At 42.8% G+C, this 457,912-nt stretch overlaps 3 protein-coding genes and 6 pseudogenes across 3 annotated transcripts; 3 read left to right on the forward strand and 6 right to left on the reverse strand.

Moving 5' to 3' along the window:
• Window positions 1-12,664: 12,664 nt before the first annotated feature.
• Window positions 12,665-15,574, reverse strand: LOC105100783 (nucleus accumbens-associated protein 1). The gene is given in 8 exon segments (XM_064479238.1): window positions 12,665-12,927; window positions 13,493-13,587; window positions 13,691-13,796; window positions 14,352-14,366; window positions 14,369-14,524; window positions 14,611-14,821; window positions 14,823-15,142; window positions 15,145-15,574. Coding segments are annotated over 8 exon segments (1,596 nt in total).
• Window positions 15,575-35,756: 20,182 nt separating this feature from the next.
• On the forward strand, window positions 35,757-36,544 carry LOC116150454 (neural retina-specific leucine zipper protein-like; annotated as a pseudogene).
• A 30,484-nt stretch (window positions 36,545-67,028) lies between these two features.
• On the reverse strand, window positions 67,029-67,491 carry LOC116150523 (transmembrane protein 250-like; annotated as a pseudogene).
• Window positions 67,492-91,245: 23,754 nt separating this feature from the next.
• On the reverse strand, window positions 91,246-92,202 carry LOC105090606 (AP-3 complex subunit sigma-1-like; annotated as a pseudogene).
• A 62,237-nt stretch (window positions 92,203-154,439) lies between these two features.
• On the forward strand, window positions 154,440-433,181 carry KIAA1217 (KIAA1217 ortholog). Its single transcript, XM_064479399.1, is given in 22 exon segments — window positions 154,440-154,705; window positions 165,194-165,477; window positions 299,712-299,910; window positions 337,149-337,347; window positions 341,215-341,308; window positions 371,867-372,699; window positions 391,266-391,370; window positions 391,879-391,928; window positions 396,768-396,934; window positions 407,219-407,394; window positions 412,728-412,858; window positions 413,388-413,535; window positions 415,852-416,299; window positions 417,215-417,398; window positions 420,421-420,584; window positions 421,245-421,409; window positions 424,484-424,603; window positions 428,406-428,483; window positions 428,596-430,197; window positions 430,715-430,837; window positions 431,542-431,891; window positions 431,893-433,181. Coding segments are annotated over 22 exon segments (5,835 nt in total). The 5' UTR covers window positions 154,440-154,635; the 3' UTR covers window positions 432,038-433,181.
• On the reverse strand, window positions 194,177-194,738 carry LOC105090613 (transmembrane protein 134-like; annotated as a pseudogene).
• Window positions 246,450-252,538, reverse strand: LOC105090614 (caveolae-associated protein 3-like; annotated as a pseudogene).
• On the reverse strand, window positions 255,220-256,515 carry LOC105090615 (heterogeneous nuclear ribonucleoprotein F-like; annotated as a pseudogene).
• LOC105090616 (galactoside alpha-(1,2)-fucosyltransferase 1-like) lies at window positions 264,081-266,881 on the forward strand. The gene is given in 2 exon segments (XM_064479398.1): window positions 264,081-264,850; window positions 264,853-266,881. Coding segments are annotated over 2 exon segments (1,068 nt in total). The 5' UTR covers window positions 264,081-264,204; the 3' UTR covers window positions 265,275-266,881.
• Window positions 433,182-457,912: the final 24,731 nt, after the last annotated feature.

Raw genomic sequence — 457,912 nt, forward strand, 5'->3', positions numbered from 1 at the left:
AGTCCTTTCTATAAAACTTGGCTTCTGTTAATTCCTCCCTGAGCCCAGTGGAGCAAAATATCTGAGTTGAACCAAGAACTCTTCCTCCAATGTGAATTCATTCTGAAATGCATCTCTTCTATTTTTTGGTTTTTTTAGCCACTCTTTCTTTGAGCTTGCAGGCAGTGTCATCCACATAGGTGTTACTTTTCAGGCTCTGTTTCACATTTACTTATATGCCTGTCTTTGTGTTCAGACTCTGGCTTGAAGCCACCATAATGACTAAAGAATAAGAGTGTTCAAAGGTTATGAACGTTTGGCAAGCAATCCGTGGACCTCTGTAGGTATCTGATGACTCTGTGTCTATGGAGTGGGCAGAATGAATCAAAAATAAGATCCCTTTTAGGCCTTCCCAGTGATATGACTTTGATCAAAGTCAGGGTCCCACAAAAGTAGCAAAATTAACTTGCCAGTTTCACTGAGGTTCTTTTGCTTTGCCCAAATCAGCTTACTTAGGTGGACTTGAGAGGGTCACAAGGGTGGGATGACCAAATTGACCCCCACCTTTGGCTATACTCCTTTGGCCCCAAATATGATCATAAATCCACCAGTTGAATATTTTATACTCATAAAAGTGATTTCCATTTTGAGTTTTCTCCCATGACAGAGGGCCTCATACATCCTTCTCCATTCTGACACCACATTGTAAAATTCTGATATTTGAACCAGTGGAAGCTAGGAAAGAGAGTAGAAGGATCCTGTGCCATTACAGTCTTTATTCAACTTGGGTCTGCTTCAGTGAGCACTGTGAATCAATGCACAGCCACACCACCCATTACCCAAGAACAGACATGTCAGGAAACATGTACCCACACACATCCAAGAACTCTAGAGTCACTGGCAAAGTAGGCATTGAACTTCGTTTCACCAACTTCAGAATCAGGAATTCATGGCTTCTGGGTTTGTACCAGCTCTGATGCAGGGAATTCACTGAGGAATACAAGGTCACACTTGCAAAACAGCTTCTGAATTCAAGGCACCAGGGAGTACCCCTTCCTTCTGTCAGTTGACCGTGTTGGTGGAACCCCATCAAATAAAAGGTGTATGTGGATGCTGGATTTTGTACAGCTAGTGAGCTGGTTAGTAGGTCCTGTTTACTCTCAGCCAGAAGCTGAACTGGCCTCAGAAAGGGAGTTGGGGAGTCCTCTTAGCTCCCGGTGATTTACTCTGATTTCCCTTTGTAGGCATATGGAGTCGATTTTCTACTGTCTCTATAAATACTGTTGTGTCTGTCTCTCTGCCAAACTGGCTACCTTTCTCACCCCAGGGAGAAGCCAGAGATCAGACATTCCTATGCTGAAGCCCCATTAGACACCATAAGGGGAGGGACCAGATTTGGCAGTCAAAATGATGTGTGTATCTGAACCTTGAAAGAGCCAGGCTAAACTTAGAGTCAGTGGGCTGCCATAAATAAACTGTGTTCCTCTCTCTTTGTGTGGTTTGGACTGGAATGCCTTTCTCTTTAGAGTTGTACAAGCAGCCAGAGATCAAAGAGTCAACCGTTTATGGATGCGTAGTTCATTACAAAGTCATCGTGCTCAGCGGGAGGACGCTGGCCAAAGCACTAATAATTTTCTCCTATTGCTCTTTTGTTGCATGGATTGGGGTTGGAGGGCATTCAAAGAATTTGTGGCTACTTTAAATAACTTAAAAAAAAAAAAAGAGTCGAGATGAAAATTCAGTTTCAAAGGAGGGTTAAAACTTAACTGGCATCTTTTTAGGGTATGGAATGTGGTAGGAGGGAAGAGGAAGTAAAGAAATTGACCCATTACCCCATGGAATGTGGTTTAAGAAGAATAATAGAAGGCAGAACAGTATCCTGTGTAATTGACTTGCCCTTGGGTCAACATTATGGAGCGCCTTTGATAAGCAGAGCAGAACATATACAGGGATTTTTTTTTTAAGCCCAAACTGGATAATGTATTTGAAAAACAGGCTTTGAACTAGTTTGCTAGAACGTAAAGAATAAATGTGTTTTAAATTATAGCACTGGTGATGTTAACAATCCCCGGTTTGTGGATAATCACAATGATTCAAAATAATACCCACTATTTATTCAATGTCTACTGTGTGCACGTGCTGTGCAGTGAATGTGATATCTTTTAATCCTCCCAGCCACGCACAGGGAGGTGTTTTATCCCCACTTACGCACAGGGAAACAGGGCTCCACAAAGTTTAAGTGCATTGCTCAAGGTCATTCAGTCACTAAGTGGTAAGCCCAGGATTGGAACCAAACTCTGGGATGCGTCAGAAACAATGGCCACTTGGCCTATAATTGGTGTTTCTGGCTCCTCATTCCTCCTCTGGCCTCTGGTACAGGAGTTACTGGAGCTCTTTTGCTTCCTGAGCTGGGGCACTTTCCAGCCGGGATCCGTCATTCCCAAGTCCCGCCTTCCCAGTTCCCTCAGTCCTGCCCTGGCTTCTCAAACTTCCACTGATCACACACAGGCCTTCTGCAGCGAGCAACCCCTAGAATGAGTGATGAAGAAGGTGCTTAAAGGAAGTACTTTGTTAAGTCTGTCATCCTTTTCAAGGGTAATGAGGGACCCTTGCTGGACTTGTTGCTTAACTTGTGTACCACATGTAAAAGACTTTCTTTGAAAGACAACTCAAGACACTGAATGAGTCTGTCTGTCCACAGGCGGTCAGACTTGATCACTGACACCTTGTACAACCTAACCTATTGCATAAGTAAGGTCCCTGATCTGGTGTTTTCGCCTGGATATCAGGGACCACATACTACTAGAATAACTCGCATGTTTGATTAATTACAGTTATAGGTGAAGAACCTTTCCTCAAGTGTATTATTTTTGCAGGAATCATGTTCTAGCTTTCCCATACATTATGTTACTTTAATTTTAATCAAAACTGAACTATGTGAATTTAAAAAAAAAAAAGGGGGTGGTACGGTGCGAAGAACTCAGTGAAGAGAGTCAACATAAAGTCTCAATGGCTGTGTATTCTGAGAGCCTTTGTCCTTGTATGAATAAAACCTGCCTCAGAGGGCTGCCACTCGATCAAATAATTCAGATGATGGGGAAACTGCAACCCTCTACAACTCTTATCTTCTTTCTGTTCTTTTCCTTGTTATTACCTTTTGTTCAGCCCATCTCTTCATGCTGCTTTAAAAAAATAGTTTAAAAGGATCAGAAATAGAGGTAAATGATTGATTATTTTTCACCAATTTAATTGAAAAGCAATTGAGAGCATGACCAAAAATCCTGACTCTTCCCCCCACCTCTGAGTTTTCTTGAAAGATTTCACACATGCAGTGTAAGAAATTGTGAGTCAGCCTTCCCCAATCCTGACTTTAAGAATTGCAGAAATCATCTGCCAGGCAGCACATATGTTCTTAGTTCCATGAGAGGAAGAAAACACATTTTGCTGAAAAGAAATGGAAATTTTAAAACCAGTTGAGTTGTAATAAAGACACTTTGAATTTTGCTAACTTCTTTTTCTCTCTGGTGCCTGACTGCTTTTCTGGCCCTGAACAGTTTCTCCTGCTTATGAGGCATCTGTCACCCCAAACGCTCTCTCCCTGGGGTGTGGGCTCCGGCTGGCCATGGAGGGCAGGCATGGAAAATGTAGAATGACCAAGAGATGGGATTATGATGAAGAAATAATAAATCTACAGCAACCCCTGCTTAAATGCAAGGCACTCAAAGGCTGTAAATCTGTTCTCTTATTAAGACCTTGTAACAATTTGATGTGATAATAAACTTTGATAATAAACTCCAGACTGCTGTTGAGGGAACATGGTCTTAGCAGACAAAGTCACTTGGCCAAGGTCACACAGCAGGTGAGCCAGGCAGAGGTAAATAATAAAGTGTAGCATTACTTTAGGGAGCTCCAGGTGTACGGAGAGGTATTTCCTTATGTTCTTCTGGGCAGTTGTCTTCAAGGAAGCATTCTTCTGACCCCCTAACATCCTAAAGAACAGACTGCTGGCAAGTACTGTTGCTTCTATGTTAACCTTGTAGAAGCCAGATTCCAACAAGTTGTGGGTTTCTCTTGAAGCAAAAGAAATCAGTTATAGGGGAAATGAAACTCTCGACTCAGTGCTCTACTTAAGAAATCTGAAGCTCATTTCATGTTGCTTTTTGCCCCGCTTCACCTCTCACTGAAGCCGTTCTGTTCCCCGGTAATTGGTATTTGGTTGGTCTTGTGGTTTGTCAATCGGCATGTTTTTATTCTTTAAATTGTGTAAGTAAGAATTGATGCAATGGAAGAACCGAGGCAGCCTCAGCCACAAAACAAAGGCTTTTCTAAACCAGCATTTCTCCCATAACATCTGGGCAGATGTTTCATGTGGGTTTCTTTCCCCAAGTATCCAATGGCATGATTCTCTTTTCAGACAGAATTTTCTTCGACCAAAAAAAAAAAACAAAAAAACAAAAAAAGTAAAGAAAAAAAAGGAAGAAACATTTCTATGTTTGACTAGAAAATCTCAAGGCAACTTGGAAAACACGTTGAAAATTTATTTCCATTTTGTGATCTAAAGCAGACCTAAGCTGTCTCTGCAGACAGGAGGTGCCAGTTGCAAGTCTGCTGTGAGTCCCTGGGGGAAAGGATCATGTTGACTTCCTGGGAATATTTCAGGGTTCACCATCACAAAGAACTTTTGAAACATGGTTTGAAACGTCCATGAAAACGGTCACCAATGTAAGACATTTTATTGAATCCTCCAAGGTATTGCCTGTAAAAGACTATGCAATGATTTTGCTGGTCTGCCTTCATATCTGTTTTGTTAGGGAAATGAAAAGTCACTGCTATAACAAGCAAGCTCAAAATCTCAGTAGCTTAAAACAATGAAGATTTACTTATTGCTCATGTCATAGTTGTGTAAGTGTCAATTAGCTCCTCTGGGGGTTCTCCTTTAAATTGTTTCTTCCACCCTATAGCTTCCCCAGTCTCAGAGGAAAAGAAAGAATTTGTAAGGCATCTGGGGAGGTTTAGGGCCAGGCCTCAAAATAGCAACATGGTTTCCACTCATATTCTTTAGACCAGAATCTCCTCCTTAGGTCACAGCTGTAACTTGTAACTTCGGAGTATCCTGGGAGGTGTTGTTTTCCTGTTTGCATGGAGAAAAGAAAGAAGATATGCTTTCTTGATTCTTCAGCGATAATAAAGGTTTCAAGTTCCCAGTACACTCAGTTTATTTCTTAGCAAGCCATTAAATGGAGTTAACAATTTATTATAATTTATGGCCACCGTCTGACACCATAATTTTTGTGCTATCTCATGCACAGTTGAGGTTGATCCAAGTCTTCCATGAAGCTTCCCTGACCATCTCACCACACCCCATAGTGATACTCTTACCTATGATGTTACAGTGGCATTTAGCAAATAATCTTCATAGTCTTTATTCTTTCTACCTGTTGTATCTATTATCTTCCTATTAGACTCTTAGCTTCTTGCCTATAATAGTACAGTATAGTGTAGAATAGTCTCGTACAGAACCGTATCATTGTATATACATTGTATTGCATAGTATTTAAGGACATAAGCTCCTGCAAGAGTTTGAATCCTGGTTTCCTTACTTCCTAGCTATTTACCTTACCTAATTTTTCAACCTCTTTGTAACTCAGCTCCCTTACTAAAAAATAAACGTGGTAAGTACACACGTCACATATTTGATATGAAAATTGCACATAAGATATGTAAAGCACTGAGAGCAGTGAGCATTTAAAACATGCTTAGTGAGTCCTTAACAAAACGTTAAATATAATTACTAATACAATGAAGAACTATCATGTTAAGTTCTTGAATCCTCTACTGCAACTAGCATAGATCCGCCCACATAAGTCACAATAAAGGTTTCCTAAAATAAATAATGAATATATTTTATTGATGAAGTAGTCTTCTACGTCCACATAAACATCCTTCCTCAATGTTATTTCCTCCAGTTCCACACAGATGCCAACATTAGAGTATAATCTTTTTATTTATAATTAGGAATCAAGCTTCAAGTGGCTAATTTTTTCTTTTAAACAATGTAATACACTGAATTTTATATGAAACATTTTTAAATTTTTTACTGATTTATAATCATTTGACAATGTTGTGTCAAATTCCAGTGTAGAGCACGATTTTTCAGTTATACATGAACATGTATATATTCACTGTCACTTTTTTTCTCTGTGAGCTACCATAAGATCTTGTATATATTTCCCTGTGCTATACAGTATCATCTTCTTTATCTATTCTACAATTTTGAAATCCCAGTCTATCTCTTCCCACCCCCATCCCCTTGGCAACCACAAGTTTATATTCTATGTCTGTGAGTCTATTTCTGTTTTGTATTTATGCTTTGCTTTTTTTTTTTCAGAGTCCACATATAAGTGATCTCATATGGTATTTTTCTTTGTCTTTCTGGCTTACTTCACTTAGAATGACATTCTCCAGGATAATCCATGTTGCTGCAAATGGTGTTATGTTGTCAGTTTTTATCACTGAGTAGTATTCCACTGTATAAATATACCACAGCTTCTTTATCCAGTCATCCGTTGATGGACATTTAGGCTGTTTCCATGTCTTGGCTATTGTAAGTAGTGCTGCTATGAACATTGGGGTGCAGGTGTCATCCTGAAGTAGGGTTCCTTCTGGATATATGACCAGGAGCGGGATTCCTGGGTCATATGGTAAGGGTATTCCTAGTCTTTTGAGGAATCTCCACACTGTTTTCCACAGTGGCTGCACCAAACTGCATTCCCACCAGCAGTGAAGGAGGGTTCCCTTTTCTCCACAGCCTCTCCAGCATTTATTTGTGGATTTTTGAATGACGGCCATTCTGACTGGTGTGAGGTGGTACCTCATTGTAGTTTTGATTAAACAAAACACTTCCTAATACAGCATATCTAACATTTTAGATCAAATAAAACATCCAATTACTTTTTACATATACCTGAGCAGTTATTAAAGTAAAGGAATTATTACAAAGGCCACAAATCATGTGAAAGTGAAATTCCACAGAAGTACAGGCATTTATTCTGGGGTGTTTGCCTATTCCTTGTGACCCAGAACGTGGGTTCCAATGGTTATACACAGGGGATAAAAAATAAAGCCTAGGACCAGAGCAGCATGAGAAGATAGATTGGAGACATAGATAAAAAGCAAGGAGGAGGATTAGTATTTAAAAACCCGCATCTCATGAAGAATTAGTGGAGATAATTGCTTGCCTCAGACTTCACTCTGAGAGGAGCAGGGAAAAAGAAAATATCTGTCTTCAAAATGCCTAAGCTCACCCTACCAGGTTATTATTGTAGACACACACACACACACACACACACACACACACACACACAAAAGGGGGCAAAATTTGAGTTTAAAGTAACATCAAGTTGATAGTCTCCCAGGTGATTGACAGGAGAAATGCAAATCTTCTCTGAAAGAATGAATCTTAAACCTAAGCCTCACATTTAGGAAAAAAGGTTTCTAAGGAACATGAGCTCACAAACAAAAATCACCAAACACAAGGAAATATGACCTTATGAACAAAAGCCAGGAGAAACAACATAGTGAGGAATTTCAGAACTGGAATTTTTATACCAGAAATATGTCAGTTTTATGTCTTTAATATGCTCAAGAAAGTACAAGGATATATATAGCAAGTATCATAAAGTTACATGACATTGAAGTGTGAAATTTGAAAAAGAATTAAATTCCTGCAAATGAGAAATATAATAATTGAAATTAGAAACAGCTTTAAATATCAGATTAGACTAACTGAAGAAAGAATATGTAAACTGGAAGATAGATTAATAGTAATAATTAAGAATGCCATGTGGTAGGGGGTACAGCTCGGTGGTAGAGAGCATGCCTAGCATGCACCAGGTCCTGGGTTCAATCTCCAGTAGCTCCATTAATATAAATAAATAAAACTCTAATTACCCCCCACAAGAAAGAATAAAAAATAAATTTAAAAAATGAAAATGTGAAATTGTAAAAAGGAGGAGGAGGAGAAGGAGAAGAAGAATGCCATATAGACAAAGAAGAGTTAATATGAAAGAGTTTAAAGATGAAGAAAATACAGTGGGGAAGGTAGACCATATATCGAATTGGAGATTTAGGACAGGACTGGGCAAATGTTTCCTGTAAAAGATCAGACAGTAAATATTTTAGGCTGAGTGGGTCACAAGGTCTCTCTCAACCCTACCATTGTCGTGCAAAATGACACTCAGAAGTACTATGAGAAATACTCAACTCTGCCATTGTAGTGCAAAAGCAGCTGTAGGTGATGCTGTAAACAAATAAGCCTGGATGTTTTTCAACAGAACTTTATTTACAAAAAGATAGCATACTAGTTTTGGTGCATGGGCCATAATTTGTCAGCTCCTAGACTAGGAAATGATAGGAAATCAGGGTAGAACAAAATTTGAGAAGATAGTGGATTACATCTCAATCAAGATATCGCCCCCTCCCCAATGTAAAATAATTAAATCTCAAAAGAAAAGGTACAATAATCACTGGGAATTTTCCAGAAATAATAGAACACAACAATTCTCAGATTCATAAGGCCAAAAAATCCAAAGCAGGATAAAGTAAAAATAAATTCACAACTAGATAAATTATTGTGAAACTGCAGGACAAGAATGACAAAGAGATTTTAAAAGTTGCCATTAAAAATCTTTAAATCCATTCCCCTAAAAAGATGTGGAAACTGGACAAAAATTTCAAAAGTATAACCATATCATGGCCCTGGAAATTGACCCAAGACAAACAATAATTATGAAATATTTATTTACAGAAAACTGCTAGAACTTGGAGTGAAAATGGTAGAAGCCTGAGATCTTCATACTGGAGTTAGTCCAGACACCCCACCACCAGCAGCAGCGTGGTTGATGCTATGTATAGTTTTACACGAGTGGGGCTGGATGTGAAAACCAGTAGTTTAACTGTCTGAGAGGAATGACTTGGAATGAAAGGTAAAATCCCACACTCTAGAGTTTTGTCAGTGAAAGTAGCAAAGTTGACAGGAAATGAGTGGGGAAAATCTGCGACTCTTCAACTTGAACTTGTGGTCCCATTTGAGTGAGCAGTGGACAAGAAAGACATTTAAAGATCTATTGTTTTCCTATATACCAGCAATGAACAATTGGAATTTGCAATTAAGGACACAATATCATTTGTGTTAGCACCAAAGAAATGAAATACTTTAGGTATAAATTAAACAAAATATGCACAGGATCTATATGAGGAAAAGCTGTAAACTCTGATGGAAGAAATCAAAGATCTAAATAGTTGAAAAGATATTTCAGATTCATGGGTAGGAAGATTCAATATTGTTTAAAGATGTCAGCTCTTTCCAAGTTGATCTATAGATTTAAAGACTTGCATCCAAAATATACAAAAGACTCCTAATATTCAACAATAAGAAAAAGAACAACCTGATTTAAAAGTGGGCAAAATATCTGAACAGATACCTCACCAAAGATGATACACAGATGGCAGATAAGCACGTGAAGTCATTCTCAACATTGTCATTAGGGAATTGCAAATTAAAGCAATAATAAGATAATTAAACCTCACCTATTAGAATGGCTAAAATCTAATACTTCGACAATAGCAAATGCTGGCGAGGACGTGGAGCAACAGGAACTCTCATTCATTGCCAAAAGGAACACAATATGGTACATTCACTTTTCAAGACAGTTTGGCAGTTCCTTACAAAGTTATACGTGGGCTTTGTATAAGATCCAGCAGTTGCACACCTAGGTGTTTACACAATGAGTAGGAAAATTACACAAAAACCTTCACATGACTGTTTATAGTAGCTTTTTTCATAACTGTCAAAAAGTAGAAAAAGCCAGCCTTCTATAGGTGAATGGAGCAACAAGCTGTAATACATCCATATAATGGAATACTATTCAGCAAGTAAAAAAAAAAATCAGCTATCAAGTCATGGAAGGACATGGAGGAAGCTTAAATGCATATTGCAAAGTGAACTAAGAGTTTTAAAAGGGTACATATTGTGTGATTCCAACTGTAGAATACTCTGTAAAAGGCAAGACTATAGACACTAAAAAGATCAGTAGTTGCCAGGTGGGAGAAGGGAAAAAGGAGAATAGGGTTGAATACATGGAACACAAGGGACTTTTAGGGCAGGGAAATTACTCTGCACAATACTGTACTGTAAAAAGGTGGTTACATGACGTGCATTTGGCAAAACCCATACAACTGCATAGCACAAATTGTGAACCTGATGTAAACCATGGACTTTAGTTAATCATAGTATTTCAATATTGGTTTATCAATTTTAAATATACTACATTAATGCAAGATGTTAGTGTGCAAGAGGATAGATGGTATTTGGGAAGTTTTCTGTGAACCTAAAATTGATTTAAAGAAGAAAATATCTTATTTTAAAGTATTAAATGAAAATTCTAGATTTGAAAAGTAAAATGATCAAAACTTGAAATATTCTGGATGGTCTCAACAGCACATTTGAGATGGCAGAATAAATAATCAGTGAACTTGAATATAGATCAATAGAAATGATCTAACCTGAATATCAGAGAGAAAAAATATTTTAGGAAAATGAACAAAATCTCAGAGACCTGTTGGACAACATCAACTATACCAATATTCATATAACAGAAGTCCCAGGAAGAGAGAAGAAAGTGAAATAGAAAATTAATGGCCCAATACTTTCCAAATTTGATGAAAACTGTTAATATACAGATCCAAGAAGTTCCATGAACCCCAAGTAGGATAAAGAGAGAGAGCCCCTCTAATTAAGCACATCATTATTATTACTCTACAGAAAAAGCCAAAGATCAAGAGAAAACCTTGAAAGCAACAAGAGAAAATTAACTTACTATGTTTAGGAGAATGACAAAGTAATTAACATACGACACCTCATCAGAAACAGTTGAGAACCGAAGATAGTGAAGTGACATCCGAAATACTGAAAGAAAAAAATTATCAGCCAAGAATTCTCTACCCAAGCAAAACTATTCTTCAAAACTTTGGGAAAATAAAGGCATTTCCAAATGATCAAAGACAAAAGAGTCATTGCACATAGATCTGCCTTACAAGAAAAAGTTTTTATTTTTTATTTTCTACTTTCTACTTATTTATTTATTTGGTTACAAAGGCACTTGGTTTATTCTCCTCATCAGTATCACTGATATTCTCACGATTCACATTTCCCAGTGCGGCTCCTCTTCTTACAATAGTTAGTGTGCAATCTCACTTACGAGCCTGGGGAGGGGGGCTCGGTCCAGGGCAGGGAAGGCATTGGCACTCCAAGTGGACAGGTGGGTCGTCTGTCCTGCGTAAAAGAGGTACGGGTGAATGGGCAGCCAGGGGAGGTGGGGGGGGCCCTCCACAGTCTTTTTTGTGTTGGTCAGTGATTCTCCACTCATGCTTCTTCCTGGCTGCCCAGGGTGGGGGAGGTCCATGCAGCTCAGGGTCGGGCAGGGCGGGGAAGGGAGAAGGAACAGCAGCAGGCCGCCCAGGAGCAGGGAGGGCAGGGTGGGAGGGGCACAGGTGTGGCCCCTGGGGTAAGGCACAATCCTGTCTTTGGCTCTTCCGGTGAGGAGTTTCCTCCCCTGCACCCCTGCCCAGCCCCTCTCTCAACCCCTCAACCCCCCAAGCCCCCCCACACACACAGTCCCAGGAGCCAGGGGCACCTGAAATGAGAGGGCTCTGCCACCCAACCCAGTGCTGCAGGAGCTTGGAGAAGGAATATGGACAAGCCCCACCCGAGGACAAGGCAGGGAGGGGCTGGGCAGGGGCCTGCCCAGGACAAGGGGTGGGGAGGGAGAAGACCCCAGTCCCAGAGAGCTGGTCCCGCTAAGGCCTGGAAGGAGGGGAGCGACTGGGGACTCCTGCTTCCTTTTGGGGTCTGACTGGTGCCTTGGTTGGCCCAACGGCTTGCCAAGTGACCAACACCAGGGATGCCCTTCCAATGTAGCTCCGAGGTAGAGGCATCAGGGGTGAGGGGGAACTCGCCAGACCCACAGGAGCCCAGGCAGAGCGGGAGTTGGGACCCCACGTTGGAAACGCAAGCCCACACTCCATATGCATGTGCACATTCAGCCTGTCCCCGGCGCCCTACCCTGTCTTCCACGGCCTCAGGGACCAAAAGGAACATCAGATATGGTCCCATTGGTTTGAAAAATAAAAACTTTAATATTTCATTAGCTAAAAAAATTTTTAAAAAGTATGTACTGGGGGTGGGGGCTTGGAGCCCTGCCATGGGAGTGGGGTGGGGGTGGGGAAGGGAGGGAAAGGCAGCAGCCCCCCTCCCCCAGCCACTAGGTGGCCCAGGCCCTGAGACAGGGGACCTCCCAATCCCCCCAGGCCGGCTCCTCCCTGTCCCCTGGCCCGGTGAGTGGGGAGACAACCGCTAGGGGTTGGGGGGGGGGCAAGAGCTCCCCGACTGTGCATGAGTGTGTGCTGGAGTAGGCAACACAGACCTCGCACCACCTGCCATCCTCTCCCAGCCCGATCCCCCATCAGATTGGGGTCAGGGGGCAGGACAGTGGAGGCAGAGGGTCCAGGAGCATGCAGTGCCCCCCGCGGGTCCTGGGGAAGGGCAGACAGTAGCTCATGACCAAGATGGTGGGAAGGTGTGACAGGAGGGGGAGTGTGACGGCTCCACGGGAGGGTCTGGTGGGGGTTACTGGAAGGCCTCATTGGCTGAGGGGCCAGCCTCGCCGTCGTGGCTGGCCGTCTCGAAGCCGTGCTCCACACCCATCATATCCGGCTCTGTCTTACCTGTGTAGCTGAAGGAGGTGGTGGAGGAATCACCCTCGGCCATGAGCGTCTTGACCTTGGAGATCCATCTCTTACGCATAACGCGGCGGGCGTTGGTGCACATGTCGGCCGCGATGGTGTTCATCTCCCTCTCCCTGAAGCTGGGAGTAAAGTTCTGGCAGTAGCCTGTGTGGGCAGAATGGGGAGCTCACGCTGACCGTGGCCTTGGCCTCCCATCCTCCAAATGGGCACTCAGCCATGCTGTTCCAAAATCTCCCCACTACACACACACACACACACACACACACACACACACACACGCATGGCACCCCTCAACATCCCCCAGAGGTGAGAGAACTGAGGCCTTGCAGACAGCACACTAAAACACATCCTTGGGCCCTGGGCCTGACCGAGCTTGGCCATGAGGTGTGGATTTGATACGAGATGTCCCAGTGCTCTTGAAAAATGTGGGTCATTTGCCAGAATTTAGAAGCTGGGCGATTCCATGTGAAAACCTAGCCTTCCCTCCTGACAACCGGCACGTTTTAGACCCCCTCCCATAGGCTTTGTGGCTTCCCTTCAGTGTACCCCACTCCAAGAAATCTCCAATCATAGCCCTCTTCCCAACAAGCCTAGGATGAACCTCAGAATCCTTCTTAACACCTAACTCTACCCATCCATCAGGATCAACACCAGGGAAAAGGACCATCTGCCCACCCCAGGCCCCCCACCACCCCAACCCAGCACTCACACTTGACGGCGTGGAGGATGCCACTATCCAATGGTTTGCGGCTAAGGTTATTGGAAGGACGGATGCCGGTGCTGCAGCTGTTGGCCAGGGTGATCCTAGGTGGGGGGCCAAGGAGGAGGGGAGTCAGGCCTGCTGTGGTGGGGGGGGCATGGGGCAGCCCCATTCCCCCCACCCCGGGGGCTCTGGCATGGGCCTCACCGGTCAAAGAAGGTGCCCAGGAGGCGCCGCAGCAAGATCCTGTGCTCCGTGCCTGCGTTGACATGGCAGTTCATGAGCTGCACCCTCGTGATATACACGTTGGTTCCTGGAAGTGGGGGGGGCCAGAGGATGGCCAGGGAGCCTAAACCGCCACACCCCCCCACATGGCCAGGCTCTGGCCTGGGCTGGACCAAGACCCTCCTTGACAACTCAACCCAAAGTGGCCACATCAGCACTCAGGAAAGGACAGAGACTGTGGTGCCACCAGCCATGGGGCACCCATGACGGGCTCTTGCTCAAACACCAGAGCAGGCAGCAGAGGCTCGCACCCTGGCTCCCTGGCTCCAAGGGCCAAATTCTTAACCACTGTGTTAGCTCACCCTCAAACCACGCTATGAAAACACTGATCTACCCCCATGTGGCCAACAGTGCTGCCAACACTTACACCAGCTTCCGCGGTGGCCACCTAGAGGTCAGTCTTTGCTTCGTATCAATGCTGAGGGGGTGTCAGCTGCCCCAGGACACAGCCAGTGGGCAGCAGGGCTGAGACTGGACCCTGAGTCTGGCTCCTAACCACTACGCCATAGGCTGCTGGCCCAGAGGACACCACGGCCCCAGGTGGAGGAAGGACGAATTCAGGGAGGAAGTGAGGCTGGCCCACCTGTCACCAGCTCCGCTTCTCAAAGGGGTCACCCTCCTCGGAGAGCTTTGGGTGGCAGTGGTTGCCAATCTGTTTGACGAGCTCAGCCAGAAGAGACTCCTGGTCTTGCTGCACCCAGATGCGATTCACGGACTTAGGGGCCACATGCTCATGGAAGGCCTCCACCTTCTCGGCTGGAAGGGGGAGAGAGTGGTGTGCTGGGGGTGGGGGCAGCAGGAGGGTAATGGGACCAGGCTTGGGGGCCGGGGGGGCGCCTCACCTGTCTGGCCAACATTCACCATGCTGCTCATGGTGTGCATGTTGCAGATCTGCGGGTACTGCTCGTCTGTGCCCTCCTCGCTCGCCTCCTCCTTCTCATCCGCCTTGCTGTGGTAGGAGCTGGGGCTATCGCTGGTGTTGGCACTGGAGGTGCCAGGGCTGGACCACTCTGATGTGCTGGGCCCACTCACCACTCCCCCTGCTGCCGCCACCGCTTCCACTGCGGCTGCCCCGAGTCGGTTGCCCAGCCCGGGCCCCTGCAGCCACCCGGGTGGGCTGTGCCGCAGCCACCACCACCGGGGCCTGCTGGGACTGCTGGCTGGTGGCCAGGTCCAGCATGGACAACTTGATCACCTTGCGGCTGCCAATGCCACCACTGTCACCCTCAGCTTCCTTCTGGCTGCTGCCCCACAGCCGCTTGGCCATGGGCATGCACTGCACAGAGTCCAACTCCTGATGCTCTGTCTTGACACGACACACGAGGGCCAGCGGGTTGTCACAGGCCGGCCAGCTTGACTTCTGCACACAAGGTTCTGGGGCTCGGACAAGGGGGCCTTCTCAGCATGCAGGCCCTGGGAGTTACAGCTGGGGGAGCTCACCTTAAGGAAGGAGTTTTTGGCTTTCTCCACGATCTCCTGGATCTTCAGGAAGCCGGCCGTATACATGATCACGAACTGGTTGCCCATGTTCATGCTCAGCCGGCCCATATAGCAGAAGGTGAGGATCTTCTGGAAGGACTGGGGCTGCACGGCCTCCGGCAGCTCCACCACAGCGCTCCGGCTGCTATTGAACCGGTCGCGGAAGTAGGAGCTGCTGGCGGCCAGCACGGCCCGGTGGGCTTTGAAGGCATGGCCCTTGACCATCACCGTCACATCGCAGTACATGCCCTGCAGCCGCTGCTCGTTGAGGAACTCCAGGATGGTGCTGCCGAAGTTCGGGATCTCCAGCAGCAGGATCTGGCCCATGGTGGCAGCGGCTGCTCCCAGACTGCGCTCACGGGGCTTCCTGCGGGCTCTGCAGCAGCTGCTGGGGCCGGGCCTGCGCCTCGGGCGCGCCCGCGTGCGCCAGGGCCTGGGCGCCGGCCCCCCGCGGCTTCCGCGACCCCCGAGGTTTCCGCCTCAGCAGCAGCTGCAGCCTCAGCGCCCATTCACTGTGGGCCAGAAGAAACAGTTTTTAAAGTCAATATTTAAAAAAAATGACATGAGACAATAACTTAAAATCAAAGGAAGAAATGAAGAGATCAAAAATGGTAAATATGTAAGTAAATAAAAGACTACTGAAATATTTTTTTTCTGTTAATTTTAATAAAAAGGATAAAATTATATAAAGCCATAATTTAAGACTATTATTGGGCTTATTACAGATATACTTACACTATATATAACACTAATAGCACAAAGTGGGGAAAGGGTAGAGCTGTATTGGAGCAAAATTGTTTTATTTTACTAGAATGTAGTCAGTATTAACCTGAAGTCAATTGTGATAAATTAAGATGAATATTGTAATCCCTTGAGCAGTCCCTAAGAAAGTAACTCAAAACTAAAGTTTAAAATAGTAAAGGAATTGATAGCAGTACACTAACATTCCCAATATTTGTGTTTGGTGTTAGGTAAAGGTTCAAGTCTTGCTTATGATACTCAGCCATTCTCGTGTGACTTATTGAAAAGAGTATCCTTTTCCCCATTAAATTGCCTCAATTTCTTTTCAAAAATCAACTGACCAGATATGTATGAGTCTATACCTGAAATTTCTGTGATGTTCCATTGATGTGTACGGCTACTCTTATTCTAAACACACTCTTGACAAATGTAGCTGTGTAATAAGATCTGACATTATGGAGCATAGGTCCTCCACTTTCGCTCTTCCTTTTCAAAATTGTGTTAGCTGTTCTAGTTCTTTTATGTTTCTATGTATTTTAGAATCAGTTTTCCAATTTCTACAAGAAAGCTGGCTAGGTTTTTTACTGAAGTTGCCATGAATCTGCAGATAACTGAAAGCAAACAATATAGTCTTCCATGAACGTGGTAGTCTCTATTAATTTATGTCTTTCTTAATCTCCCTCAGCAAAGTTTTGTAGTTTCTGGTGTTACAAGTCTTGCACATTAAATTATCTTGAAGTATTAGATTTATCTTGTTAAATTTATCTTGAAGTATTTCACATTTTTGAGGGTATTATAAATAGTATTTAAATTCTTGCTTTCCAATAATTATTTGCTAAAATATAGACATTCAATTAATTTTATGTATTGACCTTGTCTCCAGTGATCTTGCTAAACTTAGTTCCAGTAGCTCTATTGTAGCGTCTGGTGGATTTTCCACATAGAAATCATGTCATCTGTAAATAAAGAGAGTGTTACATTTTTTCTTTCTAATCTGAATGTATTTATTTCTTTTTCTTGTGCTGTTGTACTGGAAAAAAACCCTCAGTAAATTCCTGAAAAGAAACAAGAGCAAACATCTTGTCAGAAAGAAAGCAATCATTCTTTCATCGAGATATTAGCTGCTAAGTTATTTTATCAGTGTTTTTTTTTTATCAGATTGAAGATGTTCTCTTTATTCTTAATTTACTAAAAGTTTTTATTATGAATATGTGTTTATTTTGATCAAATTCTTTTTCTGGTTCTACAAGATGATCATATTTTGTTTTCCTTTTTTGATGAGTTAAAATGGTGAATTACATTGATTTTCAAATGTTAGAGTAACTTCACATTTCTAGGATATATCCTTAGCATAATATGTTATCCTTTTTATGTATTGCTAGATTCAAATTGTTAAAAATTTCCTTAGAGACTGTTACATATATGTTTATGATACATTTTGGTCAGTAGTCTGATAATGTCATCTAGTTTTGGTATCATGTTAACTTGGCCTCACAGAATGAGTTAGGAAAGAAATACTCACTTTGCTTCTATTTTCTGGAAGAGTGTGGATAGAATTTGTGCTATATTTTCCTTAAATGTCTTTAGAATTCAATAATGAAGTTATCTCAGGCTGACGTTTTCATCATGGTCTGGTTTTTAATTATCAATTCAATTTCTTTTATAGATATGGGAAATTACCTATATCTTCTTGAGTGAGGTCTGATAGTTTATATCTTTAAAGCAATTTGTACATTTCACCTAGGTTAAATTTATTGGTATAAAGTTACTCATAACTATGTCTTTTTGTCATGATACCTTCTCTTTCATTCTTGATATTGATAGTCTGTGTAATTCTTTTTTTCTCGATTATGCTGTCTAGAACCTCATAAATTTTATCGATCCTCTCATAGAATTACTATTTGGTTGCATTGATTTTTCTCCATTGCTTTTCTGTTATCTATTGCATTGATTTGTGTTTTTCGTTGGTTTTTTCCTTATACTTACTCCAGATTTAATTTGTTCAAGGTGGAAGCTTAGATCATTGTTTGAGACATTTTTTATTTTCTGGAAAAAATACCTATAATGTAAGCCTGTATAATATTATATAATACTATAACTTTCCCTTGAAGCATGCTTTAGCAACATCACTCAAGTATTTTTATGTTATCTATTCATGTTCATTCAATTTAAAATATTTTATAATTTTACTTACTATTTCTCCTTTAACTCATGGATTATTTAATATGTGGGGATTTTTCAAGTAGCTTTCTACTAGTGGTTTATAATTGAATTCTGTTGCAATCAGAGAAAATACTCTATGCATTTCCGTATCTCTGTACAGCACCCTCCTGTGTATTTTGCCCTGAGAAGTGTGCCTTTGCCTCCCTGCCCAATGGACTCTGTCTCCTCAACTCAGAGAGATAGCTGGCCTCTGTTTGGGTATCCCTTCCCTTCACTGTGGTCTGGAAACTCTCCCAGACAATAACCAGGGACATTTGTTGAGCTCACCTCATTTGTTTTTATTCTCTCAGCAATCACTTTCCTGTGCTATGCATCGTATAATGTTTGAAAACCATTCTTTCATATATTTTGTCTCTTTTCCTAGTTGTTTGAAGAAGAGCAAATCTGGTCTTTTTTATTCTATGGTTGCCAGAAGCAAGCCAGAAACTGGTTAAAGTCAATTAACAAAATGTAACTTTAAAATGGCACCTTTTTCAGTAGCAAAAACAAGATGAAGTACCCAGTAATATATTTAACAAAAGATATACAAATTACAGAATATAGAAAACATGATAAAAATTAATTATTTAAAACCTAAGTAAAAGGAGAGAATATAATGTTAATGGATAGGAATATTCAATAGTGTAAATTTATCTATAGATTCAATGCAATACCAATGGAAAACTTTTTTCCAGCTTTATTAAGGTGTAATTGACATAAAACATTGTGTAAGTTTAAATGTTTGGCAAAATTTTTAGCAATGAAGCCATCTGGTCATGAACTTTTCCTTGTTAGAATTAGTGGAAATTTTAATAGTTTTTGTTTTACATGGAACTTAGCAAGATGTTTATAAAATTTGCATGAAAAAAACAAAGCAGTAGGAATACCCAAGACACTCCTTAAGAAGAACCATTGCCCAACCAGATATCATGATTTATAATATGAGTCAGATTTACACAATCTGTTTGGATAGATTGAGTTTCTAATCTTGCCTGGATACCTACAATTTATTTCTCTGAGCCTCAGTTTCTTCATCCACATAATAATAGTGCCCACTTCACAGAGTAATCATGAGGAATAAATGAATTACCATGTAAAAAGTACATGGAACAGTAACTGGCACAAATGTCAACATACATTAGCTATTTTTATTATTATTTAGCTCTAATTATTAAGACAACATAGCACAGGGGTAGACAAATAGATAAACAAAACATATTCAAGAATTCAGAAAACACTCACACAAAATGGGAACTAATGACAGAGCTGACATTTCAGATCCATGGGAAAGGATAGTTTATGGTGAGGTGTAATTGATTGGTTGATTATCTATGTAGAAAAAAAAAAAAAGAAAACAAATCCTTTCCTCAAACTAAAAGCAAACCAAATATTCATCAACTGTAGAATGTAATATGCTCATATCATGGGCTATTTTATGAAGTGAAACTGAATGAATTACAGTCTTCCATGTACATACATATATGAATCTCAAGAAACAATGCTGAGCTAATAGTAAATCACAGAAGAACAAATACTATTTGAGGTCATTTATATAAACTTTTAAAAAAAGTAAAACCAAACATGAAGAAAAACAAGAGAATAGTTAAAACTTAATCCAGAGAAGCTGTCATGTCAGGGTTCAAGGGCATGTGACCAACTGGAAATACTTGGAGGAGTTCACATTTTCTTTAAATGTAGTATTTTATATCTAAAGCTTGGAAATGGGTATATGTGTGTCTTGTATTTTTTAACTTTACATTTTGGTATAGATCCTTTTTATTTTTTTTAACTTTTTTTATTGATTTATAATCATTTTACAATGTTGTGTCAAATTCCAGTGTAGAGCACAATTTTTCAGTTATACATGAAAATGTATATATTCATTGTCACATTTTTTTCTCTGTGAGCTACCATAAGATCTTGTATATATTTCCCTGTGCTATACAGTATCATCTTCTTTATCTATTCTACAATTTTGAAATCCCAGTCTATCTCTTCCGACCCCCCCTGCCCCTTTGGCAACCACATGTCTGTGAGTCTATTTCTGTTTTGTATTTATGCTTTGTTTGTTGTTGTTTTTTTTTTTTAAGATTCCACATATAAGCGATCTCATATGGTATTTTTCTTTGTCTTTCTGGCTTACTTCACTTAGAATGACATTCCCCAGGAGCATCCATGTTGCTGCAAATGGCGTTATGTTGTCGGTTTTTATGGCTGAGTAGCATTCCATTGTATAAATATACCACATCTTCTTTATCCAGTCATCTGTTGATGGACATTTAGGCTGTTTCCATGTCTTGGCCATTGTAAATAATGCTGCTATGAACATTGGGGTGCAGGTGTCATCCTGAAGTAGGGTTCCTCCTAGATATATGCCCAGGAGGTATAGATACTTTTTATATTTGCTGTATGTCAAAATTTTTAAAAATTATCTGAGGAGTACTAAAAAATCTAAGTATCACTTGTGGTATATCAATAGTTTTCTGCTTCCATAAATGTTATATTTGATATTTTAAAATTTTAATACTGTGAAATAAACTTTTTGCCATAAGCTAAAAAAAAAAAAATTCTACATTATAAATATCCCATGAAGAGCTTTTCCAGAGAGAATATTTTCCATGGGTTAAAATTAGGGGCCTCCTGAGGATGTAAAAAAGATGTCAAGGAAGAAAGAAGAAGTGAAGGAAGCCAAGGGCTGTGAAATGACATTAAAATATAATGGAAAATAAACTTGTATTTCACAGTTTCCTTAACTACCCGTAAGTGGGTAATTTTTTGTCTTTTTTTTTTTTTTTAAGAAGTAGAAGGATCATCTGAATAATCCTACCCTGGATTGGAGATGCAAGACAATCCAAAAAAGACCTTTAGAGCCCCATCTGGTTTTGGAAATTAGAAGGGTTAAAAAAATGAAGTACCACCAAAGCTCTCTTTAAAATACATGCTGCTCTGTTTCTCTACATAAATATCTACACCGCCTTGTTTGCAAGCACGAGTCTGCAGAGATATGAGGGTTATAGACTATTCTTGCACAGCATGTCATCAATTCTTCCTTTCACCCACTCTAAAGAGGATTCAGGGACCAGGGTGAGCTTCTTTTGCTTCATAAAAACAAATGCGGACTGTTCACTGGCTCTTTATTCACTTAGAAAAAAAATGGGAAACTTCAGTACAGGAGCTTCTATAATATAATTCAGGGCAAATTTTGGAAAGGCAGAGCCAAAGGATTTGCCATCAAGGATTCTAAAGCCATGCGGGGAAACCTCTCCCTCACTTTGAGGAAGGTCTGCTATATCTTTCAAGAAAAAGAGGTGCTCTCCAAGGAAAAGAAAGGAGAGGGGCAAGGAAGCAGAGGCGGGAGACAAGTTCTGAAAAGGTGGTTTCAGAGTCTTTTTGAGGTAAATCCATCTCTAGTCTTGCTCATAACAACTGGAGCAGTAGTTTGCATTTGTCTTTGTTGAAGGAAGGGAGAGAGAATGGAATTAAATTTCATGTCCAAAGGCTTTGCATCCTCTGCTTGCTGTGTGGCTGTGTGACCATGAAAGGGGAGTTGTTGGGTCTGCTGGCAGCCATGGTTAGGCTTCAAAGAGAAAATCATGTTTTTTTTCAGGGAGCCGAATGACTCTGCTCATCTCCTTAAATTCATCTTGTGAAAACAGAATTTGCATTTGGTATTGCCCAGGCTACAGGAAACTGGAAAGAGGGAGAAGAGGGACCACTGTCTAACCTTGGTTTCACAAGGAGAAATTATAGTGCCAGCAAATATGGACCTGAATAATTTTTATTGCAATAAAATATTCCATTTTGACCATTTTTCAGTGTATAGTTCTGTGGCATTAAGTGCATTCACATTGCTGTGCAACCATCACCGCCATCCATCTCTAACGTCTCTAGAACTTATTTTTATCTTTCTCAATTGAAACTCCGCACCCATGAAACATTAATTCCCTATTCACTCCCCACAGTGCATGGTAACCACTGTTCTTTCTCTATGTATTTGACTACTGTAGGTACCTGATATAAATGGGAACATACACATTTATGCTTTTATGACTGGCTTATTTCACTTAGCATGTCTTCAAGTTTCATTCATGTTATAAGTCAGAATTTCCTACCTTTTTAAGGCTAATAGTCCCTTTTATGCATACACCACATTTTGTTTATCTGTTGATGGACACTTGGATTACTTCCACTTTTTGACTACTGTGAATAATACATCTATGAACATATGCAAATATCTGTTCCAGTTCCTGCTTTCATTTATTTTGGCCATATACTCAGAACTAGAATCAGTGGATCATATGGTAATTCTACATTTAATTTTTTGAGGACCCACCAATACCATTTTACACAGTGGCTGCACTGCTTTACAGTCCCACCAAAAGTGCACAAGGGTTCCAATTTTTCCACATCCTCCCCAATACTTGTTATCTGATTTGGGGGATTTTTGTTTGTTTGTTTGTTTGTTTGTTTATAATGTTCATCCTAATCAGCATGTGATGATATCTCATTGTGGTTTTGGTTTGCATCTCCCTCATGATTAAAGATCTTGAGCATCTTTTCACGTGATTCTTGGCCTTGAATACTTTTTAAAGCCGTGCAATTTTATATTCAAAGAGCCATTTTTTAATTTCACTATATTTTGGAGTCAGATTTGTTTATTAGTTTTGTCTAAAATTTACTGTGGTTTGAATACAGGGAAAAGGGAATTGTAATCTTTAAACATTTAAAAACAACATTTGCATTGTCTTTTTTGACGGATCACATCTCAAAATGTTTAATGTTCGGCAGCTACATTTTCTGCTCATCCTTCCTCAAAAGTTAAATGAATATGTAATGCACTGTTAGTTTTATTCAGTTTTTGCATTCATATCATGATTTCTCAAACCCCTTACCACCATTAAATCAGAGCATTTTAAAGCCTATGGAAACCAGAAAGGATTTCTTTGGTATTTCAGAAAAGCAGCAGGTGTCTGGTGAACTAAATGTCATTCCATATTTCCACAAGTGCCTGGAAGTTCTGAAATAACCTCTTCTTACTTTTTCCTTTTTTAAGATTTGGCTCTTACTAACCTGGACTATTCAATATGTTGGATGTTTTACAATAACTAAGAACCTGAATAATTTGAAGTTATAAACATGGAGCCCCAGAACCTTTTTAAGTTACAGCAAGAATTAGTAAGCTCATCCACTTGTCAGATAACCATTGTGTTGTTGGTTGCCTCTTTCCTGTTTTCACTGGATTTGTTTTTTCCTTCTCAGAATTGTGTAGATCTACTTAGTATCTGAAGTGGGGAGGGGCAGCGGATGTCTTGCAACACTGTTGCCTCACTTGCATTTTAGAGTAAGTAAAAGTACTGCCCATTATAGTTACAAATACTTAGAACCTCATGGATAAATCTGAACACACTGCTATTACCAATAAGTCATAAGAATAACTTCTTTACATTACTCAGTGTTTTCAAGCTGTTCTATTTTAAGTTGTACTTTCGACAATATCACTGAAGACCAGCCTAATAAGAAATCGCTTATCTTTACTTCAGGATTCTACTTTTAAATATAAAATTTTAACTTGCACTTAGAGCCGATATGATTCTTAAAATGGCACATGGAAAACCAACCGTCTGTAACTACTAAATTCCAGCCTCCGTCACAACCTGGCTGTCTAACACATTTTTGGACAACTTTTTCAAACTGCTTCCAAATCTTCTGTTGGTTCAGATAAGTCTTTCTGCCTCCTATGTATGGGAGGTTTTGCAATAAAAACCAAAAAAGTTCTTCTTGGCACTGACAATTTCATAACATACCGAAGCATGTCCTAAATAATTTTAAGGTTCTTTTACAATATAGAAGCACAGATGGGTGACATCATGGGTGTAAAGCAACTTTTATTGAACTCATAAAAAAAATGCTTTTTAACAGATTCTTAGAAATTAGAGTTGTTAAATCAAGAAACCTCTCTGTTGCGTTTAAGAAGGAAATTGAGGAATCTGAACTTACAAGCCTTTGTCTTGAATCTACGAAGCATGAACATTTTTACAAGATAAGTTCAGACCATGGATTCAGTTATCCAGACACTCAGACTATGCCTTCTTACATCTGGCAACCTGTATAAATGAACTATTGGTACAAAATGAGAAAGCCTGGTAGACTCCAGCTAGCCAAAGCAGTGGGTGTTAGTCCTGTCCCCGCTGTGTTTCGTAATTGTTAGAATCAATATATCTGTTCATGGAGACCATCATGAGACCTACCTCAAGTCCCTGAATGTGATGTAAGGTCCAACTAGTGGGGGGAAGTGATTTAAGAAATAGTTCACATCTAGATTTGGAGCCAGAGTACAGAGTGTGCTCAATTAGACAGGGTGAGGCAAGGAATCCATAAAGCAGGTTTTAGTCAAGGAGACAGGAATTCGAATGGTATTGTCATTCACGAGTGGTTAATTGGCTGCTATAGAACAGGGGTCACATCTGTTCTATAGCAAACAGTGAGTAACTCTGTCACATCTATTTTTATAAATCAAGTTTTATTGGAACACAGCCTTGCCTAGTCACTCGTGTTTGGTCTGTGGCTACTTTCACACTCTGATAGCAAAGTGGAACAGTTCCCACAGGGATCATATGGCTCTCAAAGCTGAAATTTTTGACTGTTTGGCCCTTTACAGAAAACATCCACTGACCCACTGCTATTAAGACTCTAATATACCTAAGCAGTCTTCAGGATAAATAGGAAAATTGATCACTTGCAGCTACAAAATTATTGCCTTTAACTCATGTGTTATTTTACAGTTGTCAGAGTGCTTTCATGTTCATTCTCTCACTTGATGGTTGCGACAGCCCTGTGATATGAACAGGACAGATATCAGGACACTTTTTTCAAGGTGATTTGGTCACGAGAGGTAAAGTGACTTCTTTGCAGTTACCTAACAGATTGGGGTGTTTCTATGGGCAGGGTGAGCTCAGAAGGCAGACCAATTTCACCAAGTTGTTTTGCTAGACACATGGCAAAAAGCAAGGTCAGGAGGCAGGGACGGGGAAGCGCGAGACGCCTGGGAGATGCTGGTATGCAGGCACCTGTCCTCCTAGGGGAGCGTGGCTGCCGCCCTCAAGCCCCTTCTCCCCTTCACCTTCGCCACGGTCGGTCGTGTTGTTTCCACATCAGAAGCTCCTTGCTCACTCCCTCCAGACTGCCGCTCTCCCACCTGCTCCCCAACACAGGATGTGCTGCTTCCAGACTGGAGCTGCCTGATCTCCGTGATGCAAAACTCAGGTACATATGCGGGGACCCTTGCAGCTACAGGTTGCCAGTGCATTTGGCGGTTTGGCATGTGACATCCAAGAGGACAGAGGCACTTGTCCCAGGTCACCACTGTGACTAAACAATCACTGAATTTTACGCTCAGTGGGCCGTGTGGATTGCAGTCAGACACTGTGATTTCTAGAGCCAAGGCCAGCCTGAGTTCAAATCCCAGCTTCAGTACCTTCAATCTGTGAGATTTGGGGTAAATTTCCAGGCCTATGAGTGCCGTAATTTACTTATCTGTAAAATGGGGGTGGTAGAATCTACCTTTTAGGCTGACAGTGAGGGATAATTGACTTAGAATCATGTTGTATGTATTAAAAATGCACAATATTGGGGGAGGGTGTATCTCAGTGGTAGAGTGCGTGCCTAGCAGGCACAAGGTCCTGGGTTCAATCCCATGCACCTCCATTAAAAATAAAATAAAAACCTAATTACCCTCCAAAAATAAAAAATAAATAAATTTTTGAAAAATGCACAGTAAGTGCTAACAATTGCTATTAATAATCGTTACTGTCTCAAGGAAAACCAGGCCACCAGCAGCCTGCATACTTTCATCTTGGGAGGCATTGCTTTTTGTCTGTTGCCTTCACCGCCTCAGTTGGGTGTGGATTGTCATTTACATTTTCTCACCCACCCAGAGGGCATCCTGCAGGTGGACCTAACCCAGTCCCTGTCTGCAGCTCCAAGGTGCACTGGGAAGACACTAATCATTCCAACTGTGAGGCAGGTGTGGCTACCTGGGAAGGTGACCAGGGCCAATTCAAGTCTCCAGATCATGGGGAAAACCCCAGTTAGTACACAGAACTCCCATTACACAAGGTGGATCATGAAGAAATGAGGGAAGGTATTCCCTTGTATATGATCTCAATTTCCATGTCAAAACAAGAGAAAGTTTGTTCAAAGCTTCTAGGAGGAGTTTGGGTTAGCTGTAAGAAAGAACTAGTAAGCATGGAGATTTGGTGTCAGTTTAAGCCATCAGGATTTGAAAAACAGAACAGGTTCAGAGAGGTGTGAGAGAACTCAGAGTTGGGGGGTATTCTGGATCAAAGGACCAGTCATGTGTAGGTGGCTACTGGTGTCAAATCCTGATGGGAAAGTGGAAGTGGCAGATTAACAGACTGTGAGAGAGCCCGGGTGCAGGCCGGCCAAGTGCAGGGTCACTGCAGGCGGTGGCCTTGAGCCAGCCTCTGGGAGCCGCACCCCAGCAGCCTCCTCCTTCCCAGATCATCCCTGGGCCAAGGCTGCTGAGGTGGTTACAAAAGCTGAATTCAGGAGCCATAGCACAGGATCAGAGCCAGGAGGAAGAGAGTTTACGGGAAGGGTTGGTTTACCCAAGCCCCATGCTCTGAACATCGTAGTGTTGTTTCTTTGGTGAGGAATAATGTCAGCAGAATCTCCCAGGATTTCTGTGAAGTGGTTCAGAGCTAGAGGCATCCAGATGTGAAGCTAAGTAAAGATACATGTGGGGAGGGGCTTGGAGAGGGACAAGAGTCCAGTGAACAATCCCATAGTGATAATCATTAAAAGTGGTTCAGCAAGATGTTCTAACACTGAAAAAGTGGTGGTGGCTGGTTTAGAATAGACAGGGTAAGTACTTCAAATTTTAGAGGAGGAAGAAAACTGGCCCCACTCTTTTTGGACAGAAAGGTCAGCCATTTCTAGAGGTAGTGACAGTGAGATTGTGAGACTCGGGGAGAAAACCTAGAGTGCTGGGGGGACAAGGTTACCACCAGTACACGCTGGAGGCTTGTTACAGTCTTAAGGAGAAAGGTAACTTCAAGGTCCAGAGTGTTGACCAACGCTGTGCTTAGGTCATTGTGGGGAGACACCAATCAAGAAAGGAAACAGGCGGAAATAAAGCCCAAGAATTCAAAGTAAATCTGAGTCCAAAAACTCAGCTAGGGAAAGATCTTAGTCTGGAAGTATTAGGATCTGGAGTTGATGAGCAAATTGCCTGCTGATCACAGTAGAGAAATTGTCCACTGTAGATTAAAGGAACTTTCTTGGAGTAAGTTGGTAGATGTGCTCTACTTCCCAGAGAAAGGGAGGGTTTGTTCTGTAGGGGCTGGTCTTTGCCCTGAGGTCACTCACAACTCAAACAAGATCTTTGTGCTCCAATGGTAGCTTCCTAACTTTAGAATCCAACAATTATAAAATAACATAGATTACATATTTTCCTCTTTCCCTTTTCCCTTTGGTGCTAGGAAGCTCAGAGCCAAATTTTCTATCTGCCTTAAGTATAGAATACATTTCCATGTTCTGACTTTTCCTCTGGCCTCTATTATTATTTATTTCTTATTTTAACTTCATATTACGTTCATTCTAGGAGTGTATGTGTTTTGTAAGTCAACTAAGATCCTTTTTGAAATGAAGCAAAGATAGAAAAAAATTAAGAAAACCTCTCCTCTTTATTTTCATCTTCCATTTTTAGAAGGGTTTTGTTGGGCTGGTTTGGGTTGCATGGCTGGGCAAAAGCTTCTGTGTCAGCTTCCAGTTCTTTTCTTGGTTTAAAATAAAAATATACCACCATTGTTGGCCAGAATTTATGATGGCCTGAGGGTTTGATATACACTAAATGACAAAGCATCCCAGGACACTTCCAGTGAGTAGAGAGAAAAGATGTTGGACCGTGTGATGCTCTTCATTGTGCTTTAAAATATTAACCTTGTGGATGAACCAGTGCTATTTAAAGAGATGCATTTTTGCTGCAGACATGTGAAGTCTATTTCCTGAGTGATAGGAGAAGACCCCAAATATTGCAGCTCAAACTGAAACTCTGATTAGCTGATGAGTGAAATGGGTTTGGTGTTCTCAGAGAGTTTCCCCGAAACCCCCCGTAAGAGCCACCGTATAACCTGCTCACAGCAAGTGATCCTTAAAAATGGAAGGAGCAAAATAAGCAAACAGCCGTACAGGTGGCCCTCCCTGCTGAGGTGCAGCGGCTGCCAGAGGACAGCCACTGGCCTGGGCACAGGGAAGGGAGATGTCCTAGAGGGGTTCCAAAGCCCACTGAGCATCAGAGTCACTTTGTAAATTTCCCCGGTATTTGAATTCACCGGGCCTGCGGTGGAATGTATTTCTATGTATATACATGTATGTGTACATGTATATTCTCAGGGGTCTCCAGAAACAGGTCCTATAGGAGACAGATATATATAAATAGGATATATGTTTTATATATATACACAAATACATATATATGTGTGTATGTTTGTGTTTAACAGGATGGATGCGTGGATAGATAGATCGATCCTATTGGTTCTGTTTCTCAGAACTCTGGCTAACACAGTCCCCACCTGTACAAGGAGCCTGGTACATAGTCTACTTTGTGTTTTCTCTCTCCTTCATAAACCGGGTCTAATTGTACTGGGCTCTCCCAGAGAATGAAATTGTGCTGTGATGAGCCATAACTCCATTCCTCAGAAATGCTTCCATCCGTGTTGCACAGATAAACCACCTGTTTCCAGCGGTGTTAGGATGACATCATCCTTCTTTCCTGGGCCTGATCCTTGCACCCAGCTGCCCACTGCCAGGCACCACAGGTCTTCAGCAGCATGTGCTTTGTGCCCTTCAGGGTCTGAGACATTTCATTTTGGTCATGGTTCTGAGGCTTGATTTAAAATGTGAGCCTGGCCTTAAGGGGTCACTTGGCTGGTGCGTGGACTTTTCTGACTGCTGGCTCCCAACACAACTCTGATGTTCTCCTCTTGGCTGCCTATGATGTGGTCGGAGTCAGTTTCTTCATGAAATCTCTTGTTGAAAAGAAAGCTGACTGCTCTTGTTGATGGAGACAGTGAAGAAACCCGTAGGGGCCAAAGAAAGCAATGGTTCTCAGGCAGAAGTAAAAGATCATTTGGATAAATTAAAGCAAGGACTGTCCTATGTGGAAAGAATTATAAAGAGTAAAGGGGTCGCTTAAATTTGGTAGTTAAGCTTTCTGGTATTTAACGGGGTAGATTTTATGATAGCTCAGTGTGTGCAAATGCAGTGAGTAGTTCATCTCGTTGGCAGGACACATTTCTCATACTGCTAAGGGTCTGCTTTCACATTACTTTCTCCCAGGTTGACGGTCGGCAATCAGGAGTGTAATCTTGTTGTGGTCTCTCTGGGCTGGGTGAGGACTTGACTTTGTAGCTGTCATGCTTTATAAGGCTGTACTGGACCTGTTGGGAATCATTAAAACTATAAACTTTTGGAAGGACAGGGCAAGGAAATTCACATTTATGGGGTGCTATCATGTGCCAGACAAGGTGCAGATTTGTCACTTTGGTTGAATTACTATCCCAAGTTTATTGATGAAAAGAAACTTGTCCAGGGCTTTTTGGAGGTAACTTCAGGTCCAATTGATTCCAAATTGTATACTCTTTCCAGCACATAATTCTGCTTTTGATAAAGTGCTAAGTAGCTGCACACTTATCAACTATATATAGGGAATAGCATGGTATTTACACTTGGAATGCAGTTGTGTGATTACATATTCCCAGAAGCTTTTTCTAGTTCATAGAGAGTTTGTGTAGGATGCTCCCTAAGGGAAAACAGAATAATTGAGGTTGGAAACAGCTTAACCCCAAGTCATAAAAATCACTGACGTAGGAAACTAAGAGGAAAATGGTTGCCCTGAGTGGGGAAGAGGTCATGCGTCCCTGGTGCCAGCTGTGTGTTCATGGAAGGAATGTCTTCAGCCTCAAAAAATATGACCCCTTGAACATGCTTTATTTTTATATCACTACTATTTCAGAAAGCATGGCAATGGCAAGTATTCATTTGTGCATTAGAATAAAGCCCAGATTTTAAAGGGTGAAATAATTTATTTCTCTTCCCTGGACCCTGCCCCCCCATCCCATACACACCACATCTCATGGACACACAACTCCCTTTCTCGCCGGTTAGTAGGTACCCTGTGGCAGTCCAAACAGGCATGGATATGACGTTCTTCTGTCTTCACTCTTTTCCATGGTGCTACACGTGTTCTGTAAACAGCAGGAGAAGTAATTATGTAGCTGGGCATTTGTTACACAGTAACCCTTTGGAATATAATAGAGAAATGTTCTAAGGCGAGGAAATATTTGTTTGAACTAATGCCTGGAAACTGAACATCGTATCCACTTCATAGTAATATAAACCACACATATGGCTCATTTTCCTTTATTGTACCTGAGTGGGTGGGTGATACTTGCATTCTTTTTCCACTTCTGGGCTGTCCCGTGTAATCTAGTCTGTGCACGCTAGGAAGTTCCGTGTGTGTGTGTGTGTGTGTGTGTGTGTGTGTGTGTGTTTTACATTCCCTTTTCCGGCATCTGCCATTCACTCTGAGTTGGAGCATTACCATTGCAAAACTATCACTGGCGTCTTCGAAACACCCATGTACATTCCACAGGTCAAGCAAATGGGCTATGTGACCGCATGACGCCTTTTGTTTAAAAGAAATCCAAGTGGCAGCCCAGCACTTTCCACCCAGTGGCATTTTATACTGTTAACTGTGGCAACTGAATAGTGAAGCTCAAAGGATTTTTTAGAAGCTGCTGCCCCAGCAGGTAACCTTCTGGGGTTGGTTCTTTTTATTATTGTTGTCTTTTTTTTCCCTGCTATTTAAAATGTCCAAACCTTCTCGCTTGGCTAGACCTTTCTTTGCTAATGCAGCTTCTAAGCTGCCATCATCTAGAAGGGATGATTTAAACAGCAAACAGAGAAAAAGCAGCTTAGGGGAGAAGATTTTGAGAACTGAGAGTAAAGGAAATTTGGTTGAACAGCAGCAGGTGCAAACGGCAGCCACTCCTGCCCAGCGGAAGACTTCGCCACACAAAGGTAATGTTTCAAATCAGCTGCTTTTGTCAGTTCAGGTTTAAAAACTTGTTTCTTAATAATCCTGCTACATAACTTAAATGAATGAGACTTCTTATGGTTTCAAAAACTTATCCGTTTGTGTGTGACCCTTCTAAAATCCTAGAGTGTGTTGTAAAAATAACCAATAATTAGGAAGATAGAGGTAATAGGACTTTCATTCATTCATTAAGGGATGATAAAAGAAAAACTGACTGTTTCCACTTCTCTTTGAGAATGAGAGATTTTACTCTTGGTAGTGTTTCACCGTCTTTCTTAATCCAGTTATGTTCGCATGAAGTTTCTTTTTCATTGCTTATCTATATGAAAAGAAACAGAAAAAAGAAAAGAACATGTTCTAAAAACAGATCATTAACTAGCAAAAGAATTTGTGCATGCTTAGTGTTTTGCAGTCTCTTTTAAAAATGAATTTCTATCTGAAATGATAATCTAATGATATGGTTCTCCTAGCGAAGCATGACAAAAATCTCTGCAAACATTGTTACCTGGGGCATTTAAGTGGGTCTTCTCAGGTGATTGTCAGAATGTTTCACTGAGCAAGAACATTGTTGAATATTTGACCTAGAATTGAGAAATGTTGTAACCAAATAAGGCTATCTATTATTTTTGTGTGTATAATCACTGATGGCAATGAAATCATAACTTCAAATATCACAATTATTTCCTCCATTATTCCAAGAACCACAAATTAAATCACTAAATAACCTTTATAAGTGGTTATTTGAATATATTTTAAGCTCAACCAAAAATGTAATATTTGGTCCTCTGATTTTATACTAAAATAAAAAATTGTTTTAATATTCTCATTCTTTAATTGGAATTATTTTATTTTACAGAAAAAAATAATTTCATTGTATAACTTTAATTCTGACCTCCTCTCTTTAAAACGTTACAAATGAACACGCAGTAATACACTTTTGTGCCAGGTGCTATTTCAAAGGTGTAAATTTCTGTCTGGAAAATTTTAATTTTGTCCTGATCTGGCTTATTTATTGTTTTATCCACAATGATCACTGGAATGTTTGTACAAAAACAATTTTGCTAACCAAAATACTGTATAAGAGACACATACATTGTACTCTGAAGGACTCTGAAAGTACTGGTGGAAGTTGCTTAATAGACTGAATTTTGGCTGCTTAGAAGCAAAGTTCTTTTTGATGGTATAATATGTGTAAAGGTCTAAAAAGTTCTTCTAAAAAAGAATGTCAATCACCTCAATTGGAAGAGTGTGCAAACATTCATATAGCATATATATCTGTGTTTGTGTCAGGTGTACCAGGGAGGGGGGTTCTAAACAAACAATCTGAAGCTAAATGCTTATTCCAAAGATTATTCAAAATACTGACCTTCTTTTGCAACCTGTGAGAACATCTTTGGATGGAGTTAGTGGGTAAAAATAGTTTTTCTTTGAAAACTGTTATGGTTTGGGGGTTAGTTAAAAGTCATCTGAAACCAAGAATGATTATCAGGGTACAGGTCAATGGAGACAGTGCATACTTTTGTAAAAAAAACAAAAACAAAAACAAAAACAAAACAACCAGGGACTGATGATAAACTGCTGTGGTGATGTTCCCTTTGTGTCTCCCTGAGAGGACCCAGGCTGTCCAAAAGGAAAATGTTCACTGCAAGAATTCTGAAATCGGCAGCAGGACTCGATCATTTTGAAGGATAACACTCATCAGAATGTGTATTTGTTTTTCTTCTTAATCAGGGTCCTTTTTTCCTGGCCAGACGTCATATCATACAGAACCAATAAAAGCCTTTAATTGTTGGAGTACAGGGCTAGGGCTCTCTTTATAGGCTTTTACTTCAAGTGCTTGTTATAAGATCAAGAAATCCAAGTAATAGTCCTGCGTCTTGGGTTGGGTTGAGTTGGCGTGCATTCTTACCCTTGGCGTTAGGATCTTACTGTTAGTTCTTTAGAATGTTTATTTCATTTGATCCATAAGGTTTAGTTTAGGATCTTCATGTACGTTCTCGTGGATCTGACTTCCTTTTTTTCCCCCCTTGAGTAATTTGTTTGGTAGTGTAAGTGCATTCTGGCACCTTTTTAACTTTTTTTTTTTTTTAATGTGAGTCTCTCATTTAGTTTATTTCTTAAATTAGTGACTTTTTTTTTTAATGTGAGTCTCTCATTTAGTTTATTTCTTTAATTAGTGCCATGAGATTTCCCTCCACCTCTGTTCCATGTTCCTCTCACTGTCTCTTAAATTTTATCTTCTGTACTTTTGTTTTCTTATTGAAAAGATTGATAACATTTATTTTTTTCCATTAGCATATTTAAGTCTTCCATGGTTTACCTGTAGGCTAATTATGAAAACTGAAGATCAATAAATGTGTAAGTAATAGGACCTCATAAATATTTCCGTTGCTAAGCCCAGAAGTGTGCTATCATCATTTCCTCTTATTGTCTTGACTCTTTTTAGTCTTCTCAGCATTTCTCATTCTCCCAAGGACAATATATGACTCTATTCATAAAATTCCTTTTTTTCCAGATAACTTCTCCCTGTTTCCCTCGCTCTTTCTGTCCTCCTCTTCCTTGAATGATTCTCAGACCTCTAGACAGCACTCTTTTCTGGAGCACATTCCTGAAAAACTACCTCCCAGAAAACTAAATGGGATGTAAACGTCCTGAATTTTTACATGTCCAAAAAAACCACTTTATTTTCTTTTCACATTCCAGTGATAGTTGGGATAGGCATAGAGTTTTAGACCCCAAATAATTTTTTCCTCATCAGTTTAAAAGCTTTTCTCCATTATCTTCTGGGATTGAGAAGTGTTGATGCAAAGTCCTGTGTTGCTCACATGTTCGCACTTTCCTTTGTGGGTGATTTTTTTCTCTCTCTTGAAACTTTGAGTACATCCTCTCTGTCCTTGATGATCTGACATTTCTCTGAAGTATTTAAAAGTGTGGGGTTCTTCCCGTCCACTTTCACTGGCTACTCGATGGGCCCTTTGCGATTTAAAGAGCAGTCACCTTCAGTTCTGGGAATTCTTTATTTATGAATTCTTTGATAATTTCTTCCTCTGTATTTGCTCTAATTTTCTCTTTTATGGATCTCCTATGCTTTGGCTGTTAAATCTACCGCATTAATTTTCTCATACTTATCTTTCCCTTACATTTTTTATCTCTTGTCTTTTCATGTTTTCTAGATTTTTTGACCTTATCTTCCAACTCCTCTACTGTTTAATTTTGTTCATCCTCGTATTTTTAATTTCCAAGAAGATTTGCCTTGATTATTTGAGACCAGAATACATGGTATTGTTTTCTATCTATAAGCAGTAGATCGATCTTACCTGATGTAGTTATCTTGGTCTATTCCAGCTTGACGGTACCACCCTTCCACGTTTAATGATGTGAGTCACTACATCACTGTGATGCCAGTGTGCCTTTCATTCTGAGCCAATACTCCACATCAGCCCCTAGAACCAAAGATCTTGGCAGAGAACAAACTTTCGGACAAAAGCATTGATATCCAATTTTCACCCATGAAGAACTTTCTTCATGATGCAAACTCACCATCTGGAAGATGAATGTTACAGTGTATGTGGAGATGTGCCAACAATTTGATTCAGAATTAGGGTGTGAGTCACATCTGAGAATGTGACATTTCTTCCTGAGCTTTCTGTACTCCCCTGAATTCTGCTTAGCTATATTCCCTCAAATTGTTTGGTCCTGATTTTATTTATTTATGTAGCCTCTTAGTGCTTGTAAATAAAGAAGTGGCAGGAGCACTGACCACTAGCTTGGTTTGGAAAAACAGGTTCTGTCTCCTGTATGTTTGTAATGATGATGGTGATACAGTCTAACGTCTGCTGTACTCGTCCCATGCACCCAACACAAGTCTAAGCACATTATCCATATATTGTCTCAGACCATCCTTATAACAATCCTACGGCAGCCCTAGTTTGCAGATGAGGAAATTGAGTCAAAGAGTTTCAGTTATTTCCCCAAGATCATAAGGCAGACAGGAAAAGCGAGAACCAGCATTCTAATTCTGGTGCTTTTCACCCCTGAACCTACACATTTCACCACTGTGCTAAAGCACCTTTCTAGACAGGAAAACAATTCTTTCATCAAAGACGTTATTAACAAATGAATCAAAACCTTAAGATTGGATGGTCTGGTCCCTGAAAATAACTGTCTGGTGACATTCTGTGGTTCAGAATATGCCTTTCTGTTTCCAGCCTTTTGATTTGTTGCTGTTTCTCAGACAAAACAAAGACATGATAAAGGAAGAGAACAAATTCTGGAGTTAATAACTATATCACAATGCTGTAAATGTTTTTTCTAATATTGAGAAGTGAAAAGACGCATCGAATATGGGACTTTGCGATCCCAAGATGTACACTCTTGCCTGCAGGCTTGAGTGTGTATGCACACACACACACACACACACACACACACACACAAACATTCTGTGTACAATTCAAAAAAGGCTCTTCCAAGAGTGCCAAGTGGGCTCTGTGCCCATAGCCCCTTGTTCTGAACACAGAGGCACCAGGCCCTGCTCAACGGGGCCTCCAGTCTCTGGGGAAGCTGTGCCTGCCTGGATCTGACACGGACACATCATCTCTGCTATCCCTAAAGTGCACCCCTCCCATTCCAGCCCCAGAATGGCACTCCCTCCCAGTCCCCTGGCCATGGAATATATCAATGACTTTGACTTGATGAAATTTGAGGTAAAGAGGGACCCTCTGAGGGGCGATCTGGCCCCGCCACAGCCTCACTGGGCTCCACACCCTGCAGCTCAGTGCCTCCTTCACCTCCGTTCAGTGACCCAGGCACGGTGGGGGCCACCGACAGCAGCCGGCCAGGCCTGGAGGAGCTGTCCGCCCTGCGGCGGCAGCTGGGGCTGAGTGCTGGGGCGGCCGTGGAGCTGCTGCGGGGTCAGGGCCCAGTCCCTGCTGAGGGCTCCCACACCTACTATCCAGGGAGCCCAGAGGAGACAGGAGCCCAACATGCCCAGCCGGCGGAGCGGTTTTTGGACGCGGCGCTGGTGCCGATGCCCGTGCGGGAGCTAAACGCAGCTGCGGGGCCGCGAGCGCCGCGCGCCGAAAAGCCGCGGGCACACGCGGGCCCGCTGCTCCAAGCGGCTGCGGCGGCGGCGCGGGCTGGTTGGCCCGCCGGGCCAGGGGGCGCGACCTCTGCCAGGCTCGCTGTGCCCGGATGGCCCCGAGCGGCTCGGAGCCAGAGGCCATTCCCGCTGCTTCTGAGCCGCTGGCCGTGGAGCGGCGGAGTACTCCACCCCGGAGGCGGCTGTCCCACTCATTAGATGGTTACTGAGCCCTTTCTGGTGCCAGATACTCCTTTGGATGACCACACAACTATCCCCCAATTTCCTGGACCCTGAAGGCATACTCCGGGGATAGATGCTGGTCATTTTCTGGGAAAGGGGTCCCTTCCCCTCACGCAGGACGTGCACAGAAATCTTCCACCTTCTGCCCCATTCTCCATGACCAGGACACTGAAATCTGCAAGAGTCAGTGCCAGTCACTGTGTATATGGGGGGGACGGAAGGGAGCGTGGATGATGGCTGGGTGACATAGTGAATGGGAGGTGAGGGAGGGGTGCAGCCCCTCCCTCAGTTTAGCTTTTAATTCAAGGTTTTCAACCTGTAGAGCATTAAGGTGGTAATTAGCAATGAGGCTGTGTTTTCATTCCAAGACTTGCAGCCTCCGCATTTCAGGACTACTGCATTTTCATTTCAGTTCCCAGTATCAAGGCAGACCAGGAGCCCTGTTCAAGAGGCTCTCTTCCTGTGCAACCCAGTGGCCTCCAGGGCCCAAAGCAGCAAGACCTGTGGTGGGTGTGGGCTCAGAGAGAACACCCAACAGGAATCTGAAGACCTGGGCCCTAGTCTCAGCTCTGCCACAGGATGCCTCTGTCACCTTGAGCAAACCATTTGCTCCCTGGTCTTGATTGCCTCATCTAATCCTCATTTGGATTGGATGACTTCTGACACTTTTTCAGTTCTGGCATCTCAGCGTGGGATCCCTAATGGTCTCCCCTAGAAGCCCCCAACTCCAGCTCCAGCTTCCTGGCTGCAGCCTAGGCAGTGGATGAGCCCATGCACTGGTCCTCTGTTGCTCCCTTCATGCTGCCTTGGCCTCCTGCCTCTCTGCGGGCTGAGGTGAGACTTTCCCCAGTATGACAAGGAGCTGAGAGAATGCAGCTTTTGTGAATTAAACTTGAAGTCCAGGCAGAACTCTATGCTACTGGCTAGATATTCTTGCAATTAAAAAAAAAAAAAGGCTCTTCCATCACATATGACCTGGTGGTCCAAGTACAAACCTGTAGGCCAAAAATCACTCAAGTCTAATTCTTTTCAAACACAGGCTCCCTCGGTGGCCTTGAGCAAGGCAATTATCTTTCCTGAGTGAGTTTCGTCAACCATTAAAGAATAATGATATGTGGTTTATGGGGAGAAGTCATGGTAAGGATTAATGACATAGTTAATGTGTGTCCAGAGATTTCAAGAGCACATGTGCCGTGTGGATACTCCAAGTCAAGCACAATGGGGTCTCTATTTACCTTCAGTCACTGTGGAAGGTAGAATCGTATTTTGTCACAGATCTCACCCATGTACCTACACCAGGAAAACTCAACCCCTGAGCGTATGCTTTGCACTATCCTGTGTGCACAAGGGGTAACCTCACATGCATCTTATTTACCATAGCACATATTGACTGAGACTCTCTCTGGATACCAGGAGTCCAATGCTGTTCCCCTCTAGCAGTCAAAACGATAAATAACTGGAGCACAGGGAGTGTGTTTTCTCCCTAGTAGGGTTCAAATTCATTCTGGATACTGCTGATGACTATAGTGACATTAGGCCTTAGTACATGAATGAGACTTTGCTCAGGGAAGTAGCATGGAAGGTAATCATATCTATAGGTAGACAGTGTCTCTGAAAAGTGTACTCAATGGACTGCTTTTACCCGTAACAAGCTGATAATGCCAGTAAACAGCCATCACCCACTGGTAGGGCCTGCACTTTGTCTAGTACTTTCCAGAAGCAGCAGTGGGTTTATACTCATCATGTGTGTTCCTTTATCTCCTTGCCATTGTGACCAATACCACTCACTTTTGAGGAGAGCTGAGGTCAAGTGCTGAGTGTTTCTGCAACAGGACAATGGTAGCATGGTCACTCAGTTACTGAAATCACTGTTTTGGCTCTTTATTGGTACCACTCAGTCCAGAGTCTTGCATTACACATCTGTATAGGTCAGTGATTCTCTCTCCAACCTGTTACTGAAACTCACATGGCCTACCTTGGACAGTTGTTTTATAAGTGACATCGAAACATACTTCATGCTGCTTATCTGTATTTAATGGCAACTTTTCTCCAACCAGACATGGTATAAACTATGACTGTGTGAATATTGAAAATTAATCACTTCTTCTAGCGTTCTTCTTACTTCCCTTGATTAATCTAATCTATATTTGTCTTCTATCTAGTCACAGATGAGAAGCAGGAAATACAATATGTGTTCCCATATTTCATTTGCTTACTTGAGTCTGTTAAAATTTAACATGTCAGAAAAGGAGGATGAGACCATCTCTTAAAATTAATCAGGGTTTTCTTTGAGTTGATCTGTGTATTATTAGTTACTTTGGCATAGTTCATTTATCCTAGAGAGGTCAATGACTCACAAGTCTGATCAAAAATTAAATGTATCTGCATCAGAGAAGCATGAGGAAAAGGAGAATTAACAGTCTCAGAATTCTAGAGTGGGATAAAAGTTTTAAAATCATCTAATTTATCTCTCTCTTTTGACACATATGGAAAAAACCTAGAATTATTTCTTTTGATCAAGACTAAAGGTGCACACCTGAGCCAATGCCTTCTAACTCAGTGCTTTTTTTTTCTTTCCTGTAGCCTACATGGAAAAGGCAAAAACTACTAGAACATCCCGTGGTTTCCCTTCAGATGTCTTTGACATGAACTCTTGTGGACCTCTGATATATACTGTCTCTTGTACTCCACAACCTACACTCCTAGTTCTCTGTTGTTTCTTGCCTCCTCCAAGTTCAAGATAACTGGGCAGTGAGTGGGCCATGGTTGTGCTGATTCTTTGTTGGATATTATATATGTAACTAAGTTATACTCAGGGCTCATTTAATGCTGAAAAATTGTGAGCACTGTCTCTTACTATGTTTATGTTTGGTTGTTTATCTCTAATGAATCTGTAAACAAAATACATTTCTTGGTTTGATTAAGTTAGAAAAATCCTAAAATGATTTTCTGTTTCTCTTTCAGCTACAAACCTAAAGTAACCAACTCTATTTTTACAAATCTTTTTCTAAAATCTGCTTTATTCAGTACCTTCCAAAATTTAGATCTGTGCCCCCATGACATTTTTCTTCTGTAAAGAGATTGTATACAACCACAAAAGAGAAATTTTGCCAACCCCAGTAGAGTATTTTACTACCCAAGCTACTCTCCCTTTCATTCCCTGTACTCAGGTTTTTTACTTTGTTGTGTATAATGCTTCTAGCTTTAAGTTGTCAGGTCTAATGAGCCAGCTTATCTTTAAAATCCTTCTATTCCATTTGATCCATTTAAGTAATCAGAATTTGGCCATTTGGGGAAAAAAAATTAGAGTTAGTATAGATGAAAGAATGTGTGGTTACCTTGTTATTTGAGAATATATTTATAAAAACTCTCCCAAGCAAATAAATCATCTCTGCATATCATTATCTGCTGTATATGTTCTTGAGAATATTTTCACTAATCTTGGCCATTTGGGAGCAAACTGTCCTAAGTTTCTGCTTGTCTGTCTGCCTCTAAAGCACTTGTCTCTTCTATAATCACCTAATAACCACACATTTTAGTTCATGACCAGATGTAGGTAGGATAGGTGTCTGGGAATTTGAAAATCTACACAGAAGAAAGACCTTCTTGGAGATTTTGCTATACCTGGTTAACTATTACAGTTTCTTGAGTTAATGATCCCTAGGTCTCAAGTCAAAAACTCTACCTCTTTGGTTTTCTACTCCTTTTTGCAACAGGGAAAAAACACTCTCAGATGGGTTCAGATTCATTTTATTTTCCATGTTTCCAAAATGTACAATTTACATTACCAAGAGAAACTACAGAGAACCACAAATAAGCAAAGAATCTTTTCTTATACAAGAAATTTTATATAATTTTGTCCAGAATAGAATTTTCATTATATTTTATATTTCTTGAGAAATCATCTTTACAAATACACAAGTTAGACTAGATAGGAAATTCATTTTTGAACACAATTATTTATTTAGATCAAGAATATTATGCTTACATCTGACAGTTTATTATATACATTATGAGTATATATAATAGTATGCTGGTGTATTACCTTACATATCTATTCATTTTTTTAAATTAATAAACATAAGACATTCCACTTGAATACATGTTAGATATACATTAGAAGACTTTTTTGAGCCACTATTTTAGTATTTGACTTTGGTCATTAAACTGTTTTCTGATAATATAATTGCTACAATGCCTTCAGTCACTTAAAAAAAAAAAGTGGCTCTCGATTATGTGTCTGGCATTGTGCTAAATACTAGAAATTAAAAAAACAAAACAAAACAAAACAAAAACCTAAAACATGATTCTTGCCTTTAAGTAGAATCATACAATGACTGAGATATCTGGGTTATCTGATCTAAATAGAATTCTCTGAATAGATTTATGTACAAAATGGAAGTGAGTGCATGGAAAAAGCAGAGCAGACTATTTCCCTCAGGTAGTAGGAGTTTTCCAGGCAGGGGAGAAAGAATTACAACAGACCGTGTTGCATTTAGAAAATGGCAAAGTAAACAGAGTGAAAGAGAACTGAGGCCAGAAGAGGTGAAGGCAGGGAGGGCGCCATTTGGAATGAATTCAGGAGAGAAACGGATGTTCGCTTTTCCATTCCCTCAGTGAACAGTGAATTGGCCCTCACTACGTGTCAGGTATGGTTCTAGACTTTAACTAGGTTGAAAGCCATAGTAGATGAAGGCTGTGGTTCCACAGGGCTTGGTTTATAATGTGGGTTCTATGACAAACATTAAACAAGGAAAAGTCATAGAGGAGAAAAGGAAGCAAAGCAGGGAGCTGAGAAAGCCAAAAGTTCTGCTTGTGATGTGAATGTGGTCCAGCTATTAAACACTTGGGAGGCAATGCCGGAGAGGAAGTTAGAAACATGGCTCTAGAGATCAGCGCAGGGCAGGGGCTGCTTGTATCAGCTCATACAAATAAGTGGATCATCAATGTATGAATACTTTTTTAAAGCCATGGGACTGGATGAAATCACCTCTGGAGGGTATAGAAAAGAGAATGCAGCCCAAGTCTGAGAAGAGAAGGTGGCCCAGGACCCCGAAGCACCCCAGCGTTCAAGGGTCAGAGCAGGGGCAGGGGTAGGGCCAAAATCTTAAGGCTCATGTACACCAACATGACAACTTTCTTTTAAAACTCCAGGCCAGAATATTCTAAAGATTCTCTTCCAGTAGAAGGAAATGCATCCATGCCTCTTCTGTGGGTACAACAAATAACTCAAGTAGGCATTTCTTTGAAATGTTTCATATTTAAAATTATGCAAGCCTTGAACTCTAGCTTATGATATACTGTTTATTTAATATAACATCATGTTTAACTGAATTACCATCAGAATTAAAATGTTTCAACCATGTTTAATTTATAGCTGCATGTATCCACAAAAGTCTGTCGCATATCATTAGCTACCCATACTCCACTTTAAAAAGAAAGACTCGGCAGTTGGGAGCCATTAAAAGAGACTTTCAACCACCTTCCATTCTCATTTGCAATTGAGTATTTGTGTTACAAAATTATTTTATATAGTCTGCTATTATTTGGGGAGTTTTCTGTTTTTCAGTTATGGACTTCTTTCTCAGAAAGTGAGGACTAATTTGCTACTTGAGTTTCTAGTACAGTGTAATGTGAATTTTTTATGGTGAAATTTCTTTTTACAGTCTTCAAAATTTGTGAAGAAGCATCTTGAATATTTAAAAATAATACACTAGAAAAATCATCAATCTATTCTATTTGTGCCCTATCCATTAAAGTTATCTCACAAAGATTTTTAAAGGGCTGTAACTAGAAATATCAGTAACAGGTACTAATGGGAATAACACATAACAGATGTTCAAAGTGTGCCCTCCCCAAAGAAGAAAGCTAAAAACACTAGATTTAAAAAACAAAAAAAAACCCATGTGTCTCTTTTGTAATGCCTGGTTAACCTGACAGGAAAATAAAGATATTCCTCAGAGGCCAAAAACCAAGAAAACTTCAATGCAAAAGAATAACAAAGCCAGAGCCAACATTTGCTCTATTGGTCTCTGTCAATTTCTTTGGAGCCCAGGAAATTTTAATAGACACAGAGAATGGAGAAGTATGTCCTAAGTGCCAGAAAGAGTGGTAGTCATTTTAGAGCCCTCTACATAATCAAGTTGACACCATCTGTGGATGAACGAGGAAAAATACCAAAGGGAGACCCTTTGGAGAAAGCTCTTGACTCAGCCTCAGCTCTGGGTAGAGAAAAATAAAAGAAAACATCCTGAGTATGTACAACCCTGTGTTTTCACTCACATGGTCTTGGGGCCTAAAGTTATAATATTGTGGAGTAGGGGAAAAAAGCAAACCATCCTTCCCCTCAAAAAAGCCAAGAGTATTATTTAATGGTACCAGGTTGGCAGTGTCCCCAGCTGCCTAGTGAACATGTGTATGCGTGGAAGATCATTGTTTTATATTTTGAACATGTGTATGCGTGTCTCTGTGGAACTCAACAGGTAGTCATGTTGCTTTGATGACAGTGTAGTCTTGTTAATATTTTTTAAGGATATTGCTGTAGTCATCATGTCTTGAATATTCAAGAAAGTAGATCTCTATCTACTAAATAAATCACCATATGTGTCAGCATGACTACTGAGACTGATTAACGGGAACATTGTGCCATCACCAAGGGAATTAGATCTTCCATTAATAGATAATCCCCAATTACTGAAGGTATTATAAAGCTTTGTTTCTTTTCCACTTACCCAACTATGCAGCTAGAAATTCTAAAAACTGTGCTGGTAATTATGCAATCCTTTTCCCTATGAGTGAATCAGGGGTGGACAAAATATTGCAAGTTTTGTTTATAAAACCTTCACTGGGGAAAAAAAAAATGGTTTAATAAGTACTTTTGTACTCACTGGCTCATTTATACTTTTAAAACTTTATCCAGCGGAGCTTAACACACTTAACATTGGCCATCCTAAGGCTAGCTTTCCTCTTTCCATTTGTACTCAGGTAATTGCAGTATTTCTCCAGATCTAAGCCTTAATTGCTTCGTGAAATCAGAAAAAAAGAGAGAGGGAGAGGGAAGAGGATCGGTGTTTTAAAGACTTTCTTTATAACTTAATATTTTATTAAATAGACACGTTGCTTAATGGTTTCTGATTTTGAAACACATGTCTTGGGAAGTCACGTGTCTGCTTTGTTGACATTCTAATGCCAAAAAGTGAGTGAAGGATCAAGGACATAAAATCGCAGGGTGGACTTGCACAAGATGAAGAGCCTATCTACACCGTGCCAAATGCTTGACTAAATGCCACTGGTTACCAGGTGGCAATAAACGTGAACCATGACTGTAGCAGTGACCCCAGAAGGCATTATTGCTCATCATGGCCAGAAAGTAGGAAAGAAATGTGGTGAGCGCTGAGGAAGAAACGGGGAAGGATGGCTCCAAGGGAGGGAGAGAAGAGAGATGTAGAAAATATATTTGGAAACCAACAAAAATAATAGAATATATTTTGATGATTATCTCACCACGCTTTAACTCAGCAGACAGAATCCTCAACTAAGAAGTACTTCCTCAGCCTTACTTTTGATGAAAGTTACTAAAAAGCAAAAAGGGAAAATGTTTAATAATAAAAACCCAGTTTCTGAGGAGAGAGAGCTTGAGAGTCACTAATTCGGTGCAGACATCCTAAATGGAAGATTAGTCACTTAATCAGGAAAGAAGAAATAAATATTATTCTTTCCTAAATGTATAAGGTAATATAAATGATAATAACACAATCACTTGTGTGCTACTCTTTAGATGTTTAATCTTAGACTCTCAATAACATTTCACCTTTGTAAGATTCATTGAGGGACAGTGTGTGTGACAAATGTGGTCAAATAGCTTCAAGGGTCAACGGGCCATTCAAAGGTCAGGTGACAGGGGTCATTGTGAAGTAGCCACCACTGCAGAAACCCAAGCTGTGCTTCAAACACTGGTAATTCGGCAGGACCTTGAAGAGTGTTGAGAAGAAGAGAGTGACATGGTCAGATTTATGATGTCAAGGGCACTTTGGGGGCAGTTTGGAGGATTGGGAGATGGAGACTAAGAACATGGGCAGAAAAGACATAAACCCAACAAAGCAGGACAGGATCCCATCAAAAGGGAGACTCAGTTCTTCAGATGCCACAGCGGCCTCGGGCAAACAAAACCAGTCACATCACTGCAGACATGTTCAGCCGTGGCCCGCATTAAGCAACGAGCTGGGGGGCAAAAGGAGAGAAATGTGAGGGATGCTTGGTGGATGCCTTTAGACAGCACTGGGATGAGGGAAGGATTTAGATTTCTGCCTGGGGCAGCCATGTGGCTGGTGAGCCATTCACAGAGCCGTGGGATGGAGGGTGCCTGGCAGTCACCTGGAGGAAGGTGCTAGAACCAGTCAGTACCATATTGAGCTTGACGTATCTGAAGGACACCCAAGTAGATAGATGTCCAGGAACCAGCTGGATCCATAGAACTGAAACAGGTGGGCTCTGGGCTGCATATACCCTTCTGGGAGTCATCAGCTTGTTTAAGTGTTGGCTGTGGGTAAAATTGCCCGGAACACATGTCAAGGGCTGAGGATGGGAGCATAGGGGTTTGAGATGGTCTTCTAGCTGCTACACTTTGGAAGAGGCAGTGATAACCTGAAGCAACCTCGTGATACGGGAAGTGGTTGGAAGCCTGGGAGACTGAGGGATGAAGGCAACTCCAGCATGAGTGTGTCCCACAGAGGCCTGGCCTCCCCTGTTCTTCCAGAGCAGAGCTGGGACCAACCAGGAGGTCTGTGGAGGGAGCTTTGGGCGTAAGATGAAAGAGACCGAATGAACAGCTGGAACAGACAGACAGACTGACAGACAGACAGACTGCCTCAGAAGCAGTGAGCTTCCTGCCACGGGGACAAATGGCAGATGAGGTAGAGCAGTTTCTGCAGTAAGTGGGAAGCAGAGTTCCATGGGTTTTGCCTCTTCTTTCCACCCTCAGATTCTGGGATAAACCGTGTGCCTACCGGGGTGACATCCAGCAAAATTTCAGTGTGACAGAAAGTGAGTGGACTGTCCCGACTGGGAGGGTTTGAGGTTGTTCTGGGAAAATAAATGTAAGCCCACCTCTGGGTATTGCAGACGCTTTCATTCTGTCATATTTACCTCTCGCCCCACTCCTCTCTGATTTTCTCCTCTCTCTTCCTCTGATTCTTCATAAAGACCTGTCAGTAACAAACTCAGTTTTTGTCACATTAAAAGATGTTAAAGAAACCAAATAAAAAAGAGAAAAGCCAAGACAGGCAGGTTGTACGATGTCTCATTCTTTGAGTTCTAATGTCTTCCTTGTTTCTTTTTTCCTTCGGTTCTTATTACCTGGGATTCTTATTCCATCTCCTCCACCTTCTGTCAGGGTAGCTCTCTGAACTTTTCCCTCCGCTGTCTCAGAGCTGCCTGTCCCTTGTGTGGCCTCCAGGAAGCTGAGAAAGTCCTTCTGCTCCTCCTGGTCACACACAAACACAAACACACACACACCCCCCTTCCTCTGCCTCACGTGCTCAGGCATGTCACTCCCCAAATTAAAGCAGTTTTCCCTACTAATGTACAAAATATCATTTCAAATTATTACTATTTTTTCATACCTCATGTGAATGAATGTTCATCTCTTAAGAGCTATTCTTTATTTTTATTTATTTTTAATTTTTAATTGAAGTATAGTTGTACATTATACAAGTTACATGTGTACAATATAGTGACTCACAATTTTTAAAGGTTATACACCATTTATAGTTATTATAAAATATTGACTATATTCTCTGTGCTGTACAATATATCCTTATAGCTTATTTTATACCTAATAGTTTGTACCCCTTAAGCCCCTGCCCCTATTTTGTCCCTCTTTGCTTCCCTCTCCCCACTGGGAACCACTAGTTTGTTCTCAGTATCTGTGAGTCTGCTTCTGTTTTGTTATATTCATTAGTTTGTTGTATCTTTTAGATTCCACATATAAGTGATATCATACAATATTTGTCCTTCTCTGTCTGACTTATTTCACTTAGTATAATGCCCTCCAAGTTCATCCATGTTGTTGCAAATGGCAGAATTTCATTCTTCTTTATGGCTGAGTAGTATTCCATTGTGCATACATACCACATCTTCTTTACCCCCTTATATGTTGATGGACTCTTACGTTGCCTAAGTGGGAGATAGAATGAAGCTGTGGAAGCATAAGGAGAGGGGAAGGGATGGAGATACTGGGATGGAGGAGGCTGACATGCTCTCCGCCCCTTCCCAGCTGCTCTTCAAATGCCACTGCTGGATGTCTTATAGGATTTTTGCCTCTGGTGAAAAGACATGTCATCGACATTTTTTACAACTTATTTTGGGTTTATCCTTTCCAGTTTCCTTCCTCCTTCCCTTCATTGTCACAGTGGTGATTCATTTCAGTTAAATTTGATATAGTATTTACATTTATTGAACAAGGTAGGGCCTCAGCCTGATTATTTCATGTTCATGCTATTGCCTTTTCATGGTTTCCCTACTGACCTGAAAATGTTGGCTCTGCCCCCTAATATAAAAGCATTTCATCCATTCTCATTACTGAGCTTATTAACTAATCTGAATTATTTTTTTAATTCTGAGAGGTCATTACTGAAGATGATTTAGCATCTTAGAGAAGCCTGAAAATTCTTCTGTTAGTCCAGGCAAGTGGAGATAATTTCCATGGGAAGGTCCTGTGGGAAGTAGGGCCTTGGAGGGTGTGAGTGGGACATTGAGTGGGACCTTGGCTCTGTTTTGGTTTCACTGAAACCTGAGATTGGTACCCAGCTCCTGTATCCTTCAGTCATTCCCAAACTAGCACTGCCAGCCCATGAGTCACCCCAGGCCACGGGATTAGTTTCCTGCTGAGCTGATCTAAAGATTGACACTGAACTGTGCCATGTTTAAGACTGAACACCCACTGCCTGGGGAACTTGATGGTAAGCAGAGTGGAGACACTGGGGCTGCCCATTACCTGGCCGCAAGGCTACCTGTGGACATAAGCAGACACCTTTGCACTGTGACCATGAAGATGAGGTACTTAACCTGTGGATTCATTGTCTGGCCTCTTCTCAGAGCCCAGCCAGCTCATCCTCGTGTTTCTGGAACTTAGGGCTCAAGAACATCAGGATGGTGGCAGGTGGATCTTTTCTTTTACTCTCTTCGGGAGCCTCTCCTGCCTCTAGGACTCACCTTCACTTCCAGGTGTGCAGAGCATCTCTTTCAGCCTCCACAAGCCCCGTTTACATGAGGAAACAGAAGCTTAGAAAAGTTAAGTGCCTTATCCAGGGGTCTCAAAGCTAGAGCAGTGCAACCCAAACTCAGGGTCCTCTCTCCCCTGCTCTCCCTTCTCCTAACCAAGAACATAAAATAAAAGCCTGCTCTCCTTATTATGCTAAGGGAAAACTAGAAAAAGAGATGAAATCTTGTGAGTTCAGAAATATTTAAAAGAAAAGGATGCTATGATACTCTCAGATCTAATCAGCTAAAACTGTTTCAAAATTAATGGTGAAAATACAATTTAAAGGAGATTCAGGGGTAAAGGACTATGAGGGTCAAGGGGAGAAACATTGTTTAGGGAAGAATCTGGTCCAAGGATTGGAACTGGGCCTTGGGGTTTGGGGACTGACCACTATCACAGAGAGGATGCCCAGATGTCCCAGGGCTCTGGGGACCCTGAGAAGTGAGGGCACCTGTAGAAGGAATGTTCTTACTCTGCAACAGAGACTTAAACCAGCAACTTTCTACGGTTCCTCTCCAGCAAAAGCCAAATCCATTGACTTCAGACTGCACCGTTTTTCTCCCAAGTGAGAATTTTCACACTGGATGTTCACCAGCAGTGCTGGGTAGATACCTGGACTTTAACCTTTGTGTTTCCTCCGACTAGCTGGGTGACTGTTCCCTTCTCTGAACCTCACCATCTCCATTTCCCTTAAAAAACTGAATGGCATAATACCATTTACCCCTTTGTGATATCATATTGACATTAAAAGGAAATAAGATAAGCCTATTTAAATGCAAGTAAGCTATCTGATTATTCTTATTCCTTTGAAATACTGAAACGTGCTTCCTGTAAAGGATCTATGGATGATCTCAGATAAGGAATTACCCATCCTCTGACAGGACATATTTTTTCACCCAGACTGATCTTTTGCAAAGGGGAGTGCCGCCCCTGATGCTGGTCGTGGATAACTTTTGGGATGCTGGCACAGCCTCCATCTGCATCCTTATCACCCACAGACATGGCCCCAGTGTCTGGAGCAATATTTGAATCCCCAATGCCAGGCCATAGATGCCCCTAATGAAATGAAATACTGATATAAGAGATAATCTCTTCTGAACATTTAAAATTGGATCTGAGTGATGATAGGAAGTTTCTGTTGGTACTTAAACCAGAACATCCTGGTACATCCATGTTTGGCCCAGTACATAGAGAATCAGAGAGAAATAGTTAAGAGGGAGGGGAAAAAATAAAAGTATTCAGATAGACAGATGAGACAGAAGTGGGAGTGCTGAGTCCGGACTCTCCTGTGGCCCTTCTGTGTATCTGAGTGTCTAGTATGCAATGCTCCCACATCCTTTTAGTCTTTCTGTGTAGGCTGGTTTCAATGAGTTTCTGTTGCTTACAACAAAAGGATCTTTAATTAAATATTCCAATTTCCAAGACCTTCTTTTTCCTTTCTTATTTTTGTTTAGGGCTTCTTGCAGGTGTGTCTGGGTCTGGTAAAACCTGAGCAGACTGAGAGATGAAAGCAGTTTCCTTCTGTTGGTATTGGCTGCTGGCTGCACAGGCTTTTTTCAAACTCTGATGATATTGCTTGGTTATTTATCCAGTGCTCCTGGGTCGGTGTCTGTCCTTGGTTTATTTAAAAGGATGGAGGAAGAAGAAGGGAGATTCTGTCCTTGGCACGGCTAGCACTGCTCAGTGGCACATCTGTTTTCCTAAGTCATTAATGGGTCCTTCTGGAAGCAGCCAATCCTTCCTCAAGCATCAGGTCAGTGATCCTGATTTGAATCAGCACCAACCACCCATGAAACTAGAAGCTTCCCTGTGATTTATTGCTACAATAAAACCTCACTAATTAACCATAATTAGGAGGAAAAGCCCATTTCAATTTTAAGGTTCTAAAAGAAGCAACATTTTAATCTCTTCCAACTTTACATAGTGATTTAAATTAGATTGACCAACTGTATTTGACTTCACATATAAGTAAAAATTATTTCTAGATAGCACATGGCGTTAATATGTTCATTTTTGCTATGGGCATGGTCTTTAAGGGACAGCTTGTTTTTTCAGGCAATTTAAACATTCTATTTACACTCTTAGAGTATTAATAGTTTAGCAAGTGCTTTTTTCCCATCAAAAACACTACCTTGATCTTAACACTGGTCAAAATTATTTTTAAACAAGGAGAGCCTGGATTGTAGAGATTATTGTTATTTTTGGATCAATATGACAGTGATTAGGGGAACAAATGGGTTGAGTTAGTGTCATGAAAACCTGCTTGAAAGCTTTTCTGCATCTTTCACAGGGTTTTACACTGCCGTTGAAAATGAAGCTGATTTTTTAAATCTAATGGGATGATTGTGTTGCAAATGTGCTGAAATTCATTTCTCCTGCACATTTGATAATGCTGTGATCTTTACATGACAGTTCCAGTTTACAAAGAGGCAAAGATAGACGAAAATAAGCCTGGGATGGAATGTTTGGTACCCTGTATCATTTCTCCTGATTGTTTATTTGCTGTTTATGAAGTCTAAAGAAAATGAGCTGGAAGGCCAAAACTGATGCTGCGAATAGAGATATCTTAAGAGCTAGGCTCAAGGCTCTGAGTTTTTATTTTCTGTGGGGGAAACAGATAAAAGCTGGGAAGAGGGAGCAGGGCACAGCATTTGGATTGGCCCTGGGACCATGTCTGCTGCTGAGTCCAAGACAGCCTGCCTCACGCTGACCATTCATCTCCTGGTGGCGTCTCCTCCCGCCTCCTCTCCCTTTCTGTTGCATTGGATGTTTTCAACTTCCTGCTTCCCTGTTCACCTGAGCCCATGAAATTATCCGCACAGTCTGGTCGGATGAAGCATGCCTGAAAATGAAGGCAAGTTTTCAGAACCCCTTGGAAACTGCTTCCTTTCCAGTGTTCCTTCCCATTAGAAGTGGAAGCTGCAGCCTTGCCCAGTTGGGTCCAGGAGAGCATCTCTGACTTCATGAGGTCAAGTCTGCTAGAGGCGTGCCCTGGGCGGATCTCCCCAGCAGTTAAGGCAGGACTAAGCACAGGGTTAGCGTTGCCAGAGGTAGTACAGGGAGATGAAAAGAAGCTTTCTGCTGCTGGAAGCCATGGTGCTTTGTCCCCACCTGCAGCTGAGTGTCTGGGCAGGAATGGCTGATGGGCTGTGGGCGACTCCCCTCCTCCCCAGGAATCCACTGTGTTCACCCAGGCTACCAGCCTTTGTCCCGATGCCCTGGGGCTTCGGCATTTCTGAGGATGTCTGTTATTTGGTTGGCACTTTTACTTCCTTTTTACAAGTTTTTATTTTATATTTATATATATATATATATATATATATATCTCAAGCATGTCTGAAAGACCACAATCAAGTTTTCCTAAAGAGGGACAGGAGAGAGAACAGGATCTAAGACATGAGCTCAGCCTTGCTCCCAGGGCCATCCTGCTACTGCTGTTTCCTGACACCGTGGTCTGTCTCCATGCCTCCCTCCAGCCCTGGTTTCCTAATCACAGTGGGCACGTGGCCTCCAGGACATTGCTAGCACAAAGCATTGGTCACCCCACCTGAGTTCTAATCCAGACCCTACTATTTGCTGTTTGTATAACCTCAGCCAGACTCCTTCATCTCTCTAGGCCTTGGTTTTATGAAAAACACAATTAAATAACATAAGAAGAAGTACTCAATAATTGCTAGTTAGCTTCATGGTGTAAGATTTGGGGTAATATACAGGCCTTTATGTATCTTCGGGGAGATTTAGTCTCCACGTCTAACCCAGCACTTTGTCACAGCAGAAGAACAGCACCTTACATTTGGAAGTACTTGGGCACAAATCTCTCAATATTTTGTCCATCAAATGTTTTTTTTTTTCAAATTATGTTCTGCTATAGTTTATGACAAGATATTGAATATAGTTCCCTGTGCTATACAGTATAAACTTCTTGTTTACCTATTTTATATATAGTAGTTTGTATCTTCTAATCCCAAACTCCCAGTTTATCCCTCCTCCTCCATCCCTATCCATTAAATGTTAATTAAATTATGCTTGTTTAATTGGTGAGGTGATAGAGCAAATAGAAAGCCAAACACAAATCTAAAATTACTGCATTAAGAAATTGAAACTAGTTTGATACAGGAGGTGAGGGGAGGGAGCTGAGGCTGCCCGGGTTTCTGCCTCAGGCAGTGGGTGGATGACGGTTCTGTTCACCCAGGCAGGGCATCAAACAAGGTGGATGATCATCAGTATTTTGGCAGACCCATTGAGGTTCAGGTGTGTCCGTGGGGCATCTAGAGGAGATATCTAATTAGAGGCTGGACCTCAGGAAAGAAACCTAAAAGCAATTACGTTATAGTTGCTAGGCGTTTAGTCTTTGCATTTGCCCTCCTCCTGTCTGGAACACTCTTTCTCTGGGAATCTGCACAGTTCACTCCTTGTCTCCTTCAGATTTTTGCTCAGTGTGTCATCCGAGCAGTAAGACCCTCTTGGGCACCCAATTTTAACTGGCAAGTGTTTTCTACCAAAGCACTCCCTGTCCTCCTTCTCTGCATCATATTTCCCCCCACAACATGTAGCACTAGCTGAACGACAATATATTTTACTTACTTTTACTTATTAATTTTGCTTGCGATGCTCTACTATTCGAATGTAAGCTCCATGGGGGCAGGAATTTTTGTCCGTTTTTCTTACTTCTACGGCAGCCAGAATGGGACCTGGTAGATGTAAGGTCTCAATAAATCATTGTTGAGTGGCAGAACGAGCCTTTACTATGTGCCCAACACTGAACACTTTACTATTTCCATCCAGGTGAGAGAAATAAATTCAGGAGCTAGAGCTTTCTAGTTAGTAATGAGCACCATGGACATGAATGAGAAGTGCCAGGAGGGTGCGGAAGGGAAAAGACAAGAGGACCTAGAACAAAGAAATAAAGGGCCTCCTCCTTTCAGAGGCAGGCAAATGTGGAAATGGACCACTTATAGGAACCCAAGAAAGAAGAGTCACTCAGAGAGCAGGAGGGAAGCCAAGCTGCTGTCTCATGATGTCAGGCCAACTGAGGGAGCGTTTCAAGAGAGGAAGTACTGGCAGGTGTCGGATGCTACAGAGAGGTCAGCTTAGGTAAGGAACAAAAGGTGACTAAGAGGGATGGACCTGTAGACTCTCTCCAGCTCGTCTGCAGCACCTGAATCAGACTCCTGCTGACAAACCTCTGACCAAAAGGGATAGAGGGGATTTTATTACTATCTTCTCAGACAAAGCATATTACAAGGATATAAATGGCAGAGTGGATGTGATGTATAATTCTGTGGTTCCTAGACTTTGGGATATCATGAACCAGTAACATTTGAGGGGAAAAAAGAAAATGGGTCATGGAAATGTTAGACTCATTTGCCAGTCGTCTCGTTATTCTGCTCAATGCATATGAGGTGGTCTGGCCACAGGGAATGAATATATTTGGAATCATTTAGGAGACACAAAACCCAGACAAAAAAGATCGTTTCTGTTGGCTTGGGTTCGGGTCCTCAGTGCAGGACAGAAATCCTTTTGGAGAAAGGGTCCTTTGCCTCCAACAAGTCACTGTCTTGTGGGAACTCTCATTTCCCCTGCTGCTTTGCTTGCCGTGGCTCACATCTGTGAAATTCTGGATCCAACCAGGCAGTAGCCTGCAAAGTCTGGAGCACCTCTGACCGATCATCTTCATCAGCCTCCCCATCCCACAACACAAGCAAATACACAGCCATATCATCTCAATTTAAAAATGTGTTTGTTATGTCACTTTAAGGCAAGTCCCCTGGCCACCTTCTCTGCCCCCGCCCCGACACACACACACCTGCCACTGGGCAGGTGAGATTCTATGTGATGTGATGTCTGGTGCTGACTATTAATAGAATAAGGATTTAAAAGGAGAAGATACTAAAACAGGGCAGAAGTAACTCTATAAACAAGATCCTTGACAAAGGAGGCTTTTTTCCAGAGCCAGCTCTGCCTCCAGGGGGTGAGCAAATTAGGCATTCCTTTTGCTTCTGACAATTTTTCAAACTCATTTTCAGAGAGTGCAGATACTCATTCATTATCAGATTGACATTAGCCAGGATATTTTAATGTCAACAAAGACATGTGAATGATTGCTCGCCTAATTATTTCCTATATCCCCTTTGGAAGTCCATGTGTATAAGATTTTAAATAAGGAGTATGTCCAAGTTTATTTATTTTTGTTCTTGTAAGAATTCTGAATTTTATCAAGGATGCAGCCTAAGTGAACTTGGAATAATGCTTCAGTTTCATATTTTCTGGCTAATGTTCCATAAATGTCATAACTTTGCTGTTTAATGGGGAGTGTGTTTTTTTTTAATGTAATAGATACGCCAAACATTAATGAAGGAAGGAAGAGAGCGAATGACTGAGAAATGCCATCTCAAGCTCAAAAATATCAAAATTAGCAGTAAAAATAGAAGTTTCTTATCACCAGGAATGGGAGGGAGACAGTCACAGACATTGAAACAGACACAGCCTGGGTGGCCCTTGATCCCAATTTCCCATGACGGGCTTGGGGTGACCGTGACCCAGCAGTTCAACTGCCTCATGCCTGTGTTTCCTTCATTTGTTCATCAGGGGCTGTAACACACTTGTGCCTAAATGATACTGAGGTTTCCAGCTGGTGCAGGGTTATTGTAATGGTGCTTCCAGGACATGGCCCTAGGTCATCCTGGTCACTCCACTGTCCTCCAAGGCTCTGGGTAGGGGCCTTCATCTTATTTGGAGATTCGTGCTTGATATCTGTGGTATCCAAACTCAACAAATCTATTAATCCTTCAATAAAAGCTACTTTGCAGGACAAAGTCTAATACCAACCATGACTATGGGTGGCAGAAAAAAATGTTGGTCTGATTTAGTTGCAAGTATGAGTCATAGAAAAGTTGTAAGAAATGTAGTTTTATTACTTTTACAGATTTATAGAAACTAGGATCGGGGGGAGGGTATATCTCAGTGGTAGTGTGCCCGCCTAGCATGGACAAGGCCCTGGATTCTGTCCCCAGTACCTCTATTAAAAATAAACAAATAAACCTAATCACCTCCCCCACCCCCATCCCCAAAAAAACCAAAAAACAAAAACAAAAAAATTTTATAGTAACTAGGATCGATCCTGGCCTAATGTAAATTCTTTAAGAAACATTGAGACATCTTTAAGAGTGGTCTGTTTTTTAATGTGATTTTCTTGTGTGCATATAAAGAGAAGGTTGTTGAAAACTACTGTCCTAGATCATTCTTCTAAGACTGCACTGATGCTCCTCATTGGCTTATTAAGTATTTAGTTCAATGTTAAATTTTACCTACTTTTCAAGTGAACCTCAAATTCCTAACTAAAGGGGTCCAAATCTATGAAGTTTTATTATTGTAATAGTCTTCTTTTATCCCAGGTTTTCTCCGCTCACACAGTGCTTGACAAACATAAATGTCTGAATAAATGAATTCGTGAATGAATGAATGAATCTGTGGCAAAAGGCCATAGATTCAACCCTCAAACCCTTTAGTTGGCTTCACTTTATTCCATTCTGCAGAGACAGAATCCCAAATTCTGACCATCTGTTTATGCCATCTGCAAAGGCCATGTGTACAATCTAAGCTTAGTCAGTTCAGGCCGCTATGAAAACGTATTATATACTGGGTGGCTGATAAACAAAAATAAATACAATTTGTTTCTCACAGTTCTGGAGGGTGGAAGTTGGTGATGAGATCAGAGTTGGATTCTGGTGAAAGCCTGCATCCTGGTTCACAGGTGGCCATCTTCTCGCTCTGTTCTCACAAGGCGGGAGGGGGCAGGGAGCCTTCTGGAGTCTCTTCTATAAGGGCACTAATCCCATTCATGAGGGCTCCACCCTCATGACCTAATCACCTCTGAAAGGCCCCATCTCCTACTGTCATCTCATTGGGGATTAGGATTTCAACCTATGAAGTTTGTGGGGACCCAAGCATTCAGTCCAGAGCTGCCACAAAGGAGAACATATTACTGCCATGTGACATCACCACAGAGTCTTCTTGCTCATGGTGACAGATCTCTAAATGCTTCACACTTACTCATCTAGGAGTAGGTGGAATTAGGAGGTGCGTGTGCTTCCTGGCTGCTTAGGAGTTAGAAAGAGCATGTTGCTAGGCAGTCTCTCCTTACAGACCACAGCTGCATCAGGCTCCCCAGGGCTTCCTGTGATGGGATGTGGAAGAGCAGGGCATCTTTTGGTTTCCTAAGACACATAAGAAGAACATCCACTATTGACCAGGTACCCAAAGTCCTTCCTCTGGGCTCCGTGGTCTGTTCCCATTCCACATCTCTCAGTGGCTACAACTATGCTGTGTAGGATAAACACCAAGGATAGGTCGAGAATGATTTTTCCCTGGAGAAGTGGCTTCTGGCTTTGGGACGCATGGCTCTGCTCCAGCCAGGCTCGAGGAGTGCTTTCCAAACTTGTGTTATCCAAGTCTCTGTGTTCCTGTGCATCTTGGCCACTCTGCCTTGCTCTCCTCTGCCTCCTCCACTGGGAAGATTCTGCTTATGAGATTCTGCCTCTGTAGACACTTTCTTAAATGTGTCTTCTCTAGACTTTCCAAACAGAGCTAAGCTTCCCTTTGCTGTGCTCCCAATGACACAAATCACATTGGATTCTAGTCTCTGCTTTCCAAGGGCATATTTGACAGGGGAGGGACGGTGAGGGCTCTGAGCGGGGGGGTCCTGTCTCTAATCCACACCGGATCCCCAGCCCCCAGCACAGGGTGGGTGCTCAGTGGAAATCTGTGAGTGATTCTAAGTCAAGCCATGTCTTTATAATCACAGAGCTACTTCCTAACATTCTTGGCCCTGCTTTACTAGTGCTAAGCATTCTGGAAGAAATTTCCCCAATGTAGAAGCAAATGTATTTATAGTATGGCAGGCTTGCAAAATATAATAACGTGGCTGAGAAAATCAAAACAATAACCCAAAATCATTAAAACACTAGTAACCTGTGTAGATTATTTCTGGATTCACAGCATGAGTTGCCATCTGCAGAATTCTTCCTTGATTATATTAGACTTATGGCTTTTCCAGGACTTTTCCAAAAATCAGAAATTATGTTTCCTGAGGTTAAACCCCTCACTTTTTTTCAGGTACATTAAAATGAGATTACCATAGCGTGTTCTTTTGTATAGAACTATTCCACGAAACACTTATTGGCTCCTGGAAGTTTTGAAGGTATTAAATCTGATATCCAACAACTAACTGTGTTATTATCAGTCCTGGCTTACAAATTTCTCTGCTCCATATCACGGTGAAGCTTCATGGAACCTGGATGAGTGGCTGGAATCATTTCAAATATCCCCTGAAGGCCTTAAATCCATCACTTCCTCCCCAACATGCCCAGCAACTTGCATCATCATCACTCTGGTTGATAGAATGCTGTTTTTCTTAATGGGTCATTGTTGTGACACTATTTTTGTTTTAAGGGTAGAAATAGATGAGGAAAAAATATAGCCTGTCTTATTCATTAATGAGTCAGAGGAAAAGGCACCACTGTTTGAATTATCAAGGGTCAATGTCAGGGCCTCTAACAAGGAAACATGTTTATATTATTAAGAAAGCTTGCTAAGAGGCCAAACTGTACAAAGTTAGGGACATTTTCATGACCAAGTCATCTGCCCCCAGGTCCTGTACATACCCAGGTCCTGTGACCAGGAGGGGGCTGTTTGGTGATCTGGTGGTTCTTTGTGACTTGAGATCAAACTTTGAATATCATAGGAGTGTTTTTGTAGAAAATAAGGCAGCATACCTCTGGGGATAAATATCAACAATCTGCTAAACTTTTTGCTTTTCCTTAGCACCCGCTCCATCACTGCTGGACAAGCAAAGGTGATTGACTGTCTCCTCCAAAAATGTTGATTGGCTCTTAGAGAACATGAGACAGTCTGGGTGGAGTCAGAGGTTTTGCGGTTGGGTAGTTTGAAAGATCTGAACTTGTCTTCTCCCATCCCTTAGGCAGTCACATTAAGGTCAGACTAGGGCTGTGAAAGGCTCCGTGCTTTCTTGCTGTCTCAGTAAAGTGGAGTGAGTTCCTCTTTCTAATCAAAAGCCAGTCTCTCCCACCCTCTCAGAAATCTTACCACCCCCTCTTCCCCCCACACCCTGTCTTTTCCTTATCTTCAGCCTCTCCCTGTCTGATTCCTCTTTCTCACTGTTATTAAACACAGTCAAATATTTTTGATTTTTTGCCAAACCCTCCCTCCCTTAACCTTGTGGCCACCTCCAGCCACAGCCCTGTTTACTATCTCCAAGTCCACCAGAACTCTCCAAAGCATTGCTTTCACTGACTGTATCTACCTCCTCCCTTCTCTCTGACTTCTTTGCTCTCTCTAATCCTGTTTTGACCTTACCACCTGAACAAAACCACAAAGTCTTGAAGAGACTAATGATTATAAGGTTAAACATAGCTTTACAGAGGAACTCAACAGTCATACTCCCAAGAGAAATCAAAACTTACGTTCAGGCGAAACCTGCCTGCAAATGTTTACAACAGCTCTATTCATAATCAACAGAAACTGAAAATTGCCAACATATCCTTCAACCTGTGCATGGATAAACAATTTGTGACACACACATACATACACATATCTACATGATGGAATACTACTCAGCACCGAAAAGGGAATGAACTATTGATTCATGTAATAACATGAATGATTCTTAAATATATTTTGCTAAGTGAAAGAGGCCAGGCCCAAAAGGCAACATAACGTACGATTTCATGTGACATGTTGGAAAAGACAAAACTCTAGAAACAGGAAACCAATCAGGAATTGGGGAGAAAGGTTGGACTACAAAGGGCAGCATGAGGAAATTTGAGGGCAAGGGAAAAATTCTGTATCATGACTGCGGTGGTAGATAGATGAATTTATGCATTTGTCAAAACCCAGAGAACTCTACAGCACAGAGTAAATTGTACTATATATTAACTTTCACAAACTATCAGCTGGGCTATGGGGGACCATGCCAAATGGAATTCAGACTAACAAATGAAAAACCAAAATAATACGAATAACCTCCATGGCTCCAGGGGGACTTAATGGTCCTTAGCACGCTGCCTCCAACACCCCTATCCTTCACCAAACTTCCTTCTCTCCGCTTTCTTGGCACCGTACCCTCGTACTTTCCCCTGCTTGATTGGGTTCTCTTTCTGAGTCTCCTTTACAAGCTCTTTCTTCTCTACTCAAACTTTCCTTGTTATTGTTTCTTGAGCCCAGGATCAGGCCACTCTCATCTCATGGAACAACTTCACCCACCCCCAGGGTCTCGGTCACCGAATATGCTAATAAATTTCTAATTTATCTCTCACACCAGGACCTCTCTTCGGAGCTTCTGAGTGGCGTGTGCTGCTACCTACTAGACATACCCACTTTGGATTAAACTATCCCAAGCTCAACTTGGCATCTACACCTTCCCCACACTCACACCTGATTCTTCTTCTCCTGGATCCCCAACTCGTTAAAGACTAAGAACTTGGACTTCATCCATAACTTCCTTCTCTGCTTCTTCCATCTCCCTCATCGCAGATGCTTCTTTATCTCATTCTCTCTTGAATACATGTGCTTTCTCCATTTCCACTGATGTCCATGGTGCCACGCTGGTCCAACCCACCCCATCTCTTGTCTACGCTGCTGCCCTTCCAATTTGGTCATCCAGCAATATCTTCCTCCAGCCTTCTCCATTTTGTAGCTGGCGTGATCTTTTAAAAACACAAGAAATGATTGCGTTTCTCTGCTTCAAACCTGCCTGTGGTTTCCCATGGCTTTTATAATGAAGCCCAAATTCCTCAGCACATCCTCCCAGGCTCTGCATGGTCTAGCCCCTGGTGACCTTTGGCCTTTCTCCCCCACTGTGCTTGCCCACATGTCTCTGCATCTAGCCACACCAGCCTTCCCTCTCCCCACAGATACATCAGACTTTCTCCCCCATCAGGCCTTCTTCATTTCCTGTCCCCTTCACTTGTACCTCACTAATTAATCATTGTTCCTCCTTCAAGCATCAGCTTAAATGTCACTTCTGGAGAGGCCTCGCGAGACCCAGAGACTTGCTTTGCTTCCCTCATTGAGTGCTTTCACAGTTTCTCTTTCTGAGCATTTATCTTAAATATCAACGTCCCCCTTTCTAAAAGGCAAGAAAGGAACGGGTCTGTCTTGTTTATTTCCCTAGAGCTAAGGATGATGTGGGACACACTGCAGGTACTCAATAAATATCTGTTGGAAGAAAATAAAAATTAAGTTAATGAATTTGGTAATACACAGCACAGTGCATTGTGTAGGTAATAGTGAGCTCCTGAAGACATCAGTGCGTGCAAAGACAATGTGTCAAAGAGTGTTAGTTTGGGAGTCGTGTGCAGGGGAGATTGGGGAAACCTAAAACACGGAGCTTATAATGTCATAGGCAGAGTGTGGGGTAATAAAGGTCTGGAGTAGAATGGTGACAATATGAATGGAGAGGAAAAAAAATCTTACAGGATTTGATGACATTGTATTTGGAAGCACAAAGGGGAATCATAGATTTAGAAATTAGAATCTGGTGAGTTTTAAAATAATAAGTCATTAAGAGGAGAGAACTAGGTTTCAGAGGAAGCTAACGATGTCAGTCAAGAAATTGTCCTGGCGACGTTGAGGCTTACAAAGAGTTCCAAGTGGCCAAAAAAACAGAAGTTGTATTTCAAAGACTGTCTGCATGCCTTTTCCAAATCAGGACCATCTGCGGGGAAAGCTGGAGTGAAATTGCTGTTTATGCAGATAATTTTCTCCGCAGGTGGTCCCCTTTTCTGGTGGGGGGTGCAGAATTGTGCGAGGCCAGACCACATCCTCTACACAGTGGTGGAGGCCACAGCGCTGTCAGGAGGTACCTGTCTCTCCACAGTCAGGGCATCCTACCCTCCCTTCCTCATGCCTCCCCTCGAGCTGCCACCGGCCTCTGGCAGAGGTGACCTAGAAGAAAAGCCAGTTAGCTCCAGTGGTGTGTGGGTGTGTGGGTTATGGACCCAGTAAACTGGTTTTTGGAGGCAAAGGGAGAGGAGTGGGCATCACTGAGGTGCAATTCTGTGGAAACAGAAACTGAGGGGGCCCTGGAAGGGGTGGGGCTGGAGGAGAGATGCCAGAGACCTGGCTCAGTTCAGGGGCTGAGATCCCGCCTGAGGTTGGGGGGATGGAACTGTTGTGCCTCACTAAAAGTGAGACGGAGAAGAAAGAGTGATTTTCGGCTACGCAGCGCAAGGAGAGGAGGTGTCTGAAATATGGAGCTGCAAAAACCCAGATAGGGAGGAAGCCAAGACCATTCAGCTGAGGCTCTGGAGGGGTTCCTCCTGGTCTGGGAGGGGAGAATTTTCTGCCCAGCTGTGTCTACAGAGACCAGAGCCCCAAGTTAAGGGCTCAGGCAGTTGAGTGGAGCAAGGTCCGTGCCAGCCTCTTGCTGGCAGCTCTGGAACCTGGGGAAATTCTCTGAGCTCCATGGGGAGACAGGAAGTGGGTTTCTGTTGGGCTCCATAGAGTTAGTCTTTGTTCAGACTCGACTGTTTGTCTGATGAGAGCAGTTTGTGGTTCACAGTGTGTGTGTGTGTGAGAGAGAGAGAGAGACAGAGACAGAGACACACACACAGAGAACACCTTCCGTTTGAATTGGCCGCTGTCCATCTTGGCAGGGGTTCAAGACCAGACTGCATCCACTTTAGTCCAACCATGGCTGAAAAAAACAACAGCAAGAAAGGCTTTAAGGCTCCCTCTCCCATTCCACCTGTGAATCCTACTCTGATGTAGGCACATTATTTCGGGGCTGTAGGAGGAAGAAGGGCATGCCCTTTTAACACTCCCTGTAGAGGTCACGGTCCCTGGTCCTGCCACTGGGGAGATTACTCCCACCTGCAACACTGCCAAGCTTCGCCTGCCTTAAAAGGAAGACTTGATCTGATTTATTTGTGTTTAGTTTGCCTGCGAGTAACATCCTGCCGGATGGGAGGGTGACTGTAGCTATTAAAAGTCCTGTAGACATGCATCATCGGGACAGCCCTTTTCTTTACTTGCCCCCTCTTCTCTCCGGCCAGCCCTCCAGCACTCCACCTGCAAGATCCGGGTGTCTTATCTCAGTGCTCTTCAGATCTTTTAGGGCGTTCTTTACCCCTCCACCAGGAAACTGGGGTATTGAGGCTGCTGTTACGGGAGTCTTGTGGGTACCGACCCCAAGTTGTTACTCTACTTGGCCAACAAATTCTGAGGACACCAGGGTGCATGTCTGTTCCATGGACTAAGAATAAAAGTTGTCTCTGCAGATGGCAGCCTTCTGGGTGTAGGTTCTAAAGGTCCCCGGAGAGAACTCTCCGTGACTCCTAGCACTAAGTCAGGGAAGCAGCAGTGGGACGTTCATAATTTGGAGATGATGACCCTCCCCGAAATACTGTCTATTCCATGCTTTGGGGCACCCAAATGATCAAGATAGAATGACAGCAAAATAAACGTTAACTAAAAGTTGCCAAAGTATAATACACTTTTTCTCAAGTCTATCTACCGATCCTCAGCTTTTCCTGTAAATAGGATGCATTTTCACTCTTATGTAAGAGTAGCACTTAATACATAAAGTGAATATTGCTTTTAGCAAGACTGTCATTTGGTTTGTGTCCTGGCCCAGTTTAGAGAGTTGCCTTAAAGGCAAGAAATATCATTAACTCTTCTCTTTCCAAACGCTTCTAAAAGGATATCAACTTTTACCATCAAGGATATATTTCTAGTGGAGTGCAATTTGTATTATAAATAATCTAAATTAGCCCAGATACTTTGTGCCTTCATTTTCTTCCTTTTATTATCAATTTTAGGGTGATCGTTTTGCTGACATTTTTCTCATAAAATGGGCTAGGGGGAAAAAATACAGCTGTCTAAGCCTGTTGTTAACTGCTGCAGGAAAACACATGTAAAGAATATATCCAAGGGAGGATGTTTAGTATCAGGAACTTTCTGACCATTTTGCTGGAAATTTTAGCCCTGCTAAGCAGCATTTTTAAGGTTTTATGATTTTTCTTCTCAAAAACAAAAAAATCCACATTATTATTGCTAAAAATAACTAAAACAACAAACTGGTTTGCTCAATCAAATCGCCCTAACAGTCAAGGCCAGAATATAGTCACATCTGGGAGAAGGTGGCATCCTTGTGTTAAGAGCAGATACTTCTGCAACAGCCGGGCTGATGAGGACCTAAGGAGGAGAACGTGCAGTGGGCACAGTCTTGGTATGAGTTCCGTGTTTTTTTCTCAAATGGTTGCCAGTGGGGCTTTGTACTATGCTTATAAATTATTCATGAAATCCCCTAACAAGTTTAAATACTGTAAAAATAAGTTTCGTTAAAACTGGTTTTAAGCATATAAATAATAGTTAACGGAAACTGGCCAGGGCATCCATTCTTACGGTGATAATGACAACACTGGAGGATTTGAGGATTTGAATGGGATTTGAAAACATCTGCAATTTTCATTTATTTAGGTTTTGGTTACATATTATTGTTACTATGCCTGGGAGCTGATTTAAAGTTAAATTGAAGGCTAGAGTCATCAAGGTATTCTGAAAAAATTCAGTGACTCAAACATCCTGACCTAAATATTAGTTTGAACCATGTGCAATTAGATTGCCACATTAGATCATTTTGCCTATAAAAATGACAATTGCATAATGTTTCGCCTAGTATTTTTCACTTGGAAATCAGTCATATTGTGCTTTTCTTCCTTCCAGTTTTGTTGAGATGTAACTTACACATGGCACGGTGTAAGTTTAAGGTGTACAACATCACGGTTTGACTTACAGACATCATAAGATGCTGACCAGTATGTTTAGTGAACATTCCCCATCTCATATAGTTAAAAAATAAAAGAAAAAGAAAAAAAATTTTTCCTTGTGATAAGACCTCTGAAGATTTACTCTCTTAATAACTTCCCTATATACTATACATCGTGTTAATTATATTAATCATGTTGTACATTGCATCCCTAGTACTTGTCTTATAACTGAAAGTTTGTACCTTTGGACCACTTTTATCGAATTCCCTCTGCCCCCACCTCCTCACCCCTGGTAAACACAAATGTGATCTCTTTCTCTGTGACTTTGTTTCTTGGTTGAAGCATAATTGACTGACAACACTGTGTTAGTTTCTGGTGCACAACATAGTGATTTGTTATTTCTATAAATTTCAAAATGATCCCTACGATAAATCTAGTAACCACACGTCACCATGCAAAGATATTATATTATTATTGACTGTACTTCACACACTGTACATTTTATTACCATTACTTATTTATTTTGTGAGTGGAAGATTTGTATCTCTTATTTTCCCCCACTGATTTCACTCATCCCCCAACACATCTCCCCTCTGGCAACCAACCACCTGTCTGTTCTCTGTATCTGTGACTTTATTTCTATTTTGTTCATTTGTTTTTTAGATAACACGTGTAAGTGAAATCTACAATGTTTAGCTTTTTCTGTCTGACTTGTTTTACTGAGCTTAATACCCTCTAGGTCCATGCATGTTACTACAATGGGAAAGTGCCACATTTTTTTTTATGGCTGAGAAATATTCCATTTTTATATATAAATAACTGTGTGTATATATATGTGTATATCACATCTGCTTTATCCATTCACCTATCCACGAGCACTTAGGTCTTATACCTTGGTTACTATGAATAATGCTGCAGCAAAAATAGGAGTGCATATGTCTTTTCAAATTAGTGTTTTTGTTTTCTTTGGGAAAATACCTAGAAGTGGAATTGCTGGAGCACATGATAGCTCTGTGTTTAATTTTTTGAGGGGACTCCATACTGTTTTCCATAGTGGCTGCACCAAATTTACATTCCCACCAGCAGTGCATGAGGGTTCCCTTTTTTGCCACATCCTCTCCAACACCTGTGGTTAGTTTTCTTTTTGATGATAGCCATTCTGGCAGGTGGGAGGTGATTGTCTCACTGCTTAGTTCTGGTTTACATTTCCCTGATGATCAGTGATGTTGAGCATCCTCTCATGTGTCTGTTGTCCACCTGTGTGTCTTCTTTGGGAAACCATCTATTCAGGCCCTCTGCCCATTTTGTTCTTTATTTATTTGATGTTGAGTTGTATGAGCTCTTTGTATATTTCAGATATTAATCTCTGGCCATGTTGTTTGAAAGTATCTTATCCCATTCAGTAGGTGACCTTTTTGTTTTGTTTATAGTTTTCTTTGCTGTACAAAAGATTTTTAGTTTGATGTAGTCCCTTTTGTTTATTTTGGCTTCTGTTTACATTGCCTAAGGAGACATAAGCAAAAAAAAAAAAAATATATATATATATATATATTGCTAGGATCGATGTCAAAGAGCATACTGCTTGTTTTCTTCGAGGAGTTTTTTGTTGTTGTTGTTGTTTTACAAGATGTTAAAAAAATAAGTTTAATGTAGATGGCTCATTTCATAAAGAATTTCGCAGGCACTCAAGACACCGAGCAGCTTTGTGTCCGCACGGCCACAACCCCTCCACCCCAGCCCTGTGGACACATGCCCACCTCACAGGGGGCCTCGGAGGATCTGAGTCATGTGAGTCAATTAACACAAAACAAAGCTTTTAGGAAAAAGCATGATTTAGTGCAAAAGATTCTCTGCAGCTCCGAGAAGTGGGGTCCACGTGAGCTGGCTCCAGGTGACTCAGACAGGCCCACCCCAGCCTCCTCCTCTGAGCAGTGGACGACCGACGGACACAAGCTGGCTACATGTTAGAGAGCACAGTTTACAGCCAAGTGTTTTTTGCTTTCTCTCCCTGATTTGGGTTTCCTTCCAGGGGCACGCAGCTGTCCCGACAGCTCCCCAGGCTGCAGGGTTACCTGGCTAGGCCGGGTTGAGGACTGGCTGAGGGTTGCCCCTGCCCGTGCCCAGGGGGTGTGGGAACACAACTTGGGGTGAAGCAGCATCGGCCTACCTGTCACCCCAGTGTGGGGCCCTTCATCCCACATGTCCCTCTGCTGTCCCAGCACATCTTCAGAGTGCCTCTCACCTGCCTGCAAGGCCCACAGCTGCCTTATCCCTGTCTGACAGAGAAGGCCAGGGTGGGCCATCTGGGTGAGACGCTGGCCCCCTGGCATGTTCTTCTCTCTACAACCAAAAGCCCCCCGGACCAGGGCTCCTTCCTGGCCCACATTTATGCCTACTTTTCACTCCCAGCTGCTCTAACTGCTACCAGGGCAGGAACAAAGGGGCAGCAGGGCCCCTCCGTCAGAGGTCCGGCCCTGGTGCACCCCTGACTCCAAGAGCGGCTTCTCTGCACTCGCACCTTTTCTGTCTGCTCCCAACACACACGACTCAATCCTGGATGCTTCCTCAAGGGAAGGGACTGAAAGCAGCCCCCAAAAGCCAGAAAGAAACTGAGGTGCCTCTTCAGAAATCCACACGTGAAGAGATGACAGCATCCTCAACAGACCTGGCCAGGAGGACGACTGGTGTGCCTGGACCCTTCCCTGGGCAGGACCCTCCTCTGGGCTGGCCCCTGATCCAGGAACCTGCCAAGCAGACCAAGGTGACCCTGAAGCCCAGCCTGCGACTCAAGACCCCATCGCCTCACAGGGTGACAGATGGAGAAGAATCTGTGGCTTGAACCCAGACTTGAATGGCCTAGGGCAGAGTGAGCAGCTTCATGGCAGTGCAGTGCATCAGCTGGGGGAGCCTGACACTTCCCTAAGGCTGGGGCAGGGGTCAGGAGTGCACCTGAGGAGGCTGTGTGGCCAGGAGAACCGCCCTCCAGACTTGCACCTGGGCAGCACACCCCTCCCTGGGGACTCCCACACCACTGGTGATGCCAGTGTCCTGGAGAGGGGACAGGGACACAGGCCCTCCAAGTGTAGACTGAACCCATGGGCCGCACCACACAGCATACCTTGGATAAGTGCGGGCTAAAACCACAAGCAGGGAGCCCGGGGGACACTGGGCCTAAAGCACACACAGAAGGGTCCAGGCAAAAATCAGCAGCAGGGAGGGCGCCAGCGTCCCCTTAACGGAAAAGCCTCAGCCCTTTCCTCTCCGGGGCCAGAGACCTAGGCTAGGGGCATGTCCACGGGAGGGAGCGGAATGGGCCCTGATCCAGTTGGCCAAGAAAAGACCACGCAGCAGGGACATCGACACCTGGTCACAATAGTCCACCCCAGAGCCAGGCGTGGGCCCTCACATCTCACATGTCCATGAAGACCATGAAGCACCTGCCCAGCCCCCCAGCCAGCAGCATAGTCACGTGGATGCCCTGGATGAGCAGCTCCTTCGGGAGGCAGAAGTCCACGTGCCCGCGGCCGAGCGGCATTAGCAGCACCGGCAGCTTGAGCTGGGGGCGCAGCGGGATGCACACGCCCAGGGACTGCAGGCAGAAGCGGGCGGCCAGCGCGGCCGTGGAGAGGCTGCAGCTGAAGCCCGGCGGGAAGCCGATGAAGCCGCAGAGCCGGCGCGCCCGAATGTGCAGTGGAAGTTGCTGCACTTGGTGCGGGCCAGGCGGGAGGCGCGCGCCGCTCCACAAGCTGCGTGCAGGTAGGTGGTGTGCGGGCCGTGGAAGTAGCGCGCCCGCCGGGGGACGGGTCTGGCCAGCATCGGCGCTAGCTCGCCGCGGTGGCGGCGTCCAGGCGGCGGTCAGCATAGGCGGTCTGGGCACCTGGGCCTGGGAGTCTGAGGCTGAGCCCCGGGGTAGGCGTGGGCCAGGTGCCCTCTCCGCGCCGGCGTCCCGAGCCGCGCGGCCCCCTGTCCCTCGGGGCTGCGGGAGCAGGGCGGCCGCTTGGTGCCGACGACGGAGCGGCCAGGACACTCACACGTCCCCCCAACCCCCGGGCCACCCCGACCGGCCAGGGGCTCCCGCGCCCCGCGGCCAGCCTTCTCGAGGAGTTTTATTGTGTCAAGTTTTATACGGAAGTCTTTAATTCATTTTGAGTTTATCTTTGTGCATGATGTGAGAAAGTCGTCCATTTTGATTCTATTGCACGTAGTTCTCCAGTTTTTCCAACACAATTTATTGAAGAGGTTGTCTTCTCCCCATTGTAGACTCTTGCCTCTTTTGTCATAGATTAATTCACTATATTTAAGTGTGGGTTCTTTTCTGGGCTGTCTATTCTCTTCCATTGATCTTTGTGTCTTTTTTTGGTGCCAGTACCATCCTGTTTTGATTACTGCAGTTTTATAGTATCGGGATCATGACACCTCCAATTTTGTTCTTCGTTCACAAGTTGTTTTTGCTGTTCAGGGTCTTTCGTGTTATCAAACAAATTTAAGAATTGTTTGTTCTAGTTCTGTGAAAAATTCCATTGGCATTTTGATAGGGATTATATTGAATCCGTAGATTGCTCTGGGTAATATCCTTGTTTTAACAGTATTAATTATTTCAGTCCATGAGCACAGTGTTATCTTTCCATCCGTTTGTGTCATCTTCAATTTCTTTTTTCAGTATCTTATAGTTTTCCAAGTACGGGACTTTAACCTCCTTAAATTTATTTCTAGATATTTTATTTTTCTTGATGTGGTCATATTGTGCTTTGACTTATGTTTTATTTTTCTTTTTACCTTGTGTCCCTTTAAATTTTGTAACAGTAGTTTATTTATCTTGGATGTTGGATTCTTTGTGTAAAATGTGACCCACAAATAGGTATGGGTGTGGCATCTGGAGAAAAGATTTAATTTTTCAACTCCCTTTATAATGAGTGGTGGCCAGGCATTTAAGAGCACTGTCATTCTCTCATCATCCAAGCTACAAACTCTGGGTTCTTCTTTGACTTGGCTCACTCCTTCCACACTGGATTCCACATATGAGCTTGTCTCATATGGTATTTTTCTAAGAAAGAAAATCTTGAAAGTTCTCATCACAAGAAAAAAATTTTAGCTCTATATGGCGATGGATGGTAACTAGACTTATTGTGACTATCGTTTTGCAGTGTGTACAATTATACCTGAAACTAATATAATGTTACATCAGTTACACCTCAATAAAAAGAGAACTCTTGCTCAAGGAAAAAAAAAAAATTTCCTGCAACAACATGGAAATAAGTCAGACAGAGGATAACTGCTGTGTTTTTATTTATACGTGGAATCTAAAAAACAAAACAAATGAAGTAATATAATAAAGACAGAGACTCACAGCTATAGAGAACAAACTAGTGGTTACCAAAAGGAAGAGAGATGGAGGTTGGGGGCAAGGGAAGTAAGTGAAGGAAATTAAGAGTTTTGTATAAATTATCAGTTATAAAATAAGTAAGTCATAGGGATATAATGTACAGCACAGGGAATATAGACAATATGTTATAATAACTTTAAAAAGGTATGTAATCTATGAAGATATCAATTCACTGTGTTGAACACCTGAAACTAGTAAAATATTATAAGTCATCTATAATTCAATAAATTAAAAAGTAAAAGTTAAATTACTTAAAAGAGGGAGCAAGAACTTCCTTCTCCTTCCTCCTTCCTAGAATGCAGATTTAGTGAATGGAGCTCCAGCAGCCATTTTGTTCCATGAGGTAAATTGACTTGGAGTCTAAAAGCCAACTCTTGGATACTAGATTATAAAGACAAAAGAAAACTGTGTCCTGAGTATGTATCTCTTCCATTCAATGCCTGTGAGCTGACTTCTTTTACATGACAGAATAAAACCCGTGTATGTTTATGCTTCAGTTTTGGGGATGGCCAATCACTTACCTCTAGCTGAATAATAAGCCAGAAAATAGGTTCTCAATGAGTATCTCAGCTTGTTTCACCTTTCTCTTATCAAGATTCTATGCCAGATGAACAACAGAATACATCTCAATCTGCTCTGATCAGTTTACATATTTTTCTGCCTAAATGTACAGGATAGGACCAAGTCCTCTTGGAAAGTTCCCATCAACTATTTTATCACCAGTATAAATATATATAGTGTATCTTGTAATGTCTTGCCACATCAAATCTCCTAGCAATCAGAATCTTTTTCCTTTTAAAAGACCCTTGCACTCACACAAGGGATGAAGAATATTGCTTAGTGTTGCAAAGGGGCAGAATAATCCTGGCAATTTGCTGGCTGTGATATCATTGCTAAGTTACTTTCTGCTAGTCATGGAGCTAGTAAAGTGAAAGAGAAAAAAATAAATGAACTATTAGTGGTTTGCATTACTTTGCAACATGGTAGGTGATGCAGTGGAGTTGCCCACACAAAGGCAGGTCTGGGGGTCCACCTAGGTGGGGGTTCACCTAGGAGGGGGTTAAGAACACCCAGCAGGCATCTCAAGGCAGGGAAGAGGGGAAGAAGAGAAAGATGCTGTGGGAATTAGTAGCCAGGAAGATTCCGGAAGACTGCAGGTGTCAGATTTGACCTCTCATTGTAAGGCAGACCATTTTACTTTACCCACTAGCTATGAGTGCCTGTGTAACCATAGGGATTGTTTGTGATAGGAGGAAATCACATGGCTTCAGAAAAACACTAACCTTGACTGAGGCAGGGACAGAAATGCTAGGGCTACCTCAGAGCCAAAACTATTTTGGTGGCCAAAATCAGATAAAGCCACCTGATAATCATGTTATTAGCTAGAATTCAATGACTGAAAGGTTTTTAAGTTTAAATATACATTGTAGGTGGAATAGTAAATAAGAACTGGAGGGAAAAGAAAAAATGTGGTGCTTTTAGTTTTAAATGATATTAGCAAAATACATATTAGAATTTACTACCCAGAAAGCCTAGCTTAAATCTGTTGTGAAATAGTTGAACAAATATTAAGAGAAAAGAAACCTTTAAGCCAACTGAAGTTTAGAGAAATGAGGAGTTAGAAATCTTTTTTTTTTTTTTTTACTAACATGATTTTTTTTTATGGAATAATAAAATTAATGGACAAGGAGAATGCAATAGACATAATATATCTGAACTTTCGAGAAGCAGTTTTTGCCATGTCACTGAATTTTACCTGATAAGTGAGTTCAAGATCTAAATATGTCCCCTAGATTAAAAAGCAGATGGAAATCTAGGTAATATCTAAGAATGAATGATGGGGGAGATTTGGGAAAGCAAAGAGCTTTCAAACTGGCTATAGCCTGAGTCTCACTTTTCATTAAAGCTGAAAATGGGGTCAACACAATGAATAATAACAAAATAAACAAACAAAATGCCACTGTGGGTATTTCAATTACTTAATGTCACAAGTGGGAAGAAATGTACCAACTCTTTGGCCTACCTTCCCAGTTGCCTTTTAAATTTTTCATTGCGATAACTACCTTGTTTCATGCAGCTAGTTGGGTTCATCAGTTTTTCAGTAGAACTATGGTCTTTTTTAAAAACACACTTGAGCTCACTGGATATATCACTGAGCAGATTTGCACTGATCCAAAGCTTTGTAGTCTCAGGATGCCTCCCACTTTTTGTCAATAATTCTCTGTATGCTGGAGAAAATCAGCCAGAAGGTGAATAGATGGAAACTGGATGATGGAGTAGAAAGTAAGCTAAAGGAGATCTGAAATGAAAAGAAATCTAGATGGATGTTCAGGGGGAAATGAAGAATGCTGAAAAGGAGAGGAAAAAAAGCTTAAAAGTTAAAGGAAGCATGATGAATGGAATGACTGATCCAGGAATAAATACAAAAAGAGCTAGGAATAAAAAGAAAATGATAAAAGATAGAGGAAGAACTGAGTAGCTGTCAAAGTGATCAAAGACAGCAATAGAGGGTTCGGTTTGAGAGCAATTTGGAATTGGTGACAACTGAAATATTCCGTTTGATCGTTGCTGACAATTCATGTATTTTTTTTTTCATTCATCATTTTTTACAAGCTCGTCAAGTGCAGAATGGCTTTGATGTAACTATGGATGAGAACTGGACTTTGGACAGTCTTATGGACCTGAGTTTGTACAAGAGAATTGTGGGTCATAATTTTCCATGTCAGTGTTGGTAAATCAATTAATCTCTGTCTTCATATAAAGATGGACTAGTGGTATATTGGTATCCATCGTAGGAAAGTGAAGTATCAGCCCAGAGTTCAGAGCTCTCCTTTCTCCTTAGGTAAAATAGGATATTCTGTGATTTTATTCATTGCCTTCAGGAAGCTATAAAACAAAAAAGAAAGAAAGAGAGAGTAAAAACATGAAGATTCATTTTTTCCATTTATTTTCCAAAAGCTTGCGTTCACTATTAATGATTGCTATGATTAGGCAATAAAAACATACAAATTTAAGATTGGCATCCCTTTCACAGCGAAATGGAAGTATGTAATTATGTAGCTAGAGAAGAAATATACATGTAGATTGAGGCATTTTTATGCAAAGTCCTGATCAATAGCTTTTTTCCTGTTTTCCTGTGACTCCAGTAATGCAAATAGATTATAAACCTTTTTTGAAAAGTGTTATGAAAATAATTCATTAATAAATGTGAAATGTTGCCAAATGGCATAGGTTTTAAGTGCCTATTATGCCGGTAATGTTTCTGCATTGTAAATTTGAATTTTAAATTATCAGGGGAAAATAGTTATGTTAGAACAATGCAAGTTTTTGTTTCCTCAAAGTGCATAGTAAAAGTCAGGTAATATGACAGCTAACCACCAAAACCTATTTTCAAATTATTTTTTCCAGGCATGACATGTTTTTAATACATTTTTCTTTATGCATCCTTTTAACTTAAATATTCAGATTTTTGTAGCTACATTGGGCATTGTATTAACATTTTTAGTGACACATTAATGTATGCCAAGAAGGATTGTGTTATGTGGTTTGTTTATACTAGTAGTTATTTTTGATGTTAGCTATTTGGTGCAAAATACAATTCTTACATGTTATGGGAACATAAACTTTATTGCTGTCTCATTATCATGCAGAGGCCAAATATGAGCAAAAGAATAGCATCCTATATTAATCTTCCAAAGATTGGTTATGGGTAACCCCAATAATTGTATTACAGTTTAATTAATAGAATAAGAAGGGAATAAATAGCTTCACTTCTGCCTGATAAATGTAATTCTCTCATGGCAAAATATGTGCAGTGAAATCCAGCAAAGAAGTTCTGATGGAATGGCTTTTTGTCTGGATCAGTAATGCAATCTTCTCTTCTATGCCCAAAAGAAAAAAAAGCAAAACTCCATCCTAAGGCTATATTTTAGGTATTCATTTTGGGGGGAAAATACTTGCTTTTTCAACTTTAAAGAATTAGATCCCATTGAACTAGGGGAAAAAAGTATCTAAAATAGCTTACATTGTTTTTTGATTTGGAAATGCAAAAAGTCATCACTGTGTATGGGTAAAGCGACCTTGGTTTCAATGAGCATGCCTGACATTTTTCTCCTTTGCACAAACACTTGTCCTTTGCTGATGGTACTGTGGGAATTTCCCCTGGGCAGAACAAAATCAGAGGGGTGCATTCACGGAGAAAATATTCTAGACGGGGAGGCTGGTAGCCTTGATGGTTCATTTCAGGTCAAATATGGGGATTTCCCTGTAACTTTAAGATTTTCTGACACATGCATTGGAAGAAAGCGAGTTATTACTACATCTACAGAGGTACTGTGAGTGGTAGGATGTGTCTGAAGGTAAAACAAACTGCAGTGTCTTTCACTTACTTCCACGACAGTGTGTTCACGTCGAAGTCTCACACAAAGATCCTCACATGTCTGTAGCTGTTTGGTTCAGCTGGCCAGGAACAAAAAGCTTGACACATGGCTGACAATGACCCGCCTTCCTTCTCTGTGGGAGGCACATGTTGCGTGCTGGGGATGGAGTGGTGACAAAGAAAGATGGGGTCCCTGTTCTGGAGTTTTCCTCAAGTGGGTAGAAATGAAAAATTAATGCCCAAACAACCGAATGAGGTGACTTCAGATGATCATTTCTGGGGGTGGAGTTGCTATGTTCCAACATACATCTCAAAGCCATTCTCTTCCCTTGAACTTCTGTGGCACCATTTTCTCCCAGCTGACACCCATCTCTCAACTGGTCTCCTCATTTTGACTCTTACCTTCTTCCCATCCTTCCACCACAGTGCGGCTAGGGAAATCCTTTTGAAAACATAAATCAGTTTGTAGACATTCCCCTGCTTAACTTCGTCCCCTGGTTTTGGCCTGCCCTTGGGAAACAGCCAAACCTCCACATCATTCCTGCAAGACCAGAGACATCATCTGATCTCTGCCTGTCTCTAACCCTCCCCACATGCCTACAGTGCCCCTCCAGTGTCCTTTCTGCTTTGAGGAACATATCATGTCTGTCTTTGAACTTGTAGATTTTTTAAAAAAATTAATTCTATTATTATTTGAGGGGGGAGGGAGGTAATTAGGTTTACTTATGTATTTATTTTTTTATTGGTGGTACTGGGGATTGAACCGAGACCTCATGCATGCTAAGCACGTGCTCCATCACTTGAGCTGTACTATCCCCACCTGAACTTACAGATCTTATAGTTCACTCCACAGCACCATCCTTCTCAGATTCTGGCTTTCGGCTAATACGTCACCTTCTTAGAAAGGTCATCTCCGGCCACCAGACCTAGGACAGAAGCCCCACCCACCTCAGCAGCTGCTTACTCCACCGCATGTGTTTCTCCCCAAACACATCACAATCTGAAATTATCCTGTTTGTATGATTTGTTTCTGAGTTTCCCCTTCCTCTCCATGAGTCCAGAGAGCTTGCCTGTGTGATTCCAGCTCGGCACAGTGCCTAGCACGTCATAGCAGCTCAAGAAATATTTGTTAATTGACTGACTTACTGATCAGATTGATGAATGAAAAAAATAGCTACATTTGTGGGATCTAGAAAGCCAGATCAGCATTTGTCATTTAGGGAGAAGGGATTAAACTTAAAACCTGAGCAAAATTTGGGATGGCTGGGGAGTTTGGGGAAATTAAAGCAGAGAGTTCAGAGTGGCAGGCAGTAATCGAATCAAGCAGCTCAGCTGTTCCGGAAAAAGTGCAGGCTGGCTTTGGGGTGAAAAGGCCAGGCCAAGCACTGTCCAGTAGGACGGATGATCTCACACTTGTTTACGGGTTGTTCTGGGGTTATTCTCTTCCTGCTCACATGGTGCGAGTTCTCACAGCGAAACCACTTGCTTGCTGAGAACAGGAGCCCTGTCTTTCTCCAGTGGCTCCCACCACAGTGGCTCCCTGCTTCTTACATAAGCTCCCTAAGGACAGAGGTACTAAGCTCTGGGAGGGCACAGCTACTGTCCTTCGGGTTTTTCTTTTCAGGTTGACGTCCTATCTTCCTGTACAGCCCCAGCATTAGGCAGCCAGATGTCTGGATTCCTTGGGACTAAGGATGTTCCCAGATGCAGGACCTTCAGTTTTAAAACTAGGGAAGTCCCACTGGGGACAACTGAGTCACCCTGCCAACAGGCCACCAGAAAGGCAGCATCCTGCATCCTTATCTTTTTCCTCAAGGTCTTAGTCCTAACAGCCTGCTCCAGCCACTTCCTGACTTGGAATTAATCTTCATTATTTTTCCCTCCACTGATGGTTTTTCTGTACTTCTCGCTCTCAGCTCTGCGTCTCTGCCTTCCCTCTGTGATGATGTCCGGGTTCTGCCTCTGACAGTGCCATCCTTCACCACCCTTAAATGTATGGTCTGATCTGTTCTGGCCCCTGGGAGCTCAGGGACCCTCCCCACCCCAAGAAGCCCTCCTCCCACCTCTACTTCGGGAGAAATGGGAGAACATGGAGAGACATTCCTTAAATACAATTATAATGATATCTCTGACTACACAGCTCAGAAAAAAAAAATGCCTAAGTATTCATAATTATCTAGTGATGCTCTATCATATAGAAGGTGGGTCTGCAAGTTTTCCTGTAAAGAGCTACAGTCATCTTTTAGGTTTTGTGAACCACCCAGGCTCTGACGTAACAACTCAGCTCTGCCACTGTAGCATGAAAGCAGCCATAGACAGTATGTGAACAAATGGGTGTGGCTGTGTTCCAAGAAAACTTTATAAATACTAGCAGAGGGCCTGATTCGGACCTGGGCCACAGTCTGTGTATCTCTAATGTAGAACATCCTTCCAGATAATTAAAAAATTTTTTTTATTAAGTCCACAAAAGTTTTCTTTCTCCCCCCAACACAGATGAGCTGGAGCTCCACATATGACTTACACACTGTCTTCTGGATTCCTGTCTTTATCTCTTTTCTTCTTCTTCTTTTTTTTTTTTTTTTTTTTTGGAGGGAAGATAATTCGGTTTAGTTATATATTCTTTACCTCTTTTCATTGTTCATGCTGTCTCTACACTGGACTTAGGGAAACATGTGCCCCACCAAGTAAATTCTTGCATAAAGACGTGGACATGGAAAGAGATGGTGTGGAACTTATTTTTAGAGGATGTTTAACACCAGTTTGTAACATAAAAGATGGATACAGAGAGCAAATAACTAGAGTCATTGAGATTAATATAGAGTTGATGCATTGTTAATGGGATTGCTGGATTACTAGGGTAAAACTCCTCTGCTAGGCAGTAGTGTCCTCACTGTCACTCTAAATAGTGGTCTTAAAGGTACATCTTGAGACACTTGCTGTTTGCGGTTTTGTATTTTTCTGTGGGGTCAGTGGGCAGGGCTCTGTAGCCGTGAGGGGCATACTAGAGGGCTGCTTTCATTACATGTACAATTTAATATTCCTGAGCCAACTGGTGTCTTCGTAACATATTTTGAGATGTGCCATCCTTAGAAGTACATTTTCAAATGGGGAAGGGGGTGGAAGGGGAAAGAAAACACTGGTGACATTTTAAATTAATTTTTTGGAATGAACTCAGAGTGCCCGTAGGTGAAACTGTTTGTCTCAGATTAGGAATTAGGAGGTGGATGTGCAAAGATGCAGGGAGGAAACAAGGAGGGAAAGAAGCCCGTATTGCAGGCTTTACCTGGTCCTGGAGGTAAGATGTGATTGAAACAGGGACTGTGACAACCAGAGCACAGACGCACTGTTGACCTGCTGCCCACAAGCCATCCCCGCTGGTGGGGTTATTGCAGAATAACAGAGTTCTCTGCAGAGGAGCAGCCGCCCATGTGGGCTCATTGCTGAGCACATACTGCTGAGTCTGGAAAACCAAGAGCCTTAACAAGTAAATTCCACACCCCCTTGAATTTGTGCCTCAATCGGGAAGCCTCAGCAGGAAATCCTCCATATGTTTTCCTTTACTACAAGGAACTTCACAGAGAATGAGTTCATTTCTCTTCAAACATGCTCACATTGCTGTAAATCAGCATTGGCCAGATAATGAGAAATGTCACCAGGAATAGGAGGGGACGCCTACCAGCGGAGATAGGGGAGCAGTTACACTTCTGAATTAGATATTACTTTGGGAGAGGTTTTATTTTTCCCTTTGCTGCTTACACTGTGGACTTCGTGGGCTTTTTTTTTTTTTTTTTTTTTTTTAAAGGACAATCTTTTGCTTTGGACTGTTTCCTAGTAGAACTTGGATACTTGGAGAAATAAATATCAAAGGAAGATTTCTCAAAGATTTGTCCTATGGAAGCACAGAGGTCCCTGAGGACCAAAGGCTTGTAGCTCAGATTAGTCCTTGCTCTTTAGCAAAAAAGCCAAATGTGAAATTCAGGATTACTTTAAAAGTATCACTGCAAGTAAGTACTTTGTCTTTCTTGTTTTCTTTTCTTCCTTCTTAATCCTCTAATAAGCATCTTTTTTGCATGTTGTAATCTCAGTAAAGTTATCAGTTGGACTCTAAAGAGAAGTAAAGTAATTTGCTAGCTCATAAATTAATTACAAGATGAGGTAAGATGTGTTCTGCTCTTAATGCTGTTTAACAGGTAGCAGGTAATATTTATAGCAATGTTTGTGTTTTTATGCCAAGAATTATTTAATTTCATTAATGCTTCAACTGAGTATCTTTTGCCTCATTTCCTCCGGTAATATAAACTCTATTTTAGATTGGAAAATAAGCCAGTAAAAATGTCTTCTGAAAAGAGCATTGTCGCCCCAGCAAGCAAATCGGCTTTTGTCGACTTCTCTGGACTATTTCAGGAGAATTTGCTAAAGGATCTGTAAATCTACAGAGTCAAATTTGCTACAGCTCTGATTCTTGTGAACACCCCACCTTTTGAAAATGGGATGAAATGGTAAATGTGAAAAAAAAAAAAGCTTACTCAGTGGCAAAAGGGCATTGAAACATTAAAATATTTCAGCTGCAAATACCTTTTCTTGATTACACTATTTTTTTTTTCTTTTTTCCTTTTCTTTTGGTTGGGGGAGATAATTAGGTCTGTTTGTTTATTTATTCTTAGAGGAGGTACTGGGGACTGAACCCAGGACCTCATGCATGCTAAGCATGCACTCTACCACTGAGCTATACCCTCCTTCTAATGACACTATTAAATTGAGCGCTAGCAATGCATTTGCTGTTGCCTGCTCAAGACTCCAGGAGTCAAGAGCTGTCAAGCTGGTCTAGCATGTGGTTAGATGGTGCACAAATCATCAGAGAGGCAACCAGAAGTGGCCAAAATACCCTGTTTCCCTCCAGATGCCTAATTTCCACTACCCATCCTTCTGCCCTCCCCTCCCGATGTGGTAGCCGCAATTTGTTCCTGGAGACGACCTGCTACCTCTCCAGCAATCATAAACAGAGGGCTGGAGGCTTTCAAAGTCAAGCCTTGTCTAGTTGATATTTGGACAAAAATAAACACAGGAATGATCTGTGTTTTCTCTGCACCCCAGTGCCTGCACTGCCCCCACTAAAGCCATCATCTGGACCAGAGCTTTCTGCACATCTGCTGGTTCTGAAACAATGTATTCAAAAGAAAGATAATGGTGAAAACCTCTTCTGTGAGTGGACACAGTTGCATTCCTTCCTCCCTCCAGTTTCCCCTGGTCTGCAGAGACTGGCTGTCTTGGCCTCTTGGAAACATGATTCCTGTTCATCAGTGGTTGCCAAAGCCAAGGGCTCCCAGCACTGGCCTTGTTACTGTGTAGCCCGTCAGTTAAAGATCATTATCTGCCAAGCCATCTGTTATTTTCCCTTAGGAGATGGTGTTATTTCAGTTCTATAGGTATCCTTTAAATTCCCCTCTACGGGTTGTGTAGTAGCTAAATGTAGTCCAAGGGTTAAGTCCTGTTGAGAGCAATGGGAATCTATGTCCCACTTTTGAAAGTGTTAGTGGTAATGGGGTAATTTTGGGTGGCTCAAAAGGGTGGGGGTAAACTGGGAACTGCGAAAAATGTAGCCAAGTGAGAGTCTGCTCTTTGACATCCTGAATGGTTGTTGCTTTTAGAGGAGTTCCTTGCTTCCTGATTTAGCTGTGCCTAAGGATTTGTGCTGCTTTTATGGGGCATAGGGTTGCCCCTTTATGGATACTGGCTACCCACCAGGGATGGTGGATTGGGGCTCCACTCTTATGAAGGAAAGCCATGAAGGAGGTGAGTTTTCCTACTCGTCATGCTCCTCCTTCATCAATTTAGAAAATGTTCAGTAGATTTTGCCTTCTTTAAGTGGTCCACTGTCTACCTGCTGACAGTGGACCTCTTATGACTTCTCCCTCCACCACCAATGGAAATTACATTGCTGAATTTCAAAAGCCATCAGGTCATCAACCTTGGGGAACTTCCTTTGTAAAGAGAAAATTTAATTTGCTTTGAGCATCTCTTTTTATAAACTTATGTCCTGGACAAATCGGAAGTATTGTGTCCTGTAGCACATATGTCCTGTGAAGTACTATATCCTGTAATGACAATGATGATGAGATGATGATGATGATGATATCTAAGTACTGACTGCCACCCTTTGCCAGGTGTGATACGGAATGTTCTGTGACACTTGAGACTTTGTATCTTTCCTGCCTTACCTATAATGCAGGTAGTGTAGACAGCCTCCTTCACATATTTCAATGGATGAGGAGCTAAAAAGATCTAAGAATGTTCCTATCAACTAGCATCCTGTATCTTTCTGTTTGTTGTCATTGATGTATCTTTCTTTCAACTGTCTAACCACCAAGGTTATGGACTGTCCAAGCTCCTTTCTGTGTTACTTTACTTCATGGATAATATTTCTGGCAGAACATAGGTAGCAGGCTGGGGTGAAGCAAGAAGAGAAACTGGGGCTTCAGCAGTGAGCTTTGGTACACATATTAGAAATGGCTTTCATTTCTCTCTGCTCTGTGTTAGACTCTATGTGGAGTGTGACTTCACCCCAAGTCATGCTTCTCTGTGCTTCACTTTCTGCAAGGTTACGGGGATAATTAAACTTTGTCAGCTAAAAGCATCAAAATCATGGGGAGAAAACAGCACATTCGTGAGCAAATGTGTTTTAATTGTTTGTGTTGGATCAGGTTCTCGCTGGGGACAAATAAGACACTTAGAAGGTACAATAAAGTCTTTCAAGTTACCAGAAGGTGGGGAATATGGAGGGAGATTGTTGTTTTGCAGTTGTAAAATATATATTTTAAGTAAGGTTTACTATTAATATCTACTGTTATAAAACTTTTATTGACATGACAATTGAGACAAGCTGGTTTGTAGATTATCATTCAGGACGAGTGGCATATGAAATAATGAATAAATGAATGAAGAAAGAATACATTTATAAATTGGGGAATGGAAGTCATTTGGATATTTAATAACACTTTTTTTGGTTGTTTCTATATTGTTTCTAACCTGGGTCATGGGAACATTTTAAGCTAATTTGCATCCTTGATTACATCTTTGACTTAATGATTGTTTATCGAGTATCATTTAGGGCATCACTTTCTGGAATAATCCATGATTACATTTGGGAGCAGAAGTAGTGTACTTTGAAGATGGCATCCACGAAGAGAGAAAAAATTGAATTCAGAAATACTGTCCTCTCACAACTTTAGAGTCACAGAAACCTGAAACTAGAGTCAATTTTGGATTGTCTTATCCAACATTCTATATGAGGAAACTGAAGTCAAAAAGTGAGTTTACACATCACTAATTAGCCACAGAACTAGATGAGAAGTCTAGCCTCTGGCTTCCAAATCCAGTGGCTTTTTTTGTTTACTTTTCAGTTCTGTTTTTAGTATATTTTTTTTTTGATGATTAAAAAAATAAAGATATGCCTCCATGATCATTGCAGGGCTCTTTTGCCTTTTAAAATCTTAATATAAAATATCTAAAACACACAAAAATAATATCATAACTATCTGCAAATCCACCATCAAGATTAAATATACGTTACTTTGCCATCTTTACTTAAGATAATGTGTAAAATAAAATGAAACACATTACGAATACAGTCAAAGCCCTACTCCCACCTTTCCCTCCCTCTTCCCTCCCAAGAGATAATTATCCTAAAATTCCTATATATGATTCCCATGCACTTGAGTGTTTTTACTATGTGTGTGTATGTGTGTATATGTGTTGAGGGGGTGGGCTGTTAGATACAGACATGGATGTATCTATATGTGGTTATAGCTAATATCTATTTGTGGTCATACTATTGCTTTGTGTTCAAATTTTAAATATGTAAAGCATTGTCTTTATTTATATATTCTTTAAACTTTTAATTCAGAGTTGTTTTGGAGATGTATCCATGTCGATACATAGGTATCTGGTCAATTTTATTTTAACTGCAGAATAGTACCATGTTGCATAAATAGTCAAAGGCTGATTTATCCATTTTTTTATTGAGGGAAATGTGATTGTCTCTGCAGTTTTGCTAAACAGTACTGCAATGGTCCTTGTACACATCTTCTTATACTTATGCTAGAATTTCTCAAGGAGAGTTCAACCTAGAAGTTGAATTGTCAGGTCACAGGGATACACATCTTCACTAGAGACTGTTAAATTGTTCTCCAAACTCTGCTGGTTCATCTGACCACCGACAATGTTGAGCAGGAGTTCTAAACTCTGTCTGCAGAATCACCTAGGTGCATTTTAAAATTAATCAATTCCTAAGTCCCACCCCAGACCAATTAAATCAGAGTCTCTGGGGATGGGAACCAGGGCCGGTATTTCATTGCAGTTCCCTGGGTGATTCTAATGTACATCTAGGGTTAAGAACCACTGATTTAGCATTTCTGTTTCCCCACATCTTTTCCAGTATTTGGTATTATCAGACATTCTGTTTTACTAATCTCTTGGGTGCAAGGACTTTCTCATTGCTGGTGAAGCTAAGTGTATTTGTATAATATTATTGACCATTCCAGTGCCTTCCGTTGAGAATTATATGTGGTATATTTCACCCATTTTTATTTCTTTAAATGCCTTTTATTATTGATTTATGGGCACTTTCTTCATATTCTGGACAGTAATTGTGAGAAAGGGCTATATTATTGACAAATATCTACCCTAGTCAATAATTTATCTTTTCACTTATTTGTGGTATCTTTTATCATGTATAGAAGTTTAAAATTTTTAGTATAGTTTAATCTGTCAATGTTTTTCTTTATGGTTTGTACAATGGGAAATCTTAAGTATTTTCCCACATGATTTAATAAACTTATTTTTCTATATTTTCTTCAAAATGTTTTACAGTTATAGTTTATCCCAATGAGATCTTTAATTTGTCTAGAATTTATACTTCTGTATGGTGCAATGTATTGAGCAAAGTTTATCTTTCTTTTGTTTTGTTTTTTGTGGTTTTTTTTTTTTTTTTTTTTTGGTTCTAGTACAATTTACTAACTAGTCCACCAGTCCACCTTTTCACAATGATATTTAATGCTACTGAGACCTCGTACATCTTTTTTCCAGTCTTTCCTTGTACCAATACTATGTTTTAATTATTACAGTCTTACAATGAATGAACCCTTTTAAACTATTTTTTCACAAGTATGTATTGTCTATTCCTGATTATTCACAGTACCATATGAATGTATATGCATCACCATTTCAAGTTACATGGAAGACAGTGTTGGGATTTGGCTTATAATTACATTGAATTTATAGATTATTGGGGAATGATTTCTCTAACTAAATTTGAATGTCCCCATTCAAGGACATAATTTAGCTCTCAATTTATTTAAGCTGACTTTCATGTCTTTCAATATATTTTACAATTTTCCGTACAAATATCTTCCACATGTTTGTTAGATTCATTGCCAGGAACCTTATAATTATTGTTGAAGTGAGTTATTTTTATTGTAAATTTAATTTTTTCTGAACTATTTTAACTACTGGCTGACAGTTTATATAAACATAATAGATTTTTAAAATTTTTATTTATTTTAATTTTTTCCATAATAGATTTTTGTTTAACTCTTGTTTCCAACCATGTTGAACTCCCAGCAAATCTTATAGCCTGTGTGTAGCTTTGTAACCAAATCCTAGGAATCAAAGTTGCCTTATCTCCCCAAAATGCTCTCCCATTCTCTCTACCATTCACCATAACATTCTAGCAAGTCCACAGATATTATGGGGCCTTTATTCAACTTTTTTTGCTGTTAATATTTCTTGATCTGATTTGTCCACATATAATTTTCATGACACATCAAAGAATACACTGCCAAACAAAATAATTAGCCTACTAAAGAGAACATTAATTATTGAATGCTATGACATATTTCAAAATATACACTGTTGGGAGTTTTTATAACTTCTGTTGAACATGCTATAATTTTGACATATATTGCCCCAAAATTCTGTTTGGAAGGAACAAGTTAGTAATAACACACGGTTGAAATAAAAATAAAGGATTCATTAAAAAAAACAAAAAACATAGCAAATATTCTTTCAACACTTGATACTCAAAAGTTATTTCTGAAACTGCCCCATATTAGTTTAGATTAAATCTCTAAAACAAATTATTATAAAAATAAACCCATCTCCTCACTGGATTTCATTTTGTGTTTGGACTGAGGTGGAGTCAGTTGTTAGCTGCATGATCAGAGCACAGACGCTGAGTCTTTTTATTTACTTAATTAAGAATCGCCGTTTCAAACCCTCATCAGTGGTTTCCAATGGCAGTAATCCCTACCCAAACAGTTGTTCCTCTGGATCCTAAGTATTTTGCCAGAACATTAACCTCGACTTGACCCCTGATGGTCACAGGAGAGATATACAAGGGTCAGTAATCATTTCTAGAAGACTATCAAGTATGGACTGTACCCTGGCTTATGTAACTTGCCTTTAAAAATAATTATAATGTGTTTGTCCTTTTAAATGACTCAGATCAGCAAGGCTCATGAAAATATTTAAATCCTTATCAGTTGGAATGAAATGGGCTGGCTCCCGAAAGTGCTGACCTTAGAATTTTTGTGCTGGTTTGTTGATGCTGCGTGCTGATGCACATGACCTGCTGATGTGTGGCTTGGCATGCCACGGAGGCTTTTTCACCCCTGCTGGACGTGAAAGGGCTTCCGGGCCCCTCCATGTGCTGCAGCACATTCCTCCAGCTCTCCAACAAAGCTGTTAATTGGCGTCTGTGACTAACAAGCATACAGTCCCAGGAGCAATGGAGCAGTCTTCCATCACCCATTAAGATGAGCTCTCAGCCCCAAGCTTATCAAGCCTGAACCAGGAGAAGCTAGGACCAAAGGCTTGAGATAAGACAGTCACTGGCAGCTTCATAAACTGCATTCATAATTCTGCATTAATAATAAATGCTGCACCTTTAGCGTTATTACCTAAGCTGTCATAACCTAGACCCTCACTGGGCTGAGCTGTTAAAGGCAACGTACTTCTTTTCAGGAGAATTCAAATTAAACTTGCTTTACCTAAAGTTTAGTCTGAGGACTTTTCTCCAAGTCCTCTTCCCCCTCTTTGTGTAGGGAAGTGATCTCATGCTGCCTGAGGTCATGTGGGATGACGTAGGTGCTGGAGGTGGGCCATGCTGAGCTGGTGAGAAATGTGCAGAAAATCTTGGTGCAGATGGTTCTGCTTTGGGATTTCAGTTATTTTTGCTTTTTAATTTAAACTTTCAATTATGTGCCTTGCTGCCATGTAATAGGGGAATAAGTAGATTAGAGGAGAAGCAGGATGAAGAACTCATAGTTGTTACCTGCTATTTGTTGTATTTGGTCAAAGATGTCAGATAAATAAAATCATTCATGTCAGAAAGTTGCTGGGACTTGGGGTGACAGGGAAGGGAAGGTCACATTCCTTCCCTAAGACCTTAGCCTTGATGTGTGAAAGGACTCTTGAAGATCTCACTTAGCCACTGTATATTACAGACTTCATATTTCTAGGTGACATAAGTGAATACGGGGACATATTCAATAAAAATAACTTCAATATCTTTAAAGTATATAATCATTAATTTTTAATTCTGAGACTGTTATATTCTTCTCCACTCCCATTGGTGACCATGATTCTTCACAGCCCTCCCTCTGCCGTGTGACTCTACCATTTCTTGCCCTCTGTATTTGTATCCTACCATTTCTACTTCTCTGTCTCATTTATTTCACGCTGAGTTTTTCTCATCCCTGGAGACCTGGCTTAAACGTCCTTTCATCCTGTCCAGACTGACCATCTCTTTCCAGTTTTCCATCGAGTTCTTCTTTCTTTCCTTTTGTATGGCATTCCATTGGCCCATGGTTGTGCCCAGTCAGGTCCAGATTCATGGTCACTGGTCACTGGCCCCGTGGGTCTCTGCCCATATACCCTGTCCCACCCATATACCCAATACCTTTGACTCCCCCTGCCTCCTTCTTCCTTTCTAATAGAGTCTGCATCCTGAGCATCTAAGACTCATCGAGAAACTTGTTGATCATTCTCCCCTGCCATCTCTCACACAAATTGTTTCTTTTTATACCCTCTCTGCTCTCAGTACATCAATTATAGCTTAACCTTTCAATGCAAACTTACTTGATTTGGGACCACTGGGTATCTGATGTATAACTTGAGCAACACTCCTTTGCTATATTAAAATATGTGTGATTGACATGCATTGGGAAGGCTGTATTTCATTATTTTGCTGGATACCAGATTCCTGTAGCATCTTGTGTGAATCCACGAACTATTAATTTGCATAATCAATGTCTCAGCAGCTGATGGTGGTGGTATCCAACTCCCTAAAGAACTTCTAGAAAATATATACCTATAATATAGAGTTGGCAGAGTACCATGGTGTTCCCGTGTTACACTTTAAGAACTGAAAATTACAAAGAAACAAGTATCCAGGAAACAACCCAAATGGCATCCAGATGCTCATAAAAATCAGAACATCTCCATTGGAATTACTTTTTCATGCGCCTAATGACTGACATATATAAACTGTCTATAAGCATTAAATCTATCACCATTGGAATATGTTTTTAATATCATATAATTGATCATTATCATCAACTTTTCCCGTCAGTTTTTCTGCAAAATCTATAACTGTTTTATAGTTCCTTCAAGAATCCCAAGACCATTGTGAAATCAGTGTAGCAGTTGGTGGTCACAACTTAAACTGACGTTCTTTACCCTAAAGGTGTGAGTTTCCATCTTCCCTTGATATACCTAAAAGATACAAAGTTAACATTTTTCAAGATTGATGAAGCAATGACAACAGTTCTTCCCCATGGAAGAATGAGAATACATATCTTTAAATTACTACACGAATGACTGAATTCAAACATAAAGAATTATTCCAGTTCAGTGTTATTGAATATTGAAACAGATAATAGTACAAGATATGCAATCACCTTCCTTATATTTTATTAAAAACAGGTAAACACCGTGAGACCCAAGGTGGATTTGGAGACTACTTTAAGCTCTACAAACCTAGGATATTACACTTATGGATAATAGTTCCCCTGTTCTTTGATTACATGATTTTTTTCAAGGTATTTTTAACTTTAGAACACTGAAGCAAAGATGTTCAAATTCAACCTTGGAATTTAATACATCACTTCTTTCACCAGAGACATTTCACTGATCCTGTGTTATTTAAAGGCCAAATAGAACTGTTATGGTGCAAATCTGAAAAGAATGTCAGAACAAACGCAGTATGGAGATCACATTTTCGCAGAAATGATGATTCCAAGTCTTGTAATTTAATTTGCATGGTTGAATGAACCTGTCTTTCTCCTGCTCCAAAAATACAGCCTACCACATCCCAAACTGCAGCCCTACAAAAAAGAGGCCAAGTCCCTGAGTTAGCATTCTGCAATCATGCCTACTCCACAACTTCATACCCAGTAACAATTTTTTAATTAAAAATGAATTCTAAGCCCACAAGCCTGTCCTTTCTGAGAAAATGGTGGGAGAAGAAAAGAATTACTCTATTTTTTTAACTAAAAGTGAAGAGACTTAACTTAAAAACAGCAGTGAAATTTATATTTCAGGTGGGGAGCATGTGAACTGTCACAGAAAGATATAAATGGTGTTACCTGGAACCCAAGGAAGTAACACTGTTGGCACTTTTTCAGGGAATTTGAAAAAAATTCTTCCTAGGCGAATTTCCCTAGGTTGCTTTGATGAGTATGTTATTAGGATCTAGCTCTCTGTGTCAGTGGGCACAGTTCTGAAAGAGACAGTATCCACATTATCACTAAAAGATGTGCTTATTACTCACAACATAGTCCAGCGGTGTGAGGATGAGGAGAGTGAGGGTTCTGCTCTAAACCATCACTCAGGGACCCAACATGTGGCTTTGCAGTTTCTAGAGCCTGTTTTCTCTATATTCAGTCTGCCAATGGGAGCCCATCACAGAGGGTTTCAAGGAGGTTTCCTAGGGCCAGAGCTGGTCGTGGTATATACTCCTTCTGCCGTCATCCCATTGACTGGAATTCAATCCTATGACCCCATTTAACTGCAGAGGAGACTGAAAAATGAAACCTAAATGGCTGCCAAGAGGAAAAAGAAATAAGATGTGATGAATACCTGAGCAATCTCTGTCCCATCTTCAATAGTTTTGACTCGGGGTTGAGTAACAGGGTATGTGAAAATAGCCCCTTGGTTGGTCCTGAATGCTGGTAGCTTTAAGAAAATATTGGACCAGGGGTGTCCGTCCCAGGAAGCTGTAGCTATATGTTTCCTACTAGGGAGGGTGCTCAGTTTTAGAGGCTGTGATAAGTGTAAGATGAATCAGATATTGTCTCTGACCTCAGGCAGTATACGGTCTCCTAAAGGAGCAGGCTGTCTGTATAACTAGCTGTGTTCTAGCTGATGTAACGGGATGTTAAATTGGAAGTTTCCACTGAGACTCCAAGCTCTAACAGATGTGAAATTCCAAAGTTATCTACCAGATCAAGGTGCAGATTTTCCCCCAAAAAATAAAAAATGGGCTCTATAACCTAAAATGTTCTTAGCTACAAAGAGGATCTGTCTAAAAGGTTTCTGAGAGTGAAAGCTGGGAGAGGATTGTATGAAGAGGATGTTTGCTTAAAAAATAAATGTAAAACAAAATTGTAAACCATGCTGTGTTTTCACCCACATCCCTAAGGATGAGATCTGAGTGCTTTCTGCCACCTCACCTAAGTGCTAGTAAGACTGACTGCAACAGGACCATCTTGAGAACTTGACCCTGTCTCCTGAGGTTGGGAGTGGGGACACAGTAGACTGTTGTATCCCTCAATTCTGAGAAGTCTGGAAGAGGCTACACCATGACTGGTGAGCTGTTCTGATGTCAGGAGCAAAGGAAAGTTGTTGTCAGGCTGAAATCAGCCGGCATGGGGGCACCTGAGATTCTGTTCAATTTGGCAGCCCAGAGGGGCAATGGGACCTCAACAGAGAAATGCTGAAGGTGGAATGCTATATACCCAGGGGCTAAGAAAGGAGCCACAGGCTGGACTAGAACTGCTGTGCCTGAGTCAGTAAGTCAGAAGACCTCAGATTGGGAGAATCTCTGAAGAACCCACAAAAGTGATCTTGGAGAGAAAGAGTTGGCTTTCCACATTGGACATTTTGTCTCAGGATGCTGTCCATCTAGAGATCTTTCCTCTCCCTCTCATCTCTCTTCCATACCTCAACTTGGGGAGATGGAGGTTGGTCTGAAACAACAATTAGTGAGTGAAGGAGGATGGGAATGAGAAAGATAGAGGAAGCCAAACACACCCTTCATGTTGAAGACACCAGCTTGCCTGTGGGCAGTCTTGGATGGGAGATGATGATGGTTAGCTTTGAGTGATGGCTCAAGGGCTGATGAATACTGAGCTAGACATTCTTATTTCTGAAATGAGATTGTGGTTTGTAACCGGCAGAGAATGTAGAACCTTTTCTTAACTAGGAATGATCAGAAAAATCATAGTTTTGCTGGAGTTTTCATCAGGAACAGGGGAAGAGCTAATTTCTTCGATCAGGCTTAAAGGGACAGTCACAGGCAAAAGCAGTACTCTTTCATGACTGCAGCTGACATAGCTGGTTTGTTCAGTGTGCCGTTTGTGTTTGAATTCTGGTGAAGTGCCCCAGGAGAAGTACAAACAAAGAGCTCGGAGAGGTCAAGTAAAAAGTGCTCGCTTCTAGCTGGAGTGGAAGTGTGCCCAAGGAAAGGATGCATGGAGAAGGAGGCACATGCATCAGACCTTAAAGATAAAGTGATTTAAATGTGCAGAGATTTGGGGTGGGGTGGCTCTGAAGCTTTGTTAAAAGCATTTCTAGCAGAGCAAACAGCATTGAAAAAAAGCAAGGAATGTGTCAATGTAGATTCATCCTTGGTAAAAAAAAAAAAAAAAAAAGTACCATTCTGGGGAGTGATACTAATAACAGAGGAGGCTATGCCTGGGTGGGGGCAGGTGTTCAGGGGGGATACGGGAAATCTCCTGACTTCCCACTCAATTTGTTGTAAACCTAAAACTACTCTGTAAAAATTGTCTTTTAAAAAAAATAGGCAAGGAGACAGGGAAACATAGCAGGTGCATATAGAGTAGCAATTAGTTCCATCTGGCTGAAGCCAAGCATGGGGCAATAGTGGACAATAAGGCAGAAAAGGCAAGGAAGCAAGGACGAGGCAGGCAACCAGGGCAAAAGGAGAACCCCTGTGGCTGAGGTGACCTTCATGGGAGGTAGCCTGATGTCTACCTTACAGTGTCCAACAAGGTACAAGACGACGTCAGTTTTTATCTAGGTAGACTGAGTTGATATCCAAGGGGGGCTGTGATGACTAAGGCATGAAAACAAGGAATTTTAGGCAGTGGGGATGATAAATGCAATAAGTTGTACTTGAAGGTAGTCATTTCATCTTGGAGTAGGGTTGTGAGTCAGGTCTGTATAGATGGGAAAAGCTTCTTTTCAGATGGGCCGCTCCAACACGTCAGTTCTGTGACCTCTGACAAGTAATCTCACTTCTCTAAGCCTCAATTGCTTCATCTATGAAGCAGTCAGTAATAATATATGAGCACTCAATAGACACACAGACTGCCCAGCATGGTGCCTGGCAACCAGGGAAGCCACCTCTCTTCTCTTTGCTTCAAAAGGAGGAGGATGGAGATTCCTGATAGCAGGCTGCTTATCAGGGTATGGTCCCTGTCTCGGTGAGGGAACTACAGGGAAAATCCAGAACCCACAGCAGATGCCCTGTTTCGTGGAACAAGTCATCAGTGGGAATGAGAGGGGGAGGCTTTAGGACAGTTGGTCTTCAGATCCCCTCAGCATTGAGGTTGGGGCGAGGAACACCCCTCCTCTGGCAATTTTGAGTCTGCTGGCCTTGGGTGGGATTGGCTGAGGGACTGGGTGGGGCTGAGTTTGCAGGTCACAAGTCCTCAGTGTTTTAAGGTCATCTGGGAAGCAGGAGAAAAATGGAGAGTGGGGAGCAGGAGTTTGAATGTTATTCCAGTACGGCCTCAGGCTTGGAAGGAGGGCAGGGATGGGAGAGGGGAGAGACCTGAGACGTCACATGTCACTGCAGCCAGGCAGGTGACGGGGTGATGGGACAGCTCAGAGAGTGAAAACAGCATGGACCACTGCCTGGAAGCAGAAAGAAATGTAAGAGTCAAGAGATGGGCTCTCGTCATAGTTCTGCTAAGCTTTCTGAGCCTTGATTTCTCCATCACATGGACTTACAGTGACATTTCACTTACCCATAGGCTGTGATCTGAAACTTCCTCTATGCAAAATTCAGCCAAAACAGAAAAGTAAATTAGAATGGTTTGTATTTATTGACTAGATACAGCCTTTTTAGTGAGTTTACAATAATATAAGGCAACAGCCTCCTTACTTTAGAATCTCAAGTAAATAACATTTACAAAGAAAACCACCAATGAAAATTTTTTGAGCCTGGTTCTTCTAGAAAATGTTGGCTGAGCATTTAACTCTATACTGTCAGGACACCTGGCTGGCCCTTGAAATTAGCTCGGAGTGAGACTGAATTACTCATATTGTTCAATTTTTAAATTTATTTTTATTTTTTTAAACTGATAAAATATACTTTTATTTAGTTTGTTGAGTCAGAGGATCATAAAAAATACTGCTAAAGTAGATATCAGGCAAACAGAAAGGTGCTTTAGAAGTCCAGTTACCTTGGAGTTTAAACTAAGAGAAAAAGGTCATAATGTTTCCATGCAATACATACTTGGTTCTTTAAATAACAATTATGACAAACAACAGAAAAGAGAATTAAGGAATGCTGCACTTGTGATTCATACAAAACACCAACATTTTGCATTGTACATAATTTAAAGAAATGCCCCAAACACTTTTCAAAATACTGTAGTAGCCAACACATAGACACATGCCTTAGGTGGCCACAGGAATGCAGTTTAGAAAGGGAAGAAAAAAAAATCACAATGGAGCTACTCAATTACTTCAGAATCACTGAGCAAGAAAAGCAACATTGAACTTCCATACTGGTTTTATGTAACTTCTATGCAGTACCTTGACTTAAGTCCAAGAGCGAAAGTTAAGACTCTCCTCCTCTACTTTTGGTAAACAACTGCATGGTAAACTTAGATGACTTTTCCCCCTGGATTTTACCTGGGCGTGGCCTTTTAAATTTTTTATTTAAAAGAGGGCAGGTTTAACACTTTTATACTGATGTCACCCATGTTAATATTTCTTGGGATCTCAGGAAGATTCACATTCTTTACAGCTGATACAGCGCGGGCTGGAGCTCCCGCTAAGCCAGCCTCAGACGTCTCCAGTTTGTTCTGTGCATCAGTCTGTGTAACAATCTCATTGACGTTGGTCTCCAACACCATTCCCCCATCACCATTTCTGCAAGAATATTGTGTATCTCGTCTACATGGAAAGTCAAATCCAGTTCACAGATTTTCAAAACACTTGTCTAATGTTTCCACAAATACTTGAATTAGATCTAAAATGCCAAGTTCACTTTCAGAAGAATCCACACAGAAGACAAAATATAATGTTGCTTAATGTCTATAAATCAGTTTTGTCGTCAGATCCTCCAATTAATAATCCTCCTTTTAGGAAATTACAAACATTTTCATCTCTCTTAAATTCCAAATGGCATGTCTCTCTGATGGTTCGCTGTGGTGTATCTTCATAGTAGGGCTGGTAGATCTTGGAGAGCTGTGGTTTTCCTGTGGTGGTTAAAGATGAGGATCGCCTTAATCATGGCTGAGCCGGGGGAGACGGGGTGGGAGCTCAGGGCCAGGGCCGGGGTTGGGGGGTGGTGTGTGAGCCTCACCTCAGGATCTTGCCATTGGCAATCCTTCCCCACCCATACCCTCATGCCCCTGAGCTGCGGGGTGGGATATTGTTCAATTTTTGATGGCTTACAAAACATAAAGTGTACCCTAAAGGTCGACAATCTTGCCACAATTGAAAAGATTATTTGGGGATTTTGTTTTTTGTTTGTTTTTTTGTTTGTTTTTGGACCAGGGAGGTATTTAGATTTATTTATTTACCTATTTATTTATTTATTTTAACAGAGGTACTGGGGATTGGACCAGAACCTCGTGCATGCTAAGCATGCACTCTGCCACTGAGTTGCTCCCTCCCCACCTGAAAGATTATTTTAAATGTTCCATAAACCCTGGTGTCAGGGTCCAAAGTGGGGTATTAAAGGTGGCTTGAATGATGGTGGCATCATTAAAGTAACGTGACTCCTTTGAAGGGGACAGTGCTCATTTACTATGTAAATTCTGGCATATTATGGCATATTTATTTTTAAAATGCATCCCATAGAATCACATTTGAGAAAGCATTGATTATTATTAATCCCTTTACAAAAGTAAAAAGATTGTTGTCATATTGGATGCTGCCTTGGAACCTGGAGATTGCAGACCTCAAGTTCACCCTCACTGCTGTGGGCAGGATTAGTGTTCTCTCTCTGCCCCTGGCAGTCAGGCAGGTTGAAGACTGAATCCTGCCAAGACTCAATGACTACAGATGCCCGGGCTTGTCACAGAATATCCCCGGGCCTTCAGGAGACCGCCTTCCCAGTGGTGATTCAGAACAGAGGCTGACACTTTGCAAACAGCATTATCTTCAGCTCCACCTACACCTTCTTTGAAAGGCCACACCACGTTTGAGCACATCTGCTTTTCTTGAGATGTCTAGTCTAGCGCCATGAAGGTGGGCCCAGAGCCAGCACTCTTTGCCCAGACTTTGTTTCAAATTATTGTGAACTGAGTTCATTTTTAAAGCATGTAGTTTTAAAATGTAGGGTAAAGTCCTATTATTACATGAAGTATCATAAGCCATTTATAACTCTATCAGGATGCACCAAGCCTGAAAATGGGAACAGTAAAGAGAGTATGTGGCATTTGGAAGGTTTTAGAATTATCAAATCTTAATGACTATGAAGCATTAAGATTTAATTATCTATGTATTCTCTTATTAAACTGTGTTATGACATCTTATTAAAAACACTTCTTTTCTACGCAGGGTCTTATAAAGCCATGGTTTAGGTAGACATGTCATTTCAGAATCGGCAATCCTTTCAAATGCACAAATGATTTTTGGGGATTTTTTTAATTGCAGAGATTGTTTGCTTTGCTTTAAATAACCAAACTTAACATCTAGAACTAACATTCTTAATGTAGATTTGGAAAATATAAGGAAAAAATTTTAATCTATAGATAATGACAGTTAACAATAACTTGATCAAAAATTAAAACTTACTCTGCAAAACACACCATTGAAAGAATAAAAAGGCAAACTATGGGCTGGGAGAGAATATTCCCAAATCATATAGTTGACAGAAGACTTGTACCCAGAATGAATAATGAACACTTAAGACTCAACAGTTAGAAAACAACCTAATTAAAAGACAGCAAATGACTTGAACAAACACTTAACCATAAAGGAGAATATATGACTGTCAAATAAGCACATGATGAGGTGTTCAATGTCATTAGTAATTAGGAAAATGCAAGTTAAACCATGATAAGATACCATGATTAACCTATTAGACTAGATAAAGTTTAAAGACTGGCAATACCATGTGTGGGGGAGAATGCAGAGCGAATGAAACTCACATGCCACTGGTGGGGATGCCAAATGGTACAGCCACTCTGGAAGATAGCTTGGCAGTTTCTTATCAGGTTAAACATACACTTACAATATAATCCAGCAATCCCATTTCTAGGTATTTACCCTAGAGAAATGAAAACGTGTGTTCACACAAAAACTACTATACAGATATTCATAGATTTATTTATAATCTCCAAAAACTGGTGACCATCTAAATCTTATCAGAGGGGTAGTGGGTTAAACATACTGTGATAAATACTGTTGACCTGAAACAAATAGACAGCCAGCTATTTCTCCAGCAAAGATGGGTTTATTCGGGATCAGCAGAGAACTGCAGTTCTGAATCTGCAACCATAGTGAGCCATGTGCAAGTCCTGGAAGGGCAAGGCAAGGAAAATGCTTTCATAGAGGGGAAAAGGAAGTTGGGAGGACTATCGTAAACAAAAAGTCCATGGTTTGTCATTGGCTGAGTCCTTGCCAGGAAAGAAGTCTTTCTTCGTCCTGTTGGACAATCAGTGCAGGGGATGACAACTCCCCTTCTGGTCTCTCAACTCTGAGGTTTCTGTTTATCAATTTTTTTACAATTCCTATAAGGGAATGGTCCTCATCCATAAAACAGAATGAAATTTTGATACATACTTGTATATATTAAAGAACTTGTATAAATCAGAAGATAGTTATGCCGATTAGAAGTCAGAAAAAAAAGTTTACCTAATATATGATTCCATTTATATGATGTTCTCAAAAACCAGAAGGATAGTGACAGAAGATCAGTTAGGTGTTACGGGATGTGTGGCCACAACTGGATAGCAAGAGGGAACTTTGCTGAGTGATAGAACTTTTAGGTATCCTGATGGTCGTAGCACTTATATGAAACTAGATATGTGTTTAAGTTCATGAAACTTAAATTCATAGCTTACACACATACTCACACAAAAATCAACTTTATTGTATATCAATTAAAAATAAATAACAGCATGAGTAGGCATAGGGACTAGGGTTTCTATGAGATAAAAGTAATTTTATTGGTAAATTATGACAGCATAAAAATTTTTTAAAGTAGTTCCAGAATTTTAGTGGTCTTTATCCTGTAGGTTACAGCATATTTGAGACCAATCATCACATTTTTGCAGAAAAAGATTGTCCTCTCCCCTTTTCCAACTTAGAAATCTTTATTTTGCAATATTCAGGCGATCACAGAATTTGTCTAGTCATCCACACTAATCTTTTTCATACAGTTGCTCTGCACTGCTGGCATATAAATTTTGATAACGGAAAGAGTTACTTGATTAAGAAATTAAGTCTTTGTTCAAGGGTCTCCTGAGGTTTTCTTTGCTGATGGAAACAAAATGATCCAATGCACAGAGTTAGGATGCTTGCCTTCCCAGATTGTAAGTGGACAGAGGTCTGTGGACAGGATAGAGCATGAGGGATGTAAAAGATGACCCCTTGGAGACAGAAGGAATGATTTCTGGATCAAAGAATATCTTATTCAAAGTCCAGAGATTTCCGTTGTATTGAAGACTAATCCTGCCTGCTTGGCTCAAAATTGCACAAAGGGGAGTTTTTTGGAAGGACAAAGGATCAGCTCAGGATGTAGTGAAATGCAAATTCTTAAGTTGAAGTGAGGTCATTTTCTTGCCTTGACTATGGATTCAAGCCATCAGGTATTTAGTGGGTGACAGCGTCCCGATCTCTGCTAGCGTGTTCTAGCTGAAAGACTTGGTTTGGGGGAGGCGGCTGGCCTCCTTTGAGTTGTGGTTCTGGCACAGGTGACTCCATGCTCGCACCTCGGTGATCTGTCTTTAGGCTCTCAGGGCTTTTGTGACTTTGTGGCAACCACACTGAGAAAGGAGTGCTGGGTGATTTCTTTGTGGGGATGTTGAGCCTTTGGGTATTCAGTTTTGGCAAATTTTTAAAGTGACAAATATCTCAATGAGAAATAAACTTGAGATGTATCATGGATGAGAATGATAATAACTATTTCTTCCAGAACAAATGGATTAAAAAAAAAAAGAAAGAAAGAAAGGAATACATGAGAGTTAGTGTTGCTCTTGCAACAGCATTTAAATATCTGTGCGGGTTGGGTAAAGAATTTATTAGCAATGTTTTTCACCCTCAGATGGTTATTAGCATTGTAAATTAGCATTGTTCTTAACCCTCTGATGATTCCATTGGAGAGGGTCAGGTCATGACTCCAGAGTATTTCTGTGGAATTCTGAGTTCAGACACTGGATTGAACAGCTGTGGTCTAATTATATTCAGCCACTGTTCCTTAACAAATACGTATCTGAGGTTCATCGAACGTCTGATGCCAAAAAGACATAGAAGATAAAAGCCAATTGAATCTTATCTCTACTTTGGATCACTTGGAAGGAGCCAAGATCAACACATATATACGTAGTACAAGTTTATGGCGCTGTCATATTTATTTTTTAAATGATATTTTAATTGACATTAAAAATTAGAACCAAGTAACCCACAACAATGATGATAATATAAATAATGATTAGATTCTTAGGCTATCCTTTGAGGATCTATTTAATCTATAATAAACCTGGACCTTGGAAACTTATCATCACACACAACCTCTTTCTCTTGGAAAATGTATTTCAATTTCAGACACAGAATAGAAGGCACACACTGTTCCATCCGGGCAGCTAAGGAAGGACTCATGTGTACCCTCTCACTGGGTGAACCAGTGGGCAGACTACACTTTTTCTCAGGGTAGAAACAAAGCAGAAACACTAAAATCCTTGCTATGGGGTGAATATTTGTGTCCCCCTCAAATTCACATGTTGAAATCCTAGTCTCCAAGGTGACAGGACCTTTGGGAGGTACACGGTCATGAGGGCAGAGCCCTAATAATTGAGATTAGTACCCTTATGAAAGAGACACAGGAGAGCTAGCTTGCCCCTTCTGCCATGTGACAGCAGACAGCAGTCTGCACCCCAGAGGGTCCTCACTAGAACCTGACCCTGTTGGCACCTGGTCTCGGTCTTCTGGCCTCCAGAATGGTGAGGAATACACTCCTGTTGTTTATAAGCCGCTCAGTCTCTGGTATTTTTGCTCTTGCAGCCTGAAAAGACTAAGACAAACAAACAAACAAAAATTGAATAAAAATGTTTTATATAATAATGTATATTTGAGATGAAGATTTGAGCACTCATGGGAAAAAAATTAGAACTTTGTTGAGCTTCCTTAATTCAGTTTAGAATTAACTTTTCTGTCGACTCATATAGAGAGATTGCCAGTGCCTCAGGAAGTCCTACTCAGGCTTCACTCCCTCAACCCTGTCAACCTATTTCTTTCTTCCTCAGTTCCCAAAGTGTTGGTCCCAGTGATGGAACCTGTACTTGGGGTGTCGTATCCTCCAGGGAAACAAGCAGTGAGGGCCCTGGCAGAGGTGGGCTTTATGACACGGAGTGGCTAAGAGGGTAAATCTTCTGTTAAGTGTTAGTACCACACACACACACACACACACACAAACAGTAATTATTAGAAAGGGTATGGGAGGAACTTTTGGGAAGTGATGGATATGATTATGGTCTTCTTGGTGGTGATGGTTTCATGGTTGTATACTTATCCCCAAACTCATGAAGTTGTAAGCAACTAAAACACATACAGCTTTGTACATACCAGTAAAGTCAAGTGGTTTTTCTTGAGTTTCAACTAGAAATTGACCATAATCAAAAGTTTGATCCAAGTATTCAGAACCAAAGTTTGATTTGGGGAATGTTCAGAAACCAGCCTATTGAAGAGGAAAGTCATTTGATTAAAATAAAAAAGAGACACAATTTATTGATTATATTGAAGTTAAAATTGGGTGATAATAACTATTCCCCTGTTTCTCATGGCTGGGTTCAGCTTACCTGTCAAACAGGAAATTTCTACATAAGGCCAGGCAGATCCTGTACACATACACTGATTCTCCTCTTCATTCCTTTGCCTTGCTACTTGGAATGTAATATGAGCCACATATGTAATTTTAAATTTTCTAGGGGCCACATTTTAAAAAAGTAAAAAGAAATAGGTGAAATTAATTTTAATGATGTATTTGATTTAACCTGATAGTTTGAAACTATTATCTCAACATATAATCAATATTAAAAACATTAATGAGATATTTTCCACTCTTCTCTTTTTACTAAGTCTTCAAAATTCAGTGTGTATTTTTCCCTCCAGCACAACTCAATTCAGACACTAAATTTTCATTAGAAATACTTGATCTGGATTTAGACTTCATAAAATTTACAATTGAAAATGTAGATTCACATACTCAAGTTGTCCCAAACATACCTCAATGTTTTCATATAAGTTAATCAAGTGTTTAAATTTATGTATATAAATTGAGGGGCCTGGACAAGGAGATCTCTTTGCTAAATTACATGATTCAACATTCTTAGACATGGCCTTCGTGTGGGTAAGTGTCAAGGCATTATCTTGATATAGATGAGATGGTTTGGAGAAAGAATGAAAACTGCAAAGAAGATGCTAGGGGCTTTTGCTAGAAAGATGAAAAGAAAAATACCGGTGGAGACAGGTGGGCAGAGTGACTGTCAACCTTGAATACTGTTGCGAGTTTAAAAAGGACAAACAAGTTCAGCCTCCCAGAATGTCATGTGACAAAGAATTGTTACTGAAAACATCACAACAGCCCCCATGGGTTTAAAATAAAAAATGAGTGAGGGGAGGGGGAGGGCAGGGTGGAACCCCTGGGTACTGTTCTTGATACTAAAAAACCAGCATATATACAAGAAGAAAAAAATGCATTATTACTACCCTCAAAAACCCAAACTACCATAATTCCACAGCAGAGGTAAGACGTGAATCTACACCAGGCTGAAATTATTTTCTTGCACCATTAAAAGTAGGGCAGAGAGGAGAAATAGGAGGGAGCAGTTCACCGAATGTTTCAGGTAGATTCTTTAGGGTTGCAAAGGACACAGCGATACACAGTTTTCTTTAGTTGAAGAACATTTAAAGTTAAATAAAGAAATAAGGAGGGAAGTGTCTCCATAGCTACACAGAAACCTCATGGACCAGGAAGGCCATACAGGATACAGCTGGAGTCGTGCTGCTCTCTGGACACAACAGCTGTTGTCACACAGTTATCTTCTCATCCCAGAAACCGAGGGGCTCAGCTGCCTTCTCTTTCTGTTCTTCTTTTGCTGCTGTAACTTACTAGAGAATCCTCCCCATGTGTCCCCTGTTCAGTCTCATTGTGTTTGATTGGTTCAGTGAGTCACCACTGAGCTGGGGATACCTGGCCGCCTCCTATGCAAGCCACCAGCCTCTGGGTGAGTAAAACGTACTGCACCTGTTGGCTGTCTGCATCGTTAAACTAGACTTAAATTTGTACATTCTAGATGGAGAAGTGAGAAAATGAAGGATCTAGCAATAAATAAGAAACCTAGAATTTAAAAACCTAAAAACAGATTTACCATATGATCCAGCAATCCCACTCCTGGGAATATATCTGGAAAAGATACATGCACCCCAGTACTCACAGCAGAGCTATTATAGCCAAGACATGGAAGCAACCTAAATGTCCATCAACAGATGACTGGATAAAGAAGATATACACACACACAGACACATACATGTGTATGTATATATTATATATATAATGGAGTATTACTCAGCCATGAAAAAGAATGAAATAATGCCATCTGCAGCAACATGAATGGACCTAGAGATTATCATACTAAGTGAAGTAAGTCAGGCAGAGAAAGACAAATATATAATATCACTTACATTTGGAATCTAAAAAACAGTACAATAAACTTATTTACAAAACAGAAATAGACTCACAAACATAGAAAATAAACTTATGGTTACCAAAGGGGAAGGGTGGGCAATAAATTGGGAGTACAGGAGTAACAAATACAAACTACCATATATAAAATACATAAATGATAAGGATTTACTCTATAGCACAGAGAATTATATTCAGTATCTTATAATAAACTGTAATGGAAAAGAATTAAAAATATAGGTATTTACATATATGTGTATAACTGAATCACTTTGCTGTACACCTGAAACTAACACAGTCTTGTAAATCAACTATACTTCAATTAAAAATCAAGAATTTAAAGAGTCATAAAAAATGTATTACATAAAGAATTTTATTTTTATTCATGCAGGCATTCAAACCTTAAAGTATGGTACTTTTCAATCTTCAGTGCGAGACTAAATTTTCAAAGTATGTATCTTTATCAGTTATCTGTGACATAGTGGTAACTCAGAAGCCTTTAAATGATAGGAAAACTGTGCAAAAGAATATATATACAACATCTCTTGTAAGCAAAAGCAAAAGGAGATAAAAGAAAAGACACTGAGCAAAAATTAACATAGAGTGAGCCCAGCTAAGAGCAGAATGGACGCAGATTTTAAAATGTGTTTGCAAGCCTCACATCAGTTCTATCCTGGTGCTTCTATGATGAAAGGGGGAGATGCTAATTGACTCAATTTGCGATTCTGGTAAATTCACAAAGAGAAAGCGATGTACCATGAGACTGACCCTTTTAAAGGAAGAAATTCAGAAATCTGGGTGTAAGGACCACTAGTACAAAACAGGATATGTAATCAGTATCTTTAACTGAATGCATAGGAAGGAGATGATGTATTTTTAAAAGATGCCTTTTTATAGTTCTGAAATGGAAATGGCAGGATCCTGGAGCACAATGGCAGATCAAATACTTCTGGGACCATTTCCTACGGTTCTGCTATTTTTAAATGTTTTGTGCTTACTCCTTCCTCAGGTCCTCCTGTAGCCTGTCTTTTAGTGTCCTCCAAGTTACTCGGGGCATCTGCTTTTCTCTCTTTAACCCCACCTCTCACATTCCTTTTAATTTATATATCCTGCTTCTTCGTGATTTTCCCAATCCTGGACAAAGAGTTATTTACAGCTGCCAAATGGTCACAATGGTTTTGTAAACAGGGAACTTATTTGAGTTAATGATTATCATCTTATTTGGATTTTCCGTGCAGATCAAAGAACACTTTGGAATTTGATTAAGTATGAGATTGAACATTTTCAAGTTGCACAGAGAGAAGAATGCAAGTGAAGTCTCCCTCCACTTGAACTAGCTCGTGTTCTCCAAACCTACCTCTGCAGTTCCTATTTATTTTATCTCTGCCCCGTCTGCAGCAGCTACACAAACAGGTCTTGAATTGTTAGAAAATTGGGATAAAAACTTTAAACATTGTGGTCAAGGATAACTCCATTCTGCCCTTCCTTGTCTGTTTCACTAGGCTGTTAGGCTTTGCTCATTAACACATCCAAGTGTTGATAATCTGAGATTAGTTTGGGGTTTAAACTGTAATTAAGCACTGTACACACCTATGCAGGTGGGCCTTTTATGAGTTATTCTGGCCATTAATTGTTATATAAGGATCATATTAAACAGAACTTCAAGAAAGCAAAGCCAGAAAAATAAGTGTTGACTGAGTAACTAGCATAAAGGTTTCCTTTTTTTTTTTTTTTTTTTTGTCTTTGTAAGAAATTCAGCATTTACTTTATGAAAACATCTACTTGTGATAAGAATCAACCACTATATTTTGTACTTGTAACATTTGGTCAGGAAAGATACAGTGATAGAGTCACACAAAAGTTCCTCCTGCATGTACATTTTTGTATTTTTTTTAAGCGACTCTCAAAGTCTTTTGTATGAATACAGTTTGATATTTGAAGAAAACTCGAGAGTTGCCCATTGTCATTTTTGGACTAATTTGTATCAGGTTTAGAGAGAAATACTCTCATTTTAGAAATTGTTACTGTAAAAAGAATCGAGACACTGTTGCAGGGAGCATCAGCATGTGTATTTAAAGAGGAACAGAGTCTAATTGGACACAATCTGATTATTATCAAGAATTTATTCATTCCCTGGTTGATATATTGAACAAGGCGAATCAGTAGCCCCAACCTTTGTCTGCTAAACCCTGGTAGGAGGAGATAGGCTGGGATGATCCCCCTTCCACCTCCCAAATATGGAGGAAGAGAGAAGTTCACAAAACAGATACGTGTCAGAGAGAGTTGCTTGGAAAGTATTTGGTGCTTCCTTAGGAATTTGACGGTTGCTCCTTCTCTTCAACATCACACGCTTACAAATTTCACTGCACCTAGGAATCACTTAGGGAGCATGCTTTAAAAACAAACAAAAAAAAAGATCCCTGGAGATTCTGATTCCAATGGGAAAAGATTTGGTGAGGTCCCAGGATCTGCAGTTTAAATGACCCTTTCTCTGTAGTTCTGGAATTGTCTGGCTAGGAGCTTCTGCTGGTTGATGGATGTGAGACATCTTGTTCTGTTCTACCACTGTGTTCATTGCAGAGATCAAACAAGCACCCCATTTCCCTTCAAAAGTTTGTAAATGTATTTATTTCTTTATTTTTGGAATTCACTGCCAATGGGGTGAGGGTGAAGAGTGGATTGCCTTTCTTTCTCGGAACACATTTTGTTTTGTAGGGAAAGAAAAACCTTTAAAAATGATCTATATTTTCAGTTCTTAGAGAGCCTCTCTTAACCTTGAAAGCACCACTTTGGGATTTCTTGGAAGGGTCAAGTTAATATATCAGAGTTTTAGAGAGTAAGTTGTCCAACAGATGTGCTGTGTCTTAACAGTGGGAAAATAGTCCTAATATCAGAGATGTATGTTGAACAAAATCTTTTAATCATCTAAAAAATGAACTTTCTACTCTGTAACTGGATTTACTTTTCAATGACATTTTAGAAAACACAAAATAAAAGCTGTTAAACTTAAAATATGTATTACCAAAGTGCTGTTAAAAAAAAAAAACAAAACTTAAGGTTAAAATATTGTCTTAAGTATAGTCACTTTTGAGCATATAAGTCCAAAAGAGCTAAAAAGTTTTTTTTTTCCAGCTCCCTAAAAATAAGTTTACTTTGAATAAAAACCATATATGGAATATTTATCCCTCAAGGAGACTTTTTTCTTTCTTGGTTTTAAATTACTAAAACTATTTTGCATTCTTAACTACAGCATTCATTCCTATGAATAGACTCAAGGGTTTTTTTGCACATATTTGAATTGAGTAGTATGGAACACTTATGTCATATTATGTGGAAGAATTGCTACTTCTGATGCTAATCTTTTACAAGTAAATAGAGACATCATTTTCTAAAGCTGAAAAGGAAAAAAAAACAGTATTTTTCATATATATATATATAATGAAGTATAGTCAGTTTACAGTTTTGTGTCAATTTCTGGTGTACAGCATAATAGTTCTGTCATACATATACATATGTATATTCATTTAAAAGATGTATACTATTTTTTATCTGAATATATATTTTCATTTCTAAAAGATGTTTATTCCTCATCCTCAGATCTGAATCTCTTTTGTGTGTCTTAAAATAATAGGAAAACGGCAGTGAGTTTTTATTGTTGACATGGATAACCTCATTCTGTGCAAAAGTGAGAATCTTTAGCTTTTGCAAACACTCTGCTTAGTGCTTGGCATGAGTTCCCCCATGGCATTGTAATTAAAGCCTCCTGGATTTTACAGATGCCCAGTGGGAATGATTTGATGGAACTGACAGTTTATAAGAGGGTATAATATTAACAACAAATTTTTCCTCAAGAACAGGTCTTTTGTTTTGGGGGGGGGCGGTTTCCATGTAAGAAAACAGAGGCAGCTTGTTTATAAACAGATATTGGATTTCATGTGTGTGACTTTGAAATGTCTGGAGGTAAGAAAAATAAATAGTAGAGACATTTTCTTTTTCAGTAAAATAGCAAGATACTCTGTATTTTTCTAAAGCATTTATAAGCATTTTTTAGAAGGCAGGAAGACCTTGTTCACCAGTGTGTCCCTATTTAAGAAGAGAGCCAACACTGAGAATTTGTTTAAGAGGATGGTCAAGTCTTGCTTTCATATCTCCAGGGACTGGTCTGATTCTAGGTCCACTGGGGAGTGTGGGCCAGACCAGGGAAGATGTGAGGGGACAGAAGGGCTTGTTCAGAAGCAATCCTGGAGGGTCCACTGATTTCCAGGTCTACCTTCCTTCCCTCCCTCTACTATTTATTGCATTCTGTCAGTTGTTTGGGTGGAGTTCAGCTATCAGGTCTCTCTCACTTGCCAGGAGCATAAATCAATATAAATTGGCCTGGAGGTGGTCCGGGCTAAGGATAATAATAATGCATTGATTATGTAACAAAATTACTAAGAGCAGAGCAGCATCAGGCATGGCTGCCTCCAGGATCTTGGTCATCAGGAACCTCTTCCCCTTCCTCCTTCTCTAGGCTCTTTATGCTTTTCTGGTGGCTTATTCTCAGTAAGTAGATGATCTCATAGAGCTGACATCTTTAAAAAGGGTGCTATTTTCCCATGAAGATTTCAATAATTGGAACTGAAGAGTGTTACCCCTCCCGGGAGACACAGAGGCAAGACTGGCCTGGTTGGCAGCCTTGAGAATTCTGGATTCCAGCTCACACCTGAAATGGACAAGCATGTTACCCAAAGGGGCCTGGAGTAAGATGAACCAGGAGGGTAAGGCTCAGAAGGATGGAGAAGCTGAGAGCAGGCCTCCAGTTCTGGAGACTAAACCAAAGATGCAGATGCCTGATGTCCCTGAAGCTGAGGAAGGAGAGGGGCACCATTGAGGCAATTGCTAGAACTAAGTTCTAAAGAAGCAACCTAGGTCTTTATCTGTTGTTTGTAAGAGCTTTGTAAAGGCAGGCATTGCATGGTTTGCAATTCCGCGGTAGTTTGAGCTACTCAGATCAAACTTTGCATGTTTCACCTCATTGAATAAAAACCTCATGTTAAGGATAAGGAGACTGAAGCTTTAAGAGACTAAGAAAGTCACTTGCCCAATGTCACTCGCTCCAGGTGGGGCTAGAATTTGGCTAGAGGAGGGGATTTCCTGGAGTTCATTCATTCAGCATCTAACATGTGCCAGGCATGTTTCAGGGTTCCGCGATGCAAGCTGGAAGGGGGACATCCCATCAATACAGTGCTGTGACATGTCTAATGGAGGGATGGACACAGTGCTGTAGGGAGTCGTGGTGTCTGGGTGTGAGTGCTTTGTGAGGACGTAAAAGCTCTCTGGAGAGAGAAAGCTCTCTCATCTTGGGAAAGGATACATCTGCCTTCCTCTCTGCTTAACTTCCTCCCTACATTTTGCTGAGTGTCACATTGAGGGTCCTTTGTGAGATGCACTATGTGTGCCTTAACTATAGACTTAAAATGCTACTTAGACCCGTGGGAAGGATTTAATCCTGTCCCCTCACTTTACAAGCTAGGGAACTGGGGGCCAGAGGAGGATGGGTACCTTAGGTCACACAACGGGTTAGTGGTGGTGCCAAGACTTGAATCTCATCTAATTCCAAATCCGGTGTTTTTTCCCTACTAACCCCAAACACTTCAATTTTCAAATAAAAGTCCCTTGCTGCTTACCAAAGTAGTCAAGTTCTGTGACATTTTAGGTTAGAATAGCTTTCCAACTGCCTTTCTCTCCCTCATTCTCCTTAGCTTGCACTGTCTCCAGAACGCCCCGGTTCTTGGAGATGGATAATAAACTCACTCTCTGTCTCTCGTTCTTTCAGCATTTAGTATATCGTGCCATGAGGGTAGGATTTTCTTCTGATGTGGTTTTTTGTGTTTTAAACTCCAGTTTAACTGGCATGCCTTTGCTGGAAATGCCCAGATTGCAAATGGTAGCAAGGTGCTGTAAACATAAAATGTGATTATTGTGGTAAATACCCACAGAGAGACAGAGAGCACCCGTGTCTGCCCCCAATGCCTTTCCTTCTCATTTGTAAGCTAAGTACTTAGCCTTTTAAAAACCCTTCAGTATGAATCAGTATGTAAAAGATTTGCCGTATGTGTCAAAACTGAACGCTAATGAATTACCAAAAACAAAAAAAAACAAAAAAAACTTATTTTGCCAAATAACATTTTCTCTCCCTTTGTGCATGAAGGACACAGAAAAAGGCAGTGGCTCTAAGTGTAATGATGGTCTTTACAAAGGGGAGATTATGTTACTTCTGTGAGACTTCAAAATCCCCCTCGCCATCCAGTAAATATCCTTTTGGACTAAATAAGGGAGAATATATTATGCCTTTTTCATCTAGTGTCTAACACTTAAAAAAAAAGAAAAGAAAAAAGAAAAAAACTTTACTACCCTATACTTCCTATTACCTTAAAAAAAAAAAAAGACAAATTCTTGTTTGTCAAGGAAGATTGCTTTGCTTTATTTTTAAAGCAATACCAAATCTTTCAGCAACACAGGAAGACTCTAAGTTTAGATTTTTTTTTTCCTACTCACTAAAAACAATCTGTTCCTAGAAATTGTGGAATGCTCTCTAAATTCTTTATTAATGAATAAATAAGTCTTAAATGACCAGAATAGAAAAGGAAAGAAATTCATGCATTGTGGAGTTCAGAATAAACCTAAAAACAGTTTTGTTTGGAAAAAAAAAAAAGATTCTTAAGTGTCAACAAGGGTGACTTACTCAGAAGGGTGCCCTGCAGGGTGCAAATCCACTGTTCCTGGGATTTAGGGCCTGTTGTCGCCTTCATGAGCTGTTACCCTGAAGTCCGCTGGCCTGTCACAGGCGCTTGTACCCCTTCCGCCGTGAAGTCTGGCTGCGGGGCTGTCTGGTTCTCTCCGGGGTTGATTGACTGCAGCTGGTCTTGGAAGCAAACGTTCCTTCATCTAACACCAAAGACTGCAAATTCCTGCGCCCCAGGATTCACCACCAGCTGAAACAGCAGCCTGGAAAGGGTTAGTTTGTGCTTTTGAGGGTGAGAGCACCGCTTGTGATTATGTCTGCTGGAGTTGTATTCTGTGTTTTCTAGAGAATTTTCACTCTAATCGTTGGCGGTAATAAAAACATATACTGTGGTTATGAGCTATTAGACTTCTTTCAGGAGGAACTTAGAGCTTTAAACATTTTATCTAACTCATGTTTATTTCACCTTGGTTTTAGGAATAAACCTAAATAGCATAAATTAAAAAAGTAACAAATAAACACACACACCTAATTTATAGAGATGGGGAAACTGTGTCACTAAGGTTTTAGGGGTCTGTTACAGCATAATTAGGACTGGAAGTTGAATGAATTCTACTGACCTATATAGTGTTGTCCATCTTCTGTCCTCTTTGCTAGAACGCTGCCTTTTCACTGAACGTGTTATTATCTGATTACAATAATGGAAGGATTCAGGCTTTGGAAATAAAGGGCTTTCTATACTGTGATAAGAGAACCACAGAAACTAGGATATAAAACATTCCCTTGAGAGGCAGTTGTTCTAAATAACATTATCGAGGTAGAAATGACCTACAGAACTAGACACATTTAAATTGTACTCTCCTGGAGGGCATAACAGAATATTCAACTCTTTCTACAGTCAAACTTATCAATCTTTTTCTTGGTGATTTTTTTCTCCCACTTTGAAATTCAGGAAGTCTTTCTCTACTGGAGTTTATTAAAGACTTATTTCATCTTCAAAAAAAATAATAAATTGTGCTATTTGATAAGCCCTGTCATATGTATATTACCAGGAAGCCATCACCACAATCAAGATAAAGGCATGCCCGTCACCCCTGAAGTTTTCTGGTTCCCATTTTTAATACCTCTCTCTATCCCACCTCATCACCAGGCAACTACTAGTCTACGTTCTGTCACTGTAAATTGGTTGGCATTTTCTAGAATGAATGGAATCACACTTACTCCATTTTTGACCCAGCATCATTATTTTGAAATTCATCTCTGTCGTTGCATTGAACAATAGTTTGATTTTATTGCTGAGTTGTAGTCCATTGTTTGGATATATCACAATCTGTTCATCTATTTTGCTTTTGACACATATTTGTATTGTTTCCTGTTTGAGGCTATTACATATAAAACTGATCTGGACCTTCATGTAAAGTCTTTGTACGGATGTCTGCTTTCTGTATTAACCACGTGTTGCTGATGTTATGACATCTGGTGATCCTGGAGAGGCTGCCCCTCCGGTCAAGTGGACATTTCAGGTGCAAACTTACCAATCCAGAGCACCTCCTCCCCAGCACCTCCTTTTTGGTGCTCTTAAACTCTGGTCCACAGTCCACCTGCCCCGATTACCCCCAGGCCAGGTATCAGACAACGAGGAGCAACCTCCACACCTTGGAGACTGCTGAAATCCTTCAAACTCGCCAACCCTAATCCTGCCTGGCCTGCTCACCCTGACTCGCTCATTCCTTCTCTCGAAGATCATGATAAAAGCTCTTGCCTGCATCTTCCCCTCACTGCTTTTGCCTCCTGATTAACCCCTGCCTGGTGTGCCATGCCTCCTGTTCCTAGGGAACTGTAAGTCAAACATCTTCCTTCTTGACCATCATTTCTATGTCTGTGTGTCTCAACGGACTTGATGAAAACAAATCCCAGGTACATTTTTAGGACACTTTTCATTGTTCTTGAGTAAATCCTAGGAGTGGAATGGCTGGATCACATGGTAGGTGTGTGTTCACATTTTTAAGAAACTATTGAACTGTTTTCCAAATTGTACCATTTTAAATTCTCAACAGCAATGTATGAGCATTCCAGTAGCTCCACTTTCTCACCAACCCTGGGTGTGATCAGTCTTTTAAATGTAACCATTCTAAAAGCCATGCATCTCATTGTGGTTTTAATTTGTATACCCTTAATGATCAATTATGCTGAATATTTTTGTGTACAAATTTATCACCCTTATCTCTCCTTTGGAGATGTATCTGTTCAAATCCTTTGTTCACTTATTTATTTATTTATTTTCTTACAGTTGAATTTTGAGAGCTCCTTAAATATTCCAGATACAAATGTTTTCAGATCTAGGATTTGCAAGGATCTTCCTCCAGTCCCTGACTTATCTTTTTGTTCTGTTAACAGTGTCTTTTAAAGAGCAGAAGTTTTAAATTTTGATGAGTCCATTTTGTCAATTTGTTCTTTTACGGATTTTAGTTTTGGTGTCAAATCTAAAGAATCTTTGCCTCTGAAAATTCTAAAGAATTTTCTCCTCTGTTTTCTTCTAGAGGTTTTATAGTTTTAGGTTTCACAGGCAGGTCTATGATTTATGTAGTACTACTTTTTTTTATCTGATGCAGGATACCAACTAAAGTGTGTTTGCTTTTTTTGCACATAGATATCCAGTTGTTCCAGCACCATTTGTTGAAAAGACTGTTCTTTCCCACAGAAGTGCCTTTGTATCTTTTTCAAAAATCGATTGTCCAGGTCCATGTAGGTCTATTTCTGGATTCTCTCTTCTGAGACCTCTACTAAGTCCACATTGTCTTGACTACTATAGCTTTACAGAAAGTCATGAAATCAGATAGTGTTAGTCTTCCAATTTTGTTACTCTTTTTCAAAGTTGTTTTGAGCATTCTAGGTCTTCTCCGTTGGATATACAGTTAGAATCATCTTGTCAACTTCCACAGAGAAACCTTCTCAGATGTCAACCAGAATAAATCAATTTGGGGAAAACTGACATCTTAACAATATCAAATCTTCCAACCCACAAACACAGTATATATCTCTTCATCAATGTAGGTCTTCTTTAGCCTTTCAAGCAATATTTTGTTGTTCTCAGTGTACATGTATTGCACATATTTTGTGAAATTTATCCCTAGGTAGTTTGCATTTTTGATGCTATGTGAATGGTCTTCTTTTCTTAACTTCAACTTCCAGCTGGGAAAAACCTTTTTACATCAAACCTGAATGCTCTGTTTCCATAGAGAAAAGTTAAACAATGATTTCGCTGTTGTATTTTGGTCCTTACCTCTTTGAAGAAGTTCTACAAATGGATTTACCTCTCCTCTTTTCAAACAAAGTGCCAAGAATCCTATATTGAGGCTGAAAGTGTAACCCTATTGCCTGGAAAGAGCTAACTGTGCTGTCTTCTTTTGCAAAAGCAGCTCATCAAACTGAGTATATTAAAGACACAAATTTCTGGGGAATGGAAGAATTCTGTCAAGAGTGTGTAATAGGGATAAATTACTGTTGCTGTGAGAAGTTCAACTTTTGCACTTCCTGGCTTGATGATGGCTAAAATTGAAATACCAACATGGTAGTCCCCAAGTGCTTGAATTTAACAGCATTAATTACCAGGCCCCCACAAGGCTATAAATTCTGATTTTAAAATTCAACTATTCCATTTGTAATTCCTCGGAGTGCCTAACTTTTAATTCCTTACCTGTAAACTTTTCAAAAAGCAAACAACCTCACCTCTGACATCAAGTCTTTAGAAGACATGAGTGAGCGACTCTATCTTCCCAAAGAAACAGTTGTCCTCACAAGCTCTCTCTTGGTCTAGATTTGGCTGGATCTCTTCCATAAAACTTTTATTCTCTCAGATCTGAGGAAATGTGTTCTGTTAAATCGCTTGAGCATAAAATATTAAGAACAGAGAACAGGTTAACACTCCTAAGAGTATTTGCATTTCCAAAGACCATGACATTAATGTTTATTGGTAACAGTTACTGTAATAGTGGATTTCAGGCATTGTGGGAATGAAGATCATAGAAGGGCAAGAAAGACTCCAATATCCCCTCAGCTCTCATTGTTAGTCGTGCCTTTCGGTAGTTCTGATCCAACCTTCACCTCTGACTACGTGAAGATTGGGCTCCAAGTCTTGAAAGGCGTTACTGATGCACCTAAGACTTTTCAATCCCTAAATCCCCAACTATGTAACAGTGGGTCACAGATCTTCCTTCCTTCCCTCCCTCCCATCTTCCTTCCCTCTTCATTTCTTCCTTCCTTCCTACTTTCCTTCCTTCCTTCCTTCCTTCCTTTTTCCCTCAGAGGAAAGTTGAGAGGATAACACACACTATGATGCAAAGTCACCCTAAAGAAAGTTCATATCTGAGTTGAGTTGCCTTTATTACCATTATCCAACTCCTTCTTTACCATGCCAGCCTTTCAGGCACTGGCACTACTTGGTGACATTTATTAAGTCCCCACTGTTCAAAGTCTCAAGTGCCCTTCAATTCAGAGAATTACTGTGAGGAGCCAGGAAAGTCACCCACAGAGATAAGGGAAATGTTGAACCAAGCTCAGCTCTACTCATGCATGAAGACTAATGGTGAGGAGGAGATGGGTAAGAAATGATACTGAGACAGGAGGGAAGGGGCAGGGCACAGCCATTAAAAGAGTGACAGCAGTTAGCACCAAAGTGGTGGAAGATGCAACTCCCAGTAGATTTTGAGCTTCAATATATGCTCATTAAAATACAATAGCATGCTAAATGGTACTCCCACAGTGCCAGGACAGTTTTAAGGCTGACCATAAAAGGCCAAGGGGTGATGGCCCCAATTCCTGGGAATCCCAGCCCCTTCCCCAAAGTAGTTGGAATAATCCTCCCACTTGTTATCATATGAAGTTACTGAGCCCATGAAACCTAACGGTCCCCACACCTCATGGCCAGTTTACCTTCTGAATGAGATGGACCACACTCTGTCTATGGAGTGTGTATCTCTCTGAATAAATCTACCTTTACTCAACTGTGGCTCACTCTTGAATTCTTTCCTGTGCAAAGCCAAGGACCCACACTTGGTGGATCGCATCCCAGGGACCCAACCCAGACCTAGGACATGGCCATCCTCTTGCCCCACTTTTTTCCCTGTATCAATACTAATTAGATAACATCTCTAAAAATCTTTATAAATCTAGTGTGCTCAAACTGATCTCTGAAGAAGAAACAAGACATAGTCTAGGAGATAAATGAGGGTAGGATGACTCAGGTGCCAAGGAATGCCTTTAAGGCACAAGACATACCAGCATAAGTATATCCCATGTTCTACATGGCACATTTTTTAGTGTCCACATGCCTGGAACTGGTTAAGAAAATATGCAATTTGAGCTCACTGACATCTTCAAAAATCTTTTCCACCATATCCAGGGCAGGGGAAGAGCAGCCTCTGGAAATTTCCAGTTCTCTGAAAGCATGAAAATAGCAGCAAGAGACTGTGCATGCTTAAAGGAAGTCTGCCTAAAGCCATGCTTTGTATCCACTCTTTGTGAACATCAAACTACTGCCAGGATCTTTGTTCCAGGTTTTCCAATGGAGGTTGAGCACAGGCTGACACCTGCCATGAGTTATCCTGAAGGAGGTGTTGTTGGCATTTGGCAAGGCCACCCTCTCTCCTCTACATCCCTAATGGCAGAGATTGAGCAGAGGCAGGTCCCTGAGCAGAGGAAGTGTCTGTGTGTCTCTCTCCTGTGTGAGAAGGGATGAGAAGATGGTGTTACCCCTGAGTAATACAACCCATCACATGGTCCTGAGGATGATTTAGGAGAATCAAAGCCCTGCACCTGTATCAGTTATTTAAGCTGCACAAAATGTAACCCCCTCAAAATATCAGCCTAAATGATAAATATGTATTATCTCACAGCTTCTGTGTATTAGGAATCTGGGTGCAGTTTAGCTGGGTGATTTGGGCTCAGGGTTTCCTATGAGGTTGCATTCAAGCTATTGGCTGGGGCTGTAGACACATGAGCTAGAAGATCTGCTTCCAAGCTCATTCATGTGTTGCTGGCTGTTGGTTGAGCATCTCACTTCCTCACCACATGGGCTTTTCCGTAGGCCGTCTGATCATACTCACACCATGGCAGCTGCTTTCCCTAAAGTAAGTGATCCAAGAAAGAGAAAGCAAGATGATGGCCACAATCTTTTATAATCTAATCTTGAAAGCGACATACCATCACTTCCACCATATTTTGTTGGTCATATAGACCAACCTTGGTATAATAGAGGAGGAGACTATATGAGGGTGTAATATTAGAAGGATCACTGGGGGCCATCTGGAAGGATGCCTCCCCAACACCTATAATCTAACTGTGCTAAGAACACAATTGCCCTGGTCTTTGATATAATGTATATCAGGTAACATGTCTTAGCTTAGAGGTCCTGCAATGTAGAGGCAAAACCAGTGGACGGGAGTAAATAGGTCTGGATTCAAGGTAACGCTGACAATGATGAGTGCTATGTGAATTTGGAATGCTGCTTAACCTTTTTGGGTATCTGTTATCCCATCTGACATCTCAGGGCTGTTGTTAATAATCACAAAGATATCTTTCAGCTCTAAAATTCCATGCCACTAAGGAACATGCCATCTGGGGCATGAATGTTATAAAGGTGGTTTTAATAAAATGGGCAAGTCCAGTGAGGTTCTTTTACTTCAAAGTCACAAACTGACTCGGGAAATGGTGTCCTAGAGCTTTCTTGGACCTTGTTTCTTTTTCATTCATTATCCATGTTTTAGTCTAGTAAGTAAGACTCACAATAGCACATTTTTATTTGTATAATGTTTTAAGGTGTAACATACAAATCTTAATATGCAAGTGAATTCATCCATAAACCCCATTAGGAAGGGACTGAGCACAGGAAACCTCTGAGTTCTGTTTTTCCATTTCCTGGTGGCTGATGTTGACATGGGTAGCACTTTGGCCAGAGCTGTGATACGGATGCTCCCTGGCACATGACCCAAATAAATGGATGGAAATGCTCATTCATATCTAAAATCTCTAAGTCTGAAGAGACAGCTGTGGTGGCCTAGCACACACAGGGCGGACTAGGAACAGAGTAAACAGTGGGGTTCTTTATCTCATGTACTGGCCTGAAGCAAGCACAGGACAGGGAGAAGTATCTTGGGAGGTTTAACTCTAAGATGAGAATGGGAAAACCACCACTTGCTTACCTTAAATTTTTTCCTTTAACATGCCAGACAATCTCTCATTTCAGGGCCTTTGCATTTGGGAGTCATTTAGGTCCAGTTCAATGATCTCCCGTTCAGATACACCTTCTCCAGCCAGCAGTCATCAGGAGAGGTCTTGCGATCATTCTACCCTGATTTTACTGTCTCAGAGCATTTTGCGCTATCTAAAGTCATCTTGCTGGCATACCTGTTTGAGATGTTCACCTCCAACAGAATGTAAATTGAAAGAGGTAACACCAGCTGTTCTGTTTGCTGCTGTATCTCTAGTGCCTCCAACAGTTAGTTCCCAGCACAGACAGAGCAGGCACTCAAGAAATACCAGTTAAATGGATGAACAAATTGATCAGTCTTGAAAGCCTTGTGGCTTGATGGAGGCAAGTTTCAGGAGATGTTTGGATAGTGGTATAAAAGAGTATCAGCTGGGCCTTTTTCCTGTTCCCTTGGAATCTGTAACTAAGGACTGAATTTGAGAACACAGAGACTTCAAGTTTCCCACACACCAAAGATAACCCCCAACAAAGGAGAGCAGACACCATCCCTAAGGCTTCAAGAAGAACAGGCCTGGCTACTAGAACCAAAAGCTGTGTCCCAGGAAGGGGAGAAGAGGAGAGAAGTGTTTCCCAGAGTAACTGGGACCACTCTGAATGCATATGGAAGCCTCTCCCCTGGGGACAGGAAAGATGCTATTCTCTTCTTAAAACCAAGGGAAGATTGACTTGGAAGAGAAGGGTGCTGGCCAGAGGGGAAGACAGGCACCTCTCTTGCTGGCTGGACATTTGCTTAGGTGTCAGGCTGGCCAGTCAGCTCCTGTGCCTTGTTGCCCTGGGGAGAGGAAATAGGAGAAGGATGGTGGAGCAAAGCAGAGAAAAGAACTGACCATGAAGACAATGGTGCTTACAGGGTTGGGGTGGCAAGGATGGATGAGATTCTTGCATGGACCATGGGCTGGCTGGTGCCATCTTGAAAGTTCCCACTAGCAGAGAAGGCTCCCAAGTTTCTAAGAGGATGCATGTATGGGGCTGGGAGTTGGGGTAGGGGCAGAGATAGAGGGATGCTGCTGGTAGTGGGAGCTGTGTGGAGAGGTTGAACAACAATCTGATCTCCCATCTGTCTCCAGGAGCTATGTAGACCCTGCCATATCAACCAGAAATTTCGGTCAGGCACCCAAGAGCCACATTTAGATCCTGTCCCACAGTAGATGCATCAGTGTTAGCCCAAGAAGCAAAGAAAACCACCCAGGGAGCTTTCCCCTGATCCCTCCTTGCTGCCCCCGAACCCACCGAGGAGTCCGATAGAGGAGGGAGGCATGGAAGAGCCCAGAGACAGACCATGCCCTGTTATGTCAGGTATCCCTAGAGCTGCAGCCCAGCTTGTGTCAGGGGACAGAAGAAGAGATTTAAAGTGCAAATGAGATTGGAGTTTTAAACTGGCCTGGACTTTTTAATAATGGAAAGTGACCAGAAATCAACAGGATCTAGCAGAGTTGTCATTAAGTGAGTGTGACAGAGCATGGTTTCCCCCAGGAGCTGGGAAAACTTAATTAATTAAGCCATTTATGTTTTCAACACTGAGTACGAAATATCCAATCACCTGGTCATAGCAAGAAAAGACATTTCGATGGACCTTTAGTAAGCAAGTTTCTCAAGCATTTGCTTTTTCTTTGGCTGAAGCATTGCTGCTTTTTGTCAGAGAGCCAGATGACAAGACTGTTCATAAAATCCATGATTCAGGACCCACTGTTTAGCACTGCAGGGTCAACCACTCTTCCCCTCCCCAGGAGAGGACTAAATGCTAATTTTGTGAAAATCCTTTTCCTGTCACTTTAAAAGACTTTTTTTTAGACCTTCAGGCAAATCATTTTTAAAACGTCAAAGATACTTTTTACTAAAACAGAGTGGCTAGAGAAAAACACCACCTTCCTTCCCTCCTTCTTTGATAAGTAAATCACCAGGAAAACCCATCAGGCTGTTCCCAAATGGGGGGCTGTCCTGGGAAGGCATTTCCTGTTGCTGCTGACAGCTAGTACAAGGGACAGACCTCCTGAGATCATGTGCATAAGACCGGGGTCGGAAGGAACAGTTTGGTGGTAGTTAGCTGGAGGAGAAAATTTTTGGAAAGGAATGATGGTGGAATAAGTTAAAAGTTAAGTGTATAGTTTTGGGGTTTTACATAACCTGTTTTTAAAAGGAAAAATCATTTGTTGACTGGTTTTTAAAAAAATCAGAAAATGGACTTTCTTTAAAAGAGGGGGGAAAGGTATCTAGTGACAGTAAACTGGTGAAATCCCATCTTGCTTGGACCTCTCTAATCTCTGTTTTATGATGACTCTGCTTCCAAGAAGCCTTTTCATCTTCCTGATAAAAAGCACTGAATAACACATTAACACCTATGAGAGATATTAGAAAGGCTGTGTGTACGAACAAGTGTGTGTGTGTGTGTGTGTGTGTGTGGCTTTAGATGTAACAAAAATGTGAAGCAAAGCAATGTCCTGTAGTTGTCCTTTTCAGAATTTTGTGGGAGTCAAAAACTTTGTCATGATATTTGTGAAGCTGTTGGTTAACAGCCAAAACTCAAGGTGTCTTTATTTTTCCCTCAGTTTATACATCCTGTGAGAAACCTTGCCTGAGATGGAGGAGCCCCTGACCCTCTCTGGCATCCAAGGGGTGGGGATCCTGTAAGGGGCCAGGCGCACACCCTCTCACCCCCCAGGGGCCTGAGGCTTGGTCCGCCTTTGCCCAACACTGACAACTGTGAACTCCTCACTGGCCTCCCATTGTTTGATTATATCTGTCAACAAACCCCTGTCCTCACTGACCCTCACACAAAAACAGTATTTTCTACTAATCATTTAGACCAAGTAGAGAAATTAGGTTTTATCTCCTTTGACAATGGCCATCTTTTTTTTTTCATCTATACAAATTTTTTAAAAAATTTTATTGAAATTTAGTCAATCTGCCAATGTTACGTTAGTCTCTAATGTACAGTGATTCAGTTATACATATATGTCTATTCTTTTTCATATTCTTTTTATATATATTCTTTTTCATAATTCTTTTTCATAACCTATAATAGGTTACTCTAAGATATTGAATATAGTTCCCTGTGCTATATGGAAGACATTTGGTTTTTATCTATTTTATATATAGTAGTTAATATTTACAAATTTTGCACTCCCAATGTATCCGTCCTCACCCCCTTTCCCCTTTGGTAACCATAAGTTTATTTTCTATATCTGTGAGTTTCTGTTTTGTAAATAAGTTCACTTTTATGTTTTTTAGATTCCACATGTAAGTGACATCATATGATATTGATCTTTCTCTGTCTGACTGACTTCACTTAGTATGATCATACTCTAGGTCCATCCATGTTGCTGCAAATGGCATTACCTTATTCTTTTTTATGCCTCAGTCTTATTCTAGACAACTTCCATCTATTATTAGAGGATGTTGAAGGTACTGTGTTGAGAAGGATTCCGAGCAGGCTTCTGGGCGGGACTCAGTGGTAAAGAGGAATGTGATGGATAGGAGAAGTCCTGGGGCAGAGAGTGGTAACCTGTTTACAAAACATCATCTTCCCTGATCTAAGCACTGTGTCTTCCCTTAAACCCTTGACCTGTGCTGATGGAGGGACCATCAGGATCCTGATTCTAGAAGATACTTCTTTCTCAGACTGCTGTTGAATCTAACCCTTGGAGTCTCTAGGGACATGTGACACAGAAACCTAAAAATTGTAAGATTTGAATTATTAGTAATGGTAGTAATAAAACTGTTGAATAATAGTAATAGTTATAAAATTGATGCCCATCAATAATTAAATTTCAGCCAGGTGCTAGGTAATATGGAGGTGTGGGTCTAGCTATAGATAGAGGTATATGATTTCCAACCCGTAAAGCCTAGTTATAAGGAGGGAATTCGTGTTTTTACTGATGAAGAAGCTGAGGCTTGAAGACTACGTAACTGGCCTAGGGACGCATGAGCACATGTGTAGACAGATACGCTGGCTTTCAGTCCTGAGTTTTTCTGCCTGAAGCACCGCGTCCTTCCAAAGAAAACTCAGCGAAAGCTGAGATGTTGCAGGCCGTTTCCTCGGGGCGGTGGGGAACTTTTGTGGAGGGGCGGGGACGGGGCCAAGTTTCTCCCAGCATGGGATCCTTGCATTTTCTTTTCTAAAAGAACCATGACAGACTGAATAGCTGATTCTGAAAGAATTACGTTCCTTTCCTTATGGTAAAGGGAGGTGGGGAGAGAGAGCGGGCTCGCCAGTCCATCGGAAGATTTCCTGACACCCCCGGCAGCAGCCGAAGGTGCCGGCCCCATTCAGCGCCGTCCCTGAGCCAGTCCCAGGCTTTCCCTGGCCGCCACCTGACATTATCAGGCTTCACATGCCTGAGCCTCCAAGGACACCTGCATTACCAGAGCGCCCCTCTTCTCAGTTCCTGGAGACATTCTTCTTTTAAGAAAAAAAAAACCAAAAAACCGAAACGAAATGAAATGAAACAAAAAAGCCTAAAGAGGCCATTTTTCATCTGGGCCAGCAGGCAGCGGCTTGCAAGGTGTGTCTAAGCCCGCTCTAGGGGATGCCTGCCAAGTACATGATCCAGGGGCTGAAGGAGCATAACTCACGAGGTTGCAGCTGCCAGCAGGGCCTGGTGAACCAGGCCGGAAGGTTGGCCACTCTGATGAGCTTAGTTAACTCTTCAGATTCATGAGCTACAACAGCATTTCCAAAGACCCTCAGCGTATTGAATTTTTGTGCTGTGGCCACTATTATTCTTGTTTATTTACCTTTAAATGACCAAGGGCGTTAAAACTCAGAGCTCTGGGGCAAGAAGTCTCTCAATGAATACGCTATCACCTCTCATCACTTGGCATGACATTTACAAGTCCCCTAATGGTTTGGCTGATGCCAGACCTTCCTACCTGTTCTGCCCCCTCCCCTTTGTTCCCTCTGCTCTGGTCTCTCCTAGAGATTTCTGCGGTGCTCCCCGTACTTGTCAGACATGCTTTGCCTCCAGATGTTTGCCTGTGTTTGCTGTTCCTTCTACCTGGAACATTTTTCCTCTAGGTACATGCATGACTCTCTCCACTGCCTCATTTAAGTACCCAGAGCATTGGTATTACGCCATCAGAGACACCTTCCCTAATCTCCAGCCCCCATCCCCCAGATAACACTGTCACCATTCTCTACCCTTTATCCTGCTCTGTCTTGCTTCCCTGCATTTATCAGTCTTTGTTTGCTGTTGCCTATGCCACCAGAGGGCTAGCTTTGTGAGGATGGGGAATTAATTTTGTTCCCTACTGTATCCTAATGCCTAGTAGTTACGTGTTAAATCCAAAAAGCCATGAGGAATGAATGAAGGAAATATAGGTCTGGAAAAGACGGTGGTACTCAGTTAGTCTGCAAGTTAGGCAGATTTTAGTGAGCACTTAACCTGTCCCTGGGTTCACTGTGCCAGGGGCAGGCAACCTAGGTTGCCCGGACTCTTCCAAGGGAGAGGGTGCTTCTCTTAGAGAGATGGGGTACGTTTCTCTTCTCATTTTGGTCACCATCTTATTTTCATGGCAGCCCATCCATGGTACTTCTGACCCTGAGCAATTTCTGGGAGATAAAGTACCCAACACTCATAAAACAGAAAAAATCTAAGCTCACTACCTTACTGCTTTGGAAGATCGCTTACTAATATTCAAAAAGGTTTAAGGGGCTGTTTTCCCAGAAAGAAGCTCTACTTAATAGCAGAAGTTGAATATGTTACACCAATCCATCTCTGCTAACCACAGAAAATGAACAGATTTTGTCCCAGTATAGAGACTGGGGGGGTCTGATTATCTATATATGTTCATACTTTATACAAAATCCCAAACTAAGTTAAGTGCTAGTTTGTTTCTGTTCTAAATACAGCAGCATTGGAAAGACTTTATTCCACATTCCATATTTTGCATTATTTGCTGCTCTGTGCCTGGTGGCACTTTGAGACGTCAGAGCAGGGAAATAGAGTTGCTTCTGAAAGCGGGAAAGGAAGGTGGGAGTCCCAGGGGGAACTGGCCTTTGTGTTTGATGAATGAGTCTTTTTCAGATATCTCTGTTCTTTGGTTTTTAAAGGAAACAGAGACACTCTCCCATCTGTTCCCAAGTCCACTGTGTAGAATTTGCCTCATTTGGGGACTCCATTATTTTCCTGGCTGTGAAATGGAGAGTGACTGGGGTTTGCAGGAATGTGCTGTCTGGAGGCGTTCCCAGAGGAGGCTCTTCCTTGGCCACCTTCCTCCTACTACGGTCTGGGGATGAGCACTCAGGAAATAAGCCCAGGTTCCATGGTAGGGAGAGGACAGAGGCAGTGGTGAATGGATACAGTGGTCAAAACACCTCCCCACTTTGGACTTTTTGTTCACACCCTTAACCACCTCTACTGCCGTATATAACAAAAGACTGAAGTTGTCACCATCCCTTTCTATTCTGAATTGGCCAAAGTTACGCTTATCTAACAGATGCCCTAAAACTTTGTCTACAAGTTTTGAAAGTTAGAAAAAAAATTCTTAAATAGTATAGTTTGGAGCTTCATGTCCTCTGATTCTTCTGACTATAAAATTGCCTTGAAGGAGATCCCAGATGGACCTGCTTTTTTCAGGACAGTGTTCATGGAAAAGCGAAGTTCTGGTGTAATTTTCTGAACACCATCTTTTCTCTAAGCTGCATCAGCAAAACTGAGCCTTGCCAACCCACTTAGGACAGCTAAAAGCCTAGATGGACAGGACCAATTTGCCAAGAACAAACAAGGCATAAAGCACTTCATTCGCTCGGAGACTACATTCCATCAGAATTTCAGAATTATCCTCAGCCAAATTAGGTACCATTCCAATGTGAGTGCTCAGAGTGAAAGGTTTATCACTGCCATCTTCATCACTGTCATCATCACCTTCATCATCATTTTATAGTGAACTTATAACACCAAAATGACAAGACAAGCTCCAAGAAGCCCTTTCATTGAAAATATCTCATGAATAGCGGGTATAGCATGCCTGGAAGGGACCTCACTGGTCTAGATATTTACGAAGAGCTCAGAAGTGCTTTTTAAATAAATGATTATAAAACAAATTTTAATAAAAAGCATTTAAACTATTGAAAATAAAATGCTGTTTTCCCTTCAGTAATGATGATCAACATCATAAATCAAATCATAGCAAATAGCTAGAAGTTATTGAAGACTTCCTACCAACCAGGAGCCATGGGGAGCAGTTTGCATGCATTGTTTTAATTTAATCCTCACAACACCCTCTGAGCTTGGTGCTGGTTTTATCCCCATTTTACTAAAGAGGACACTGAGGCTTAGAGAGAGCAAATGACTTGACAAAAGTCATATAGCTGGTAAGTGATGGAACCAGAATTTAAACCCAGAAGTGTTGGCTACTGTACTGAGTGTGTATTTCACACAGACTTGTAGAGGGGAAAATTGAGTAAATTTGACATTCTGGGTTTCTAATGAGAGAGCAGCTCTTTGAATGGGAATGGGGGCTAAGGGTTTGTTGCGACTTGCCCTGAAGTGGTGAACAAGGAGAAAAGTTTTAAAGGAAAAGCTGTTCAATAATTTGTCTTTCCTACAGGAGCTGTTTTCCTAGTCCTGCTATGCCAAGAAGGTGTTCTTTCATGTCCAAATTCATAGAGACAGGATAGATAGCCTGCTTCAGGATTCTGAGATGACAGCTCTGTCACAATTTTGAGAAATAGTTTTTGTAATTCTTAGGAGTGCAAACCCTGGAGCCATACTCTCTGGGCTCCAGTTCTGACCTGAATACGTACTTGCTGTGTGACTTTGGAAAAGTTAGTCAGCCTCTCTGTGCTTCCATTTTCTCATCTGTAGAACTGAGACAGTAATTGCACCTATTTCAGTGAGCTTTTGTGAAGATTTAATGAGTCAACATTTTCCCAGTGGTTAGCACATACCAGGCACGTAGTAAGCACTTTATAAATGTTGGCTATTACTACTGCCTACATTGGAATAACCCTTGTTTAAGGCCCGAGAGGTGCCCAAAGAGTTCAGTACTGTTTATGATTCCCTGTCTGTCCACAAGTTCAAACTCAGAATGTCCATGCATCTTGTTCTTAAAGGTGTTCAGGGTCTTTTTAGTTACATCTGTTTTCTCCCTTTGACTTCATGCTTCAGACCCGTTCTCATCTTTCTGGCTTGTTCTTAAATGAACCATGAACTTTTCCTTTGTTTTGCCTCCACATTAGAAAGTTTCAGTGAAGTTAATTAACAAGCTGATTCACAGGGGTGTAATACTCAAAAGTTAAAGGAACTTCTTAGATGATACAATTGTTACATAGTCTAAGGATTCAGCTTCTAAACTGGTCTGGTTCAATCCTCTATCTAAAAGGATGATTCAACTTTATCATATTAAAATATTCTGTAGACACTCTGACTGGAAATTGATTCTAAAAGTAGAACTTTTCCTAGATAATTCTAAAATTTAAGAAGCTTAGAATATGGCCTGGTGCATAGGAAATGCTTAATAAATATGAACCAGATTATTAATATCAGTGTTGGTATTAGTTTGAGTAACTCAAGTCTTCTGCCTCCCAAGCCTGTGACTACAAGGAAGTCAATCACCTTTTTAATTTCCAATTGTGAAGCCTGAGCTGCATCAATTTGTCATGAGATTACCAATGTCCATGTGCCCCTCAGTCATTTCTGAACACCTTGTCAGGGCTTTTTGGCACCCTCAGGACCACATCCCTTAAGACATCCGTCGTGTTTTACTAGTTGTGGCCACCATGGCCTCTGAGTTAGTAGCTCACCATGGAAATGTCCCATCTCTGGGGCTGATTGTTTTCTGCAAGGTCAACTGTCAGGTCTACTGCTCCTCTGCCTCTGAAGAACAGACTTGGGGCCCAGCAGGGGCAGGACCTCACTGTGAATGGAGACAGGCTTCCCAGACTTTCTGTGCAGATGTAAGGGCAGTTCCAGGTGGAGCACGAGTTATTGTTACTACTGCTCAGAATCCCAAGACCTGGGCCCTTCCAGGTCAGCCAGCTCTGGGCTTGTTGCCTTGTGACCAGGCCAGCTCACCCCTCATCACAGGGTGTGCACCAGGCATCTCCGTATCACAGAGTCCATGCCAAACCAGTGCCAGAGCCTAGGAGAGAGGAAGGCACCCCCATTTCCCCACCACCACCCACTCCATCACACGCCTGCACCCACATGCACACCCACACACCCAATTTCCTATCACAGAAGGTGATTCTTCCAGGAGACTGAAGGGCAAGGACCGCATTTCCTATGCAGGGAAGCCACGTCCTCCTAACCAGAGGGTGTTCTTGCCTCCTCCAAGCAAACAATTTACTTGAGAATGTGTTGTTTCAAACTAGTGCATTTGGGGCTAGGGCTCTGCTACAATGTTTACGTTACATACTCAGACCACTTAACATCTCAGTCTGAAACACCTGCATGTGGACACTTCTTTGGTGGTACATTTTTGTCTTTCTCTTGCTTACATTTCATTGATTAAAAAGCCTATTGCCTGCCCCCAAAGTTAAATTCAAGTCTCTAGAGCTCTATAAACTGCTTATAACTTTAATTGATTAAGTTAATTTAAGTTTTAAAGCTTAGTGTATAATCCCAGGGACTCTGTTTGGAAAGGACAAAAAATACGTCTGTGCCTGCCCACAGGCACACATACACCTGCAGCATAAGTGAAATTAGGGAGAGAAAATTGAGGATCTGATGTGATATCCTTTTAAAAGGAGCCACTACAAACTTGTTCACAGAGAGATAGGTTAGCAGGCTCTTCCAACAGTTTACCTGGGAGGAGATGGTGATTTCAACAAGGTGGGAGCAGTGGTGGAGGGGGAAGGAGATGCATTTGGGATATATTTTTAAGGTAGAACTAAAAGATTTTACTGTGTAAATTGGATACAGGATGCTGGGGTGGAGGGAGTGATTTTTGTAGAATATTATTCAGCCATAAAAAAGAAGGAAATTCCTCCCTAATAACTTTACTGGGAGAAAAGGCTGACAGATATCTTATAGGAACCTCTCATAAGATCAGATGGGTCTGTTTGGAACCGTTCTGGGCTGTATTCTGTACCCCAAAAGGATATGTTGAAGTCCTAACTCTGTCCATACTGGTGACAGTGACCCTATTTGGAAATGTGGTTTTGTAGATGTAATCAGGTTGAGATGTGGTGATATCGGAGTACAGGGGGCCCTAACTAAATGTGACTGGTGTTCTTACAACAAGAGTAAAATTGGGTTGGGGGAGGGTATAGCTCAGTGATAGAGTGCATGCTTGGTATGCACAAGGTCTTGGGTCCAATCCCCAGTACCTCCATTATCAATATAAACAAAAAAAGAAACAAGCAGACCTAATTCCCCACCACCAACAACAAAAATAAATGAATAAATTAAAAAAAAAAAAAAAAGGAGTAAAATTTGGACACAGACAGATGCAACGGAAGATGGCCATTTGCAGCCTGCCAAGACAGGCTCGTGTCTAGGAGAAGCCGGAATAGTGAGGATGGATTCTCCCTGAGGGGCGGAAGGATTGTTGCACCTGCTGAAAACTTGATTTCAGATTTTTAGCCTCCGGAAGCATGAAAAAGTACATTTCTCTTGTTCTAAGCCACCCAGTTCTCTGTAACTTGTCACCGAAGCCTCAGGAAACTAATATAAGAACTAAAGACATTTTTGACATGCCACATATATATGTTGATCTGTGTAACAGGAGGGTTTTACTACATTTACAAATGTCAAAAAGGATGGCATTTTTTAAAAAAACTCAACTCAGAAAAAAAAATGCAAAAATCCAAATCAGTGCCCATATTTATTTTTTCCCCGAGTCATTAAACAAATTTAAAGTGGTGGTGGAGGCTAGTTTCCCTTGATTTCAAGTGAATAGTGTTGATGAGTAAGGACCATTAGATCTCTCAGAAAGTGCCCCGTAAAGCAAAATCTGAGTGTTGTGTTTACTAAAGTGATGCCATATGTTGGTTGATTAACAAGTTGTCAGAATATTAGAACTTCTTGGCTGATTGCAAGGAGCATCTGTTTGCTGAGTCTTTTATCCAATGTGTATATGGATATCACCAGGTTTGGCACTTTTCCTAAATATCAGATATAAATTTTTGCAGTATTTAGTCTTCAGAGAGTAACAACACGGACTGCTGGGGTTTAAGAGGTTTATTCTCAGGAAAGCAAATGAAGTGAGGCCGAAGAGATGAAGTACACTTTAGAGTATTATGCATTATTCATAATTATTTTATCATTTTACCATCATCTCCTATAATGAAGTTTTCCCTGAAGGTCACTTGCATCATAATGTAAGGGGAAAAAAAAAACAATTAAATCTCCTTTAGAACTGTGTGTTGCTTTACCTGTTGGTAGGATTTATTGATGCCTTCTATTTACAGAGTGACTTACAGTTTTTAAATGGTGTCACATCGGTTGCTCATAACCCTGTAAAGATGGCAAGAAATTACATCCCCATTTCATAGATGCAGATTCTGCAGTTGAGGGAGATCCATCTGGCTTGGAAGTGGTGGAACGAGGACAGAAAGGCTAGTCTTTTGAGCTACATCCCTGAGCACCTGCAAATTCCATCCATAGAAGCTGAGTTGCTGGTGATGGGTGCTCTGACATGATCCAGTCAGGGTGAAATTCTGGAGTTTTCCTTTGTATCTCCCTTGGATGCAGTCAGTCACTACATAATAGACCCTTCCATTCTAATTCCAGCAAGTAGATTCTGTTAAGGGAAAAAAACAAAAACCAAAAAACTTTCCCTCTACCCTCTTAGGCTCAGTACATGGGGGCCTGTGAATTTAAAGGGCAAAAAACAGATTAAGAGGAAAAAAGGAATGTAAATTTTATTAATATTTTACATGCATGAGAGTTCTCTGAAAAGAATTAAAACTCAAAGAAATGGTGAGACTCAGGGACTTCTTTACCATTTTAACAAAGGCTTTCCTTTGTTTGGGCTTCAAAGGACAATGAATTATGGGAAAGTGACCAGACAATATAAGGGGAAACTAACCAAAGAGAAGGGTTATTTTAATAAGGTTTGTTTATGAGGACTCATCTCGGTGCTGACTCTGTCTCCTGGGATAAGAGTTGCTCACCTTCTCCTGGGACAGGAACTGGGGACACCTTCACCAAGGGAAGTTTGTGTCCTACCCCCAACAAAGGGAGGGCAGACAGTCTCTCCTGTATCTGCTGTTCCTTAATTGCTTTCAGCTCAAAATAAGCCTCACACAAAAGTGGTGTATTTTAGGGAGGCGGATCCTGATCCCCTTCCATTCCTTTCCATGACCTATCAAAGCAGACATGAAATAAGTAAGACAGGAAAAAGGAACTCTTCTTATGCTAACTGAGTTCAAAGTTAAACTTACCTTTCAGTTTTTTCATTTCCTTTCAACATTCTCGGCGCTCATGGTCTTAGAACTAAGTGCTTCCATGACATGATGTATGCGTCACCTTTTCCTTTAGCCTTGATTTTTTTGGTTCTATATTTTTATAACACACATGAAGGTTGCCTTATGGAGAAGCCTTTTAGTGCTTAAGGAAAATGGAGTATAGCATAAAAAAGAGAGTATTTCCTTTTAAACATCCCAAATTTGGGACTTCTATTTAAATTTTAAGTCAGTTGTTACTTGGGGAAGTTTCTTCCTGTCATTCTGTTGCTTAATGAAGGGGAAGAAAAGAATTTTTCCTTCTACCAATCTTATGTTTAGTGACTGGGGTCTGCAAATTAAATTGACAGGAGATAGATTAACAGGTGGAAAAAGATTTATTTCACATGTATACAAGAAACCGCACATAAAATAATTGAAACCCCCTGAAAGCAGTTAGGCCTGGAATCTTATATACCATTTTAACAAAAGGTGATAAATTGTAGAGACATGACAAGACAGAGGAAAATAGATTTGGGCTTCTAAGGAGGGTTGATTGTGGGAAGGTAAATATATGTGAGAAACTTACGCGGGATAAGGATTTAGTAAGATTTGTTCTGTAGACTCAGGTTGGCATTGTCTCCAGTGACAAGAGGCATCTCCTTCTGCATGTGCTGTTTCTCAGTTGCCTTCAGGTCAGAATAATCCTTAGACCAAAGTGGCATGTTCTGATCCCCTTCATTAAGCTCAGGGACCTCTATATTTCCAGTCATATCTCCAACTACTTAATTTCTGAACCTTCTTTTCAGAAAAGTGCTCCACTTCTTGCCTGTACTTCCCTTCCTCTGAACCTGTGCTCCAACTTGCTGCTTGTCTATGATACCATTTCTCCTCTTCTGTTTTTCTAACGTTATCCATCCTTCAGCAGAAGATCAAAGTAATCTTCTTATTTTACTCCCTCCTCTGACCTCCAGCCACATCAGGTAGCTGCTTCTTCTAACCCTTCTGGGCTCTCATTGTCTGAGGAATTAATTGACCATCTGTCATTTAGTCCTTCAGATTTTCAGTGATTGAACAGTTATGTAAATTGTCTCCTGTCATTTCACTTAAGTTTTGCTCTCTTTGGTCTCTGGAACCTCAATTCTGCTTCTCTCTGCTTGTTCTCTGTATCCTGGAGTGTTGCTTTCCAACTTGTGAGCTGAGGACAATCTGCATCAAAAATCCCGAGTTCTTGTTGAAAAGGGAGATTCTGGGACTGATCTCGGATCCACCAGTTGGCTTCCCAGGTGATTCTCTGCCCAGCGAAATTTATGAATCACTGATTTAGACCATGCATCATTCATTAAGTTGTTCATTCCACAACTCTTGGAGCACAAATTAAATCCTGGGTACCTGGGATGCAGAAGTGGCTGAGGCAGACATGGTCCTTTTTATCTTGCAACTTCTAACCTAGGTGGGGAAACGGACGGTGAACAAGGACTTAAATGTAACATGTGAGTTACCAAGGAGAGATGTAAAGAGCTGTGGGAATATCTGAGAGGGGGACTACTTACCTGAGGATGTGCGGTTGAGATCTGCAGGAGGAGTAGGATCCTTCTGGAAGCGAGAGAGGGAGCAGGGACATGCTATTCCTTCAATCTCTGACCCTCTGAGATGGGTAAGAGCAAGGGACGTGGAGCAACAGGAGTTGTGTCCTCAGGCAGGAGGGAGAGGGTGGCAGGAGGAACATCCAGAGAGGTAAGACGTGGCCAGATCAGGCAGGGCCTTGAGGCTAGAGCGTTTGGAAGTTACCCTAAGGGCAGCTGGCAGCTATGAGAGGTACGCTTTGTCTTTCAGATCATTTTGGCTCTAGAATGAAGCAAGAGTGTACCTGAAGCTAATTGAGAAGCTTTTGCACATGTCCGGGAGAGAGAAGATGGTGGGTCTGCCCAGGGCAGTGATGGTAGGGTGGATTCAAATGGTGCCTAGGAGATGGGGAAGCTGGGATTTAGTTATTCATTGTATACTGGGGTTATTGGGGTAAAAGAGAGGGAAGTGTAAAGGAAGGCTTTTGTTTCTGTTTTGGTAACATTTGTTGAAGCCATGTAATACTAAGAAGGGACCAGGGCATGAAGACAAAATGATAAGTTCCATTCCAGGTGTACAGATTTTGAAATACCTATGAAATAGTTAGGTGTTCCCTGTCATGTCCTTTTTCATATTTCTCATGGAAATGGTGAAACTTAAGTGGCCTTTGAGACAATTGTGGAAATAATGAGCACCAATGGGGATCCAGTTAGAAGACCACAAGTATGTTTATCCAGCAAGGGGATTTCTCTGTGTCTTCTTTCTTGGTATTTGGTGAGCAGCTGAGTTCTCTACTTTTTAAATTCATCTTTGAAAATGACTCATTTCTCCAAGGAGATTATGATGGCTTGGTTTGTTTTAGTTTTGTTTTGTTTGAGAAGTGGTTTGGATCAATGAGGCTCTTTGCATGCATTTGTTTGTTCCTTTGGTTGGGGGCAGGCTTTGTAAAGGTGTGCATCTGTAAATATAACCCATATTTTCCTTAAGGCAGCATATTAACCAGTTATAGATGAACTCAGTTACCCTGGAAGATGGGAGAGAACTTCCATGAAGAGAACAAATTAAAACAAGAACTGTATCATTTTGTACCAACGTTGCAGTCCTGCTGGTGAAAATTCAGGTCCACTGAGAGATGTTAGGAGATTACTTGGAAGAGCGAGTTGGTCTTTGACAAAGGTGTGCTCACTTGGCTATACAGTGGTGTACATCTGATATGACTATTCAAACAGAGTCTAATTGGCAATGAAGGGAAGATACTGGAAAGCTGTGGGTTCTCCTTCTATCCTCTGATTTCCCTTCCCTTTTTCTGTTCATTATCTGCTTCTCATTTATCACCACAAAGAGAATAATGAATAAAGAAGCAACAGGGCTAAATTACTCTCTGGGTCTTAAAAATCAACCCCAAATCATTATTCTCTGTTTCAAAACTTACATAACAGGCTTTCAACTGAACCTGAAGGTAAAAATAGGTCATTCGGTTGGTCCTACATTCCGGGATGAGAAACCTCCCCACACAACTCCTGAGCAATGCTCAACTCGCCTCTAGTTGGGTACTCTCGGCAGCAGGGAGCTCCCCCTCTATTTTAGGGATCAACCAACTTTGTTACTAAATCCAATTAGACAGAATATCTGTCCTTTAATGTATCAAAATAAGCCCACTTGCTGACACTGATTCTGCACCTCGCGGCAACACGGAATAAATCCATGTTCCTTGTGACAGCCTTTCAGATCTATTAATGCAACTGCCGTGTCCCCACAAGTCTTCTCCTCTGCAAACTAAATAGCTCCAAGTCCCTCCAATACATTTGTATAAGGCTCAATTTCTACACTCCTCAAGCATCTTTATAATGTGTCTCCTTTCCAGTGGCAGGCACCAGCTTCTGAGTGACACCCACACTGACCAGGGCCACGTCCAGGGGGACGGCAGCCTCTTCATTGTTCATGTGCTTATGTTTAATGACAAACACTTTCATTTTAAACGGAGGACAGCGAGTGGTGGCCAGGGGCTCTGTGGGATGTGTGTTGTCTTTGGAAGTCTGAGGCACTCGCGGTAGGTGGAATATTGATGTTGGGTTTATAACAGAGTGGTTTTTCATTCGTGGGACTTGAAATTTGCTGATGACTCCCTGTGGAATGACTCGGTAATAAATGGGAGGCGTTTTAAATTCCATCCAAGTAAAATGGGAAGATAGTTCCTTTTGTCACTTTTTATGTTGCAGTTGTACCTTAATCTGCTTTTCGGAACAGCTGTTAGAACAGATGTTCATTTTAGATGGTATCTTTTATTTTAGTACACCTAGCAAAAGCCTTTTCATGAGGAGATGTTTGAAAGCCCAGATCTTTTTTCTAATGCAAATAAGCTTCCATTTGTCTGGCATTTTCAGACTGTCACCCACCCTGGCTAAGCCCTTCCAAGGGCACAATCTGCTACTCCAAGTCTTGGAGGGTCTGGATGGAACCATATCTCCTTCTTGGCCTCGAGAAACTTTCAGTGCTCTGACTGTTGTCTGGGGCAGGCTTTCCGCTAATAGGGAGGTCACTGGTCAGTAGAGCAGGTTTAATAGAAAAGGAAAGTTGGCCCCATAGCTGGGAGTATTAGACTCAAAGCCAGGAGCAACATAACATTACTCTTTTTCCTAATTAACCTCACTGCTGGATTTGGGGGCTTAGCCCCATGGATTGTCATTAAAACAAGAAAGATATCACAGACGGGCTGGTGCATCCTGCACTTGGTTGATGGAGGGGCAAAAATGTATTATCTCAGAAGAGAAAGTATTTCTCTCATTATCTACAGTATATAATATAGATACATGTATCATTTATAGAATAGGTGTTTCTGTATGTAAAAAAAGAGGGAGAGAGACATGCTGAAATAATAGTTTTTAAATCACTTACCTAAAAGCTTGACCTAGAATGAAATAGGAGACCCTCAAGAAGAGGTTCCCCTTCCAACCTGTGTTCTCCATTTATCTATGATCTAAAAGGGGACATTCTTTCCTCGAGAGTGGACTTGGACTCTTGGGATCACCATTTACCCAACTGTCACTGATGTAAAAGTTTTCCACCTGCACTGTGTACCAGTAAAATCATGGGTAAGATCCCAATGTTTGGGTAATACTAATGCCCCCAGAAGATACACTGTATGTTAACCCTGCAGTATAAAAAATTCCAGTTGAGGCTGGTTCAACATACGCAAATCAATCAGTGTAATACATCACATCAACAAGAGAAAGGACAAAAACCACATGATCATCTCAATCAATGCAGAAAAAGCATTTGATAAAATTCAACACCCATTTATGATAAAAACTCTCGCCAAAGTGGGTATAGAGGGAACATATCTCAACATAATAAAAGCTATATATGACAAACCTACAGCCAGCATAGTGCTCAACGGTGAAAAACTCAAAAGCTTCCCACTAAAATCTGGGACAAGACAAGGATGCCCACTATCACCACTCCTATTCAACATAGTCCTGGAAGTCCTAGCCACAGCAGTCAGGCAAGAGAAAGAAATAAAAGGGATCCAAATTGGAAAAGAAGAGGTAAAAGTGTCATTATATGCTGATGACATGTTACTATATATAGAAAACCCTAAAAGGTCCACACAAAAGCTACTAGAGCTGATTGAAGAATTCAGCAAGGTAGCAGGTTACAAAATTAACGTTCAAAAATCAGTTGCATTTCTTTACACTAACGATAAATCAACAAAAGAAGAAAGTAAAGAAACAATCCCCTTTAAAATAGCACCCAAAGTAATAAAATATCTGGGAATAAATCTAACCAAGGAGGTGAAAGAATTATACACAGAAAACTATAAACCATTGATGAAGGAAATTAAAGAAGACTTTAAAAAATGGAAAGATATTCCATGCTCTTGGATTGGAAGAATCAATATTGTTAAAATGGTCACACTGCCCAAGGCAATCTACAGATTTAATGCAATCCCTATCCAATTACCCAGGACATATTTCACAGAACTAGAAAAAATCATAATAAAATTTATATGGAACCATCAAAGACCTAGAATTGCCAAAGCATTACTGAAGAGAAGAAAGAGGCTGGAGGAATAACTCTCCCAGACTTCAGACAATACTATAGAGCTACAGTCATCAAGACAGCATGGTATTGGTACCAAAACAGACATATAGACCAATGGAACAGAATAGAGAGCCCAGAAATGAACCCACAAACTTTTGGTCAACTCATCTTCGACAAAGGAGGCAAGAATATACATTGGAATAAAGACAGTCTCTTCAGCAAATGGTGTTGGGAAAACTGGACAGCAGCATGTAAAACAATGAAGCTAGAACACTCCCTTACATCATATACAAAAATCAACTCAAAATGGATTAAAGACTTAAACATAAGACAAGATACAATAAACCTCCTAGAGGAAAACATAGGCAAAACATTATCTGACATACATTTCAAAAATTTTCTCCTAGAAGAAATAAAAGCAAGAATAAACAAATGGGACCTAATGAAACTTACAAGCTTCTGCACAGCAAAGGAAACCAGAAATAAAACAAGAAGAAAACCTACGGAATGGGAGAAAATTTTTGCAAGTGAAACCGACAAAGGCTTGATCTCCAGAATATATAAGCAGCTCATACGACTCAATAAGAAAAAAATAAACAACCCAATCCAAAAATGGGCAGAAGACCTAAACAAGCAATTCTCCAAGGAAGACATACAAATGATCAAAAAGCACATGAAAAAATGCTCCATATCACTAATTATCAGAGAAATGCAAATCAAAACTACAATGAGGTATCTCACCTCACACCAGTCAGAATGGCCGTCATTCAAAAATCCACAAATGACAAATGCTGGAGAGGCTGTGGAGAAAGGGGAACCCTCCTGCACTGCTGGTGGGAATGCAGTTTGGTGCAGCCTCTATGGAAAACAGTGTGGAGATTCCTCAAAAGACTAGGAATAGACTTACCATATGACCCAGGAATCCCACTCCTGGGCTTGTATCCAGAAGGAAATCTACTTCAGGATGACACTTGCACCCCAATGTTCATAGCAGCACTATTTACAATAGCCAAAACATGGAAACAGCCTAAATGTCCATCAACAGGTGACTGGATAAAGAAGAGGTGGTATATTTATACAATGGAATACTACTCAGCCATAAAAACCGACAACATAATGCCATTTGCAGCAACATGGATGCTCCTGGAGAATGTCATTCTAAGTGAAGTAAGCCAGAAAGAGAAAGAAAAATACCATATGAGATCGCTCATATGTGGAATCTAAAAAACAAAAACAAAAACAAACAAAAACAAAGCATAAATAAAGGACAGAAATAGACTCACAGACAGAGAATACAGACTTGTGGTTACCAGGGGGGCGGAGGGTGGGAAGGGATAGACTGGGATTTCAAAATTGTAGAATAGACTACACTGTATAGCACAGGGAAATATACACAAAATGTTATGATAACTCACAGAGAAAAAAATGTGACAATGAGTGTGTATATGTCCATGAATAACTGAAAAATTGTGCTGAACACTGGAATTTGACACAACATTATAAAATGATTATAAATCAATAAAAAATGTAAAAAAAAAAAAAAAAAAAGAAAGGGCAACAACAACAACAAAAAATTCCAGTTGAGCTAAGGTACAAGTGCATGTACCAGGACACTACTCAGTCCTGCCCTTTGGTAGGTAAAAATAATCCCCTCCAAGACATTCTCATCAGCATCCTCCTTGGAAGTCTTTAAGCTCTTCCTTGTAACTGTTACTTTATTATTTTTAATTTATCTTAAAAAGTAATCTGTAGCAATATTATTTAGCAATTATAAAGAAATACTAACACACGCTACTACATGGATGGAGCTTGAAGGCATTACGCTAAGTGAAATAGACCAGGCAGGGAGAGGCAAATACTGTATGATCTCACTTATATGTGGAATCTAAAAAAGTCAAACTCCTAGGAGCAGAGAGCAGAGGGGTGGTTACCAGGGGCTGCAGGTGGGGGAAATGGGGAGATGTTGTTAAAACACAAACTTGTAACTGGAAGATGAGTAAGTCCCAGGGATCTAATGCACATCATAGAGATTATAGTCACACTATATTAGAAACTGCAAAATTACTAAGAGGCTAGTTTGTAAATGCTCTAACCACAAAAATACAGTGGTCTTTATGTGATGTGATGGAGAGGTTAGCTAGTGCTACAGTGGTAATCATCTTGCAATATACAAATATATCAACGGAACACTTTGCACACCTTAAACTTATGCAATGTTATATGTCAATTATATCTCAATAAAAAATTAAAGAAAAATAACTTGTAAATATGATTTTAAAAAAAAGAATCCTTACCTATTTACCAACTTTAAGGAATGCCTTTTGACTCTCCATAAGAAAAGCAAAGGAATCAACAAAGGAACAAAGTAACAAGAGGAAAAACCAAGAATCAACATACCTACTCTTAAGTGCTAGTCTCTCCTCCCTCCACTTCCCTTTACATTTTAGCAATATTGTTATTTTTAAATGGCTGTTGTTCATAAAAATATGTCCAGAAATTGTATTTCCTGCAGCTGTCAGTTTTAGCATCAGATGCATTCTGTCCCTGAGGCAGCCCTTTGACTCCAGTGTTTTCAGTCTTCTCTTGGAGGACTGGGGTTTGGCCTTCCAATATTTCTTCAAAAGGGCTCACAGAAATTGTTTTCCTGAGTTCTTAAAATTGAAAACCCTTTGCCTTTACGCTTGCATGACATTGCTGAGTGTAAAATTCTCACGTCACACTTGACACGTCTGAAGCTTTTGTGCTATTTACCCTCTGCCTTCCAGGGTTGACTTTTTTCCTCTCCTGATTTGATCTGTATCCACTTTTTTGTTGTTGTTCTAAGTCTATGTTTCAATTTGTACATGCAAGCCTTATTTCAGAAAAGCTTCTTGAATGATCTTTGCATAGAATTCTACCTTTTTTTCTTCCTGATTCTTCTCCAGAGATACCCATTATTGACCAGTTGGATCTCTTTTGTTTCCCTTATAATTTCTGTTCTAATCACTTTTCACCCTTTTTTGCCCCTTAGTTCATTTCACTCTGTTTCCTCAATTCTGCTCTCTGACTCAGATTGTCTTTCCAGCATTGTAGCCTCCCCCTCTTTTCTTCTTCCAACATTGCCTCAGTTCTAAGATAGCTTTATTTATGTGCCTTTGAAACTTTCCTCCCAACCCAATTTTGCACTCAATTTTTCCTAACCTGAGCTTCCTCCCTCGTCACAACGCTATGGGTTCACTAAGCCTCTTTCGCTCATTCTTGTCTCTTTTGATATTTGCTCACATAACTTTTGTAGCTGACTGAGCCAATCAGTTCATCTCCTCAGTTTCTCCCTCTTCCCTGCCTCCCTCATCATCTATTTCTCGGTTTGGAAGGTCCAACTTCTAGAAAGTATCACTGTCTATATGTGTCTGTTTCCCTTCTCTAATTAATACATTTTGTGCTTTTTAAACTGTTTCCACCTAGTTATGAAGGAACCCCTATCAGCAGAGAAAAAAGTACTTGTTAGTACCCTAGGGAATTTGAAGAGTCTAATGATGAGGAGGTCGACCTCATGCATGGAATTTCTTTGAAGTCCAGCATTTTACCTTAAAAATAAGGCAATATTTTTGTTCAGCTCCATAATATCTGTGCTTGTTTAAAAGGTTTGTTTGAAGTGTCTCAAATTGCTCAGCTATTAAATTACTTAACTCCTGCATCCCACCTCTAATCTTTGAGTAAAACTGAAGCCTCAAAGAGATAAGCCGTAATAATAATAATGAGGTTTCAAGAACTTTCTAGGATGTCCTTGGGGGATCCTGAGGGGTACAAGGATGGCAGCCTTGAATAAATCACATGTTGAAAAGGGTCCCTCATTTGCATCTTGGAATCCCTGGCCTCTGTTACCATACCAGGTGCAGATTGGCATTCAGTAATTGTTTGTGGAATTGACTGGAACTGACAGCCCAAGATTTCTTCACTACCTACAGTAAGCTGCTGCCTGTTCTGGCTGATTCCTGGTGCTGTTCTAACTAACCTGCAATTGTCCTTTGTACTGAAGGACAGATGGAGGTGGGACCTTAAAGAATCATCTATAATGTCTGTGTATACTTTGATGGTCAGGAGTCAGCTATTGAAATAGGTTTTTTCTGGTGATTCCTTTTTAGTCTCCAGGACACCAGACACTGTCTTGAGCCTCAGTGAGGGAGCCCAGTGGACTGTCTGGGAGCCTGGGCTCTGCATTCAAACTGCCTGATTGTGATCAAACCCTGGCACCACTCCTGGTGTTTGTGTGTCTGTGGGCATTTTAGTTGACCTGTGAAGACTTCATTTCCTCACCTGTCATATATATGGGGATGATGATGGTACCTACCTCATCCGGTTGTTGAAAGGGATAAATGATGCCACCTGTGGAAACATTCAACTCAAATCCTGAGACACGTGTGCACTTACTAAAAGGCAGATGTCCCTACTGCTCAAAAGTTGACTGAAGACATGGAGGGCTCATAGGACAAACCCAAAACATTTTGTTTAAAAAGACTTGGAAAATGTGACCCAGAGACTAGGAAGCAGCTCCAGATAATAATTAACTGCCTTGGTGTGAAATTCCAAAATTCCCACAATGAATATAATCATTTATTTTCCCCCTCCCCCCTCCCCCATGCATGCGCATACACTCTTACCCAAAAATAGTAACTTAGTAGAGGAAGGTTTTGCCTACAGGTCTTATGCTTCAGCCATTTCTCATCCTTTTCTCCTAAAGTCAGAACTTCCCGGAAGAGCTTGGCATGCCTGGGACACTGAACCACCTAGCTCACAGTAGATAGAGCCGTAGGCAGCCCTGGACTCCCACTGAGCTTTAGAAGTTAGCCCTGGAGCTTTCTCGTGGCAGGATTGCCCTGGCTGACAAGCATAAGAAGCCCCAAAGTTTCTCCTATCCACAGATTGCCCCATCCCCCATATGTCCTGGGAAAGCCCAGCATGCTCTAGGAATTCCGGAATTAGAATGAGCCACTGATGGTGTCATGTTTAAGGGGAGACAGACTACTGATTAATTATTTTTTTAACATCTTCCCATCCTTTGGTATTTACTCCAGGAGATGCCAACCAGAATGCTCCAATTAGCTTTTATATGGAAAGACTCTATAAGAAAACAATGTATAATCTATATCAGTGAAGTGCTCTGATGAACAGGTGATTTCACGGTGAGGAAAGGATCACATGTACATAGGTTTGTCATGCTGTCTTCCTCAAAAGTTATCAGGCAACCCTGAAACACAGAGTCTATTTTTTCCTAGCACAGTTTTACTCTGTTTTATTTAAAGACCTGCATTGTTACCTGATTGATTTGGTTAGGAGTAAGACACATTGAAGGCACAGAATAGAAAAGTTTTTCATTCAGGGGCAATATTTACAGTTTTGAAGCTCCTGCAAAAGAAATCAGATGGGGATCAAAGATTGAAGCAGCAAAATGGTACTGTGACCTTATTTTCCAAAGCCATCTCCGCAAGGTTAAGTGCTTTATTCATGGCCCAGGCTTCCAAGAGAAGCACATTCAAGACAGATGACATGAGGCCAAGCTAGAGTCCTCCAACCAGAGCTGAAGTGCACACCCAGGTGAGGACCAGCAAGATCCCTAAGGGCCTGGAGGAAAGCATAGGGTCTAGTGAATTCATTCTGTTTGTGACCAGAAGTGACATAGCAGTGGCCAGGGTAGGGCTTCCCTCAAGACCTTGGGAAGCTTACATTGATAATGACTAAAAATCTCTGGCTTCAACACTCCCTCATTAACTTTTTCCTAGTCTCCAGCAAATCCTATAGTTCTGGTGTTATTGGAATCCTGTGGACTGATTTCAGTACCGAACCGAACTCAAGTCTGTTTGCCTGCAGTGCAGCAAAGCCAGTTTACTGATGCTGGCTTGTGGTGAAGGAAATTACAGCATTCATTGCAGGATCTCACAAGGAGGACAGGTAGCTCATGCTCAAAAGTCTCAAACTCCCTGAAGATTTTGGGGAAAGGCTTTTAAAGACAGCTTTTGAGGGGAGGGCTATAGGATGCATGACTTTCTTCTGATTGGTTGGTGGTGAGGTAACGGGGTATGATGTTTCAGGAATCTCAGTCATCATCCTCCTGGTGCCAGCCAGTCTGGGGTGTAAGGGCTTGTGCTCAGCTTGGAGTCACCGTCCCCCACCTGGGCAGGGCTGGGGTGGGGGTGCCTGTAGTCCCTACAGAATGACTCAAAGATATTCTTCAGATTGTTCTGTTTCCCCTTGAGGAGGAACTAGGAATCTGTTTTATTGCTGAACTGTATCATTAATTTTCTTCAAATTGCTTTTCCTTTGTTTCTGCATTTCCTTACTTCCCTAATTAGTTACTTCATGGGTCTGCCCTTTGGGACTCTGGGAAGGCCTAGGAGATTCAAGCCTTTTTCCTACAAATAAGAAGTGGAGGATACAGAGAGGGGCTTTTGTACCCAGGAGAGCCCCACAGTGTCCTGCTTAGTTTCAATCTGCAGAGACTATTGGTTTTGCAGCAGTAGATATCTGATACAAGATTTTATGCCAGCGTCCAATTTAAACAGCTTCTTGGCAGTGTCCCTCCAGGATCCAAACACTGAGCCCCATGTAGACAAGAGGGTCTTGGCTGTCGTTTGGCTCTCCGTCTGTCCTGCTGAATCATAAATACAGCGTGAGAAACTTCTTCCTCCACCATCAGGTGACATGACACTTTTCTTCCTTGAGCCACAGGAGAGAATTCTCTAAATTGCTGCCATCTAACCTGAACAAAAGCAATGGCTTAAATGGGCTCTCCTTGAGGAGGGAAGTATGCTGCTAGATGCACTAACCCACATAGCTCTGTCCACGTCAACAGTAGATGAGAAAAATAGTTCAGTCCTTAACATCTGACATGTGAGAGCGGATCTCAGCTCTCCAAGGAGGGCATTTGTTTTGTCTTGGTGTTTTCTCCCCCTTCCCTGTTTTTTTTTTTAACAAAAAGAATAGTCCTGTTGGCACTTTGGTCTATTGATTGAAAGAGAATTTAAAATAACTTGGTTAGAAAAAAAGAGAGAGAGAGAGAGAAGATTATAACACAAAAGAAATCCTAGTGGAGGCAGCATTGCCTGGAGGTAGCTTCTGGGCTCCACTGCCCAAATGTGAGTTTGAATCCCAGCTCCTCCCCATCCTAAGAGGGTGCGCTTTGTTGAGCTAATGAATGTCTTGTTTCTTCATTTGCAAGATAATCATGAGGAGACCTTCTTCCTAATACTGTAGTGGGGATTAAATATGAAAGCACACTTAAAGAGGTTAGAACAGTGACTAACACCGACTAAGGGATAGTTTGGGATTCTTAAAAAGGCCTCACGTATACCACTGTCCTTACTCAAGTGCTGAACAAATGAAGAGGTAAACAAAAGAATAAGACAAAAAGAAACTAAACTATTGGCTTGGTTCCTTGATAAACCCAACGCTCCAATATAGCGCAGGGTTAAGGCAGCAGTGGGCTAAGCCCCAGAATTAGGCTTCCTCCCCAATCCCAGACCCATGGGGACCATCTCAGGCCTCCCAACATGGCAGCCCAGAGAGAGACAGAGAGGGTGTTAGACTAGGCATGCCCTGTTCCTCCCTAGGAAGGAGTGAGGAGTGGGCTAAGAGGGCTTGGGGGGGGGGGGAATCCTGCCTTCTGGGAAGTCAGGGAATGGGAAGAAGTGCCCCCTGCCAAGGTGGTCACTCACTGTGAGCAGTTACAATTCAACTGAGATTGAATGACTACGCAGTTGACCTGGACTGAGGGAGCCCTGAACAAACGCTTCTGAAGGAATAAAGGAAGGAGCGCTGTGTATTTTGCTGTTTGTTTTCATTAAGAATCTCCAAGGAGACTGTAAATAACTTGCCAACCCTTCTAGGCGACCTTCCCCACCAATCCTGGCCTTTATTTTCACCCTCTGCTCAATTTGCAATCCAGGCATCAATAGAACTCCCTTGGTCCTTAGCACAGGCAACCTGTATTTGCATCAGTTTTATGTACCTGTTCTCTCTCTCTGCCCATGGCATGTTCCACATTCCTCCCTCCACGCCCCTCAGTGCCCTGTGCATGGTGGGCATCACACCATTTCCCCAGGTTTTGTGTCACTTCCTGCTCTGTTCAGAGGCCACAGGAAGCAGCTGGACTTGTTTCAGGGAGCCCGGAGCAGAGGTGAGGGCACATCCAGGGACCTTTCTGGGCCACACTGTCTCCACTCTTCACAGTGTTTCTATCCCCAGATTGGTGAACTTGCTATTTAATTCAATTCAACAACCACTTAATAAAAACTTAAGGTCAAGGAGAACAAGGCAGGCCCTCCACCCCACCCCCACCCTGGAGAACTGCCCTCTAGGGAAGGCCACACTCCTCCAGGCAGCCCTTCAGATTTCTCCCTGCAGGCCGCACTGAGTGCTCCCTCCTCTTGCTTTCTGTAGAAAAGGTGGGTAAGCATCCCCACCCTGACTGCAGCAGCCCTGGTGGGCATGATTTGAACCTGCCCACCCCTGTGTAAACAGTGCAGTCCATTTGTTAAACACTCCTCAGTAGCCGGTTCAGGGTGCCACCTCTTCTTACTCCACACCCCAACTGAACCAAACACTAGGCAGATGGCCCTGGGGCATTTGTCCTTGTTTAAACGGACACCTGAGTCATCCTTGGATGATGGTTGTGAACCCACGCGCTGCCCAGTACAAGGCTCCAGGAGCACCAGGATTTCATGCCTGAGGCGCTGTGCACCTGCCCCATCCTCAGGGCTCCCTGGGTATCAGTTATTGGGATGGGGGATAAAGGGTTTTGTTCTACAGCATCCACCAACAGAAAGGTGGGTACACAGAGGGACGAGGGCAGCAGGGGGCAGCAGAGCCAGGAAGGTGATGTGTGAAAACTCCCGGGAAAGTAGGATTGTGGGAAAACCTGATGACACCAAGTCATCAGGTCGGGGCTCTCATTCATGGGATGGGTGAGGAAGAGGCAGACTGCGGAGAGGAAGTGAGGAGGAGATGCAGCCGAGGGATAAAACATACCAGAAAGTGAACAACAGGAGGGTTTTTTTTTTTAAATAACAAAGAACTAGAACTTTGCTAATTATAAGATTTTAAGAACATGTAACAGTGTTGAGTTTGTACGAGGAGCTGGTCTCTGTGCTGGACACAGAGAACAGGAAGGTGAGCACCAGATGGGGTGGCGGACCTGCCCCCAAGGGGCTGGTAAACCAGGGCAGTGGTTTCCAACCTTGCTTTTGCTCCTGTATATAGGAACCTGCAGAATGACTCCTCCTCCCAGGTGACACAAATTTGTCCCCTCCCGTCCCACCCCTCTGGAGAATCACCCATCCCATCGCAGGCACACACCTGCCAGACACGCTAGGTGGGTGTGATAAGCGCTGTGGGGCACACAAGTCAATGTGAGGAGGAAGCAGGAGGTAACACCCCCCCCCCAAATTGGGGCAGACATATTTTTAAAGTTTTCATTTTTCATCTGAAACTCAAATGTATCTTGGCATCCTATATTTTACCTGGTACCCCCACCTGACCCAGAGGGCCTCAGGGCACACTGCCTGGCTGCTCTAAGAAGCACATCTAGCCTCAAGGCTTCCAGGCAATTGGCACAGGAAGCTGCTCCTAGCAGAGTCCTGCCTGGTCAACCTTGGGAAATGTTCCCGATTGTGTTCTGGTTTCGTTTCTAACTTATTAGCAAAAAAAGGGGGGGGGGGACAGCATTGCCAAAGATGGCTATTTCAAATAGCTTGGGGGTGAAATCACACTAGTTCCTGCTGTACCAAGTATGGGGAACTGTCAGTGAGAAGAAATGCTGAGGGTGCTGCCTAGGGAGCGTGGACGTTTCCACCCTGCGAAGGGCAACATGACATCCAGAAGCAGGCTTTTGACTTTCTTGCCCTCTAGTGGCCAAATGCCTAAACGGGGGGTTGAGTTCCTGCTTAGGATCTCTCGTGTCTTTGGACTACCTGCAGCAAGAGACATAACTGAGAAGGACGTCAGAAGATGCAGGTACAGGCAGATGCCAAACCCCAAAGCCAGCCTGGGTGGCGCCTGGACCCGGGAAGAGGTGTCGCAGGCTGTGCTGCTGCCTCCTCCCACTTCATGTGGCTCCCGAGTGAGGTTCCAGGTCCTGGGGATGGAATCTGCCCACAGTTGCCTTTAATGTTCCTTCATTCACCTGACAGACATTACCAGAGTATCTACTGTGGACCAGGCATGGTGCTGGGTGCTGGCATCACGTCTGACACATGGAGTTAAACCTAAGAGTTTGTGCAGCACTCTAGAAACCGCACCTAAGGCAAACTGAACACACATCACTAGGCACAGGGATTTTAGAATCGCAAAATGACGGATCCATTTTCAGTTGAACTCCAATTTTCTGGCCACCTTCTTTCTTCATAACTCATACATACAGCGTCTTTTTGATAAATGGTCATTAGACTTCTTGGCAACTATTTATAATTTGGCACAGTAGTCAATCAGATTTCATATAATACAAAATTAATGCCATGTGATGTGCCTAGAGCTATTCCTAACTTCATATATATATATAAAAAAAAGGGCCTTGGCAGAATGTTGAATTTTTCCCCTTTCCTAGAATGAGCAATGCTGAGTTACTGACATTGAATGAATATATCAACAGAAAGCTGTTAGAAGAGTGAAGTTGTTTGGGAAGAGTTGGGCCTATCTGCGGTAGTATTGACCCAACTAAAATCAGTGGAAAAACCTAGGTGGGATGTTGATATGTCACTTCAGTTTGTGCAGCTTGGTGGGACTCTCTTCCCTGAGTCTGCCACCCGGCATGCGATGAATCTTTCCATCATGCCAATTTCCCAGGTGGCTTTCCAATCTGTCTGCTCATTTCACCCTTACTTCCTCCTTAGTTTAGATTCTCATGTCTCTTTTTCTTGAACGAGTATAATAGGCATTTTAGTGGAGTCCCTTTTCCTGCTTCTCTGAAATCCATTCTCCATACAGATTTGTCTAAAGCACAGATCGTGACTCCGCAGCGCTCACAGGATAAACTTCAAGCTTTCTGTGCATCAAACGCAGGAGACCACCACCTGTCCAGCCACAGCCACCATCATTCCATCATCCTTCCCATCACATTCCTGCCAGGGTCTTGCAGGTGCTCTGAGTTGGTCTGTGGACCTGTCAGATGACTATCCAAACATAAATCTGCTCTGTGCCATATTGCTTGTGAGTTTTCTCCTTTGTAAATCCATGTAGCCCCAAGGTGACCAAATCCCACTGTAAACATGTCATGAGTCTGTACTGACTGTGTTTTAAGAGCTTGTTTCTGGCAGGTGCTTTCTACACTCAGTTTCGACATAGTCTCACCTCCCTAATCCGTCTTGCAAATGCACTGTCACTAGGCCTGCCACACTCAAATCTGAGGTCCCTGATTACTGAGGTCCCTGCATTTTATTGTCATTGAGAGTGCTAGGCATTGACAAAAGGTACAAAATAAGTTCCCTGAATTCAGTAGAGAGGGAAGAGCGATCAATACCACCATGTGGGTGTGACCTGGTGAATATTAAGGGGTCCCACCCAGTAATGCCACTCTCTGCTTTGACCCACCAGCTTTAGTCACCTGTCTGGGTCTCTTGGGGATCATGACCCACAGTGGGATGATAAAGGCTGGTTTATCGTGTTAGAGATTCACAGGATGACCTGTGACATTCTATTCATTCATGTACCACAACTAAACTGGCACTTACTATGTGCCAGGCTCTGAGCTGCTTTTATCTTCACCACAACGCTGGGAGGTAGGTACTATTATTATTTCCATTTTATTGGTAGGAAAATGGAAGTCACCTGCCCAGGCTGGCCTAGCAAGTAAGTGATGGAGCAGAGACTCAGGCTTGGATTCATGTCTGTGCTCTCTCCATGCTGACACTCCTGCAGAAATGTTAGCAGCTCCAGGGAGGGTGTAGCTCAGGGGTAGAGCATGTGCTGAGCATGCTCGAGGTCCTGGGTTTGATCCCCAGGACCTTCATCAAAAATAAATATGAAATATTAGCAGCCCAAGGTGCTTAAAGCCATGTGGTTCCTTTTACCTTAGAGCTCAGTGGGGCACCCTGCTCAGCCCCTGTGTAAAGGTGAGGCCTCGAGAACTAGGCAGTAGCTTGTAGGTGTTGTCAGCATTGGAGTTCCAGGAAGAACAGCGAACATCAACCCAAGTAACTGTCCCCTCCCTCCCATTCATACAGCTGGGGCACTGGCTGGGAGGGCTGCTTGTTATGATGGGTTCTTGTCTTCCCTCACTAATAGGGACCTGGCTTGTCTGGAAAAGCTGCAGTGGAAAAACTGAGATTTCAGTTTATAACTGAGAGGAGTCTCAGAATTTATCCAGACTAAAGCCTTCACTTCACAGATGAGAAACTCCAGGGCCCAGACAGGTTAAATAACCGCTCATCCGGGATTGCACAGCTCAGGAGAGGGCGTGAGTCTGCTTCTGGGTAAACTGAGAACCTGAATCAAACCAGCTTTGTTCATGATTACATTCTGCCTTGGTTCTGTGATCTTTGGAATTTTCATTCACAGGGCTTGATTTTTTTGGTTTGATTTTTTTCTTCTTAGTGAATAAACGTAGATGCTGGTCTGATGGTCTACGTGATTTCTGTGTCATTGTGACTTGAACCTGTGTGAGATGGGTGAGCTTTAACTTGGGAGAATATTTAAACCAGGGCTGGAGGGCTGCAGGGCTCTTGTTCTTATGAACAAATACACAGAGAAGGTGGGAAGGGGTAACAGAGGGACATTGTCCGTGACTCTCAGCAGACGTACCATGAAACTGTACATTTATTACAGCTCTTAACTAATTGCCCTCCTGCTCATCAACCTCCTCCCTCCTCCTCGCCCCCCCCCCCCCATTCAATACAGCTTCCATTGTACCAAGAGAATCACTTTCTAAAGCACCTATTTGGTCCCTTCATTCCTCACTGCCTAGAGCTTACAATTTAAACTTCTCATTTGAAATGCAAGAAACCCTCAGAATAGCCCTTACATATTTTATCAATCTTCTGCAAATCCCCATCCTCACCATCAATTTTTTATTTATTTTTATTTTTAAACATTTTTAGAAATTGAAGTGTGGTTAATTGACAATGTTATATTAGCTTCAGGTGTACAACATAGTGATTTGGTATTTTTATAGCTTATACTCCATTTAAAGTTATTATAAAATATTGGCTATATTCCCTGTTCTGTACATTACATCCTGTGCTGTATCTTATTTATTTTATGCTTAGTAGTTTTTACCTCTTAATCCCCTTCCACTAAATTACCCCTCCCCCCTCCTACCCACTGGTAACCACTAGTTTGTTCTGTGTATCTATGAGTCTGTTTCTGTTTTGTTATATTCATTCCTTTGTTTTATTTTTTAGTTTCCACATATAAGTGAAGACATACAATATCTGTCTTTCTCTGTCTGACTTACTTGAAGAAGTAATAATAACCACCAGGTCCATCCATGTTGTTGCAAATGGCAGAATTTCATTCTTTTTTTTATAGCTCAGTAACATTCCATTGTGTACATACCATATCTTCTTTATCCATTCATCTAATGATGGACACTTAGGTTGCTTCCGTATCTTGGCTCCTGTAAATAAAGCTGCTGTGAACATTGGGGTGCATGTGTCTTCAATTTGTGTTTTCATTTCCTTCAGATATATACTCAGGAGTGGGATTGCTGGATTGTATGGTAGTTCTATTTTTAGTTTTTTGAGAAATAGCCGTACTGTTTTCCATAGTGGCTGCACCAGCTTACACTCCCACCAACAGTGCATGAGAATTTCCTTTTCCCCACATCCTCTCCAACACTTGTTATTTGTATCTTTTTGACAATAGCCATTCTGACAGGTGTGAGATGAAATCTTGTGGTTCTGGTTTCCATCTCCCTGGGATGTTGAACATCTTTTCATGTACCTGTTGGCCATCCGTATACCTTCTTTGAAGAAATATCTATTCAGGTCTTCCACCCACTATTCATTTTTTTAAAACACCTTCACTTTCTGCCATTATTTGCCACCACCTGATATGCACACCACATTTCTACTCTCAAGGCATTGGCTAATGCACTTGGGGTCCCTGGGTTGACATTCTCTTTCCCCAGTGAGTCAGCTGGTGAAAGTCTCTTCATTCTTTGAGACCACATGGCACCTTCTCTCCCAGGCCTTTCCTGTTCTTGACAAGAATGGTTGCTCCTCCTCCCATGCCCTTGAATTATGTCTTTACTAGAACTCTTCTCTTCTTTCCCTAGTTAAGTGAACTTGGATATCATCTTCTTAGTCTATGTGGTATCATCATTCCTTCTCAGATCCCATCATGCAAAACATTTTCTCGGTGTCTCAGTGGGTCAAGAGCAGTGGCAGGAGCTGGGGACTCAAAGATGATCTAAAAGGATTCCCATTCTTTTGAGACCTCACAGTCTCAGGAGACAAGCTCACGTATAAACAATTAAATACTGTGCAGTGCATTCAACGTTTACAAATCTATGGCTTGTCTTATCCATCCCCCCATCCTTAGCATCCACCAATGGCAAATCAGTGCTCTATGATTTCTCAAACAAATGAAGGTGTGAATGAATGATGAGATGGTTAGACTGGTCACCTTTAACCTAAATCAGTACTCCATGCTGCAACACCTTATGAGGCAATTTTAAATTACATGAACAAAACATTTTACCTTAAAAAAAAACTGTTATGTGTTTACTGTATGTAGGAAAATATATAATTGTTTATCAAACCCATACTGTTAACAGTATTATAGGTGACAAAAAGTTTAATCCTTTTAAGTCCATACTAATATACTATAATGTAAGAATTAGATGGCAGAAAACAACTTGCTGAATTTTGAGAAATACTGAGTTAAGATCATTTTCATTGTTTCCTTTTTTTTTTAGGTTTTGTTCTTTCCCTGAATCCAGTCTGTATAAATTTGCCTTTAGAATTTTGGGAATCTCTTGAAGCAAATCTTTTGCTGTAAAAAATGTGCAACCCAGGGCAATATATATCTTTTAAAAGATAGGGCAAAAACACTGTGTGTGTTTTGAAGGTGTACCAAACCACATTTTCATTTATGTTTGTATTTATTTGTGACCTAAAGATCAGGTTTATTTCCCTCAATGGGAGATTACTTGAAAATACCCAGATTTGGGGTTCTGTCTGTACATAAATTAAAATGTGGCTCCACGTCTATCAACCTCACTCCTTTCTGTTTATGATGATGATTTACATGAGGTTAAGATGTAAAGGCAAGAGTTGGAGTGAGGGGTTGGTTTTGATGACATGTGGAGGGTACAGGGATCCTCCAGGAAGGCAGTGCAGCTGGTTCCCAAGCTTTACCTTCATGACCCACGCCCAGGAGGCTGGCTAGGAGGAACAGTGTGTATATGGTGCCTCCTGACTCTGCAGTCTCTATATTTTAACTTAGAAGTGATTCTGTAAACTCTCCTCTTCAATGTCCTTTCATAGGTGTGACCTGTTCAGGTGACCACACAAAGGCTGGGTTATATGAGGAAGTAGGAGGATGAGGAAATGGCTTTCCCAGGCCCCCTGAGCCACTGGGCATAGTTCTTTGACATGTAGGGTATAGCAGTAGCTACACGATGGTGACAGCAACTCTGGGAAACCAACAGGGATCTGTCCTTGTCCCTCGTTCAGCTGTTCCATGCCTGCCTGGTCTCTTCTATCTGCAGCTGCCATTCAACTATTTCTCTCTCTCTCTCCTCCATGGCTTTTACCCGCTAATGTCTCTGTGGGTCTCAGCTTTTGCCCACCATACTGCCTACATCTGGGGTGACCAACTCAACTCAGTTTCTCTGGGACTTTCCAGGTTTTAATCCCCAAATTTCCACATCCTAGAAACACCCAAAGTCCTGGGCAAATCATCTCTTTTCTATGTGTCTCATATTCAAAGTCTGTAAGAAAGAAGAGGGGAGACCTGACTGGGTCTCTTAGCCCTTCCCCAGCCCATAGCACCCAGACTCTCCCACCAGGCTCTCCCATCAGGATGCTTATCCCTACTGGCTGGACCGAAGTCAGGCCTGGGAGTGGCCTAGAGCTGCTTCCCCAGCATCCTTCTCAGAAGGGACTTGTGAGCTGAGCAAGCCTGGAAATACTGTCACTTCTTCTCAGGTCCTCTTTTCACTTTGTACAGTGTGTCATTTATCAGCATCCTGGCTCCTTATGCTTATCGGGTGCGGGTGCATTGAACGGGGGATGTGTGTGCATATGTGGGGGAGTCGGTAGAAATGACTTGTTATCATTTCATCCCCTTTACTTTTATGAAACCAATCATGTTCCACAGATTAAACTCCTCATAAAGTGTTATGGAAACCCTGGCCCAACTTCTAATTCTATTTGATCCCACTCGACCTTGTCCACTCCAGAGAATGTAAAGCTTGCAAAAGGGAATGTTTCAATAGCAGAACACTGGAATCTGGGAAATGTTGACTTTTAAGCTCTAATAGCATGTGAGGATGAAGACAGAATTCACAGTGACTAAAGGCAGAGACACTGAGCCACGGAGCAGTTGGTCACTGCTGGAGGTCTTCATCTACTTGGCCAATTTCAGCACCCCACCCACCCACTTGGCCCCAGAAATTAGGTCCTTCATTAGTAAAACTGTTTTTCCCATCTGCAAGAGACAGAAGTTCTCCCCTTCCCTTAAATTCTGGGGGCTGGGTTGGGGGAGAGAAAAATGAAATCACTGTAAAAATACTTAAGCTCTGAAGGACATGTTTGATTTTCAGGAACTGACCATAAAAGTAAAGGGTGGAAAAGCTGGAGAGAGCCAGGGTTCCAGGCAGGGTGGTGCTGTCACCACTGCATCTCACACCCCCGGGGCACCCTGCAACCTGAGAGCACCCCACGTCTCCATCTCCAGGCTTTGGCAGCACTGCCCTCCATTTGTGGGGAGCACAGCCAGCACAGTTCATCATCTCTGTGTCACTGTGCACACCTATCAGCCTCTGGGGGTGAAACAGAAAGGTTTTGGCACTGACTCCTGCATTCTCTGCTGTCCGTGGCTCTCTTATAAATCAAGTCTGGCTGTTAATCACTGAAGCTAAGAATTGATGACAAAAGTTAAAAAACAAATCTAGATGCATTATTGAAACAAAGTCTAGCTCAGCATTTACTTGGCACTGAAGCATACAGAGGCGATCAGTCCAGTTTCAAGTGAGTTTCCCCTGTGCTGATAGAGAAGGTGAGGAGGTCTGAGTTCTAGAGGATGGGGCAGAGGAGAGCACAGGCTCAGGGGAGGGAGCAGTAAAGCCCCTCCCCCCGGCTGGGCTCCCAGTATGCCTGTCATAGGTCTGGCTTTCCAGTGTATCGAGGTCATCTCCAGGACAGGCTCTCAGAGCCCCCCACTCCCTACCCCTGTGCTGCACAGGTGTGCTTTCATGGCTGTGCCTCCCCCAGCTCACCTCACAGGCCCTTTCTGCTGCTGAACCTGTCTAGGCTCCTCTCCAGCATCTCCGATGGCTGGTCCCAGCCTCCCCTCCCCGGGAAGCCCTGCCCCCCTGGGACGGTCCATGGTGGTACAGAACCAGCACATGGGCAGGCACACACAGCTCACACCAGGTCTCAGTGAGCAGAGAGGACCTTAATGTCTGACGCCTCAAGGCTTGTACAGCAGTCCCCCTCCCCCCCGCAAATAATACCAGATCCAATGCTACAGTTGAGGGGAGAGGGGTTTTGGAAAAAACTAGGTACACCCTCCCAATTACAGATCCTGACTTGATTCTTCATTTCCATAGAGCAAGAGGAATTAGTATAATTGAGGGGTGCCCTAGGGCAGTCGAAAGAAAAGAGGATAAAAGATCCTAAGTGTTGACCAAGTGTGATAGTGTGAAGGCTGGGATACAGGAGCGACAGGAGCCTGACTGGCAGTAGGCTCCAGGCCTCAGTTTGTTCATCTGAAGAATGGGGGAAGGAAACGGGGAGACATGAACCACACAGGAGCCGGGTCTTCTGGTTCTGTGGTTGGTTCCCTGTCATTCTTGTCCCCTCCCACTCCTAACAGCTCAGTGCAGCTCTGAGGGAGGCCACGTGCAGAAGCTCCAAGGCAGACATAGACCAGGGAAGTGCCTTTCCATGGAGGCCTCACCAAACACTCCATATTGAAAGGGTTCACAATGGCCCCACTGGGTAAAACAAGGAAGCAAGCAGGATCTGGTATTTGTGGATGTTCTCACAGTGCCATGGACTCCTCCCTGGGGCCATTAGGAACTCAGTGGAGTCTGTTGCGGTTTACTTCTCTCTGGGAGGAGAAGCGTGAGCACATGCAAGTTGCAATTTTCACTTAAATGTTGCCACCTGGGATCCAGACTTGGTCTGCAGTGACCAGGCCCTGGTTTCTCCCTGATGTGCTGCACACGTGGAACTTAGCTACAGAGTTTTGCAGATGAGGTCTTTGCTCTTCAGTATCCAGCAGCTTAAAAGAGATAAAAAGAAACCCCAGTAAAAATGAACATCAATGGATTCTCTTGAAAAGAAAGCAAATCTGCTTAAAGCATTAACACATTGGATCTAAGTCTGCTGCATATTTATAAGCACATGAGGAATTTGTATGGAGTAGGGAAGGAAAGTTCCCAGACGTCAGAATAGAGAGACTGAAATCAATGGAGGGGGCTCTTGGCCACCTTGCTTCTCTTTGGCCGGCAGGGTCTCCGTGGAGCAACTGGGATTTTAAGAACTGCAAGTAAGAGCAGGAAGATGGGTTATTCTCTGGCGAGAATGCTGGAGGTATATACATGGTTACTGGGTCACATTGGTAAGACCTTTGCCCTAAACACAGAAAGGAAAATCTGTTTTGGTGAATGAATCATGTAGAGTATCGTGTTGTGGAATTTGTGTTTTCCAGTGTGAAATTGTTGGTGGTGCTTGTAATGCAGCTCTGATGACGTTCACACCTTTAATTGATGCTTCGATTTCTCTTGTGAGGTCTGCGTCTGGAAACTCAAACAGCATTATTATGTTCATTTCACGTTTGGAAACCAGAGGAGCGCATAGGGCTTATCTTGGGCTACAGATAGGTGATCATCTGTGCTGGTCTGCCAGGGACAGTCGTAGTTTCTGCATCTTGTCCTGTTGTCATTATTAATGGTGTCCCCTTTCCTGATCACAAGTGCTCTGGTTTATATTTAAGTATAAGGTCACCCGAGCCAGCTGACACCCTGCTGGCAAAAGTAGGATTGAAGATCCTGCATTTCATTCACCAGATCATCCATTTAAGCAAATGTTTTCCCAGTTGTCAAAAGCCCTTTATTTCTGACTTACAGAGTGACACACAACAGCGTGTCCTTTAGAAAAGCAGATGGGTGACACATCAAACATGAGGTCTCTGGTTGAAACATTCTTACTTGTTTTTCATTTTGTTTTGTTTTACTTTCACCGTTATCATTGCCTTGGAAAATGGCATTTTATGACTTCAGCAAGCATTAATTATTTCTTTTGTGTCCCCATGTCAAATCATTTTAAACCAGTGTGTTCTTAATAGGGTTTAAAGTGAAAAAAAAAAACAAAAACAAAACTGAAACATAGCAGCATAATTCCACTAATGCTTGATGCTAGTGATGATTTCTCTCTTGAAAAGCTTACACAAAGGAAGCTGACATGCTTTCTTCAGCCCTGTAATTAAACAGGCCTGCTGAGAAGTCTTACGCAATAGTTTATGATTTTTGTGACTAACGCCCATCATGGCGGACGCCCGTTGGAGTTGGGTTATCACAACCAATAATGGCCCAGTTCTGTAATGGGTTCCTCTGACTGCAAAATCACCATTGGCCCTTACAGCACTCTTATCTCATCAGCTGTCTTTCCTTTTAAAGGACACTTTTCTCTGTGTTAGTTCATTTGGAGTCATGAATTGCCAACATATGGAGCCATTAACCGAGAAATCGTCTTGCACCTTTCCTGGTTAACAGAAATGGAGTTGAAAATTTAGCCCGTCAGTCTCCTTCCTGTCACGCTGTCTGTGACTGCAGGAAAAATCACATTGCAAGTTCTTCCCCACTTTCCTTACACCTTTCACAGCCAATTTCAAAGTATGGCAGTAGGCAGATTGGGTCATAATAGCAATTTTTTTAACCCAGAAATTAAATTAAACCAAAAAGCCTCATGTACTTCGAGTTCAAATAGGGTTTCTTCCAGAAAGAACATCTCCACAGTAACAGCAGTGAAAATGATAGTTTTTTTCATGAAGATCTGAGTTACTAAACTAATGCAGATTGCAGAGTACAGTTACTGTTTTCCTGAGACCCTTCGCAGAGAAACTGGAAATCAGTGAAAAGTTGTTAGTAAGGTCTGTGTGCTTCAGGGAGAGATGTATAGAAAAGTCAGTGCCCTGGCATTAATGCAGAGCCTTCTCAAGCTGTTTTCAGTTCCAGCTCTCCAGGAGGAACAAAGGGCCAATAACTAATACAATAGAAGCTCTTCCCCAGGATGATCAGAAAGTTTGACTACTCAAGAGAACATGTTTTACTGTAAATGTCTAGATTTCGTGATCCTTAATGATTTATGTTTCTTACCTCCACTGGTAATGCCTTTTTCTTTTGTGCATACCCCAAAGAATTTGCTTGGAGGAATGTCCACAGAGGCAGTAGCCCGCTTTGCCTGTGGGGGAGGGGAGGGTCAGAGCAGCTGGACCACGTGGTTGACCGGGGGTTCTTTGGGCTGCTTGGAGACTCAGGCTGGTGGGAGAGCTGCCCCGCATTTTGCTTATCTGAGAATCAACAAGAGAGCTTATCTGCTCTCACACTTTCCAGACAGACCCAGGCGAGCATAATCTGCATCTAAAAATGGATCTTTTCTGCCTGGATTGAGGCTGCCAGGAAGGGCCCCAGGTAGCGCAGGGTGCTGTTGGTGATGGAGGACTGCAATTGGAGATGCCTGGCTGTCTCCTCCATCCTGGTTTTTGCCTCTGTACTGTGTCAAGTGACAGGTAGAAACTGTCAGGAGCAGCCTCTTCACACACCAGCTCAAGTCGGGTTAGGGTCAGAGCCCAAAGCCCAGGGCATCTGGTGTAGGCTGATGATCTGGTGCTGCAGTGTGGCATGATGTCTCTCTGTCTCTCTCTCATTCTACCTCGCCTCCATCCTTCCTGGCATTAATAATTTGAAGACACACACACAACATCTCTACAAGGGTCTGGATAATCTGGATCTGGGGGCTTGAGCACAGATCCCTTCTTCCTGAACACTGTGTACCCGAGGAAATATTTAAGTTTTAAGGAGATTCATTGGGCCTTTGCCGCAGGCCACCAGCCCAGAAACTAAGATTAGTTCCTCCTTAAAGCAAGATTACCAGGTCATTCTGTTGCAAAGTCATGGCGTCCTTGAGTAATCTACCCTGGCCACCCAACTTTCTGCCTCCCTGCTGCCCGGCTTGGCTGTAACTTTCTGGAAGATCTACTACATCCTCCTGGGTTTCAAGAGAAATCCTTTTAGGAATTGAGGGGTCTCTTCTGTTTCTCCTGATGTGAGTTGAGCTCACTTCCTGGCACCATTACTTTCCTATGTCCTTTACAGCCTACTGAGTCTTTTTGTCCTAAATGGACAAAATCTGTCCCCCATGCTGCCAAAACACACCGGTGACTCAAGGTCAGAATCTGGAGGACAGGCCAGCCATTGTTCTGCCCACATTCTTCATCTAAATTAATCTACAACCTTGCCTGAATGGCCAGTAAACTGGGTCAATTTATGGTCAGCGGGCTAACCATTGTGCATTTCTTCCTCTGCAAATGAAGGGGCCCCCATCGATTAAAACATCACGCTCTTCTTACCAGTGGGTGTGTTACTTGTTGATATCCCACATAGCAGCGCCAACGTTGCTCAGATTATTTTCCTGGTTTTTTTTTTTTTTGTTTTTTTTTTTTGGACACTGTGCCTCCTCTTTTCACTTTCTGGGAAATTTGCCAGTGTTTCAAGGACTGGGTAAAGAACTAAATAAATATTTGTAGGTAGTTTAAAAGGAGAGTGAGTCCAGTGGATATAACTTTGCCCATCCAAAGAAAAAAGCACATTAATTGCCTTTCAGATATTTTTAAGTAATTCACTTGAGAGAGTCAGAAGGTTGGTTTTTTACTAGTTTACTTTTCAGATTTTGTGGTCAAGGCGGGGTGGGGGTGGGGGCGTAGGGGGTAGGGGGAAGTCCAGAAAGTCTAGGCAAATGAGCACAAACTTTTAGAAGTCCCGCTGAAGTGACTGAAATTGACAGTGTGAACAGTCAACTACATCTTCGTGTTTGTTAATCAGGCTCTAAACAGTCGGTGCAAGAAAGTGTTTCCTTAAGAACCTTCCACAGAGGCCCCTTCTTTCTCACTGTTCTTTTTAAAACCGATTTCACTGAAATTTGGGACGTTCAGCAGTTGGCTGTTTATTTCTATGTGTACCAGCCTATTGGGGAGGCTGATTCTGAGCCTGAGATTAAAGAGACCAGAGAAGCGGCTTCCAGCAAGGGCTCCTGCCTGTGATCCACTGAAATGTTTTTCCTTCCCGGCCGCGGAGTCACAGCCGTTTGCGGCGCGGGCACCGGGCCGCCTGGGGCCCGGGGCAGGCGAGCCGATCACCTGTTGGGGCCTCCGGGAGCGCGCGGCGCGGGCAGGGCGGGGGCGCAGCGCGCATTCCTCGTGGACCCGTCCGGCGGGCGAGCGGGCGGACTGGCGGACGGACGCGGGGACGCGCGCGCCGAGGGACGCGGGAGGCCCGGCGCTGGAATGCAGTTTTCCGCGGCGAGAGAGACTTTGCATGGGAGTGGAGAATAGTTTGGGGTGGGGTTTCGCACCGTCCCCTCCTCCCCGCCCCCCGGGGCCCCCTTCCAGGCGCTTTCTGGGAGCTTTTTCAGAACTGCGCTCTGAAGTTTGAAGAACAGCGAGGAGCTGGGGCCATAGGCAGGGACAATGGAAGAAAATGAAAGCCAGAAATGTGAGCCGAGCCTTCCTTACTCAGCAGACTGCCGACAGATGCAGGGTAAGTAACAGGCTCATTCAAAGATGGAGTTACAGTTAACGAGTGTCCCTTGCCGCTTGCCGCTTGCTGCTGCTTTTTTAGAACTGGAGACAGGGCGCCTGGCACAGAAGAAGGCATATTTCTTGGGGTGATGCGTTTTCCAAACTGGAGAGCTGTGAGCTTGACTTGATCTCTGGCAGGATTTTCTTTAAGCAGCTAAAGAAGTGGAGGGGTGATGTCACATTTGTAGCACAGTAAGCAGTCAGTATGTGCTAGATCTCTAGGCAGTGACAAATGTATCGTGAAAAGCAGCTTTTAATCCTCACTGCTCCAGCCGTGGGAGAGAGGACCTCTTTCTGGGGAGGCAGCACTTCCATTCATTGGTTGGAGCAAATGCATGTCCCATGCAAGTTTTGTTGTGTTTTAGAGATTAATTGCGGAGTTTGGGGGATATTTTATTTTACAGATCGGAGCAGCAAGGGGGCACTTGTACATGTGGAGGATAGCTGGAACTCTGAATTATCTGTGTGCTTTAATTCAAAAGCTGGGAGCTGTTAGACAATTTTGGTCAATTTTCTCCAAGTGGTTTCCCTTTAATTGTGTTTACAATAGACTTGTCTTTTCCGTAGGGAATTTCCAGAAGCTCATGTTGTTCCAAAGAAATTTTGCAGTGGGGTTGGGTGGAGAGAGGACGTGTCTGCTCTCCAGTGTCTGACGTCTGTGATTCCAGAGCCTCTCCTGAAGTATCACACAGGCAGCGTGTTGGGACACCTCACAGTCCAGAACCACCCAGCACCCACCCTAACCCAGGTTCATCCAGGGGCCAGTCAGTCTCTGTGCTTGAGGGGCTGCAGGGCTGTGCGTGGGAGTAGTGACAATGCACAGGGGAAAAGGTGTGTGTTTTTGAAAAAGGCAAAGGGAAGTAACAAATGACTCATCCACACTGAAAATGCAAAGCTAAGCCAGACAAGAAAAATTCAATTGGGATAGAAAGCCCTCCACCCCCACCTCCCTCCCCGTCTTGAAATGCAAGAAATTTTAAGACGAGTAAACCCCAGAGAATTCCTGGAGTCTAGTCATCGTCTAGGTGGCTGTGTTTGTGCTTCCAAGCAGAGCCCTCTCTCCTTAAGGGCCCCGGTCAGTGGGGTTCCCTCCCCTTCCTTTCTCCCCTTTTGATAGACAGGATCCTTCAGCAGGAATTCAACCTCTGGGCTTCTGTTAAAAGAAATGTCTCAGAATCTAGAGGGGCAGTTAGAGTGGGACCGATTGAAGAGACAACTTTCAAACAACCGCAGCAATTCAAGGACACTTCAGAGGCTGGAGATGGTTGGACTGAGGGAGTGTGATCACTTTCTTTCTTCACATATTCAGTGAATATTGAGCATCTGTTATGGTCACTGTTTTAGTTGCTGGGGATCCAGCAATAAACAAAGTAGACCAAAAATACTTGCTTTCATTGAATTTATATTCTAAGGGCCAAGTTTGTGGGAAGGGGAGGGGTAGAGAAAGGTAATGAATGAATAAGTAGAATAGTGTGTTAGAGGACAGGGTTGCCAGATTTAGCAAATAAAAATACAGGAGGCCCAGTTAAATCTGAATTTCAGATAAACAACAAATAATTTTTAGTATAAGTATATCCCATGCAATATTTGGGACATACTTATGCTACAAATTATTTGTTATTTATCTGAAATTCAGATTTAACTGCATATTGTATTTTATCTAGCAACCCTATTAGGTAGGAATAAAGCAGTGGGGAAAACTAAGGCAGGGAAAGGGAATAGGGAGCGTGGGGAGAGAGTGGGAGTGAAACTAGTAGAATTATTAGGGAGATCCTCACTGGTGTGATATTTGAACAAAGGTGAGGAAGGGAACAGAAAGGGCATTTTCAAAGAACAGCATGAAGAAAGGATGGGAGGAAAAGAGGTTAAGGGGTCAAAAAAAAAAAAATCAAAAAATGGGCAGAAGACCTAAACAAGCAATTCTCCAATGAAGACACACAAATAGCCAACAGGCATATGAAAAGATGCTCAATATCACTAATTATTAGAGAAATGCAAATCAGAACTCACACTGATTAGAATGGCCATCATTAAAAAGTCTGCAATAGTAAATGCTGGAGAGGGTGTGGAGGAAAAGGAACCCTCCTACTGTTGGTGGGAATGTAAATTGGTGCCACCACTGTGGAGAATAGTATGGTGGTTCCGTAAAAAACTAAAATTAGAGTTACCGTATGATCCAGCAATCCCACTCCTGGTCACATATCGGGAGAAAACTCTAAATTCAAAAAGATACATGCACCCCAATGTTCATAGTGCACTATTTACAATACCCAAGACATGGAAGCTATCTAAATGTCCATCAGTGGATAACTGGATAAAGATTACACACACACACACATATACAATGAATGGAATAGGACTTGGCCATAAAAAAGAATGCAGTAATGCCATTTGCAGTAACGTGGATAGACCTAGAAATTATCATATTAAGTGAAAAAAGTCAGAGGAAAACAAATATCATATGATATCACTTATATGTGGAATCTTAAAAAAAAAAAAGAGAGATACAAATGAACTTACTTTTAAACCAGAAATAGACACAGATATAGAAGAGAAACTATGGTGAACAAAAGGGAAAGCGACGGTGAGGATGGATAAATTAGGAGTTTGGGATTAGCAGATACACACTACAAAAATAAAATAGATAAACAACAAGGTCCTATTGTATAGCACAGGGAACTGTATTTAATAGCTTATAATAACGTATAATGGAAAAGAATCAGAAAAAGAATATATATATATATGTATGTAAAACTAAATCACTTTGCTGTTCTAACACAACATTGTAAATCAGCTCTACTTCAATAAAAAAAAAATTCTATTAAAAAAAAAAAAGAGGTTAAGACCCAATTCTAGGCCAGGTCAGGTAGGGGCTGTTACACTTTGGTGAGGACTTAGGGTTTTATTTCCAGGGTGGCGGGAACTGCTGGTAGGTCTGACTGGTCTTATAAAAGGTGAAGACTGGGTGCTGTACTGAGAATAACCCAAGAGGGAGTGGGGGAAGGGCAGGGAGGCCAGTTAAGAGGTTTCCCCGGTAAACCAGGCGCTCGCTTGGACCAATGTGTCATAGAGCAGGTGTTGCAAATGAGATGTGTTCTAGGTGTACATTGAAGATCAAACAAATTGGCCGAGGGATTGGATGTGTAAGAGAGACAGAGGAGACAAAGATAACTCCAGAAATTTTGGTCTGCATAGTTAGAAGAAAAAAGTTGCCATTTACCTCAAGGGGAAAGCGTTTGAGAATCTCAGAGTATCTGAGAGGGTGCTTACAGCCTGGAAGTGGGTGGAGAGCAGAAAATCTTTTGGCTACACTAGGATCCAGGAGCTTATCTGGCATCCAGGTGGAGGTGCTGATTGCAACTTGGATAGTCATGGCTAATTTGAGGAGGGAGGACTGTGAAAGCTGGACTAGGATTGGGTCCTTGTGCAGAAGGAAAGTTTCCAGAGATGTGCCCTGGGGCACTCCAGCAGGTCAGGGAGCCTGGACAGGGTGGCTGAGACATTGTGAAAGGGGGCCGAGAATTCAGGTTCGATTTTCAGATCCCATTGAGTTCTGGGCAAAAATGATGCTGTGAAGGAGTGTGGCTTCACCTCCAGTTCTTTGGTGCGTTAAAGGACCAGGCCTCTGATGCTCACGTCACCTGTATACCATGTGCCCATTCCTGTCACTGTGCTGGTGTCTGGCCTTGTAATACCAGTGACAGCATGGTGTTTCAGGGCAAAGACCATGCCTTCTTCATCTTCACATTCCCAGCACCTAACAGAGCATCAGGAAGGTAGATGCCTTCCAGTAAATTATGTGCTGAACAAGAGGCTAATTACCCCCCCCCCCCCCCCACAGCTTTGACTTTATCAGCCCATTGTAGATAAGGATCCCTTGGTGATCATGTAACTAGTTGTTCAGACCGAGACACTTTTGAAAGTGGAAAGGAACGCTGTAAATAATTTCGCTTGGACAACAGTTGTCACCCAGAACTGTTTTGACAAACTGGGCATATGGTCACCAGGAAGGTAGCTCTAATTGTTGAGACTTCCTTGGCTGAGCAGTCAGCTCTTGGGTAATAACAGTGTGAAAGGGTGCTTGGAAGTACAGAGTGCTACTGAGTAATTACTGGTTGGATTTGAATCTAACTATCATGCTTCTTTTGAAGGCCGTGGGCTCCTCAGAGTGGCCCTGGAGGTGGGTTCCTTGAGATGCTCGCATCTGCTCACAGCTGCCCTGAGGTGTCTGTCTGCTTCTGCTCTGACTCCTGAGTTCTTGAATCCCCTGTTGCAGGTGCAGTGAAACCAGTGTTTTAAGACACGAGTATTCACTATGGTGGTAATCATTTCATGATAATGTCCACCTTAAACTCAGGCAGTGCTAGATAGCAGTTAGATCTCAGTGAAGCTGGAAAAGAAAAATAGTAATTGGCAGCCCTGCAGACAGCAAGCTTGGAGAGTCCCAGACATTCTGCTCTTTGCTCCTCAGTCTACTCTAAAATTGCCCCATCAGTCTCTGTCTCTTGTCTTGCTTTATCCTTCAGAGCACTTATCACCATGTTGCATTTATATTACAGTGTTTGTTGTCTGCCTTCCTAATTATAAAGTGGTTCATCTCTGAGGGAAGGGAATTAAGTCTATCTTGATTACCATTCCGCGACATCTCCAAACTTTTCAGTGTACGGAGCGGGCACTCAATAAATAGTTGGAAAAATGAATCACTCAAATCAATCAACAAAGCAGCAATTGAGACAAGAATGCTTTTCTGGGTAGGGGAGGGGCTGTTGCTATTTGGTCTAAAATCTCTACCAGAAACCTTCTGTTTAATTTTTAAAGTGTTTTTTTTTTCTTTAGAGAAATATTCCATAAGTTGGTTTCAGCTGTAACTTCAGTGCCAGTCTGTATAGTGGTGATCTGTGTAATATTAACAAGGGGGCTGGAACACTGACGAGCTCTGTGTGCCCCCAACAGACTCCATGATACACATGAGTCAGATAACCTGACTACTGTAACAACCCTGTCTTCTCTGTGGTTTAGTGTAATCAAGGTTAACTTCTTTTGAACACAGTGGAATGTGGCTGTTCCTGGCTGGGCGGATCTGCTGGGTGGCTTACCTCCAGGCGACTCTGGGACCCAGGTTCCTTCTGTCTAGCCATAAGGCCATTCCCCAGGGTCCTGGAGGCTTCTGCTGGAGTTTTTTTGCATTTAACTGGCCAAAGGGGAAAGTGAAAGGGCACGGAAGATTATTCAGGAAATCAGGGACCAGGTCTAAAGGTGGCCCATTGTCACTTCTGCCCACATTGCATTGATCAGAATTAGTACAAGGCCCAGCTAGATGGAGGGGACTGGAAAATGCAGTTTTCCATGTGTGCCTAGGAGGATGTCATGATTTGAATACACAGAAAGTCTGGCTGCTGCCACGGTAGGTCTGGATAGGTTGTACAGCCAGACAAAACAGCAACTCCCCACTAAGTTCAGGTGCAAGAGAGCATCTCGGCACAATTTAAAAAGCAACACTTTAGAGACAGCTAACCAGAAGCCACTATGAAGCAGTGGGGGACTCCTTCAGTAGGAGACTGGGGCCTGCCTGATCTGATCCAGGAATAGAACCTCAGGGAAGTCAGTCATCGGTGCTGTTCCTGGCTCTCAGGTAGGAAGCAGGTGTGGAATGTTTGAATAATGCAAGGTCCAGATCCGGGGCTGTGGGTCAGCTGACCCAGCCTGGCAACCTGAGCGGGGGTAGGGTGCCAAGAAGCCAGCCTCAGCAGCTCCCACCGTCTCCTGACTGCAGCAGGATCTTCTGTGTGGGTATCCCATCTCCCATAATTTGGGTGACCCATCTCCCATAATCCTCTGCCTGCTTGCTACCTGCTCCCGCCAGCCCCCACTTTCTGCTTTTCCTTTCCAGAAGTCTCCATCCCACCCAGGAAGCCCTTAGAAACTCAGGAAAGTCTCTTTCTGGCCCTTCTGCTCCCTTCATTCCCACCTCTGCTCCAGGGGACGTTGGAGGGTCTGTTCTCCACTGGAAGCGCCCATCTTTGCTTTTTGCCCTGCTTAAAATGAGCTGCAGGAGGAGCTGTGCTCCCTTTGGGCAGTGCAGAGGCTGGGAGGGGCACGAGGGGAAAGCTGGTAGCCTTGTCTTCAGGCTCCAGCTTATTTATTTCACATGGATTCCCAGAATAGCCCACAGCTAGGCACACCCATCCTTAACTGCTAGCACCGAAGTGCATTCCAGACAAAGGGTAGAATTGTATTTCTGTTTCCATGCCTTGAATAATCTGTCCAAGTGGGTAATGGGACTCGGGATCTCTGGCTCCATGCGTGGAATTGTGACTAAATGTCCTTTGCTGCTCCCCTTTGTTTCCTTCTCAGCTGAAAGATGGCATCCTCTCCCAGTGACTGGAATGGGAGAGGGGTCCCTTCTCCCTCAGATGTGGGAGTTGGTAGCTTCTGAGAACTGAGTCACATAGAGGAAAAACCTCAAGGGACCTGGAGGCTTTGTGTGGAACGTGTGTTGGGATGTTGTGGGTGAAAGTGGAGCAGGTGCCTGGCGTGGGGTGGGAGCTGGTAGGGCCCACGGCTGAGTGAGCCGCAGGGCAGGAAGGTGTGGATGGGAGGGAGGGGGCTTGCAGGACAATTAAAGGCACAGTCCTTAGCTCCTGGTACGTGAACCCTCGGTGCTATGTGCCGCTGTCCTTTCATTAAGCAACTGGAGACATTTTAGAAGAAGCCACCAGACAGAAAAATGGAAAAGTAACGTAAGATTGACATGACCTTCTTTGTGCCAAGAAAGGAAGGGGGTTTCGAGGGTCAGAAAGTTGGGGCTGCTCAAAAGTGAATGTTGATAAAGTCTTTGACTTTGAACTCCAACGCACCCCCTCCCGGCTTCTTCCCCAGTTTATTTCAAAGATCGTGGAAAACTTTTTTCAGTCTCCAAGGGGCTGGCTGTTCTGGCTGTTTTGACCTCTTCTGAGAATCCTTCGATGAAACAGAATAGTTCTTGTGAGTCTGTGTGGCAGAGCAAGGCACAGTGGAACTTTCTGCCCTTTTTGGGGGGTAAGGAACACAGGTGTTTATCCTTATGGGTGGATGTGGATGTTTGAGTCTTATGTCCATGTGAGGAGATTGCCTTCCCGGAGATTCCATCCTCTAGCTGTCCTGGATAACTTTTTTTTCTTTTAATTGAAGTATAGTCAGTTTAATGTTGCATTAGTCTCTGGTGTACAGCACAGTGATTTATTTATATACACATACATATTCTTTTTCATAATAGGTTACTGCAAGATATTGAATATACTTCCCTGCCCTATGCAGTAAGACCCATTGTTTATTTTATATATAGTAGTGTTTCCAAATCCCAAACTCCCAATTTACCCCTCCACCCCATAACCATAAGTTTGTTTTCTATGTGAGTCTGTTTCTGTTTTGTAGATAAGTTCATTCATGTCACTGTTTTAGATTCCACATGTAAGCAATATGGTATTTGTCTTTCTTTGTCTGACTTACTCACTTAGTATGATAATCTCTAGGTCCACCCATGTTGCTGCAAATGGCAGTGTTTCATTCTTTTTTATGGCTGAGTAGTATTCTATTTTATGTATATGTGTATATATCCATATATCACATATATATATATACACCACAATTTCTTTATGTCCTGAATAACTTTAAAAATATTATTTTCATGTCAAAAGTAATCTTAAAGATCTGTTTGGAAGTCAACAGTGTTATATCAAGTATACAACAATGTTGGCTAATATAGAACTCATGTGTACACATTCACTCAAAAAGATAAGGCTAAACCTCTTCAGATTGCCCATGTATTTCCCACCTGAGATACAGCATTTTGTACATCTGGCTTTATTCAATAGATCCTGTTAACCTCTGTGTCATTAAAGAAGAAACCACAAAAAAAGGTAGCCATTATGTGAGTCCATATAATGAGAAGGTAAACTAAATAAATGGAATTATAATTAATCTCCTAATAGCTTTTTTTTTTCCAACTCAATGATATTTATTGGATGCTTACTAGTGACTCATATGAACTGAGTGCTAAGGGACATTCAAAAGAAACACATGCATAGAAGCTCACAGAGAGAGTCAAGTTCTCTTCTCACAATTTTCTAACTGATCCTGCAGTGTCGATAGCTCAGGTAATAGGATCAAACTCTCTCTTTTGTAGGTAGGAAAGCAAGACAGAGGCACTGGATGCCTGGCTGAAACCACATGTGGAGTAAGCAGTGGAAGGGGGACTGGTACTCAGGGCTTCGAATTCCTACCCTCATCCCCTTCCCTGCTTAAGTACTTCCCTCAACAGTTGCAAGTAACTTGAGGGGTTCTCATGTTCAAGGTGATTTTCAGTGGAAGACTCCTCACGATTTCAGGAAAGGGAACAATTTATACTCATCCCTCTAGATCCCAGTTTCAGTTCCATTATTTCAGCAGTGATTCGTGCCCCACTGATTTAACACTGGGTCCCACAGCCTTTTTATGGGTCAGTTTCTTCAATATCTTTTTAACCAATAGTTCCATTTTTCTCCTCCTTCTGAACATCTTGCTGAAACTAATGAAAAGTAGAATGAACTAATTGGGCTATTTTTTCCCTTCCCTTTCCTCATCAGTGTCTGATGGAGATGCTATAATTAGCAATGTAATGAGAAGTGAAGGATAAACAAGAAGAATTATCCCCAGAACATGCATGTGAGGGCGACAAACTGGAGCTGGAAAATGAGTCCAGGATTACAGTATTTTCTGTGTCTAACCAATGGATGTTGCACCTGCAGTTCTAGACACAGGCATTTCCAGGCAAAGAAGAGGGAAACTGTGTTGGTGGCATTGCTTTGAGAGGAGCTAGTTTATGTGTAAACTCTGGACACCTGTTGATTTACATTGCTGGCGTGAAGATTATCTGAGACTCAACTCTAGAACTCTTAAATATTGGATCTCCTTTCTATCCTTAACTTTTAAAGACAAATGAGTAAATAAGCTCTTATTGGAAACTAGAAGGGTGGGTATAGCTCAGTGGTAAAGTGAAGGCTTAGCATGCACAAGGTCCCGGGTTCAATCCCCAGTACCTCCATTAAATTAAAAAATAAAAAGATTGTAAGCTTATTTTTTTAAATAATTTGGGATAGATTTAAAGGATCTAGAGCTAAAAGACTCTGCATATCTAATACTAGTCCAACCATCTTCATTTTATTAATGAAGACAGTGAGGCTGAGAGAGGTCAGTTTGTCCTCCATCTAGGATTAAAGGCAGGACTCCTGAGCCCCAGCCCTGTGCTTTTTCTAGGGAATTCAGTGAACAAGGATGCCTTATTCTGCCTGCATCTGTAACACTGTATAAAGTCTGCTCTCCCTGAAGAGAACCTGGCAAGCTTCTAAAGTATTTAGAATGCTCATTACTTTCTTTTCCTATTCTGTTTTGGGTTTTTTTTTTTTTTTTTTTTTTTTTTAAAGAAGTAACCCTCTTTCTCAGTTCACTGGAATATTCAAACCTGACACTCCATTTGCCAGCCGCTGAGAGGGAGTGGAGATTCCCTGTCCACATCCTGCACTCGAATTGTCACCGCCTGCCTCTGTCGCTCAGATCTAAATCACTTGTCTCTCCAAGGCCAGCTCAGAGGCCAGGCATCTAGGTCAAGACCTTCAAAACTCACCGTATCTTTTCCCTTTTTATTGGGTGTTCGAGATAAAGTCCACTTCAAATAAAATGTGTCTAAACCTTTACTTTCCACCCCTTTGATTATTACCTCTAATAATATTTGTATGCTTGCTTGGTTTATGCTAATAGGGAGAAATAGAATTTCCAAGTGGTTCAGTGTCAGTGATTATAATAGCTATTTTTGGCCTTGAAGATAAGACAAATGTTTCAGAAACCACCTTCAAATTAGAAAAGTACAAGAAAATCCTGTTACCAGGATGGAACTGTATTTAAAGCTAAAGAAATTATCAGAATCCCTGAAGTTAACTTTTCTATAATTACAAATGAAGGTTAAGGGTAACCCAGTTGGCCACAAGCTAGTCTGACCAGGTGATCTCATTTTGAATAACCTCAGGGAAAGAGTCAGAAATTGTGGTTTTTGCTGCAACACCTTCATTTCTAAAGTGCGGTTTTTCATATTTCTTTCAATTGTTGATTTTTTCCCCTTCTGGCCTCAAAAAAAAAATCTGAAGATTATACTGTATAGCACAGGGAAATATATACAAGATCTTGTGGTAGCTCACAGCGAAAAAAAAATGTGTCAATGAATATATGTGTGTTCATGTATAACTGAAAAATTGTGCTCTTCACTGGAATTTGACACAACATTGTAAAATGACTATAACTCAATAAAAAAATGTTTAAAAAATTTTGCTGAGTTGCATTCATACATTAAGAACTGCCACAAGCCATCTTAGGGTTCTGTGAATGAGGTTGCTAGTTGAAATCATTCATCATGAGCTGTATCTTTTTTTTGTTTTAGAACAAGGAAAAAGCAACCTGCAGGTAACATCCTTAGAAGATGCAGAATGTCGCAGAACCAAGGAGCGCCTTTCTAATGGAAACAGTCGGGTTTCAGTTTCCAAATCTTCCCGCAACATCTCAAGGAGACACACCCTAGGTGGGCCTCGAAGTTCCAAAGAAATACTGGGAATGCAAACATCGGAGATGGACAGGAAGAGAGAAGCTTTCCTGGAGCATCTAAAGCAGAAGTACCCGCATCATGCCACAGCGATCATGGGCCATCAAGAGAGGCTGAGAGACCAGGTACAAACATGCTGCCATTTCACTCTGCAAAGCTCTGTTTTTCCTTCTTCTTCCACTTTTCTTGAGATATAATTGGCTAGTAGCACTTTACCATTAAGGCGTACAGCATCATGATTTGACTTACATTCTTTGTGAAATCGTCAGAATAAATGTAGTGATGATTCGTCAGTTGTCTCATATAGATACAAAATTGAAGAAATAGAAAAAAAATATTTTTTCCTTGTGATGAGAACTCTTAGGATTTCTTCTCTTAACAGCTTTCATATGTAACCTACCGCCGCGTTTGTGATTATTTCTCATGTACATTACATCCCTAGTAGATATTTATCTTATAACTGCAAGTTTGTACCTTTTGACCACCTTCATCCAATTCCCCCTCCCCCTGAAATGCTCATTCTTTAATGAACATGAGGGAAAGCAAGGAGACGTTCAGCTTAGAGGGAAAAACATAGTTGAGTGGACAGTGCCACTACTGTGTTGTCCCAGATCTCTTTTGGAACTTTGAGGGGAGGAGGCAGGTTGCAGAAAAGGCTTGACCTGAAGGCTCAGCCCTCTTTACCAGCAACAGCCAGAGAGAGAGGAGAGACCCAGAGAGCATGCAGTTCTCCTAAAAGAGGGTCCCATATTCAACCACAAATAGAGCTAAAATGCAGGCCATGCGGGAATGTCACTTGACTGAGTAAAGCAGAGGGCCAACTAATATACACCCTGATAGCACTGAGTGCTTAGCATGGTGACAGAATGAATGAATGAATGGATGAATACACAAATACATTTCCAGGCTAAAACAGAGCACAGAGGGATAGACTTGTGATAAACCCCTTTTCCTTAAGAAGCTGACATGAGGGTCTTGTTTTCTACTTTTTTTTTTTTTTTCTTTTTAATCACAGATGTTTTCCTTTTGCATGCTTGGCTTTCTGCTGTCACCAGCTACCTGTTTTCTCAGGTTATCTTGACAGCCACACAGATATCACCCAACTGTGGCTTGGGATGCTTTTGTTTCTTGTCTGTGAGCAGTTCCTTTTTAGCAGACATCGCCGGTTTAGGGTCACAGGAGATGGGAGGCTGGCCTCTTCTGTAGCCCCCACAGGCATGCTATCAGATGGGCCTTTGAGGATGGAGGACACAGTAAAGGAGGCGGAGCACACTTAGGGATGCGCATGGCCTGGGAGGAGGGCTGACTGTTACTGTTTCGATGCTCCAGGTAGAGAGACAAGCTCAGTGTTTTCCATCTGCTCTCTTGTCAGTCATTACTTATAAAAAGTGATGGCTAATAACTCGGCTTTTGATCATCTGTGGAAATGGAGACTGGCAGCCGCCTGAATCATTGAAATCTGTATTTTATCCTCGCTCTCATCTTCTCCCTTAGTTGGAACCTTCTCTGCTTTGAAATCTTTATCAGAGTGCCTAAAAGTGTGACATAGGCCTTCTGAACTGTGTATTGAAAAGTTCACATTGCCAAAAGGCAGTAGGCCCCAAAGAGGAGAAAACAAACAGGAATCTGGGTTGATGTGGAGATGGGCAGACTACTCTTCCAGTAATTAAGAAAAGGATGGCCAACCTCATTTCAAGCATGTATAGAAAATACACCTGTTCTCTTTTATTTCTACTTATCTACATTTATGTATTCATTTACCCCCTCCCCCAATGTTACTGAGATATAATTGATATATAACAAAAATACCCCTGTATCTGTTAGTGATGCTGGTCACTGTTTGTTTAATTAATGGAATTTGTGCCTCTTTCCATGTCATAATGTGTGAGGCACCACACTTTACCCAGCACAGTTCAGATTGAGGAAACTCAGGCTAGTTACGATTAAACAGTTTGCTAAGGGAAAGTTGGAATTTTAATCCAGTTAAGCCTGAATCCTTGTTTGTTCCACTGGTCCATAAGTTGAAGATCATTGTTTACAGAGCATCATCTGTTCTGTACGTGGGATGTTGGGGACATGGTGAGGGCATGTGTGTGTGTGTGACTACAGGGACAGAGTCCTAGGTGAAAGGGGCTAGAAAGTTCATTATGTGTTGAATGAGGAAGCTGAATATATATATATTTTTAAGGTAAAAATGTATTATTTTACTGGGAAATATAGAAATTAGTCTGCCAGAAATGGTATATTTTCCATTTTAAAAGATTTCGGTGATGAGTGTTACTGTAATTATTTGTGAGGTCATAATTATTGTGATGGCTTTGGATGAAACTTTTACATGGGGAGCCTAAACGTGACCAGAAGGTTGTAAACGGTGATGGTGTCAGAAGACAGGGAATAATGAATGTGGCTTAGTGACCTCAAGCTCCAATGTCCTGTCACTCATGTCTCCACCATAATGTCGTCTGGCCACGGCTGGTCAGAGGCCCCTTTGCTGGGTAATTTGAAATGAATTCTTGTGCATCCCAAGCTGGCCATCTAGAAGGGGAAGGATTTGCATGCATGGATCTGTGTATACGTTTTTCATTCCATTGCTGTGTTGGCTGACGAACTCTACTCTGCACAGTAAACATCGGAAGATGAGCTGAGGTGATGGTTTAGGAAATGCCTACTGACAGCATTTCACCTTCTATGTCTTTTTCATTCTTTTTCTCCTCTTTCCTCTTCTCTTCTCTGCAACACCCTTGCTTCCTCCCTGACCTCCTGGCCATGGATTATTCCAGGCTTCCTTTGCAGGAAGGTCACGTGACCAGCCATCAGGGAGAATGCAAATAACACAAGCCTGATGCACTTTCCAGATACGGGGGTTCTGAACACCACGCACTCTTCTGGTGGCTGTTTTCCTGCCTGCTTCCTAGAGAAAGGGGCCTTAGGAAGAGGAGTTCCAATGAGAGAAATCAAGATGAATGTGATGGAAATGCTGTACCCAGCACTTTGCATCACTTTGCACATCTTGGTGCTGAGGAAATCCAGGTTCTAATTCCTTGGTATCAAACATAAAGAGAATTAGAGCATGTGTTATGTATTGAAATATGAATTCAAACACTTGAAAGATTCATGGTTGAAAACTTATATTTGCATCTTTGAAAATAAGTCAATCACGAATTTTCTTCAGTCTAAATTATTAAGAAGCAATAAGGTTTTCTTACCTCTCTTCTACCATCTTCAAAAAATGCTGATGGCCACCATTGCAGCAGAGTGCTTGTCTGCGTAGTGGTAGATGTCATCTTCACTGACTCCCCAAAACACTTGTGCAGGGCAGCCAGGCTGTACAGCTACACCGTCTGGCGGCTAAAGGCTTGGCTGTAGGGTGAGGCAGGACTGGGTTGGAATCCAGCCCCCACCATATGCTCCTTGTATGGTTTGGGGCTAGTAACTTCGTCTTTTTGTTTCGATTACCTCATTTGTCAGGGACAGATAATACCTCTAGCAAAAGAATTGGGAAAGAAAATGGTGAATCCTCTTCCTGTTTCAATGGCATCTCTTAGTATTAACAGTATTCTGATTTCTGATTCCAGAGGCGCTTATTTTCAAATTAGTATTTAACATCATTTCACTTTTTTTAATCGAAGCCCATTTGAGTACCTGGAGAAGTTAATTTTTCCTGTTGTCGGAGCACAGTTTTATTATATTCCTGAAGCTTACTTGTGTTTTTCCTTCATGAAAAGCTTAAAATTTGGATTTCTTTCACTTCTTCATCACATGCATATTTATTTGGCACCTACCCTGGAAAAGGCATTGTGAGAAATACACACAGTGAGGCGTGGTCCCTGCCTTCAAGTCAGTAAAAGAAATAAGATGTTTGTGTACAGAGACTAGTCCTTCAAATCCAGCCTAAGAGTCACACCTTCTGAGCTGGTCATTGCATCCTGCAGTACCTGCATTCTGGCAGGTCATCATGCTTTTATTGTACTTTTCCTTTATATTGTAAACTGAGTCAGCAGATCCCATGACCATGATTTGATGGGAACTGGAGTGAAGTGGGAGGCACTGGGTGAAAAACTAAAGGTCTGAATGGAGGGGAAAAAAAGGAATGGACTTTACCTTTGCAGGCATACTTTCTGTCATGTCACAGCAAGGCATAAGCTGGCCACAGTCTCCTTCAGGAAGCAGCAAATCTCCACAGAAGTACAGTGAAAGACATTCCACTACACTGACTTTTTATTATTATGTAAAACAACTGTAATATGCAAGATGACTGAGAAAGAGTTCCCTTTAGTTTTGAGTCAGTGATTCATAGAGTAATTTTAACTGTGAAAAAAAGCTTTAAAATACTTATCAATGTCAAGTGAATTAAATCTGAATTATAAAATTAAAGTTGAATCACTCTTATATTAGTACTCATGGTAATGTGATAATTCAAAGAATAATAGGATCAATTTAAAATTTTTAAAATTGAACAATACAATCTAAGAGTAATCCAAATGTAGTACAATACTTAAATCACAATATTTTCTTTTTCACCTAGTAGTCTTGATTTATACCAATTGATCTTAAAAATAAAATGATTCTCTAGTGAGAATTGTCCTGAAAGATCAATTTAGTGATAGTAATGATGGAAAACTGAAATATTAAAAGGGCGTAACAAATGCCACCTTCTTTCCAGAAATCTACAAAACAAACTGCTATATGGGAAGTAGAGGAAACCTATAAAATGTATACATCCAAACAGTAATTCACAGCGAAGTGAATTAGAGCACATTACAGATAAGTAAATTCACCTGTAAAAACTGGTTGACTTAATTTTTCTACTACATCCTGTCTTGCTCGCTCTATAGTCTCCCGTTAGTACTGCTCTACTTGACTGCATTCCACTGTATTAATTTCTAGGTTACATCTGAGGTTTACTAATTCTTCTGCCAGCTTCTTTTTTTCCTCCTCTAGTTTTTCACATTTCTTTTGCACTACATTTGTAGATAATAGCTCCTGTTGACAAAGTTTTTTTTTCTGCCTCGAGATGGAGAAATTTTGAAAATGCAGATTCCAGTTTTGCTGTAAGATCAGCATTCTGCATGAGGAAGATAAAATTGTTTGGTAATGAGGTTAGTAGACTGAGAACAGCCTCTCCCATCTAGGGGAGGCTTTTGGAAGGCAAGAACCTTGTCTAGATCACCTCGTAAAGCCAGCGTTTATAGGAGTACACAACCTAAATGAGGCACGATCACTTTTTGCTGTCTGAATAAGTGAACAACCTAATGTTTCTAATACTGTTAGAATGTGATAGGTACTGTTTGGTACAGGTGGAGGGGGCAGGGAATCCAAGGATTAAGAGATTGAGTTAGGCAGTCAGACAGGATTGAAGCTAAGCAGCTAAGGAAGGCTAAGTCATTTCTCTCAAGTCAAAAGCACAGGTCTGTGGTCTTCCCATTCATTTCTGACCTTGAGCTTTGCTCCCTCTGCCTTTAATTTTTCTAAAATTTTGATAGCAAATTAGGTAGGTCACACGGGTCAAGCAGTAGAGACGTCCTCTTGCCATTTCTTTAAAAAGAGAAGTCTTACCCAACTCCAGAGCATATGAGATAACCATAGAAAGTAGATTTCTATATATATTTTATATTGAAAGAAAGTTACTTTTTTGAAATAGCTCTGAGTTTGGAAAAGTCTGCAGGTCCACCAGTTCTCATGGTCATGGTCACTGTGTCACTGTACAGTTTGGAAAAGCTCTTTTCATGTCTTCACTAGTGAAGAAACAGATGTCCAACAGGCCTCTCACCTGTAGAAACCAGCTGCCCACTCTTGGTCTCAGAAACTCTTCTGAAAACATTTTTTCAGTCTTTTCCCAGTTATCCACAGAATTTCTATTTAACTAACTAGGTACAGAGTACCTGTTTTGTGGTTAAAATTGATTTTAATGTGTTTTATTTTATCTAATGTGGTCAAATCTTTGGCAGAAAGAGGAACACAGTTGGCCTTCTGTATCTGCAGGTTTCACATCCTTGTATTCAACTGACCACAGATAGAAAATACTGGAAAAGAAAAGTTCCAGAAAGTTCCAAAAAGCAAGATTTAAATTTGCTACACTCTGACAACTATTTATGTAGCATTTCCATTGCATTTACAGCTAATTATATAGCGTTTCTATTGTGTTAGGTGTTATAAGTGATCTAGAAATGATTTAGAGTCTGTGGAAGGATGTGTGTAGGTTATATGCAAATCCTATGCTATTTTATGTAAGGGACTTGAGCATCCTTGGGCTTCGGTATCTGAGGGGGGTCCTGGAACCAGTCCCCCGTGGCTACCTGGGATAACTGTACATTTTAACTTAGAAGTTTGATGAGTTCTTCCACTCAATACAAAGTTGAGAGAGCTGTAAAGGTTATTTCCCTTTAACACGATCATTGTGGATGGTTAGAATAAAGGAGATAAGAACATGAACCATGGGACTATCTGAAATGGGGTCAGGGAGGCATCTTGTCCGTGGTCATGCTGTCAGAGTGCCTGCATGCCTCCCTCGTGCCTCTTTTGTGTCCATGTGGAAAGAGCAGTAGGGCTGTTTTCTCCGTGCCTGGTGAGGTTGGCACCGCTCATCGTTGTCCGCTCTAGTCCGGTGTACCTGGTGCCACATGGAACTACGCTGCCAGCTGTGGAAATGAAAACAAGGAAAGTACCTGTCTGTTTACTCATAAACATCTCAAGGTCTAGTTCACTCTAGTCTTTTTAACAACCTCTAAAGCACTTTATTCGTTGGGGAAGAGCTGTACCCTGGAACTTGGAATTGGAAGCTTTGGTTCAAGCTCAGCATTATCCATTTCTCCACTATGGAAAACAGTATGGAGATTCCTTAATACACTAAAAATAGAGTTACCCTATGATTCAGCAATCCTACTCCTGGGCATATATCCAGAAAAAAATGAAACCTCTAATTTGAAAAGATGTATGTTCATAACAGCTCTGTTTACAATAGCCAAGACATGAAAACAACCCAGGTGCCCATCAACAGACAATTGGTTTAAGAAGATATGGGGTGTGTGTATGTGTGTGTATACACACACCATGGAATATTACTCAGCCATTAAAAAGAATGAAATGCCTTTTGAAGCAACATGGATGGACCTAGAGATTATCATACTAAGTGAAGTAAGTCAGACAGAAAAAGGCAAATATATGATATCATTTACATGTGGAATCTAAAAGATAATACAAACAAATCTATATACAAAACAGAAACAGACTCACAGACGTAGAAAACAAGCTGAGTGGTTACTAAAGAGGAAAGGGAGTTGGGGGAGGGATAAATTAGGAGTAGGGGATTAACAGATTCAAACTACTATATATAAAATAGATAAAGAAAAAGGATTTACTGTATATTATAGGGAACTGTATTCAATATCTTATAGTAGCCTATAATGGAAAATAATCTGAAAATATATAACTGAATCACTGTTGTACACCTGAAACACAATATTATAAACCAACTATACTTCAATTTTTAAAAAATGTCCATTTGTTTGACTAACATCTCCTTTTCAGATAATATATAGTTGATTTTGTCAAGAATGATGGAAAATTACACAGTTAAAGACAGAAGACAAGAGAGGTCTTAACTGCATTTGAATCCAAAGAGTAGGTCTTAAGCAAGCACTACTTTAAGTTGGTGAAATGAAGGCATTCTTACTCCTGTTCCTTCATAACTCACTGAAAGCAATTAAGGCTGTTAACAATGGAAAGAGAAAGTTGGGGAAAAAACTTCATCTTGCAAGAAACAGGGAAATGATCAGGAAGTGTGGAATGTTTTTGTGGAAACCCAGTATTCACAGAATGTAGAAAGTGAAATAGTTTTTTGTTTTTTGTTTTAAAGAAAATGTGCTACCAACAGTTTGTATGATCTTGACCTCACCTTCCATAGACCAAGCTTTTGGATGAAAAGCAGAGTTCATGGATGAGAGGAGGCAATGTTACCAGATCAGAACACTCCCAGACACAGAAAGCCTGGGATTTAAAGGGCCATGTGCTGTGTGTTTCATGGACACTCAGTGCCACGGGATTGAAGAGTGAGGGTAACGTGATTTTAGCGCAAAGAAGTAACATGCTATTGTGGCGAGGGCATTTGATGTCACAGATCAGAGACGGGGGTGCAGGCTGCCCCTGCTGACTTCTCCCTTTTGCTTGCTACCTGTCAGGAGCTGGCCGGCCCCATTCCAATGGGAGTTATTATTTAAAAAGGCGTCAGTAGGAGTGGTAGACCTTAAAACTGGTGTCAATCAGGGTGATCTTGATTATGCTGCATAACAAGTAAACCATGTAGGTTTTTTTGTGTTATGACACAAAAACATTTTATTTTTCACACACACAGTCTTTTATTTGGACAACTCTCCCGAGAAGCTGTCCTTGCAAATAACTTAGTGATTCAGGCTATGTCCATCATGTGATGATAGCATCTTAACACATGGATTCCAAGTCATCATGAAAAGGAAAGAAAGAGCTAATGGTTTTGCACAGACTCTTAAATACATTGGCCCAGAAGTGGCTTATGTCAGTTTCCTCCCCCAGAGCATCTTGGTTCTAGCACTGACGGGGATGTTGGGTTTATCCAGATTTGGGCTGTGAAATGTAGTTCAAGAAAGAAATCCCGCTGTTTTCTTATATCAGCTTTCCCAACTGTAATGAATGGTTTTACCAGCTTTGATGTAGGCAGCACTTTATACCGATCTGTACAATAGTCTCAATCGCATCTACGTGTAATATAAATCTGCGTGTAATGACATCATCCTTTTAATTGAAGTAGCGTTGATGTACAATATTTTATAAGTTACGGGTGCACAATATAGTGATTCACAATTTTTAAAGGTTGTACTCCTTTGATAGTTACTATAAAACATTAGCTTTATTCCCTGTGTTGTACAATTATATCCTTATAGCTTATTTTATACATAATAACTTGTACCTCTCAATCCCCATGAAATGGCAACTTTTGGCTTATTTTTTGATGAATTTTATTGTATCCTTGCAGAACTTGGATCACGCTGGATCACACCTCATGCTGTGAATCTCAGGGTATCAGTTTATACCTTGAGGGATAGATGTACTCTCTCCATCCTGTATGAAAAACTCCAAATTAATCAGTTTTTTTGTGTATCACATTTGTCTCAACCCTGATCAACCTGGATATGTGAAAGTGTTTGAAATTCATAAATATGCATCAATATTCATGGATAGATGTATTAACAAAATCTGGAAGGTAAGGCTAATTGGAACTAAAGATACACTAAGACGATAGACCATTCAGTTAGTGGAAGCCTTAGGCCACGGTGAAGGTCCGGTAAAAGGCTAACATTGTCGAGGGGTAGGTTTTAAACAATTATACTTGTTTTCTAAATTAATGCACAAATGGAAAGCTTATAAGTTAGTAAAGGAAATAGACCCCCAGCTAAGAATTTCCTCTTTAGCACTGTTAATTTATTCTAATCCAAAGTGGAAAATGATGGTGGAGTAGCCACAATTAGCAGCAGAATCGTATTTAGCTGTTTGAGCTAATGACTGAGTGGAGGTTCACAGACTAATTTCTTACCTAAACCTTAAGGGAAAAAGAAACAGCTTCTTGGCAGGTAAGAAATCTAATACAGTGTATGCAGAGCAAATAGTATTTACACCAAGTCACAATAGGAAGAGGGAAGAAAGACCCTTACAGAGACTGCTGTGAATGTGGAGAATCTTAGATAAATGCCCAGCTTTTCTTTAACACTGTTTTCTCAGATACTGTCTATAGTGGTGGAAACGTGGAGAAGACCCCCAAGGAGAACATATTATTGGCAGCTGCTAAAATAGTGACACTTGTTTTTTACACATATTAGTAGGGTCCATCCTCCCCAAAATCTTGTGGAGTAGGCAATATGTATTTTTGAATTTCCTTAACAGGATGGGAGACGGAGGCACAGAGCAGCTGGATCTTGCCCAAAGAGACACAGCAAGCAAGTGGCATGACCAGGGTGGGGACCTTGCTTTTAACCTCCAATTATCCCATCTCCCCGAGGGGTGACAGAATCCAAAGATACTCTAACACATAGAAGACGTAAGGAAGGATTGGACTGAGGGACCCAGTTTGCCCAGTGTCAAGATGTAAGAATTGAGTGGTTCTTGGATCGGCTGACATGCCACCTCCTGATTAGATCAGCCTTTAGTACTTTGGGGGAGAAAAGGAATTTGGCACAAAAGAAGCAATGGCATCAGTAGTGGTGTGTCCCTGAGAAAGGTAAAAATTGAGAAAATGTTACCGTCACCAGAGCAACGCCTCCAAATGAAAGGAGCATGTGTCCTAAGGGAATTTCATGTTGTATTTAGAGAACGTATGTTAGTGTCTGGGTGAGTGTGTGTTTAATGAACTAGCAAAGGCCTGTGAATAAAAATTGTGACAGGATGGAAAGAGTCAGTATGAAAACAGTTTCTTGTTCTCAGAAATCCCAAATAATACTGGATATGTCAAAGGGAAATTAGAGTGTGGTCAGAAACGATAGTCGTCTGAATGTGGGTGTGATGGAGAACAGTAGTAAAAAAAAACAAGCAGAAAGAGCAGCCTGACACTCAACAGATGATGCTTCTCAAGGGACTAGATGAAGGAGCTGGCCTGGAAATAGTTCCCAGAAGGCTGTTATTTTGAATTGTGACTTAGAAGATGGGAGAAGTAAGTGCATTTCAGCAGATTTGGAATAGTTCGGAGTAGGACGTGGTGGAGACTCAGTGAAAAAAAAGACTAAATTCAAGGGGTTGCAATTTTTAACTCAAAAAATTGACTTCAAGTTGGCATTAATCATCCCAGGATACAGAAAAAGAGAAGAGGAATCCTGAATGGGGATCATTTATCATGCCTGGCTTTTGAGCCATTGTTAATTGGGTACTACCAACCCCTGCACTAGCTTTCACTTTAATTAGTGTTGTGGAAGGGCAGGAGTGTTATATTAAGAAGAACTCTGCCAAAAAAAAAAAAAAAAGAAATTAAAATAAGATTCCGACAGAAAATCTGCTAAAGGGTGCCTGGAAGTAGGTGGAAAAGTTAGGGGGCCTCAAAAAGCAAAGTATAGCTATGCAGTGGCAGGAGACACCTGGAAAGTGATCATTAGGAAAACCTAGAGAAAATTGCACTAAACTTGATGGAAATTTCAGTACTGAAGAATCCAAAAAAGAGCGATGTGATTCAGTCCAGTGCATGGATGCAGAGCTTAGATTATAAATGTCAAAGTTGTCCTTCCGTCTCCTCACTCAGCAGGCTCCCTTTTTTTGCTGTTACTCATTCTTCCTCCTGCAGTGTTTTCTCGGATAAATTCAGTCAAAGGGTTATTTATCACGGTCCTACACTATGAGCTTGGCATCTGGCAGTGTATAAATTGTAGAAAACACAATACCTGCCCTGCCAAGGATACATCTCTTTAGCAGAAAGAGTACCAATTTTTGAGTCCAATAGGAATGAGTGTTTATGTGCTGGGACACTCAGCATTGTCTTTTGCAGGCAAGTCAGTCCATTTCCCTGAGGCTCCTTTCTTAACCATAGAAATGAGACAGATAATAGTGCTGTGGTGCTGGTTAGATGAGATAATACATCACCACTTTTGCAGGTGTTGAATGCATGCCCAAATTCTTCTCATCAAGAAGAGCATTCTTGTGGGGAAGTGAAGGCCAGTACCATCAGGGCAGCAGGAGACAGTGCACGTCCTAAGTCCTAAATTGCAATGATCTATACCAGCGTTGGAGAGGCGTGTATGCTACAGAATCCTAGAAATCCTCAGGCTGTTAAGAACTGTTTGAAGAACAGGGAGGAAGTTTCTAATTTGGGGGACACTCTTGGTTAACCAAAGTTAAATGAATTTCTATACGCAGGACTGGTCAGACCTTTTGATATGCTAAAAGTCTGCTGTGGATGTCAGTTTGGAGATCTGGGAGTAGGAATTAAATATACAATGTTTCCCAGATCTATTTGGCCACAGAATTATTATTTTGGGGACTTTTGTTTTATGGGATATATTAGAAAATGGTGGAATGGAAGGTGAAAGCTTACATTCAGAGCAGTGGGAGATTTCAGAGAGGGAAGATTTCATACAGGAGATAAGAAGTTGAATGGAGCGGAGGGTATAGCTTAGCGGTAGAGTGTGTGTATGCACAAGGTCCTGAATTTAATTGTATCATAGCAGAACTTAGATCACACTGGATCACACCTCATGCTGTGAATCTCAGGGTATCAGTTTATACCTTAAGCACCTCTGTGAAAAACAAACAAATAAACCTAATTACCACCCCCCCCAAATTTTTTTTTTATTATTTTTAAAAAAAGTTGTTGAATGGAGTCTCATCGAATGATTGAGGGTTCCTGGAGACAGGAGACTTGTCCTCATCATCCATTCCCTTAATGCCCAGTACAGAGTAGGTATTCAGCAAATATCTATGGCAAAGATATTGACAGATTATGATGTGCATGTATCTTTTTGAATTAGAGTTTTGGTTTTTTTCCGAATGCACACACAGGAGTGATCTTAGGGTAACTATTTTTAGTTATTTAAGGAAACTCCATCCTGCTTTTCAGAGTGGCTGCACCAGCTTACATTCCTAGCAACAGTGTCAGTGGTTGTATGTTGTAGTTTTGCATTTCTCTAATAATTAGCACTGTGGAGCATTTTTTCATGATCATCTTTGGAGAAATGTCTATTTAGGTCTTCTGCCCATTTTTTAATTGGGTTGTTTGTTTTTTGATACTGAGATGTGTGAGCTGTTTGTATATTTTGGAAATAAAGCCCTTGTCAGACATATCATTTGCAAATATTTACTCTCAGTCTGTAGGTTGTCTTTTCGTTTTGTTTATGATTTCGTTTGCTGTGTAAAAGCTTGTAAGTTTGATTAGGTCCCATTTGTTTATTTCCACTTTTACTTCTTTTGCCTTGGGAGACTGAGCTAAGAAAATATTGCAGCAATTTATGTCAGAGAATGTTTTGCCTATGTTCTCTTCTGGGAGTTTTATCGTTACCATGTGAATTATAGGCAATTTTATTAAATTAGGGATAGTAGTCCCTAGTGGCCAAGCACATGAGTTTTGGATTCAAATCTCGGGTCTGCCTGAATTCAAATCAAGACTCCCAACACTGAATAGCTATCACTCAAATCCTAACCTCTCGGCTCACTTTCTCTTCCTGCAATATGGGGTATTAATCATTCTTGCATCATACTATTGTTATGAAGTTTAAATGAAGTAAGGATTGGTTATTTTCATTATGAAAGTACTTTTTTTTTTTCCTACTCAAAGTGGTATTTCTCCTCTACATGATAATTTCTAAGACATGTTTTTTAAGAAACAAAAATTTAGGCCATCAATGGTGAGAGCCAACCTCTTTCCCCTGTTATTTGTATTCCTGTCTTTCCATAGACTTTTTCAGTGAGCAGTTTTTTTATGTCTGTTATAAAATAGGTTTGATGAAACAAATGCAAGAGAAAAAATCTTATTTGCCATCCAAGTCAGTAATGGGTACCTAAGATGTTGCTAAATTTAGAAACAATGTAGCCCATCAACAGGGATATATTGGGCTCTGACTTGGCTAATGTGGTGTTAAGTTGCTATCAGGCAAGTCTCAACGCTCTTAAAGCTCCATCCTGCTCGATGGTTTCCCCATTTGAGAGACGGTAGGAAAAATCATTACTGCACTGGTCACCTCTCAGCAAATCTGGCTATGTCTGCCCAGCCCTCACACGTGTTGTCCTTATTTCTGAGATTTCTGCCTGAAACTTTCCCCCACTCTAAGTAGTTCAAGATCCTCACACATCACAGTGATGTCATCATTGGTTACAAACCCTTCAGCCGGTGATGAGTGAATGGGTCAGTTGGGTTGCTTTCACATCTGACTTATTTGTGGGACTGTCTCTGTTTGCCTACCTTCAGATTCTGTCTTCTCACACTCTTCCCCAAGCTTTAATTCCGTAAGTAAAAGCTGAGATATTGTTGTTTCCTAAATAACCCAAAGGAAAGATGCAGCATAATTTATAACCACTGTGATGGCTGCATCAACTCTGCATGCTCCTCTCCCTAATGGAACTTTGAGGAATAAACGTCATTGAATAAAGCCTCCACTTCATTTTTGGATTTCACCAAACAAAGCCTAAGTCTGGTTATATGTTGTTTCTGTTTGTTTCACGTTGTTTGTTTCCCACTGAGTAGAGCACAAGCATGGGCTTCATCGGGATGTATTTTCATCTCACAGAGGCAGTAATTGAATCTCTGACAGTAGTCTTGCCTCCGAGGAGCGTTCTGACTTGGGCTGCTATATTAAACCAGGATAGTTCTTGGTTCCCTTGGAAGGTCATGTCCCATCTGTTGACTGTGAGCGATGGCAGTGCAAAACTCGCAGAACTGTCAGAGCTGGGGAGCCAAAGCAGCTTCTTCCTCAAAAAGAGTCGTTCTGTGTTTGTGAAGGTGGTGCTTTGTGAAGGTGACTCCTCTTTCTGCAAATACCTGGGCGGGTTCAGCAAGGTGTGGGGGTGCATATTTGCTCTCTGACCTGGGAGGACAGATCTGCTGAGCCCGTTGAAGTTTGCAGCCAGATCCTGGCAAGTTAAAGCAGGCTGCGCTGTGAGCCACTGCTCCCAGGACTCTGCAGTGTCGTGGATTCTGCTGGAAGCTGCCTTCAGGTGCTTCCCTGCTCCCGACTCAGCCCTGCTGAAGAATCTTCTGTGATGGCATTTGACAACCATTTGACAACATTATTATAAACTCTTGTGGGTTTGAAGCAAATGCTATTTTAACCTTTCTGGTACCCAAGTGTCGGCAGTCTTGGACTTGAGAGCATACCTGAGGGGCCCCATAAAATTTGGGATAGTGAAAAGTGAATGAAAGAAAGAAGGACTGAATACCTTAGAGCCTATTGACCCTTCCCAAGAAAAGTCAAGAACATGGATTTCAGTGCCATCATGGTAACAAGGTATAAAGGAAGACAAACGTACAAAAGACATGAGTTTGTCAGGAAAGAGTTAAAAAATTCTCAACACCTCCTACCGCCTGTACAAACACGGAGGCCAAGAGAAAATGCGCACACACACACACACACACACACACTCACATTCCAGCAAAGAACCTGTTTTGCAAGTTTTGCTGGTAAAAAGAAGGAAGGGGGTTGCTGGGGAGCAGAATGAAAAAGCCTTAGAAGTACCCATAGAAGGGTTTTCAAAACCTAAGTTTTCAACGTAACTTTATCCTGCAGAGAGAGGCACAGGGACCACTGTAGGGTTTTCTTTGACCGATTAAGTGCATTGTTAGACAGGGAGGGGCAGATTAACGAATGCCTATAATTTTGATCATTGTTTTCTGCAAAACAGCTCAGGCTTTGAAAATGAAGCCATCGTTATTGGCAAAGTTTCTGCCAACAGCACAAATTATACTGTGCAGAGATCCAAAGCCCCTCAAAAGGTTTCATTAATGAGCAATTTCAGACGATTGTTTAAGTCTTCACCCAACAGGTAACGTTGGTGTGTAGGCAGGTGGGGTTCGGGTTTCCGTGGAGATTTATGATGTCACGCTTGAAAGAGCGTGTCAAGACAGCCAATTTAACGAGCAGCTACTCAAAAAGTCCTATAGGCTGGAAGTAGCTTTTATGCAAATGACAAGAGCTTCACTGGGAAAAACTGCAAAAGAAAACAGTAGAGACATGGAGGGGGGGTTTACCTGACAACTCCGAAGAATAACCCGGGAGTCCATTACAGACGAAAACTTCCAGAAGCCGAATTAGATTCTCCCCTTTAACTGCCGCTTCACCTACAGGTACAGGTAAGTACGGGTTTTGTTTTTTTTTTCTTTTGAGTTATTGCCAAAAATTATTTGGAAACATTGAGGTCTGTTTCTATGCATTGTTCTCTTGGCAGAAAACACTGAATCAAGAACCACAGCTTTCCCACACTGAGTATTTGTGCTTCAGGGCTGTTTTTTTCAGGGCTTTTTTATTGAATGAACTGAGATTTTTGAATAGAGCTGAAAAGCAAGTGATGCTTTATGCATTTTGCTGATTCTGCCCTGTGAATAATGTTGTAAAAATGCCTAGATAAGGGTTAGAAGGACGATCTGAGAATTGAGAAACTATATGTATTTGTGGATTATTCCCAGATGTTGGTTTCTTTCTCTCTTTTTTTTTCTTTAACTCTTAGAACAGATCTGAAATTGGGATGATGTGTATTTCTGTATTTTTGAGTTGCAAAATGCCAAAAATACAACCCATGGAATGTTGCAGAAACAGTCAGGTTTACGAACATTGCACTTTTTTTTCCTGCTTTTTTTTTTTCCAGTGTGTCTGTATACTTTTCTCACAGAGGCATTTTACAAGACTAGAAAAATATCCTGTTTGAGATATCAGAGTTTCTGGACTTAAGGAAGCAGGAATTGTAAATTCTAAGAAGACAGATAAAGGCTTCTAGGGTGGGGGTAATGGTTGATAAAAGTCATTTTTAAAGCGTGCTTTAAGAAGGAAAGCTCACTTTGGTGGTACAAGGTTTTCTGTTTGCCTCAGTCACTAGCAAGACTGAGTAAACAGTCTTGCCAGCGTTATGGGTGTGATAACCATCACTGGAGGTAGCTGTGTATCTGTGAAGTTGACTTAAAGGGGTTAGTTTGGGGCCATCAGGCTGCGATGTGAGTAGTTAGGTCCACCAAGCTTAAAAAGCGAAAATCATATCTTGTCACTTTCATACGCTGCATAAGGTGCAAACAGAGCTAAGAATAATTTAAAGATACCTGTGTAATGAGAACTTGGGCGTTTGAAACCAAAACTGTTTAGGAACAAAGTGGACAGGATTTCAGATATTTTAAAAACTGACTAATGTGTGAGAAAGAGAGCCTCCTGAAATTTGGCCGTCAGATAATGCGGATTAGCACCAGAATTGATACTCATATTAAATCGTTGGGTTACCGCAGTTACTGCAGAAAAGTCGAGGGGCAGAAACTATGGCCCTAACATCAGAATGCCTGGGTGTTGAATCCTAGCTTCACTGCTTCCTTCCTGGGTAAGCTTAGGAGAGTAAATTCATGTCCTGAAGCCTCAGTTTTCTCCTCCATTCATGAGATGGGAGTGATAATAGTGGCATCGTGAGGATTAAATGACAAACTATACATAGCGTAGTTCTCGGACTTAAGTTCCATGTGTTAGCGATTGTTTTTGTTTACTCCTCATTGGTACTGAGCTGTTTGTAAAGTGTTTTCACACCTTTTACTTCATCTTACCATTGCAACAGCCCAGTGAGATTAGCAGAATCTTTTAATCCCCACTTTACAGATGAAGAAACCGTGGCTCAGAGAGCTGCTGAAACACACAACACAATAAGCTGTCCTCCATTTCCTATTAGTTTTTTCTCCTTTTAGGAATCCAGGTGAAAAAAATTAATGTACTTCTGAAATAACTCCCAGCGGCAACTGTAAAGTAATTAAAACACAAACTGTTAAGTATGTCAGAGGAGCTAGGGTATTCGTGTTTTTACATTAATTATATTTGTGACACTTTTTCTAGAGAGACAAGAGAAGTGATATTAATTTTTTTTTACTGGCACCTACTGATAGGACACTATCATTTCCCAGGCTTGCAGTTTTAACTCTGAACTCACTGCGATGTTTCTGGGCCCTGCAGGAAGAGTCAGGGAGTGAGGTTTTACTGTTACCTGAGCAGGAAACCAAGACACCAAGAGGCTGTGGGAATGGCCACAGGGGGCGAGGGCTTAGACACGCTGTCTGTTCTCCTTTGTATTCTCGACTTTGACACCTCCCTTCATTGTCCACTTCTCAGACCGAAACAGCTCATAATTATATTCTCCATCCATTGTATGTCAGGGGCAAGTATGTTTTTCATTGTGTTATTTTTAATAACACAGGGGCTTCCAGCCAGAGAAAACACTCCGTTAGTCCCAGGGTTTTCCTAATGGCTTGTTCAACTTTTCCAAGTGGTCCACAGCAGACTGCCCAGAATTATTGAGGTTCCACACCCCTGAAAGAAGGCTCTTAGCAGGAGTGTTGGGCAGACTCCGAGTGGGATGCTAAAGGCATTCTGATCTCTGAGCTGCTGAGGGGGAACTCATTCTGTCCCAGATAATTAGTTCAATGTGGTCATCTGACAGCATCAGCTGGGTGGCGGGCTCTGGTGCACGGCGCTGGTTTGGGACTCTGGAAAGAGCACTGGTTATCTCAAGGGCAGATCTCTGAGTCTGAAAGCTAAGATTGGTTTCATTCAAAGTTTCAATTCCAAGTATGAACCACCCTGCTACAAGTTTAAAGTAGAAATGAGTCATGGGTTCAGTCCTTGAGGCGTCAGGGCTCTGTAGTGTTGGATTTTTACTGCTTCTCGGCCTGTGCACGCGTGCGCGGACATGGCCTCAAATGACTATAGCCAACAAGTAACCCAAAGCTATGGGGCCTACCCTACCCAGCCTGGGCAGGGCTATTCCCAGCAGAGCAATCAGCCCTACGGACAGCAGAGTTACAATGGTTATGGCCAGTCACCGGACACTTCAGGCTATGGCCAGAGCAGCTATGGTGGTTCTTATGGACAGACCTAGAACACAGGCTATGGCACACAGTCAGCTCCCCAGGGTTATGGCTCAACTAGTGGCTATGGCAGCAGCCAAAGTTCTCAGTCATCTTATGGGCAGCAGTCCTCATACCCTGGCTATGGCCAGCAGCCAGCTCCTAGTAGCACATTGGTACTCAACGAGCAGACTTTAATCGGGGTGGTGGCAATGGTCGTGGAGGCCGAGGGCAAGGAGGACCCATGGGCCGTGGAGGCTTTGGAGGTGGTGGCAGTGGTGGTGGTGGTAGCCGAGGAGGATTCCCCAGTGGCGGTGGTGGTGGCGGAGGACAGCAGCGAGCTGGGGGCTGGAAGCGTCCTAATCCTACGTGTGAGAACATGAACTCCCCCAGCAATCCCTTTCCCTCTCCATTTTCTTGCCTCAACTGTTTCTTAAGCAGGGGAACCATAATTCAGTGGAAGCTCAAATTCCTCGGGCCTGAGTTAGGGCTTTGTTTTTATTCTGAATTGTGGGGCACCAAGGCCAGGCTCTGAGTCTGAATTTTGGCCATTTGGTATTTCAGGGTGAAGTTTCTTTGTAAGTCGTTTCAATACAGCTTGCTTTCTCATAAACTTCCTGATGTACACATTTAACTTGTAGCTTGATGAGAGAAAATATGGGGGAGAAGGATTTTGTTTTTTTCTGGAAGGTGGGCAGGATTCTGAAGTTACCAAATCTGCCCTCCCCTGTAGGACCAAAACAAGTCCTCCTTGGTTTATGCGGACGGTTGTGTGACATCCGGGCAACTGGAGGCCTTGGGACTGTGGGCCACGGTGGAAAGGATGGAATTCCAAACACACTTGGGAGGGAGGGACAAAGGATGGAGACTGCTTTTGCATCCAGACTTCCGGACAGCAGGAAGAATTTTGAACTACTCCTTTGTATGAAAGCCAAGAGGAAATATAAGCTATTACATAGTTGTGGAAATACTTCTCTGGAGATCTTATGGAAAGGAGCATACAGCTGATTGTATATGATGACATAGGCACAGTCCGTCCAGGGTAAAGGCAGGTGACAGCTTTTGTGGCCCCGTCCGGACCTAGGATTTTATACTGTAGTTTCAACTCACATGTGGTGCCCTTAACTTCCACTCCTGCTCATTTGCTCAAGATTAAAGCAACAGAAGTGATGACGGGTTTCCCACTAGCATTTTTACTAGGGCTCCCAAATGCAGGTGATCACGTTGGTTCCTAGAAACCTGATGGGGGGACTGTCCTTGTAGCTGTGGGTCCTCCCTGCCTGTTTGCCCTGCTCTGGGATCTGCGCAGATGGCATAACGACTGAGAGGGGTTTTTACTGGTCAATAGTGCACACTGTCAACTTATCGAAAGGGACTTTCTTTGACCTTCCTTCTTGCCACTTGGAAGGAAAGTGGTCTGTTGCCTCACAGACTTTTTAGAATGGCTGAGAAAGCAGATTCAGATGGACCTGTGGTCATTTGCAGTCTTTGACATTAAGAATGTTTGTAAACACTACTCAGAATGTCACATGAACATCCCGTCACATTTTCACGGAAGTCATTAGTCAGGTGAACGTGCCACCATCATGCAGCCTGCTGCAGCCAAGGGACCCTTTTTTTTTTTGGTTGTTTGTTTGTTTTAATCTTCTATTTGAATTCTGTGCAAGGAAATGTTGCATGGACTCCCTCTACCTTTAACTGTAACTTTACTTGAATCCTTTCTCAGGGTAAGTTTCAAGACTATGAAAGATAGCAACTCCAGCCAATTGACTCATAAAGGACCATTTTCAATTTTGTCTTTGGGGAATGTGTGTGTGTGTATGTGTGTGTGGGTGTGTCTACAATGGTGAGAAGTGCACAAACTGATTTAGAGCTATTCTCTCTTCAGAACAATTAAAGTAGTGACCCCCATAATATATTAACTTGACCCCTTTTAATTGCTGTTTCAATTGCTTCTGTTTTCTCTCCCTGTTATGAACTTACTGCAGCGACCTGTGTAGTGGTGCATGTGTGAGCAAATCCGAAACACAAATCCCTAGATGTCAAATTATCGGTTTTCTACTGTTAGTTCACAAGCATTACTGGTGTTGATCAGTAATTGATTACTAATACCAGTTTACTCTGTTGATAGGAATATGGTAGTATGTTACTGTCCATTCAGATGACCCAGTTCTCTGCAGTCGTGACAACGTATGAAATAGTCTGTATCACTGAGGCAGACACATAACCCAGCTGTGTTAAATGAGCAGTGCTATTCATGGAGCAGTGGAGATCCTGTGATCCATTTATTTTTAAAAGGCTGGATCCCATTTGTATGAAAAAGCGTATCCATCTTCTGTGTGCTTATCCATCCATTAAAAATTTCTAGAATGATGCCTAATAAATCAGAAAGAGGGATGAGTGGGCTAGTGAGGACAGAAGCTTTTATTTTTGACTTCTTCACATCTCTACAATTTGTAGTTTTATCATATGCAGAAGACTTCCCTGGAGTATAGCCTGTGTTCTTGCAGAGAGGCCCTCCATTCCCAGGTAGCCTGAGAAAGTAACTTTCTCCACCTTGACTTTCCCGTCTTTTGAGACGGAGAAGGATCTGCACTCTGAGTGAGTTGTCCCTTGAAGAAGGAAGTGGTTTTCCCCTTCTCCTTTGTTGGAGCAGTCTCTGCTGATGACATCAGTGGTTTCACTCCCTCCAGAATCTTCCCTAAACCATTTCATTCCAATCACGATCCCAAAATACTAAATAAATGCTGTTTGGGGTTCTGAGCCTCAGGTGTTTGGATTAAATATGCTTAAGGTGCCTGAACTTGTCACCAAAAGCACTAAATCCACCTTTCCTTGGTCACATCATCCCCTGACCCATCGTATAAAACATTCACTTCACGGTCTCATGAAAATACAACCAAATGTCACCCCTTACCAGTTTCAGGGGATCCGTTTGCAGTAAAGGGTACTTAGGCTTTTATGTTAAGTCTGTAACTCTAGAACTCTGATTCAGTCTCCTTGATGAAAAAAAAAAAAGCCCTATTTTTATATACAGAATATCTCTATTTGAAAAGACTTTTACAACAGGACAAATTGAGAACAGAAGGCATCCTGTCGGAGGTGCCTTCTAAAAGAAAGGAAACAACATTTTTTAATGTTCCCAAATCACTGAAGAAAGCTTTAGACATGATTTTAAACTCCAGCTTCTTTTTAATTCAGATGGCCAGGATTCATTAAAACCGCAAGTGATGAAACCGTTCCTTTCACACAAATCAGTATGTATCTCCACTGTAATTAGATTTTCTTCATTTCTCCTTCTCAAAAGCTACTTTTGAAACATCACATTCTTTCCCAGACATATTCTTTTTTTTTTAACTTCATAAAATACAATGTTTCTGCAGCTAGCCGCAAATATTTGCAAAAAGAAACCTATATAAAATAAATGTCCCTTAATCTGGTATTTTGTAAATAAGCGTATGTCTGGCATTTGTCAGTTAACCTAAGAAATAATGAGGAATAACTATGCTTAGAGAAAAAAAGGGTAGGATGGTGGCTGTGATGTGCAAAACAAGGCAAGCTATAATTTAAGCAATTGCATTAAAGAGAAGGTAATTACTGAAGCCTGGGGGTGGTGGCAGGTCACTTTTAAGCCTAATTGAACTTTTTCTGTATCATTAAAAAAAATGGACCAAACTTCAGTATCATGGGGTAAATACAATATTTTCTTCCTCCAAATTTTAAATACCACTGGCTTTTTAAGATACATAAAAATCTCAAATGCCAACACAATACAATAAAAAAAAAATTTCCCTGTATGCAGTCAAACCGCGGCAAATAAGTCCATTCTGATGGCCACAATTATTGCGTATTATATGTGGAAACTTTCACACAAGTTATAATCCTCTAAAAAACCCTATGAACCTGTGTAGAAACATACATCTGAGTAAGGAAACCAAGGCTCAGAAGAATCTAGAGTTGAGTCCTTAGGCAACAGAGCTGGGATTTGAACCCAGTGGTTCTGATGCAAACCTGCGGCATTTTCCTGGGCTCCCTAAGAGGTTCCGTATGAGAAGTGCTGTTCCTTGTACAAGGCGGGATGTCCAGGCAGTACAGTCACACGGGGAAGGGTTTATACCCATAGCCTCACACTCTCTTTCCCACCTCCTACCTTTTTTGCCATTTCAACATTACGACAAAGGGTGGACTTTGAGGAACCTGAGGGGTTGGAACGGTGGTCCGTTTTGCTGCTTATTTGCAGTTTTTCTGAAGTCCAGCCTGGAGCAGGCTCATCAGGAAAGCACTCAAGAAGCAACCATCCTCCCGGCATTATAGGGAGAAGCTTCATCTGTCCATCAAATTCCTTCCTTCAGAAACCTGTGCCCCTGTGAACAGACCTTTAGAATTCACCCCAGAGAAAGGAAAATACCTGGTGGTTCATAGAAATGAAAATTCACAAGACGGTGTGGCTCATGCCTTTTGCACAATAACCCCCAAACACGCACCCTCCCCTTCAAAATACTTCTCCGTGTGATTGCAGAAGTTCTCACTGGAACTGAAGGGATGAATTGTGCAACTTTGACAGGCCCCTTCCTGGTGCAGGCAGAGTAACTGTGGGTCAGAGGCACAGGCCTGGGGCCAGGTTCTCCAGACAGGCCTGCACAATGGTTTCTACACACTTTGATAAGCCACCAAAACTCTGCAGAATTAGGAGTTTTATATATGAATCACATATCTTACGTTACGAGGGGGAAAAAAGAAGATGATCAGTGAACACGGGGCTCTGATTCCTTTGTTATAATTTCTACTAGAGCTACATTGCAACCATTAAGATGAGGTGGGGTACAGATTCATAGGGTCATGACAGCCCCCGACTTTCCATCCCACACCTGTCTCCCTACCTGCCTGACTCCCATGGGGAGAGCCCTCATTTTTGGTTTCTGTAGGTTTGCTCCATGCGACACTCGCTGCTGGGAAGTGGGAGGAACCTGGCCCTTGTTGTTGGACAGACTTAGGCTGGGGAACTGGTTTCCCAGTTACTATTGGTGTGGTCTTGGGTGAGACTTGAGCTGAGGAAGCTTCCATTTTGCTTCTGTAGAGAAGGGCTAAGGTGTCTTACCCAGCCGGGTGGTTTGCAGATCAGAGACCTGAGTGTGAGAAGTACTTAACCCAGTACCCGGCATGTAGGGATGCTCGATTCATGGAGGCAACATCATGGAGACAATCTCACACAACATTTTGTATGAAAGGGTCAGTATCTACCAGCCAAAGTCTCAGATACAGGTTGTTCAAGGTGGGAGGGAGATTAGAGCTGCTTCAGAGAACACCCTGGTTGATGGAGAAGGACTTGGAAGCTGTGAGATGACTGGTCTGAGATAACTCTGTTATTTCATGGCAGACAAGTCCAGGGCCAGTGACTTCCCGCCAAACCACAAAAAGGCCTTGGAGTCTGGTTTTGAGGATTAAGTCTGTGAAAGTGCTTCTTGAATTGTTAAGTGTGAGAATAAGGTAATTTTGATTAACATGAAGATGATCCAGTGACACAGGATCATCAGATTTAGAAAGAATGAACTGTCATTCATTCATTCATTCATTCATCAGCGTGGATTGAGTCTCTAGGCCGGACAGGTCCTGTGCCAGGCGCCACTGCCTTCAGAGGGCTTGGAGTCTCAGTGGGGTGGGGTGGGAGGGGCAGAGGAGAAAACAGATGCAGGGATGGCCTCAGATGGAAAAAGTTCCAGGAGAGAAATAAAGCGGATTGTGTGAGGAGGAGCCCGGCTCGCAAACAGTGGGACCAGGCATGGAAGAGGAGCAGTTAGTGTAGGGGCCCCAAGGCAGGAAGGTCCTGTCTGAAGAACCAGGAGACTTGGGAGAGGTGGCCAGAGGCTTAATAAGCCACAACAGTGGGTTTGAACTTTATTCTTTGTGTGGTGCAAATGTTTTTGGAAGAATATAGAATATTTTTAGCTTTTGTTCAAATACTATTTCATGCAAAAGTCCCTTTGGTGGGAGGAGATGTTTAACTATACCATCCTCCCCTCCCTCCATCTCTGGGAGGGTCTCCAAAGGGGCTCTTTGGCTCTACAGGGCCCCTCATAATGCATCACGGAGACCCCAGTGCAGGCAGGTTACAGAATCCCAAAGGTCTGTGACTTGCCCACCCAGGATCCCTCTGCCTGGTGTCCAGAAACACAAGCCCATGTTCTTGTCATTAACCCAAAGGCCGAAAGCTGGGACTTCTGTTCTTTTTTGTTTGTATTTTTCCAAATTCTCAGCACTTCCATCTGCTCTCATGTACTGTGTTCGCTCTCAGGTCACTAAAATGTTTCCCCTCGACCACAGAAAAAGGTGTAAGTCGACGCAGTCCTGTCTGAAACAGGATACATGTGTCATGCGTCCCTGAGTTTGGGTTTTTCCAAGGATATCATGATACATCATACCTGTGCCTTTTCAGCTGCTCTCAACTGAAAAAAGAAATCATTAGCTTATATTTCAGTCCTACTCGGCTTTTTTGTTTTGTGGTAGTTGATTTGAAGTAAGATATTTGAGGTCAACAGTGGAAAGCACCAGGTCCCACGGGGAGCCCACCAGATGGCCCCCAGAGAAGGCTGGCTGAACCATGCAGTGTAGACAGTGTGAGTCCCGCTAACACCTTTGATGCTGGGCATTGTCCGCTTTGGTTTTGTCAGTAAAAATGATGAAAATGTTGGAAAGGTGAGTAGGTAGCATTCATTGCCCTCATTTTACAGGTAAGGAAACAGGCTTAGGGAAGTGATGTGAGTTAGGTTACCCTCGCACTTTGTGGGATCCAGGATTCTGACTCTGAGTGACCTCTGCACACCGGCTGTGGAAACGACATTCTGAGAATGGTCAGATGAACGGGGAGCATGTAGCACAGGTCCTGCCACCAGGAAATCGGGGGTTTGTCCTTTGGGTGGTTCTCGAGCCTTTGAATGTTGTGGCCTCCCCACTTCTTGATCCTGTTCTAGAAGTTCTGGCCTGGTGGGTTTTGAAGTATATTCACCATGACTGCCCTGCCTTTGAGGATGAAGCGATTTGACCAGTGGTGCGAGACTGTTGGCTGTTTGTGATGTGGCTCTTGGTGGCAGAGACATGATGCATAGATTTCGGTATGAACTAAGTAAAGATGTGTCTGTTTCTAGTCTGAAACTTCACCTGCACGTGAACTGCCCAGCGGTGCTGATGAACTTTAGGTGACCCCTGCACACTCCGATCGCCTCAAGTTTTCTTTAATGAGTGGTGGGCGGGCGGAGCCCCTTTGGCCAAGGGAAACATGGAAGAGAGGCACAGTCTTGCCCTGCATTTTGGTGTCCACATCCAGATTTACCTAAACCCCACCCCTGGTGCCTTTGCGTAGCTGTGAAAAACCGGTATTTTCTATCCGTGATTCACATTCCAAATCCTAGGCTTCCGTCTGTCAGGGGTGGGTCAGAACGGCTTCTGGGAAGGATGGGCCCGGCTGGAGGCCAGCGGAGTGTGGACGGGGAGGGCCCCGGACCCGAGGTCTGGGCAGGTGACCGCTGCACTCCGCTTTCAGAGCTGGACATGGAGCCAGCTTTGCACCCACCCGTGAAAAGGCCAAGCAAGGAAGGTGGCTTCTTGAGTTTCTGCTGTCGGGGGCCCTGCTGTGCAGCAGACAAGAGCAAGGTACCGAAGTGGCCCGATTCTGGGGGTGGCTGTCCCTCCCTAGGGGTCTCCCTCTGCTGTGCCATGCACTCCTGGCCACCGGGGCGGCTCACCTGGGTCTGGGCTCTTCCTGGCCACTCATTGCTGGGGGAGGGCCAGCGAGGGCCGTGGTCACTGCGGTTTCTTTGAAGTTAAATTGTGCTTCGGTGCAGAGGATGATGCTCACAGCAGTTAGTTTGCTTAACGATAATTAAGTTGCTTTTCTTTATTTTGAAAAATCTCTTCATTTTCTGTACAAAGGCAGGAGGCATTTTTCTGTGATTATAGAGAATGTCTCCAGGTAAGATGTAATCTGTCTTCCCAGGCGGGGCTCTGAAATAATGGCAGTGGGATCCTGATTTGGAAATGCCACCAAGATTAGCAAACCAAGTGTTTCTGGTTAAGAATTTTCTCAGAAACCTAAAAGAGTGCTTTTTCCTCCTTCCTCCTCCCTCTTTGTTTCAGAGTGGCTAACTTTTGTTAGGAGTCTCTTAAGACATGCATGGCTGCTTCAGAACCGGTCTGGATCACCTTTTCAAAGCCTGGAGGAGGTTTGGCATGTCCCATCTTGTTCCTTCCTGACTTAATCCCTACTCACAGACAGTGCTGCACTACCCAGGAGCCCACAGAGCTGGGACAGGAGAAGCCTCAACTCTTCCCAGGGTTTGAGAAGTTGACTGGCTCTCTTCCCAGGAGGAAAATGCTTTTAGGCAGAGCAGGCCACCAAGAGATCTTGGCTGAAGCTTGTGTTGGGAAAAAAAAAAAAAAAAAAAAGAAAGAAAGAAAGAAAAAAAGAAAAATTTCAAGAATGAAAAGCCCTAAACCAGGAATTCATTTGATGAGTCTGTCTCACGTGCCTAACTTCTCACTGCCAGAATTAAGGTGTCCTGAAAAGAAACCTTAGGAAATGTGTCATGGTTATCAAGTTTGATGCAGGGATAGGATGGAGGGGAAAAGAAGAATTTTCGTGAAGGAACTGAACCAACTGTGGTTTTCAAAACCTGAGTTTTAAGTTTTAATAGAAATGTTGGACAATACGAGGATTTGTCATATGTATGCATGTGTGTTTTGCTGTGTGTTTTAGCAGTGGAACATTTTGGTTCAGACTTCTGTCACCCTCTCAGTCTAAGAAGTTGATTCCCTGACCCACTGTGCCTTGTTCTGACGTCTTTGGGCCAAGCTGATACCGAGCTGGCAGCGGAAGGGCTGAGGGTCAAGGTATGGGATGTTGGGTCAGCAGGGAATAATTACAGAATAGGTCACACAAGGTCGTGGGCAGGAGAAAGAAGATGCTAGTCACTGACACAGAGAAGAGGGAAAGGCTCGGACCAAGGACTGTGAAGCATGGACTGGGCAGAGCAAAGGCGGTGGAGTACGTATAAATGGACTTAACCAAGGTGGTCAGGAAAAACACTTACCAAAGAGGGTGTGAGTGGAGTGAGGTCAGGAAATGCACAGTCATGGTGTTGGTGGCAATGGTAGGAAGTGTGATGATGGAGTTCTGTCCCCTTCCAGAATAGAGGATTTAAGAGCATTCTGTTTTAGAGAGGATCCTTCTGTTTCCACCTGATTTTCTAATGGCTTTTAAGACTAGGGCCTATGAGGAAAGGCAAAGGAAGCTATCATTTCTTAGAGAAGGAGCTGACCAGAAGCACCAGGTGTATTACTTGAGGGAGGATGGAGGGGCCTGAGAGGGGAGAGTGCCTTGGGTCCACACTCTGAATTCCCCAAGATAATCAGATCCTGGATCCAGTGGATCCCTGACTCCCTCACACAGTTCTAAGACCCTTGTTGGGTTACCACCTAGTTAAGTCCTCTTAGTCTTGATCTGAGAGTCAAACTAACTCAGAGCAAACTCTCACTCAGAGAATCAGAGAACACAGGAGCTGAAAAATATAGCCAAGCCCTCCCTAAGTGTGAGATGAGGTCACTGAGGCCAGAAAGCTTAGGTGACTTATTCAGGGTCACAGCTCAGCCTTCCTGAGACTTTTACTTCCTCCTTGAGGAATGGTCAGGAGAACATGGATAAGGCAGACTGACTGAGGAGGCACAGGTTGCTAGGGCACATGGCCTGATGGCACCCCCCGGGGCCCAGGCTCCTGCTTTCAGATGCTCCCCAGCCTGATTCAGACCCCACCTCTGGACTCTTCACGCTCCTTCGATGGGCCACACAGGGCAGCACCAGAAGCTGAAGGAGGGTCCCATCCAGGCAGCACCTCCCCAGGGCTCACGTGTCTCTGCGACAAACTCTGGTGACCAGCACACTCTGTGACAAGTGTTATATGGCACACACATTCTGGATGGGGAGAGGATAGTGATTGCAGGGAAGAAGGAACTATCACACACAATTTTTTTTTTGGAATCAAGCACCCCTTTTATTAGCACAAAATATCACCAACCCAGCAACCCCAGGGCCCGAGAATAAGTTAAGGCACAGAGCAAGGAGGGGGCGACTTTTGCAGGCCCGAAGCTCGCATGCCCCAGACTTCTTGAGCAAACTCCCCAGGGGACTGGGGGCTCGAGGGTTCTGGAGGGGCTTTTCCCTTGAGATGAGGGCCCCAGGAAAGCCCTCTAGGGGCACGAGGAGGCTGCACCGGGCCTCTCGGAGCCGACGCTGGATCCCGCCACCCGCAGGCAGTTCACATCTCGAAGTAGGGCGAGTAGAAGAACTGGAAGCCCCGGTGGCCCTTCATGGCACCGTAGATGAAGATCGCGTGGTAGACTCCCGGGACCAACAACGGGAAGCCAGGCACGAAGAAGATGGTGCTGGAGACACCCGGCGATCGGGATCAGCACCAGCCCCAGCAGTAGGAGCAGGAAGGAGGCTAGCACTACCTGGTGGTTCTTCTGGATCAGAGAGTGTTGGGTCCAGCCGCAGCAGGTGTTGTAGGAGCGCCGAGTGCTGCTGCTGATGGTGCCAAAAGACCGCTGGGAGCTGTGGATGGATGTTTGGCCAGAATCCCTGGTGCTGACTCCCCAGTCCGGCTCTGGAGATACCTGGGCTCCATCTTCATCGTTTTCCAGGTTCTGGTAGCGCAGCTGGGACTGCTTGTCCTCGTTGGCCACCTCGAACCGGGCCCGGCGCTCGAAATGCAGCGGCCCAAAGTGGGCGACTCCGCTGGACTCAGGCCCAGGGCCTGCGTCCTCCAGGGACAGCTCAAAGGCATCATCCATGCTGAACTGGGGCCAGGAGGTGCTCATGGCCCCGGACCACTCAGGTGCCCTGTGCCGTCGCCATCTGAGGCCGCCTGCCCCCACACTTGATTTTTTTATTTTGTTATCCATACCCCAAACGCAGATACACACATACAGACACATGGGACGGGATATTTGAAATCCTGACTGGCTTTGAAAATCCGAAGCCAACATTTGTATTATATTTAGGCAAATATAAAAAGGCAAATTTGCAAGACCTCTCAGTTCAGTCCTGGATAGGTTTTTCCTCCAATTGTCCAGATACTTGTGCTACTAAATGTAAAAAGGGGTACAAGTTGTTTATTTGATCGTGCAGTGTTTAATACCTCACACTCTTCAAATTGTCCATCTGACTTTATTTCAAAAACCTGAACACAAGGCCAGCATATACTTATATTCGGTGTTGAATAATGAAATTTAAATGTAAGTAAAATAAAAATAATATACTTACGTTAAAAAAAAAGGCAAATGTGTGAAAGGTCCAGGCTGAGCACGGGGACCTGTGGCTGGGACTACAGTCTATTATTGAAGTTGAGTGTTATGGTAACTGAAACGAGAGTGGGCCCAGGGTGCAGACAGCACTCAGGAGACATCCTGTCATCTGGGGGCTTACGTTTTAATGAGCCTTAGATGCCTGTCAGCATTATGTCATCACAAAAGTGATAGCTTTCTCCAGCAAGCGATCTTCCCCTCAAAGCCCGGGGCTCAGGGCAGCTCTGCAAAGGTGAACCACTGTCGGATTCTAGCAGGTGTACACGGGGGGCCATTAAGCTACTTCTGCCCCGTTCAACTAGGATGAGATTCCAGCCAAAGTCAGTAATTAGGGGACTGTTTTTGCAGGGGACTCTGGTATTTTTTTTTAATAGAGTGATCCGTCTGTGTGTCTGTGTTTGCAAGTATTTCAATAGGAAAATGAGAGCACAGATTTTTCACGAATTAAACTTGGGCGGTTTCTCATTGTCTTTCCTCACTGAAAGCGTGCTTGCCAAATTGCTGGGATTTACCCTAATAGGAACCCTGTCAAAATGGTTGGTGCTAAAAATGGGCCCTCATTGAGGGGTCCCTCCTAGAAAGTCCTGGAATCTGGAACTGAACTCTGTGCTCCCCCATCTCTGTCCCTCCGGGAGCCAGAGGACCCATGAAGATGGCAGGCTCACAGGGTAGCCTGGGGGTGGCTCCTGTGCTGGGTCCCACTTCCAACTGTCCTACCAAGAGGTCACTCCCAGGTGTGAAGGAGGATGTTCTGTCTCAGCACCTCCCACCTCTCTCATCCCTTCTTCCCTGAGATGGAGAGAGAGAGGGATGTGAGAGAAAAAGCAAAGAGTCTTATATTTCCTTCCCTGCCCCCAGGGCAGACCCCCAACACCTCTCACCCCCCACACGCACACACCCCAGGGCTGAGAGTCTTTCTCGTGTGAAACTGGATTCTGAGGGGCCCAACCATTCCATCTGTGTTTTGGCTCAGTCGCTCAAATGAGCCCAGATGTCTGACTTTAGAATTTTCTCATGGCTTTAAAATTTGGTTCTGCAGCTCTGTCCCCTGCAGGGGACTGAGGGGCCTTCCTTGGGTTTGTTTTCCTCACCCTGTAAAGAAACAGAAAGATTTCGGCCTGGTCGGGAGGGCCTAAGCAGAAGGGAAAGCTAGTTGGAATCAAAGTACTCTGATTGTGGAGTGATAAGCCGGATTCCGTGTCTGCGCGGTGCCAGCGGGAGAGATGGAGGCCGAGTCAGACCTCTTGGATGGATCGGGAAGGAGATGCAGCATCTGAGCAGGTGCACCCCAGGCAGTGAGTTTTCATCCATCTTCCTCGGACAGGCTCTCTGAAAGTGGTTAGGGAGCCGCTGACTCGGGGAGACATCAGGAAAAACAAAACAAAGTATTTGTTGTTGTATTCCTTCATGCCACAGTCAGCATTTGAATTTGTAGTTGAAAGGCACAAACATATTTTAAAAAGATGATTTGGGGGAAGTAAAAGAGTCCACTGTCAGCTCTATCTAGACTACAACCTCTCCTCTAGACTTTGAAATTGTTAAGTACTGGAATGTTGTATTCCTTACTTCGCCTCACCTGTTCTGTCTGTGAACACAGGTGTCCGTCCTTTACCTAGACTGCAGGACTGTCATGATGAAAAGAGAAGTTATGTTGGATGCACTGTGTAGGGGTGGAGGCTCAAAATTCCTCTTCATAGAAGAGACCAAGTTACCGAGCTATATGACCAAGTCACTCTTCAGGGTGTCAGTCCTGGGTGGTGGTTCTCAAAGCCACAGAACCAGTGTATCAAGACCTCTTTGGGTAAAGCTCAGTGGTAGATTGCGTGCCTAGCACGCACAAAGTCCTGGGTTCAATCCATAGTACCTCCACTAAAAAAATTAATAAACTTAATTTGCTCTCCCTGCAAAAAAATAAAAATAAAATAAAATGTCATTCCCCATATGACTGTTTATGGCTATGAAAGTTTATTTTCTAAGCTGGTTGTGTGGCACCTGCCTTCCAAAGAGTCCCGCAGAAGTGCATTCATTCTGCAAGTTAGCTGGTCACCTGTGCCCTGGTTTTTCTGTTGTTATTGTGGGAAATGGGTCCTGAGTTCTAATTCTGTCTTAGGATTAGTGAGCACTTCTTTCCCTGGCTGTGAGGTGGCGGGTGGGTGATCGGGTGATTGGGAGGGAGGGGAGTGGTACATGAGAGGGGAGCCACTCCTCTGTACTGTGGGTAGAGAGGCTGTGTTTTGGGTGAGGGTCTTCCAGGGTTGTCTGCCCAGGTGGGAAAAGGAACTTCTGAAACGGTTCTGTCTCGGGCCAGGGTTAGGGGCAGCAGACTCGGCCTGGGATGAGGGATGGTGGGGCTGCTGGTTGGAGGCAGGGGTGCAGTGTCAGCTTGGTGACTATCACCAGGGCCCTGAGGGCAGACTGGGGGCCATTGATGGCTGGGAAGAGTTGCAGGGCCTGCGGCTGTGCATGGTGCATGGAAAGGACATTTGTCTGAGCTAAGCCATGGGAAAAATCTAAATTGAGAGACCTTCATTCTTTCCAGCACCTGAGCCAAGACACAGAAAATGGCTTGGCCTTAGGGAAATCTAGTTTTTGACATACAAGGATCCAGTTTCATAGGAGGACGAAACTCCTCAAAGCTTGTGTGTGTGCAAAAATATGGATGTGCAAGGGTCCCTGCAGTGTATCAGGTCCATATCACAGCGTTCAGCCCGGGCTAGTCATCACAGTGGATTCAGGGAGGAAAAGACAGCAGACGACCCAGGAATGGGGTTGTTATTGAAGAGAAGGCTGCCGGAGATGTGTGTTGTCTGCAAGTATAGAAATTGCTCTGGAGAGGATTCAGATATGATTTCAAATGTCCAGAGAGAGCCACACCTCACAGGAAGGAAAAGACTTTAAGGCAAAATATTGGTTGGCCCAGTTGGACAAGCTGCTGTGACAAAACATTGACCTCTGTGACCGATTAGGTAGGTGGGTCATTGCTGTCTCAGAGGCTGGATGATGATCTGTCTTAAAGAGTGAATATCTGTGGGAGTCCCAGTGGAAGGGGCTCACGAAAGTGGGGGTTCCCCCTGAGGTGTCCTTAAGGCTAAGGTACCTTATTAATGTAGTCTTGGTAACTCTATCACGGATGAGGGCCAAGGTCCACTCCCATGTGAAGTGCTCCCAAGAGGAAGGCTCTTCTCTCTGGCTGTTGGCACCTCCTTGAGCTGAAGTCACCCATTCAGTCTCCCTGTGTCTCTGTCCAAGACACTCGTGATACGTGAATGTGAGCATGTGCATGTCAGGGCCTCGCCCAGAGCCTGGCACCCTCACAACCTCCCCCTCCCCCTTTCCCACTCTCCATCTTCCTCCTCCCCCCACGCCATGTGTGGAAATATCCACAGACAATTAGCATCTGTTTATACATTTAAGAATCCCACTTCCTGAAGAACCATCCACTGCTTCACTGCATGTTGGTGGCTGTGAGGCAAGTGTCTGCATGCAGGTGGCTTTGAACCAAAAAGGTGCAAAAATGCTAGCCCATTTGAGGGAGGAGAAAAAGGCTTGAAGAGAAAGGTTTGGGACATCCCACTGTGCTCAGCTCTCGTGGGAGATGCTTGCCATGCTGGGCTGCTTCGCTGTCCCCTGCCTGGGCTTCAGGAGAGGACCTAGGCTCTTACAGGAGGGACTCAGGGCTCTTAAAGGCCAGAACTTGTGTCCCCTTCCCCCACATCTGCCATCACTGACTCATCTGGACTCTCGAAAGGCATTTATTAACCTCTTGATAACTTGTGTTCCAGCCCAGGGTAAATGAGCTGTTCATCTCCCACATGTGTCTGGGAGACTAGCCATGAAGCATTTCTTCTTTTTAGATTTGAGAGGCTGTTTCCTTCAATGGCGTGGAGTTGTGGTCACAGTTCTATGGAGAGCTGCTAACATTTTTTAGTAGGAAAATAATTTTTGCAGTCTATTGGAGAGTAGGTTTGGGAGGAGCATTTAAGGTTATGTAGGGTAATCACAGACTTAGTGGCAAATACACTCCATCAGTCAGACACCTCACATCCATGCAGGCACAGGGTGATTTTTCTTTCTCTGCTGTGAGGTGAGCAGGCTGAGGAAAATGCACGTAACAAAGGTTAGAACTATAAGAGTGCTTGACATTGTCTCCCTATTTTTGTTATATTCTTGAGACACAGGGACAGGAAAAAGATGCCTTTTAGAGGGATCCGCCAGCGAACACACACCCGGGTGGTAATTTAGCAAAGGGTGAGCAAGAGGAAACAGAAACAGAAAAGTTCTGAGTTTATCCCATTGACACAGTTGTGTAAGGGGACGGAAGAGGGGACGGAAGAGGGGATCTGTGGTAACGTGTTGAATTTGTTATGCTTTCGAGGTGAAAAAAAGAAGAAAAAGAAAAGCACGTACAGAACATTCCAGACATGACTGAGCTGTGGGTGATAACATACTTCCTTCTTCTCCTTCAAAGATTTGTTTGAGGCCAGTGGGGTTAAGGACCAGTACTATAAAAACAGCACAAGGCATTTGTAAAGAACCAGGAAGGAACTATCTGACATGACATTGATTATCAGCAGTTTTTCTTAATTTAATCTGAACCTCCTATGGATGGCGTTGGCCTTGGTATTTCAGAGACATTGGTCATGGCCTTCGTAACCGATCTGGACTTGAAGACCTCACATCTTCGACCGTAAGTCATGCTTAAAATTGGTCACACCCAAGGTTTTAGATCCACCAACATTTCATTCAGGTCAAATAACAATCAGTGTGTATGAGTGTGGTCCTTTAGAAAATACTAGAAAATCATTTGTAACTGACAAGACTGTGACTTTCACCCTCAAGCAGTTTGCATTCCTTAATCCCACAGCCTCATGCAGTGTTCCATGTTCAGCCTTCCCCTTAGCTTGCTTTCCTGAGCTCTTGTCTTCATCCCAAGACAGTGTCTAAACAAAGACTCTACTTTCTTGAAGCAGCTCTCAGTGGGAAGAGTAGAGGGTGACGAGACACTGGCCGTCCCACTAGTGTTTTCCATCTTGATGTCTTCATCTGACCCATCTTCCTGTGAAAGTTCTTTCTTCTTCTTCCCTTTTGTCCTCCATTCACTGAATAAAGAGTTTGAGTGTCTGTTTCATCCTGAGCACTGTGCTAGGCAATGGTCAGACCTCAATGAACAAGATGCACAAAATTTCTCTCTTCACAAAATTTCTCTCTTCTTAGCGGGGAACAAAACATTAAATAGTTAGAAAGACAGTGAGTGTTAAGGAAAAAAAATGGTAAGGAATGTCTGTGGGTGGGATTGAGGGGTCAGGGAAGTCTGAATGAGGAAACCCAGAGAGGAAATCAAAGACCTGATCGCTAAAATGTATCTTTAGAGAAGAGGATGGAGAAAGCAATGCAGCTCCAAAGGGAAAGGGCGAAAGATGCTTTTTTTAATCCAGAACATTGGATGCTACATTATATTCAATTCCAGATCTGTGCATCTGTGAAGACTGATCATTTTTTATTGGTTTTCCAGATACTTCATCTTTTCTCTTTCTCAGATTAACATTACTTTTGACTGTTACACACTCAACAGCAATGTCCCCTGTGACTGGATGACAGGAATTCTATCCCCCTCCCCACCACAAAGCTGCCAGTGTGCTCTTGTGATCATGTGACTGTCATTGGAGGTGAAAAGTTTGGAGTAGAAATTTGTCAGCTTTGATTACAATGAGATTGAGTGATTTATGACTTTATGTTTTTCCTCTTCTCCATAAATATAATGAAATCAGTTTTCACTAAGCATCCACTAAGAGCCAAGAATTCATGTCACTGATGGGAACAGAAAGATGAATAAAGATGATTTGTGTTCTCAAGGATCTTCAGTCTGGTGGCAGAGACTCAGATCTATGGAGGAATAAATCTTTTGCGGGGAATGTGAGTAAGGCTTTGTTGGAATCCAGAGGAGGAGAGAGTTCTCCAGGTGAGGGAAATTGGAAGGACTTCAGACAGAAGGAGGTATTTGAATTGATTTTAAGAGAATGATAGACTGCTAATACAGCTAAACAGGCTTTTTTATAGAGTCAGATTATTTTTGGAGTTAAGGCTTAACATGAGTAACAATGCTTTAAAGAGAGAAAAAGCACCAATGGAAGCAAACCTGTTTCCTTTTCATCTAGGTGTCATATTTGGTCTAGAAACAAGTTTGTATTTTGCTCAGTGCCGCCGGCTTTGTCTAACATTATGCAACAAATGGAGTCTTGAAATTTGGGTGTGGGTTGGACTTTCATAAATCAAGTCACATTTCCCATTATCTTACATTTAATTAAAGAAGTGGTGTGTCTTCTGATTACCTCATAATTGGCAGTGTGGCTATTTCTTTAACTCTGTTTACCGGCCCTAAAGCCCCCTTCCCCAGCAGTTAATCACCAGTGCCCTTAGACTAACAGTAAGTTAGTAGGGGTGATGTTATTGGGGGAAAAAAAACTGTCAGGGAGTAGGGGAAAGGATTCTGGTGCAAATCATTTGTTCCCTAGTTCTTTTGGGTAGAAAGGTCAGTTTTCTTATATTGGATTTTCATGGGCGAACTAACAGTTCCTTGTGTCCAATACATCTACAGCCTGTTACATTTGAAATTACTCTTTAAAGTGAGGTGTAAAACTGCACTACGCTTTCTTCCTGCCAGTTAATTGACTTGCTAACTTCCTGCCAAGATTTGTCCATTTTAAAAATGATTGCTTTAAACATTCATCAAAAAGCATATAGCAGATTATACTCTGGCAGAAGCATGAAGGCTAATATTTGGATCAGAGCACTCACTCAGGGCTTATTACGCTGAAGGCAGAATGAGCGGGGTCGGTTTTTTTCTCGGAGAAATGTGGCTTTGGGACCAAGGGTTGTTGGTCTTTGTTCTGCGCAATCCACAGAATAGGCGTGGTTCTGTGATATGTTCAAACAAGGCAGATATTTATCAAGGTGCACTTCAAGAAATTGTAGAGTATCAAATGATCCCCCTCACCTAAAGATTGGGACCCCATGCTGTATAAACTTAAATGAACCTCGATTCTGTGGTTGTAAGAGACTGAGAGAGGGCCCCTCATCTCTTCCCGACATGTCTCCGTCTGCTGTAGGCTCATGCCTATGTCAGTACAGGTAGGGAAGTGTCTCCCCCACCGTGGGAGAGGGCAGTGGGTGATGGAACTAGAACTCAGGTCAGATTACTGAGTTCTGGGACTAGGTCAACCTAAGTCAGTGATCTGGTCTATTTCTCTAACTTCAGAAGGAAGGTGTTGGCAATGGAAAATCCTCAGTACACACTCAAAGGAGAATAATCAGTCTTCATCATCCATCATCTCTCTTAGTAAATCATTCACGTTAAACGGTGACCCTGGACCAATAACCAAGACTGTTGTTGATGGAAAGAGTAAGTTGGGTCACTGATCACCATCCCTTCCAGCTTTGTGACACTCTCATGGATTCTGTCCTAGGTGGTTCACACCCACCCCCTTAACAGGCTCCAATGGCAATCTCCTTGTTACCAGTGGGATGTCAGATCAAATACAAATTATCCCTCCATCATTTTAAAGGCACTTCATGTGCACACACTCCATCAAAACAGAATACACTGTCATTACATTACGTGTAGTTGGACATCTTTGTTTTTTTCATCTTTTTGCCAATTAGCAAGCATGAAAAATAAAGGTTTTTACTACTTAAGTTAAGCTACTACATGGTGGTGAAGTGTAGCTTTGATTTCTTCTTCTTAATGAGACAGAAGAGCAGTCCTGGCATGTGCGTCCCCCCCATTTCCATTGTAAAGGAATATTTCTTTGAACTCCAAACCACAACATATAGCTCTCTGTTTATTCTGCTGAGGGGAAATGGGTGAAATTGCCAGATTTCTATGAGAATTATAGGGTTTTCAAATCATTGTGGAGAAAATTACTGAGGTTCAGTGCTGATGGAAAAGACATATTGTTAATTTGCCTGTAATTTTTCTTTTAATTGGTACTTTGGTTCTACTTTCAAAGCACTTTTGAAGCTTTCTTTTCCAATTTAGCATCAACATTATTTTTTTAAATGGCATTTAATTTTAGGATTATTTTCTATTTTGAATGACATAAAACATAGCATTCTGAAGGGGAAAATATTAATGCATTTTTGGGTAAGGAATTCAGTTCAATTGAGCTTTGTAATCACTTCCCTCGGGATGCAATGTAGTGGTTATAGATACTAAAGAAATCTCCCAGTATAACCAAGCAACTGAATCTTGATTGAGATTCCAGATCATAAGTGCTAATTTCAGCTCTTACAATAACCATTTCACTAGTGGGCACTGTCTTTTACTGACAAAGAATAAGGATAATGAAATTGTACACACACAGGCCTTTTAAAAAACTTTCCCCTGTGCATCACCCACTCTAATGATATACGTACTTCTTGGCCCCGCTCCCCACCCCCCAGCCTCTTCACATGAGGTTTCATTCAAAAATATGACCTGGCCCCACACGAGATGAAATGGCCTTCATTGTCGGGCCCATGCCCAACTCACCTCTGATATAGGCTGATCACAAGAAACACAGAGAGACCAAGGCCCGTGGAGGTGCTTAGAAGAGCAAGAAATATGGTGGGAGGGGCTCTAGGCTGGGGAGGCAACCTGGCATTTCTCTACCCTCAGTTGTATGTCTACTGGCAATGGCATTAGAGGGTCCCTCAGGCCTCGTCCCTTCTCTCCACATTATCAGGGTCCCACTCCTGTAACAGATGTCAGTATGTTTAGGTAGTAAAATTAGATAAGAGGGAACCATCAGGAAAATCACTACTCACTCAGGGATGGAGGGATGGCAGTGATGCTCTCACTATAGGCCCAGGCTAGTGATGGGAGCCCCAACCAGGAGGCCAGACGGCTCTACTCTTAACAATCTCATCTATTGGAAAAAAGGTTCAAGTTTCATAGATGATGAAGTGATGTCTGAGATGTCTTCCAACTCTAAAAGTCCCCGAGTGAAGGGTCATCCTGAAGTCACACTCTAGGGAGCCCGACTTCACCAAGCCACCCTGTCATTGTTGAGAATAAAATATGGAGGTTGCCTGTCAAATTCTAGTCAAATTAAATGTATGTACACAAATTTTAGCCACCTTCCAGGCAAATTGAGATAGCTGTTAATATAGTAACAGATTTAATACTTGTGTTTGAAATTTTTTAATTATTTCTTTTAGGGTAAGTATTATCAGCCATCTTGGAGTTTTAGCAGAGATCTGTTTTCACATACTTTTTACTGATCCCTGTGACATAAATCATATTGAAGGGTTTTTTTCTCCTTATGAGTTATTTTCCTAGAGGAAAAATTCCTAACTTTTCTTCTAAATACATGCTAGAATAAAGTGTCCTTTGAAAAGTCTTAATGAAAAGAGCAAACATGGGAATAGCGTCCACCCCAATCCTTTCTTTGCGATCCGGGCTCTGAGAATGAGGCCTCTGACTGTGGGAGGAATGTCAGGGGACTCCCACTGTATAAAAGTCCACACCCTTCTGCTTCTAAGACAGTTGGTCTGTTGACTATTTATGGAGAACAGCCTTTGGGAAGAAAAAAAAATATTAAAAACGAGTTCATTTTCTATGAGTTATTTTAGCCACACTAAATAAATAAGAAAGAGAAGCTGGCATTTTCTTGTGAGATGCCTCTTCCCTTTGCCCAGCTCAGGGGAGAGAGTAAGGATTATGTTTAGAAACTGAGAAAGTTCCCTGTGGTTACCTTCCAAGAGATCAGACTCTCACTAACTTTTACAAAGTGGGAACAGGGAAAGAACACTTCAAAAATCATCATTGAATTAAGTATTACTCTCTCCTTCATCCCCCTTTCTCTAGAGATATTCTTAGAGAGTCCATGCCAGGCATTAACAGTCTTCCTTGAAGCAAAATATACCCTTGCTACTTTGATGTCATTTTTTTTCCTTTTTCAGTTCCCCCTTTTGGAGTACTTGAGGCAAATGATATGGCAGAATCTCTCACATCTAGCTCACTATCCCAACCCAGTGAGGATCCCACAGAAAGACCTTTTGCTTCCTTCTATGTGTGCCTGTCCCACACCACACTCTTAATTAGAAGCCCAGGTTGTCATTGAGAGGAGCACAGTGCATCCCTTTCCCTATCTCAGTTTGAGAATGTGAATAATACTCCCAAACCTGAACATTTAAGATCTGGAGCCAGACTAGAACAGACATTTAGTGCAGTGAATTTTCCAGGACACTGCCAATGAGTTAGAAATACATACTTTAGACAAGCTAACAAAAACCACTAAAATCTCATAAATAATAAGGTAATATGCTGTGTTCCACATACTACCAGAGTCATCCTCAACAGCCCACATATATATGAACTGATCTTATGCAGATCACTGGAAATTTCTGAATCAGGGGAAGACCTGAAGTGACTGAGGCTGATTTTCAGATAGGCCCAATAGCACTGGATACTTCGGGGGGATAATGAATGCTTTTCAGGACTTGGCGATAAGGAAATTCAGCTATTGATTACCTTAAAAATCTTGGAAATAGATTTGACAAAGTGGTACCCAAATCAGATGACAGTGGTTACAAAGGTGTCAATACTGGGTTAAATAACTTTTACTTAGTCTGTATTAAGAAGATTTGTCTGTTTTTGTTCTAACAACCAAGTTGTTGAAATTGAGCTTTCCATAAAAAATAGGTCTTGGAGAGCCATGGCAATGTGACATAGGCGGCGTAAGCACACTGTTCCTGAGTGGAAGCAGTGACCTAACGTTTCACGCTGCTTTTGTTAATGATCAGCTTTGCAGAGTGAGCACACATTCGTCTTAGTTTGCAGAACAGGGAAGGTTAGACTTGAGGGCTTGAAGTCTTAACTGGCCCATGAATATGTATAGTACACCTGTGAAATCTTCATTTCCAGGAAGCCCATTTTGCAGGTGGTTACGATGTGTAAACTTTTTTTTTTTCAGGTGAAAATATACATTAGTTTAGCAGTTTATCATAAAAATTCTGATTAATTATGATTAAACATCACAAGTTATAAAGGTCTTTGTAAATACTATCTATGTTCTCCTGTGTGAGCCAGTGATCAGAAATTGTCAAATTCTTAAAACAAAACAAAAAATAATCTGAATCTCCTTGGCTTTTTTCCCTCCAAGGCCTATTTTACACACTTAGGACGTTTTTGCTGCAATTTGAAAATTCAGTCAATTTTTGTTATTTGCAGTAGTTATGTTCTATAAAGTGGCTGCAAATACTGAATTAGAGAATACTGAATTAATTCATGTATACTGAATTTTCTGCAAGAAATACAGGTTAAGTTCCTGTCAGCCTCTGTTCACCACATTTTTGTCAACTAGTCAACACAAAGGCTTGTTGTAGGTTGTTCTGTTTGAAAACGCTTGTTGATTCATTAACATTGAACCCATGGCCACCAGCACTATAATTCATGCCTGAAGGACGCTCGTCTCAGACACATATTTTGTCTGTAAAAGATCACAGCCTTCCTGCCCTTAGAAGCACTAGACAGAACTTCAGCATACTCAGGGGCCATTTTAAATAGTGAAATCACCCCCCCCCCAAAAAACAGGAAAAATTCTGGCACTACATAGCCTGCAAAAAGGACACCTTTTTTATAGCATGAGCTGAAACAAGAAGGTAGATGGTAGTCTTCTTATTGAACACTGGCTGGGACCATGCTCTACCAGCAACTCATTGTTCCTTGCTCTGTGCATGTCGGCAAATGACTGCCGAAGTGCTGGGAGTGTTAGTTTGGGGGTCACAAATGAACTTGAGCAAGTGGGCGAGTTTGTAAGTGCAGAATCTGTGAGTAATGAGAATTGATTGTATAATAATACAGTGGTTTCCAGGGTCTTTTTTTTTTTTTTCCCATTAAGCTTTTGCTTGAGGTGCAGGTAAATGAAGTACATTTTAAATATCTCACAATTTTATTGGTCAGTTATACCTCAGTAACAAAAAAAGATTTGTTTTTTGACCAGAAGTTAAAAAAAAAAAATGCAGGTGAAATTGGTGCTTCTTGTCTGGCTTTAGCATCAGTGTAATTTTTTTTTTTTTTTTTGGCTGATTTTATTCATTTATTTTTTATTGAAGTATAGTTGATTTACAACATTATATTAACATCTAGTGTACAGCTTAGTGATTCAATTACATATATGTATATATGTAATTAAGTATATATATATATTCTTTTTCTTGATAGACTATTTCAAAGTAGAGTTTACCCACCACTCTGGCAGCTGGAGTCCTGACCATCACTTCTTCCTTCTTGCTTCTTTGATTCTCTTTTCTAACCTGTCCTAGACTCCACCCTCTGGTGAACTTGGCAGCATTGTCCGGAATATTGAAGGAGAGGTGAGCTGCCGCCCCAGGGCCAACCATTTCTCTTTCTGCCCAGGGCTACTCAGAATGTGGAAGAAAGTTGAACTTAATTCATAAGTTCAACAGCTTGAGTCCTGTTGATTTGGCTCTTATTTCTCAAAACTGTCTTTGATCAGGGCTGCAAGATCATTGGCATCAGTGCTGTTTCATATCGTATTTTCCATGTTATCATTCTACTCATTCTAATAATAGTACAGCCTTAGATGCGGTTTGGTGATCCTCCATCATCTTGAGGTCATTAAACAGGACGCAGAAACACAAAGGGAATTATGTGGCATTTCAGCTTTGATGTCCTTTGAAAAGGCAAGATCTTTTCAGAAGTGTAAAAGACAAAACTTAAAAGTAAAAGACTTCCAACTCTATCTGTTTCTGCCTGGTTTGAGAGCACCCTTTCCTAGTTCTGAGATAGCCACTAAATGCTGGGGACATCTGTGTGTGAAGTTTTTAAAAGCATTCATATCAATCATCAAATGTTTCATCCTCTTCCAGCCCCATTCCTGGTTTGGATAGAGTGAAAATTCTTACTTTGTTGGGGCCAAGTCTTAACTCTAACCTGATTAAAAGGTGGCAACTTTTCAAATATAGGCTGTCAGTCCCTCAACCTGGATTTGTTGCTTCCAGAGCATGGCTTTTCTGAATTGCTGAATTTACTTCCAATGATTCATGTGTTTTGAGATGGACCTTGGAGTGGCTCCCACACACAGTGGAGCCAGAAGGTTCTGTGGCAGGTCGACCATCTACGGGAAGCCTCGTATGCAAAGGGGGGGGAGACCCTGCCCTGGGTGGCTTTCAAATAGGAAGACAGAAGCCAGCCTGCTGTCTGTGTTTGTCCCGTGTCATCTCTGACTCACCCTCACCTGAGGCAGACCAGAGCCAGCACAGCCAGCCAGCAGCCAGGCCTGGACTTCAGTGTCCCCTGTTGTCAGGCATCGTGTGCTGACTGTACTTTGTGATGCTTGTGGATGCAACTGGATGATATATTTCTTCTGTCCTGTGGAGGCCTGGTCTTGGCAGCTGGAGGGGGTGTCGTGGGTGAGATGCTGCAGGGCTGAGGATGGGGATGTGGTCTCCTAGGCTCCGTGTGAGAGCAATGAGGAGTCAGACCCTGGTGAGCCACTTGGGGAAGGGCCACAGGCACCATGGAGAAGCATGTTCAAACCACAGTGGGCGCACGAAGGGTCAACCCAACCACCAGCCTCTGGCAGGTCTTCATTTTTTGAAAGACTGTTGGGTTGAAGATGGATTAGAGTTACTCTGTGAGGCCCAGTGCCCAGGGCTCTGGTCCTTGTGCCTGGGCTACAGGGAGAGGCAGCATTTGCAGGGAGATAAGGACTTTTTGAAGTGGTGCAGACCTGCTTTTCTATTCACATATGAGCTGTGTGACCTAGAGAAAGCTATTTAATTGGTAAAACATCCAAAAATAAGACAGCGCTTGTGTGGATAAGAGATAATCCAGTCAAAGCATCTGGCAGGTGCAGCCACATAGTGCTCATTTTTAGGTCAGTGGCAGCCACCTCATACTTGAGTCTCGTTCACTCATTCTCCGAATGTTTGGTGCTGGTTTGGGCCTGGGTGTCCTGTTGGGCACTAGGGAGACAAGAGGATTAAGAGAGATGGGGAGCTCACAGGCTCGGGGGGACATCCGACACACAGGCAGTTAAAATACACTGCAGGATGTTTGGTGATACAAGAAGTGGGTGTCATGCCAGCACATAGAAGGGGCACCTCACTTGTGGGGCTAGGGAGCTTTCCCATGAGGAAGAAGAATCTCCACTGAGCTGTAAAGGTGTGTTAGCCAGGCCAGCCGAGGAGGGGCTGGGCTTCCAGGTACACAGACCAGCATCTGCAGAGGCCTGGAGGGAGAAGAAAGCATGGGTCTTTGGTGGAGCTGCACTAAGGGTGACAGACAGCCATCGAAGATTTGCTTTTAGAAAGGTCACTGGCTGCAGAGTGGAGACAGAGGGACAGGCTGTTGGAAGACTGCGGGTTGGTGCAGAAGGTCATATGGGAGAGGAGGAGTGCCTGATTCAGTGAGTAGCAGGGAGGGCGGAGAGAAGCAGATGGATTTAAGGTGTATGAAGGAGCTGAAGTGGACAGGACTTGGTGGATGGGGAGAGGGCGGGGCAGAAAGAGGAGTCAAGAGCGACTCTTCAGTTTCTAGGTTGGACATCAGGTGGATGATGGTGTCTTTCTCAAGATGAGGAAGCAGCTTGAGAGGTTGTGGTAGATAAGGAGTTGGTTTTGGCTACTGTGTCTGGGATTACAGAGGATGTTCAAGAGGGGATGTCCACTAGGCAATTAAACAACACAGGTTAAATCCAGGAGAGAAATGTGAGCTAGAGAGACTGATCTGAGGCTGATGTACATATGGATCATTTGAAGCCGAGGAGTGGATGGCATGGCCAAGGGGAGCAGGCAGAGCAAGGAGATGATGACAGAGGACAACCCTGTAGACCAGAAAAGTTGAATACTCTCTCCGAGACGTCTTTGCATTTTACCAATTTTGATTAATTAATATCAGCCATCACATAAGGGTGAACAGAAAGGTTAGGGATTTTCTACATTTTTTTTTGGCTAATAACAGCAGAAACAAAACTATATTTTAATAAAACAGGTTTGGACAAGTTTAGAAAAATGGTGAGGAGAACATTATAGAGACAAAATACTCTAAGAAAGTAAGACATTCCTTAGGGAAATTATTTATGTAGATCAAGGCTCAGTGACAGCAAAACTGATGTCTAATTGATGAAGGGCTTTGCAGTTAAACATTGTTCTTTAGGGGTTTATGGAATTTCTCTCTCGGGGTAGGATTTGAACCCTTCTAGCCACACCTCCCTTGCAACTCTTATTTTGCAAATAAAATAGAACAAAAAAAGTGTTCTGTTCTGCAGGGAAGTACAGTTGTTTTTAATTGTGTAAGTGTTCCCTTCAGTAACATGGAGGACATTTTAATTTAAATCCCTGAAGCTCTGCAGGTTTGCAGAAAGGGTGCTGGCATCAAAATGAATGGCTTCAGAAGCTTGGCAGGCATGTTCTACTCTTAGTCTTGTGAAGATTTCCTGTGTGATTAGCAGTGAGGAAAAGTTCTCCAGGTGCGCAAGAAAGAAGACTCCTTACCATTCACTGGGATCCAGCTTAACGTTTTTAAAAGTCTTTGCTGTGGTCCCTGGGTCAAGAAAGGGTGTGCTAAAACCCTCCAGATTGCACATTAGGAAAACGATGTTCTGTGTTTGAAAAACTTACTCTTATTTATCTCTAAATTGCATTTCTATTTGAGGCACTTTATTTAAAGTAATTTCTGCAGAGGAAATTGGCATAGAGTTAATGATCTAGATCGTATGGAAAGCCAAGAATATAAAATGAAGACGTGTCCAAGGCACACTTTTAATTTCTTAGTAAGGTAACTCAGACTTGCAAGGGGCCGCCGAGAATCCCCTGCTGTGCCTCCAGTTACAAAGTTAATGGCACCTTCACATAAAGGGGTTTAACATCTGGCTAGTTTACAGTGACCGTGGTGGTTCTATAATTAGAGGTTAATAAACAGGTTGGAGATGAGGTAGTGTGCATACCTCATTTACGTGTGAGGTTCTGGTGACTAAGAGGCCATGCAAACTCTTTCTTGAGTCTTAGGTCACATCAGCTCCCTCCCATGGAATCCTAAGTTGATTCAGGCAGCTGCATGGTCTTATCTAAGGAAGTCACTGCCCAGACACCATAGGTGGGAGCGGTTCCCTAATTGCATCTGTTTGGGCAAAATATTGAAGTACCTTGAACTTTGCTGAAAGCATTTTCCTTGAAAGACTTGTCCAGCATCTGCTTCTCAGGTAGACTCAGGATTTGCATTTTGACCTTCCCCACACTCTGAATCTGTGTGTCCCTTCTCATGCTGCACCCTGTCTGTACCGACCCACCCTGTCCAACATAATATGCATTTCAGCATATTCTGAACCCCAAGGTTCAGTTTTATTAGGGACGGAGGTCATCACTAGGTTTTGTGGGGTGGTGTCGATGCTAATTAATTTTTTTTTTTAATTCTGGGTAAAAAAGTCACAAAAAATATGAAAACTACTCCCTCCTAAACCAGCCCCAAGAAGTAATTCTTGTTCACATTTTTTGTTTATAACTTTCAGTATGTTATCCATGGGTAGATATTTTTAGACAAAAGTAGCATCTTTTAGTACACTCTGGTCTTTTTCAATTTGTCAACTTTTCGGGAGCATATTCTCAAGTCATCAAAATAAGGAATATAAATTAACTTTGCTCACATCCTCTTAAAACTGAAAATTCATCCTATTCCAACTCTCCAATCCCTTTCCTGCTGTTCAGCAAACCCTATTCCTAGTGAGTGTCTTTAAACAGTAAATGTAAAATTACCTTGTCATAACACCCTTAGAAATAATTATAATTATTCTGTCTTATACCAAAGATGTCAGGTTAACTATGTGATGGGCAACGAGAGTCCATTATTTATGGCATTCAGTTGTGGAGAATCCCAGCTGGATGTGTAGCATGTCATAACTATTACTGTCTCCATCAGAAAGCATAAATTAATCATGTCACGTACAAAGTATCCCAGGATCAGCTAAGGAAACTACACTACATAATGTCTACCTTCAAGGACTCACTACTGTAGGTGAATGAGCTCTAGTCTTATTTCCTCAAATATGGCTTTGGCATAACAGGACCCAGAATTGCTCCTGACTCCATCACACACGGGTGGTGGTTGGCTAATGTAAATCACCAATTCGAGTTCAAGGCACGAGGTATGTTCTAGAAAATCAGAATTGAACCAAGGCACAACAGTTTCTGAGTTCACTAATTCCAGTAGCCTGATATTTCCTTGCAAGATGAGTTGGGCATTACCACCACCATGCTTTATGATGTCATGCTAGATAGAAACTTGCCTCCATCAAGTGACCATTTATCTCTGTTTTTACATAAAAAGGAGATTGAAGATTGCTTACTGTGCAGGCATCAGTAATGAAGAGATGAGGCAGTTGAATCCCCTTGGACTCAAATTAATAGGAATGATTTCAGAGAGGACAGAGTAGGTATAGGGGCTTAAGATTTCTCCTTCTGGTCCCTTGTATCTGTTTTTTGCAGGTGTGTCAAAAAAAAAAAGAGACTTGTGTCTATCACATGCTTTTTTTTTTTACCTCAAATCATAGTAGCATCCTTGATTTCCACGTCCTTTAGCATTGATGTTATCTGACTGAGACATAATTGTCTTAGAATACATCACTATAAAATCTACCGTAATACTTGAGTGGAGGTTTTTACGACTTAACTGGGGGATATTACTGATTAATGAATATGTGGGAAATTTATCTAGAAAATGAAGTCTTTGTGAAAAGGAATGAGGGATGTTTGCAAAAGAGCACATGAAAAAGATATTATAAATCAAAGGTTTATGAATTCTGCATATTAAATGCAAATAGCTATTAAAATATTTATTACAATTAAAAAGAGTAATTAAATTAGAGCCTATCATGAAGAATCTGGAATTTATGTGAGAACATATAAAACTAAAAATGTAAGAAATAAAAGATATTGCACCAACTCCAGTTAAAGCTTTTTACTGCTTCTTTTTGCAATGCCAGAGGGAAAAAATTACATGATAAACATGTTATTATAGGAGAGAAGTGAAAATCATACTGCTAGTGGACAGAAAAAATAGTGAGAGGTGTTGAGAGGGCTTCAGTTCATCTGATCGCTCCAAACTATGCTGTAAGGAAGGTCTTGGCCATTTGATTCTCCATCAATGTTTGACTTTTTAAAAACTACTTTGAAAATTCATGTGTATTCGGTGAAGATTCATCTCATTGAAGAAATAACTCCCTGAAAGAAAATGAACATGTGGACCCTTGATTGAGCATTAAAAACAAACCTAACCTAGCATGAGGGTAGGTTTGTAGAGATAGACGTTCTTCCTTTGTGCTCAGATTACTCATTGATGTCTTCTAGAAGAATATTGAGGTCTCTCACATGGAACCATATGAAATAGACACTTACATATGTCAAAAACAGGTGAATATCTGCAGTTTCATGTTCTTCATGCTGCTGAATTCTAAATGGGACTAAGACCAATGATTTGACTGAGTTGAAAAGGAAGGAAGTTCCATGTCTCAAGGACAAAACATTTGCGAACATGTAACAGAAAATTGAAAGAAGCAAGACAATTTTGCTTTGCTGGAATTTCTGGAATAATCTGGGGTACAAAAGGTGGACTTTGGGTGATTACCGCACATCAGTGTGGTTTCATCAGTTGTGACAAATGAGAGGGTGTTGAACTTCTCTGATGATTTGAAATTTACCTAGATTCTAAGTTGAAAATGACCTTTCCCCCATATGTAAACAAAATTATTTCAATTAAAAAACCCTAATTTATTTATGATTCTTCAACTTAAGAGAGATACTTTTCCATTTAAGAAAACAAAGTTATCAAATATACAAGAAAATGTTGTTTATATTTAAATAGTGTGATCTCAACACACCTGAAGGCCAGTATTCCTTAGATCGGTGTGTTGATAGCTTATTTCAAATAGATATTTTTTATTTATTTAAACTAGACCACCAAGGCAATATTTGGTAGAAAATAATGTAGTTTTCAAAACTTCACTTACAAATTTAAAATAAGCTTAAAATTTTAGAACAATTTTAGATTTACAGGAAAATTACAAAGATAGCACATTGCCCATTTACCCCACACATAGTTTCCCAAGTTATTACCATCTCTCATGATACATTTGTCCCAAACATGAATGAGTGTTGATAGATGTTATTATTTTATCTACAGTTCATAGTGTATTCAGCTTTGCATGGTTTTTACTGGTTGTCCTATTTCTGTCCCAGGATCCCACAGTACATTTAGTTGCCATGTCTTCTTAGGGTTCTCCTGGCTGTAACAGTTCCTCAAACTTGCCTTGTTTTTAATGACCTTGACAGTTTGAAGGAGTACTGGTCCCGTATTTTGCAGACTCCCCCTCAGATGAGACTTGTTCAATGTACTTTTTCAATTTGTTTGATTTTTTTTTTATTAAGACATTTTTAGAACAACTTTAGGTTCCTAACAAAATGAGGGAAAGGTACAGAGATTTCCTGTGTACCGCCTGCCCCCACACATGCATAGCCTCCCCCCACCCCAGCAGAGGAGTACATATATTACCACTGATGAACCTACAGTGACACATCGTAGTCACCTAAAGCCCAAAATTTATATTATGGTTTAGTCTTGATATTTATTGTACATCCTGTGGGTTTGGACAAATGTATAATAATGACATGTAGCCACCATTATGATACCATAGAGAATATTTTCACTGCCCTAAAAATCCTCTCTGCTCTGGATCATTATTGCTTCTCCAACCCCCAACTCCTAGTAACCACTAATTTTTTTTTTTAACTGTCACCATAGTTTTGCCTTTTTTGTAGAATTATACAGTATGTAGCCTTTTCGGAATGGCTTCTTTTACTTGGTAATGTCTTTTCATGGCTTGATAGCTCATTTCTTTTTAGCACTGAATAAAACTTCACTGTCTGGATGTAACATAGAGAGTTTATTTGTCCATTGACTCACTGAAGGACATCTTAGTTGCTTCAAAGATTGTCAGTTGTAAGTAAAGTTGCCGTAAACATCCATATGCATGTTTTTGTGAGGACATAACCTTTCAATTCTTTTGGATAAATACCAACAAGCACAATTGCTATATCATTTTCCAAAAATATGTTTAGTTTTGTTAGAAACCACCAAACTGTCTTACAAAGTGGCTACGCCGTTTTATAGTTCCACCAGCAATGAATGAGTGTTCCTGTCACTCCACATCTTCACCAAAATAGGTGTGCAGTGATGTCTGTTGTTTTAATTTGCATTCCCTTGATGGTATAAGATGTGGAACATCTTTTCTTATGCTTACTTGCCATCTTTGTATCTTCTTTGGGGAGGTGTCTGTTCATATCTTTTGCCCATTTTTTATTTGGGTTGTTTGTTTTCTTATTGTCGAGTTTTAAGAGTTCTCTGTATAATTTCACAACCAAAATACTCTACATATTTTAAGAGACCTTAAGTGCTATTATCAACTTTTACTTTTACAGGATTTCTTATTAATTTAGAATAAGGTTTACCCTTCTTCTCTTAATACAGGTTAGAAGATTTATTTATTTAGCTTCAACAGATTTATATAAAAGTATATTCATCCACATCATATGAGCCAAACAAGGACCCTTCCTTTAGAAGTTTATGATTCAGGAAGGAAGAATCAATGGGAGGTATTATTATAGATTTAATTTGATGGGAAACAAGGCAGAAAGTTTCAAGAACAATTAGCCCATAAATAATTTTTTTTTTTTTTTATCCTTGGCTGATTCTGGCTTTGGAGACTTCTGAAGTCTTCCCCAGACATTTTTGCATTCTCTGAAGTGGTGTTAAAAAATCTGATTTCTGGGTGATTTTGTTTACTCCCGACTCTTAAGTGCTAAGGTTCTGTTCTGTAGTTTCTCAGCAAAACATGCTGTCCCTTCCAGGAATGGAAGCTTTGATGAACAGAAGATGTCCACCCTCTCTTGATTTTTCTACTTATCAGTAATTGGAATAGCCACCTGGTCAGCCCATTTATTGCAATTTAAATCATAGTTGGGGGGGTGGTTATAATCATGTTTGAGTAAATCTAATAATGCAGAATTCCCCAGTCCATACCTATGGATTTGGATTTAATACTTTGGATTTAATACTTTACCTCTCAGAAGCTTTTCTGTCTTGTTTTCAGTTAGACTGTTTAGGTCAGTGAGAACTTTTGTGAGTCAAAAAGGACCACATTCATATTTGAGAAGACTTGATCTGACAAATCAAGTTTTTAATTACAGAAAATAATCACAAACTACTGTAGATGCAATTAAAGGCCTTTTTCTTTGGGAGAAGCTTGTTTGTCTTTTTAATTTTTTTCTCTAAGCTCATTATAAAAAATACTATACTCTTTCATGCTTATAGCTTGCACTCTATAACTTCCTGCTGTGGATCTGGAAATGAATTTTGTTGAAATCAAAGAAATTAGTTGATAGGATTTTTTAAAAGTCTATTAGTAGAAGTGGTTGAACATTTTTAAAGAAAATGTTTGCTTTGCTCATGATTAAACTGAACTAGACCTTTGACCTCTGATATCTATCAAATTCCATACCCCTCATTCTGTGACCAATGAATTGCTTTAAATTTTACAAGTTGAGTATTGATTAAATGAAACCATCATTTGATTCTCCAAACTGGTTAAAATTCAGATATATAAAGTGTATCTCACTTGGTAATATGAGAGGCTTTTGTTTTTCTTTTTAAATGGTCACTTTGGCATTTGGTAACTACCAGAGAAACACATGGGTTTAGAAGGGCATCTTAGGTCAATTCAAAAGCCTGGAGAAGGACTGAGTTGGCAGAATGTAATCCTGCCGGTTGAAATTCATCCAGCCTTTACAATTTATTCTCATTTGAAAAGTACTACAGGATTTTAAAATAATGTAATAGACAGGCTGCTTAAGAGTCCATGTTCTAATATTCCTCTAATTACTCCGTTGCCAACACAACTTGTTTATTTGGAAGATAATTGGGTTGGAGGTCGGACAACATATATTATGACTGCTTTTCTTCCTGTGTATTATTTTAATTTGAAAATGTCAAAGTGTATTACCAAGTATTTTCCTATTTCACAGATTTGTAAACTGAGACATGAGTTTGATGGGCTTATGCTCTCAGGACTTGATCTTTATTTTGCTTTTTCTTCTGCTCTTCACTGCAGTCCATGCAAGGCAGTTGCATATAGAGCATTTTCTCTGAGTCCTACTTCTGTTTACCATTCCTTTAACAATTATATGCAGGCACCCCTCAGAGATACTGCGGGTTCAGTTCCAGACCACTGCAGTAAAGCAAATATCACAATAAAGCGAGTCTCACAAATCTTTTGGCTTCCAGTGCTTATAAAAGTTGTTTACAATATACTGTAGTCTGTTAAGCATGCAATAATAGCATTGTGTCTAAAAAGAAACAATGTACGTACCTTAATTAAAAAATACCTTAACCAAAAAAAAAAAACCTTTATTGCTAAAAATGCTAACCATCACCTGAGCCCTCAACGAGTCGTAATCTTTTTACAATAGTAACACCAAAGATCACTGAGCACAGATCACCATAACAAATATAATAATAATGAAAAAGTTTGAGATATTGTGGGCATTACCAAAATGTGACCCAGAAGCAAGAAGTGAGTAAATGCTGTTAGAAAAATGGCACCGATAGACTTGCTTGATGCAGGGTTGCCTCAGACCTTCACTTTGTGAAAAATGTAGTAAGGTGAAGCCTTATGGGATTTCAAAATTTGTAGATACTGACAGGCATATGCAGAATAGATAAACAAGATAATACTGCATAGCACAGTGGTAGATCTTGTGGTAACTCATAGTGAAAAAAAAAGTGACAATGAATATATGTATGTTCATGTATAACTGAAAAATTGTGCTCTACACTAGAATTTGACACAACATTGTAAAATGACTTTAACTCAATAAAAAAAAATGTTGTTTTTTTTTTTTTAAAAAGATGGCCAGAGTGAAGCCTTATAAAACAAAGTCTGCCTGTATTGGATGGCAACCATGTGCCAGGCAATGGAACTTCAAGTGTGGACAGTGTTCAGCCCTTGGCCTCAAGTCTCTTGTGGGAGGTGGCACAGGGTTGCTACATAAGATGTAGCTGCTGGCTTGAAGGACAGAACATGCATTGGGACTTGATGTGGGGGGCACCTAACCCTGGAGGGAGCAACGAGATGAGAGGAGATTTGGATCAGAAAGGTTGCCCACAGACACTGATCCTGAAGCTGATTCTTGAAGAATGATTCAGAGTTTGCCAGACACAGAAGAGTCAGGTGGGAGCAAAGAGATCACTGTTGTCCAAGAAATGGCTTATAAGTAGTTTAATGAGCCTGCAATGCAGTGTGTACCTGGGGAGGCATCTGGCAAGTGAGGGAGCTGGGGCTGGATCGGTGACATACTCGGATGTCTGGCCAAGAAGTCTGATTTTGTCCTGTGGACAATGGGAAGCAATGGAAAGTTCATCATTAGGGGAGTGTCATGACCAAATGTGCATTTTAGGCAAGTCCAATGGAAAGGGTTTGAGTTTCATCTTATGAAAAAGCAGCTCCCAGATGCCCTTCACACTTACGCAGCTACCACGGGGTGGCGCCCTACTGTGTGCCTAGGTGTGCTGTGTGCTCTCTCCTGTACTCTGTGCCCCTTTCTCTCTACTGACTTTTACCTGTCTCATCCCATCCTGGGTTTATAAACATGACTAAGTCCAATGTTATAAATAAAATAATAACACTACGAGGTTATTAAGGTGAGGATATTGCCATCACCGTTGGATTCAGCAGCCTTGGAAAGAGCCATTTCAATTGAGGGACAGGAGTAGTGGGTCAGGAATTGATTGGCGGGTCAGGAAGGCGAAGTGGAGAATATAGATGCTCTTTCTGGGAACTGTAAGGAAAGGAAGGAGTTAGCCAAAGAGGATCGTGAGAGGTGTGTGTTCCCTAAGGAAACCTGAGAGGGGAGAGCCTGAAGGCCTGAGAAAGTTGGTGGGTGGATTTGCCTTCAAGAGGGGAAAGAAGAGGAGGAGGAAGAGGGACGGAAATGTCTTTTCCACTATCGATGCAGGGAGACCAGAACTTGAATGTAGATGAAATTGTGAAGTGTGGGAAGTTAGAGAAGACTTACTTCTCCTCCCTTCAATCTTTTTCCAGTAAAGATCTTCTCCTGAGAATGGAGAAGAGGCCGGTGAGGAAAGAATCTGAAGAGAACGGACAAGGTTCGAGGGCGTGCTTGTGTGGGAAGGATTATGACTAAGGCTCTGTGAGAGCCCATCCCAGGCTGGAGACCACGGGTAGGATGCAGTGCCACACAGCAAGGCTGGGGGATTTTCTTCCACAGTGATCAGCAGCCCAATGTGGGAACAGAGGAAATCCATATGGGCACTGACTGTGTTACCAGAGAGTAGGTTATTGTCTCATGCAGGAAAGAATGCAAGAGTGACCCATAGCAAAATGAAAGCAAGTTTATTTTGAAAGATACACATTCCACAGACAATGTGGTTTGTCTCAGAAGGGAGAGCGGCCCTGGGGTGCAGAGATGGTTCATTTTTATGTGCTGGGTAATTTCATATGCTAACAATTGGGCGGGTTATTCCAACTGTTTTGGGGAAGGGGCAGGGATTTCCAGGAATTGGGCCCCCTGTCCACTTTTTGGCCTTTTATGGTCAGCCTAGGAGCTGTCTTGGTGCCTGTGAGTGTGTCATTTAGCATGCAAATATATTACAGTGAGTGTATAATAAGACTCAAGGTCCACTGGAAGTCAAACCTTCTGCCATCTTGGGCCTAGTTGGTTCTAACCAGTTTATACATGTCCTCAACAGCTATATCATTCTTTTAATGGTTGTGCCCTTCCCACTTGCCTCCTGGCTCGACTGGAGATTAAGGTTTGGTTGGTTAGATGTGGGAGAGGACCAGTCAAAAGGGATGAAGGGTTTGAGAAAAGTGTGGAAAGTGATAGATAATAGCAGTCTGTTTAGGAATAGATGTGTAACAATGAGGAAACTGAAAGAAGTCAAGATGTACTCAGAGGAGGGGATTGTGAGAAATGAAAGGGTGTGATCAGTAGTGAGGATAAAAGAAAGCTGGAAGTTTCAGACCTGGGGCAACATTTGTGGGCAATACTCAGTTCCAAGGAATGGCCATTAATGTAGGTAAGCAGGCAAGGATCCTTTATGGTAAGGAGACCAAATATCCTGGAGGCAGAGGTGTGAAAGACTTATCCTCAGTGCACTGGGGCCACTCAAGGTGGGGGCAGAAATTAGAGTGAAGAGAGAGGGGAGGAGGGCTCCAATCATCAGGGAACAATGCAGTCATTTTCTGAATAGGAGTACAGATTAATGTAACACGGGGTGTGTGCATCCGTAGAAAAAAAAGCTTCTTCCTTGCATTAAGGAAATTAAACGTAACTCTTAAAATCTGATTTGTATCACAATTTCTCACAATGGAAAAGGGTAAAAGTGACCCAAAGTAGGAATTTGTTGGAATTCTGAAAATACCCTGAAGTTTTGAGAGGATTTATAGGTTCCAAAAAAGAGAGGGGGGGTGTATTCCTTTCTCCTCTGCTGAGTTTTATCTGACCACAGTCATAAGTACAACAGGAAGAGGCTTTTGCAAAGCGTCGTGTGAACAGACATCTCTCTTAAGAACTTTTACTTCGGGAGGATTAAAGCATATCCTGTAGGGACAGCCAGCTCTCCTCTCTTTTCAAAGTTTGGTTTCCATCCATCAATTACATGGACTGTTCTGTTTCATATTAAGCTTTACAATGCCGCCAGCCTCACCTGGACTGCAGTGGGCATTGGGATAGGAAGTGTACCCCCTTGAGATGGTCTTGTGGACAAAGAGACCCAAGCTACATTTTCTTATCATGTACCCAAGGGCAGCCTCAGTGCCCCATCCCCAGTGGGAAATTCCCACCAGCTTTTATCTTATTTAAAAAACCTTGACGAACCACCCGCGTCTGTTCCTCCCATTCCTCCTTGGCATGTGGGGACACTTCTAAGGCAGTCTGTGGGGACTTTTATGTTCCTGTCTACTCATGAGCTTTTTATCAGAAGTATGTTTTTGGTCAAACTGCAATGTTTATTTCTATGTCCTATCACAGAGTTAGTATTAACCCATCTCAGACGGTATTAACTCATTGCATCTTGCTTTTCCACCCCCATTTGAAAAAGAGTCCCATGAAGGGTTATATATCCCTTGCAGATTTTTCAAATCAGGAGCTATTATTGAAATATAAGGGATTCCCAGAATCTAAGACTAAGGACATTTGGTTTATCTTCCATGTGTTTAATTCTCCTATATATATATATATATACACAGGCTTTAGGGAAATCATAGTTAAGATGTGTTCCCACCTCTGTCGCTTGCACACACAGTCTGTATCCTGAAATCAAATGAAGCAGCATTGGAGGGGGTTTGTTTAGTGGCTTAAAAATTCAGTAATACTTAAAGCACATTTTCTGGGTCTCTGATGGAGATGCTTTGACAAGTTCTCAGCTCTTGTTTATCAGGAGAGGCTCACTGGAGAACTAAGGGAGGCATGCATGGGAAAATAAAACCGTCAAAACAATGCATGATTCTGGGTATGAAATGGATTATTATGGTGGTATTAAAAAAATCCCAAAGGATTAAGTTGATGTAGTTTGGAGTTAGGGCCAAATTGTCACAACAGTTTGCTGTGGAAATTGGTGGATTGATGGAAAACTCCAGAAGATGGGCCCAGGCACTGAATTGGACCAGTTTGGACCAATGATACGGGGCTAAGTGTCACCCATGTATTCCTGTCATCGCAAACCTTGCCCATCCAAATATGCCTTCCTCTGCCCTGTTGGCTCAGTCTGGTCAAGGAAATGTTCCCCAAGACCCATGTGGTTCTGGCTCTGAAGGAAGTCTGGTGCCTCGCCCAGAGTTTATTCTGTGAGCTGCGGACAGGTTAGGGGGAAGGATGGGGAGACAGTGGGTGTCCTTACCCCTCAGCTAGTTAAACATAATACGTTAACTTCTTAAAACCTAGGTGGAATTTGCCCCAGACTATGGTGGGCTTCTTATCTGTAGTGGAATTACATTCATAGCTCACGTGCTGACTCCAAAGATGGAGAAACCCGTTGCATTGCTCTATGTCCTTGATAAGGAAAAACTGCCAGGTGGTGGTTGAGGGGAACTGTCTGGAGATCAAAGTCTGAGTCAAGTTAAAATTCAGGCTGTTGCATCCTGACTGTGAGACATTGCCTATTGTGACCACTTCTGCAAGCTCTTCATGGGGGGTGAGGAGGGGATATGGAGCACGTCCCTGGTTTTAAGAAGAAACAAACAAAAAAAGCTGGTCTAATATATTCTTATTTAAGCAATCTCTGAAAATATACAGACATCCAGGACTTAGTTGCAGCAGCCTATGAACCAGAAATCTGACTTCTGCTTCCTGCAAGTTGTACTTCAAAATGCACCTAACTGTAAGGTCAGGAAGTCTTTTTTAATGGTAGTAATTTGATGAGCTCTGTCTTGTCTTTCCTCCCCCTGAACTCACTGCCCCCCTCCCACACCCCCCTGCTCCCTCTCACTTACCAGCGGAAAGCACCTGGCATTCTGCATCTTTCATTGTATACCCAGGAAATGACACAAATGCTCCGGGACTTTTCTTCTAACTTGTAACCAGGTGTGTTTGTTGGGCTTGGCAGCCATCAGGATTAGAGGGGGCTCAGCTTCAAAGCTTCTGTTGTGGCTCTCCACCCTGAGCATGCGCCGTGGGGCTTAGATGTCCAGGATGTCTTGTGTGTGGGCTTCAACCTGTGAAGCTCCCTGTTGTCTGCTCTTTATCAGCTGCGTCCTCAACAGGGTCTTCCGTTAACAGCCAGAGTTATGAAATTAACACCTGGGACACAGAAAACCATGCAGGGTCAGTTTTACTGGCATTGCCAGCACCTGGCATGAGTGTCCCCACAGCTGTCCTTCCCCCAAGAGGGGGAGGGGGTGGGACTGGCTACCTTGAGTTTTCATCTTTTCCAGGATGGTCCAGACAGTTTTCTCTTATTTCATGGACATTTCACTCTTTCCCTCTGCTAGTTTGCATCAATTCAATTTCTTAATGCAGTTGCTACTCAGATAAATACTTTTTGTAGTTAAATAGTTAAAGGCCCTAATTTTTTTTTATGCCAGTGAAATGGAGACTGAACACTGACATGGCACATTTTCCGCCCATCAAGGGCATGCTGTTTGCTGCTTCCATTAGGCAAATTAGTGGCAGTTACATACTCTCACACCGAGGAGGAACTAGACTACTGAATATGTATTTGGTAAACAGAAATGCAGTCGGTGCATCTGTTTCCTTAACAGAATGTGGCTCTGCTGCACTGTACAATCCAACAAACTGCTCCAGAGCAAAATTACTCCTTAGAAGAACTTTCACTTAATCAGGATTCAGAAAGGAACTTGGAAACTTTTAAGATCTCCGTGTGGTCCGTTCCATACTCCTGCTGAGAGGGGAAAAAATATCGGTGATCTGAAACCTTAAGATCCAAACGGCAGGCACAGTTCAGACATTGTCCACATTACCAGAGTGTCAAATCACACGACCTTGCCTGATAATGTGGGAATGGGGGCATTTAAAGTTATATTTTCTGCCTTGGGACAGCTTGCATCCTCTCACTCTGTAAACTAATGTTTTGGAGGCAGCCTCTTACCCTTTTTTAAAGCCAGCCCCTTTTCTCTGGAAATCCATCTCTTTCTAAGGTGACCCAAAACTGACACAGTGCCAAGCATCGGAGTCAGGGAAAACGTAGTTAATGACACCGAGGCCACTTCTTCTGAGAATGAAAAATGACCCAGTATTTTGCGTGAGGTGGGACATTATTCGTTCATAGCAAACTTAAATCTTAAGCCTCTGGGGAAAGTGACAGCATTTCTTAGTTATGGCTAATATAACCTAGGAATGAGAGCATCATTGCATAACTTTTAATTCATGTACCTGTTTTGCCCAAACCTTTTAAGAAATGCATCTAACTTTGCTTGTTAAATCAGGAGAAGGTAGAGCATTATTCAAAATAAAGCCCAGTATAGGAAATTCAGATATAAATGGCTGAGCTTTTTTTTTTTCTTGTCAGAGATTTATGACTGTCTCTATTTTGGGTCTTCCTTAACTCTCTCTCTCTGGACTATTTCAGGAGACTTTTCATTGGTCTGGAGCCTCTGTTTCTTTCCCTTCACCCCACTCTGTCCCTCCCGCTGCTCTGTGGATGGTTGTCATGTGCTCGGTTCTAGAGGTCCTGACTGGGGGTGTCCTGGGTGGTCCCCCGTCTTCTCTCAAGTTGGCTTCACAACCCCGTCTTTCACCTTTTTATTCACACCTCCTGCAACCACTCCCTCCCAGTGGGACTTCTCCCTCCTCTCCTGAGCATGTTACACTCTTTAATTCTGTCCCTTTGTTGGCCCTGGTCCGTCTGCCAGCCACATCATCCCTGTGGCGACAAGCCCAGTCCCACATCCACTAAGGAACCGGCCTACGTACCACCTTCTCACCATTGCTTCCCAGACACCCAGCCACCGCCAAGTCAGGAGTCATTCTTTGACCTTGGATAGCACTTTGTCTGTTGTATTGCTCTTATAGCAGGTGGCTCTTCTGTTTACTTGAAAGGTATATGCATCTCCTGACCTAAGTTCTTCAAAGGCAGGGTCTCTCTGTTTAATGTAACTATTTGATTCCATTTAGGCAACCTTGTTACTCAAAGCATGATGTGCTGACCCCCGGCATCGACATCTCTTGGAAGCTTGCTAGAAATCCAAAATCTCAGTCCCAATCCCAAATCTGATGAATTAGACCCCACATGTTAACACGTCCCCCTACCATCTGTGCCCGAGATGATTACAACACACCTGAAACTTGGGGTAGCTCTGCTGTGTTAGATCGCACAGACCCTGGTGTGAAGCAGGGACCCCGTGGGTATCTGTTGAATGAATCAATGGCATGAAAAGATGAGGTTGTTCTCATTGATTTCTGGGAAGATTATCTCATAATCAAACATAGAAAATGTAACCCAGAGTACATCATTTTTCTATGACCATTTTTAGTCTTAAATCATGGAGACCCTTTTCTCCTTTTAAAATGTTTTTTTTTTAATTTTCTTTTTTTATTAAAATGTAGTTGATTTACAGTGTTAGTTTCAGGTGTATAGCAAACTGATTCAGTTATACATATACATACATATATATTTTCTTTTCAGATTCTTTTCCATTACATGTTATTACAAGAAGTTGAATATATAGTTCTCTGTGCTATACACTAGGTCCTTGTTGTTTATCTATTTTATATATAGTAGTTTGTATTTGTTAATCCCAAACTCCTAATTTATCCTTCCCCCTGCCCTTTCCCCTTTGGTAACCATAGTTTGTTTTCTATGTCTATGAGTCTGTTTTGGTTTGTAAATAGATTTTGTAATTTTTTTTTTTTAGATTCCATATATAAGTGATATCATATGATATTTGTCTTTCTTTGTCTGATTTACTTTACTCAATATGATAATCTCTAGATCCATCTATGTTGCTGAAAATGGCATTATTTCATTCTTTTTTATGACTGAGCTTTTTTTCCTTTTAAAAATCTTTGATTTCTTACTTTTGGGTCACCTTGGTAGTTGTTTGGTTTTTGGTCTTTGGGGTTTGGGGGGGTTTGGGTTTTTTGGGGTTTTTTTTTTTTTCATTTTTAAAAAGTTCCCTCCCAGGGTAGTGTTGGTCTTAGGTAAATAAATATAGAGGAAAGCTTGCTAATTGAGTCTAAATATAGATTATGTGCAAAAAATAATGGCTAATGTCTGAAAATAAGCACTCGTGTGGCATGTACCATGTTGTCGTGTTGGCAGCTGTTCCTTCAGGACCAAGTCAGTGACAACTGAAGGCTAGGGGGATGTTCTCTGTCATGGGGTCAAAAGCTGAGTGATCCAGTTCACACGGATTTGCTAATAGCCAAGGGAAGGAGATAGAAGACGATGTGATATGCTGAGACTTTGAAAGCACTAAAGAATTTGATATTAAAGTATCCTGAGCTGCTTGGGAATAAGAGGAGAGCAGGGAGGAGAGCAGGGAAAGACTTGTAACATGAGGAGGAGTATTGCTGACAGTTTAGAGCAGTCAGAAGTACCACCCACGGTGGCATATGGTAGGAACTCATGGGACCACTGCTGCTTGTCACGACAGCGAGAGGGTGGCATTGCACAGGCGCAAGCCAGGGATGCCCCGTGATGCGTAGTATTGTTTCACACTGTGAAGAATTGTCCCTTGTGACCATGACTTTGGAACACATTGGCCAGACATATCCAGGGGTGAAAAATTGTTTACATCACAAACCTAAAGTCTAAACCTATTTTATATTTTAGTTATTTGTATTTTATATAAAAAATAATTTATATAAAAGTTTATCTATTTATATTTTATAAAATATGTATAGTAATTAACACATAGTATGTATTACATATATAATAATTTAATATAATATATAGTTATATGTACATATTATATATATTGTATTTTTATATATATACAAAAAACATTTTAAATACATGCTGATTTTTCCAGGTATGCAACCACCATGTTGATTGAGAAGTTATTATTTGTTTTATTTAGAACTTTACTATACGTTTATTTCAGAAAAATAATGTCACTACTCCTATCAGTCTGCATGGGTAGCTGTTGAATTCATCCTGGTCTTACCTACAGGTGTTTGCATCCGCCTTCTAACATCTGCTGGTGTGAGTTGTACCTGAGCGTTTGTATATTGAAGTGCATCTTATTTGTTATGAATTTCTCTTATTTTTCCTTTATGTAATTTAGGTTAGGACATGCTATTGATTTTTTTTTTCCAATTGTATATAACCAGGCAGTTTTTTTTTTTAATTAATTACATCTCAGGATATAAAAAGAGGCGTGGGATCTGATAGGTGTGAGAAGCTGTCTGATGTAGATGGCTCATTAGTTCTTGGCTAAAGATGGTGAAGGCTCAGACTCAGTCATGGGGTAGGAATGGGAAGAGTCACAGCCCCCAGGAGGAGACTCTGAGTGAGAAGCATGGTTTGGGGTTGCTACGGGGGATGCACGTATAGGGCAGAAGAGACCATTTTGTGGTGCCAAGTCCTCCCATGCTACTTATTACTGGGTGGCCTTGGTCAGGCTCAGGTTTCTGCACATCCTCGTGGGGTCAGAGTGACTATTAGAGATAATGACCTTAACTTGGCATAGAGGTGCAAAAATATTGAAAACCATAAATACTACATATAGTGACCCCAATATCATATAACTCTGAAAATGGCAAATAAAGAAGAGAGAACACTAGCTTCCAGGGAGGTTGACTGAGTTTTCTTTGATTCCTCAGGGCTGGATTGGGTCCAGGCTCAAAAACCCAGGTTCTTTAGGTTATTCGGACACTCGGACCCAACCGCAGGTAGAACTCCTGATTTGAACCACTTTCTCCCTTTAAAAGCCCCCAGACTTGTTTCACCCGCAAGGGACCCTTGCATCGAATTACACCAAGCATCCTACAGTCCCTCCAGCAACCGTGTGACTTTCTCGAGGCAGCTTGTGTCTTTGACACCTGTTAGTTGTTGTTAGTGTTTAGTCACTGCAGTTTTAGGAAGGAGGAGGAGACGGGCAGAGGTATTTCCGCGGGCGCGCTCTTCCTACTGGTCTCCCCAGGACCCACCGGGTGCTGAGCTCTGTCCTGCAGCCCCGGCGCCTTTCTCTCTGGATTCCAGCTGTTCGCTCCTTTGGAGGCTTCCCCAGAATCAAATCTCCCTCTCACCCCAACTTCCCTCCCCACCAGGCCATTCCTGTTTTCCTTCTCTTCGAGCCCTGGGAACTAATGCAAACTCTCAATCTAGCCACAACTTCTCCTAGAAATTCTTTACTAGTTTGTTTAATTTCAGATACAGGGGGATAGCCTTCCCAAGTTCTCCAGACCTTTTTAAGAATGGTTGCTACTTGACCTGGGGCATCCTTAAGGCTATGCAAATAGCAGTGCTTGGCTGCCTCTTCCCCTCCCTCCCAGGACATTTTGGGGGATTAAAGGAGACAATGTGAGTTTTGTGAGACAATGTGAGTTACTATTTTGCATTAAAATTCCTTTTAAATGATAATAATGAAGAGTCCCCTGTTTTGTCATGCAGAGATGGTGTCTTATTCAGTTCACTATCTGAAGAATTACTTCAGATTTCCTTTGAAAGTTAAATGCTAGTCATTAGAAAAGTGACCAGGTGGCCCCGAGTCTATTAACACCTTCCTGTCCATTCTTTTTCTCTTCACAACCTTTTCAGTCACTTGTCACAGAATGTTCACAAGGGTTCCTTCTGTTCTGTCTTTGGCAAGATTGTCTTCAGTTACATGTGGTATAAAGACATCTCTCTCCTGTCCAGGTACAAAGGCTGCTCTCTTAGCATTTCATGCATGGTTCCTTTCAACTGTGGTCTGCATTTTGGGCAGGATCTGCCTTCATAATGCTGCTTCTACGCTTTGGCATCTCAGACAGTAAAATCCAGTGCATCTGGGGCAGAGAATGCCCTCTGCTCTGACCTTTCTCTTTGGTCTTGGCTCATTACAGTTAAACCCAAGTCATTATTTTTGTATCAATGACATTTTCATAATGCACTAAATAATCAAGTGTTAAGAACACCCCCCAAAGAAACCTTTAAAATGACTAGAACATTTCCTGAAGCATTTCATAGTTAAGGTTACTAACCTTTCACGTCTCTTCGTCAATAAAAATTGATTATAAAGCATATTGAGTGACTTCACACCGAGGTATTCAGTATCTGGAAACCTGACATTTTTTAAAACAGATTTGGGGGGGGGGTAAAATCAGTTTGTTTGTTTGTTTCTTTGTTTATTCAGTGGAGGTACTGCGGATTGAACCCAGGACCTCATGCATGCTAAGCACATGCTTTACCACTGAGCTCTATTCTCCCCTGGAAAACAGACATTTAATTACCATCTGTCCCAGGTCACCACAGTCCCATGTGCAGCTTCCCCCTCAGTACCACAAGCATCTTCCACTTCTGATCCCAAATTCCCTCTACCTCTCCCCCAAGTCCAACTGTCTCCATTTGTTGGGGGTCGAGAGGTTCTTATCTTTTGTAGAAAGAATTCAGAGAAAAGACACGAAGGTTAAGAAAGCAAAGTGAGGATTTATTAAGGGACAGGTAGTTCGCTCTCGAGGAAAGAGCAGGCAGACCCAGATGGGTGGCTGTCCTGAGTTTCCTTGGCAACCTTGTTATATGAGCATAAAAATGAATGGGCAGAATATTCATCGGTGGGGAGGGATTCAGGGTCATCTTTTCTGATCTTCATCCCAGTTCCACCTTCCCAGGTGGGGAGGAGGGATTTTTCATCCTTATTTAGTCTAGATCGGGAAGTTGGATGAGGTCATAATGAACAAACGGTTACATTCGGATGGTGGGGATTCCTGTCCTGCCCCACCCTTCTGCCTCCAGGACAATTGTCAACCTGGAAGGTATGGTTTTTTAATTAGTCCAGAGGATTCTGTTTTTCTTCGTCTGTCCCAGGTCCCCCATTGTTTACAGGATGAATGGTTTTCTACAGTTTGCCCATGTCTCCCTTTCTCTGCTCATATCTAGTACCTGCCTGCTCTAACACTTTTGCTGAAGGTCCAGCCAGGTCCATGATCACCGTAGTTGGAAGTGGCTTGCCCTTTTCTGAATTCCAAAAGGTCTCTTGCTTGCAAAAGAGGCAACAGAGGTTCCACATTCCATCTTTTATATCCCCACTTTGTCTTCCTGGATGTAACACAGTAGAAACTCCTTGAGGGCAGGTGATGACCAGTTGATACTTAACTGCACCAGGTTGATGCACTGACTATCCATCAGTCACTCCAGTGTGTTCTGAACAGGTAATCAGGTAGACACCACTTCTGCACTAGCTATGCATAGAGTTGCCTGTGAATTGACTTTTTAAAAATGGAATCCTACACAAAGAGATGCTCATTGTTTAGAAGAAACTTTCCCAGGAGGCAAATGAGTCTTTTTTTAGAGTAGAGTTTCTACTTAAATGAACTACCTTTGATCTGGCATTTCAATTATTGTGTGCATATCTTGTTTCTCTTTTAACTTTTCATTTCTTAAGGACGTACATTTAATAAGGACATACTATGTGCCACCGCGCAGGTGTAGAAACACAGCAGTGAGCAGGACGAAGGACCTGCCCTCTTAACACTAACATTTCAGTGAAGCAAACAGGCAGTAAACAAATCTAAGAAATGGCATGTGGTATAGGGGCTGTGTAGAAAAACAAGGTGGGATAAGGAAAATGGAGAGATTAGGGGTGCTTTTTTAGAGAAGGTCTTTCAAATGAAAGGATAGTCTGAGGAAGGTGGGCAGGAGGCCCCACATGGATATCGGTCTAGAGGAAGAGCCCAGGCTGCAGAGGAAACAGCAGAGGCCCGGGGGTGGGAGTTCCTGGGGGTGTCTGAGGACCAGGGGGCAGGGAGGCCGTGTGGCTGGCATGGCTGAGGGACCGGGGTGGGGCGGGTCTGGAGACAGAGCTGGACAAGGCCAGGTGGAGCTAGGGGCCACGGCGAGACTTGCGTTTTTACTTAAGACAGTATGTCATTGGACATCTGAAGGACCGACATCCCTTTTGTTTAGAGATTGACTTTGATTCCTGTGTAGGAGGGTAGGTCAAGCCTGGAAGCAGGAAGACCCACAAGGAGGCTCCTGAATGGACTAGGGAGAGACGGTGGGGCCATGACTGGGGTGATGGCTTGAGGGGCAGGAAGTGGTCAGATCCTGGTTCACAGAGTAGACGGGATGTGCTGCTGGTCTGACTGTGGAGGCCCATGAGAGAACGGGGGAAGTCAAGAGGGATCATAAACAGGGTTTTTGATTTTAGCAGCTGGAAGATTCATGTTTTCATTTACTGACATGGGGAAGGTCTGAGGAGGGTCGAGTTTGAGGGACAAACTCAAGTTGGGTGTTAGACATCCTACGTTTGAAGGGCTGCCATACACCCAAGACTGTGGGCTGTGAGTCTTTTTCCAAAACTCTGAGTCCTTGAATTCAAGGTCATGTCTTCATCACCTTTGTGTTCTCCAGTCAGTTTGTAGAAGTCCTTGCTCACAGGACTTAGCCTGACGCTTGTGTGTGTGTTCCTGGAATTCAGATTTGCATACGTGGGCGTCTCTGAAAGTGGCCTGCGGTTCCACTTGCATTTTCTTATTCTTTTTCATGATCATCTATAAAAGCAGAGAAGAGACAATTGGGAGGAAAAAAAAAAAAAAAGGCTGTACGAAACTTGCTGAAAATGGGTGGGACCAGAAATGATGCTGACGGGAGGCTTAGAAGTACAAAATAGAGAGAACTCAGACCAAATGTAAGTAAATGAGCATAAATCATCAGTCTCTGATTCCCAGGCCTGTCTTCCCGGAGTTGGCTGACTCAGGAGCTGCTTCTGTGACTACAGCTGTGTGATTCCTCCACATTTCCTTTTTGCTTGGAGAAAGTATTCCAGTTTGTCATTGCTTCATCATTTGCAATGTTATATTAGGTTCTTCTCCTTCTTTTTTTAAAATTTTTTTTGGTCTGACCATATGGTTAAGAAAGTTTGGCAACTGTCTTCCATTCTGTTGAACCAACTGTTCCATTTGTTTGCCCTGGGGGTTTTTGTTTTAGACCCACTCCGGGTTTTATTGTTTGCCTTTGGGGTTCTCCAGGCTTGGAAATCCTTCTCTCAGGAAGCTTCCTTATCCCTGGTTGAAACTTGCAGGATGGTGGGGGGTCCAGGTAGAGAAAGCCATCACTGGGGGAGGGAAGAGATAAGTGAGGGCAGGTGGGTAGCTGGTCGTGGCTGCACCAAAAACTTCATAGCAGGTGTGAAGAGAGTGAGGAACAGGCGATGAGCAGAAAAGAAAGGTCATTGTGGGCTATGCCAAGGGGTACAGAAAGTGAGGAGTTTCAGAAGTTTAGAGTCTGGAATTACTGTGATGAGAGTTGTATTTTAGGCAAAGCAGCTTTGACCACCATTAGAAAGAGCAGATGGGAGGTGAGGGAGGACTGGTAAGGAGATTCTTGGTGATGAAGGCAAAAGATGATAATGGTCTCGTTAAGTTCTTACACCAGTGACTGGCACGCATTCAGTACTATGTAAGTCTTTATAAAATTAAATTAAACAAATGCAAGTAGAAACATTTGGGATGTGGATGAGAACACCAAATTCTCAGAGAGACATCTGACGGGTGGGATTGCGACATCTACTCGGATGAGTGGTGATGTCATTTCAGAACGAGGAGCAGGCGGGGTGAGGTGGAGGCTGACCTGGTGCCATAGATCTGCCTGGACCCACATCCTCCTTATGGGGTCCTTGGAGCATCCATTAGGCAGCTGGAGATAGAGCTCCAGGGCTCAGCTGAGACTTTGGCCTGGAAGGACATGTTTGGAACACATTTAGAAGTCTTCAACATCTAGATAGGAAAGAAAGAGATCATTCTAGGAAAGGAAATAAAGCAGGGAGAGTTTCTGTGATACCAGTGGTCCTACTCTGTTGTTGGGGTAGAGTGGAGTTGATGTCAGTGGTAGGGCGCATGCCTAGCATGCAGGAGGTCCTTGGATCAGTCCCCAGGACCAATCAATAAACAAACAAACAAACAAACAAACCTAATTACCTCTCCCCACAAAAATAAATAAATTTTAAAAAGTTATCTCCAAATTCTGGTTGATTTAATCTCTTACTAAGATTTTCTGGCCAACCAAATGGTACCTGTCCTAGGAAAATAGTACCATATTTTTGTTTAATTAAAAACAAAAGACCACCATCCTGCTGACAATGCAAAAAGAGAAAGAAGAAAGAAAGAAAGAAAGAAGGAAGGAAGGAAGGAAGGAAAGAAAGAGAGAGAAAGAAAGAAAGAAAGAAAGAAAGAAAGAAAGAAAGAAAGAAAGAAAGAAAGAGAAAGAAAGAGAGAAAGAGAGAAAGAAAGAGAGAAAGAAAGAAAGGAATAGAAGCTATTTGATCGCCCTTCAGACAGTGCCAGATGGTGTCAATGTCAAGATTTTAAAAAGATGCACTTTCTACTCTGAAACCACCACTACCAACTTGGAAGTTCAGTCTTTGATAACTATGTTCTGGTTTCCCCCAAAGCATCAATAATTTGCAACTTAGGGCACAGCTGTTCCATCCTTGATATTGTACATTGTCCGTGGTGCTTGAGCCTTCAGGAGTCTTTTTAGCAAGTTGACACAGAGCATCATTTTGCCTCCAACCTGCCGCAATTAAAACAAAATCAAACAGCCTCCTCTTACCAGCAGTGTGGATTCCTGCAAGGTAAGATAGGAGAATAATAAAGGCCTACATTTGTGAATTCTCTCCCAAAACTCCAGGTCCTTCCTCTGGTGTTTAAAGCTGTCTCTCTGGCCACTAAGCCATCGGCCTTTAGCAGGAGTTATTCTCTGAAGCCACAGCATGCGTCAGGGCGGGCCGGACCCACATCACATACGTGCCTGGGAAACAGTGCTCCAGCAGCTGTGTCTTCCAAGTGATAAAAATAACTTCTTTGGGTCAGTAGCCCTGAATCCAGGTGTCCCCTTTCACTTCCTGTGCTCTGTTGGGTCCTGCAAGGGAACATCTTGTCTTCCACGGTTTGGAATGTGACATTTCTGGTTTCACTCGTTTAACTGTCTAGTATCTAGCTGTCTGTCTCCTTTTGTAAATTTTGAGGGTCCTGTCCTCTTCAGCCTTTGCATTTTTCATCCTCACGTCTACTTCTCATCCATACAGGGAGAGTTTGACAGCTTCCTGCCAGGCACTAACTAATAGATGTTTGTACTTTGATTTCTGTTGTTTCTCCACTTTTTAAAGCCTAAGCTATGTAATTACTGGCCGCCTTTCTTGTCCTTGATCCTCAAAAAGCCTTAATTTATTTTATTCCCCCATCACAAAGTGTTCTTTCTGGTCCTCCATTCTGATAACATACGTCTTCCCTGTGCACTGTTGAATTAACCTGTAGATTCTGAAGTCCTTCACAAGTCTCCTTTTTGAAACCTTTATTGACTAGTGGCTATAATTTCTCCTTTCCCATTAGCTCCAGGCCAGACTCCTTCTCAAGAGTTCTTCCGTTCTAAAGCCTGCATCAGCACAGAGGGAGGGATGGATTGGGGTGTTAACTGATCACTGAGAGTGTGGCTGCTGGGGCTGTTTACTGTGTCAGGCTTCCCCCTGGGAGACTTGGCAGAGAGCTGATACTATCCACCTCTGGGTGAGCACTGCCCGGCCCCACGCTCTCTCCTTCCTGTCAGGACAGAAGAGTGTCCCCATCCACCCAGCATGCCAGAGCTGGCGGACTGTCTCACCCAGTGCAGTGAAACGCCTCCTGTGGACCTGCAGCTGCTGGGGGGATTGTGATGGAGGGAAACAGAATCATTAAGTCATCACCTGAGCCGTAGGTTCACTACCCAAGACTTAGAACATTCTTCTTGACTCTAGCAGCCATATTTCACTGACCAATGACATTCACAGTTATAAATGAAAACTCTAGCCTGAGCTAATTGGATACAATAACCAGTTTATCAGATCTGTTAGGACCTATCAGGACTGTTGTCCAGGAACCACGTTCTCTCCTGCTGGGTCATGTGAGGAGCCTTCCTTTTGAGTCCCTGACTCTTCTTCTCCATCACTTCCTCAGCCTCCTGTGTTAACTGATAGCACATGTCTCTGAATGGAACCTGGAAAAGGAATGCACAGAGGCCTCATATGGAAATGCCATTCCAGATTCCATACGCTGTCCCGTAATACACTGGCTAGACCATCGAGAGTCACCCCCAGAAAGGGGGAATTTGGATTGGAAAGGAATCAAAGGAATTGTGGACCTAATATAATTGATTGCAGGGAAGCAGTAATAGGGTGGTCTGGACACCTGGACGCAGGCCAAGTTCAAAATCACAAGCAATCCCCATACTCTTTTAGAATGAGGTGAGGTCTGTTGCGTGGAGAACAGGGCAAGTCATCAACTTTCTTTGGGTTTAACTCAGTCGTGGGCCCTGAGTTTTGCCTTTTGTTCTCTGAAAGGGACAAAGATATTGAATACAGACAGAAAAAAAACAGTGCTTATCCATCCAATTACTTCTTTTATCCCCCTGTCCTTCTCTCTCAGACATAGGGGTCTGAAGTAAGTTCTGATAAATGCCAGCAGATGTCCATGACTCATTCATTTCCTTTGTCCCAGGCAGAGTGTCTAGTGTAACATTTTATGAATGAATGAATGAATGAATAGCAATGGTGTCAAAACCAGGGAAAATGTTAATGAGTGGAGGAAAGGGTGAGAACAACAAAGCCTAATTTTAAGGATAAAGAGTTTGCACTCAGTGCTGTGGAGGAAGCAATATGGTGCAAGTGTGGGTTTACCAAACTATTCTGTGGAACGGTAGACCATGACAGATCACACATGCACACACCTATCTGCACACACACGTGTGCAGAGGCTTCTGTAATCTGCCAGACATTGGACACTATATCATATCTGGGATCAACATTTGCACACTGAAGTCTCTTAAAAGACCTGCAGTGAAGACAACCTGGTAACTCAACTTTCCTCCCAAAATATCTGCCTGTGGAATTCTCTGCTTTACATCGCTTTACAGCCAGAACCCACTGAACACACTCTGGCCAGCTCTGGCAACAATTTACAAAATCATCATAGACTTGAGTCCAGCTGACGAGAGTTTGAATCATGGCTACCACCATGTGTAGCTCTGTGATCCCAAGTCAAATTAAGGAAGCTCTAGTCTCCGGTTCTCTCATCTGCAAGAGGAGGATAATGTCCACTTCCTGAAGTATGAGAATTAAAGCAGATAAAGCGGGTAAACCATCTTCTGGGCACGTAGCGCAAGGCGGCTCCTTCCTGGTTGTTAATTTCCACCCCGATGCCCTGCACTTCTCTGCGGCACGCTGGCCCCACATGAGGGGTTTCTTGTTTCTGCAGATGCTGCCTCTTCTCCTTAGTCTTTACAACCAGTGGCAGACAATTTTCATTTCTCTTGTAAAATTTGTCTTTTTAAAAAACTGCTTCCCCCAAAGGCAAAGTATGTCAGAGCGCTCATAGTTACTTTTACATGTGTGGGTGTTGTTCTGCCTAAATTCTGGTGACATTCTTTTCCTGGTTTTTCCTTGACTCTCCAGGTTCTTCTAAATTGGGTATTAAAACAGAAAGGTCTTTCTGGAATTTTTTTTTTTTTATTAGCCTACCAAATAAATGGCTGTTTGAAAACTATGCATAACACGAATGACAGCCATGAGCGTTTGTTTGGCTTTTACCACGTACGGGGCACTGCTCTGGACTCTGCGGCTGTAGCTCATTCACTCCTCAGAACAACCCAATGAGTATGCGCTCTTCTCTGTGGTTTGCAGATGAGGAGACCGAAGCTTTAGGAATAATAAGCCTGAGGCCACCAGGCAATAAAAGATGGCGATGACTCTGATGATGAGTGGGGATGGGGACAAGCTGAAGACTGGAAAACCCTCTCATTGTGAACCTTGAGGTCTTTATTTTCACCAAGTCTAGGTGAAAACTTTTCATTTTTCAGGAAACAAAAGTTACGTACCCTATATTAGTCAGGGTTCTCCAGAGAAATGAAACCAACAGGATTTGTGTGTGTGTGTGTGTGTACACATTTATGCTGTATTTGAGGGAATTGGCTCACTCAGTTCTGGAGACTGGGAAGTCCCAAGATCTGCAGGTAGTACACTGGAGGCCCAGGAGAGCCCATGGTAGAAAGGAGCAGTCTGAAAGGAGCAGGCATAAGACCCAGGAAGAGCTGATGTTTCAGTTCAAGTCTACAGGCAAGAAAAACTGATGTCCCAGCTTAGACAGGAAGGAGTGAAGTGTTCTCACTTACTCGTGTATAGAGGGGAAGGTCAGCCCTTTTGTTCTATTCAAGCCTTCAACTGATTGGGTGAGGCCCACCTACGATAGGGCAGGCAGTCTGCTTTACTCAGTCTACCCCTCAGATACTTATCTCACAGACACACCCAGAATAACATTTGGCCAAATATCTGGGCACCTTATGGCCCCATCATATTGCCACACAAAATTAGCTATAACACATCTCACAGCTTAAAATCACAGATTAGGCATCCTTCTCTCTCATATCTCTGTTTTCAATGAGATCAACAGAATCCCTTGGGGTTCTACTGAGTTCAGAGACCTCATTCCACAGGTTCCTCTAAAACTTTCATGAGATGAGACATGTACATTTGAATCTTGTCAAATATTAAAATGTCAATTACTATTAACAATTTAAATACGTAAAGTTTGAGCAGGGGTCTCCTTGAAGTCAAAAACTGCTGTTTCCCATAATGCCAGCAATCATAACAGGGGATCTCAGGCTCTCTGGGTGATTTAGAGTGACCCCAAATTCAGAGCTTTGTGCTTTGCATGTTTAATGTAGCCCCAGGATCAGAAACGTGCTAGGTCACAGGCTGTGCCCTGAAAGCATTGGGAGAGTGAGTGCGACTGATTAGTATTTGCAGAGGTGAGAAAGGCAGCTTTCTTTTGCCAGATACTCTGCTGTCATCTAAGTATCTTGAGGGCAATGAACTTAAGTTGAGCTGGACGAGGGTCTGAGCTTCACACCTTGCCTTATACACAGGAGTCAAGTAGTAAATATTGGCTGAAGAAATCAGCAGATGTTTGGGTATCCACTGTGTACTCCCTGATGTTTGCTACGGAGACAGTGATGGGGGAAGAATATCCCCAGGACCAATTCTGAGCTGTTCTCTGAGTGAATCACTGACTCTGAGCATGTTACGTTTCCTAGCCAGTGATTTCAGCTCTGTATAACTATTTCTGCCTGATTACCTGAAATAATTACCTTCAGTCCCTGATAACTGATCTCGTGCAAGGCGATACTACAGGGGTGGCCTCTAGGCTTGAGTCAGGGTGCCCTGTATCTCACTAAGAGACACATGTGTCTAGAGTCAGGATGTTAAAAATCATTTGGCTCTTTTCTGTCATCTGGGGAAAAAAAAAGACTGTTCCAGAATTTTTTTTTAATGTCTCCTTTTTACTTTCTGAGGGTGAAAAAGAAAAGCATTTGAAATGGGGAGGAGCTTCTTATGGATGAGAAAAGTGAGGGACTTGACAGGTGGCTCCTGAACTTTGTTCAGCAGTGAAGACATGATGAAAGGTACAGAAACACAGCTTTTTGATGACTCACTGACCCCACGGCCCACTGATAAGACGCTCTCTGCCCTGCCAAGTGGACTCTTCTTGAAGTGGAATTTTATTTTTCCTCCCTGAGCCGGTGTTAGATTCTCTGGAGACCTCAGGTGACAGGGGGAGAAGCAGATGATACCAACATCACAGTTTATTTGTGGAATCCAGGCCTCCTCTTCAAGGCTGATGCTTTTCCTCCAGAGGAAGGGGACTTACTGATGCCCAAGATGCCTGCTCCCACAAAGAGCCTTTCAGCACAAAAGCAAGAAGATTCTAGCTAATAGGGGCCAATCTATAAGTCATTTCAAGGAAAATGGATATAAATAGCAGTGCCTGGAAAGCTGAATACGTTTTCTGAAAGTGGAACCCTAAATCATAGATTTTTCTGAAAATTGATGTCTAAGAATACACCAGGTGCGGAAGCTGGCAGAAGATATTTTGTTTTAATAACACATGAAGGGAAATTTAGCATCTCCTGTGTTCTCCTTCCCTCTTTCCTCCATCACCTCCTCCAGTTAATCTCTTGATGAAAATCAGCAGTTACCTTGACCAGATTTTGCAGCTTTGCTGTTGATTTGTAGGGGATCTGGGAGGGCAGACGTACAAACATTTCTCTGGAGACAGTGATGGGAGCCCCGGTTGTCAGCAGAGCTGAGAGTGAAGTTGTGGTTCTGTCTGTTGACAAGCGCTGACATGAGTGCGGGATAGAGTGCTCTCATTGGTAGGAGAGCAGCCTGGCGATCCAGTGTTCTTACTTCACAGTGTACAGTGTGGCTGTGTTCTGAAGAGCCCATTAAGCTGAGTGTGAGGCTCACCAACAGTCCAATTAAGAAGAAAGAGAGGCTGAAATATCAGTGGGTTGTGTAGCTAAAGCCATCTGGGTTTAGAGCGCAATGGAGCTTTTTAGTACGGAGTCGACGTGAAATTCTTGTGTGTTTTCATGTCAGGTGCCCTCCTACAGAGAGGGGTTGGTTTTAAAGAATGATTGTTTTGCTTCTTTGGGTACCACCTGCAGAAATGTGTTGATTTTGACTGCTGAGGGATTGCAGAGAGCTGGTTAAACCGCCTGGTGAGAGAAGGTTCTTTGGGTGGATTCTTCTCATCCGATGACAGCGTATGGAACTGCCATATGGCTAATGGTTGTAGGTTGTGACGTTAAAGCTGAGTGTGGGTTGCTAGAAATGCTGTAATGGTTTTGGTGGGCATCCTTGGGAATGGTGGAGACAACCTTATTTGCTTCTGAAAGGCAATTTAATCCTAGCAAGAGAGCTTCAAAAACACCAATTATTACCATACTTTTGTTTAGAAAATAAATTCGTATTGCCTTGTTTAGCCTAATGCAATTCTTCCAGTCATTCTATTTATGTGTTATAAAATGAAGAGACTCCATTACATGGCTCTGCAGAGGACTAGCCCCATTAATTTGTGCTAACATTTCTGCTTAAAATGTAAGCATCTTGAGAACATGGTGAAGACTTGTCTGGGGCGGTTAAGGGGACGGCTTAGAACCATTTTGCAGAGGAATAACCCCGCAGCTCAGCAAAGTTGTGTCATCTGTCCGGGGCGGCATTTTAACTGGCCCCGTGAGTGCAGGTGTGTGCGGGAGGAATTGTCCTATGGCTCCACTTAGTTCCCTTGGTTACTGATGGAGGTTCAGATGTGCTATTTCATCATGTCTGCTATCTACAAAACAAACCCATTGTTTCCCCAAGAACCCATGTGTGTCTTTCGGGTGGCTCTCCATCAGTCTCCAACACTCAGGGTCTTCCGTGGGACCTCCAGAGGCATTTCTGGAAGGCTGATGCAGAGGAAGGAGGGGGCCAGGGTGGTAGGGGTGGGGGAGGTAATGAACAGGAAACTTACAAAGAGGAGAAGGTGGCACAAAGCCATTGGGAGCACCAGAAGTTGCCTCAGCTACTGATGTTAAAGATAAGGGCAGAAAACCAGTGCCGTTTCCTTAAAGAAAGGAATAACCAAATTTGAGACAGAGTGAGTGTTCTTCAAAGGTGGAAATGAGCCCAAGAGTTTCACAGGATTACCAGGACAAATCAGAATTCTTCTCTTTGTCAGATCTTCTACTTCAAAAATGGAAATCCTATCATTAGAGGAGGTAGAAACATGGGTAAACACACGTCTCCATCTACTTCCTGGAGAGTAATTCTGAGTGTTGGAGACTATTTGAAAGGAAGGAGGTTGCAGCTTTGAGGAATCCTGAAAAAAAGCACTTTCCTGTTTTCATAGAGGGCAGACCCCCTCCCGCCCCACATTGGCACAGCTGATCAGCCAGACCTCCTGCCCCTGGGCTCTAAGTCTTAGTATATTTTCAAATGTGACATCCACTGATAGAAACAATTGTAATGTTGTCTGTTGCCAGAATGGGAGTTAAGTATTTTAAAGTATTTAAAACTATGAACAGTGAAAGAGTATGAGTTTATACTTCACACATCTTGTTACTTGTGATGACTTTAACTTTTGATCATTGAAACAGTAACTTCAGGTTTGCCTCCATGTGTCTTTAAACGCTTTGAGTACCCCTTTCTACCTAAAAGATGAGATCCAGCCCCATCTACAGCATCGTCAGCTAGTGGTGTTCATATGTTGAGGACACAGTCTGATGATGATGTAGGAAACACCAGGTTTCCTCCACCTCCTTCAGGTGGTGCATCGATTCTGACAGGTATTTTTCATCTGGGCTCTTCATTGGTTGCTGGATGACTGTGTTTTGAGTCACTTCAAAGGGAGGGGAGGTTAGCTGCCAGCAGGAGCAATTTTCTAATGTTACTTGGAGGGTAGAGTAACTGCCCTGTTCCCCCCTGGCCAGCAGACGGGGGTTTCCCAGGACCTGGGACTTCCGGTTTTCTTACTGGGAAAGCCCTGGGCAAGCCGGGATAACTGTCATCCTGTGTGAGGTAATGGACTGGACCAGAAACTTCAGGATTACATTTCAAAAGATTAAACGGTTGGCATTCTGAATTTTCTTGATCTTATTTTTACCGAATACAGTGGACTTGTCCCAAAATACCCTGTGTCCATGCCTAGCTGATCAGCTCTTCACTCTCTCCTTCTAGAAAAGAACACCAAAATGACTCCTGAATGGCTTCATTCCCCTTTGGGAGCTCTTTGTTCCTGCAAACTGGGGCACAGGGTGGGCTGCAAAGACAGGGTATCCCCTTTGCCTAAAGGCAAATATTATATGATATCACTTACACGTGGAATCTAAAAAAAATGATACAAATGAACATATTTACAGAACAGAAATAGACTCAAAGACAATGAAAACAAACTATGGTTACCAAAGGGGAAAGGGAGTGGGGAGGGATAAATTAGGAGTTTGGGATTAACTGATACACATGCCACTATATATAAAATAGGTAAACAACAAGGACCTACTATACAGCTCAAGAAAATATATTCAATATCTGTAATAGCTTATAATGAAAAAATACGAAAAGGAATATACATATATGGATAACTGAATCACTTTGCTGTATACCTGAAACTAACACAGCATTGTAAATTTTAAAAAAAAATAGTATATTTCCAAGCCCGTGACTATGCCCGCATATTCCTTCTGGCTCCAGTGTTCTGTGGTCTTCCATGGAGAAGTGCTAATTTTCAAAAGGCTTTGAATGAAATGAATTTAAGGAAAACTTCCTGTTCCAATGGTTCTTGTGATCATGAAAGATACTCCCCCTGTGTGGTCCTTTTATTTTTAGCAATGGTGTTGGAAAAATCAGGTTATGTTTATTCGGAGTGTCTGGGGTTGCTGGTGAGATTGTGTAGTCTAGAAAATGCTGGAATTATAAGTTATTATAAACATCAACTGGGTGGCAAAATTCATCTCCCCAAAATGCTGCAATATATGTCAGCCTATAGATTTTCCCCTAGTTCACTGCCCAAAAATGTATACATTGGCCAAGGAGAATAAACCGAGAAAGTACTTTCACAGAGAAATATAAATACGCTTAACTGTGCTGTTCCTATGTCAGATGTGCTTTTTTATTAGATTTCTTGCTTATCCAAAAAGCCCCAATTTTGAGTTCACTTATATTTTGCTGCCTTGATTGTAAATCTCATCATGTAGACTTGTTTTTCTATTAGATGAATACATGCAACCTGTAATGCTCCCTAGTTTTTAGCATTAACCAAATATTTTATGGCCTTCCTCTGAGTTATCATTTCTTTTTAGCCTTCTGATGTTTGCTTTCAGTACAATACTGAATTTTTTACAGGGCTGCCTAGGTCTTGAGGTATTGTTGAAGGCTGGTGATAGCAACACTCACCCAGCGGGAGCCCACAGCCCCATTTGAATGGATTGGCTTCTTTTTAATGGCAAACCAACTGCCCTCCATGAATAACAAGTTCCCCTTCTTGAGAGAGAAAAATCATATTGCCTTGGTATCTCAGGAGAGCAGTTCCATAAATATTACAATGCATGATGGAACACATCTTTATTCAATAGAGCAAATATTGCCGACAAAAACAAAAAAGCGAAATAAGAGGAAATAACTTATAGTGGTTTTCAGCTTTAATTATGAGAAATAAGTGAAAAAGAATTTTCGATCAAAGTTTTTTGCCTGGTAATAGTTGGCTATCTTTCACTCTAAGGTGCTTATGCTCTCAGGGGAAAATAGATACAATGAATGTTGTTGTTCTTTTTTCTTTTCTTTTTTTTTCTTTTTAAAGCATTATCTGCCTTTGATTTTTGCTTTATAAGGTCAAATGTTACACTTGTCTTTTAAGCCACCCACAGACTCAGCTATTTGAGTGGGGCTGGGCTCATGGCTAGAACAGAGACTGGCTCAAGTTTATTATTATGGGATGGCCTCATCCTATCAAGACTCATTTTAATGAAATTTCTGCCTCTAGAATGTTTCCTTTGAGGCAACATTTTAAAGTGTTGTTCTTTTCTAAATCAAGGAGAATTTCCCTTAAAAAAAAACCTTATTCATCACCCGGCTGGGTAATTTCTCTACCTTATCTTGACTGCTTTTTCTAAATATGAAGACATGGAAGAAGTGAAAAATAAATATTCTCCCCTAAAAATGATAAACCCATAATTTGAGATTAGGGTTCATCTATTTCATTTTATCTTTATAATAAAATGTAGCATAGGTAAAAATCACTGTATTATGCATCAAGAGAATGACATGGTGGGGGTGGATTGGGACAGTTAATGGGGAGGAGAAGTGGTGGGGATTAAAAAAGATGTTATTGGAAGTCGCACTGACAGTGGGTTTGGTGGAAGAAATAAGAAATTGAGTTTTGAGACATTTGAGATGAGGTAACTGTGGGAGTTCTCCTTGGAATACACATGTATATTGACATACATTTAGAACCTACTTGTGTATTGGAATGTATTTGGAATATATGCATATTCACAAGCGTTTAGAATATGTGTGTCTGGACTTGAGGAATGCAGTGTGGGCTGCAGCCATTGGTGTATACAGGTGTGTTCTCAAGTTTGTTCTGTTTATGGCATTCTCAGTGCCTGTAGGCCAAAAGAAAGACCTAGCACTTCTGGTCATTAAGTGGTAAAGTCTTAACAACTTAGTGTTTATGTCCTAATGACCTAGTGGGCAATTGAAAATAAAATCATATAAGTGAAAGGGAAACATATATATATATTTCTTTTTTTTTTTATCCTCGAGTGATGGTTAATTTTATATGCCGACTTGGCTTGGCCATTGTACCCACATATTTGATCAAACACCAGTCTGGATGTTGCTATGAAGGTATTTTTTAGATGAGATTTGAACTAGTAGACTTTTTTTTTTTTTACATTTTTTTTTATTGAGTAATAGTCATTTTACAATGTTGTGTCAAATTCTAGTGTAGAAAACAATTTTTCAGTTATACATGAACAGTTATTCATTGCCACTTTTTTTCGCTGTAATATATCACAAGATCTTGCGTATATTTCCCTGTGCTATACAGTATACTCTTGTTTATCTATTCTGCATTTTAAAATCCCAGTCTGTCCCTTCCCACCCCTCACCCCCTTGGCAACCACAAGTTTGTATTCTATGCCTATGAGTCTGTTTCTGTTTTATATTTCTGTTTTGGGTTTTTTTTTTTTTTTAGATTCCTCATATGAGCAATCTCACATGGTATTTTTCTTTCTCTTTCTGGCTTACTTCACTTAGAATGACATTCTCCAGGAATATCCATGTTGCTGCAAATGGCATTACGTTGTCAGTTTTTGTGGCTGAATAATATTCCATCATATAAATATACCACTTTTTCTTCATCCAGTCATCTGTTGATGGACATCTAGGCTGTTTCCATGTGTTGGCTATTGTAAATAGTGCTGCTATGAACATTGGGGTGCAGGTGTCATTTTCAAGTAGGGTTCCTTTTGGATATATGCCTAGGAGCAGGATTCCTGGATCATATGGTAAGTCTATTCCTAGTCTTTTGAGGAATCTCCATACTGTTTTCCACAGTGGCTTTCCTTGCTTCCCTCTCCCACTCTTAATGATTTAGATGTTTTCTTTTACAATTTTATATTTATTCTTTTTGTAATTCATGGCAGTTATCTCCTTTCCAGTTATGAGTTTCTCATTTTTGTAGCATCCTGCTTCTTTTCTATTTAGAGTAGACCTATGAATATTTCTTTTAGCATGGGTTTAGTGTTGCTAAATTCTTTAAGATTTTGCTTGTATGTAAATTGAACTGGTAGACTTTGAGAAATGCAATTTCTCTCCGTACTGTGGGTGGGCATCAGGAAATCTTCCAAGGACCTTAAGCGATAATGGCTGAGGTCCTTGGAGGACAAAGGAATTCTGCCTCCAGACTGTCTTCAGACTCATCTGCATCATCAACTCTCCCCTAAGGCCTTAGCCTGCCTTGCAGACTGGGGACTTGCCAGCCCCGACAATGGTGTGAACCAGTTCCTAAAATCAGTCTCTTTCTGTACATACACACACACATACACACACACCCTATTGGTTCTGTTTCTCTGGAGAACACGTAGCAATGGTATGTGTGCACCGTGGGGCACTGCACGACTTCTCAAACCTTGGAAACAGATGGGAGATTGTTTCCTGTTCCACTGTGATTTTTGTACGGTGCTTGCTTTTTATCACAACTACTTCCCAGAACCCCGCTTTGCAAAGATGACATCATTCAAAGGAATGTAGGTGATCTCATGTTGATACTGGGAGCTACCTCAAGCTAGTATTTTGCACGGTATCTAACAAGTGTCAAACATGGCTATATTCCCCTTGGAAATGTCACACATCCCACAGCGCTCTGTGCATTGGCTGTGGCATCCAGCACCTACACGCACAGTTTGGGAATTGTGGGTCCAGGCTTGGCAGTAGTCGTGGGGTTGGGATTAGCGAAGACAGAGATTAGAGATGAGCCCCAGAAAACACCAGCAAGGAAGAGCAGCAGAAGAAGAGCTTCTGAGAGGAGATTCTAAAGGGAGACTAGAGATATAGGAAAAAATTGATATTCTGTCTCAACAGAGCAAGGAAAAGACGATCACAGGTAAGAAATGAACCCAGGCGAAGGACAGAAGGCTGGAGGAAATATTCTCTGATGCTTACATGGTTGCAGTTAGGAGAATGGGGCTGTGGTAATGTTTTCACCCTTTTCTATCTTTTCCACCTTTTTTTTACATGTCTGTGTCTCCATTGTATAATGAAGAAAGGCATATTTACAACCATGAAAAACATTTTTTTTTTGCTTTCCTGTTACTCAACACACTTGATCTTTTATTTTTTCCTTTTTTCCATCCATTTCCAGCATTGAGCTGTGTGTGTGTGTGTGTGTGTGTGTGTGTGTGTGTGTGTGTGCGCGCGCGCGTGCGTGTGCTGGGTGAGTTGGGGGGGGAGAGCGGGATTAGGCAGAAAGAGATAATAAAACAAGGTATAACAGGAAAAAATATTTCCAGGTTTGGTTTTCTTCATGAAATGCTCAGTAGAGTTGGGGAGGTAAGAGGTAGAGCAGGTTGGCTGAAGTCTATACAAGGAAACCCCAAGTAGAAGCCAAGGCGCCGTGCACTGGAGCAGGAGGTCGAAGGTTAGCACGGCTGGAGCGGCCCCTGGGGAGGGCGTGAGAATGGCCCAGGTGAGTGGAGCTGGGAGGAACACATGGGGTGAGCCTTAGTACTGCACTTGCACATGACCCGAGCAAAAGAACCTGGACGGATGGTGTCAGGCCCTGCTTTAACACACAGCCTTGGTTTCCTCAAGCCAGCAGTAAAGACATCAGTCTTTACCAAAACACTTAAAGTTTCTTGGCTTTTTTTGGGGGGGTGACATTATTTTTATTGATAGTGAGTGCAAGCAGGTGTGAGTGGCTGTTCCTCTTTCAGAGGGTGCTAGGCTGAAGAAGCCGGGAAGGGAGGGCCAGAGCTGGGCTGTGGATGCAGGATTCACTCCTTATTTGGGTGGGAATGCTGCATTCGGAGAGGAAGATTTACTGTGGGACCAGGCATAGGCACGGGGGAGGCTGGCGGCACCAGCCATCAGGCCGCACTTTCTATCTGGAGCACAGCCGCATCGGCAGCCTCAGGTCTCCCGGGATCTTCCTCGGTGTCTCGCGGAGGTTCTGGCTCTGGCTTGGCCTCCAGCGCAGGCTGGGCTTCGGGCTGGCCCTCAGCACTCCGGCCAGGCCCAAGGCGAGGGGGCTTAACAGTCGTGGGTGCCGGCGCAGCAGGGCCTTTACGGTCCGGTCGGGCCCTTCGCAGGCTCTGGACCTTCTGCACCTGGTGCGCCGCAGCCGCCGCGCCCTGGACTCCACGGGCTCCTCGTCTGATCTCTCCTCATCTTCGGCCTCCAGCTGCTCTGGGCCGGCTTCGGCCTGTTCCTCCGACGCCGTCTGGAAGGCTCTGGCTGGGATTTCTGCCTCCTCCTGGAAGAGCAGAACGTGGAGCAGCCCGTGGTCGGCCTCCAGCCGCTGCTCCGGGGCGGCGCGGTGCGCGGCGCGCTCCTGGGCAGCATCCGCCTTGGCCAGCAGCTGCGCCAGCCTGTTGCTCGTGGTGTCGTGGCTGCGACTCAGCGCGCCCAGGCCACTCTGGATGCGGCTCACGGAGCCGGCCAGGCCCCCCTGCCTCTGAGCCAGGCCCCCCTGCCGCTCGCGCAACGCCTCCAGCATGGTGGCCAGCTTCTCCAGCAGGGTCACCACGGTGACCGTGTGCACCGGGTCCCCCGGCGGCGGCCCGGGCCCAGGCCCCGGCTCCAGCACACTCTCCCCCTTGATCCCCGACCGCCCCGCTTGGCTCTCCCCGCAGCCGCCGGCTGCGCTCTGGGCTGGGGCTGCCTTTCCCGGCTCCTCCCCAGCTCTGGCCGTGACTCAGGCAGGCGGAGTTTGAAGTTTCTTGGCTTTTACTGAAAATTTGCCTACAAGAAGATTCATCGATCTAGCTTCACGAAGGGTCCATTCAGGTAAAGTTTTTCTATCCATTAACTAAAGCCCGTATTAATGATACAGCAGTGTGACACAATGAAAAGTTGACATCGGTAAACACAAAATTCCAGATTTGGGGGGGATTTACTATCTATCATCTTGTAACTGGTTGTTTCATCAGGTAAAAACAGTAATTTCAAGAGTCATGTGGCTAGAACCAGTGGGCTTATTTTGCATTCAATATGAAACTCTACTTGGCATCTACTTTTATTTTGAGGAAACATTAAAAGACAAGAAATCATCCTGTTCCAAGTCTCCAGGAAGGTTATGATTTTAATTCCACACCACAGAAAATGCAAACAAATTTGTAATTACACTTCACGCATGGAGCTCTGTGGAGGAAAAATAAATTGGTACCCATCTACCTGAAAGCCGTAAATCAGACATGGAATGGTTAATCACAGATATAAATTGAATAAATTGTATGCCGGTGCTGATTACTTTCTCCTCAGTTTTGTATACAATTAAGAATTTAGATCTTAGGCTGCACCGTTTTTGAAGTGTGACTCTGAAGTGAAAGTTAATTTTTAAATTCTCCTAATCCTGGTTTACACTCTTCATTCCTTTTTGGTTAAAGTATGATCTTGAGGATGCTCCTATTAAACTAAGTATCGACCTGGGCAATTTTCAGAACGTCACAGCTCCTATCCATTTATCAGAATAACCAGAACTGACTGAGAAAAACACAGCTGTTTTCACTGTGTAAAAACAAAACAACTTTCAGTAGTAGTTGCCATGCATTGATTTAATGGAAAGGAGATGGTTTTTGCGGGCCCAGCACTGGTTCTTCACCTTCTTATTCTCATCACAGACACCTAAGGACATCTTAAAAACTACAGAAGAAATGGTGCAGCTGCTACGAAAACAATGTGGTGGTTCCTCAAAAAAAGTTAAAAATAGAATTACCATATGACCCAACAATTCAACTTCGTGGTGTGTACTCATGGAATTGAAAGCTGAGACTTAAAGAGATTTTTGTACATTCATGTTCAGGGGAGGATTATTCATTACAGAGAAGAGGTAGAAGCAGCCCATGTGTCTAGCAGTGGAAGATTGGATACACACAGTGTGGTCTGCACATCCAATGGAATATTATTCAGCCTTAAAAAGGAAGGAAATCTTGTCTCATGCTACAACATGGGTGAACCTTCAGGACATTAAGCTACGTGAAGATAGTCAAGAAAGGACAAATGCCATCTGATGCCAGTTTTATGAGGTCCCTAGAGTAGTGAAATTCTTAAAGAGGCAGAAAGTAGAATGGAAGTTGCCAGGGGCTGGGGGAGTGGGTAATAGGGAGTGATTATTTGATGGGTACGGAGTTTCAGTTTTGCAGCATGGAAAGAGTTCGGGAGATGGATGGTGAGGTGGCACAGCAGTGTGAATGTACTTAATGCCACCCAACTGTACACTTAAAAATGGTTAAGATGGCCATTTTATATCATGTTCATTTTACCACCATTGGAAAAAACAAAATCAAAAACTGCAGAGGAGGGGGCTTCACCAGAGAAATTCGGTTCTGGGTAGCTGCAGTGACTCTGGTCTAAGGCCTGGGCTGATCTCTGGAATGGTTACACCTGAGTGGTACAGCCAACAGTGGGGTGCCCTCCCTCCCTGTGATGGGAGGGGACAGCTAAGCACCGGAAGGAGAGAAGGTAGAGCCCAGCAAAGATGACCCTGGTTTAGCCAAGGAGTTAATCCAGTGAGTGAAACTGCAGACACTTGGAATAACTTGTGCATATGGGCCAGAAGGGTCTTTCAGTCACATCTGGGCTACTGTGTCCTTCAAAGCATGCAGAATGGGTGGATGTCTGTCATGCCTCCAAGAAGCCCCATCTCTGCCCCGGGTCTTGCTGCTCAGGTGAGAATCTAGAAAATAGTTGTGACGCATCTGCTTGGAGTGAAGCAGAGATAGAAGGGAGGCTCAGAATGAATGGACCACATTACTTTCCACCCCAGTGATTCATGATAGAATAAAAAACTTGTATAGACGCTTCTGAGAGAGATGTGGTGACGTGCCTTGCAAGTGATCCTTCCCTCTTTTGATTGTGAGGATGTGAACCTTGGTCCAGCCCTTTGTTTCCTCGTGAACCTTCTGGCCCAGAAGCACCTTATTGAACATCGGGCTAATGGAGTGACCTCTGCATCAATTCAGTTTCTACACGTGCACAGAGAGTTTCACGGGTGCTTCAGTGGCTCGCTAAGACGAACCATTGTTCAATTGAGTAAATCCTTCCATGCCAGGAGAAATTCCTGATGATGCTGCATTTCTCCTTTTCCAGAGAATTTTATGGCAATCAATGATAGTCAGCCCTGGTGTCCCTGCTGAAGCTCTTGATGGAATACAATTCATTTTGAGTGACCTTTACTTTTCAGTAATACTTCTTTATTTGTGAAGTGCAGATTGCAAACAGCCTGATCAGCCCCCTGGCTTTTGGTTATTAGCATTCCATCTGCTTTATAATGCCATTTAAAAACCAGCTGTGCTAGGAAGGAAAAAAGTATTGACTGAATCTTTTCTGGAAGAAAAATTTGTGTAGCATTAAGATCGCCAAATGGCAATGTCTTCTTTTGGGGAGGGGAGTGTGTGTGAGAGACTGACTTAAGGTGTTTGTCATATTTCTTTTTTAAGTACCAGAAATCATGGCCCTGGTTAATGTTAGATTTATGAACAAAAATGTCTCTAAAAACCAAAGGGGGAATAATCATTTTGGTCGTAAAAATCTTATAATTTTATTATAAATCATAAGATGTTAAGAAGTTAAGCATTAGATCTTGGGCTGAAAAGCCCCTGTAAATAGGGAGAGGAAAATACAGATGGGGGTTGAGTGCCGGGTGGAAGTATTATTAAGAATTCTTGGAATTTTCTTCCCAAGCTGTGGTTCATTAGTTGTTTATTTTGTAGTTCTGCTTCTTCAGTAATCTCTGTATCTTAGACTCTGCTTTTTAGAAAGGTGGTGTTGATACTTGTTCGTGCTCTGGTCTTGTCAAATCTTGCAAACTTGTACTGCTCCTGTGCTAATTTCTTGGGTAGGAGCCTGAGCTCATCATGTGTGTTCATAATAATGCGTGTACTTGCCTTTACTCAGAGACTGCTTGAAAGAGCCTTGCCTTCCTGGATTGATCATGAACTTGACCCCTGAGATCCTGTCTGTGCAGAACTTAAGTTGGGGAAGGTATAAGCAGGTGATCAGCAAGGTACTAGTTGAGTGCCACCTTCTCAACTTGAAATAATCCTAGAAATTCTCATTTCTGTTTATCAAGGAGCAATGCCAGAGCCACCTGGAAGTGAGCAGTAAGTGGAAATAGCAGCTCAGTTTTCTGACCGGTCTTCATTCTTTCAGCACTCCCTCATTACAGACGTGTGGGGCAGTGATCTGCAGGTTCTTCGAAGGTGGCATCTTGTCTTGGGGAATTTTCTTTTCCCTTTCAGGGTTGGAGCTTGGCTCTTGGATTTCAGAGAGGAAAGCTCAGGCAGGCTGTGGCAGTTCAGCTGTCTCTTCCTGGAGTTGTGGATAAATTGGGATTTATTAAGTGGGGAGATGTGGAAGCAAGATGAGATAAGAAAGAAGGGTGTGTTTGGTCCCTGGGTGAGCACCTAAGAATGAGAGTGGAAAGGTCATCTTGGATTCATCCCTTCAACTTACAGATGAGACCTCAGAGACAATGGGGGAGCTCTCGACCGAGCTCTGAAATCAGCCACCATGCCCCTTACCAACTGCATTTTACAACACGGTCTGGACGGATTCTCTTAAACCTCTCAGACAAGATTAATTACAAGCATCCAGTTGATACTGTAATGCACCAATTTGTCTGGTCTGGCTTTAAGAGCAGAGAAAATTTTGCTTTCGATGCAGAGTAATAAGTTACAGGTCGTGGGGCAGAAGTTTTGCTTTGCATGAGGGTATGAACGGGCATGTATGGGCATGTATGTACACTTTGGTGTGGGGATGAAGAGAAGAAAATGAAGAACACTCTTAATATGCTAGGTTCTCTCCTAAGGTCAATCTCTATATTTTATATTCTTTCTACCCTGTGCCATGTTCTTGTGGGGGTTTGTGTTCTTTGAATTATTTTCTATGGGACTCAATTTAGGGTTCTTGTTCTTCAAATCCAAGGTTCTAGAATTATTTGAGCTTACAGGTGGGAACGTATGCACTGGTTAAGTCACTTGTCCACTCTAGTTGGTTGCATTGATGGTTTACAATTGTGGAGCCCTCGGTAACAAGGGTGGGTCACTGCCACCTCCCTCGCCAACACACTTACTTATGGGCCCATTGAGTAACTTGTTAAATAAAATTTGCACGTTACTGAAAAATTGGCTCAAACTTTTAGTCATTCATTTATTAAGAAAAGGAGTTTATTCTGACATTGAACATTATTCTGTAAATTGGAATTTAGAGGAGACAGCATAAGGATGAATCCTAGGATATGCACTTGTCCCCATCGTCCCTCATCTGGAGTGCTGGTCTCTTTCTTTTGTAAGTTAGGCATTGTTGCCTCTAGTCGTCTCATCCACACTATGTATGTTAGCATCTTTCAGGATTGTCTCCCTCCCATGCACCCCTGGGAGGGCAGGCAGGTCCAGATCCCAGGCCAGCTCAAGACGTTTCTAAGAGAACACCATCGTTCCTTTTTCCTAGACTCATCAACCCAGAATGAAAAGAGGGTACCATTCCCAGGTACCTCATCTCTTTCTCAGAAGACTTATCCATCATGGCATCCATGCATTTGAAAGAGAATCCACTCTCTGAATGATCCCTCCAATGAATTTAGAAGGAAAAAAACTCCCTTGGGAATGCCAAATAATTACACTCACATTTTTTGTTTTAAATTTTGTTCATACTGTATGTGGTCTTGTTCCATTTTTACGGTACATTGTTAACAAAACAGCATAATAATTTTCTGAAAACTGCTTGGTTTTCATGTACTTAGAGCTACTCAGCTAAAAAATAGATCATCATCATAGCAGCTAAAATGTTTTGTTTCCACTTCATCATATGTGTGTGTGTGTGTGTGTGTGTGTGTGTGTATAATGTGTATATATACGATGTATATGCATATATATCATTGGATTATGTAGTTAAAGGGAAATGAACATTAAACTATCATTTTTGGTTTTTAAAATGAGCAATAGTAAGGCAAGCTTGTATGCTAATGGTAATGATCCAGAGAAGAGTGGAGGGTGATTTTAGGAGGGAAGAAACTGAACGAAGGATTGCGATTTAGTGGAAGGGTTGGCCTTAGGAACAGAGCCAGTTTTTCTATCTTTACAGTAGGAAAGAGATAGTATTTGGGTACATCGATTTGGTGGATGAGGGTAAGGGAATAAGGTAGTTCTTGTCTGTCAATGACAAATGAGGGGAGGTGATCTGCTGAGAGTCAGAAAAGGATGTTGGAAGTTTGAGGAGAGAGGAAAACCTATGAAATAGATTGTCATCCTGAAAAACAAAAAAGCAAACTAATGAGGAAAGTGTGGAAGAATCGTTGAGCAGAGTTGAGTTCTCCCTTGAGATCTGTGGTAATGAGGTTAAGGTAAGACCATTAAGCAGAGTTGTGTGGGGTTTTGTCTTGTTTTTTGTTTTTTTCGCCTTCCAGCAATTTTAGCTGCTCAATTGCAAATAGTTAGTTAGGTTCAACCTGTATTGATTGCCTGGCTGGTGCAATGGCGGAAGAGAGGCTCAAGGTAGATGAAGATATTGGCAAGGAATTGATCATGAAGTTGGACCACAGAATCCAAACTAGGTGTGTTGAAGTGGAAGGAGGATTGGGATTGAAGGCTAAGACCCACGTGGGGTTGAGGAATCACTGGAAAGTGTTTCTGACTGTTTAATCATGACGCCTTCAATTTGACTGTGTGAGTGTGCATTGTTTGAACTATGCCCTATATGGCCAACTGTCCTGAGGGTCCTTGACGGGGTGGGTGGTGGGGAGGACAGATGTCCAGAGGTCCAATAGCCAAGTTCTCATATCAGGGAAAAACTTGGGAGCATGATTTTCATTTAAAAGACTGTGTGAGCAATGTAATAGGTAGAAGTTTTTGTTTTTTTTGTTTTTTTTGTTTTTTTGTTTTTTCATTTACCAGCATTTATTCAATTTGAGATTAGTAATTTTTTTTTAAGCTCAACTATTTTTAATAGATTTTTAAAAAAAAATATGTCCCTTTTTAAAATTTCTTTTTTACTCAGTTTAAAAGTAAATCACAAGTAGAGGTGAGGATTAATATTTAGTCCTCTGGAAATTTTTTTTTACATAAATCACATCCATTATGGAAAATTCAGAAAGTTCAAAAAGCATTTTAAAATATCCTGTCTTGCAGGTAGAAATGTCTTTCTATTTTTGGGGGCATATTTTAGAAGAGTATTTATTACTTAATGTCTTGTCATTTTATTTTTCATGGTTGTACAATACTTGTGTTAATTTTTTAAATACATGAAATTATTATTGTTACTAGACATTAAAATCTCTTCACATGGATGATATGATGAATAACTCAGCAATGAGCCCCAGGAAAAGAGTATCTTAAGTCAGAAATATACCAATTAAAGGGGCCCTGACCTTCCCTGTGAAGGCTTTGTTGGGAGCAGTATTTCCATTTCAGCAAGTTTCAGGACTGTCTGGATGGAAGCACCGCATGCGGACTTTGGAAACCTGGGAAACTAAAGGGAACTTACTTTCTGTCCAGCTTTTACTCCTTTATCTTTTCCATCAAGCTCTTCCATCACTAGAATACCTCTGTGGATGCTGTTAGATGTCCTAAGTTGTAAAGGTTCCAGTAGGTTATCAATTTACTCACCATATCTCCAGGATCTTGAAATTAACATCTTAGAGGAGAAAGCCTTAAATCACAAAAATTCTACTTGCTTCCTTCACCCCAGCTTAGAGTTAAAAAGAGTGCAAATGTTTTTTCTTATGGCAGAATACATTGATCTAGCTCATGAAGTACAAATCTTTGTGGTAGCCTAGTTTGAGAAAAACAGACAAAAGCTCTTTTATTTTTTTATGGTGAAAACGTCTTTTTATTTTAAGAAAAAAATTTAGTTAACAAAAAAATTTAACAAGTTTCACTTAGCAAAATACACCCGAAAGGAAATCACAGTACAAAAAGAGTTTTAAGTCAAGGCCTCACCAGTTCCTACAGTATTAGAAATGTGTCTCAATTTTCAAAACTAAATTTTTAAAAGCTTAAACTTAACCTAAAAGATTTTAAATGAAAATAAAATAGAATGAACAAACATGAGAAATGTTCCTGTTTCAATTAGGGGTGTAGTACCTTGAGGTTTCAAAAAAAAAAAGAGAGAGAGAGAGAAAAAAAGCACACCTTCCCAATGTGTTCATGATGGTGTAAAAGATCCACATTTAACATACTTAAATCTACTTTACAACTCAGATAACATCACTCCAGAAGTACACTACCAAAATATTAATTGAGAAAAGCTGAAAATAGTTTTAGTTTACTCAGTATCACATGCTAGAAGAAAGTTTGCATGAGAAAACACTGAAGAGGTAATTTTTTTTCTTCCAGATTTCACAAACTCATGGTGCAAAACGGGCCCCACAGCTTCCTCTAGAGTAATAACTTCTTTTCACTGCTTGTTGGCTGCCTGTGAAATTTTGATTGAAATAACTCAAATGCTGCTACAAAACTAGTCGCACCCTCCCATGCTGTTCTGGACACCGTAGCCAGCCCTGTAACAGTCACTCACGGATTGGCTCTCAAGGCCACTGTAAGTGGACTGGGTTGACACCCCCATGCCATGCATCATCAGGCTGCTATAAGCCCCGTTGCTGGCCCCCGTTGTGGAATTCAAGAAAAGTTCTCTGTATCTGCTGCATGTTGGCCCTGCTTTTGGACATGGCCGCCACAGCTTCTTCATGAGTAGCAAACTCAGTATCAGCTTTGCCCGTCACTCTTCCATCAGGGCCAGTCTCAATATGGACTCTCACGGGGTTGAGCGGAGAGAAGAAGTTGTAAATGTCGTTATCCATGGCCTTGTAGGGCAGCCCCCTCATGTGGACACAGTGCCCAGTGGTGCTCTGGACAGTGAACTTGCCATCTCCATACCTGCGGTCATACATCCCAGAGAGACAGTAGCTGAGGTCTCTTCCAAACAGGTCGGTGGTGAAGCCGTAGCCATCGCTGAGGCCGCTGTACTACTCGTAGCCTCCATAGCCTGCACTGTAGGCTCCGGACCTCATCCTCTCCAGGCCTGCTTGTTTGACAATGCTGACGTACCTACTGGCTGTGCCGGGGCAGTCACAGGGCCCCGGTCGCTGCACTGACATGAACTTCAGAGGGGGATCCGAGTATGACCTGACTTCTTCCTGACTGCTCTTGAACACCTCGATATACCTGTGCCCTGTTCTCTCCTTGTGCTTCCCCAGAGCCTTCTCAGCTAACTCCTGGGAGGCAAACTGCACAAAGGCTTCCCCTGTAATCTTGCCCTCGGGGTCCACAGGCAATGTGATCCCATTTGGCATGATATCCAACCCTGAGAAGAACTAAACGATTTCTTCCTTGGTGCATCCAAATAGGTGTCCTCGAAGCCGCACAGAACCATCATTGGTGGTGTCGGCACTGTTTGGACCACTGTGCTTCAACACCCAACCCATCTCGGTTCTGTAGGACTTGAACACCTCAATGTACCGGTGTCCCATGCTTTCCCTGTCTTTTTTAAGGGCCATTTTTACATCTTCTCATTCAAGCAACAAAAGCCTCACCACCCTGCCTGCCTTCTCTAGTGTAGATAAAATGAACGCCTGCGGCCCCATCCTAAATTGTGCAGGTGGAGAGGAAAGTCTGTACATCCTCAACAGAGCAGGACCAGGGCAGGCCACGGAGCTTGACCACAAAACCTTCACCTCCCTCGGGGCTCAACATCATGGACACTTGACAGGGTAGACGTCAGACAAGCTTGGGTGCCACTTCTTGTGGCTGAGAGAACAGTGAAGGATGCCCACAGTCAGAGACACTCCAGGTAGACAACGAATTATCCTTTCTCTCCAGTAAGGCGCGGAGCAGTCCCACTTCCAAGACCGAGCCGGAGACAAAAGCTCTTTGTAACACAGACGGTGTGCTTCCCTAATTCATTTTACCAGGGTGCTCCAACATTTCTCAGATCTAAAGGTGTGAAGGGCATGGTTACCAAAAACAAACAGAAGTGAACGACGCTGTGTTACTAAATGTCATGCTTTTTGATTTGTCGGCCATGTATTATCTCAAACAAAAACGGATTTTCCTACCCTACACTTTGGCATTTTCTCAACTGGGCTATCCACAGTATGATTTGTGGCGTTCTTGTTTTCCAGTAAGGAATGGAAATATAAATTGCTGTGTTTCCTTTTTTTCAAAATTATATGAATTAATACTGGTTCTCAAAATTCTTACACATAGGAAAGTTATAGCTGAAGTAGACTGGTGTTTTGTTGGTAACTAGGGAAGAGAGTGATGTGAAACAGCTGATGGTGTGTAAATGATGCGTAATAATTTAAGCAGAGTGAGGTGGTGAATTCTTGTCCACGGTGGAAATATTTTGTGCATACCACTTTTGGATTTCTTTTCATTGGATTATACTTGTTTCTTGGTTATTTCAAAAGACAGCATAGGGGGAAGGGTATAGCTCAAGCGGTAGAGTGCATGCTCAGCACCCAAGAGGTCTCGGGTTCAATCCCGGGTACCTCCTGCAAGCGGAAATCAAAGAAGAAACCCAATTACCTCCCCCTCAGCAAACAAACAATACAAGCAAAAGACAGCATAAAATGGTTTTTGTTTGTTTTCTGAAGTTAAGATGAAAAGTGCAAACTCATTGCATTTATACTAGAAAGGATGCAAGCTAGTTGCTGTCTTCCAAATTGGCATCACTTCTTTGATGAGAACTAGCAATGAGATTTTAACAATCTTTCCCAAAAATGTCGTTACCTGTGTGGTTTTAAGTGGGCTTTTGTTATTTTATTACTTGCTGTAAAGTCCCCTTTCGGTATAAATTTAAGGGAATTGCTCATTGAGTCCTACATGCTTTCTATATTATTACGTATTAGGTGTTAATGCCTCTCAAATACTCTTTGAATATGTACTTTTGTTTTTATTCCCATTTTACTGATGAAGAACAGTGCACCGAGGATTTTTGTAACTTGCCTGGGGTCACAGCTCAACAAATGGCAGACCAAGATTGAAACTCTAGTTCCAGAGAATGTAATCTTAAATCCATGTTATATTTCCTTCAGTTTCAGCATTCTAGGACCTAGTGTCCTCCATCTGCTCCACGCTATGGTGGTACACTCCGTTCTGGAATGTTAGTCATTGTTGGGTGTGACCTTGTGACTCTCTGGGATCCAAACGGGGCTACTGAGCAGTAAAACAGCTCTATGAACAGACATGGCAGTGCCCTTATTTTTTATTTACTAGGAATAAATGAGTAATTGATATGTTAAGTTTTCAAATTTCCATGACCGTATCCCTTTTCCCCTCTTTATATCTACAAAAGGTCCTCAGGGACAACATAATTTATATATACATATGTATATATATTTATATCTTTATCTGTTAATTTTTGAAACCCACAATTATTTATCTATTCATAGTTTATCTTATGGTACTGGCACATGTTACAACATGGACCTGTTTTGAAAACATTAGGCTAGGTCAAAAAAGCCAGTCACAGAGGACCACATATTTTATGATCCCATGTATATGAAATGTCCAAAATAGGCCAACCCAGAGATAAAAAGTAGACTGGTGGTTGCCTAGGGCTGAGAAAGCTGAGGGGAGATGAGAATTGTCTGCAGATGGGTATGGGGTTTCATTACAGAATGAGAAAAATGTTTTAAAGTTGAGTGCCATGATAGTTGTGCGACCCTGTGAATAAACCAAAAAACCATGAAGTTGTACACCTTTTTTTTTTACAATTAAAAAAAAAACCTGTTTATTTATTTATTTGAAGTATAATTGATTTATAATATTATATTTGTTTCAGGTGTATAACATAGTAATTTAATACTTTTATAGATTATACTCCATTTAAAATTATTATAAAATATTAGCTATATTCCCTGTGCTAAATTGTGCACTTCTAATAGGTGCATTCATGGGGCATCAGGTACCATGATAATGGGCCTTTAGCGAGACAAAGAGCATGAAGAACATGCTCAGACAGCACAAAATTCAGTTTTTGTTCTACTGTCCAGGTTGCCTTTGGCAAAGGGTATTTAAGAATTATATTTGGTAAACACCTTTTCTACAAAACAAACTCTTTTCCCTTAGAATGTGTTGACACATTACTTAAATAAACAGGTCTACCATGAAAGTCCCATGTCACCTGTCCCAGCAGAAGTATCCTCAGATGCTTCTTCTAGACCATAGCAAGCACAGCAAGCATGAACTCATCCAGGTTTCTTTACAGCTTTTACTTCAAAATTACTGAGTGAACCAAGCAGTGGTTGACATTTTTGACAGTGTTTAATACACTATTGTAAACCCTGGGATTTGATATTCATCATCTGGGCCAAACTCCATGAGATTTCATAGTGATTGTTGTTGTTGTTGTTGTAATTGGTGCAGTAATATTTTTTATACTGATGTACTCAACTCAATAATTTAAAAGTATATTTATACATAGTATATTTTTGAAAGAGAGTACTGCATCTCATGAGCTATTTCTTCCTAGAAACCAAAGACTTTCTGATAATGATGAAATGTAATTCTGATGCTTGGAAAGAGATCTGGAAAATGGATGCTGCATACACATTATTTCTTCTGTGACCGATGTCTTGCCATCTTGGGTTGGAGTGTCCATGCATACCTCACTTTCTGGGAGCAGGATGCATGGCAATTTGTGAATCTTTAGACAATTGTTTCTCATTTTCCCTTTTCCTAGACTTTTTGCCAGGTTCGGCAAAGAAAAGGACATTGTAATCTCTCCAAATGTTTTCTAAATTTAACTTAAGTGAGTTTGAAGTCTAGAAGGCAACCAAATTCAATGCCCAATCTGGTGTAAGAGTCACCAGAAATCAGGAGTAGTCTTTGTCCCAGTGTGGGTCATCTTTCTAGGTTCTCCTGTCAAGGATTCCTCCAGGGTCCCTTCCCAGGTGATTCTGGTGTCTAAAGGGCAGAGCTCTTGTTGGTACCTTTCACAGTACTTATCCCTTTATGGAACTGTAAGCAGTCTTAGCCTGAGTCCCCCAGTCCTGTACAATCACACCTAAATGACACTGAAACAAATGACCTCAATGGCCTCTTTCTTCTGGAGGACTGACAGATACTCTTCAAATCCTATAGGATGTGCTCATGCTGGAAAGAACTTCGAAATTATTCATTCACTCAAGCTGGGCTGAACTTAATCCTTCTAAGAAAGGTAGCTGTCACGTTTTTAAGATGTTAACTGTATTTTATAATTTTGACTTTGATGTTTGTGTCCAACCTAAAACTGGTTTGGAAATGGATTTGCTTTACACTAATGTAAACGTATGTCTTTCTTCCCCTGATTCTGGAAGTAATACGTGTTCCTTTTAAACGATTGTCAAGTTAAGGCATTTTAAGTTTATTTCCTTTCTTCTTTGCTTGTGGCTTTGAAATTTAGACAGGATGGATTCTTATAAGACAGATGGCTCTTAAGGAAGAGTAATTTTGTCCTAACAGAATCACGTGGAAACTATCCTTTAAAAGGACGTATGGGAAAATACAAACTAATGTTTCTAGAATAAATTCTGTTTACGTGGTGAAGGAAAACTTGAGTCAAAGTGATGCATTTAGATCCGGGTTGATCTGATGCCTGAACCAGCTTTGTGAAGCAAGTTTTCAAGCTTGGTCTCCTTATCTATAAAATAAACAAACATGTTTTTCTCAGTATTGTGTGGATTGAATAAAATGCTACATGTAAAAAGAATCTGATAGGAGTCAGGTAAACATAGTAGCTTCTCAAATAATCATTTTCTCTCCCACACCTTCTTTGTGTCTTAACTTCTTTTTCTTACATATACTATCCCATTGTCAGACATCTCTTTTATCAGCACAGCAAATATATTTCTTCTAGGTTATTGCAATTCATTGAATATGTTTTTCCCGCTTTTGGCCATTCCTACCTAATTTGGGGCCATTCAAATAAATGTTCATGTATAGTTCATCAGTTATAATCTAAATCTAAATTTTCAAGCTACAGAAAATTAGCCTTCTACGTGGAAAGAAATCCCATGCCATCATCCTATGTAAAAAGGATTTGTTTTCTTTGTGTCAAAGTAGTATATTTGGGGCTTGGCCTCAACCTTGCATGGACCTGTGGGATTACGAGGTTCAGAAGATAGTACACTCACAGGTGAGCCGATAGGCAGGAATGTTGCTGCCTATTTGTTTAATAACCAGGAATGAGGCCACGTGACTTACATGCATTTTCTAGTCTAATCTTCACAGCCCTCCCATGGGTGTCCTTATCCCTGTTTCATGAGAGAGGAAATGAAGGTCCTTAGAGGTTGATTAGCTCACTCAGGATGGCACTCTGAGAAAGTTCTAGACCAAGGCTGCACCTGGGCCTGCCTGAGACTTTTAGTATTTTCCACAATTTGATTGCGTTTAGGGGGCGTGCTTACAGGATGACGTCTTTAACACGCAGAACATCAGTATCCCAGCAAAGCCACGTTGGTTTGTCTCACCAGACAGTCTCTCCTCTCCTTTGTCTTCTCTCCCGCTGCCCTCTGCCTGCCAGGATGATGGGGTCATTGGTTAGAGTGCGTTAATCAATGTAGCTGATCCCATCATCAGTGTCATGATGTCAGGAAACAGCCCTGCTGCAGGCTGTGCACTTCTCCATACAAGGGAAGAGGAATCTGATCAGGACTTGATCTCCAAGCCATTGGGATGGGGAGGGAAGGAGGCCTGTCCGGTCGGGCCTCTGCCCTAGAGGAACATGAATTCAACCACAGGTGCTGTGTGGTTCCCTCCCAACCTCCATCTTTCCCTCCCAGTCTCCGTCTCTCCCTCCTATCCCTGAGGCTGGGCAGGGCTCCCCTGACCCCAGCGGAATGATTCCTTGTGAAGTTCACTCCTGGGAGCTTTCTTTGGCCTTAAACTGCCATCGAATGAACCCTCTCTTCTGTTGCTGACTATCTCACATTTAGCTGAATGTTCTTTTCTTCTGTGATGTCCGCCTCACAGGGACTCCTAGGATTCACTTGGAAACTATTTTCAAGTGAGCAGAAATACCTCAGCATTCAATCTAGCTTTTTAGTGCTGGGAATATTCTTAGAAAGAAAGAGTATGTGTGTGTGTATGTGTAAATGTGTCTGGCCCATGTTGTATGGAGATAGTTCTCTGTCAGATAATCCTAAAAGTACAAATCCTGTTCTCTGGATGCTTCACTCTTTCCTTCCCTGTAGATGTTGTGTTGTGCTCAACAGGCTGCCAAATCTGTATGGATTAGAGCCTTCTGCTCCTCCTGTCAAAATAACCAACCATCACTGTGCAAAAGAAAAACCCAGAAATGCATTCTTCCTGGGCTGAAGTGGGACTCAGTGCCCTGGCTTGCAAATGAACTTCCTGTTTCTTTCTAGAAGCATTCTGCCATCATATGTAACAGGATTCCCTTTTTCATGTCTTCTGCATGTAGGCAGAAATCTTTATGAAAGCTCAGTTAAGATGACAATCAGATCACTTGGGAGATTGTCATGTCCTCCTCTGTTCCTGAAACAGGGACTTTGAAAAGTTGTTTTTACTTAAATTTTCTTAAATCACTATCCAGAGTTGAGTTCTCCTTTTTCTTTCCTTTTCGGTGGAGACTTGATGTTTATTTCATTACTTCCACCTCTAGATTAAGTACAACTTCTCCCTTATCTGAACCCCACCCTCCTGGAAAAACTTAAGGAAATTGAATCAGGAAAACAAAGCCTATTTCCTTTCATCCTCTATGTCATATCCTATGGCTCTTTTAATATTTATTTTTATGAACTGAGGTTGTAGTTTTGATTTCCTCAATGTGGCTTTCAGAGCAAAAAGGATGAAACTGACATTCAGGAGATAGGATTTCCCTCTGGCTCTGCCACTTGTTACCTGGTGACTGTAGACAAGGCATTTAACTTTGGTTCCAATCTCTTAAGTGTGGGGGCTGCACTGGATGGCCTGGAAATTCCTTTTAGTGTCAACATTCCAGGACTCTGAAATAAAGCTAGCTGCTTAGAGTGAAAATATCCTTATTTGTTCCAAAAAATCACCCTTTATAATAATTAACGTTGTTTGAAGGGAGCACTGATACACAGATCTTGCACAAATAATTAAAATTTGAAGAAGTCTACCAGACTGTTCCTGCGGCATGAAATAACGCTCGAAGCATAGCGCGGTGGCCTGTTCCAGCAGTTAGCTTGTTTTTGAGACGCGCAACCCACTGCAGATGTCAGAGCGGCCTTTGAGCTCTGGGTACAAATGTGTACAAGGCCACAATCACAGAGAACAAGCACCACCGACATCTGGAATTTAGCCATAAATTCATCCCGAAAGTTGTGAGTTTGGGATGAGCAGATACTAACTACTGTATACAGAGTAGATAAACAACAAAGACCTACTATATAGCCAGGGACCTATATTCAGTAGCTTGTAATAACCTATCATGAAAAAGAATATGTGTGTATGACTGAATCACTATGCCAGACCCCAGGAATTAACACAACATTGTAAATCAACTATACTTCAGTTTAAAATATGAAATGAATGCTTGTCACTAATCCTAAGCATTTCAATTAGAGAGACACCTGCCAATTTAGTGGGAGACTGTGACAACGGAAAGATGGCAGCTGACAGCAGAAAGAAGATTAATTTTTTTATCAAAAATTTAGATTAAGTCACTGCGGCGTGGTCGGACTCAGCGCATCCAGGTGCCCAGGGCGGATGGCCGAACCCAGAACTGGAGGGGAAGAGGAGAGGTCGATGGGCCCGAACGTCTGGGTCCAGCATTGCAGTTGGCACTAGATATCCACGTCCATGGAAGGATGAAGCTGCTGGGAGGCCAAGTAGGCTGCCCCAGGCTGGCCAGTTGCAGGATGAGGCGGCTGGGGCGCGGATCTCCCCATCCGGGGAGGGTTCAGAGGGCAGTGGCCGTCACCCTAGCCCGGGGAGTGAGGCTTGCCACCAGGGAAGGAGCTGGGCTCCACCACCGAGCTACCTGCTTGGCCTGGGAGGGGCGGAGGCTGTGAACCTCCGGACCGCTCCCTCTCGTACCTCCCCTCCCCCCCCTCCCCAGCCCTCACAGCCAGTCTGGGGAGGCAGCGTGGAGGGGGAGGGCTGTTTGGCCAGGGAACCTGGAGTGCAGGGTTCCGGGGGATACAGAATGTGGGCTGCACTTGCAGATGGAGAGCTCCGGCCACACCAGGGTGACTGGATCTGCCATCAGTCAGGAGCTCAGCCATGTGGGCCCCCAGCCACCATCACCTCTGTCTGACCTTCCTACTGGTCTGTGTTTCTGCTGCAACCCTCTTCTTCCACATCCACCAAGACCTCTTTCACAATGGCTTGGACCTGTCTGCCTTGTGTCCAGACCATAACCTGGTGACATCCCCTGTGGCCATCTTCTGCCTGTCGGGCACACCTGTGAACCCCAACACCTCCATTTCCTGTCCCAAGCATCCAGCCTCGTCCTCAGGAACCTGGACTATCTACCCAGACGGTTGGTTCGGGAACCAGATGGGGCAGTACGCCACGCTGCTGCCCCTGGCCCAGCTCAACGGCTGCCGGGCCTTCATCCAGCCCACTATGCACGCTGCCTTGGCCTCCATGTTCCGCATCACCCTGCCCGTGCTGGCGCCCGAGGTAGACCGCCACACGCCTTGGCAGGAACTCGAGCAGCACAACTGGGTGTTGGAGGAGTACGCCCACTTGGAGGAGCCTTGGCTGAAGCTCACCGGCTTCCCCTGCTCCTGGACCTTCTTCCACTATCTCCGGGAACAGATCCGCCGTGAGTTCACTCTGCATGACCACCTCAGGCAAGAGGCCCAGTGTTTACTGAGTCGGCTCCGCCTGCGACGCACCGGGAAGCTCCCGAACACCTTCGTGGGTGTGACTATCTGGAGGTGATGCCCCACTGCTGGAAGGGTGTGGTGGGAGATCGCGCTTACCTCCAGCAGGCTATGGACTGGTTCTGGGCCCGGCATGAAGCCCCCATCTTTGTGGTCACCAGCAACGGCATGGGGTGGTGCCAGAAAAATACTGACACCTCCCGGGGGCGTGTGGTCTTTGCTGGGGATGGGCAGGAGGATGCCCCTAGTAAGGACTTTGCTCTCCTCGTGCAGTGCAACCGCACCATCATGACTATTGGCACCTTTGGCTTCTGGGCCGCCTACCTGGCTGGTGGAGACACTGTCTACCTGGCCAACTTCACCCTGCCTGACAACAAATTCCTGAAAACCTTTAAACCTGAGGCTGCCTTCCTGCCTGAGTGGGTGGGCGTTAATGCAGACTTGTCTCCACTCCAGATGTAGGCTGGGCAGCAGGGAAACTTTCTGGAATAGCCTGACCAACTTGGAACCAGTATTATGTGTCTCTGGAAGCCTAGTAGCTTCTGGAGGAGCTTGTGGTCCTGCAGCAGGCAGGCATCCATTTCGAGAGTGATTCTAGTTGGCTAGACTTTGAGGGGAAAAAAAAAAAAAAGGAAGGGGCTTTCTGTAACTGCCTGAACATTCTAGAACCAGCAGATCTTTTCATGATGGCTGGCAATGCCTGGAGAAGCTCATGGCAGTTCTAGAGGGCATAGTACCTATCTGTTCTTCTCAGTCCTTATCCAGAGTACTTCTAGATGGCTGCCACCCCCAGGAACAAAGAACTGCCCACTCCAGTGTTTGACCAGCCTAGTCTTTTCTAGAAGGGATATTTCTCCTCCCCTGGGTCATCAGGACTGAAGAAACTTGTGGATACTCTACCGCAAGCATTTACCAACTCCCCTTCAGTGTTTCTGGAGTGATTTTAGAGGGGGGATTTGCGTTAGAGAGTCGAGTCTAATGCCTGTAAAGAACTTGTGGAGCCCTTTCAGAGGGGATGGGATTCTGGAATTCCAGATAACCTTGGCAGAGAAGCTAATGAAGATACAACCAGGGGCGCAGCACCTCACCGCTTTTAGAAGGTGATGGAAGGTAAACGGTCTGTAGCTGGGAAAGTTTGTGAACAGAGTGAACCTGGACCCAAGTTCTCAGCCCCTGAAAGAACCACAGATCTGCTAAAATGTGGGAGGCGGGGAAAGGGAGAGAGGCAGCTTAAGGGGCAAGGCTCTCCAGAAATCTAGGGGCTTTTTTTTTTAAACCTCCAAACTGCCAAAGGTAGGCATGTCTCTCCCAATTAAGGATGTTTTCTCCTCTTCAGTGAGGCTGCTGGAGATGATGAGGTCAATTTACTGACAGCCAGCTGGCATAAGGGTACCCTCTGGGCTTGCAGAAAGCTGCAGGTACTGTGCCCTTTGCCAACCACTATCTGCCTCTGAATTTCCAGAACCACTGAATCTGGCTTCAGGCAAGTCAGAGATGAAAAGACCAGAATGTATGCAGACCCCAGACTGGGCTCCCACCCGGGCAGGAGCACAGGATCTGGCCAAAGAGGATGTGATTCTTGACTCAGATTTCAGGCCCCCCTTGATGGTTTTTGAAGGGAGTGGAGGTAGATGCTTTTATTACAGAGTTGTCTGAGAATTGAAGCTCTTCTCTAGTCTTCTCAGGGAGCTTTGGGGGACTATTCTCTATTCAGCTGCCATAGGTGGGAGAGAAGGAGTTATGAATGAAAAGTCCACACCACCAAAAAAAAAAAAAAAAATTAGATTAAATGTAATACAGATCCATGGTAAAAATCTTCAAATCATACATTAAGCCATGCATACACCCACACAATTAAAAGCTTCTACCCTCAATTCCCAGTCCCTTTTTCTAAAAGTAAACATTGTTAATAGTTTCTTGTTGGTCATTTCTAAAGATAGCATGTGCGTCTCCTAGTACCGACAGGCAAAGGTTCTTTTTATATTTACATAAATTGTCATAATGTATGATTTTTTTTCTATACCTTGTTTCTTAATGATGAATTTTAAGATACCCCACATCAGGTGATACAGAATCGACTCATTTGTTTGTTTGTTTCTTTCTTTGAACATATTTATTGAGATGTAATTTGTATATCATACAATATGTTGATTTTATTTATGCAATTCAATGTTGTTTAGTATATTCACAGACTTGTCTAATGGAGAATCAACTCATTTTTTGGTCTAGATTATTTTCTGCAGTATAGATGATCATATTAAAATCAATCTCCCCTGCAAATTAAATGATCATTTCTCTGTTTCCACTTCTCTCAACCTGCAACACCTGTGTTTCGCTTCTTGTTTTCATTCTGTTCTTGTATCTGGGTATCCCCCCCCCAGCTATTCTATGGGGTAAATTCCTCAAAGTGAAACTGATTGTTCAATACATTTACAAGTTTTACCAGAAAGACTGAAACAATTTAACTCTTCCTGCAACATATAAGAATGCTGTTTTCTCTATTGTTGCTACCCTGGATATCAAATTTGTAAAAAATTTTGGAAATCTAATAAGTGGGGAAAAAGACATTCATTGTTCTGATTTATCTTTTAAAATTAAATAATGTTGAGGTTTATTTTCCTATTATATTAATTAGTTTATTTGTGTATGTGTATAAGGTTCCAGTTTGTGGTTTTTCCCATTTTTAATTGGATGGTGACTCTATCTCATATTGATTTGTAAGATGGAGTCATAAATTAAAAAGAATTAACTTTCTATCATACTTGTTGCAAATATTTTTCCAGTCTGTCTTTGGATGTTGTTGGTGGAAATGTTTTTCCCTAGAAATTTAAAATTTTCATGTACTCAAATTTAGAAAGCTCTTGTTTCATATGTCTGCCTTTAGAGTTGAGTTTTTAGGAAAGACTTCCCTGTTCCCTGTTAATATTCCCTGTTAATATTACATATTAACAATCGTGTGTGTTTTATTCTAGTACTTGTACTTAGAGTTTAACTTTCCTAGGTTGTAATATTTGACCCTTCTGAAGTTTCTTTTGAGGTAAGGAGTTTGACAGGGGTACAGCTTTCTTTCTTTTTCCAAGTGGCTGATCAGTGGATCCACTACCACTGAATGTATAATTAACCTTTCCCCCACTGATTCAAAATACCACCTTGTAAGATCCAGATGCTGCTTGCTTTTGAGTCCATTCCTGAGCTCCATGTTTGGTCCCACTGAACTGTTTTTTTTTTTTTTTTCCTTCTCCAATGCCAGTGTGTTTGAGCTGCTGTATTTTCAGATATGAGTCAAGCAAGAAGAAGGTTAGCCATCATTCTTCTCGATTCACAGGCTCACTGTCTTAAGACTACTTAATGAAGGGTCCTCTGTTTTCCATTTTCACTATTAACATCAGAACTAATGTTCACAGTGACATCGTATCATCCAAAAAGAATTAACTTTTTGCTGTGATAACGAAGCTTAAGAAAATGGAACATATGCCAAATTAAAAATTAATAAGATTTTTTTAAGCAGCTAAAAGAGGTATTTTTAAAATCTTATCTGGAAATCTTGCTTTGGTGGCAATGTTCCGTAAATAGACATTACTGTAACTATTCACCCATTTGTAGCTCAGCCAGAAAAGTATTAGTATTTCTTGCACCACGTCTTTTAGTATGTGGCACATCAAATAGAGTTATGGGTTGTCCTGACCTGATTGATTTCATATAAAGGTCTTTTTTGGCAACGGTGGGGACCTAGTCACTCTCTGAGGTAAATCTTGCAGAGCAGAAAGTTGAGGTTTTGGGGTAGATTCCAAGAGTCAGTTCTGATCTTATTGTTGGGGAATGTGGAAACCTAATGCTTTCCTTTCCTTAATGTGAACAATGAAGGATCTTTTCTCCCCCTGAGCTAATTAAGTATTTTCTAAAAGAGTCTGAACTTTTAATAATAGGAATGTAACTTTTAACTTTTTACTTTACACAGATCTGTACTTAAACATGGCCAGAGAACCGTCCCTGCTTTAAAATCTCCTTATTTGTACATGTTATAGTTCAAAGGCAAGATCTTACCATTTATGTGGAGAGAAAATAAATGAGATTTCTTTCTATCTGTCTTCCATATGGTTAGGGGTAGGATTGTATCTCGTATCTACTTTGAGTTAAAACAGACGGTGGATTCAATGAGTTGCTGTAACAAAGCCTTGATCTCATCTCAGAATCAACCCTGCGGACTCTCTCAGAGAATCTGATATCAGCTGTCCAGGCTGATCAGTCTTCATCTCAATGGGCAGTTTGATTGCTTCTTTTTTAAATTAATTTTTAAAATCGAAGTAGAGTCGGTTTACAATGCTGTGTTAGTTTCAGGTGCACAGCACAGTGATTCAGTTAAACATATACACAGATATATTCTTTTCCAGACTCTTTTCCATTATAGGTTATTACAACATATTGAATCTAGTTCCCTGATTGTGTCTTTTCAATGAAACAAACATGGTTACTTCTTAATCCCAGACCCCAGTCAGAGAAGCAGTGTAGGTGAGACACCAAAATAGTGATTTCTTCATGGCCAATTAGCACTGAAAATGAACGTGTGTGTGTTCCTTCAGTACACAAGAAACATCTGTGAAAAGCTGTGGCAGATGGCACGTGAGGGACAGTTGTAGTGCTTGGCTTGAGTTTCCCTCAGCCCTGCATGGAGCTGCCCACTGGGTACAAATACACCAGTGTTTGCTGGTACATTACACTCTACCCCAGTAAGAAGGGCAGCGTAGACTGACCACCGGATAATGCAGCCTATCCAGGGAGTATCTGTATATAGCCCAGCATTTGAGTAAGAGCATGGTCACCTATCTCAAGGAATCAAAAGATTGGGGAAATGCCAAAGGACCATCAGGCCAAATGAATATGACTAAGATCTTCATTCGAACTTGATTGAGTCCAGGGCCATTCCACTCTGGAGAGAGCCATCCAGGTACAACTTAGCTTTGACTAAACACACAAAGAGTTGCCCCCCACCACAGATGATACACTAGGAATAATTTGCCCTTTGAGCCCTCCTTGTATATTTAGAGACTTTGTAGAGAACTCAGGCTGGAGGTTATCTTTTCTTGTTCACTTTTTTCCTCTCATTTAATTTATTTTGACAGTTGACAGAATTTTATTATTTTTTAAAATATTTAATTGTGGTGAAGTGCACGTAACACAAAATTTTGCCATCTTAACCATCTTCAAGTGTACAGTTCAATAGTGTTAAGTATATTTACAGTGTTAGACAGCTAATCGCCGAGATGTTTTCATCTTGTAAAACTGAAATGCTCTACCCTTTAAACAACAACTCTCCAACCCTCCCTCCCTCCCCAGTTCCTGGCAACCACCATTCTCCTCTCCGTCTCTGTGAACTGACTACTCTAAGCACCTCACAGAAGTGGAGTCATACAGTATTTGTCTTTTTGTGCCTGGCTTTTTATTTCACTGAGCATAATGTCCTGAGTGTTCATCTGTCTTGTAGCGTGTGTTGGAATTTCCTTCTTTTGGAGGCTGAATGATGTTCCATTGTGTGTGTAGACCACATCTTGTTTGTCTATTTTTCTGCCAGTGAGCATTCAGGTTCTGTTCACTTTTAATCAATAAAATACACCCACACTGCCATTATCCTTGTGACTGTGTCTCAACCAAATCGTTTTAGAATCTCAAGAGGTTTCCTTAGTTAGACATTTATTGTCAGTAACAGTGAGCTGGCTTAGTAAGTGTTCAGGCACATAACAGTAGTCCAAACAATGGCTTTAGAAATAAGTTACCGCAATTGTTCACTGGTCTGGAGACCTCAAATCTTCCCCATGTCAAGTTCAGGCAGCCACAGGAGCCACAAGGAAGTCGAAGGATGAAGGTGGCAGCCATTTGGTGAGAGATGTTTACTTTCTTAAATTGACTTCCCTCTACCCGGCATCCAGGAAGGTGTGTTTTCCATGTTTTCAGACCTCCAAGCCCGAGGTGTGGTTTATTTGAGGTTTATTTCCTCAAAGACACAGGACGTGATCTTTCTCACCAGACGTTCTCGGAGGCTCCAGTAGGTAAATGCTCTAAGGTCCGGAAAATGGGAGGAAGGGACCACTGAGATTATTTCACATCCTCTGCCCTGGGGTACTTTCCTTACTCAATACTTTCCTCACATTTCTCAGGGGAAGAAAGATGTGGAAACTTGGTACATTTATTTTTTACAGACGTGCCAGCTTTGACCACTAGGCACTGAGTGAGTGGGAGATTAATGATCAGGGTGATGCCATGGAAAAAGCCATAAGTCGTTACATCATAATTTTTGTTTTTGAAATATTTTGTTTTCATAGCTGGAGGTTATTCTATTAGCATGGGGGGAAGGAGAATGAAAAAAATTGTAGTAGAATAAAAAAGAGAGTACTAATTTTTAAAAAACCAAAATACAGAGTACACACAGACACAAAGATACTCAAATTCCACGTCAGTTTTGTGAAGAGACGCTGAATTTCCTGAATTCAGATGGGACGGGATCCCTCTGTGTATGCCGTTTGCATATCCTTACCTTAAGAACGTTACTATATGACTAAGAGCTAATTACTCACCCAGTGAACGTAGGGTACGATTCTTCCTATCCCAGAAGGATTACCAGTAAACTTACTTCCCGAAGAGAAGTGACTAGTTCACTTCAGCATTGACATAACATACTCGAGGTATTTGAGAGCTATATAATAAAAGTAAAATTTTAATGGTAAAAATTTAATGAAGATAAATTACAAATGAAATTAAAAGCACTGGCATAATCCTAATAATTAAGTATTTAAGAAACGAAAACTCTAATTCCATTAAAATTTCTTTGACTTCTAGGCAACTTTGGGGGAATATAACTGCTATAAAACCTGATGTATAAGCAGCTAGAAATGTGTAGGTGCATTTGCATGGCTGTTGCTTGTGGATGGCAGTGGCTTTAGAACAGTGGAGCAAATGGGCATATTTATTGGCCTTGACTATATGCTCGCAGCAAGTATCTCTTTTCTTTTTATTCTGTATTTATAAAAGTATAAATACTCTTAGTTATATGAGTATATATTTATTTACATAAGTATATAAGTATTTCTGTGTACTTATATAACTATATCTTATTTATATGAGTGTATATATATATGCATCTTATTTATATAAGGATATAAGAGATCTTTTAAAATTATCTTACATTTTTGGTAAAAATTAGCTAAGATAAGGAGAAGTTATGACTTTCTTTTTAATAAAAAATGAGTGAGATCTTGGAGAGAAAGAAGAAATATCATATTCAGGTCAGGAAAGCCATCTCTTGGTTGTTCCAAAGGACTTTTGTAGATACTGGAAACTAGAAATCCAAGTGAAGGATAGAATCTCTTATCTCAAAAATAAGGAGGCCACATCCTCACACCCATTCCTTGAGCAGTGAATTCAGTGAAAAGCAATGACTCTGGGAGAAACATGGGGCCCCAGCGAAGAGGAGATGATGCTCTGAGTGAGTCCCAGCTCCCCCAGTGTAGACCGAAGCACACAGAGTGAGCCGGGCACTAATGTTTCTCCAGGGGGTTACATTCATGATCAATAGATGCATATTCACTTAGTGACTTTGTGAAGAATGTGTAACCTTGGACATTTGGAAGGAAAAGAAAAATGACCTCTGGAATCAGCCACTGTGTAATAAAGAAAACACCCACCTAGCCTGGGGCTCCCCTACCATCTGTGTGTATTCTGGCAGGACATTTTGATGAGAGGTTGGAGAATGAGCAAAGCAAAGTATTTGTTGAGCATGGACTGTGTGCCAGGCACAGAAGTGGTTTTTCATTTACTCCTCACTGAAACTTCGGATAAGCTACCTTGGTGGTATTCCCATTTTGCGGAAGAGAAGACTGAGGCTCAGCCAGGCTAAGTTATTTGGTGGATAATATCTATGTCTAGGTTAGTCTGCTTCCAAGCCATTTCCCTTTCTCAAACACCCTCCCGCGCCTGGCCAGCTGGCTGTACCAGATGCAGTGGTCATGGCCCCTTCCTCCCATCACCCGAGGCTGTGCTACCTCTCTGCTCAGGGTCCTGCAGTTGTAAACGTCAGAGGGCGCATGCTGATGTCTGAAAGCCAGTAAGGGAAAATGAGTCGCTCACTGGATGCATTGAACTTCTTTTGATTAGGAGAGCTTCACGGAGGAATAAAGTACCAAATGATTTTGCTTCTTAAAAAGAATTGAATCTCTCTCCTGAGTAGAGCCTGTTGGCAAGTTCACATGCGATCATGGTCAGCAGCAAAGAAATTTAAGAAATAATGAAAAGCTTGTGGGTTGGAATGCCTTCAGCCCCCAGAGCTGAAGAGCGGGCCTTTGGGGGAACTGCTGTGGAAAGGAGGTAGAATCTGAGTGTGGAAAGAATTCTGATCGTGGAAGAAAAGACAGGTAACAGAAAATGGGAAGATTAGAAGCAGGCGTGATGGGTAGGCGTGATGGGTTCCCAGGGTTACACCCTGGGTAACGGGGTGTAGATCACTTTTGTTTCACCCGCCCCCCAAATATTTTTTTTCATTTTAAAGAAATAGAAGACATTTTTAAGTTAACTCATTATCTTTTGGCTTTAGTCCTAGAAGCCTGAGAGGTTGAATGTAATTTTATATGCTGCAGATGCTTCCTGGTTTTAAAAAACGATGACCTGGCTTCTAAACTAATGATGACATCAACTCAGAAAGACAATCTTCCACATCATGTTAATTCCAGTAGCAGCCGTGGGGTAGTCCTTACGAATTGAGGAGGAAGGGGAGGCAGTCTGATTTAGATCGGGAACAAACCGAAGCTAAGTTATTCATAGTGTGACTTCTGCTGGATGTAAAGATAATTTTTCATTGCGCTCGACTTCTGAGACAGTACTGCAGATAAACCTCTCTTGCCTGTTTGCGGTTTTAAAAAGGTCTTTGTGTGGATGACATACTTTTGATGTGTGTTTCATGATCAGTTCAGATTACCCAAGATGACTGTAACACACCAGTAATTAAGGAAAACTCTCCTTCAGAGAAGAATCAAGGAATCTCTGCTTTTGTTATTTAATTTTTGACATCTCTGGAGGGACACAGTCAACTCTTTTTGCCCATTAGGAGCTGACCTTGAAATAGGATCTGTATTTCCTCAGTAGAGTGTTAGTGAGTCTCAGTTTTGGCCCTATTAGAATGAGATTAAGTGTTAGACCCAAAAGAAACCTGGTAAAACAGATGAATTCCCCAATCCTGCCCTCCTACATTCATTGGAGCTAGCTGACAGTAGATACGAGATTTTTATGGTTGATCAGAACTAATGGGCCATGTATTTCAACTGTTACTTTTTGGAAGGGTAACTACGTGGCTTGTAAATAGATTTTTGGAGTCTAACCCTTCATAAATTTCTATCTGGCTTCCTTTCTTCCTGTCTAAGAGTCTTCATTTTCTCCCCTGTCCTGGGCTTCATTCTCTTCTGGAGCCCGTCAGTCTCAGTAACCATGACCTTCACAGCACAGTTCAAGGTCAGCGTTCATTCACGTCTTCCTTTGGTCATTCAGCAGGTGGGTGGGTTGTGGGTGTGCTGGCGGGAGAGGACACTAACCACAGTCTGGTCCTGCTGCCCATTGTAAAGTTGGGAGTCCGTCCTGCAGGAGAGGGAGCGCCTGAGAGCCCGAGAGAATACCGGATATTCCTCAACCTTGGGTCTGGGCTTGTGAACTCATTCAAAACCATGGAGTGAGGAATCTGCCTCTGCATCGGTGATTTCATTTCTGGATCTCATTTCCTGCATCTCATCAAAATCTCCTCTCCAGAAAAACTCTTCTACATTATTGACACTAAGTCTAGCCATCTGATAAGGGCTGCTGCTGTTTCTGTCCCAGTGGTGTCTGCACTTTCAGTGATGGAGCCCAGAGTCCCTGTTCCGCTCACCACAGAGCTGGGCATCTGCAGGGTTCAGCTGGCAGGTTGGCAGGGCATTTCTGGAACAAGGTGATGGTTCCTTAGTGCCTATGAGATAACCCTCTTCTCATGACCCATCCACAAGCTACTGTCCTGCCTGTTCACAGGGCAGACTCTGCCCTTGTGGCTGATGAACAGGACAAGGGACCGTATACACTGGTGGCTGGTAACAGGATAGGGAAGAACTGGATCTTCCTACCTGGGGGGGGGGGGGGTGATGCAGCTCAAGGTCAGGAACGGACCTTCCGGACATCTTTTGGTTGAATCATTTGTCTGGCTGGGCTGTTCTTTCTCATTCCTGGGTGGTAAGATGCCTTCAGCATGATGGCTCCGTGTGTTCCTATGGAATCCTGCCTTCCCCCTTGAGCCTCAACTCGAGTGTGCTGGGGGTGGTGGTGGTAGACAGTCTCCAACAGAGCTAGACATTGGATTATTGCACCTTCATCCTAAGTCTTTTCAACTGACCAAAGAATGGCGTTATGAATGGTGAGGAGGGTGACTCACGGAGATAATCCATTAGAGATCAGGTCTATAGAACATTTACCTTCTTTCCAGAGTTCCACATGGGCCAATCATGGGCCAGTAGTAATTCTGTATCTATAGGCAATTAATTGCAAGGCATATATGTATACTTTAAGTATAAACTTAAAAGCACTGCTTTCCCTTTCTCATAAGTGGGCACTGCCCTGTCTGTTGTAGATTATGGTGGCCAGAATATAATGTTTTTTTATGCCAACCAATCAAATGCTCTATCTGCTTAAACTCTGTCCTCTGCTCTGGATTTTAAAGCCCTTGCATCTCAAAATCAGCTCTAAGGTGAGAAGGTCAGTGTCATTCTGGGAGTAAGTGGAGAGTCTCTTTCTTCTGCAGTCTTGCCTGAAAAGAGTGAGTAACTGTTCCCAGAGGCAGAGGAGCTGCCACTGAGCTTTAGCTGATGCTATGCAAGTGGGATTTATTAATTCTGTGAAGTAAGTAGAAGGCTCTCGGGGTACTTGGTAAATTATGAGAGAGGCCAGGGGGGTCAAAAAGAGAGAGATTCCATGCTAGACATCCCTGGCTAGGAGCTGAAATACCACAGAGCAAATAGTCTGAAAATTGTCAGTGACCTTCTCAACTTCATCCTAAACCCTCCTGCCTGGGGGATGCAAACCCATGGAGGGAATGTGGCTTGGCAGGGATTTGGGGGTGGGGAGAATGGTGGCTGGCCAAGTTCTTATGGGATTCTTTAGGGAGTGCTGGAGGGTGAAAACGGTGCTGAGCCCTAGAATGACCCCACATGCCTACACAGCAGCGTCGTGGGTCTTCCAGGCAGAAGAGAGATGTGTTCCAGGCAGGATGTGTTCAGACCAATGGCGAGGCCTCATCTCAGTGATGTGATTTCCTCTTTGCTTCCTGACTGCAGTTTCCCCCATGCCTTTCCTCTACCTCAAAGCTGTGGAACCAGACCTCCTTCAGAAGAAGGAATAGAAAGCTCCTCCACCCCGTGGTGTAGACATTCTAGTATTGCCCCTGCCTGATGCTCTCAAGGACAGGAGATGGGGCAACCCCAGCAGATGGTCCAGATGGAAATGTCTGTGAAATAACAATGTCACCCCAGCACCCATTTGGGGCTTATTTATGGTGAAAACCACCTTTACAATAGCTCTGTATTTTGTTTGTGAGTTACCATTTCTGTTTTTCTTTCTCTTTCAACATATACCTCATTAGATGTGTTCCATCATATATTTTCAATTTCTGTGACGTTTTGATGGGAGGGGTCTCAGAGAAGTTCCACATCCACTTCTTTTTGCCCTTCTCCTGGAAGGGTAGTTGGCAATCTTCTTAAATTTTTTTTTTTTGAAAGCTTTTTATTGGCATCATCCAATGCCCTGCTGTTTGTGAACTGTGGTTGCACCCCAGCTCCTCAAATTCCGTATTTATGATGATAAGCAGGAGCTCCACAACTTTTAATTTTGCTAAAGGGCTGTCTTCTGTTTCCCGATTGCAGTCTCTCCATTTTTCAGTGGAAGGCCAGAGGCTGTTGGTGAACTTGGAGCCTGCTTTCAACATTTTGCTTCTGCTATTTTCAAGCAATTAGCAAAGTCTGTTTAGAGTTGAATTGTTATGTGCACACATTCTATTTTAATTCGTTGTAATTAGAGGGATGCGTCTGAAACTTCAAGAACTGCCAGAATCCAACCTTCTGTTTCAAAAGGTTGAAATCTCTACTTATGAACAAGAGACTTGACTGGATATTAAGAATGGCAGCCAGCTGTAAGTCACCCACCTAGAAGGATTACAAACTCTACTCTCGTACCATGAAAAAGTCATACCAGAGAGCTATGTCTGGGGTTCTGGTGGTGGTGGTGGTTTTGCTTCTCCACGGATTATTTACCTTAATTGCAATGTTAAAAATACTAATTTGTAATTATAGCCCCATTGTAAATATGTTGTACTTCCTATAATGATGATATTTGATCACACAAACTGGCAAACAGTGACAGCTCATGTTCCTTGTCTGTGCAAATAATGTCAGTCCATCTTTTAATTTAAGAAGTAGCACCCCTGTCTTACGTGCTTGCGATTCCCAGTGAAATTCAGGAAGAGTATTTGTATAAGGAGGTATTTTTCTCCCAGTAAAACTTACTCATTTTCATATTAATTTTTCAGCCCCCAAAATATGTTTCTGGAGATGAAAAGGCCAGAAGCGGGGAATTGAGGCCAGAGGCCAGCACTGAGCTCTCTGGGGGCAGGAAGGGTGGTGGAGCCCATTCCCCAGGGCTCCCACACTCACGGCGGCAAAGAACCAAGGAGTTAGCCTGGGGTCAGGAGAACTTGCAGCTCTCAGGACAGCGAGTCTCACGGCTCGGCCCAGGCCCCCAGCCGGGGATGGGGGTGCCTGCATCTGCCGCCATGACTTTCATTTGTTTATGAATTGCAGCTGCACGTCAAAGGCCTTCTGTCCCTGCACCAAGCCTGCCAGGATGGGCACAGCCAGACCTCGTCCTTCAGCAGCAAAACACTTTAGCAACTCTGTTCCTGTGTGCCTGCCTCAAGCTCCTTCTCCTTAATAATCACACCACTGCCTGATTAGTTTTTAGAGCTTTACAGTTAGCAGGGTTTCTGTCTGACCTACATCACCTGTGCTCCTCGGTGACCTTGCGATGTCGGCGGGACAGCTGTTGCCATTTTGCAAAGACTCAATGATTTAATGTGCCCCCTGTGCAGCCTATTGTCGGGTCAAGTAATGTGTCCAAAGTGAAACAGTTAATGAGTGCAGAACGGAGGTCTTGAACCCGGGACCTTCTGACTTCAGGTTTTTCTGACCTGCGCATGGTGCTTTGGGTATGGAGGACTTGCAGCTCTGACCCCACGTGCTAAGCCTTCCTTGGCAATGGCTTTGATGGGACCATGACTGATGGGAGGCATGCTGTGTCTAGAGCAACCCAAAGCTAAGATTTGCCATAGAGGTCAAATCTAACTCTTTGTTTTACACATAAGGAAAGTGGGGACCAGGCAAATGTCTAAGTTATGTTGAGTGGGGGTCTCCTGCTCTCAGCCCAGTGCTCTCTGGACCACTGAGCCTTACTTTCCCTCATAGAGTGCACAGGACCCCCCGAATCCCCCGCCAGCCACTAGGGGAGCTTCCAGAATAAAAGTTGTGTGAAAGGCTGGCCACACCCCCTTGATTACAGGTCAGGGAAGATGAGACACTTCAGAAGCGACCTCCAGCTGGTCTGGGCGCTGGCGCCTGGGCTGGTGGGAATCATTCCCACTTCTGAGGTTTGGGAATCTAAGAGATGAGACTCTGTGTCTGTTTTCTGTGGGAGGAAAAGGGGAATCAGAAATGCATTCCCAGCTGGCCTCAACAAATGACCCCATCTCCTATCCTACATCCCCCTCCTCTGAAAATCCTTGCCTTTAGTCAGATCTTGAGCCTGAGAAGCCTGTTCCCAAAGCAAAGTGCAGTCGGATCACGGCCGAGGCGGCTGTTGACTGGTACCCGCGGCCCTGGCACGAAGCTGAGCTCTTCTGCAGAGGCTTAGCGGCCAGGCCCCGCTAACGCAAGGATGGAATGTGCTGCACAGCCTTCGTGTGGTGAAGAAGAAACAGAAACCTTTGGTTTGGAAGTTCTTACTTACTTGGTGGGTTTGGATTATTTTTGTTTCACTGGAGTTCAGTGTTCCAGGGCAGGAGAGTTTGGGTGAAAATGGAAGAGAAGCCCCACCAGACAGAAATTCCTTGTCAGATGGGAGATTTTCCTCCCTTTCAAGGTGTGAGATGAGCCAAGGAGTACAGAAGCGCGGGGGAGTCTGGTGATGGATTGGGATGCTCTTGGCAGAGCACGAACCAGTGATTGGCTGGAGAAGCCGCTCGCGAGCCAGCCGGGGTGTCACCACAGCTGCCTGAGACCCATGTCTGAACTTCGCAGACCCAGCGAGGTCGTTTATGGTCAAGGGGGCAGCTTCACATCAAGCAGGCTGCAGGAAGCCAATGCCTCTTCCAGCTTTTCATCCATTCCTTCTGGAAGGGAAATCTGAGCCCTGGAGATACCCTGCCTTGTTGGTGGTTACATTCGTGTCTGCGTGGAGGGAGGGAGGGAGCTGGGGGGACAAAGAAGAAACAGTCAAGTAAGGGAAATATCTAGTGTATCCAGTGGCGTTAAGTGCTGTGGAAGAAAAACCAGCAAAGTTCTCCAGGAGCTAGTCACACTGATGGCCGTAGGCTGCACCTCGTTGGGGAATATCTGTCACCCTCGTGGAGGTGACCTGGATTCACTTTCCAAACATTCCAGATCACCTGGCAGGCTTATTTCCAAGTCAGCTCACTTCTGTTCCCCTCTTTGCTGTGTGAGAATGTGGAGGCTCAGGAAGGAACTCGGGTATCTGTGCGGAGACACCTGCCCATCTTATAAACAGCTCCTAGAAACATTTGTCCCATGGTCACCTTTCACTTCCATGAGACTTAGCTTTTCCAGATCTGTCATTGATCTGTTGCATCACTTAAGTCTCATACCCTAGGAGGTGGGAGGAGTGGAGACTGAAACACAAAACTGAAGATGAATGACAAGAGATCGTGTTCAGGTTTCACAGCCACTGCGGGAAGTGGCCAGAAACCAAGGCGGTGCAGCGACAGGGGAACAGGCTGCATGTCCCCCCTGCATAGGGCAGGTTTGTGTCCTTACTTCCCCATCTGTTTTTGCAGATAGTAGTCATAGAGATCATTGTGGGACCTTACAAACCTATTACTCTGAAGACCATCACTCCATTGTGTGCATCAGTACTCTAAGTTTGTTTGTTTGTTTTCCTTAAATCAGACACCTTTCCACCATTTGACTCATGAGCACACAAGCACAGAGGGGTGCAGACACTTCCCTTGGCCACGTACCAAACAGAAGCAGTGGTTACAGCCTTTTATTAAGCTGGGTGTTGAGTTATTGTATGCTAGGTGCTGGGTTTAGCCTTTTTCGTAAATTACCTTATTCCATGCCACAAACTATAATTTAAGCCTTATTGCTACTATTTCTACTCTCTTATGGATGAGGAAATTATACACGACCAAGGAAGGCAGCATTTCCAAGGTACATGGCCCAAGGCAACAAGCTCAAAGTCTCTCAGAAATCAAGTGTTGAAATTGAGGTTCAAGCCCAGTTTTCTTTCCAAAAGTTGTATTCCCAATCACTGTCCTCAATTCACTACAGAATTACTTAGTATTGTTAGTTAATTAGAAATTCTTAAGATTTCTTAGGATTCTTAGTTAATTAGAAATTCTTAAGATGTCTGTCTTGAACTCTCTTTGTTTCATGTTGCAGCCTTTTTGTGTGTGTATTTTTTTATCCTTCAGGGTCCTCAGACTTTATCCTGAGGACTTTTTAAGATTTTGGTTTACCCTTGAACAGCACAGTTTTGAACTACATGGGTCTATTTATATGTGGATTTTTTTCAATAAATATATTGGAAAAATTTTAAAAGATTTGCAACAGTTTGAAAAAATTCACAGATGAACTACATAGCCTAGAAATCTCAAAAAAATTAAGAAAAAGTTATGTCGTGAATGCATAAATTATATATAGATGTACATATAACATACAAAGTATGTGTTAATTGACTGTGTTATCAGTAAGGCTGCCAGTCAACAGCAGGCTATTAGTAGTTAGATTTTGGGGGCATTAAAAGTTATACACAGATTTTTCAACCACATAGTGGAGTGGGTGGTGGTGGTGCTGTAACTCTAACCCCCCAAGTTGTTCAAGGGTCCATTGCATGGTTGGGTCCATTGCATGGTTAGGTCAATTATAAAGCTTAGCATGACTTACAAAGTCTCAAATGTCTACCTAATTTTATTCCATCTTTAATATTTTAAACCCTTTTAGAAAAGGAATTATATGACAGTTGGGTTTCTCAGCTGAGTTAACTTTTTTTTTTTTTTACCTCAAATAACTTGAAATTGCTTTGGTCTCCAAGTTACTGATAGAACTCTGTGTCTTTAGGATAGAATTATTTCCAAGACTATTTCCCCAACATTTGCTTTTGTTAGGTTCTTTAGCTGTATGTCACAGTGGCTACTAATTTTAAATCAACTGTCTTTCCCTTCTGTCGTTGGTAATAGCTATGCAAGCGGTCGGTCCATTGTGGCTTTTTCAAGACTGGTTGCATACAGCCAAGGTGAGTTTGTGCAAGGGACTCTGTGAGTTAGATTGAGAAGGTTAAAGACTGGCTCAAAGCATTCAGTGTGGAGTGTGTTCTGTTTCCTCCCAAGTTTCAGAAGTCAGCTGTTTCCTTCCATCACACCAGTGACTATTAATGTACTTGCTAAGTTCAAGGCTCCCCCTTGTGGTGCAGTTGAACTCATCAACATGAGAAAACAAAATGGCAAGATTACAAGTGATAAGGAGGCAGTGCATTTAGATATAATCCTATTGCTCTCCTCGTTTTTAAGGTTCTCAAATGAATAAGACGTTTCTTTCTCTTTTGATTTTAAATTCTTCTGCAGCTACTTACATCATACTCAATGATACATTTTTGGGAGGTAGACATGAATCAGAAAAGCAAGCCCAAATAATTTGATGCCAAGTCCCAGGTGACTTTAGAAATAATTTCTTATTTTTTTATTACAAAAGTAATAAGTATATATTCTAGAAATATTAGAATGAGCAGAGAAAGGGTAAAAGTATCATTTACAAAGTCACAACCCACATGGATTAACATTTTGTTGTCTATCCATTTTTTTCTAGGCATCTAGACTCAAAAGAAAACCAAACGTGCACTTTTTTCTAACGTGATTATATATGTGAACTTCATTCTGTGTTATTACACCTTCCTCCTTGTTAGTGTTGCTTGATTTGGTTGGTTCCATTGTGTTGCACGTGCCGCAGTATACAAACACAACACCACATAGGGCCTTCTTGTGGGTCATTGCAGGTTATTTCCTTAGAGTCAATTGCACAAAATAGAATGGCTGAATCAAAGGGGTGTGCAAAATTTTAAGACATTTGATATTTATTGCCTCATTATTAAAGTAAAGCATCTTTTTGATAATGTAATTTTTTTTAAAAAAAAGCTTCAAGTTTTTAGCATTTGTATTCTTAGCCTGTGCCAGGAATTGTGTATCTCAATTAATCCTCACAACAATCATGCGAAGTAAATACTGTTAATATCCTCCCTTACAGATAAGGAAAGTCAGGCTTAAGGAAATTAAATAGCTATTGTGTGACTTATTTCAAAAGCAGGAAGACAGTAGTAGGCTTTCAGAAACTAGGTAAAAAGGCACTTGGCGTCCCTTGAATTTTGAACTAAGTGGGAACTAATATTAGTAATTCTCCATCTGTAAAATAAAGAAAAGAATGTTGACAGTAAAAGGGGAGAAAGAGGACCTGTGCTTCCATAAACTTAGAAACATCAAGGAGACATCTCAGTTAAGCCTCTGGCATTTAAACCTTCATGTTAAAAGATACACTACACAATTCAATGATTATTGTATAATTACAAACTCTAGGAAACTCCTCATATAGACGTGTTTTCACCAGCTTTTATAACTTGTTTCCCCGGATGCATATTCTTTAACCACAGTTAGTCTTCAAACTGGTTAAACTGCTCCCAAGTCATCAAAAGTTGACTCAGGCTAAAGTGTTATCAGAAAATCTCCAATTTCTGAACAAAACCAGAACTTTTTGTGACTTTTTAAAAAAAATTTGGTGATCTCCAACATTTCTTATGGTTTCTCTCTCGTAGTTACTCACTAGAAACCTACATTTTACTTCTTCCACCTTCACGAATACTCTTCTTTGTATGTTTTCATGTAACTCTATTATAGAAAACTCAGAAAGAGACACAGCAAAAGAAAGAAGATAAATGTCACTCACCACTCACTGTTACAAACGCTGTATGTTTATTGTTTATTTACAGTTCTCTCTGGCACCTCTGGGCATTAGGCATTTCCCCAGTATTTGCTATTCCCGATCAGGTCTTCTGGGGGCTTATCAGCATTGTCTTTATTCTTAGGGGAGAAACACCCTTTTCCTTCCAGCCACGCTTAGCCTTTCAAAGAGATCCCAAGTACCACTCAGAATAACAGCAACATCTGTAATTTCCCTACCATTTTCCTCTTAGGAGAGGCATTGGATTTATCAGGAGTCTTTGAGGTAATCAAAGCATCCTTCTGTTTAATTTTTACAGCACTATTATTTTGGCTGTTCCAGCTGTTTCCTTGTGAGCTGTTGTGTTTCCACTTATATTTCCCTTAATCTTGATGCAACCTCCTTATAGTGATAAAGTACTTGATTATCATTGTAATTCTCTGAAGTGAGTCGCACACACTCAGCTCTTTTCCCACCCAGTCTTTTTTTTTTTTTTTTTTTTTGAGCAATTTTCTAGTTTATAGTCAAATCCATAAATCAGGCTTCTGAGTCCTACACACCTGATTTAACGGGAGTATGTGAGGAGCCTGATAAAATCAACTTTTCTTTCTCTGCTTTCTTAGCATTGGGCTCAGAACCTTTAGGGCTCAAAGCATTTCCCATGCAGATGGAGCCTGGTGAGAAGTGAGTCTCCTGTGAGTTTCATTTTGTAATTCTGAGAAAATGTACATCATCGTAGAGACTAACACTCCTGTGGCCTCGAGCTGGGAGTCGCTTCTCTGCAGGAGACGTTGCATCTTCTGAGATGGGCTCCTGTCTATGCAGCACCCTTGGGTCCTCCCTCCTCTGACCCAAGGACACTCTTCCAGATTCCTCATTGCCTTGAACTCAGTCAGCGGAGGCAAGAAAGACACAATCATGGTTGCATTTGCTCCAAGAGGGAAGCCTTTGACCATTTATGTGTTTATCTTGCCCCTTCTTCCTTGAATTTCAACTGATTCTCACCTAAAGCAACTGCCTTGGGGACTTTCCTTGTCCCCTCTTGTCCAGGTTTTCTCTTCTTGTTGCAGGTTACTCTCCTGAGGGTCGCCCTGCAGAGAGAGGTTGGGGTCTCTGCCCCTCCTGCCGGCCTTGTCATCAGGATCCTGGTCTTTTCCAGCCCCTGCTGTTCTCCATCATCTCTGTGCAGGGCTGCATCCCACCTGGTCCTCTGCCTCCATTCTGTTTTATTCCCCATCTCCTTGCAATGGAAACTCTGATCTTCCGTACCCGTTCCCCCCTCGTCTGTCCACGGCAGCTCTTCAGATCTATCATCCTGTTTGTATCCTGTACTTTTATTTATCACGCACCCACGGGGCATTATTATTTGTGGTCTGCGTTGGAACAGCTCTTCCCTAGTCGATGAAGCCTGTAAGCTTGGGAGAGAAGAATCAGAGGCCCTAAGGCAACCCCCACCCCACTTTCGAGCGAGAATGTGTTCATCTCAAAAAAGGCATTTAGGAGGTCAGTCTAGCTAATCATTCTTCTAATGGTGTCACTCCCCTTGTCTCTGAAAAGTCCCTTCGAGGGCTCTTCCTTCTTTTTTTTTAACCCCTAAGTGCACTCTGGGTAGAACATTTTAGTACCTTCTTGTCTGGAGAGCTCTCTTTTAGCCTTGGGGCTGTTGGAGACAGCCCTCTGTATTTGAGAGTTCTTTTTCTTGTGGAGATTTGTGCTGCTATGTGTGAGACTAGATTCTAAATTTTATAAACGTTATTCAGAAATGATAGAAATACACAGGTAGTACATATCTGTGTCTAAGTCTATAATGGTCTGAATCATGGGTGTTGTGTCATTCAGTGATGGTGTGTTTAGAGGCTCTGTGGGTGCTGGTTATCCATCTGTATATATCTGCTCTCTGTATGCGTGCACAGTGAGTTATGAAGTGAACCACCAAGCCATGACTCCTCATTGACTGATTTTGTTTTCCTCTTTCTTTTTAATTCTGGGAAAATATACGTAACATAAAATTTAGCGCCTTAACCATTTTTAAGTGTACAGTTCAGTAGTGTTAAGTATGTTCACACTGGTTCTGCACCCCTCTCCAGAACGCTTTTCATTCTGTGAAATTGAAATTTGCCAAGTTGAAATTGTATGCATTCGGGAGAGGGTATAGCTCAGTGGCAGAGTGCATGCTTACCATGCAAGAGGTCCTGGGTTCATTCCCCAGTACCTCCATTAAGGGAAAAAAAAACAACAACAGACTCCTGAAATTATATGCATTAAACAACAACTCCCCATTCCCTGTCCCCTGTCCCCTGGTGATCACCATCCTACTTTCTATCTCTCTGAACTGACTCTTCTAGGCACCTCACAGAAGTGGCCGCTTACAGTATTTGTCTCTTTGTGACTGGCTTATGTCACTTTGTGTAATATTCCCAAGGGTGATCCGTGCTGTAGCACGTGACAGAATTCCTTTTTCAGGCTGAATATCTTTCATTTTTTGTATATATCGCATTTTGTTTATCCAGTTGTCGGCTGATGGATCCTTGGGTTGCTTCCACCTTTTGGCGATTGTGGATTAATGCCACTATGAATGGGGTGGTGCAAATATCTCTTTGAGACCCTACTTTACCTTCTCACTGGCTGATTTTTGGATGCAAAGTAAAGCATTCTTCTCACATGAGGATTATGCAGTTGTCATTATTTAAAACACTAAAATATCTTTCCACCATGGGTTTTTTTTTTTTAATTAAGTTGTCCAAAAATGAGTCAGTGGCTCAACCTGAACTGAAATATTTAAATACTGATGTAGTAAACATAGTAAAAGGAAGGTGTTCTCCAGAGTCAGCCGGGTTCAGATGTCAGAATTTGTTCCCTGATCTTCTGTCCCTGTATTCACATTCATGAAAAAGGCTTTTCATCCTGCGTGACGGACCACTGTACTTGGAATCCTGTCTTCATGGAGCAGCCGGTGGTGGCCAGTGTCCCGGCGGCCAGTGCCAATCAAGATGGCAGCTGGGGCTCACCACCAGACTGTGTTCTGACCAAGGGAGGCATTTCACTCTGTCTCTGGTCACTAACCCTGCAGCTGTGGGGCAACCTCAGGGACAAGAGGCCAGGATGACATGGTCTCAAATGACAAGGTGAATTTAGAAGAGCCTGTGGCAAGATATTTGGGGGCAAACTCATTGCCAGTCAGGGCTTGTGTTCACCATGTCTCTAAATCCTAAGGACGGACCTGCCACCTTTCTTTGAGGGCGGGGAGGCGTTAACTGTGCTACGTTCTCATCCTGAACCAAGAGATGATCCCTTGGGGTCAACTCTTCTTTTTCTGTGCCTGTTTTCACCCACTTTCTGTTTCTCTCTTTTTCTCCTGGCACACAGGCTTTGCAGTGCATGCTGATCTCTCTTCAGGCAGAACTTGACATTCAAAGGTACTTGATGAAAATTGACTCGTCTCAGCGAGTTAGTACTTTACCTTTTCTTCTCTGCATTGAGTCACACCTCGCCGCGTGTCTTTTTATTGGGCTGCGTGTGGCATTCTAATCAGTGTCAGCCTGTCCCTTTCCCTGTCTACCCCAAGCCCTGGTTTAAAGCTCTCAGAGCCAAACGCTTGCAGCATTCTGAAATGTGTGCTTTTTTTTTTTTTCTGTGAGACCTAATACTAAAAATGAGCACTAATAGCATGCTTGTTTTGAAACATTTCATTTACTTTCCCCAGATTGAGTTGTGGGATCAGCAGTAATGCGGCAACGATGGAGAGATCGCTGTGCGCTCCTCTGAGAATGGGGCTCCATCCCCGCCAGCTTACTCCAGGCAGAGTGGTGGTGGAAGTAAAACCGACCTGTCATTCTGACCATCTCAGAGCTCTGGGACTCCCCCTTCACTTGGCTCCAAAACATCCAGTGTGGGGCCCAGATGATTTCACTGACATATGTCTTCATCATAAAAATGATAAGAATGGACACATTCAGATAGAGCTTGCTAGGCACCAGGCATTGTCCTAAATGTTTTATAAGCATTTACCTCTCACAGCAACCCCATGCAGTAGGCGTCCTATGGTCTCCATTTTATAAATGAGGAAACTGAGGCACACAGAAGTTAAGTAACTTGCCCAAGGCCATATAGCTAGTAAGTTACAGACTTGGGACTCCAGGCAGTCAGGCCCCAGAGTCAGTTTCAACATATGGTCTATTTCCTCAGAACCCTCAATGTCCTCTGTTTCACAATAGGTCAGTTTAGAATGTTAAAACTGGAAGGGAGTGGGGACAGTTTCCAATGCTTGGGTACCTGACTTAGTACTGAAGACCTGTGCAAACTGGCCCTTTGGCACATGGCCACTCACATCTTTTCTGTCCCCCAAATGTGGCCTATTTCTTTATGGTCTCCCGCACTTGCCCAGATGAGAACCATTTGGTCTTTACTGTGAGGCTTGAAACATACTGTGCTTTGGAAGATTCCACCCATCTGGCTTTTGTGCCTGTGTGACTTCCTGTCCATTCGGTCAGTCTTCAGTGACCTCTTCGCCTTCCTTTTCTTAATAATCAGGCCCTTTGATCCTTTTTAGGGTCACAAGCTCAAATTAGAAAGTTCCTTCCCAAACAAATAGACAGAAGTAAAAGCTGGGTGACACATACTGCAGAGACTTGTCCATCCCTCCACCAGCTCAGTGCCGATGGGGTGTTTACCATTCATTTTTTCCACGAGTTCTAAATCGTTTTCACATTTCTAGAATTCATGCAAAATAGAGACGTCTCTCTGATCTCCTGGCACGCATGTTGTTCACCAAATACAAATGCAGGAAAGGAAACAAACACCCTGGCGCTCTCTTCCATGCAAGTCGAGCCACTGCAGTTAACCTCTCCTTTCTACCTTCAGAACAGAGATATGGCATGAGGATGAGGGATTTTCTAGGGAGTGTCTCATTCTTTTTTTCCTAAAGCTTGATACAAATAAATTCTCAATACTGATTTTTGCCTTTTTTTTTTTTGACATATCAGCAAACAATGGGATATTTGAGAATTTTTCCAAGAACTTCTTTTTTTCCCCCTAAGCATTTAAACACAGTGACAGTGGTGTTTTGGAGGGGGGAAGAGTGGGATGAAAGTTATGATTGGAAACTGAAGGTGTTCTCCCATCTCTACTAAGAGAGTAACTCCCAGGGCCTCAGAGTGTCCGAATCTCTATTTTGAAGTTGGAAAGAATCGACTTCAGGCAAGGTGGGCACTGTAAGAGGTTGGTTGTATCCTCACCTCTTACATAGGACCCCACAGGCCATGGGGTCTCCCGGGTACAGGGAGCCAAGCCATCTAGAAGCATCCTGAAAGGACTGGGGTTCATAAGGGCAGGCAGCTCAACACCTTCCAACATTTATAGTTGACAAATTTCTGTGCATTTTTAAAAATTACTCCTCACCACAATTACATCAAGGAGATACTCTGGCTCTCTTATAAAAGTGAGAACTAAGGTTCAAAGAGCTTTCTTGTGGGATGGTGCTCCCAGCACATGGCAGGATTGGCATCGGCATCCTGCAAGAACAGTGTGATAAAAAGAGTGAAGTCCTCTTGTTCGCAATCGTGTTTTCCTTCCATCTCTCCAAAGCCTGGTGGTCGTTCCTCTAGACAGAACTAGAGAGGAAAAGAACCTTCAGCCTGGAAAGCACATCAGAATTTTCACAAGGTGTTTTTTTCATCTGAAAGTCATTCCAGGGAAATTGGGAGGGCAGCCAGGAGTGGTGATGGGCTGTGTGTGTTTAGAAATGACAGTTTGAGCATAACAGCAGAATCTACTCCCTAGAGGTCTGGAGAGGGTCTGGCCACTGGCACTGAAGGCTTGGTGCCCTCGGGCCCCACAGTGTCCCCTCTGCTCCAGCTCTCTGTGTCTTTCCTGTGGGATGGGCAAGGACATATTCAGATCTCCCAGGATAGGCTGAGGGAGGGGCCTCTGCTATCAGGAAAGGCCTCTTTGGTTTCACAACAATGTAGTTAAGCTATAGGGCACCACCCCTGGGCCTGGGGCCCCACATCCTCTCCAAACCAAAGTCTAGGCTGCAGGAGTGAGCTCAATAATGGCTTTTGTAAGGATGCCTTCTAAGGTGAGTATTTAGCTCTATGGGTCATGCTGGTTGTATTTTACTTGAGATTCTAAACCCAGCAAACAGTTCCCATTCCTTTCATCACTGTAAGAATAACAAACCTCACACAGACACCTTTTTTATTCTAGAGCGTTCTAAGTGCATCCCAGGCTCTCTGAATTGCAAAGGCCTCTCCCAGTGAGGGTCTGGGTCTGGGAGGGTCTGGGAGCCAAAGCCTGAAACTTTGTTATAATTCATATCTTCTTGCTTCAAAAGTTTACCAAAAAGGGGGGGAGGGGGACTTATTCAAGGCAGCTTGCAATAGAGACATCTACCTTCAGGTGGATAAACTAAAAATCAAAAAGCAAATTTTGAGGAAACAAATTTACAGGTATAACTGTGATTCACTTGAACATTAAATTTAGCTTCAGCTTTTCTGATATATGTGATATTTTTGTGTATATTGGATACACATCTTGTTATAGGACAAAGTAATACTTATTATTCCTTTACAAGGCAAAATTATTTTCCTTGTTTAAAATTCTTAAAAAAAAAAAAAGTGGTTTGCTCATGCCTTCAAGAAAGGGACATGCATTACCATCACCAATGGGGTCAGATGGAAAACAGCAGGGTTCTTCAGCCGGCCTTTTATTTCACATCATCTCCTTCAAGGGGGAAGCACAACACAAAATAACAATTGCGGGAATGTGTGTCTGAAAGAGGTGGGGGGCTGAGTTAACCAGATCCAGATTTGGAACCTCCTGATGGTGAAACTTTTTCACTTGATGGAAAGATGCTAAGTAGAGATGATGGAAAACCAGATCTTACCGCCTTAAAATAGGATTTACGTCTTTCTGGCTTTGAAGGGAAGTCAGAGCAGCTGATTCAAGGTGCTGTTTTCAGAAGCGAGTCTGTGTCTTGTCCTAGGCAGGACAGCAGGTGGGCAGGTGGCAGTTCAACATCAAAAAAATCCTGGAACCAGAAGAGGCTCCGCCCTGTCTGTGGGGCAACAGGCTGGAGCTGCTTCTCTGGGCACAGCCAAACCTCTTAAAGGAAAATAAAATAAGGAGAATTGATTCATCTACACATTACAAAGGGGTTGAAAAGTAGAAAATATTTGAAAGATCATAGAAAATGGGCAAAATTCCAAATTTACCAGGAGTCAGGTTTTCAGAGCCTTAAAATGAAGTTACTGTTATGATGTCAGAACCATCGATGGGAGAGCCTACCTTCTTAGTTAAAAAGTGAAGTGCGTGATCTTCGTGTCCAAAATTTAATTGATGGCTTTTCGCTCTTCTTTCTTAACCGTTTCTTTTTTTGGAAGTAGAAGTCTTTGCAATCCTGGATTCCTGCAGAACTTTGCATGGCATGAAAATGAAAATGTGTCTCCATTCCTGTATTTTCCCCATGAATTTGTGTCCTCATCTTAGGGGCCACCTATGAGGATGAATCCTTTTTCTTGGAATCTAATCATATGAAATACACACAAAAAGACAGGAATGGGCCTGGGTGTCTTCAGGTCACCGTAGATGAGAATCTTTTGGGATTCAAAGCCTTCCCTTCCCCTGATCCACTCTCTCTCTCTCTCTCTTTTTTTGGCAGGGGCCGAGGGGTAGGTAATTAGGTTTATTTATTTTTAGAGGAGGTACTGGGAATTGAACCCAGGACCTCATGCATGCTAAGCATGCGCTTTACCAGTTGAGCTATACTCTCCCCACCCCCTTTTTTTAATTAACTTTTTTTGGTGAGGAAGGAGGTAATTAGGATTGTTTGTTAACTAATTAATTTAATTTTTTTAATGGAGGAACCAGGGATTGAACCCAGAATTTTGTGCATGCTAGGCATACACTCTACCGCTGATCTATACCCTCTCCTCTACTGACCCACTCTTTAAAAATATCATGCTTACTCAGTAATTCTCTGATTTGCAAAAACAATATTATTCTCATTTTGGAGAAACAAAAAGGAAAGTATGTCACTCATGATACTGCCATATAAAGTAAACCAGTGCTAATAGTTGGGTGTATTGCTTTCATTTCTTAAATTATGAAAAAAAAGTTCTTACAAACACCTTGATTATGACTGCATAGTACTCCATTGTATGGCTACAGTATAACTTGCTAAGCAACCTTCTAAGTTGTTTCTAGATTGGTTTATTCTGTAAAAGGTGTATTAGGTACAGATTTTTTCCCTGACCCCCTGGAACAGGAAGTATCACTTTCCTTAATTTGTGTAAATCAAATTAATCTGACTTCACTTCAGCAGTTATTGAGAAATTGATTCTCATCATTTGGGGTCATAAAGAAAATCTTAGGGGACGTATCTAGTCCTATAGAACTGAGTCAGGTTTCTGGGTCCCTGGGGCACAGCAAATGACCTCCTAATATTCTGTTTGCAGGTGGGCTAATGGGGCTCTCTGCCAAGCTAAGCCAAGGCACACACTTCCGTCACTCTGAGCACAGCACCCATCCCTCCTCCTATTTGGGACCACTCCTTGTAAACGGAAGTCATGTCTCCACAATCTGAAGAACACCCTCACCATCACCACCAACAATAAAACTAGCATCCTCTTCCTGGACCTGGGAAGTCACCCCACCTCTTCCCGCCCAATCAGCAGCCTTCCTCCTCTCCCATGGGGGTGGGGGAGTGGGCAACCTCAGACTTATTTTCCAAATGTCTACCCTCTGAGCCCAGTCTAGGGAGGGAGTCCTCAGGTGTCCTCTGTAGCATAGAGACACGGCTAAAAGCCCTTTTCCCTGGGAAGATCTTAGAACACAAAGGCTTGGCAGTTTTCCCAAGAAGGTGGGGATAAGGGTAGATGTTCCATGATTTTTTGTTTGTTGCCAGCAACTACCAGGACAAGATAGATTGATTATATCTCAGAAGATGCATCTGATGCACAGATACCTCGAAAGAGAGTGTCTGTGTCATGTGATGCTTCTTTAAATAATGAGGACACGTCCTTGTCTGCACGCAAGTGTCCTTGTCCTGTGTGCCTTGGCGTCTGCAGGGGGCTTTGCATGGCGAGAGCGCGTTGGCAGAGGGGTCCTTCTTGCTCACTCGGCTCAGGGCAGTGCCTGCCTCCCGCATGGATGCCTGTGGCCGGCTCTAGACAGGGGAGATCAGGGGTGGTAACTACTCAGCATGACGGCCTTTTCATCTTTCTGATCTGATAATGAAGTAATACGCGCGCTAAAGGAAAATGGGGAAACAAAAGACACAGTTGTACTTCGCTCAACTGCTGAATCGTCTGATTTCCCTCCAGCCCAAACATCTTTCTGTTTTCACAGGTGAAAATCATGAAAAATGTCTGGGTGCCCTTTTGGTGGAAAGACGGAGGAAGGGGTTGAAATATTACCACTGAAGAAACAGGGTAGAAACTGAGTTTATCAAGGATAATTCATCAAAACAAATACTCAAGAAAATGCATCCCCTTTGTCCACGGTGGGGAGGGATATAATAATTTTCAGGGCTACACCTAAGTCTGTCCTTAAGAGAATCTCAAATATGCACAGTTGGAAGTTGATATTAGAACGAGGTGGGGTGCGTTTATGTCTTCTGGTTATCAGGGCCAGCAGCTCCTGGTTACCAGTTGACCTGGCATGTGTCCACAGACCACGCACACGCAGCACCCAGATCACACACTAAACACTCAGTCGTGTGTGTTTGTCTTACCGGCAGGACCCTTGAGTGTTTGCACCCAGGTTTTCTATTAAATACAAAAGCTGATTTCTTCTTTTCTAAGTCTCGAGCACCAGGCCCACCCAAAAGTGTCATAATTATTACCAAAGTAAGTGCAGTTCTCTCTTGCATTTGTTTTGCAGTTCTCACATCACTCTGTCATATTCTAGAACTGGGGATGTCCTCAGGCTATTCCCCAGATTGGCTGTGAGTAAGACTGGCGCTGAGGAGGTGTTGAGGCAGGGTTTGTCCTTCTGCCCATCAGCCTCGGAAGTTGTAGGAGGTAACCAAACAGCCCCTGCATCAGAAGCGCCCCAGGGTGTGGGGCCTGGGATTCACCTGAGAATGGCAGGTGGCAGGAGAGAGGGTCTCAGCCCAGGTGGCCCCTGGATGGTTTATGTAAGGACGAGAAGCAGTTGAAGAGCTGGGTGTGTCTACGGGAGCTCTGAGTCCTCACACCCCCAGACCCAAACCAGCAGATAACTTAGACTGGGAAACAGGGGTGCAGAGAAGGGAGGAAAGTGACTGTGTGCTGTGGTTCTAGAAAGGACTCTGTGAGCAAATTTCAAGGCTTGAACCTTCCACAGCAATAATTTGTTAATTATCTTGTGGTTAGAGGAGCCGGGATGGTAAAAGAAAAGTCTGGGAATCAGCCAACGTTTGTTACCTTCAAATATTTAGCTCCTTGTATGTCTCATAAGAGTACATAACACCTAGAAAGTCCTCTTCAGTTGGCGTCAGAATTTTGACTGTATTTCTGAGTTGAAAGCTTCACAAGTGCAAATGGGGCGAAAGTGGATGAATGTCATGATTAAATCAACGCTGTCAATTAGTGAGCATGAGGATAATGAGGCACGCCGAATGCATTTGCATGCGCATGTGGGAAGCTTTATTCTATTCTCGAATTCTCTGTGGAAACTGGGCATTCGTTAAAATGAAGTAAAACTTTAGTAAGGCAATGTTGAGTTTTCTTGTCAAAACAGAACGTAATCTGATGCGAAGTGGATGCCCCGGCTAACCAGACACCCCACGGTTGCTGACAGTGAAATGTATTACATAAAGCTACATTTACAGACTTTATTTTCTGGACCTCAGCATTTCAACATAGAGTTTAAAGGGTCTGGGGAAAAGATGGGAATGACAAAACATCGTCGCTAGCTCTTTCTCTTCTCTTTGGCTTTAGTCTCCAAATACAACATTGCAAAGAATAAGCATAAACTTCATCTCCTAGCAAGCATGGTGAACATTTCAGCAAATATTTGTTCAAGATGATAAAATGCATTAACGGCAGTCTTTTTTAAAATTGAGGCCATGCAGCTAAGTTGCATGCACTTGAGAACACAGATAGAGGAATCTCAATCCTGGTGCCCACACCAGCTACCTGTCTGTATAGAGTAGACTGAGGTTTTCTGGGTGACATGATTTTTTTCTTCTTTGTGTGGTGTGGATCTTAGAGTGATGCAGTTTTAGTCCTGAAAGGACTAACTACCAACTCGTTCAACCTGTGATCTTACAAAAGAGGGAACTATGACTCAGTGAGACTGTGTTGCCCAATTTGGGTCCAAGCTGGACTCCAGCCAGCATCTCCAGACTTCTGGTTAAATGACTTTACCACTGTCAGCTCTGGAATCCTGTGGACTGGATCCCATTTCCTTCACTTGCTGTAATTTTTGGGTATGTTGCTTTCATGATTTGTCTTCTCAGTGTCGCCAGTATGAGGAGGTGGCAGTGAGGGTTAAATAGATGGCCACACACCAGTCAGAGTGCAGTGGACACTGAATCTGTGCATTCCTTTCTCTCTCCCACACCCCTTCATTAGGAAGACAGTCTTCCCAGAGAACCAATCTGCATATGTTACAGATGAAGCAAAGAGGGTCTGTGTGAAGCCTGTTACCCCAGCATTCTTTGGTGATAGAAAGCCCTTCTTGAAGAAGAGAAGACTAGAATGGACAAGTGGGGTTCAGGTGGCCTGGTTAAAGAGATCCCCCTTCCTGATGTCCCCAGTGGACTTCTCATTTGGGTCTGTAGGTTTGGAGTCCCCTTATGATTTGGGGGAAACCTTCGAAGGTTGCAGTGGGAACAGAGGGAAATGGGTGGGTGTCACAGGTGACCATGAAATGCTGAGGTGAAATCCAGCCTTCCAGACCCTTGAGTCCTGCCCAGGTGGCCCAAAGAGTGTGTCCACCATCCTCTGTTACTCGAATCTTCCCAGTTAGCGGCAGCTCTCCACTCAGAATCTAAGGGCAGGTGCTCCAAATGCCATGCTATAGACCATGCATGACCATGCAAGAAAAGGCTTCCCTGAGCCAAAATGAGGACAATCATGCCCAACAGAAAGACTTTTTTGGGAGGCCAAATCTGAATTGTGTGAGTACCCTGCTTCCTGGTTTCTTTGGTATTAAAATATCTTTTCTTTATTGTGGCAATAATAATACCACATAGAGAGAAAATTTCAGTAGAGAGGGCATTTTTGGATGCCCCTTACTTTACGAAATAAACTCTTAGCAACTTTATTTTACTATTTAATTTGTGAAATACGGAATAATGAGAACTGTTGCTCCACAGTTGAGCTTTCTCCACAGTTATTACCAGCATTATAAACATGTGAGCGTCACAGTGGTCCAGTCAGAGGAGCTGTTAGGTCTTTGTCAGTGATGGTCAGCTTGTAAGACAGAGTCATCTCAAACTCATTTAAGGACAAGAATGGAATTAGTTGGAAGGAGTCCATCAGAAGGACCTCACTGTGTCCTGGACTCAGGAACCAGGGCGCCCAGGAGCCTAGATAGCTGTTCTATCTTTTAGGCTCTCCATTGGAGTCATGGGATCTCCTGTGCCCCATTTCCTGTACAGATCTGCTCCATCCTTTCTCGGTACCCTTCTCTGTCTGTTTCACATTCCCTGTCCATGTCGGCCACCACTTCAAATGACCTCGCATTTTAAGTTCCCAGTGGACACAGGCTAAGAGCTCCCCTGTCCCAGGGCTCCATTTCCAGGGAGAGAATGTGATTGGTCCAGCCAAGATCAGGTGGCTCCTGCTTGGTTCAGTCAGATGAGGCTGGGCTGGGAGTGGGTGACCATACACTTCATTGCTCAAACCAGTAGACCTTTGAGCATGAAAAGGGGGTTTGCTACTAATAATGACACTGGGACAGTGGGTGCAGAGCAGAAAATGGTCTCAGGGATGCTAGTGTCTGTGTTCACCCTGGGTGTGGGACATGGGGGTCAGGAACTTATCCATGAAGGGCAGGGAGGAATTCTCCAGGGAAGGGGGCATTGTTGAGGCCCAGAACCCTTTCAAAGATGGGTAAGTGTCAAGTCAAATAATAAAAGTGGAACTTTCTCACATATTCATTTTTACTAGAGAGCATTGCGGGAACACCAGGTTGCCTGTTGAAGACAATTTGGTACTCAGGTAATTCTGGATGATGTATCTGTTAGCTTGTTTGTTTGTTTTAATTGAAGTACAGTCAGTTACAGTATGTCAGTTTCTGGTGTTCAGCACTGTTGGCTCATTTGAGAGAGCAGAGAAAGACCTCAGAGTGTGCACAGTGGTGACACCTCCTTTAGAGACCACCAGTTGTCCCACTTCTCCTCTGGCATGCCCCCTGAGTGCACAAAGACCTGCAAATATGGGTGGGTGACTTTGCTCAGACCCAGCCTTAGCGCTTCCTCACCCCTGCTCCTCCTCCTCTCTGGACCCATCCTTTCATGTTGGCAGTTTTCCCCCCACGTCCCTGCTGCATGGCACTGTCACAGTGACACAACTCTCAGCTCTTCCTGTCCAACTGTTAACATATATCATAGCCTTGGCCCCCAAATATACCTTAAATGTGTTATGAGCTCAAGAACCATACACTTTTAACCCCTGGAGCCTCACCCTGTGCTCAATACCAAGTCCCTATTCCAAGTGCCTTTTTCCTTTTTTTTTTAACTATGTCAAATCACAGGGTATCTGACAGTAGTGTCGGCAATTTCCATTGTCTTTTCTCTGCCCGAAATGATGTCTCAGCAGCGAGCTGGCAACTGAGGGGAGGGGACCATGTGCGGAGATTGCTAATATGCAGTGATAGTTTGCAGTGAGAAGAAGTGAATGACATGGAAACAAGAGCCAGAGTTTATATTTGGAACTGAAAGGCTATATAGAGGAAGTTAAAAAAAAAAAAAGATTTAGCCCTTATATCTTTATTTTTATACATACTCCCACCACAATGACCCTGAGCAAGAAATCAAAATTTGATTTTGATTTTCTTCAAGGATTATTGCCTTTTGCAATGGAAAATGACAACTCATCAAATGCATTGTGTCTGCCGTAGGCTGCAAAGATGACTAGACAGCAGAGGTTGGGATTGCAGCCGTGTTGCTTCAAGTAATATTATTTCTTGGCTATTTTGCTAAACTGAATGTATTTTCTTTTCTTTTTTTTTAAGTCAGAGATGAGGACATTTTAGCTTGATATTCTGCTGAGCATAGTAACCAGGTAGCTACTTCACTGAAGACCATATGAATTTATGTAACTCTTGGTAAGCTGAGCAATGATTGAGGGTTGATTTTTCTAGTCTAGTAATACTCTTAAGGAATGCCAAAGCCAGATCCCAGGTTTTGTAACAGAAGCAGACTTTATGAAAAATAAACCACTTTGGGACCTTGCACAGAAAAATGAACCCAAAGCAGAGACAAATTAACCATTAATGGGTGTCCTTTCTGGCTGTGCTATCAGCTCAGTAATCTGAGCTGAGGGTTTCCTTGGAACACCCAGGCTGCCCACCTCCCCAAAGCCACATCCTGCACTTAAGGGGGTGCAGCGGGCTATGTGCTGACCTTCTTACCATTTTCATCTATGGAAATGTCCTGAGGGGTGAGCCAGGTTCGGGTGTCTGGATAATGCAGTAGTGCTCCTGCCAAGAGGGGTACTTTTAGCAAGAAAAGGGAAAGAAGCTGATCATCGCATCCTCGGAGGGTTCCCCTAGAGTACCAGGCACACCTGGGGTGTCCCTGAAAAAGCTCTGTAGCCAAGGCCTTGAGGCAGGACCAGCTGTCTGATTCTTAGTGTAGCTTGTTCCAAAAATTATTAAGAATTTCAAGATGGCCACAGCAGAGGATGAAACCAAGCACAGAGCCCTTTTAAGCACTGGGTGGGTTGTACACTCACAAAGCTGGTCCTACCTTCAATGTTAAGTGCTTCGGTGTTTTTAACTTCACAGTGCATTAGCATCCTTAGGAAGACTTAGAGGAAATTAAGGGATGCAAACTACTCCCTCCGCTCCCCCCCCAAAAAATTGGCTCCTGGGGACTGTCTGTATCCCACCACCAGCCATCAGCAGCTGTGGCACCTTAGTAAGGGAAAACTCACCTGCCTAATTCACATCAATTTGCCTTCCAGAGAGGGCGGGGCTTTGGGAGAGGGGAAAACTGAAATCGTGCGTTCATTCAACCTAATCCCCCCAGTATCACTGCCTCCCTTCCTCTGATCTTCTACAAGCATGGTCTCCAGCCTGCACACAATAGCCTAAGTGATCTTCTAAAAAATGTATTGGATCCTGGCCCTCTTCCCTCTTCTCTCTGCCTCAAATACTTCAATAGTGTTCTGATATCTTACAGTCAAATTGAGAATTCTCCCCTCAGCTCCAAGGCTTCATATGATTTGGACTCTGCTGGATTCCAGCCCCACCAAGTCTTCAGTGCTTGCCACTTTCTGCCTCAGGGCCTTTGCACATTTCATCCCCTCTATCTGGAATGCCTTTCTCTGTTCATCCCCACCCTCTGGCTTGCCCCCTCCTTCCAACTTCCCTCATCCTTAAGATCACAGTTTACTTGCTTTTCCAACTTTCCACCCACATACACCCACTCACCAATCTGGGTTACACACTCTCACTGCTTCAGTGTCTGCCCCCTGACTCAGCTGTAAGTACCGTGAGGGCAGGATCACGTCTGTTTTGTGCATGGTTCTGTCCCCAGTACCTAGCATGTGCTAGCATGTACCTAGCACGTACCTAGCTTGTACCTAGTATGTACCTGGGCATAGTAGGCACTAAATAGTTGTCTGTTTTGAAAGGATGAATGGATGTATGACACAGTTCATAGTTTAAACTTAATTATACACTTATCTTGTGTAATCTGTTGTCCTTCAGTAACTTCACCAATTAGTTTTGCAACTCTTGGACATGCATCTGTTTGTCTGAATGTCCCACAGTGCTCAGCCGGTAGTGTATGTTCAAGGAATGTTATTGACCGGTACAGCTTGTGAGTGTTTTACACATTCGGTCCCTTGCCATTACATCTATACTGTAATTATACACAGTCATGTATTGTGTGTGTGTAAGTTATTGTACATACTTTCTGTTGACTGGTGAGGTAAGTAATAGCCAATTAGAGAGACATCATCTGAATTATGGGATTTCTGTCTCAAAAGGAAAAAAATCAACTGTGCTATCTCCCTCACAATCTTACTTTACTGATTTTGGAAACAGTCTTGATAGAAGAGTTTAAAGGACTGGTTGTGTTCAGTTTACTCTGGTGTGAGCGCATCCTCTATGTTAATGCACAGCCCTGTCTGCTGTGATGATAACGACCGTGAGCATTTGTCCGACAAAAGGAATTGATTTGCCGTCATTCTTTCCTGTAATGTGGCCCATCCTCAGTGCCTTGCTTGAAATGGCATTTGCACAATGTCCAGTGATAAAAATCTGAGTGGAATACTCAGGGGCAACTATTTTTTCAGTAACTTTCACAATCAAGAATTTGACCCACTGGGTCTTTATTTCTGTATCGAGTCCTTCCAGTGGACTTCTCGCCACCATGTTGTTTTTCCAGATTAACACACCTTGATGGCCTTGAAAATATTTTCAGCCTAATGAATAATCATCTGTTTTCCCACTTTCTTTCCAATGCCTTTTGCAGACAAGAAGCCCCAAACTCTCTCACAGTCCTCAACCTCCCACCTTGGGCGACCCAGTCGAGCATTTATCAGAGGCGTCTGGTGACTCTTTGGAAGCCATGTCTGAGGGAGACGCCCCCAGTCCCTTTTCCAGAGGCAGCCGGACTCGAGCGAGCCTTCCGGTGGTTAGGTCGGCCAACCAGACGAAAGAAAGATCTCTGGGTAAGCTTCACACTTTGTTACTGTATGTGTGTATGTTTATATTTCTGAACAGATACCCTGCATCTGAATGTTAATTTGATCTTGATTTGTAAAAACAAAAGTAATCAGAAACTTCACTGATTTAGCATCAAGCTTGAGGACTGCTGAGGAAACAGCAAGTCTAAGCTGTCTTTGGGCTGGGCACTCAAGAGGCTAGCTGTGCTTGCCTGTGTTCCTGGAATAGGGAGAATGAGCCTCATTTCTTAGGGAACCTCCTCCCCAGTTTCAGAATTGTGCACGGATGGAATATGAGCCCTGCTCCACTGTCTGGCAGTCCAGGGGAGGACATTGATGGCTCCAGGAGGAAGAGGTGCAATGTGGCTAACACCCCCATAACTGGGAATGAAAGCCGGAAATACAGGGCTGTACTCCCCAATGCCACATGAAAGGAGGGAGGGGCTTGGCAGGAGTTTGGCATAGCTTTGCCTTTCAAGAAGCTTTTAAGAAAAGCAGGATTCTATCTTTCTGCCTCCACCACTCGTCACTTACTTTTTCATATTAGATATTCATTTTCTATCTTGCTTTGCTTTTTTTGCACCCCCCCCCCCCATGCTGGCCCTTTAATGAAATGTGCAGGCCATGAAGATTTTGACCTTTTTGCAAATTGTGCTGGTGTTTCATATGCTTGACCTGCCATCTCAAGGTTCCAACTCACTACACCTGTGTCTGCAGATATTTGGGGTCAGGGGAAAGAGGGGACAGGAACAGGGTCAATGCACAAAGGCTTCAGGGTCTGGCCCCTGCAAAAGACAGTTAAATTCTGCCTCTTAAAACTCAGCAAATGCCTTGCTTAAAGAAGAAAAGATAAGAAGGACATGGGGAGGCATCTTGATTTTGTTTCCTCAGTTACAGATTGAAAACTAGAGCAGATTGGGTTCAGACATTGTCCGAGCTGTTCTAAAAACAAAAAACAAACAAATCCCTATTATTTACTTGCATTATTGATATTAACTTTTAACATTAAATTTTGTGTACTTCATCTTAGGTTAATAATCCAGGGTCCTCATTTTACAAATGAAAGAAGAAAGCCACAGAAAATCTGCTTGTGTGTGTGTGTGTGTGTGTGTGTGTGTGTGTGTGTGTGTGTGTGATCAAACAGTTAATTAAATGGCAGAAGCGGGAAGTCCCTCCAGTTCCTATTCACCCCATTTATAAATGAAGGCATGGAACTTGCAGGGGTGGGTTTACCCAGGGATACAGGGCTCCGGCAGTGACAGGATGACACAGGCTGGGGTTTTCCATCTGGATTACAGAGCTTTGTGTTCTCTTAACCCCACTCAGGCTTGAGGCAGGAGCACCGGAGCCAGGCAAGGAGTGGAATTTCTCCCTTGTGCTTTGCAGGAAATGAACAAGGTTCAGGTCTCTGTAAAGATAGACTGTGCTTTGCAAAACTGAATGCAGATAAGGATAACTGCCTGTGTGCCCTCCCCCATACCTGGGGAAGAGTGAGCTTGTTGAAGAATGGACACTGTCTTGCAGACAGGAACTTCTCCCCACAGCCAAGTGCACTTGGCAATGCAGGTAGATGCTGGCAGCCTTCAGGATGCAGAAGCTGATGGCAGCCTTGCCCTAGGAATTGCTGAGAGTGGCTGGTGTTTTCTCGTGGGGTGGCTGAGGTTCTGCAAAACACTCAGTTTTCCTCTGAGCACACCTTGCTGTGAAGTTCTGGCGAGTCACAGCTGATTAAAACATGCATATGAGGTGTTTATTCTTCTAGCTCCAATAGGAGGTTTTTGGCCAGTGATTTGCAAAACTCCTGGATAGAAACAAAGTAACACAGGGAGAGGAGAGGAGCTGGGAGGGGAGGGGAGGGGAGGGGAGGGATGAGCAGTCTGTCCCAGCGTGGGGAGACTTGAGGCCAGAAAATGAGGCTGGCACTGGGCCAGTGGGCTTGGCACTGCCCTTGACCGCCTCTCTGTGGCTGATTTGGGAATGTCCTCCCAGCCTCACCTGGCCTTTGTGGTGTTAACTCAGTTGAGCCTGGATGGGAAATAAACAGGGAAGTGTGAGTCAGGGAGAGTCTAAACACAGTCCCCCTGCCAGTGGCCTTGCTGGCCTTGTGTTGGGGAAAATCCCCATGTGCCTGGCTGCATATAACACCCAGACAGGTTCCTGGGAACAGTAGGCTCCCCATAGAGTCCAGGGCCAGGAGCAGCGAGTGGATGTCCCCCTAGCATTGCGGCCTCAGAGGCTGCAGGTTGAGACTGAGCTGTGACCTCCTGCGAACCCACTCTTGGTGCCATCTGGAAGCCCCGAGTTTCCTTTGGGTTCTATCTGTACAATGCCATTTTTCCCTTAATCCACCGAATGTTACGACCTCCCCCAAAGTCCTGTTAATGTATTTATTTAAAATCGTCACACTTGGTTCATCATGGATTATTGCATTAATTTTGATTTTTTAAAATATCTCATTAAAATATTATTTACCTTGATTACTGAGTTTCGAGGGGGCCCCGTAAATTACCTCACTCTCCTAAACCCAGTAGATGCCCCCTGTGTGTCACCCCAGGAACTTCACACACCATCGGGGTGATCTCAGAGCCAGGAAGCAGGCGGAGTCGGGAAAGCCCTGCGCCTAGGCTGCATTCTGCACATGTGTTGTGTTACTGGTGACCTTGCCCAGCCCCAGTCCTGAGGGTGGAGCAGGGACTGGACCCATCCTCAGACCCCTCCTGCTCCCTGGATGGGATGCAACCTTGCTCTCATTTCAAGCAGCCTGTGCTTGGAGATAAACCTGCCGGCTTAATCATTTTTCCACTTGAATAATCCCTCCTTTCTATTGCTTTGGCGTATTTAGGGGATGGGAGGAGCACGGAGAGGCTGCGTCTGCTGCATTGCGCAGAGGCTTGGAAGACATGCAGGAGGGAGAAGGGATGGCTCTAAGCGGCTGTTTCGGACAGTGAAGTTAGATGTCATTGGTGTCTATCATTTCTGATGCATCCTGCGTGCACGATGTGAGCGTCTCATTCTGGGACTGCAGGCAGGGCCAAGTGACAAAACCCAGAAATCTTTTTTGTTGGTTGAGGGCCAACCAGGCACTCTTGGGTATTTACAAAACAGAAAGGTAAAGAAAGAAATTTGCTCAGCGGCTCTGATTTATAAGGTGACCAGGTTCCAAAGAGCCAGCACCTCTAAATCTTTACTTGTACAGAGTGGTGGGTTCCCTGTGGGCTCCACCCACCCAGAGCCCAAATGAAATTCTTCTCAGTGGTATTTATGCCATCCCTGCTTCCCTCTCTCTTTAGTGAAATTAGGAGAAAGGAAGTCTACAGAAGAAAGTGAAAGACCATTTTGCAGTGGAGTTGGGTTTTAAAAAATAATTTCCATGAAAAATTGTCCCGCTGAAACTCGGTCTGGGTCTGAGTGATGGAGTCGTTTCCTTTTCATCACTGCTGTCTTATAAATGTCTGTCTGAAATGCGACCATGGGCAGGGGCTGGTGTCTGACTGCTCGGCGGTGGGCCCTGGGGGAAAGGGTAGCCACAAGATGTCCCCACCCTTCTGTGTGCCCTCAGGAATTTGAAAACAGAGCAGCAGCGGCAGCTTCCTTCTCGCTGCAGCCAGATGCTTTCCTTGATGGGAGTCTGAACGGTTAGCTTTGGAAGAGACTCCTCTCCTCCCAGCCTGACAGCCAGAGGTGCTGCCATTTCTGTAACAAATTACCTCTTAAACACTCCGACTCAACAGGCAAGAATGATTTTAAAAGGCTCAGGAGGATTTTAGACTAATTGAGGGAGAACTTTCCCAACATAGGTGACTTGTTGAGTATCTTTGTGGCTGTTCTCCTATTTCAAGGTGGTAACAGTGTTGGTGACTGCTTCCTGGTGGGGGGATTTAAGGAACAGAAGGGTCACCATTGCCAGCATCTCCCCTCCTGTGCAAAAGGGTCAGTAGGAGGTTAGAGAAAAAAATTGTGGAAACGTCCATCTGCAAAGTGGAAAACCAAGAAGGCTTATGGGCAAAGACTGCAAGCCTCTTACTAGCTTATGAGCTTGTTTGAGCTTGAAGAAGTTATCCTCTGGATAGTTAAAAAAGAAATAAATTTCAGACAAATGGAAAGAAGTATTACTCTATAGAGTAAGTGAAGCATTTATGGAATTTGTCCTCCTAAATGCCAGTAGTGATTGAAATATAATATTATACACATTAAAACTTACAGGAGAAAGTTTTTTGTTTCTATATTTTTATTGAAGTATAGTTGATGTACAATATTATATGAGTTACAGGTGTACAATACAGTGATTCACAAGTTTTAAAGGAGAGGGTGTGGTTGGTTTTTGCAGACTTCTTGGTGTCAGACTCTTTTGTGCTTGCAGCTGTCTTCTGTAGGTCTGTTCACGGTGTTCCTATGAACCTCCAGCAAGACAAAGGCTATTCTCTGTTCTGCAACGTTTTATCTCTATGAATGGAAAGAGTGTTATACCTTTAAAGATTAAGAGTCTGGAGAATGGACTGTCTTGTATATTTCAGGCTGTAGGCAACATTCTTTTGGTGATTAAACTTGTAGCAAAGGCAACAGAATACAGAGGTTAAAGTAAGAACAATAGATCCAATATGGAGTCAGATTTGTTCTTCTATTACAAGAGGATTTTCTCTAGCATGGGAACTAAGTGGACAGGGGTGGGGGACTATGACGACTGGCTGGCATGGTCCACTTCAGTTTCCTTCTAGCATGCCTCTCTTTACTTTAGAAGCTGATAAGACTCATTCTGGAATGTGAGATGTGCAGGCTTCCAGACGTAGGGAGCAGGGCACTGGTGGAGGTTTCGGGTTCTCTTTGGCATCAAAGGTCTCAGAGCACAGTCACTCGCTTGGTAGGGTTGGAAGTCAGGGTGCAAAGCATCCATTTTTCTACTACTAAGGATGCAGGTGTGGTCCAGCTTTCTAACAGAACCAGCAGCTTCCTGACCAAGACAGCCATGGCTTTGGAGTCTCAGGGGTCCAAGGTGGCCAGAAGCTTCCTCTTTGTCAAATGGGTTCTGCATTGTCCCACTTCTAGAGTGAAAATTTGGCCCAATGATTCTGCAAGCCACTTAATAAGTCCTTTTTTTTTTTTTTTTTTTTTTTGCTTAAACCAGCTGGAGTCAGTTCAGTTCAGTTTTCTGCAACTGAACCCCAGCTGCTACAAGGGGTCTGATTTGCTGTATTTGTAGAAATTGTAGTGCTGCCTCTTGTGTGTATTTCAGAAAATATGACAAGTACCAGTACAGACTGATGACTTTTAGAGACTTGGCAGTGAACTGGAGAGTGAACTGGAGAATGAACTGGAGGTGTGGTTTCCCAACTGCGTTCCTTAGAACTCTGGAGTTTTCTGGTGTTTTCTCTACTGTAAATATTGCACTTTCATATAAGATTTCATTTGGAAAATGAGCTATGCTAAATTTCTAACACACAGTAAAATACATTAAGTAGACCAAGGGGCATGGAAGAATAGGGGAGTTATGAAGAAAGTTCCTCTAGACAGCAAGAATCCTTGAGTACTTCTCTTTTGCCATATTGAGTGAGTCAAAAAGATTGCCTCCTAGTTGTTTTTGTTTTTTTGCACTTGATGTAACAAATGTCTTGAAAGGTAGCTTTTAAAAACTGAATCAATCTTTAAACTAAGGAGGAGGGGGAATGGATGGGGGACCAGGAATTAACCACTGAAGGAAACATTTCAACAAATCCTCTTGGTAGAGCAAAACATGGTTTTGTGATACAAGTAATCACCCCCGAATTTTCCTTTATAAGCTTGGGTTTTCATATGTGAGGTTTTCTGAAAGAAGGGAGTACTTATCCAAGTTTACCCACTTGGCTCTCAATTCACCCATAAGAAAGAATGTTCTTGTAAAAGATTGTGTAGACTCATGATTTGTTTGTACTTACTTTAAAAAATAAAGTTAGTCAGATGTCTTTCGAAATCCCTTGCTATTAACATTCCTGGGTTGAAACTGTAGAATAGGCTTCTCAGACTTTGAGGAAATGGTTTAGTTAATGTGGTACCTGAGGAGTTCTGTGCCCATCACCAACATCTTGAGGGTTACTTTGCAGACAGGATGCAGGTAGGGAAAGTGTCAACAAAGGTGGATAGAAGATTTGATGGATTCTCAGAGTTGGAGCCCTCCCCGAGAGACCATCATTTTACAGGGTCTGTCTGAGGCTGGGAAGTACCAGTGAAAAGACGTGGAGAAGACTGTGGGTCTCCTGTTTCTGTTTCTTCCTTTATCGCTGGGATGTTCCTAAACCTGGATCACAGGTCACCTTTTTGTAAAGTTATCAGAAAACATTTCTCTACTGCAGGTGGAGCTATAGGGTTAAATAACTGGAAAGGTGACTTTAGTTGCCAAAGCTATTTCAGAAAATCAGACTGCTGGTAAACCGGTGTGAAATATTTCTTTCTCTATGTCACAGCCGTGAAACCCCATCCAAACCCAGACTCCTAGATAATGTTTATGCTTATCCTTTATTCAAAGAGGAAGTCATCCATAGAATATAAACTTGTGGTTTCCAAGGGGGCGGGGGGTTGGAACAGATAGACTGGGATTTCAAAATTGTAGAATAGATAAACAACATTATACTGTATAGTACAGGGAAATATATACAAGATCCCTATGGTAGCTCACAGAGAAAAAAATGTGACAGTGAATATACACATGTTCACGTATAGCTGAAAAATTGAGCTCTACACTGGAATTTGACACAACATTGTAAAATGATTATAAATCAATTAAAAAAGTTAAAAAAAAAAGTCATCATCAAGTTTCATAAGACAACAGAAAAAAGCAAGTTTCATCCATTATTTATACCTCTCTACATCCAAAATAGATTTGATTTGGCTTAAAACAATAAAAGTATATAAGAACCATTAAACTAAGAATTAATACAAGTAGCAGTTGGGCACAATATGTGTGCCAGGAAAATTAAGATAAGAATAATTGCTGTTAATTGCAGCCAAGATAAAAAAAAAAGAAGATAAAAGAAGAAATATAATGAGTTCAGTGGATTTCATTATTTAAGAAGAGGTTTATAGCAGCTCATTTAGAGCATTATAATCCAAGAACTCCTGTATCTTAATGTTGTTGACATCGTATTATGTAATAGACAGTTATATTTAACACTTGTTTTATGGAAAGATTCTTTGTAGAAAACTTTAAAATCCAAGGACATAGTATGAAATTATCTTATTAGAAGTTGTGTCTTTTGGACTCTTGTAGGTTTCTGGTGATGTAATTGGATACATGGCAAAAGTTCATCTAGTCTTGATAATTGACCTGGCCCCCAAATGATTGGCTCTTGGCTAGTAATGGTCTCATTAGGGTGGGTAACTTCAGACAGAGGGGAGAATTTGAGGGGCAGGTCACTGTAGAATGCTTGAAAGGCAAAAGATTTGGAGAAGAATCCCCAAATTCCAAATTCCAAATTCCTAGTAATACCAACCACTGCTCTGCACTCTTTCCGGGGATGAGATTGGAGGTATCTGGATTCAGATAATGTGCCCTGCCTGATATGCTCTGCTGCGGTTTGGTTGGAACAGAAGATGAGGCTTTAAGAAATGTTGCCTGAACTGCTTTGCGGGGAAAAGATTTAGTTTATTGAATGCTGTTGTTTTTCCTTTGCTGCGAAAACTCTACCTAAAATCTGTTGACAATGACTTGCTGTTTTTTTGGTAAATGTAAAATTCATTGCACCCTTAAGAGTTTCTTGCCAAGTTAACTTTGTTCTTTCAAAGCCAGCTTTAAAATATAATCCTTGATGCTCATCTAATTCTCTAAGAGATTGCACACATTCTTTGCACCTGCTTTTAAAGATTATTCTATGAACTACTAAAAATAATATTAAGATGCAAACCAGCTTTATGTTATACACCCAGGTAGAATTCCATCCTTGGTGCCCTCATCCTAGACATGACCTCCAGAAAGCTGCCCAGGGGCGTCTGGAAACTGAGATTTGGGGCAGTTTCTTCTGTTTCAGGCAGAGTGTAAGAAGAGAGGGAAGTATGTGTCTGCATTGTTAGAGGGTCGCTGTAAGTCTTCATAGGTGAAGGAATCAGTGAATTCCATCCAGATTTCTCAAGTAACCCCTGTGACACAGGATGTCAACTAAGCGGCCTCAAGGTCCAGAGATGAGGTCCTGTGTAGACCACCTGGGGACTCAGTCTCCATCCAGAAGCTGCTTTTGAGCATGAGAGTAGGTGAGCCCCGAGGCCGCACCAAGATGGTCTGCAGTTTCTTGTCAGGCTGAGCCACTCTCTTAGGGGCTGTTATTGGCCAAACAGTATCTTCCTCTCACTACCCCCCTCCAAGTTTGTATGTTGAAGACCTAACGTCCACCATCCCCAGTCTCTCAGAATGTGACTGTATTTAGAGAAAGGGCCTTTTTAAAGAGGTGATTAAGTTAGAATGAAGTCATAAGGGTGGGTCCTAATCCAATAGGGCTGGTGTCCTTACAAGAAGAGGTTAGGTCACAGACGGGCACAGAGGGAAGACTGTGTGAGGGCAGAGGGAGAAGATGGCCCTCTGCAAGCCAAGGGGAGCGACACCAGAGGAAATCGGCTCCACTGACTGCTTGGTCTAAGACTTTCAGCCTCCGAAACTGTGAAGGGATAGATTTCTGTCGTGAAGTCACCCAGTGTGTGGATGAAATGGCAGCGCCAGCAAGCAAACACAGGAACACGGGACATTCTTCTTTCCTTTTTTATACAAGGGGACAGTCAGGCTTGAGGCAGTTGTCACAAACTTAAAGTGTTTGTTTCTTCAAGACAGTGAAAATTCAATTAGTCAGGTTTTCTGTTTATTTTAATTTGGGTTTTATTGCTACGCCTTTCAGCCTTTGGACAGTACATCGACTTGGTCTCTTAGCATTGCAAGGGGACATTTTAAACCCCTGGGACAGTTTCAACTTCCATAACTACTTTTCTGTCTGGCATCTCCCAAGCCCCATCCTCAGACTTAGCAAATGAAAATTGTTTCGCATCTAAATTATTTAACTGTATCTCATCAAGAAAAGCTCCAAATTTCATCATGCCAAATTTGAGTTCTTGCAAGTTTGGTGATGTCATTAAAGATGATGTTCCCACCAACTTGACACTTTCAGAACTTTTCTTAGGTGTTAATTGGCTTTCAGACATCTCTGGCTAAATTTCTCCCAATAATATAAAGCTAAAAATGATTTAAGAACTGAATCCTTCCATTTTTTTTTCTTTATAGGTTTTGCCCATTTCTCAATTTTTTTCTCCATTTATGTATTTATGCATTTATTAAGAATCTGTTCAGTTCCTGGCACTGTTAAAGGTGCCATGGTGAGTTATTTAAAAAAATATATGAAATCTGGTTCTTGTATTCAAGGAATTTTCAGTATAACTGAAGACACATGGTAACCATGTAAAGCCATTAAAATATACATAAATCAAAGACTGCATGGATGGAGCTGTGCATACACCCAGCCTCACTGGCTCCCAGCTGTTCCAGCATCTTCCACATCAGGAACATGCCCATGCTGCTCTCTCTGTCTGGATCCAAACCCCACTTGTGGGCCCCCCATGTCTGCATGGTCCCCTCCTCACTGCATTCAGAGCTGTGCTCAAACAGCCTCTTCAGAGAGCCCTCCCCTGAGTAAGATGGCACCCACCCTGCCAACCTCTTTTGACTTACCCATCTACATTCTTTCTCATGATACATCATTTAGAACAGTGGTTCTCCAATTTTAGCAGAGAACGTATTAAAACACAGATGTCTGGCTCTGCTTACTGCCTTTCTGATTCAGTAGAATGATGGTGAGACCCACGGATATGCAGCTCTAAATAGTTCCTGGGTCACCTGGATGCTGCTGGTCAGGGGATCCCTGATTCAGGGTAATATTACTCCCTGGGAAAGATTTAAAGTATCATTACAACATAGCACCACATGAGGGCATTTTATTTAGTCTCCATAGTGGATGGAAAGCAGTCCTCTTACATTAGCAGGAAACTATGGAGACCATAATGTCTGCTGCAGATCACGTCCTTGAACTGGAGTATTTAATTCCAGCTCACTTGACTCAGAGGGCCCTCATAAGAAGTGTGAGAATCACGCATCCTTCCTGCAGTGTACTGTAGAGCCAACCTGCCTCGCCTTCTTCTGCTCTGTGCCCTTCCTATTTTTGATCCCTATTTGATCTGTGACCTGCCTTTATCTGCCATCTCATCACCCAGCTTGATGCACTTGGAAATGTACAGATTCAATGTGCCTGGCCTTTTCATAGGACATCATGCCTCTCTGTACCCACAGCTCGATTTCCTGAACTCAGAGATGCCCCCCCCCCACACCAGTGTCCTGCCCTTGTCTGCCCCAGGGAAACTCTTGCACCAGCCGTGGTCAGTTAGGACCCAGGTATTGGTATTGATATGGTGTTGACAGGGCAAAAGCTGGTGGATGAGTCCAGTGCAGCTGAAAATTTTGCTGGAGAAGAGAGATCCCTTGGGACAAGATGCTTTATGCTTTGATTCAGTCATTGGTTTTGCATGATTCTAGGGCAGCGTTCTTTCATATGCTCCCGTTTGCCTTTGTACGAAGAGTCAGGTAATACAGGAACCCTTTTAAGAGTAAAATATTTCAATTTAACATATTAATTAAATACATATTAAATACCTAGAATGCCCGTGGTGCTGTATTAGGTAGGAAGAAAGTAAGTCATTCTTTCAACAAATATTTACTGAGTTCCTACTAAGGCAGCCCTGGGTGCTGTCAACCAAAGAATCACAACCCTCTGATGTTCTGGAGCTGCTATTATGTTGGGAGAAGAGATGATAAACAAGTAGAATACAGAATAGATGGTATAAATGCCATGGAGAGGAATAAAATAGAGGCAGGGGTCCAGTGAGTGCTGCAAAGATGAAGGTGTGAAAGTTGTCATTTTGAAAAGGGTGGACAGGGAGAGCATCACTGAGAAAGCAGCATTTGAGCCATGACCCACAGCACATGAGGATGCAGGCCATGCAGACATCTTGGGGAGGAGAATTCCAGGCAAAGGAACCAGCCAGTGCAAAAGCTTTGAGGGAGGGCACACCTGGCGCACTCAGGAAACAGCCAGGAGACCACTGTGACTGGCACAGTAACAGAGGAGTTAGGGGATGAGTCTGGATAAACAACGGGAGCTGGATAATATAGGGCTTGGACAACAGCAGATATCTGCACAACGCTGTCCTCATTGCAACGGGAATGGCTATATCACAGAATTATGAGCAGTGGGCATTGATCCCATTTTAAAGATTGTATTCTGGCTGCAGGGTTTGAAGTAGAATAATGGGGGACTAAGCAGAATTTGTGAGGACTAGTTAGTCTTGCTGTAATCTAAGGAGATGAGGGTGTTAGCAGTGGAAGCAGTGAGAAGAATTTGGATTCTGTATGTGTTCTGAAATTAGAGTAAGAAGAATCCTTGCCATCCAGAGGTTCTAATGAAGGAGAGATATCTATGTAAGAAATCACCAGAGTAGCTGACATTGGCCCCCCAGATACATGGTATCTAACATGCTATACAGCAAGGCCAGGATCTGAACCCCCCGCAGTCTGTCTCCAGAGCCCATGTACTAAACCACTGTACTGTACTGAAAAGGGAAAGCAGAAAACAGTCAGAGAACAGTGGAATAATGTCTTCAAGATCCTGGGGGAAATATCACTTTTAACAAGTATTCATTTAGCCAGCAAGGTTGTTACTTAAGAGTGAGGGTGAAGAGAAGACATTTTCAGGTGAGCAGATTAAGAGTATTTAGCATCCAAAGACTCTGGCTGAAAGAACTGGTAACATGTATTTCACATAAAAATCCTCAACAAAATATTAGCAAATCAAGTCTAACAATCTATTAGAAAAAAATACATCACCACTGAGAGGGGTTTATCCCAGGTATGCAAGGCTAGTTGAATATTTGAAATTCAGTCAATGTTATCTACCATATCAACGGGCTAAAGAAGAAACGAATCGTATGATTACATCAACTAACATATTACAAAGCATTTGAAAGAAAACTGTATCCATACATGATTAAAAAAAAACTAACAAACTGGGAATGGAGGGGAACTTTCTCAACACATAAAGAGCCTCTACCAAAAAACCTACTGCTAACGTCATGCTTAATGGTGAGAGACTGAATGCTTTCCTTCTTAAGACTGGGAACAAGGAAGGCAAGACTATCCAACCTCACCATTCTTATTCAGCGTAATTCTGGAAGTTCTAGCCAGTGCAGCAGACAAGGAAAAGAAGTAAAAAGCATGCCACTTAGAAAAGAGGAAGTAAAACTCTCTGTGCTTCCAAAAGACCTATCTACATAGAAAATCCCAAAGGATGTACCCAAAAAAAAAAAAAAGACAAACAAACCAACAGAACCCTCTCATAGAAGTAATAAGTGAGTTCAGCAAGGTCACAGGATACAAGATTAACATACAAACTCAACTGCATCTCTGTATACACAAAGCAAACACATGGAAGCCAAAATGAAAAGCATAATGTGATTTACAGTTGCTCCAAAGAATATTAAATACTTAGGTATAAATCTAACAGAACACATACAGGATCTGTATGCTGGAAATTACAATACACTGATGAAAGCAATCGTGAACCTAGTAAGTGAAGAGATACTGTTTTCATAGATTGGAAGCCTCAACAGAGTAAAGATGTTAGTTTTCTCCAAATTGATCTACAGGTTTAAGACAACTCCTATTAAAATCACAGCAAGTTTTTTGTTTTGTTTTGTTTTAGAAACAGAAGCAAGCTTATTCTAAAATTTATATAAAAAGGCAGAAGGGCTAGAAAGGGTAAAACAATTTTGACAAAGAAGAAATAAAATGGGAGGAATCAATATACCTGATTTTGAGCCTGACCACAGAGCTACAGCAATCAGGACTGTGTGGTATTGGCAGAGAGACAGACATGTAGATTAATGAAACAGAATAGAGAACACAGAACTCTACCCAGAAAATTATACTGAACTGATTTTTGACAAAATTGCGAAAGCAGTTCAATGGAAGACAGACAGCTTTTTCAACAAGTGATATTTGGATCGGTTGGACATCCACAGGCCGAAAAGAGAACTTTAACTTAATTCTCACACTTGTACAAAAATTAACTCAAGCTAGATCATGGACTTAAATGTAAAATGTTGAAAATTGAAGCCTTTCGGAAAAAATAAAGAGATACTATTCAGGACTTTGAGTTTTGTGAATAGTTCTTAGATGTAACACCAAAAGCACAATCCATAAAAGGAAAAATTGATAAAATGGACCTCTTCCAAAACAGAGGCCAAAAAAACAGACCTTGTTAAGAGGATGAAAAGATAAGCTACAGTCTGGGAGAAAAATATTTGTAGTCATGTAACTGACAGGGGACTAATATTTAAAATGTATAGAGAATTTTCAAACTCAACAATAAAAAAATAAAAAAATCCAATTAGAAAAAGGACAAAATACAGGAAGAGACATTTCAACTGGAAAGGAGGTACAAGATAGTAAACAAGAAATGGAAATATGTTCATCATTGGCTTTTTGGGATGTACAGATTTAAATGTTGTGCAGAGATAGCACTACACGTATGACAGAATGGTTACAATTTTCTTTAAAGGTTATCATAGGAGCCATTTACTTCAGCAAAGAGGCTGACTTTTGCAGATAATTATAACACAAAATGCTAGCAAGGATGCAGATAAACTGGATCAATCATACACGGCTGGTGAGAATATAAAATGGTACAGCCACTCTGGAAAATAGTTTTACAGTTTAAAAAAAACCCTAAAAATAGACTTACAGTATGACTCAGGAGTTGACACTCATTGGCATTTATCTCAAGTAAATGAAAACTTTTCTTCACCCAGAAAGTTGTACATAGATGCTCACAGCTGCTTTGTTGGTAATACCAAAAGCTAGGAAGTACACAGATACCCTTCAGTGGGCAAAGAGTTAAGTACAGTATGGTCCCTCCTCACCATGGAATCCTGCTGCAATAGAAGGGCCAAACTGTTAATACACACAACAGCTTGGATGTACCTGAAGAGAATTATGCAGAGTGGGCTGGGTGGAGGGGAGCACCCATCTCTAAAGGTACTATTCCATTTATAAAAAACATTATTAAAATAAAATTATAGAAATGGAGAACAAATTAGTAATTTCCAGGGTTTGTGGGGTGTTCCCAGAGGGGTAGCATGAGGGAGACGTGTGGCGATGATACAGTTACGTATCATGATTGGGGTAGTAGTTATGCAGAGGTAAATTTCACAGAATGACACACACACACGCACTCATGTATAAATCTGAGTAAGCTCTGTAGGTGGTTCCAATTTCAGTGTCCTGGTTTTGTTATTGTACATGGTTATTACAAGATGTCAGTGTTGGCAGAGGCAGGGTGAATGGGGCGTGGGACCTCCTTGTACATTTCTTTGCAACTTCCTGTGAATCTATAATTATTTCAAAATAAAAAGTGAAAAAAAAAGTACCAAGAATTATACTAAACCTAGGAGGAAAAAGTAGAGTATGGGAAGTTATGGTGAGAAAAATGAGTTGGTAGTCATGTTTTCCAGAAAGCTGTATGTAAGTGTCAATCCTAACGAATTCTTTAAGGGAGTTAAAAGCAAAATAAAATAAAAAGACCAGAGAGGGTGATCAGAGTAAAAGCATTCTAAAATCTTGTTTTCTAGGACAGAAAACTGTATGTTTTGAAGAGTCTTTATGATGAAACAGTAGACTGGTGTTGAAACCAACCGGTGCTATTTTAACTCATAGTAAAATCTCTTACCAAGTACCTGCTACTTGTCTGGAAACCTACTGACATCATAGTCATGAAAGAAGGTGATTTAACCCCCTTTTCATTTATAGAAACACAGAGCCTAAACAGGGGTAAATGACATATGAAAGGTCATACAGGAAGTGACAAAACAGAGTCTGAATCCAAGGCTCTCTGATGCCTAAGCCTGTGTTCTTATGACTCCACTCTGCCCTCCTGGGCAAAATGAATATTGAAGTAAGTTAATTTTCCAAAAGGGAATGTCTGCTGTGTTTTGAAGATGAAATAGTTTGACCTTTTATGGAATGAAATATGAATTATCTCTAAACTCTGAGCAAAACAGAAAGCTTTTGTATCTACTCCTGGCATTTCATTTTGTCACCCAACCATGGGCAAGACTTAGGGCAAAATAGAAAGCTTTCACATCTTCTCTTTTCCTTTGTCAGTGCTAAACAGTCGTGGGAAGCTGGGGATCGCAAGAGCCCATCATTCAATTAGTTGTGTTACCTGGAAGAATAAAGAGCATCAATTAACTCTCAAATTTAATGTTTTCTCAGTCAAGCTCTGAGCCTAGAAATACAATTTTTTTTAAATCTTACCCTGTGTGGATGAGAAAAGGGAGGTGGTATTTTGAAGATCAAAGAAAACCAGAAGTCATTGAACTATTGATTAACTTCCCATCGGTAAATCTTATTTCTTTTTCTCCTGATGCTAAAATGATCTTGGAGCCCAAGTATATGAAGATACATTTTTACACACACATATTCACAGAGCTTGTAGGAAGAACACACACACACACACACACACACACACACACACACACACACACACACACACACACACACACACGTTGGTAATGTGTCCCTGTAAGAGGTGTTAGGGTTTAGTTTCTCCTGTTTGTTGAACAAATTTGAATAATAAAAAAAAACCCTGCAGATTCATCTCTGCTCTAGCAGGCTTTTTCTCCTTTTAGTCTGGAATAAATGAGTATAGCTCTCCATTTTATAGGGCTGGAAAGAAGGGGTACTTTTATCTCACTTGAAACATTGTTCAGCAGAAGCTTCTATTTACTGGCTCATAAAATCTTTTATGCCTCATCTGTTGTACTTAGGATGACTATCGCGAGTGTACTGGGAAAAGACTTGGAATATGTTGCTTCCCGAGGTTAGAATTCTAATCAGGTGGATTACTGAACCGTCCAACTTTCCTTAATGTGTACACAATTCTGCATTGGCAGGAAGTGTTGAAGAAAACTCAAATAGAGCATTAAGCAAGATGTAGCCTCAAACTCTGAAAACAGGTATGCTCGCCCACCTGTTTGTGTGCAGACTACAGAATGTGTGTGCCCAGCTCTTCCACAACTGTTTTATCTTATCAACAAAAATGCCTGTCATGGGGCTGAGCTCACCACTGTCTCTAGAAACACCGGGAGCATTCTGGTCCCAGCTGTCAAGGACCAGGTCAGAGATCTTGGGCAGATCTCACATCCTTCTTATGCTTTGATTTCCTCATCCATAAAATCTTGACCCATTTCCCAGGAGATCTGAGAAGAAGGAGATCTAGACAAATGGTTATGAAAAGCAGAATGTCTCCTGGAAATCCTTGGTGTTGATAAAATAAGGAGCCACTGGTTTATGTTGTGCCCTTGATGAAGTGAAGATAGTTACAAGGCAAAAACAAAAAGGAAAGTACCAGAAAGAAAGAATTCCCCAAAAGGCAGGCAGCCACGGCCATAATGCTGTGGTTCATCATGCCCTGCCCTGTTTTGGAGATGATGGTTTTCCAAAGGGTCACCTTCAGTGCAATCTTAACAGCACTCATCATTCATACGTCATGAAAAGTGGCCAGGTAACTCTACCTTATCCAGTTGGACCTATGAACAGTGGCTTCACTGAATATTGGTTTATCTTATTCTCCACAAAAGATTAAAAGGTTATTTCTGAAATTTTTGTTTGAGACTCTAAGTTTTCCATGAATGGCCATTATAATATTTTTCTCAATTTTGTTATTGGATAAGATTCACCTGGATCAAAATAGTTATTAACTCTCTTATACATTCATCTTGAGAAGACAGATACCATATGGTTAAATCACAGACTCTGAAGCCAGATTGCTTGAGATCACAGCTCTGTCATCTACCGTCATGTGATGTTGGTCAAATTAACTACTCTTTGCCTCAATTTCCTCATCTGTAAATGGGTATGAAAGTAGAACCTACTTCCTAGTGTTGTAGTGAGAAGTCAATTAGTTTATGTTAATTGCTCAGCATAGTGCCTGAACCATATTAAGTACTACATAGTTGGAATATTGTTATTATTAAGCATTTCATAAAGCCACTGTGGGCAAATAAATCATGGGCTATCAGCCCATCTTCAAAATGTATCTAGAGCCTGACCGCTTTTTACCTCGTCTGCTCCTAGTCCACCACCACTTCTTTCTAGGACTATTGCAGTAGCCTCCTAAGTGGTTCCCCTGCTCTCCTTCTTGCCACCAGTAGTCTCCAGAGAGCACCCTGGGTGGTCGTCCCAATCCCTGAATTGCGTCACATCACTCTTCTGTGTGCTGCGTGGCCCACCATCTGTTCAAAGTACCAGCCCAGCCACCATCTGGACGAGTTCAAGTGAAGCCGCCATCTGGCCTCATCTTCTGCCACCCCCATCCCTCTGTTCCAGTTACTGATGTCTTGGTAGTTCCTTTAATAGCCTAGCTTATTGCTACCCAAGCCTCTGTATTTTCTGTTCCCTTTGTCTGAAATGTTCTCCTAGACATCTATAAGAAGGGTGGCCTTTTCATTCAATCTTTATTCACATGTTGTCTCATCTGAACTGGGCTTCTTGGCCACCCTTTCTGAAATATTGTTCCCTTTCCTATTAGGTTTATGCTAACCTGCTTTATCTCCCTACAGTAGACTACAGATCTCCCTTGGCTTCTGATGGGGTTACATCCTGATAAACCCATCGTAAGTGGAAAATACCCTATGTTGAAAATGCATTTAATACACTCAACCTACCAAACACTATAGCTTAGCCTCACCTACTAAAAAACGTACTCAGAACACTTCCATTAGCCTACAGTTCAGCAAAATCACCTAACACAAAGCCTGCTTTACAGTAAAGTGTTGACCATCTCATGTAATTTATTAACTACTGTACTGAAAGTGAAAAGCAGCATGGTTGTGTGGGTCCAGCATGGTTGTTAAGTGTGTAGGTCATTCACTCTGGTGATCACGTGCTTGACCGGGAGCTGCAGCTCACTGCCTCTGCCCAGCATCGCAAGAGAGTAGCTACCACATATCTCTAGTCCAATAAAAGATCAAAATTCAAAATTTGAAGTACGGGGGCTTCTACTGAAGCGTATTTCTTTTGCACCATCATAAGGTCAAAAAATTGTTAAGTCAAACTCTTTTAAATTGGGGACTGCCTAACATAGTATGTGTTTATTGCCACATCCTACCTCTCCCCAACTCACATAAAAGGTCTAGGACAGCAGATGTCTTGTTTTGTTTGCTGCTATTTTACAATCTTCTAATATGATGCCTACATAGAGTTAGATGCCCAATGAATACGTGATGGATAAATTAGCAAACTGGAGTGGATGATGTAGTTCTTTATGTGACTCTCAAAGCACTTGTACATACACAATTGTATTTGACTCTACAAAGTAGAAAATCAGCATGGAGCAAATTTCTTTTCTTGCATGTACACCAATAAAAAATTGGTCTGATCCCAAAAAGACTTCTGCAGTGACAGAAAGCAGATCAGTGATTGATTGGGGGATGACAAAAGGAATGAGGGAACATTTTGGAGCAAGGCAGATATTCAGTATCTTCATTGTGGTGATAGTTTCATGGATATGTGCATATATCAGAACTTACCAAGTTTGTGCATTTTAAATATATACAATTGTTGGTATGTTATTTTACCTTAAAAATGCTGTTTTTTAAAAAAATATTATGTAACTTTCAAGATAACACAGCATTTTAATGACAAAGTTTGACAGGAGCCACATTGGCAGATCCTTGGGTCATTAACAGTAATGATTCTCAATTTACAATATCATTTATTTATATATTCCTCCTTGTGGAAAAAGGGAACTGTGCTTTTAAGGTTTGGAGATGTTCTCTATCACATACGTCAAGTTCCATTCCTTAAATTAAGTGAAAATCAAATAGCCAAAAGTAACTGGATAGTATTTGAGGAATTGCAGATTTATAGAAATTTTAGTTTGTACAAGTTAGAGAATTAAATGATTTGACCGGGGTCGCATAGAACAGCAGCTTTGGTACGGGAATTAGAAACTGGATAACCCTGAATTTTGTTTCTCAGTATGAAAGCCACATTTCTCCTTCCTTTCATTCTTTATTGGCACATTGTAACATTTTTCCCCCCAAGAACCAAAAATATCTGTTTCTCAAAATCCTTTGAGCATGTTTCTTTTTCTCCCTTGTGAATGAGGCATTCTAAATGCCTCCTGGCACATACAGGACTCACTGTTAAGCTCTTTTTTTATATTTACTATTTAAGAGATGCATTCCCCATTAAAAACAATATCAAGAGAACTGGAGGGAAAAAAGAAAACAGTAAAGGAATCAGCAAGGTGTACATGTCAGGTCAAGTTAAGGCTGAAATTCCACCTAATGTGGTCAAATAAGCCACGTTGTAATTAATCTGTTCCTGGCAGAGCAGCTGCTCTCAAGCTGATCAATATTTTTCTGTTTAAATGGACACTTATTTTTAAATTTTCCTATTATGTGCTACTAAGTACCTACTGAATGGAAAGTGCACAGAGGGATTCAAAGAAGTCAGACCGACTTTCAAGGAGACAGACTAGAACCAATGCCAAATATTTTGTAATGCAAAGAAAACATACTGTGTTTTGAGATCCTTAAAACTACTTTTTTTGTTTTGAATCATTAGGGAATCTTTCTTTTAGCTTTAAATTGATTGGTTTATCCCATTTATTTCACGTATATCCCTAAGACTCTTGATCAATTTATAGTTGTGATTTTAAGTGCATTTAGATACTAATTACTACCTAAAGGGTGTGCTTGGTGAATTCTTTCATAATGTTAATAATTACTCCTTGGTTATCTAGCATGAGTAATTGTGTGTGTGTGCATATATATGTAAATATATATATATATATATTTTTATATAAACACACACATACGTGATTTTCTTAAATTGGGACAAACTTCTATGCTTGTAAGTATCACTCAGTAATCTTAGGCAAGCCTGTTCAAGCAGAGAGAAAAAAAAAAACAATGGAAAATTAAGACTCCTGTGTGATTCTTTTTTCATTTGCATCACGTCTCACATGTAAACAGACACTAGCATGTTTCCTCGAGCCTAGCTGTGAATGTTAAATATTTTTAGTTTCTCTTTAGAATCTGGAGTCTAGATACTACCAGTAGGAAGTTGCTAATGAAAATTGATGCTTTTGCTTCTGGCCAGGCATACCACAGAGAGATCATGGAGGTAACGTCCAACTCATGAACAGAGCATGCCTTATAAAACAAGGGACATCATCACCGAGGCTGGATTCGCAGTATCTGCATAGAAACAAACTCTAGCTGGACTGCCAGATATTATGCTGGGATTAAAAGTTGTTTGCGTCTGCAGAATTCTAAAAGAAAGATCCGCTGCAATTTTTTATGTTTGTTATAATTTTTCCATTAAGATTGTGACAAAACTACAAAAATGTTTGGTTAAAAAACAAAAAAAAAGAAGAAGAAAAAGAAGAAGAGAAATCTGAGCCCTCTATAAATATTTCTCTTATTACTGATGGCATTTGAGCAGTGTCTCATCTGAATTGCTTGCCAGTCTTCCGCAATCCTTTGGGACTATTTTGAGACTAGATTACCCAATGCTTTAGCTTAAGTTCTCCATGTTTTATGAACTCCCCTTCCAGCTACGTGACAAAATGTCTAGAACATTATCTATAAGCACCATCTCCAATTCCTCTCTTGTGGTTTCTCTTGAACCCATCCATCCAGACCTACAGTACCACCACTCCATAGAAACAGCTGTGGTCAGGGTCACCTGTGACCCCCCCCACCCCCCACAGCATGTTAAAAAGCCCTCTTGTCAGCACCTGCCACACTAGACCACTTCCTGTGCTTAAGACATGTACCTCTCCTGGCCTCCTGAGTGCCCCTCACTCCCAGTTATCTTCTGACCTCACTGGCCGCTCCTCTAAGGCCTTCTTTGTTGATTCCTTTTCAATTTTTCACCCTTAAACATTGGCCACTGCCCACAGATGGCTTCTCTTCTCAGCTCTGCTGGTGCCCTAAGTGGTCTGATCCAGTCTCTCAGGGCCAGATGTCACCTATGTGATTCTTAGTCCAACTCAGGCTGCCATGACCAAATTCTGTAGATGCGGTAAACAATGGAAATTTATTTCCTCACAATTCTGGAGGCTTGAAAGTCAAAGATCAGGTTCTGGTGAGGCCTCTCATCCTGGCCTGCAGAGGGCCACCTTCTCGATGTGTCCTCACATGGCCTTTCCTTGGTGTCTGTACATGGAGAGGGAAAGAAGATCTCTCTGGTGTTTCTTTCTGCAAGGGCACTAATCCCATCAGTGGGGGCCCCACCCTCATGACCTCATCCTAATCACCTCCCAAAGGCCCCACCTCCAAATACTATCACTTTGAGGGTTGGGACTTCAATATATGAATTTGGGGACAGGGGTGGTACCAAACATTCAGTCTGCAGCAATGGTGATGTCTCCTCTGGCCCTCACCTCTCCTGAAGACCCCAGATACATATTTCACATCACCTACTTGACATCTCACCCTTAACAGGTCCAATAGTCAACTTCTGATTCCCCCAACAAAACCTACATCTTCCAGCGTCAGTACATGGCAACCCTCTCCTGCCATCAGCCACTGCCATTCTCCTTAACCCTTTATATATCTTACTTCATATCCAATCTGTCAGGAAATCCTCTTCACTCTACTTTCAAACTGAAATCTGACCACTTCTTACCACCTCTGGTTCTCTGCCCAGGTCCAAAGTACCAAAATCTCTACCCTGGATTGTTGCCTTAAGTTCCTGTGGTTTTCTGGTGTTCATCCTTGTCCCCTTTCGTGAGCTCTCCTCAAAGCGGCCCTGGTAAATGAACCTCATCTCATCCCACCTCTGCTCACGTCCCTCTGTTGTTTTCCCAGCTCATCGAGAGTGTGAAGGGTCTGCATCTGCAGGGTCTGACCACGTGCTTCCTTTCTGATCTCATGTCATCCATTTCCCATCTCTCTCACTCTCCTTCAAACACACTAGTCCTTTGTGGGCCCGGGGATGCACCAGGCATGCTCCTCCCTCTGTCCAGACTGTTCTTAGTCCAGATATCTGCAAGCCTTGCTCCCAGCCTTCTTTCAAATATCTTACCAGCAGGACATTCAACTACTGTGAATAAAATAGCAACCCACCCACTCCCACCCCACTGCTCTCTGCCCCCCACACCCTGTTTTATTTCACTCCCTGTTGTTTGGCACACTCTCCACTCTTGTCCATGAACTCATTGTCTATTGTACATCAGTAGAAATGAAGATCTGAATTCACCGTCTATCCCCAGCCTTTGGAAGACTGTGTGGCACACACGGGTACTATATAAATATTTCTAGGAGTGACATCTGCCTCTTATGGTACTCATTCTGCACTGCTGCTGCTCTAAACCTAAAACAGCCCTGAGTTTCATCAGTGTCTCTCCCATCTTAAGGCTTTCACCTAAGGATCAAAATAACAGTTCAATCTGCTTTTGCTTTTAGTTGTTGTAACTTGCATAAGCACACCCTGTCGGTTGAAGCACTTGTCCTGTGGAGAAGGGACATACGATTCTCCCTTTTGTTATGCTTGTTTTAAAGCATAATATTTATATATCAGTTGAACTGCATTGTAGAAGATAGAGCCAAGGGAATGCACAGATGTCTGGATGTGATAGTGATCTGGGCTGGGTCTCATTTCTCCAGGTGACTTCCAGCCCAGGGTATGTACTCATTCAATGTCTGTTGTGATGGGGCAGCCCAAGATGCCTTTGGTAAGTTCTTCAGCCATTGAAGCAAGTAGAAGTATTGTGGGTTTATTGCTTCTTTCCCAGGACCTTTGGGTAGGAGGGCCAACAATTGTCATTTTGATCTTGAGGCATTTAGGGATTGGGGGGGTGGACCCTTACCTCTGCAAGCAGGGAGAAAGGTTGCTCATGGTGGGCCTGGAAACAGGGGTTGTATTTTGTCAACAGTGATGGGGAGACCTGGTGACATGGATCTGAGCAGGGCTACTTTGTCATCGCGGTCTGTCCTCACCACCCCTCCCAGGGCTGTCTTTGCCACCCTCAGACATCTGTTCTTTATTGTGATCATGTACTGGAGAACAGAAGCTAAGTTCAAAAGGCAGCACTGAAACTACAAAGGGAAATGGGGAGGAGGAGGAGGAAGCAGTCATGTGTGATGTCCCTTAAATGCCCCTTCAGAAAGCACCGGAGGGCAACAGAAGGTAACGGTAACAGTAAAGTCTCTCTGGGTTCTTTCGAGGGCAGATTGGAAAGCTCGACTTGTCAGGCCCAGCCCTGGGGATTCACATCATGGGATCTGGCACCCAGCCCTTCCGTAGAGCCCCTGCGAGCCGGAGGCCGGGCATTTGGGAGGATCTTATTACCCTAGTGCACCTGGAATTCTCCCGGCAGCAACTCTGCCCTTTTCCACTTGCCTGTAAAGCGAGATGGGGCCTACAAGGAGATGTCTTACAGAAATTAGATAAACCTTTCAAAAACTTTTTAAAAGCCCTGCTCCAACCAGGACAAGTGCCACCAAGTGACCTCACCTGGCACACACAACCGACAGATCCATCTCAACCCCATGCTCTCCGCTGTCCAGCTCACACTGCCTTGCACATGTGATCCGGAGCACCTGTCCGGCCTTCAAGGGCAGGGGTACTGCCCACTGCCAGGGGTCTGCATTCTCCTAGGAGGCACCTCACTTTGGAACCCCTTCATTCCTCTGGCCAGGGCTGAAAAAAGAACATTCCAGATGTCCCCAGAGGGGCAGGGTGTGGAGAGGGCTGACGACGGGGTGATGCTGAAGAGGCTTCCAGAAGAGCCACACCCTCTGGCACGGACCCAGGGACACAGGAGGAGCGGCAGGGAAGACGCAGGGAGGGGTGGGGGCTGGCAGCCAGGGACCAGCCCCTGGCTCTCCCTCTGTCCCTGTGCCGCCTGGTTGGATTTGTCTGGGAGTGTCCACAGGGTAGCTGTGGCCTGTTAGGGTGGAGAGAACTTTCATAACAGCCTGAGACAGCCTCCTGAAAGCTCAGAAGAACCCGATAGTGAACAAGTAACAGAAATAATTAGCACATAATAATAATGGAAAAAATTTGAAACTTGGAGAGGAGGGTATAGCTCAGTGGTAGAGTGCATGCCTAGCATGCATGATGTCCTGGGTTCAATCCCCATCACCTCCATTAAAAAATGAATAAATAAATAAATAAACCTAATTACCTCCTCCTTCCCCCCAAAAAAATAAAGTGAAAAAAAAAGATAATATTGAAAAAAAGTTTTTAAAAGATTGATAATTCCCCCCAAGTTAATTTCAAACACTGCACCATGGATCCAAGGAGCTCAGAGAACACCAAACAGGATAAATGCAAAAAAACATTTTTTTTTAATTGAAGCTTAAATAGTCACAGAAGCAGTCACCAATGACTGTGACGTGGAGACACAAAGTAGCTCAGCACGACTGAGCTCTCCTGCCAACGTGAAGCCAAAAATAAAGTAAGCAAGTGTCTGGGAGAAGCAGAGGACACCCAGGTACCTGCGTCCATCAGGACTACTCAGAAAGTCAGCAACGTCACATCTGTTGATGGAAGGACCTATTCCTAGCGTTGACGCCAATGTTCAGGAAACATTCCTAATCCTTCTGTCGCACACGAGCCTGCCTGGGACCTGCACAGAGACATCTGGACCGTGTGCCTAAATATTTTGAAAGCTGTAAATCAGGCTGACAAACAGTTGGGTAAAATATGTTCTAGCCTCATGCTTTGACCAGGATCCCTTCACCACCACCTAGAAAGGCAGATGTGATTTTAGAATTTTTAAAATTTTCCGAGTTCTCTGCCAGATCGCGGGATGAAGGAGTGTCCGCCTCAGCCCTGATCTGTAGCAGCCCACTCTCCTCCCGTTTCTCCCGCCATCTCTTTTCATGTTTTGTGTGCATGACGCCCAACCTGCAGGGGCAAGCCCCCAACCCCCATGCTTCTTGCTTACAGCCTTGACCGCCCTCAGCACTTGGGGTGCACTCAGCGATGTTGGGGGTGGGGAGGGGTTCCAAAGTGTAGACCCCCTGGGTGGGGGCCCCCTCTGCCACCCTCCTCTTCCATCACACAGTTCGACCCTGATTCCATCAGGACTTACAGACATAAGCCCTGCACATCCATCAGATCAAATTAGGGGAAGCTGATCACTGCTGTGAGAGCCAGCATTGGATAGATGAGTTACTTTCTCACTGATGGGGCCAGTCTCTTTTTTAAGACCTTCAAAATGAAGGCCAGTGGTAGATGAATTCCCCCAACTGCCCACATCCTCTTTCTCACCATTCTCTGGAAAAAAATGTTGAGCCTCCCCCTCAAACACCCAAGAAGCAGCTGAGAAAAAGGCAGCCCCAAAAAAGAACAGCCACTCAACTCAGCGCGTGCCTCACCCTCCCAGACAGTCACATTTCCAACCGCACTGCCTTCTCCACAGACCTGGGAGCAGAAAAGCAAGGAGTGAAATGTGAGTGTTCCCGAACCCCTGGCGGGGGCTGCCTGTGCTGGAGCATCCCCTCCACAGAGACCCTCCTGCCGTCTGCCCCCGTTCCCTGAGTGGGTGCACCTAAGGGTGGCAAAGGCCAGCTGTTTGCAGACTGATGGATTTTTCCCCAGATCCTTCCCTGAGGTGCTAGAGAGTGGACCAGTTCCAGGAGAGTCCCAGACTGATGGGGACTAGAATCGCTGGGGGACAAGAGCCCTGGCAGAAGGCTGGGCCACAAAGGACACCAAGATGTAGAGTCCAGGAGCGAGAGGGAGGATAGGAAAGATGTGGGAAGAAGTGGCACCAAACGGCATGGCTCTCTGGGGTCCCAGCATCCCACAGTTACTGCTTTTAAAATGTAATTTGAAACAGGGAGGAGACTGTCTTGGGAAGTGGAATCCATAGATATGGGTGTACTGGCGTTTGTTTACAACATTTGTCATCAAAGGATGGTTTCTGTTTTTTGTCATTTGTGTGACTTAGAGTGTCAAAGTATAAAGAAGTGCGTTTGTTTCCAGTTACCCTGAAAGTTTCTTCTGGAAATTGTTGGTGATTCTGAGGTACGCTTACCAGAGGGGAAAAGAAGGTTGTCCTGTCACTACCCCCTAGTGTCTTTCTCCCCCAACACAGGGACTAAAGTGGTTGTACCTTTTCAAGAAAAATAATTTTCACATAATAGTAAAAAATATAAGAAATTATGAACAATAAAATTCTTGATACTCTATATTGGGGTTTTAAAAAAATCTACATGTAATTTATATAAAAACTAACATTTCATACTGAAAAGTTTCCTCAAGAAATATTCATTCATCCATAATAATTACTGGTTATTATGATGTAAAATACTGATAACTTAGCAGAGAAGAAAATAAATTTCAGATTAACTCAGATGGTTTCTTACTAATGCCCATAATCTCTGGTCTTAAATCTGCTCATCAGTATAATTGAAGACCAGGCAGGATGTATAAATATTCTGGTGGAGATGGGCACATGCACTCTGATTTATAGCCAAAGTCTTTCTGCTACTTTGAAAACATTCATTGGAAATTCTGTAAAAGTTGCACCTTTCATATCCTTAAAAGGCCAATTCCTTTGTTTCTGGGATCATGGTTATTGTACTTTTATATTTTTGTTCTTTAAGAAAATCTCCTTCCTTTTGTGGCCTTTACTCTTTGGTTCTGTATTATAGAATTTCTGCACCCATTTTTTTTTCTTTTTATGAAAAGACGAGGAAAACTTCCAAATTTTCATAATTACATCCAGGTTTAAGCTCCGCAGTCGGATCTGGGTGCTCTGTAGAAGTGACACTATTCAGACACTATGATTTTAACAAAAAAAATTAAATAAAAATATTCTTTAATTTTATGGATGGAAAAAATACAGACAATAAAAAAAAATTCTATAATAGACACTACCAAAATCAAACAGATATTTGCAGCCTAGCACAATGATTAACATAATTAGCTGAGTGAGTCATACAAGTTACTTCTCTTTACTTCATCTGTAAAATGGGGATAATTATAGTGCAACCTCATAAAGAAGGTTAAATGAGTTACTATTTGGAAAGGGCCTAGACCGGTGCCTGGCACATAGTGAGTGCTATATAAGGTGTTAAATTTTAGAAAGAAAAATATGTTTCTATAACAGCTTTAGGCCTCATATTTTTTTAAAAAGTAAAATCTAAAATCCCATCATCTTTCCATCCCCCTTCTTCTTTCCCAGAGCTAGTGGGAAGCGTCTGGCTGAAGTCACAGGGTGTGGCCGCCACACATAAACAATGTATATTACTATTTTGTCTGTTGCACAACTTTGCATAAGTGGGGTCATAGTGCATGTATCCTTTTGTAACCTTACGTGTTCACTCAACTTTGTGTTTTGGAGACTTTTCCATGTTGATGGGTGTGATTCTATTTCATTCATGATAACTGCTGTTGACGATTCCATGATAAGAATGAACCACTGAGAACAACAAATCAGAAGGAAGCAATGCTACAGTGAGCATCGTGGACCAGATGCCCGCCCATGAGATTTCATCTGTGATAGATAATTTAAAAGAAATAGCCAGGTTATAGGATGCACATCTTGCACGTCACCAGGTGTCCTAAAATGATGGTGTGGATTTGTACTTTCACCACCAGTGAATCACAGACTCCATTTTCCCATGATCTGGCCAATACTTGAAGTTAGCAGACTTCCTGACTCTTGCCTATCTGATGGGTTTAAAAGAATGTTTCATTGTTTCCATTTTCATTTCCATAATTACTAGTGAGATTGGGCTTTTTTATATTTATTGGCTGCTGGAGTTTCTTCCTGTATGGATTACCTAATTATATCCATTTTTGTATATCCACTCTGGCCCATTTTCTATTTTCTTGTTGATAAATAAGAGTTCTTTAATTTTTCTGACTATTAATCCCTGGTAGAGCAAACGGGTGATAAATATGTCTTCTCTCAGACTCTGGTTTCTCTACTTTGTTTACAATGTCTTTTGTAGTGCAGAATATTCATTTTCATGTAGTGTAATTAAGCAATGTTTTTCTCTGTGGCTTATGATTTTTCTTTCTTTTAAAAGTCTTTCCCTCTACCAACATAGTAGGAGATAATACCGTGTTTCGTCTTGGTTTGTTTTTTAAGTTTCATCATTTAGCTTCTCACATACAGGACTCTAGTCCATCAGGAATTTATTTTACTTATGTTGTAAGGAAAGGATATATTTTTTTACTTTTTCCATATGGTGCACCAATTTTCCTGACACTGTTTATGGAACAGCTGTTTCTCCATGGACTTGTACCACCATCTCTGTCATACATCAAGCTTTTGTAAAGCCTATGTCTTTTTCTAGGCTCTGTTTTGTTCGATGAACCTCCTTGCTCTATCCCTGTACCAGAACCACACTGTCTTAGTAGTGTTGCTATAGAAAAGTACTCCCTCTTACTGTTGTTCTTCAAATCTGTCATATTGTTGGTGATATAAGTGCTGTATTTTTATCAAACAATATTCTCTGATTTTTTTCTAGTATTTGGGGTTGCTTTGGAGTTTATAATTGACTATCTTTCAGTCGTGTTGAATCCTTATTAGTTCTAATACTGTGTCTGCAGGTTTCCTTGGACTCTCTGTTATATCATCTGAGGATAATCACAGTTTTGATTTATCCTTTCTAATCCATATACCTTGCATTTCTTTTTCTTGTATTAAGTGGGCTAGCCAGGACTTTAGATGCAACAATAGCACAAATTCTGAATTTGAAGAGAATGCTTCTAAGATTTCATTATTAAGCGTTATGTTCGTTTGAGGTTTTTGGTGGATGCCTTTCATTATGTTAAAAAAGTTCTCTTTAATTGTTAAATTATTATTGTTGTTGTTTTTAATTTTGAATATGTTTTGGATTTTTCTTAACATTTTTTCTGACACTATCAAGATTATTGTAGAGTTTTTCTTATTTATTATTGCAGCATATAATAGTACTGGACTTTATGGTGTTAAACCATCCTTACATTCCTGAGATGAACTCTTCTTGGTTATGATGGGTTTTTTTTTTTTTTTCATACATTGCTAAATTTGCTTTGCTAATGTTTAATTTAGGGAGTTGCATTTAAATTTGAAATCTTTACTTTTATTACTTTCTTAATATCCAGGTTAATACCATCCTTACAATATGAGTTGATAGTGCAATGTTTAACTTAACCAACAGGTCGCCCTAAGTGTAAGAAAGAATCCAGTTATGCTTGTAGTGTATCTGCAGTCAGTTATAATGTTTTTCAAAGCATTTTCTTATACTATGTTCTGCCTTAATTGTTGAGTAACCTTTAAGGTTAAATTCTTGACTCTGTTGATGTTGTTGTTTGTTCTGTAGTGACTTTGCACTATTAACTCCATACACAGGTCTCTAACGAATCCACGTAAGAGGGCGTGATAGGCTCACAGCACAAGAAATCAGCATCTGCATCTTAGACATTCACATCTTTAACACAGGCTGAATTCCAAAAGTTATCAGATTCTTCAAGGTATTATTTTTAGAGAAATGCTTTCAGATGGTCACTTCAACGGTATTATCATTTCACTTGAGTCCCAACTCTACCAGATTGTCTGGAACAAGACAAAGTTAAGGAGTTAAGCACTGATGGTGCCATTACTAAGGCTCTCTATCAAGAATTGATCCCTCTCAACAAGGTCTCTGTCTTGTGACTGCTGTCTGTCAGGTTGTTGGATGGGTAAGACTCTACCATATTTCATTTCCTACAACGTTATTTTTAACATGTTCTCCCATGATGCTAACACAGGCTGCACCACAATTACGACTCTTTTAAAGTACATTCTAAATTAGAATTTCACTTAAAATTGCTCTTGCAATTTCTCAGTCTTTCATAAAGATTCTCCAGAGAGTCTCCACAGTTCCCCAGTTATAACTAATAGAAGATAAATGAGTTAGAAGACTTCATAGAGTCTTGCCTTGTCTTTAAATATCAAGTATCTGAATGAAATAGAAAACATTCGATTGGTATAATCCATTTCAGATACTGCAGCAAAGATCTGGTGTTTACCCAAAGACACTGAAATCTGAGAGTAAAATTATTCCCCCCCCCCCAAATTATTCAGACTTTCTGTGGAGAATAAATTTTTTTCTTTTTTTTTTTTATTATTTTTTAATGGAGGTACTAGAGCTGGAGCTGAAGACCTCTTGCACATTAAGCATGTGCTGTACCATTGAGCTGTACCTACCCCACTCTGATTTTCTATTATCTTCTTCTTTGCAAGACAACTTTCACCATCTTGCTTTGTCATCTACTTGGAAAGCTATTCCGTAGGAAGGGACACCGAAGCATGAGTCTGTCCAGGATGTGAAACGTTCCCAACATCAGAGGGCATGTTAGTACTTTTCAAGGAATACACGTGACCTTGTCTTCAGATGTCTGCTGTGTCTGAAACAAAATGTCAGCTGGTGTCAGATCTGAATCATTAATTTCTAAATAACAGTGTTATTTATGGAACCACTGTGAGGGCTGTGATTAGTTGTTTATCATTTTCCACCCCCTGCCCCTCTGTACCTGGCACAGAACCAAACACAGCTTAGGGGCTGGTCTTGTGAATGAAGGAAGCGACATCTACAGAGCCTTCTAAGGTACCTCTCAGTGCATTTACATTTCTTTTTTAAAACCATGTTTCTGAAATTCAGTCTCCTAAGGATATACCACGATGTTAACTATATTGGCATTTCTTGCTTATATTAAGTAGCAGTGTCCTCCCCATTTCAGATGCCAACTCCACTGAGAGTTTTAATATGTGTGCCTCCCTTGGCCCATTTCTTCTGGCTTAAAAAAAAATTACTCAATTAACTGAGTAGGAACCTTCTTGGCCAGTCTCTTTAGATCTGTGTGGGTTGTCTTTTAAGATGATCAAGTCAAAGCATACTTATTTTAGAAAACAGAAAATCTTGAAGAACAGAGCATCACCCATGAACTTACCACCCAAAGACAGCTACTCTTGACATTCATCAAATACATGGATTTAACCATGACCCTGGTGAAACCAAGGGTCAGCCCCCTATAAATGCATGATTCCCTTTCCTATGAATTTTATGTTTCTGACTTTGTATTCTTATTCTTAGAGAGGCCCCTCAAAACTGTAGTAAGCTTCAGGCCCCTCAAAACTTGGATCTATCCCTGCCATTGAGGTGATTAATTGATCTGTAAAAATCTAGTTCCTTTCTGTTTTATAATGTACTTTGCCACTTAACAAAATATGAATTGTTTTCTCATTGCCATTTTTCTTTCAGAATCCCTGTAAATAACCCTGTAGTGTTCCGATGAATGGATTTATTACATGAATTGATTGAGTAAATGAATCCTCTAATGTTGGAATTTGCCCCACCCCATTATTCTTATAAACAACACATCTTTGTGCATAAATATGTAGAAATTCAATTACTAGTTCAAACCAGATGTATATTGGGGAGGCTTTTGACACATATTGACAAATAGCCCTTCAGAGAGCTTGTGTTAACTTACTTTCCCAACAGTGATATGTAAGAGGACTCATTCTGAACCCCTGTCAGCACCATGTATTTTATTGGAAAAACCTCTGCTAATTTCACGGGTGTAAAAAGCTATCATATTATTTTAATATTTATATGTTTCTTACTAAGTTGGAAACTGTTAGTTACCCATCAGAAAGGACTAAAAGAGCACTTTATATTTTAAGGTATTAGCCATTTGCCATAGCTGTATGTTAAGTATTGATTTGCATAATCTTAAATTGGATTTGGAGAAACAGGGATTTAGGTCATTTGAAATTGTCACCACCATCTGCCTGTGGAAAATGCTGTTTAGGGGAAAATTTGTAGAAGGCATTCCAGAACGCAGGCATACATCAGATTAACTCGGCCACATTACAGGAGGAAGTGAATTCATTTCAACTAAAAGCTATTTGAGCATCTTTACTATATATTACCATCCGATGAATACAGCAAATCATAATGCAAAATTAAAAGCCATGCTTGCAATTTCACTAAAACATATTTGAGGAAAATTCCTGAATTCTTAATGGAAAAGTGCTGGAGGAGTGTTTGGGGGAGATGGCTCAGACAGAGGTAGAGCATGTGCCAAGTGAAGAGGTGGTAGGCGGGCCCCCCGAATGGATGGCACCGCATGGAAGGTGGGTGTGCTTGGTAAGTTCCCAGAGCAACAAGACGTCCATTATAACTCTGATGCCCTAGGGATGTGGCATGATTTAAGGGACTAAGGCAGGAACAGGAGGTTGAGGTCTGTTTTAGTTTGTTTGGGCTGCTATGACAAATTACCAAAGACAGGGTATCTTCAACAACAGTGCATTTCCCATGGTTGCAGAGACTGGGAAGTCCAAGGTCAGAGTGTCTGGGGAGGACCGGCTTCCTGGTTTGCAGGTGGCCATCATCTCATAGTAACCCCACAAGCCAGAGAACCAGGAGAGAAAAGAAACTCTCCCATGCCTCTTCTCATAAAGGTGCTGGTCTCATTGGGAGCTCCACCCTCATGACCTAATTACTTCCCAGAGTCCCCACCCCCAAATACCACCACACTGGGGATTAAGGTTTTAACACAAATTTTGGAGGAACACAAAAATTCAGTCCATAGCGAGGCTACACGGTAAAAATCTTTGCGTGCCATATTAAGATAAAGAACATTTTAGAAGATGTCCCACCTTCTGGACCCAATGCTGAGATTCAAAAGATTATGAGGACGTGTCATACAACATGACCTGCCAGGTGCACTATATGTTTTGCAGAATGTCACCAAGAGTCTTGGTGAAAAATGCATGTTCTCTTGGCAAAGCCATTGGGATGGAAGAACTCTTGAGTATTCAAGCTTCTCAGAAGGTCTCCAAGAGTTGTGAGGGTCCTTTAACACTTGCTTTCAGAGCTCTGGGCCCTCCACCACTCCGCCCAGCATGTGGATTGCTTCTAACCGTGTGTCATCATGGACTTCAGGACAGGAATCTTTTTCCAAGCTGCCCCCGTCATGCTTCCACGTCTTCCAGCAGATGGTCAGGGTATAAGTTGTGAGGACAGATAAGATGGTCCAGAGAGGACAGTTGGAGGAGATGGATGTGGCTAAATGCAAAATGTCAGAGACTGTATGCTTTTAGGGAGAGAGGGTGGCTTCTGTGGATTGACAAAATTGAATACATAAGTTAGTTAAGCCATTTGCTACCTGTAACTTTAGACAAGTGACTTGGCTCTTCTGAGCTTCCTTTTCCCTCTCTGTGAAATGGACCATAACACCAAGTCGACCAGAGGTGCTGATTCAGTGAAATTGCATGTGTACCATTTCCGACACACAGCAGACATCCTGTCAATGCATTTCCCCTGTCCTCTGCCCTTCTTCATAAATGGGGAGTTTCTAAATCCAAAGCCCTTCGGACTTCCGCTGAACCTGGAACAGCCAGCACTAACTCCGAGTGAGGGAAGGATGCCAGAGCAGGCTGAATCTCTTCACCGTGCCAGCAAAACGCCATCATAGATTAAGAGAATTCCTTCTGAGTTTAAGCATTTCTAAATACCTTTCCTGAACTGGGAAGACAAACTGAACCAAGTGTAAAAAGACAGTTCTCCTCTGTTTGTAAAGGCATTTTCCCCATCTTCTCTAGATTTTCATGATCTGTAACTGGACCTGTGTACCCAGCTGGCAGCTGCACCAGCCAGACCTTGAGGTAACTGTAGTTTAGGCCCAATTTTTACTTTTTCACTCAGAGCCTACAAATTCTATTTCAAGCACACACATGTACAGAATGCAGATGTGGGAACAAAAACCAGGCCCGATTTGGGGAATGAAGCTGATACTTGACTGTGGTGAGGCCATGAGTGGCCCATGTATAGGGGCCTCGCCCAGGCCTGGTTGGGGCTCAGACCTCAAGAGTGGTTTTGGCCTCTGGCTATGACATTAGCAATCACGTGGACAGTCACCACATCTCCCATATGGGGCAAAAATGTTGCACAATCTGTGATCCAACAGGCTTGAAAGGTTTTTCTCTATACTCTGTGAAAAATGCGTTAACAGCATGGAAAGTCTGGAAAATTCACCCCCTAAAGAAGCTGAGGATCGAAGTGGTGATGGACAGAGGGGAGAAACTGAAGTTGCTTCTGCCCGATGCAGAAGGTCTGTTCCCTTCATGGAAACGGCCACTTCAGAATGTGGTTCTCCCCTGTATCCAAACCAGGGACGAGATTCCTAAGCTGTTTGCATCAGGCAGCCAAAGCTCTTACAGCCCAGATGGATCGCCAAATGAACATTTTTTTTGGATGACTAATAAATCATTTATACATTCATTTATTCATTCAACAAACTTTTATTAAGAACCTACTATGATATCACAGGCAGTCTCACAGGTATTAAGGATACCATGGTGAGCATCATCAACAAAAAATGTTTTTAAAAACAATCCTTGGTCGGGGGGAGGGTATAGCTCAGTGGTAGAGCACGTGCTTAGCATGCATGAGATCCTGGGTTCAGTCCTGAGTACCTCCTCTAAAAAGTAAATAAATAAGTAAACTTAATCCCCCCACCCAGTTTTTTTTATTTAATAAATAAGTAAATAAACCTAATTAACTCCCCCCTGCAAAAAATCCCTGGCCTCATGAGGCTTCCATTCTAGCTGGAGAGACTGACAATAAATGATAGCAATCATCAAAATATGAATTATAGTGTGAAAAATGCTCAGGAACGGCAATGAAGCAGGGAAGAGGATGGGAGATATTAGAGAAAATGGGTGCTGAAATTTTGGGTCAGGCAGCGAGGGGAGGCCTCACTGAGAAGCTGACTTGAACAAAAGACCTGATGGATGGTTTGGGTAAATGTAGACTTTAGGTGGAAAATATTTCATTGCAGACTTTTGAGGCTGTTCCTCCCATGGTCTCTGGTTTCTGGGCTACCGTTGTGGACACAAAATGCCCTTCTGACTCCTGATCCTTTGTGACTTGGCTCCCCACCCCCGGGAACTTGTAGGAACCTCTGGTTTTCCCCTGCCATCTGGAACGTCTCAGTGACAAGCCCGTGTGCGTCGAGCATATCAGACCTTTTCAGTCTCTAATCTCATGTTCTTCAGTTCGGGGAGAAGAAAAAAATCGTATAATGCTTGGGGAAAACTGCTGTTTTTCCTGACCTCTTTACCCAAATCCGCATTCTTAGGAATTGGGAGGCTCTAAAGCAATTCTCTATTTTGTTAACTAGTTCTCATCCTTTCCCCATCCTTTTCCCTCCCCTTTCTGAGATTTTGTCAACTTTTTTCTCCACTGAATTTTTCATTCCTTTTCTCCTGGTCCCCAGAGCTCACTCTTGCTCTCCAAATGTTCCCCTTTTCTTGGACTGCCTCATCTCTTCTGAGTTTCTGTTCTCTGTTTATTTCTGACATGAAAGAGGCTTTTATGAAGTGCCTGCTAATCCTCGCTAGTCTGTCCCTGCACGAGGGAGGCCTGGCCTGGTCGCACTGATGGGAAACTTCTATGGATGGTTCCAGCTGCTTCACAGCGGGGTGACCAGACGGAATCTGAACCCTACCCTCAAAAAGCTACTGGTCTCTTCTTGGAGGGCGGTCAGTCAGCCTTCCTCCAGGGCTTCCTCCAGTTTCCTGACTGAGGTGTCAGCCCCTTTGCCAGAATTCTGTCTGAGGGCACCTCACTCCCCCTCCCCTGCACCTGCGGAGCTGGATTCAGTCTGTTGGCTCAACCTCTTCAGTGGTTCTGCTGTAGAGACGTGGGTTCAATCAGCTCTCCTGCTTTCCGCTCACTCTGCACTCCTGCCCTCAGCAGGGTATGATGCCCCATGCCCTGAGCTTCCCGGGCCCTGCAAGGCTGTGGAGCCCTCCACCTGAAGACCTCAGTGCCAGCTTTCTTCTGTCTACTCTGTATCCTCTCTCATTCCCTTAATTTGATGTATGCTTTTTGGGATGGAATTTCAGAAGGAGCCAGAAGTCACTTTGTTACATGAACTGCCATGTTTAACCACTATTCTAGTCTCTTCTGCATCTTCCAAAGATTCTCTGATGGTACTAGCCTGCCCCGTAGATTCTCCCAAGAAGTACGATTCAACTCAGATGTCAGGATCTCCCATCCCCTGTCTCAGGCATCTCTCTGAACAAGTGACCCTAAACATAATGACCTAAAACAACCACAGTTATTTATTGGCTCATGATTCTGCAATTTGGACAGGGTTTGGAGGGGACATCTCATTTTGATTCCATAGGATATCAGCTGGGGCAGCTCACCTGGGGCTGAGGGTTCCCCTCTCAAGATGGCTCACCCACGTGACTAGCCAGTGGTCCTGGCTGTAGCATGGATGCTTGGTGGGGGCCACTGGTCAAGGCTTCCATTTTTCATGTGGCCTCCCCACGTGGCTCCGTTGGACTCCACAGAAGCTTGGTTCCATGAGGGAGCATCCAAGACCACGGCTACCAAGAAGACAAGCTCTCGTGTGCAAACACGTATCAAGTCTCCATTCTGCATGGCACTTGCTAATGTCCCCTTGGCCAAAGCAAGTCCCATGGCCAAGCCCAGACTCCACGTGGGAAGGGACGACACCCTGTGGGGGTGTGGGTGCTGGGAGGCACGGCTCACGGGGAGCCATGTGCCTCTTAGAACTCTAAAATTCTGTGATTCTGCCCTTGTGTTCTTCCTTATGTAACCAGTGCTCCATTTTCTTTCTGAACCATCAGGGCGCCAGATTCTTCCTGTAGGTAATTTCATTTGGTACAAACATTCAATAAATATGTATTAGAGCCACAGAAATATTGTAACATTTTCACTTAAAATGTTTCTGAGCGGATTATAAGGACTTAAACTTTATAGCTTACTGTTGCAGTCATGATTGTGCTCCTAGTTAGTGAAAGATGTGGGGGGCGGGAAATCACTGTATGATGTCAAATTCCTAAGTAGACCTTTCAAGGGAGTTAAGTATTGTCTTGTACTTTAGGCTACCAAAGGTTAGCTTCTTGTCTTTTTGGTTTTAAAATGGTTGAAAATTAGCCTGCCTGGACTCCAAAGAATGAAAGTGGGTATTTCTGTCATAACCGGAGAGTGCATTCCTCGGAAATTCCAAACACATGTCTCCTGTTGCAGGCTTTGCATGTTCCGAACATTCCTGCCTCTGGGAAGGACAAAAGTGGCTTAGCGTGTGCCTGTGTGTCGTGTGGCTCTTGATCTGTGCCTGAGAACTCTGTGCCTCTTGTTTGCAGGGGTTCTTTATCTCCAGTATGGAGATGAAACCAAGCAGCTCAGGATGCCGAATGAAATTACCAGTGCAGACACAATCCGTGCTCTCTTCGTAAGTGCCTTTCCACAGCAGCTCACCATGAAAATGCTGGAGTCGCCGAGTGTCGCCATTTACATCAAAGATGAAAGCAGAAATGTCTACTACGAATTAAGTGATGTGAGGTAAGCGGTCACAGCACCTGTGTGTGTGTGTATGTGCGCGTGTGCATGCAGGTGTGTGTGCGTGTGTGTGTCCACCATCTTGCACTGACAGTTGGTACTGAGTCCTCCTCCTCTCCGTGTCCCCCGGGGAGGTAAGGACAGCTGTTGTTGGCAGGCTTATCCTACCCAGGTGTAAATCCACTATCTGGTTTTCTAGAAGTCCTTTACAAAGTCTGGTTTACAAAGGTGAGGACAGACTTCTGCCACATAGCTCTTTGCAGGTCATGTCTGAAAAGAATGGCAGAAATGAGCCCATCCACTGTTTGTCTAAGAGTTAAGAGAAACTATGACCCAGGAAGGGCCGAGACCAGATGACTTGAAGGTCACACTCGCAGGTGGAACTTAACCAGCTCCTTCTCAAGGGTTCTCATCTGCCGAGACACAGCCTGTGAGCGTGTTAGGCAGTGGCCCTACTGGGCCATTATTTACAAGAACAGGTTAGAATTTTAGGGGACTCTATGCTGTGGTCCACAAGAAAAGAGGCTGAGAAGCATTTGTCCTTTTCCATTTGTTTCTTACATCAGTGGTCTTTATTCTAGGGTCTCACTTTCCAGGTGGGCTTTCTCCAGGGTCCCTGGTAAAATGTAGTCTAAAACGAGGTGCAATGGATCCATGCTCTGGTAGGTGGCAGGGAAATAGAAGTACCTTTATGGACTGTAGTGGTGGTGTGTATAGAACAGAAGGGACCGTCTGATCTCTTCCAGCCAAACAAGCCTGAGAAACAGAACTTCAGTCAACACAACAAGCAGTTGCTAGTCCAGCTGCTAAATATTTTAGAATTGAAAAAATGATTGAGTGACTTTGATCTGATGGGACCAATAACTCAGATGCATAAACATTAAGAGACTTATTCAAAGTCACAGAGCAAATTAATTTCCAAACTCAGCCCCAACCTGACTGTTCACATTCTCGGTCAGGAATTTTTTATTCCCTCAAAATGTTTTCTCCCCAATGCAGCTGGGCCCCACCGTGGATTTATGAGTCCCTTCCCTGTGGGGATAGCAGGCTGTCCTGTTTCTTCATTGTGGAATTAATAAGAACCACTTTTTAAAAAAATATGCCTCCAGTAAATGATAAATGTAAACTGACAGATATCTGACAATGATCAGAAATGATATAGTTAGGCGTGTGCCAAGGTGTATGAGTAATTTAGAGCTTTCAACATTTGACACATACCCGAAGGTATAGGTGCTGTATCTCTTGCACACCCTCCCTGCTTTTTAAAAACACGTTTAAATATTCATGGGTATCAGAAAATTCATGTTTGTTTTTTGAAGTAAATTATTAATCAAGCTGTCACCAAAAAAATTTTCAATTTACAAAACATAAACTTAAACGTGAACTAAGCACGTTATATTTAGAGAGTATGTTCCCAGTATAATCTCGTGTCATCTTTACACGGATGTGCTGTTTTACGACAATCTTCTTGAATTTTTGCATTTTGCAGTTAGAGAAATTGAGGGATATGGTAATAATAGATACGCATGAAACTACATAAAGGCATATTTGACTGTGGAGTTCAAGGCTGGTGAGATTATTATAAATATTGGGCCCCACTGTCTTGCAGCCCATGCAAGAATTTTTGTATTACAGTGAGTCATGATTTTCTAGAGGCTTTCCCAAGCCTCACAGTATTACCAAGACTTTCTTCACATATTCTTTGGGTGTGTTGTGACCTAGTCCCAAAAAGATAAATGGGAGGGAAGACAGAGAAGAAAAGGTCCCTGAACTTCCAAACTGAGACGATCCTTCTTGATGCAAATTCAGTTGACAAAATGAAAACAGAGCTTGTGAGAAGGGATCACTTAAATCTTAATAATTTTCAGTTAGTTTGTTTCTGTTTGCAAAAGTGATGGTCTTGTTGATCCTTAGGCTGCAGTCCTGGGAGCCTGATTTAAAAAAAAAACAAAAAAACTCATTTAATACATTTAAGTGGAAAGTCACTGGTTTATAGATTGTCTATAATTTGACTTTTCAGTGTTTGGATTTACATATAAAAAGTGGATCTAAAAATATTTAAGTGGACAAACTGTGTTTATTTGGTGATGAATATCATATTTATGCTAGATGATCACATGGACGCCCTTTCCAAAGAATTACTGTTCTTTGCTTTTATGCATAAAATGCCTCAATTATATTTTTTTTGAATGGTAGAATAAATTCTAACCATCAGCATGAAATAGAACCTCAAATCCACCAAAAAAAAAAGAAAGTAGCATGTAGATTTTACCTGAAGATGCTGGCTTTAATCTTCTAAACCCAGAGATGAATCTGATTTCACATCCGGTATTTTTGAAGCAAGGGCATATTTGTTAAACATTTGGCTCATTCATCATGGTGTTGGGTTCTCCATATTTTCCTGCGGGAAATGTGACAGAGAGTTTAGGTTGAAATTCTGTGTTGTAAATGTTGCCATGGTAAATGCAGTCTGGGCCTTTCCTGTTGGTTCATCTTGGATGAACATGTTTCTAAATTAATTATAAACCCACTCCTGTGTTTTAAATACCTTCAGAACCACATGAAGTTTTGGTTGGTGGCTTAAGTAAGGTTTTCAGTTTCTTCACATCGTCCCTTGTGGCTTTGTCCCCCGACCCCAGCCCCAGGATGAGTTCCTGCAGTGATATCCCCGCATCCTTTCCTTCTGTGAACTCGTCCCTTCCTGGGAACCTGGTCTCTTCTAATAACAAGGACTGCACACCCCCCGCCCCCACCCCCAAGCAAACTTCTAATGAGCTGCTCAAAGTTTGCAGCAACCCTGCAAGCTTGGGCTAGTCATTGCTTCAAAGCGATTACTGGTGGATATTTGAAGGCGGGAGGTAAGACTAGTCCAAGGATCCTCCACTTCATTGAAAATGAAAACACCGCCCAGTAATCCCAGTGATTGTGATCAGCCCACAAAATGTGCGGCTGCACCTGCAGGGAAGGGACGTGTCCTCCTGCACGCGCTTCCCTGAGCTCCTGCCCTGGCCTTGGCAGGAATCGCGGGGTAGCCGGGGTGGAAACTGCCTTCGGTGGCCCTTCTCCTGATGAAAGCCAAATTTGGAGGGACAAGGACTTCGCAGACACTCATATGCTCTCAAATAGTTTTAAGGTAGGCTCTTGGCAAGATGCTGCATTATGCCTGACTCCAGGATTCTGAATGCTGCCTTTGGAGAGGCAGACCAGGGGAAGAATCTATCCCCTGCATTTCCTTCTAAAATACCCTGCCCACCCAGTAATTTAACTTGTATGTAGAACAGTATTTTTTAAAAATCCACTGTGGAAAAGGAAAAAAAAGGCATCGTAAAGATACTAGCTTTGATCTCTGTGGTACTTTTTTTTTTCCTTCTGGACTGCAAATACATTTTCTTTCACTTGCTAAAGGTGTTTGAAGGGGGAAAAAAGCATTTTTCATTTGTGTGCTTTCATGAGATAAGCAGAAAACCAGGTGTCTGGGCAAAGTAAACAATTAAATATTTAAATATTAACCAAATCTCTTTGAACGTGTTGTAAATATGGGCGCTTTATTGTTTCTTAAAGTGTTAGCTTTCCTTGCTCAGAATCTTGAAAGAAAATTTATGCTACCCGATGTTTATGGGTGGAGAGCTGCAGAGAAAGAATAATACTTTCTTGAGGAATGAAAAGAAAAGAAAAGCTGAAGTCATTTTTCTCCTTTGCCTTTTTTGTTTTGCCTATTTTTATGATAAAGGAACTTAATGTCTGGTTGATGGCGGACAACAGCTGAATCGTCTGTGAATATCTTTTACCTGATTCTTAGGGGCAGACAAAGGAAATGGCCAAATTAAGTCTCCTTTCATCTGCCATAGTTACTGATGTTTTTAATTCCAGGAACATTCAGGACAGATCCCTTCTCAAAGTGTACAACAAGGACCCTGCCCACGCATTCAACCACACGCCGAAAACTGTGAACGGAGACATGAGGGTAAGTCTTCTCAGTTCTATTTTCACTTTTATTCGGTGAATTGAACCATCCCTTTCTTTGTCGTGTGCTCCAGGTATAATCACACCCCAATACCAGGTTTTGGGGGCTCTTCCTCTTGTCTGATGACTCATTATTTATTCCTTAGTAGAGAAATCAGATTTCCTGGTCATTTGGAGCAAACGGATTGAAACAGGGCCTGACACATCCTAATTCATCTCTAAGCATGGAGTTTAGTTATGTCCTCACTCCACGGGGGGGGTCCTGAAAATCTGTACATGAAAGGGTCCCAGGTCCACAATACCTTAACTTACTCAGAGGATCTCTTGCTATTTTTCTTCTGGTTAAAACAAAACTAACACAAATGACAACAAAACCCATGCACAACTGCATGTAGAATCTGTTAATATTCTTGTATCAGCTGTTTCAAGTCCTAGCGTTCTAATTAAATTATTCACCCTCTAATTCAGGACTGTTTGCTGTTGTGCTGTATTAAATATTATCAAATCTCAACCTGGATCATGTTGAGGGCATAGTACAAAAATCTGCATGCTTTGGGAGCTAAAAATCTCTACATTTAGATCACCATAGAAGATTATCCAAACATTCAAAACACACAGGAACGTTTTGAAGTCTAAAGAACAGGGAAACTGAAAAGACAGATTGTAAAATCACACTAATGCAGGTCCACTAGGTGGGACTGAGTTACTGACAATAGTGCTACCTTCTGCGGTAAAAATGAGGGGAAAAAATGATTAACTTCTCCAGATGCACCTTCCCCCCTACCCCACCCCATCACCCTACACAAATGTAGAGGGTGCCTCCCACATTTTATATCATCCTTTTTAAGGGTTAGCACTGGATGCTGGACTTTAACTAGAAAAAAAGTAAATGAGTAGGTTTTATTGCCAAAGAAACGCCGGCACCGTCTGTCCTGGAGTTGCAACAGGATTCTTGAAATAAGACTCTCTCTGCTTCCTGGCAGTAGGTATTAGGTTTCTACTGCTGCTATAACAAACTGTTACATTTAGTGGCTTAAAGCGACACAGATTTACTATCTAACAGTTCTAGATGTCAGAAGTCTGATCTAACTTCAGTGGACTAAAGTCAAGGGGTCACTGGCATTCCTTTCTGGAAGCTTTACTGTGAGTATGTTTCCTTTTTTTTTTTTTCTTCCCAGCTTCTAAAGGCTACCCACACTCCTCAGCTTCCATCCCTCTTTCTCCATCTTTAAACCCAGCAAAATGGTATCTTTCTGACCCTGCTTCTGTCATCACATCTCCAGCTCTACTCCTCCCACTGTTAAGGACACGGGATTACATTGGGCCCAATACTTCAGAATAATCTCCTTATATTAGGGTCAGCTCAATGGCCGCTTTAGTCTGCTTTCCTGTGTAGTCACAGGTTCTGGGGATGAGGACATGGGCATCTTTGTTGTGCCTACCACATGGAGTCTGTGAATTTAGGACCAAGAGGCCAGGAGCTCTGATAGAAAGTTCCAGAAGGATTTCTGCGTCATTCTGGACTTGGAATATGGGTTTTGACATTGCGGGATCAGAGCCTACATCCTTTTGGAGGAAAAGGCCTCTTACATGCTCCACAGCTGCTTTTTTATGTCAGAAACGATGTGTGATTTCAAGTGAAGGCTGTGCTGCTACTTCAGAAAAGCGAGGGGTTTGAGGTTTATTTTTAGGCAGTGACACTTTAAATGTAAACCAGCACCACATGAAGACAGATGGAGTCACGCTAATTGCGAAGCATGCACTGACTGTGATGGGACTCATGGCTTTTCATGACTTCATTTCTCTTTTTCTCAGTGACATTCTTAAGCGTCTTTGCTCCCTCAGATATCTTCATTTTTCGATATGTCTAGCCTTCAAACTGGAGTTTCATGTTCAGAGTTCTGTTTTTGTTACGCAGAGCCCACCCGGGGGCCCAGAATTGCCTCTGAAATTCTTATTTATGGCTGGGGAGGACACCTGTTTTTAACTCTTAAGCAGATGTGGTACCTCTGTAAGGGCCAGCGGTGAGCACGGAGAAACTCAAATAGACACCATATGGGCAGAGCCTACTAGGGTTCAGAACTTTTGCCATGGATTTCAGTAAAGTTGCTCTGTTTTTATTTTAGACAAGACCCTCATGGTCACTTTCTGAGTTGCCCTCAGCCTACCTTAGACAGCGGTGTTCTGGCGGAGAACATCAAACTGTTACCCCCAGAGGAGGAAAAACAAAAGTTCACCATCCAACCTACCGAAAAGCCTTCATGTTTCAGGGAAGACAACTTAGAAATGAGAAAGAGAATGCAGTTTTAAAACCAAGTAGGTGTGATTACACCTGCAGTTTGTGACTTGGCTCGTAGTCCCAGATTCCGGAAGCTAAAGGACATGAAATTCCTTCACCCTCAGCTTTGGGCTCTGGGGGCTGGGATTCTCTCCCTCCTTCTTGATGAAGGAAAGGAAGCTGTGTTGAGTCCTGTCTGGAACACCTGTACAACCCTTGTTGCTGATGGTACAGAACAGAAATGGAGAACCAAGCCAGGGCCCACTGCTATAGACTAAACCCAGCTGCACAGTGGGTTGAGGGGCACTCCATCCTCCCGTATGTGTGCAGTGTGTGCATGGTGGGGAAGGAATCTGAGGATAACTGCTCACCTGAATCAGTTATGCAGCCATGGACCTGATGTCATTCGTCCTCATCCACAAGCCTCCAGAGGGTGGACAGACCTCCCAGTTGTGCACGCATTACCAGTATGTAGATGCATATCATGGAAGACCCTGGTAGGACCAAGCAGAGTCACAACACCAGCAACACCAGATCCTTGCAGTGGCCTCAGAGACTTTCCTTACGTGATGAATTTCATATCTTGACTAGGAGAGAAAAAGAAAATGTTAACACTCTGGATCTAAAACAGTCAGCTCTCCAGAGCAGGGCCATGATGGTCGTGGGGTCACTCAGGAAGCATGGTAGCCTGAGCATTAACGCTGGGCTTGCATGGAATAGATGCTTGGTGGGAAGGCACGTGCCTAAGTTTTCATCGAGCATCTAGCTGAGCATTTTTTTAATTAATTAATTTTTAAAGTGAAGTACAGTTGACATACAATATTGTGTTAGTTTCAGGTGTACAGCAAAGGGATTGATTCAGTTTTATTTTTTCAGATTATATTTCACTATAGGTTATTGCAAGATCCTGAATATACAGTAAATCCTTGTTGCTTATCTATTTTAGGTACAGTAGTTTGTATCTGTTAAGCCCATACTCCCAATTTGTCCCTCTCCCCTTCCCCTTTGGTAACCATAAGTTTGCTTTCTATGTCTATGAGTCTGTTTCTGGTTTGTATATAGATTCATTACTATTATTTTTAGTAGATTCCACGTATAAGCGATACCATATAGTATTTGTCTTTCTCTGTCTGACTTCACTAAGTATGATAATCTCTAGGTCCATCCATGTTGCTGCAAATGGCAGTATTTCATTCTTTTTATGGCTGAGTAATATTCCAGTGTGTGTGTGTGTGTGTGTGTGTGTGTGTGTGTGTGTGTGTGTGTGTGTGTGTGTGTGTGTGTGTGTACACCACATCTTCTCAAGCCAGTCATCTGTTCATGGACTCTTGGGTTTCCATGTCTTTTTGGCTATTGTAAATAGTGCTGCTATAAACATTGCAGTACATGTATCTTCCATTTAGAGTTTTAGTTTCTTCTGGAGTTGAGACTGGGCTGGGCAGTGAGACTTGGGGTTCTCTACTGGAACTGAGCTTCTCCTGATTCTTTACACATGGGTACAAATCACTCTGATCTAAATGAATCGCCTTGCTTTCGTTTTTGTCACATTAGATAGTAGCTTTGATAGTTCAGTTCCCGGGGGGACTGAGCTCACCACATGGAACGATCCCTTTTGCCAAAATTATATATGTACTCACGGGTTTGTAATTCACACATGTGCACCTTGGAAGATGAGCCATTCCATCCCCTGACTCTCAGAGGGTACCAGGGGCTGCCTGTTCAGCAAACCCAGTGGCTTTTCCACAGTTTGGGGGCTTTTCCACCTTCTTGTGTGCTTTGAGATGACTTCCTGAGATTCTCTGCTCCCATCGTTAAGTTCTCTCCTTCCTGTATGTGTTTAATTTTTACTTCCGTGTAGACAGCTTCCAGGTTTGCATTTAGAACACGTACCCCCAAATTTGCGTTGCATCTTAAATTACTTCCTGATACCCAAATCAGTCGCTGCCTCTCAGACCTCTTCTATTTGAGCTCTTCATCTGACACCGATGGGCAGTCTCCTTAGAAACCTTTGTTTCCATTACACTGCCATTTCAAAATCCCTTGCCTGACTGCAAACACCTCAGCCTCTTTCATTCACTCAGTCTTCTAATTCCCTCCCGCCTTATAAATGGTCTCCATGACTTCAGGCAGGCTTCTCCTCTGTATGTCTTAATTTGCTCTTTTTGCTTAATCTGCACCTTTTCACTTGACATTATTGTCTCACTTCTGATTTAACCGTTATGTCAATGTAGATGACCCTTGAACCTCTATCCTAAGCTCTACCGTGTCCCTCAAGTTCAAGACCAGTGTTCCACTTCCAAGTGGTTGTCGCCACATGGATATGCTTCCAGTGTATCCTATTGAAGAAAAAAATCTTAGTTTTTTTTTTTCCCCAAGCCTTTTCCTCCTTGTTTTTCTATCTTTGCCAATGATGGAGTGATGGTGATGGTACATATAAGAGTGCATGTGCCCCGTATGTTTTGAAGGGTGAAGAGAGAAGAGATTTAAAGAGTTATCACTGATTCTTCAGTTGCCTAACCCCTGTCTGTCAACACAGCCAACCAGTCACCAGAGCCCATCCATTTCACTCCACAGGGGCCTCTTACAGGTGACCCTTCTGCTGTTGCCCGGACCCCTATACTGATAATAGCTAACTTTTTTGTACACCGACTAAGCACCTTCATGGATAATTTCATTTGAATCCTCAAGACAACATTTTCAGGCAGGTGTTGGTATGAGGCCTTGTGTTTATAGCTCAGAAAACAGTTGCTTATGTATGTTAAGAAATGCCCAAGGTCAGCAGCTGGAGAGGGGCAGAGCTGAGATCTGAATCCAGGCAGCTTGGCTGCAGGTCCCAGGCTCTTAGCAGCATGGCTCTGGTGCTGGAGTTATAGCGGTCACCATTTTTTTATCAGTCGGTTATAGACCAGCCTTTAACCAGTCTCCCCAACTCTTTTTATTCCAATCTATCAACTACCTTCCAAGACATCTCCGTAAGCCCAACTTCATGCTGTACAAAGAATAGCCTAGCTGATGGTCAGTATCATCTCCATCCCAGCACCGAAGCAGAGCAGCCTCACCGTTCTCACTCAGTCTCTGAAATACACTGAAATGCACATGCTGCCAGCATGAAAAAAAGGTGGGAGGGGACCCTGTTAAATTTCTCAGGTCCCCTCTATCCCGTAACAGCCAAAGACCATGTGTGCACCATGTTTGGATCCTGATTGGAGCAAACCAACTGTAAAAGACATCTTTGAAACTATTTGGGAAATCTGAACATGTGTTAGAAATCAGATAATATTAAGGGATCACCAGTAATTCTGTTGGGTATAATAATGGCTTGGTGCTTATGTTTTTAAAGAATGAGACACACTCAAGTATTTATAGGCTAAAATGGCATGACAGATGAGATTTGCTTTAACATGCTCCAGCAAAACAAACCCCAAAAGTAGAACTAGGTGACACGAAATTGGTAAAATGCTGAAAAATGTCAAAGCTGGATGATGGGAGTTCATTTTGTTATTTTCTTTACTTATTTTTATGGTGAACTATCTGTAATAGAAGGTTAAGAAAATAAAAACTTGGCTTTTAGAGGCCAAATGAAAGCCTGCCTACCCCACAAAGCTTTCCCTGTCAGATTGAATCTTTGCTTTTGGGGAGCATGTTGCACATTCCCCTGGTATTTGCATCATTTAGATGCATGTTTATCTCATCCACAAGAATGTGAGTTCTCCAGCGGCACCCACAGCTCACGCTCATCTGTTATCCTTCCAAAAGCCAGTCGTGTTGTCTCACCCATGGTGAGTGTAAATGCTTGTTAAACTCACGCATCGTACTCTCATGACGGTGCTACAAATAGTGTGTTGTTCATTTTTCTGTCATTAATGAGAGCCCACTGGAAACATGTCTCCCTGTTCGCATCACCAGAAATAGTTGTGTTGCTCCTGGTTTATTTTTATCGTATGGACCCTTTGAATCTTGTAAGTGATCATTTTCCCTCTTTGTGTTGCTACTGTAAAGCTTAGAATTAAATTTGTGGCCCACCCACAGCCAGCGTCCAGGCGTTTACAGCGTGCGTGTTGGTTGTGTGCTGGCTTCGTGCCTGGCTCCTCTTTTTAATTTTCCTACTTTCGTCTTCTCTCTGTCATATGTTCCACTTTGACTTTTGGGGGCCAGAATTATAATTATGTGAACTCTATTAATTTCTTTGTGGAATCAGTCAGGATTTAAGTCATATTCATTTATATCATTGTGTTTCTGATTATAAGATAATAGATCTTTTTGTGTGTCCACATAGAAGGCAGTGTGTTAAATAGTTATATGTTATTTAAATTAGTCAACGAGTCTGCAAAGTAGGGATAACGACTCAATTTTTACAGAGGATAAAATTGAGACCAGTGATGCCTTGCCCAGGCCCGAACAGCTGGTGCGTGTCGCACATTGGATTTGAACCCAGTTCTTTCTGACTCTGTATTTAGCCCATGGCCTCCCTTCCTTGACATTTCAGGTTTTGTAAGTCTTGAAATGATCCTCCTAATGAGATTTTAGAACATATAAAATATCCTTTTTAAATATTTGTTACACTTCTTAATTCTATAGTGCGTCTGTTTCCTGGCCTCTTTTTATACTTAACATACTCCATTCTGTTCTCTTCTGGCTGGGCTAAAAAGATATCCCACCAAAAGCAAAACAAAACAAAAAAGAATAGACAAAAAGAAGTGCATGCCATTTCGTCCGTCCATCCACAGTGGTCATGCCTTCAAGCTCAGAGCCCTCTTTCCACAGGGCAGTGCTCTGGTTAAGAAGAGGTTTGGGATTTGAGGCAGGATGAAGTAATCCTATAGAAATGAAAGACAAGAGAATCCCTTAGAAATAGAAGTTTTGGAAAACACTTCTAGCTAATTTTCTTTCGTTCAAGGTCCTCCTTGACCCAGCCGCCCTGGTGTTCCTTACACTCCCGTGATGGCAGTGATGTTAACAAGTAGCGTTCATGGTGCGCTTGCTTTGTGCCAGCTACTGTGCTGAGCATTGTGCTTGTAACCGCTCTCATTTGTTCAAAACAACCCAATATGGGAGGAATTCTTATGATCCCCTGTCTCAGATTTGGAAGGTGAAGGTCAGAGACATTGGGGAACTTGCTCAAAGCCACACAGCTCATCAGAGGTGGAGCTCAATTCAGAGCCAGACAGGCCAGCTCCAGAAGTGGCCTTTTGATCACTCCAGTGGTCACTGCTCTGTCCTGCCCTACACTAACATCTTCATCATCACTGTCCACATGCCACCATTTTTTTTTATTATATAAATTTTAGGTGTACAGCATCTGTATGTACTACAGAGTGATCACCACCACGCGTCAAGTTTCCATCCATTACCATCCAGTTGACCCTCTTCACCCATGCCGCCCTCCCTCCAACCTCCTTTCCCTCTGATAACTACCAATCTGTTCTCTACATCTGTGAGTTTGTTTTTATTTTGTTTGCTTATTGATTTTGGTGTTTTTGTTTCTTTAGATTCCACACATGTGTGAAATCATATGGTATTTGTCTTTCTCTGTCTGGCTTACTTCACTTAACACAATGTCCTCCAGGTCCATCCCTGTTGTTGCAAATGGCAAGCTTTTGTTCTTTTTCATGGCTGAGTAGTATTCCATTTTGTGTATGTATATGTATGCCTGTGTATGTTTCACATCTTTTTATCCATTCATCCACTGATGGACCCTTAGGTTGTTTCCATATCTTGGAAATTGTAAATAATGCTGCAGTGAACATGGGGGTACAGTTATCTTTTCAAATGAGTGTTCTTGTGTTCTTTGAATAAATACCTGTAAGTAGAATAGCTGGGTCATATGATAGTTCTATTCTTTTTTTCTTTTTCTTTTCTTTTTCTTTTTTGAGGAGTCTCCATACTGTTTTCCATAGTGGCTACACCAGTTTACAGTCCCACCCACAGTATGGGAGGACCCCCTCCCCCCACACACATTTTGTGCTGCCCATGTTGGAAGACCCAACTCAAAAGCCACTATCTTCATCCAGCCTTCCCTACTCCTCTCTTCTCCAAGCCTCACTCACCACTGTCCCTTCTCTGATTTCATAGACCCTGACCAGTCTCTCCCGCACCCTGTCTTTTAGGACACTTACCTTTCCCTGCCTGTCTGTACTTACTGATGTATTATCTCTTAAGTTCTTCTCTAAACTCCAAGCTTCTTGGGGGGCAAAGCCCCTACCCCATTCATCTTCACACTCTCTGTGTTTCCCTGGGACAATGTCCTGCTTAGACAAAATTCTCATTAAATCTCTGGACAGTAAAGGGTCTCACGTCAGCACTTGTCCTATCGTGAAACGTTCAGCTAATGCCTTCTCTGCTCAGACCGGTACAATGATTTGCACATGTAAACATTTGAGGTTTACAGAACACTTCCTTGTTTATCCCAGGAGTAGTTCCTGACCAAAATGAGAAATAAGAATGTCTATTCTAACAAAATGATCCATCCTATAAATACAATTCTACCTCAGTTAATTACCCTATAATTTAAGATGAGAGTAACAGATTTGTCAGGTTAAACTAAGTGATTGTCAGAAATGCACACATACCTGCATTTTATTTTCAAGACTTAGATTCACCCATGGTCTAAAGAAAGCAAATCTCTGGATAATAAATTAAATGAGACAGGTCTTAGGAAGAGAGTATAACTCAGTGGTAGAGTACAAGCCTAGCATGCACAAGGTCCTGTCAATCCCTAGAACCATCAGAACAAAAACAAAAACAAGTAAACCTAATTACCCCAAAAAGAAAAAAAAAATTAAATAAGACAGATCTTGGTTTACTGTATTTATAACTCAGCAGGACAGATCTTGCTTTGAAATTGAATTGGTGATCAATATTTCAAATACCTCCAAACTCAGACACAGGAGTGATGATTTTGGAACCTGCCTTTGTTGTTGAGAAGCTTCACTTCCTCGGTCACCCAGCCCTCATGCATTGAGTCCCTGAGTCCCTCCTGTGGTTCACGCTTGTTGTACAAGATTCCAAAGACATAACAGTGACCAAGTAATGGTATCTGCTGTCACAGATCTCCATAGATCGGAAAGTCAGTCATCAATATGGTACAGACATCTGTAATTTTCACATCTGTCGCAGGCTCTGTGACATCTTGCTTTCATTCTATTATTTGCTTGAGTTAACACAGTGGAACTGGCTTAGGAGGTATGTACGTAATTATGTCCCTTTTATGACGTGTCTTTCTGACAGGCGAAAAGATGTGTGTGTTGCAGTTCATAAGGAATTACTCATTGAAATGATTAGCTAGGCAAACACATTCTAATTCAGTGGCTATCCAGAACAAAGTAGGTATTTTCTTCCCCCCTCAGTGCTTCCAGCTCTACTTTATTTTTTAAGAAGCAAGAAAGAATAATATGTGCATATCTGATATGTGGCTTCCAAGTGATACAAATCTCATCTTTCCTGCTGTGTGTGGCTTCTGGCTTTTCCTTGTGCTTTTTTTTTTTTTTTTTGTCATTGAAAGGTTATGACAACATGAACCATATTGTATTTATAAACATCACGTGTTCCCTTGATATGGCTTGCAGTTTCTGCCAGACGGAACACATGGAAGAAACATTTCTCGTTAACTCAGCATTGGTTTTTAGTTATGCTGATTTCCGGGACAGGAAAAATGCCTTCCTACTCAGATTTAACTTTCATAGAGTAGAAACAAAACCTCTGAATGTCCGTGAAATAGTTTTAACAAGGGTGGATACTGCTTCTTTAAACCACATATTTTGACTAAAAGCTTCCTTCTGTAAAGAAAAAGAAAGAAAGGAAAAAAAAACCCAAGCCTTGCATTTAGTTACCATCAAGACAGGCAGAGCTGGAAGCATTCAAGAGATGGGTGGTTTCAAGGTCCCTGCGAGTCTAGAAAGTTTCTTCTAGAAGAGACTGGTTCGTGGGAGATGTAAGGTAAGACCTGCACCTTTACTGACAAAATATGATTTTCAGAATTTTTTTTTTTGTCCTGCTACAGCACATTTATATCCAACTGAGTCAACTTTTCTGTATTCAAGTTCAATTCAGTGTGGAATTTAAATTCTAGGTTTTTATTTTAACTTCTTGCACACGGCTTAGAAGGGAACTTCTTTGTTACTGGCGTTAGTCTGTTTTTTTAAAATCCATTTAAATTACCTTGGGCTGTCTCCACTCTATAAATCTGTAAACTAGTTTCTGTTTAACCTTACAATTTAGAAAAGGATTTCAAGTGTCAACATTGTTTGCTGGTTCAGATCTCGTTGATTTATGCACTTTGAGACAATTTTCAGTATTTTCACGAAGATGTTGACTTGCATTCAGTTTCTGAGACAAATGAAAATTTGAAGGCGTGGTACAGTTTTGATGGAGTGGGGGGGAGAATTTGTATGTGTCTTTCAACATTCAAGAGAAAAATTACTTGTTTTTTCCCTGTGAAAATCACTTTAAATTTTAAAGTAGAAAGTGCTCTTTTATCTTGATTTTTAAATATTGCTTAAGAAATATCAATTTAAGCCTTATGTATGACATTAAAAATGTCTACTTTTTTTTATAACAGATATAAGCCTGTTATATCAGGTTTAATGATTACCTGGGGGAAAAAATCTTTGGCAGAAATTATATTTACTTGAGATAACTATTCTGTCTTACTCTTGCAACAGTTGTCACAATGTTTTGCATTTATTTCTTTTTTAAGAAATTTAATAAGAGCACTGTCCCTTTAAATCAATCTGTTTCCTTTTAAAAGTCCACGTGGGCATAGATTTGCTTATTCATATCCCTGTGGATATCTTTCTCCCAATTTTTAGATGAGTTAGTATGGATAAGAAGTTGTTACCCAGTGTGGTTTAAATGATATATACTCTTTCATTTAGTCATCATTTTAATCCTGTGGCATAGGTACTATCATGCCCATTTTAAGATTGGAAAACTGAGGCTGAGAGAGATTAAGTGTCCAGCTCACACACTAGAAGGCTGCAGATCTGGGATTCAACCCCAGCCTGACTGTCTCTCTAGTCCTTGTTTTTAAATCCTACTCTGCACACCCTTCCTTACCAGTAGCTAAGATCTCCAAGTCTGGAGTCAGATACAGATAACTGATCTTGAAAGTAATAACTATAAACAAGCAGCGCTTATTTGGCTTCCAGATAAATTATTTCGTACAACTTTGGAAATTTTTTTGTTAGTTCCGTAGCATCCAAAACCTAGTATCAGACTGGTTGTTTATTCAGGGACCTGGTGCAACTTTCTCGAAGTGAAAAGAACACAGTGAACTTCAGTGCAGGGGTAGCAAGGAGCACTGTGGACGAACTGCCCTCTCCTCCTTCCCGCTTCCTTCTTGGCTTCATGTGCTGTGTCACTCATAAAAACCCTTTTCACAGGACAGGGCAGGGAGCTGATTCATGAGCCTGATTTGGAAGTGAGAATTCTTTGAGTGGAGACTGCCTACATGTCTGCTGCCCTTCCAGACTTCTGGCAGAGCCGTCAGGAGAGGACAGGAGGAGAGTTAAAGAGCATTGAAGGGGAGGGTTCTGGAAGCAGAGACTAGTTGCTCTCGTCAACCCCCACCCCGGACCCGTACCGCCCAAATATTGAGACATATACACGGAGGCAAAAATATCCTGGTGATTTGCGATGCAAAGTAATTACTGCCAACAACATCAGCAGAGATGCAGCTGCTCATCCCAGCCCTGAACTTGGGCTGCGGGATCAAGGCAACTTGTTTCCAACTCCATTGCTGCATAAAATCCAGGGCTGGCTAACAACCAACACAATGGAAAGCCGATGGGAGCAGGACCTTCCTCTTGCTCCAGCCTGGGCTGGGGCTCTTAGCCGTTGCTGGAGAGATCAGAAGAGGTTTAACGCCACACCCTCTGCCCTTTGATATCCAAACCGCATCTCTTGACTTGGCTGTCATAAATATCTATATAGATGTTAGCGGAAATTGCCCCTTATGGGGAGCTTAAGTCCTGGCATTTTTCAAGTTGTATCCTTTGCACCTGCACGATGCCTTTCTTCCTGGGGTTTTGCTTCTGTCTCCTCTGTGAGTCCCCATCAGGGTAGCCCTGACTCTATGAGATTGTGTCCAACTACTTCAGCACAGGCTCCCTTGGTGCAAGATTTCACTCTGTAGAGGGTTTCCAGGGAAATCATTCTCTTTTTTTCAATTAAAGTATAGTTGATTTACAACACTGTGTTAGTTTCAGGTGTAGGGCAAATTGATTCAGTTATATACATATTTTTTTCAGATTATTTTCTGTTATAATTCCATTATATATATTACAAGATCATGAGTATAGTTCCCTGTGCTATGCAGTTCATTTGCTTATATACTTTATATATAGTAGGGTGTATCTGGGGACCATTCTTTTCTTCACACTTTTCCTAAAATCTCTCAGGTGAGCATTTTATATAAATACTTTTTTATAAATTATGTTGTTTTTATACATACTTGTAGGCGAAAAAGCACACGTTCATTGTGTAAAGAGGAGAAAACGTTTTTTTAGCTGCACATCACCTGATGCCAGGCTGTTTCCTCTCTGTCCCACTTTTTCCCATGGGGTCGGCGTGTAATTTGCAGGTGGGGTACCATCTGGTCCTGAGGCACTAGACCTGCTGCTGTGGATTCGCAGCTGAGAAAATACACCTGATCTGTGTCATTGATGTTACCTCAAGAAACAGGCCTGGCTGACTAGGAATCATAGGGTTTTAGGGGTGGAAGGAAGTGCCTATGCATCACCTTTTATAACCCATTCACCTGCCAGGCAAGACCTGGCGTGGATGGAGTGACTTGGTCAGGATCACAGAATACGGAAGTGACAAAAACAGGGCTGGAGCTCAGGCCGCCAGTCCGTCTTTCTCCATCTCCAGTGCCTTCCTGCTTTTGTTCCCACCCCTCAGGGCCTCACAAGGTGTGTTTTCTTCATTGACTTAGGCAAACACCCTATATCTGATTGCGCTTAGCCATCCGTTGTTGTGGTTGAACACAGCCAGGTTTCCCATCCTGTCCAGATAGCAACACAGGCCTGCCGTGGGGCCAGAGCTCATTAATTGGAAATGCATGGATGGGCCTGGACCAAAAATAAATGGATTTTGAGCTAACCAGATTTAGATTATCCAATATTTTTATGGAAGGAGAATAAGCCATCAAGTCAACTGAAAAATACCAGCTGCTTCAAATTATGAGATTCTTTGAATAAAGCAATCTTGGCTTAAAAGGGTTGAGTAGTATTATAGCATTATTTGCAAAAGTCAGCCTCTTTGCTCAAATGGCTCCTATGATAACCTTGTTGGAAACTTTCATATGTCCCTACTCAGACTACTTGCAGAGTTGTTCTTCATTTGGAACCAGTGATTTTTGGCAGCACATAGAAAAACAGGTTTTTTACATTTTCATAATTATAAAATGTTGTAGCTAGTACTGGAAAGGTAAGTAGCACAAAGAACTTGAGAATTAATGAATTTTATTGTTCATCGAAACTAAATTTAAAAAGTTAATTTAAAATTGACACAAAGAAAAGCATTAAAGAGTAGTAGTAGTAGTAGTAGTAATAATAATAATAATAATAATAATAACAATAATAATAATAATAATAATAATAATAATAATACAATTGCTGTGAGGATATGGCTAAAGTGGTGACAGGCTCTTGCCAAAAGACAAGCTGTTCAGTACATTGTTTTGGTGCGGACTTATTTCTTTAAGACCTGTTCCAGTAAAAGCTGTGAACGTGGAGTGTGTCATTTCAGCTGAAGGACTGCTCCTTCTGGCTTTGGGCAGCGCTAATTCACTCCATATTCCTGAAATCCAGAGAAGATGTATCCCTCAGTTGGTTGACCGACATGTGCACTTGATTTCTTTCATTTCTTTCTTTCTTTTTTTTTTTTCTTTCTTTCTTTTCCGGTGAAATCAAAGGTCATGCTTTCCCTTGTTCTGATTGAGGTCTTTGGACCTGTTCCTTTCCGTTTGCCGTTGATAATGGTAGCAAGAGCTGCCGTGGAAAAAGCTACACAACAAATCGTAACGATGTCAGTGATGAGGTAATTCAGACCCAGCAGGGACTGGATCTATACTGTGCTTTGAGTTCGAAGCATATTTCTCGTGAATCACGCCTCTGAAGCCCTGGGTGTCACGGTCCGGGTCTGATGGCTTCATCCAGGATGAGTGCCTCGCTCTGTTCCTTGTAGTCACTTCCAAGGAAACAGGTGACTGAATGGAATATTCTGTAGGTGGGTCCCTAACTCCCTTGCTAGAGGGAGCAAGGGAACATTCTGGATACATATCCACAAAGTGGATATCATTTTTGCTTGTCTTTAAAAGCAGATCTAAAAATATATATCCCAGCAGCTGTGTAACTGCAAAACAACAAAAAATCTGCTCAACTGCAGCGCAAATTACTCACTAGATATCTCCAGGGTTCAGATCTTAATGCTTGAGGAGTTGGCTGCAGATTTTACTGTATATATTTAGACCAAGGAGCCTATTAGCTTGCAATACGACAGGACCTCTGCATTCACATGAAAATGAAAAATGTGCCCCTGTTGGCAACCTCAGGCTATAATTATGTTAATCTGACCATTTTAGGACAGAAATATGTTCTTTTAAAATGTTTATGTATTTTTTTTTATTATTCGTAACAATGATCTGAAGAAACTTGGTGAAATGCTAACAAGTTTCTGTTCAGTACCACTTTGTGACTACAGCATGAAAATGAGTCAAATGTGGTATTTTGATATTTTTAATTTGGGCAGAGAATTTTTATCTACAGATATGTATGCATATACATGGTGCATTTTAATAATATGAAAATGACCCAAATGCATTTTTATATTTTAAATGTACAGCGAATACATGTGCAAAAGCCATCTCAACATATATGCTCAGTAACACAACATGTCTGCTTTTGCATTCAATCACCACTTTGCTATACCCACAAAAAAGCCAAAAATTATTTTTTTGAGCAATACCACAAGATAAACATTTTTCTACCAAGAACTATCCTAATGCACACAGATCCCTGTTTTTAATACAATTGTGGGACAAGACTGGAATGGACTGTAGAGTTAAAATTCTGAGAGCATGCAAAAATTTGTCTTTAGCTGATTGGTTCAGCTTCCTTCTCACCAGCCAAAACCTTTATTCCATCCACATGCAAGTGATGACATGCATTATCTTTTCCTTCTCAAAGAGAGGTTCTCCCAGGTGATAAGATGGGAAGAAGAAGGATCCAAAACAAAGATGTGGGTCGTCACTCATCTCACAAATTTTTTAAATAATTAATACTTGAGCCTGCTGGTACCAGTATAAAGGGGACGGGGAGTCTTATATAGCCTGATCTGGATTTAGCATCACCAGTTAATTTGGGAATGGAAATGAGGAAAAGTACCTCCTTGAATGAGAGTCCTTGGTGTATAACTGGACTTTTTTCTCAAGGTTGAGGTCTTTGGAATATAAGAGCGTGGTGTTCTTATACCAACTGCATTTAGAATCTTCATTCTTTCTTGGGCTCTTGTATCTCAAGAAGACAGTGTGTCATTCTCTTCCTCCTCCATATATTAAAGTGGGGGTTATCCATCCTATTGGTTTTGCTCTCACAATTCGTGAAGTGAGCCCATGAATGTCTGTAGGCGATATTAATCATATCGCATGTTGAATGCACTCTCTGCATGCGAAGTCATATAAGAATAATAATTTAGCTCATTTGATATTCACAAACCAGAAGGGTAAGTGAAGAAGGTGTTCCTGAACCAACTTAGCAGCAGAATCAGAGTCTCAGAAAAGTTCAGCGGCAGGACCACAGTCGTGAGCATGAGACCACAGCCCAGGGGGATTCTCAGGAAGCAAAAACAAGTCTTTTCATTTATAATCCAGCGTTCTCACCATCGCCCTATACTGGCTTCCTTCCATGTCATGATGGAGAAGGGTATTGATCGAAGAGGAAGGATGATTAAATCCTTTTTAAAAAAAAAATTGGAAACTGATTGGTAGACTTCAGCACATTGAAGGAGAAGTTGGGAGTTGAGGGTCTTTGGAAACAAGCCAATGTCTTCTGATTTTAAGAAACTCCTTTTGTCTGTTTAGTGACCCATATCTTGCTATCCTCTCTGGGAGAAATTTTGCTCCAATGTTACTTTTCAGAGGAGGGAAGAAAAGGGAGAGAAAGGCTAACACAAGAAGAAGAAGAAGAAAAAGCTGGAGGTTGGAGTGGACAGTGGGGGAAAATGAGCTACTTTGAGGTCAGCCTGGATCCTGATTCTGTTTGAAGTGATTTGGAAGATTTTGCTGCTAATCATGAACATTGAAAGGCACTCCATGCTGACAAAGTTTGTTCATCACCTGCCTCACCTCCTCTGTGATAGGAGACTCCTTCCTTTAAGGGGGCAGTGTTGGGGGAGAGGGGTGCATCTAGACTGGGTGTGCCCTGTTGCCTGAAGTGGGCTTTCTGTCACGTGGAGTGTGATTTCCTTACTGGGCGGATATCTGTCCCTTTGGTTCCTCTTGGGCTAGCCCATGTGAGGAATGCAGGGTGTCACTCTAGGAATGCTCAGATGCCTGACAGTGTGTCCCTGGGATGCAGGCAAGCAGATCTTGTCTCTGGGAGAGGCTCCTGGCAGTGTTAGAACCTGGTGGGGAGCAGGGACCTGGCTGTCAGAGCAGGGCCAGGCCAGGCGGGGCGTGGGCGGCGAAGCTCTCCAAGCCCACGACTCCCAAACTGGTTGTCTTTGAGGCTGTTATTTATCCAAATAAGGAGATGCAGTGGTTTTGCTGACCATCTCAGATTTCCAAGCCATGTCCACTGGCTGGCTTGCTGGCTGGCTTGATATTTGAACTGAAAACACAAAGGTATTCCTTTGAAATGGAGCACTCTTGTTGGGGCTCACGGATGCCCTGGAGTCATCGTTTGGAAGGCGGTTTCTCCCCACATTTGTAGATAACAGTGATGTGGTCTGGCCTTTGTTCTCTCCTCTTGTGCCACTTAAAACACTCAACCCGGATGACTTCGCTCAGGTATTCTGGACCTGATTTTAGACAGAATAATTCTGATCTTAGCGATCCTTGAACCACTTGCCTTCCTTTGAAGGGTATTCAGAGAACCTCAGGCCTCTGAGTTTTAACCCTAGAGTTTGAGATTGTTCTGGCCCTGTTATTTGACTTTGGGACCCCAGTTCCTTTATCTGTCAAATGGGGATTATTTAATTTATCTGATGGGAATGTGCTGGGAATTAAATGGAAATTCTGGAAAGCATTTGGTAAATGAGAAGTCTCCAAAAATATGAGTTTTCTTTCCTTATTTTCATCTTCTTCTGGCAGATTTAATTGAAAGTATTTACAGATGGAGAAACTCCAGGTAATTATGAATGTCACCCAAATAAGATTGGCTTTCTGAATTAGGTTTTAACCAAGTCCACACTAGAATGGAGCTTCTGATGTGTGAGCTTACCTCTTCCCTTGACTCCCTGGAACAGTTTTTCTCCAAGGGTGGTCCCTGGACCAGCAGGTCACCATCATCTGGGGACGTGTTAGAAAGACAGTTCTCAGCCCCCCACCCCACACCTACTAAATCAGACACTCTGGAAGTGAAACCAATAAACTTGTGTTCCAGCAAGCCCTCCAGGTGATTCTGATGTATTCTGAATTGGAGAACCACTGCCCGAGAATAATTTGCTAGTTGGGTCAGAGGTCTGTCCATCCCCCAGGGCACTTGCCACTGCCCCACCTCTTGTCTCAGGCCATGCCTTACCCTCTGCCTGGAATACATAAGAAAGGAAACTCTTTCTGAAATTCTGCTTGTAATTTATGGACCCACTTAAATCTCACCTCCTTGGAGAAGTGTTCCTTAACTATCCCAGCCTGAAAAATCGTATTCTTCTATATACTCCAGAGGGTTTGTCTGTTGCTCTCGTTCCAAACTTGCCAACGTTATTCTGGCTTCTGTCTTATTTTTAATACTCACGTATATGCCTTGTCTTCTCTACTTTTAAAAGGTAGGAATTACGGCTTGAAGATTCTTTTCTCTTCATCAGCCTTAAGCCTGGGCTTTGCAGGCATAGTGACTCCTTGATAACTATTTCGGGGACCCACAAAATGTTATAGCTGGAATGAGCCTTAGAGACAGCAAGAGCTCGGGCGTCTTGCTTTCAGATAAAGCAGCTGTTAACAAGTGGATCGGAAGGCAGGTTCCACGATTCCCTGGTTAGTGTTTTTGTTCCTCCTCATGCTGCGTTGATGGGGGAGAGAGACCTGAGTGGGGGCCTTCGGGCCACCTGCCTGGTCCAGACTAGCAGGTGTTCTTTGTTTGCTGCCACAGACTCCAACCAAACCCAAGGAAAACGCAGGGGGAAGCCTCCCAAAGGAGGGTTTTCAAAGGTGTGTTCATGTAATTTATAACCGGGAAGCTTTTTGATTCTTTCATAACGAATGAGAACTGGGAAAGTTCTCAAGCCCTACTGAATTATGTAACATGGTATCTGTTCCCCATCGTACATGAGGGAACCTCCCCAGTTCACATACTCAGCATCCCAGGGGTACACACAGAGCTTCTTTTAGTTTCAAGAGCTGTCGTTAAGAGGAGAGCCAGTGACTCTTCTGAACCCAGGAAAAATTGGCACGAGGGCCATTTTGATCCAGATCATCGTCGCTGTTTTTCCATGTCTGTTTGGAGGAAAAAAATTGAATTTGGTGGATTTGTTGAATTATTGTCCTCCAGTGTTATCCTCTGGGGCTCTTCCCTCCCACAGCCTTTTCTTCTTTTGACACATGGGCTAATATTGTTCAGCTGAGGATCAAAATAATGGCACAACGAAACCACCTTTCATCAGAAGCCATCCATAAAATTCCCTTTAAAATTGGCTCGGCTGGCATAGCTCATCTTGTATTGTGTTGTTTGTTCTATTACTTGGTAATAGAACCAGCGCATAGCCTCCTCTGATTGATATGAAAACAGAGCAGAATGCAGGCCATGGGATGGGGCCAACAGAGGGGCCACTGTTATAACGCAGGTGCACAGGGCTGATTACAGAAAAGTTGGGAGGAATGAAGAGGGAGAGGTGCAGAGGAGCAGGGAGCAGGCGCAAAGGGGTTAAATGTATCAGGGAACCCTTAGTGTTAAGAAGCTGAGACTGCTCGTAGCCCTGACAAAGGGGTTGATGCAGGGAGAGGAGGCCCCGAGATTTGAGTGGCTACATTGTGAGAGGACAGTGATAGACCAAGAATAAAAGACCGTTTGTTTTCCAAATTGGCATCCACCATTCATCAGTTTGTTTACCAGCATTTTCTCCAGAGGTCTCTGAGGAATATCTGTCTTTTAAGCTGCCACTGTAGAGCATCAAATTCTGTGTCATTTGTAATTGGTTCACTGTTTATCTTTAGATATGATGAGGTTTTATCATATCGTCAAACTAAATTTTTTTGTAATTCTTACATTGTTGGGATCATCCTAAAGCTATTATAATATTGTATCAGCTTTTTTTTTCACTTACGACATAATCAACTTGATCAGTTTCCTTAATGAATGATCAGTGGGGCTTAAGGCACAGTGACAGAGATGGAATGGATGCATCTCTGAGAGGTGTGGTCCCAGGAATGTCACCCAGTAGTGGGACTGGGGCCATGATGGGGAAGGATGTTCATCAGATGAGGCCCAGCTATTTAATCCCATAAGTAATCTGGTGTCTGTGACTAATATACACATATGTGTGTATACATACACATGTGTATGTATACACATGTTTACACATGTATAACTAGTGATGTCATGTTATCTATATAATGATAATTGATTCATGATACATAATGCATGAGTATATGTCAGTATATTTTATATATAAGCATAGTAGGTACTAACATGTATATTAGGTAAATACAATGTGTAATTAATTATATAACTAATATAACTGATTTTGAGGCAAGAAGATAAAACCTAACAGTAAAGTCAAGAGAGCATCTGGATAATTAGAGCCTAAACCCACTGAGATGTCCTGTTACTCTTTTCCTTTGCTGTGAAAATCTGGACCTGAAAGTGGAGCAAACGAGGTGCTGCTCAAACGGAGTTCACCGGGCTGCCCACTCAGGGTCAAAACTCAAGCACGTACCCTCAGTAAGCCCTGCAGGGAAGGCCTTGGGAGCACGAGCCCTCTCAGAGCTGCCTGATGTCCTGGAGGGCACGGGATTTCACACGGAAACAGGGAAGGAAACAGTGACAGTGGTGAGGCCGTAGATGGGGGGTCTTGCTGCTTTGCTGCTTAGTCCGATGTGAAGTTGGGCAGGTTCTCATCTCCTTGCGCGTCCATTTCCTAACCACTCAGATGGGGATGGTGACACTGGACCTGCGCCTTTCACTGAGGCCAGAGGCTTGTGAAATAAAATCACACTTGAAAACACTGTCTAAACGGCAAACTGCTGGATGATTTGTGTGTGTGTATAACTAAAATCCTTTGTTGGGAACCCTCCTACACTGTTGGTGGGAATGTAGTTTGGTGCAGTCACTATGGAAAACAGTATGGAGATACCATAAAAAACTGAAAATATGATACATAAATCCCACTCTTGGGCATATATCTGGAGGAAACCCTAATTCAAAAAGATACATGCACCCCAATGTTCACAGCAGCACTATTTACAATAGCCAAGACATGAAAGCAACCTAAGTGTCCATCAACAGATGACTGATAAAGAAGTTGTGGTATATTTATGCAATGGAATACTACTCAGCCATAAAAAAGAATAAAATAATGCCATTTGCAGCAACATGGATGGACCTGGAGATTGTTATACTATGATACATATGATACCATTTACATGTGGAATCTAAAAAAATGACATAAGTGAACTTATTTACAAAACAGAAACAGATTCACAGACATAGAAAACAAACCCTTATGGTTACTAGGAGGAGAAGAAGGGAGTGGAAGGATAAGTTGGTAGTTTGAGATGCAGATACATAAAATAGATAAACAACAAGGTCCTACTGTACAGCACAGGGAACTATATTCAATATCTTTAATAGCCTATAATGAAAAGGAATATATATATGTATGTATGTATAACTGAATCACTCTGCTGTATGCCAGAAATTAACACAACATTGTAAACTGACTCTATTTCAATAAAAATAAATAAAATAAAATCCTTTGTAGAATAAATGTTATAAATAATTAAACAGTATATTATATATTGCAGTATGATGTTGACCAGTTAATTAGGAGTTTAGAGGACTGTTCCAAAAAGAAAAACAAAATCTAAGGCTCTGAAAATTTATATTGGGGTAAGAGAGATGGCTTATCTAGAAGCACCACAAGGGAGTTGTGTATGAAAGATAGTGTCCGTCTAGGAAATGGGTGGATATACAGAGATGGAGATAAGTAATGAGTTATTTGTACTATCTGTTGCAAGTAGTAGAAAAAAATATCACTTTACAAACTGTAACTATTTTAGATATAAAAAGAAGTTGTCCTTGGCCTGGATAATACAGAGGTATCCCAACAGAAGACTGAGTATCAGTAAGAGAAAGACATTATTCTTTTATCTGTGCTGCAGCTCCACACAGTTACTGATTGTGGCTTAGAAGTTACATGATTTATTTAACATTGTTTGTTTATTCGTTTCCACACTGAGATCTTGAGTCATCACTGGGCACAGTATTAAGGCAGCCAGCAGGTCTGGTACTGGACGGCTCAGCAGAGTTCCCCATGTCAAAATATTTGTGGGAATAATGCTCATCTTAAATATAGCCGTCAGCTAACCATTTCTTTCCTGAGAATTAAATAATTTTGGCAACAGCCTGTCTGTCTCGTGTCTGGGAGACGTTCCATTTATGACCAAGTGAAACACTAATAGGTTAGTTAAGACCGCAAAAGTGACCATCTTTCCAATTTTAACAGTGTAAGCAAGATGAATTTGAAATTCTTCCAGCATCCAAATCACATACCTTCACGATAGTATTTTCACGTTTATAAGCATAGTTGAGATTTTCTTTTAGTACATGTAATTTTTTTTAAGTCAGTAAAGACGTGAATGCGAAAGGGAAAATGGGAATAAATTTCACAAGACTGTTAGCCTTACCAGAGCATAAAAAAAGCATTTCCTGTTGAGGTAATGCTGATGACTTATTAGCATGTCTTTTCTTAATACTCACTAGAAATAAATTGCTTCCACTCTGCTTATAGTGCCAGTCAGTGAAAGGAGCAGGGAGGGCCAAGAGTAGGACACTTAACACACTGCTGGGAAGAGCAGGTTCACAAAGGTTGAGCATTTAACTCATCATGATTCACCGCAGGATGGGGCCAGCTTTCAAACTCCTGACAGTGGATTACTGCTCCGGTACTGACATACTAACTGACATACTGACGAAGCCAGGGATGTCCTCCCCAACAGGGCCCTGAAGCATTTTGAAAGTGAAAGGAAATTGCTCTGAACTGGGTAGGAAAGAGATGGGAGGGGTGAACAGGACCACCTCTCACCTCACACCCACTGACTCCCCTGGTAGCAGGGTCCTCAGAAGCCACCTGCCTCTAAAACAGCTGATGGGGGTTCGCGTGCTGAGTCTGGCGGGGCAGTGAGAGCTCAGTGTCTGTTTCCTGGGGGGCGGGGGTGGCATCACCCAGACACCTCAATCTTGTTCACTCTCCCAAACAGTCCTGCGCCTATAAGCATTGGGGAAACTAGTACAAGAGCGGTGCTGAGTATAGCTCAGTGGTAGAGCACATGCTTAGCATGCATGATGTCCTGGGTTCAATCCCCAGTACTTCCATTAAATAAGTAAATAAACCTCATTACCTCTCCACCCCAAAAAAAGTTAGCAAAAAATTGGGGGGAGGGTATAGGTCAGTGGTAGAGCACATGCTTAGCATACATGAGGTCCTGGGTTCAATCCCCAGTACCTCCATCAGAAAAAAAATAATAAGTGGAAAAAAACAAACTTAATTACCTCCCCTGTTAAAAAAATTTTTTTAAAAATTACCTCCACCGTCAAAAAAAAATTTAAAAAGAAAAAACACTGCTGGCTTGGACATCTTAGGCCCTAAAACGGGGGCTTTGAGGGGTGCGGCAGGGGTGGAGTCATGGCAAAAACAACCTCTAAAGGCCTGAAAATGTTTGAGAAATGCCCCTGCTGCCAGGAGCAGGGTCATGGCGGGTGGCTTGAGGCCCGCGGGCCTGGAGCTCCTTGTCACTGGATTTCCATTTTCCACCCCGCTTGGCCCCCGAGGGCCCGAAAGCAGGATGGGGATTAAAGGGAGCCGACCTGTGAGCTCAGGAAATGCCTCCTTTCTCTCCCCTTTTGTTGGTAATGTCTTGATGCCTGTCTCCGCTGAGGGCCGCACAAGCCACTTCTTGTTGGTACCCGCACCTCCCAGCGCCTGCTCCCTGGGAAGGAAATAGCTGTGTTGATGGCAGTTGCCCACGGGGTGGGGGGGGGGCGGTCTCTGGGGACCGCCCTGGCCTTCTCGTCTGCCGCGTTGAGGGTGGGGCATCAGGGCGCTGGTTACCTTTCTGGAATACCCTCTGCTCAGCCTTGGCTGGCCCTCTCCCTCTTTCCTTCTCCTTTCAGGTATGTTTCCTAGGATGACTGACTTTGCTTGCCTGAGACCGCCTAGGATGGGTGAGCGGCTGCTACTCAAAGTTCAGCTTGGTGCAAGCTGGCTGGTTAATTAATAGACAGCCTCCCCTCTGTCACCCTCTTGTTTTCCCTCCGGTGTTACAAACCGGGGAAAGAGGCTCACGTTTCCTTGGGTTTCCAATCCACGGACTTCAGAAGTCTGGCAGCAGAAAGGGTGTTGGGCGCTAGCCTCGCTGGGTTTTCTCAGCAGCACCCCTCCCCTCCCCATCCCCAACAGAACAACTGATCTGAGAGTGGGTCCTGGGGATAATTAGCACGTTGGGGTTTCTGATGGTTTTGTTTGTTGGTGCCTGACTGTTCGCTAGTTTTAGTGATCCTCTTTGGTGAGATCTGTCTTATAATATTTCCTTCATTGTTAACCCGTTTACCTAGGCCTCTCAGAGTTCATTTGTTGGTGTGTTTTCTGTGTAAGCAATTGTTAGAGGACTGAGTCACCCGTGCGGTAGCCTGTGGTTGGATGTGGGCTGAGGTTATTCAGTGACTAATTTCCAAGGGGAGGAGAAATTGGCTTATCATGGGGCGGACAACTTTTTATCCATGCCTGTAGCAGCTTCGCTCGGAAGACGGGGTGAAACAAAATGGTCTTTCCTGGCTGTGAATACGCAAGCTGGGGAACATTTTAGGATCTGTGGGTTTGTTTGGATTTGTTTGTTTTGGGGGGTTGGGTTTTTGAGGGGCTTTTTGGTTTTTTTGTTTTGTTTTGTTTTTTGGTGATTTCTTCTCTGAAGAGAAAGCTGTCTAAATTATCCAAGTGTGGAACGGAGGATTTAGATGAAGCCAGCAAACAAAGGAATCGTGTAATTGGGAGCTCAGCCAATGTGCTTTTTCCCGGCGTTAGTTACACAGGTGATTTCCTTAAGAAAAAGTAAGTGGCTTTAATTCTTTGAGGATGAAAGTGTCTTGTAAGAGTCATTTTCAGTTTTGTCCGGTGACTTCATTGTATGGTCTGATTGAGTGGTATGTTTACAAATTCTAGACTTGGAAGGGTGGGGTTTGAAATCCAATAAACTGTACATGATATCCCTTTCCGCAAAGAGATATATGTGTATATATACACATTTTTTTAATGTGCCACAAAGAGACATGATTACATGAGAAGTTTCCCAAATGATTTGAAATCAACATTTTTCATGCTAGATGTTTTTCCAGAAGTAATTTTTAGTTTTTTCTCCCCCTCTTATCTGACATTTGAGAAACTTGTAAATGAGTAATATTTGATTTAACTTATCGTGCTTGGGGGGAAACCAAATATAGGTATGTTTGGATTCCTCACTCAAACTTCAGGTGATTAATTTGAAACCGCCCCAGATTTTTTCTGGTCTTTAGGAAGTACAAGCCAAACAGCGTATTGAGCCGTGTGTTCTGAGCAGGGGACAGCAGCCTCTCAGCTGAGGCCAGGGTGCAAAGGCTCTGGAAGAAACCATGCTCTTTACCAGAACCAGAAGGACTCAACCGAGACCCAGCAGTGCTTTCGGGAGGAATGGAAAGAGGGAGACATGATGCCCAACAAAGCAGATGGAGGCTGGAGAACAGCCTCGTCATGCATTGCCAGCACACCTAGTGCAGATAAATGAACTTGCTCTTTGTCTGGACCAAGGTGCTGGCAAATGAATACCCATGTTGTGCTCTGAGAAGGTGTTAAAAGGACCTTTGTTTTTATGTTTTGCTCATCTCTTACTGTAAAATGAAATTCCTTAAAGCTCACAAGGACATTAGGGTTGAAATCTTCTGGGGCATAAGCGTCAAAGATGTAACATATTCAGATCATTTTCACTTTCTCAGAGAGATGAGATGATAGAGAAAATCAGTGGCATTAGAGAGACTGGTAGGAGAGTAAAGGATTCAGATATATTGGGGTGAATAGCAACTGTGTGCGTTTGTGTGTATGTACGTGTTTTGCTTACTTAAGTTCACATTTAATATAATTTTCTCCTAAAAGCTCTGACTTTGAGTACTAGTATCGGAAAATCCTAGTGTGTATTTAATGCCATTTCTTTACTCATTAACCAAAACACAGTTAAACAAAACAAAACCAGACTATGCAGGTGCCTGGTTCTAGGAAGATATCTGCATGGAAAGAACACTAATATAAAGGGCTGGGGCTTTTTTAAAACTATGAATTATAGAATCTTAATCATCATCCTGGTTCAGTCAGTCAAACAATGAGTATCTCCTGCAGTATACAAAGTCCACTTTTTATTGGAATAGCAAAGACTTGAAAAGATTCTTTTTATCACGCCATACCTTCCACCACATCCTAAGAGCGTGTTGCCTTTGGTTGATCTGTATCCTTTAGTGTATGAACCCAAGTTCTCTAACTTGAAGGATTTATTCAAGTTGTAGGTTTGAAACTTTTCCCCACTCTGTCGTGGGAAGATCATAGCATTCTCTTCTTGGGCTCTTTGCAGAGACAAGGATGAAATTATCAAGGTTCATGTTGGAGAGTCAATCATGGGTTGGCAAGGCAACATAAGAATTTTGCCAAAGGCTTCCAGCCTCTTCATCACCCATATCGAGAGAGACATTCAACCTTCGATTACCTGTTCTATCATAGTTGTGTGCTTGTATTCACCTCCACTGTGGGTAACTCAGCTGGACAGTGATTCAGTGACCCTATTGGATGCTGGCAAGATTATTTTGAAGTGGATAAGGCAGGTCTGATACACAGCATTATCATCAGGTACATGGTGCTGATTGCTCATGGCTAAACCCATCCTCATTGGCTGAGGTCTCATTCTGGCTGCGTGGTACCTACGCCATGCTGGCTACTGATGTTCAATATTTTGACTATCACTCGCATCCCCCACATGAATGCACAGCATGTCTCAATTATTGTTCATTCATTATTACATTTCCTTATGAGTTCATCTGCACATGACACTCAGAAAGTCTGGTGAGATTTTTTTTCTAGTGAGTTTTTTGGTGTGTGTTTCATTTTTAACTTTATGTAACTTAATTTCATCTAGTTATATAATGTACCTCCTGACCACTTCTTTTCACATCACCAAACATGTTTTCAAAACACCTATACAGGCTCCTCTGATGCTCTAAAAGAAATTTCCTTGACTTTTCATTAATTAAAATTAACTTTACATTTTTCTTTCATGAATACTTGTTATTCTTCTGGACAGTTCTCTACTCCTAGGAATATTGATATTTCTTTATACTCTCTTGCCAGAAAAGTTGGGGGGACGGTGGTTCTCTGTGTGTTCATTAGGGTCAGGAGCCCTCAAATCAAGATATGATGTGAAGCCAGATACAGAGGGAAAAGAGAACAAGGAATCGTGACTAATCCTGTTAGGATTACTGTTCATTAAATGGATTACAGGCATTTCAAACCCTATTCTTTTTTTTTTTTTTTTTTTTTAGAATTAATAACAGTAATAACAATAGTACTTACCATTTGTTGCACCTGATTGGCCTTGAGTACCATGGGATACTATATGCAGTGGCTTGTTTGGATTTATCTTTACGTTTGTTTGGGTTGATTTTGGCATCGTGTGGCCCGATTAGGTGGGGAATTTGGGTTGATTTTGGCATCGTGTGGCCCGATTAGGTGGGGAATTTGGTCAAATATGCGTTGCTGGCTGAGCCAGTCCGTCTTGTATTTACCACCTGCGAGGCCCTGCATTGCTAACACTAAGCCAGACCTTTCTTTTCATTGAGCCCTGCATGGAGGAAGACAGGGTGGGTGGGAGAGGTATTCATAGAGGATCTGTGTTGATCTACTGCAGAAACCCTGGCTATATGGTTGCTCCAGCCATTCTGGAATGAGAAATCGGCTATAGGGAAGGAGGGTATAGCTCAAGTGTAGAGCACACGCTTAGCATGCATGAGGTCCTGGGTTCAATCCCCAGTACCTCCTCTAAAAGTAATTAAACCTAATTATCTCAAAAAAAGATTGCCTGACAATTGGGTATAGGCCTTGGGCATGCCCTCCTGGTCTAAGGCCCTGAGCCCCTGAGCCATGAGGGCTGCGTGGGCTGGAGCATCTGGGCTGGGCCAGTGTGGAGTGGACACACCTGTAGTGCTTGTCAACCTTGACCTCAGCCTAAGTGTGACTCCACAAGGGCTAGGAACTGGGGAGAAGGTCCCAGGTGTGAGGACAGCTTGAGGATATCCCAAGTCTGGTTTACAGGGGGAGGACAAACTAGCCTGTCGTTGGGGGAGTGTCTGCATGTGCTGGGGAGGTGGGGTTAGTGGAGATAAAACTGTAATTTCGAGTGAGGAGCTTGCATACTCGGGGATCCCCTGAGGGGACTGAGGAGCCAGTTCGATAGTGCTGGCTGTACATTACAGTACAGGTAATGTACCCCTCAAAGGGCCCCTTTTTTGGCTCCATATTTGCCTTTAGCTTGCGTTTTTTGTTGACCACTTCTATGCTAAAACCCGCTACAGTATATAAAGGCCCCAGGTCAGAGATTCTGCACTGCTGGATCCTTCTAGAGACAGGATGAGGGAATCATGAGAGTCCGGCCGGCTCATTCCTGCATTCTCATTACAAGATGCACACAAGAATGTGTCCCTGCAGGGCCGGAAGTTTCCCTCAAGGGCAGGAGCTTCTGGGGCTTGTTTAGAACTTAGTCCTAGAATCATGCTTGGTTCTCACTCAGCAAGTGCTTGATAAATCACGTTCACCACATGAATAAATGTTTAAGATAAGCAATCAGAATGCATTCAGGGCATTGGGCCCTGCTTCCTTTACAACCATCATCTGTTACGTCTTTTTCTTCTCTCTTTCCCGTCACCCACACTGTGAGTCTCTCAGGAGCCTGTTTCCTCTCCTCCGTGCCCCTGCCTCACCCACCCCCAACCATTTATGCTCTCCTTATCCGTCTGTCACATCTTCCAGAAGCCCGTGTGGGAAGGTGACAGCACAATTAGAACTTGAAGATGGGCTTGGGAGGTCCCACTGGATGCCCATCCCCTTCCTTGTAGCTGTTTGGAGAATCTCAGTAAGCAAGACCCTCTTAGGCTTTGATCAAAACAAAAAAAGTATCAGAAATTCACATCCTGAGTTGATTTGTATTTTTTAATTCTGCCCCTTGGTAAATACAATAGTGCAGTTGCAAATTACTTTCCTGTTTTCCCATTAACTTGATTCTTTTTTCAATTGAGATCTAATTGACATATAATATTGTATTAGTTTCAGATGTACAACCTAATGGTTCAATATATGCGTATGTTGCAAAAGAATCACCACATATAGTCTAGCTGACATCCATCACCACATATAGTTACAATTTTTTTTCTTGTCATGAGAACTTTTAAAATCTGCTCTCATCAACTTTTGAATACATTATTATTAACTATAGTCACCATGCTGTACATGACATCCCAGGACTGATGTATTTTATAACTGCAAGTTTATATCTTTTGACCACCTTAACCCATTTCACCCCCCTGTCCCCGCCCGCCCCAGGCTTCACCTCCTGCAGCTGGCAACCACCCATCTGTTTCCTGTATCTATGACTCTTGGGTCAATTCTTGAGTCATTGTTTCTTCTAAAGGAGAGCTGATGGGAGACCTTGGGTGGGAGGGTCCACTCTCCTGAACTGGGGGTCAGGACACAGCCCAGAAGTCACTGCTGCCTGGGCAAGAAGTACGGGGCTCACGATGGCCTGTCCCCACACACTCCTCATCATCACACGGCAGCCCCAGAGGGCGGGATTCTTCCCTTTTCTCTTCCTTACAGTCCCCACTGTGAGTTTGCCGCCAATTGCACTGTTACCTACTGAATCATTACTTCCTCCTGACCTCTTGGGTGGAGCGGATTTCTCACGGGCTCAAGTAGAGAGTTGGCAGATCAGTGGAACTTCCCTCCCAGTTTTTCCCACTTGTATCCTTTCCTCCTGTGGCCATGCCCCTACATTGTATCAGTTTGGAAAAACAGGTAAGGTGTTTACTATCTGTTTTCCAGGGCTAACACCAGGAAAATGTGCTTGGGATGAGCTTTAGAAAACCTAATTTTAGCATTTTTGATACATTAAGACTCCCATAGTTTCTTCTTGTCTCTAAGAAGCTGTGACCTCAGTATCTAAACCCCTGCAGTCTTTTTCCCTCACAATCCCCAGTGTTCAGCCCTCTATCAGGGGCTGACATTCATTTCTGTGGTTGCTGTGACAAATCACCACAAACACAGTGGCTTAAGACACCACAAATTTGTTATTTTCCAGTTGTGGAGTTCAGAAGTCCAGAATGGGTCTCACCGGCCAGTATCAAGGTGTTGGCAGTGCTGCCCGCCCGCTGGAGGCTCTGGGGAGAATGCCTTTCCTTGCCTTTTCCAGCTTCTGGGGCTGCTGTGTTCCTTGGCTCCTGGCTCTCTCCTCCTTCTTCAGAGTCAGCAGTGTAGCATCTTCCCATGTCTCTGATTCTGCATCTGTCATCACATCTCCCGTGACGCTGACCCTTCTGCCTCTTTCACGTATGAGGATCCTTGTGACAACACTGGGCCCACCTGGATAATCCAGGATAATCTTCCCATCTCAACATCCTTAATAAAGGACACCTGCAAAGTCCCATTGCTGTGTAAGGGAACATGGGGATTAGGGTGTGGACATCTTACAGAGGCCACTATTCATCCTACTTCATCAGAGAAGCCCCACCAAGATGTCTCTAAAAACATGAATATCGAAGCAGATTTTCTAATTTCTCTTTTCATTTTCAGATGCAGAGAGAAATTGTTTATGCCAGAGGAGATGGGCCGGGTGCCTCTCGACCCGGACCCACAGCCCATCCACCCCACGCCATTCCAAATTCTCCGCCGTCCACTCCTGTGCCCCATTCCATGCCTCCCTCCCCATCCAGAATTCCTTACGGTGGCACCCGCCCCATGGTTGTTCCTGGTAACGCCACCATCCCTAGGGACAGACTCTCCAGCCTGCCTGTCTCCAGATCCATCTCCCCCAGCCCCAGCGCCATCCTGGAAAGGAGAGACGTAAAGCCGGATGAAGACTTGAGCGGCAAGAACATGGCCATGTACCGAAACGAGGGATTCTATCCTGATCCCTACCTTTATCACGAGGGACGGATGAGCATAGCCTCTTCGCACGGCGGGCACCCGCTGGATGTCCCCGACCACATCATTGCGTATCACCGCACAGCCATTCGGTCCGCAAGTGCTTACTGCAACCCCTCTTTGCAAGCGGAAATGCACATGGAGCAGTCACTGTACAGGCAGAAATCAAGGAAATATCCAGAGAGCCACTTGCCTACTCTGGGCGCCAAAACGCCCCCGGCCTCTCCTCACCGAGTCAGTGACCTGAGGATGGTGGATCTGCAGGCTCACCATAACGCCCTGGGGCCGCCCCACACCATGCAGCCTGACCGGGTTTCGCCCAGCCGCCAGGCCTTCAAAAAGGAGCCAGGCGCCTTGGTGTACATTGAAAAGCCCCGGGCCACTCCAGGATTATCCGGGATGGTGGACCTCGGCCCTCCTCTTGTTGAGAAGCAAGTGTTTGCTTACAGCACGGCTACGATACCCAAAGACAGAGACACCAGGTAAGGTGGTGATGGGGGAGCCGAGGGTGGTCCACACCTACATGTGGGTTGTTGAGTTCTGATCTGTGGGAGTCACAGCAAGAGAATAGCGTCAGCTGAGCACTAACCTGGAGCAGTGTGCCCTGCAGGCACTGAGGGGGTGGAAACAATGGGATCAGAGGCCCTTCTAAATCTGGTGGTCAAGTCAGGCTGGCCAGTCACCAGGCTAAAGGTAGGCAGGCACCCCAACAAGAATGTGGGTCTACCAGCATCATCATCCGTGTAAGTCTGAGTAATTCGGAGGAAAATTATGATTTTTCAGAAACCATTCAGACAAATCAATCAAGCGCTGATAGTAATGGATCTCCCACTGAAAGTAAGGAGCGAGTGGTTCAAGGGTTAACTGTTTGAAATGGTAATTCGAGTTTTTCCTTGTAGAGTGCCCTTTTGTTTTCTCATCTGCTTTGGGGAAATGGAAAGAAGGTGTCATTGTCTGTCATCCAGAGTGATAAAATGTTAATTGGCATAAAAATAGAATGGTGTGGATGTAATACTCATTCGGGAGTGGTACTGAGATCAGCAAAATTATTCTAGTGAATGAGATACTCTGGGTATCTAAATTTTTTTTTAATTTTTTGGGGGTATTTAGGTTTATTTATTTATTATTTTTTAATGGAGGTACTGGAGATTGAACCCAGGACCTTTTGCATGCTAACCACATACTCTAACATTCAGCTATATCCTGCCCCTAAATTTCTTTTTTAATATACATGTTTTTATAATTTACCAGCTCTGAACCTGCCTACTACATCTTGAAAACCCTCCAAAGTTCATATAGTAATAGAAAAGCTAATTTTTTTTTGTCGAAGTGTAGTTGATTTATGATGTGTGTTAGTTTCTCGTGTACATCAGAGTGTTCGGTCACGTACACATACACATACACGTTCTTTTTCCTATTCTTTTTCATTGTAGGTTATTACAGGGAAAAACTAATTTTGGCAGAGGGAATTTCCCTGGCCTGAATTGGTTGAAGAAAGCCAACATAACAATTATAATCACAAAAATCTAGTCAAAGAAATGAGTCGAAAAGAGGTGAAGCATTTGGCCTGTTGTCCTAGAGGGACTCAGAAGGGGCATGAAAAACACAAATCAGATATTCAGCCACTCAGTACTTTATTGGAACTGCTGCTCCCTCCTCCTCACCAAAAATGATAATATCACTTACTATTACATAGCGTCATGAGAAGGAAGGCCAAAATTGTGACTGGAATGTGAGTTGTGTATCTTACCATCTTCCTTATCACACAAATCAGAAAGCTCTGTCCTCACTGGCAGAACATTATCATGAAGGGGCCACAGTCACAGAAGAAAGATTCCAGGAAGGTGGAAGGCAAAGAAATGTGGAAGTTTAGGGACCATTAATGTACCAACAAATTGTAACCCTCTCACACAGCTGAAAAACAAACAAACCAGCCAGCAACAGTGACTGGCTGGATTATGCAGGACTTAAAAAATTAACAATCAGAAAACGGTGTTCATTCTCTCCTTTCTGAAGTCCCTAGGAAGTGAAATTCTAAGAATCAAAGAAAGAGATGCTTCTTGTGACCATAGAAAGCTGAGGGTGTGGAATGAATACTGAGGCTCATTGGAGCAAATAGAGGAACTCTCCCAAGACGTGCCTTAAGGGGAGGAAGCCTGCACCCTGTGCTTCTAACAAAGGGTGCAGCTTCCGCTGCAGTGGGCTGTGCAGGGCTGGTTGGGACATGCCTGTCACTGATAGGGTGGGACTTCGAGTCATAAGAATTTAGTCCAGGGAACAATAAAAACTCTCCATCTCCAGGGCCAGAATCCATCCTCCCTGCCATCCCTGCCGACCCCCATGCCTACCCACCTTGTGGGTAGAAGTGGATTGTGAGCTTGATTCCACCTTGTAGCACATTAAGCCATTCACACCTTGTTGGCCAACGATGGCACATTTTGGCCAATGATGGTGTCTGGCTTCTCCCTTAGCACCTAGTTCATTGTCATGTGAGCTTGATGTATGTTCCCACGTGTCTGTAACTGAACATCATTGAACACAGTTCCCAGGGTAGGGTTATGGGCGGGACCAAAATGAAGGACCCTCTGCTGACATGTGGTCACCTCTGTACTGCTCCCAGGTCAGAGTCTTGAAGAATTTTAGCCTGAAGCAGCATCAGTATTTTTTCAAAGCCTCTGCTTCCTTGGAGTTTTCTGTTCTACTGAGGCTCAGAAAATGCTGTGGATTTCTGTCTTACGTGTTAGAAACTCCTTTTAGAAAATCCAAATTATCTTATTTCTAGAATAATGAGTATTTGAAAATTGACTAAAAAGATTAATGCTCACCTAAAATATACTGTCATGACCACTACCATATTCTGACGTATGGTTGTTATTTGGTTACTTGTTTGGTTGTGATTTGGAATATAATTTTACATTTTTGATTTTTTTTCGTTCCTGTAAATGTGAAATAGCAGAGGTTGAATTTTATCTCACATCTTGCAGAGGTGTTTCCTCACCTGTTCATCAGGTTATCTCCAGAGGATGGAGTTGGTGGAACTGGGGTGTGTGTGTATACACAGATAGGCTAGCTTCCCTTCTCCAGCAGCCCTAGACAGACAGACAGACAGATGGACACACACACACACACACACACTTCTCTACATTTAGAGTTTCTGTTACTGAAACATCTAAACATCCCCACTAATTCAACCCAGGCACATGACAAAAGTATATAAAGAGTGATTCTCCCCATTCCTGGGCATATATTCAGGGAAAACTATAATTTGAAAAGGCACATGCACCCCAGTGTTCACAGCAGCACTGCTTACAATAGCCAAGACACGGAAACAACCTAAATGTCCATGATAGATGATTGGATAAAGAAGTTGTATATATTTACAGGGGAATACTACTCAGCCATAAAAAAGAATGAAATAATGCCACTGGCAGCAACATGGATGGTCCTAGAGAATATCACAGTAAGTGAAGTAAAAGTCAGGAAGAAAAAGAGAAATATCATATGATATCACTTATATGTGGAATCTAAAAATGTGGCACAAATGACCTTATTTATTAAACAGACACAGACTCACAGACATAGAAAACAAACTTCTAATTACTAAAGGGGAAAGGAGGAGGGGGAGGGATAAATTAGGATTTGGGGATTAGCAGATACAAACTACTATATATAAAACAGATAACAAGGTCCTAATGTATAGCCCTGGGAACTATATTCAGGGAACTATATAAATATCTTGTAATAGTGTATAATGAAAAGGAAAATATATGTATGGGGGAGAGGGTATAGCTCAGTGGTAGAGTACATGCTTAGCATGCACAAGGTCCTGGGTTCAATCCCCAGTACCTCCACTGAAATAAATAAGTAAATAAACCTAATTACCCTCCAAAACAAAAATTAAGTAAATAAAATATTTTTTAAAAAAGAATGTATATGTATGCATAACTGAATCACTATGCTGTACACCAGAAAGTAGCACGACATGGTAAATGAAATATACTTCAATTTAAAAAAAAGAATGATTCTCTAGTAAAAGGAACTTAAGTCTGGACATTTTGCTCTCAGCACTCCCACCCACCACCGCATTGTTACCTGGACAGGTCAGAATGTGGAACAAAGTAAGAAATGCCCCACTCGCCATCTTCCACTACAGTTCTGCACTCTTTTAGACAGCTTGATGACTAGGCTGAAATGTGGCACTGCTGAGTAATACTGGGTAATATTATAAGAAGAAGAATGACACTGTCATTTATTGAGAGTTGTTTATGGGCCAAACACAACACAAAGCAGTTTCTATACATCATATGCTGTAACCATCACGACAACCCAGTGAATCCATACTGTCATCATCCCTATTTTACAGATGCAGAAACTGAGCTCAGAGAGGTTAAGTAACTCGTCCAAGGTCACAAAGCCAGTAAGTGAGATAGAATGTCCAGGTGCTTTAAGGAATCCATACCCTTTCCCACACCGTGCAGTGTTCTTCCTGGTGAGTGAGAACTATTAGCCCTGCCTTCACCCAGCAGAGAAGCGAATTCAGGAGTGAATTCTAAGCATTTCAGCCAGGACTAGATGCTAAGTAGCTGCTCTGAAAAGATATTTACAATCATAAACATGGTCGAATTTGCATAATTATGCTGCTAAATATATACATGTCATTTAAAATGTAACTGCCCTCACTAATATATTAGCACAATTATGCAGAAATAGGGGAAGAAAGAAGAGAACATTCTTTGTAGATTTTATTTTGAAAAGAAAATGAATGTGAGCACCATGTGAAAGAAAATTTTTAAAAACAAGAACGCCAGAAACAATTACTATAGCACAAAATTATAGTCCATTGTTACACCTATGCTGTGGTGTTATTTTAGATATATGTAATCTGTACAAGTATTTTTAAAAGTCTTCAACTCCTAAAAGTCTCAACTTTAGGAATACAGGGTCAAAAATAAACTTCAGGAATAAAGCACCAAACCAATTTCTTTTGCAGTTTCATTATATTAAAAAGCAAATAAATCTGTGAGTGCTTTTCTTGCATATAAAACTCTCAAGTGAAATTTTACATCTAAGATGTGAAGCTACAAAAACACAGGAGGGTGACTGAGAAATCTATAGACATGATTCCTTTCTGGGGATTGCTGGATTCACATAGTCTTCAGAAAACCACTTCTATGAAGTAGCCCAATAACAGTGGGATGTTCGAAATCAGAGAGAAATTTTTTCTTTCTTATCTGTACTCAGGAAACTTCCAAAGGCAGCCTTTTTTTTTTTTTAACATGAGTTTATATAACAGTTCTATTGACTTGAAAATGAGCTAAAGACAAAGTAATTTCATCTTGATTCTTGAACTTAGTTCATATGTGCCTTGATTTAATTAATTTGGCATCTCCTTTCTTATGAAGATACTTCTACAAAGCATCTAGTGATGACAGGTTATATATAGGAGATCTGGAAAAGCTAGTGTAGAACATATATGATGGTGGCATTCTCCTCCTAAGGTGGCCAAGGACTTTGGGGTAGAAGAGCAGGTTACAACTGCTCTGACCTTCAGCACAGTACAGGATGGTACAGTTATTCCCTTGGTATCCATAGGTGATTGATTCCAGGAGCCCCCATGGGTACCCAAACCCAAGGATGCTCAAGTCGATCTGCAGTTGGTTCAATCTGGGGAAGCAAAACCCTTGGATATGGCGGGCTGACTGTAATTCTCACCTCCAAGATTCTAGAAAGAAAATGATCTTGAGCAGTGAGGTGGTTTTACCCGGATGATTTCCTTTCAACAAGGACTCCAAGAAAAGCATGGGTCCCTGTGACTGTGAGGCTGTTCTCGAAGGAGATGGTGTGTGGCAGATGACTTAAGGCAGGAGGCTCTGTCTTCCCTAGGTTATAAAATTACTTCATTAAACAGCATCGTTATCCCTATCCATGGAACATAAAACAGCCCTTAAGAATTGTAAAACTCTAAGACATTTATGTTTTGCTCTTTTCTGTTTATAGTTTAGCTCATATAATGTGTGAACCGTCTCCATCAAAATAACGAAATTCGAGGGTGCTCATTGCAAAGTGACTAATAGCTCTCCTTCCAAATGTATAACAGAGTCCTCCTAATGTTGTATTTTTCAAGACATGGTAAACTTGAACTGAGATCATATTTTTTACACTATTCTGCACCTGCAGTAGCTCAATTCAACAAAAAAAAGTCAAGAATCCACATGGAGCAAATGCTTGCCCCATCGGAGCACCTGTATCTGGAGGAAGAGAAACCACACGAGATCTGCTATGATTTCTAAGGCATCACAGATTTTCTCAGAAAGAAGGGGGAAGAAAATTTCTGTGCACAGAAGGAAGTCTGCATGCTCATGGGTAGCTTGGGTCTGTTCCTAATCATCTTACACCACTTTCTCATTTTATGAGGATTAAGTGTTACCATGTTGGTGCCTTTGAGGGATAGGGTGCAGCCTTGGTTTACCCGTTGTCTGAGTAAAAGCCTAAATCCATATTTGTGTCATTTCAAAAAATGTTCCCAGTGACTGGCAGACCTTTGAAGATTCTCTAAACTGTGCCATAAATCCCACTGGTGAGATGAGTCTGAATGATTGGAAGAGCATGGTTAATTTTTCCTCTTCCTTGAACGTATCGTCAAAAGTGAGCCATGTCTGGTATCTCCTAAGTAGTTAGACTTGGGATCTTTCTAGAGCAAAGTTCCTTAACTTCTGCCTCTTGATATCAGTGGCCCGTCCTGTGCATCATGGGATGTTGAACAGCATCTCCAGCCTCTACCGCACCAAAGGCCAGTAGCAAACTCCCCTAAAATGCTACTCCAGTCGTGATGACCAAAGATGTCTCTAGATGTCAGCAAATGCTGTCAAATCAAAAACATGGGCCTTGATGATTATCACCTCAAATCTGCCCTTTACTTTACCTCTTGATCAAGCAGTTTCATTATTATTAGAACTTGCTGTTGAGACCTTTGGTTCAATCAGCCTGCGATCAGCCATTTATTGAGAGGCAGTAAGGTGCAGTGTTTATGAACACGCCTGGTTGTTCCAGATTGCCTAGGTTCAAATCCCTGTTCTGACACTTGCTAGCCATTGGAAACTGACAGATCACTGTGTTTTGCTCTGCATCCATTTGCTCCTCTGTAAAATAGAGACACTGGTAACACCAACCTCATAGGATGGAACATCTCATTGCAATTAAGTGCCTTGTGCCGTGCCTGGCACAGAGAAAGTGCTGGAGAGCTCGCACTTTGACCAAAGCAGTCTACCCAATGCTCCTAAACCCAGAGGTGAATACACAGAGATGGTGCAGACAAAGGACTGTGCCAGACAGAGCAGAGAGACAAATGGTCAAATATAATACCAGGGGGAACATAAAGCAGGTGGGGGGTGGGTGGGAAACAGAAGTAAGTGCACAGAGGATGGAATTAGCTGGGGTTAAAGATTCCAGTTACAATGTTGAGAATATCAAAGCCACTTTTAAATCCATTTCGGAAGGAGGGGGTGTGTTGCACATTTTCTTGGGTCCAGGAGCAAAGAGACAAGCCAGGATAAGGCTTTTTTTTTTCCTTAATGAAGGGACTGGGGATTGAACCCAGGACCTGGTGCACGCCAAGGACGCGCTCTACCTCTGAGCCCTAGCCCCCACCTTAATGGCGTCTCTTTAAAATTGCACCTGAGCTGTATGGTGGATGCTAAGGACACTTAGCCAGGTAGAGCTGAAATTATTAGGTTATCAGATGCCTGTTTTGATGCCTAACGGTGCCTGACTGACGCAGCTGGTGTCTGAATTGCTTTCCCGTGTAGCTCTAATTAGGGATCAATGAGTGTTTATTGAGCTCCTCTTTATGTGCTTAGCTGTGGACTGGATGCTTTGCAGGATACAAAGAAACTTTGATGTGTCCCCACCTGCAAGGAATATAAACTGGGAAGACAGTCATAAAACATTAAAGGCATGATGCGAACGTGTAAGCGATGCTGCGGTTAAGGACAGGAGGCTTCTGAGCTACGAAATGCTTACTAAACCACTGCTTTTCAGGAACAACCACAATAAGATTTCATTCTTAGGTGATGCCCAGGGGTGCTCTTGTCACCCTAGGAATGGCAGTGTCTCCTGGCGAAGCGGAGAGAAGGGAGGAGGCCATGCAAGCCACTGAGGGGGAAAGTGCCTTTCCCTGAGGCTGCAGCTCTGGGGGAGGTCTGTTCCCAGCATCTCCAAGTTCAGCTGGAAAGTCAGGACACGTTTTCCTTGAAAACAATGAGGAACAATGAACAGACTAACAATACACTGTAGGTTGAAGAGGCTTCCGTGGGCCAGCTGGAAATCCAACCACAGTTCATTCCAAGTTCTAAACAATGGAAGTAGAAGAAAACTTTTCAATCACAAGCTTGCCATAATTTGGGGACGGCTTGTACATAACTAATTCCAAAGAAGTGATACAGACAGTAATTGCTGTGAATTCACAAAAGGGAGTACTTTTCCTGAACTAAGGCTGATCTGGGAGCTTTCATGAGAATGCTGAGTTGGCCTCGAATTTAAGGAATTTACATAATGGAATGAAAGGATGCCATTTGGAAAGACAGACTGATCTCTCTCCAAAATTTGCTATATTTCTACCATTATGCTACCTATAAAAATGAGAGCCAGATGTCATGTTTTGCCAGTCTCCAAAATCAAACTGGTGCTGATACATTAATTACTACTTCATTCATAGGAATATAAATTCATAGTGAAATAATATTTGCTAGTCTTTCCTTAGGCTGCTGAGTTTAGTCAGAGCTGTTTGATAAACATGATATTCAACCAATATGAAGATTATGGTTGATAGCCGTGCTATGAAGCATAGCCCTTCTCTTTACACAAGGGATAGTCCATCAGAAATACCAGTGGAATGACTGTCACAAGGTCTGTCACCAGTTTCTTAAAATGGGAAGGCCATCATCTGTCACTAATTAAGTGAAATTAAAATGCACCCCTGTATCTCCTTTGAATATTCACGAGGTGCTGTCAAATGCCTTAGACCTGAAACCCAAAACTCAACCAGAGTAACCTAAATTCTGTGAGATTCAGACAAGCCCCTTTCCTTGCAGACTGGAGCCTCTTTCTTCAAAGAGAAGAGGAATAGATGTTCAGGTACAGGTTGAGCCTCCTTGAAAATCGGCAAGATGAACTCACCGCAGAGTCAATGTGGCTGCTGCCCAGCCTGAAGGTGGGGCTCGTCTAAGTGCCCAGACGGCCCAGCAGCTGGATGGTCCTGGGCTGTCGAGATGTCCCGGCCATTCAGCGGCTCTTGTGGTTAGTTGACCTGCTGTCTGGCGGAGTTCACGGAGGTTTCACGTGTCCTTATTTGAATTAGGGACTTTATTTTTCATGAATGAAGTGATTCAAAATTATAGCCAGGGCGAAGCATTAATTCAAACTTTCCAAAAAAATTGCAGGTCTTAAAAACGTCTGCATTGACTCTTATAGGGCCAGTAATGCCTCCTCTCCCTCTGTCCATCTTCAGAGCTGAAGGGATCCAGTTTCTTAATTGCTGACTTTTAGAAGGAGAAACACACAGGACATTTCCCAGAGGACAGATGACTGCCACTACTCTGGTCAGATGATGTTTCACTATTATGCGGTCTTGATTTTTTTTTTTTTTTTTTTTTGTCTTTAAAGGGAGTGTATTTTCACTCCTCCAGCAGGCACAGGTCTCTAAGAAGACACACTTTTTTTAAAAAAGAAAGAAAGGCCAGGTATAGGAAATGCTTTCCTTCTGAGAGTCTTTTTCCTATTTCTTTGGAGTCCCCCCCTGAGATTTCCCAGATCAGACGCAGGTGGGAGGGGGGAGCTTCCTTCCACTCACCCCCTGAGGGTCACGTAAGAGACCATCTCCCAGGAGCCTGCGCCACATTGCCTCCTTGGGAGATAAATGGCAGGCCCCTATTCAGGTCGCCAGAATACAAACACAGCTATTCATACTGGTTTGTAACTGCACCAAAGAAAAAAATGAGAGAGAGAGATGTCACTTCCAGAGCAGGAATATGAAAAATTGCCCTCAAGGAAGAGAAAGAAAATGCAAAGTAGGTGATTTCATAAGGCAGGGTGTGTAGGCTTGCCCTGGGGAGAGCGAAGGCTCTCATCACCCAGAAGTACAGCCTCACCCCAGACCGTGGGTGAGTCACAGGGAGGCAGCCCGGAGCCCAGAGCCATGCTGGGAGCACTGGGTGGGCGGGGTAGGGGGAGGCCAACCAGCCATTTCCTTAGACCCTACCTCAAGAATAACCCTCAGCGTCCCTGGTGTAACCAGGAGACGGCAGCTGGGACTTCCCAAGGGTTCTGTTGAAATGAAAATAGGTGTGAAGTCCCTTTGTGACCTGGGAAGTTCTCCATTAAGAAAAGACCTTTGGCACACACCACCCAGGAGCCACAGCCCCTTTGCACAGAGGAGCCAGCGGGGTGCGGGCCCTTTGGGGACTGCGCGTCCTTGTGGTTGACTCGGGACTGCATTCTGGTCTCACCCGGAACAGCCTGCCTGGAAAGTAGGTTGTGAAACAGATTCCAGGCAACCTGGAGCTTCCCCCAGTGCGGCTGCCCTGCTGGGCAGGACCCCGTCCGCGCGTTGGAGTCGGTGATCATGCCCATCGGGGGCACAGGCCCGGGGGTGGCTAAGCTTTGCCCGATCTGCAGGGCTGGCCACGCCTTTTTTTCCCCCCTTTCTTTTTGCTTCAGTCAAAATCATCAAACCAGAGTGGGAAGGAAACTGTGGGGTTTTAAAAAGGTCTCTCCAACCAGAAAATTGTATGAGTCTAGAATTCTGTGCCTGGCAGGATTTCAGGTGCGGTGTCCACCAGGGAGTGGGGTCGGGAGAACGGGCACCTCTGTTTAACTAGGGGTGGGGGCCGTCGGGGGCGGGCCCTGTTTCCTCTGTGTGCCGAGTTCACTCAGCCTCTCCCATCCCCTCCATGGGCCCGTTCGCTGGCTTCCTGTGTTTGAACTTGCTGGGACTTTCTTCCCTCCGGGGTTTTGCGTCTGCGCCTGCCCTGCCTCGTGCACCCTCCCACCCGCGTCTGCCTGCCTGGCTCCGCCCAGCCGCAGGGCGCCGGTCAAAGGCCATCAGCTCAGCGAGGCCTTTTCCAGCCATTGTATTTGAACTTGGAACACCTGCACGCACACACACACACACACCCCTACGCACACCCCTACGCATTCACACATAATGGTATAATTAATATATTACAAGTAATATAAACAAACAATACGCGTATATTTATATATTTACATATAGACTCCCCCCCCTTTTTTTTTTACTTATTTTGTCATACCTTTATCCTCACCCCCGGGATGTAAGTTCCACTAGGAAAAGACCGCTGTTTTAGTCACCGCACTGTCCCCAGCAGTGAGAACTGTGCCTGGGATAATCAATGCCAGAAAAACAGTCGTTGAATGAATGAAGTTGAAGGGATCAAAGGAAACCTTCTGCGTCCATACGTGTTGCAGGTTGTCATGTGATGGGACAGGTGTTTGCTCCTCTGCCCCCTTGGCCCGCGTCCCTGCAGGAGGACAGCCCAGTGGGGCAGGTAAGGCGGCTGCTACCCTAGTTTGACAGTGGAGGACACTGAGGCTCGGAGACATGGTTTGTCACGCTGATTTGGGTGTCCCCTCGGATGTCTGTTGGTCAGCTCGGCATGTCCAAAAGGAACTCCGGTCTTCCCATCTCAAGTGTGACAGCTTCTTGCATCCGTCACTCAGGCCGAAAGCCTTGGTGTCTCGTTGATACTGTCTCTCCCACCCAACACTGGACACCCGAGAACGCTATCAGCTCTCTGCCCAGAGATGCCCCAACTCCCGCTATTGCTCTCAACCTCACGGCCACCACACTGACCCAGCCACGACAGCTCTCACCTGTTCTGCCGCCATGGCCTCCTCTGTAGTCTCCCCACTCTGTCCCTGCCCACCTGCTGTCTGTTCTCAGCAGAGAAGCCAGAGTGATCTGGTTAAAATGCTGGCCCCTTGGTGTCCCTCCTTGCTCACATCTCCACGGTGACTCCCACCACATCAGGGTCAAAGCCAGAACCTCCTAAAATGACCTACAGGTGGGGAGAATGGACTTCCCAGTTGGACTGGGATGACTCCAGTTCATCTCTGCGTCCTTCTGCAATAATCAGTAGCTCCTCCTTTCACTTTCAAAAGTACCCTGGTTTGGAAGGTAAACTGTATGACCCCCGCCCCCATAATCCTTGACGAGGTTGGCCCTCTGCTGCCTTTCTGACACCTTCATTAACTCCACTCCAGGCACACTGGCCCCCAGCTGCTCCCCAGCCCAGCCAAGCATGCTCCTGCCTTGGACGCGTGTATCTGCTCCTCCCACAGCCTGGAACATTCCTCCAGATAATACACATGGCTTGCTCCGTATCTTCCAATGGGCCTTTATTCAAAAATCACTTTCTCAGTGAGGTCCCCTCTGGTCACCCCATCTAACATCTTAAATCCCCTTCCTATCTCCCTTCTGGCTTTTGTTGTTCTCCTTCTTGACATTAGTGTCCAAGGTTAATTATTCATTCTGCACATTATCAGTAGGGCGTAACCTCCTCGTGTGCAAGGATTTCTGTCTGCTTGTTCACTTCCATCCCCAGCACCCAAACACTGTTGGATACACAGGAAGTGCTCAGAAAACATCTATTGAATTAATGGATGAAAGAACGTTACCCTCACTGTAAGTAATGGAGTCAGAGCACAAGCCTGAGTTAATTCCTGGCCTGGGGCTCTGACTTTCATTGACTCTTCCTCAGTCTAATGCTTCTGCTCTTGCCTAGAACTCTCCTTGCTTAGAACTCCGTTCTCCCCTCCTCCTTCCCCTTCTCCCTCCAGCGAGATCCTGCCATCCCCCTCCGCCCCGCTCACAAGTCTCCTTTTAGGAGGACTTGCTTTTCACCCGCTGACTGCTCTGGCTCCGGCATCCAGGGGCAATTGACCCCGGAGAGCACGTGCCCCACCCCCGCAGAATCCCGCCTCCTGTGCGCATCCAAGCTCCATCATCTCAGCCCGAGGTCAAGGACAGAGACCCTGGCAGCATCTCCCCTCCGTTGCTATCACGTGCCCACCCTCAGCAGTGACTGTTGAACTGAAGTTGCTGGGAATCAGACATCAGCTGAGGTGCTCCGGGTGAACGCACTGGTCGTTACTATGTGAAGAATTCCTTATTCCGAGAAATGTCGTCATCTCTGTGGTATTTCTCTTCGCATCTCAGTATAAATTTTCCTCCTCTCAGTGTCTTGGTGAATTTATGAAGAAAGAGTAGGAATCGCTTTTTTTAAATTTTAGATCCTTATAAATGAAGCTCCTTTTTTGCCTCTTTCCTCATGGGTGTCATTTAATGTGTCCGTCTTCCTGGATCATAACTAAAATGCTGACCATTCCAGACAGACTCCTTTGGTTTGGGCTTTGCCTCTTCCCTGACTTGGGGAAAACTTGGTTGCCTGATGAGAGGGTTCCCCACTCTATCTCCTTAAAGTGTCACCAAAGGAAATGATGGGGGAAGAAATAGAAGGGACATGAGGACCATTTCTTCTCACCTCTTCCCTTCCTCAGTCGGGAGCAGAGTCAGGCCAGCCGAGGAACAGCAAGGGGGAGAAAGAGGCTGGAAGCCAGAGAATAAGCCAAGACAGTGGAGAACACGTGTGGGGTCCACCGGGTCAGGAGCAAGAAAACTAAAATGAATTTCCAGACAGTATTGATGGCTGGGGATGAAGGGAGTCAGGCCAGCAGGCAGGCAAAGAGCTGGTTTGTGTGAATAAGGGATGGAAGACAGCCAAAGTTTTCTATACTTCAAGAGGAATGTGGTGTTTCCGATCTAGAATGTTTTTACCATATCAAGTAAGAATTTAAGGTCAGCATATGTCTGAAGAAGGGTTTGAGGATCTATGATGCCGAATGTTTGAAAGGGTTATCAGGGAGGATATTGAAGCTACAAAGGGTGATGGACTGGGGTGTGGTGGACAGGAGGCCAGCTTCCTGCGCTGAAGTCATCCAAGGATGTGAGGGGATTTCCTGGATGCTGGTAGGGGAATTTAAGGATGAGTAATTCATACTCAGAAGCAGGGGAGGTGTTGAGCGGGTGGACAGATGACGGACTGAAGTGGCTAAGGGAAGATAGAACATCCGCCGTCTCATTCTTCATGAGCAGAGGGCAACGGGAGAGGTAGCTGCCTTCGAGGTCAGGGTTATAAATGATACTCCATCATGACCCTGTGTGTGCCCAGTCCTCACCTAAGGACTGAGAATGCAAGGAAAAGCGCAAGATGGGTCATTATCCCGAAAGAGCATGCAGTAGTAGCAGGACGGTGTTGATGCCTACGAAACACTTAGAGGTAGGTGGCATTGTAGGTGTACTGCAGTTACCACCAACTCCATTACTATTTCCTCAGTATGTCTAGATGTTTCAATGACAAGTTAAATTTATTGGGCATTTTTGGAAGAATGTCTTTAGTTACACGGCTCTTTCCCCAATAGGTTAACATTGGGCAAAAATAGAACGTTCAGGGCTCACAGTCCTATTTAAAGCTTTACCACAAATTCAGATCATCTGAATTCCAGTGTTCTGTTGAACTCATCTAAAAACAGTGTCTTTAATTACTCTGGGTTTTTCCCCTCATACCCAAGAATCAGGGCATGAGCAAATAAGGGTATAGCCTAGCTTTAAACCTGTTCACTGTTCAGTTCTGGAAAACGCCTTTGGCACTGCCAAGACAAAAGGGTCTTAGTTCACTTAGATTGCGCTCAGAAAAAAAAAAAAAAAGGCTTTGTGAAAGGAAGGCACAGCTTAAGGGTAATGATACTTTATTCACTGCTGTGTCCACAGCGGCCTGCATGGCATCTCTAGCATGTGTGCAGTGCTCAGAAATGTTTGTTGATGACCCTTGACCATTGACTGCTTTCCAGAGGGAGAGCAGGAACTGGGAAAAATCACAAAATATTAGAGCTAGAAGTGAATGGCGGACCGAGTAAGTCCTCTCAGAATGCCAGCCCGGTCACTACAGTTGTTACTGACTATCCCGCACCACTGGGTTCCAAAGTTAGTAACTGGTTAGGAAGGTGAATGCAGACGGGGCGCCTAATCCTGTCAGCTAGGTTGGCTGTTTTCAGCCAGCTCCCAGCACTTCCTTGGGATTCATTATAGGGGAATTACCAACCTCATGCCTGCCTTTTAAGAGCCATTAATTTCCTTAGATCCACAATGATAAAGACTTAATTCAGGCTTAATGAGGCCTCGGTCAGTCCAAAGACAAGTACCCAGTCAAGAAATGCTGAAGGTGAAAACTTGAATCAAGAAGGTGTATACAGAGAGTTACTGGCTAAAAACAGCCCCCCAAATGCAGATTTGTTTCTTCCTTCCCTGGACTGCGCGGGCAGAGCGCAGGCCAGGAGCAGCCTGGGTGGTGCTTCATGATCGCAGACACACGGGCTCACCAGCAAGCTGCTTGTAGCAGCAGGAATTTAATCCCGGGATCAGCACTTTCTCTGGATTGGATTTGAATTTTTATTAATATTATGCTTGGGCCCCGAGAAGATTCATTCAGCCAGGCTGACTTATAACACTAAATGACTAGTTAACCATACATACTAATCACATAAATGTGGTTTATGGAACGATATAAAATGGTTTATGAAATCATTTTCAAACTATCTTTTCAACAATAATCATACCAGCCCTAGAATACCTTAAACCAAGCAATATTGGCAAGAATGAACCTAAACATCTTTAATATTCTGGTGATTATCGTACAAAATTGCCACTGCAATAAAATGACAGGGTCGTTTTAATTTCTCTTCTTCCACTGCATTCCTCTTTTTTTCCCCTTTCACATTAAAATGTACTTCATAACATTTCATCATGGGAGAAGCCTGCGTAAGTTTCCAGTTGCTGTAATTTAGTTAAACCATAAAATTGTTTCCAGATTACCAACCATGAAATGGAAAGACAATCTTATTTATGAATTTATAAATCAGATAATCTCCCGCAAATGAATCCTGAAACCAGAAACACTCTGACGATTAAACAGGAGGGAAAAAGTTTTCTCATTATCATGTGTCAAAAGAATTGTATTTTCGTGAAGAGGTCTTGGCCAAGCTGTTGTACACATATGTGCAATCCATGTGTGCGGCACCTGGGGCAGACACTTTTTCTGGGCAGGGGGAGAGAATTGCTCCCCCTTGACCATCAAGCTTAAGTACACTGAACTCTCGAGGTTCTAACAGATCATGTCTCCTTCCTGGTGGCCCCACTGGTGACACAGCCTGGAGGAAGCCACCCAAGAAGCATCCGTCCCTGTCATCACAGATACAAAAAGGAGAAGCAAATGTGTAGATACCTGGACTGAATGCAGGGCTTTTGCTTGAAAGCATCTGAACCCTCATCCCTGGTAGTTCTGCAGCTACATTCACATCATCCCTGGGGAGTAAGGAGAATGGGTGGCGTTTGGAGGTTTTCTTTCTCTACATCCTAAAACCATTGTCTAGGGGAAGCCAAGTACCTAGTGAGCCTTGAAGGATGCCATAGATACATAGGAAGCCCTGTGGATGCACCAGTCTGTGCTGGACCATTCTGCAGTTCTCACTACGGTGATGAATCCATTTAAGATCAATGTCTTGAATTTGGAATGATGCAGGTGCTTTGTTGCAGTTTTTAATGCTGCTGCCCTCCTTTGCTAGACCAGGTAATGAAAGGTGGTAACCAGAGAGGGACCAGAAAGAACACTGACTTTGCCCTGATTAGGACTGTGCCTAGGCCAGTGCTGGAATCCATCCTGCCATTTCTCTCCTACCAGACTTTGCTTAGAACCGTAGACTTGCCTATCGCTTACATTTCTTGATATTATCGTCCCCTGAGTGTAGTTAACCTTCCTGTCCTACACTCCAGCTTCACAGAACCCATTCCAAACCAGAGCTGTCTAGACCCTAAGAATGTCCTGCCACTATAAAAGAAAAGAAACCCTTTACGTTTGCCTAGGATTGAGTAAGAGCGATAAACTAAATACATCTCAAGGGAGCTCTGAAGGACCCCACTCTTAGTGTCATGAGTTTGGCTTCCAGCACAACTGTGGGAAGAGTAGGGGCCCTCGACAGCATCCACCAGAACTCAGCAGGTCCCCTCAGATGCCAGCCACTCCCCAGGAACCCATTTGTGTGAGTCCACCTCCTGCGTGGCGGGTGGCGTGATCAGCCACCAACCCATCATTTCTCAGGTGCCGTTGCAACTCGGGTCTGACAAAATTGGGATCTCCAATGGGTGTTTACTAACCTGCTTTCCTGAGTGGAATTTCTTACTAGTTTTTCTCTTGACACACGCTCTGCTTTATGGCCAACAGGATGCCCAGAACACAGGTATGACTGAAAATGCGCTATAGCTCAGGTTTAGCGTTCACTGCTATGCCTGGAAACCCTTGGAAAGTCACTCTGGATAGATGCAAAGATAGTCTTACTATTTGAGATTTCTTCTTTCCACACTATTAGAACAAAGAGATCATATTATAAATACTTATTCTGCCCCCTGCACCCGGTGGGTTTACAAACTTCCACTCTCCAGACTGCATGACTTCCATCCAGGAAACCCCACATTGTGACAGAACCATCCATGTTAAACTAAAGAAAATGCATAGAACTCTGGAATCAGAAGCTTATCATTTGGAAATTAATCTGAATGTTTTCTATGGCACTAAAGGTTATATTCCCAAGGCAAAACGCAAAGCCCAGTAAGTTGTGTATGAACAAAATTACCCTTGAAAATGCTCTTGATTGCCATGAAGTTCAAGATACAGATACAGCATCTCTCATGAAATCCAACATAACCCATAGCCCATTATTTTTTTCTAGTGAAAGAACAGGCCACCATGATTTTTTTTCACGGGGCCCCAGATAAAGTAGTTGGCTTGTATTTAAAAGCCACAATGTCTGAATTTGCTGAGTGTAGCACAGAAAGTGTCACTTGCTCCCACTGCAAGAGGCCAATGGGATAGAGGACACCCCCCCCCCCCCAGTGATGAGTGGTGTCCCTTCTCTGTCTCAGGCTCAGACTGACTAGACACTTGCTGATGGGATCCAATGGTAATTCAGGCGTCCACACTGTTCTGACTGTTCTCCCCTCTTCTTTTATTGCCTTAAACTACCAAGTGAGGATAACTGAATTCACGTGCCACGATGTGTGTCCTGACCTTTGCACTTAGCAGAGGTCAGTCTGTTGTGGTGATTTTATGATGTGTTACAAATAACAGGAATGGTTCCATGACACTGCCATTGACTGAGGCCCGAAAGTGTGAGCCTGTTTCAAAAGCCAGATAAAGCGTGTGTAGCATTAGAGAGCCCTGACCAGACAGGCGTGGTGTCTGTGTGCATAATTTAAAAATTGGGAAGAGTTTTCATGCATGGCTTGAAATAACCAAGTTGTTAGGGGCATTTGTTTTCTGCTTCATCCTGAAAAAGCCCCAGGTTCCCATGACATGGGTTTGAATACCCTTTACCCTCAAGTAAGATTGATTTCAACCCTACTTCTTTGTGCTCTTAAAGAGACATCCACTTGTGTTGCTCTTGGGCGGTCAAACAAGTTTTGCTCTATACATACAACGAACGTCTCCATCCTTTACATCAAAATCGGTCAGCAGCCTCCCAGCTGTGGGGGGTACTGCAGCTCAGAAGTGTTTGCCATGGGGCCCTCGCTGGCCTAGGACCCCGCTGGTGCAGGGGTCAAACAGCAAAAGCAGGGCAGAAGGGCTCAAAAACACAAAGATGCACAAAGAATTACTTCCAAGGGAGAAGCTTTTCTGTTTTCCACATGGCATCTGCTGGTCTGTCCAGTGTCTTTAGTGAGATCACCGGGTTAATACTAAACTCTGATCATCAAATCTTGAGCTCAGCATGGATTTGCAGCCTCTGTAGCTTCCCCAAGCCAAGTTGGGGTGAACTTTGGTGGCCTCCTAGGTGGAACCCTTTATAACCCTCAGATGATCGTTCACCTAGACAGACCAGTCTGAAAGTCAACAGAGCTTTAACAAACAATTCTCTTGTTTTACAGAGAGAGGATGCAAGCCATGGAGAAACAGATTGCCAGTTTAACTGGCCTTGTTCAGTCTGCGCTTTTTAAAGGGCCCCTTACAAGTAATAGCAAAGATGCGTCTAGGTAAAAAAAGAAGAAAGCAAGCTGATTCAAAATAATTCAATCTGTTTCTCTTTAATTATTAAGATAATTCATTCATTCAAATCGTTTTCTCATAATCATTTCAAGGCTGAAAATATCCACATCTCTATGAATCATGGTTTGTTTGTCTGTCTGTTTGTTTCTGGTAATTCTTGGTCGAAGGTAACACTTTGGCCCAAGAAGGGTAAATGGGCTTCCCAGTGCATGTGGCTTCGTGGACCACTGCGCAGTGGCTGCACCCTCCATCCACGCATCTCCACATCCTCCATCATCTGAAGGTTACGAGTGCGCCTCAGCTGCATTCCACCAGCGGTGTCAGCTGCACACCGGGGAAGCCTCTTCCATCCTGGCCACTAGTGGTGCTGATGCTGAAATACCTTCATTGCTTAATCCCATCACTAGCTGCTGCTGATCGCTTAGAATAGTGGGTGGAAAGGGGGAAAAGGCATTTCAGAGACGGGAGAGATGACTCTCTTTTTCTTTTATTCAGCGAGAAAATGATGAAAACCGCAGCCAGTAAGAACCACACAGACGGTGCAGGTAAGTGTTCTTCGGAGCAGCAGGAGGCCAGGAGGCTGCCTTTGACGCACCCAGGCTTGCTTCCAGACCTATTAATCTCTGCCTAAGTCATCTGGGATAACTCACCACTCCACCACTCCTTCCCTGCTTTATACTGCAATTCCAGATGAGTCATTAATTCAGGGGGCCTGATCCCCTCAGTCCTCTCCCTTTAGTCTTCATTCGTTCATTCACTTACTCATTTATTCATTTATGAGGCCATAAATCCAACAAATACCTGGTCTCGGGCAAGAACAGTGGGCATCACTCAGACGGGGCTGCCTATCTCCTGATCGCATGCAGAAGATGTATCTGGGATGGGTAATTGTACATGTGTGTTGAGTGTTCAGAAAAAGTGCAGGATGCATATTTAACCAACAGGTCTAGCCTCCACCAACGGCATTTCCCTGAGGAAGTAACACAAACGGAGGCCAAAAGGATGAGGTTTGGGGAGAAGCCATCCAGGTAGGGAGCAGAGCCAGTGCAAATGCCCTGGTGAGGAATTTAGTTACTATTCTGAGTGCAGAGGGAAGCCGTTGGAAGGTTCTACACTGAGGGTCTCAGCCCAGCTGCAGTATGTGACTGGTTGAGAAGGGGCAAGAGCTGATAGGCGGCCATCAGGGGTCCAGGCAGGAACAGGTGTCCTTGAACCTGGGCCTCCTTTTAGATGCCAGCACCTCCTCCCCCCACTAGGGAGCCTCAGTTATATTTCCTGTGGACTTTCCTGGTATCCAGGTTTCTTGGATGTAGATCTTATCCTGCAGGCTCAAGGTTGGCCTCTGTCAAGAATATGAAGTCTTCCCTTCCATTGGGTTAGAAGTAGAAATTGTTACCAGGGACATGTTTGGCTACTGAATTACTTAGGAAGCATGTGGCAAGTTGGGTGAACCCCTCATTTGGGGAAGCCACAGAGTGTGGTGCCACGTGGTGGAGAGAACAGAATTGGGGACTTAAGTTGAGACATCTGTTGGTCCTGGTTCTGCACGAAGTTCAGGCGCTTCAGCTGTAAAGCCAGCAGGGCTGGTCTTCCAGCCTCCCCAGTCCTCCTGGAATTTGTTGGTTTACTTAGAAATCATTCAGTGACCTTGGCTGCGGCCAGAGAATTATTTCACGGAAATTGCTGAACCTGTCTTCAGAGCAGTTGCCAGTTTGCTTTGGAGATATGTATTCATTTATTTTCTGATCTGTTATGAACTCATGGGGGGAAAGGGGCCCTTACTGAACTCATAGAAACAGAGAGTGGACTGGTGGTTGCCAGGGCCTGGGGGTGGAGGACATGGGCGATGTTGGCCGAAAAGTACAAACTTCCAGTTAAAAGGTGAGTAAGTTCTGGGGACCAGAATGTATACTGATTATAGATAACAATGTTGCACTATACACTTGAAAGCTGCCAATAGAGAATAGATCTTAAATATTCTTACCACAAGAAAGAAATGGAAATTATGTGACGGGATGGAAAGGGTGCATTAGGAAGACAGTAATGCAACATGTAAATGTATCAAATCAACACACTGTGCACCTTAAAGTTACACTTTACACAGTGTTATATGTCAATTTTATCTAATACAGATAAACAACAAGTTTATACTGTACAGCACAGGGAACTATATCCAATATCTTGTAGTCACCTATGGTGAAAAAGAATATGAAAACAAGTATATGTATGTTCATGTATGACTGAAGCATTATGCTGTACACCAGAAATTGACACAACATTGTAAACTGACTGTACTTCAATAAAAAACATATATATAAAAATATATCATGGGCCAGCAAAAAAAAAAAAATTAATGAAGTTGGGGGGGGAATGAAGCTACCAAACACTAAAGCATTCCATTCCTCTGGATTCTATTCTAGAAATAATAATAATAATAATAATAATAATAATAATAATAATAATAATAATAATAATAAATTATAATTAATGTAATTACAATTATTATTACTTCAGGAAGCATTTAAAGAGTGTTTCCTAAGTGCCAGGCACTGTTCTGAGTGCTTTTTCACGCATGGACTCATTAACTCCTGACGCAGCCTCATGGGATGGGTACACTCATTATTCCCATGTTCTAGATGTGGAAACTGAACACACATCTGTACACATGTGACCCCATCAACATGCTCCACCAACCTGTCATTGTATCTCATCTTTTCGTGTTAAGGAGCCCCAGCTCCTTTAAAGAAACGTAGGTTGTTTCATTTCTCTGTTTTGAACAACTTTGCAAGTATCTTTTTCGAAGCATGGGGGAAGGAGCAGGCGTAATTTCTTTGGGATGCATTGCCCCAGGTGGAATCAGTATGTCCAAAGGGACAAAAAGCTGAGTAGCACTGACACACTGCCAGTTTTCACTTAGGAAAGGTTGAGCCAATTTGCAGTGCCACCGGCAACATGCACATGTGTTTGCTTCCCTGGGTCTCTGCTGGGTTTGGTCTTTCTCATTCTAATGTGTCAGGGCTACATGTGGTCCACAGGGCTTTCGTTGCCATAGCAGCCTTGTACAGTGTGCAAAATATATTAATTCTTCCATAATCTTAGGAAGTGAGCGACAAGAACTATTATTGCTGTTCTGTAGACAAGGATGCAGAATGATTGCAAGGCGCTCATTTGGCCAAGGGTACATGAGAAAGGGAAACCCAGCCTTCCTGTTCCTTTAGGAATATTTGGCTTACCGTGGACATAAGAGAACAGAAGGAGCCTCCCATTTCAAAGGCGTACCATGTGTTTTAGTGTATTATGCCATTTAAACACATAACCCTAGGAAGATGTTAGCCACAGAGCTGGTAAGTTTCACAGCCAATCTGGCCAACCCTAAAACCCATGTTCTTTCAATCGCAAAAGGACATAGTAAATTCCCATCAAATCTGTATGTAGTAAGACTACATCAGGGTGTACCCCGACTGAAGTAAATTACCTATGAGCGGACCTGGCAGGAGGAAGAATAGGCCATGAAGTGCACAGAAGGTGTGTTCCGGGGACCACTGCACCAAATAGGACAAGCTGGTGCAGTGTCGTCTTTGTTGGAGAAGTACCTTAAGGAAATGATGTTGTGTGATGTGAGTGTGTGTGCGCATGTGTGCATGTTAAAGGAAAACTTTCGGTTTATTGTTCTCCCCTGAGAACACTTGATCCGAGGTGCTGTGTTAACTCAGACATGCTGCTGTTACAGGAAACGTCTCTGCACAGCCTTTCACTGAGGACCTTCGCAGTTGGAGAACACTCTTTGGGGACAATTGCAGGGATGCCAAATCCTGCTCTTCTGAGGGTGATTTTGATTCTGGTGGAAGGGAGTGGTAATGGCCCAAAGTTGGTCAGAGGCACAACTGGTGATGACAGGAGTGGCCAGTTGGGCTCATAAAGATAACTGAAGGCTCCCTGCCTGGTCTGCTGGGGCTTGCTCTGCAAGGGGGCCGTGATTGCTGGGAGACCAGTTCTCTGGGGACGGGCACCCAAGGAGGAGGAATCTGGGATTCCATCAGCTCTCCGTTGGCATTGCTGGGACCAAGCAAGTAAGCAGAGAGTTTGGGGGCAGTCCTCACTCACCGGCACAGCCCCCCATAGCCACAGCAGCCACTCAGTCAGGCCTGTAAGGCTGTGTGTTCTGGGAAAGGAAAGACAGGAAGAGGGGCCGCTACTTTGTAATAACTCCAGGTACACAAAGCAACAAAAGGGTTCTGTCGTGCAAGGTCAGCCTGGACTCTTGCAAACCTTCCACTTTGTATCTTACAGGAAAGAGCTGAAACAGGCCTTCCGATGTGTGTGTTTGTGTATGGATGTGTGTTTGTGTATGTGTATATGTGTTGCAGATTCCTTGTCTACTTCTCTGCTTGAAGCCTGCTCCTTAAAATTGTGTTGCCCTAAAAAGGAGATAGCATCTTTTGATTCCCACACCCTGCTGATCCTGTGACTGCTACTCGGGACCCTTTTGGGGGCATTTTTAAAGCAAACTTGCTCAAATCAGGCCCTGCCCAGATGGACTTGGGAAATACATGAGGATTGTTTAAGTTGGACTCAGGAAGCAAAGTTTATGGCAGCGACAAAACTTTGGGAAGAGTTTAGGCAGAGTTTCATTCTGCTGCCTTTTTTGATTCTTCTCCTAAAGAATATTCACTTCATGCATGATTTTTTTCACCCAAAGAGATGTGTGCAGAGGTCTGGAAACCTGAAGGGATTCAGGAGAGTACCCAATTGTTACTAGTTTCCACTTGGTGCTCAGCCAGATCTCTGCCCAGAACTAAGAGTGCATGTTCTTGGGGTACATCTGCCTGCAGGGAGCAGTCACATTAGCACCCTGTGTTGGGGCCCAGAGTTTTAAAATTCTTTTTTCTATTATAAAATTATATTACTATACAGATTCACAAGTACAAAAAGGAGTAATATAAAAACATAAAACTCACAGAATACTTACCAGGTAGAGTTACTTTTAACACTTTTTCATATATACATTTATCTTTTCTCTATGCAAATCTGTGTGTTTATTAAAGAAGCTGCATGGATGGATAGACAGACAGACAGACAGCTTCCTTAATATGACGTCATGCTGTACATCCTGCTCTGTGATCTGCCTTCCTATAGCACCAGACTTCTGGAACATGACATTTACAGACTGCATATTATAACATTGCATCACCATTCCATAATTTATTTAAACCCAATTACTTCTTTTGGCCCTTTAGAGAAAACTAACATCATTTAAAAAATTTTTTTTTTTTTCACAGTGAAGGAAAGAGGCATTATCAGGGTTATCAGTCATCTGTACTGGGATGGGGCTCACAGCTTCGACTTTCCTTTCTGCCATTCTCAGGGCTGCTCTTTTCTCATAGGAACGCCCCAAGTTCCCGGCGGGAAGACTCTCGGCGCCCTGGAGTCCTCGGGGGCACTCAGCCAGCTCCCGCCTGCCAGCACCTCTGCCGTCCATCTGAGCCTGCTGGACATGAGGCGGAGTGTGGCCGAACTCAGGCTTCAGCTCCAGCAGATGCGACAGCTCCAGGTACAGACCTTGTCCCCTGTGGACAGCATCCTCTTACTTAGCTGCCCAAAGTCAGCTTTCTCCTCCTCCCGTCCGCCTCCTCCTGCATCCCTAGCCCCACAGAATCTTCCCGGGCTTCATCCACCATCCTTTCCCTGGGATAACTGAGGACCAGGATGCAGGCACCATGATGTCCTGGTTTCCTCTTTTGCACACACTCTTTCTCTAGAGCCTTCTGCTGCAATGATAATTTATCTATACCCTCTTCTTTAAGCTGTGCACGCTTTTGCACATGAAAAAACCATTAAACATTTGGTTTTTGGAGGAGAGCTAAAGGAGAGGAGCCCCATGGAGCACTCGAACAGCCAGTTATGACTTCCTGCTTAATAGTGTTTGGCTCTTTGCTTTTCCTCAGTGAGCATGTGCAAAGGTGCTGTAGGCAGCTAAGGGATTTTTGGGGGGTTTTTTTTGTTTGTTTGTTTTTTGCAAGGAACCATGATGCATTTAGAAGTAGGAGTTTGGATCAGAGGATGAATTCAGAAGGAAAAGAAGCCATCATGGCTGATTTGAGAAAAAAAATCTGCATTTTATTTGGATGGTGTGTGTGTGTTTCACATTATTCTCCTTACCCTTTTCCCGTTGTTGAGGAATATATGAACTACACGGCAATCAGAGGGCAGGGGAAAGTGAGCCTTCCTGTCACAAATCTTGGTGAACAAATCCCATAAATCTGACAAGGCGGGATAACGTGTGTCCCAGTTCAAAGCAATAAGGAACTGGGGGAGTGTATCTCTTCATGAGATTATATGTCTGCTTCTTCGTGTATCAGCCTCATGCCTCCCTGCCTTTGGTGGCAGGTTAGTCATTAAGGATGTAGTGCTGGCTTGTACTGTGCCCAGGCATCCTCCTTGACTTGGAGATGCTCATAGTCCAGATGTTGGTAAAAGGCAAACCCACCCAGGAGCCCATAGCAGCCACACAGGTGTGGCATCCTCAGTGGGATGCAGGCTCTGGTGCCCGTGAGTCCGTTGAGGAAATGGCTTCAAACCACAGCTGCTTTCCCTCTTCAGTTCACTAATACTTATGCCCTGAATTTTTCACCGCCTAATTAAAGCTAAGAAGGTGAATTCCTCTTGCCCTGTACCTACAGAAGGGAGGGGAGCCTGAGAGCTGGCCCTGAGGCCCCATCGCAGATCACACTGCCCAGATCTCCAAAAGCTACTGTCTCTCAGGCAACGTCCCACACTCCTCGGACATCTCATGCAAATTCACTTAAATCCTCTTCTGAACCATGTCACCGAGGAAGTGCCCCAGTCTTTATAATTGCTTCTCCTTGCTTTGCGATTTTAAAGACACTTTGCAGTGAAATAGTGTACAGGTTGGGCCAAAGATGTGTGCAGAGTGACCAAGTCCAATGCCCACAGTGTCCAGGCGGTAACTTAACGAGTGAGTGGATGAGGGACAATGGCAAGTTGGCTCCTCTAAAGGACAGTCACTCCTCAGCTCCAGGTAGCTCTTAATCGGGTGGAAGAGGCCAATGTTTCTAGGTGTTTCAATATTTCAGGAGAATCTGGAAATAGATGTTTCATATGAAATATCTGTAATCATTCTAAAAATGTTGGAAAGTAATTTAAAAATCAGTAATTTCATACTCTGCAGGCCAGAGAGGGTCAGTGGGCTCCCAGCTTCTTACCTGGGGGTTTTGGAGGTTAAACCCCATCTCACGCCACTCCTGCCTTTTAGTGCCACCTGCTGGCCATTTGGAAATTGTGCGCTCCTAGGTGGGCGCACAAATCTTTCTGAAAGTGTCGTTTATGTAGGAGTACCTACTGCTTTCAAAAGCGAGCATTTGTTGGTGTGGGGGTGGAGATGGAATGGCTGTAAATACGACCCCTCCCGTGAAGTGTGGTGAATTTGATACCCAGGCGGCGATGTGTGGGCTGTGGCATCACCCTGCCAGGGGCTGGCTGGGAGGGAGGGGTCTCCCACAACTTGCCACTCCTTGTAACCCTTGAACTGGGGAGGCTCAGCTGCAGAATCAGAGCTTCTCAAACAAAGAGGCTCTCCAGTCCAGTGTGGGACACTCCCTTAACCACACAAGTTCCTTTATTGCCCTGAAGCTGGTCAGCTTTCCGGGTTTTTGGAGGAAGGAACACAGAGCAGGCGTGCTCTTGAGCTCGGGCTTTGGTGCAGGTCTAAAGCGTAGACGTGCGGGGAAGGGGGAGCTTTGATTCCTAGCCTGGATGCTCTTGTTTCTGCCCCAGTCTCTGTATCCTCTGTACCCCAGCCTGCTTTCAGGGGAGTCTGCTTAAGACAAAACCAGTTTGGAATAATGAAGCCATCTCAGCACATGCATTATACGCCAAAAGTAAAATGCAACCCCAAAGTAATTGTAAGCCCAATAGCAGAGCTACCATCAGAGACCTACGGAACTCTGGGAGAGTCTCAAAAGAACCAAAATTGAAGTAGAAATTCAGATGTTCCTTGAACTGTGTTACAAAATAGTGAAAACGAATGAGTCTGTGCTTGGCAGCCGGCTCCAGTAATGAGATAATTAAATCAACGGGAAAATCCTAGACTGTAAAGCACATCCTATTTGAGCATTTCATTTGCCGGATTGATGGATTATTCTCAGAAGGAGGAATTTGATGCAGACACAGTGGGGTGGGTGGATTTAAATAGGGGGGAAAATGTAGAGGGAGATGGACAGCCTGAGAAGATGATCAAGGTTATTAAAACTCCCTGCTCTCCGGTCTCCCATGCAGTGTTAGCCTAAGGGACCCATTCTTAACCCCTGGAGAATCACCTGAGGCCCTTCATAGAAACAGTGATACCTGAACACCACTGCCAGAGTCTGACTTTGTTAGTGTGGATCAAGAGCCAGGCACTAGTGGTTCTAGAATGTTCCAGGGTGAGAACTGCTGTTCTCAGATACTGTGAACACTCAGTCCGTAGTCCAAGAGATGCCTCTTGGAAATTGAGCTCTCAGTCAGCTATTAGAAGGAGAGAAGCAGAAACACCCTGTAAACGTGAAAAACACACTCAGTGACTTCAAAGCCCAGACGCTAAATATGCGCCTCATTCCCACTGGCTAATCAGACGTGTTCTCTGCTTAGTCATAACTGACACCAGAGCCATATGGACCCTTTATTTTGTTATGTTCCCGCCCCAAGGTAAGAATTGCACCTGCAGTTAGCTGGTAGCAATGGAAAGAGAGACAGGTGAAGGTCTTACATCTAACAAATGGACCCTTCAAAAGATGATCGTCTTTTTGTCTATTACCTTTTCTAATATGATTTAGGGAAGAAAAAAAAAAAGTGATGAGCTACATCTTTTTTTCCCCAAAATGCCACAATACTTGGATTTTACCAGGGTCACTGAGTATCCACCAAAGTGGCTGCAGTTCTGTCCCTCTCTGTGGGTTGAGGGGAGAGAGAACTTTCTGGAAGAGATGGTTCAAGTTCCTTGGGGGCTAGATGAGACTTGGCATGAAGAGAGAACAGCTATTTCCTACATCTCTAGTTCCCACAGTTTTTTCTTGGTCCTTTATCTCCTGCTTCCTGATAAATTAAAAATTGGATTATTTCTGAACTTACTGTTCCATTTTTAAGACTACTGAGAATCTACTATGTCTTCCCAAGAGAGGGAGGAGGTAAAACAGCAACATAAAAAAGAAACATAGCAGTACACAGAGCCTTAGTATTTGAAATGATATAATTCAGTACCGTTGTCTTAAGGTGTCTTTTTATAAGCTAGTGCCTCACAGAAATGCACCAGAGTCTCATTTATCTTCTGACATTAAAAATAATGGTCATGGGAAAGTGTATCCCTGAGAAAAGCATGCAAGAGGAGTGTTTTCCCCTAGCAGGCAGGAATAATAAATGGAACTAGCACAGGACTTGACGATCAGGCTGCCAGACAATGTACCAAGCCCTCAACAGACCTGCACACAGGGACTGTCTAAGATGGGGTAACATCTCCCAGGTAACATGTGGTTGTGAACAGGCATCTTATTCCTTGTTCCCTCAGCCTAGGGAGTTAACCCAAGTGGTCAGGAGTCATTCTGGGGATGGGCTGTCATCATGAAACTTCCTGATTTGTGGCACAACCACTGTTCACTGTCACTGCTGAACAGCAAAATCAGTTCAATTAAACTGGCAAGACTGATAGACGTTACCTAAGAAATCAAGATGAGTATGTGAGGGACATGTCCATCTTGAGGTGGGTGGAATTAGGTTTAGGCCATTTCCTATCTTCTCAATGAAGTTGATATGGATAACTTATTTGGTCCAGTTCAGCTTTTAATAGCCAAAAACGTTATTTCTGTTTATTTTTATAAAAATGTCAAGGCACGGCATTTACAATAAACAAGTTTCCAGAGGTGAAGGGATCAATGCCACCGTACTTGCCTTCCTACCACTGACAGCTAGAACACCACAAAATAAATAAATGTATGAAACAACTCTATTCAGATACTGGACAACAGACAGCACAGGAGTGTGATCCTTAGAAGAATGGAAAGAAAGGAGGTGAAACATATAAACACCTCAGCTTTCTGTCTGGGGACAGTTTTTAGATCGTGATGCAGAGGCATAACCCCAACAGCGCACTGACCATCCGACTGAGTTGAAGGTAAAGAGCTGAAGAAGCTAGGATTTTTGGAGTGAAGTGCCGAGTAAGAGGCAGCTCTGTGGAGAAAGAATGATGTAAATCTGTGGCTCTCTTGTCGACTAAGAAGCCACGCATGTGTATTGTGAAAGACCACTAAGCCAGGCACGAAGTGGGAGGCTGCAAGCTAAGAAATTCCCAGAACTCACACCCGGCGGGGAGATGTTTGTGTCTTGACCAGCAAGAGTAAAGAGGGTTTATTGATTCCCTGGGGCATTCAGTGGTGATCAGAGAAGGGCTATGCTTTAGTCTTAGGACTAAACTAGCTTTAGAGTAAAGGCTATTCACTCTGAAAGCTTAAACACAAGCTTCCAAAAAAATAAAAATGATCCACAAGGAACTGAACTGTCTGCCAAAGACAGTCCAAAATCTGTAAAGGAAAAAAACAAAATCCAGAATTCCATGCCCAGCATCCAATCAAAAGTGACTAGACATGTGATGATGCTGAAGACTGTGACCCATAACCTTAAGAAAAATCTGTCATTGGAAACCAATCAGAAATGACAGAGATCATGGGATCACCAGCAAGAGCTTTTTTAACAGCTATGATAATTCTCAAGGATTCAAAGAGAAACATGACACAATGAGACGGAAAATAGAAGATGTTAAAAGTATCTAAGTGGAGCTTTCAAGAGCTGAAAAACACAATATCTGAACAGACTTAATGGAATACTAGTCACAGCTGAAACAAAATATCAGTCAGCTTGAAAACACAGCATTCCAGGTGTCTAAACTGAAGGATAGAGAAGAAAAAGGCTGTTCAGAAAATGAACTGAAACTTAATGATTTTTGGAACAATATTAGGTGGTCAAAAGGGAAGAGAAAATTACTAGAAGAAATAATGGCTTAAATTTTTCCCAATTTGATGAAAGCTCTGTATCCACAGACCAAAAAAAGTCAAGCTCCTAGGATAAGCAGTTATGGAACCACATTAAAGCATATTGTAATCAACGTGCTAAAAACCAAGGATAAAGAGATACATCTTACAAGCAGCTGGAGGGAAGTGGGGGGACACATTACATACAAAGAACCATAGATAAGAACACTGAAAAACAAAACAAAAAAATTAACTCTAACTTCTCAGAGACAGAGACAGAAGTTAAGTAAAAAAAAAATGGAATGACAGCTTTAAACCACTGAAATTAAAAAGCTCCTTCAGAAAATAGAGGACACTTCTCAACTCATTTTATGAAGGCAGCATTACACTAAAAGCAAAACCAGTCAAAGGTATTATAAGAAAAGAAAGCCACAGACCAATATGCCTCATGAAAATATATGGAAGAAAACTTTAATAAAATATTAGCAATTGAATCCAGCAGTTTATAAAAAGGATAATACGTTATCCTGGATTTTATCCCAGAAGCCCAAGACTGTTTTAATATGAAAAAAAAAAAAAAAAGAATCAATGTATTTGACCTTTTAGCAGAATAAAGGAGAAAAATTGTATTTCAATAAATGCAGAAAAATGTGACAAAATTCAATACCGATGATAAAAAACACTCAGCGCTCTTGTAATAGAAGGAAATGTCCTTAACGTGATAAAGGGTGTCTGAAAATTCTACAGAAAACATTATAGTTAATGGTAAAACACGACCATACTCCCTACAAAGTCAGGACCAAGGCCAAAGAAGCCTCCTGTCACTTCTGCTTAACTCTGTACGGAATGTCCTAGCAAGCGCAGGAAGGCCAGAAAAGGAAAGAAAAGGCGTATGGATGGGAAAGTTAAAAGTGTAATTGGCATTACTCACAAGTGACTTTGCAGTCGTGATTGTGTACCTATCAAATCAAAAACATGCTATCAGAAATAAATGAATGTAAGCAAGATCACCAGAATCAAATCTACATGTATGGAATTTAGAATACCCCTCAGTGTGAAAAAGAATGAACTACTGAAACTCTCAGCAGCATGGCTGGATCTCAAAAATAATAGATACTGAAGGAAAGAAGCCAGACACAGATTCACTTTGCACAGTTCCATTTGTATGACTTTCTAGAACAGGAAGAACTAAGTGTAGCGGGATATAAAGCAGATGGGTGGTTTCCATGAGCTGGGGGTTGGGAGATGGAGTGCAGAGAGTCATGAAGGGATTCGCTAGGGTGAGAACACGTTGTCCACCTTCTTAGTGGTGCTTCCATTGGTGTATACATTTGTCGAAACTCATTGATCTGAGCACTCAAAATAGGTACATTTTACTGTCTGTAAACTATACCTTAATAGAGTTTTTTTTTTAAGTTGTTTGAAATTTAGAATCCCTGCTAAGCAAAAATAAATGTAACGATTTGAAGTGCTGGTGACTAATTTATTTGAAACACTTAGTGAGAGATGTTGATCCGCATCCTGCCTTCAGTGTGGCTTTTTACACACCCTGGGAGGAAGTCCTGGAGACAGTAGCAAGAATGCCATATGGGGAGGGTGGGGGACCAAGGGACAGTGGAAAGAGCCTATACACATCTTTATTCCTTCATGATTAACTCTTTGTTGCCTGTGCGCCAGCCAGTGTGCTATGGAAAATTCGCTTTTTAGTCTCTCTCTAGCTGGCTCTGGTAGGCTTCTCTTTCTGGAAAGGAGGATCATACAGCCTGCAACTCCAGTCAAGTCTCTCCCTGCCTCCCCATTGAGTGCAGTAATGTGAATGTGATCTGACCATGTTAACCAGTTGAATAATTTGCATATTACACGCAGTTGGGTTCTTCTGATATGTCCATAGGCTTCTCAGGAACATTATACATACTATCCACGGTTGATTGGATCCATAGATGCGGAACTGCAGATATGGAGGGCTAGCTGTAAAGTTATACCCAGATTTTTGACAGCGCAGAGAGTAGGCACCCTTAGCCTCTGCATTGTTCAAGGGTCAACTGTATTGTCATTCATTTAGCAAATACGTATTGGGTACCTACCATGTGCCAGAAACTGCTTGTGGCTGGGAATAAAACACATTGCTGTCTAGTACTCCCTATTTAGCAGATGGTGATTGGAAAGTTACTGGATTGAATTTGAAAGACATGGTTCTTAAACTGATTCTACCCTGCAATTGCTGAGTGACTCTGAACAAGTCAGTTAATCTCTCAGGGCCTCACATCTCCCATCTTTCAAATTTCAAGAATTTGAAATAGTCTAGGAATCATTTCCAGCTTGACAGCCACTGTCATTATCTACTGCTGACTGGACCATAACTTTATTCGAGCTTGTATGTGAGATTTGGGCATGAGGGTTAGCTGCACAAGACTGTCCCACACAGTTCACAGCACAGTGATACCTATCCACTCAAGAACCCTTTTCTTAGACCATGATGCTCACCCTTGGTGTCACATCAGAATCATCTGGGGACTTTAAAAAAAAAATTCCTAATGCCAAGCCTGCATCTCAGCCCAGTTAAGTCAGAATCTCCCAGGGATGGACCTAGGAGTCAGTCACGTTTAAACACATTTAATCGTCTATTTATTTGTCCCTTTCATATCCATTACCATTCACCCCCTAAAGCCCCAAAGAAAGTAGGTCTGGAAGATCTGACACATGGCACTGAATTTGATAACCATTTTGATAACAGCTGGTGTTGCTGTGTGTATTTCACAACAACTGTATTCAGAGCAAGTCAGGGCATTAGCACTGAGCTTAAGGCATATCTGAGTCCATGGGTCACCCCGTATTTCTACCATCTAGGAAAGAATTTTGGGTTCTTCATTGTCTCGTTATTACCAACATTATTGCTTAACTTACTTCACACATTCAATAAATATTTGTTGACTGCATGCTATGTGCCAAGCACTGTGTCCTGAAGACTCCGTGGAGAGCAGAAATTAACCAGGTGGTGGGAATAACACGTGCAAAGTCCCTGTGGCAGAAAGGGGGTTGGCCAGTCAGAAGAACTGAAAGGATGGTCACGTGGCTGGAGCAGAGAGGGTGCTGGCTTCATGCAGTGGGAGGAGGCTGGCACTGTGGAAAAACAGCAGACCGCCATGCTCCATGGGCGGAGCTGTAGCTGCAGGGATTGTGGGAGGAAGTTGCTGTCTGTGCATCATCTCCAAACGTGTTGCCTTTCAGCAGTATACTGACTAACTCTTTTTAAGACCACAATAAAAAGACATTATTAGCAAGAACAGTGTGCAAGCTTGCTCATGAGTCATCTAGAGGAGGTCACCCAAGAGTGGCACGTTTTTATTTGATTCCCTCCCAGGCAGAACCGCACACCCCACCCTCCAGGTTTATGCTCCCTCATAACAATAGATCATATGCACTGAGGGCCAGGTTTGCACCTGGCACTATGGTAAGCACTTCATTGCCTCACGGAATTTCCACTACCAGCCTGTGAGATAGGACTATTACTGTGCTTTTTTATGGAGAGACACAGAGAGATGAATAATTCACCCACAACTGCACGGCTACAAAGTGGTAAAACTGGGAAATGGGCCCAGGCAGTCTCATTGGATGGCCAGTTGATCGCGGTGCTGTGTTGATGCTGGAACATGATGTTGGCTCTGCTTGGGGCTCATTTGAAATTTTTTCACCTTTATTCAGAGAAAATAGAAGCTACGATGAGGTTTCAAGTGGCTAGTAACACGGTCCAATGGCATCTCCCCCCACCATGGGCTCAGATAATGGACAGGTTGACAAAGATGTCATCACTCCTAGGAGGTGACACACAATCTGTGAAACCAGAAAATGAAGGAAACAATAACGGTTAATTGAAATTTCAGGGGAACTTAGGTACAATGTAATAGGTATAACATAATTATTGGTTTTGAGGCTGATTGAATGAATTCACTTGATGTATGTGTTGTCAGAAAATTATCCTGCCCCTGGGAAGCACTTAATGCCTTCTTGGAAACAGGACTCAAGTGTTTGGCTAGATTTTTGCGAAGCCTGGATTCAAACCCACACATCCTGCACTCTGGGGTGAGTAACAAGAGTGCTCTGGAAACTATGTGGAAAATTATATGGAAACTGTGGCCTTAGGTATGCAAGCAGCCTATGTGTAATGCAGGGAAATGAGTTCATTGCCGAGAGCCTTGGGCTCATGTGGGTTCATTATCATTGCCTCTGTTGACATCAAATCTTGTGTTTTAATGGTCTGGGATTACCTGGTATTTGGTACATGGACCCATTAACAAGAGGGACACAGATTCTTTTTTAACTGATATGCTGAAATGGTCCGTAGTCAAATCAACATTGGGTGAGAACCTTTCTATACCAAGCAGTAACTCATTTAAGTCCCACCAAGAGAACTGAGTCTTGATCCTTAGAGATAAGGAATGGGAGACCAAGAGGAATGTGCCCAAAGTCTCACAGTGCATCAGGGACAGGGTTTAGGGTTTGAGCCAAAGCTGGTGCTCTTATAAAAACATGCCAGTGAGAGTTTACATCCGTCATCCAGGATGCACTACCAGTGTGGAGAAAGGATCCTGTTTTTGCAGACGCGGACGTGAAAGTCTGGTTGTCAGCTGGCTGCTAAAACTCGAATGTTGGCTGAGGCAGCAATATTGTATACAGTCTGTGCTCCCTTCCGTTTCTCATTGAAATAAAGATTCTGCTGCAGGGCTATTCACTCAAACTCACTCCTGAGGACTGCTGGGCGCTCCGGCACCTCTGTGTCCACCCGGCAGAGCCCAGGGAGCTCAATTTCCTTTGTCCAACAGCTGCAGAACCAGGAGCTGCTGCGGGCAATGATGAAGAAGGCTGAGCTGGAAATCAGCAGCAAAGTGATGGAGACGATGAAGAGACTGGAGGACCCTGTGCAGCGCCAGCGGGTCCTGGTGGAGCAGGAGAGGCAGAAGTACCTGCACGAGGAGGAGAAGGTGGTCAGGAAGTTGTGGTGAGTGCAGCCCCTCGCTGCATGCGTAGCTGTGCAACCTACAAAGGAAACCTGTCTTTGCTAAAGAGGAGGCCCTTCCTACACGGTGCTCTCGCCCTCTTTCTTTATGGAGCACCTACTGTGTACAGATAGAGTTCGGCTGGTTCTAGGTCTCTGTGGACCCTTAGCCACTGTCCCTCCAGCCAGGTCCAGGAAATCCAGCAATCCTCGGGGGTCTGAGCTAGTTTCTTTTGAAGCTGGAACATCACGCTGTTTTGCAGGGATCAGCCACACATGAAATGAAAAGCAGCCAGTGGCAAAACCCCAGTGATAAATGGGAAGTCTTCACTTCATCTCAATAAATTAAGACTAATAGCTGAAATAACATGGCACTAAAATTACCCTACGATTATTCAACGGTAGTTAAAATCGCAAAAGAAGAATTTAAATGTAGAGTATATCTGATCCAGAATGAAAGATGCTTCCTTGAACGTCACCAGTCTGCTGAGGTTGTTATTGAAAGCATCTATCAAGTCCCAGTATTGATATGAGCTGAGGGTTATTACTCCCAGTCACTGGGGCAGACCCATCTTTTACGTTAATGTATGTTTTGTTATGCGATGAAGATTTATCATAGAACCATTTCATCTTTTAGTGAACAGTCTTTGGCTTGAGTTCTTCTAGTGTTGGTAATTCTCTCTCTCTCTCTCTCTTTTTTTTTTTTTTTTGAGTTCTTCAAAGCCATTTTTATTGATTGATTTATTTTAAAAATGTTTATACAATTTTTAAGGTGACATTCCATTTACAATTATTACAAAATAGTGGCCACATTCCCCATGTTGTACAATAAATATGTCTTTGTAGCCTGTCTGATACCCAACAGTTTGTACCTCCCACTCCTCCACCCTTATGTTGCCCCTCTCCTGTTCTTCCCACCAGTAACCAGGTGTTTCTTTTCTATATCTGTGAGTCTGTTTCTTTTTTGTTATGCATTCACTAGTGTGTTGTATTTTTTAGATTCCACATATAAGTGAGATAATACAGTCTTTGACTTATTTCGCTTAGCATAATGCACTCCAGGTTCATCCATGTTGCTTGCAAATGGCAAAATTTCATTCCTTTTTATGGCTGCATAGTATTCCATTGTGTATAGGTAATTCTCTCATTTCTTGGAAAGCTTAAACCTCCCAAGTTGGGATTGTAAGGGGGCAACTTTCAAATCCTTTTTATGACCAGAATCACCAGAAGTCTACATGATGGGGAAAGTTATATGCTGTATCTCCAATTTGATATTCTAGTTGTAACTCATGTCACCTCAGATGCCAATCCAATGTGTCTGATTAAAATTAGAATATCCCTCTTAGCAGACTAGAGAAAAAATATCAATTTGAGATATTAATTTCCTAAGAATTAAGTTTGACCACTCTTCATCAACATCTCAAAATATAGCCTCTAAATTTTGATTTAGTTCATGCATTTATAGACAGTTAATCACGCACCATGAGGTAATAAGGTTATTATTACTTGTCTGAAACCATTTCTGTGACAGCCCAGTTGTCTACAACTAGGTCACAAGGTTCTTCTGGAAACTTTTTTTTTAAAAAAATACAGCCTTTTAAATAATATGTCTATAGAATTTTCAATTAAATTATGAAAAAGTAAATGCCCTTCCTTTAAAAATTGTGTTTAGTGGTTGACTTGCTTCTGGCCTAGAAGCAGCGTCTCTGATCTCAATAATACCCTGACACTAGCAGCCCAGCGAAGGAGTGAGTTAGGAAGGAGCGTGGAGTAAACCAATATGAGAGGGCTTTATGTGGCCAGCTCTGTGGGACAGTCACATGTGACTACAGTGTGTACAGGGCACGTGAAGAACTTCAGTGGGACAAAGCAGAACACAGGAGTATGTGATGGCACAAAGCAGGTGAACTACAGGTGCGCCAGGTGAAAGGAGAAACTGCTTCACGCCCCAGGGGTCGGGAAGACTTACCCTGAGTTCTGGCTTGCACCATGTGCCCCCAAGCCAAGGGTGGTACCATGTGCATTGGTTTGTTAAACTGAACTGAGATGGCCTTGAAGCCAAGTGGGAATTCATCAGTGGAGGCTAGACAAGGGGCCTCCTAGGCAGAGGAGCCCGAGAACCAGTAAGTGTCAGGGCCAGGAATGTGCAAGATGTCCTTGGAGAAGTGGGGATAGTCCAGTTAGGCAGGTGAGTTGAGTGCAGGATGCTTATCATGTCTCATACTGGGGTTGGGCCATTCCCATTTGCATGGTGCCAGCCCATATCTAGACTCTACTCACGCCCAGCTTGCCTGCTTGGTATCTCTCTGGCCTGTGTTTACTGCAATTGGAAGATCATGCAACAGAAGCCTGGATTTTTGGCTTTTTGTGCAAGTTCCTGGGTCCAACGCCTAGAATGTGCACTTCACAAAGGTATGGGGGAGTTTCTGAAGCATCTTCACATTTGAGAGTTACTGCCTGGCCTGGTGAGGAGGTCACTGGAACTTTTTGATCAAGGAAGTAAAAGCTGTATTTCAGATGCAATCACGTGCAGAACTGATTGTGGGAGGAAGAGACTGGCATCAAGGAAGCCATGTTGGAAGTGACTATATAACGGTCCAGACAAAAACCCGTAAGACCCAAACCAAGTAGAAGTAGGGATGGGAAAATAAATCAAATACATAATAGACGAATTGGTTGGATCAGAGTGGTGAGAAAGAGTGGGTTATAAAAGACAGCCTGAAATTTCAACTCTCATATGTCAGGAAAACATTCAATTATGTCTTCCTTCCCCTCCCCCACCTCCCAACTCCTCCTCTCCCTGCCTCTCTCCTTACACATACACACACACACACACACACACACATACACAGAGGAAAATAATTTCTCTTGGAAATCATGTTAGGGAAAGTTGTTGGTGAGCCATTCAGATGGCAGAGAAATGAAATTTGGGTCTAAAACTATGGAGAGAAATTGGATCAAGATCATTTCTCTCTGTTGGGTTTCTATGTGGACATAATAGGTGGGCTTCTAATAACAGATGAAATCTGTCTCAAATTAATGCTGCTTTTTAACCACGGTAGAATGAAAAGCACCTTCAACAAATAGAATGGATTTACCTATAAACCACAGCATCTTTGAATGTCTGACACTCTTCCTGAGCAAAGTTCACATCTTTAAAGTCTTACTGATGACTGTGATGTTGAAAATGTATTCTCGGCACTCATTTTAGCTTCATGGCCTCTGACTAAGTTTCATCTGAATGCTTTGTCTGTAAATAGATCTCATAAACATGAATAGAAGCAACATTGTTGTGTACAGTAACATCCATACACGTTTGTGTGTGTTCCATGAGCAACAGAGGAAGAGCTGTGACATTTAAGGGTCTCCTGAGTGCAGGGCTATGAAACCCAAGAGGCACACTGTGTAGAAGAGATTAAAATAGAATTTTAGGCAGACTGACTTTGGGTCAGCTGACGGCTCCTTGGAGTATTAATTGTAACTTGGCAGGCTTGTGTGTTGTTAATGGAACCATGATAACATTAGGGTCTTAGTTCTTCCATCAAAGCTTAAAAAAAAACTGGACAGTGTGTCCAGTCTACACATGAACATAGTTCTGTTTGGTAACGGAATGGGAAAGCACTTTTCCACACAGAGGTACCATATTTGGGCCTTTATGATGGATAGCACACCTTCCCTCCACCTCAGGGATGCAGTAGCCCTTAGGAAGCTTCCTATGGGCGAGTTCACACAAAACCAGTTACCTTTCCATAGTTTGCAAATGAGGACGTTGAGCGGGTGAGACTTTCCAGCTTCTGGTCCTGATGGTGCATCGTTTCATTGGAAGCGGCCGTAGGCAGTTTGGTTCATAATAGAATGAAAGACGTCACCAACCACTTCATCCCCCTTCTTGGAGGTAGATGAATTTGTCATTTGCCTGTGGTCCTTGCTGAATGCGTGTGATATCCTGCCTGACACGTGACAGCTGCCGTGACAGCTGCCATGCCATCCACCGCTCCATCGGCTGGCCCACCTGGTGGGCAGGGTCTGGGCGAGCCATGGTACCTTCCTATTTTTCCTCCTAGTTTTATTGAGATGTAATTGTCAAAGAGCACTGTGTAAGTACAGCATAATGGTCTGACTTACACACATGAACTTATTGCCACAGGAAGTTTAGTGAACATCCATCATCTATAGATACAAAATTAAATAGAAAAAAAAAGTTTCCTTATGATGAGAGCTCTTAGGATTTACTCTTAACAACTCTTATATATAACGCACAGCCATGTTTATTATATTTATCACGTTGTACATTACATCCCTGCACTTACTTACCATATAACTGGGAGTTTGTACTTTTCTTGTCCAGCAGCCTGAGCCACAGAAGATGCCAGCCCTGGAAAGCTGTTCATTTACTGCCACCTAGTGGTTTTGAAATCAAAGGTCTCTTCCAGTTTCTTTTAGAGGGAGTTTTCAGTCTTGTCAGATTTACCTGCAAACTGAAATGATGCATACATCTGTTTAGGGTGGGGTTATTAATGTGCCAGGAGACAGAATGCCGTTACTGGTGTGTTCATTTGTTGAAGTGGAAGACCTTAATTTAGTTCTGTTGGGACTGGCAGTACCCTCAGAGGTGTGTGTATTGTGTACACACACACGCCCCAGAAATCAGATCTGTGATCATTTCTTCTCTTTGTGGCCTGGAGAGGACACTCAATCCTTATTGGTGGGACAATCAGTATAAACCAGAAATTCTCGGTCGGGTGCAGTTTTGTTCCCCTCCCCCACGGACATTTAACAATGCCTGGAGACATTCTTGTTTGTCACAGATTGGGGGAGGGGATGCTCCTGGCATCTAGTGAGTAGAGGCCGGGGATGCTGCTAAATATCCTACAGTGCACAGGCAGCCCCCCACAAAAAAAGAATGACCTGGCTCCAGTGGTCAAGTGCCAAGGTTGAGAGGCCTGCTATAGAGCCATCTGGGTTCCTCATTTTGCTCCAACACAGCTCTTTCTCTCCTCTGCACATCACAGAGTGCACACCCCCCCCTCTTAGTTGGCGTCAGCACCACTTAAAATGAAGAAATGGGTCCTTTGTCAGCCAAGTGGCCAACCTGCGCCCCCCCTGCCCCCGCCTCCCGTGGACAGCCCTGGGAGAGCTTCCTCACGCCCACCTCACACCGCAGCGGGCTGTCTTAACCAGACCAAGCTAACTCCTCTACCCCGTGCTTCCCCCGTCTCAGTGGGAGGCAAGGGAGGGGCCGGGACGCCGTCCCCTGGATGGGAGCCCTTGCCCCTGCACTGTCTTTATTGAAAGCTTCGGTGCTCACTCCACGAACGGTCTGCTCCCCCCGCCAGTGACCTGGAAGACTTCGTTGAAGACTTAAAGAAGGACTCTGCATCGGCCAGCCGCGTGGTCACTCTAAAAGACGTGGAAGACGGGGCCTTCCTCCTGCGCCAGGTGGGCGAAGCCGTAGCTTCCCTGAAAGGTGAGCGGCCTCCTTGGAGGCAGAAGTCTTAAGCGCGATTCCTGAGGTGTTTAAAGATCTGTTAATGCTGAAGGAGTCACGCACGCCTGCGGTGCAGCCCGTGTGCCGGGTGCTCCTCTGGGCGCTTGGGATACCTCATTCAACAAAACAGGCAAGCACCCCTGTCTTCTTGGAGCCGACATTGCAGAGAGCGCTGTGATGCTTAGGACTAAATGGTACCAATAACAGTTTCTCTTCTCTGGGCTCTTAACAATGCACCAGGGCATCTGTGACAAATGTATTAAAGACAGTCCAAGGGATGCTTGAACTTGTCCCTGATTTACAGACAGGAAATGAGACCTAGCAGGTCTCCGCCCTTGCCCGAGCTCACATTGAACCCAGCTGCGGCACTGCCTCCTGAAGACGCGTGAGCCGCGCGGTGGAGGGCGAACCCCACACCTCTCAACCCTGTCCGGTGTCCGGGTGCGGGGCAGGGGGCTTGCTGTTCTGGCCTTTTCTCCTACAGCTCACCACTGCTCTTGGCCTGCAGGAGAATTCCCAACCTTACAAAACAAGATGCGAGCCATCCTGCGCATAGAAGTGGAGGCCGTGCGGTTTCTGAAGGAGGAGCCGCACCGGCTGGACAGTCTCCTGCAGAGAGTGAGGAGCATGACGGACACTCTGACCATGTTGCGGAGGTGACCGCGGCTTCCCGAGGGACAGGGTGGGTCCTGGGAGGATGGGGAGGAGCTTTGAGGACTCCTGGGGCTCTCCCCCCCTCGCCCCATCTTCATTGTCACGAGACTAATCACACCTTATTTCAGTGTCCTGAGAAGAAACAGTGGCTCCTTCCCACCTTGAAAATTCTGTTGCCATGTGGCTTAAGGTCCTGACTCCTCAGCACAGCTTGCTACCTCAGGCATGTCCTAGGGCTGAAAAATAGTGAATGCAGTAAATATTTTTTAAAAAGTCATTTGCATGAGTCTAAAAACCCACTTTTCATAACATTTTGAAGTTGAACGATGGGTCAAATTATTTTATCAGCCTCGTTCACTTCAGGAGCATAGGTGGCTTCTGTTAGAAGAAAATGAGTGGAAACAAATGAAGCCTTTCTTGAATGACCCACTGGAAGAGCATGTAAGTCCCACTTAGTAAGGAGCATCGCAGCCCCTTGGGTGGCACAGGCCAGTCACCCGCACCGCGGATGTGCCCGCCCGCACAGGAAGTCACAGTGGAGGGAAGACTGAAAAATCACTGGCTCATCATGACATTCATTGAAAAGAATATGCCCCAACTTCACACCTACATTAAAGGTGCCGGTCCTGTACGCATGCTGGGTTTGCGCTGCTCAGAGCACCATGATAGACTCTGTTTTTGGGTGACAATTAGGTCTCTTTCTTCTCCACAGACTAGCTGACAGCCATGAGTACTTTCCGTGTATCAGGCACTGAACTAAGCCCTTTACACGTTGTAGCCCATTCAGTCCTAATTAAAAACCGCATGGGGAAGGCACTTATGTTATTCTCATTTCACAGGTAGACCCGGAGGTTTGGGGAGGCTCACAGCAGGTAGGAGGTGGGGCTGGGATTTGGGCTGACAGTTTGACCCCAGAGTTGCTGTTGGTTCTGATCTCACAGCCAGGCAGTCAGTAATATCAGACATTCTGTCTGCTCCAGCTCACGTGTTGGTTGTCAAGAATATAATCATAAAACAAACAGGACCCCTGCCTTCATAAAATTGCCTCTCTCACGTGGGAAATTGACACAACTACCACAAATAAACCACTTCTCAACAGTGGCAGTCCTGAATTTACCATTGTTGAATCTGAGGTGCTGGAGGGATATCCAAACAGAGTTGCACATGAGCCACTTGGAATGTGGGTTGAAGTTCAAGAGACAGAGTTAGACGGGGTCCCTGCCTAACTCAGAGGAAGGAGAGATTTAGAATTGGAAGTCACCTTCATGAAGATGATTATTGGCGATGGAAGAGATGGCTATGGTAGAACAAGAAGGAAAGGAGGAAACAGATCCTTGAGGATTTGGGATTGAAGGGATGAGGTAGATAAAGAGCAACAGAAGCCAAGAAGTGGTCATAGTGCCGTTTTTCAAATCAAAAAAAGATAGCATTTTGGTAAGAAGGGAATGAGGGACTAAATCAAAATTATGGGTCAAGTACTACGTTCGACAATGTCTTCCGTGTAACTAAAGTGGTAACAGCAACCAGCCCAGAGGGCGGTGTTGAAAGGCACCATCACCACTGTCATCGTCGTCACTGGTACCGTTCATAGACTGCTTTTCTATAGAACAGTATCTGGGGCTCACAGAGGTAAAGTTCCCAACATTCTAGAGCCAGAACACAGTAGAACTGACATTCAGACATAGGCCTGACACCGAAGGTCGTGTCTTTTCCTCTGCACCGTGGATGGAGACAGACACTCCGCATCAAATGACCTAAAAGAGCAGAGGAGGATGAGGGCTGACCCAGCTGTTAGATTTGAAGAAAGGCCTAGTCAGGCCGGGTGGGGGTGGGGGGGCACCAGACTGAGCGGCAGGAGGAGCAAGCAAAAGGAATTAGAATATAAACCACCCTCCCAGGATGCGTGGCAGTGAAAGGAGGAGAGTGAAGGAAGCTTTGGGGGTTAGAACTGAGCATCCCTGGCTGCTGCCCAGGCTGGGATTGGGTGGAGGAGTTATTGTTAGAATCATGTGTTCACTTTATGCCACCACCACCCAAAGGGTGATGAAAGGACATCAGTCTGGACACAAGAGTGGGAGTGGAAAGGGAACACTAGACCCTCTCCTGAGGGAAGACGCAAGAAGGCAGCTGCCGAGATAACCAGGGGGCAGTTAGGTTGCTATGGAAACCCTCCACGCCAAGCTGCTACTCGGGGTTGTAGAATGTCTTCGTTGGGCAACGCGAGCTTACCGGGCTTTGGGATGACACAGCCCTCAAGGATCCCCTAAAAATAAAATGCGAGCCTCAGCAGTTAACGCTGCTGTGCGTCCTTTCTCCAGGCATGTCACCGATGGGCTCTTGAAAGGCACCGACGCAGCCCAGGCCGCACAGTATGTCGCTATGGAGAAGGCCACGGCCGCCGACGTCCTGAAGGCGCAGGAGGAGGCTCCCCACGCCTCGGGCCAGCCCCTCCCCGGCGCGGGCGTCCCTGGGGACGTGAAGTCGGAAGTGGTGCCCCTGACCGTGCACCACGCCCAGAGCTCCCCTGTGGTCATCCAGCCGTCCCAGCTCTCCTCCGCGCTGCTGAACCCTGCCCAGCACCCGCCTGGAGGGGCCGGCCCTCACCCGGCCAGCCCTCCCGCGGCCACACAGGAGGTGACCTCGGCTCTGCAGACGGCGCAGGGTCCTCAGTCCCCACAGATGCCCGTGAATGGTTCTGCCATGCAGAGCCTGTTCATCGAGGAGATCCACGGCGTGAGCGCCAGGAACAGGGCCGTGTCTATTGAGGTAGAGTTCGCTTTCGGTTTCTCGGAATTCGGTGAAGGAGGAAGGGACACGGTCCTTTCCCTCCCAGGGTTTACAGTCTGGTTGTAGAGATAATGCATATATGTATCCAAGGTTTATTTTTATATTTGAAATGGAAGTACTAAATATTTTATTTATTTTGCTTTTTTTCTTTAAGTGAAACAAAAATATGAAAAGCTGATACAAAAAAATGCAAGAGATTCCTCATTCAGCAGTGTCATTACATTAGGAATGCAATTCCATTAGGCCCGTGGAAATCTTCATTTATCCAATTTTCACACATTTTAATGTAAAATTTTCATAAGTTTATAAAATATTTGTAAAATATACTATAAAATGTGAAATACATTTTATCAAATAAATGTGTATTATCAAATATATGTTTTATCAAAATATGCATTTTATATTTTTACCCAAAAAATATATATAACTTTCTATTTTATCTATATATGATGTAAACTGATATCAACGAGTGTTTTGGTGTTGGTTTCTCTCTCTTTGAACATCACTATGATGAAAACTCAGTGTAGGAAAAGAGTTACAGGATCCATACCTTTGCGAGCGCATCTTTGTATCTCTTTCCATGGGCGTTGGTAGAGGTACATAGTAAGTGCTCAGTAATAATTTGATGAATGGATGATGGGATTTCTGAGCTTGCTTCTCTGCAAATGGGTATCACTTGGGCTTCCGTGGTAGCCTGTTTATAGAGGTGCAACAGACAGCACGGGTCAGGTCTGTCTGATGTGCGGACATGTCCCTGGGCTTGGAAACTGGAGCATCATTTTACCAACGCGTTAACCGTGTTATGCTTCCCCTACCCCGATATGAAATCTCGGGACTATCAATTAGCCTTTCCAGCTGGTTTTTAAACTTTCTTCACTTGCTGTTGTCCTTCAGAAAGCAGAAAGGAAGTGGGAGGAGAAGAGGCAAAATCTGGACCACTATAATGGGAAAGAGTTTGAGAAGCTCCTAGAGGAAGCTCAAGCCAATATTATGAAGTCAATTCCAAACCTGGAGATGCCGCCAGCCTCGGGCCCACAGCCAAAGGGCGATGCTCTAGGAGACAAGCTAGAACTTTCAGGTAACCGAGGTACTAACCGAGTGCACGTACTGGCTGCCCTCGGGCAGTGTGGTGCTGCCCACGTCGGCACGTGCCGGCCAACGGGACCAATCTCTCACTTCCTAAGAATCTTATAAATTAAAAAAAAAATTTAATTGAAAGAACAAAGCCTCAGGTGTCCCTCGAGCCTCACTCCTACCTTTTAACTATAACCACAGTAGGGAAGCCGTGTTCTGCGTTAGGATTCTAGAACAATGCCCACTAAGGAAAAAGGCAGAGTCCCAGCTTCTGCCTTTTCTACGAGTTTATGACCCTTCACAGCACCAGCTGGGAGAATATGAGGCCTGCGTTTAAATGGAGAGCTTTTCACGGGCTGCAGAAAGAAAATGCCAGCTTTTATGAGCTCTCAGGGGCATATTAGATCATAAGGCCAAACTGCATTTTTTAAATCAAAATTATTACATGGTATATTTAACCAACTAAACTATGGAAATTAAGCATCAATGTGTCAATAACAGTATAAAATAGCTGTTAAAAAAAAAAACCTACTTAATCTTCAGCCAATTACAAACCACGTGCCTTATTCTGATCTTAAAATTATAGACAAAGACATTATTTTACTTGCAGCCAATGTTTCTCAGAGTCCCATTCAGTGATGTCTCATGCAGTGACTAAAATTAATTTGAAAAAGAATCACCATCTTGACTTGCCTGGCAAGGAGCGTGAATGTGGAATGACCAGTGTAACACTCTCCTCCCAAATTTCTGTTCCCCCAGCTGCTCTAAAACATCACTCTTTGAAACTTTCCCCCTCAGTCTATGCTGAGTTTTTCACCTCCTTTCCCACCTGCTAACTGTGTGAGCCCTGTCCAGGGCCCTGGAGGGTCAGACAAGGCCTGGACATGGGAGATGTGTCTCTGCTCTCACAAAGATGGCTTTTCTCCCGAAGTTCCCAGGCAGGAATTCCAGCGGATAAAATGATCTACCTCATTAGGGTGTCTCTCTGGCCTAATTCTAGTTCCTCTCATTATTAATTTTCTCATCTAGTCCTTTGATGTCTTATAATTATAAATAAATTATAAATCAGTGATCATTTTTGCTTCCCACGATTGTACAACAAAAATAATCACATTACATTTTTTTTTAACTTACCTCGTTTGGGCTTTTTATTCTTTCAGATTTAAAAAATTTTGCATACATTATTTTTTAAATTACTCTCCAGAGTATCTTTACTCCGTTCAAGTGTTCTTACTGTTGTTTTCTTTCTTTTTTTTTTTTCTTTTTTAATTCATGGCCCGAGTTCTTTCTCGATAGAATGTCATATTTAGCCCACCAGAAGTGTATAAATCTGTAAATGCTGATTTCTGTAATTTTTATTTGTTTGTCATGGGTGTTACCGCTTTTATTTATTTTTGCTTACTAACAAGGTAAAATTCTAAGCTTGGGGTTTTTTAAAACCATTTGTATTTCCTTTTGTGTGAATTGTCTGAGTACTTAGATCTTAGGTACTTCCCTCTTGGGAAGGATGGATGGCCCCCAAAAATCAATGGAGAATTTGGGGGCTTGTGGCCTCAGTGTTAAGGCAAAAATATTCACCGAGACATATGTTTTCAAACAGCAAAGAAGGCTTTTTTCAAGACTATTGCCATGAGAGAGAGAAACTGAACTTCACTCTGGGTGCCGCGTATCAGGGAGGGGGGTCATGCTAACGGCAGGCCAAGGGCGTAGCTGTCAGTGGTAAAGAATGAATGAAGACCGAAGGTCAAGATGGGGGTGTAGGGGGTTGCTAAACTAACCTGAGGGTCTTTATTAAAACTAGGCTCAGCAGACCAAGGGCAGGGTCTAGTGCACAAAAGGGGTCAGAGGAGCCTGAATCAAGCTGGGCATAGAGGGAGCCTGTGTCGTTACATACGAGGGGGAGACCGGAGCCCACCTCCGGGGGCCCTCGGCCTGTGCCCATCCCCAGAAGCAGCCATCCTGAGGCTGGGCTCTGCACGAGACAGAGACTGTCCGCTACACAGAATCACTGGTGTGTCACCCTGACGACTTCCCCAAGTCTTCATTCCAACTTAAAGTAGAAAGTCCTCAAGCACCTCCTCTAAGCAACTGTCTCAGCTGCTCGGAAAAGACAGACACGCTCCCAGGAGGCCAGGCTACATCCCCAGAGCTGGGGCAAAGGCCAGCTGGAAGCTTCCAGCCCACATTGCTGGTTTCACGGCTTTTGTGAGCACTTGGGTAGAGGGTTAGTAACCGGCAGGGGCAAGGGGTGTTGATGAAGGAATGAAGCTGTTTGAGTTTTGAGTAAAAAAATGCCTTTTTCTGGGGAAACTCAGCACCTGGCTGCCTCTCCTAACCTTTTTTCTCCTAACCTGAATTTATTAATCCCTCCTTTCTGTGTTTGCTGCCTTCGTGCATTAGCAGAGAGCCTTTTCTAACCGTATAACCATGACCGAAGAAAATAATCCACTTTCTCCGATGTTTTTCTCTGACCCCATCTGTCTCCCCTCCCTTCTGGCTCTTCCTGGGCCAGATTCTACTCGAACATCCTCGACATGAATCCTTCCTACTAACAGACTAGGGATGATGTTTTCCACAAGGGATGAAGGCCCTGGAGACCATGCAGGGGCCCCTAGATTTGCCTTTAGGCCCCAATCTTTCATTTCTCCGAGTAACACCAACTTTTTGGGTAACAAATTTGCTTAATAATAACAGGTCATACTTGCATAGCATTTACTATAAGCCAAGCTCTATTCTAAATGCTTTATGTATATTAAACCACTGAATCTTCACAACACCCTAGTGGCGAAGGTATAATTAGCATACCCATTTAACAGATGAGAAAACTGAGGCAGAGAGAGGTTAATGAACTTGCGCAGGGCCTTTCTGGGACTTTAAACCAGTCAGGCTTTGGGGTCTTTATCTTTCATTGTTATACTATGGAGAGAACAGAGAAGTAAATTTTAAGTCTGAGTTTATAGAACTACACTGGACTTTCTGGATGTTATCTTGAAAGATGATTTTTGCAATGACACATTGTCTTCCAGAAGACTCTCCAAATTCAGAACAGGACTTGGACAAGCTGGGGGGTAAGTCCCCACCGCCTCCTCCCCCGCCACCACGGCGGAGCTACCTGCCAGGATCGGGGCTCACCACCACGAGGTCCGGCGACGTGGTCTACACCAGCAGGAAGGAGAACATTGCTGCTAAGGTCTGACGGGTTAAGCCCTGATAAACTGGTCTCTGGGTTCAGATGATGCCCTCAGAAAAAGTCTTCTCTGCTCTCATAGCCAGGCAGAGAAGTGGAGAGTAAATCTCCACGGATGCACCACAGATGGAAAATGTCAGCCAATGTTATTGGACTAGATTGAGCACCAGGAGCTGTAGCCCTATTTGACTTTAAGCTGCGATCCCCAGCTACTTCCCCAGCAAAGCATCCTAAGATTGAAAATGGGGATCAGAGGGGGAAGCAAAAGGAAGATCGCCTCACAGAGGTAACTGAGACTAGCTGACACAGTCAGGGAATCTATACAGAAAGAGGTTCAGCGAGCTTTAACTTCCACTTAACTTGGCAAGTTGTGTCTTTTATGTTAAATGTAAAATATGGTCTCCAAGGAGGGCCTTTCTTAAAGAAATTGAAGTTGAGGAGTTACAGTTTTATTATAATTCTTCAATCCATGCACCAAAGCGACAGCATGGGCAAAGAAAAACCCAAACTAAATCCAAGTGGACAAAACAGCCTTCCAGCTCAGTAAGCTGGGAAGCCAGTGCAGCGGACAGTGAGGGAACGTGTGCTGGATTGTGATCTGACCCTCTTTTTGCCTGCGCTGGGGGTGTTAAGCCAGTATCTTTTGGTCTGAATCTTGCGCAGGCAAGCAGTGAAGATGCTGGAGCAAGCCCGCAGGCTAGAGCCACCAAGTGTCCCACTGAGGAGCCTGCTTCGGCCTGGACCCCATCGCCACCACCTGCCACTGCTTCCTCCTCAAAGGACGAGGAGGAGGAGGAAGAAGGAGACAAAATAATGGCAGAACTCCAGGTATGTGGATGAGGTGACTTGACCGTGGCTCCCTGCCCTTCCTGTCTGGGACTCTGGCTGCGTCTCTCACAGATTCCCAAGCTAGAAAGGGCTGGAAGAGAGCCCTGTGCACCTGGGATGTATCAGCTGCCTCTCTGGCCTCGGCCACCACTTTTCCAAGATGGCGCTGAACTAGGCTCTCGGGCGCCTTTAAGACATGTGTGAGGAAATGACCGCTGCACAAAACAACTCAGGAAGTTTATACAGAAAAACCGATTGCAAGCTTTCCTTAGCTCTGGCTGGTAGAACTTCCTTTCCTTGCTTTCAGTGTTACCAGTCTCTGCCTTCACATGGGGTCCCATTCTTTGGCTTTCATTCTTGGGCTGATAGACCTGAAATCATGTGGCCTCCTGTCCTCCAGACTAAGTTCCCGTTCATCTTTTTTTTAAGTATTCTGAAAAGCTGGATGGTTTTGTTTCCCATTTTTTGTGGTCTCTTTGAGAAATACTTATTTTCATTTGTTTTTATTTGTTAACAAATTGTCACCGTCTACCCATAGGCTTGAGGATGGGATACAGGGCTACACCCACATTCACGTCACGGGTGTGACTCTGCCCAAGGTGTTCATTCTAAGAACTTGTCTAATCAGAGTCATAAACACAAGTCCCAGACCCAAGTCTGTTCATAGAGTATTTCATTTTGATCCATGAATTAAGGTAGGATTTTTTTCTTGCCCATTCGATGATCAGATCACCACCTCCCTATGGCTCCAAAACACATTCACCAGTGTACCAATGGTTTTGAGCAGGCCCTGGGATCTGCATTGTTCATTTGGAGTAGAGAGAGTTCTCAAACCATGTCATCCCCACCCCAGTTCTCCCCATCTGCTCTCCATGGTGATAACTGCCAACATTGAGATGCTTGGATTTTCCAGGGAAAACAGAGCTGCTGGTTGATTTGTCACACACACGAGCCCTTCCAGACCCATTAAAACTCAGACTGGCCCGACACATGCCCTCCATCAAACAGTGTGCTTAGACAGGTTGGAGAATTTCATTCTTAGGAACCGTAGATTTAGAAAGTTAGTGACTCACGAAACAGTTGGGAGCATGGTGGTCTCCATCACTCAGTTACCCAGTGAGGACCCTTTGACTCAGATACCAGTGTGTCAAGGCTACTTGGTGCCCGGCCTGAGCTGTGTCAGGCAGATGCTGGGGCCAGTCATGATAGCATTTGCCCCCAAATTATGGCATATACAACAAATACAGTATAAATAATAAATAAATCATGGTGTGAATAAATCACAGCCCGGTTTGGTCCAAGTGGATGAGAAAGCACTAGATAATGTGAAACAAGCTTTGTAACCTGTGAAAGGTGAACAACCACTAGTCATCAAAGAACTGTAGGTTTTAGGTTTGTGAACAACCCTGCACCAGCCCTCAGGAGAAGTCACTCATCTGTTCCAGACACTGAGAGCCCATCACCTGAGACTCTGTCCTCCCATCGAAGTCAGAATATCTTTGATGCTTTCTTTGAAAGCTTCTCAAAGGGCAGAGTATCTGGCTTCTTGTTACATTCTTGGTGGTTGGGTCCCAGCGTGAGTGAAGCGCTCTAACCCTAACGTGACCTTGTTCCCCTTCCTGCCGCGGGGAGGGCCCAACCTGCTGCATCAAGGAGTCGGCCTGCGGCTCTGCGGGCTCTGTCTATACCCCCCTCGGCTCCCGCTGAGGCAGGACAGGGAACAGCTGCAGCCCCTTGAGTAATTGCGGAACCACTGTCCTGCTCCGTGTCATCAGGCTTCAGAAGAAACTACAAAGCCTGGGGTCCGACGGCCCACGGAGATGGCAAGTAGCCCTAGTAAGCAAAGCCCTGGGCATCTCCAGGGCCAGCGAGGACCAGGGTGTCTACGGCGGGAACAGGGAGTCAGTCAGCAGAGCCGGGGAAGAGCAGGCTGCGGAAGGTCCAGGCTTCTGCTCCGCTCTGATTTTAAAACCACTGCTGAAATGTTCCCTTGGGGAGGGCGTGGGTGGTTCCTTCTGTCTGCAGTTATTTCCAAATAATAATATTCATTTAAAAAAAAAAAAGACAGTATTTGACATTAAGGAAATATAAGGTGATTATTTGAAATTATTCATTTAAATAACTGACCTTTAATCCTGCCTGCACATGAGAATACCTTGAGGAGTTGAAAAAAAAGTCCTGCAGCGTGGAGAGTCTGACTTTATTCTCTGGGTGAGGCCTGGGTAGCAGTAGTTTTTTTGTTTTTTGTTTTTAATTGGGTGTCACGTAGCCTGATTTCAAGAAACTTTGGGGCTTGGGTTACCGTCTCTCCAGCTCTAATGATCATATACATTGTGACTCCCTATCTGTCCTGTAGACACAGCTGATGCTTCCTCTGTGTCTGAGACCCAGCCCCCCCCCCACTCAGTGTCCCCGTGAGTGGCCACGGGTGGCTGTAACTATAATCGTTAGTTTTCAGAGACAAGTCTAGGCGGATCAGGCAGCTCCCAGGCCGCTCAGAATCGCACGTCTGCTAGAGCCTCACTTGACCCTGCATGAGCCTCAGAACAGCTCAGAGTGTGGGAGTATCTGTGGCTGTGAACAATTAATTGTTAAGGATTACTTTCATTTTAAGGTTCAAAAGTTTGCAATACCTTGTGCCCTTTTATCTATAATCTCAATAAAACTGGTTAAAACAATAATGAAGAGAAAAGAAGGATAGCGTCTCCTTTTGTCTGAATTCATTCACATATTTAGCATTTTTTAAAGGTCAAAGCCCTTTAAGAGAAGTCCTACTAAGTGCAAATCAGTTTCTCGCGGACAGGAAGAAAGGGCATTGTTTTCAAGGGCTCTGTCCATTTCAAGGGCTCTGTCTAGTTCATCTTGGTCTGGCCCAGGAAATAAAGAAGCCTTTGCCCCGGGCTTTGCCAGCCTGAACTCAAACAGGAAGCCGGTTTTTAGGGCACTGCCTCCCTGGCCCTCGCACAGGATGGGCCTGGGTCTGGATGGGGAATTCCTCCAGATTCCCTGTCTGTTCCCTCTGACCTTCTTGCTATACTTGGATCCCTGTTAACCTAAGTATTTTAATTCCTTAGGCATTCCAGAAGTGTCCCCTTATGGATGTAAATTCAAACAGTCACGCTGAGCAGTCCCGGGCTGACAGTCACGTTAAAGACACTAGGCCGGGGGCCACAGTCCCGCCCAAGGAGAAGAAGGTAACGTGGCAGTTACACGTTTGCCACCCAGTGGCCCGTCCTTCTTTCCTTGCTCTGACACTAACACCACTCCTGTGCTTGAGCCTCTGTGACTTTTCCGTTTCCTCCCTTTTTTTTTTCCTTCAAACTAATGGAGACACAGCTTGGGGTTTCACCAGAGATATCTGGTTCAGGTTTCCAGAGTGGGCGCTGTGTTCCTGTGCACAGCATACAATTATAGACGTAGAATTTAGGCATTTTCCTCCCAAACCAAAGATACACATGCACCTTTCAAGGTTTTCCAGAACAGCTCTGGGGGGAGAAAAAATGGAAACGTTAACCACGTAGGTCGCACTTATTCTAATGTTTAACTTCTCTTCTGGACCAAAGATATCTACGTTAAAAGCAGGTGAAAGCTTTAGGTGCCAGCAGAGCTGTATCCTCGCCATCATCCACAGGTGCATTGGTGGAAACACACACATATGTATTTGCACACATGTTCAAGAATGCCAGAGTTTTTGTTACTATTAGGAATTCTCAAAGTGTACCTCCCAAGATAGGAAGTTCGGTATAGTTTTAGTGCTAGTGTACTGGGTACCACTCTCATGGTTTCAAAACAGATGTCCAAGCTCTGAAACAAAGGTCACTGTCATGACTTAAGTACTTTAGGGAGAGGACGTTAGCCTGAAGGTTTGAACTTCAACGTCGTTAAGTTGGATCTCGAGCTTTTGTGATTTTGGGATGTAGAGCCATCTTATTTGATTGAAGCCTCTGTCTAAATTTCAGGATAAAATGCTTATGATGACCAATTCAAGTCTTAACTTTTTTTTTTTTTCCGGCCAGGAACTTGTATCTCAGAATTCAAAGGTTTTAGCTTCCCTTAAGTAAAGTCAAACAGATCAGCCACAAGGTAGCCAAGGAGCTACTCCAAGTGGGTACCTCAGTCCAGGCATAAGTAAGCCCAGTGAAGGAGATATAGGAGCACAAAATGGGAGGTCTGTTCTAGCACGTTCCTTCAAGAGATGCAGTCCAGGGGCTTTCTGCTCCCAGCCGTGCAGCCCCGCCACAGAGGCTGACCCGCTCCCCCGGCTCACATCATCACAGGGCCTTCGTGTAAACCCCATCTGCGCCACGTATCTGGCAAATGAAACCATTAGCCAGGTGATAGGGGGTTCCTCTTGCCGCACCTGGGGAGGTTGTGAGAGTGTCATTGTTAAATCTTTCTCATGAAGAAAGCCTCCTATTGCTGTGAATTGAACCCATGACAGTCACCTTGGAAATACATTACTTTTTCAATCTGTCGTATTTCCTTATGTGGCTTTATTAAAACCAACTCATAGAAGGCTCTGGCCTGTCCCATGTTACATGACACACTCAGGCCAGTGAGACTGTGTCTTCTAAAATACTGACCGGGAACTTCTCAGAGACCCCTCTGTAGACAGTCATTGTAGAATTCTGCTCACTTGCTGAAAAGTTGTGTGGGATTTCTTGCCTTGTGATTAGAAATCCATATCCCATCGATGACATTTATCTCCATCAAGGGTCCATCAGATACTGAGCGGGTCTGTACTGAGTGCCCGATCCTGGGGCATTAGACACCAGGTTGAATTACAGGTGCTTGTTCTGGATAGTTATACTCAGGAGATTGATGTACGTCATGAGAACCGTGACTGTCAGACTTGTCCCCAAATTGTTGTCATTATTAACCTCTTCCTGGGCTATTCCTCTGCTCTTCTGTAAATTAAATGTTTCTTGGAGTTTTTCTCCTCTCATCATCAAGTGCTAGCCTAGTACTTACTCTTATGCAATTTTTCTACAACTTATGTCTCTGATTTTGATTTGTTGCCCAAATGCATATTGTCCTTGCTTCACCAGTTGTCTGAACAACCCAAATCTCAGGACCTAAGAACAGATATTAAAGAGGCTTAATCAGCTCTCATGCAGAGACCTGACTGTCTAAGACTGTCTGAGACTACATGACAATTGTGAACAAGTGACCCTGGATAAAGTTAACATGCTTGCTTTGATTCACGCCTTCATTTTTCCAGCCCAGGGCCAAAAATGCTAGATCACATGGAGGCTAAACTTGACATCTTTCTCTAAGTGACTTCCCTGGTGGAGTATTCCTGCTGCCAGAGCCAGTTTAAAGTCCGTATATCGCTGGGTGGCACCTGAAATAGTTAACGATGGTGTCACCCAGCCTCAGCCAATCAGGTTGGATGCCAAGCCCTAACCCCCCAGTAAGAATATCAGCTGATGCCAGTTCCTCCTTTGATTCGAGGATCAGTTCACACTCAGGTCCTAGTTCGACCTACACGAACTCCCTGTTTGGAGTGGAAACTTTAGGCCGAAACCTCATTTCTGTTTCTTCTTATAACCTTTTACTTGATGCCTTGGTTGTTGAATCTAAACATAAAATCCTTCAAAAGAGATTATGTTGTTCAACTGCAGGAGCTGAATCTTACTGCCCTGGTTGGGGGTGCTGGGTGGGGGGCAAAAGGAGGTTAAAAATAGGACCTCGGTGTCCGTGCCATGTTTCCCCGTGATTAATACTGACATTGTCTGTGTGTGTTACTCCCTGAATGTGTACGAACATTCTTTCCCTTTCTAACCGGGCAGTAGGATGGCTCCGGCTTGTCTTCAGTGGGGCCTGGGTTCTTGTGCTTCGTCATGTTGTCATTGCTTTAACCCAACAGCCTTCTTGGGATCGTGTCCCATTCTGCTCTCACCTCCTCCTCTTGGGCTTCTGCAGCAAGAAGAAAGGACAGCCGTGCCTTGGAAGTGACAGGGCATGGCTAGTGATAGCTTTGTGGCAGGGGCCCGAGGCTACTGGTCCAACCCATGCCGGAAAAGGCCGTGCTTCCTGGGGGAGCACCTTCCATGCCTGGTCCTCCCTGCTGGCTGGGTTCTTACCTTCTGAATCCTGGTGAGAGCCCTCAGAAATGCATCTTCCCTCTGCATGAGAGCACACAGAGAATCAAAGCTGAAGCATGATGTCACGGTCTCCACTTGAGCCTCAAATTTCTGTTCTGTAAATTGTTTAGATGACTTTTTGACAGCCTTGTAACTCTGCATTTGGATTTGATCATCTTGGCTGTTATTAGTATGAAGGTTATTTTGACACTTTACTTGGCAAGTGCAAGTACAAACTGCAAGTATGTTTTCCAATCTGTGATTCAACCAGGGAAAAATAATGTGGGGTTTTTTTTCTCCCATCTCCAAGTACCACACCCAACCAATGCAGACCTCTTATAGGAAAATTCCCATAAAAGAAGCAGAGATGAAACTGAAATAAGTAGCCGGCAGAGATGCAAAACTTTTCCTGGTCTAGTTTCCTTGAAGGAAGAAAACTGAGGCCCAGGAAGGACATGAAAGGACTTGCCTAAAAATAATAACACAGTTCAGTGGCAGATCTGGGTTAGAATCAAAATCTGCCTGCTGATACAGTGTGCTTCCAGCAATGCCCCCGCCCCTACTCTTCTGGTTTTAGAGTCTGCTAAGCTCACAGTCAGATGTTGAAAAGAGGACGTGCTGGTACAGAACCCGTCCCTTTATTCTCTTAACTGCTCCTCCCAACACAGTGTCAAATCCTTGAAGTATTTGGCTAATTGAGATTTTCATCTTGTACAAACACAGGGCATTTTTGGAAGTTGGAGACCCAAGCAAACCAAGGTAAACAGAGCTGTAGGCTCTGGACTGGTGTGTTACAAATGTGCTTGGCCCGCATGTTTTGGAAGTGTAATTAAAGGAACAGTCTAGGTATAGTGTCCACTTGGGGGGGATGTGGTTTTGTGGAGTAACATGTCCTACACTGTTCTACCAGAATTTGGAATTTTTCCATGAAGATGTACGGAAATCTGATGTTGAATATGAAAATGGCCCCCAAGTGGAATCCTGGAAGGTGAGTTCACCAGACGTGTGTTCCAACCGCTACCGTGTAGATTCATGCCCTTCCTTTGCAGATCAGTTTCTGATCACTATATGTGGTTTCCCTCCTCCACCCTCCCTCCCAGGTTCCCGCAGGGGCTCTCACACCTAGTGACCATCCGAAGTGGGACAGAGGAAAGGAGAATAGTATTTCTGATGCACCGAGAACATCAGAATACAAAACTGACATCTTCGTGAAGGGAAATTCCATCTCCACCAAGAGTTTGCTTCGAGACGGTAGAAACTATTCCCAGAAAAATGTGTCTAAGGTCAATTCTAGTTTCTCTGGTGTTAGTTCATTAGAAGATGAAATCAACAAAGGACCTACGATCCCAGGGCTGCAGTATCCTGTTTCTGACACTGAGAATCAGAAGATGAATTACGGGAAGACGAAGAGGGTGAGTCAGCAAGGACAAGAAAATACAGATAAGGGCCACCTTCCCTCTCCCACTAGATCAGCTGAATCGACGATTCGTGACATCAAAACGCAAGACCAAGAGGTTCCCATGACAGAATTTGGCCAAGTTATCTTAAGACCCAAGGGAGCAAGGCATGCTAACGGGATCCCTAATGAGGGTGGGGAATCGACACCAAGTTCTCCCACTGAGGAAAATGCAACCACCGACAACATTGCCTTCATGATCACCAAAACCGCGGTCCAAGTTCTCTCCAGTGGGGAGGTCCGAGATATAGTGAGCAAACAGGGAGAAGATGTACAGACAGTCAACATTGATGCCAAAAAAGAGGCGACTGCCCCGCAAGAAGGCACTGAAAGTGAAGAGCCGGTCGTGTGCCTCGACAAGAAACCTGTGATCATCATTTTTGACGAACCCATGGACATCCGGTCTGCATATAAGAGACTTTCAACCATATTTGAGGAATGCGATGAGGAACTGGAGAGAATGATGACGGAGGAAAAGATAGAGGAAGAGGAAGAGGAGGAGAATGGAGATCCTGTGGTCCAGAATAACACTTCCCAAAAGGTTCCTAAGGAGGCTGTCTCGGGCAGCCTCAGATCAGGGCCGCAGGCTGAGAGTAAATTACAGCCACACTTCCTTTCAGCAGAGACTGGACTGTCAGGAGGACAGGAGGTGAATAAAACTGAGCCGAGCAAGTTCAGCCAAGTCGATTCGCTAAGCTCAGAAAACCAGGGGGACGTGACTGATGACCAGTCTGAAAGCCCCAAGAAAAAGTTCAAATTCAAATTCCCGAAGAAGCAGCTTGCCGCTCTCACCCAAGCCATTCGCACAGGAACCAAGACAGGGAAGAAGACCTTGCAGGTGGTGGTCTACGAAGAGGAGGAGGAGGACGGCACTTTGAAGCAGCACAAGGAAGCCAAGCGATTTGAGATCAGCAGATCTCCATCTGAAGACAGCCCTAAGAATCTGCTCAGGAGACCAGAGCAGCCCCGTCTGGAGAGCACGGCTCTGATTTCGAGAACTGATGAAATCAGAAAAAACACCTACAGAACATTGGACAGCCTGGAGCAGACCATCAAACAGCTGGAAAACACGATCAGTGAGATGAGTCCCAAAGCCCTAGTTGATACCTCGTGTTTTTCCAGCAGAGATTCTGTTGCAAGCTCCTCCCACAGGGTCCAGGGGGCTGGTCCCCAGTCCTTGCTAGTCCCGGATGAAGTTCCCACTGCCCTAGAGCCCCCCTCGTCTATTCCTTCAGCCTCACGTAAGGTATCTTGGTCTGATGGAAAAGTGAAAAGAACCAGCTGCTTTTTAAAAATCTGCCATAATCACCGTTAGCAAAAGGTGTCTTGTGATTTACTTGCTTCCTTTCAGGTGGCTCGTTTTGTTTTGTTTTGTTTTTTTGTCTGTTCACCATGATCCCTCTCTCTCACACTTTCTCCCTCGCCTTCCAAACAACAACAACTAGGTGTCTAACAGCTAATCGACTCTGTTTTTTACCTCTGTGGCTGACTGGTGTTGGGAAAACCGCAAGGATTTGCTGTTGAAGTGATTGCTCTGATACTCACATTAAAATCCGTTTGATCAGTAGTGGAGCAGTTTTATTCTGTTTGATTCTTCAAATTAACCCCAGTGGTGTCTCCTGATGTCCGTCTCCTAGATCTGTCCTGCATGTAGGGCTGTGGCTTCTCACGTTGAGCTTCTCTGCACACAGTGGGGCGGCCTTGGTGACAATCTGCTCACGAGCATCCTTTCTGTCCCCCCCTCTCGCTGCTCCTTCCCACAGGGCTCCAGTGGGACCCCGCAGACGAGCAGGATGCCTGTTCCCATGAGCTCCAAGAACAGACCCGGAAGCCTGGACAAACCCGGCAAGCCGTCCAAACTGCAGGATCCCCGCCAATATCGTCAGGTAGTTTTACCTTAACCCCGATTTCGGATGGACACTCTTTGCGCTTAAGAAGCAAGTCGCTGACTTAGTTTATACCAAATATTGCGTTTTTCTTTGTAAGATCCAGTTTACGTAGACACCCTGGATCTGGGGGCCATGAAGACAGTCTAAAAGCCTTTGTTGAACTTCTCACCACGCTTTTGCATGCTTGCAATAATACATCTTTTACTTTGTGACGCCAAAGTTGACCTGTTAACACGAGGTGGCAAGCCAGTTGGTTTTACCTGGGGGAGCATAGTGGTTCATCAGAACACCTTGGGAGACCAAGACAGACAAACCTGCCCTGAAAGTCACCAGTACTAACGTGTGTTGACTGCATCACACTGGAGGCCCCTTAACTCTCCGCCACGATGCCCCACCCCCACCCCACCTGGTAACACCCCCCGCATGGCCCACCCGGCACCCAGAGATGGGAGCAGGAGGGTGTGCCTGTTCTCCCAAATGCGTTCTTCCTTCTTTTCTGCTCTGCACATCCTCAGCTCTGCACTTTGGGGGTTCCTACCAGGTCCAGCACAGCACCACGAGACTTAGCTCAGGCCTTGAATGGTTTGGTTTGGTTTGATGTCTCATTGAATGATTCTCAGAAGGGCTGTGTTGCCAGGCCCTGTGGATTGATGGTGTTACCAGCTTCCTGACGAACTGTCTCCCGCCATCTTTATTTGCAGGCTAATGGAAGTGCTAAGAAAGCTGGTGGGGACTGTAAGCCTGCTTTCCCCTCCTTACCTGCTTCTAAGATTCCAGCCCTTTCTCCCAGCTCTGGGAAAAGCAGTTCTCTGCCTTCTTCTAGTGGTGACAGCTCTAACTTCCCTAATCCACCTGCTACTAAACCATCGGTTCCTTCTAACCCTCTCAGCCCCCAAACAGGACGATCTGCTCCCTCTGCCTCCCTCATCCCCTCTGTCTCTAATGGCTCCTTAAAGTTTCAGAGCCCCACTCATACAGGTAAAGGTCACCATCTCTCATTCTCACTGCAGACTCAAAATGGCCGAGCAGCCCCTCCTGCCTCCTCCTCCTCCCCCCCCCTCCCCCGCCTCCCCCACTTCACTGAATCAAGGTGCCAAGAGCGTCAGGACCATCCATACTCCTAGCCTCACCAGCTACAAGGCACAGAATGGAAGTTCAAGCAAAGCCACCCCATCCACAGCAAAGGAAACCTCTTAAAGGCCAAAATCCTATTAGGCACAAGTTGGAGTTACATTTAAGGAAAAAAAAATTTTTTTAAACAGTCTTTGGCAACTGTTTTTACAAGAGAATGTAACATATTGCTGTACTGTTTGAGGCTTAATGCTAAGTATGTGCTAAATACTGGACTAATAGATTTCCATAAAGCTTGTTTGTTGGTTTTTTTTTTTTACTTTGTTGCTATTATAATTACATAGCATTTACTGTCTATATGCAATACCTGTTATATGAAGTAAGCATGTGTTACAAAAAGAGAGTTTGGCGAGAGAGAAAGGTGTGCGTGAGACAGGAAAAAAAAAAGATGTACTGAGCATGTAAAACACGTATGATTCCAGAATTTTAGTATGTTTTGTATAAAAATATTTTTCATTACGGAGACTAGAAGTGAACAGAGAAATACACAAGTGTGACTATACAAATTGTAAAACAGATACTATAATATTTCCTTTTATTTTAGTGTTATTTAGCTTTATTACAGATTTCTATTTTTGTCAAAACTTCATGGTTCCTTTCAAGATCTTTTTTGCCAAAACATTTTGATACTGTAGCATTGTACATTTGGAAGTAGCGTGCTAGACAGTAAGCTAGTGAAATTCCACACAGGCCAACAAAGGCACATGTAGAAAGCAATTATTAACCCTGTTGCACTGCCATGAAAACTATGTATGATCATTTGCCAGCCCAAGCAAGCTAGTTTTCTTTGCTTTTCTTTCTTTTTTTAAAACATGTTGGGATTCTCTAGTTTTCTTTTGCAGTATCTAAATCCTTTGTTTTGTGAGACATGGTAACCCACACTATTGCATTGTGGATTTTAAAATGTACACTTCTGTACGGTTCTGTAAACTGGTAACTTTTTTTGTAAATATATAAATAGACACCAAAAGTACTGTATGTGATAGCACACAGAGTAGTTTTCCCACACCAAAGTTAATTTTTATGCATGCTTTAAAAACATATATTGGGAAGGGCAGAAATGGGACTTCACGGACATTTTTAAAAAGCAACAAGTTTGCACAGCTAGAGTGTTTTTGTAAATAAATGTATTTGTATAACACAGTCATGTAAAATACAGAACTATAAGCAGAGACTTTGCAAAACTAAATAAAGGGCTGCATGCTTATTATTTTTTGTACCTTGTTTTTATAACGAATTTCTAGGCAAAGAACAAACGTTAACTGTTACTGAATTCAGTTTTGGCTTTGAGGGCTCAATTAGTAAACATGTAACCAGACACAAACTGGTTTTTCGGAAAGCTCAACTTTTCTGAAAGCTCCGGGGTGACTCGTGATGAGTTTCTGATAAATTCTTTGGAAGGGTAGTTCCTTCCCGTGAAACTGGCTAACTCTCTTCTCGGTGGCTTACCAAGGTTTGGCTGATGGCAAGTTTCCAACCTCATTTACCAGATGAATTCTTACTGTTCTGCCTTTTTTTTCACTTGCCAGTAGAAGTAAAATAGAAATAAAATGCCTTTATCACGAGGATTTTTTTTTGAATTCTCAATTTAAAAAAAATTATTGATCTAGAGGAAAATATGCTAGCTAACATTACACCGTATGTATTCATTTTTAAAAATCATGAGAAAAGCTGGTGAAAATAATACCAAGATTATGAATTGACTACAAGAAATCGCAGGAACCCACTTACCATTATTTTTTGTCCCCCCCCACCAAATATTTAACTTGATTTGATATAAAGTACAAATATTACTGTAATTTTAGCACCTGATTGTTGATTTTCTCAAACTTCCAGTTTACTGAGCTGGGATGCCTTCACCAGAAATGTATGTCTCAACCTATTATATTAATTATAATCACATGTTTCAGGACACACAGGAAAGTCATCCTTTTTTGCCCCCTTTTTTGTCCAGTTTCATTGCCATGTAATTGACATAGAGCACTGTTACAAGTTTAAGGTCTGCAGCTGGTGATCTGACTTACAAACATCATGAGGTGATGACCACAGGAAGTTTAATGAACATCCCCCATCTCAGATAGATACAAAGTTAAAGCAATAGAAAGGAAGCTCATTATCTTAACACTCTTTAGGTACAAAAAATCCCAGACTCTGCCAGGGCTCCAGAGCCACTTCCGAGACAAGCTCACCCTGGAGGCAGGAAGGTCAAGCTATGCTCTGCGCACTCCACCAAGAAGGCAAGGGAGCTTACGGTGCAGACCTTAGATTTACACAAAATGCTTAAGTAGTTTAATGGCCTCGCATACGTGGGGAAGTCTAATCCTCACGTCTGTGAACAGAGAACAACAATAACTGCCATCTGTCGCCTATTATGGGCCTGCTGATGGGCTACAGTGTTTTGCATATATTGCCTTTTCATCCTCACAAAAGCCCTGTGAGAAAGTTACTACCGCCATCCCGCCCCATGGCGCTGCAGAACACACAGGCTGAGTAAGAGATGGGAAGTGCAGGGCGCCCGTCCGGGATGAGGCTGAGTGAGGTGGCGAACATTTGACCGTTCTGCTCGGGGTGGGCGGTTTTTTCATTCCTGGTCCCTGGTTGAACTGCTTCTCAGGTCCGGATCCCAGTCTCAACATAAGTGGCTCCCAAATGCTCCCTAAGAGATATTTCTCAGAAATTTGCTTCCAGAGGCTTCCCAGACACAGACGTGAGGGGGCAGTTCAGCTCCTCAGAGAAAGCTTTTGAAATGCGTGGACGGGGGCTTCAGTCCCATCTGATCCTACACTTCCTCTTAAGTTCCCAGTGTTTTGAGATGAAATGCTTGATGACATACCCTACCTACTTACCTAGTTTCCAAACAAAACGTAATACAGTGCCCTAACGGTAGGTAGTGTAACAAAGCCATCACATGCCAGATAAGCAGAATTTAGCGACAAATGCTTTAGCTGCATTTAGAGACCAACCCCATGAACATATTTGGCTGATGTGACTTTCCCAAATTAGTGAACGACTCTGCTTAAAGCTTCAAAGAAAGTACAATTCTCCCTCATTTTACACATTCCTGAAGATTTTATTGCCTGTTTTAAGCATGTGAAAAAGCTTATTTGTAAAACAGACTTGGTCTCTGGACGCAGATCATTATATACAGGTTTTTTCACTTATGCAAATGTCTGGTGGAACGTTACCACCGGGTCCTGCTGGAGGGGAACTCACTACAGGACCCCTAGCATCCTAGGCCAGCATCCACGAAATGCCAGTTTTGCCTCCATCACTGTGACAACTAGAAAACCTCTCACAAATGCCTAAAAGTCCTTCTAAAGCCAAGAGGGAATGTTTTACACACAAGAAACAGTTCGCTCACCTGGAGATGGAGTCAGGGAAGAAGACTTTCAGGGATAAAAATGCCATTATTATAATGGTTGCAATCAGACATCCTTCATTTCCACAAATGAACAGAATCACACAGTGGAAGGGGCCCCGCCAGGTCTAAAACACCTTGCAGATCCTGGAGAAAGAACGTCCTTTCACTGAGTGACCCCAGAGAAAGGAGCTGTGACTTCCATCCGCCTCGTCTGTCTAAAATTTCTCAAGGAGATGCTCCCCAAAGTAAGGCATTCCTGCCGAATGAGATCTGGCTGCTACCTGCCCGTCACCTCAGTTCAAACTATCTGCCGCATGCACCCTGCACCCCTCAGCCCCCAACCCCAACCCTGCTCCAGCTGCCCTGCTATCTGTTCTGCCCATCAGACAAGCCCGAGCCACACGTTGCTCCCTCTGCCTGGAATGTTCTCTCCAGGAAGCCTGGATCAAGGGCCCTGATATGTACACCTTCTCCTGCATAATCCTTGGAGGAGTTGGCACTATATAGTGGTGTGAGGTAGTCAATAAAAATTTAAGAAGTACAGGAATTAAAGTCCACACAGACACACTGGGGGGCCCATAGCAGGACCTGCTAAAAACCATGGGAGACCATGCTCCTCTGTGGAACCTCGTGGAAGGGGATGGGAGGCTCACATAGGTTCACCAGAGCTTAAAGACGCCCATGAGTTCTGCGGCATCTTAGAAAACAACCGTTCACTTGCTGCCACCTGATGGTCATTTCTGGAACATCCTCTAAGAGACTATGGCAAGCCCCGGTCCTCACTAGATCCAACTTCCTTCATCCCAGGTTTGGCCACAGCTGTAAAAATGTATAAACCACCGGTGGGATGCGGCCGGGACCCTGGGTGAATGTGTGAGGCAGGTGGCATCTTTCCACATTTCAGGGCCTCCCTTTCAGAACGACTCACCGCCTCCCATCATTTCTCTTTGGGGGAAAGTGAAAAAGCACTAGAAAACTGTTTCCTTCTAAGCACTTTAGAGCTATAGGAGGCGGGCAACGTTTAATAAAGGCATTGAACATCCAGACGTGGATGGAGGGCTCCCTTCCCCCACCGGATGGACACAGAGGCCTCCGTATCCCCCCCACAGTGAGAGAGGGCTCCCCATCCTTCCCACAGACATAGAGGGCTCCCTAACTCCCCATGTCCCCAAGGTTGCTCAGGCGGGTGGACACCAAGGAGTATCATTGCTGGACTGTAAAATTATGTTTGATTTTGTGAGAAACTGCCAACCTGTCTCCAAATGGCCTGACTGTACCATTTTGCATTCCCATCAGCAATGAATGAAAGTTCTTGTAGCTCCACATCCTTGTCAGCGTTTGGTGTTTTCAGTTTTGGATGTTGGCCATTCTAAATAATGTCTAGTGGTATTTCATTGTTGTTACCATTTGCAATCACTTAATAACATGTGATGTTTAGCATCTTTTCCAACTGAATATCTTCTTTGGTAATAAGATGTTTTTTCAGGTCTTTTGTCCATTTTATTAAGCAGGGTGTTTGTTTATTGCTGAGTTTTAAGAGTTTTTTGTATATTTTGGATAACAGTCCTTTATCAGATAGTCTTCCTTTGGTATCCATGGGGGTTTGGTTCCAGGAACCCTGTGGATACCAAAACCCATGGATGCTCAAATCCTGTCTACAAAATGGCATAGTACTTTTATATAACCTATACACATCCTCCCATATACTTTAAATAATCTCTAAGTTACTTATAATACCTAATACAATGTAAATGCTATGTGCTTTCTGGAAATTTCTGGAATTTCTTTTCAAATATTTTTGATCTGTGAGTTGAATCCATGGATGAGGAACCCGTGGATACAGAGGGCCAACTGTATATCTTTTGCAAATATTTTCTCCCCTTCCTATCTCTGTCTCTGGTTTCTCCTCTCATTCTCAAACTTTGACACACACATGTAAAAGTTACAGGAATCATTTAGGGTGTTACTAAAATTCTGATTCTGGAGGACTGGGGGTGGAGCTTGGGGTTCCAGATTTCCTGCAGTCTTCCAAGTGCTGCTAATGCTGCCTTGAATGGCAAGGCTAGAGAGCATCCTGGCTGCTGTTTGCATTGGAGGGAACCAGAATGCTGGTGACAGGTTCCTGTTAAGAGTGATTCAGGCCACAGATAAAAGTGCGTGAAACAGAGCGGTGGCAGTGATAATGGAGAAAAGCGAATGTATTTGATCACTGTGTGGAAGATAAGATCATTAACAACTTGGTGACTGAAATACAGCAGGCGAGAGAAGAGAGGTAACAGTATGAGCGGCAGCTGTTCTTAAGAGGCAGAGTAACATTCTAGAAAGGCCTTGGGGCTGGGAGTCTGAGGACCTCAGTCCTGGCCCCAGATCTGCTTCTAACTTGCTCTGTGTCCTTGGGCAGGCTACTTCGCTTCTTGGAACCTCTATTAAATTGGCCCCGTATTCGATGCTGGGCTTGTCACACCGTTCTTTTGAGGCTCTGATGAACTAGTGAACATGAAAGCGCTTTGTGAGCACTACAGTATGATGCCAGTGAAGGCGACTGTACTTAGTAGGCAATCCAAATCTGTTCCAAAGCGCTATGGGGTTACACCCCTTACCGACCCTTTCTAGTCCTCCTGCCTGGAGTCAATAGAACAAGACTGAAGTCAGTTCAGAAGCCAAGGAAAGTTTGCTTCTTTGATTAAATAATGGGGAGACGCCAGCTCACACTGGGAGTCCCTGCTCTCCGTGAAAGGCCCTCTGGGCGGCTGCTTCCTAGGGCTCCCATCAGCGCGGAGGCGGGCGAAGCTGTCGCGAAGCGGATGCCGCTGCGCTGCCCAGGCCGCAGGGCGCAGGCGCAGAGCTTTTGCACGCGGGGCCCGGCGGAGCCGCGGTGCCGGGAGCAGCCCTTTGCCTCCGGGAGCTCTCCCCTGAAGGACCCGGGGTCAGACCTCTGCACAGGATGCCCTCTGAGCTAGACTGCGCAGCACACAGGGATTTAAAAAGGTAGGAGGGGGTTGGTTAGAGTTTCTTTTATTACCCAGATTGTATTTCTTATTTCTCGGGTGTTGCTAGTGGGCTTCGCCGGTGACCTACTGATGCTTGCTTGGGCCTGTGGGAATATTCAGTCCGGTAGCCGTGCTCAGCCGTGTCAGCCCGGAAAGGCAGTAGAGCTAGTGTGACAATAAATGGATCCTGTAAAAGCAGTCCAGCTCCTCCTGGGCATCGGCCCTTCATGTGGAGTCGGGGGCCTTATTTTAGCCCGTGGGCCTAGCCTGTATGTTTAATAGGAACTCCAAGGATAGGCCCGGGGAGGCCTGGCCTTTAGCCTCTGTCTGACCCCAGCCCGGGTACTGCCCAGGAAATTCTTTGAAAGGGGAATCTGGGGCTTCCTTTTCAGGTCTGAGCCTTGCTGTTGTGTGAACCTGGGCGTTTCTAGAAGGGAAGATGTCTAGGTGGTCTTGGAGTCAAGGATTTTGCACTATGAGTGTGAGTGTGTGGAGAATGCCTCCTCTTCCAAGGAGAAACTTTGTGATTTTCTTGAGAGGTTGGTAGCAGGGAAAACCAGAAACTCAGGCTCCTGGGCTTTCCTGACTCACTTGCTGTAAAGAGGGGGTGTGCTGGTCTCGCCTCCCAGGCCTGCTCGGTATTTCTACATTGTCTACATGCCCTAAGTCTGATATTTTAGGTCAGATTTGTCACCGATACACAAGAATGGTCAAGTAGGTTGTTTCAGAAAAGTATTTAAGTTTCCTTCCCTATAGAATGGGAATGTTCATATCTGTTTGGCAGGGTCGTGGATGTATTTGGTGAAATGATGCATATACAGTACTCAGCACAGGTCTGGCCCACGCTAAGAGCTCAACAAATGGTAACTTTTGCAGTCACGTTCTGAAACCAGTACCCGCAGTGATCTGTAGGGAGTTCAGACCACACGGCCCTGTCTTCTGCCTCTTCCCTAGGATGGTGAAGGAGGAGGAACCCTGGCTGGAGGAAGGGGGAGGGTTTTCTGCAGGTGTTTACAATCTTGGCTCTGCAGGTTCCCCATTGAGGGAGGAAAATTACCTGGCTGAGCTTTTGGAAGGTGTTGAATACTGTTTCAGCTGAGTTGCGTTTGCAGATACCTGCTGAGGTCGAACTCATAGCCAGGACTTGAAACTCTTTTTAGCTGGAAGAATTTTCTATTCGTTTGCTAGAGCCGCTGTTACAAATGGCCACAGACAAGGTGGCTTCAACCACAGAAATTTATTGTGTCTTCTGTTCTGGAGGCTACATGCCCAAGGGTTGGTTCCTTCTGAGGGCTGGAGGGAAAATCTGTTTCATGCATCTCCCCTAGCTTCTGGTGATTTACAGACAATCTTGGTTGAAGAAGTATCACTGTGATCTCCGCCTTTACCTTCCTATGGTGTTCTCCTTGTGTGCACCTGTTTTTTGTTTTTGTTTTTTTTTTAAAATAAGGACCCCAGTCTTACTGGATTAGGGGCCCACTCTACTCCAGTATGAATTAATCGTAACTCAGCTAATTACATCTGCAGTGTCCCTATTTCCAGACAAGGTCACGTTCTGAGGAACTGGGAGTGAGCACATATGAAAGTGGGGGGAACACAAGGGTACTTGAGCAGGACAACTCCTTAAATATTGATGCTCTCCCCGCCAGGTCATCGGGACCTTAGTGAACACCTGCTTTATGCAAGACCCTTGATGGGAGAGGGGTGACTACAAGTATTTGGACTTAATGATTCTTTCGGGTCCTAGCCCAGGGGGGCAGTCGAGGACAGTGGTTTAGAGCTTGGGCTCTGGGTCAGCTGCTACCAATTACCAATCATGTGATCTTGGGCAAGTAACTTCCTCTCGATGCTTCAGTTTATTTGCAAGATAAGGGTGATTCGTACCTAACGGATGGGGTTGCTGGGAGACTAAAGCAAATTAATACCCGTGAAGAACTTGAATCATTGTCTAGCAAACACCTGAGATGATATTAGCAATTCATATTGTTAAAACGACTTCTAAATCTAAAATGCTGTCATTCAGGGAGCCTTCAAATGGCCCATAATCGAGGACCAAAAAGATGGGATGCAGCTTTAGGAGCTCATAGAATGTAGGGTGTCCAGGGCCGAAAGAGTCTTTCCATACTGTCTACTTGAGTCTTCTCATCTTGCAGACATGTGAAGTAGACAGTCCTCGGCCTCTAAAGGAGCTTAGAGTCCAACAAAGAGCTGCATAAGCCTAAAAAGTGTAGTAATGTCCTTGTTTTCATTCCTTTCCCCTGTTTCTCTTGCAGCAAATAAACAGGAGAAGGAATGGCCCAGAGATTTATCTTCTTTCATTTTGAGCACACAATTCACATTGTTTTTTTTTTTTTTTTACTGAAATATAGTTTTCTTGTTTGTTTGCTTGTTTTTATTGAAGTATAGTCAGTTACAATATGTCAATTTCTGGTGTACAACACAATGTCCCAGTCATGCATATACATACATATATTCATTTTCCTATTCTTCATCATTAAAGGTTATTACAAGGTATTGAATACAGTTCCCTGTGCTATACAGAAGAAATTTGTTTTTTATCTATTTTTATATATGGTGGTTGACATTTGCAAATCTCAAACTCCCTAATTTATCTCCTCGAATCCCCTTTCCCCCAGTAACCATAAGACTGTTGGCTATGTCTGTGAGTCTGTTTCTGTTTTATAGATGAGTCCATTAGTGTCCGCTTTTTTCTTTTCTTTTTTGTATTCCACATATGAATGATACCATGTGGCATTTTTCTTTCTCTTCTGGCTTACTTCACTTAAAATGACAATCTCCAGGTCCATCCATGTTGCTGCGAATGGCATTATTTCATTCTTTTTTTTTATCACTAAGTAGTGTTCCATTGTGTAAATATACCATAACTTCTTTATCCAGTCCTCTGTCGATGGCCATTTAGGTTGTTTCCATGTTTTGGCTATTGTAAATGGTGCTGCTATGAACATTGGGGTGCATGTGTCTTTTCTAATTAGCATTCCCTCTGGATATATGCCCAGGAGTGAGATTGCTGGATCATATATAACTCTATTTTTAGTTTTTAAAGGAATCTCCCTATTGTTTTCCACGGTAGCTGCACCAAATTACATTTCCCACCAACAGTGTAGGAGAGTTCCCTTTTCCCCACACCCCCTCCAGCATTTATCATTTGTGGACTTTTTAATGGACCATTCTAACTGGTGTGAGGTCTTAATCTCAGTGTAGTGTTTATTTACATTTCTCTGATAATGAGTGATATTGAACATCTTTTCCTGTGCCTATCCACCATTTGTATGTCTTTATTGAAGAAATGCCTGTTAGGTCTTGTACCCAGTTTGTGATTGGGTTGTTTGTTTCTTTTTCTTATTGAGTTGTACAAATTGTTTATATATTCTGGAAATTAAGCCTTTGTTGCATCATTTGCAAATATTTTCTCTCATTCCATAGGTTGTCATCTTGTTTATGGCTTTCTTTGCTGTGCAAAATCTTATAAGTTTAATTAAATCCCATTTGTTTATTTTTGCCTTTCTTTACATTGCCTTGGTAGACTGGCCTAGGAGAACATTGTTATGATTTACATCAGAGAATGTTTTGCCTCTATTCTCTTCTAGGAGATTTATGGTGTCCTGTCTTATGTTTAAGTCTTTAAGCCATTTTGAGCTTACTTTTGTGTGTGGAGTGAGAGAGTGTTCTAACTTCATTGACCCTCACATGTCCAGTCTTCCCAACACCAGCTGCTGAAGAGACTGTCTTTTCTCCATTGCATGTTCTTGCCTCCTTTGTTGAAGGTTAATTGACCACGGGTCTGTGGGTTTATGTCTGGGCTGTGTTCTGTTCCATTGATCCATATATCTGTTTTTGTGTCAATACCATGCTGTGTTGAAGACTGTAGCTCTGTAGTATTGTCTGAAGTTTGGTGTTCTTTTTTGTTCTTTTTCTTTTGTGATTCCATATAAATTTTAGGATTATTTGTTCTAGTTCTGTGAAGAATGTCATGGGTAATTCAATAGGGATTGAATTAAATCTGTAGATTGCTTTGGGCAGTATGACCATTTTAAACAATATTCATGCTTCCAATCAAGAGCATGGGATATCTTTGCATTTCTCTAAGTTATCTTTAATTTCTTTTATCAATGCTTTATAGTTCTTAGCATGTTTTATGGTTCTTAGCATATAAGCCTTTCACCTCCTTGGTCAGGTTTATTCCTAAGCATTTTTAATGTGATTTTGAAAGGGATTTTTTCTTTTACTTTCCTTTTCTAATATTTCATTGTTAGTGTAAAGAAACACAACAGATTTCTGTGTTACTCTTGTATCCTGCTACCTTGCTGAATTTGTTTATTAGCTCTAGTGATTTTTGGGTGGAGTCATTAGGGTTTTCTATAGTCATGTGACAATTTTACGTCTTCTCTTCCAATTTGGATCCCTTTTATTTCTTTTTTTTGTCTGATTGCTATGCCTAGGACTGTCAATACTATGTTGAATAGAAGTGGTAAGAGTGGACATCCTTGTCTTGTTCCAGATTTTAGTGGGAAGGTCTTTAACTTTTCACCATTGGGTATTATGTTGGCTGTGGGTTTGTCATAAATAGCTTTCATTATGTTCGGATATGTTCCCTCTATATCCACTTTGGTAAGAGGTTTTTTTTTTTGTTTTTTTTTTTATCATGAATTGATGTTGAATTTTAGCAAATGCTTTTTCTGCATCTGTGGAGATGATCATGTGATTTTTTTGCCCTCTCTTTTGTTGATATAGTGTTTCACATTGATTGATTTATATATGTTGAACCATCCTTCTGACCCTGGGATGAATCAAACATGACCGTAGTGTATGAAAAGTTTTATGTGTTGCTGGACTCAGTTTGCAAATATTTTGTGGAGCATTTTTGCATCTATACTCATCAAAGATATTGGCCTGTAGTTTTCTTTTTTTAGTGGTGTCTTTGCTTTTGATATTGGGGTGATGGTGCCTTCATAGAATGTGTTTGGGAGTGTCCCCTCCTCTTCAATCTTTTTTTTGAAGAGTTTGAGAAGGATTGCTGTAAGTTCTTTTTGTATGTTTGGTAGAACTCCCCAGTGAAGCCATCTGGTCCTGGACTTTTGTTTGCAAGGAGATTTTTCATTGCTGATTCTATTTCACTTCTAGTGATCAGTCTGCTCAAATGATCTATTTCTTCTTGATTCAGGTTTGGTGGACTGTATGTTTCTAGAAACTTGTTTATTTCTCTAAGTTGTCCAATTTTTTGCCATATATTTGTTCATAGTATTCTCTTATGGCTTTTTGTATTTCTGTGGTGTTGGTTGTAATTTCTCCATTTTCCTTTCTTATCTTGTTTATTTGTGTCCTCTTCTTCTTGGTGAGCCAGGCCAGAGTTTTGTTGTTTTTGTCTACTCTTTCAAAAAAAATCAGCTCTTGATTTGATTGACTTTTTTCTATTTTTTTTTAAATCTCTATTTTATTTATTTCCTCCCTGATCTTTATTATTTCTTTCCTCCTGCTGAATTTAGGTTTTGACTGTTCTTTTTCTAATTCTTTAAGGTGGTAGATTAGGTTGTTTATTTGAGATTTTTCTTGCTTTTTGAGGAAGGCCTGTATCACTATGAACTCCCCTCTTAGGACTGCTTTTACTGCATTCTATAGATTTGGTGTAGTTGTGTTTTCATTGTCATTTGTCTCAAGGTATTTTTTTAATTTCCTCTTTGATTTCATCGTTGACCCATTGGTTTTTCAGTAGCATGTTGTTTAGTCTCTATGCAGTGTTTTTTGGGGGTTTTTTCCCCCTCGTTTCTCTTTCTGTGGTTGATTTCTAGTTTCATGCTGTTATGGTCAGAAAAGATACTTGAAATGATTCCTGTTCTCTTAAATTTATTGAAGCTTATTTTATGTCCAAGTGTGTGGTCCAGCCTAGAAAATGTTCCACGTGTACTTGAAAAGAATGAACATTCTGGTTTTGGGGTTTTTTTTTTTTTTTTTTTTTGAATGTAATGTCCTGAAATATCAACTAAGTCTGTCTGTTCTATGGTGCCATTTAAGATCTCTGTTGCCTTATTGAGGAAAGAGGAATCTCTTTCTCTTGCTCCTCCCTACCCATGGGGAGAGGGGAAGAAGCTCTTTTTCTCACCCCCTTGGGGGGAGAGAGAAGGTACCTCTGTCTCTTGACCTTACTCCCAGGGGGAGGGGGGAACCTCTGTCCCCAGGGGTGGTGGGTGGTAAGGGCAGGAGGACTGTCTACTCTTTCTTTCCGGGACAGGAGGTAACATCCACCTCTGACCTTCAACCTCATGGAAGACATGCTCCCGCTGCTGGAAGGAGAGTGACATTGTTATTGTCAAGAGCAAAAAGTTGTGAATGAGAGAATTCTGTACAAATAGACCTTGTTAAACATAATTCTCATCTTCCTTAGCCTCCCAACATAATGTAGTTCCTTTGCCACAATTGCCTCTTTGTTCAGTCCACCTCTTTGGGTCTTTCTTCATTTCCTCGGAAGGGTGCCATGTGTCATATAAAACTCATGAGAAATAAATGTGTATGCTTCTCTCCTGTGATACGCCTGGTGTCCATTAAATTTTCAGGACCAGCTGTCAACTCTTAGAGGGTGGAGGTTTGGTTTTGGCTTGACGACATCTTTCTTGCTGGCATCTTTGAATTCTACCTCCTTCTTTGGCTTGATTCTTCTGTATGCTGACATGCTTTCAGCTACCATCTTCAGAAACTCTGAACAGGGCTGTGTCTTTCAAAATGGAACATATTCTTAGCATACGATCCAGCCCTCAAACTCCTTAGTATCAATGGACCCAAATGAGTTGAATGCTTACATCTACCCAGGAGCCTGCACCTGGACATTTATGGCAGCTTTATTAATACCTGCCAGAAATTGAAAGCAACCAAGATGTCCTTCAGGAGGTGAATGGACATATGTACTGTATCCCATACAATACAATGTTATTCCACACTGAAAAGAAATGAGAGATATATGGGGCCATGAGGAGACAGGTGGGGTGCCTTGAATGCATATTACTCACTGAAAGTAGCCAATCTGGAAAGGTGGCATATCTTAGGGTATCAACAATATATAACATTCAGGAAAAGGCAAACCATGGAAAGGGTGAATAGATCAGTGTGTTGCTAGGAGTTGTGGCAGGGTTGGTGGGAGGGGTGGTAAATAGCCTGAGCACAGGATTTTTAAGGCAGTGAAACTATTCAGTGTGATACATTCATGATGAGATACATTTGTCAAAACCCATAGGGTGTACAACACCAGGAGTGAACCCTAATGTGGACTCTGGTGATCATGACATGTCCTTGTAGATGATAGTGCCCAACACACAGAATATTGATAGGATAGTTGGGGAGTGGGAGTTTCATGGCTTCAGGACTTATGTTGAAGTATTTGATTTCTTTTGAGGCGGTTTTTGTAGATGGTATGAGAAAGGATTCCAGTATGATTCTTGTGCATGCAACTGTCCAGTTTTCCCCACATCATTTATTGAAGAGGCTATCTTTTCCCCCATTGTATGTTCTCACCTCCTTTGTTACAGATGAAGTGACCATATAAGTGTGGGTTTATGTCTGGGCTCTCAGTTCTGTTCCGTAGATCTCTGTGGATTTCTTTTGTGTCAATACCATGCTGTTCCGATTCTAGGTCTGTAGCATAGTTTGAAATCAGGGAGCGTTTGCTATGTCCAAATTTGTGCTTCTTTCTTAAGATCGTATTGACTCTTCAAGTTCTTTTGTGTTTCCATATACATTTCAGAATTTTTTCTTCTAGTTCTCTGAAAAATCCCATTGGTATTTTGATAGGGATGGCATCAAGTCTCTAGATGCCTTGTGGTGTGGAATCATTTTAACAATGCACATTCTTCCAGTCCATGAGCATGGTGTATCTTTCCATTTGTTTGTGTTGTCTTCAGTTTCTTTCATCAGTGTCATCCAGTCTTCTGAGAACAGATCTTTCACCTCCTGGGTTAGATGTATTCCTGGGTATTTCAGTTTTGTTAATGTCAGTGTCGGTGGGGTGGTTTTCTTCCTTTCTCATTCTGATAGTTTGTTGTGAATGTATAGAAATGCAACAGATTTCTGTAGAGTAACTGTATCCTGTAACTTAACTGAATTTTCAGGTGAAGTCTATTTGTTCTTGGATGTCATTAGGATTTTCTATACAGAGTATCATGTCATCTACAATCAGTGACAGTTTTATTTTTTCCTGCCACTGGATTCCTTTGACTTATTTTTTATTTTTTATTTTTTTCACCTAATTACTATGGCTAGGACTTCCTAGACCATGTCACATGGATGTGGTGAGAGTGGTCAGGGCTAGAGTTAGGTTTAAGCATAACTGGCCCTCTTCCCCTTCCTCCCACTCCAAAACTCAGGCCTCCAAGAAGGACAGCACTAGTCCAAGGTCACACAAGACTCAGGGAGTTGAGCTGGACCTTTGTTTTTCTGCTGCCAAATCTTGGGCATAATTGGATATACTATCTGTGTATCTTCTTTGGCCAGGTGTCCCTTCCGATCTTTCCCTATTTTTAATGAGGTTGTTGGTGTTAAGAATTCTTTGAATATTTGAGACAAATCCTTTATTGGATATGTGTTTGCAAATATTTTCCTCCTGATTTGTGACTTGTCTTTAGATTTTCTGAATAAGGTCTTTCACAGAGTAGAAACCTTTAATTTTATAAGGTCCATGATATTCCTTGTTTTCCTTTGTGGATTCCCTTTTTGTCTTGTGTGTTAAAACTGAAAGCTCATGATCTACTGTGCCAAACCCAAGCTCATGTCAATTTTCTTCTATGTTTTCTTCTATAATTTTGCATAGTTTTGCATTTTCAGTGAATTTGATGTACATTAAGGTCTGTGTCTACATTCATTTCATTTCATACAGTTGTCAATGAGTTGTTCCTTAATTATTTTGGAGAAGTTACAGGATATTTGACTCCGTTTCAAGTTGAATTTTCAAAGTTTAATGGATTCAGCAGGTCTGCCACCAAGGGTCGCTGTCTCTGGTGAACTGTGAAGGAGGCCTGGCCTGAACTTCCCGCATTGCCCACAGCGGGGCACTGAGCCTGCCTCTGACTCATAGCGCATGCGCTTTCCACCTGGGACAGGGCTCTGAGTGTAGAGGAAAGTTCTGTCTCTCAGGCACCACCTGGGCTTGGGGAAACCAAAATGTCAGCGTCTGTGCTGATCCAAGGTGAAGTCTCCTGAGGACCCACCGGGGTTTTAGCTTCCGGACAACATGGGGCTGAGTCCATGCTGGGTTCTTGGCCTTTTTATCATAAATGAACTGACCCTATCCGTGTGGGTTGATTTCTGGGCTCTCTGGTCCATGCAGCTGTTTGAGTCCCAATTCCACACTTTTTGGTGACTGTAGCTTTGTAATGTAATGTGACATCGAGAAGTGAGATGCCTGCAGCCTGTTCTTCCTTCTCAAGGTTGCTTTGACTATTCAGGGTCCTTTGTGATTTGGTTCCACACAAAAATTAGGGTGATTTGCTGTATTTCTGCGAAGAATACATTGCTAGTTTGGTAGGGATTGCATTCACTATGTCCATGGCTGTGAGTAGAATGGACATTTTAACCATATTAATCTTCCATTCCATGAGAATATCTGATCATCTGTTTGTGTCTTTTTCAGTTTCTTCATCAACCTTTTAAAGTTTTCAGTGTGCAGGTCTTTCCTATCCTCGCTTAAATTGAGTCCTAGGTATTTTGTTCTTTTGGATGCAATTGTAAATAGGTTTTTGGTTTTTTTTTTCTGTTTCTGATGGGTCATTTTAATGTTTAGAAATGCAGTTGATTTTTGTGTAATGATTGTGTAACTTTACTGAATTCACTTATTTCTCATAGTTTTTCGGTGGAATGATGTAGTAAATTGGAATTCAGACACCCCACTGTTTCTACTGCATCCAGGTTGCCCACAACATGTAAGCCCCAGGGTGGATTACTGAGCTGGCTGCGCTGCCGGGTAATTGAATGGCCCCTCGGGATGGTTCCATTCCCAACATCCACGTCACTGGGACAAATGCCTCCTCCCTCACTGCCTCTTAGCCTTCCAAGAGAAGGAATAACCCTCCAAATGTTGAGTGTGGCCCCGGTCGTGACAACCACAGACAGACTGTTCCTGCAGCCCTTTGACCTTCTGGTTGTAACGAAGATTGACATTCATATGTGTTGAGAATCAAAGGTATGGAATCATCTGGGCCTCCTAAGAGGCAGTTTCACGTTGAGACCATATGGTCTTGGGGAGATATGTGCACCCCTGTAGTCTCTGGAAAGCCGCCAACTGTGGTATCGTGTGTGTGGTATAAAATAATCCTTGAGACTCCCACTGCTTTGTTGAGCAAGAATCTCCTTACCACCTTAGCATTTGGTCTCTGCTCTCTGTAGAGAGAAGAGATTGGAAAGTGAGCAGATGTGTTCTTCCTGGGCGGGTGGCTCATATGGCCAGGGGGATGCCTGGGCCCCCACCTCCCAGGGACAGGAACGAGGTCTGTGTCCCTTCCAAGGGCACACAGGCTATTCTTGGCCAGGCTCTGTGATGTGAGGACCTGATGCCCAAGGCAGGAGCCTTGAGTTTACCACCAACAGCCAAGTTGCTTTTTTAGCAAGTGGAAGAGCTTCTTGCCATCTCGGGAGGACAGCAGGGGCACTGGATGGGCAGCTGCAGCCCTGCCCCAAAGTGAGCCCCTTCTTGCCTTGGGCTTCAGGTCGATGGCTGTGCGCTGGGCTGACCGTGGCCCCCCAGTGGGGAAGAAGGAAAATGTCCTTTGCTTCCCTGAGGGCACCGGGCCTCCTTCCTCCGGCCCACACACCCCTTGGCCCCACCATTTAGTCTTTTCAGAATTTCACCCTTTCATGTTTGTTTTAACCTAACAAACCCCTGTCACAGGTAGGGCTTTGAAGGCCTCGGACATCACAGGCTGCAAGGTCCTGCCCCCTTGCAGTGGGAACTGCCAGGCCAGCCATGGTCTCAAGTGTGACCACACCTGACAGTTAACTGTGGCCTGGGCGGGGGCCAAGACTTTGCTGGAAAAGCTCACCGGGTGGGTCTGAAGCTCTGCCAGGTAGGAAAGGGCTGAGGTGACGGGGGCAGCTCTCCCAACAAGGCCCACCTGGTGGCCCTGCGGCCCCGCCCGGCTCCTCACCTTCTCAGGGTGTCAGTGACCTGCTCTTGTGAGTCCTGGTGGCTGGGGGTTTGAGGAGCCGTTGACCTGAGAATATTTATTCTCCGAGCAGCAGGGCCAAGGTGGGGAGCCCGCCTAGGTCAGAGAGGTGGCTGGGGCAGGGAAGCCGGGAGCCCCGGTTAGAGGAGCCGCCAGAGGAGGAGGGTGGAGGTGGTGGGTCTGAGGCCCTGGTGCTGCCTCCATCCCCCGCAGCTTGGAGGCCCAGTGCCAGTTCTGAGGCACCTTCAACTTTCTTTGTGAGACCGTCAGGGGTTCTTGCTCCCTCCCTCCCCTCACACTCTAAGGGCCCCATGTAGGGAATCCTGTCTGGTGCGCCCATTTCGGAAAACGTGTGAGCTCCACGCTTGGTTTCCAGAAACCCTGTTCCCTGAAGAGGGAGCGTGTCATCCAGAAGAAACTCACCCCTCCCCGGGGTGACCTGGGGTCTTGAGAGCTCTCACCCCTCCTAGAATAAAGGACACCCCCAATGCTGTGGGACCCCCAAAACAGAGAACCTGTGTTCTGGGGGGAGGGGCGGGAAGGAGACCCCCACAGGAGAGCTGTCATCACAGCTGAGAGTTGACGGACCCGCGGGGAGTAACGAGGCAGAGAGGTGGGTAAAGAGGATGCTGCGTGCGTGTCCGCTGGGGGCCCAAGCAGTCCACCGTCTTGGGGGCACTGGGAGCCCGGGGAGCAGCCTGTGGGTGCCAGGGGAGACGGGCTCCCGGCCACTGTGCTCAGGGCCTTTGTCTAACAATGAGTCTCGCTCAACCAGCCCCTGAGATAGTGGCCCTTTGCCCTTGAGGAGGCCCTGGCCACCACCACCTGAAGTCTCTGGAGCTCCTGAGAGCATGGCCGTCCCCACTGCTGACCTGCCTCGAGAACCACCCTGGGGCTGCTGGGGTGCTTGGAGCCCGCGGGGGCGCCGAGTAGGCTGGCGCTCCCTCCCGGGCAGCCGGGAGCTGGAGACGTGGGGTCCACGTGGAGAAGCAGGAGCTGGACCCACGCTACTTGGCGGGGCTGGTGCCTGAGGGGAGGAGCAGAGGCGATGTCACAAAAAGGAGGTTGGAACCAAAATAAGAAAGACCTTGCATTAGTAAGCAACAAAGGGAGCAATTTTCCTGGTAGGCAGAAGGGAAATGTGAGTGGAATTTAAGAAGAAAAGTAACATGATTTGCATCTTGAAAAGCATTTCGGAAGTGGTGTGGGGAGGTGGGCAGGCTCATGGGTGTGAACTGCTGCTGTGCGGAAGCTAAGGGGCTGGATCACAGACTCCATCTGGTCCTAATTGGAGGTGTGGGGACTGTGTTTCCACTGGGCCTGGAGTCTCACTTCTCTTGCCCCTTCGTTCCACCTTCGCCTTCTGCAACATGGAAACATCCTGCTCGCCCACGGATGACGTTCCTGAGAGGGAAATCTCTGAATTCCACCCGCATTCAGCGTTGCTCATGCAGCCAAGCACCTGGCCCTCGTTCTGTTGCCATGGTGATACCAGGTGCTGCTGGCAAGATGGCACTGAGAAACACAATATTAAAAAAAAGAAAAGAAAGAAAGGTTTTGTTTTTTTTTTAAACTGGAGACCAAAGTTTTGAAAAATCAGCTCAATTACACCAAAGCCTAAGGACGGACAGATCTCCTGGCAAATGCCTTGATGCTCCTCCAGCTTTCTCCCAGAACCAGTCCTGTGGGGTGGCCACACCATCTACCGCCCCAGGGCTCTAACCACCCCTCTAATCGGTCAGGGCAGAACCGTCCTGCCTTACCTGCTTCCAAAGAGGGTGCCGCCCACTTCTGGTTCCCCCTGCGGTGGGAACCCCAGCTAGTTCTGGGAAGAAAAGCCCAGTCCCTTCGGGCAGAGGCCTGTGCGACCTGCAGCCAGTTGGCAAGCACAGAAAACACTTAGAACGTTGGGTGCCCGGCAGCCTCTGCACCTCGCACGTGCCGTTGTCATCGCATGTGCAGGGGTGTCAAAGAACTCCCTCTGCTGTCCTTTTCTATTCTTTCTGAGCCCTGATTTTAGACACTGGAGTTGGGGCTGGGGAGAGAGGCTGCAGCTGACCCTTCTTTATTCAAGGACATCTGATTCACCCTAGGAGTCAGGGTAGGAATTTGGGGCTTAAGCCAGAGACTGCATTGCTGTGTCCAGTGGCTCCAGCAGGCTGGGGGCAGGGCTGGGGGCACTGGGGCAGCCAGCAGCCAGAAAGCCTGTGCTCTCTCTACAAGGAGTGGCAGCTACTTTGTCATTATTGCTCTGCGGGAATGTGGGCTCAGTGCTGCCCGATCTTCCAGTTTCAGAAGAAGCTGGATTTTGACATGACATATTTTTGTGCACCAGGGACATTCTTACTATGGCCACAGGCAAGCAATCAGTCCACTAAGATGGCATGAGATGAAAATAATTAGGTAAGGGGCAGGCTGGAGAAAGCAATCAGGAGCCTGAGCTGGAGGGCGTGCTTGTGAAATGTACGTGGGAAAGGACGAGGGGCGAGGTGAGCTCCCGGTCCTTCAGTCCGCAGCTCCTTCTCAGCAGGACAAGGAGCCCAGGGAAGGAAGTTTGAATACTTAAACTACAAATTTTATGATTTGAGAGCTTTCTTTGCCTGATGTCAATTCCGATGGGCTGGAGGCAACGGAAGATTATGGTTTCCCAACATTTAAAATGTTACCTATCCTAGAAACATGATAGTGTTCATTTAAAAAAAAAGAACAAAGCTATGTTTCTGTTTTTGTGTTTTGATGCGTGGGGAAGCGCCCTGGTTTGAGTTTTTGCTCTGTTCTCCCTGGGTGAGAAATCCACATGCATAAGGAGATGGCTTTGCTCCTTCCGTCTTTGATTGCGGGTGAATCCTTCGCCCTTAGAACGATGTTTTCCCAAGATGGGGAGGGGAGGTGTCTGCTAACCGCTAATAGTCAACCATTAGGAACCACCAAGTCTGAAATCAACGTCCTGGCTTCCTTCATTATTCCACAGTTAAAGGTTCTACGGGGCTAGATTTAGGTTTTTCAGAACAGGTCGATCATGGAAAATGGGAAGGAGATAAATTGGATGTATCTCCTTCCTTCTAAGAATTCAGGAGAAGGAAAAATTTGGAAGATTAAAAGATAAAAAAGCCTCCGTAGCCTAAGGGACACTTTAAAAGACGACCTCACATCAGTCATGCTGGCCGGAATGAATAGATCATGAACACATTACATTTAAAGCTCTCTGGCTTCTTGAAAAATGAAACGAAGGAGACTGGTTTTTTTGGTCAACAGTATAGTCTAAAATGTTAAAATGTCGACGTTTGTTGCCTGGGTTAGCAGGATTTGAGTTTTTAGTGATTGAGACTAACCACAGAAAAGTGAAATATTGTCCAGTTACCTGGCTTCACAGCGGTTCTGGCTGGTGTTAGTCCATAGATATTTATTCTCTGGTTCTTAGATAAAGGCTCCTCTAAGCAAATTCTCCAGAGGCTCTCGTGTGACTCTGTGAGCTACTAGGAGTCTTGAGTTGACTTTCAAAGCCACAGAGGAAGTGGCACCAAGACGCCTGATTCTTCCTCCCCCTTTCTTATCGAAAAGCAGCCTTCTAGTATTCTCAAAAATAGAAAAAGGGCAGACAGACTCACAGACATAGAAAAGAAACTTGTGGCTACCGGGGGGGGGGGGGGGGAAGGGGGTAGGGAGGGGTAAATTGGGAGTTCAGGATTTGCAGATACTAACTACTGTATATAAAATAGATGAACAACAAGGTCTCTGTAGCACACAGAACTGTATTCAATACCTTGTAATGGCCTATAATGAAAAAAATATGAAAATGTATATATATATGTATGTGTATATATATTATATATATGAATTACTATGCTGTACACCAGAAATTAACACTATATTGTAAATCAACTATACTTCAATTTAAAAAATTGAAAAAGGGAAAATTATCATTTGGGTACATCGAACTGTGTATACCATGAAAATGTTTACTTTTTTGGCACAAAAATGATAATGATAAAGTTATAAATCTATCTTTCTGATTTATATGAATAGAAACTGTAACCATATGAGAAAACAGAATCACCGTAAGTAAAGGTCAGTAGAAATATCAGATTAAAGAACTGAAGGTTAAAGATGAAAGAATGAGACCTGGTAAAATGGAAGCTGTGGCAAGTATCAGATCCAAAATACAACAGCAGCAGCAAACACACGTCACAGTAGCTATGAGGCAGGGATTAGTCTGTCCTTCATTCCACATGTGAGGAAATAGGCACAGAGAAGTTAGGTAGCTGTTCAAACTCATCCAATTTGTAAACGGCAGAGTCTAGGACTGTTTCTAGAATTCATGCTAACATCAACACGTTTAACATTTTATAGACAAAAAAAAAGGAGGGCTCAGAATGTGATCCAAACAAAAGGGATCTCCAAATTGCCTAGAAGGATCCCAGAAGGTGGGCCTGGAGTGTAAGGAGCAATAGCGCTCAGTGAAAACGGTAAGTGTGCGAGTAGCCCTAGGCACTGAAATTGACTGCACAAAACGACAACGATGACGCCCAACTGTGGAGTAAAAATAAAAACTAAATTCTAGGAAATGACAGGATACAAAGTGAGCAAGGACAGGTAGAATTAAATATGCTTACATCTTTGTACAGCTGTTTATTCATTTTACATTTATTTAGTATGCATATTCAAGTTCCTCAGGGGGCATCTACTAAAAGGGTAGAAATTTGGTAGGGGAAAATGGAAAGGGGAAAAAAATCAATCCAAATTAAGGAAAGGGAAGGAAAGGGTGAAAGGAAAATAAAACAAGAAAAAGCAGGCAATGCACCAGACGGAAACAAATCAAGGTCAGCAGATGATAGAAACAAATCAATGAGCACAGTCAACGTGAAAGACTAATCGTGGAGGTAAAATGATCGTTCATTAGACTAACTGAGAAACACGTGAAAGAAAGGGGAAGGATATGCAGCTCTGTGTTGTTTGTAAGGACAAGCTTGACATAGACATAGAAAGGTTAAAGATTAAAGGATGGGGAAAATATACCAAATAAATACAAATCAAAACAAAGCTAGTATAGCTATATTAATATAAGACAAAATACAAAATGGGCTTTAAGTAAAAATCGATGAAAAGAATCAGTAGGACATGGTAAAAGCTTAATCATCACGTAATCACAAGTGTCTTTAAAAGAGAGAGGCAGGAAGTTAAAGCAGTTCTAAATTTGTACGACAGACTTTAAAAAAAGTCTCCAGAAATAAAACCAACCAACCAACCAAAAGAACAAGGGGAACGTGACTAATCTACCGTCCCAGTGGGCAGCCATCCTTGGTAATTGACTGACCTCTAAAAGTCAAAAAGGGTAAAGATTTGCAAATCTCAGTGGACGTACATAGAGTGGTGTCTGCATTACAACTGGAGAGTATGTTTCCCAAACCCACATAGAGCATTCATCAGAACTGTGTCCTAGTCTAGATAATTTGCAAAGAGCTAGGATCATAGGAACCACATACTCCACTCTGTACCACGATGCAGTTGAGTTTGGAAAAAAATTATAGAAAGATAAGCTAGAAAAACCCTTGTCTCTTTGGGAAATTGAAAATATACTTCTAAACAACCCATGTGTCCAGAAAAAAAATCACAGAGGAAATTTAAAAATACTCAGCATTGAAACTTGTTTGATATAGCTTATACTATTTGGAGGGAAAAGTACAACCTTAAATGATATTTCAAAAGAGAAAGGACAGAAAACAAATGAACTGAGCTCCTTAGCCTAAGCATTCAACTTGAGAAATTAAAAAGAGAAGAGAATGACACCACCCTCTCTCTCCCATAGAAAGAAAAATTAAAGACATCATTATGAAATTCATGAGGAATCTCATAGGACCCAGAAGAGACTGGGAAAGAAGAATGAGGAAGGGACGTTTTCCATCAATATTTATAATGTATGTTAGGCAGGACCAATGGACTAGAGGAAACCAGTGGAATCGAGTAGTGAGTGCCACAGCCTTGCACATGGATGGGGATGTGACACATGACAAAGCTGCCATTGCACACCGGTGGGGAAACGGGCCACCATTAAGTATGTGGGATTAGGACCATAGGATAAAAAATACAGATCTTTACCTCACCAGGTGCAAAAAAATCAGTCATGTGGATCAAGATCCTTTTCTCTCAAGCGTGTCCAGTTTTAGATAAAAAATTATGTAGTGACCCTATATCCAACCACACGACCTTCCCCCCCTCACTCTAGGCTTTCCGCAAGATCTTCATTCATTCAACAGATGTTTTCTGTGCGCCTGCCCACTCTGTTCCTGCCACTGTTCCAGGCATTTGGGATATGACAGCAAACCAGAGATCTCTGCCATGGTGGGGTTTATAGTCTGGATGACTAACACATACGGCCTTTACTCTGCGCCAGGCACGTTCTAAGCCGTGATGTTAACGCATTGAATCCTTGGTAGATGCTACTGTTCTTACGTGTAAGTGGCAGAGCTAGGGTTTGACATCGGTCTGTCCGCCCTCAGGATATCAGCTACTAACTGTTACATTACACCACCTCTTCAGCCTAGGTGATGGTTTTGCTTGAGTATCTAAGTGTGGTGATGCGAAGACATCCATTGTCAGTCATGAGTTGGCTTTTTTATGACTCTAGAGCGGTATTGGACACGGACCACCCAGCCTTGGATGAGTTGAGAAAAAGCTGCTCAAACCATCCTCAGGGTTGTGTGGTTCCGATGAGAAATCTTGGTTGAGAAAGGCTGTAAAGACGATCTTCTGGGGGCCAGAGTGCTGAAGAGGAGCCCTACTGAGCTGCATCTCTGCTCTGATGCTGTCCGTTAAGTCCTTTCCTAAAGAATGATAGTGCTCGCTGTCATGGTAGCAGCTGTCAGAAACTCAGCTGCTTAAGCATCGTGGAGAAAGTTAAGACTGAGTCAAGTTCTTGGCCTCTGCCTCCTTAGGTTTGGTATGTTTAGGGTTAACCTATACGAGAAGGAAGGTTTGTCTTTAGAATATAGTCATTTAAACTTTTTTTTTTTTTTGCCATTTGCAGCAACATGGATGGGCTTGGAAGGCATTATGCTGAGAAATGTCAGATAGAGAAACACAAATACTGTGTGGTATTACTTACATGTGGAATCTAAAAAATACAACAAACCAGTGTATACAATAGAAAAGAAACAGACACAGAGGACAAACTAATGGTTACCAGTGGTGGAGAGGAGAGAGAGGGACACGACAGGGTTAGGGGATTAAAAAGTACAAATTATTAGCCTATGAAACAAGCTACAAGGATATATTGTCCAACATGGAGAATACAGCAAATATTTTATAGCTACAATTGGAGTATAACCTTTAAAAATTGTGAATCTCTATATGGTACAGCTGTAATTTAAATAATATTCTACATCAGCTATTCTTCAATTTAAAAAAAAATTTGGTAGATCACGGTTGTCCAACATGAATAATGCCCCCCCAAAGCTACACAGGTCCTCATGCCCAGGACCTGTAAATCCCATAACCTTACATAGAAAAAGGGATTTTGCAGATGTGATTAGGTCAAGGATCTCAGGAAGAGGAGAATATCCTGGATGATCAGGGTAGGTCCTAAATGTAATCGTGCCTTTATGAGAGAGGCAGAGGGAGATCTGACTGCAGGAGAGGGTAACGTGACAAGTGAAGCAGGAAGCTAGGGCACTGGCTCTGAAGACAGAGGAAGGGGCCGTGAGCCAAGGAGTGCAAGGGATGTAGCCCTAGAAGCTGGAAGAGGACACAACAGCTTGTCCCCGAGAGCTTCCGGGGGAGCATCATCCTACCTTGATTTCAATTCAGTGAAACTGACTTTGAACTTCTGACCTCCAGAAATAAAAGCACATAAATGTGTGCTGTTTTAAGCTGGTCAATTTGTGGATTTGTTAACAGCGATGATAGGAAATTCATACAAAGTTGTTTATATTGAAAAACCCGTCTCTCATAGACAGGGTAGGAGGGTTAGCAGAGACTGGGATGTAATGAGGTAAACAGAATGGCCTCTGGAGGAGGAAGGTGTCTAGCATCTCCGCTTGGGTTCAGTGCCCACCTGGCGGGAGGATCCTGCACCGAGGCCCTGGGGAGCCGGATGCGGGTCTGGCTTTGCTCGGTGAGCACCAGAGGGCTGGTGATGTGGTGCCTGGCGATGGTCTGGATAGAGGCAGCTCTACCACCTTCTGTCCAGAGTGGAGAAGACAGGGAGCAGGGCTGCAGCTGACCCACGAAGGGGACACAAGAAAGGGAGAAACATTTCCTGCTGTGAGCCCCTGAGCTCATATTTGTTATTGCAGCACAACCCAACTTAACTTGAGGGATAAAAGTGAGAGGAATGAATGAAATATCCTTTGGGCCTTGAACCTAACTTCTCTTTTACGTATAAAAAGTATTTTTTAATAGTTTTAATGATACACTGGCTTTTCTAGTCATATGC

Source organism: Camelus dromedarius, chromosome 26 (assembly GCF_036321535.1).
Source record: "Camelus dromedarius isolate mCamDro1 chromosome 26, mCamDro1.pat, whole genome shotgun sequence".
Taxonomy (NCBI): domain Eukaryota; kingdom Metazoa; phylum Chordata; class Mammalia; order Artiodactyla; family Camelidae; genus Camelus; species Camelus dromedarius.